The 491,658-nt window shown below is 47.7% G+C and overlaps 1 long non-coding RNA gene across 12 annotated transcripts; it reads right to left on the reverse strand.

Moving 5' to 3' along the window:
* Nucleotides 1-29,641: 29,641 nt before the first annotated feature.
* LOC147107890 (uncharacterized) lies at nt 29,642-450,459 on the reverse strand. 12 transcript variants are annotated; one of them, XR_015080901.1, is made up of 10 exons: nt 406,807-407,970; nt 400,244-400,345; nt 390,727-390,955; nt 289,087-289,139; nt 167,471-167,542; nt 118,152-118,235; nt 89,749-89,816; nt 59,852-59,929; nt 38,618-38,742; nt 29,642-32,300 (listed from the first exon to the last, which is right to left on the reverse strand). It is a non-coding gene; the product is annotated as an uncharacterized LOC147107890 (long non-coding RNA). The 12 variants fall into 12 exon arrangements; XR_015080902.1 differs by lacking the exon at nt 29,642-32,300 and adding an exon at nt 32,307-33,997 and having other exon boundaries at nt 406,807-407,972; XR_015080907.1 differs by lacking the exons at nt 38,618-38,742; nt 59,852-59,929; nt 406,807-407,970 and adding exons at nt 443,686-443,788; nt 450,366-450,459.
* Between the last annotated feature and the right edge of the window lie 41,199 nt (nt 450,460-491,658).

Here is a 491,658-nt window from a genome sequence, read left to right on the forward strand (position 1 = left end):
CCCCGATTTACATCATCCCGATTTACATCATCCCCGATTTACATCATCCTGATTTACATCATCCCCGATTTACATCATCCCGATTTACATCATCCCAATTTACATCATCCCGATTCACATCATCCCGATTTACATCATCCCCGATTTACATCATCCCGATTGACATCATCCCCGATTTACATCATCCCGATTTACATCATCCCCGATTTACATCATCCCGATTTATATCATCCCAATTTACATCATCCCGATTTACATCCCCGATTGACATCATCCCTGATTTACATCATCCCGATTTACATCATCCCCGATTTACATCATCCCGATTTACATCATCCCGATTCACATCATCCCCGATTTACATCATCCCGATTTACATCATCCCGATTTACATCATCCCGATTTACATCATCCCCGATCCCAATTTACATCATCCCGATTTACATCATTCCAATTTACATCATCCCGATTTACATCCCCGATTTACATCATCCCGATTTACATCATCCCCGATCCCAATTTACATCATCCCGATTTACATCATTCCAATTTACATCATCCCGATTTACATCATCCCGATTTACATCATCCCCCGATTTACATTATCCCGATTTACATCATCCCCGATCCCAATTTACATCATCCCGATTTACATCCCCGATTTACATCATCCCGATTTACATCATCCCGATTTACATCATCCCGATTTACATCATCCCGATTCACATCATCCCTGATTTACATCATCCCGATTTACATCATCCCGATTTACATCATCCCCGATCCCAATTTACATCATCCCGATTTACATCATTCCAATTTACATCATCCCGATTTACATCCCCGATTTACATCATCCCGATTTACATCATCCCCGATCCCAATTTACATCATCCCGATTTACATCATTCCAATTTACATCATCCCGATTTACATCATCCCGATTTACATCATCCCCCGATTTACATTATCCCGATTTACATCATCCCCGATCCCAATTTACATCATCCCGATTTACATCCCCGATTTACATCATCCCGATTTACATCATCCCGATTTACATCATCCCTGATTTACATCATCCCCGATTTACATCATCCCCCAATTTACATCATCCCCGATTTACATCATCCCCGATTTACATCATCCCCGATTTACAACATCCCGATTTATATCATCCCGATTCACATCATCCCCGATTTACATCATCCCCCGATTTACAACATCCCGATTTACAACATCCCGATTTACATCATCCCGATTTACATCATCCCCTGATTTACATCATCCCCGATTTACATCATCCCCTGATTTACATCATCCCCGATTTACAACATCCCGATTTACATCATCCCGATTCACATCATCCCCGATTTACATCATCCCCCGATTTACATCATCCCCTGATTTACATCATCCCCCGATTTGCATCATCCCCGATTTACATCATCCCCTGATTTACATCATCCCCCTATTTACATCATCCCCGATTTACATCATCCCCTGATTTACATCATCCCCGATTTACAACATCCCGATTTACATCATCCCGATTCACATCATCCCCGATTTACATCATCCCCCGATTTACATCATCCCCTGATTTACATCATCCCCCGATTTGCATCATCCCCGATTTACATCATCCCCTGATTTACATCATCCCCCTATTTACATCATCCGCGATTTACATCATCCCGATTCACATCATCCCGATTCACATCATCCCGATTCACATCATCCCTGATTTACATCATCCCGATTTACATCATCCCGATTTACATCATCCCCGATTTACATCATCCCCGATTTACATCATCCCGATTTACATCATCCCGATTTACATCATCCCCCGATTTACATCATCCCGATTCACATCATCCCGATTCACATCATCCCGATTCACATCATCCCCGATTTACATCATCCCCGATTCACATCATCCCGATTCACATCATCCCCGATTTACATCATCCCCGATTTACATCATCCCGATTTACATCATCCCGATTCACATCATTCCGATTCACATCATCCCCGATTTACATCATCCCGATTTACATCATCCCGATTTACATCATCTCCAAATTACATCATCCCGATTTACATCATCCCGATTTACATCATCCCGATTTACATCATCCCCGATTTACATCATCCCGATTTACATCATCCCGATTCACATCATCCCGATTCACATCATCCCCGATTTACATCATCCCCGATTTACATCATCCCCGATTTACATCATCCCGATTTACATCATCCCGATTCACATCATCCCGATTCACATCATCCCCGATTTACATCATCCCGATTTACATCATCCCGATTTACATCATCTCCAAATTACATCATCCCGATTTACATCATCCCGATTTACATCATCCCGATTTACATCATCACCGATTTACATCATCCCGATTTACATCATCCCGATTAACATCATCCCGATTTACATCATCCCCGATTTACATCATCCCGATTTACATCATCCCGATTTACATCATCCCCGATTTACATCATCCCGATTTACATCATCCCCGATTTACATCATCCTGATTTACATCATCCCCGATTTACATCATCCCGATTTACATCATCCCAATTTACATCATCCCGATTCACATCATCCCGATTTACATCATCCCCGATTTACATCATCCCGATTGACATCATCCCCGATTTACATCATCCCGATTTACATCATCCCCGATTTACATCATCCCGATTTATATCATCCCAATTTACATCATCCCGATTTACATCCCCGATTGACATCATCCCTGATTTACATCATCCCGATTTACATCATCCCCGATTTACATCATCCCCGATTTACATCATCCCGATTTACATCATCCCGATTCACATCATCCCCGATTTACATCATCCCGATTTACATCATCCCGATTTACATCATCCCGATTTACATCATCCCCGATCCCAATTTACATCATCCCGATTTACATCATTCCAATTTACATCATCCCGATTTACATCCCCGATTTACATCATCCCGATTTACATCATCCCCGATCCCAATTTACATCATCCCGATTTACATCATTCCAATTTACATCATCCCGATTTACATCATCCCGATTTACATCATCCCCCGATTTACATTATCCCGATTTACATCATCCCCGATCCCAATTTACATCATCCCGATTTACATCCCCGATTTACATCATCCCGATTTACATCATCCCGATTTACATCATCCCCGATTTACATCATCCCGATTTACATCATCCCGATTCACATCATCCCCGATTTACATCATCCCGATTTACATCATCCCGATTTACATCATCCCGATTTACATCATCCCCGATCCCAATTTACATCATCCCGATTTACATCATTCCAATTTACATCATCCCGATTTACATCTCCGATTTACATCATCCCGATTTACATCATCCCCGATCCCAATTTACATCATCCCGATTTACATCATTCCAATTTACATCATCCCGATTTACATCATCCCGATTTACATCATCCCCCGATTTACATTATCCCGATTTACATCATCCCCGATCCCAATTTACATCATCCCGATTTACATCCCCGATTTACATCATCCCGATTTACATCATCCCGATTTACATCATCCCTGATTTACATCATCCCCGATTTACATCATCCCGATTTACATCATCCCGATTTACATCATCCCCCGATTTACATCATCCCGATTCACATCATCCCGATTCACATCATCCCGATTCACATCATCCCCGATTTACATCATCCCCGATTCACATCATCCCGATTCACATCATCCCCGATTTACATCATCCCCGATTTACATCATCCCGATTTACATCATCCCGATTCACATCATTCCGATTCACATCATCCCCGATTTACATCATCCCGATTTACATCATCCCGATTTACATCATCTCCAAATTACATCATCCCGATTTACATCATCCCGATTTACATCATCCCGATTTACATCATCCCCGATTTACATCATCCCGATTTACATCATCCCGATTCACATCATCCCGATTCACATCATCCCCGATTTACATCATCCCCGATTTACATCATCCCCGATTTACATCATCCCGATTTACATCATCCCGATTCACATCATCCCGATTCACATCATCCCCGATTTACATCATCCCGATTTACATCATCCCGATTTACATCATCTCCAAATTACATCATCCCGATTTACATCATCCCGATTTACATCATCCCGATTTACATCATCACCGATTTACATCATCCCGATTTACATCATCCCGATTAACATCATCCCGATTTACATCATCCCCGATTTACATCATCCCGATTTACATCATCCCGATTTACATCATCCCCGATTTACATCATCCCGATTTACATCATCCCCGATTTACATCATCCTGATTTACATCATCCCCGATTTACATCATCCCGATTTACATCATCCCAATTTACATCATCCCGATTCACATCATCCCGATTTACATCATCCCCGATTTACATCATCCCGATTGACATCATCCCCGATTTACATCATCCCGATTTACATCATCCCCGATTTACATCATCCCGATTTATATCATCCCAATTTACATCATCCCGATTTACATCCCCGATTGACATCATCCCTGATTTACATCATCCCGATTTACATCATCCCCGATTTACATCATCCCGATTTACATCATCCCGATTCACATCATCCCCGATTTACATCATCCCGATTTACATCATCCCGATTTACATCATCCCGATTTACATCATCCCCGATCCCAATTTACATCATCCCGATTTACATCATTCCAATTTACATCATCCCGATTTACATCCCCGATTTACATCATCCCGATTTACATCATCCCCGATCCCAATTTACATCATCCCGATTTACATCATTCCAATTTACATCATCCCGATTTACATCATCCCGATTTACATCATCCCCCGATTTACATTATCCCGATTTACATCATCCCCGATCCCAATTTACATCATCCCGATTTACATCCCCGATTTACATCATCCCGATTTACATCATCCCGATTTACATCATCCCGATTTACATCATCCCGATTCACATCATCCCTGATTTACATCATCCCGATTTACATCATCCCGATTTACATCATCCCGATTTACATCATCCCCGATCCCAATTTACATCATCCCGATTTACATCATTCCAATTTACATCATCCCGATTTACATCCCCGATTTACATCATCCCGATTTACATCATCCCCGATCCCAATTTACATCATCCCGATTTACATCATTCCAATTTACATCATCCCGATTTACATCATCCCGATTTACATCATCCCCCGATTTACATTATCCCGATTTACATCATCCCCGATCCCAATTTACATCATCCCGATTTACATCCCCGATTTACATCATCCCGATTTACATCATCCCGATTTACATCATCCCTGATTTACATCATCCCGATTTACATCATCCCCGATTCACATCATCCCGATTCACATCATCCCCGATTTACATCATCCCCGATTCACATCATCCCGATTCACATCATCCCCGATTTACATCATCCCCGATTTACATCATCCCGATTTACATCATCCCGATTCACATCATTCCGATTCACATCATCCCCGATTTACATCATCCCGATTTACATCATCCCGATTTACATCATCTCCAAATTACATCATCCCGATTTACATCATCCCGATTTACATCATCCCGATTTACATCATCCCCGATTTACATCATCCCGATTTACATCATCCCGATTCACATCATCCCGATTCACATCATCCCCGATTTACATCATCCCCGATTTACATCATCCCCGATTTACATCATCCCGATTTACATCATCCCGATTCACATCATCCCGATTCACATCATCCCCGATTTACATCATCCCGATTTACATCATCCCGATTTACATCATCTCCAAATTACATCATCCCGATTTACATCATCCCGATTTACATCATCCCGATTTACATCATCACCGATTTACATCATCCCGATTTACATCATCCCGATTAACATCATCCCGATTTACATCATCCCCGATTTACATCATCCCGATTTACATCATCCCGATTTACATCATCCCCGATTTACATCATCCCGATTTACATCATCCCCGATTTACATCATCCTGATTTACATCATCCCCGATTTACATCATCCCGATTTACATCATCCCAATTTACATCATCCCGATTCACATCATCCCGATTTACATCATCCCCGATTTACATCATCCCGATTGACATCATCCCCGATTTACATCATCCCGATTTACATCATCCCCGATTTACATCATCCCGATTTACATCATCCCGATTCACATCATCCCCGATTTACATCATCCCGATTTACATCATCCCGATTTACATCATCTCCAAATTACATCATCCCGATTTACATCATCCCGATTTACATCATCCCGATTTACATCATCACCGATTTACATCATCCCGATTTACATCATCCCGATTAACATCATCCCGATTTACATCATCCCCGATTTACATCATCCCGATTTACATCATCCCGATTTACATCATCCCCGATTTACATCATCCCGATTTACATCATCCCCGATTTACATCATCCTGATTTACATCATCCCCGATTTACATCATCCCGATTTACATCATCCCAATTTACATCATCCCGATTCACATCATCCCGATTTACATCATCCCCGATTTACATCATCCCGATTGACATCATCCCCGATTTACATCATCCCGATTTACATCATCCCCGATTTACATCATCCCGATTTATATCATCCCAATTTACATCATCCCGATTTACATCCCCGATTGACATCATCCCTGATTTACATCATCCCGATTTACATCATCCCCGATTTACATCATCCCCGATTTACATCATCCCGATTTACATCATCCCGATTCACATCATCCCCGATTTACATCATCCCGATTTACATCATCCCGATTTACATCATCCCCGATCCCAATTTACATCATCCCGATTTACATCATTCCAATTTACATCATCCCGATTTACATCCCCGATTTACATCATCCCGATTTACATCATCCCCGATCCCAATTTACATCATCCCGATTTACATCATTCCAATTTACATCATCCCGATTTACATCATCCCGATTTACATCATCCCCCGATTTACATTATCCCGATTTACATCATCCCCGATCCCAATTTACATCATCCCGATTTACATCCCCGATTTACATCATCCCGATTTACATCATCCCGATTTACATCATCCCCGATTTACATCATCCCGATTTACATCATCCCGATTCACATCATCCCCGATTTACATCATCCCGATTTACATCATCCCGATTTACATCATCCCGATTTACATCATCCCCGATCCCAATTTACATCATCCCGATTTACATCATTCCAATTTACATCATCCCGATTTACATCTCCGATTTACATCATCCCGATTTACATCATCCCCGATCCCAATTTACATCATCCCGATTTACATCATTCCAATTTACATCATCCCGATTTACATCATCCCGATTTACATCATCCCCCGATTTACATTATCCCGATTTACATCATCCCCGATCCCAATTTACATCATCCCGATTTACATCCCCGATTTACATCATCCCGATTTACATCATCCTGATTTACATCATCCCTGATTTACATCATCCCCGATTTACATCATCCCGATTTACATCATCCCGATTTACATCATCCCCCGATTTACATCATCCCGATTCACATCATCCCGATTCACATCATCCCGATTCACATCATCCCCGATTTACATCATCCCCGATTCACATCATCCCGATTCACATCATCCCCGATTTACATCATCCCCGATTTACATCATCCCGATTTACATCATCCCGATTCACATCATTCCGATTCACATCATCCCCGATTTACATCATCCCGATTTACATCATCCCGATTTACATCATCTCCAAATTACATCATCCCGATTTACATCATCCCGATTTACATCATCCCGATTTACATCATCCCCGATTTACATCATCCCGATTTACATCATCCCGATTCACATCATCCCGATTCACATCATCCCCGATTTACATCATCCCCGATTTACATCATCCCCGATTTACATCATCCCGATTTACATCATCCCGATTCACATCATCCCGATTCACATCATCCCCGATTTACATCATCCCGATTTACATCATCCCGATTTACATCATCTCCAAATTACATCATCCCGATTTACATCATCCCGATTTACATCATCCCGATTTACATCATCACCGATTTACATCATCCCGATTTACATCATCCCGATTAACATCATCCCGATTTACATCATCCCCGATTTACATCATCCCGATTTACATCATCCCGATTTACATCATCCCCGATTTACATCATCCCGATTTACATCATCCCCGATTTACATCATCCTGATTTACATCATCCCCGATTTACATCATCCCGATTTACATCATCCCAATTTACATCATCCCGATTCACATCATCCCGATTTACATCATCCCCGATTTACATCATCCCGATTGACATCATCCCCGATTTACATCATCCCGATTTACATCATCCCCGATTTACATCATCCCGATTTATATCATCCCAATTTACATCATCCCGATTTACATCCCCGATTGACATCATCCCTGATTTACATCATCCCGATTTACATCATCCCCGATTTACATCATCCCGATTTACATCATCCCCGATTTACATCATCCCGATTTACATCATCCCGATTTACATCATCCCGATTTACATCATCCCCGATCCCAATTTACATCATCCCGATTTACATCATTCCAATTTACATCATCCCGATTTACATCCCCGATTTACATCATCCCGATTTACATCATCCCCGATCCCAATTTACATCATCCCGATTTACATCATTCCAATTTACATCATCCCGATTTACATCATCCCGATTTACATCATCCCCCGATTTACATTATCCCGATTTACATCATCCCCGATCCCAATTTACATCATCCCGATTTACATCCCCGATTTACATCATCCCGATTTACATCATCCCGATTTACATCATCCCGATTCACATCATCCCTGATTTACATCATCCCGATTTACATCATCCCGATTTACATCATCCCGATTTACATCATCCCCGATCCCAATTTACATCATCCCGATTTACATCATTCCAATTTACATCATCCCGATTTACATCCCCGATTTACATCATCCCGATTTACATCATCCCCGATCCCAATTTACATCATCCCGATTTACATCATTCCAATTTACATCATCCCGATTTACATCATCCCGATTTACATCATCCCCCGATTTACATTATCCCGATTTACATCATCCCCGATCCCAATTTACATCATCCCGATTTACATCCCCGATTTACATCATCCCGATTTACATCATCCCGATTTACATCATCCCTGATTTACATCATCCCGATTTACATCATCCCCGATTCACATCATCCCGATTCACATCATCCCCGATTTACATCATCCCCGATTCACATCATCCCGATTCACATCATCCCCGATTTACATCATCCCCGATTTACATCATCCCGATTTACATCATCCCGATTCACATCATTCCGATTCACATCATCCCCGATTTACATCATCCCGATTTACATCATCCCGATTTACATCATCTCCAAATTACATCATCCCGATTTACATCATCCCGATTTACATCATCCCGATTTACATCATCCCCGATTTACATCATCCCGATTTACATCATCCCGATTCACATCATCCCGATTCACATCATCCCCGATTTACATCATCCCCGATTTACATCATCCCCGATTTACATCATCCCGATTTACATCATCCCGATTCACATCATCCCCGATTTACATCATCCCGATTTACATCATCCCGATTTACATCATCTCCAAATTACATCATCCCGATTTACATCATCCCGATTTACATCATCCCGATTTACATCATCACCGATTTACATCATCCCGATTTACATCATCCCGATTAACATCATCCCGATTTACATCATCCCCGATTTACATCATCCCGATTTACATCATCCCGATTTACATCATCCCCGATTTACATCATCCCGATTTACATCATCCCCGATTTACATCATCCTGATTTACATCATCCCCGATTTACATCATCCCGATTTACATCATCCCAATTTACATCATCCCGATTCACATCATCCCGATTTACATCATCCCCGATTTACATCATCCCGATTGACATCATCCCCGATTTACATCATCCCGATTTACATCATCCCCGATTTACATCATCCCGATTTATATCATCCCAATTTACATCATCCCGATTTACATCCCCGATTGACATCATCCCTGATTTACATCATCCCGATTTACATCATCCCCGATTTACATCATCCCCGATTTACATCATCCCGATTTACATCATCCCGATTCACATCATCCCCGATTTACATCATCCCGATTTACATCATCCCGATTTACATCATCCCCGATCCCAATTTACATCATCCCGATTTACATCATTCCAATTTACATCATCCCGATTAACATCCCCGATTTACATCATCCCGATTTACATCATCCCCGATCCCAATTTACATCATCCCGATTTACATCATTCCAATTTACATCATCCCGATTTACATCATCCCGATTTACATCATCCCCCGATTTACATTATCCCGATTTACATCATCCCCGATCCCAATTTACATCATCCCGATTTACATCCCCGATTTACATCATCCCGATTTACATCATCCCGATTTACATCATCCCTGATTTACATCATCCCGATTTACATCATCCCCGATTTACATCATCCCGATTTACATCATCCCGATTCACATCATCCCGATTTACATCATCCCCGATTTACATCATCCCGATTTACATCATCCCCGATTTATATCATCCCGATTTACATCATCCCCGATTTACATCATCCCCGATTTACATCATCCCGATTTACACCATCCCCGATTTATATCATCCCGATTTACATCATCCCGATTTACATCAGCCCGATTTACATCATCCCCGATTTACATCATCCCGATTTACATCATCCCGATTCACATCATCCCGATTCACATCATCCCGATTTACATCATCCCGATTTACATCATCCCCGATTTACATCATCCCGATTTACATCATCCCGATTTACATCATCCCGATTTACATCATCCCGATTTACATCATCCCGATTCACATCATCCCGATTTACATCATCCCCGATTTACATCATTCCGATTCACATCATCCCGATTTACATCATCCCCGATTTACATCATCCCGATTCACATCATCCCGATTTACATCATCCCCGATTTACATCATCCCGATTTACATCATCCCGATTCACATCATCCCGATTTACATCATCCCGATTCACATCATCCCGATTTACATCATCCCCGATTTACATCATCCCGATTTACATCATCACCGATTTACATCATCCCGATTTACATCATCCCGATTTACATCATCCCCGATTTACATCATCCCGATTTACATCATCCCGATTTACACCATCCCCGATTTACATCATCCCGATTTACATCATCCCCGATCCCAATTTACATCATCCCGATTTACATCATTCCAATTTACATCATCCCGATTTACATCCCCGATTTACATCATCCCGATTCACATCATCCCGATTTACATCATCCCCGATTTACATCATCCCGATTTACATCATCCCGATTTACATCATCCCCCGATTTACATTATCCCGATTTACATCATCCCCGATCCCAATTTACATCATCCCGATTTACATCCCCGATTTACATCATCCCGATTTACATCATCCCGATTTACATCATCCCCGATTTATATCATCCCGATTTACATCATCCCGATTTACATCATCCCCGATTTACATCATCCCGATTTACATCATCCCGATTTACATCATCCCCGATTTATATCATCCCGATTTACATCATCCCCGATTTATATCATCCCGATTTACATCATCTCCGATTTACATCATCCCGATTTACATCATTCCGATTTACATCATCCCGATTTACATCATCCCGATTTATATCATCCCGATTTACATCATCCCCGATTTACATCATCCCGATTTACATCATCCCGATTCACATCATCCCGATTTACATCATCCCGATTTACATCATCCCGATTTACATCATCCCGATGTACATCATCCCCGATTTACATCATCCCGATTTACATCATCCCGATTAACATCATCCCGATTTACATCATCCCCGATTTACATCATCCCGATTTACATCATCCCGATTTACATCATCCCCGATTTACATCATCCCGATTTACATCATCCCCGATTTACATCATCCTGATTTACATCATCCCCGATTTACATCATCCCGATTTACATCATCCCAATTTACATCATCCCGATTCACATCATCCCGATTTACATCATCCCCGATTTACATCATCCCGATTGACATCATCCCCGATTTACATCATCCCGATTTACATCATCCCCGATTTACATCATCCCGATTTATATCATCCCAATTTACATCATCCCGATTTACATCCCCGATTGACATCATCCCTGATTTACATCATCCCGATTTACATCATCCCCGATTTACATCATCCCCGATTTACATCATCCCGATTTACATCATCCCGATTCACATCATCCCCGATTTACATCATCCCGATTTACATCATCCCGATTTACATCATCCCCGATCCCAATTTACATCATCCCGATTTACATCATTCCAATTTACATCATCCCGATTTACATCCCCGATTTACATCATCCCGATTTACATCATCCCCGATCCCAATTTACATCATCCCGATTTACATCATTCCAATTTACATCATCCCGATTTACATCATCCCGATTTACATCATCCCCCGATTTACATTATCCCGATTTACATCATCCCCGATCCCAATTTACATCATCCCGATTTACATCCCCGATTTACATCATCCCGATTTACATCATCCCGATTTACATCATCCCTGATTTACATCATCCCGATTTACATCATCCCCGATTTACATCATCCCGATTTACATCATCCCGATTCACATCATCCCGATTCACATCATCCCGATTTACATCATCCCGATTTACATCATCCCCGATTTACATCATCCCGATTTACATCATCCCGATTTACATCATCCCGATTCACATCATCCCGATTTACATCATCCCCGATTTACATCATTCCGATTCACATCATCCCGATTTACATCATCCCCGATTTACATCATCCCGATTCACATCATCCCGATTTACATCATCCCCGATTTACATCATCCCGATTTACATCATCCCGATTCACATCATCCCGATTTACATCATCCCGATTCACATCATCCCGATTTACATCATCCCCGATTTACATCATCCCGATTTACATCATCACCGATTTACATCATCCCGATTTACATCATCCCGATTTACATCATCCCCGATTTACATCATCCCGATTTACATCATCCCGATTTACACCATCCCCGATTTACATCATCCCGATTTACATCATCCCCGATCCCAATTTACATCATCCCGATTTACATCATTCCAATTTACATCATCCCGATTTACATCCCCGATTTACATCATCCCGATTCACATCATCCCGATTTACATCATCCCCGATTTACATCATCCCGATTTACATCATCCCGATTTACATCATCCCCCGATTTACATTATCCCGATTTACATCATCCCCGATCCCAATTTACATCATCCCGATTTACATCCCCGATTTACATCATCCCGATTTACATCATCCCGATTTACATCATCCCCGATTTATATCATCCCGATTTACATCATCCCGATTTACATCATCCCCGATTTACATCATCCCGATTTACATCATCCCGATTTACATCATCCCCGATTTATATCATCCCGATTTACATCATCCCCGATTTATATCATCCCGATTTACATCATCTCCGATTTACATCATCCCGATTTACATCATTCCGATTTACATCATCCCGATTTACATCATCCCGATTTATATCATCCCGATTTACATCATCCCCGATTTACATCATCCCGATTTACATCATCCCGATTCACATCATCCCGATTTACATCATCCCGATTTACATCATCCCGATTTACATCATCCCGATGTACATCATCCCCGATTTACATCATCCCGATTTACATCATCCCGATTAACATCATCCCGATTTACATCATCCCCGATTTACATCATCCCGATTTACATCATCCCGATTTACATCATCCCCAATTTACATCATCCCGATTTACATCATCCCCGATTTACATCATCCTGATTTACATCATCCCCGATTTACATCATCCCGATTTACATCATCCCGATTTACATCATCCCGATTCACATCATCCCGATTTACATCATCCCCGATTTACATCATCCCGATTGACATCATCCCCGATTTACATCATCCCGATTTACATCATCCCCGATTTACATCATCCCGATTTATATCATCCCAATTTACATCATCCCGATTTACATCCCCGATTGACATCATCCCTGATTTACATCATCCCGATTTACATCATCCCCGATTTACATCATCCCCGATTTACATCATCCCGATTTACATCATCCCGATTCACATCATCCCCGATTTACATCATCCCGATTTACATCATCCCGATTTACATCATCCCCGATCCCAATTTACATCATCCCGATTTACATCATTCCAATTTACATCATCCCGATTTACATCCCCGATTTACATCATCCCGATTTACATCATCCCCGATCCCAATTTACATCATCCCGATTTACATCATTCCAATTTACATCATCCCGATTTACATCATCCCGATTTACATCATCCCCCGATTTACATTATCCCGATTTACATCATCCCCGATCCCAATTTACATCATCCCGATTTACATCCCCGATTTACATCATCCCGATTTACATCATCCCGATTTACATCATCCCTGATTTACATCATCCCGATTTACATCATCCCCGATTTACATCATCCCGATTTACATCATCCCGATTCACATCATCCCGATTTACATCATCCCCGATTTACATCATCCCGATTTACATCATCCCCGATTTATATCATCCCGATTTACATCATCCCCGATTTACATCATCCCCGATTTACATCATCCCGATTTACATCATCCCCGATTTATATCATCCCGATTTACATCATCCCGATTTACATCATCCCGATTTACATCAGCCCGATTTACATCATCCCCGATTTACATCATCCCGATTTACATCATCCCGATTCACATCATCCCGATTCACATCATCCCGATTTACATCATCCCGATTTACATCATCCCCGATTTACATCATCCCGATTTACATCATCCCGATTTACATCATCCCGATTCACATCATCCCGATTTACATCATCCCCGATTTACATCATTCCGATTCACATCATCCCGATTTACATCATCCCCGATTTACATCATCCCGATTCACATCATCCCGATTTACATCATCCCCGATTTACATCATCCCGATTTACATCATCCCGATTCACATCATCCCGATTTACATCATCCCGATTCACATCATCCCGATTTACATCATCCCCGATTTACATCATCCCGATTTACATCATCACCGATTTACATCATCCCGATTTACATCATCCCGATTTACATCATCCCCGATTTACATCATCCCGATTTACATCATCCCGATTTACACCATCCCCGATTTACATCATCCCGATTTACATCATCCCCGATCCCAATTTACATCATCCCGATTTACATCATTCCAATTTACATCATCCCGATTTACATCCCCGATTTACATCATCCCGATTCACATCATCCCGATTTACATCATCCCCGATTTACATCATCCCGATTTACATCATCCCGATTTACATCATCCCCCGATTTACATTATCCCGATTTACATCATCCCCGATCCCAATTTACATCATCCCGATTTACATCCCCGATTTACATCATCCCGATTTACATCATCCCGATTTACATCATCCCCGATTTATATCATCCCGATTTACATCATCCCGATTTACATCATCCCCGATTTACATCATCCCGATTTACATCATCCCGATTTACATCATCCCCGATTTATATCATCCCGATTTACATCATCCCCGATTTATATCATCCCGATTTACATCATCTCCGATTTACATCATCCCGATTTACATCATTCCGATTTACATCATCCCGATTTACATCATCCCGATTTATATCATCCCGATTTACATCATCCCCGATTTACATCATCCCGATTTACATCATCCCGATTCACATCATCCCGATTTACATCATCCCCGATTTACATCATCCCCGATTTACATCATCCCGATTTACACTATCCCGATTTACATCATCCCGATTTACATCATCCCCGATTTACATCATCCCGATTTACATCATCCCCGATTTACACTATCCCGAGTTACATCATCCCCGATTTACATCATCCCGATTTACATCATCCCGATTTACATCATCCCCGATTTACATCATCCCGATTTACATCATCCCCGATTTACATCATCCCCGATTTACATCATCCCGATTTACATCATCCCGATTTACATCATCCCCGATTTACATCATCCCGATTTACATCCCCGATTTACATCATCCCCGATTTACATCATCCCCCGATTGACATCATCCCCGATTTACATCATCCCGATTTACATCATCCTCGATTTACATCATCCCCGATTTACATCATCCCGATTTACATCATCCCGATTTACATCATCCCGATTTACATCATCCCCGATTTACATCATCCCCGATTTACATCATCCCGATTTACATCATCCCGATTTACATCATCCCCGATTTACATCATTCCAATTTACATCACCCCGATTTACATCATTCCAATTTACATCATCCCGATTTACATCATCCCCGATTTACATCACCCCGATTTACATCATCCCCGATTTACATCATCCCGATTTACATCATTCCAATTTACATCATCCCGATTTACATCATTCCAATTTACATCATCCCGATTTACATCATCCCCGATTTACATCATCCCCGATTTACATCATTCCAATTTACATCATCCCGATTTACATCAACCCGATTTACATCATTCCAATTTACATCATCCCGATTTACATCATCCCCGATTTACATCATTCCAATTTACATCACCCCGATTTACATCATTCCAATTTACATCATCCCGATTTACATCATCCCCGATTTACATCACCCCGATTTACATCATTCCAATTTACATCACCCCGATTTACATCATTCCAATTTACATCATCCCGATTTACATCATCCCCGATTTACATCATTCCAATTTACATCACCCCGATTTACATCATTCCAATTTACATCATCCCCGATTTACATCATCCCCGATTTACATCACCCCGATTTACATCATTCCAATTTACATCATCCCGATTTACATCATCCCCGATTTACATCATCCCCGATTTACATCATCCCGATTTACATCATCCCCGATTTACATCATCCCGATTTACATCATCCCCGATTTACATCATCCCCGATTTACATCATCCCCGATTTACATCATCACCGATTTACATCATCCCCGATTTACATCATCCCGATTTACATCATCCCGATTTACATCATCCCAGATTTACATCATCCCGATTTACATCATCCGCGATTTACATCATCCCGATTCACATCATCCCTGATTTACATCATCCCCGATTTACATTATCCCTGATTTACATCATCCCGATTTACATCATCCCCGATTTACATCATCCCCGATTTACATCATCCCGATTCACATCATCCCGATTCACATCATCCCCGATTTACATCATCCCGATTTACATCATCCCCGATTTACATCATCCCCGATTTACATCATCCCGATTTACATCATCCCGATTCACATCATCCCGATTCACATCATCCCGATTCACATCATCCCCGATTTACATCATCCCGATTTACATCATCCCGATTCACATCATCCCGATTTACATCATCCCGATTTACATCATCCCGATTCACATCATCCCGATTTACATCATCCCCGATTTACATCATCCCGATTCACATCATCCCGATTTACATCATCCCCGATTTACATCATCCCGATTTACATCATCCCGATTTACATCATCCCGATTCACATCATCCCGATTCACATCATCCCCGATTTGCATCATCCCGATTTACATCATCCCCGATTTACATCATCCCGATTTACATCATCCCCGATTTACATCATCCCGATTTACATCATCCCGATTTACACTATCCCGATTTACATCATCCCGATTTACATCATCCCGATTCACATCATCCCCGATTTACATCATCCCGATTTACATCATCCCGATTTACATCATCCCCGATTTACATCATCCCGATTTACATCATCCCCGATTTACATCATCCCCGATTTACATCATCCCCGATTTACATCATCCCGATTTACATCATCCCCGATTTACATCATCCCGATTTACATCATCCCGATTTACATCATCCCCGATTTACATCATCCCGATTTACATCATCCCGATTTACATCATCCCGATTCACATCATCCCCGATTTACATCATCCCGATTTACATCATCCCCGATTTACATCATCCCGATTTACATCATCCCGATTTACATCATCCCCGAATTACATCATCCCGATTTACATCATCCCCGTTTTACATCATCCCGATTTACATCATCCCGATTTACATCATCCCCGATCCCAATTTACATCATCCCGATTTACATCATTCCAATTTACATCATCCCGATTTACATCCCCGATTTACATCATCCCGATTCACATCATCCCGATTTACATCATCCCCGATTTACATCATCCCGATTTACATCATCCCGATTTACATCATCCCCCGATTTACATTATCCCGATTTACATCATCCCCGATCCCAATTTACATCATCCCGATTTACATCCCCGATTTACATCATCCCGACTTACATCATCTCCGATTTACATCATCCCGATTTACATCATCCCGATTTACATCATCCCCGATTTATATCATCCCGATTTACATCATCCCGATTTACATCATCCCCGATTTACATCATCCCGATTTACATCATCCCGATTTATATCATCCCGATTTACATCATCCCCGATTTATATCATCCCGATTTACATCATCTCCGATTTACATCATCCCGATTTACATCATCCCGATTTACATCATCCCCGATTTACATCATCCCCGATTTACATCATCCCCGATTTACATCATTCCAATTTACATCATCCCCGATTTACATCATCCCGATTTACATCATCCCGATTTACATCATCCCCGATTTACATCATCCCCGATTTACATCATCCCGATTTACATCATCCCCGATTTACATCATCCCCGATTTACATCATCCCGATTTACATCATCCCCGATTTACATCATCCCGATTTACATCATGCCGATTTACAACATCCCGATTTACATCATCCCCGATTTACATCATCCCGATTTACATCATCCCGATTTACATCATCCCGATTCACATCATCCCCGATTTACATCATCCCGATTTACATCATCCCCGATTTACATCATCCCGATTTACATCATCCCGATTTACATCATCCCCGAATTACATCATCCCGATTTACATCATCCCCGTTTTACATCATTCCAATTTACATCATCCCGATTTACATCATCCCCGATTTACATCATTCCAATTTACATCACCCCGATTTACATCATTCCAATTTACATCATCCCCGATTTACATCATCCCCGATTTACATCACCCCGATTTACATCATTCCAATTTACATCATCCCGATTTACATCATCCCCGATTTACATCATCCCCGATTTACATCATCCCGATTTACATCATCCCCGATTTACATCATCCCGATTTACATCATCCCCGATTTACATCATCCCCGATTTACATCATCCCCGATTTACATCATCCCCGATTTACATCATCACCGATTTACATCATCCCCGATTTACATCATCCCCGATTTACATCATCCCCGATTTACATCATCCCGATTTACATCATCCCCGATTTACATCATCCCCGATTTACATCATCCCCGATTTACATCATCCCGATTTACATCATCCCCGATTTACATCATCCCGATTTACATCATGCCGATTTACAACATCCCGATTTACATCATCCCCGATTTACATCATCCCGATTTACATCATCCCGATTTACATCATCCCGATTTACATCATCCCCGATTTACATCATGCCGATTTACATCATCCCTGATTTACATCATCCCCGATTTACATCATCCCGATTTACATCATCCCCGATTTACATCATCCCGATTTACATCATCCCCCGATTGACATCATCCTCGATTGACATCATCCTCGATTTACATCATCCCGATTTACATCATCCCGATTTACATCATCCCCGATTTACATCATCCCCGATTTACATCATCCCCGATTTACATCATCCTCGATTTACATCATCCCCGATTTACATCATCCCGATTTACATCATCCCGATTTACATCATCCCGATTTACATCATCCCCGATTTACATCATCCCGATTAACATCATCCCGATTTACATCATCCCCGAGTTACATCATCCCCCGATTGACATCCCCCGATTTACATCATCCCGATTTACATCACCCCGATTTACATCATCCCCGATTTACATCATCCCGATTTACATCACCCCGATTTACATCACCCCGATTTACATCATCCCGATTTACATCCCCGATTTACATCATCCCCGATTTACATCATCCCCCGATTGACATCATCTCCGATTTACATCATCCCCGATTTACATCATCCCGATTTACATCATCCTCGATTTACATCATCCCCGATTTACATCATCCCGATTTACATCATCCCGATTTACATCATCACCGATTTACATCATCCCCGATTTACATCATCCCGATTTACATCATCCCCGATTTACATCATCCCGATTTACATCATCCCCGATTTACATCATCCCCGATTTACATCATTCCAATTTACATCATCCCGATTTACATCATTCCAATTTACATCATCCCCGATTTACATCATTCCAATTTACATCATCCCGATTTACATCATCCCCCGATTTACATCATCCCGATTTACATCATTCCAATTTACATCATCCCGATTTACATCATCCCCGATTTGCATCATCCCGATTTACATCATCCCCGATTTACATCATCCCGATTTACATCATCCCCGATTTACATCATCCCGATTTACATCATCCCGATTTACATCATCCCCGATTTACATCATCCCGATTTACATCATCTCGATTTACATCATCCCCGATCCCAATTTACATCATCCCGATTTACGTCATCCCGATTTACATCATCCCGATTTACATCCCCGATTTACATCATCCTGATTTACATCATCCCCGATTTACATCATCCCGATTTACATCATCCCCGATTTACATCTTCCCCGATTTACATCATCCCGATTTACATCATCCCCGATTTACATCATCCCGATTTACATCATCCCCGATTTACATCATCCCCGATTTACATCATCCCGATTTACATCATCCCCGATTTACATCATCCCCGATTCACATCATCCCCGATTTACATCATCCCCCGATTTACATCATCCCCCGATTTACATCATCCCCGATTGACATCATCCCCGATTTACATCATCCCCCGATTTACATCATCCCCCGATTGACATCATCCCCGATTTACATCATCCTGATTTACATCATCCACGATTTACATCATCCCCGATTTACATCATCCCCCGATTTACATCATCCCCCGATTGACATCATCCCCGATTTACATCATCCCGATTTACATCATCCCCCGATTTACATCATCCCCCGATTGGCATCATCCCCGATTTACATCATCCCGATTTACATCATCCCGATTTACATCATCCCCGATTTACATCATCACCGATTTTCATCATCCCGATTGACATCATCCCCGATTGACATCATCCCCGATTTACATCATCCCGATTTACATCATCCCGATTTACATCATCCCTGATTTACATCATCCCGATTGACATCATCCCCGATTTACATCATCCCGATTTACATCATCCCGATTGACATCATCCCCGATTTACATCATCCCGATTTACATCATCCCCGATTTACATCATCCCGATTGACATCATCCCCCGATTGACATCATCCCCGATTTACATCATCCCGATTTACATCCCCGATTTTCTTTTCTGTTCTATAACTGTGTTAACGGTGCCACTGATTCGCTATCAACTCTTTCACACTCCTGGCACAGATGACTCCCTCACCTCCATGTAGTCTCTGTTTCCTGCTCCAGCCCAACAACTCTCCGAGGCCTCTGCGTTCCTCCAATTCTGGCCTTTTGAGCATCCCTGATTTTGATGTTTCCACCGTTGGTGTCCGTGCCTTCAGCATAAATACAGGTTGTTGTTGTTGTTGGTGGAAAATGAAATCCAACCCAGAGTAGATCCGCATTTTCAGGAACTTGGAACAATTTGAAGTACTGACCACCAAAGGGCCTCTAAATATATGGCAGAATGCTAAACTCCGGGTGGATCAACTGAGAAATTCAGGATGGGTGAAGGTGCACATAAGAACATAAGAACATAAGAAATAGGAGCAGGAGTAGGCCAATCGGCCCCTCGAGCCTGCTCCGCCATTCAATAAGATCATGGCTGATCTGATCCTAACCGCCAATCCACTATCACAGAACCATCTCCTGAATCTAACAGATTTAGACACACGAAATAGGAGCAGGATCAGGCTACACGGCCCCTGGGCCCGCTCCGCTACCCACAGGGCCATGACCGATCCGAACCTAGACTCATGTCCAAATTCCTGCCCGCTCCCCGTAACCCTTAATTCCCTTTACTTCTAGGAAACTGTCTATTTCTGTTTTAAATTTATGTAATGATGTAGCTTCTACAGCATTTTGGGGCAGCATATTCCATGGACCTACCACCCTCTGAGTGACGTAGTTCCTCCTCATCTCAGTTTTGAAAGAGCAGCCCCTTATTCTAAGACTATGCCCCCTAGTTCTAGTTTCACCCATCATCGGGAACATCTTCCCCGCATCCACCCGATCCAACCCCTTCACAATCTTATATGTTTCAATAAGATCGCCTCTCATTCTTCTGAACTCCAATGAGTAGAGTCCCAATCTACTCAACCTCTCCTCACATGTCCATCCCCTCATCCCTGGGATTAACCGAGTGAACCTTCTTTGTACTGGCTCGAGAGCAAGTATGTCCTTTCTTAAGTATGGACACCAAAACTGTACGCAGTATTCCAGGTGCGGTCTCACCAATACCTTGCACAACTGAAGCAATACCTCCCTACTTTTATATTCTATCCCCCTAGCAATGAAAGCCAACATTCCATTGGCCTTCTTAATCACTTGCTGCACCTGCATACTAACCTTTTGAGTTTCGTGCACCAGGACCCCCAGATCCCTTTGTACTTCAGTACTTTCCAGTTTCTTGCCATTAAGATAATAACTTGCTCTACGATTTTTCCTGCCAAAGTGCATAACCTCACACTTTCCAGTATTGTATTCCATCTGCCAAATCTCTGCCCACTTACTTAGCCTGTCGATGTCCCCTTGCAGGTTTTTTATGTCCTCCTCACTCACTACTTTCCCTCCCATCTTAGTATCATCTGCAAACTTTGATATGTTACACTCGGTCCCCTCCTCCAAATCGTTAATATAGATTGTAAAGAGTTGGGGACCCAGCACTGACCCCTGTGGAACACCACTAGTTACTGATTGCCAGTCTGAGAATGAACCATTTATCCCAACTCTCTGCCTTCTGTTAGATAGCCAATCCTCTATCCATGCCAGAATATTACCCCCAATCCCGTGATTTTTTATCTTAAGCAATAATCTTTTGTGTGGCACCTTGTCAAATGCCTTTTGGAAGTCTAAGTACACTACGTCCACTGGTTCCCCTTTATCCACCCTATACGTTACTTCCTCAAAGAACTCCAGCAAATTTGTCAAACATGACTTCCCCTTCACAAAACCATGCTGACTTTGTCCTATTAAATTATGATTATCCAAATGTCCTGTTACTGTCTCCTTAATAATGGACTCCTAAATTTTACCTACCACAGATGTTAGGCTAACCGGTCTATAGTTTCCAGCATTCTGTCTACTGCCCTTTTTAAATAAGGGTGTTACATTAGCAGTTTTCCAGTCTGCCGGGACCTTTGCCGAGTCCAGGGAGTTTTGGAAAATTATTACCAATGCATCCACAATCCCTACCGCCACTTTCCTCAAGACCCAAGGATGTAAGCCATCAGGTCCAGGTGATTTATCCGCCTTGAGTCCCATTATTTTACCGAGTACCACTTCCTTAGTGATTTTGATCGTGTTTAGCTCCTCCCCCCCTTTAGCCCCCTGTTTGTCCAGTGTTGGGATATTCTTAGTGTCTTCTACTGTAAAGACTGATGTAAAATATTTATTCAGTGTTTTTGCCATCTCCATATTTCCCACCATTAATGTCCAGGTCTCATCCTCTAAGGGACCAACATTCACTTTAGCCACCCTTTTTCTTTTTATATAACTATAAAAACTCTTACTATCTGTTTTTATATTTTTTGCTAATTTACTTTCATAATCTATCTTCCCTTAATCAATCTTTTTGTTATTTTTTGCTGTCTTTTAAAGTTTTCCCAATCCTCTATCCTCCCACTAGATTTGGCTACCTTATATGCCCTTGCTTTTAGTCGAATACTATCCTTAATTTCTTTACTTAGCCACGGATGGCTGTCTTTTCTTTTACACCCTTTTCTTCTCAGTGGAATATATATTTTTTGGAAGTTGTAAAATAACTCCTTAAATGTACACCACTGATCATGTATCGTCTTACCCTTTAATCTATTTTCCCAATCCACTCTACTCAATTCCGCTCTCATACCTTCATAGTCTCCTTTATTCAAGCTTAGCACGCTTGTTTGAGATCCAACCTTCTCACCCTCTAATTGAATATGGAATTCAACCATGTTATGGTCACTCATTCCAAGGGGATCCTTTACTAGGACATTTTTAATTAATCCTGTCTCGTTACACAGGACCAGATCTAAGGTTGCTTGCCCCCTGGTCGGTTCAGTTACATACTGCTCAAGAAACCCATCCCTAATACACTCAATGAACTTATCCTCAAGGCTGCCCTGCCCAATTTGATTTGTCCAATTAATATGATAGTTAAAATCCCCCATAATTATAGATGTTCCCTTATTACAAGCCTCAACTATTTCCTGATTGATACTCCGTCCAACAGAGTTGCCACTGTTCGGAGGCCTATAGACTACGCCCACTAGTGTTTTTTTCCCCTTATTATTCCTTACCTCCACCCAAACTGTTTCATTATCCTGATCTTTTGACCCAATATCATTTCTCTGTATTACAGTGATTCCTTCCTTTATTAACATAGCCACCCCACCTCCCCTTCCTTCCTGCCTGTCCTTCCTGATCGTTAAATAACCTGGTATGTTTAATTCCCAGGCATTGCCACCCTGCAGCCATGTTTCTGTAATGGCCACAAGATCATACCCATATGTAGTTATTTGTGCCATTAACTCGTCTATTTTGTTACGAATGCTACGTGCATTCAGATAGAGAACTTTCAAAGATGTTTTGTGACACTTAGTTCCTGCTTTTGCCCTTTTTATTACTTTACCTTTTACTCCATACCTTCTGCCCCTTCCTGACATGCTCTGGTTTTTAATTTCCCCACTGCTACCTAAGTCTATGACCTTCTCTGTTGTCATTTTTATTATTTGCCCTCTAGGAACCTCCCCCCCACTAGTTAGTTTAAAGCCCTCTCTACAGCCCTAGTTATATGGTCCGCCAGGACTCTAGTCCCAGCACTGGCCAAGTGAAGCCCGTCCCAACGGAACAGCTCCCTCCTGCCCCAGTACTGGTGCCAGTGTCCCAGGAAGCAAAACCCATTTCTCCCACACCAGTCTTTGAGCCACGCATTTAACTCTCTAATTTTATTTGTCCTAGCCAAATTCGCTCGTGGCTCAGGTAATAATCCAGAGATTATTACCCTTGTGGTTCTGCTTTTTAATTTGGCCCCTAGCAGCTCAAACTCCCTCAGCAGAACCTCCTTCCTTGTCCTATCTATGTCATTGGTACCAACATGGACCACGACAACTGGATCCTCCCCCTCCCACTCCAAGTTTCTCTCCAGTCCAGAGGAGATGTCCTTAACCCTGGCACCGGGCAGGCAACACAGCCTTCGGGATTCTCGCTCTCGGCTGCAAAGAACTCTATCTATCCCCCTAACGATACTATCCCCTACCACTACAACATTTCTTTTAACTCCCCCCACTTGAATGGCCCCCTGCTCCACGGTGCTGTGGCCAGGTTGCTCATCCTCCCTGCAGTCCCTGCTCCTGTCCCCACAGGGAGTAAGAGCCTCGAACCTGTTGGACAAGTGCAAGGGCTGCGGCTCCTCCAACACTACCTCCTGGATCCCCGTACTTGCCTCAGTTCTAGTCACACCATCCTGACCCTGGCCACGGACTACATCTGAATTAATTAATCTAATTGGTGTGACTACCTCGTGATACACAGAGTCCAGGTAACTCTCCCCCTCCCTGATGTGTCTCCCTGTTTGAAGCTCGGACTCCAGCTCTTCAACACGGAGCCGGAGTTCCTCGAGCAGCCAACACTTACTGCAAATGTGATCACCGTGAGCATCAATGGTGTTCACCAGCTCCCACATATTGCAGCAGCAACACATCACCTGATCTCCCATTCTATGTAATTAATTAAATTTATTAATATTATTCTTAAATATCCTCTGCCCCGATTCTAGATGGTGAATATCACACCTTAGAAACATTTAAGCTTAAAAGGGAGAAATACTTACCAACCAATCACTTACCCGCTTTCTGGTGACGTCACACTTGGATTACTTTTTACCTCTCTCCTTCCAGACTGGAGATTGGTAAACCTTACCTGGTCTCTGGGACTTTTATACCCCGCTCTGCCGCTCAGGTTTCCCGCCGACGCTGTGAGGCCTTACCTGGTCTCTGGGGACTTTTATACCCCGCTCTGCCGCTCAGGTTTCCCGCCGACGCTGTGAGGCCTTACCTGGTCTCTGGGGACTTTTATACCCCGCTCTGCCGCTCAGGTTTCCCGCCGACGCTGTGAGGCCTTACCTGGTCTCTGGGGACTTTTATACCCCGCTCTGCCGCTCAGGTTTCCCGCCGACGCTGTGAGACCTTACCTGGTCTCTGGGGACTTTTATACCCCGCTCTGCCGCTCAGGTTTCCCGCCGACGCTGTGAGGCCTTACCTGGTCTCTGGGGACTTTTATACCCCGCTCTGCCGCTCAGGTTTCCCGCCGACGCTGTGAGGCCTTACCTGGTCTCTGGGGACTTTTATACCCCGCTCTGCCGCTCAGGTTTCCCGCCGACGCTGTGAGACCTTACCTGGTCTCTGGGGACTTTTATACCCCGCTCTGCCGCTCAGGTTTCCCGCCGACACTGTGAGGCCTTACCTGGTCTCTGGGGACTTTTATACCCCGCTCTGCCGCTCAGGTTTCCCGCCGACGCTGTGAGGCCTTACCTGGTCTCTGGGGACTTTTATACCCCGCTCTGCCGCTCAGGTTTCCCGCCGACGCTGTGAGGCCTTACCTGGTCTCTGGGGACTTTTATACCCCGCTCTGCCGCTCAGGATTCCCGCCGACGTCTCCCACTTGAAGAATTTTAAGTTAATTGCTCCCTCATCTCCAAGCTCTGGAATTCCCTCCCTAAACCTCTCCGCCTCTCTACCTCTCTTTCCCCCTTGAAGATGCTCCTTAAAACCTACCTCTTTGACCAAACTTTTGGTCACCTGCCCTAATATCTCCTTATGTGGCTCAGTGTCAATTTTTGTTTTATAACATAAGATCATAAGAAATACGAGCCTGTTCCGCCATTCAATAAGATCATGGCTGATCTTCTACCTCATCTCCACTTTCCTGCACTATCCCCATATTCCTTGATTCCCTTAATATTCAAAAATCTATCAATCTCTGTCTTGAATATACTCAATGACTGAGCCTCCACAGCCCTCTGGGGTAGAGAATTCCAAAGATTCACCACCCTCTGAGTGAAGAAATTTCTCCTCATCTCAGTCCTAAATGGCCGACCCCTTATTCTGAGACTGTGACACCCGGTTCTAGACTTCCCAGCCAGGGGAAACATCCTCCCTGCATCTACCCTGTCAAGCCCTGTAAGAATTTTGTATGTTTCAATGTGATCACCTCTCATTCTTCTAAACTCTAGAGAATATAACATAGAAACATAGAAGATAGGAGCAGGAGTAGGCCATTCGGCCCCTTGAGCCTGCTCCGCCTTTCAATGATATCATGGCTGATCATCCAAACTCAGTATCCTGTCCCTGCCTTCTCCCCATATCCCTTGATCCCTTTTGCCTTAAGAAATATATCTAACTCCTTCTTGAATATATTTAATGAATTGGCCTCAACTGCCTTTTGTGGTAGAGAATTCCACAGGTTCACCACTCTCTGGGTGAAGAAATTCCTCCTCATCCCTGTCCTAAATGGCTTACCCCTTATCCTTAGACTGTGACCCCTGGTTCTGGACTCCCCGGCCATCGGGAACATCCTTCCTGCATCTAGTCTGTCTAGTCCTGTTAGAATTTTATAAGTTTCAATGAGATCCCCTCTCATTCTTCTAAACTCCAACGAGTATAAGCCCAATCGACCCAATCTCTCCTCATACGTCATTCCTGCCATCCCAGGTATCAGCCTGGTGAACCTTCGCTGCACTCCCTCTATGGCAAGTACATCCTTCCTTAGGTAAGGAGACGAAAACTGTACACAATACTCAAGGTGTGGTCTCACCAGGGCCCTGTATAATTGCAGGAAGACGTCTTTACTCTTATACTCAAATCCTCTTGTAATAAAGGCCAACATACCATTTGTTTTCCTAATTGCTTGCTGTACCTGCATGTTAACTTTCAGTGATTCGTGCACAAGGACGCCCAGGTCCCTCTGAACACCAACATTTCCCAATCTCTCACCCTTTAAAAAATACTCTGCTTTTCTATTTTTCCTACCAAAGTGGATAATTTCACATTTCTCCATATTATATTCCATTTGCCATTTCTTGCCCACCCACGCAATCTGTCTATACCCCCTTGAAATATCTTTGCATCCTCCTCACAACTTACATTCCCACCCAGCTTTGTACCATCAGCAAACTTGGATATATTACATTTGGCCCCCTCATCCAAATTATTGATGTAGATTGTGAATAGCTGAGGCCCAAGCACTGATCCTTGCGGTACCCCACTAGTTACAGCCTGCCAACCAGAAACTGACCCGTTTATTCCTGCTCTCTGTGTTCTGTCTTAACCAATCCTCAATCCAATAATGCTCCTGTGAAGCGACTTGGGACGTTTTACTACGTTAAAGGCGCTACGTAAATGCAAGTTGCTGCTGTGGGAGTGAATGCAATGCAGCTCCTTTATAATGTACACATCGTCCTCTCGCTTGTACCTGCTGTGCCTTGCCCTGGTAACCTGTATTCAGCCTCATAAACACAGAGGAATAACTGATATCTACTCATCAGGCATTCAAAGGACAGAGAAACAGGCAGATACTGGCATCAGAAAAACTTTATTTTTGGAATAATTTTTTTTTTACATTCATTTGAGAATATATTTACAATAGCACAGCATCAGGAATAAAAAGAGACCAAACTATCAACAAATGGATTGCAAGCGGAAACATTGGAAAATGTTTAAAGTAATTGGTAGAAGGATTAGAGGGGAGTTGAGGAGAACTGTTTTCACCCAGAGGGTGGTGGGGGTCTGGAACTCACTGCCTGAGAGGGTGGTAGAGGCAGAAACCCTCATCACATTTAAAAAGTACTTGGATATGCACTTGAAGTGCGGCAACCTACAGGGCTACGGACCAAGTGCTGGAAAGTGGGATTAGGCTGGAGAGCTCTTTTTCACGACGGGCCGAATGGCCTCCTTCTGTGCCGTAAATTTCTATGATTCTATGATAAATGCAAGCGTTAGCCAATCTCAACTGTGGTGATGGTGCGGGTGTTATAATTAACACTCGCGTCCTTGGGTTAGGGAGGGAACAATTGATCCGATGGCTTTTCTCAAAAATCAGGCTCAGCTGTGATTCCCCCACAGTCAAATAGTCCGCACACAGTGACTGTCAAGACTCACACATGTAACGTGGCCACTTGGATGTGGTATTGGCAGGAAGGAGACACAGTGTGTTGGTGCTCCGACACATTGGGTCCTGGAGTGATAGGGTGCTGGGTCTTGTGTTGGTGACTGTCCCTGAACAATGCAAACATGGACAGCTCCAGAACCCAGCCCTCCTAACGCTAAGGCAGAGAAGGTCAAGACCAAAAGGCAGCCATTCTCCCCCGTCCCTCGTTACCCCCCCGCCTTCACCATCCCCCAAGGCAAAACCAAAGAGCAGGTCATCCCTTCCCCAGGGGGCGCCATGCTGCCCTGTACAAAGGACTTTGCTAAGGGGTCAAGAGTGACATTGGCTGAACCATTAGGAGAAACTTATCGATCCCCTGCCCCCACTCCCCGCACCCACCTCCCGCAGCCCCCTCCAGCCCGTCCCCCCAACCACACCCTAAGGTAGAGGACAGCAATCCAAATAGATTTCAATATCAAATTGGTGGAAGAAATGACAGATGTTTATATTAATAACAAAATGACTAAACATGATAAAATATTTATTTGACTTAAAAAAATGTGTGGTGAGATATGAATTTACAGATGGAATGATTCATTCTGCCTGAAAGGGCGGTGGAAGCAGATTCAATAGTAACTTTCAGAAGGGAATTGGATAAATTCTTGAAGTGGAAAAATTTACAGGGCTCTGGGGAAAGAACAGGGGGGAGTGGGACTAATTGGAGAGCTCTTTCAAAGAGCCGGCACAGGCACGATGGGCCGAATGGCCTCCTCCTGTGCCGTGTGATTCTAAGTCAGTACCTTCTGGAGAGCAGGGAGAGTGTGGGGGGAGGGAGGAAGAAAATTGACAAACCAAAATTTAAAAAAATGAAAGCAATGGAAAACAACGTGGAAAAAGAAAAGAAAATCGAATCTCCCGTCGACGTCGCTGTCTGGTCTCACACGTGAAGAGCAGGGCAGTTGGGTGAGATACCTAATGACTGTAGACCATGGAATCCTCTGCCAGGCATGCACCCTGCCTTCAGGAGAGGAATGGAGGGGGAGAGGAATTCCCTTGTACTGATACAATCGGCATTCATGAAACCAGGAGCTGAATTGATTCAGAAAAATCCAGAATCGAACCATTAATATTGTGAGTTCCTTAACACATTTGTGTTCAGCTGCACAAACCTGACGGCCCTTCTGGTTTTTAGTGTCGACAGCATCTTTTCTCTTTGCTTCTTGAAGTGAAGGGTTGGGGATGGGGCGAGGTGGGTGGGAGGGCGATGCAGCACCGGGTCCTGGGGGTAGGGGTCAGTGGTACTGGCTGGGGGAGGATTGGGGGAGTAGGGAGTCGGGGCCCTTGTACTTTCGTAGAGGAAACGCTTCAAGGACACCCTCAAAGCCTCCTTGAAAAAGTGTAACATCCCCACCGACACCTGGGAATCCCTGGCCCAAGACCGCACAAAGTGGAGGAGAAGCATCCGGGAAGGCGGCGAACACCTTGAGTCTCTTCGCCGGGAGCAAGCGGAAGCCAAGCGCAAGGAGCGCACGTCAACCCAAGCACCCCACCCAACCGCCCCTTCAACTACCGCCTGCCCCACCTGTGACAGAGACTGTAGGTCCTGCATTGGACTCATCAGTCACCTGCGAACTCATTTTTAATGTGGAAGCAAGTCATCCTCGGTTCCGAGGGACTGCCTAAGAAAAAGAAGAAGACTTTCACTCCATCTCTGCCTCTCAGAGATGGGACGGATTGCTGCTCATCCTCTTGAAGTGAAGAGTTGGGGATGGGGTGAGGTGGGTGGGAGGGTGATGCAGCACCGGGGCCTGGGGATGGGGGTCAGTGGTACTGGATGGGGGAGGATTGGGGGAGTAGGGAGTCGGGGCCCTTGTACTTTCACTCCACCTCTGCCTCTCAGAGACAGGACGGATTGCTGCTCATCCTCTTGATGCGATGCGTTAAATTTGCACGAGGGTAAAGAGGCTCGTCCTGGCAAGGTGTCTGTCTGTCCCCCCGCTGCGGAGATCTCCAGAGGCGCTGGTGGTCAGGAATTCCAATTGCTCGGAGACACAGAGAGACACTTCAAAAAAAAAGGTGTTGCTTCTGAGTGAAAAGAAAAATGAAAACCTGTTAATTCTAACAACATAGACAAAGCTGAACTAAAGACAACATAAACTGCTACTGATCAATTGGATCAAACAGGTGGGACGTTGATATTGCTGTGAAGAGTGCAGACAATTGATTACCAAATCTATCACGCTGTTTATCAGCAACATCGATCAGATTTTATATTTCTTTCAATGATATAGAAAATTTTAGAAGTTGAAGGTAAGTATCAGAAATAACAGGAGGAGAATAATTGTTGAAATATATGAGACATTCAGTCCAATCGATTTCTATTCCTGTATGTCCTCCTCCGCCATCACCCACCCTCCCCCAGCCCCATTTACACCCCTCCACCCCTTAAGGCGCTGTCCCTTACTGCTGAACGGGTGCTGGAGGACACCTGGCTCCTCGTGAATTGGTCACTCTTCACGTCTGAGCCTAGGGGCCGTGATTGTCAGCAGGTTATCCGCTCGTGGGGTGGGCTCCTTTGTGATTCCATCCTCAGGCTGATACTCCCAGTGCAGTGCTGAGGGAGTGCTGCACTGTCAGAGGTGCCGTCTTTCAGGTGAGACTTTAAACCGAGGCCCCGTCTGCTCTCTCAGGTGGACGTAAAAGATCCCATGGTCACTATTTCGAAGAAGAGCAGGGGAGTTCTCCCCGGTGTCCTGGGCCAATATTTATCCCTCAATCAACATCACTAAAAACAGATTATCTGGCCATTATCACATTGCTGTTTGTGGGAGCTTGCTGTGCGCAAATTGGCTGCCGCGTTTCCCACATTACAACAGTGACTGCACTTCAAAAGTGCTTCATTGGTTGTAAAGCGCTTTGAGACATCCGGTGGTCGTGAAAGGCGCTGTAGCAATGCAAGTCTTTCAAGTCTTTCTGTTCATGCTGAGCCCATTCTGCAGCAAGCATCAGTGGGCAGCGGTATGAAGTGGAAGCCTCTCCAGGGCCTCATCCCTCCCCGGCTCCATCACCACCTCCAGTTCCCGAGTCCCTGTGTCGCACTCCTGTCCTCCAACTCCAGCCTATTTCTCATTTCCAGCTCCCTCTGCTCCACTATCAACAGTCTCTGGTTAGGCCTCAGCTGGAGTACTGTGCCCAATTCTGGGCACCACATTTTAGGAAGGATGTCAAGGCCTTGGAGAGGGTGCGGAGGAGATTTACTGGAATGGTACCAGGAATAAAAGACTTCAGTTACAAGGAGAAACTAGAGAAGCTGGGATTGTTCTCCTTAGAGCAGAGAAGGCTAAGGTGAGATTTAATAGAGGTGTTCAAAATTATGAGAGGTTTTCAATGAATAAATGACGAGAAACTCTTTCCAATGGCAGGAGGGTCAGTAATCAGAACACACAGATTTTATATAATTGGCAGCTACCTCTGTACCTTTGGAAACCTTCTTTCAGACCCTCCCCTTTGGCTGTGCTTTCGCTCCCTCCCTCATGCCCCTCGTCCCCATCCTGCTCCCCACCTCATCACCCTCCTCAGCCCACTGTCCACTCACTATCCCACTCCTGTATCATACACTGAGATGCCTCTTGGTCCGTGCTATAGAACAATTGCACTGCGTCAATTGCTGCCCTAGTTGAGATCAGCTACTGAATTGCTGGCCAAGAATCGATCCTACACCCTGGAATCGTCCTACAAGGCTCAGTGCCACATCTGGGCGGGTCGTCTGGGGCGTATGTTCACTAAAGAAAAAAAGAAAGACGAGCATTAATACAGCGCACTTCACGACCAAAGTGCTGTAGAGCCAATGAAGTACTTTTTCAGTGCAGTTACTGTTGAAATGTGGGAAACGCAGCAGCCAATTTGTACACAGCAAGATCCCACAAACAGCAATGTGATAATGACCAGATAATCTGTTTTATTGATGTTAGTTGAGGGATAAGTATTGACCCAGGACACCGGGGAGAACGCCCCCTGCTCTTCTTCGAAATAGTGCCATGGGATCTTTAATCCTGTCCTGATGATGGAGTCTCTTTAATCTTTTTGGTTCAGTAGGTAGCACTCTCGCCTCTGAATCAGAAAGTCGTGGGTTCAAATCCCAGTCCAGAGACGAGCAAATCTAGGCTGACACTCCAGCACAGTGCTGAGGGAGTGCTGCACTGTCGGAGGTGCCGTCTTTCGGGTGAGACAATAAACCGAGGGCCCATCTGCTCTCTCGGGTGGATGTAAAAGATCCCGCGGCACCATTTCAAAGAAGAGCAGGGGGAGTTCTCCCCGGTGTCCTGGGGCCAATATTTATCCCTCAACCAACATCACGAAAGAACAGATTATCTGGTCATTGCTGTTTGTGGGGGCTTGCTGTGCGCAAATCGGCTGCCCACATTACAACACTTCAAAAAGTACTTTGTTGGCTGTAAAGCTCTTTGGGACACCCTGGGGTCATGAAAGGCGCGGTAGAAATGCAAGTTCTTTCTTTCTATTTGAAAATGCTAAGTGCACCCAGCGATCCCCGGGTATTATTAATGCTTCAATTATTTTTAACTGAGGTGTGTTTTGCATTCTTTAAATGGGGGAGGGCGTGAGATGGAGAGGATGCCAATCAGCGAGTAACAGTAACGGGCGGAGGAGCAGACTCCAGGGCGCCGCATGAAACTGCAACACCGTGTCGAGTCGCTCGCTGGCTGACAAGCCAATTTCCATCAGGACCATTCGGCCGAGAGAGCAGCTGGGTATTGGAGGCCAGTAACCATGGCAACGCCAGAAAACCAGCACGGCAGTGTTGCAAAATGAAGAGAAAATTGGATTTTTTTTAAAAAAAAGAAAAAGGCTAAGTCTCAAGGCCCTTTTTAATTGGTGATTTATTACAGTTGCCGTTACTTTGTTTGCGAGCGAGCGAGTGGGGGGAGGTGTGAGACGGAGAGGGTGCTGCAAAATAAAAGACGCAACTAAATTCAGGGCTTTGTGGGATTTGGTAAATAAAATTGATTTTCATTCAGCGAGGCTGCTCCTGCAGATGCCAAAGTGTCAGGCCTGTGATTTATTTGGCAGTCTCTGATAATCCTCAGGTGACGGCCTGGATATTTGACTGCTGCGTCTGCAGCTGCTTGACAATCACTAACACTGTTCATCAGGTGGCGAGAAGGTTTCCTTCATCAGCATTAACCAGACAATGAAATTTAACCTTCAATATTCTCCTCACCATTTCAGACAGTGGATGTGTATATCGTGTTCTTAAACTGATGCTTTCCAACTCCCAGGGCAGGTACAGCACGGGTTAGATACAGAGTAAAACTCCCTCTACACTGTCCCCATCAAACACTCCCAGGGCAGGTACACCACGTGTTAGATACAGAGTAAAGCTCCCTCTACACTGTCCCCATCAAACACTCCCAGGGCAGGTACACCACGTGTTAGATACAGAGTAAAGCTCCCTCTACACTGTCCCATCAAACACTCCCAGGGCAGGTACAGCACGGGTTAGATACAGAGTAAATCTCCCTCTACACTGTCCCATCAAACACTCCCAGGGCAGGTACAGCACGGGTTAGATACAGAGTAAAGCTCCCTCTACACTGTCCCATCAAACACTCCCAGGGCAGGTACAGCACGGGTTAGATACAGAGTAAAGCTCCCTCTACACTGTCCCATCAAACACTCCCAGGGCAGGTACAGCACGGGTTAGATACAGAGTAAAGCTCCCTCTACACTGTCCCATCAAACACTCCCAGGGCAGGTACAGCACGGGTTAGATACAGAGTAAAGTTCCCTCTACACTGTCCCATCAAACACTCCCAGGGCAGGTACAGCACGGGTTAGATACAGAGTAAAGCTCCCTCTACACTGTCCCATCAAACATTCCCAGGGCAGGTACAGCACGGGTTAGATACAGAGTAAAGCTCCCTCTACACTGTCCCATCAAACACTCCCAGGGCAGGTACAGCACCGGGTTAGATACAGAGTAAAGCTCCCGCTACACTGTCCCATCAAACACTCCCAGGGCAGGTACAGCACGGGTTAGATACAGAGTAAAGCTCCCCCTACACTGTCCCATCAAACACTCCCAGGGCAGGTACAGCACGGGTTAGATACAGAGTAAAGCTCCCCCTACACTATCCCATCAAACACTCAAAATAGAGCCTTGGGACCTTTTACAGGGCCTCAGTTTAACATCTCATCTGAAAGACGGCAGCTCGACACTCCCTCAGCACTGCACTGGGAGTGTCAGCCTAGATAATGTGGACAAGTCTCTGGAGTGGAACTATGAACCCACAACCTTCTGACTCAGAGGCGAGAGTGCTACCCACTGAGCAACAGCTGACACCGTATTGGGGTAAGAACATGGCTGTGATGCCCTCATGGTAAAATAGCCTGTTGGTACTCTCTGTATCAGGGGCTGAGTGGCACCTGTGGAACATGTAGAGGAGAAAAGGAAGAGGAAGAAAAAAGGAGATTGTGTATAAAATTAGGAGAGGCCTAGACAGAGTGGATAGGAAGGACCTATTTCCCTTAGCAGAGAGGCCAATAACCAGGGGGCAGAGATTTAAAGTAATTGGTGGAAGGATTAGAGGGGAGTTGAGGAGAACTTTTTTCACCCAGAGGGTGGTGAAGATCTGGAACTCACTGCCTGAAAGGGTGGTAGAGGCAGAAACCCTCATCACATTTAAAAAGTACTTGGATATGCACTTGAAGTGCCGTAAACTACAGGGCTACGGGCCAAGAGCTGGAAAGTGGGATTAGGCTGGTTGGCTCTTTGTCGGCCGGCACGGACACGATGGGCCGCCTGGCCTCCTTCTGTGCTGTAAATTTCTATGATTCTTTCAGTCACCTCGCTCATGCTAAATAAGCTTGTTGAAACATCACAGCACAAACTCTCACAGAACTTTGAACCAACAGCGAGGGAACTGAGCAACCTCTAGCCCAATTTAAAAAATGCTTCAAAAGTGCAAGCCAGCGCAATTTTAAACAAAACAACCTCTGTTAACATTCCGAAGGAGCTTGGTGACTGCCCTTATCACCCCAGCACACAAAAACATTCCCACTGATTCTCGTGGCACTGATGTTACCCAGAAGACCCAGATTCCTGAAGCGGTCAGTCGCACTGGCTGTACAGTGCAGTACCTCACGTCTCTTCGCCTCCATTCTGCTCTCACTATCTCTCACCACTCTTGCCCTTTTATCACTTTCTCTCCCTCCTTTTCTTTCCATGTCCCCCTCCCTCTTATCACTCTCACCCTCCTTTTCTTTCTCTCTCTCTCCCTCTACTGTTCCCTCTCTCACGCTCTCTTTCACAGTCCCTCCCCAACCATTTTATCTTTCTCAGTTCCTTTCACAGTCTATTCCTATTTCGTTCTCTCTGCCCCCTATTACTCTATTTCATTTTCTGTCCCCTTCCTTTCTCCCTCTCTTCTTTCTTAGTCCCTCCCTCTATCAATCTTTCTCTTTCTCTGTCAGTCGTGGCTCAGTGGGTAGCACACTCGCCTCTGAGTCAGAAGGTTGTGGGTTCAAGTCCCACTCCAGGGATTTGAGCACATAAATCTAGGCTGACACTCCAGTGCAGTACTGAGGGAGTGCTGCACTGTCGGAGGCGCCGTCTTTCGGATGAGACGTTAAACCGAGGTCCCGTCTGCTCGCTCAGGTGGACGTAAAAGATCCCATGGCCACTATTTCGAAGAAGAGCAGCGGAGTTCTCCCCGGTGTCGTGGGCCAATATTTATCCCTCAATCAACATCACTAAAAACAGATTATCTGGTCATTATCACATTGCTGTTTGTGGGAGCTTGCTGTGTGCAAATTGGCTGCCGCATTTCCCACATTACAACAGTGACTCCACTTCAAATAGTACTTCATTGGTTGTAAAGCGCTTTGAGACATCCAGTGGTCATGAAAGGCGCTATATAAATGCAAGTCTTTCCCTCTCCCTCTCCTGTTTCTCTCTCTTCCTTGATCACTCTCTTCCTGCTTCTCTCTCATCGCCTCCTGCTGGCCAATGATAGCACTGGCAGTGGCCCGACAGCAAGTCTCTAATCGGCCTAGCGTGGGCCGGAGGGGAGCCACTGATGCCACGGCCCTCCAGGGCCTCGGTCTTGACCGTAGCCCAGTGACGGTGCTTGAGGTGGAAGGTGAACGCCTGACTGTGAGCAAGAGACAGTGAGGATAAGTGTCCTTGTCACCTGCGGTTTCTCGGGTGAAGTTAATTGCTCAAAACAAAATGGCTGCCATAGATACTCGCACAAGTTTGCGTTGAGATTGGTTCGAGCTGACCTAATTTACAATGGACCCTTCCCAGAGGGAAAGAAGAGGGGGGGTGGTGTAAATAGGGTCGCTGTAACCACTTCCTCCCACAGGTAGCTCCAGGTCCCTACCTTCTTAGAAGATCTGGAGTAGCCGAACCCAAAAGACCATCACCACCAATGGAATCGCTCTAGTTTGCACCAGCACCCAGTCTCGTGCTTGTATCCGGTGAAGTTAATGCCACACCTTCACCTGTCTGGGGTAAGAACAGGCTTCTGATTATTGAATCTATATAGATATTGTACCGTGCCTGATGTAACCACATCGGAATGACAGCAGAGAATACATCAAGGTGGCTAACACAGATACTAAATGGTGGCCTGCATCAATTAATAAGTGTACTGTCAGCGGTGTGGGCCTGATTGATGATGCACAGCAGGAGTTTTTTCCTCTTAGGTCGCTTGTCTTCACCCTTGTCTTTGTCACCTCCAAACTCGACAATTCTGATGCTCTCCTGGTCGGCCTCTCTAACTCCTTCACCCTCTGTAACCTTCTGCTCATCCAAAACTCTGCGGCCTGTATCTTATCCTGCACAAAGGCCGGCTCAGCCGTCACCCCTGTCCTTGCTGATCTCTATTAGCTCCTGGTCATGTTTCAATCACTTCGTGGTCTTTCCCCCTCCCGATCCCTGTGGCCTCCCCAGAACTCTACCTTCTTCCAACTCTGACCACTTGTGCATCCCTCACTTCCTCCCACCACCAGCAGTGTAATATAAACATCCCAAGACACTGCACAGGAGCATAATCAGCCAAAAATTAACACCAAGCTAAAGAAGGAGATATTAGATCAGGTGGCCAAAAGTTTGGTCAAAGAGGTCGGTTTGAAGGAGCATCTTAAAGCAGGAGAGAGAAGGCAGAGATGTTTAGGGAGGGAATTCCAGCGGTTAAGGCCCTGGGCAGCTGAAGGTACAGCTGCCAATGGTGGAGTGATGGATATCGGGGATGCGCAAGAGGCCAGAATTGGAGGAGCGCAGAGATCTCAGAGGGGTTGTAGGACTGGAGGAGGTCACAGAGATAGGGAGGGGTGACACCATGGAGAGCGGCACATTGGCAAGGCACACTGAGGCTGCAATGCTTCGCTCATGGAGAAGCCAAGGTACAGGTTCGGTTGGCACTCACGATGCCCCCACCGGGCGAGGTACCAATGCCTGCTGTCCGGTGGCTGGAAGGTGCCAAGTAGAGGGCAAGAGCAGACATAGAATCATACAGAAGGAAGCCATTCGGCCCATCATGCCTGTGCCGGCTATCTGTTTAGTCCCACTACCCCTGGTGCAAGACGGAGGGATTCAAATTCCTTGGACATTGGAACCGGATCTGGGGGAGGTGGGACCAGTACAAACTGGAAGGTTTGCACCTGGGCAGGACTGGGACCGATGTCCTAGGGGGAGTGTTTGCTAGTGCTGTTGGGGAGGGTTTAAACTAAAATGGCAGGGGGTTGGGAACCTGTGCAGGGAGACAGAGGAAAGGGAAGCAAGGATAGAAGCAAAAGACAGGAAGGAGAAAAGCAAAAGTGGCAGTCAGAGAAATCAAGGGTTTAAATCAAACATGGCCACAGTAAATAATAATTCTAAAAGATCTAAGAGTGTTAAAAAAACAAGCCTGAAGGCTTTGTGTCTTAATGCGAGGAGCATTCGTAATAAGGTGGATGAATTAGCTGCGCAAATAGATGTAAACGGATGTGACATAATTGGGAATACGGAGACATGGCTCCAGGGTGACCAAGGCTGGGAATTCAACATCCAGGGGTATTCAATATTCAGGAAAGACAGGCAAAAGCGAAAAGGAGGTGGGGTAGCATTGCTAGTTAAAGAGGAGATTAACACAATAGTAAGGAAGGATATTAGCTCTGATGATGTGGAATCTGTATGGGTAGAGCTGAGAAATACCAAGGGGCAGAAAACGTTAGTGGGAGTTGTATACAGACCCCCAAACAGTAACGCTGAGGTTGGGGATGGCATTAAACGGGAAATTAGAGATGTGTGCAATAAGGGCATAGCAGTTATCATGGGTGACTTTAATCTACATATAGATTGGGCTAACCAAATTAGTAACAATACTGTGGAGGAGGAATTCCTAGAGTGTATACGGGATGGTTTCCTGGACCAATATGTTGAGGTACCAACTAGAGATCAGGCCATCTTAGACTGGGTATTATGTAATGAGAAAGGATTAATTAGCAATCTTGTTGTGCGAGGCACCTTGGTGGGGAGTGATCATAATATGATAGAATTCTTCATTGAGATGGAGAGTGAAGTATTTGACTCAGAGACTAGTGTCCTGAATTTAAATAAAGGAAACTACGATGGTATGAGGTGCGAGTTGGCTAGGATGGATTGGGGAATGTTACTTAAAGGGTTGATGGTGGATAGGCAATGGCAAACATTTAAAGATTGCATGGATGAACGACAGAATTTGTTCATCCCTGTTTGGCATAAAAATAAAACAAAGAAGGTGACTCAACCGTGGCTAACAAGGGAAATTAGGGATAGCATAAGATCCAAGGAGAGGACATATAAATTGGCTAGAAAAAGCAGCAAACCTGAGGATTGGGAACAGTTTAGGATTCAGCAAAGGAGGACAAAGGGATTAATTAAGAGGGGGAAAATAGAGTATGACAGTAAGCTTGCAGGGAACATAAAAACTGACTGTAAAAGCTTCTATAGATATGTGAAGAGAAAAAGATTGGTGAAGTCAAGCGTAGGTCCCTTGCAGTCAGAATTAGGGGAATTTATAATTGGGAACAAAGAAATGGCAGACCAATTAAATACATACTTTGGTTCTGTCTTCACAAAGGAGGACACAAGTGACCTCCCAGAGATGTCAGGAAACATAGGGGCTAATGAGAGGGAGGAACTGAATGAAATCAGTATTTGTAAGGAAATGGTGTTAGGGAAATTGACGGGATTGAAGGCCGATAAATCCACAGGGCCTGATAATCTACATCCTAGGGTACTTAAGGAAGTGGCCCTAGAAATAGTAGATGCATTGCTGGTCATCTTCCAAAAATCTATAGACTCTGGAGCAGTTCCCATGGATTGGAGGTAGCTAATGTAACCCCACTATTCAAAAAAGGTGGTAGAGAGAAAACAGGAAAAATTATAGACCGGTAAGCCTGACATCGGTAGTGGGAAAATGCTAGAGTCCATTATAAAAGATGTAATAGCAGAACACTTGGAAAACAGTGACAGGATCGGACAAAGTCAACATGGATTTACAAAAGGTAAATCGTGCTTGATTAATCTACTGGAATTTTTTGAGGATGTAACTGGTAAAATAGGTAAGGGAGAACCAGTGGATGTGGTCTATTTGGACTTTCAGAAGGCTTTCGATAAGGTCCCGCATAAGAGATTAGCATGTAAAGTTAAAGCACATGGGATTGGGGGTAAGGTACTGACTTGGACAGAGAACTGGTTGGCAGACAAGAAGCAAAGAGTTGGAATAAATGGGTCTTTTTCCGAGTGGCAGGCAGTGACTAGTGGGGTACCGCAAGTATCGGTGCTAGGGACCCAGCTATTCACAATATATATTAATTATCTAGATGAGGGAACTAGATGTAATATCTCCAAGTTTGCAGAAGACACAAAGCTGGGTGGGCGTCTGTGCTGTGAGGAGGATGCCGAGAAACTCCAGTATGATTTGGACAGGTTGGGTGATTTGGCAGATGCATGGCAGATGCAGTATAATATGGATAAATGCGAGGTTATCCACTTTGGTGGCAAAACCAGGAAGGCAGATTATTATCTGAATGGCAATAGATTGGGAAAAGGAGAAGTGCAACGAGACCTGGGTGTCCTTGTGCACCAGTCACTGAAGGTAAGCATGCAGGTGCAGCAGGCAGTTAAGAAGGCAAATGGTATGTTGGCCTTCATAGCAAGAGGATTTGAGTACAGGAGCAAGGATGTCTTGCTGGAGTTGTACAGGGCCTTGGTGAGACCACACCTTCAGTATTGTGTGCAGTTTTGATCGCCTTATCTGAGGAAGGATGTTCTTGCCATGGAGGGAGTGCAGCGAAGATTCACCAGACTGATACCTGGGATGGCAGGAATGACGTATGAGGAGAGATTGGGTCGATTGGGCTTATATTCACTGGAGTTTAGAAGAATGAGAGGGGATCTCATTGAAACTTATAAAATTCTAACAGGACTAGACAGACTAGATGCAGGAAGGATGTTCCCGATGGCCGGGGAGTCCAGAACCAGGGGTCACAGTGTAAGGATAAGGGGTAAGCCATTTAGGACTGAGATGAGGAGGAATTTCTTCACCCAGAGAGTGGTGAACCTGTGGAATTCTCTACCACAGAAGGCAGTGAGGCCAATTCATTAAATATATTCAAGAAGGAGTTAGATATATTTCTTAATGCTAAAGGGATCAAGGGATATGGGGAGAAGGCAGGGACAGGGTACTGAATTTGGATGATCAGCCATGATCGCATTGAATGGCGGAACAGGCTCGAGGGGCCGAATGGCCTACTCCTGCTCCTATCTTCTATGTTTCTACATTTCTATCCCATGAATGAATTTTAAAAATATGTATAACTGCTCATCTTTGTTTTCTATCCCTGGAACTGTAAAGGAAGAATAGAGAACTTGCATTTATATAGCACGACTTCAGGACGTCCCAAAGCACTTCACAACCAACAAAGTACTTTTGAAGTCTAGTCATTGTTGTAATGTAAGAAACGCGGCAGCCAATTTGCGCAAATCCCACAAACAGCAACGACTGAGCCTCCTACCCTGTCAATCCCTGTAAGAATTTTGTATGTTTCAATGAGATCACCTCTCATTCTTCTAAACTCTGGAGAATAAAGGCCTAGTCTACTCAATCTCTCCTCATAGGACAATCCCCCCATCCCAGGAACCAGTCTGGTGAACCTTCGTTGCACTCCCTCTATGGCAAGTATATCCTTCCTTAGGTAAGGAGACCAAAACTGTACACAATACTCCAGGTGTGGTCTCACCAGGGCCCTGTATAATTGCAGTAAGACGTCTTTACTCTTATACTCAAATCCTCTTGTAATAAAGGCCAACATACCATTTGCTTTCCTAATTGCTTGCTGTACCTGCATGTTAACTTTCAGTGATTCATGTACAAGGACACCCAGGTCCCTCTGAACACCAACATTTCCCAATCTCTCACCATTTTTGTTTCGTCAAACCCTCCGACCCAATTTGCATGACGGAATTGCAGTAAAACATCAAACGCCCATCCATGCCATTATCGTGACAACATGGCCGCGCTCCCCCCCCCACCCCCGAAGGGCGCTAAACGTGATGTCCCTTTAAAGCTGGTGTTCGTACAGGCAGTGGATGGGTTAACCAGAGATCCAATATTCTTTTTTAAAAAAAAACCTACGCGACCCACAGCAGGAAGAGAAAATAAAAGGGAGGAATACCTATATTTAAAAAATAAAAAGAGACAGTGTTGAGTCGCCGGTGGCTCAGGGTAATATAATGATTGAAAAAAAGAAATAGCTGAGATTTTTCATTCTCCGAATATATAAGACCGGGGTGTGTATTACTGCCCCTGTGATACCTCACTTCCACTGCAGTGAGGGCTCGGATGATAGCTTCAGACGCCAGTTAATGAATTCGTCTGGTTCAGTCTGGTCTGCCTACCAGCGATGACTTGATAGAATTGCTAATATCTCTCTCGCTTTGTATTCATCACATGTGCTTCTCCTTTTTCTCTCCCTTTCTTTCTCGCTCCGCCTCTCCTCTCGCCGAAAGGGTTTTGTTTCTTGTTAGACGATTTAAACATGGATATCCTTCTCGAATTGCAAAAAAAATAAATAAATACAAGTTCAGCTTTGGAATAATTCGATTCGTGCAATTTGTCTCTTTGGATTGGGGGCTGTGGGAGGGTAGGACTGATGGAGGGGCGGGAGATAGAGAAGGCGAGAGAAATCGCAATTTCTCATACCCATGGCTAGATCAAGTTAGCAATTCCTCTCGTGGGCAAAGAGATGAATTTTATTTTACAAAAGGCAGGAGCTGCGTGATTTAAAAAAAAAATGGGACAAATGACTGCGTCGTCAACCCATTAATCTTCCCCAGTCTTTTGTTCTTTCAGAGATATTTTTTTCCCCCAGTGCGTGCTTGCCTAGAATACGCCTGCTCCTTTATCGAGCTTTGAGGTGCTTGGTGCAGGGCTGGCTCCGCATTCCGATCAACACCAATAGGGTGGGAGCGTGGCGGGCATTCAGATCGGAAGGTCTATTAACCATTTTCCTTCTTTAATTCTTTTGTCTGGCGCCCAATATTGTTTTTTTTTTACCTCCTCCCCTGATCTGCTCGGTGCGACTGGGCTATTAAGCTACCGCCAACGCTCGCACGAGAATGAGAATAAGTTATGTATTTCTAAATAAAAACGCAATGGATTGCTTTAGAGGGCAACCGCCCTGATTGGAAAAAAGAAATGAAGTCACCCATCACCACCTGTGCTCACTGACCTACATTGGCTCCTGGTCTGGCAATGCCTCAATTTTAAAATTCTCATCCTTGCTTTCTAATCTATCCATGGCCTCGCTCCCTCCCTACCTCTGTAACCTCCTCCAGCCACACAACCCCCCCGAGATTCTCTGCGCTCCTCCAATTCTGGCCTCTTGTGCATTCCCGATTTCCTTTGCCCCACCATCGGTGGCCATACCTTCAGCCATCTCAGCCCTAAGCTCTGGAATTCCCACCCGAAACCTCTCCACATTTTTATCTCACTTTCCTCCTTTAAGACCCTCCTTAAAACCTACCTCTTTGACCAAGCTTTTGGTCATAAAATTTTGTTTTATAACGCTCTTGTGAAGTGCCTTGCAACATTTTACTAAATTAAAGGTGCCATATAAATGTAATGTGCTGTCATTTGGCAAGCTTTAGTTGCAGTTAAAAAAATGACAGCCCACCAATTCCACTTTTCGTCGAACGTTACTGCGACAGAAAATGGCGCACGGCTACCCTGGCGCTTGCCGCTCCCTTACCTGAGCTTTACTCTGTATCTAACCCGTGCTGTACCTGCCCTGGGAGTGTTTAATGGGGCAGTGTAGAGGGAGCTTTACTCTGTATCTAACCCGTGATGTACCTGCCCTGGGAGTGTTTGATGGGACAGTGTAGAGGGAGCTTTACTCTGTATCTAACCTGTGCTGTACCTGCCCTGGGTGTGTTTGATGGGACAGTGTAGAGGGAGCTTTACTCTGTATCTAACCTGTGCTGTACCTGCCCTGGTTGTGTTTGATGGGACAGTGTAGAGGGAGCTTTATTCTGTATCTCACCCGTGCTGTACTTGCCCTGGGAGTGTTTGATGGAGCAGTGCAGAGGGAGCTTTACTCTGTATCTAACACCGTGCTGTACCTGCCCTGGGAGTGTTTGATGGGACAGTGTAGGGGGAGATTTACTCTGTACCTATCCCGTGCTGTACCTGCCCTGGGAGTGTTTGATGGGACAGTGTAGAGGGAGCTTTACTCTGTATCTAACCCGTGCTGTACTTACACTGGGAGTGTTTGATGGGACAGTGTAGAGGGAGCTTTACTCTGTATCTAATCCGTGCTGTACCTGCCTTGGGAGTGTTTGATGGGCCAGTGTAGAGGGAGATTTACTCTGTACCTATCCAGTGCTGTACCTGCCCTGGGGAACATAGGGTCTGATGAAAGGGAGGAACTGAAAGAAATCAGTATATGTAGGGAAATGGTGTTAGGGAAATTGATGGGACTGAAGGCCGATAAATCCACAGGGCCTGATAATCTACATCCTAGGGTACTTAAGGAAGTGGCCCTAGAAATTGTAGATGCATTGCTGATCATCTTCCAACATTCGATAGACTCTGGAACAGTACCCATGGATTGGAGGGTAACTATTGTTACCCCACTATTCAAAAAAGGTGGTAGAGAGAAAACGGGGAATTACAGACCAGTAAGCCTGACATCGGTAGTGGGGAAAATGCTAGAGTCCATTATAAAGGATGTAATAGCAGAGCACTTGGAAAACAGTGACAGGATCAGACAAAGTCAACATGAATTTACAAAAGCTAAATCGTGCTTGACTAATCTACTGGAATTTTTTGAGGATGTAACTGGTAAAATAGATAAGGGAGAACCAGTGGATGAGGTGTATTTGGACTTTCAGAAGGCTTTCGATAAGGTCCCGCATAAGAGATTAGCGTGTAAAGTTAAGGCACATGAGATTGGGGGCAAGGTATTGACTTGGATAGAGAACTGGTTGGCAGACAGAAAGCAAAGAGTTGGTATAAACGGGTCTTTTTCCGAGTGGCAGGCAGGGACTAGTGGGGTACCGCAGGGATCGCTCCTTGGACCCCAGCTATTCACAATATATATTAATGATCTAGACAAGGGAACTAGATGTAATATCTCCAAATTTGCAGATGACACAAAGCTGGGTGGGCGTGTGTGCTGTGAGGTGGATGCCGAGAAACTACAGGATGATTTGGACAGGTTGGGTGATTGGGCAGGAGCATGGCAGATGCAATATAACGTGGATAAATGTGAGGTTATCCACTTTGGTGGCAAAAACAGGAAGGCAGATTATTATCTGAATGGCAATAGATTGGGAGAAGGGGATGTGCAACGAGACCTGGGTGTCCTTGTGCACCAGTCACTGAAGGTAAGCATGCAGGTGCAGCAGGCGGTTAAGAAGGCAAATGGTATGTTGGCCTTCGTAGCGAGAGGGTTTGAGTACAGGAACAAGGATGTCTTGCTGCAGTTGTACAGGGCCTTGGTGAGACCACATCTTGAGTATTGTGTGCAGTTTTGGCCACCTTATCTGAGGAAGGATGTTCTTGCCATGGAAGGAGTTCAGCGAAGATTCACCAGGCTGATACCTGGGATGGTAGGAATGACGTATGAGGAGAGATTGGGTCGATTGGGCTTGTACTCGCTGGAGTTTCGAAGAATGAGAGGGGATCTCATTGAAACTTATAAAATTCTGACAGGACTGGACAGACTAGGTGCAGGAAAGATGTTCCCGATAGTCGTGGAGTCCAGAACCAGGGGCCACAGTCTAAGGATAAGGGGTAGGCCATTTAGGACAGAAATGAGGAGGAATTTCTTCACCCAGAGTGTGGTGAACCTGTGGGATTCTTTACCACAGAAGGCAGCAGAGACCAATACATTAAATATATTCAAGAAGGAGTTGGATATATTTCTTAAGGCTAAAGGGATCAAGGGGTATGGGGCGAAAGCAGGGACCGGGCACTGAATTTGGATGATCAGCCATGAACGCATTGAATGGCAGAGCGGGCTCGAGGGGCCGAAAGGCCTACTCCTGCTCCTATCTTCTATGTTTCTATGTTTCTATGTTTGATGGGACAGTGTAGAGGGAGCTTTACTCTATATCTAACCCGTGCTGTACCTGCCCTGGGAGTGTTTGATGGGACAGTGTAGAGGGAGCTTTACTCTATATCTAACCCGTGCTGTACCTGCCCTGGGAGTGTTTGATGGGACAGTGTAGAGGGAGCTTTACTCTGTATCTAACCCGTGCTGTACCTGCCCTGGGAGTGTTTGATGGGACAGTGTAGAGGGAGCTTTACTCTGTATCTAACCCGTGCTGTACGTGCCCTGGGAGTGTTTGATGGGCAGTGTAGCGGGAGTTTTACTCTGTATCTAACCCGTGCTGTACCTGTCCTGGGAGTGTTTGATGGGGCAGTATAGAGGGAGCTTACTCTGTATCTAACCTGTGCTGTACTTACACTGGGAGTGTTTGATGGGACAGTGTAGAGGGAGCTTTACTCTGTATCTAACCCCGTGCTGTAGCTGCCCTGGGATTGTTTGATGGGATATTGTAGAGGGAGATTTACTCTGTACCTAACCCGTGCTGTACCTGCCCTGGGAGTGTTTGATGGGACAGTGTAGAGGGAGCTTTACTCTGTAGCTAACCTGTGCTGTATTTACACTGGGATTGTTTGATGGGATATTGTAGAGGGAGTTTTACTCTGTATCTAACCCGTGCTGTACTTACAATGGGAGTGTTTGATGTGACAGTGTAGAGGGAGCTTTACTCTGTATCTAACCCGTGCTGTACCTGCCCTAGGAGTGTTTGATGGGACAGTGTAGAGGGAGCTTTACTCTGTATCTAACCCGTGCTGTACCTGCCCTGGGAGTGTTTGTTGGGCAGTGTAGAGGGAGCTTTATTCTGTATCTAACACCGTGCTGTACCTGCCTTGGGAGTGGTTGATGGGATAGTGTAGAGGGAGCTTTAATCTGTATCTAACCCGTGCTGTACTTACCCTGGGAGTGTTTGATGGGATAGTGTAGAGGGTGCTTTACTCTGTATCTAACCTGTGCTGTACCTGCCCTGGGAGTGTTTGAGGGGACAGTGTAGAGGGAGCTTTACTCTGTATCTAACCCGTGCTGTACCTGCCCTGGGAGTGTTTGATGGGACAGTGTAGAGGGAGTTTTACTCTGTATCTAACCCGTGCTGTACCTGCCCTGGGAGTGTTTGATGGGATAGTGTAGAGGGAGCTTTACTCTGTATCTAACCCGTGCTGTACCTGCCTTGGGAGTGTTTGATGGGGCAGTGTAGAAGGAGCTTTACTCTGTCTCTAACCGATGCTGTACCTGCCCTGGGAGTGTTAGATGGGACAGTGTAGTGGCAGCTTTACTCGATATCTAACCTCGTGCTTTACCTGCCCTGGGTGTGTTTGATGGGACAGTGTAGAGGGAGCTTTACTCTGTATCTAACCCATGCTGTATCTGCTCTTGGAGTGTTTGGTGGGACAGTGTAGAGGGAGCTTTACTCTGTATCTAAGCCGTGCTGTACCCACCCTGGGAGTGTTTGATGGGACCGTGTAGAGGGAGCTTTACTCTGTATCTAACCCGTGCTGTACCTGCCCTGGGATTGTTTGATGGGATAGTGTAGACGGAGCTTTACTCTGTATCTAATCCGTACTGTACCTGCCCTGGGAGTGTTTGATGGGGCAGTGAAGAGGGAGCTTTACTCTGTATCTAATTCGTAATGTACCTGCCCTGGGATTGTTTGATGGGACAGTGTAGAGGGAGCTTTACTCTGTAGCTAACCTGTGCTGTATTTACACTGGGATTGTTTGATGGGATATTGTAGAGGGAGTTTTACTCTGTATCTAACCCGTGCTGTACTTACAATGGGAGTGTTTGATGTGACAGTGTAGAGGGAGCTTTACTCTGTATCTAACCCGTGCTGTACCTGCCCTAGGAGTGTTTGATGGGACAGTGTAGAGGGAGCTTTACTCTGTATCTAACCCGTGCTGTACCTGCCCTGGGAGTGTTTGTTGGGCAGTGTAGAGGGAGCTTTATTCTGTATCTAACACCGTGCTGTACCTGCCTTGGGAGTGGTTGATGGGATAGTGTAGAGGGAGCTTTAATCTGTATCTAACCCGTGCTGTACTTACCCTGGGAGTGTTTGATGGGATAGTGTAGAGGGTGCTTTACTCTGTATCTAACCTGTGCTGTACCTGCCCTGGGAGTGTTTGAGGGGACAGTGTAGAGGGAGCTTTACTCTGTATCTAACCCGTGCTGTACCTGCCCTGGGAGTGTTTGATGGGACAGTGTAGAGGGAGTTTTACTCTGTATCTAACCCGTGCTGTACCTGCCCTGGGAGTGTTTGATGGGATAGTGTAGAGGGAGCTTTACTCTGTATCTAACCCGTGCTGTACCTGCCTTGGGAGTGTTTGATGGGGCAGTGTAGAAGGAGCTTTACTCTGTCTCTAACCGATGCTGTACCTGCCCTGGGAGTGTTAGATGGGACAGTGTAGTGGCAGCTTTACTCGATATCTAACCTCGTGCTTTACCTGCCCTGGGTGTGTTTGATGGGACAGTGTAGAGGGAGCTTTACTCTGTATCTAACCCATGCTGTATCTGCTCTTGGAGTGTTTGGTGGGACAGTGTAGAGGGAGCTTTACTCTGTATCTAAGCCGTGCTGTACCCACCCTGGGAGTGTTTGATGGGACCGTGTAGAGGGAGCTTTACTCTGTATCTAACCCGTGCTGTACCTGCCCTGGGATTGTTTGATGGGATAGTGTAGACGGAGCTTTACTCTGTATCTAATCCGTACTGTACCTGCCCTGGGAGTGTTTGATGGGGCAGTGAAGAGGGAGCTTTACTCTGTATCTAATTCGTAATGTACCTGCCCTGGGATTGTTTGATGGGACAGTGTAGAGGGAGCTTTACTCTATATATAACCCATGCTTTGCTGCCCTGGGAGTGTTTGATGGGGCAATTTGTTCTATTCTGAGGACTAATGTCTCTCATCTTGATGAACACGAGAAAGTATAAAAAAACAGAGGGAACCAATCAGTTAATGAAACAACTAAATATTCTGGATAGTCAGACGTCACATTCTTGAACTAGCCGGTGCTTGAATTGGGAAAATTTACGCAACGTTAGCCTGGCACTATCATTCAGCCTTAGAATCATAGAAGCCTAGAAACTTACAGCACAGAATGAGGCCATTCGGCCCGTTGTGCCTGTGTCAGCTGTTGCAAAGTGCAGTCGTGCTTAGTCCCACACACCCTTGCTTTTTATTTTTCACTATTAATAAAACAGATTTTAAAAGAATTTAGTGTTTTCATAACTGATTCAAAGTTGGCATGAGTCCCTGGTTATAGCTTTCCATCCCAGCTGGGTGCTCCCACCATTTCACATGCACCATCCTGACTTGGAAATATATCGCCGATCCTTCATCGCCCTTGAGTCACAATCCTGGAACTCCCTCCCTAACAGCACTGTGGAGTACCTTCACCACACGGACTGCAGCGGTTCAAGAAAGTGGCTCACCACCACCTTCTCAAGGGCAACTAGGAATGGGCGATAAATGCCGGCCTTGCCAGCGACGCTCACATCTCATGAATGAAATTTTAAAAGGTTGGGTAGTAGGAGGCCTATGCCACCATTTCATTGCTTCCGTGCCTACCCACCGCCCCCCTACCATCCCCCCCGCCCCCACCAACCACCCCGTACTCCCAGCAATCGGTTACAGAGCGCTATTGGGATTGGTGAGCAGGTGGTCTGTTTGCCCCCATGTCTGGGGGAAGTGGGGCTCAAGCCTGAGGGTACTTGGTATGCGGAGGGAGGCGGGAAAGTTCGAAGTGCTCGCAGGCGTGACGGGAGTCTTTGCTCACGCCTGTTCTCCAGGATCTGCTCGTTCTAATCCTGCTTTGTGAAGCTGAGTGCGCAGCATGATCACTGACTCCTGTCAGTACTTGTGGCCATTAACGGAAAATAATCCCTTTGATCTATTTTAATGATGAAGGGAGAGAGAGCGATAGCGAGAGGAAGAGAGAGAGAGAGAGAGAGAGAAAGCGAGAAAGAGAGATAGGTTGAGGAAGAGGCAATCTGTTTGATACTGGTTGGTATGCTAATATGCTATCTGCCGAAGATATAATGAGCTCAGATACCTTGTCACATGAATCTTGTCATTCATGTGAAAATGACTTATGTAATAATACTCGGCGGCCTGCTGGTGGTGCTGTCCAGGGAGAGTATAAATACTCGGGCATGGGCCCAGCTTGCTCAGGACATTCTTTAACAGGAACTAGTGAAGGACACAACTACATCTCCATGTTGAAAAACAGTTGATTAAAGCCTTGTTTAACGCTCAGACCAAGTGCCTAGTAGTTTTCTTACGTCACCCTGTGTGAAGTTTGTGCGATGGTGAACAAGTCATGGTTATTGTTTACTGAGCAGACACTACGCAAACAAGAAAAGTAAGTCAACAAATGACATTTTAATGATTGGTCTAAAGGAATATTTCTGCGGGGTGAGGGAAGGAGATTGACTAAAAATGCTCTCCGCCCCCCCCCGTAAACTATTCCGTCCGTGTTCTTGAGCCTCAAGGGTGTGCGTTGGCTCTGTTTGCCACATGTGTTGCCTCCTGTGGGACTAAGTCCCTCGTGGGCCACAAGGTTTGATCACTGGACCGCACCGAGTCAGGTGATCACGGCCTGGGCTCCAATTGGCCTCAGTGCCCCCAACCAATGTTCCCTGTAATTTTTTTTTCCGGTGCACGGCCCATTCAGTTTTTCGGCGCATGCGCGGTTATTTCCACCGTAAAGCCGGTGGGTGACCTGCGCGGGACCTTCAGACCTCTGCGCGGCCACGCAGCTTAGCGACACCGTTGCCCCCAACCACCCCTGCTTCCTATTCGCCACTCTGAAACGCCTCTCGCCATAGCGCTATTGGGATTGGTGGGCAGGTGGCTTGTTTGCCCCTGTGCCTGGGAGGGTGGGGGGGGGGGGCGGTCATGTCTGAGGGTAATTGGCACGTGGAGGGAAGCGTGAAAGTTGGATGTGTGCGCAGGCGTGACGGGAAACTTTGTCTGTTCCCCACGATCTGCTCGTTCTAATCCTGCTTTGAAAAGCAAATGGAATGGTTTACTGAGCAGAGCCGCACCCCTTCCCTCACCTGGCAGGGCTCAATTCATTTCAAATCATCATCTAAACAAATCACCAAAACTCATTAAAAAAAGAACGAACTTGCATTTCTATGGCGCCTTTCATAACCTCAGGATGTCCCAAAGCGCTTTACAGCCAATGAAGTACTTTTGCAATATAGTCACTGTTGTAATGTAGGAAACGCAGCAGAGAATTTGTGCACAGCAAGATCCCAAAAACAGCAATGTGCCAATGACTGGATAAACTGTTTTTTTTAGGTGTTGGTTGAAGATTAGCCAGGACACTGGGAAAAGAACTCCCCCTGCTCTTCTTTGAAATAGTGCCATGGGATCTTTTACGTCCACCTGAGGGGGCAGACGGGGCCTCGGTTTAACGTCTCTTCCAAAAGATGGCACCTCCGACAGTGCAGCACTCCCTCAGTACGGCCCTGGGAGTGTCAGCCTGGATTCTGTGCTCAGTGTGGGGCTTGAACTTCTGACCCAGGTGCAAGATTGCTACCCACTGAGCCCGGCTAACATTACTGACTCCTGTCAGAGAAAACCAACCAGGGTTCCTTGTCCTAATCATTAGCCAGTGCCACCTGCTGGAAGGAGTGCGCGCGCGGGTGTGCGTGTTCGAGAGGGTGGATGTCAGTGTGGGGTAGATCGAGCTCAGCTGTGATCCGCCTCCGATGGTCAAATAGCCTGCCGCCGCTTACTGTCTAGGTCACACAGGCCACTGTGGAGAGGCATTGGACGGAAGGACGGTCACTGTGGAGACGATCCCCAAGCAAAGATCCCACGCCTTAAAGAGATGAGGGGAGAAACCGTGTGTTAGTGTGTTGAGACCCGATGGGCGAACCCTTCCGAGAGGACAGACTGAGTCTCCATTTTGTTGGCACCAGACCATTTTATGCCTGAGGGCTTGTTTTGGGAGTGAAGCGAGTGGGACCTTCCTCAATGTGGTGTACAGGCACCTGGCACTGACCAGAGCCGGGACCAGTAGAGGGGGAGAGGGAGAGGGAGAGGGAGGCAGTGTGTGTGGAGAATGACGCAGGGTGAGCAGGAGGAATGTCACCGAGTTGCAAAAAACGAGAAAGAAAGAAATTGATTGAAAGACGAAAGAATTCTGAGGTGAAATCATAGGAAACGGAACCTCTGTTATAAAGAAAAAACTATAGCCCTGTAAGGTGCTAAAAATAGACTGTGGAGGAATTTAAACCCCGTAAGTCCTGGATTGACTAGAGAAAAGGGTTAAAAATCTTCCTTTGCAATAAAGCCATCTGTTTGATTCAGACGGGGCGTCTCAATCAGGTTATTTTTGGGGTGAGGGACAGGGGGTTAATGGGGGGCAAGGTGTAGACTGTGATTGGGCCTCATAGGCTTAGTCTACAATGAGCCAGGTTTTCCCCAGTGAATTTCAAGTGGCTGAATTTTGCATTCATAACACTGGATTCGCCAAGATTTGGAGACAGGTCGAAACTGTGAGTGAGGGTGATGTTTCCCCCTTTTCCCCTTGCTCTTCCACATCCTTGATAACCCCCAAGCTCTTCTCAGCTATCGATTCTGGACCTCCCCCCCTCCCTCCTCTCCGAACAGCCAGACACAACAGAAGCCGGACACAGACCCCCTCCCCCCACCCCCCCCCCCCCTTTACCGCTCACTTCACACCAACCTGACAGGACAGTGAGGACAAGGGTCGGTGGGACAGATGTGCGACCTTCGACCTTGACCCCAACGCACCCCCCCAAAAAATGTCTCGGCGACAACCATTACCTCGACCGCAGCTGTCGGTTTTAAATGGGCCCCCACTCCTACCCTCCCTTCCCCCCCCCCCCACACTTAAACACCAGCACCTCGTGTTTAGATCGTACCTTTTACACCGGGAAAGAAAAACCATCCCAAAGGCAAAAAAATAAAAATGATTTAATGATTTGGTGGTTAACTTCACACAATTGCGGAATTGTGAACTGACGCAGGGGCCCGATTCTCCTCACCACGCTGCTCCTTCATGTCAAGGGTGGGTTGGGGGTGTCGGGGTGGTGATCCTCGCCCGGGTCTGAGGTTGTCAGTGCCCTCCGCCCAGATCCCAAGAACCTAACTTGTGACATTTAACAGAGGACAGACTCACAAGTTAGGGTCTCAGGGACTGGGAGAAGTCCCGCCATCGTCTTCAGCCTTCTCCTCGGCTTGTCCGGACCGTGTCGTTCAACCAGTCAAAGGCACCCGCACTCTCACACGCCGTCTAATCACATTCCCCGCTTTCGCAGCTGGAAGCCTTTTTAACCCCCTCCCCCCACTTTCGACGGAAAACAACGGGAAAAATCAAGGGGAAAAATTGACCCCCCCCCCCCCCTCACACAACTGCACGAATACAACTGGTCTCGAGGGCAAATAAATAATCTTTTATTTAATATTTAATCAGTTACAAAGGAGTTAAAAGGGAGAACGGCAGCGCAGACTTACAGCAGACAGCACGATTCCTAAGCCACAGCTCCTCGCTTCACCCCCACCCAACACCGCCCCCCACCCCCCCCCCCCACCCTGGTTATTCTCTCTGGCTTCCAAATCACGCACCCGATTGATTTGATTTTTGCAGGTGCGGTAGCTGGGGTAAGGTGCCGGAGCCTCAAACAAAAAAAGCCACGGCTTTCTCCCGATCCTGGGACTCTGCTGGGGACGGGATCCCTTCAGAAGGTTTTTCCGTTTAAAATAACTTCACCGGCACCGAGGTGACATTGTCCTCTCCCGGCTCCCTTAACACAACCTCCGCCCCCAATCTCAGCGACAGAGACCGTAAGTGGACGCCAGACAACCCCACCCACCACCGCCCGCCGCGCCCTCCCCCCACCCCCACCCCGCGACACACACAGACACACACACAGAGACACACACACACACCCCCATCAACAGCTAGTTAGCCTTTGAGGAAACTTGCAAGATGCTTACAGGCACATCTTAGCTCAAAAAGGCGATCGGCGTAGTCGAAAGGATTCACCAAGCAAACCCCATGACACAAGAGTAGAGGAGAGAGCTGAGAGTTTGTGCCCTTATTCAGGGCGAGAGAGAGAGAGAAAGAAAGAGAGAGAGAGAAAGAGAGACAGACAGAATGTATCACTGCAGTATCGTGGCTGAGAGGCAGCCCCTGGGAATCTCGCCCAGATTCTGCTCAGATCATTAGTCTGTCTGCCGTTACATTAGAGATCAATATTGGCCGTTTGTTTTCTCCTCTGCAGCGAGACATAGGAAAACAACAAAAAAAATAAACACATACGCACATCAGCGACAGTACGAACAAGGGCCTTTAAAAAGGAAGAAAATGAGACGGCACATTTTTTTCCTCTTTGTCCCTTTTCTCCTTCCTCACCGCGTCTCGGTTTTTTTTTGCCGTGAAACAGAAAAATGAAAGCTTGTCTCTCACTGCGCCGCCTCACTCAGATTTCCAACAAAGTCCACATGCCTCCTAAAAGACTGTATTGCAAATCAGCTCAGCCCGATTCCTATCCTTGCCGTGGCTCTGTTTCGACGCTGTTACATTGACACCGCACAGCACCGTTTGCCTAAGAGAGCAGCGCTCCGTGTTTCCGACAGGAAAAAAAAATTAGGTGTCGCGAGAATAATTCAAAGGATGTTTAGCAAAGCATTTAATTATTGTTTCTTTTTCCTGAGCGCTTTCTACGGTCCCTGTGCTGCAAGAAGCAGTGAGCTGTAAAATAAAATACATTTTAAAGGACTGTTTTTTTCTGTTGCGATGTAAATGTGATCTTAATCAAATGCTTCCTCTCTCTCGCTCTCCCCCCCCCCCTCCCCCCCTCTCTCTCTCTCTCTCGCTCCTCCTGTGGGAATAGATCTCAAGCTCCAAAGATTAAAATCAGTCGCATATCATTTCCAACGTACCTTGTTGCTGACTGTCTTGGCCATCTCCAAGAATGCAAGGGATCAGGGAGGATGCTGACTCACACTGGGTGTGTGTGTGTGTGTGTGTGTGTGTGTGTATGTGTGTGTGTGGGGTGGCAGGGGGGGTGTATAATCGGCTGGTATTTCGACTGTCTCATCATTAACTCACAGACCTAGCATCAATCTGCCTGCTCAAAGCCACTGGGACTGCAGGATTTCAGAGCAGAGCTAAAAAGCTCTGGCCCTTGCAGGTCACAGACACAGGCGCACACGCACACGCACACACAGACACACAAACACGCACGCATACAAACAGACACATGTATGCACACAAACAGATACACACACACACACACACACACATACACATGTACACATACAAACATATACACACACAGGAGAAAAAAAACAATTTCCTTCTTTCTATTTCATTCCCAAATTCCTTTTCTTTTCCCATCTCTCACTGCTCGGTGATTTCTCAGATCGGATGTGTCACTCACTCCCATCCCTTTCTGGGAGAGCGAATGTGCTGCACCAAGTTGACAGATCCCCCACACCCCCCACCCCTCACACCCCCCCCCCACCCCTCACTCCCCACACCCCTCATACCCCCACTCCTCACTCCCCACTCCCCGCACTCCCCATACACACAAATACATGACCGGCACCACCGACAATCATCTCCTTTCTAATCAATACGATGCATCTCCACACAGAGTCTGCGAAGCCAGCCTCGGAGAAATACAGAAATACTTTCATCCTTTCTCTGTGCCTCAGGAATATCACGTGATACAGAAAAGGAAGGATGCCCGCAGATTCTCAGACTTTGCAATTCAACAGCAATTTAACATATTCTCTCTCTGTCTATACAAAGGGGACAGAATCTCTGTCTGTCTCTGTCTGTCTCTTTATCTATCTATTGGTCCATCCATCTATCTAACCATATGTATTCCAAGGGATTGAATTATAATCTTCTCCCGGTCTCTCTCCAATGTCCTGTCTTTGCCTGTCTTCCCCTGTCTCTCTCTCTCTCTTCCTGCCTCTATCTCTCTCCCTCTCTCCTCTTCTTTCCTGTATCTTTCTATCTCTTCCTGCTCACTATATTTCTCTCCTCTATTTCCATCTCTTTTTATATTTCCCTGTCTCTCCTCTCTCTACCTCTCTCCCCTTCTGTACCTTTATCTCCCTCTTTATATCCTGCCTCTTGTCTTCTTCTATCTCTCTCCTCTATAGCTGTCCCTATCTCTCCCTGCCTCTCTATTTCTTTCCTCTCTCTCCATCTATCCCTATCTCTTTCCTCTCTCGGTCTCTAGCTCTCCCTCTCCTCTCTGTCTCTATTTCTCCCTGTAGCTTTCTATATTTCCTCCCTGTCTATATCTCTTTCACTTCTCTCTCTATCTCACCGTGTTTCTTTTTCTCTCTGTCCTTTCTCTTTATCTCTCCCTATTTCTATCTCATTCTACCTCTTCCTGTCTGTATCTCACTAATTCTTCCTGGTTCCTCTCTCTCCTCCTGTTTTCTATCTCTTCCTGTCTGTATCTCTCCTCCCCGTGCCTCTAGCTCTTTCCGTCTTTATTTCTCTTCCATCTTTATCACTTCTGTTTCTCTAACTCCTCCTCTCTCTGTCTGTCTCTTTTTCTTCCTGAATGTACCTCTCCTCTCCCTCTCTCTCTCCCTTCCTTCCTGTATCTCTCTCCCCTCTCTCCTTCCCTTCCTTATTGTATCTCTCTATCTCTTCCTATCTATATTTTTCTCTTCTCTCTGTCTCCCTATAATCCTTTCTTGATTTGCATACTTGACTAAAGACATTTTTTAAGTATTGGAATACAAGCTTCATAATTTCAAATACCATCATTAGCTTCTCGTCCCGTTCTTCCCGCCCCCAGTTTATTGTTTGTGTCGTTAGGGGTTAGTATGTTTTTAAAGATCAATTGCGTTCGCTGGATAAAATAGAGGGAGTGGGGTTTTCTTTGCAGGGGCAGAGAGTGAACTCCCTGGTATCATTTACGTCAAGACACATGGTCACATCCCAACATGCACTGCTGCACCGCAGTTAACCATCCTGATATAAAATTGCTTCTTCGGCAACAGGTCTTTGGCCATGTTGATGGTGGGAATTTGAACACAACAAAGGTTATTTTTTTCCTGAAGAAGACAATATTTATTCTCTCCCCCACCACCCGCCATCCCCAATCTCTCCCCCTCTCTCTAACTGAACTAGCAGTGCTCTAACCGAAGAGGGTACAGATCAATCACCACAGAAACAACCTATTCACCAGATTAAAAAAAAGAGTCGGACAAAGACAGGGAGGGAGCAAGAGAGAGAGGCAGAAAGAGAGAGAGAGGGACAGAAAGAGAGAGTTAGAAAGAGATCAAGAGAGAGAGAAAGCAAGAGAGAGAGAGAAAGAGAGCAAGACAGAGAGAGACATAAGAAAAGCAGGACCGTCATACAGAGACAGAGAGTAAGCGTGAGAGAGAGCAAGACAGAGTCAGACAGCGAAGCAAGATGGAGGGGTGGAGAGAGAGAAAGAGAGACAGAGAGCAAGACAGAGAGGAAGATGGCGAGCAAGACAGAGTCAGACAGAGACAGAAAACAAAACAAATAGAGACAGAGACATAAGACAGAAGCGAGTCAGAAGAGAGTCAGCAAGATATCAAGACAGAGGCCAAACAAAAAAAATGACAGAGAGAGAGAGAAAGATACCTAGACACGGAGAGAGAAAGAGGGAGACAGACTCCAAAAAGTAAAGGCTGGCAGAGAACTAGAGACGGAGGGAGAACAGACAGCCAGAGATAGAGAGAGAGAAAGCAAGACAGAGACACAGAAAACCAGCAGAGAGAGAAAAGCCCTCAAAGAGAAATGGAGTTAAACAGACAGACAGTCTGGAGAGAGGGAGAGAGCCAGAAAGAAAGAATGAGAGACAAAGATAGACAGAGAGAAAAAAACAGAGGAAGAGAGAGAGAGAGAGAGAGAGAGAAAAAGGTGCAGACGAAACTAAAATAAAATACATCGCAAGAGCAACATACAGCAAGAAATGCACAGTGCAAACAAATCATTAACCCTTACCCTGCTGGTATAATCGGCACTCCGCACAGTGAAGGCTGACAGACGCTGCGAGCTATGGTTTTTAACCATTTGATTCTTCTGACAATTTTAAAAGAGAAAAAACAAACTCATAAAAGATATTTAAGGAAAAGGAAAGGAAGAGGAAAGCCCTGGTCACATCATTGGGTGCGTTGTGTGAGGAGTGGGTGGGTGGGGGGGGGGGGGGTGGTTCTGTCTCCTGTCTGCTACCCACGTCTCGCACAGATGCCTTTCAGCTTGTTCTCCCCTCAACTCAGACCCACTCGGTTAAACCGTTCCCGCATCCTTGGCCTTTATCCCTCTAGATTTTTTTTTGCTCCCTCCCTCGCCCTACCCACAATGCCCCAGACAAATTGGGGTCGCGACCTCAGTCTGGCGATCACGCTAAATAAATAAATAAATAAATAAAACACACACACGCACTCGGATAATAATCGTTCGGCTAGAGCTTATGGCCAACTGAGCTGCCCCTCTCGCTTGCACACAGAGCTGCTTCTCTCAACAGTAACGTACAGTCCTTGCAAACCAGAGTCAAGGGGAGGCAAATGGACGAGTCCGTTTCTCCTTAAAACAAAAAGAGATCTGACATGTTTAACATGGCACTGACACCTGACTGCAGTAGCGTATCATTTAAAAAAAAAGAAATAAAAAGCAAACGAAATGAATTAAAGTCAAGATCAGGTGTCAAAATAACACGAGAGAGAGAGAGAGATAAAGAGTGTCGACCTGTAATGGTGGCCAGGTTCAAGTATGCCGCCTCCTTTTTTGGAAGAGCCTGCGAGTCCCGTTGGGAATGCGGACCAGATAGAATCAATATAAGACGGAATCGCAGACACTGCAATCAATCTGCTCTATTACTACTGTCAAGAAAGCCCAAGGAAAGGGTCTCGTCTCTTGCAGTCCATCTTCCGTTTCAAACAAAGACCCACAGACTTAACACTTGGAAGAATCTAACCATTGTAATCCCCTCCAATTCAGCTTACATATAAATATATACATATCTACAAACACACAGATATATACATATTATACACACGCGCACACACATATATATATACACATACATACACAACCATATACATACACACACACACACACACACACACACACACACACACACACACACACACACACACATATATATAAAATATCTATACATACACACATACATCTATATTTTACACATACACACACAACACCCAGTTCCTGAATTGGCTGTTAAGTTGAAGATCCAGGATTCTTCTGTCGATCTATTTTCTCCCACCGCACCCCCCCCCCCGCCCTCACCATCCCTCGTTCCCACCCCTCCCCCTCTTAAAAAAAAAATCAATGGCATTGATCTCGTGCGAGGTCCGGCGGGTGGGCCTTCATCAAACAGTGAAGAAAGCTTGTGACACAGCGTAAGGGAAGCTGCCAGTGCCAGACAGATCGATTAGCTCCCTATCTGCAGAGACTGGAGCTCCTGTGAATTGATGACTAGATCTGCTGTGCTAGCAAAAAAAAAACCTTCCAGCCAGCAATTACTACGGGAATAACACGCTTATTTCCTTCCACTCCTTTGAAAATTCTCCTCTTATTTGTCTCATCTGATGGCGCTGGTCAGCCCCCCCGCGATACGTGTCCACAGACACCGGTCCGCCCAAGTGGCCATTCTGCGCCTGAGAAACCCAGGCGTTGAGCGTTGGTAGCTATTCGGCTGTGTGGGGCACCTTCCCAGCTGGGTAGCAGTCAAAAGAAGGAGCGCTGGCTCTCTAGGCCAGGGACACTGAGGCCAACTGTACTGACTCGCTCTGGCGGAGATGAGCTTACTTGTCACGGACTGGCGATCAAACCCGGGTCATCACGGGTAGAGCTGATCTGAGCCGGGACAACAGTTGGGGTGCAGTGTTGCTGGTTCAGGAGGAGGGAGAGGGGTGGGGGAGGGGGGAATTGGTTCCTTGTTACAATGCAGATACCTACCCTACTGGAAAGTGCACGTATGTGGACTCAGGAGAGACATTAGGAAACACCTCTTCATGCAAAGGGTGGTAGAAGTGTGGATCTCTCTCCCACATGAAGCAGCTGATTTTTTTTGCTAGCCAAGAGTATTAAGGGATATGGAGCCAAGGCAGGTGGATGGAGCTAAGATACAGATCAGCCTTGATCTCACTGAATGGCTAGAGGGGCTGAATGTCCTCCTCCTTTTCCTATAAGGGTTGGTTGAGGCTCTGTCGTGATGTTTCGCACCAATGGTGGAGCTCGGTTTGGCTGACTGAGGGGGTGGAGGGGAGGGGTTGGGGGTCGAACTACAGACTAGGCCATCCTGGCAGGTAGCTGGGAACTGGGGATTGCCGACACACCCTGGTCCAAAGACTAAACCGGGAACCGCACAGACTTGTGGACCAACAGAGGTTTCTGGGAGCAAAATGGAGCCATGATGGCCGACCTCAAAATGATTGCATGGTGGGGGGGGTGACGACTCGCAAGTTAAGGTTGGCCAATTTGGATGAGGTAGCAGAAGGCAGCCATAGGCCATAGAGTCACGGTGAGTCAGCATCCTCTGGAGGACATGGGAAGGTGCATTCCTATAGCACCTTTCACAACCCCAGGACATCTCAAAGTGCTTGACACCCAATGAAATACATTTGAAGTGGAGTCACTGTTGTAATGTAGGAAACGAGGCAGCCAATTTGCACACAGCAAGCCCCCACAAACAGCAATGTGATAATGTCAAAGATGTGCGGGTTAGGTTGATTTGGCTATGATAAATTGACCCTTAGTGTTAGGGGATTAAACACGTGGGGTTACGGGGATAGGGTGCGATATGTGTCGGTGCAGGCTCGATGGGCCGAAATGGCCTCTATCTGCACTGTGGGGATTCTGTGATTCTGTGATTCTGTGAATGACCAGATAATCTGTTTTAATGATGTGGGTTGAGGGATTAATATTGGACAGAACACCCCTGCTCTTCTTCAAATAGTGCCATCAGATCTTTCGGTTCCACCTGAGAGGGCAGACGGGGGCTTCGGTTTAACGTTTCATCCGAAAGACGGCGCCTCCGACAGTGCAGCACTCCCTCAGTACTTGGCGAGCCAGTCGGGAATTTTGTGCTCATGTCTCTGGAGAAGGGCTATGTACCCACAACCTTCTGACTCAGAGGCAGAGAATGCTACCCACTGAGCCACGGCCGACACAGGGGATGAAAGCGCGACGCAAAAAGCCCAATCCTTCCGGAGTTGACATATAAGTGGCTCGAGCGAATTGGTATCAAAACGGGTTCAACGTAGTACTTTCAGCCTCTGCAGAACGCCTCCAGCCCCTGCTCGACAAAGAGCCATTTATTACGGTTCCCTAATCTCGCAATTTATTTTTCAACTGTCACATCAGTTGAAACACAGCTGTAATCAATGACTTGCACAAAAAAAGCGGGCCTTTTTCCAGCTGGACCTGCTTTGGCTGAGCCAGGGTGATTTTTCGCATTGTTCGATTCTCGTGCATCTGGAGAAGGTATTTGTGGGTTCAAAGGTGAACAAAACGCCTGTTCGGATGCGGAGAGGGGGGGGGCCCCCCCGCCCCCACCCCGACCAATCCTCACCAGTGGAGCCGGGAAGCACCCACGGGTAGCCACGTTCTGAGAAGATGGCGTTGAGTTTTAATTTGTGGGGGGAGGAGGGGTGGGGAGTTTATGATGGCTGTGTTTTATGAGGCTGTAGCAGGAATTTCTCTGCTTTTCTAAAGCACAAAACCCCTTTCCTCTCTCATCTGGTTAAGAAGGGTTGGCTGAGGCTGATGTGTTTGGCAGCTCAGGGTCTACGCTCTGAAAAATGTGGAGGAGGCTTCCATCAATAAAAATTGGAACTTTCTTCCTCTTTCCCCACTCCCTCCACCAAGTCTTCTCTCTTTTGTCCTGAAGCGATTCTTACTGTGCTACCACTCTTGGCCTCTGGTGCTTACTTGGCTCAATGGACATGACGTACTGCCTCTGTGAGCTTTGTCAGCCTATTAGACCAAGGGTGGCCTCGAAACCAGGCCCGATCCTGCCTCGCCTTGACACTGGAATACCAGCAACGCCCAGCAGGAGTCACTGGCGAGCAATCAGGAGTGGGCCGCCTGGATGAACTCTCACCTCTGAAGTCCAAGCAGGAACGAGGCTATCGATCACTAGCTGAGAATTATGGAGGCATTAAGGGCAAAGTTTTGGAGAGTCCATCCCTGGTGTGGACTCTCGACTGGTGGGAACCTGGGTCGAAGAACTGGTTACACGACTTCAGTTAGTCCGATCTGCGGCACTCTCGCTTTTCCGGCCATTAACTTTAACTTATAGAAAATCGTAAGAGTCTCAGATCAGGGATATTGATCCCCGTGCCTAATTCTCCCATCTGTACTTCCTTTGGAGTGAGATTCTGGGCCAGGGATCCAGCCTCCGAAGAGTTATCCTATAGTTTTTGCGCGAGGCATTGAAAATTCACCACAGTTCTGATTAAGATGCTTCCTGATTCTCAGAGACAGATTCAGTGTTACAGAATTACATCGCAGAAGGAGGCCATTCAGCCCATCATGCCTGTGACAACTTTTTGGTAGAGCTATTCAATTATTCCACTCCCCCTGCTCTCTCCCCATAGTCCTGCAAATTTTTTCCCTTCAAGTATTTCTCCAATTCCCTTTTGAAAGTCACTATTGAATCTGCTTCCACCGCCCTTTCAGGCAGCGCATTCCAGATCACAACAACTCGCTGCGTAAAAAACTGTTTCCTCATGTCCCCTCTGGTTCTTTTGCCAATCACCTTAAATCTGTGTCCTCTGGTTACTGACCATTTTGCCACTGGAAACAACTTCTCCTTATTTATCCTATCAAAACCATTCATGATTTTGATCACCTCCATCAAATCTCCTCTGAACCTTCTCTGCTCTGAGGGAAACAACCCCAGCTTCTCCAGTCTCTCCACATAATTGAACCCCATCCCTGGTACCATTCCAGTAAATCTCTTCCGCACCCTCTCCAAGGCCTTGACATCCTTCCTAAAATGTGGTGCCCAGAATTGAAGACAATACTCCAGCTATGATACAGTTCTGTAGGAGGCCAGTTGGCCCATCGTGCCTGTGCCAGCTCTTTGAAAAAGCTGCACAATTAGTCCAGGATATTGGCAAAGGGAAGATCATGTCCACGGTGCAACATGTAAAGGGTGATTTTATTGAACGGCCCAAAGGAGAGACCCATAGTGATTTCAGTCTGAAGAGTTCCTGAGACTCTCCCCGCCAGTATACTAGTTTGCACACAGTCTAGTCTGACTAGACTTTCTACAATCTGGGGTACGGAATGTTCCAGAATGTAGTTACCAGCACAACGCACATACAACAGTCGTGTAAGGAAGCCTTCAATTTACCTTCCGCCGTTAGATAATTGCACTCAGGAATTCCTTAACTGTTCACCTTGACTATTCGGAATTAGGGAATTAATTCAGAGAGCATTCTGCGATGAAAGGAACTGACTAGTTGAATACTGGGTGATATAAGAACATAAGAAATAGGAGCAGGAGTAGGCCAGGAGAGTCTAGAACCAGGGGTCACAGTCTCAGGATAAGGGGTCGACGATTTAGGACTGAGATGAGGAGAAATTTCTTCACTCAGAGGGTTGTGAATCTTTGGAATTCTTTACCCCAGAGGAGCGTGGATGCTGAGTCTTTGAGTATATTCAAGGCTGAGATCGATAGATTTTTGGAATCAAGGGATATGGGGATAGTGCAGGAAAGTGGAGTTGAGGTCGAAGATCAGCCATGATCTGACTGAATGGCGGAGCAGGCTCGAGGGGCTGAATGGCCGACTCCTGCTCCTATTTCTTATGTTCTTATGCAACAACAACAACAACAACTTGCATTTGTGATGCACCTTTAACTATATCAAACAAATTTTGACATCGAGCCACATAAGGAGATATTAGGACAGGCGACCAAAAGCTTGGTCAAAGAGGTAGGTTTTAAGGAGCGTCTTAAAGAAGAAGAGAGAGGTAGCGAGGCGGAGAGGTTTAGGGAGGGAATTCCAGAGCTTGGGGCCCAGGCAGCTGAAGGCACGGCCGCCAATGGTGGAGCGATGGAAATCAAGGATGCACACGTTGCCAGAATGGAGGAGCGCAGAGATCTCGGAAGATTGTAGGACTAGAGGAAGGTTACAGAGATAGGCAGGGATGAAGCCACTGATGGATTTGGAAACAAGAATGATCATTTACAATCGAGGCTTTGCCAGAGCAGGAGCCAATGTAGGTCAGTAAGTACAGGGGCGATGGGTGAGCGGGGCTTGGTGCGAGTTAGGATACTGGCACCAGAGCTCAAGTTTACAGAGGATGAAAGGTGGGAAGCCAGCATTGGAGTAGTCAAGTCTGGAGGTAACAAAGGCATGGATGAGGGTTTCAGCAGCAGATGAGCTGAGGCAGGGACGGAGACGGGCGATGTTGCGGAGGTGGAAATAGGCGGTCTTGGTGATGGAATGGATATATGGTGGGAAGCTCAGCTCAGGGTCAAATCGGTCAAGCTTGAAAAGCACACATTTTCTAAGTCTTTCCTGATAATTCAGTCCTCTTAAATGTAAAGTTCCCACTCTGCTAACTGTCCTAAGAATGTGCTGAAAAGCTTTGGACCTTAGACAAGAACCCTCTGCTGCATCAGTGTGACATTTCTCCATTTCCCACTGGAGCCATCCCTGGTCCTCCTCCGATTGAGATTATTAACTTTGTGCAGTTTTGTTCTATGGGGCGCATGTCCATTAGGAACTGGGTTATAATTAATCAGATCATTTAACGTCGGATTCTCACAGAGAGAAACTTCCTTCCCATCAAATTGACTTGGATTTGAACCTCAACTCCTGAGGTGAATGAATAGTGTACTAATCCTAAAAGATTCATCTCCTGCTCTAACTCATTCCTTCCCAGGACTGTGGAGACCCTCACCTCCCTCAGCCTTCCCATCTTCCAGGCTTTTATATCATGGAAATCTTGGGCCTCGCACCCGTGATTTCCCAAATTTGCTCCGTGCGAGTGTCTCTCCCCCGCTAGGAAGGGCTGGATCGTGGAATCACCCCGTACGGAGGGCCCCAAACCTCCATGCCACAGGATCTGCCAGCATATACTGTGTAAACTAACTTATGATGTGGAGATGCCGGTGTTGGACTGGGGTGGACAAATGTAAGAAGTCACACAACACCAGGTTATAGTCCAACAGCTTTATTTGAAATCACAAGCTTTCGGAGCGCTGCTCCTTCGTCAGGTGAAGGAGCAGCGCTCCGAAAGCTTGTGATTTCAAATAAAGCTGTTGGGCTATAACCTGGTGTTGTGTGACTTCTTACATTTAAACTAACTTAATCATAGAATCATCGCATGATACAACTCAGAAGCGGCCATTCAGCCCATCGTGCCTGTGCCGGCTCTTTGAAAGGGCTATCCAATTAGTCCCACTCTCCTGCTCTTTCCCCATAGCTCTGAAAATGTTTCCTTTTCCAAGTATATATCTAATTCCCTTCTGAAAGTTACTATTGAATCTGCTTCCACCGCCCTTTCAGGCAGCGCGTTCCCGATCACAACAACTCGCCGCGTAAAAAAAATTCTCCTCATCTCCCCTCTGGTGCTTTTGCCAATTATCTTCAATCTGTGTCCCCTGGTTACCGACCCTCCTGCCACTGGAAACAGTTTCTCCCGATCTACTCGACCAAAACTGCTCATCATTTTTTACACCTCTTTATTAAACACTTTTGAACACCTCCCCTTAACCTAACCCCCTCCCCGCCTCATGTCAGTAATTGTCTTAGGGCACCTTGTAGGCGGGGAGAGATGGGCAGTGAGCAGGAAGTAGTGCAGTTTAGGGAGGAATAGCGAGGTGATAAGCTTTCAGGAAGCTTTTGAAGGTAGGCGAGATGGAGGGAGACGGAGTGGTATTGGAAAGCGGGCCGTTTATATTCTAGGCATCATTCCAGGAATAAATTACTCTTTCTTTCTTTCTTTATTTTACAATGGGCCAATATTTATCCCTCAACCAACATCACTAAAAAAAATTATCGGGTCATTATCACATTGCTGTTTGTGGGATCTTGCTGTGCGCAAATTGGTTGCTGCGTTTCCTACATTACAACAGTGACTACACTTCGAACGCACTTCATTGGCTGTAAAGCGCTTTGGGACGTCCTGAGGTCGTGAAAGGCGCTATAGAAATGCAAGTTCTTTCTCTCTATTCTTTCTATTATTGCCTCGATTAGATGAGTTTGCCAAATTATCTTCCTCCAAAGTATAATAGTCAATAAATAGTTCAGCAAATGTTGATTTTCTCCTATCACAAGAGCAGAGTACAGCTGCAGCCTGGATCACCCCTCCTCTTACCTGGGTCCTCTTTTATGTGACATTTATCAGTACACTTCTATCTTCTGAAGGAAAACACTTGGTAGGAGGTTAATTGCTGTAAATTCTATGTAACTTTAAGCTTGCTAACAGTTTTTGCAACAACAAATGGATTTTTAAGGATCCTGTTAGCTGGCTCAGCTCTGACATCACTACAACACTGCGAGTATTACATGGGTGCACATTGGAAATTCAGTCTCCATTTTACAATGCAGACCAAGTAAAAACAGACAATTTGCAGCGGCCTGGTTACAGTGCGACTCATGTTTGTCTCAGTGTCAGCTCCCTGTGCATGCACAACACATACTGGGCTTTGACTGTCAGCTGTGGCGCAGTGGGCAGCACCCTCGCCTCTGAGTCATGAAGGTTGTGGGTGCAAGTCCCACGCCAGAGACTTGAGCATAAATATCGAGGCTGTCACTCCAGTGCAGTACTGAGGGAGTGCTGCGCTGTCAGAGGTGCCGTCTTTCGGATGAGACATTAAACCGAGGCCCTGTCTGCTCTCTCAGGTGGACGTAAAAGATGGCACTATTTTGAAGAAGAGCAGGGGAGTTATCCCTGGTGTCCTGGGCCAACACTTATCCCTCTATTAACATCACTAAAACAGATTACCTGTTCAATATCACATTGCTGTTTGAGGGAGCTTGCTGCCGCGTTTCCTACATTACAACAGTGACTACACTTCAAAAGTACTTCATTGGCTGTAAAGTGCTTTGGGACATCCAGTGGTCGTGAAAGGCGCTATAGAAATGCAAGTCTTTCTTTCTTTGAAATCAAGCAACTCATCGCCGGCTGGTACTGTACATCTCATGTGTATCTCACTGCCGACTCTGCCAGAAGCCAGATTAAGGGGAACAACTCAATCCTACCTAGTCCTGTACAGCTCATGCGTGTCTTAGTGTCCACTCCTGTGGTAACATGACGTATTATACACACACTGCTGTTCAGTAGCCATTTTAGAGCAGGACAAGCTATGCCTGTGATACAACGAGCAGCTATCAATGAGTCTGGCATCTCGGATGGGTATAGCAAACATGGCGCATGTCAATGTTAGTATTTAGATATTCCTTAATCCCTAGAAGTGCTTAAATCAGTATTCTCAGACTCGGGTCGTCAACCCTCCAGAGCTGTCCTGGAATTGAAGATTAATCTCCAGGGCATTCCTGCAAGAAACCCGGGAGAAATATCATTAAAAAGTTGTGCTTTTTCATTTTCTTTGAACACTTTCATTTATTAGTTAATAAAAATAATGGAGATGGGGAAAAAGGGCTGTTTGACTGACAGTCGAGATTAATCCAATCGGTTTAACAAAGAGTCTGTTTGCTTTCCAATTGGCTGTGGGAAAGCAGTGGAACCGGGAGGATGGACCAATGGGGGGCGTGTGGGACTGCGCCGGTTCGAGGTGGGAGACCGTGTGATATAACATCCAGGAATATGCCCAAACAGAGTTGGCAACACTCTCTCAGACTGATTTATTTTCCATCTCCCTAGCCTGGGAATCATAGGAATGTCAGCAGAGAAGGAGGCCATTGTGCCTGTACTGGGAATACTGAGGGCCGGGGGGGAGAAGCGGAAACAAAAGTCTCAGAATATTGCTTTTGCCATGTTGTACAGAACATTCAGCTGAATCGCATCCACCATGATTGATACTGGCAAAACCAGCCCCTCGCCAGGATCACTGTGAGCAATGGCTGGGGCACAATGACATCACAGTGACGCAGATTATGCGTAAACTATGCAGATTAGTCCATCATATAGAGGGAGGAGCTGCCAAACCGTCTCTGACATAAGCAATTCTCGGCCCGTGCTGATTAATCTCAGAGCCATTGGACAAGTCTCCAGGGTTGTCCTGGAGTCTACAGGAATCGCGGATCAATCTCCTGGGGCAAGTCCGAGAGTAAAAACATCAGAGAAGCGTTAAAAAAAAGTGTTGCCCCCCCCCCCACCATTTTCTTTTGTTTATTCATTATTTAAAGATTGGAGATTGGTAAAAAGGCTATTTGACCGAGCGGGGACGGTCGGAGGCAGGAGATCTTGTGATGAAACTCCAGGAATACATCCAACAAGGGTTGGCAACGCTACCCCTGCTGTCAAGTGGGGATCCTGAGCTGCCGTCCAGGATCCCATAGCTCCAAACTCCAAATTTGCTCTTAGGCCTGGTCTGAAATCGCGGCCTGTGGCTTTGCCATGGAAACGCTCCAGCAGAAACACGCCCCCGAGGCCCAAGCTTGCAGCTCAGGAAAATCAGATTCTTTTAAGTCATTACTTTTTCAAAGTACACCCCACACACTTTCCTTATCTTTGAACTATTTATTTGAAAAGCTAAGTAGTTCACACAGGACGATACAGCACAGGAGGAAGCCATTCGGCCCATCGTGCCTGTGCCGGCTCTTTGAAAGAGCTCTCCAATCAGTCCCACTCCCCCCTGCTATTTCCCCCATAGCCCTGCAAATTTTTCCCCTTCAAGTATTTATCCAATTCCCTTTTGAAAGTTACTATTGAATCTGCTTCCACCGCCCTTTCAGGCAGCGCGTTCCAGATCACAACAACTCGCTGCTGTGCAAAAAAAATTCTCCTCATCTCCCCTCTGGTTCTTTTGCCAATTATCTTAAATCTGTGTCCTCTGGTTACCGACCCTTCTGCCACTGGAAACAGTTTCTCTCCATCTACTCTATCAAAACCGCTCATAATTTTGAACACCTCTATTAAATCTCCTCTTAACCTTCTCTGCTCTAAGGAGAACAATCCCAGCTTCTCCAGTCAATCCACGTAACTGAAGTCTTTCATCCCTGGTACCATTCTGGTAAATCTCCTCTGCACCCTCTCCAAGGCCTTGACATCCTTCCTAAAGTGTGGTGCCCAGAATTGGACACAACACACCAACTGAGGCCTGACCAGTGATTTATAAAGGTTTAGCATAACGTAAGCAAGCTGGTATCCCGATGATATGGGTCACAGCCATACTGCAATTGTGGTTTTCAATATTTTGAAAGAAAGAAATTAAAAATCACTAGAGAAGATGCCAGCACTTCCAATTCACTATGCTTCCGATTTACTCGTGATTTATTTTAACGACTGGAAAATTTGGTGCAACTCAAATTGGGCGTCTCAGGTGCATGCTCCCATTGAGTGACACTCCACGACGGGAGCACAGCCTCACTAAACTGGCCCTGTTATACCAGAGGACAGAATGATCCAGTTTGAATATTGATTGGGGTCCCTCTCGGTGTTGGACAAACAGGTCGGAAGTCAAAGGCAGTCTGGAGTTACTGGCTGCACCATCTTTCATTTGAGTAAACTATTGACCGCAAGATGACTTCATTTCTAAGGATGGGTTTTGGACTATGAAGAACTACATCATCATACCTTTATTTGTGTTCATTAAGGGGAGAGGTCTTAGCGCTGGGGTATGGAACAGTTTCCATTTCAGGCCCTAGCACGTAACTGTGCCAGGCTCTGCTCCCAACATGGAGCCTGACCAGAAGGGGAGTGAGGATCTCAAGATCATCCCTGGAGCCCTTTCTCTCTCAACTGTGCAACCATCTGCTTAAGCTCCATGCTGAGAGCGGAGCCTTTCAAATTTACACCTCTTGTCCTAGCACCAAGCACCCCCGGGGAGCTGAGTGAGGGTCTGCTGACACTGCCCCAAGAGTGCACCTCTGCTCAGAAGAATGCTGCTCCAGCAGTGTGACACATTCTCCAAGGTGTCAGCTCTGGCTCACTGGGTAGCAATCTCGCCTCTGAGTCAGAAGGATTGTGGGTTCAAATCCCACTCCAGAGACTTGAGCCCATAATCCAGTGCAATGCCAAGGAAGTGCTGCACTGTCAGAGGTGCTGTCTTTTGGATGAGACGTTAAACCGAGGCCCTGTCTGCTCTCTCAGGTGAATGTAAAAGATCCCATGGGGCTATTTTGAAGAAGAGCAGGGGAGTTCTCCTTGGTGTCCTGGCCAACATTATTAAAACAGATTATCTGGTCATTATCATATTGCTGTTTGTGGGAGCTTGCTGTGCGCCAATTGGCTGCCGCATTTCCTACATTACAACAGTGACCACACTTCAAATGTACTTCATTGGCTGTAAAGTGCTTTGGGACATACTGAGGCTGTGAAAGGCGCTATATAAATGCAAGTCTTTATGTTCTTTACTTCCTACACCATCTGTACTGTGGCCTCCCTGAGTAAGACTGCCAATTCAGTGCTAATTAGTGCTGAATTAGAGGCAGCTTTGTGGTGTGGGATCCATGCCCATTGCAAACAGGATTTATAACTGTCCCAAAATCATTTCACACAGACTCCTTAGAGCCAGTAGGCAGAGGCGACTCTCCCAGAGGTGAAAGGTCAGTGTTTGACCGACGAGCATCAAAGCATTTAAGGGAAGACTTGAGAGGTATACACGAAGGAGAAGGGGATAAAGGGATACTGGGGTAATCAGGGCGGGAAGAGGTAATTAGAATGGGAGGAGGCTCATGTGCCGTATAAACACCGGCATAGACCAATTGGGCTGAATAGCCTGTATCTGTATCTGTGCTGTGGATTCTATGTAATGACTACTGACTAGATCCAACCCTCTGATACCATTGCTGTTCAACAGCCAATCACATTAGATTGCATTAGATAGAAGGTTAGGCCCTGATTTTAACTCCAGGTGGATCCCTTGCTCAGGCCTGAGTTAAAATTACAGTCGGGTCTCAATGATGTCATCGGTCCGCAACATGCATATGTAAAGAAGGACCCCGTTGGTTCCAGGCGCCTGTCCTCGCTGCCTGCTCAGGAGAGCAGGTTAAAATTGCAGCTGTTGCAATCGGACAGGTAAGAGCCAGGGGCGATCCTAACTGCCCACCCGCCAGGTTGCTGCTGAGCGAGTAGAGTTCAAATCGCCCCCATGTGTCTTTACAGATAATACTCGGTCCGTGTGATCTCCTGGACTGGTTCCAATCGCCCGAGGAGGTCGGAGAAGAGTTTCCCAGAGCATTTTTCTCCCGAGAAAACGGGGAATTATAGACCGGTAAGTCTGACATTGATAGTGGGGAAAATGCTAGAGTCCATTATAAAAGGTGTAATAGCAGAGCAGTTGGAAAACAGTGACAGGGAAATTGACGGGATTGAAGGCTGATAAATCCCCAGGGCCGAATAATCTACATCCTAGGTACTTAAGGAAGTGGCCCTAGAAATAGTAGATGCATTGCTGGTCATCTTCCCAAATTCTATAGACTCTGGAACAGTTCCCATGGATTGGAGGATAGCTAATGTAACCCCACTATTTAAACAAGGTGGTAGAGAGAAAACGGGGAATTATAGACCAGTAAGTCTGACATCAGTAGTGGGGAAAATGCTAGAGTCCATTATAAAAGAGGTAATAGCAGAGCACTTGGAAAACAGTGACAGGATCGGACAAAGTCAACACGGATTTACAAAAGGTAAATCATGCTTGACTAATCTACTGGAATTTTTTGAGGACGTAACTGGTAGAATAGATAAGGGAGAACCAGTGGATGTGGTGTATTTGGACTTTCAGAAGGCTTTCGATAAGGTCCCGCATAAGAGATTAGCATGCAAAGTTAAAGCACACAGGATTGGGGGTAAGGTACTGTCTTGGATAGAGAACTGGTTGGCAGACAGGAAGCAAAGAGTTGGAATAAACGGGTCTTTTTCCGAGTGGCAGGCAGTGATTAGTGGGGTACCGCAGGGATCGGTGCTAGGACCCCAGCTATTCACAATATATATTAATGATCTAGACGAGGGAACTAGATGTAATATCTCCAAGTTTGCAGATGACACAAAGCTGGGTGGGCGTGTGTGCTGTGAGGAGGATGCCGAGAAACTACAGGATGATTTGGACAGGTTGGGTGATTGGGCAGATGCATGGCAAATGCAGTGTAATGTGGATAAATGCGAGGTTATCCACTTTGGTGGCAAAAACAGGAAGACAGATTATTATCTGAATGGCAATAGGTTGGGAAAAGGGGAAGTGCAACGAGACCTGGGTGTCCTTGTGCACCAGTCGCTGAAGGTAAGCATGCAGGTGCAGCAGGCGGTTAAGAAGGCAAATGGTAAGTTGGCCTTCATAGCAAGAGGATTCGAGTACAGGAGCAAGGATGTCTTGCTGCAGTTGTACAGGGCCTTGGTGAGACCACACCTTGAGTATTGTGTGCAGTTTTGGTCATCTTATCTGACTGATACCTGGGATGGCAGGAATGACGTATGAGGAGAGATTGGGCCGATTAGGCTTATATTCACTAGAGTTTAGAAGAATGGGAGGGGATCTCATTGAAACTTATAAAATTTTAACAGGACTAGACAGACTAGATGCAGGAAGGATGTTCCCGATGGCGGGGGTGTCCAGAACCAGGGGTCACAGTCTAAGAATAAGGGGTAAGCCATTTAGGACAGAGATGAGGAGGAATTTCTTCACCCAGAGAGTGGTGAACCTGTGGAATTCTCTACCACACAAGGCAGTGGAGGCCAATTCATTAAATATATTCAAGAAGGAGTTAGATATATTTCTTAAGGCTAAAGGGATCAAGGGATATTGGGAGAAAGCAGGGACAGGGTACTGAGTTTGGATGATCAGCCATGATCTCATTAAATGGTGGAACAGGCTCGAGGGGCCGAATGGCCTACTCCTGCTCCTGCTCCTATCTTCTATGTTTCTAATTCTCTGTTTTTTGCCTCTGCCAGGAGATTACATGCCTGCGTTGCGGGGTTGGGGAGGAACAGTGGTGGTGAAGCAGTGTTTCGTCACGATGGTCCAGCCATCATCATGAGTGTACAACAGTCTTTATGGACCCCAACTGGTCTTTACCCGCCCATCAATTTTGTGTCTTCGCAAACACACTGCAGTGAAATGTTCGAAGAAAACTAAGGAGCGGCGAGAAACGAGGTGCCAATTAGAGACACAATACCTCGCCCCGCCCACGCTGGGAACTGTGCTATTTTTCAGCTGATGTGGGGGGTGAGCGTATTTAGTGGTAGGTTCGGATTTACAAACAGTAGCATGTGGATCCCAGCTCCTGCCCATACTTGGTGCGGTTTGCTGTGTTTGCAATGATTAGGGATAAGTGGAGGCTCTGTAATCCAGATGGCAAGCATTGCAAGGTGGCGGGCGCCAGACTCTGCTGAAGCGGATTAATCGTTGGCATGAGTACCGTTGTGTCAGCGTCGGCCCGCACTCCAAATGCTTTTCATGTGGACAAGAGAACATTGGCCTTAAACTAATGGTTGCTATTGTGCCTATTGGCCATGTTAGTCCTTCCAGAGGCATTCCAATCCACCAGACCAGTTTCCCCTCAATTATTTTGGGGTGAAAAGGGAGTCACTTTATGGTTGTGGCCCTGAGATAAGCTTCTGCCCCCCACATCCTCTCCATCACCAAGACAGCCTATCTCCACGTCCGTAACATCGCCCATCTCCGCCCCTGCCTCAGCTCATCTGCTGCTGAAACCCTCGTCCATGCCAATGTTATCTCAAGACTTGACTATTCCAACGCTCGCCAGGCCGGCCTCCCACCTTGCTCCCTCTATAAATTTAAGCTCATCCAAAAACTCGGCTGCCCGTGTTCTAACTCGCACCAATTCCCGTTCACCCATCACCTCGGTGCTCGCTGACATACATTGGCTCCCAGTCCGTCAACACCTCAATTTCAACATTCACATTCTCACGTTCAAATCGCTCCATGGCCTCGCCCCTCCCTATCTCTGTAACCTCCTCCAGCCCCACAACCCTCCGTGATCTCTGCGTTCCTCCAATCTTGGCCTTTTGTGCATCCCCCACTCCCTTCGCCCTTCCATTGGCGGCCGTGCTTTCAGCTGCTTCGGCCTTAGCTTTGGAATTCCCTCCCTAAACCTCTCCCTTTCTCTACCTCTCTCCTCTTTTAAGATCTTCTTTAAAACCTACCTCTTTGACCAAGTGATTGGTCACCTGTCCTAATAGCTCCTTATGTGGCTCGGTGTCAAATTATGTTTGGCAGATACACAGATGCAAACACACACACACACAGACACAGGCACACACACTTCATAGCAGGGCTCCTGGTTGTGATCAGGAGCAGGAATGTAGGCAGACTTCTGCCCTCCCTATCCCAGAGTTCGTGAGGCCATTTGCAGCTGTCCTACAGCTATCCCCAGCTGAGATCTGCTAACTAAGCGAACGTCTAACCACCACCCCTTGACATTCAACGGCATTACCATCACCGAATCCCCCACCATTAACATACTGGGGGTCACCATTGACCAGAAAATTAACTGGACCAGCCACATAAATACTGTGGCAACAAGAGCAGGTCAGAGGCTGGGTATTCTGCGGCGAGTGTCTCACCTCCTGACTCCCCAAAGCCTTTCCACCATCTACAAGGCACAAGTAAGGAGTGTGATGGAATACTCTCCACTTGCCTGGATGAGTGCAACTCCAACAACACTCAAGAAGCTTGACACCATCCAGGACAAAGCAGCCCGCTTGATCTTATTGAAACATATAAGATACTGAGGGGGCTTGACAAGGTAGATGCAGAGACGATGTTTCTCCTCGTGGGGAAATCTAGAACTTGGGGGCATAGTTTCAGAATAAAGGGTCGCCTTTTTAGAACTGAGATGAGGAGGAATTTCTTCTCTCAGAGGGTCGTAAATCTGTGGAATTTTCTGCAGAGAGCTGTGGAGGCTGGGTCATTAAATACATTTAAGGTGGAGATAGACAGATTTTTGCAAGATAAGGGAGTGAAGGGTTATGGGGAGCAGGCAGGGAAGTGGCTTTGAGCCCAAGATCAGCCATGATCTTATTGAATGGCGGAGCAGGCTCGAGGGGCCAAGCCTATTCCTGCTCCTATTTCTTATGTTCTTATGTTCTTATTGGCACCCTATCCACCACCTTAAACATTCACTCCCTCCACCACCGGCGTATCGTGGCTGCAGTGTGTACCATCTACAAGATGCACTGCAGCAACTCGCCAAGGCTTCTTCGGCAGCACCTCCCAAACCTACGACCTCTTCCACCTAGAAGGACAAGGGCAGCAGGCGCATGGGAACACCACCACCTCCAAGTTCCCTTCCAAGTCACACACCATCCTGACTTAGAAGTATATCGCTGATCCTTCATCGTCGCTGGGTCAAAATCCTGGAACTCCCTCCCTAACAGCACTGTGGGAGCACCTTCACCACACGGACTGCAGCGGTTCAAGAAGGCGGCTCACCACCACCTTCTCAGGGACAATTATGGATGGGCAATAAATGCTGACCTCGCCAGCGATGCCCACATCCCCATAAATGAATAATAAAAAAAAACTCAGCACCAACTCAGAGTGCTGGCAAACTCCTCTCCGAAAAATAGACATTCAGTGAAGTCCAGAAACTAGTGTTGACAATCTTCGGGGCAAACACACAATGCCCGATTTCAACCCTGTGCACCCGATGGGAACCTCCCTGCTTTCCTGCTGTGTTCTCGACGCGCTCCTGCCCGCCGCCATTTTAACCGCTCAGATTTTCGGTTTCGGGAAAGGTGCCCACCACGGGCAGGCGTTTAATCTGTAAAAATCGGGGTCCGATCCAATGTTCCCTCTAATTTTGTTTGGCCCTGAGCGGCCCCGCAGCTTGCAGGGAACATTGGTCCTATCACGTGATTAGGACCCCGATGCCATTTTAACTACGGATGTCGCAAGCCAGGCAATAGTGCCAGGACACGTTGGTGAAACCAAGAGCCGGGCCGGGAGAGGCCGAGGATAAGGTCGGCCATTTCAATTTGTTTTATGGCTTCTTTGCAGGCCAGGAGGGGAGCAGGCGCGCACAACGAAACCTTGGGCCTCCCCCTTCCCTTTTCCCATCTCCTGATCATGATCCACCTCCCCCCACCCCCCCCACCCCGACCATTTACCTCAGCGCCGCTGACCACTCCCTCGGGTGCCACTCTTGTCCGCCGGCCCACCAGGTGGTCATTCATGCCGGGTTCGAGCAGCCGCGGTGAAAATGAGGCCCGGGTGTTAAAATGTCTCCAGGACCTGGTGCTCAGAAATTCATGTGGGCTTCCTCCTCTCCCCCAATCCCCGGGCCTTTAACGTGTTCATATGACCTTTTTTCAACTATTTTAAAGGAATCGTAGCCCGTTTAGTTTCTTCGCAATTGTATCAGCTGGTGGGGTTGGGGCGGGGCGGTGACAATTGTCCCTAACACCCCAGTTGTAAGGAGGGGAGAAAGCACGAGTCTGACGTCCTGTGCCTGGCTCACTATCAACATATGAACATCCCAAATTGTCGGGCAGGAAAAGACCAGCTGGTCCATCATGTCAGCCCTGCACTTCATGAGCATAATGACGAGGCTCTTCCCAACCTTTCCGTCCACCCCACACCACCGCCATGAAATCTCCTGGGAGAGGCAAAAAAAAAGGAAAGAGAAAACAACCCAGGGCCTACAAGGGAAAAAAATACCCTGGAAAATTCCTCTCTGACCCAGTCAGGCGATCAGAACCATTGCAGGAGATCACACCAAGTGAGTCCTGCTGGAAGGACTTGTATTTTTACAGCCCCTTTCGCGATGTCCCAAAGCGCTTTACAGCCAATGAAGTACTTTTTGAAGTGCAGTCACTGTGGTAATGTAGGAAACGCGGCAGCCAATCTGCGCACAGCAAGATCCCACAATCAGCGAGGCGATAATGTCCAGATAATCTGTTTTAGTGATGTTGGTTGAGGGATAAATTTTGGTCTGGGACATCATGGAGAACTCCCCTGCTCTTATTTGAAATAGTGCCGTGTTCAATGTTCCCTGTAAGCTGTGCAGCACACCAGGGAACCTGCGCAGCCGGCTTTTCAATGTAAAATCCGCGCATGCGCAGTATTTTGAACGGCCCGCACAGCCCCTTAAAGGGCCAAAAAGGATTACAGGGAACATTGGCCACGGGATATTTGACATCTAGCTGAGAGGGCAGGCGGGGCCTTGGTTTAATGTCTCATCCAAATGACAGCACCTCCAACAGTGCAGCATGCTCTCAGTACCGGCACTGGGAGAGTCAGCCTAGATGTCTGTGCTCAAGTCTCTGGAGTGGGACTAGAGCCCACAACCTTCTGACTCAGAGGTGAGAGTGCTACCCACTGAGTCACTGGCGTTCTTGTGCCTGGACAGGCTTAGGCACGACACACTCTACGGTCTAAAAGCTTGCCAACAGTCGCCGCCTAGGCTCATACCTGAAGACTGGCCAAGTGAGGCCATTACTCGAGGGCCAGCCAGCGCTTGTGGCGCTATGCCCCTGGACTAAAGCCAGCATTTTCAGGAGAAGACGGGTTTTCTATAGCCCCTTTCATGATCTCAGAACATTCCAAAGCGCTTTACAGTCAATGAGGTAATTTCGAAGTGCAGTCACTGTTGTAATGTAGGAAACGCAGCAGCCAGTTTGCACACAGCAAACTCCCACAAACAGCAATGTGATAACGACCAGATCATCCGGAAACTGGGAAGAAGATTTGCGTCAACCTAGCTCAGATTTTAGGTCACTTGCCTCTTAATATTTTTTTTTCATTGCTGCCAGCCCTCCAGGATTGGCCTGGAGTCTCCAGGAATTAAAGACTAATCTCCGGGACACTGCTTCCAGCAAACCCAGGGAGAAAAATCACAATGGGCGTTAAAAAGTAATTGTAAGTTATTTTCATTTCTTTTGAGCTCTTTCATTTATCAGCTGTAAAAATATTGGCGTTGGGGAAATTGGCTGTTTGACTAAAAATCAAGGATCATTCGAGTAACAAGGAGTCTGTTCCCTTTACACTTATGGGAAGGTGGTGGATCGCGCGGACGGTAGTATTGGTGGGAGTACATAAGAACATAAGAATTAGGAGCAGGAGTCGGCCATACCCACCCCCGCCCCCCCCCCCCGCCGAGCCTGCTCCGCCATTCAATAAGATCACGGCTGATCATCGACCTCAACTCCACTTTCCCGCCCGATCCCCATATCCCTTGATTCCCCGAGAGCCCAAAATTCTATCGCTCTCAGCCTTGAACACACTCAACGACTCAGCATCCACAGCCCTTTGGGGCAGGGAATTCCAACGACTCTCTACCCAAAGATTCCAAAGTGTGGCGGGACCGGGACGGTCGGAGGCGAGAGATCATGTGATGAAACCTCCAGGACTACGTCCAAACCAGAGTTGGCCAACCTGACCTGAACTGGCCTTTCAAGACGTCAAGGTTAGCAGCCCAGTTTCGGGCAGGAGTTCAGTGTGTGTGTGCTGTCGATCTTGACAGGGACTAAATTTGAAAAATTCCCCTCGCACCAAAGCACTGAATCATGTTCATAGTCCGAGTGCTTCTATTGGGTTTTTTTTTGCGCGCCAAAGGATTTGTCAATATTTGTTTTCGAAAACAAAAGGCCTGCCTCGGCTGGTTGTGGCGTTGCGTTTCTCGATGGATCGTGCGTGCCCCGGGGAAAGCTAGGAGATTGTACAGTTAACTCCCGTGGTGTAACTCTAAACTATACAACCTACTACCTCAGCCCGGACGCAAGCAAAAACTTCCGACTCAACACCACATATCGTTGCCTCGTTTCTTCGATTTAAAAATCCTCTCCCCCTCCCATCCACCCCACCCCCGCAGCCATATGGGGGTGGTGGGGGTGACGGGGTGTGCGTGAGTGTGTGGAAATACATCAGAACCACCTCACAGACTTTCACCAATACCTCGGACAGCAGCACATCTGTGGCAAAGGGCAACCTAAAGGGGACACGAGATAAACAGAGGGAGAAAGGAATAGAAGGTTGTGTTGATAGGGTGAGATGAAGAGGGGTGGGAGGAGGCTGGTGTGGAGCATAAACACCGGCACGGACCAGTTGGGCCGAATGGCCTGTTTCTGGGCTGTACATTCTGCGTAATCCCACGTAACCCATATGACTGTCCTTTACTGCAACAACAGCAAAATACTGCGGATGCTGGGAATCTGAAATAAAAACTAGAAAATGCTGGAAACACTCAGCAGGTCAGGCAGCATCTGTGGAGAGAGAAACAGAGTTAGCGCCTCAGCTCGATGACCTTACATCAGAACTGGAAAAGATGCTGGAGATGTGACAGGTTTTTAAGCAAGTGCAGGGGCAGGGAAAAGAGGGAGGAGGAGGACGAGGAAAGAACAAAAGGGAAGGTCTGTGATAGGGTGGAAGGCAGGAGAGATTAAACGACAAAAGGGATGATGGTGAGAGGCAAAAGGAGATGGTAATGGGGCATAAAGAAACAAAAGATGGGTCTAGAAGAGGTGTAAATGGCAACAGCAGAACCATAGAATCATAGAATGATATGGCACAGGAAGAGGCCATTCAGCCCATCGAGCCTGTGCTGGCTCTTTGGTCGAGTTATCCAATTAATCCCACTCCCCCCCTGCTCTTTCCCCATAATTAACCTCTCTCCACAGAAGCTGCCTGACCTGCTGAGAGTTTTCCAGCATTTTCTGACTTTTCTACTTCTCCGCCACATCTGATCGAGTCCTGCCGCCCCCCCCCCGCCCTTTCACGGGCTCACAGAGCAGGTTGTGGTGGCCTTGTGCGGATCCTCTAGCTGTGCGATTAATGATCGATATTCTTATTTTCTTTTCCTTTAGCCCGATGCTCGGAGGAGCCACTGGGGATGACGTACTCTTCCTCCAATTGTTTTTCCTCCCTCCCTCCCTCGATTTTTGTTCGGGAAGGGGCTCCCCCGATGTTGACTTGCCAATTCCCCAAAGGCGGTCAGACTGGGATTATAGAAACTCTGCAAGCAGAGAGGCGATTAGGGGCACATCTCAGGACGTAATCCACCTTAGGGCCATAGGGACCGGGGAAGGCCATTCAGTTCCTCGAGCCTATTCCGCCATTCAATTAGATCATGGCTGATCTGTATCTTAACTTCATCTGCCCGCCTCAGTTCCGTAACCCTTAATACCCTTTGCCTAACAAAAATCTATCAATCTCAGTTTTGAAATTTCCAATTGACCCCCGGCCTCAAAAGCTTTTGGGGGGAGAGAGTTCAAGATTTCCACTACCCTTTGTGTGAAGAAGTGCTACCTGACATCACCTCTAAACGGCCTGGCTCTAATTTTAAGGTTTTGCCCCCTTGTTCTGGACTCCCCCCACCAGAGGAAATAGTTTCTCTCAATCTACCCTAGCAACTCCTTTAATCATCATAAACACCTCGATCAGATCGCCCCTAGATTTTCAATTAGTCGCACATATAACCAGCCCGTGTAGATGGGCAGACACACGAGTATCGGGAAGCATAGGAACAGGAAAAAGCCATTCAGCCCCTCGAGCCTGTTCCGCCATTCCGCCTTCTGGGGAGGACGAGGGTTCCAGATTGCCAGCGGGAGAGTGGTGTGCACGTGAGTAAGGTACACTGGGAGAGAGAAAGACAAGGGGACTTAAAGGCGAGAAGAGAAATTGACTTCGGAATGGAAGAGGAACCGATACAACGAATCTCAGAGATGCTGTCTGAGGGGAGCTGGAGACCAGTCAGAAATCCCAACCAGAAGCAAAACAACAAAAAGGGCTTGAGCTCCTCGCTGTGCGTGTCGTAACCGGGGAGGCCTACTGGGACCACGGACGGCGACTACAGGACCACATTGACACAGACCCATAGAAGCGAGCTTGCGCACTAGACTTCACCACAAGATCGGATCTACGGGTTTATGGCGACTGGCAGTGTCCGACGATGGCAGGATGACGTAGCTGGGAAATCCAATCGATGTGATTCGGGCGGTCGAAACGGAGAGCGAGAGAGAGAGAGAGAGAGAGAGGCGAAACGACATAAAACTTTATTTAAATATTAAACAGTCAACCCGCTGACAAACTCTTTCTCCAGGTGACGACAGGATGCAGATTAGCTCAATTAATTTTCATTCTTAACATATATATTCGCCGAAAGTAAAAGTTGCTTGGTTTTATTCTTATTCTTAAAGCTGCTCCCCTCCTCTTCTCTGTTGATTCACGCTGGAGCACACTTTTATGGGCACTCGGTTCTCTCCATAGGAGCAAGGGCGAGGTCATTCAGCCCCTTGAGCCTGTTACGCCATTCGATGAGATCACGGCTGAGCTGTGTCTTAAATCCATTTACCCACCTTGGTTCCGTAACCCTTAATACCCTTTGCCCATCAAAAATCTATCCATTTCAGTTTCGAAATTTCCAATTGACCCCCCAGCCTCAACAGCTTTTTTGGGGGAGAGAGTTCCAGATTTCCACCACCCTTTGTGTGAAGAAGTGCTTCCTGACATCACCCCTGAACGGCCTGGCTCTAATTTTAAGGTTATTCCCCCTTGTTCTGGACTCCCCCCACCAGAGGAAATAGTTTCTCTCTATCTACCCGATCAAACCCTTTAATCTGCTTAAACATCTAAAAATCTGCTCGTTATTCATGACTGTCCCCTGTTGGGCTCAGTTGGTAGCAAGTATATTTCTTTGGAGTGAGTATTGACACCACCCTGTCAGTCAATGAGTTGCAGTATTGAGCCAATCAGTTAGAGGTGGGGCAGGACTTATGGCCGGATTCATGGCAAAGAGAGTCTATTTTACAGCATAGAGTCCATTTTACAGCAAACAGAGTCTATTTTACAGCAAACAGAGCCTACTTTAGAGCAGAGTCTACTTTACAGCAAACAGAGTCTATTTTACAGCAAACAGAGCCTACTTTAGAGCAGAGTCTACTTTACAGCAAACAGAGTCTACTTTACAGCAAACAGAGTCTACTTTAGAGCAAACAGAGTCTACTTTACAACAAAGAGTGTCTATTTAAACAGTCTCTACACACTACAGCAAATAGAACTCATGACCGAAATTCCCGATAAAAGCAGGATTATTTCTCCAGCAAAATGCCGGAGTGGAGGGTAGTTACACAATACAAATTATGTGCATAAAATCAATCCCAGTCACTTATAGCAGTGCGGTCTCCAGGTGTGATTGACGGGTGAATTACCCAATCATCTCCACTCTGGCCGGGAATAGTGGCCTCACTTTAATGCAGATTTTTTGTTGTTGTCCAGTTTGGCGCCTGACACACACAAACCAAAGTTAAGAAACACCAAACGATCTCCTGAGAAATTCGGGGGGTGGTGGTGGTGGTGGGAAGGGTTCCCTAGTTGCCTGACCGAGAGCGAACACTCTCTTTTTAGATGTCCGCTAAGTCTCACCCTTGGTTCAGTGGTCAGCCCTCTTGCCTTTGAATCAGAAGGTCGTACGCTCAAGCCCCACTCCATACTGAAGCACAAGATCTAGGCTGGCATTTCAGTGCAGTGCTACATTTCTGATGAGATGTCCAGCTGAGGACTTATGTGCCTGCCTGCCTGTTCATGTGGATATTAAAGGTGTCTCCCAAAATTCTGACAAACATTCGTCCCTGAACCAAAAATAGATTACCATAAAATCATACAGCACAGAAGTGCCGGCTTTTTGGTAAAGCTCTCCAATTAATTCCATTCCCCTGCCCTTTCCCCATTGCCCTGCAAATATTTCCTTTTAACTATTTATCCAATTCCCTTCTTAAAGTTACTGTTGAATCTGCTTCCACCGCCCTTTCAGGCAGCGCATTCCAGCTCACAACAACCCACTGAGTAAAGCAATTCTCATCTCCCCCCTGGCATTTTTGCCAATTATCTTAAATCTGGTTACCGACCCTATTGCCACTGGAAACGCTTTCTCCCGATCTACTCTGTCAAAACCCCTTCTCATTTTGAACACCTCTATTAAATTTCCCCTTAACCTTCTCTGCTCTAAGGAGAACAACCCCAGCTTCTCTAATGTCTCCACATGACTGAAGTCCCTCATCCCAGGTACTATTCTAGTAAATCTCCTCTGCACCCTTTCCAAGGCCTTGACATCCTTCCTAAAGAGCGGTGCCCAGAAATTAGCGTGTTACTCCAGCTGGGGTCCAACCAGTGATTTATAAAGGTTTAACGTAACTTCCTTGGTCATTATCTGGTCATTCACTTGCTGCTTGTGGGACCTTACGGTGCTTAAATTAACTCACCGCACTTCACAAGTAGTTAATTGGCTGTGAAGCATTTTTATTTCACTAGGGACTGAGGCCTAGACATTGGGAGGCTCCAGCCTGCCAGCACGCACTGCGAACGCAGGGAACAATCCCTGTGCCCGGACGAGTAGGCCCGAGACCCACCCGATATTGGGCCTCGAGCCCGATTTAAATGAGTGGCGTCTGCTGGGCCTCCCCAGGTAGCTCGCCAGCAAACAAAGGCATCTGATTTCAGGCCACTGTGTCACCATCAGTGGCCCTGAGGTGAAAAGTCCTGGGAGATGGGGAGGGGGCGATCGGGAGGAGGCACTGCATTTGAGATCATAACAGCTCACTGCATAAAAAATAGATCTCCTCATCTCCTTCTGGTTCTTTAGCCAGTTGTCTTGTGCCCCCCTGGTTACCGACCCACCTGCCAGTGGGAACAGTTTCCCCCCTATCTACTTTTATCAAAACCCGCTTCATGTCCCGGGATCGCTTGCCCTCTTTCGCTTCGGCGCGCAGATCAATTTTGGCAGCCTGTTACCAGACATCCCTCAGAGACACCTAGACCACCTTAACTGCAGCCTAATCAGCAGATCCCCCATCCCTGAGAAGGCAGCGTGAGCCAGTTTCTCAGTCTGTGGAAAATTATCTTGCCATCTCGTGTTCAGTTTTTACGCAGCCAGTTGTTGTGATCTGGAATGCGCTGCCTGAAAGGGCGGTGGAAGCAGATTCAGTAGTAACTTTCCAAAGAGAATTGGATAAAGACTTGAAGGGGAAAAAAATTGCAGGCAAATCTGGCTGGGCAACCAAACTTCAGTTAATGTCATGTGTTTTGACAGTGGGAAGCCTGCTGTCTGTCACAGTCTGCCGTGTCTGGCACAGTCTGCCGTGTCTGTCACAGTCTGCCGTGTCTGGCACAGTCTGCCACAGTCTGTCGTGTCTGTCACAGTCTGTCGTGTCTCTCACAGTCTGCCGTGTCTGGCACAGTCTGCCGTGTCTGGCACAGTCTGTCGTGTCTGTCACAGTCTGCCGTGTCTGGCACAGTCTGTCGTGTCTCTCACAGTCTGTCGTGTCTGGCACAGTCTGCCGTGTCTGGCACAGTCTGTCGTGTCTGGCACAGTCTGTCGTGTCTGGCACAGCCTGTTGTGTCTGTCACAGTCTGCCGTGTCTGGCACAGTCTGTCGTGTCTCTCACAGTCTGCCGTGTCTGGCACAGTCTGTCGTGTCTGTCACAGTCTGTCGTGTCTGGCACAGCCTGTCGTGTCTGTCACAGTCTGCCGTGTCTGGCACAGTCTGTCGTGTCTGGCACAGCCTGTCGTGTCCCTCACACTCTGCCGTGTCTGGCACAGTCTGTCGTGTCTGGCACAGTCTGTCGTGTCTGGCACAGTTTGTCATGTCTGGCACAGTCTGTCGTGTCTGGCACAGCCTGTCGTGTCTCTCACACTCTGCCGTGTCTGGCACAGTCTGCCGTGTCTGGCACAGTCTGCCGTGTCTCTCACAGTCTGCCGTGTCTCTCACAGTCTGCCGTGTCTGGCACAGTCTGCCGTGCCTGGCACAGTCTGCTGTGTCTGGCACAGTCTGCCGTGTCTGGCACAGTCTGCTGTCTCTCTCACAGTCTGCCATGTATCTCATAGTCTGCCGTGTCTGTCACAGCCTGCTGTCTCTCTCACAGTCTGCCATGTATCTCATAGTCTGCCGTGTCTGGCACAGTCTGCCGTGTCTCTCACAGTCTGCTTTGTCTCTCATAGTCTGCTGTGTCTGTCACAGTCTGCCGTATCTCTCTCAGTCTGCTGTCTCTCTCACAGTCTGCCATGTCTGTCACAGTCTGCCGTGTCTGTCACAGTCTGCTGTGTCTCTCACAGTCTGCCGTGTCTGTCACAGTCTGCCGTGTCCCTCACAGTCTGCCGTGTCTCTCACAGTCTGCCGTGTCTCTCACAGTCTGCCGTGACAACTGTTTCCATGACAACTGCTGCCGGCCAAGAAAAGCAAAAGCAGCTTTAAGCAGTACTCCGAGATTTCCCGACTTTATAGCTATGAAGTCCCGGGTGGGACTGAGTCATGCAGACTTAGAGGCCTCCGTGTCCAGTCCCTGCTGATTGTTGCCGCTGATTGCTGCTGGGAAGTGCGGCTTGGGCGGATGTTGGGTGAGGCGAGGAATCAGCTCAAGAGAGATCCCTTAATTGACCCGCTGACACTCATGGAGCAGATAAGGCTCTATTTCCGGTTAGAAGTCGGAGGGGTCGATTTTCGCTGCCTCTGCCCCGGTGTTAACAGGGTGGTGATGGCCTCAAAAATGGGGGTGGCTCCATTTTGAAAGGGCAGCCTACCTTGTGTCCACCTGTTTCAGGTGATAGGCCCCCTTTTAATATGGAAACCAGGGTCCTGTGACATCAATAGAAGTCTGGTCGCCATTTTGTGTCGGAGCATGGGCTGTGCTCCTGGACGTTGAACCGAAGAGGCCCCGGCCAAAGGCAAATGTCGATTATTTTTTGTGGTGGTCCCCCCCAATAATCTGGGGCGCTGCTACCCTGGGGACACCCCGACCCCCTCCTCGCGATCGCAATTCCCCCTCCTTTCCCTCGCAACCCAACTTGTTGGCGGCCTGTTTGTTAGCTGTACTGGGAGTTTGCCTGTTTAGCACCCAAAGATCAGTGGGGTCAATTATATAGGAACATAAGAACAGGAGTAAGCCATTCAGCCTTTTTTGAAGAGGTAACAGAGAGAGTAGACAAGGGAAATGCAGTAGATGTAATTTATCTAGATTTTCAAAAGGCCTTCGATAAGGTACCACATAATAGACTAATGAATAAGGTCAGAGAATGTGGAATCAGGAGATAAGTAGCAGAATGGATTGTTAGCTGGCTTCAAGACAAAAACCAGAGAGTAGGGTTAAAGGGTAGCTATTCAGAATGATAGAAGGATGGTAGTGGTGTCCCACAAGGATCAGTGCTGGGACCACTGCTGTTCACAATTTATATTAACGATTTAGACTTTGGAATCAAAAACACAATTTCTAAATTTAAGGATGACACCAAATTGGGGTGGGGGGGGGGATAGTTAATACTGAGGAGGACTGCAACAAATTACAGGAGAACATTAATAAACTTGCAGAATGGGCATATAATCGGGAAATGAATTTCAACGCAGATAAATATGAGGTATTACATTTTGGTCGGAAGAATAGGGAGGTCACTTATCACTTGGAGGGTGCGAGTGTGGGTGGGGTAGAGGAACAAAGGGATCTAGGAGTACAAATACACAAATCACTAAAAGTAGTGACACAGATTAACAAGGCCATAAAAAAAAACCAAGCATTAGGGTTTATTTCTAGAGGGATAGAATTGAAAAGTAGTAAAGTTATGCTAAACCTGTATCGAACCTTGGTTAGACCACACTTAGAGTACTGCGTACAGTTCTGGTTGCCATATTATTAAAAGGAAATAGAGGCACTGGAGAGGGTGCAGAGAAGATTTACAAGGATGATACAAGAAATGCGAGGGTACACCTATCAGGAAAGGATGAACAGGCTGGGTCTCTTTTCTCTTGAAAAGAGAAGGCTGAGGGGTGACCTAATAGAGGTCTTTAAAATTATGAAAGGTTTTGATAGAGTGGATACAGATGGAATGTTTCCACTTGTGGGGAAGAGCAAAACTAGAGGCCATCAATATAAGATAGTCACCAAGAAATCCAATAGGGAATTCAGGAGAAACTTCTTTACCCAGAGAGTGGTGAGAATGTGGAACTCGCTACCACAGGGAGTGGTTGAGGCGAATAGTATAGATGTATTTAAGGGGAGGCTAGATAAGCCTATGAGGGAGAAGGGAATAGAGGGTTACGCTGATAGAGTTAGATGAGGAAAGACGGGAGGAGGCTCGAGTGGAGCATAAACGCCGGCATGGACTGGTTGGGCCGAATGGCCTGTTTCTGTGCCGTATATCCGATGTAATCCTGTGTAAGCCCCTTGAGCCTGTTCCAGCATTCAGTGAGATTGTGCCTGATCTGTACCTTAACTCTATCCACCCGCCTTGGCTCCATATCCTTTTATAGCCTTGTCTAGCAAAAATCTGTCAATCTCAGATTTCAAATTATTAACTAAGCTGGCACCAACTGCTTTTTGCAGGAGTGAGTTCCACACTTCTACCACCCTTTACACAAAGAAATGTTTCCTACCTTCTCTCCAGAATGGCCTCTCTAATTTTAAGGTAATGTCCCCTTGTTCTTTATTCTCTCAGGCGAAGCAGGAGACACATCAGAAACTATTAACATGTATGAAAAGTTGCTCCAAAATCTGGAAAATGTGCCAGTATCAAAAAAAAAATCAACACGTTTTTTGAGTGAGGGGGTGGCTGTCCCCTAACCTACCGCCCCTCTCACCTCCCCTCCCACCCAAGAGAATAAATATTCTATATCATGTACAATCTAACTTTGCTACTACAACACTGGTGCCAGCTGAGATCAATGGGTTCAGCACGTTTCAACCCTAGGGCCTTCTTGGTCTGTGTGGCTGAGCTACTCCCTCGATCAACTCAGTGAGCCAGCATGGGAGTCAGAGACTCATTGCTTACGAAAATCCCAAAATAAAACACGTACTACCTTTACTCCATTGTCCAACTGCAGCAACCCATAGCGATCAAGGCTGGCTTCCGTAGAGGTAGCTTTATCTGTAATAGATAGAAAGGGAAGTAGATGTTTAGTCTTCCTATGTTCGGACCTGGAGAGTCATATGACAATTTCTCTGGAAAATAAAGGTCTCGATACTGCCCATTAAAGAGGTGCTGAGAACAAGAACCCACCAAGAAAAGGGGCTACAGCCGTGATACCCCCAAATCATCATTCTACCTACACGGTGACATCAGTAATAGAGCGTGCCTCGATTAGATTCCAGCCTATAACTCACTCCCGGGTATCTGTTATTCTATATATAAACCCCCCGAACCCCTTGATTAGATTTCAGCCTGTAACTCACTCCCGGCTATCTGTTATTCTATATATAAACCCCCCGAACCCCCCGATTAGATTCCAGCCTATAACTCACTCTCGGGTATCTGTTATTCTATATATAAACCCCCCGAACCCCTCGATTAGATTCCAGCCTGTAACTCACTCTCGGGTATCTGTTATTCTATATATAAACCCCCCCGAATCCCTCGATTAGATTCCAGCCTGTAACTCACTCTCGGGTATCTGTTATTCTATATATAAACCCCCCCGAACCCCTCGATTAGATTCCAGCCTGTAACTCACTCCGGGGTATCTGTTATTCTATATATAAACCCCCCGAACCCCTTGATTAGATTCCAGCACACTAACACACATATGCACACACACTCATGCGCGCATACACACACACACAGACACATGCTCACACACACAGACTCACTCACACAGATACACACACAGACACAGACACACACATACAAGCTTACACACACGCAAGCATGTACACACACATACAAGTGCGCACACACACATACTTTCTGACATAAGTCTTTCAATAGCGATCAGAAGTAGGAACCCTGGCTGAATTTCCCCGTCCTTAGCCCAGGGGCACTGAGGCTAAACTTATAACCTCTGACCCCTGCCCTGGCTATTTATCAGTTACTCAGCACAACCAAGGATGGATCCTGGGAGCCTCTAGTTGGATATCACATCTTCGCAATGGTGCAAGATCTTTGAAATGCTGACTCAAAAGATCAGATTGAGCTTTCTCCAGGCACTGCTGTTATATCAGAAGAGGAGCACATTAGCTCAACAACTTCCTTGAAAAATTAGAGGCAAGCCTAAATTAAACTAAATAGATGTTGGATAAACAAATAATTCAGTGCGAGCGTCACGGCCTCCAGGGCAAAAATGAACACAAACACACAGCAATGTTGTATAATTTACCAGTTCATCACACAAAGGAGTCTGCGATACACTATGCACTTAAAGACTTTTATGTAGCACGCCTTTCACCAACTCTGGATGACCCAAAGCCCTTTACAGTATTTTTTTTTGAAGTGTAGTCACTGCTGCAATGTAGGGGGAAAATGGCAGTCAATATGCACACAGCAAGATCCCACAATCAGCGATGAGACGATGAGCAGGTCGCCTGTTCTTTCAGTGGTGTTGGTTGAGGAGATAAATGTTGGCCAGGACACCAGGGAGAACACCCCCCCCCGCCCTCCCAGCCCCTCCCCAACTGCTCTTCTTCGACATAGTGGTCGTGGGGATCTTTTACGTCCAGAGGTGAGAGTGCTACCACTGAGGCCCGAACACTTACACTTTATATTGGGGCAGCACGGTGGCATAGTGGTTAGCACTGTTGCCTCACAGCGCCAGGGACGCGGGTTCGAATCCGGCCTCGGGCGACTGTCTGTGTGGAGTTTGCACATTCTCCCCGTGTTTGCGTGGGTTTCCTCCGGGTGCTCCGGTTTCCTCCCACAGTCCAAAGATGTGCGGGTTAGGTTGATTGGCTATGATAAATTGACCCTTAGTGTTAGGGGGATTAAATATGTGGGGTTACAGGGATAGGGTGGGATATGTGTTGGTGTCGGGGTTACGGGGATCGGTGGGATATGTGTCGGTGTAGGGGTTACGGGGATCGGGTGGGATATGTGTCGGTGCAGGCTCGATGGGCCAAAATGGCCTCTATCTGCACTGTGGGGTTTCTGTGATTCTGTGATATTGCACATTCAACGTAGCGAGATGTCTCAAGGCAACTCACAAGTGGGTGTGACACCGAGCAACGTTTGTGCAGAGCAGTGACGGTGGGCGGGGGGGGGCGGAACAACGGCAACTGAAGGCACAGTGAAAGAGGGAACATTTTGAGGATTCTTTTGCAAGTGGGAGGGCGGGAATGCGATAAGGCAGAGTAATTTGGGAAGAGAACTCTGGAGTGCGGGGCGGGGGGGGTGCGGGGGGTGATGACTGAAAGCTCGGTCACCAGCGGTTGGACTGAAAGGTCGGGATGGATGCAAGACCAAAGATAAGCAGAGCAATGGCTCTGTATAATTCAATCCTCTCTCTCTCTCACTCTCTATAATTCAGAATCACAGAATCTTACAGCACAGAAAGGGGGAAAAGTTCAGTATCACCCCGTTTGGGGCGCCATTATCGGCCGTGCGCAAAGTTTAGCGCCTGGCGCTAATTATCGCCTCCGACGGCAAACATGGCTTTTATTGCCCCTGGAGGTGATTGGAGTGCTAAATCAGGCTCTGCACACCTGTCTTAAGGCGCAAAGGCCGAGGAGTGAGGCGCTACCTCAGAGCGCAGGCGAAGCAAGGAAGGGCAAATCAAAATGAACCTGCAAAGTGCTGCTCAGTACCCAAAACTCCTTCACACAGCGTTGAATCTCTCCAGAAGTCTCTCTCTCTCTCTCTCTCTCAGAATGTGTGGTGCAAAAATGTCACCAACAAAAAAAGGCAGGAAGCGGCCGCCTTTAAATAACGCTCCCCCAGTCCCTTTCTGACTGCAAAACGCTCCCCTCAACCTGTCGTTGCTAGCGGCAGGCGGTAAGGCAGGGGGCGCCACTCAATATCCGGTCCGGCACGCTACCAGGGCGTTGCGCACTCGACTGACGTCACGATCTGCTGGCGCAGGAGATCGTGGTGGTAGTGTTTAGCGCCGCCGCAAAATGTCTAGTTAATTTTGCGAGCGGCGCAAACATCGCTGCGCTCGGGCGCTAGTTGCTTTGTGCCCCATTAGCGCCCTCTTAAGGCACTAACAGGAAGCGCAAACAACTGAATTTTCCCACCAAAGAGGCCATTCGGCCCATCGTGCCTGTGCCGGCTCTTTGAAATTATTCCCACTCCCCCTCTCTTTCATATATTTTCTATACCTATAATATATTCCAAATCTCGCATAGAGCCGACATTGCCTGTAAGTCTCACACTTAACTCCTGTCACACTTTCCTCATCACACTTTACTTTTAGCAATCTATCAGACACGCACAGTTTATATATATATATCTAAAATCTTATGTCAATGTGCACTTCCAGTATACAAAACCTTACTTCCTGTTGTTATGTTTTTGTCTTGACTTTGTGTCAACTTTTCATCGTTATAAATTCCTATGTTCACCCTCAGAATCGAAACTTCCTATGTAAACTTGTCACACTGTAATTACACCCTCCGCCAGTGGTGGTGCTGTAGTGCCTCTCTTTTGCATTCCACAATTCGTCAGCCTATACTAGAGAGAAACTCCCACGTTTCAACCAAACTCCGTTTCCAAATTGCTGTCAGTTTTATTATTGAACTAGCAATAATAATATATAATATTAAGTCAAAGCTTTCTCCACATAGCTCTATATCTCCCATTGCATCAAAAATTTACCTATTCTTCCTTCTTTAAAAGGTGCAAAGGTCTCTCTACCTTAACTACTTCCTGTGACAAAACATTCCATGCTCCAACAACGCTCTACAGTAAGATGTCACACTTTGCCACTCCCCGCAATCACACACTCCCTCCGAGGGCGGGTGGCAAGAGGTGACAGGTCTTGTGCCCCTCAAATCAGTTTCCTTCCTTCCCTTCACCTCCTATCCTACCTTCCTATCTGTTTCCCTCAGAGCCATTTATCTGCTTTCAAAATGCAACTCATTTGAAAAGAAATCAAATTAGAATGAGGAAAGAATGCCTGCCTTTCTCTCTATTTGTATCTTTCTCTTTGTTTCTTTGGGTGTTAGAAATAAGAGAAAGAAAGAGAGAGAAACAAAAGAAGGGTCAACAGGAGAAAAGCAGAAGAGAAGAGGAGGCAGAACCAGAGGAGGAGAGAGAAACAGCAACACAAAGATAGCATAGATAGGTAAGAGAGAGACCATATTCTCTGACTAACCATGTGCAGTGTCATAGAAGATCAACTACTATCGACTTCCTTTCCTGGAAGCACTGACTCTTGCTGAAGTGTGACTCACTGACACTAGCTGCCCTTTTGTGCTTCACCAAGGGGCCATGACTCACGTACAAGTCTAGACAGTGAATGTGGGCAGGCTCTTTGATTGCTAAGGCAGTCACAGTTGAGCCTGGTCCCGTCCTCACCCCGTCACCCTCCAACAGTTGGCCCAACAGCCACGAGAAACGGGACCACCTGACTGATGTGTCCTTCTGTCTTACCCCAGCCCGCCCAGCTCAGGAGTGTGCTGAGGGCGAATTTTGCATTGCACGATCTGAGATTAGGGCAGACCAGAGTTGGAACCTGAGCCCCGTCCTGCTCTGTACGGCTCCGCTCCGCATCAGACTGTAATCCACTTGGGTACCACTGCTGTACGCATTGCGCGACCCTCGCTATCGGACTGCCTGCTCTTCCTAGTTACGACACATTATAGCACTAAAAAGCAAGGAAAAAGCAAGTCCCATTTTCGAGCCCCCGTTCCCCATTTTGAATAAGTACAAGCTGCTGCTTGCAAAGTCATCCACGCCTTCCCCTTCCTCCCCTGCGCCCAGTTCTGACAATCACTTGCGCACCACTCAGGCTGTGTCTTTCTGCAAATTTTAATTTATTTTTTTGGATGGCTGTTCCAGAAAACTCTCAAGGTCTTGCCAACAGGACCACCGGTGCCAAACTTAGGCATGAATGAGAAACATACATGACCCGACACAAGAGCAGAGTCTCGCTGCCCGGCCTTGAATGTGTAAAGCAGTGTGGAAATGAGCGCAATTTCACCGTTACTTTGCATTCATCACAATTACCGATGCCGCCAAAGTCAGGGAAACATCCCCCCACCCCGATTACTAAATAAAACTTTTAACAAACAAATTAAAAAGATCAAATGCATACATCCATTGGCAGAAATACTTCATTCGTCTAGAAAATATTTAAACGTCAAAAAAATATATATATATATAAAAGTGAAGAGATTCTGTACCTGGTCCGTAAACAAATGCTGTCCCCTAGTGCGGACAATGGAAAAAAAACAGTTCATACCGTCCCGTGTAAGTGATGGCTGGAATTCACCGTTTTAAATTTTCCGAGGGAGAGGGAGAGTGGGGGGGGGGGGGGGGGGGGGAGGATGGGGGGGTACGTGACACTTCCCTAAAGAGCCACGACAACGGTGCAACATCTCTGAGGATCCCAGCGGCGGCACATCCCCCGTCCTTGGGGTGGGGGGTCAGAGAAGGGGACAATTTAGAACCAAAACTCCCCCCCCGCCCACCCTTCCCGCCAACCGCACCCCCGCCCCCCCCCACCCTCCCAAAACATTTTCCACCCTCACGCTGAATCTTTGAAAAAGAAAACTTAAAAAAAATTAAATGATTAAAAATTCCAGATGGTTTTCCAGCACAAATGCCAGGTCGGAGCGAATGTTGGAATCCTTGACGTCCGATCCCAGTTTTGATGCCAGGCACAAGGCACTCTATAGTTAATACTACACCAATCTCCCCCCCCCCGCCGACACCCGCCCCCCCCCCCCCGCATAGTGCTCTCCGAAAGGGAGCAGAAAAAGAGGCATTTCAGGACGGCTGAAGTGCCTCCGATTATTTCTGTTCCAATTTTTTAATATCTATTTTTTTTCGGGTCAGAGAAGGATTTCACCAGTTCTTCGAAAGGCGAGCAGCATCAAAGACAGGGGAGGTGAGGGGAGAGGAGGGTGCGGAGAGCAGTTCGTTCTTTTCCCCCCTTTGCTCTGCGACAAACTCTGGTTCGCCACGGTTCCGTCGGCCTGCCCACTGCCAAGGGCTTTGTTGTGTCCTGTCACAAAGATTTTTCAGAAACTTTCCCCTCCCTCCCCTCCTCCGAGAAAGCCAGATATTTAAAAAATAAAAACCCGAAAAAAGATTCTCTCTCGTGACCATCGATATAATTAGTATTCAGATTCCTGTTTTACTTTCCACCCCCCCCCACCTCAACTTTTTCTTTTCGGGGGGGAATAAAGAGCAGAATTTCTCAGGCATGAAGTGGACAGCCTCCTGGTGTCCTGCCAAAAAAAAAAGGAAAAAAAAAAGCAGCTAATAGCATAATGGCAAAGTTGAGCTTCCGAGCTGAGCCGCTTTCTGAGCCCGGGTATAGTCATTGAACGTCCGCCATTTTGTGTGCTGTGCAGATGTATTCAGCATGCATGCAAATCTCCGTACCTTGTGCCATCTCTCCCTCTCTATCGCTCTCACTTTTCCTCATTCCCTCTCGCTGCTTCTCCTCCCGTTCTACATCTGTCTCTCCTCCCTCACTTTCTGCTGTCTGTCCATCTCTTTTATTTCCCTTTGTTTCACTTTCTCTGCCCTCACTTTCTCTCTCTCTCTGTTTCTGCGTTTCTGTCCATTCATCTTCCTTTCTCTCTCTCTCTCTCTGCCTGGGGTTCTGTTTCTCGCTCTTTTTTTATTTTCCGTCTCTTTTTCTCGTAGCTTCTCCCCTCTCTCCGACTTTGTATCTTCCCCTGTGTTTCTGTTTATTACTTTCCGCGCCTGGCTATGTACTCATGTTTCCCTGTGTCTCCCTTTGCCTGTCCCTCTGCTTCTCCCTATCCCTGCCCAACTCTCTGTCCGTCTGTTGTCGTCCCTCCTGTCTTTTTCTCTCTCTCCCTCTCTCTTGAATTGTCTCTCTGCGCCTCTCTTTCCAACTACTCTCTGTCTCACTGATTGACTCCCTGTCGCAATCTCATCTAGTCTCTGCTTCTTTGTGTTTCTGCTTGTATTGCAATCCCTGGCTCTGTCTCTCCTGTCTCTCCGTCACATTCTCTCCTGTCTCTCTGTCTCCAATCTCTCTCTCTCTCTGGCACATCTACTGGTATAAAAGTCACTTGTCTTTAACGCAAACAGGACAGATAGTTCGCATAAATCTCTCTCTCTCTATCTCACAAAGAAAACAAAGGAAGGAATCCTTGCCGCACAAGATTGTCTGGCTTGCAGCTCGAAACCAGCCGGCAACTTATAGAATTAGGAAAAATGCAGCACCTTTGGGAGGCTGGTGCCATGGTAACATCTGCCTGGCACGCTGCCCGGTGCTCCGTACTACTAGACTGCCGGTTTTAACTGGTTAAACTCCCCTGTTGCTGAGCCGAGGCCAGGCTCTCATGGCTTTGGGCAAGTGCGGTGCCCCTGCCCACTGAACCGAGGTGGGACCGCCTCTGCTAACTATCACCGTGAAGGATTGTCCCGAGTCTATCCGACGCATGAATCATCCTTTTGGCCGTGTGGGGGGCGGGTGGGGGGTTAGTTAGCGTTTCGCCATTTCGCGTCACAGCTTTTCCCCCATCCCATCCCAACCCACCAGCCCCTCCCGTCAACCCAAAGTGAGGAGCTCAAAGCTGCACAGTCAGTCCTCGACTCCTTTTTAAAAATCTTTTGGTTAAAAAAAAAACTTCTTTGCCAATCTGTACAAAAGGGGATAATTTAATAAAAGTGTTCAAGATCATGAAGGGCTTTGATAGAGTAAATATGAAGCAACAGTTTCCACTGGCAGATTCAATAGTAACTTTCGAAGGGGAATTGGATATATACTTGTAAAAGAAACATTTGCAGGGCTATGGGGAAAGAGCAGGGAGGAGTGGGACTAATTGGAGAGCTCTTTCAAAGAGCCGGCACAGGAACGATGGCTTGAATGGCCTCTTTCTGTGCTGTAAGATACTATGATTCTATGAATAGCATCTGAGGAACAGCCTTCCTGTTGTGACAGTGGGGGCAGCGGAAAACCTGGCCATTCGTTGCTGAGTTAAACATTTTTCTTTTTTTACGCGCCTCTTCAGGCCAGTGAGCCTAACATCAGTGGTAGGAAAATTATTGGAAAAAATTCTGAGGGACAAAATTAGTCTCCACTTGGAGAGGCAAGGATTAATCAGGGATAGTCAACATGGCTTTGTCAAGGGAATATCATGTCTGACTAATTTGATTGAATTTTTTGAGGGGGTGACTAGGTGTGTGGATGAGGGTAACGCAGTGGATGTGGTATACATGGATTTCAGTAAGGCCTTCGATAAAGTCCCACACAGGAGACTGGTCAAGAAGGTAAGAGCCCATGGAATCCAGGGTGCCTTGGCACATTGGATACAAAACTGGCTTAGTGGCAGAAGGCAGAGGGTGATGGTCAAAGGTTGTTTTTGTGACTGGAAGCCTGTGGCCAGTGGGGTACCACAGGGATCGGTGCTGGGTCCCTTGCTGTTTGTGGTCTACATTAATGACTTGGATATGAATGTAAAAGGTATGATCGCGGATGATACAAAAATTGGTAGGGTGGTAAATAGCGAGGAGGGTAGTCTCAGTCTGCAGGACGATATAGATGGGTTGGTCAGATGGGCGGAACAGTGGCAAATGGAATTTAACCCGGAAAAGTGCGAGGTGATGCACTTTGGGGGGACTAACAAGGCAAGGGAATACACAATGAATGGTAAGACCCTAGGCAAGACGGAGGGTCAGAGGGATCTGGGTGTGCAAGTACACAGATCCCTGAAGGCGGCGGAACAGGTGGATAAGGTGGTAAAAAAGGCATATGGGATACTTGCCTTCATTAGCCGAGGCATAGAATATAAGAGCAAGGAGGTTATGATGGAGCTGTATAAAACACTGGTTAGGCCACAGCTGGAATACTGTGTGCAGTTCTGGTCGCCACACTACAGGAAGGATGTGAACGCTTTGGAGAGGGTGCAGAGGACATTCACCAGGATGTTACCAGGGCTGGAGCGCTTCAGCTATAAAGAGAGACTGGGCAGATTGGGTTTGTTTTCCTTGGAGCAGAGGAGGCTGAGGGGGGACATGATTGAGGTGTACAAAATTATGAGGGGCATAGATAGGATGGATACTAAGGAGCTTTTTCCCTTAGTAGAAGGGTCAATAACTAGGGGGCATAGATTCAAGGTAAAGGGCGGGAGGTTTAGAGGGGATTTGAGAAAGAACTTTTTCACCCAGAGGGTGGTTGGAGTCTGGAACTCACTGCCTGAAAGGGTTGTGGAGGCAGGAACCCTCACAACATTTAAGAAGCATTTGGATGAGCACTTGAAATGCCATAGCATACAAGGCTACGGACCAAATGCTGGAATATGGGATTAGATTAGACAGGGCTTCATGGCCGGCGCGGACACGATGGGCCGAAGGGCCTCTATCTGTGCTGTATAACTCTATGACTCTATGACTCTTCCTCGTGAACAGGGTGACGGACCACCAGGTCTGGTGTCCAGCTGGGTGGATCAGGGGTGACTGCCCGCACAGAAAAGGTCTGGTTTTTCCAACGCTGGGCTTTTGTAAAACCAATTCATGATCAGGGGTCACTTGTGCAAGTGCAAACGAGGTCCACTCAAAGAATGAAAGAACTTGTATTTCTGCAGCGCCTTTCACGACCTCAGGACATCCCAAAGCCCTTCACAGCCAACTTTTTGAAGTGGAGTCACTTTTGTAATGTAGCAAACGTGGCAGCCAATTTGCGCACAGCAAGCTCCCACATACAGCAATTTAATAATGACCAGATAACCAGATGATTGTAGTGATGTTGGTTGAAGGACAAATATTGGCCAGGACACTGGGGAGAACTCCCCCTGCTCTTCTTAGGAATACTGCCAGAGGATTTTTTACGTTCACCCAAGAGAGTAGACGGGGCCTCGGTTTAACGGCTTATCTGAAAAACTACGCATCTGACATTGCAGCGCTCCCTCAGTACAGGAAACTCTTTATTATCCGGCACCAACGGGACCGGCATGGTGCCGGTTTATCAAAAAGTCCAGATTACAGAGAGGTATAGTTTAAAAGATACGAGAGCTCCGTACACAGCAACAAATCCAGGCTTCCCTGTTGCTTAGCAACATGTGCAAGAACTCCGGCCACAGACCAAGCGTCCCTGTTGCTTAGCAACAAGTGCAGGAACCCCGGTTACACAGCCACAGATCCAGGAACTGCCACTAATATGAAGTAAAACTTGCCTGAATTTTGCCAGTTAACAGAGATTTCTGGTTATTTAGGTGCCGGTTAAAAGATAGTTTCCTGTACTGCACTGGAGTGTCAGCCTTGATTATGTGCTCAGACCTCTGGAGTGTGTCTTGATCCCACAACCTTTTGACAGAGGTGAGCATGCTACCCACTGAGCCAAGCAGACAGCACGGTGGCATAGTGGTTAGCACTGTTGCCTCACAGCGCCAGGGACCCGGGTTCAAATCCGGCCTCGGGTGACTGTCTGTGTGGAGTTTGCACATTCTCCCCGTGTTTGCGTGGGTTTCCTCCGGGTGCTCCGGTTTCCTCCCACAGTCCAAAGATGTGCGGGTTAGGTTGATTGGCCATGATAAAAATTGGCCCTTAGTGTTAGGGGGGATTAAATATGTGGGGTTACGGGGATAGGGCTTGGGTGGGATGGCTGTTGGTGTAGGGACCGGGTGCTAGGGTTTGGATGATCAGCCATGATCTTGTTGAATGGCGGAGCAGGCTCGAAGGGCCGAATGGCCTACTCCTGCTCCTTGTTTCTATGTTTGTGCATGTGCTATTGCTCCTTCCCTCACCAGTTTTGGTCAATCTGTGACTCAGGTTTGGGGTCTATTACCATGCTTAAACACCTCCAAACCAAACCACTGAGTATAATAAAGAGGTAGAATTTCCGATCTGGAGCATCTGCTCTCCCTCCCTCCCTCCCTCTCTCTCTCTCTCTCTCTCATCAAGTGCTAGCTTGGCTCAGTTGGTAGCACTCTTACCTCTGTGTCCAAAGGTCCATGGGTGCAGCCCCTATTGCTGGAGACCATCATGTGGGGTGACACTTCAGTGCAGTACTGAGGGGAGCACTGCACTGGCAGAATTTTCCATCTTTCGGATAAGATTTAAACAGGCTTCCAGCTGGAGTGAATGTGAAACATTCCATCTGATGAAGAGGCATGACCAACATTCCCCCCACCTACAACAAAGCACCATCAAAACCAGATTAGCTAGTCATGCATTCATGTGCTGTTTACGCACTTTGATGATGTGTTCCCGCTCACCTCTGAGTCAGAAGGTTGTGTGGTTCAAATCCTACTTGAGCACAAAAATCTTTGCTGCCTTTCAGATGAGACGTTAAACCGAGGCCCCGTTTGCTCTCTCGGGTGGATGTAAAAGATCCCACGGCACTATTTTGAAGAAGAGCAGGGGAGTTATCCCCGGTGTCCTGGCCAACATTTATCCCTCAACCAACATCACTAAAACAGAGAATCTGGTCATTATCACATTGCTGTTTGTGGGAGCTTGCTGTGCGCAAATTGGGTGCCGCCTTTCTTATGTTACAACAGTGGCTGTAAAGCGCTTTGGGACGTACTGAGGCCGTGAAAGGCACTATATAAATATAAGTCTTACTTTTCTTTATTTCCTACACCACCCATACTGTGGCCTCCCTGAGTAAGACTGCCAATTCAGTGCTAATTAGTGCTGAATTTGAGGCAGCTTTGTGGTGTGGGATCCATGCCCATTGCAAACAGGATTGAAACTGTCCCAAAATCATTTCACACAGACTCCATAGAGACTGCAGGCGGAGGCAACTCTCCCAGAGGTGAAAGGTCAGTGTTTGACCGACGAGCATCGATATATTTAAGTGGGTGTTTCATTGGCTGGAAAGCACTTTGGGATGTCCTGAGGTTGTGAAAGGCGCTATATAAATGCAAGTCTGTCTTTCTTACCTAATCTCATAAAGTTTAGACATAGGTCGGCAAGAACAAAGGGTTAGGACTCTCCAAACGTGTGCATGGGCATTGCTAACAAAAATACCTATTAATACAGTACACTAAGGGGTATGGGATTGCAGACGTTCTGTTGCTGGCCGAGTAATCCAGAGAACGTGAGTTCAAATCCCAGCAGGGCAGCTTAAGAATTTGATTTTTTGAATTTGAATTCAGTTCACGCAGGTATCTGTAACTTGCCCCCATTATATATGTTAGAGCTCTGCCCCAGGATTCAGAACTGCCTGCAGTGAGATTACTTTACCATTAGTGCAACATAACCATCAGGCAACGCCTCGATTTTAAAATTCTCATCTTCGTTTTCAAATCCCCTCCATGTCTTCGCCCCTCCCTATCTCTGTAACCTCCTCCAGCCCCACAGCCCTCCGAGATCTCTGCCCTCCTCCAATTCTGGCCTCTTGAGCATCCCCGATTTTAATCGCTCCACCATTGGTGGCCTTGCCTTCAGCTGCCCAGGGCCTTAAGCTCTGGAATTCCCTCCCTAAAACCTCCCCGCCTCTCTACTTCACTCTCCTCCTTTAGACGCTCCTTAAAGGAAGAGGGAGAGGTAGAGATGGAGGGAGGTTTAGGGAGGGAATTCCGGAGCTTAGGCCCTGGGCAGCTGGAAGCACGACCGCCAATGGCGGAGCGATTAAAATCGGGGATGCTCCAGAATTGGAGGAGTGCAGAGATCTCGGAGAAAGTGATAATAACCAGTTGACCTGTTTTTGATGTTGGCTGAGGGATAAGTCCTGGCTAGGACAATGGGAGAATTCCGGTTCTTCTTTGAATAGTGTCCTGGGGTTGTTAACATCCACCTGAACGGGCACATGGGGCCTTGATTTACCATCTTATCTGAGAGACAGCAACTCTCACAATACAGCCCTATAAACTTAGATGTTGTGATAAAGGTCCCGGAATGACTTAGAGTCACGAGTGCTACCAACAAAGCCAAGCTGACACTTGAGCAATAATACTACCAGTGTGAACCGTGGGGGCTGGGGGGAGGGGGGCGAGTGGGCGAGTCTGTGACAACTTTATAAACAATCTTAAAACCATTTAACAGCCAGATTTAGGAACAAAGAGTGTCAACAATAGCCCACAATTTCTCTGCAACAAATTGGAGCAAATTCTTATCACTTCTGCTGGAGTTGATCGGGTGGATAGAGAGAAACTATTTCCTCTGGTGGGGGGAGTCCGGAACAAGGGGGCACAACCTTAAAATTAGAGCCAGGCCGTTCAGGGGTGACGTCAGGAAGCATTTCTTCACACAAAGGGTGGTGGAAATCTGGAACTCTCTCCCCCAAAAAGCTGTTGAGGCTGGGGGTCAAATGAAAATGGCAAAACTGAGATTGACAGATTTTTGTTAGGAAAAGGGTATTAAAGGTTAGGGAGCCAAGGTGCGTAGATGGAGTTAAGATACAAATCAACCATGATCTAACTGAATGGCAGAACATGCACGAGGGGCTGAATGGCCTCCCCCTGTTCCTATGTCACAATCTTCCACTGCACAAGTGATGGAACACTGGGTACACGCTTGTAGCTTAAGCCTGTGTCTCGTTGCACTTTCAGTGTGTCTACAAGTCTATGGCGTTTAACCACGGCTGTTGTGAGTTGTTGGCTTTTTATTTGAAGCTGACGCCTAATCTTTGGCACGTAGTTATTATTTTTTACCGTGCCCCTTGCCTCAGCTCATCTGCTGCTGAAACCCTCGTCCATGCCTTTGTTACTTCTAGATTTGACTATTCCAATGCACTCCTGGCTGGCCTCCCACGTTCTACCCTCCCTAAACTTGAGGTCATCCAAAACTCGGCTGCCCGTGTCCTAACTCGCACCAAGTCCCGTTCGCCCATCACCCCCTGTGCTCGCTGACCTACACTGGCTCCCGGTTAAGCAGCGCCTCGATTTTAAAATTCTCATCCTTATTTTCAAATCCCTCCATGGCCTTGCCCCCTCCCTATCTCTGTAATCTCCTCCAGCTCCACAACCCCCTCCACCGAGATATCTGTGTTCCCCCAATTCTGACCTCTTGAGCATCCCTGATTATAATCGCTCAACCTTTGGTGGCCGTGCCTTCAGTTGCCTAGGCCCTAAACTCTGGAATTCTCTCCCTAAACCTCTCCGCCTCTCTACCTCTCTCTCCTCCTTTAAGACGCTCCTTAAAACCTACCTCTTTGACTAAGCTCTTGGCCTCCTGCCCTAATATCTTCTTATGTGGCTCAATGTCAATATTTTTTATGGTAACGCTCCTGCGAAACACCCTGGGACATTTTCACTACGTTAAAGGCGCTGTATAAATGCAAATTGTTGTTGTTGTGTATTTATTTTCTTCACATCGTCAAGGACGTTAACTTTGCAGGAACCCGAGCAGATTCTCGGCCCAGGTTTCCATGGCGTTAGCAGTATCTCCGAGCTCTTTCCCCACGAGAAGTGCTTTTCCTTTCTCTGCATTGACGTGAGCAATAATATATTGAATCCAACCAGGGAGTTTGTTAGCTGAGGCTGGTGCTCGAGAACGCTGCTATCTGACAGAGGTTGCAGGTGGGTTCTGCACTGATCGATGGGTTTAATTAGAAATATAAAGTTGGGTAGGCCTGTGAGGCAGCTTGTTGTATTTAAAATGAGAAAATAAGGCCTGCATTCAATGCCTCTCTGCATCCTCCCCCAACAAACATAGGAATTGCTAAACACAAAAAGTCCACCTAGATCGCCTTCTACCATCCTGGCAGTCACATGATGCAACAATAATGGAGTTCTTGACTAATCATAGCAATCAATCTCGGCCGCCAATGGTGAAGCGATGAAATTCGGGGATGCGCAAGAGGCCAGAGTTGGAGAAACATAGAGATCTCGGAGGGTTCACAGAATCACAGAAACCCCACAGTGCAGATAGAGGCCATTTCGGCCCATCGAGCCTGCACCGACACATATCCCACCCGATCCCCGTAACCCCTACACCAACACTTATCCCACCCTATCCCCGTAACCCCACGTATTTAATCCCCCTAACACTAAGGGTCAATTTATCATAGCCAATCAACCTAACCCGCACATCTTTGGACTGTGGGAGGAAACCGGAGCACCCGGAGGAAACCCACGCAAACACGGGGAGAATGTGCAAACTCCACATTGTAGGGCTGGAGGAGGTTACAGAGATAGGGAGGGATGAAGCCAGGGAGAGATTTCATAGAATCATAGAATGCTTACAGCACAGAAGGAGACCATCCGGCCCGTCGAGCCCGTGCCGGCTCTCTGCAAAAGCACTTCAGTTAGTCCCACTCCCCTGTCCTTTCCCCACAGCCCTGCAATTTTTTGTCCTTTAGGTATTTATCCAACTCCCTTTTGTAAGCTGTGATTGAATCTGCCTCCATCACCCTCTCAGGCAAAGCATTCCAGATCCTAACCACTCGCTACGTAAAAAAGTTTTTCCTCATGTCGTCTTTGGTTCTTCTGCCAATCACCTTAAACCTGTGTCCTCTAGTTCTTGACCCTTCCGCCAATGGGAACAGTTTCTCTCTATCTACTCTGTCCAGACCCCTCATGATTTTGAACACCTCTATCAAATCTCCTCTCAATCTTCTCTGCTCCAAGGCGAACAACCCCAGCTTCTCCAGTCTATCCACGTAACTGAAGTCCCTCATTCCAGGAACTATTCTTCTAAATCTTTTCTGCACCCTCTCTAAGTCCTTCATATCCTTCCTAAAATGCGGTGCCCAGAATTGGACACAATGCTCCAGTTGAGGCCGGACCAGTGATTTATAAAGGTTCATCATAACTTCCTTGCTTTTGTACTCTATGGGCTGAATTTTACTTACCGAGACAAGTTGGGGGTGGGACTGCTGCCTTCCGGGTTCTAGTCCTGCCCCCAGCGACGCCCGATGCACAGACGCTATTTTCCCCTGATTGGCCTTGTTAATCCCGCCCTGCGAGGTTGCTGGCCAATTAAGGGAAAGCCGGTGTCAGATGACGTCAGTTGATAATGCTTCATCTGCTGGTTTTCTTAAAGGCACATGAACCATAAATATTTGACAGATGATTTGACAGTGTTTAACAGCATTGAGGTGCTGTCAAAAACTGACAATCGCTGTACAAAGGTGAGCCCTTGCACCCAGGCTCTCTCCTTAGGATGAAACAGATGGCAGCTGTAGGTGAGGGTACAGAAGCGATCTGCCACTTCTCCCATTGAGGTGAGGCCACACAAACACTTCAAAGATTATCACCTACAGAAAAATCTAAACAAATTAAAAATGACTTTCCCAACATCTCCTTACCTCTGATACTCACCAGTGTCCCACTGCATCCTTCACACCACTTCTGCAGCTGTCATCTGTACACCAACAGTACAACAGACCCACAGCACGCCTCACTTAACCTGGCGAGATTCCCCTACATTGGGAAGCCCGCAGCAGAAGTCTAAAAATTCGAAAAAGCCTCTTAACTGCCTGTTAACTATCTTTTAACAGGCAGTTAAGTGGCTATAATCCTCTTCCTGACGCTAGGAGTCGGGTCCCTGCACAAATTGGGGACCCAGCTCCCGGGAAGATTGGTTGGGGGTGGGTTGGGAGCAGGTTCGGGACCCGCTCCCATTCTTTTTGACTTTTCCAGCAGTCCCGCCTCCAAGCCCGCCTCCTCAGGGCTGGTAAAATCCAGTCCTATGTCTCTATTTATGGATTTTGGGTTTTTTTGAACACAAGGGTGAGAAAGGGGCCTGAGTTCCTACCCCGATCGCCTGGGAATGAAGGTCTGATGGTGACACAAGCTGCAAGAGTTGAAAAATGTTTCAGACAGAGTTCATAGGAATATAAAAATTGCTAGATAAAAAATAGACCATAATCCATATAGTTACCTTCGACCATCCTGGTAGTCACATGATACATCAATAATGGAGTAGTTGACTAATCACAGCAATCAATCTCTATCAATGAGTGTACTACACACCCAGGCATGAAAGAAAGAAAGTAAGATTTGCATTTCTATAGTGTCTTTCACGACCACCGGACGTCTCAAAGCGCTTTACAGCCAATGAAGTACTTTTGAAGTGGAGTCACTGTTGTAATGAGGCGAGGAAAGCCCCCAGTGGTGGAGAGCTTTGGGAACCACAGGTCCAAAGTCACCTGTTCCTCCCGAGCACGTTACACTCCCCACACATCATGTCTCAATGTACTCATATACTGGACCCCAAAATGTTATTTTCTGAAAGGAATCTGTCTAATACTTTTTTTTATTCATTCATGGGATGTGGGCGTCGCTGGCAAGGCCAGCATTTATTGCCCACCCCTACTTGCCCTTGAGAAGGTGGTGGTGAGCCGCCTTCTTGAACCGCTGCAGTCCGTGTGGTGAAGGTACTCCCACAGTGCTGTTAGGGAGGGAGTTCCAGGATTCTGACCCAGCGACGATGAAGAATCGGCGATATATTTCCAAATCAGGATGGTGTGTGACTTGGAGGGGAACTTGGAGGTGGCGGTGTTCCCATGCGCCTGCTGCCCTTGTCCTTCTAGGTGGAAGAGGTCGTAGGTTTGGGAGGTTTGCATTTCAAATTTGCATTTGAATGAATCGATACTAACTGCCTCCACCGTCTCCCTTGGAAGCCTGTTCCATAGATTAACCACTCACTCACTGAAATAATGTTTCCGCAGATTCGTTTCGAATTTTCCCCCTTCAAGTCCAGGCCGTGTCCTCTGGTTCTACTGTTCTGGACAAGGTGAAACAGCTTGTCACGGTCAACATTATCTGGTCCCTGTAGAAACCTAAAAACAGCAATCACATCACCTCTCAACCTTCTCTTTTCCAGTGAGAAGAAAGAAGAACCCCTGAAAGTTGTCCCCGATGATCGATTCCATTATTTTACCCAACGCTGACGTTGGACTGATGGATCTGTAGTTGTCTCTATTAGGTTGATCTCCTTTCTTGTATGTGGGTGCTGACGTAATAAAACTCACTACACACTTGGTTTGAGTATAAAGCAAGGCTTTAATCAACTTGTTTCAGAACATGGAGGTCTAGTTGTACTTCACTAGTTCCTGTCTTACAAAATGTCCCTGAGCAAGCTGGGCCCACGCCCGAGTATTTATACTCCTTGGATGGCGTCACCAGCTGGTTGTCCAGCGTTATTTCATGAGTCATTTCTTTATGATGATGAGATTTATAACAGGTACTACATTAGCTTGTTTCCAATTTAGAGCTACCTCCCCAGTGTTCACTGACTCTCTCATGATAATTGTTAGAACTTCACAAATTTCATCTCCACTCTCTCTCAGTACCCTGAGATTCATAGCACTGGTCTTCAGAGATTTGTGTGTGTTGATCCCTTTCAACCTGTTCAGTGCCTCCAACCTGTTGATGCCAAAGTCCCTAAACCTGCGTGGATTACTCGCATCACAGTCGGGCATGTTGCTGTAGAATCATAGATAGAATCATAGACACTTACAGCACAGGAGACCATTCGGCCCATCGTGCCTGTGCTGGCTCTTTGAAAGATCAGTCGTGCTCAGTCCCACACCCCCGCTTTTTGTCCGTAACCCTGAGCTCCTCATCCTCAAGAACCCGTCCAACTCCTTTTTAACATTATTGATGGAATCAGCTTCCGCCACCTTTTCAGGTCGAGCGTTCCAGATCCCCACAACTCTCCGAGTGAAAACATTTCTCCTCATCGCCCCTCGAGATTTTTTCCAATGATTTTTGAATCGATGACCTCTGGTTATTGACCCACTGGCCAGAGGGAATAATTTTTCACTCTACTTTATCAAAACCTCTCATCATCTTGAAAACCTCGATTAGATCACCTCCCAACCTTCTCTGTTCCGAGGAGAACAGTCCTAACTTTTCCAACCTCTCCTCATAACTGAGGTCCCTCATCCCTGGTAACATCCTGGTAAACCTCCTCTCTACCCTTTCTAAGGCCTTCACATCTTTCCTGAAGTGTGGTGCCCAGAATAGTCCACAATACTCCAGCTGAGGCCTAACCAGTGATTTGTAGAGTACTGACTGTGCTGTAGTCTTACTGAGTGAATGCTTCTCAAGGAAGGAGTCTGCTCAATTTCAGTTGACTCCCTCTCCTTTGATGTTCTCACCTCTTCCCTGACAGTGTCAGGGCCATGGCTCAGTGGACAGCACTCTCACCTCTTCCCTGATAGTGTCAGGGCCATGGCTCAGTGGACAGCACTCTCACCTCCGAGTCTTCACTCACCAATTGGAAGGCAAACAGGCCCGATTGGATGATTTTTTTTTAAATTCATTTTTATGGAATGTGGGCGTCGCTGGCAAGGCCTGCATTTATTGCCCATCCCTAATTGCCCTTGAGAAGGTGTGGTGAGCCACCTTCTTGAACCGCTGCAGTCCACGTGGTGAAGGTACACTCACAGTACTGTTAGGGAGGTAGTTCCAGGATTTTGACCCAGCGACGATGAAGGATCGGCGATATACTTCTAAGTCAGGATGGTGTGTGACTTGGAGGGGAACTTGGAGGTGGCGGTGTTCCCATGTGCCTGCTGCCCTTGTCCTTCTAGGTGGAAGAGGTCGCGGGTTTGGGAGGTGCTGCCGAAGAAGCCTTGGTGAGTTGCTGCAGTGCATCTTGAAGATGGTACACGCTGCAGCCACGGTGCGCCAGTGGTGGAGGGAGTGGATGTTTAAGGTGGTGGATGGGGTGCCAATCAAGCGGGCTGATTTGTCCTGGATGGGGTCGAGCTTCTTGAGTATTGTTGGAGCTGCACTCATCCAGGCAAGTGGAGAGTATTTCATCACACTCCTGACTTGTGCCTTGTAGATGGTGGAGAGGCTTTGGGGAGTCAGGAGGTGAGACACTCATAGAAACATAGAAGATAGGAGCAGGAGTAGGCCATTTGGCCCCTCAAGCCTATTCCGCCATTTAATGAGATCATGGCTGATCATCCAAATTCAGTACCCTGTCCCTGCTTTCTCCCCATATCCCTTGATCCCTTTAGCCTTAAGAAATATATCTAACTCCTTCTTGAATATATTTAATGAATTGGCCTCAACTGCCTTCTGTGGTAGAGAATTCCACAGGTTCACCACTCTCTGGGTGAAGAAATTCCTCCTCATCTCAGTCCTAAATGCTTTACCCCTTATCCTTAGACTGTGACCCCTGGTTCTGGACTCCCCCGCCATCGGGAACATCCTTCCTGCATCTAGTCTGTCTAGTCCTATTAGAATTTTATAAGTGTCAATGAGATCCCCTCTCATTCTTCTAAACTCCAGCGAATATAAGCCCAATCGACCCAATCTCGCCTCATACGTCATTCCTGCCATCCCAGGTATCAGTCTGGTGCAGAAAACCCAGCCTCTGACCTGCTCTTGTTGACCTGTGTCAAACTGCCTTTTTCCCAAATCACCAATAGTTTTATAACTATTTTATAACTAATAAATAAAAGAAAAACGCTTTAAAAAAAATAACAATGTCCCCTATGATTTCACTCCTGGGTTTACTCGCTGCAGTGTCCTAGAGATTAATCTTTAATTCTTGGAGACTCCAGGACAATCCTGGGGGGTTGGAGGTGACCCTCGGCCAACCTGTTTTCGTCTTCCTTCTTACGTTTGTAGTGGGAATTTAAAAGTTTCCTCCAGCGGCTTCTTAAAAGGTTTTTTTTTAATTAGTTTTCATTTAAGGCTGAAAGCTCCTTTAAAAAGGGAACTCCCTTTCCATAAATAATAAAAAAAAGAATTAACAGAATAAGAGAAAAGGAGCCATTTTGATGGGACAGATGCTAAGATAGGACACGTTGGTAACTAGGCAACAAAACCACATAATGAACAAAACTGAGATTACGGATTCCATTCCAGGGAGTCATTTATTGGAATCTCTTTTTATTGGTTTCTCTATCAGTTAAATTAAATCCAGTCATCAAAAGTAATATATATATATAGATAAATATACAGTTAGACATGCCCATTGACAGGCCATCCCAAAGAATTTGCTAAATCACGGAATTGTGCCACATCTGATGTATATAGATTGCGTGAGAATTATCCACGGATCTGTGCCAATCCTGGATCTTGGCAAATTTCCTGGATTTCAGGGGCTATTTAAAATGCACATATTCAGCACCAGCTGAGACTTGGTTGAGAATCTCACCGCCAGCGGGTTGTCTGATGTGGAAAATCAAAACAATGTCTGACTGGCCCAGTCGGAGGCGCTCCTCCGGGGCTGGGGCTGAGGCACGCTTGTCGGGGCAAAGTAGCTGGAGCTTTCAGGGACACCGTCCCCCTCCTCCGTGTCCCGGGGAAAATGCTCGGTTACTGGTTCCGAAGCCGAAGGGAAAGGGTAGCTGAGACCTGACAGGACAGGCCTCTCTCGCACCTTTACTCCTCGGAGTGGTTAGGCATCAATAGGGTTGCGGCCGTGCCCTATTTTGCCCCATTTTCCAACCCAAAGCCTGGCGAGCTGCCCATTCGGAGGGATGCCCCCGAAACACACCACCCCCCCCCACCCCCTCACTCAGATCAGAGGAATGGACGAAAAAAAGATGGAACCTGGAAAAAGGTAAGTACCTTTTAGTTAAAGAAAGACTTGCATTTATATAGCAACTTTCACGACCACTGGACGTCTCAAAGTGCTTTACAGCCAATGAAGTACTTTTTGAAGTGTAGTCACTGTTGTAATGTAGGAAACACAGCAGACAATTTTCACATAGCAAGCTCCCACAAACAGCGATGTGATGATGACCAGAGAATCTGATTTTAGTGATTTTGATTGAGGGATAAATATTGGTTCCAAGACACCGGGGAGAACTCCCCTTGCTCTTCTTCAAAATGGTGCCATGGGATCTTTTACGTCCACCTGCGAGAGCAGACGGGGCCTCGGTTTAACGTCTCATCCAAAAGTTGGCACCTCTGATAGTACAGCACTCCCTCAGCACCGCACTGGAGTGTCAGCCTAGATTTTTGTGCTGAAGTTTCTGGGACTTGACTCCACAACCTCCTGACTCGAACCCACAACCTCACTGACTCAGACTCACAACCTCCATAGCCAAGGGTGCTACCAACTGAGTCACTGGACATCACCTGTGGACCCCCAAGGCCATTTGACTGCTAGTTTTATACAGCTGTCAGAAGGCTACATAGGCAGTGGCCATCGCTGCTACTGCTTTTTAAACATTTTTTTATTCATTTATGGGATCAGGGCATCGCTGGCAATTTATTGCCCATCCCTAGCTGCCCTTGAGAAGGTGGTGGTGAGCCGTCTTCTTGAACCGCTGCAGTCCGTGTGGTGAAGGTACTCCCACAGTGCTGTTAGGGAGGGAGTTCCAGGATTTTGACCCAGCGACGATGAAGGATCGGCGATATACTTTTAAGTCAGGATGGTGTGTGACTTGGAGGGGAACTTAGAGGTGGTGGTGTTCCCATGCGCCTGCTGCCCTCGTCCTTCTAGGTGGAAGAGGTCGCGGGTTTGGGAGGTGCTGCCGAAGAAGCCTTGGCGAGTTGCTGCAGTGCATCTTGTAGATGGTACACACTGCAGCCACGGTACGCTGGTGGTGGAGGGAGTGAATGTTTAAGGTGGTGGATGGGGTGCCAATCAAGCGGGCTGCTTTGTCCTGGATGGTGTCAAGCTTCTTGAGTGTTGTTGGAGTTGCACTCATCCAGGCAAGTGGAGAGTATTCCATCACACTCCTTACTTATGCCTTGTAGATGGTGGAAAGGCTTTGGGAAGTCAAGAGGTGAGACACTCGCTGCAGAAAACCTAGCCTCTGACCTGCTCTTGTTGCCACAGTATTTATGTGGCTCACCCAGTTAAGTTTCTGGTTAATGGTGACCCCCCAGGATGTTGATGGTGGGGGATTCGGCGATGGTAATGCCATTGAACGTCAAGGGAAGGTGGTTAGACTCTCGCTTGTTGGAGATAGTCATTGCCTGGCACTTGTGTGGCGTGAATGTTACCTGCCACTTATCAGCCCAAGCCTGAACGTCATCCAGGTCTTGTTGCATGCGGGCATGGACTGCTTCATTATCTGTGAAGTTGTGAATGGTGTTGAACACTGTGCAGTCATCAGCGAACATCCCCATTTCAGACCTTATGTTGGAGGGAAGGTCATTGATGAAGCAGCTGAGATGGTTGGGCCTAGGACACTGCCCTGAGGAACTCCTGCAGCGATGTCCTGGGGCTGTGATGATTCACCTTCAACCACCACAACCATCTTCCTTTGTGCTAGGTATGACTACAGCCAGTGGAGAGTTTTCCCCCCGATTCCCATTGACTTCAGTTTAACTAGGGCTCCTTGATGCCAGATTCAGTCAAATGCTGCTTTGATGTCAAGGGCAGTCACTCTCACCTCACCTCTGGAATTCAGCTCCTTTGTCCATGTTTGGACCAAGGTCAGGAGACAAGTGGTCTTGACAGAACCCAAACTGGGCATCAGTGAGCAGGTTATTGGTGAGTAAGTGCCGCTTGATAGCACTGTTGATGACACCTTCCATCGCTTTGCTGATGATTGAGAGTAGACTAATGGGGCGGTAACTGGCCAGGTTGGATTTGTCCTGCTTTTTGTGGACAGGACATACCTGGGCAGTTTTCCACATTGTCGGATAGATGCCAGTGTTGTAGCTGTACTTGAAAAGCTTGGCTAGAGGCGCAGCTAGTTCTGGAGCACACGTCTTCAGCACGATAGCCGGGATGTTGTTGGGGCCCATAGCCTTTGCTGTATCCAGTGCGCTCAGCCGTTTCTTGATATCACGTGGAGTGAATCAAATTGGCTGAAGACTGGCTTCTGTGATGGTGGGGACCTCGGGAGTAGGCCGATATGGATCATCCACTCGGTACTTCTGGCTGAAGTTGGTTGCAAATGCTTCAGCCTTGTCTATTGCACTCGTGCTGGGCTCCACCATCATTGAGGATGGTGATATTCTTGGAGCCTCCTTCTCCCGTTAGTTGTTTAATGGTCCACCACCATTCATGACTGGATGTGGCAGGACTGCAGAGCTTTGATCTGATCCGTTGATTGTGGGATCGCTTAGCCCTGTCTATAGCATGCTGTTTCCGCATTTTAGCATGCATGTAGTCCTGTGTTGCAGCTTCTCCAGGTTGGCACCTCACTTTTAGGTCTGCCTGGTGCTGCTCCTGGCATGCTCTTCTACACTCGTTGTTGAACCAGGGTTGGTCCCCTGGCTTGATGGTAATGGTAGAGTGAGGGATATTCTGGGCCATGAGGTTACAGATTGTGATGGAATATAATTCTGCTGCTGCCTCACAGCGCCTCATGGATGCCCAGTTTTGAGCTGCTAGATCTGTTCTGAATCTACCCCATTTATCACGGTGGTAGTGCCACACAACATGATGGAGGGTGTTCTCAGTGTGAAGACGGGACTTCGTCTCCACAATGACTGTGTGGTGGTCACTGCTGTCAATGCTGTCATGGACAGGTGCATCTGCGACAGGTAGATTGGTGAGAATGAGGTCAATTAGGTTTTTCCCTTTTGTTGGTTCACTCACCACCTGTCGCAGGCCCAGACTGGCAGCTATATCCTTCAGGACTCAGCTAGTAGTGGTGCTACCGAGCCACTCTTGGTGATGGACATTGAAGTCCCCCACCCAGAGTACATTCTGTGCCCTTGCTACTCTCAGTGCTTCTTCCAAGTGGTGTTCAACATGAAGGAGTACTGATTCATCAGCTGAGGGAGGGCGGTAGGTGGTAATCAGCAGGAGGTTTCCTTGCCATGCTTGACCTGAAGCCATGAGACTTCATGGGGTCCGGAGTCAATGTTGAGGACTCCCAGGGCCACTCCTTCCCGACTGTATACCACTGTGCCGCCACCCCTGGTGGGTCCGTCCCGACGGTGGGACAGGACATACTCAGGGATGGTGATGGAGGAGTTCGGGACATTGGCTGAAAGATATGATTCTGTGAGAATGACTATGTCAGGCTGTTGCTTGACTAGTCTGTGGGACAGCTCGCCCAATTTTGGCACAAGTCCCCAGATGTTGGTGAGGAGGACTTTGCAGGGTCGATTGGGCTGAGTGTGCCGTTGCCGTGTCCATAGCTCGGTGCCGAGGTTGATGCCGGGTGGTCAGTCCGGTTTCATTCTTATTATTTTGTTTCGTAGCAGTTTGTTACAACTGAGTGACTTGCTAAGCCATTTCAGAGGGCAGTTAAGAGTCAACCACATTGCAGTGGGTCTGGAGTCACATATAGGCCAGACCGGGTAAGGACGGCAGATTCCTTCCCTAAAGAACTTTAGTGAACCAGATGGGTTTTTATGACAATCCGCTAGTTTCATGGCCACCATTACCGATACTAGCTTTTTATTCCAGATTTATTTAATTAGCTGAATTTAAATTCCCCAGCTGCCATGGTGGGATTTGAACTCACGTCTCTGGATCATTAGTCCAGGCCTCTGGATTACTAGCCCAGTGACATTACCACTACGCTACCGTTCCTGGTCAAGGTCTGCACCACCGGTTGGATTTCCACCCCTGGTTTTTTTAGGGGCAGATGCTGCACCTGACTTGCTGAGTGTTTTTGTTTAACATTTTCTGTTTTTGTTCCAGGCTGTCGCTGGTTCTTCATCTCAACTTCTGTTCAATTAATGAGATTTCCCATTCGTACATCTGAGACCAAACGCTAGCAAAATTCCAGATGTTCATAGGTTAATGTGTGGGCATCTGGAGGATAATGTCCTTGTTACCAGTTGATAAAAGTATCTAACGAGCCAAAAAACTGGAGTGGCAAAAGTGAAGCTCAGCAACCCTACTATTAAATTACTGGCATGAGATGGTGTAAGGATACATCGGGACTAAACTTACTGAACCGTATTTAGCAACACATCAACCTTTAGGTTTGCTTTACTAATAAACATCAATTAAAGCCTTTCCCATTCACTGCCATTGTATAGGTTACCAATGGTCAAACCACTTCCCATTCTACCCTACTGCACAGAATTACAATGGATTAATCCCCTTCCCATTCACTCCCATTGTATAGAATCCCAATGGACCAAACCCATTCCCATTCCCCCCATTGTATAGAATCCCAATGGACCAAACCCATTCCCATTCCCCCCATTGTATAGAATCCCAATGGACCAAACCCATTCCCATTCCCCCATTGTATAGAATCCCAATGGACCAAACCCATTCCCATTCCCCCCATTGTATAGAATCCCAATGGACCAAACCCATTCCCATTCCCCCCATTGTATAGAATCCCAATGGACCAAACCCATTCCCATTCCCCCCATTGTATAGAATCCCAATGGACCAAACCCATTCCCATTCCCCCCATTGTATAGAATCCCAATGGACCAAACCCATTCCCATTCCCCCCATTGTATAGAATCCCAATGGACCAAACCCATTCCCATTCCCCCCATTGTATAGAATCCCAATGGACCAAACCCATTCCCATTCCCCCATTGTATAGAATCCCAATGGACCAAACACATTCCCATTCCCCCATTGTATAGAATCTCAATGGACCAAACCCATTCCCATTCCCCCCATTGTATAGAATCCCAATGGACCAAACCCATTCCCATTCCCCCCATTGTATAGAATCCCAATGGACCAAACCCATTCCCATTCCCCCCATTGTATAGAATCCCAATGGACCAAACACATTCCCATTCCCCCATTGTATAGAATCCCAATGGACCAAACCCATTCCCATTCCCCCCATTGTATAGAATCCCAATGGACCAAACCCATTCCCATTCCCCCCATTGTATAGAATCCCAATGGACCAAACCCATTCCCATTCCCCCCACTGTATAGAATTCTAATGGATCAAACCATTTCCCATTCAATCACTTTTTATGGAACTCCAATAGACTGAACACACGTCACAGTCACCCTCATTATATAAAATTCTAGTAAATCTAACCCTTTTCCATTAAATCCTATTCTACTGGATTCCAATAGGACAATTCCTATATCATTCACACCCACCACATAAAATTCACATAGACTAAACCACTTCACATTCACTGCCATTGTATAGAATTCCAATGGACCAAATCCATTTCCATTCACTGCCCGAACAATAGTCCCAATTCAAGTATTACATTTCGTCATGGATTGTGAGTCTGGATGGGTTGAATTTTAATAAGAGCTCGCTTACATATCAGAATTTACAGAGATAGCTATTAGTAACTGAGGCTCGTGATTTACACTAATGGAGCACAGGCTGGGAGCAGAGCGGAGTATTATAATCCTTTTCAGCAGGGCTTGAAAAACAATTCTAATTGGTGCATTATCAGGTTATTAGACTACACCCAATCATTATTTACCTGATTGAACTTGTTTCCAAATGAAAGTTAATCCATTACGTGCCTCATTTGTGGCTTTTGGTCTTAATATGGGTAGGCTACACCGGAATATAAAACTAGCATAGAGCACTACTTACAGACACTTACCTATATTGTACTAGGGAATTGCAGAGGAGCCACTGTTAATTTTGCCATGACAACATTTTCCAACCATTTCCCCTTTGAACCTGTCTCTCAGTTGCAACCTTTCTCGTCTCTCGGGTCAGTGCTTCTCTGAACCTCTCTCCCTTGCTTCTCCTAAACTGAAACTATCCCACCCGACACACCCACCCTCCTCCCTACAACTGGCACTGTGTTGAAATCAAGGCTAATCGCACCGTCTCCTGCTCTGACTCATTCTAGGCAGGACTTCAAAGCGCGAGACTCCTTCCTGCCCTCTGTCTTTCCTTCATCTTGCAATCAGAAAACAATTGAAACCCGAGCTTGACATCAGCTCACCACAACTTCTTCTCTTCTCTCCTCGTGTTCTCTTGGTGACCTCTTCAACTATTTGCCTTGGCCCTTCATCAAGGTTTCTCAATACCAAATTAAAAAATGTGGAGATGCAGCACATATTTTATCTCTTCCCTCTTCACTTTGTAAGATATTCTCCCAGCCCCTTTGACCCCCCCTGTGCTACGCATCGATGAAAAAGGGACGCGTTAAACCATTTTACAAGTCCCCATGAATGCGTTCCTGTCAACCTGACCACTCAAAAAAGTGCACAAAAGAAGGCTGAGGCAGGTTCCTTTTATGTCCATTTCTCGGGAGATTTGCCTGGGCTTACTGCCTCCTCCAGATGAGATTGTGAACTTGGTGTGTGGTAGGGTTGTCTGCCAAGTCCGAACCAGATGGGGGGTGGTGGGGCGGGGGGGTGGTGCAGAATAGGGTGAGGGTAGGGCAGAGGGTGAGATCACAGCTTGAGTTCTAATGTTTGATTTTCCAGCAATGAAAATTCATTGAGAAGCATTCATGACGTATGTCCCCGCATGGTAGAAGTTTTTGGATAAAAACAGTAACAACAAAATCAAACTTTTGCCCAGTTTTCATTCTAGAAAGTTCGAAAACTGGACAGAGGGCAGCCTCAGTCCCACGCTAATTTTCTCTTTCTTGTGCTTATTTATTCCTTGCCAACTGACTAAGGTCCTTCATCACCTGTGGGATGGGATGGAAAACGTACCTTCTATCTTGCAGCTGTGTCCCCTCCGGTAGATCTTTGTTTCCCAATCGCCTTCACACATCTTCTCAAAAAGCCTTTCACTTCCTGTAAGCAAAGCAATTTCTTTAAGGTTCTAAAAGAGAATCTCCTGAGCATCAATGATTTGGGTGACTGGGAGCATAATGACCTGCTGAGATGGTTTGCTACTTTGAACGCCAACAGCACTAAGGGGGCAACTTGAGCTCCTTACTGCTCTGGGGAAAGGTGAAAGAACTGTCTATTTGCACCCTGTGGGGGAAGGCACATTCAAAATACTTTAAAAAATATCTGGACTTAAATGTCTGGTGGACCAAGCCATGATCCTCAGCCTGAATGCCCCGGGGACACCAACAACCGCTGGTGTGCCCGCTGCCTGGAGGCCATGAATGCAGAGACTCCTGGATTCGAGTGTCATCGCCCTATCCCTGCCTCTCTTCCCACCACCCCTACAGCACTGGTCTCCTAAAGGGGGCAGGCGGTGGCTTCAGCCCTTACAGGAGTGAGGGCTTCCCCTACGTAAGGCCTGTCCAGTCCCGGTCTATCCGGCACAATCCCACCAAAGTTACGGCGGGAATGCGCCTGAAGGGCCATGGGTTTCCAACCCCATTTAGTTGGTATTTAAGAAGAAACATAAAAGATCAGCCATGATCTAACTGAATGGCTGAGCGGACTCGAGGGGCTGAATGGCCTCCTCCTGTTCCTATGCTCCTGAAAACAAAAGGATATTAAGTTAGTGGTGAGCAGGGTCACTGATTAAGTTAGATACTGTTTCTATTGCCTGGGATTCCAGGTTTTTCACCAGTGGTTTGGTCCTTCCATTTTGCAATGGTGGTGGAAAGCCAACAGCCTTGCCTATAATATAAAAATGGGTTGCTATTCTGTCTAATCAGGCCCACTGACTTATTGGGACCGAGTAAGTCACATTCTGTTTCATTTCATGGGATATCAGAGATCTTTTCCACCCAGTGTTTTGGGGAATTGCATTCTACAATTCTGTCCATTTTCCCATCAACACCAGAAACCTCTGGTATTGGTGACGATTTCTTTGCCGATGGTACGGCCTTTAACTATGGTCCTGACAGTCATACACACTTTTTAAAGGTTCTTGAGGGGTTTTGATAGAGTAGATAAGGAGAAACTGTTTCCACGGGCAGGAGGGTCGGTAACTAGAGGACACAGATTTAGAACGAGAGTAGAGATGAGGAGCGAGTTGATCTGGAACACGCTGCCTGAAAGGGCGGTGGAAGTAGATTCAATAGTAACTTTCAAAAGGGAATTCGATAAATACTCGAAGGGGAAAAACTTGCAGGGCTGTGGAGAAAGAGCAGGAAAGTGGGACTAAATGGATAGGTCTTTCACAGGCGCGATGGGCTGAATGGCCTTCTTCTGAGCTGTAAGACTCATCAAGTATAATACCGCGATATAAAAAGGACTGCTCTCCTCACAAGAAGGGCTGTGTGCCATAGAATTCTGTTTCTGAAGACAATTTAAGACTAGACTCCCAGTCGAGGGTCATGTAAGGATAAGGTTCCTGGCTGAGTTCCTGGAAACACAAGGGCTTCTTGTCAAGTACTCTATACACGGGCCAAAAAACAAAATAACATCTTGATGAAACTCTCTCCAACGCGTGTTGTGTTGGTAATCCTCTCTCCTGATTCTTTATTCATCTCAAGGTTATAATCCTGCACACCTGGAATTTGCTGCTGGCAAGTAGGACACAAAAACCTCCTCCAGCGATATTTTGCGAATAAAACTGACAAACCTAACAAGGAAAAAGAATTCCTTAAAAAGCCTTGGCACAGGGGGGAAGCACTCTCGCCTCTGAGGCAGACGGTTGAGGGTTCAAGCCTCACTCCAGGGACCTGAGCGCATAATCTAGGCTGAAACTCCCAGCGCCGCTACTGAGGGAGTGCTACACTGTCGCAGGTGCCGTCTTTCGGATGTGACGTTAAACCGAGACCCCGTTTAAAAGATCCCACGCCTCTATTTCGAAGAAGAGCAGGGGAGTTATTCCCCGGTGTCCTGGTCAACACTTATCCCTCAACCAACACCTAATACAGAGGATCTTGTCATTAGAAAGAAGAAAGGATGAGTTGCATTGGTTTACTCAGCCAAACCCTTCCCTCACCCGGCAGGGCTCAATTCATTTCAAATTATCGTCTAAACAAATCCCCAAAATCTCATGAAAAAAAGACTTGCATTTTTATAGCGCCTTTTGAAGTAAGAAAACTACCAGGCACTTGGTCTAAACGTTAAACAAAGCTTTAATCAACTGTTTTACAACATGGAGGTCTAGTTGTGTCCTTCACTAGTTCCTGTTAAGAATGTCCTGCGCAAGCTGGGCCCGTGCCCGAGTATTTATACTCTCCCTGTACAGCGCCACCCGTAGGCCGTTCAGTATTATTTCATAAGTCTTTCTTTCATGAATGACTGATTCATGTCACCTTTCATGACCACTGGACGTTCCAAAGCACTTTACAGCCAATAATGAAGTATTTTTGGAATGTAGTTACTGTTGCAATGTAGGAAACCCGGTAGCCAATTTGCGCACAGCAAAATCCCACAAACAGCAATGAGATAATAACCAGATAATCTGTTTTAGCGATGTTGATTGAGGGATAAATATTGGCCCAGGACAGCAGGGAGAACTCCCCTGCTCTTCTTCGAATCTTTTACGTCCACTTGAGATGGCAGACGGGGCCTCGGTTTAACGTCTCATCCGAAAGACGGCACCTCCAACAGTGCGGCACTCCCTCAGTACTGCACTGGAGTGTCAGCCTAGATTTTTGTGTTCAAGTCCCTGGAGTGGGACTGTGAATCTACAGGCCTTTCGACTTAGAGGCGAGAGTGCTGCCCACTGAGCCACGGCTGACACTGCCATGTTAGCACATTGATGTTTGTGGGAGTTCCCTAAATTACAACAGTGACTATACTTCCAAAAGAACTTCATTGGCTGTGAAGCGCTTTGGGACGCCGTGAAGATGAGCAAGGTATCAATTGCAAGTACTTTCTTAATTGCTCATTTACCTATTCCTTTCTCACTCCTAACAGGAGTTGTCCTGCACAATGGGTCTTCTTGATAAGAAAATAAAACAGCCCCGCTGCAGGAATTGCGAGCGTACTGGGAACTGCGAACTGCAGCTGCTGAAGAAACTGTTCCTGTCACCCAGTACAAATAGGCCGCTTATCTTACGGAACACAAAAACCAAATTTATAGGTGTGATAACAATCTGACCTTATCGTACAGGGGGACCCCATTTACGGCTGTGTTTTTTGGGGCAGGGGGTGTGGAAGGGGTGTTAACGTTACAACGACAAATGATTGTAAAATCTGTTTCCCTTGATACTCAATTGGTAAGTCGTTGCCAAGTATGGAACTGAGGGATACAGGGCAGGAAGATCTCAAGTTACCTCCAGATGTGACCATTCCAATCCTCTCCTGGCCTCTCACCTTACACTCTCCGTAAACCTGAGCTCATCCAGAACTCTGCTGCCCGTGTCCTAACTCGCACCAAGTCCCGTTCACCCATCACCCCTGTGCTTGCTGATTTACATTGGCTCCCGATCCGGCACCGCCTCGATTATAAAATTCTCATCCTTCTTTTCAAACCCCTCCAAGGCCTCATACCTCCCTACCTCTGTAACCTCCTCCACCCCTACAACCCTCCGAAATCTCTGCGTTCCTCCAATTCTGGCCTCTTGCGCATCCCCGATTTTCTTCGATCAACCATTGGTGGCCGTGCCTTCTGTTGCCTGGGCCCTAAGCTCTGGAATTCCCTCCCTAAACCTCTTCGCCTCTCTCCTCCTTTAAGAAGCTCCTTAAAACTTACCCTTTTGACCAAGATTTTGGTCACATAATATCTCTGTTTGTGGCTCAGTGTCAAATTCTGTCTGATAATCGCTCCTGTGAAGCACCTTGGGACGTTTTACTATGTTAAAGGCAATGTATAAATTTGTTGTTGTTCAGTATCAGGCCAGTATTGGGTTAGCAGTTCTTCAGACCGGGGGCTGGTAGGGACACTGCAATCAGGAGGAAACCAAGTACGAGGGGACATAAGTTAGAGCTAGGACAATCTGGAGCAAAATCAGGAAGCACTTTTCACACAAAGGGTAGTAGAAATCTGGAACTCTCTCCCCCAAAGTGTTGTGGGTGCTGGGGGAGGATGGAGCTTTCAAGACGGAGATATTTTTGTTAGGTAAGGGCATTGAGGGATATGGAGCTTAGACGGAAAAATGGGATTGGGGTGCAGATCAACCTGGATCTAATTGAATGGCAGAGCAGGCTCGAGGGGCTGAATGGCCTACTCCTGTTCCTATGTTCCCACAATTGGCTTCAGTGGCCCAGCCCTGCCAAGGCGGGGGGGGGGGGGTGCGGTTAATATCAGCCAGGCTTTCTGCTCCAAATCATTGCACTGGGATCCGTGCTGGAAAGTTTTTATCGCTCTGGGCGTCAGGTGAGGCTGTGCTGGTCCCCATGATTGAACTTTCTGGGCCACCGAGGTCAGATGCTGGAGGGATTCCGCACCCATGGAACTGAAGCCAAGGACACTTTGAGGAGGAGAGAGTTTGAGATTAGAAGATGTGCAATATATCATTCAGAGGGGCCACTGTTAACTTCCAGGTGATCTGTTAACTTTACAGAGTCTTTGCTTAAGTGAAGAAGACTGTAGCAAAAAGTTCTGCTTCTCAATAACTTGCCGATTCTGGGCCTATTAAGTATCACATGCGGAGTACGGTGCACCGCTCTGGTCTCCATATTATAAAAAGGATATCGAGGCACTGGAGAAGGTGCAAAAAAAGATTTACAAGGATGATACCAGAACTGAGAGGTTATGACTATCAGGAAAGGTTGAACAGACTGGGACTCTCTAGAAAAGAGGGTGACCTGTTAAAGGTCTTTAAAATAATGAAAGGATTCGATAGAGTAGACATAGAGATGTTTCCACTTGTGATGGAATCAAAACTAGAGGCCATAAATATAAGATAGTCACTAATAAATCCAATAAGGGATTCAGGAGAAACTTCTTTACCCAGAGAGTGGTGAGAATGTGGAACTTGCTGCCACAGGGAGTGGTTGAGGTGAATAGTATCGATACATTTAAGAGGAAGCTGGATAAACACATGAGGGAGAAAGGAATAGAAGGATATGTTGATGGGGTTTGATGAAGAGGGGTGGGAGGAGGCTCGTGTGGAGCATAAACACCGGCATGGGCCTGTTGGGCCGAATGGCCTGTTTCTGTGCTGTAGACTTGACGTCATTCTATTTTGGCTCCATGTTCCCAGCTTGTGCAGATGTAACATCGAAGAGCCTGAGCTGCTGGGCACGGCTGTGGCACTGAGTTAGCAGTCCCCAACCCACCACTCTCATGCCAGGAACGCCAGCGTTAACCAACCAACTTATCCATCTCATTGCCCCTACCGAGCAAACCTCAACTCAAAGAAACCATTGTCTCATTCACTAAATCTGAGCCGCCCTGCTCCTGGCCGCTCTCTCTCTCGCTAGCTAGTTCAAAATCAAACAACAAAGCACAGTCTCAAAAGCCGACCTACGACAGCACACCAGCTATGAAGACACATTTCAATAGCTCGTGCTCCAACATCTCTGCTCCTACTCGAGCAGAAAGAGCGAAACACAGGAGGTGGCTCCTTGCACAGTACTGAGCCATTGAGATCAGTCGGAGCAGTGTGTACCGTCTGCAGGATGAAGTGCAGCACCTCCCAAACCCGCAACCTCTTCCACCTAGAAGGACAAGGGCAGCAGTCGCATGGGAACACCACCACCTCCAAGTTCCCCCCAAGTCACACATCATCCTGACTTAGAAGTATATCGCCGATCCTTTATCGTCGCTGGGTCAAAATCCTGGAACTCCCTCCCTAACAGCACTGTGGGAGTACCTTCACCACACGGACTGCAGCGGTTCAAGAAGGCGGCTCACCACCACCTTCTCGAGGGCAACTAGGGATGGGCAATAAATGCTGGCCTTGCCAGCGACGCCCACATCCCAAGAATGAATATAAAAAAGGGCCCAGGCTCAATCCCCAGTCTGTGCTGAGTGAGCTGATCTCAGTTAATACAGGAGTTGTGGGTGTTGCAATTGGCTTCAGCAGACTGGGCTAGCAGAAGGGGAAAAAAAACAGCCAGTGCTCCTAAGTGCTTCCCAACCAATGATGTACTTTTTGAAGTTTGGTCATTGTTGTAATGTAGGAAACGCGGCAGTCAATTTGCGCACAGCAAGCTCCCACAAACAGCAATGTGATCATGACCAGATAATCTGTTATTTAGGTGCTGGTTCAGGGATAAATATTGGCCCAGAACGCTGGGGAGAACTCCCCTGCTCTTTTTTGAAATAGGGTTGTGGAATCTTTTACATCCACCCAAGAGGGCAGACAGGGGCCTCGGTTTAAAGTCTCATCCGAAAGACGTGCCGACAGTGCTGCCCTCCCTCGGTACTGCACTGGGAGTGTCAGCCGGGATTACGTGCTCAAGTCCCATGGAGTGGGACTTGAACCCTCGACCCACTAACTCAGAGGCGAGAGTGCTGCTCACAGAGCCACAGCTGACTCAAAGGTGGCGGGGTGAAAATTGGAGCAGAAAGAGGAAACAAACGATCCAGACAGTCGTTGCTTCGACTGGACAGATAGGCCTTTATTACAAGAGGACTTGAGTATAAGAGAAAAGACGCCTTACTGCAATTATACAGGGCCCTGGTGAGACCACGCCTGGAGTATTGTGTACAGTTTTGGTCTCCTTACCTAAGGAAGGATATACTTGTCATAGAGGGAGTGCAACAAAGGTTCACCAGACTGATTCCTGGGATGGGGGGATTGTCCTATGAGGTGAGATTGAGTAGACTAGGCCTATATTCTACGGCGTTTAGAAGAATGAGAGGTGATCTCATTGAGAAATACAAAATTCTTACAGGGCTTGACAGGGTAGATACAGAGAGGATGTTTCTCCTGGCTGGGGAGTCTAGAACCAGGGGTCACAGTCTCAGAATAAGGGGTCGGCCATTTAGGACTGAGATGAGGAGAAATTTCTTCACTCAGAGGGTGGTGAATCTTTGGAATTCCCTGCCCCAGAGGGCTGTGGAGGCTCAGTCATTGAGTATATTCAAGACAGAGATCGATAGATTTTTGGATATTAAGGGAATCAAGGGATATGGGGATAGTGCAGGAAAGTGGAGTTGAGGTCGATGATCAGCCATGATCTCATTGAATGGCGGAGCAGGCTCGAAGGGCCGAATGGCCGACTCCTGCTCCTATTTCTTAAGTTCTTATGTCATGCTTCATATGCTGTTCAAACATGTAAAATGTGGAATGGAGTTCCTAAACTAAACCGCGCTTTTTAAAGAACTGAATAAAACATTATTGTTTTAAAAAATGAAAGATTTATGATTCTTGTCATTGAAGGCTCTGTAAAACACTGCCTTCCCCCGACTCGGTGGATCACTGCTGATTGAAGCGGATAATGTTGAGTGTAAGGCAAAGGTTTCAGGTTTTTGCAGCGCGCTGCCTCTGTGGAAGTTGACTTTGGAAAAGTGCCACATTCGGTTGCTGGGGCCTCATTGCCGATTCTCAGTACCCTGGAGCGCTGACTGCAAATGTGACCTGACACACTAAATACACTGGAGAGCACGAGGACGAGGCACCGGGTCCTCCTTAACAATTCTCCCTCTCACTGGTCTCCGAGTCCACGTTTTTACAAACCTTCGCTTGCTTGGGGTCGGCGAGGAGTAATGCGGCGGGGGTCTCGGGAGGGAGAGGGGGTGTCGTGAGACACGCACTGCTCCACGTTTGAGATGCCCTTGAGAGTGTGTGTGTGTCGGAGAGGAAGCGGGGTGGGGGGAAGAGGGGGGGACAATCTAGCTGACTCTAATCCGCCCCACACACACACACACACTCCCCTGCCCCTCAATCGCCCCGCTTTTCTCAAGACTTTGCAGCAAGTTCCGCACATGCACCATCGCCTGTGATTTCCCCCGCCAGAGTAAACTCAATTAAGTGCAACGCATGTTAAACAGCCATCCGCGTCGGCCGATTGTTCTGTGGGGAATGAGCGGGGGTAAATTAAAAATGTTAAAAATCCCAGGATTCAAAAGCGAGTTAATGGACAAAATCACGACAGATTGAGCTGCGGCTAAAAATAGCAACGCTATCAACGAGGCACATTTAATTGGCTTTTCATCGGGAGCAGATGCAATATCCGTGAGCTTACCTCACCGTAGATGTCTGGCTGCTGATATACCAGAGACTTGGCCAGTCTTTAAACCTATCGGTAGTCCTGCGATCGAAACATGGAGGAACCTCTCCGTTCCTCACCGTTTGTTTCTCTCTATTTAAAGTGCCGAGACCACAGATTGTACCGTATGCTATATTAACATGAGGCGTCAATTTTCAGAGGGTGGGTGGGGGGTGGTGGTGGGGGTGGAAATCATAATAAAATAGATAAGGGCAGTCAGCCACCAAACTCAGATCGAACATCTCCAGATCAGAACAGTCAGGAAAAGCCCCTCTTTGTAAAAATTGTCAAACGCAAGGGGAAAAAAAAAAGAAAATTGACGTTCTAGGGTTGGGAGAGTAAAAGCAGGGTTTTTGTTCTTTTAAACTCGAGAGAGAGAGAGCAGGGTGCGGTCAGATCTTGGCTGTCCTCTTCCTCACTCTCCCCCTCCCCTCCCCAAAAAAAAACAAAGGGGGAGGGGGCCTGGGCTACGTTACTACCTAAATACTCGCAGAACCTGGGAACTGAGCCAAGGCTATGACTTACTCCAACCCAGCTGCCAATCTATCACTCGCCTGCAGTGCAAGACCAAACAGCGGCAAGTATTCCCTGCTGAGATAGCGCCTGGAACATCAGACCCTCGCTTGCCAGCCCCCTCGCTCCTCAGGCCCCTCGCTCCTCAGCCCCCTCGCTCCTCAGCCCCCTCGCTCCTCAGGCCCCTCGCTCCTCAGCCCCCTCGCTTCTCAGGCCCCTCACTCCTCAGGCCCCCTCGCTCCTCAGCCCCCTCGCTCCTCAGGCCCCCTCGCTCCTCAGGCCCCTCGCTCCTCAGCCCCCTCGCTCCTCAGGCCCCCTCGCTCCTCAGGCCCCTCGCTCCTCAGCCCCCTCGCTCCTCAGCCCCCTCGCTCCTCAGGCCCCTCGCTCCTCAGGCCCCCTCGCTCCTCAGCCCCCTCGCTCCTCAGGCCCCCTGCTCCTCAGCCCCCTCGCTCCTCAGGCCCCTCGCTCCTCAGGCCCCCTCGCTCCTCAGCCCCCTCGCTCCTCAGCCCCCTCGCTCCTCAGGCCCCCTCGCTCCTCAGGCCCCCTCGCTCCTCAGGCCCCCTCGCTCCTCAGGCCCCCTCGCTCCTCAGCCCCCTCGCTCCTCAGGCCCCCTCGCTCCTCAGGCCCCCTCGCTCCTCAGCCCCCCTCGCTCCTCAGCCCCCTCGCTCCTCAGGCCCCTTCGCTCCTCAGGCCCCTTGCTCCTCAGGCCCCTCGCTCCTCAGGCCCCTCGCTCCTCAGGCCCCTCGCTCCTCACCCCCCTCGCTCCTCAGCCCCCTCGCTCCTCAGGCCCCTCGCTCCTCAGGCCCCTCGCTCCTCAGGCCCCCTCGCTCCTCAGGCCTCTCACTCCTCAGGCCCCTCGCTCCTCAGGCTCCTCACTCCTCAGGCTCCTCGCTCCTCAGCCCCCTCGCTCCTCACCCCCCTCGCTCCTCAGCCCCCTCGCTCCTCAGGCCCCCTCGCTCCTCAGGCCCCTCGCTCCTCAGGCCCCTCGCAATGCTCACTGCGTGCATTTTTAAAATTTGTTCAAGGGATGTTGGCATGGCCGGCAAGGCCAGCATTTATTGCCCGTCCCTAATTGCCCTCGAGAAGGTGGTGGTGAGCTGCCTTCTTGAACTGAGTGGCTTGCTGGGCCATTTCAGAGGAGCAGTTGAGGGTCAACGACATTGCTGTGGGTCTGGAGTCACATATAGGCCAGACCGGGTAAAGGCGGCAGATTGCCTTCCCTGAAGGACATTAGTGAACCAGATGGGTTTTTATGACAATCCAGTAGTTTCATGGTCACCATTACTGATACTAGCTTTTTATTCCAGATTTTTATTTAATTAAATGAATTTAAATTCCCCAACTGCCGTGGTAAGCTTATGAACTCACGTCTCCAGATCATTAGTCCAGGCCTCTGGATTACTAGTCCAGTAACAGAACCACTATGATACCATACCGTACCCCTGCGTGCTATAAGCGTAAAAGGAGAGGGGATGGACTGGGTTGGGGTGTGATGGTGGGACGGGGAGGGGGGGTGGGGGAGGACCTTTGGGGCATGAAAAGGAACCATGATAGGCTTTTGCTAGGACCTTATCACATCAAATACTTTACTGTTCACAATCCAAGGCCTGTGCTGAAACCTCCTGCTCAACCCACTTCTCTGAAAGAATGCAATGCTGTAAAATTGGTTATTTTTCCAGTTCCCCTCTCCATTCACACCCGAAAAGCATGTTGGATACCGTTAAAGGGAAGCTAGCTAAACACACGAGGGAGAAAGGAATAGCGATATGTTGATGGGGTGAGATGTAGAGGGGTGGGAGGAGGCTAAACACGTGGAGCAGAAACACCGGCACAGACCTATTGGGCCGAATGGCCTGTTTCTGTGCTGTAAATACTCGGTAATTCCACGTAATTATAAAAGGATTTGCTGGGGTAAGCATAGAGAAGAAGTGGGAGAGACCAAACCTAGGGGCCATAAATATAAGTTAGTCACTAATATATCCAATTGGGAATTCACTCTTTACCCAGAGTGGTTCGAATGTGGAACAGGGAGCGGTTGAGGTGAATAGCATTGGTGCATTTAACGGGAAGATAGATAAGCACATGAAGGAGAAAGGAATAGAAGGATATGCTGATAAGGTGAGAGGAAGCGGGGTGGAAGGAGACTTGTGTAGGGCATAAATACCGGCACGGACCAGTTGGGCCGAATGGCCTGTTTCTGTGCTGTACATTCTATGCAATTTTATGTAATTCTACATACTGGAGGACCTTTGGCATCTACACAACACAAATCAGCGTCTTCATGGAGATGAAAGAAAAGGGATCTAAAAAGAAGAATAAACTAGCTGGCTTCACGCTTTCCACAGGCTGCATACGTAATCTCCCAAAGCAATTTTCTACATAAATGCTCTCTAAGCCCCAAAGCTAATCAAGCAAAACTCCACGATGTTCACCCATCCTCACATCTCTATTAAACCCTGGTAGACTTGCCACCTGTCCACTTCTTTTGAGCTGGCTCCATTTCTTGTCACCACAGAAGGTCTTATGTTTCCTTTTCCATTTAGAATATAAACCAAGCACCGAATGCCCTTGTTTTCTGGGTTTTATCCCGTATTTCTCTGATGGGTGGGATGTGACAAGTGGTGTTCCACAGAGATCTGTACCGGGACCTCTACTTTTCACCATATATTAATGGCTTGGATGAAGGAATAGAGAGTTGTATCTCCAAGTTTGGAAAGTTACAGTAAGTTAGGATCCACGTTAAGTTGTATAAATCAGAACAAAAGTTACAAAAGGACATAGATTATGGGAGTGGGCAAAACTATGGCAGATGGAGTTCAATGTGGGGAAGTGTGAGGGTCATTCACTTTGGATCCGAGAAAGACAGATCGGAATATTTTCTTAATGGTGAGAGATGAGGCGCTGTAGAGGAGGAAAGAGATTTAGGTGTCTATGTACAGAATCACGAAAGTCTGGTGCACAGGTACAAAAAGTAATCAAAAAGGCTAATGGAATGTTGACCTTTATTTCGAGGAGACTGGAATTCAAAAGTGAGGAAATGATCTTTCAGTTGTACAGAGCTGTGTTCAGACCCCATCTGAAGTCCTGTGTTTAGTTTCTGGGCACCTAACCACAGGGAGGATATACTGGCCTTGGAGATAGCTTAGCCCAGAATGATATCGGGACTTAGGTGTTAGCCGTGGCTCCGTGGGCAGCACTCTCACCTCTGAGTCAGACGATCGTGGGCTCAAGTCCACGCCAGAGACTTGAGCAAACCATCTAGGCTAGCACAACAGCAAAATACTGCGGATGCTGGAAATCTGAAATAACAACAGGAAATGCTGGAAACTCTCGGCAGACCAGGCAGCATCCGTGGAGAGAGAAACAGAGTTCACGTTTCAGGTCTGTGACCCTTCGTGTAGTACAGTATTGAGGGAGCGCTGCACTGTCAGAGGTGCCATCTTTCGGATAAGACATTAAACCGAGGGCCCGTCTTTCCTCTCAGATAGACATAAAAGATCCCACGGCCACTATTTTGAAGAAGAGCAGGGGAGTTCTCCCCGGTGTCCTGGGCCAATATTTATCCCTCAACCAACATCACTAAAAACAGATTATCTGGTCATGATCACATTGCTGTTTGTGGGAGCTTGCTGTGCGCAAATTGGCTGCCGTGTTTCCCACATTACAACAGTGACCACACTCCAAAAGTACTTCATTGGGTGTAAAACGCTTTGGGATATCCTGGGGCGCTATAGAAATGCAAGTCTTCCTTTCCTTTTAAAGGGTTAAATTATGAGGGCAGGTTGCATAAACGTGGCTTGTATTCCCTTGAGTTTAGAAGATTGAGGGTTGATAGAAGAGGGAGCCAGGCTGAGAGGACTGAGATGTGTGGAATGGTTAAAAAAGATCTGGACACTTCAGCCTTGAAAGAAGGTGAATGAGAGGGGTATTTATAGAGGTAGACAAGATGGAATGGAAAGATTATCAGGGCAACAAGACAGAGGTGCAAACTGGTAAAAGGCAAGTTCAGGACTGATGCCAGGAGCGGTTCTTCACAAAGTTGTGATCAATGTCTACAACCAGTTCTGGGTAGGGAAGTGGAGGGAGAAACTCTGGAGTCATTCGGGGGCAGTTCACTGCTGTGATAGAGGCTCAAAGGTTTCTATGGAAGGATGAGGTAGATGGGCTGAATAACAGAAAAGACAGGCGAGAGCTCCAAAACCTGCCGAATATCACAGTTTGATCACCCGGTGTTTTATGAATAAATCTTTATCTCTATACTATGGACCGAACTACAAACTACAAAAGGAATCACTCAGGGTATCAGCTGGCATCTGGCCCAAAACATACAGGGCAGGATTTTCATTGGGCCATGGAGTCGGGATTGGAGGCGTGCGGGGGGTTAAAATCCCAAAATCAGGGGTCCCGACCCCATCCCGCACCCAAACCCGCCTCCATGCCAGTTTCAAAGGAGGCGGGTACCCGCCCCGCACTGGGACCCGCCTACCCGAGGCGGGAAGGGATTAGTGCCAATTAACTGCCTGTTAACAGGCAGTTTTTAGCCCAATCCCAATTTTTAAGGTTGAAGTGTGGGATTCCTGACGGCCCAACTCCTCTAACTTGACGTGGTTTGAAGGACTTGGAGGGGTCGAGATGTCGGTGTTCAGGTGAGTGATGTGTGCATGAGTGCAAAGGTAAGCGTGTTTGGTGTGTCTAAAGTGATTAAAGAAGTTTAAATGACCTTTTCTTACCTTTTCAGCCTTCCTTCCTTTAGGTCTCGGGAGTCTCTCATCTCACCGGCACAGAAAGCAGAATGGCTGCGAAATGTCAAAAGTGACAGCCTTCAGCTTTCTGTGCAGGAGAGATTTCTAACTGAGTCTGTGGAGAAGGACTCAGGTTAGAACTCAGACTGTCAGTGTTTGACAGCTTCAAACAGCTGTGAAACGCTGATATTTCATCTGCCAAAAGCTCTTGACAGATGAAATTTCAGTCTGTGATGTCACCTGTTGCCGGGTGGCCCTTAATTGGCCTGTTGAGCTCGCTGGGCGGGCTCAACAAGGTCAATCAAGTTAAGATCGCGTGGATTGGCCGCATCTCGATGGAGGCGGGACTACAACCCCAAAAGTTGTAGTCCCGCCTCCTTCCCGACTCCTGAATGAAAATCCTGCCCTATATAGAGTCAGTATCACCGAATGTGATGTTCTAACAAAATTCTTTCCCACACCACTTCGAAATAGCCCAGTAAGCTGAATGAAAAGGAACAAATTAAACAGATACACCCCAAAGAGAAATCTAGTAAAGCCTTCCCCCAGCATAGCTCATCCAATTCTCTTACCCAGAAAAAGGGGTTTGGGTCCTGGACAATTTTTCAGAAGGGAGTCTCCTTCACCCCACCCCACCCCACCCCCCCACAAACCATTGGAAGATCTTCATGCTTCAGCTCAGTATGGACTTTATCCGCCTGTTCAGCTGGACATTAAAGATTCCATGCCACCATTCAAAGAGCAGGGATTTCTCACGGTGCCATAGGAATCGCTAGACCAAAAAAAGACCCAGTGCCATCTCGTTCCCCTTCTACCATTCTGGTAGTCACCTGTTATAACATCAATGGAGTTGTTGACCAACCACAGCAATCAATCTCCATCAATGAGTCTACAGCAGACCCAGACATGAGGCGAGGAAACCCCCTGTGGTGGAGATCTTGGGGAACCATCGCTCCAAAGTCACCTGTTTCCTCCCAAGCACGCTACACCTACCGCACATCATGTCTCAATTTACGCAAACACTGGGCAACGTTTGTCCCTCACCCAACTCCGTCAAAAAAAACACAGATAAATTGCTTCAACTGCTGGCAAGGAATAGTTGCTGCTTTGCTCTACATGCTCCAAGGATCCTTCCCATTCTCATACCTTCCCAAATTTGGTGGCGAGAGTCTCACCTTCTCCACATCACAGTCTCTCAAGGACTGCCTTGGCCCAGTGAAAGTACACAGGTGGCTTCTGTGAGCGTCATTCTGGGGCAGATGGGGCCTCGGTTTAACGTCTCATCTGAAAGAAGGAATCTTAATCTTCACCAATCAGAATTAATGAAGGGCTGATGACAACCCAAAAGCTTCTTCACCTAAAGCGATCCCTGAATCCCTAAAAATTTGGAAAGAGCCTCATGACACTGATTCTTGGTTGTATCTTCTTCACCTTCACAGGATTTTCATCAGGTTGGAATGTCTGCGGTGGTGATGGATTATCTGAGAAAATACCAAATCTCAAGAGGATCACAGCATCCATTTCAAACGTAGGTGGGAAATAGGGTAGTACAATGCACCTCACATTAGCAGGGTTTGCCATTTCCTTGATTGGAAGTGTATTCACCTTGACGGTTTCTACTGAATCCCTACCTTGTTTCGGTCATGCAGTAACAAGTGTTGCCCAGTGGGTGGCGATGTTGCCCTTGTGAACTCCATTGTGAATAGCTCAGTGCAAATAAAAACATAAGAAATAGGAGCAGGAGTCGGCCATTCGGCCCCTCGAGCCTGCTCCGCCATTCAATAAGATCATGGCTGATCTTCGACCTCAACTCCACTTTCCCTCCTAATCTCCATATCCCTTGATTTCCCTAGAGTCCAAAAATCTATTGATCTCAGCCTTGAATATACTCAGAGACCCAGCATTCACAGCCCTCTGGGGCAGAGAATTACAAAGATTCACAACCCTCTGAGAGAAGAAATTCCTCCTCCTCTCAGTCTTAAATGCCGACCCCATATCCTGAGACTGTGACCCCTAGTTCTAGACACTCCAGCCAGGGGAAACAACCTCTCAGCGTCTACCCTGTCAATCCCCTTCAGAATCTTGTATGTTTCAATGAGATCACCTCTCATTCTTCTAAACTCCAGAGAGTATCGGCCCATTCTACACAATCTCATCATAGGACAGCCCTCTTATCCCAGGAATCAATCTAGTGAATCTTTGTTGCACCGCCTCCAAGGCAAGTATATCCTTCCTCAGATAAGGAAACCAAAACTGTGCACAGTACTCCAGGTGTGGTCTCACCAAGGCGCTGTAGATTTGTAGCAAGACTTCCTTACTCTTGTACTCCAACCCCCTTGCAATAAAGGCCAACATGCCATTTGCCTTCCTTATTGCTTTGTTGTACCTGCATGCTAGCTTTCTGTGTTTCTTGCACGAGGACACCCTCTGAATCTCTCTGAACACCAATCTTTTGCACTGTGTCGTAAGTGTGATGAGCTGCAGTGCACAACTGTGGGCAGGGAGAGTTTCTGATCTCAGCCATCCCGCCGTACATCAGCAGTAAACACAACTGTGGGCAGGGAGAGTTTCTGATCTCAGCCATCCCGCCGTACATCAGCAGTAAACAAAGACCCACACGGTTCCCCAAAGGGATGAAGATACAACAATTGGAGAAAGAAAATGACTTGCATTTATATATCATCGTGTCAGTGCGGTGAGTCATGGAGTATTTTGGATCGCGTTGTTTTGTGCGTAAACATGGCAGCCACTTTTTGTTAGCAATGTCCCACAAGTATCTGAGATGATTGAGTTTTTTTGGTGGTGTTGGTTGAGAGAGAAATGTTGGCCAAGACACAGAGAATTCCCTGCTCTTCAGATAGTAGCATGAAATCCGTAATTACCACCTGAACAGGCAGGAAAGGGCAACAACTCCAGCTCTTCGAGTACTGCACTGAAATGCTCATGTCCTGGAGTGGGGATTGACTTCAGTGCTTCAGGGGTCAAGGAGCAAGAGCATTGTCACTGAGCCACTCTGGAGAGATTCATTAACCTACACCGTTATTGTAATGTATGTACCTTTAAGGGGGAGAACTACTTTTTACAGCTCCTGTATCCTGTAGTACCGGCAGTGACCACACCTGTATATAAACCCTGAGTAGTGATCTGTACAGTCAGTTGCAGTTTGAACCCTCATTCAGTAAACACCTGTTGATTGTTCCCTGCAGTCTTTTGTCTGATTATTAAAGGACACAACATTAAGATATACAGATCTAACATTGGCGACGAGGCAGATTCGAACCTACCTGCAACTCTGCATCACCTCCCAGGGATTCGCTCCTGGAGAACAGTGGAAGGAGGTCGAGTCCAGAAGCACGGGCGTCGACCACGGGCAACCGCCCAGTCATCCAGCGGAGATTTGAGCATCGCAGGAGAGGCTGTCGAGAGCCAGGCTTGGCTTTCCAGTCACGGTGGTCCAGCGAAACGGGCTGGCAACAGGTACTGCGCAGACCCTTCCCGGACAGCGGCGGCTAGAGCCCGACCGAGCGGCACAGAAAAAGGCCGAGCAGCGTCGACGGGGGAGAGAGAGAGGGCAGAGCGCACAGGGCGCAGCCGGTGTTCAGGACCGAGCTGCGTCAACGGGGAGAGAGACGAGAGAGAGCAGAGCGCAGCCGGTGTTCAAGGGCCGAGCAGCATCAACGGGGGAGAGAGGCGAGAGAGAGCAGACCGCAGCCGGTGTTCAAGGGCCGAGCAGCGTCAACGGGGGAGAGAGGCGCGCAGGAAAATGCGAGGCGCTGCCATTGCCACGAGGACCGCAGAGAGCGGCATTGGCAGCAGTGCAGGAGCAGCGCACGAAACCCACAGGGCGTCGCTATTTGCCACGAGGACCGCCGAGAGCGGCGTTGGCTGCAGCGGGGAAGAAAGGAAAGCGCGGGAGACGCCATTTTAAGCTGCAGCGGGGAAGAAAGGAAAGCGCGGGAGACGCCATTTTAAGCCAGTCTAACCACACCCAAAAATGCCGAAGAGTGGCAGTATCACAGCGTTCGACAATGAAGTCGAAGATTGGACGACATATGTCGAATGCATAGAAGTATACTGCAAGGCGAATGAAGTGCCAGATGACAAGAAAGCGCTGGTATTGTTGAATTCAATGGGTGCAAAAATGTATGGCTTACTAGGAAACCTAGTAACCCCAGAGAAGCCAGTAGAAAAGGATTTTGAAAACACAGTGTCAATCCTACAGGACCACTTAAACCCCACACCGCTGCTGATAGCAGAAAGATTTAAGTTTCACAAAAGGAACCAGCATAAAGATGAAAGTAATGCTGAGTATTTAACGGAACTGCGCAAGCTATCGAAACACTGCCAGTTTGGAATGGGACTAGCAGATACTTTAAGGGACAAGTTTGTGTGTGGGCTTCAAAGTGAAGGAACCCAGAAACGGCTTCTATCAGAAAAGGATCTTACGCTGGACAAGGCTTTCAGCATTGCAGTATCACACAAAGCAGCAGCACGGGGTGCTGCAGAGATACAACGGAGACCGCAAGAATATGGCACAAATGAAATGTCATACGGAACAGTGAAGTGCTATCGCTGCGGCAGAACAACACACGACCATAATGATTGCTGGTTCAAGGACAAAGTGTGCAGACAGTGTGGAAAAGTAGGACACATAGCAAGAGTCTGCAGGTCGGGAAAGAAAACCAGCAGCAAGAAATCTCCACAGGAGAAGTACAAGAAGGTACATAAGGTGACGGAGAGTAGTTCAGATGAACAGAAGAGTGATACAGACTCCGGAAGCAAGGAGCTGGGTTGTCTGAAACTACATAATGTGATCAAAACGGAGGATCACCAAACTATCTGGGTCACGCTCAAGATAGCAGGAGTCCAAGTGAAAATAGAATTGGACACAGGATAAGCCCTAACAGTCATAAACCGAAGGGACTACAAGCGGCTATTCTCACATATACCCTTGAGAGATACAAAGATTGTCTTGAAGACGTACACGGGGCAAGAAGTCTACCCCAAAGGAAAAATAAGGGTGAACGTTATATATAACGGCAAGGAAACACCAAAAATGGACCTATATGTATTGCCAGATGGAGGACCACCACTACTAGGACGTGAATGGATCCGGAAGATACAGCTAGATTGGCATTCCATACAAGCACTGACTGTAGATGCCAAAAAGGATGACGATGTCACACCTGGACGACTGTCAAAAATGCTAACTGACGCACAGGAAGTGTTCCAGCAGGGACTCGGAACACTAAAAGGCATAACAGCGACGATTAAAATAGAGGAAAATGCAAGCCCAAAGTTTTTTAAGGCCAGACCGGTACCTTATGCGATCCGCCCAGCCGTCGAAGCAGAGCTGGAAGGTGTGGAACGTTCAGGAGTACTGTCCAAAGTGGACTGGAGCGAGTGGGCTACACCCATCGTTCCTGTAATGAAGAGGTCGTTGAGTAATACGCCTGGGGAACCAAAGAAGGTTCGCATCTGTGGGGACTTTAAGGTGACAGTGAACCCAATCCTTCACACTGTACAATATCCGCTTCCGCGGATTGAAGATATTTTCGCCTCGCTATCTGGAGGGAAACGCTTCACTAAGATTGATCTGGCCCAGGCATACCTGCAAATGGAGGTAGAAGAAGCCTCGAAACAGTACCTCACGATCAACACTCATAAAGGTCTCTACCAATACAACCGCCTGGTGTTCGGGGTAGCATCAGCTCCGGCTATTTGGCAAAGGGCAATGGAACAAGTCCTGCAAAGGATTCCAGGGACCCAGTGTTATTTGGACGACATCCTGGTCACGGGCGAAAATGACAGTGATCACCTCGCCAACCTGGAGCAGGTGCTCACTAGATTGAAGGAATATGGGCTCCGAGCTAATCGCCACAAATGCGAGTTTTTCCAGAAGCAGATCTCGTATTGTGGCCACGTTATTGATAAAGAGGGGTTACATAAGTCCCCTGAAAAGATTGAGGCAGTAGTCAAGGCTCCAGCACCGGAAAATGTGTCACAACTGAGGTCGTTCCTCAGGCTGGTGAACTACTACCATAAGTTCTTGCTGAATTTGTCTACCGTACTACACCCACTGAACACCCTACTGCAAACGGGGGTACCATGGAAGTGGAGTGACGAATGTAAATGAGCTTTCCAGAAGAACAAAGCATTGATCACATCAAAAGAGGTGTTGGCTCATTTCAACCCAGCACTACCAATTCGGTTGGCGTGTGATGCATCACCCTATGGCATTGGAGTGGTGCTGTCGCACAAATTCCGGGACGGCTCGGAGAGGCCAGTAGCCTTTGCGTCTCGGTCACTAACCTCAGCCGAGCGTAACTACGCCCAGATTGACAGGGAGGCCCTCAGCCTAGTGTGGGGAGTGAAAAAGTTCAACCACTATCTGCATGGGCAGAAGTTCACCTTGCTGACTGACCACCAACCACTTGTCTCCATCTTTAATCCAAAGAAGGGCGTTCCGGTGATGACTGCGCAACAGCTACAAAGATGGTCCCTTTTTCTAGGGGTGAACCAATATGAAATCGAGTATAAGGGCATGAAACAGCATGGAAACGCTGATGGGCTATCACGCCTGCCACTGCCTACTGCGGAGGAAGCACCAGCAGTGGATCCTGTCGAAATATTTCATTCGACTATAATTGAATGCTTGCCAGTAACTAACGCTGGTATAGAGAAGGAGACCCGAAATGACCCGACACTGTCTCGGGTATATGATTTGACGGTGAAAGGATGGCCAGCACATGGCAACTCACTGTTGCCAGCATTCTCATCCAGAAGAGAACAGCTGTCAGTATGCCAGGGGACCTTGATGTGTGGATCCCGAGTGGTAATTCCACCCAAGTTAAGGGAGAGAGTGCTCAATGAGCTTCACGAAGGTCATCTGGGAGGGGTGAAAATGAAAAGCCTTGCTAGGGCTTATGTGTGGTGGCTGGGGATCGATCAGCAAATCGAGGACCTGACAAAGAGCTGCTCAGGATGCCAGAAGGTCCAAAATGCACCACCACATGCCCCTCTACACCCATGGGAGTGGCCCTCATCTCCATGGCAACGGGTGCATATTGATTTTGCTGGTCCATTCATGGACTCAATGTTTTTAATAGCCGTGGATGCACACTCGAAATGGCCTGAGGTCATCAAAATGTCCTCCACCACCACGGAGAAAACTATTGCAGTCCTACGGACCATTTTTGCCAGGATCGGATTGCCAGAGCAGATTTGCTCTGATAACGGACCACAGTTTGTGTCCGAAGAGTTTCGAAGATTTATGAAAAGGAATGGGGTAAGGTGTTACACATCCGCCCCGTATCATCCAGCCACAAATGGATTGGCTGAGAGGTTCGTACAAACCTTTAAAAAAGCAGTAAATGCCATGTGCGATGGCAACATTCCACTGCAGCATAAGGTGGACAATTTCCTGTTAGCCTACAGAAATGCGACACATGCAGTCACCAACCAGGCCCCGGCCATGATGTTCTTTAACCGAAGGTTGAGATCTCGTCTGGATTTGCTCAGACCAAATGTACGAAGAGATGTTGAGAGTAAGCAATTCCAGCACATCAATGAGAAGCCGACAAGGAGCTTCAATGTAGGGCAACCAGTCTTGGCCCGCGACTACCGAACAGAGAAATGGCAACCAGGAACGATATGCACACGGCAGGGGCCACTAATGTACACAGTGGATGTTGGGGAGAACATTGTGAGACGCCATGCTGACCAGATCCTAGAGTCACAGGAACGAGTCAACCCCATGTCTCGGCCATACGTACCTGGTGAGGAACCCGATGTACAGGTCGCATCTACCTCAGAAACAATAGCATTGGAAGCTGATGAATCAACTGACGACAGGGTGTTAGAATCGCCTCCGCACCAAGAGCGAGACACTCGGGAAAGGCGTTATCCAGAAAGAATCAAGAAGCCTCCCCAAAGACTGAATTTATAAATAGACTATTTTCAGTTAATGTTGCATGTTAAAAGTGTTAATTGTAATTAGTTTGATATTTAATTGTTAAATGAGTGTTATGGTACTGTTAATCTAAAAGGGGAGGAATTGTAATGTATGTACCTTTAAGGGGGAGAACTACTTTTTACAGCTCCTGTATCCTGTAGTACCGGCAGTGACCACACCTGTATATAAACCCTGAGTAGTGATCTGTACAGTCAGTTGCAGTTTGAACCCTCATTCAGTAAACACCTGTTGATCATTCCCTGCAGTCTTTTGTCTGATTATTGAAGGACACAACATTAAGATACACGGATCTAACAGTTATCAGGTGTCATGAGGGGAATTGAAGATAATAAAGGAAAGGAAGTAAAATATCTTTAGGTTTCCTGTTAAACTTTAACTTTGCTTTTTTGTTATCTAATCTATTGAGCTGAGAGTGCAGTTGTGATGGTTAGCACGGTCTCATCCCAATGCGGGAAGCCGCACACAGAGGGAGTTAGGGTACAGAGGCTGCTTGGGAGCGGCGATATATGGGAGGAGGCCATGGAGTAGAGCACAGTGTGAACAGGGTGGGAAGCAAAGTACGGCGGGGGAGAGGCAGAAGGCAGAGTCCGGGGGTAGATCACAAGGGGGCGGAGGGGGGAAGATTGAAGGAACGGGTCAGGTAGTAGAACACAGCAGGGGGAAGGAGTGCAGGAAGGGGCCAAGAGCTAGAGTACACGTGGGGGCAGAATGCGGGAGGGGGCTAAGCAGTAGAGCGCAGTGTGGGGGGGCGGGGAGGACTATGTGAAACTGGGCAGAGACAGAACTGAAGGCCTGGGGAGTAGCACAGGGTACAAGGTTGGGGTGACAGGGAACAGATCAGAAATGGGGAATAAGGGGAATGGGGGCACAGCTGTGAAGTGAGAGGGTTGGGGGGCTGGGTATTTAATTATGTTCTTTATGCAGTTTCTCCAAGGTTTCTGCTAATCTTCCACTGAAGTTACAGCAAGAGATCAGACAAACCCCCCGTGAAAATTCAAACCCCATAACTTTCCTGACATAAGCAAGAAGGCAACCCAAAAGATTTTCAAAAAATGTTTTGAGCACTTTTGTTGGTTCCCATAATGTTCCTAGCTCATTGCTCTATTGATAGCTGTTGGCTAACTATTGACCCTTGATCAAGCCTGCAGTTCTTGATTGGTAGTTACTGTTCCCACTTTTGATTGGTGCATTTCCCTACCTGTTCGGTTGTGATCCGTTAGTGCTCAATGAATATGACATTTAAGCTATTCAGTTACTAATGTGACACAGAAGTTTGCTTGTGACAATGTGTGATGGACCCAGGTGTGCGCCAAGCTTTTATACATTGGTTGAAAAAACATCATAGATGTGGCCAGACAAGTCCTTGACTCGCCAATCACAAGAGGGCGCTGTCAATAAGTTTAATAGGCAGCAGAGCTTGCATTGCTTGGGGTAGTACCACTGACATCTCTTGCATACACCATTATTAAGTATAAAAGGGTGTTCCAATGGCCCTGCAGTGGTTATCTGACACCATGTTCTCTCTCACCTTTTTCCTCTCTCTGTCACTCTTACAATCACCGTTGAACATTTCTTTCACAACCTTTCAGCTCTTCACCATTTCTAACAGCACTGTCCTACTTGCTGTTCCTCCTCCCGACATCCCAAAGTGTTGACAAAGACTCCGTGCGTTCCCTCCCACTCTAATTCCTTCTGACAAAACAGGAACGTTTCTGAGTAAAAATGGAATCATAGAAATTTACGGCACAGAAGGAGGCCATTCGGCCCATCGTGTCTGTGCTGGCCAAGAAAGAGCTCTCCAGCCTAATCCCACTTTCCAGCTCTTGGTCCGTAGCCTTGTAGTTTACGGCACTTCAAGTGCATATCCAAGTACTTGTTAAATGTGATGAGGGTTTCTGCCTCTACCACCCTTTCAGGCAGTGAGTTCCAGACCCCCACCACCCTCTGGGTCAAATAAGTTCTCCTCAACTCCCCTCTAATCCTTCTACCAATTACTTTAAATCTATGCCCCCTGGTTATTGACCTCTCTGCTAAGGGAAATCGGTCCTTCCTATCCACTCGATCTAGGCCTCTCATAATTTTACACACCTCAATTAAATCTCCCCTCAGCCTCCTCTGTTCCAAAGAAAACAAACCCAGTCTGTCCAATCTTTCCTCATAGCTACACTTTTTTCCTTCCAAAATTTCACAATGAAGGGTGGGGTTGAATTTTCTACATGTCCATGCCAGGTTAATTGATCTGGAAATTATTCCGGATACAAAGGCTTTATTCTAGCTACAATTTAAATTGTGTATGGCCAAAGCAATAACAGGAACTTGGAACCTGGCTAACATGCGAGCACCTGCTCGTTAGCATTCTGTCCAATTATTCCTACCACTGTGTCTTTAATCACAGATGATTGACAGCTTTAACTTCAAACGGTCTTTGGGCTGGAATTAAACTGGGAAATTCTCTCACAATCATTAGCTCTGGCATGAGATCTGAACTCCAGGGAGGAACTGAGACGCACATTGTCCATGTACAACATCAAGATCTACCAGGAAATAAACCTGCGCGTTTCATCCACGAGTCTTGCCTCTGATCAGACTCTTATAAGAAATATGTTCTAAAAATTGTATTTTAACCCCTTATGGATTGATTCCAATATTGTTTGCAAATATTGTGCTGATTCAGTATCTTATTGAATCATTTGGCTTCTGTGTCTTGATTAAGCTGTAAATAAATTTGACTAGTAATTTTAGCCTGTACACACTTGCTTGTCAAGTGTGGTATTTTCCACTCTTCAAGGGAACATGGTGGGCATTCCAGGAGCTCTCCAGTGAACAATGTACTGTGATGGGGGCAATTGTTATCATGTAAAAGAGTCACAAGATAGTTAGGGATGAGAAAAGCCATTCGGCCCATCTAATTTCATCCACACAATGGCAATAGTATCTGGAGAGATGTAAAATGGGCTGCCAATTCACTATCGTTTTACTCTATCGCACAAAGTCAAAATGATCTACGTTTGATCACAGGAAACTTGGTCAGCTTATGGAAACCAGCTTGCTTTCCTCCAACATTCTTCCCTTCGTCCTACTACACGTTTTAAAAGTTTAGCAGCATTTACTCACTCCTTACGTTAAACCGAGGCTCTGTCTGCCCTCTCAGGTGGACGTAAAATATCCCATGGCACTATTGACAGAGGAGCAGGGGCGTTCTCCCAATCTCCAGTCCCAAGGAGTCCTGGGCCAATATTTATTCCTCAACCAACATCACTAAATAGATTTCAGATCATAACCTCGGCCCCTATTACTTTTTTACTTATAATTTTTTCCTCCCCTTTGTTTTGGGTCTTCCTTTCCCCCCCCCCCTTTTCCTTTTGTTTCTCTCTCCCACCTGGCAGCTGTCTCCTATCCTGCCAGTACACTTCACACCTAATCTCAGCTGTCTTTTGTCTCCACTGGCCTATTACCATCTCGTCTGGTTTCGAATACCTTTTATTGTCTCTTTTACTTCTTTTGTCCGATCGCAGCTTTGCCTTCGATCTATTTTCTTTTCTTTCCAGTTTTGAAGAAGGGTTTCGACCCGAAACGTCAACTCAAATTTCTCTCCACGGATGTTGCCTGACCTGCTGAGTTTTTCCAGCAATTTCTGTTGTTATTTCGGATTTCCAGCATCTGCAGTATTTTGCTATCTCACTAAATAGATTATCTGGTCACTAACTCATTTTCTGTTTGTGGGACCTGCACAAATTGGCAGTCACATTTCCTACATTACAACAGTGACTGCACTTCAAAAAGTACTTCATTGGCTGCGATGTGATTTGAGATGTTCTGAGATTGTGAAAGGCACTATATAAATTCAAATTCTTTCTTACATCCTAATTTACCTCATATTCTCTCTTACTCTTAGTACTGTCCTGCTCTATAGGCCTTGACTGTTCACATTCGGTGCCTCAGTTTAAAATAAACCCGAGCCTCACAGAGGCCGGCAATACTGGATAGGGTTAAACAAAAGACAGAAGCTCACTTCTGAAATGCTGTAAAACAGGAATTGTTTTGCTTGAAGGATGCAGTACACAGCATTGGAAGGGGAACTGCCACCAGCTTCAAAAGACATTCACACACAAATCCTAACTTGCAAGATGTTTGAGTTTTTAAGGTGATTTTCCCAAATTTTTGCACAAAGGCTGGTAGAAATCTGGAACTCCCTCCCCCAAAAAGGCTGCGGAGGCTGGGGGTCAGTTGGAGCTTTCAAGACTGAGACCGATAGATTTTTTTTAGGTAAGGGTATCGAGGAATATGGAGCGAATGCGGGTAAATGGAGTTGGAGTACCAATCAGCCATGATCTAATAGAATGGCGGAACAGGCTTGAGGGGCTGACTGGCCTCCTCCTGCTCCTAATGTTACCAAGAGGGATTCTCTCTTTAAAGGGGAATCACTGCCAATTTGGAACGAGAAAGAGCATGTAAGCTGTGTATGAGATCTGTCATAATAAAGAGCAACACAACAATAGTGTCTCAATATGTTGATAGGTGGGGAGACCAGAGAAGCTGGGATTGTTCCCCTTAGAGCAGAGAAGGTTAAGAGGAAATTTAATGGAGGCGTTCAAAATTATGAGGGGTTTTGATAGAGTACATAGGGAGAAACTGTTTCCACTGGCAGGAGGTGATGCGCCTCAATAACTTCAAGGCTCAAAGTTAACTGGATAAAACTAGGCTTTTATTAGCAAAGAAAGATGCCTGTGTCTTCACCTAGCATTCTGCTGTTCTGCTGCAAGACAAGCCTGGGCTTGTCTTAAGTAGGGCCAGGTATGGGCGGAGCCGACACACCCAATGGGGAGAAAGGGGGTGGTGCACTATATACAATACAAGGTAAAAACACAGGAGCAGGCAATACAATATATGTAGTTAAATACAGAGTCTGATGAATGACATATTTCATCACAGGAGGGTCGTTAATAAGAGGATAATTGTCAAAAGAACCAGAGAAGGAGAAGAGGAGAATTCTTTTTAAGCAGCGAGTTGTTGTGATCTGGAATGCGCTGCCTGAAAGGGCGGTGGAAGCAGATTCAATAGTAACTTTCAAAAGGGAATGGGATAAATACTTGAAGGGGAAACATTTGCAGGGCTATGGGGAAACAGCAGGGGAGTAGGACTAATTGGATAGCTCTTTCAAAGAGCCGGCACAGACACGATGAGCCGAATGGCCTCATTCTGTGCTCTACAATTCTATGATTATTGTCTCACATTGTGTTATTGTGTTGAAGCATAGCAGGGAAAGAACCCCATGCAATGGTTAAGGGATGGCGATGCCCCTTACAGTAGGTTTGCTGATGGTTGCCCTCTTGAGTCCACATTGTTTACAAGTGTTCAGCGCTGAATTACTGGTTTGCCAACTCAACCCTCTCAGGGGATCCCTGGACTGGCTCCTGTCTCCCCTTCCTTACCTGATTGATGGTCAGCCACTTCCTACCATCAATAACGCCCTCTGCCTGCGGGACGACCACATCCTGGAATGTGCATTCCAAGAACCCTTGAGTTCCCCGAATGCAGCAGAGTGTCACGAGATGCTCCTCCAGATTGAAGACCTTCAGTTCCAACACCAGCAACTGGAGTCACAAGCTGCACCCGTGATCATTCCAGACACATGGAGCACCCAGGACCTTCCACACCGTGCAGGTGCCACACCTCACAGGTTTCAGATTACCCTTCAAGTATTTATCCAATTCCCTTTTGAAAGTTACTGCTGAATCTGCTTCCACCGCCCTTTCAGGCAGCGCGTTCCAGATCACACAACTCGCTGCATAAAAAAATGTCCTCATCTCCCCTCTGGTTCTTTTGCCAATCACCTTAAATCTGTGTCCTCTGGTTACCGACCCTCCTGTCACTTGAAACAGCCTCTCCTTATTTACTCTATCTAAACCATTCATGATTACCCTCATCACCCCTCTCCGTTACTCTATTCAAGAACTCGATCAAGTTAATTAAACATGATTTGCCGTACAGCGCCTTTCACAACCTCAGGACGTCCCCAAAGTGCTTTACAGCCAATGAAGTAACTGTTGCAACGTAGGAAACACAGCAGCCAATTCGCGCACAACAAACAGCAAGGTGATAATGACCAAATCATCTGTTTTAGTGATGTTGGTTGAGGGATAAATATTGGCCCAGGACACCGGGGAGAACTCCCCTGCTCTCCTTCGAAATAGTGCCATAGTTTCTTCTACGTCCACCTGAGGGGGCCTCAGTTTAACGTTTCATCTGAAAGACGGCACTTCCAACAGTGCAGCACTGGGAGTGTCAGCCTAGATTTTGTGCTCAAGTCTCTGCAGTGGGACTTGAACAAAAAACATAAGAAGAACATAAGAACATAAGAAAGTGGAGCAGGAGTCAGCCAATTGGCCCCTCGAGCCTGCTCCGCCATCCAATAAGATCATGGCTGATCCAATCTTGGCCTCAACACCACTTTCCCGCTCTCTCCCCGTACCCCTCGACTCCCCTGTAGTTCAAATGTGTGTCAATCTCCGCCTTGAATATATTCAATGACTCCACCTCCACAGCTCTCTGGGGAAGAGAATTCCACAGATTCACGACCCTCTGAGAGAAGAAATTCCTCCTCATCTCCGTCTTAAATGGGCGACCCCTTATTCTGAAACTATGCCCCCTAGTTCTAGATTCCCCCACGAGGGGAAACATCCTCTCAGCATCCACCCTGTCAATCCTCCTCCGAATCCTATGTTTCAATAAGATCACCTCTCATTCTTCTAAACTCCAATGAGTATAGGCCCAACCTGCTCAACCTTTCCTCATAAGTCAACCCCTTCATCTCAGGAATCAACCTCGTGGACCTTCTCTGAACTGCCTCCAATGCAAGTATATCCTTCCTTAAATATGGAGACCAAAACTGTACGCAGTACTACAGGTGCGGTCTCACAACCTTCTGGCTCAGAGGTGTGAATGTTGCCACTAAGCCACGCCCTTAGAGTAGAACACTGAGAGTATTTAAAAAGATAATTATAAGATTTTAAAAAAGTAGGGACTGGATGGTGCCAGGGGTTAGACACTGACCTTTCAAATTCAAATTCAAATTCAAATTGCTTTATTGGCATGATAAGGTACATCTTACGTTGCCAAAGCATCAAAATACATTTATGGTTGAACACATAAACGCAGTTCTATTCATACAGTGTATAAACAGGTATATCCCTGAGTGTATAAATATATAAATAGACCTTTCACCTCTAGTATTCACAAACAGCCTAGATTAACGGCATGAAGGGTCTCCTTTTGCTGACAAGGGTTCTACATGAAATGTTTGGGGCCAGTCTCGATCCAATTCCGAGAGATATGGGATTCTTAGTGCAAAATTGCCCTTAATTTCCACAGGTGTTGGACGTCCTCAGTTCGAGAGGCCACAGGTTCGCTGATGTGGGGAATTGGAGCAGTAGAGGGCGCCCTTCGGGAGGGTTGAGGCTGAAGCAGAGAGTCGGAGGCTCTGCCTGCACCTGACCTACAGTGTACCTCACCTGGGAGGACATGTTGCGGATGCTGTCTCAAGCAGAAAACTGTTCCAATTGGCAGCTTTAACATCCCCCTTAAATTGATAAAAAATAAATAAAACTCTTTAAGAAGAACAAAGGGGGAGTTTTTCTTTCCTGGTGAACTTTAATGGAGGGAGTATTGATAAAAGGAGCTTCAGTAAGCGGCTCAGCCCATCACTGATGGAGAGCGATACAAAGTTGGGTATTCCGTGACCGCAATGAATTGTCTCTTTGTGCTGGCTGGAATGCTTGGCTGCTCCCCTGCCATAATTGCAGTCTCCCTGAATGCTATTTTAAACAGCCCCGCAGTTGTCTCTCTCTAACCACACAGCGGCACAAAGGGGCATTGTCCGCCTGGCACTGACTAGAGGCTGTGGAGGATCCGCGACGCATTCGCGGCGACCCTGAAACAGGTACGAGCTGGCGCTGGATGTGAAGGGGTTAACAACGGCTCCTGTTTCGCGTCGTGAGGTGAGCTTAAAGGTGGACCGTGGCGGAATGCCATACCTCGGCGAACTGCTGCCTTCTAGGAACATAGGAACAGGAGGAGGCCATTCAGCCCCTCGAGCCTGTTAATAATAATAATCATAATCAACTTTATTGTCATTGTTAGTGCACAAGTGCAGTACAACGAAATGTAGGCTTGCGGCTCCCGAGAGTGTACATTTAGATTAAGACATTTAAACATTCAACATACATTTGGCTTGTAATACATTAACATAAACATAACCATAATAAAGTGCATTGGCAGATGTGCAGGCTTTAGAGTTTATTTGTGGAGTTCAGTAGGATGACAGCCCTGGGAAAGAAGCTGTTCCTAAATCTGGTCGTACGGGTGCGAATGCATCTGTAGCGTCTCCCAGATGGCAGGAGGGCGAACAGACTGTGGCTGGGGTGGGTAGGGTCTTTGATGATGGTCCGTGTCCTCCGTAAACAGCGTTTCTGGTATATGTTCTCTATGGTCGGTAGCCGGGTGCCGGTAATGCGTTGGGCAGTTTTGACTACCCGCTGCAGGGCTTTCCGGTTATAGTAGCTACAGCTGCCATACCATACTGTGATACAGTTTGTCAGGATGCTCTCTATTGTGCAGCGGTAAAAGTTAGAGAGGATCAGGGGTGACAGGTTACATCCCTTCAGCCTCCTTAGGAAATATAGGCGCTGCTGGGCCTACTTCACCAGAGAGATCATGGCTGATCTGTATCTTAACTCCATCCACCCGCCTTGGTTCTGTGACCCTTAATACCCTTACCTAACAAAAAATCTATCAATCTCAGTTTTGAAATTTCCATATGACCCCCCAGCCTCAACAGCTTTTTGGGGGAGAGAGTTCCAGATTTCCACCGCCCTTTGTGTGAAGAAGTGCTTCCTGACATCACCCCTGAACGGCCTGGCTCTAATTTAAAGGTTTTGCCCCCTTGTTCTGGACTCCCCCCACCAGAGGAAATAGTTTCTCTCCATCTACCCAATCAACTCCTTTATTCAAAAACACCTCAATGAGATCACCCCTTTATCTTCTGTACTCGAGGGAATACAAGCCCAGTCTGTGCAACCTGTCCTCATCATTTAATCCTTTTAGCCCCGGGATCATTCTGGTGAATCTGTGCTGCACCCCCTCCATGGCAATGTTCCCTCTAATTTTGTGTCTTGTGCGCGGTCCCTTTAAATTTGCTGCGCGACACCTTCCAACGGGAACAGCTTGTGAGCGGCCTGCGCGGGAACCGGCCGATTGACATGCGGTCGCACGCCCCCCCCACCCCACACCTTAGGGGGAGCATTGCGCCGAGGTCGATATATCCTTCCTGAGGCGCGGTGCCCAGAACTGAACGCAGTTACCCCAGACGGGGGTCTGACCAGAGCTTTGCATAACGGTAACATGACTTCCATCCCTTTGTATTCCAGCTCCCTTCTCATCGATTGGTGAGAGTGGATTATGTGGCACCAATTTCTGAATTTATATCAGCCCCAGTCAGCGCTGCTCACCATTCGCAAATGATAAAATTGTAGAGTAAATTTGTGGAATTGTAGAGTAAATTTGTGGAAATGTAGAGTAAATTTGTGGAATTCTAGAGTAAATTTATGGAATTGTAGAGTAAATTTGAGGAATTGTAGAGTAAATTTGAGGAATTGTAGAGTAAATTTGTGGAATTGTAGACTAAATTTGTGGAATTGTAGAGTAAATTTGTGGAATTGTAGAGTAAATTTATGGAATTGTAGAGTAAATTTGAGGAATTGTAGAGTAAATTTGTGGAATTGTAGAATAAATTTGTGGAATTGTAGAGTAAATTTGTGGAATTGTAGAGTAAATTTGTGGAATTGTAGAGTAAATTTGAGGAATTGTAGAATAAATTTGTGGAATTGTAGAGTAAATTTGTGGAATTGTAGAGTAAATTTGTGGAATTGTAGATTAAATGTGTGGAATTGTAGATTAAATTTGTGGAATTGTACAGTAAATTTGTGGAATTGTAGAGTAAATTTGTGGAATTGTAGAGTAAATTTGTGGAATTGTAGAGTAAGTTTGTGGAATTGTAGAGTAAATTTGTGGAATTGTAGAGTAAGTTTGTGGAATTGTAGAGTAAATTTGTGGAATTGTAGAGTAAGTTTGTGGAATTGTAGATTAAATTTATGGAATTGTAGAGTAAATTTGTGGAATTGTAGAGTAAGGTTTTGGAATTGTAGAGTAAATTTGTGGAATTGTAGAGTAAGTTTGTGGAATTGTAGAGTAAATTTGTGGAATTGTAGAGTAAATGTATGGAATTGTAGAATAAGTTTGTGGAATTGTAGAGTAAATTTGAGGAATTGTAGAGTAAATTTGTGGAATTGAAGAGTAAATTTGTGGGATTGTAGAGTAAATTTGTGGAATTGTAGAGTAAATTTGAGAATTGTACTGTATATTTGAGGAATTGTAGATTAAATTTGTGGAATTGTAGAGTAAATTTGTGGAATTGTAGAGTAAATTTGTGGAATTGTAGAGTAAGTTTGTGGAATTGAAGAGTAAATTTGAGGAATTGTAGAATAAATTTGTGGAATTGTAGAGTAAATTTGTGGAATTGTAGAATAAATTTGAGGAATTGTAGAATAAATTTGTGGAATTGTAGAGTAAATTTGTGGAATTGTAGATTAAATTTGAGGAATTGTAGAGTAAATTTGTGAAATCGTAGAGTAAATTTGAGGAATTGTAGAGTAAATTTGTGGAATTGTAGAGTAAGTTTGAGGAATTGTAGAGTAAATTTGTGAAATCGTAGAGTAAATTTGAGGAATTGTAGAGTAAATTTGAGTAATTGTAGAGTAAGTTTGAGGAATTGTAGAATAAATTTGTGGAATTGTAGAGTAAATTTGTGGAATTGTAGAGTAAATTTGAGGAATTGTAGAGTAAATTTGTGGAATTGTAGAGTAAATTTAAGGAATTGTAGAGTAAATTTGTGGGATTGTAGAGTAAATTTATGGAATTGTAGAATAAATTTGTGGAATTATAGAGTAAATTTATGGAATTGTAGAGTAAATTTATGGAATTGTAGAATAAATTTATGGAATTGTAGAGTAAATTTGTGGAATTGTAGAGTAAATTTATGGCATTGTAGAGTAAATTTGAGGAATTGTAGAATAAATTTGTGGAATCGTAGAGTAAATTTGTGGAATTGTAGAGTAAATTTGTGGAATTTTAGAGTAAATTTATGGAATTGTAGAGTAAATTTGTGGAATTGAAGAGTAAATTTGTGGAATAGTAGAGTAAATTTGTGGAATTGTAGAGTACATTTGTGGAATTGTAGAGCAAGTTTGTGGAATTGTAGAGTAAATTTCTGGAATTGTAGAGTAAATTTCTGGAATTGTAGAGTAAATTTGTGGAATTGCAGAGTAAATTTATGGAAATGTAGAGTAAATTTGTGGAATTGTAGATTAAATTTCTGGAATTGTAGAGTAAATTTGTGGAAATGTAGAGTAAGCTTGAGGAATTGTAGAGTAAGTTTGAGGAATTGTAGAGTAAATTTGTGGAAACAGAGTAAATTTGAGGAATTGTAGAATAAATTTGTGGAATTGTAGAGTAAATTTGAGGAATTGTAGAGTAAATTTGAGGAATTGTAGAGTAAGTTTGAGGAATTGTAGAGTAAATTTGTGGAATTGAAGAGTAAATTCGTGGAATTGTAGAATAAATGTGTGGAATTGTAGAGTAAATGTGTGGAATTCTAGAGTAAATTTGAGGAATTGTAGAGTAAATTTGAGGAATTGTAGAATAAATTTGAGGAATTGTAGAGTAAATTTGTGGAATTGAAGAGTAAATTTGTGGAATTGTAGAGTACATTTGTGGAATTGTAGAGTAAGTTTGTGGAATTGTAGAGTAAATTTGTGGAATTGTAGAGTAAATTTGTGGAATTGTAGAGTAAATTTCTGGAATTATAGAGTAAATTTGTGGAATTGTAGATTAAATTTATGGAATTATAGAGTAAATTTGTGGAATTATAGAGTAAATTTGTGGAATTGTAGAGTAAATTTGTGGAATTGTAGAGTAAATTTGTGGAATTGTAGAGTAAGTTTGAGGAATTGTAGGGTAAACTTTTCAAATTGTAGAGTAAATTTGTGGAATTGTAGAGGAAATTTGTGGAATTGTAGAGTAAGTTTGTGGAATTGTAGAGTAAATTTCTGGAATCGTAGGGTAAATTTGTGGAACTGTAGAGTAATTTGTGGAATTATAGAGTAAATTTTTGGAATTGTAGAGTAAATTTGTGGAATTGTAGAATAAATTTGTGGAATTGTAGAGTAAATTTATGGAAATGTAGAGTAAGTTTGTGGAATTGTAGAGTAAGTTTGTTGATTTGTAGAGTAAATTTGTGGAATCGTAGAGTAAGTTTGTGGAATTGAAGAGTAAGTTTGTGGAATTGTAGAGTAAATTTGAGGAACTGTAGATTAAATTTGAGGAATTGTAGATTAAATTTGAGGAACTGTAGAATAAATTTGAGGAATTGTGGAGTAAATTTGAGGAATTGTAGAGTAAATTTGAGGAATTGTGGAGTAAATTTTTGGAATTGTAGTGTAAATTTGTGGAATTGTAGAATAAATTTGTGGAATTGTAGAGTAAATTTATGGAAATGTAGAGTAAGTTTGTGGAATTGTAGAGTAAGTTTGTTGATTTGTAGAGTAAATTTGTGGAATCGTAGAGTAAGTTTGTGGAATTGAAGAGTAAGTTTGTGGAATTGTAGAGTAAATTTGAGGAACTGTAGATTAAATTTGAGGAATTGTAGATTAAATTTGAGGAACTGTAGAATAAATTTGAGGAATTGTGGAGTAAATTTGAGGAATTGTGGAGTAAATTTGAGGAATTGTAGAGTAAATTTTAGGAACTGTGGAGTAAGTTTGTGGAATTGTAGAGTAAATTTGTGGAATTGAAGAGTAAGTTTGTGGAATTGTAGAGTAAATTTGAGGAACTGTAGATTAAATTTGAGGAATTGTAGATTAAATTTGAGGAACTGTAGAATAAATTTGAGGAATTGTGGAGTAAATTTGAGGAATTGTAGAGTAAATTTGAGGAATTGTGGAGTAAATTTTTGGAATTGTAGAGTAAATTTGTGGAATTGTAGAATAAATTTGTGGAATTGTAGAGTAAATTTATGGAAATGTAGAGTAAGTTTGTGGAATTGTAGAGTAAGTTTGTTGATTTGTAGAGTAAATTTGTGGAATCGTAGAGTAAGTTTGTGGAATTGAAGAGTAAGTTTGTGGAATTGTAGAGTAAATTTGAGGAACTGTAGATTAAATTTGAGGAATTGTAGATTAAATTTGAGGAACTGTAGAATAAATTTGAGGAATTGTGGAGTAAATTTGAGGAATTGTAGAGTAAATTTGAGGAATTGTGGAGTAAATTTGAGGAATTGTAGAGTAAATTTTAGGAACTGTGGAGTAAGTTTGTGGAATTGTAGAGTAAATTTGTGGAATTGTAGAGTAAATTTGTGGAATTGTAGAGTAAATTTGAGGAATTGTAGAGTAAATTTGAGGAATTGTAGAGTAAGTTTGTGGAATTGTAGAGTAAGTTTGAGGAATTGTAGAGTAAATTTGTGGAATTGTAGAGTAAGTTTCCTGCGCTTCCAGTAAGGAGCCTTGTTTGACAGAAGCATAGGTCAGTGATAGGGCTCCAACATTGTCACACCGAGCCTCCAATAACAGCCAACCTTCGAATACAGCTCCCCCTGCTGGAGTGTGGAATAGCTGAAATTACCATCTATATTTTTCCCAATTATTTTTTTATCTCTCATCCTCTTGAGGTACAACAAGCCATCAGAAACGGCCCTGAACACAAAAGGGTTGCAAAACTGAGGAAGCAATGCCTCAGTTGTATAAAACTCTGGTCAGATGATATCTGGAGTAACGGTGTTCAGTTCAGTTCTGGGCACCATACCCCAGGAAGGAGCGGGTGCTGTGCAGAATGATACCGGGGCTAGAAGGGTTAAATTATGAGGACAGGTTGCACCGACTTGGTTTGTATTCCCTTGAGTTTAGAGATTGGGGGCTGATTTAATCGAGGTATTTAAAATGATAAAGGGATTCCAAGGGGAGAGAATCTTAAAATTAGATCTAGGCCATGTAAGAGTGAAATCAGGAAGCACATTTTCCACACATAGGGTAGTGGAAATTTGGATCTCTCTCTCCCAAAAGGCTGTGGATGCTGGGAAACAATTGTAATTTTCAAAACAGATTTTTTTAATATAAAGGCAAGAGTATCAAGGGATATGGAGCAAATGCGGGAACATGGATTTGGGGTACAGAAGAGCCATGATTTAATTGAATGGCAGACTAGGCTCGAGGGGCCCAATGGCCTAGATTCCTATGACATTTGGGATACAGAGTCCCAGCGCAGCTGCTTGCCCTTCAGTGGCCGTTCCTCATGTGGGAATCCAGGTAATGAATGTCAGCCACTTAACTGATTGTAGATGGCATTAGAACTGAGCCTCATCCTGTTGTCACTTCATGTCTATACACACAGACAGACACTCACACAGACCCCACACACACACTCACACACACACACACACACACACACACACCCCACACACACACACACTCACACACACACACACTCACACACACTCACACACTCACCCCATACTCACACACACACACACACACACACACACACCCCACATACACACTCACACACACACACACACTCACACACACACCCCACATACACAGTCACACACACACACACACTCACACACACACCCCACATACACACTCACACACACACACACACTCGCACACACACTCGCACACACACTCGCACACACACTCGCACACACACCCCACATACACACACTCACGTACACACTCACACACACTTGCACACATTCGCACACGCACACATTCGCACACACACACACTCACACACACTCACTCACACACATTCGCACACACACTCGCACACACTCGCACACACACTCACACACACACTCGCACACACACTCGCACACACACTCGCACACACACTCGCACACACACTCACACACACACTCGCACACACACACACACTCGCACACACACTCACACACACACTCGCACACACACTCGCACACACACTCGCACACACACTCGCACACACACTCGTACACACACTCACACACACACACTCGCACACACTCGCACACACACTCGCACACACACTCGCACACACACTCGCACACACACTCGTACACACACTCACACACACACACTCGCACACACACTCGCACACAAACACTCGCACACACACACTCACACACACACACTCACACACACACTCGCACACACACTCACACACACACTCACACACACACACACTCGCACACACACTCGCACACAAACACTCGCACACACACACTCACACACTCGCACACAGACACACACCCACACGCACCCCACACACAAATTCACGCACACGCACACACACACACTTGTACATTCCAGCAGGGGCCATTGCAGAGTGATCAGGAGAGCTAACCAGAGTTGATTTCACCCCCTACCTAACTCGGGGGTCCAGAAACCCAGTATAGTTTCCACCCCCTCTCCCACCTAGTCCCCCAGCTTAGATCAGCTACCTCAGTACAGACTGGGGAGCATTGAGGGAGCTAATCTGGGACCATGTACATCTTATCTCATTTATACAGGGGGAAGCTCTGTGATCAAATTAAATGAATATCATGTCAGTCAATCAGAAAGTATTTATTATTCTTAATTAGAACTCCATTATTGTTAGTCATTGTCTAATTGGGCAGCTGGGAGTTTTAGGGGATGGCTGCATTAGGGATTATCTGACCAAAGTCTGGTTTGACACAGAGTGCGGCCCCGTGTTAAAATAACCTGCAACTTGATCAATTTTATTCCTTTCACGATAACTGGCTGATAAGTCTTAATGACTTTTTTGTGCTCGTCAGGATGAGGAATGCTATTGCCAGGGGACGCAACACTTTCCCACTTGATAGACCCAGTAACAGTACCTAGCATAGGAACATAGGAGCAGGAGTAGGCCATTCGGCCCCTCGAGCCTGTTCTGCCTTTTAATGAGATCAAGGCTGATCATCCAAATTCAGTACCCTGTCCCTGCTTTCTCCCCATATCCCTTGATCCTTTAGCCTTAAGAAATATATCTAACTCCTTCTTGAATATATTTAATGAATTGGCTTCAATTGCCTTCTGTGGTAGAGAATTCCACAGGTTCACCACTCTCTGGGTGAAGAAATTCCTCCTCATCTCAGTCCTAAATGGCTTACCCCTTATCCTTAGTCTGTGACCACTGGTTCTGGACTCCCCCGACATCGGGAACATCCTTCCTGCATCTAATCTGTCTAGTCCAGTTAGAATTTTATAAGTTTCAATGAGCTCCCCTCTCATTCTTCTAAACTCTAGCGAATATAAGCCTAATCGACCCAATCTCTCCTCATATGTCATTCCTGCCATCCCAGGTATCAGTCTGGTGAATCTTCGCTACACTCTCTCCATGGCAAGAACATCCTTCCTCGGATAAGGCGACCAAAACTGCACACAATACTCAAGGTGTGGTCTCACCAAGGCCCTGTACAACTGCAGCAAGACAACCTTGCTCCTGTACTCGAATCCTCTCACTATGAAGGTCAACATACCATTTGCCTTCTTAACCGCCTGCTGCACCTGCATGCTTACCTTCAGCGACACCCAAGTCTCGTTGCACTTCCCCTTTTCCCAATCTATTGCCGTTCAGATAATAATCTGTCTTCCTGTTTTTGCCACCGAAGTGGATAACCTCGCATTTATCCACATTATACTGCATCTGCCATGCATCTGCCCAATCACCCAACCTGTCCAAAACAAACAGGAGTTTCTCTGCATCCTCCTCACAGCACACATACCCACTCAGCTTTGTGTCGTCTGCAAACTTGGAGATATTACATCTAGTTCCCTCATCTAGATCATTAATATATATTGTGAATACCTAGGGTCCTAGCCCTGATCCCTGCGGTACCCCACTAGTCACTGTCTGCCACTCAGAAAAAGACTCATTAATTCCAACTCTTTGCTTCCTGTCTGCCAACCAGTTCTCTATCCAAGTCAGTACCTTACCCCCAATCCCACGTGCTTTAACTTTGCACGCTAATCTCTTATGCGGGACCTTATCGAAAGCCTTCTGAAAGTCGAAATACACCACATCCACTGGTTCTCCCTTATCTATTCTACCAGTTACATCCTCAAAAAATTCCAGTAGATTAGTCAAGCATGATTTACCTTTTGTAAATCCATGTTGACTTTGTCCAATCCTGTCACTGTTTTCCAAGTGCTCTGCTATTACAACTTTTATAATGGACTCTAGCATTTTCCCCACTACCGATGTCAGGCTTACTAGTCTATAATTCCCCGTTTTCTCTCTACCACCATTTTTAAATAGTGGGGTTACATTAGCTATCCTCCAATCCATGGGAACTGTTCCAGAGTCTATAGAATTTTGGAAGATGACCAGCAATGCATCTACTATTTCTAGGGCCACTTCCTTAAGTACCCTAGGATGTAGATTATCAGGCCCTGGGGATTTTTCGGCCTTCAATCCCGTCAATTTCCCTAACACCATTTCCCTACAAATACTGATTTCATTCAATTCCTCCCTCTCATTAGACCCTTTGTTCCCCGACATCTCTGGGAGGTTATTTGTGTCCTCCTTTGTGAAGACAGAACCAAAGTACAGTATGTATTTAATTGGTCTGCCATTTCTTTGTTCCCCATTATAAATTCCCCTGATTCTGACTGCAAGGGACCTACATTTGACTTCACCAATCTTATTATCTTCACATATCTATAGAAGCTTTTACAGTCAGTTTTTATGTTCCCTGCAAGCTTACTCTCATGATCTATTCCCCCCCCTTAATTAATCCCTTTGTCCTCCTTTGCAGAATCCTAAACTGCTCCCAATCCTCAGGTTTGCTGCTTTTTCTGGCCAATTTATATGTCCTCTCCTTGGATCTTATGCTATCCCTAATTTCCCTTGTTAGCCATGGTTGAGTCACATTTTTTGTTTTATTTTTATGCCAAACATGGCTGATCTGTGACCTTACTCCACACACCCGCCTTTGCCCCATATCCCTTAATACCTTTGGTTAAGAAAAAGGTTTCAATCTCAGATAAAAAATTAACAATTGATCTGGCATCAATTGCCATTTGCGGAAGAGAGTTCCAAACTTCTACCAACCTTTGTGTGTAGAAGTGTTTCCTAATTTCACTCCTGACGGGCCTGGCTCTAATTTTTAGTCCATGCCCCCTAGTCCGAGAATTCCCAACCAGCGGAAATAGTTTCTCTCTATCCACCCTATCAGTTTTCCTTAATATCCTTGAAATTTCGATCAGATCCTTCTAGGGAATACAAATTAGTTTGTGTAATTTCTTCTCGTAATTTAACCCTTGGAGTCCGGGTATCATTCTGGTAAATCTACACTGCACTCCCTCCAAGGCCATTATATCGTTCCTAAGGTGTGGTGCTCAGAACTGCTCACAATACTCCAGGTGTGGTCTAACCAGGGTTTTGTATAGTTGTAGCATAACTTCTACCCCCTTGTATTCTAGTCCTCTGGATATAAAGGTCAGTATTCCATTTGCCTTTTTGATTATTTTCTGTACCTGTTCATGACATTTTAATGATCTATGTACCTGGACACCCAAGTCTCTTAGGACCACAACTGTTTTTAGCCTTTCACCATTTAGAAAGTACCCTGTTCCATCCTTTCTAGGTCCAAAGTGGCTGACCTCACATTTGCCTATATTGAAATCCATTTGCCACAATTTTTGCCATTCACTTAGGGCAGGAAATTCGGCTCCTTTGCGACTGCCGTTAGCGCCTCCGGGGGGCACTAACGGGGCGCAAAGTGCTTATCGTCCTGGGGGGGGGGGGGGCGGGCATGAGAAAGGCACCTCCCGAGAAATTAGGCAGGGCTTTGCTGAGGCATTACCAGATAGCGCCGCAGCCCCTTACTGCCCCGTGGCAGAGATTCGGCTGCACCCTGCTAGGCTGCCGCGGGCAATGTCAGCACCAGATCGCGGTTCGTGAACTGGGCTGACCTACGCTCGCGGGATGGTATTTAAATGGGGAGGTGTGGCCGCGACCCGCGCTGCCTTTTTGTTTGGCCGACTGCTAGGTCGGCCCTCCGTGGTGGGCCGTGGCATGATCCTGGCTGCCATTGCATAGCCCAGCACCGCGTCTCGGCATGGGGCAACTGCCATGGCAACCACTGGTGGCCTAGCTGGGGCCATCGGAGGCCCTGCAGAGTGCGCAGCAGCCCTCCCCTTTAACTGAAGGGGAGGGGTGTTGAAACGCAGCAGTGTCCGCGGAACCTCCGCGGAGTGCTGCCGATCGTGCCCTGACATTGCCTCAGTTACCGCCCCACCAGGAAGTGGAGTGCCCAACATTGCGCTCCACTTCCTGTGCAGGGCGGTAAGCCGAATTGAGCGGCCAGGATGGTAATTCCGCGTCGGGCACTAAATGTCCGCCTTAACTCGGTTACCACCCCCAAATGGAGCGTAACCGTATCTTGCGCCCTTAATCTATTAATATCCCTTTGTAATGTTATGCTTCCATCTACACTGCTTACAATCCCGCCTATCTTTGTGTCATCGGCAAATTTGGATATATGACTTTCTATTCCATCATCTAAGTCATCAATAAATACTGTGAATAGTTGAGGCCCAAACACATCCCTGCAGGACACCACTAGTCACACCCTGCCAATTTGAGAATTTGAGTACCTACCCATTATCCCGATTCTCTGTTTCCTGTCACTCAACCAAATTCCAAACCAGGTCAATAACGTGCCTTCAATTCCCTGAGCTTCAAGTTTAGCTAATAATCTCTTATGAGGGACTTTATCAAATGCCTTCCGGAAGTTCGTATAAATAACATCCATAGACATTCCTCTGTCCACTACTTTAGTCACCTCTTCAAAAAAAAAATCAGGTTCGTCAGGCATTGCATACCTTTTACAAATCTCATTGAAACTTATAAAATTCTAACAGGATTAGACAGACTAGATGCAGGAAGGATGTTCCCGATGGTCGTGGAGTCCAGAACCAGGGGTCACAGTCTAAAGATAAGGGATAAGCCATTTAGGACAGAGATGAGGAGGAATTTCTTCACCCAGAGAGTGGTGAACCTGTGGAATTCTCCACCACAGAAGGCAGTAGAGGGCAATTCATTAAATATATTCAAGAAGGAGTTAGATATATTTATTAAGGCTAAAGGGATCAAGGGATATGGGGAGAAGGCAGGGACAGGGTACTGAGTTTGGATGATCAGCCATGATCGCATTGAATGGCGGAGCAGGCTCGAGGGGCCGAATGGCCTACCCCTGCTCCTATCTTCTATGTTTCTATGTTTCTATGTAAATCTATGCTGGCTCTCTCTGATCAGCTGAAAATTTTGGAGGTGTTCTGTCACCTTATCCTTAATTATAGAATTTAGTAATTTCCCGACAACAGATGTTAGGCTAACTGGTCTATAATTCCCTGGTTTCCCTCTCTCGCCTTTCTTAAATAGCGGAGTGACATGTGCAATTTTCCAATCTAAAGGAATGGTTCCTGAATCGAGAGAACTTTGGAAGATTATAGTTAGGACACCTGCAATGTTCTCACCTACGTCCACACGCAAGTACAGTGTATCCCTGGATTAAATACTGAGTAAAGCTCCCTCTACACTGTCCCATCAAAACACTCCCAGGGCAGGTACAGCATGGGTTAGATACAGAGGAAAGCTCCCTCTACACTGCCCCATCAAACGCTCCCAGGGCAGGTACAGCAAGGGTTAGATACAGAGTAAAGCTCCCTATACCCTGCCCCATCGAACACTCCCAGGGCAGGTACAGCACGGGTTATATACAGAGTAAAGCTCCCTCCACATTGTCCCATCAAACACTCCCAGGGCAAGCACAGCATGGGTTAGATACAGAGTAAAGCTCCATCTACACCGTCCCATCAAACAGTTCCAGGGCAGATACAGCACGGGTTAGAAACAGAGTAAAGCTACCTCTACACAGTCCCATCAAACAGTCCCAGGGCAGGTACAGCACGGGTTAGATACAGAGTAAAGCTCCATCTACACTGTCCCATCAAACACTCCCAGGGCAAGCACAGCATGGGTTAGATACAGAGGAAAGCTCCCTCTACACTGCCCCATCAAACACTCCCAGGGCAGGTACAGCAAGGGTTAGATACAGAGTAAAGCTCCCTATACCCTGCCCCATCGAACACTCCCAGGGCAGGTACAGCACGGGTTATAAACAGAGTAAAGCTCCCTCTACATTGTCCCATCAAACACTCCCAGGGCAAGCACATCATGGGTTAGATACAGAGTAAAGCTCCATCTACACCGTCCCATCAAACAGTCCCAGGGCAGATACAGCATGAGTTAGAAACAGAGTAAAGCTACCTCTACACAGTCTCATCAAACAGTCCCAGGGCAGGTACAGCACGGGTTAGATACAGAGTAAAGCTCCATCTACACTGCCCCATCAAACACTCTCAGGACAGGTACAGCACGGGTTAGATACAGAGTAAAGGTCCCTCTACACTGCCCCATCAAACACTCCCAGGGCAGGTACAGCACGGGTTAGATACAGAGTAAAGCTCCCTCTACACTGTCCCATCAAACTCTCCCAGGGCAGGTACAGCACGGGTTAGATACAGAGTAAAGCTCCCTCTACACTGTCCCATCAAACTCTCCCAGGGCAGGTACAGCATGGGTTAGATACAGAGTAAAGCTCCCTCTACACTGTCCCATCAAACACTCCCAGGGCAGGTACAGAACGGGATAGATACAGAGTAAAGCTCCCTCTACACTGTCCCATCAAACACTCCCAGGGCAGGTACAGAACGGGCTAGATACAGAGTAAAGCTCCCTCTACACTGTCCCATCAAACATTCCCAGGGCAGGTACAGAACGGGTTAGATACAGAGTAAAGCTCCCTCTACACTGCCCCAACAAACACTCCCAGGGCAGGTACAGCACGGGTTAGATACAGAGTAAAGCTCCCTCTACACTGTCCCATCAAACACTCCCAGGGCAGGTACAGCACGGGTTAGATACAGAGTAAAGCTCCCTCTACACTGTCCCATCAAACACTCCCAGAGCAGGTACAGCACGGGTTAGATACAGAGTAAAGCTCCCTCTACACTGTCCCATCAAACACTCCCAGGGCAGGTACAGCACGGGTTAGATACAGAGTAAAGCTCCCTCTACACTGTCCCATCAAACACTCCCAGGGCAGGTACAGCACGGGTTAGATACAGAGTAAAGCTCCCTCTACACTGCCCCATCAAACACTCTCAGGACAGGTACAGTACGGGTTAGATACAGAGTAAAGCTCCCTCTACACTGCCCCATCAAACACTCCCAGGGCAGGTACAGAACGGGTTAGATACAGAGTAAAGCTCCCTCTGCACTGTCCCATCAAACACACCCAGGGCAGGTACAGCACGGGTTAGATACAGAGTAAAGCTCCCTCTACACTGTCCCATCAAACACACCCAGGGCAGGTACAGCACGGGTTAGATACAGAGTAAAGCTCCCTCTACATTGTCCCATCAAACACTCCCAGGGCAGGTACAGAACGGGTTAGATACAGAGTAAAGCTCCCTCTACACTGTCCCATCAAACACACCCAGGGCAGGTACAGCACGGGTTAGATACAGAGTAAAGCTCCCTCTACATTGTCCCTTCACACACTCCCAGTGCAGGTTCAGCACGGGTTAGATACAGAGTAAAGCTCCCTCTACACTGTCCCATCAAACACTCCCAGGGCAGGTACAGCACGGGTTAGATACAGAGTAAAGCTCCCTCTACACTGTCCCATCAAACACACCCAGGGCAGGTACAGCACGGGTTAGATACAGAGTAAAGCTCCCTCTACATTGTCCCATCAAACACTCCCAGGGCAGGTACAGAACGGGTTAGATACAGAGTAAAGCTCCCTCTACACTGTCCCATCCAACACACCCAGGGCAGGTACAGCATGGGTTAGATACAGAGTAAAGCTCCCTCTACATTGTCCCATCAAACACTCCCAGGGCAGGTACAGCACGAGTTAGATACAGAGTAAAGCTCCCTCTACACTGTCCCATCAAACACTCCCAGGGCAGGTACAGCACGGGTTAGATACAGAGTAAAGCTCCCTCTACACTTTCCCATCAAACACTCCCAGGGCAGGTACAGCACGAGTTAGATACAGAGTAAAGCTCCCTCTACACTGTCCCATCAAACACTCCCAGGGCAGGTACAGAACGGGTTAGATACAGAGTAAAGCTCCCTCTACACTGTCCCATCAAACACTCCCAGGGCAGGTACAGCACGGGTTAGATACAGAGTAAAGCTCCCTCTACACTGTCCCGTCAAACACTCCCAGGGCAGGTACAGCACGAGTTAGATACAGAGTAAAGCTCCCTCTACACTGCCCCATCAAACACTCCCAGGGCAGGTACAACAGGGGTTAGATACAGAGTAAAGCTCCCTCTACACTGGCCCATCAAACAATCCCAGGGCAGGTACAGCACGGGTTAGATACAGAGTAAAGCTCCCTCTACACCGTCCCATCAAACATTCCCAGGGCAGGTACAGCACGGGTTAGATACAGAGTAAAGCTCCCTCTACACTGGCCCATCAAACAATCCCAGGGCAGGTACAGCACGGGTTAGATACAGAGTAAAGCTCCCTCTACACCGTCCCATCAAACATTCCCAGGGCAGGTACAGCACGGGTTAGATACAGAGTAAAGCTCCCTCTACACTGTCCCGTCAAACACTCCCAGGGCAGGTACAGCACGGGTTAGATACAGAGTAAAGCTCCCTCTACACTGTCCCATCAAACACTCCCAGGGCAGGTACAGCACGAGTTAGATACAGAGTAAATCTCCCTCTACACTGTCCCATCAAACACTCCCAGGGCAGGTACAGCATGGGTTAGATACAGAGTAAAGCTCCCTCTACACTGTCCCATCAAACACTCCCAGGGCAGGTACAGCACGGGTTAGATATAAAGCTCCCTCTGCACTGTCCCATCAAACACTCCCAGGGCAGGTACAGCACGGGTTAGATACAGAGTAAAGCTCCCTCTACACTGTCCCATCAAACACTCCCAGGGCAGGTACAACAGGGGTTAGATACAGAGTAAATCTCCCTCTACACTGTCCCATCAAACACTCCCAGGGCAGGTACAGCATGGGTTAGATACAGAGTAAAGCTCCCTCTACACTGTCCCATCAAACACTCCCAGGGCAGGTACAACAGGGGTTAGATACAGAGTAAATCTCCCTCTACACTGGCCCATCAAACACTCCCAGGGCAGGTACAGCACGGGTTAGATATAAAGCTCCCTCTGCACTGTCCCATCACACACTCCCAGGGCAGGTACAGCACGGGTTAGATACAGAGTAAAGCTCCCTCTGCACTGTCCCATCAAACACTCCCAGGGCAGGTACAGAACGGGTTAGATACAGAGTAAAGCTCCCTCTACACTGTCCCATCAAACACTCCCAGGGCAGGTACAGCACGGGTTAGATACAGAGTAAAGCTCCCTCTACACTGTCCCATCAAACACTCCCAGGGCAGGTACAGCACGGGTTAGATACAGAGTAAAGCTCCCTCTACACTGCCCCATCAAACACTCTCAGGACAGGTACAGTACGGGTTAGATACAGAGTAAAGCTCCCTCTACACTGCCCCATCAAACACTCCCAGGGCAGGTACAGAACGGGTTAGATACAGAGTAAAGCTCCCTCTGCACTGTCCCATCAAACACACCCAGGGCAGGTACAGCACGGGTTAGATACAGAGTAAAGCTCCCTCTACACTGTCCCATCAAACACACCCAGGGCAGGTACAGCACGGGTTAGATACAGAGTAAAGCTCCCTCTACATTGTCCCATCAAACACTCCCAGGGCAGGTACAGAACGGGTTAGATACAGAGTAAAGCTCCCTCTACACTGTCCCATCAAACACACCCAGGGCAGGTACAGCACGGGTTAGATACAGAGTAAAGCTCCCTCTACATTGTCCCTTCACACACTCCCAGTGCAGGTTCAGCACGGGTTAGATACAGAGTAAAGCTCCCTCTACACTGTCCCATCAAACACTCCCAGGGCAGGTACAGCACGGGTTAGATACAGAGTAAAGCTCCCTCTACACTGTCCCATCAAACACACCCAGGGCAGGTACAGCACGGGTTAGATACAGAGTAAAGCTCCCTCTACATTGTCCCATCAAACACTCCCAGGGCAGGTACAGAACGGGTTAGATACAGAGTAAAGCTCCCTCTACACTGTCCCATCCAACACACCCAGGGCAGGTACAGCATGGGTTAGATACAGAGTAAAGCTCCCTCTACATTGTCCCATCAAACACTCCCAGGGCAGGTACAGCACGAGTTAGATACAGAGTAAAGCTCCCTCTACACTGTCCCATCAAACACTCCCAGGGCAGGTACAGCACGGGTTAGATACAGAGTAAAGCTCCCTCTACACTTTCCCATCAAACACTCCCAGGGCAGGTACAGCACGAGTTAGATACAGAGTAAAGCTCCCTCTACACTGTCCCATCAAACACTCCCAGGGCAGGTACAGAACGGGTTAGATACAGAGTAAAGCTCCCTCTACACTGTCCCATCAAACACTCCCAGGGCAGGTACAGCACGGGTTAGATACAGAGTAAAGCTCCCTCTACACTGTCCCGTCAAACACTCCCAGGGCAGGTACAGCACGAGTTAGATACAGAGTAAAGCTCCCTCTACACTGCCCCATCAAACACTCCCAGGGCAGGTACAACAGGGGTTAGATACAGAGTAAAGCTCCCTCTACACTGGCCCATCAAACAATCCCAGGGCAGGTACAGCACGGGTTAGATACAGAGTAAAGCTCCCTCTACACCGTCCCATCAAACATTCCCAGGGCAGGTACAGCACGGGTTAGATACAGAGTAAAGCTCCCTCTACACTGGCCCATCAAACAATCCCAGGGCAGGTACAGCACGGGTTAGATACAGAGTAAAGCTCCCTCTACACCGTCCCATCAAACATTCCCAGGGCAGGTACAGCACGGGTTAGATACAGAGTAAAGCTCCCTCTACACTGTCCCGTCAAACACTCCCAGGGCAGGTACAGCACGGGTTAGATACAGAGTAAAGCTCCCTCTACACTGTCCCATCAAACACTCCCAGGGCAGGTACAGCACGAGTTAGATACAGAGTAAATCTCCCTCTACACTGTCCCATCAAACACTCCCAGGGCAGGTACAGCATGGGTTAGATACAGAGTAAAGCTCCCTCTACACTGTCCCATCAAACACTCCCAGGGCAGGTACAGCACGGGTTAGATATAAAGCTCCCTCTGCACTGTCCCATCAAACACTCCCAGGGCAGGTACAGCATGGGTTAGATACAGAGTAAAGCTCCCTCTACACTGTCCCATCAAACACTCCCAGGGCAGGTACAGCACGGGTTAGATACAGAGTAAAGCTCCCTCTACACTGTCCCATCAAACACTCCCAGGGCAGGTACAGCACGGGTTAGATACAGAGTAAAGCTCCCTCTACACTGTCCCATCAAACACTCCCAGGGCAGGTACAACAGGGGTTAGATACAGAGTAAATCTCCCTCTACACTGTCCCATCAAACACTCCCAGGGCAGGTACAGCATGGGTTAGATACAGAGTAAAGCTCCCTCTACACTGTCCCATCAAACACTCCCAGGGCAGGTACAACAGGGGTTAGATACAGAGTAAATCTCCCTCTACACTGGCCCATCAAACACTCCCAGGGCAGGTACAGCACGGGTTAGATACAGAGTAAATCTCCCTCTGCACTGTCCCATCACACACTCCCAGGGCAGGTACAGCACGGGTTAGATACAGAGTAAAGCTCCCTCTGCACTGTCCCATCAAACACTCCCAGGCTATTTGGAGTAGTTGTCAGCTGTGGCTCAGTGTGTAGCACTCTTGCCTCTGAGTCAGAAGGTTGTGGGATTCGAGCCCCACTCCAGGGACTTGAGTAAAAGATCTCAGCTGACACTCCCAGTGCAATACTGAGGGAATGCAGCACTGTCGGAGGTGCTGTTTTTCGGATGGGAATTTAATCTGAGGCCCTAGCTGCCCTCTCAGGTAGACATAAACATTCCCTTGGCACTATTGAGAGAAGAGCAGGGGAGTTCTCCCCGGTGTCCTGCATTAAATTTCTTTCTCAGCTATTTAAAATTTGGACGGTAACCTGTTTATTAATTGAATGCTTGTATTAAAATTGAGGATCAGAAGCATCGATGTGTTTGTTGGTTATATTGCACCGTGCAATTTCAACCTACAACAGTCTGACAAAGTCCAATCCTCCCTCTGACTCTTGTGAGGTTGACTCATCGGATCTTCAGTTTTTAAAGAACTCTGGTTTACCACTAGGAAAGCAAGTCTCAGGATTCAGGCCTTAATGACCCCGCTCCCCCCTCCACCCAGCCCGCATCTACCCAGCCCACCTCTGTCTTGTCACCTGTCCAGTTTTGGACTTGACATAAGGTGGCAACCCTCAGAGAGACCATGAAAGGATCTAAAGCAAAATGTTTGGAAAATATGGACCCTACTGAACACTGGGAATCCCTCCTGTCACTGCAAAATCAACACCACCATTTCCTTTTGCATACCCTACGCTGAGGTAAGTTTTCAAGGCAATATTTTCCTAAATGAAGCATTATTCAAAATGATTACTAATGAGACAGTGGCCAGCAAGGGTAACTTGGGACTGGGTCGGTTCACCACATACTGGGAAGGCAAACGAATAATGTGCAGTATCTTTGTGTATTGCGAAGGACTCACCATCACTGTTGCCTTGTCTTGCGTTAACCAAAGCCGCGACCAAGCAATAGTTTGACGTCCAACAGCAGATTCCTGCGGGAAAAGAAAGGGAGATGGAGTCAGACGGGATCGACACAGAAACTTCAACTAAGAATCCAACTCGAGACGTCAGTGGGTTATGCTAAACCAAAAAAAAATCCAATTCCTCAGGGTCAATAGAGTAGTGTGGGTGCAACAAACTCAGCCTCAATGAACCTGGGCCAAGGGGGAACAGGAATATTAGGAACGGGAGGCGGCCATTCAGTCCCCTTGATCCTGCTCCGCCATTCAATTGGATCATGGCTGATCTGTACCTCAACCCCATTTACCCACCTTGACTCCATGGCCTAGAAATTCAGTGGCCTGCGCCACCAGTTTGCGCCCAAAGAGGGCTTTTGCGCCACTGTCCAAACCTACCGTGATATTTAGCGGGCCACTCATGGCGGCGTTAGCCTGTAGCGCTGCGCCGCCACCGATGACGTCATCGGTGGTGCAGCGCCCCGCTGTCGCCCCGCTGGCCATATTTGGTCGCTGCCGCCTCCTCCGCGCCGGCCGCAAACAGCGACTGGTACACAGGGGCCTACCTGTGCCGGTAGTGGGGCGAGTTAAGGTGGAGGTGCGGCTGGCTGCTTTTTCGGCGGCCGCCTGCCCGCACCTCCGTCCCCGGCCTCCTACACCCACCCCCGTGGCATTGCCGGCTGTTTCCCGAGAGCCCGGCACTTCTCCTTGGTGCCGGGCTCATTTGCCGGCACTTGCGAGCAGGGATCGCGCTGTTGCAGGCACCTCCCCCTTAACAATGGGAGGAAGGCCTGCAGTACCGCAGGCTGCCATGCCGCAGCGGGTGGCGCTGCGGCACTTTGCACGCCGATATTCAGTTTCAGCACCCCAAGCGGGGCGCCAAAACTCTTGTTTAGCGGCCGGCTTCCACTTGGGGCGCTGAAACTGAATATCCCGCTGGCGCAAGTGGCTCCGCGCGCAGCGGTAATTCCGGCGCCCAGGCGAGCTGGGCGCCCCAAACTGAATTTCTAGGCCCATATTCCTTACCTGACAAAAAATCTAAGGATCTCAGTCTTGAACGCTCCAATTGTTGCCCAGCATCCACAGCTTTTTGGGGGGAGAGAGGTCCAGATTTCCACCACCCTTTGTATGTAAAAGCACTTCCTGATTTCCCTCCTAAATGGCCTAGGTCTAATTTTAAGATTATGTCCCCTCGTTCTTGATTCTACCACCAGAGGAAATAGTTTCTCCGTATCTACCCTATCGAATGCTTTTAACATTTTAAACACTTTGATCAGATCACCCCTCAATCTTCTATACTCAAGGGAATACAAACCAAGTTTATGCAACGTGTTCCCCTAATTTAACCCCCCCCAAAGCCCCAGCATCATTCTGGTAAGGACAGGAAGGAGAAAATTAGCAAGCATTCTCATTCTTGATCAGTGTACAAGTTCTCCTGCTGCAAAGCTTATATGTGTGTCGATATCAAGGTCGGGCTTGGATGTGATGCCTTCCAGAGTCAAATAGCCGATAGGTGTTCATTGTCTAGGCGATCAGATGAACAACGGCCTCTTGGGTGAAGAGCCAGAAGTTGGTACCCATAGGACCTTAAAATTAGAGCTAGGTCATTCAGAGGTGATGTCAGGAAGCACACAAAGGGTAGTGGAAATCTGGCACTCTCTCCCCCAAAAAGCTGTTAAAGCTGGTGGGGGGTCAATTGAAAATGTCAAAACTGCGACAAATAGACTTTTGTTAGGTATTGAGGGATATGTAGCCAAGGCGGGTGGATGGAGCTAAGATACAGATCAGCCATGATCTGATCTAATTGAATGGTGGAACAGGCTCGAGGGGCTGAATGGCCTCCTCCTGTTCCTAAGTTTAGGGTGCATACAATAAAACCAAGGCCCATCCGTCAGGAACTTACAGAGGTTACTGTCGGAATACAGTGCTTAACAGAAGTATCCTGTCAATCTGGGCTAGAGGCAGTAGATCGCGAGGCCTAATTCAGAAGGCCTCTGTTTGTCTCTTTTCCCTTTCTCTCTCATTTCCCAACCCCAGACCTAACCCTTCACCCTCAGTGTGAGGTTGTCTCCTGCTTTTCTGATCAATTACCTCTATCTTTATAAACACAAAACATCCTCGTCTCATGACTTCAGTTTATTGCACCAAGCAGAATAAATGCAGGGGTTTGTGACAGCGCGTAGGTTCTGAAGACCCAAAATAGCCTCTGTGTCCCCAGAAAATCTGGCTACAACTTGTGTTTTTGACACTTGGCTGAGTGTCTGGAACTCGAATGCAAAACCAAGTCTTTTTAAATAGGAGGTCTGTTTTTAAATAGAAGTCAGTTTTTTGTTTTAAATAGAAGTCTGTTTTATTTTTAAGTAGAGCCTGCTTTTCCCACTTCTCTAGCTTGAGGTTTGGCGGCACGACCTTAGCCATGAAGGCTTTTAAAATGTGAAAAGGGACTTTGACCAGCAGCGAGGAAAAATGTTCCTCCAAAGTGTGTGGCCGCAAGACAATCGCGAGGTCCAGCGCAGGCCGCTCACCCAGCGTTGCTGCGGGAAGAGATACCCCGCGTGTGCGAAAGGGTCCGTGCCGGGAAAAAAAATTAGAGGGGGCATTGGCGAGGATAACTTCAGAATTGAATCCACAAGCTCGTCACTGCTCCTCCGCTAGCCTCAGGTTGCCAACTCTGTTGGGACTTATTCCTGGAGGCTTCTTCACGTGACCGCCTGCCTCCAACCGCCCCGCCCAGATAAACAGCTAATATAACTAACAAACTAAAGCATTCAAGAAAAATGAAAGAAACCCCACACAAGTTTTCTTTTAATGCCCTACGATATTTTCTCCCGGGTTTACTCGCACCAGTGTCCGGGAGATGAATTTTTAATTCCTGGAGACTCCAGGGCAATCCTGGAGGGTTGGCGACCCTAGTCTAGCCTCAGCTGTTGGGTTTTGGATCAGGACAAGGCCAGCAACCTCAAATATCATTATTGTGGTGTCCCAAAGATTTACAAAACCTCCACTCTTCGTACCACAATGTGGTATGTCCGCGTGCTTGGTGTATATTGTGTGTGTTTGTTTCTGTGTAGTACGTGTGCACTTATGTCTCTTGGTGTAGGTATGTGTGTATATATATAATTAAACGTACGAACAACGACAGACAGGTAAAGACCCTCTGGTCCATCCGGCCAGTCCCACATAACCATGATGCCTTGTGCATCATAATATATAGACTCCCCATTCAAATTACCGCACATGTGCGGTTTTTAAGAACATAAGAATTAGGAGCAGGAGTCGGCCATTTGGCCCCTCGAGCCTGCTCCGCCATTCAATAAGATCATGGCTGATCTTCGACCTCAACTCCACTTTCCTGCACTATCCTCATATCCCTTAATATTCAAAAATCTATCGCTCTCTATCTTGAATATACTCAACGACTGAGCCTCCACAGCCCTCTGGGGTAGAGAATTCCAAAGATTCGCCACCCTCTGAGTGAAGAAATTTCTCCTCATCTCAGCCCTAAATGGCTGACCCCTTATTCTGAGACTGTGACCCCTGGTTCTAGACTCCCCAGCCAGGGGAAACATCCTCCCTGCATCTACCCTGTCAAGCCCTGTAAGAGGTTTTATTTAAAAGCCGGCAAGCCAGCTGCGTGAGACTTTCAGAGCGCTGGAGGGCCACACAGCTTAAATGGAACATTGCTCCCCACTCCCACCCCAATCATGTGATCTCCTGGGTGAGCAGAAAAAACAGATTAAAAACTCAGGCCAATTTGGGGAACGAGAAAAAAAAAATCCTCTCCAACCCCCTTAGGCAATATGTCTCCGTGTGCTTGCATCATTTTCTAGTGACACGTTAATAAACAGCACAAAAGTTGCAGGATCTGGAGGTCGGATCATTTTACTCTGCTTTTCTTGCACTCAATGTTCTACTGGTTCCGACCTGTTCTCCCCGGTTATGTGTTGAAGCAACGTTTGCAGTTTACCTACATGTTAAACCCCGAACATTCTCCAGGCAACATTACTGGACATTACACGTTACTACTCTTTATTAGAACTGTAATGAAAGGCCAAATCTTGCTGGAAAAGTAACAGCGTGTTAACGATGCACACCTTTATTAATGAATAGATCTTCCAGCCGGTTCAGGGGGTTAAGATTTACACCATGAGTTGCAAATTTCTAGAACTTGCTGGTCGAGTTACCTTTTGCTTTGCACAAATGACATCTCGCCCTTAGCCTCCCCGTTATTTCTAAGAACTTGTTGGATTTGCACACTAATTGCCCATTAAACTCGCCGCAGAAAGTCAGGGCTGCTAATTAAGAGCATAAATACCCTTTTAACGATGTGATAATTGTTAATGCAATGCCAATCAACCTCTCCGGCCCAGAAAGGGAACAATTTAAACTATTCAGTCTCATTCTTGCAGGTAGTAAATTCTACTTGGAGAATTTTTTAAAAATTACATTTTTAATATTTTCCTTACTTTTCTTTTCTGTCTCTTTTTTTCTCTCTCTCAATCCAATCTTTCTTTCCCTCTCTTTATTTCTCTTTCTGTTACTGATTTGACTTTAATTCTCCTGATTCCCTTCCCCATCGGTCCTCTGCTTATTTCTCTATCCTTAAATCCCATTGGTTAAGGAGATAGACTGTTGGTCCCACCGTTCACTGAAGTCCCAGACGCGCCGTTGCCCTCGCCGCCCTGTTACCCGCTTGCACTTCCAACAAGTTACGGCGCAAAAGCTGAAGGGTGCAGGAAAATGTCTAACTAATATGCCCCAACATGTCTACGAGTCACCAAAACAATAAGTCCCATACCTACACACCAGCAGCACTACAACCCAGTCCTCTGCACGCACATTAACTGACGCTAGTATAGACAGACAGATTCAGTTGTCTGTGGCCTGTAGCAGTCATGGACCGAATGGCCTTATCTCACCTCTTTGTTTTCTTATATTCCACAAGTAGGGGCCGTAAGTCAACAAGGCTTCAGTATTACAGAGATATACGATGGCCAGATGGACAAAGGTGGCTTAGCGAGAGGTGTCAACATTGGGCAGTGTCTAGACATCAGTCGCATACCTGAGGCATTGCATTCCCCCACAGCATAAAGAAGGCTGAAACCAGAAAGTTTTTCCATCACATGGGACACAGGAGATGTATCCATCTTTCCAGTTTCTCTTCTAGTTATCTCTGTCTCTTATTTTTATTCCTCTCTCTGCAATCAGTGACACTTGTGAGCATTTTCTCTTACAAATATGGAGGCAAAGCTATCCCAGCATGCATAGCTGTAGTGAAAGCCCTCTATTAGAATGAGAGGGTCTATAAGTTTTAATAGAGAAATTTCACTGTCAATATAAATGCAGTGATAGCCCCACCTCCATTGCCATTTATTCATATGCTTTCTCTAAGAGAAGAGATTGAAATTGCAGCTATGAGATCGTGATCCAGTGGCATGAGGGTGGGAGATTGTGATTTGCACCAAGTCCCGTTCACCCATCACCCCCTGTGCTCGCTGGCCTACATTGGCTCCCGGTTAAGCAACGCCACGATTTAAAAATTCTCATCCTTGTTTTCAAATCCCTCCATGGCCTCGCCCCTCCCTATCTCTGTAATCTCCTCCAGCCCCACAACCCTCTCAGAGCTCCACGCTGCTCCAATTCCTGATCATCCCTGATCTCCATCGCTCCACCATTGGCGGCCGTGCCTTCAGCTGCCTGGGCCCTAAGCTCTGGAATTCCCTGCCTAAACCTCTCCGCCTCGCTACCTCTCTTTCCTCCTTTAAGACACTCCTTATAAAATTCTAACGGGGCTAGACAGACTAGATGCAGGAAGGATGTTCCCGATGGCGGGGGAGTCCAGAACCAAGGGTCACAGTCTAAGGATAAGGGGTAAGCCATTTAGGACTGAGATGAGGAGGAATATTTTCACCCAGAGAGTGGTGAACCTGTGGAATTCTCTACCATAGAAGGCAGTTGAGGCCAATTCATTAAATATATTCAAGAAGGAGTTGGATATATTTCTTAAGGCCAAAGGGATCAAGGGATATGGGGAGAAAGCAGGGACAGGGCACTGAATTTGGATGATCAGCCATGATCGCATTGAATGGCGTAGCAGGCTCGAGGGGCCGAATGGCCTACTCCTGCTCCTATCTTCTATGTTTCTATGATTCGATGTTAAAACCTACCTCTTTGATCAAGCTTTTGGACATCTGCCCTAATATCTCCTTATGTGGCTCGGTGTCAAATTTTGTTTGATAATCGCGCCTGTGAAGCACCTTGGGATGTTTTACTACATTAAAGGCACCATATAAATGCAAGTTGTTCGTGTTGTTCATGCATGAGTCTCCTCACAATGTGGGAAAGTTTGTATGTGTGGCTTCGCAATTAGTCTTTTCAATGTAAATGGTACGGTGCCCCAAATTCAGGCAGATAAGTAGGGGCAATGACTTAATCATGATTCTTTTGAGCCTGCACTGGTACAAACAGGTGATCCACAGGCAGAGACTGGACCAGCATAGTTCACAGTGCTTTTGGGCTTGCCTCAATAAATAACAGCAACAAACAACAATTTGCATTTATATAGCACCTTTAACATATTAAAACGTCCCAAGGCGCCTCACAGGAGCGATTATCAAACAACATCTGTCAACGAGCCACATAAGGAGATATTATCCTGGGCTGACAGTGTCATCCTATGAGGAGAGATTGAGTAGACTCGGCCTATGTTCTCTGGAGTTTAGAAGAATGAGAGGTGATCTCATTGAAACAAAAAAAATTCTTAGAGGGCTTGACAGGGTAGATGCTGAGAGGCTGTTTCCCCTGGCTGGGGAGTCTAGAACCAGAGGTCATAGTCTCAAGATAAGGGGTCGGCTATTTAGGACTGAGATGAGGAGAAATTTCTTCACTCAGGAGGGTGGTGAATCTTTGGCACTCTCTACCCCAGAGGGCTGTGGAGGCTCAGTTGTTGAGTATATTCAAGACAGAGATCAATAGATTTTTGCACACTAAGGGAATCGAGGGATATGGGGATAGGCTGGGAAGGTGCAAGATCAACCATGATCTTATTGAATGGCAGCGCAGGCTCGAGGGGCCACATAACCTACTCCTGCTCCTATTTCTTATGTTCTTATTGTGTGTATATGTCAGATTCTACAGTGGGGAGTAGCCTCAAATTTAGAAGAGGGAGGGTGAAACATTTACATTATACGCAGAGGGTGAAGGTATGGAATGGACTACCAAGGGAGGCAGTGGGAGCTGACGGTAGTAGCAAATTCAAGAGAGAGTACTTGGAGAAAATTTGACATGGGATATGGTATTTCCCAGACACTGGGATTGACCAGATGGACGGCAATGATCTCTTCTGTCCTACACACACCTGTGTTCCTATATGTTCTTATGACCTATTAGGTGAAAACGTTCCGCCAGACATTCTTCTTACTTCCAACTTACTCATTCTAACTTGTGTTCCCTGACATTTGAACCTTTCACTGTCACGATCAATTCAGACACATTAGTTTGGTTAATTCCCTTCCTGAAAGTCTTTGTTACAATCTAGATTATTTCCCATGTCTTTTTTAGCTCCCATAAGCAAACCCCACACTTCCTATCGACCAAAACCTGATGGTATGCAAGGAGCACCTGGGAAAAGGTTGTCATAAAATGAACTCTTCAACCACTGGGTTAAGCAGCAGAAACAATAGTCTATCGGCCGTGTGCTCCAGATCTTTCTGAACCAGCGGAAACCACCACATCGATAAGCACAGGCTAAATACTGCTAAATTGAGTTTATTATAAAAGTATAATTATATGGAAGCAAGAATAACAATGCAGTCTTTAATTTCCATTGTTACTTTACAACTGTTTTTCTCAAACCAAAATAACAAGAGGTCCTTTAAAGATGCTTTTTCCATAATCTCACTCAGTTACGTTCATGGTTTCCTGCCACACCAGAACAACCTGCTGCTGTGATGGCCACTTCCTGATCCCTCAATGCCTCCCCATCACCTACAATGACCAAGTCAGGAGTGTGGTGGATTATGCACCACTTTTCTGGATAGGTGCAGCTGCACCAGCACTCAAGAATGCTCAATATCATCCTGGACAATGCTGTTTTCTTGATCGGTACCCCTTTCGCTGGACTCAATATGCACCGCCTCCATCTCCGGTGGCTGCAGTATGCACCATCTACTGGATGCACTGCAGCAGACTTTAGGAAGGACATGAAAGCTTTGAAGAGGGTACAGATGAGTGTTACTAAAATGGTTCCAGGGATGAGGGACTTCAGTTACGTGGATAGACTGGAGAAGCTGGGGTTGTTCTCCTTAGAGCAGGGAAGTCTAAGAGGAGATTCGATAGAGGTGTTTAATATCATGAATGGTTTAGATTGAGTAAATTAAGAGAAACTGTTTCCCATGGCTGAAGGGTCGATTAACAGAGGACACAGATTTAAGGTGATTGGCAAAAAAAAGAGGCGCAATGAAGAGAAACATTTTTACGTAATGAGTGTTTGGATTTGGAATGCACTGCCTGATAGGGTGATGGATACAGATTCAATAGTAGCCTTCTAAAGGGAATTAGATAAATACTTGAAGGAAAAATAATTGTAGCAATATGGGGAAAGAGCGAGGGGAGTGGGACTACCTGGCTTGCTCTTCGAAACAGCCGACACAGACTCGACGGGCCGAATGGCCTCCTTCTGTGTTGTGCTATTCTATGATTCTATGATGCTATAACTCACCAAAGTTATTTCAACAGCACCTCCCTTCCATTTGACCTCGACCACCAAGAAGGCTGAGCACAATGTTGTGGGAACGCCACAAGCTCCAAGTTCCCCTCCAAGTCGCCCACCACCCCGACTTGGACATACGCTGCCGTTCGTTCAATGTGCCTAGGTCAAAATATTGGAATTCCCTACACCATCACCACAAGGATGGCCGCAGTTCAAGAAGAAGACTCGGCACTCCCATCTCAGGGCAACTAGAGATGGGCAATCAAATGATGGGTTGGCCAGCGACGCCCAAGAATGAATAACAAAAAAAAAACCAAAATTCTCTCCTTTACCAAGAACCTCTCAGGGAAAGCAGTCATGGGGCCATTTTTAAATTGTTGTAATACCTGACATGGCTACAAACTTCTACAAAAAATATAATTTAGGGATTCTTATCATCTGAAACAGTACAGTTTTCAGGTCCGTCAATCTTCTCATATCCGTAAAAACCCCAAAACCCAACTTCCTCAATCTTTCCTCGCAACTTAAACTCCTATACGAAGAAATCGGTGAGTTTCTTTCATTATCTCGGAGGATTAATCGAGTCAGACAGGAAATTTGTTTTGTTAAAGCCCTGGTTATGAAACAGGAAACAGATCTGAACAGAATGGAGGGGAATTCCTGGACCATTTCCTGAAATGTGCTAAGTAAAATATGGAAAGACAGTTCCGGCTCTGAAACCTTCAATACTTTATATTATACTTTATATAATATATATAAGCGGTAAACTGTGCTCGCTGATCTACACTAACTTCCAGTCCAGAAACACCTGGAATTTAGAATTCTCATCTGTGAAGTGTTTTTATTTTATTTGTTCCTGGAATGTGGGTGTCGCTGGCAAGGCCAGCATTTATTGCCCATCCCTAGTTGCCCTTGAGAAGGTGGTGGTGAGCCGCCTTCTTGAACCGCTGCAGTCTGTGTGGTGAAGGTACTCCCACAGTGCTGTCAGGGAGGGAGTTCCAGGATTTTGGCCCAGCGACGATGAAGGATCAGCGATATACTTCCAAGTCAGGATGGTGTGTGTCTTGGAGGGGAACTTGGAGGTGGTGGGGTGTTCCCATGCACCTGCTGCCCTTGTCCTTCTAGGCGGTAGAGGTCGCGGGTTTGGGAGGTGCTGCTGAAGAAGCCTTGGCGAGTTGCTGCAGTGCACCTTGTAGATGGTACACACTGCAGCCATGGTACGCTGGTGGTGGAGGGAGTGAATGTTTAAGGTGACAGATGGGGTGCCAATCAAGCGGGCTTTGTCCTGGATGGCATCGAGCTTCTTGAGTGTTGTTGGAGCTGCACTCATCCAGGCAAGTGGAGAGTATTCCATCGCACTCCTGACTTGTGCCTTGTAGATGGTGGAAAGGCTTTAGGGAGTCAGGAGGTGAGGCATGCGCCGCAGAATACCTAGCCTCTGACCTGCTCTTGTTGCCACAGTATTTATGTGGCTGGTCCAGTTAAGTTTCTGGTCAATGGTGACCTCCAGTATGTTGATGGTGGGGGATTTGGCGATGGTAATGCCGTTGAATGTCAAAGGGCGGTGGTTAGACTCTCGCTTGTTGGAGATAGTCATTGCCTGTTTCTGTCTATTTCTCTCTTCCCCCTCTGTCTCTTTCTCTGACAGTCTCTGTCGCTGAAAAAAACCTCAATATTGCCATACCAGAAAAAAACATTTTAAATTTATCCTCCAATAATTTGGAAATGGATCTCAAACGGTTGGAACTGTAAAAGTTTACAGCACAGGAGGCCATTCAGTCTTATTTTTCTGTGATGGCTCTTTGCTCGGGCAATCCTACTGCCCTTCTCTGTACTCATAGCCCCCACATCATCCTCTGCTTCAAATATTAATATACTATTTCCTCAAAAGATGCAATGGTCTCTGCCTCCAATATTCTCCATGGAAAATCATTCCATGCTCTAACTCTCTGCAGAGAGACATTACTCCTCACCTCTCTCTTGATGTCAATTTTAAATTCTTTTCCCATTGATCCTATCAAAACCCTTCATGATTTTAAAAACCTCTATCAAATCTCTGTTGATAGGGCGCAATGAACTAAGGTGGCAATAGGTTCGTGTGGAGCATAAACACCAGCATAGACCAGTTGCTCTAACATTCTATGCAATTCTATGTCAGTCTCCTTTTAACCTACCTTGCTCCAGTGGAAATAGTCCTCGGATCTCCTCATAACTATAGGATTTTATCCATGGCATCAACATGGTGGATCTATAAGTGTACACGCTCTATGGTTTTAATATCCTTGCAGAAACATTCTGCTGGGTGGGCCAACAAACCCTCCTGATGCATCTGTAGAAATTGTGCTGATTTCACATGCACCAACAGCAGGGGTCTCCCTACAGTTCAGATTGATAGCAGCTCCCTCTCTCCCCAGCGTTTTGTACATCACTCCGCTCCAATAAGCAGCACTGAGTCAATTTACCCTCCCTCAACCCACTAAAGTAGCATCTTGCTTATGTCTGGCCCCAGATCTGAAGTGAGATGCCATTAGGAACATAGGACTGTTCCACCATTCAATTAGATCATGGCTGATTTGTACCTCAATCCACCTTCGCTCCGGATCCCTTGATGCCCTTACCCAAGAAAAATGTATCAATCTCAGGCTTGAAAGCTCCGATTGTCCCCCAGCATCCACAGCCTTTTGGGGGAGAGTGTTTCAGATTTCCACCATCGTTTGTGTGAAGAAGTGCTTCCTGATTTCCTTCCTAAATGGCCGAGCTCTAGTTTTACGATGATGTCCTCTCGTTCTAGGCTCTCCCACCAGAGGAAATCGTTGATCTATATCTACTCTATCGAATCCTTTTAAGATTTTAAACACCTCGATTAGATCATCCCTTAATCTTCTATACTCGAGGGAATGCAAGCCAAGTTTATGCAACCTGTCCTCATAATTTAACCCTCTAAGCCCCGGGTATCATTCTGGTGAATCTGCGCTGCACCCGTGCCAAAGCCAATATACCCTCTCTGAGGTGCGGTGCCCGAATCTGAACACAGTATTCCAGTTGGGGTTTGACCTGAGCTCTGCGCCGCTGGATGGACTCAGACGGGAGGCAGGCTCACGTGACACTCGTGCGCTCTGGGAGCTGTTGACATCCTGCCATGCTTGGTTGTGTCTCTTCATTCAGTTGACAGTGAGAGCTGCTCTGTGAACCCTCGTGAAGTCAAGCTCCAGACTTCCCAGGCTTCCGAGAGAAAGCTTCATCAGAAACAAGTGAAACACACATAGGCAACCAACAACCACAATGTGCATTTACATATCACCTTTAACGTAGTAAAACATCCCAAGATGCTTCACAGGAGCGTTATCAAACAAAATTTGACATACCGTAATAGTTTTCTTGTAAATTTTGTATTTTTATGTTTTTATTGGCCCAGAACTTGGTGTCGGGGGCTTGCCGCGCGTGCAAGCCCCCGATCTGCCCTCACCCTGCACGCTGACATCTGAAGCCCGGGCCTGCTTGCATTTCCTGTCACAGGCCCGGTTCAGCTGTCAGCGCGCAGTGCTTACCTGATCCAGTGGCGTAGTTAGTGCGATGTGCCGGCTGGGATCAGGTGAGCACTGTACAACCAATCAGGGGAGGGGAAGGTTCATTCATGAGTTTGAGAGTAAGAACTGTCAAACTCATGAAAACTACGGGGGCCCAAAACACTATTTAAACTTTAAATAAAAATTTAAAAAACATCCCAATCATTAAATTAAGTATAAATAATTTTTAAAAAATAATTTAAACAATTTTTTTTGTTGAAAAAAATGAATTTTTAATAAAAAGGGTCTAAAACTAAACTTACCTTATTGTAGATTCTTTAAAATAATAAACCTGTGGAAAAAAAAATTCTAAATTGCACTAAAACACCACTTACCTGTAAAAATAAATACTTACGTGTGCTTTTTACAAGCGTAAAGACCGGAGGCCTTTACACATGCGCAAATCCCCCAAAACAGAGGAAATCCAAGACGCACGCGCTGCCCCCTACAGCGCACGCGCTAGCCTCTTCACCTCTTGGGTTAGAGGAGAGGAAATGCCGGTTTTCAGCGCATGCGCTGTGCATGCTGAAAACCAGCATTTCCTCCGGCCAGACGCGTGAGTACCCCTTCCGTACTCACACGTTTGGGGAGGAATTACTGCCCCATTATGTTCTACCCGTGTTTCCAGGACTAAATTAGTGAAAGCAAAAAATATTTTGAGCATTCTTACTCCTCCATTCTCCTTGCTTTAGTTTTTTTTTGGTAACTGTTTGATCAATGCTGATTTTGAGTGGATACCTCTCATACGTCCTGATTGGAAATTTTCATCAACCCTTGGTGGTGTTCGATTGGTGAATTCCAATCCTGCATTTCCCACTTGCGATTGATACGCTCCTTAACAGCTCAGCTCTGATTTGTTGCTTTTTCATGAAGATGAAACTTGAGCCAATCAGGCACAAATGTTCACACAGAAATTCACACGTATGATAAGTGTGATTTCCCAAGTATGATAGGCAAAGTGCACACTAGGTATAAGACATATTAAGAAAGAAAGAACGAAAGAAAGAAAGACTTGCATTTATATAGCGCCTTTCACAACCTCAGGCCATCGCAAAGGGCTTTACAGCCAATTAAGTACATTTTGAAGTGTAGCCGCTGTTGTAATGTAGGAAACACGGCAGCCAATTTGTGCACAGCAAGCTCCCACGAACAGCAATGTGATAATGACCAGGTCATCTGCTTTAGTGAGGATAATTGAGGGATAAAAATTGGCCCAGGACACTGGGGATAACTCCCCTGCTCATCTTCAAAATAGTGGCCATGGGATCTATTACGCCTACCTGAGACAGCAGACGGGGCCTCGGTTTAACGTCTCATCTGAACAATGATGCAGCACTCCTGCAGTACTGCACTAAAGAGTGTCGGCCTAGATTTTGTGCACATGTCTCTGGAGTGGGGGCTTAAACCTACAACCTTTTGACTCAGAGGTGAGAGTAATACCACTGAGCCATGGCTGATACCTATACACACACACACACACTCACGCAAGAACATTACTTACCCAGTACATACAGTGTGTTGTTATTACACAATAGATGCAGGAGTGTTAAACCCAAATGAAGATGTACTTCCCCTTCATTTTGACACTGTTTATGTTTATATAAAAATCTGTGTTTACACCAGGAACATTGGCGCAGCTGCATTACATCATACTGTATCTATCCTAAATAAAACATATGACATTCCATCTTCACAAACTACCGCCTCTGCCCAGGAATATATCACCCGACTGGGACTCTGGCACTGTTAAGGCAGGTCAAATGTAGTGTAAATGCAGAGTAAAGCACTCTCCATTCTAACCGCAGCCTTAGAAAGGGGGTCTGTACTACACCAACGCCACATCCCCATCAGTACCAGCCATTATCCCAGTGATTTGTTTGAGTGAGAAGCGAGCCTGGTGGTAATTCCTCACAGTTTTGCGGGTTGCCCACGTGGAATTGGATTGGAAGTGCCTGAAGACATCCGGAGAAGATTTGGAGACGTTTGTCAAATAGAAAGAAAAAAAGACTTGCATTTATACAGCGCCTTTCATGACCACCGGACATCCCAAAGCACTTTACATCCAATGACGTGCTTTTTGAAGTTCGCACAGCAAGCTCCCACAAACAGCAATGTGATAATGACCAGATAATCTGTTTTAGTGATGGTGATTGAGGGATAAACATTGGCCTGGACACATTGGATTCAAACCCAGATCTCACAGATGAAAACCATTGTGCCAGACAATTGCCCTCTCAAATCCTTGACTGGAACTGGTTCTTTTTCCACCAATCACCTCCTATTCTCCTCCCCTTCCCTGAAAATGTTCTTTGTTTGCTGGGGTATGGTTCCATTGGTGCCTGCCACCCTCAGCCCCTCGCTCAAGTGGCGATTTGTCACGATTATTGACAGGCCACTTGACCATGGTGTGACGGGTCAAGGTCAAGCCCAATCATGTCCCAACCTGACAGCCACATACTCATACATCCAGTAGAGGTCACTGAAAATCCACCACATGAAGGAACATTGACTGATTTCTCCCACTCCCTGACCCAGGAATGACGAGGCCAACTGCGTCACTCCTAGTGTGGCCCTAGCCACGCTCGGGTAACTCAGCATCGACCAGGGGCTCAACCTGATCTTTGATGTTCACTATAAAAACAAAAGACTTGCATTTATATAGCGCCTTTCACAACCTCAGGACATCCCAAAGCTCTTTACAACCAACAAAACGCTTTTGATGTGTGGTCACTGTTGTAATGTAGGAAATGCAGCAGCCAATTTGTGCACAGCAAGCTCCCAATAAACAGCAATGTGATAATGGCCAGTGATGCTGGTTGAGGGATAAATCTTGGAGAACTCCCCTGCTTTACTTTGGATAGTGCTGCGGGATCTTTTACGTCCACCTGAGAGGGTAGATGGGGCCTCGGTTTAACGTCTCATCTGAAAGGCGGCTCTTTCGACAGAGCAGCACTCCCTCAGTACTGCGCTGGGAGTGTCAATCTAGACCTTTTGCTCAAGTCTCTGGAGTGGGACTTAAACCCACAACTTCTGATTCAGAGGCGAGGGTGCTACCCACTGAGCTACGGCTGACTGCTATGGCTCGCTGTCTGAACCCACTGATCCATCTGTGGAGCCATAATCTTGTTTCATCGAAACACAGGAACATGGGGAGGTCATTCAGCCCCTCGAGGCTGTTCCGCTATTCGATTAGATCATGGCTGATCTGTGACCTAACTCCATTTACCCGCCTTGGTTCCGTAACCCTTAATACACTTACCTAACAAAAATCTATCAATTTCAGTTTTGAAATTTTCAATTGACCCCCTCAACAGCTTTTTGGGGAGAGAGTTCCAGATTTCCACCACCCTTTGTGTGAAGAAGTGCTTCCTGACATCACCCCTGAACGGCCTGGCTCTAATTTTAAGGTTCTGCCCCCTTGTTCTGGACTCCCCCCACCAGAGGAAATAGTTTCTCTCTATCCACCCGATCAACTCCTTTAATCATACCTCAGTTAGTTGAACTACTACTTATCATCTCAATGTCATAACTAGAAACAACAACAACAACTTCCATTTATATAGCACCTTTAACATAGTAAAACATGCCAAGATGCTTCCAGGAATGATTATCAAACAAAATTTGACACCGAGCCACATAAAGAGATATTAGGACAGATTTTAAGGAGCGTCTTAAAAGGAGGAGAGAGAAGTGGAGAGGCGGAGAGCTTTAGTTAGGGAGGGAATTCAAGAGCTTAGGGCCAAGGCAACTGAAGGCATGACCGCCAATGATGGAGTGATTAAGTATTGGGAATGCACAAGAGGCCAGAATTGGAAGAGTGCAGCGATCTCGGAAGGTTGTAGGTCTGGAGGAGGTTACAGAGATAGGGAGGTGCGAGGGAGGACAAGTAGAGAGAGGAAGTAGGGGGAAGTGTGGAGAAAACCTTGATTCACCTTTGTGCTCATTGGGTGACTTCTGTTGAAGGTCTACCTGGCATGCAATGGATGTAGGGCACTTTTTCCAGCTATCCAAGACTGGGACCATGCCCCATATCTGTACAGGATTTTCTAGCGCCTACCTTGTACTCCTGGACAGGAACATCTCAACTCCTTGTTACAAATGTTGCCATGGGCATTGGTTCAACCATTTCCCCTCTTATACGTTCTAAGCTCCAAAAGTGTTGGCTTGCACACTTCAGGTACGGTTTTCCTGACCTTGTGCTCCTGGCTGTGAGCCTCACACACTGGCTGTGCTTAATGGGAGAGTAAACGGCCTATGATTTGATGTATATATGAAGAACGAGCAGTCAGTAGGTGCAGCCAGTTGCAGAACTTGGAAAATGACCCTCTTTCTCTCCTCACTGTGTTGAAATCAAGACTTGTCGCTAAATGCCATTCACTCCCAGGACCCCGAAACTATGGCACTACTTGCCTCCCCCCCCCCAGACTTTTTTATCCTTTTGCAATTTACAATCTTTTAAAATCGTTATTTAACATGATGTCAGTGGCTCAGTGGGTAGCGCTCTTGCCTCTGAGTCAGAAGGTCGTGGGCTCAAGCCCTATCAGAGGTGCCGTCTTTCGGATGAGACGTCAAACCGAGGCCCCGTCTGCTCTCTCAGATGGACGTAAAAGATCACATGGCCACTATTTCGAAGAAGAGCAGGGGGAGTTCACCCCGGTGTCTTGGTCAATATTTAATCCCTCAACCAACATCACTAAAACAGATTATCTGGTCATTATCACATTGCTGTTTGTGGGAGCTTGCTGTGCGCAAATTGGTTGCCGCGTTTCCTACATTACAACAGTGATACACTTCAAATGCACTTCATTGGCTGTAAAGTACTTTGGGACGTCCTGAGGCCGTGAAAGGCGCTATAGAAATGCAAGTTCTTTCTCTCTATTCTTTCTATTATTGCCTCGATTAGATGAGTTTGCCAAATTATCTTCCTCCAAAGTATAATAGTCAATAAATAGTTCAGCAAATGTTGATTTTCTCCTATCACAAGAGCAGAGTACAGTTGCAGCCTGGATCACCCCTCCTCTTACCTGGGTCCTCTTTTATGTGTCATTATTTATCAGTACACTTCTATCTTCTAAAGGAAAACACTTGGTAGGAGGTTAATTGCTGTAAATTCTATGTAACTTTATGCTTGCTAACAGTTTTTGCAACAACAAATGGATTCTTAAGGATCCTGTTGGCTGGCTCAGCTCTGACATCACCACAACACTGCGAGTAGTACATGGATGCACATTGGTCATTATCACATTGCTGTTTGTGGGAGCTTACTGTGCGCAAATTGGCTGCCGCGTTTCCCACATTACAACAGTGACCACACTCCAAATAGTGTCTCACTGGCTGTAAAGCGCTTTGGGACGTCCTGAGGTCGTGAAAAAATGCTCTGTAAATGCAAATCTTTCTTTCTTTTACTGTCTATGAGATTGGAACATAATATCTCAAAGCATTCTGCTTGAGGTAACGACCAGGCCTCAAAGACCATACAAGACTGCGTCAATGGTAAAAGAGTTTGTAAGATCATGGCCTAAACTGGACACAAATTATGGAGGCAAATTGTACAATTGCAGTGGCTGCAGGGACAAATCTTTACTGTATCTCCAAGCTAAGCATCAGCTGTGGCTCAGTTGGTCGCACACTTGCCTCCGAGTCAGAAGGTTGTGGGTTCAGGGCCCACTCCATGAAACATGAGTACATAAAACTAGGCTGACACTCCCAGTGCAGTGCTGAGGGAGCGCTGCACCGTCGGAGGTGCCGTCTTTCGGATGAGACGTTAAACCGAGACCTTGTCTGCTCTCTCAGGTGGACATGAAAGATCCCACGGCCACTATTTTGAAGAAGAGCAGGGGAGTTCTCCCCGGTGTCCTGGGCCAATATTTATCCCTCAACCAACATCACTAAAAACAGATTATCTGGTCATTATCACATTTCTGTTTCTGGGAGCTTGCTGTGTGCAAATTGGCTGCCACGTTTCCTACATTACAACAGTGACTCCACTTCAAAAAGTACTTCATTGGTTGTAAAGCACTTTGAGACGTCCGGTGATCATGAAAGACGCTGTTTAAATGCAAGTCTTTCTTTATGATTCATGCTGAGGTTTGCCGAGTATGGGTGAATTCATCGACCTGACTCAGCTCGACATTGTTTATCTGGGTTTTCTGAGAGGCTTCACTTGATTGTAAGGTCTCCTTTGTCTTGTTGGTAGATGAGGCACAACTCATCCTCCCTTCCCCCACTCCCTTGGCACTCGGTCACACAGGTGAAACACTTGAAAGGCTGCTTCAAGCATTTCAACTCAACATCAATCTAATCCGTGCATTCAACCTCTGGAACACTGACGCCACTTACTTCAGTTCCAAAGCTTATAGCCCGGTAACTGTCTCTGTGACGGTGATAAACAGCAGAACAAACAAGACATCTTCTTGATATATTCCAACTCTTGACTTCGAACCAATCTGTCACACTTCCAGGGCAGTTCTTCCAGAGGATTCTGTTGTCTGAGAAAGCTCTTCAATAAATGTGATATCTTTAACGTTGACACCAGTTGTGATAAGGAATAACTTAGAGCCCTTCTCTGCTTGTTTGAAGCCAAGGCTCCTTTGAAAGTCAGCAAAAGATAACGAGGCTCCTCCACTCTTTCCGTTGGGTGCAATGCCACAGCCCGCGAGACACTGGAGAAATACTCAGGGAGTTCCTTCGGTCACATAGTCAGGAAGTGGTCTTCTGAAGTTCCTTGAACTTTCAATCCTTGACTGCGTCATCTGGCAAATTGTCTGCCTTGAGTTCTCACTGTACCTGAATATTTTCATTGAGTTGTGCTTTGCACCCCTGCTTTGATCCTTGGGGAAGAGCTTGTGCAAGGCAACTGTGTGATTGTATCTCTCCTGCCCTTTACTAACTTTCATATGAATCGTCTGTGGACTTGACTTTTATCTTCCACTCTGCGTAGTATGCTGCAGGTTTGGTCACTGCGTTTCCTCGCAAAGTGCTAACTGTTTTTAACAAATTTGACTCTTTTTGATTCCATTCATAGTAGCCAATTGCCATCTTCAGAATTTTTTTTCCATTCAAGCTTTGAAACAACCACAGCTTCATTTATATCGTGCCTTTAACGCAGAAAAACTTCCCAAAGGCATCGCAAGAGCGTAATCAGACATAGATGGATACCGGACCAAAGAAAGAGATGTTAGGCGAGGTCAAAGAGGAGCTTCTAAGGAGCATCTTAACGGAGGAGAGGGAGTTTGAGAGGTTGAGGGAGGGAATTCCAGAGCATAGGGCCAAGCTGTCTGAAGGTACGGCCACCAATGGTGGGGTGAAAGGAGAGAGGATGCACAAGAGTCAGAGGAATGCAGAGATCTCGAAGCGTTGCAGGGCTGGAGGGGTTTACAGAGTTAAGGAGGGACGAGGCCATGAAGGAATTTAAACACAAGGCTAAGAATTTTTAATTGGAGGCATTGCTGGACCGGGAGCCAAAGTAAGTCAGCGCGCACAGGCATGATGGGTGAGCAGGACTCGGTGAGGCATAGGATACGGGCAACAGAGTTTCAACAAAACCCAACGATGGAAATTATATTGGTTGAGGGATAAACCTTGAACAGGACACTGGGGAAACCTCCCCTGCTATTCATCCAAATTGGAGATGGGATCTTTTACATCCATCCGAGAAAGTTTTTTTTAAATTTCCTGGGATGTGTGCGTCGCTGGCAAGGCCAGCATTTATTGCCCATCCCTAGTTGCCCCTTGAGAAGGTGGTGGTGAGCCGCCTTCTTGAGCCGCTGCAGTCCGTGTGGTGAAGGTGCTCCCACAGTGCTGTTAGGGAGGGAGTTCCAGGCTTTTGACCCAGCGACGATGAAGGATCGGCAATATATTTTCAAGTCAGGATGGTGTGTGAATTGGAGGGGAACGTGGAGGTGGTGGTGTTCCCATGCGGCTGCTGCTCGTGTCCTTCTAGGTGGAAGAAATCACAGGTTTGGGAGGGTCTTCGACCTGAAACATTGACTCTGTTTCTCTCTCCGCGGATGTTGCCTGGCCTGCTGAGTTTTTCCAGCGTTTTCTGTTGTTATTTTGGATTTCCAGCATCCGCAGTATTTTGCTATCGTACAGGTTTGGGAGGTGCTGCCGAAGAAGCCTTGGTGAGTTGCATCTTGTAGATGGTACACACTGCAGCCACGGTGCACCGGTGGTGATCAGGATCAATTAACATCTCATCCTAAAGACAGCACCTGCAACAGTGCAACACTCCCACAGTACCGGGAGTGTCAGTCTAGATTTTGTTCTGAAGTCTCTGGAGTGGGACTATGAACCTACAACCTTCTGACTCAGAGGCGAGGGTGATACCCACTGAAACACGGCTGACACACGAGGGTTCACAAATCTCGGGAACGAGTCTCCAGCACTTACTTATGCCATCGCAACTCCAATGAGTAAATTACAGGTGCTCAGGGGAAGTACAAAATACTGTCAGGCCCTCAGTGTTACAGGATTAGCAAACTATTTCAAAAAATAGCTGACACAATCTCAAATAAAGCTGACGATTCAGAAAGCATGCTGAATATAGGCCTTTGGTGCGTAGTTACATGGTAAGTGCAATGGGGCGCAGCCTTGTCCGATCTTAAGCGGCAGATATACCCAACATTCCATCAGGAATAGTGGAAAACTGTGACAAACATTGCACAAATTTACCCTCATTTTTCCTGCAAAAAAATAGCAGCTATTGTGGGTAAGTACTCGTCCCCTCTCTCGCTTAATCCGACCGTTAAATTATTTATACAGTTGCCACAGCAACAAGGAAGCAGTTCTCTCTTCCCTCAGTTCAGGAAGACACTCTTCTCCCTCTCCCTCCTCAGATTAAACTAGAACTCTCTGCCTCACTGTTCCTGTACAGATACTAGGACAGGAGGAGTAATAAATCCCATCAGGTCTCACTGTTACTCTACTGCCTTGGTCCAAACATGGACAAAGGAGCTAAATTCCAGAGGTGAGGTGAGAGTGACTGCCCTTGACATCAAGGCAGCATTTGACCGAGTGTGGCATCAAGGAGCCCTAGTAAAACTGATGGCAATGGGAATCGGGGGGGGGAAACTCTCCACTGGCTGGAGTCATACCTAGCACAAAGGAAGATGGTTGTGGTGGTTGGAGGTCAATCATCTCAATCCCAGGACATTGCTGCAGGAGTTCCTCAGGGCAGTGTCCTAGGCCGTAACATCTTCAGCTGTTTCATCAATGACATTCCCTCCAACATAAGGTCAGAAATGGGGATGTTCGCCGATGACTGCACAGTGTTCAGTGCCATTCGCAACTCCTCAGATAATGAATCAGTCCATGCCCGCATGCAACAAGACCTGGACGACATTCAGGCTTGGGCTGATAAGTGGCAGGTAATATTCGCGCCACACAAGTGCCAGGCAATGACTATCTCCAACAAGTGAGAGTCTAGCTACCGCCCCTTGACATTCAACGGCATTACCATTGCCGAATCCTCCTGTATCAACATCCTGGGGGTCACCATTGACCAGAAACTTAACTGGACCAGCCACATAAATACTGTGGCAACAAGAGCAGGTCAGAGGTTAGGAATTCTGCGGCGAGGTCTCACCTCCTGACTCCCCAAAGCCTTTCCACCATCTACAAGGCACAAGTAAGGAGTGTGATGGAATACTCTCCACTTGCCTGGATGAGTGTAGCTCCAACAACAACCAAGGAGCTCGACACCATCCAGGACAAAGCAGCCCGCTTGATTGGCACCCCATCGACCATCAGCACTGGCGTACCGTAGCTGCAGTGTGTACCATCTACAAGATGCACTGCAGCAACTTGCCAAGGCTTCTTTGACAGCACCTCCCAAACGAGCGACCTCTTCCACCTAGAAGGACAAGCGCAGCAGGCGCATGGGAACACCACCACCGCAAAGTTCCCCTCCAAGTCACACACCATCCTGACTTGGAAGTATATCGCCATTCCTTCATTGTCGCTGGGTGAAAATCCTGGAACTCCCTCCCTCCCACTTTGGGAGCACCTTCACCACACGGACTGCAGCGGTTCAAGAAGGCGACTCACCACCACCTTCTCAAGGTCAACTAGGGATGGGCAATAAAAGCTGGCCTTGCCAGTGATGTTCACATCCCATGAACAAATAAAAAAAAGTACTAGGCCAGGACCAGTATTGAATCCTGTCAGGGCTCACTGTTACTGTAGCATGGTTGCCAAACCTCCAGGAATGTCCTGGAGTCCCCAGGATGTAAAGGTTAAGCTCTCGGTCACTGCTGTGAGCAACCCGGGAAGAAAATCAAAGGAAAACATTGTTTGTTTTTTTTCCATTTTCTTTGAACATTTTTGTTTCTTAGTTGTAAAAATAAAGGAGAACAGATGGTATAGAAACATAGAAACATAGAAGATAGGAGCAGGAATAGGCCATTCGGCCCCTCGAGCCTGTTCTGCCATTTAATGAGATCATGGCTGATCATCCAAATTCAGTACCCTGCCCCTGCTTTCTCCCCATATCCCTTGATCCCTTTAGCCTTAAGAAATATATCTAACTCTTTCTTGAATATATTTAATGAATTGGCCTCAACGGCCTTCTGTGGTAGAGAATTCCACAGGTTCACCACTCTCTGGGTGAAGAAATTCCTCCTCATCTCTGTCCTAAATGGCTTACCCTTTATCCTTACACTGTGACCCCTGGTTCTGGACTCCCCCGCCATCGGGAACATTCTTCCTGCATCTAGTCTGTCTAGTCCTGTTAGAATTTTATAAGTTTCAATGCGATCCCCTCTCATTCTTCTAAACTCTAGCGAATACAAGCCCAATCGACCCAATCTCTCCTCGTACGTCATTCCTGCCATCCCAGGTATCAGTCTGGTGAATCTTCGCTGCACTCCCTCCATGGCAAGAACATCCTTCCTCAGATAAGGCAACCAAAACTGCACACAATACTCAAGGTGTGGTCTCACCAAGGCCCTGTACAACTGCAGCAAGACATCCTTGCTCCTGTACTCGAATCCTCTTGCTATGAAGGCCAACATACCATTTGCCTTCTTAACCGCCTGCTGCACCTACATGTTTACCTTCAGCGACTGGTGCACAAGGACACCCAGGTCTCGTTGCACTTCCCCTTTTCCCAATCTATTGCCGTTCAGATAATAATCTGCCTTCCTGTTTTTGCCAACAAAGTGGATAACCTCGCATTTATCCACATTATACTGCATATGCCATGCATCTGCCCAATCACCCAACCTGTCCAAATCATACTGGAGTTTCTCTGCATCCTCCTCGCAGCACACACGCCCACCCATCTAGTTCCCTCGTCCAGATCATCAATATATATTGTGAATAACTGGGGTCCTGCAGTACCCCACTAGTCACTGCCTGCCACTCAGAAAAAGACCCGTTTATTCCAACTCTTTGCTTCCTATCTGCCAACCAGTTCTCTATCCAAGTCAGTACCTTACCCCCAATCCCATGTGCTTTAACTTTGCACGTTAATCTCTTATGCAGGACCTTATTGAAAGCCTTCTGAAAGTCCAAATATACTACATCCACTGGTTCTCCCTTATCTATTCTACCAGTTACATCCTCAAAAAATTCCAGTAGATTAGTCAAGCATGATTTACCTTTTGTAAATCCATGTTGACTTTGTCCGATCCTGTCACTGTTTTCCAAGTGCTCTGCTATTACATCTTTTATAATGGACTCTAGCATTTTCCCCGCTACCGATGTCAGGCTTACCGGTCTATAATTCCCCGTTTCCTCACTACCACCTTTTTAAAATAGTGGGGTAACATTAGCTATCTTCCAATCCATGGGAACTGTTCCAGAGTCTATCGAATTTTGGAAGATGACCAGCAATGCATCTACTATTTCTAGGGCCACTTCCTTAAGTACCCTAGGATGTAGATTATGAGGCCCTGGGGATTTATCGGCCTTCAATCCCGTCAATTTCCCTAACACCATTTCCCTACAAATACTGATTTCATTCAGTTCCTCCCTCTCATTAAACCCTATGTTCCCCAACATCTCTGGGAGGTTATTTGTGTCCTCCTTTGTGAAGACAGAGCCAAAGTATGTATTTAATTGGTCTTCCATGTCTTTGTTCCCCATTATAAATTCCCCTGATTCTGACTGCAAGGGACCTACGCTTGACTTCACCAATCTTTTTCTCTTCACATATCTATAGAAGCTTTTACAGTCAGTTTTTATGTTCCCTGCAAGCTTACTCTCATACTCTATTTCCCCCCTCTTAATTAATCCCTTTGTCCTCCTTTGCTGAATCCTAAACTGCTCCCAATCCTCAGGTTTGCTGCTTTTTCTGGCCAATTTATATGTCCTTTCCTTGGATCTTATGCTATCCCTAATTTCCCTTGTTAGCCACGGTTGAGTCACCTTTTTTGTTTTATTTTTATGCCAAACAGGGATGAACAAAATCTGTAGTTCATCCATGCGATCTTTAAATGTTTGCCATTGCCTATCCACCGCCAACCCTTTAAGTAATGTTCCCTAATCCATCCTATCCAACCCGCACCTCATACCATTTTTGGCTGGCCGGAGCTGTTGGAGGCAAAAGGTCAGGTGATGAAACCTCCAAAAATAGGTCCAATCAGAGTTGGCATCTCAGCCACACAGTGGTACTGAGACAGCGGTCCAGTAACAAATCCTGTCAGACCCCACTGTTCCAGACACATTAATACTCAGACAAAACAAGGGCAGTAACAGACCCTGTCAGGCCTCACTGTAACAGATAGTGTTGGGCAGACAGTGACAGTGACAAATCCTTTTGGAAAAAAACCCACAGGAAAAGTGGTCCAACCCTGGCTAACAAGAGAAGTTAAAGATCAAAGGAAGAGGCTTATAACGTTGCCAAAAAAAGTAGCAAGCCTGCGGATTGGAAAGATTTTAGAATTCAGCAAAGGAGGGCCAAGAAATTGATAAGAAAAGAGAAAAAAGAATATGAGAGTAAATTAGCAAGAGACATAAAAACAGATTGCAAACGTTTCTATAGGTATGTAATTAGGAAGAGATTAGTGAAAGTAAACATGGGCCCATTAGAGGCAGAGACAGGAGAAATTATAATGGGCAATAAGGAAATGGCAGAGACATTTAACAAATACTTTGTATCTGTCTTCACGTTAGAAGACACAAAAAACATTCTGGAAATAATGGGGAACAAAGGGTCCAGAGAGAAAGAGGAACTTAAAGAAATCAGTATAAGTAAAGACATAGTACTGGAGAAATTAAGGGGACTACGTGGCGACAAATCCCCTGGACCTGATGACCTGTATCCCAGGGTTTTAAAAGAGGGAGCTGCAAAGATAGTGGATGCACTGGTATTAATCTTCCAGAATTCCCTAGATTCTAGAACAGTCCCCAAGGATTGGATGGAAGCAAACATAACCCCGCTATTTAAGAAAGGAGGAAGAGAAAAAATGGGGAACTATAGGCCAGTTAGCCTGACATCAGTACAACAACAACTTGTATTTATATAGTGCCTTTAACGTAGTAAAACGTCCCAAGGCGCTGCACAGGAGTATTAGAAGACAAAAAAAATGGACACTGAGCCACATAAGGATAAATTAGGGCAGGTGACCAAAAGCTTGGTCAAAGAGGTGGGTTTTAAGGAGCGTCTTAAAGGAGGAAAGAGAGGTAGCGAGTCGGAGAGGTTTAGGCAGTGAATTCCAGAGCTTAGGGCCGAGGCAACAGAAGGCACGGCCGCCAATGGTTGAGCGATTATAATCAGGGATGCTCAGGAGGGCAGAATTAGAGGAGCGCAGATATCTCGGGGGGTTGTGGAGTTGAAGGAGATAGGCAAAATGCTAGAATCTATTATTAGGGACGTGGTTACAGGGCACTTAGAAAATCGTAATATGATTAGGCAGAGTCAACGTGGTTCTATGAAAGGGGAATTGTGTTTGACAAATCTGTTCGAGTTTTTTGAAGATGTAATGAGTAGGATGGATAAGGGGAAACCAGTGGATGTCGTGTATTTGGATTTTTAAAAAGCATTCGATAAGGTGCCACACAAAATTAGGACTCATTGGATTGGGGGTAATATATTAACATGGATTGAGGATTGGTTAATCGACAGAAAACAGAGAGTAGAAATAAACTGGAGTTTTTCGGGTTGACAGGCTGTAACTAGCGGGGTACCACAAGGATCAGTCCCGGGACTTCAGCTATTTACAATCTATATTAATGACTTAGATGAAGGGACTGAGTGTAACGTATCCAAGTTTGCTGATTATACAAAGTTAGGTGGGAAAGTAAGCTGTGAGGAGGACGCAAAGAGGCTGCAGAGAGATATAGACAGGTTGAAGGAGTGGGCAAGAACATGGCAAATGGAATACAATGTGGGGAAGTGTGAAGTTATCCACTTTGGTAGGAAATCAAAAAAAGCAGAATTTTTTTGAATGGTGAGAGACTGGGAAATGTTTGCACTCAGAGGGACCTGGGTGTCCTTGTACATGAATCACATAAAGTTAACCTACAGGTACAGCAAGCAATTAGGAAAGCAAATGGTATGTTAGCTTTTGTTACAAAGGGATTAGGTTATAAGAGTAATGAAGTCTTACTACAATTATACTGGGAATTGGTGAGGCCACACTTGGAGCACTGTGTACAGTTCTGGTCTCCTTACCTAAGGAAAGACATACTTGCCTTATAGGGAGTGCAACGAAGGTTTACAAGATTGGTTCCTGCGATAAGGGGATTGCCCTATGAGAAGAGATTGAGTAGACTAAGCCTATATTCCCCAGAGTTTAGAAGAATGAGAGGTGATCTAATCGAAACATATAAAATTCTTAGCGGGCTTGACAGGGTTAATCCTGATAAAATGCTTCCCCTAGCTTCGAAATCCAGAACCAGGGGTCACAGTCTCAGAAGAAGGAATTGACCATTTAGGACTGAAATGAGGAGAAATTTCTCACTCAGAGGGTTGTGAGTCTTTGAATTCTCTACCCCAGAGAGATGTAGATGCTCAGTCATTGAGTATATTCAAGACAGAGGTCGATACATTTTGGGGAACTAAGGGGGAAAACTTTGGTTGCTTTGCGTCTCCCGTTAGTGCCCTAAGAGGGCGCTAATGGGGTGCAAAGCAACTAGCGCCTGGGCGTGCCGATGTTTGAGCCGCTGCGAAATTGACCAGACATTTTGCGGCGGCGCTAAACACTACCGCCACGATCTCCTGCGCCGGCAGATCGTGACGTCAGTTGAGTGTGCAACGCCCCGGTAGCGCCCCAGACCGGATATTGAGTGGCGCCCCCTACCTTACTGCCTGCCGCTAGCAACGACAGGTCGAGGGGAACGTTTTGCAGTCGGGAAGAGACTGGGGGAGCGCTATTTAAAGGTGGCCGCTTCCTGACTTTTTTTGTCGGCGACATTTTTGCACCACGCATTCTGAGAGAGAGAGAGAGAGACTTCTGGAGAGATTCAACGCTGTGTGAAGGAGTTTTGGGTACTGAGCAGCACTCTGCAGGTTCATTTTGATTTGACCTTCCTTGCATCGATTTAGAAGAGACTATGGGGGCTGCACTCTGAGCTCTTTCCCTGGGCCTCTCCATTGTTCTTTCCAGCAGAATTGATGTACAGGTCTCTCCAGGCTGAGATTCAAGGCTGCAATGAGCAGGGTGTGGATGGAGAGCAAGATCGACCCTCCCCTTTAAGAACTGGCCAGCGCCAGTGTGTCTGTGTTCCATTGCTGACTGACATCACATGAGCTTTGCCAGAGCTCTGAGTTACCGCCTCGCTCCTCGGCGTTAGCGCCTTAAGAGAGGTGTGTAGCACCTGATTTAGCGCTCCAATCACCTCCAGGGGCGATAGAAGCCAAGTTTGCAGTCGGAGGCGATAATTAGCGCCAGGCGCTAAACTTTGCGCCTGGTCGACAATAGCATCCCAAATGGGGCAATATCGAATTTCTCCCTCCAAGGAAATCAAGGGATATGGGGATCGGGCGGGAAGGTGGAGTTGAGGTACAAGATCAGCCAAGTATCTTATTGAATGGCAGAGCAGGCTCGAGGGGGCCAAATGGCCTACTCCTGTTCCTATTTCTTATGTTCTTATGTTCTTCATATACTAACTGATCCCAGACATCCCTAATCTATATAGTAACTTATCCCAGACAGACACTCATCAATACAGTAACTGACCCAGACAGATTCTAATCAATATAGTAACTGACCCCAGACAGATTCTAATCAATACAGTAACTGACCCCAGACAGATTCTAATCAATATAGTAACTGATCCCAGACAGATTCTAATCAATACAGTAACTGACCCAGACAGATTCTAATCAATATAGTAACTGACCCCAGACAGATTCTAATCAATACAGTAACTGACCCCAGACAGACTCTAATCAATATAGTAACTGACCCCAAACAGATTCTAATCAATATAGTAACTGACCCCAGACAGATTCTAATCAATACAGTAACTGACCCCAGACAGATTCTAATCAATATAGTAACTGATCCCAGACAGATTCTAATCAATACAGTAACTGACCCAGACAGATTCTAATCAATATAGTAACTGACCCCAGAGAGATTCTAATCAATACAGTAACTGACCCCAGACAGACTCTAATCAATATAGTAACTGACCCCAGACAGATTCTAATCAATATAGTAACTGACCCCAGACAGATTCTAATCAATATAGTAACTGACCCCAGACAGATTCTAATCAATACAGTAACTGACCCCAGACAGATTCTAATCAATATAGTAACTGATCCCAGACAGATTCTAATCAATATAGTAACTGATCCCAGACAGATTCTAATCAATACAGTAACTGACCCCAGACAGATTCTAATCGATATAGTAACTGACCCCAGACAGATTCTAATCAATACAGTAACTGACCCCAGACAGATTCTAATCGATATAGTAACTGACCCCAGACAGATTCTAATCAATATAGTAACTGACCCCAGACAGATTCTAATCAATATAGTAACTGACCCCAGACAGGTTCTAATCAATATAGTAACTGATCCCAGACAGATTCCAATCAATATAGTAACTGATCCCAGACAGATTCTAATCAATACAGTAACTGACCCCAGACAGATTCTAATCAATATAGTAGCTGACCCCAGACAGATTCTAATCAATATGGTAACTGATCCCAGACAGATTCTAATCAATACAGTAACTGACCCCAGACAGATTCTAATCAATACAGTAACTGACCCCAGACAGATTCTAATCAATATGGTAACTGATCCCAGACAGATTCTAATCAATATAGTAACTGACCCCAGACAGATTCTAATCAATACAGTAACTGATCCCAGACAGATTCTAATCAATATAGTAACTGACCCCAGACAGATTCTAATCAATACAGTAACTGACCCCAGACAGATTCTAATCAATACAGTAACTGACCCCAGCCAGATTCTAATCAATACAGTAACTGATCCCAGACAGATTCTAATCAATACAGTAACTGACCCCAGACAGATTCTAATCAATATAGTAACTGACCCCAGACAGATTCTAATCAATATGGTAACTGATCCCAGACAGATTCTAATCAATATAGTAACTGACCCCAGACAGATTCTAATCAATATAGTAACTGACCCCAGACAGATTCTAATCAATATAGTAACTGACCCCAGACAGATTCTAATCAATATAGTAACTGACCCCAGACAGATTCTAATCAATATAATAACTGACCCCAGACAGATTCTAATCAATATGGTAACTGATCCCAGACAGATTCTAATCAATATGGTAACTGACCCCAGACAGATTCTAATCAATACAGTAACTGACCCCAGACAGATTCTAATCAATATAGTAACTGACCCCAGACAGATTCTAATCAATACAGTAACTGACCCCAGACAGATTCTAATCAATATGGTAACTGATCCCAGACAGATTCTAATCAATATAGTAACTGATCCCAGACAGATTCTAAACAATATAGTAACTGACCCCAGACAGATTCTAATCAATATGGTAACTGAACCCAGACAGATTCTAATCAATATAGTAACTGACCCCAGACAGATTCTAATCAATATAGTAACTGACCCCAGACAGATTCTAATCAATACAGTAACTGACCCCAGACAGATTCTAATCAATATGGTAACTGATCCCAGACAGATTCTAATCAATATAGTAACTGATCCCAGACAGATTCTAATCAATATAGTAACTGACCCCAGACAGATTCTAATCAATACAGTAACTGACCCCAGACAGACTCTAATCAATATAGTAACTGACCCCAGACAATTCTAATCAATACAGTAACTGACCCCAGACAGACTCTAATCAATATAGTAACTGACCCCAGACAGACTCTAATCAATACAGTAACTGACCCCAGACAGACTCTAATCAATATAGTAACTGACCCCAGACAGATTCTAATCAATATAGTAACTGACCCCAGACAGACTCTAATCAATATAGTAACTGACCCCAGACAGACTCTAATCAATACAGTAACTGACCCCAGACAGACTCTAATCAATACAGTAACTGACCCCAGACAGACTCTAATCAATATAGTAACTGACCCCAGACAGACTCTAATCAATACAGTAACTGACCCCAGACAGACTCTAATCAATACAGTAACTGACCCCAGACAGACTCTAATCAATACAGTAACTGACCCCAGACAGACTCTAATCAATATAGTAACTGACCCCAGACAGATTCTAATCAATACAGTAACTGACCCCAGACAGATTCTAATCAATATAGTAACTGACCCCAGACAGACTCTAATCAATACAGTAACTGATCCCAGACAGACTCTAATCAATATAGTAACTGACCCCAGACAGACTCTAATCAATACAGTAACTGACCCCAGACAGACTCTAATCAATACAGTAACTGACCCCAGACAGATTCTAATCAATACAGTAACTGACCCCAGACAGATTCTAATCAATATGGTAACTGACCCCAGACAGACTCTAATCGATATGGTAACTGACCCCAGACAGATTCTAATCAATACAGTAACTGATCCCAGACAGATTCTAATCAATACAGTAACTGACCCCAGACAGACTCTAATCAATACAGTAACTGACCCCAGACAGATTCTAATCAATACAGTAACTGACCCCAGACAGACTCTAATCAATACAGTAACTGACCGCAGACAGATTCTAATCAATACAGTAACTGACCCCAGACAGACTCTAATCAATATAGTAACTGACCCCAGACAGACTCTAATCAATATAGTAACTGACCCCAGACAGACTCTAATCAATATAGTAACTGACCCCAGACAGACTCTAATCAATACAGTAACTGATCCCAGACAGATTCTAATCAATACAGTAACTGACCCCAGACAGACTCTAATCAATATAGTAACTGACCCCAGACAGATTCTAATCAATACAGTAACTGACCCCAGACAGATTCTAATCAATATAGTAACTGACCCCAGACAGACTCTAATCAATACAGTAACTGATCCCAGACAGACTCTAATCAATATAGTAACTGACCCCAGACAGACTCTAATCAATACAGTAACTGACCCCAGACAGACTCTAATCAATACAGTAACTGACCCCAGACAGATTCTAATCAATACAGTAACTGACCCCAGACAGATTCTAATCAATATGGTAACTGACCCCAGACAGACTCTAATCGATATGGTAACTGACCCCAGACAGATTCTAATCAATACAGTAACTGATCCCAGACAGATTCTAATCAATATAGTAACTGACCCCAGACAGATTCTAATCAATACAGTAACTGACCCCAGACAGACTCTAATCAATACAGTAACTGATCCCAGACAGATTCTAATCAATACAGTAACTGACCCCAGACAGATTCTAATCAATATGGTAACTGACCCCAGACAGATTCTAATCAATACAGTAACTGACCCCAGACAGACTCTAATCAATATAGTAACTGACCCCAGACAGACTCTAATCAATACAGTAACTGACCCCAGACAGACTCTAATCAATACAGTAACTGACCCCAGACAGACTCTAATCAATATAGTAACTGACCCCAGACAGATTCTAATCAATACAGTAACTGACCCCAGACAGATTCTAATCAATATAGTAACTGACCCCAGACAGACTCTAATCAATACAGTAACTGATCCCAGACAGACTCTAATCAATATAGTAACTGACCCCAGACAGACTCTAATCAATACAGTAACTGACCCCAGACAGACTCTAATCAATATAGTAACTGACCCCAGACAGATTCTAATCAATATAGTAACTGACCCCAGACAGACTCTAATCAATACAGTAACTGACCCCAGACAGACTCTAATCAATACAGTAACTGACCCCAGACAGATTCTAATCAATACAGTAACTGACCCCAGACAGATTCTAATCAATATGGTAACTGACCCCAGACAGACTCTAATCAATACAGTAACTGACCCCAGACAGACTCTAATCGATATGGTAACTGACCCCAGACAGACTCTAATCGATATGGTAACTGACCCCAGACAGATTCTAATCAATACAGTAACTGATCCCAGACAGATTCTAATCAATATAGTAACTGACCCCAGACAGATTCTAATCAATATAGTAACTGACCCCAGACAGACTCTAATCAATACAGTAACTGACCCCAGACAGATTCTAATCAATACAGTAACTGACCCCAGACAGACTCTAATCAATACAGTAACTGACCCCAGACAGATTCTAATCAATACAGTAACTGACCCCAGACAGACTCTAATCAATATAGTAACTGACCCCAGACAGACTCTAATCAATATAGTAACTGACCCCAGACAGACTCTAATCAATACAGTAACTGACCCCAGACAGACTCTAATCAATACAGTAACTGACCCCAGACAGACTCTAATCAATACAGTAACTGACCCCAGACAGACTCTAATCAATACAGTAACTGACCCCAGACAGACTCTAATCAATAGACTCTGGCCACCCAACTTCCTTTTCTGTCTCCTAAATTAGCTGACATTGTTAACGGTTCTCTCTCCTCAGGTACTGTCCCTCTCTCCCTCAAAACTGCCGTCATCACCCCTCCTCAAAAAAACAACCTTTGACCCCTCCGTCCTTGCAAACTACCGTCCCATCTCCAACCTCCCTTTCCTCTCCAAAGTCCTTGAACGTGTTGTTGCCTCCCAAATCCGGTCCATATTTTCTGCAACTCCATGTTTGAATCCCTTCAATCAGGTTTCCGCCTCTGCCACAGTACCGAAATGGCTCTCATCAAAGTCACAAATGATATCCTTTGTGACCGTGATAAAGGTAAGCTATCCCTCCTCATCCTTCTTGACTTGTCTGCAGCCTTTGACATGGTTGACCACACCATCCTTCTCCAAAGCCTCTCCACCGTCGTCCAGCTGGGTGGGACTGCACTCGCCTGGTTCTATTCTTATCTAATCATAATCAGAGAACCACCTGCAATGGCGTCTCTTCCCGCTCCTGCATCGTTACCTCTAGTGTCCCCCAAGGATCTATCCTTGGCCCCTTTGTATTTCTCATCTACATGCTGTCCCTTGGCGACATCATCCGAAAACACAGCATCAGTTTCCACATGTACACTGATGACACCCAGCTCTACCTCACCACCACTTCTCTCGACCCCTCCACGGTCTCTAAGTTGTCAGACTGCTTGTTCAACATCCAGTTCTGGATGAGCAGAAATTTTCTCCAATTAAATATTGGGAAGACTGAAGCCAATATTTTTGGTCCCTGCCACAAACTCCATTCCCTAGCCACTGACTCCATCCCTCTCCCTAACATCTGCCTGAGGCTGAACCACACTGTTTGCATATTTAACCCTGAAATGAGCTTCCGTCCACATATCCGCGGCATAACTAAGACTGCCTATATCCACCTCTGTAACATCGCCCGTCTCTGCCCTTGTCTCAACACATCCGCTGCTGAAACCCTCATCCATGCCTTTGTTACCTCTAGACTTGACTATTCCATCGCACTCCTGGCTGGCCTCCCACATTGTACCCTCTGTAAACTTGAGGTCATCCTAAACTCGGCTGCCCGTGTCCTAACTCGTGCCAAGCCCCGTTCGTCTGTTACCCCTGTGCTCACTGACCTACATTGGCTCCTGGTTAAGCAACACCTTGATTTCAAAATTCTCATCCTTGTTTTCAAATCCCTCCATGGCCTCGTCTCCCTCCATGGCCTCGTCCCTCCCTATCTCTGTAATCTCCTTCAGCAACACAACACCACCCAAGATATCTGCGCTCCTCTAATTCTGCCTTCTTGATCATCCCTGATTATAATCGCTCAACCATTGGTGGCCGTGCCTTCTGTTGCCCAAGGCCCTAAGCTCTGGAATTCCCTGCCTAAACCTCTCCGCCTTGCTACCTCTCTTTACTCCTTTAAGACGCACCTTAAAACCTACCTCTTTGACCAAGCTTTTGGTCACCTGCCCTAATTTCTACTTATGTGATTCGGTGTCAAATTTTTTGTCTTAAAATACTCCTGTGAAGCGACTTGGGACGTTGTACTACATTAAAGGCGCTATATAAATACAAGCTTTTGTTGTTGTTGCTTTCCCCAGACATTCCTAATCAATATAGTAATGGATCACATACAGATTCTAATCAATATAGTAATAGATCCCAGACAGACTCTAATCAATATAGTAACTGACCCCAGACAGACGCTGATCAATATAGTAACTGATCCCAGACAGATTGAAGTCAATATAGCAACTGATTCAAGATATCCCTAATCAATATAGTAACTGATCACAGACAGACGCTAATCAACATAGTAACTTATCCCAGACAGACGCTAATCAATATAGTAACTGACCGTAGCGAGACTCTAATCAATATAGTAATTGACCCCAGACAGACTCTAATCAATATATTAACTGATCCCAGACAGACGAGAATCAAGATAGTAACTGACCCCAGACAGATTCTAATCAATAAAGTAACTGACCCAGACAACCCTAATCAATATAGCAACTGATCCCAGACAGACACTAATCTCTCCACGGATGTTGCCTGGCCTGCTGAGTTTTTCCAGCATTTTCTGTTGTTATTTCGAATTTCCAGCATCTGCAGTATTTTGCTATCGTACTAATCAATATAGTAATCAACATAGCATGCAGGTACAGCAAGTAATTAGGAAGGCTAATGGAATGTTGGCCCTTATTGCAAGGGGGATGGAGTATAAAAGTAGGGAAGTCTTGCCACAACTGTATAGGGTGTTGGTGAGATCACACCTGGAGTACTGTGTGCAGTTTTGGTCTCCTTACTTACAGAGGGCGCGGCGACCGGAGCATTCACATCCCGACGATGTGTTCGGCGAGTCGGGCGGAGGCAGCGCAGCACAACGAGCAGCAGCCACGGCGTCCCGCTGCAGCACGTCGGCCGGCAGCTCCATGGCGGGAAGCTCGCAGTCTGACTGGGAGGAGGGGAGCCGGGCATGGCGGCCAGAGGTCGGATCGTGAGCGGGAGAAGCAGGCCACCACACGTGGAGCCGGCAACAGTGAGGAGGAGGCCGCGGTGACGAGGAGGACGGAGCGGCTGAGGGACATCGTGCTCCCACTGCCACTGGAAGCCATTGTACTGACTTTCTGAACACGGCGCTGTATGAATAGCTGACGTGTCCCGACGGGGAGTAAGCATTCCATTGTAATTGTACTTGTACTGGTTACATATGGCAAATAAAATTGAATTGAATTGAATATACTTGCATTGGAGGCAGTGCAGAGAAGTTTCATTAGGTTGATTCCTGAGATGAAGGGGTTGACTTATGAGGAAAGGTTGAGCAGGTTGGGCCTATATTCATTGAAGTTTAGAAGAATGAGAGGTGATCTTATTGAAACATATAAGACTCTAAGGGGGCTTGACAGGGTAGATGCAGGGAGGACATTTCCCCTCGTGGGGTATCTAGAACTAGGGAGCATAGTCTCAGAATAAGGGGTTGCCCATTTAAAACGGGGATGAGGAGGAATTTCTTCTCTCAGAGGGTCGTGAATCTTTGGAATTCTCTACCCCAGAGACCTGTGGTGGTGGAGTCATTGAAGGCGGAGATAGACAGAGATGTTACTGTCATAGTGTCTGTCTCCGGTCAGTTACTATATTGATTAGCGTCTGTCTGGGATCAGTTACTATATTGATTAGCGTCTGTCTGGGATCAGTTACTATATTGATTAGCGTCTGTCTGGGATCAGTCACTATATTGATTAGCGTCTGTCTGGAATCAATTACCAAATTGATTAGAATCTGTTGGGGGTCATTTACTATATTGATTAGTATCTGTCTGCGGCCAGTTAATATATTCGTTATGGATGTTTGGGATCAGTTACTATATCGACGAGAATCTGTCTGGGATCAGTTACTATATTGATTACAGTCTGTCTGGGGTCATTTACTATATTGGTTAGAGTCTGTCTGCGATCAGTTACTATATCGATCAGAATCTGTCTGGGATCATTTGTTATATTGTTATTATATCACTCAGAGGGTGGTGAATCTTTGAAATTCTCTATCCCAGAGGGCTGTGGAGGCGCAATCGTTGAGTATATTCAAGACAGAGATCGATAGATTTTTGGACATTAAGGGAATCAAGGGATATGGGGATCGGGCAGGAAAGTGGAGTTGAGGTCGATGATCAGCCATGATATTATACAATGGCGGAGCAGGCTCGAGGGGTCGTACGGCTGACTCCTACTCCTATTTCTTATGTGCTTATGTTCATAAACCCACTTCTTGTGTTCCATATTTTATATAATAACCCACCACTGCTGCTCCCTGTTCTAGAAACATAGAAGATAGGAGCAGGAGTAGGCGATTCGGCCCCTCGAGCCTGCTCCGCCATTCAATGAGATTATGGCTGATCATCCAAATTCAGTACCCTGTCCCTGCCTTCTCCCCATATCCCTTGATCCCTTTAGCCTTAAGAAATATATCCAACTCCTTCTTGAATATGTTTAATGAACTGGCCTCCACCGCCCTCCGTGGCAGAGAATTCCACAGGTTCACCACTCTCTGGGTGAAGAAATTCCTCCTCATCTCAGTCCTAAATGGCTTACCCCTTATCCTTAGACTGTGACCCCTGGTTCTGGACTCCTCGGCCATCGGAAACATCCTTCCTGCATCTAGTCTGTCCAGGCCTGACAGAATTTTATAGGTTTCGATGAGATCCCCTCTCAATCTTCTGAACTCCAGTGAGTATAAGCCCAATCGACACAATCTCTCCTCATACGTCATTCCTGCCATCCCAGGTATCAGCCTGGTGAATCTTCGCTGCACTCCTTCCATGGCAAGAACATCCTTCCTCAGATAAGGCGACCAAAACTGCACACAATGCTCAAGGTGCGGCCTCACCAAGACCCTGTACAACTGCAACAAGACATCCTTGTTCCTGTACTCGAACCCTCTTGCTACGAAGGCCAACATACCATTTGCCTTCTTAACCGTCTGCTGCACCTGCATGCTTACCTTCAGCGACTGGTGCACAAGAACACCCAGGTCTCTTTGCACTTCCCCTTCTCCCAATCTATTGCCATTCAAATAATAATCTTCCTTCCTGTTTTTGCCACCAAAGTGGATAACCTCACATTTATCCACATTATAGTGCATTTGCCATGTTTCTGCCCAATCACCCAACCTGTCCAAATCGTACTGGAGTTTCACGACATCCTCCTCACAGCATACCCTCCCACCCAGCTTTGTGTCGTCTGCAAATTTGGAGATATTACATCCAATTCCCTCATCCAGATCATTAATATATATTGTGAACAGCTGGGGTCCTAGGACCGGTCCTTGCGGTACCCCACTAGTCACTGCCTGCCACTCGGAAAACGACCCGTTTATTCCAACTCTTTGCTTTCTGTCCGCCAACCAGTTCTCTGTCCAAGTCAATACCTTGCCCCCAGTCCCATGTGCCTTAATTTTGCACACTAATCTCTTATGCGGGACCTTATCGAAAGCCTTCTGAAAGTCCAAATACACCACATCTACTGGTTCTCCCTTATCTATTTTACCAGTTACATCCATATATATCCATATATATATTAAGCCATCCCTTAGTATTCTCTGGTCCATTATTTTATACATTAACTTGACCCATGGTATTATTTAATTATATTACACACATCAGAAGCACAGATCACTAAAAGTAGTGATGCAGGTTAACAAGGGCATAAGAAAAGCAAATAAAACCCTGGGGTTCATCTCTAGAGCGATAGAATTGAAAAGTAGTGAAGTTATGTTAAACTTGCATAGAACCTTGGTTAGACCACACTGGGAGTACTGTGAACAGTTCTGGTCTCCATGTTATAAAAAGGCACTGGAGAAGATGCAAAAAAGATTTACTGGAATGATACCAACACTGAGCAATTATACTTATCAGGAAAGGTTGAACAGGCTGGGGCTCTTTTCTTTAGAAAAGAGAGGACTGAGGGGTGAGCTGATAGAGGTCTTTATGTTTATGAAGGGGGTGGATGTAGAGAGACTGTTTGCACTTGTGGGGGAGATCAGAACTAGGGGCCATAAATATAAGATAGTCACTCATAAATCCAATCAGGAATTCAGGAGAAATGTCTTTACCCAGAGAGTGGTGAGAATGGGGAACTCGCTACCACAGGGAGTGGTTGAAGTGAATAGCACAGATGCAGTTAAGGGGAAGCTAGATAAACACACGTGGGAGAAAGGAATAGAAGGATATGCTGATAGGGTGAGATGAAGATGGATGAGAGGAGGCTCGTGTGGAGCATGAACATCGGAATGGTCCAGTTGGGCCGAATGACCTGTTTCTGGGCTGGAAATACTACGTAATACTTATATATAACAATAATAATCTTTGCATTTACTTGTTTAAACTTCACCTTCATCCAGTTGCATTCTTAAAACCAATTACACTGTGTGCGATAATGATCGAATTCACTCAGGAAACAATCACAGAACATTCTAGTCAGGAAAATCAAGAGCTGCAAACATCGCGGACAAAGCAATCATATCCAGCACCAAATCAAACGATTTTTTGAGGAGCTTAAAGACTTGAAAAACACAGTGAGCACATCGGGACTTTCAAATTTAAATCAGACTTTCCAATTCTGATTACAATCGCAGAGCTGAGATGCTCAATTCCAATTCATCACTCACTTTCTGAAGCTTGAGCTCCATTTATTTTTTTAAAAATTTTTGCCTGTGTAAATTTTGCGCTCATCAAAACGTGAGATGTTGATGCTGGAGTATGGGATGTTTTCTATTTCAGATTTCCAAGGTAAGCATTAAACAGCGAAGATGAAGAATATAAAGTTCCAATCGCTGTGCTCCGACCACGTACCACAGACCACATCCTCAGAAGGTTGTCCCCTATTGGACAAAGTGCCATCCTACGGACTGTCTGATTGAGACTGCCAACTAGTCCCAAATTCATGGCAATATTATCCATGCCTGTTGGAAACTGGACCGTGACTGACCCAATCGCAGGTCAATAGAACCCTTATAAGCCAGCAAACACAACGGACTTTCATCGGATCAGTCTGGGCTGGACTTGGACCCAGCTTTCAGAGGGAAAAGGCCAGTGTCGAGCCCACTACATCTCCCAGTCCTCTTTTCATGATGTAGATTGAGCTCCATTTATTTTATTTTTTAAATTATACTTTTAAAAGCTGGTAACCCCATGATTAAAAGAAAAAATAGGCCATGTTAATCTCAACTCTCTGTGCATAGCTTCTGAACATTTCTGCGTTCAGCGAGGCTGATGGTAAGTGGAATTCAGCACCATCAAACCAATTCCAATTTGCCCCAATTCAGGTCACACGCTCAATCTATTCATAAGGCCACCAGCAGTGACTGTTAATGAAAGAGTTAAGCAAACAATTTGTAAGAAACTATTTCTGAACTGCACGTGACTTAGCAACTGACTATCAAGAACATTTTTTTCAAGATCTAATTATTCCCGTTTTACTTTGAGACCATCCCTCTCTCCCATAAATTATAATTTCATAATGAGAGTACAAAGATCAGTAGTAACTTTCAAAAGGGAATTGGATATTTACTTGAAAGGGAGAAATTTGCAGTGCTATGGCGGGGGGTGGTGGGGGAGAGCAGGGAAGTGGGACTAATTGGAGAGCGCTTTCAAAGAGCTGACAGAGGCACGATGGGCCGAATGGCCTCTTTCTGTGCTATATGATTCTATGAGGCCTGCAGACTTTGGGCTCTTTGATCCTGTTGAAAAAAGCTGTGAGTGACCCACTTTGATTTCAGCAGGTCGCTTTTCCCCTGGCTAACATGGGACTTACCAGATTCCCCTTCGAAACTACTTTCCTTGTTCCCCTTTTTCTCTGCCAGTTTTCCTCCCCTCCTCTCCCTTCCTGAAGAAGTTGACTTTTGCTGGGGTGTGGTTCAACAGGAACTTGGCAACTTGCCCATTCTTCATGAGCGGGTCCAGAAAGCAAAGGTCTGCAGGTGAGCCCAACACCATCCTCATCTGATGTCTCATAGAACTGACCAACAGGGATCACGGGATGGTGACCAGGAGCTGGATTTCTGGAGAATTGCTCCTCCCCTATCGCAGAAGTGTTGGTGGTCCTTCTCCCATCTCTGGCCGTGGCAGGAATGACGTATGAGGAGAGATTGGGTCGATTGGGCTTGTACTCGCTAGAGTTTAGAAGAATGAGAGGGGATCTCATTGAAACTTATAAAATTCTAACAGGACTAGACAGACTAAATGCAGGAAGGATGTTCCCGATGGTCGGGGAGTCCAGAACCAGGGGTCACAGTCTAAGGATAAGGGGTAAGCCATTTAGGACTGAGATGAGGAGGAATTTCTTCACCCAGAGAGTGGAATTCTCTACCACAGAAGGCTGTTGAGGCCAATTCATTAAATATATTCAAGAAGGAGTTAGATATATTTCTTAAGGCTAAAGGGATCAAGGGATATGGGGAGAAAGCAGGGACCGGGTACTGAATTTGGATGATCAGCCATGATCTCATTAAATGGCGGAACAGGCTCGAGGGGCCGAATGGCCTACTCCTGCTCCTATCTTCTATGTTTCTATGTGATGAGATTAGCTAGCTCAACAGACCTGTGAATCGACCCTGGGATCTTCCTGATCTATACAGCTCAGCTACTATCATAGAATTATAGAATCATACATGCATATAGAATCATAGAGCACAGAAGGAGGCCATTCGGCCCATTTTGCCTGTGCCGGCTCTTTAAAAGAGCTCTCCAATTCGTCCCACTCCCCCTGCTCTTTCCCCAGAGCCCTGCAAATTTTTCCTTATCATGTTTTTATCCAATTCCCTTTTGAAAGTTACTATTGAATCTGCTTCCACCACCCTTTCGAGGCAGCACATTCCAGATTATAACAACTCACTGCGTAGAAAATTTTCCTCATCTCCCCCCTGGTTCTTTTGCCAATTATCTTAAATCTGTGTGTCCTCTCCGACCCTACTGTCAGTGAAAACAGTTTCTCCTTATTTATTCTCTCTATCAAAACACCTCTATTAAATCTCCCCATAACCTTCACTAGCTTCTCTAGTCCCCCAACATAACAGAGGTCCCCCATCCCTGGTACCATTCTAGTAAATCTCCTCTGCACCCTCTCCAAGGCCTTGACATCCTTCCTAAAGTGCGGTGCCCAGAATTGCACACAATACTCCAGCTGGGACCTAACCAGTGATTTATAAAGGTTCATCATAACTTCCTTGCTATTGTTTAATTGGATAAACTCATTGAGGAACTGGGAAACTTTGATTCTTGTCCTTTGTTTCTCCCCCACCAGCCCCCTCTCTATTCCTCGGGTCCCCTCCAGGTTACGGATCATTCCCCGGCCTCTAGGGAACCTACGCACTTCATGGGTGCTGGGGGAGGCAAGAGGTGACCCTTTGTCTTGTTTCCTTTTTTCTCCGTCCCTAAGCAAAGAAATGTCTGGCATCCACTCAGCCTGTCTCCTACAGAGGCATTGACAGCAGGCTGCACAGAATTAGCATTTCGCAGGTGTGTGTTACAACTCTGCCGCGGGACTCCAACACACAGTAACCGCATACCCTCATTATTTGTTCAATCAAATTAGAATCGGGGGGGTGGGGGGGGTGGGATTCAGATGCTTTAAATACTCACTCTCCAACATCATATTCCTATTAAAAAATAAATACCCATGATCCCGTTCTTCCTCTGTGATCTCTCCAACGATATCGCAACAGCATTTTAACAAAAATGCCAAACCGGGTCGAAGGAGAACTGACAGCCTCAGTTTCCAAACAGAGATTTCATTTCCAAGTTAAAAGGGCAGGAGCGCCAAGGGTCTGTTAAATTAAAAAAATTAAAATAAAACAGTTTTCTTTCAGGATGGGGGGCAACGAGGTGCGGTTGCAAAAAGGAACGTCACCTGGCTGGGTACCAAGTTGACACAGCGCGGCTCATTCTGCGAGATTCCGGGCACAGACATTGTTTCTGTGACCGCTCGACCTAGGGGAGGGGAACGGAAGGACGGATCGGAGGGTGGGATGGAGGCGGGGTGGGGGGGGGGGAGGGGGGCAGGTTTGGCTGGTTGTCGGATGGGAGAGGAGATTAAAACCAGAGGAGTTAGCTGACTGAAAACTCATTACTTACAAATCCCATCACACTTAAAATAAAGGCAGGAACATGCCGGAATGAGAAAATCCTGCTTTTTTTTTGTTTTGTCTGGCCGTTCACAGGGAAACGACTTTTCACAAAAGGGGGTCTGTGGTGCTGCCACATAAACCTTGACCCTTGACCCTTGACCTTCCCGTAGTCAAAAGGATCAACACTGTGAAAAGTCTGATCTATCTTTCGAAGGGCCATGTTGACTAAACTCGCAGTCTCCCTCTCTCGAAAAAAAATAAAAAAATAAATTCTTTCTTCCAAATCCCCTTGGTCTAAAATAAACAACATTCACATCTGCTTAGCAATCATGTGACTTTTTCCGTTTCTTTTCCCCCATTAGCCATGTGCTCACATTTCATTGCATTCTCAAATAACCACACAGATTCCACCCCATCCTCCGCGGATCATAATGCATGACATTGCTGCAGAGAGAGAGCATGGGAACGGATCATCCTGAAAGAGACACAGGGTCCCTGATACTCTAGTCTGTAACCATGGAATCGGATGCCTTCCTCTTCACCCTACTTACCTCTCGCAGCTGCGGGCTGCTCCCCTATTGTGACGGTGTTGGTAGTGGTGGAGTGGGAGGAGGCCGGGGGGGTGGTGGGTGGTTGGTGGGGGGGTGAAGGAGGAGCAGGAGAGGTACGCCTTCTTCGCCGTGACCGAACTTGCCTTCCCTCTCTCCTGCAAAGGCGCAGGTTAGGCAGGCTATTGGTCTAGACTGCTTGCGTGGTGCACTGAACGAGACTTGATGTAACCCTTGCTCCGTGTGTGCCACACCACCAGCTGTGCGACTGCAGACTATGAGAGGGGGGAGGAGGTGGGTGACAGGGAAGGGAGAGGAGGGGTGTGTGACTGAGAGAGAGAGAGAGCAAGAGAACATTGGAAATCCGTAGTTAAAAAGAAGTCCGTCCGATTGTGCAATTTTTTTTTTGCAGCCATCGATTGAATGACTATCGAGCATTTGTGTGAAACAGATAGCCTTAGCAAACAATTCCCAGTCCTCAGCAGTACGCTGGGGCACTCTGCTATTCATCCCAAAGAGTTTTCAAGCATTCGGTCACTCCGATGAATTCATAACTACTTCAAACCTAAAACAGCCCGATGACCTGACCTGGCCCAGCCAGTGTTCTCACAATAAGGGACGTACATTCTCAAATACCTTCTGTCGCCATCCGATTCTTGTCGCAATCTTTCCTCTGATATTTTCGCCCTCTCAATTCATAAACTTTTTTTTTTACATTTACATCTTATTTTGAAAAAGTGAAATGGGAGTTATTTGCGACATTTTTATTCCAATTCGCGATAATTTTTTTAATCAATTCCTTGCGGTTTCATTTACATGTCATTAATATTATTCCATAAAAATTCATTTTAAATTGATGGCTGGAAAAATAAGCTCATACAAAAAGGGGAATTATAAAATAGATCTTTCTTGGAGCTAAGGTATTTAATACGTCATTGGTTTAATGGTCCGAATTAAACCGAGAATGGATTTTTAAGTTCTATTTTTAAATTAAATATTACAGACTATCTACCATCTGGTAAGTTTAAACTCCAATTTACACTTCCATTCAGCAGACATCATCTAAAACATTCATTCGCCCTGCTGGTCAAAGGCACACGGGTAAGATCATGCGGGAAAGTACGATTAATTTTCCCTTAAAACTAATTAAATTTATGCGCAGGTTATTTGATTTTTTTTTTTAACGACTCGGGTTCTGGTTTCATCTTTTAAAAAACATTTTGTTCCCACTTGCTCCTCTCCTCTGCTGAAAGAATTTCCTCTTGTTGGTACACAATTCTACCGCACCAGTAGCCCAAATGTTTATTCTTCCTACGTCAGTCCAAACAATGAGTGCCAGCAGGCCATTCGACCACGAGAGGGAGGTAGAAACATAGAAACATAGAAACATAGAAGACAGGAGCAGGAGTAGGCCATTCGGCCCCTCGAGCCTGCTCCGCCATTCAATGCGATCATGGCTGATCATCCAAATTCAGTACCCTGTCCCTACCTTCTCCCCATATCCATTGATCCCTTTAGCCTTAAGAAATATATCCAACTCCTTCTTGAATATATTTAATGAATTGGCCTCAACTGCCTTCTGTGGTAGAGAATTCCACAGGTTCACCACTCTCTGGATGAAGAAATTCCTCCTCATCTCAGTCCTAAATGGCTTACCCCTTATCCTTAGACTGTGACCCCTGGTTCTGGACTCCCCGACCATCGGGAACATCCTTCCTACATCTAGTCTGTCTAGTCCTGTTAGAATTTTATAAGTTTCAATGAGATCCCCTCTCATTCTTCTAAACTCCAGCGAGTACAAGCCCAATCGACCCAATCTCTCCTCATACGTCATTCCTGCCATCCCAGGTATCAACCTGGTGAATCTTCGCTGCACTCCTTCCATGGCAAGAACATCCTTCCTCAGATAAGGCGACCAAAACTGCACACAATACTCAAGATGTGGTCTCACCAAGGCCCTGTACAACTGTAGCAAGACATCCTTGTTCCTGTACTCAAACCCTCTCGCTACGAAGGCCAACATGCCATTTGCCTTCTTAACCGCCTGCTGCACCTGCATGCTTACCTTCAGCGACTGGTGCACAAGGACGCCCAGGTCTCGTTGCACTTCCTCTTCTCCCAATCTATTGACATTCAGATAATAATCTGCCTTCTTGTTTTTGACACCAAAGTGGATAACCTCGCATTTATCCACGTTATCACAATTGAACCCCATCCTGATCCCCACTCAGCTTCTCACACGTGCGCTTTCCCGCAAGGGTTCGCTGGACTTAAAACTGTCCCTGAGTGAGGAGAGATTAGGAGAAATGCCTTTAATCAGAGAGTTGTTGGAGCATAAAATGCTTTGCCAAAGGGGGGTAGTTGCAGCAGAGACCATTGCATCTTTTAAGGGAAGAGTGGGTAAACAGTTGAAGCTGAGAAAGGTACGGAGCTATGGGGCGAGAGGAGGACGATGGGATTGTTTTTGGATTGCTCTAGCAAAGAGCCGGCATATGCACGATGGGCCGAATGGCCCACTCTGAGCTCCTGAAACTGATGTTGTGCTATTTTCCATTCCCTACAGAGGTCTACTGTAATGCTACAACCCTTGTCCCAGCAAAGATCTGCTGGCTCAACACAGACCAGGACTCTGCTCTTGAATATTCCATTGAACTCCTGGTTGGCCTCCCACGTTCTACCCTCCTTGAGCTCATCCAAAACTCGGCTGCCCGTGTCCTAACTCGCACCAAGTCCCATTCACCCATCATCCCCTGTGCTCGCTGACCTATATTGGCTCCCGGATAAGCAACCATCCTTGTTTTCAAATCCCTCTGTGGCCTCGCCCCCCTCCCTATCTCTGTAATCTCCTCCAGCCCCACAACCTCTCCGAGATATCTGCGCTCCTCCAATTCTGGCCTCTTGAGCATGCCCGATCTCCATCGCTCCACCATTGGTGGCCGTGCCTTCAACTACAGGACCCTAAGCTCTGGAATTCCCTCCCTAAACCTCTCCGCCTCGCTACCTCTCTTTCCTCCTTTAAGACACTCCTTAAAAACCTACCTAACTGCCCAAATATCTCCTTATGTGGCTCAGTGTCAAATTTTGTTTGATAATTGCTCCTGTGAAGCGCCTTGGGACAATATAAATGCAAGTTGTTGTTGTTCTTGGACCTTCTGGTCAGTATGACTTACCTGTGTTTTTATTATTGTTGGACTGAGTGGTCGACACACACATAAAACAGAGGGGGGGATATCAGTCGCAAATTCCATTTTTGTTCAACACTGAACACCAGTGGGGCACTCAGGTCATCACACCCAGCAGTCCCCACAGTCCAACTTAATTAATAAACATCAGTTGCAGTTATACCTAAGCGTTCAGTTCAATTTTGAACTAAAGGGTGATTTTTGTTTACATTGCTTTAGCAAATTCTGCATTCGCTAAGGTGAGGTACATCAATCCTGGGGAGGAAAGTCTTCTCCCCATTTAGGGTACCCAGTATCAGCATCAGGCATTTCCAGGTGACTTTTCTTATTCTGTATATAATTCATAAAGGATAGAAACGCATGACAGAGATTTGGTGCGTCCTAGCCCATCCATCAGAAAAACCCTATACCATGGTATCCAATTGTTCCATAGATTGAATATTACATAGAATGTGCAGCACAGAAACAGGCCATTCGGCCCAACTGGTCCGTGCCATTATTTAAGCTCCACATGAGCCTCGTCCCACCCTACGTCATCTTATCCTATCCACACAGCCTTCAATTCCTTTTTCCCTCATGTAATTAACTAGCTTCCCCCTTAAGTGCATAGAGACATAGAAGATAGGAGCAGGAGTAGGCCATTCGGCCCCTCGAGCCTGCTCCATCATTTAATGAGGTCATGGCTGATCATCCAAATTCAGTACCCTGTCCCTGCTTTCTCCCCATATCCCTTGATCCCTTTAGCCTTAAGAAATATATCTAACTCCTTCTTGAATATATTTAATGATTTGGCCTCAACTGCCTTCTGTGGTAGAGAATTTCACAGGTTCACCACTCTCTGGATGAAGAAATTCCTCCTCATCTCAGTCCTAAATGGCTTACCCCTTATCCTTAGACTGTGACCCCTGGTTCTGGACTACCCCGCCATTGGGAACATCCTTCCTGCATCTAGTCTGTCTAGTCCTGTTAGAATTGTATAAGTTTCAATGAGATCCCTCTCATTCTTCTAAACTCTAGCGAATATAAGCCTAATCGACCAATCTCTCTTCATACGTCATTCCTGCCATCCCAGGTATCAGTCTGGTGAATCTTCGCTGCACTCCCTCCATGGCAAGAACATTCTTCCTCAACCACCCCCTGTGGTAGCGATTACCACATTCTCACCACTCTCTGGGTAAAGAAGTTTCTCCTTTATAAATTATAAAATGTCTAACTTTTAAGAGTTATAAATTAATATCCTTCCTATGATTCAGTTATGTTCCTAATTGCTTTCAGGGCCTTAACATCTCGCTTATGACCTGATGAGCAGATTTGGACACAGTGCTCAAGTATTGGTCTGACCAATATACATAAGAACATAAGAAATAGGAGTCGGCCATACGGCCTCTCAAGTCTGCTCCGCCATTCAATAAGATCATGGCTGATCTTCGATCTCAATTCCACTTTCCCCCTCACCGATCCCCATATCCCTTGATTCCCTTGATTAGTGTCCAAAAATCTATCGATCTCTGTCTTGAATATACTCAACGACTGAGCCTCCACAGCCCCCTGGGGTAGAGAATTCCAAAGATTCACCACCCTCTGAGTGAAGAACCTTCTCCTCATCTCAGTCCTAAATGACCAAGCCCTTATCCTGAGACTGTGACCCTTGGTTCTAGACTCCCCAGCCAGGAGAAACATCTTCTCAGCATCTACCCTGTCAAACCCTCTAAGAATGTTATACGTTTCAATGAGATCACCTCTCATTCTTCTAAACTCCAGAGAGTATCGGCCCATTCTGCATGGCTTCCTTTGACTTGAACTCTACTGTTTTGGCTACATGGCTCAAGCTTCTATTGGCTTTGTTGATGCCAGTCAAAATAAACCTCAGAAAAGCCTAGAAACAAAATCGCACGCATTTACTTTCGGAGATGCAGCTGTAGCACAACTTGTGTTCGGGGTAGAGCAGGTGAGATATTTATTCTCCTTTTTTGTGAGTCTGATCTAAATTGCAGCAGGTTCCCATTACCTGGAATTAACTCACCCATAACAGAGACATACAAACTCCATAGTGGGATTAATATTATTCACTATATATTCAGTCCCTGGTATCCATTACTCTCGAAATAATAATTACTCCCAAATACCCATTACTTGTATTTATATAGCACCTTTAATGTAGTAAAACGTCCCAAGGCGCTTCACAGGAGCGATTATCACACAAAATTTGACACCGAGCCACAGAAGGAGATATTAGGGCAGGTGACCAAAAGCTTGGTCAAAGAGGTCGGTTTTAATGAGCGTCTCAAAGGAGGAAAGAGAGGTAGAGAGAGGCGGAGAGGTTTAGGGAGGGAATTCCAGAGCTTAGGGCCGAGGCAGCTGAAGGCATGGCCACCAATGGTGGAGTGATTAAAATCAGGGATGCTCAAGTGGCCAGAATTAGAGGAGCGCAGAGATCTCGGAGTGTTGTAAGGCTGGAGGAGATTACAGAGATATTCATTCCTAGGTAGCCATTATTCTCTACATATTCAGTCCCTGGTATCCATTACTCTTGATATAATAATCATTCCCAGATACCCATTCTCTATATCTGGAGCACTGTTAGAATGCCTGGCTGGAGGTAGCCAAGCAAGTCAATGCAGTATCACACATCCATAGATCTACTGGGTCATCTGCCAATGGTTGCACCTTGGCTTCTCCTCCACGGACATCTGCTCCATGGTACTGCCTCATTGTAGGGTGCAGGTGTGCAACAGGCTGCTATGATCCTTGAGATCTTGCACTGGGCAGTGTTTGCAACACCTGCCTGATCGCTCCAAACATCTGAACCTTTGTTTTAATATTTCAATCAGGATCCATGTGTTCCCTCATTATAAAACTGTTCTACGCTTGTTCATGGCTATCTCAAAGGGGTCACGAGCCAAGACATTAAGAGGATAGCCCCTTCTGACAAAGGGTCATCGACCTGAAGCATTAATTTGGTTTCTCTCTCCACAGATGCTGCCTGACCTGCTGAGTATTGCCAGCATTTTCTGCTTTTATTTCAGATTTCCAGCATCTGCAGTATTTTGCTTTTGTAAGAGGATGTCCTTGTTCTGCAAGGAGCCATTTGTTCTGCCCCTTTAAATATTGGTAGCACCATAGGTTTGCAGTAAAATGAAGGCTTCACTACTGCTACCAGGGTAGTGGACATTCATGGGTACTATTTTATGCCTATTGCTGCGGAATAGTTTCTTATTAATGGAGATGGACGCCTTTCTGCACTTGAAATCTGTGGGATTGGGAAAGCTGCAACATGCAAAAGGTGGAATGCTCTCTTATTCTGCTGGCTTTGCAGAGGGATGGTTATAAAGGAGTTGGTTTTGGCAAACAAGGCATCTGTCAATTGCTTTACGCATCGGTGAACTGCTGCTTTGTAAGTTTTTGCATCTATCCCCTGCAGTTGTTTGAAAAGATTCAACAACGCAGAAGTTCAAAGCCATTGTCACCTATGCAGCCTCTGGCAGAGCTATCCCTGCCTTGCAACTTGTTGAAAGGTCAGGCTCGAGGGGATGACATACCTCCACAGCTGCCTCCCTAGTGTCAGTCATGGCTGATCACCTCAGGCATCGGTGCAACTTGGAGTGAACACACAGATGGTTGGGTAAGGGTGGATGCTGCAAGACCGCCCTCAGATGTAAACTCACCTCCCGCCTACGCTTCCTCTGACCCTCCTTTTCCTACTTGTGTTTTTTTTCTAATGCTAGATACCTTCTTGAGTTCAGCTTTGTGTCAGCCTCTGAGTCAGAAGGTTGTGGGTTCAACTCCCTACTCCAGAGACTTGAGCACAAAATTCCAGGCTGACACTCCCAGTGCAGCGCTGAGGGAGTGCCGCACTGTTGGAGATGCTGTCTCTCGGATGAGATGCTTTCTGCTGTCTGCTTTCTTAGGTGGACGTAAAAGATCCCATGGAACTATTTTGAAGAAGAGCAGGGGGAGTTCTCCCCGGTGTCCTGGACCAATATTTATCCCTCAATCAACATCACTAAAACAGATTATCTGGTCACTATCACATTGCTGTTTGTGGGAGCTTGCTGTGCGCAAATTGGCTGCTGCGCCTCCTACATTGCAACAGTGACTACACTCCAAAAAGTACTTCATTGGCTTAAAGCACTTTGGGACATCTGGTGGTCGTGAAAGGCGCTGTAGAAATGCAAGTCTTTCTTTCTTTGCTGATCACTCTTGTAAGCAGCGCCCACATCCCTTATAAACCAGGCTGTGCCTCTGCCTGCCCAATGTCTAGGTCAAGGTAGCAAAGTCCAAGCATCGAACCCTTGCTACTGTACTCCAGTTTACTGGTATATATTAGATGTGGTCACATAGAATTATAGATTCATAGAATAGGACAGCACAGAAGGAGGCCATTCAGCCCATCGAATCTGCCCCGGCTCTTTCGAAGAGCAATCCAGTTAGTCCCACTCCCCACTCTTTCCCCATATCCCTGCAATGTTTTCTCCTTCAAGTATTTATGCAATTCCCTTTTGAAAGCTACTGTTGAATCTGTTTTCACCATCCTTACAGGCAGTGCATTCCAAACCCTAACCACTCATGTCGCCTCTGGTTCTGTTGCCAATCACCTGAAATCTGTGCCCTCTGGTTACCAACCCTTCAGCCATTGGAAACAGTTTCACTTTATTTACTCTAGCTAAACCTTTCATGATTTTAAACACCTCCATCAAACCTCTTCTATAAAAGACTCGCATTTATATAGCGGCTGTCACGACCACCGGACATCCCAAAGCTCTTTACAGCAGTCACTGTTCAAATGTAGGAAACATGGAGTCAAGTTGCACACAGCAAGCTCCCACAAACATCAATGTGATAATGGCCAGATAATCTGTTTTTAGTGATGTTGATTGAGGGATAAATATTGGCCCAGGACACCGGGGAGAACTCCCCTGCTCTGCTTTGAAACAGTGCCATGGGATCTTTTACATCCACCTGAGAGGGCAGACGGGGGCCTCGGTTTAACGTCTCGCCCGAAAGGCGGCACCTCTGACAGTGCAGCACTCCCTCAGCACCGCACTGGAGTGTCAGCCTGGACTTTTTGTCTCTGGAGCGGGACTATGAACCCACAACCTCCTGACTCAGAGGTGAGGGTGCTACCCACTGAGCCACTGGCTGACACTTTCTAAGGAGAACAACCCCAGCTTCTGCAGGTTAACCATGTAACTGCAATACCTCATCTCTGGAACCAGTTTAGTAAATCTCTTCTGCACCCTTGCCAAAACCTGCATGTCCTCATTTTTAGTAGGTGGGCTATAAACCACTAGAAAATTTATTGAATATAAAGCATGTAAAGCAGCAATATTTAGCACCAATACTGAGAACACCATTACCCCCAAGTTCCTCTCCAAGTCACACACCATAAAACCATGATGGAGCATCATCACTAGAAGGACCTCCAGGTGACGGCTTAGCACCATCTTCTCAAGGCAATGAAGAAGAGGCAAAAAAATGCACCTGGCCAGTATTGTCCACGTTCTCAGAACAAATAAATGGGTGATTTCCCAAAATATATTACTAGTCGACCCTCCCACGGCTTTACACAAAAGGAGTGAAGACCAAATGTCGTCTTCAGGTGGAACAAAGTTAGAGGGTGGAGGTTTAATTCGACCAAGGCAGGCAACATCATTCAGTCTCCATTTAAAAGTCATAAATTCTGTCCTTATTTTTATGTCATGCTTTGATTTTATTTATAACAAAGCTGATGGAAATTTGGGAAGAGTTGGTTGGAGCATAGGAGTTTTGCTGGGAGCTGGGAGACGCAAAGCCGAGACATTACAGTGCCACCACTGCTGGGAGGGTGAATCACAGATTGACCAGTTCACAAAGGCAGTTTCCATTATAAATGTGAACGTGGGATTTTATAATGGAAAAACAGTTGACACAAAAGTGTGACAAAAATGTGACAAGACGAAGTAAGGTTTTGGAGAAAGGACGTGTATGCAGACATAACATTTTTAACATATCATATAGAATGGTCTCCTTTTGTGCTATTAGGTTCTATGATTCTAATTATTTTTTTTATTCATTCGTGGGATGTGGGCGTCGCTGGCATCCCTATTTGCCCTCGAGAAGGTGGTGGTGAGCCTCCTTCTTGAACCGCTGCAGTCCATGTGGTGAAGGTACTCCCACAGTGCTGTTAGGGAGGGAGTTCCAGGATTTTGACCCAGCGACGATGAAGGATCGGCGATATACTTCTAAGTCAGGATGGTGTGTGACTTGGAGGGGAACTTGGAGGTGGTGTTGTTCCCATGCGCCTGCTGCCCTTGTCCTTCTAAGTGGTGTAGGTCGCGGGTTTGGGAGGTGCTGCCGAAGAAGACAGCTGTGATAACAGCAGAGTACACTTGATTTCATCTGCATGTGTAAGTAGCCTGCCCCACTGGATCAGTTAGTAAGATCGCTGTCCTGTGAGGATACAGCTCAGTCTGTGCTGAGTTAGCTGATCGAAGAAAGAAAGATAGAAAGAAAGAACGAACTTGCATTTCTAGAGCGCCTTTCACGACCTCAGGACCTCCCAAAGTGCTTTACAGCCAATGAAGTACTTTTGAAGTGTAGTCACTGTTGTAATGTAGGGAACGCAGCAGCCCATTTGCACATCAAAAGCTACAAAAATGATCCGCTATAACATTTATCTCGATGGCAAACACAATTGCCTTTGTAGGCAAATATTGAATATGTTTCTTTTTTTTTAAATCATCAGAATTAGTGAGATTATTAGTGCAGGATGGAGCAGATACTCCAAGCTCCCACAAATAGAAATGTGACAATGACCAGATAATCTGTTTTAGTATTGGTTGAGGGATAAATATCGCCAGGACACCGAGGAGAACTCCCGTGCTCTTAGCTAGAGCGATAATAAAGGTGATACAGTTGGGCTCAATGCCCTGGGTGAGGGAGAAGGGGAACAAAATATCCTCCAGAGTGCAGAGGGTCAGATACAAGCCTTTCATTTCTGGGATGGTGGTTCAAATCGAGCACGAACTGATGGTTGTAAGGGGCGTGAGATGGGTTGGGTCGGTCTCGATCCAGTGCCGAGTCCGCATGGTACAAAACTGCGAAACAAGATTGCAGATCTCGCTCTCGGAAAGGCTGCAGGATGGCTGGGAAATGCCACACTAGTGCAATCGGAAGTACTCTTCAGAGGAACGGGACTGAGGTGCATCGTTGGGTAGAGGGAGCTTCACTCTGCACTTAGCTGCTGACTCCTGAGGCAGGACGCCCAGCTACCACCTGGAACTCCCTCCCTAAACCTCTCTGCCTCACTCTCCTCCTTTCAGACGCTCCTTAAAATCTATCTCTTTGACCAAGCTTTTCGGTCACCTGTCCTAATATCTCCTTCTGACGAAGGGTCATCGACCTGAAGCGTTAATTCTGTTTCTCTCTCCGCAGATGCTGCCCAACCTGCTGAGTCATAGTCATAGAGTCATAGAGTTATACAGCACAGAAAGAAGCCCTTCGGCCCATCATGTCCACGCCGGCCATCAAGCCCTGTCTATTCTAATCCCATTTTCCAGCACTTGGTCCGTAGCCTTGTATGCTATGGCGTTTCAAGTGCTTATCTAAATGCTTCTTGAATGTTGTGAGGGTTCCTGCCTCTACCACCCTTTCAGGCAGTGAGTTCCAGATTCCAACCACCCTCTGGGTGAAACATTTTCTCCTCAAATCCCCTCTAAGCCTCCTGCCCCTTACCTTGAAACTATGCCCCTTAGTTATTGACTCTACTAAGGGGAAAAGTTCCTTTCTATCTACCCTATCTATGACCCTCATCATTTTGTACACCTCAATCGGGACCTCCTCAGCCTTCTCTGCTCTAAGGAAAACAACCCCAGCCTGTCCAGTCTCTCTTCATAGCTGAAGCGCTCCAGCCCAGGTAACATCCTGGTGAATCTCCTCTGCACCCTCTCCAATGCAATCACATCCCTCCTATAGTGTGGTGACCAGAACAGCAAACAGTATTCCAGCTGTGGCCTAACTAGCACTTTGTACAGCTCCATCATAACCTCCCTGCTCTTATATTCTATGCTTCAGCTAATGAAGGCAAGTATCCCATATGCCTTTTTTAACCACCTTATCTACCTGTCCTGCTGCCTTCAGGGATCTATGTACATGCACACCAAGATCCCTCTGATCCTCTGTCCTTCCTAGAGTCCTACCATTCATTGTGTATTCCCTTGCCTTGTTAGTCCTCCCAAAATGCATCACCTCACACTTTTCAGGGTTAAATTCCATTTGCCACTGTTCTGCCCATCTGACCAACCCGTCTATATCGTCCTGTAGCCTGAGGCTTCCCTCCTCGCTATTTACCACTCCACCAATTTTCGTGTCATCTGCAAACTTACTGATCCTACATTCATATCTAAATCATTAATGTCCACTACAAACAGCAAAGGACCCAGCACCGAGTGTTTCCAGTCATTTGTTTTTGCGCTACTCTCTCCTCTGGTGGTTCGGCGGGTTTGACAACGCTCCTGTGAAGCGCCTTGGGATGCTACAAGTGCTATAGAAATGCAAGATGTTGTTGTTGTTGATGATGAACACAAAGATGTACACGTTTAAAAACCAACAGAGAGCCACAGCATCCCACGGGCTACCTGCAGTCAGCGACGTCATCAAGACGTTTTTGCAGTAAAAAAAGGAATCAAGGGGGCCAGCTTCAGTGGAAAGAAGGCGTTAAAAAAAAATAATTGTAATTCAAATCGCACGGGCAAGTTGCACCGGGCTCTGATAAACGTTTCATCCAGATTAACGCGGACGAGAGAGGGAGGGAGAGAGGGAGAGACTGTGGCTCTGCAGAGATATCCATCAACATCACTGCCTTAATTGAATGGCACAAGAAGAAAAAATGAGATCGATAAAAGGTAACAGGAGCCAGCTTTGCATTTCCGCACTCACTAATTCTGCCTTTCTGCTGCCCAAGATGTTCGTGAGGGGAAAGCACAAGCAGACGAGCCTGTCACATGGGTTTGTTCGAAGGGAGCGGGGAGGAGAGGACCGGAGGGCTGGAGGAGAGGAGCCGGGGGGGGGGGGTGGGGGGGGAGGGCGGGGTGGGGCGTCGCGGTGGAGAAGGGGCCTCCGAATAAACTTGCGAAAATAAATAACTCAAAATCTAAAGTATCCCGCAGAGCGGGAAGGATTTTGTATGAGGGGGTCTGTCCTGCTGTGGCCCACCCCAGCTCTCCTCCCGAAGAAGAATTCTTTAGGACAAGTATTTTTGGCTGACTTCTCGGCTGAAATCTGCCAGCTATACAATAGCCCCTTGTGACTTGCTCGCAAGTATTGAATGCTGAGAATTTTCCAATGCATTATTGATAACCCGGTCATGGTGCTAAAAGCAAAGATGGTTGACGCAGTTATAAATACCGCCACCCCCCCCGACCTCCCCTACCTCACCCCCTGCACCGCCCCGCCCCCCCTCCTCCGCCCCTTGCCCCCCTCTTCCCCTCCGCCGCCCTCCCCCACAGGCTTCTCCAGCAAGAGCTGGGTCTGCCACACCATCGATCTCACTGCAAATAGCAAGAGAGCAACAATAACACCACACAGGCCAGAAGATTCCCAGGATCGATTGCTGGCTTGGGCTGAGTCAGCTGACTGCACCCGATGCAGCAACTGAGACCAGCACTCCCGGGCTGGTTGGAGTGTCGACCGGGGGCAGGGGAGGGGGGAGTGGGGAGAGGTGTGGGGGCGGTGGTATGTGTGTGTTTGTGTGTGTGTGGAGCAAAGTCATCTAAAGTTCATGCTCCTGATTACTGTCCGGCGACCAGCCTTTGGAAAGTACATGCATGTGAACATCAGCCGACGTCGGGACTGGCCTCAGCAATAACACCGCCTCACTCTCTGGGCGCGCACAAGAAACCTGGGGGTTGAAATTCAACTTGAACGGCAGCACAAGACGGGCGGGATCGCATCGAGAGCCCGTTATACACCCCGCCCGAAATTCAGTTCCATCAACTTCAATGTACAGATCAGCCATGATCTAATTGAATGGCGGAGTAGGCTCGTGGGGCTGGATGGCCTCCTCCTGATCCTAATGGACTATCGGGCGAGGCGTAGAGCGGGCGACCCATTTGATGCCGCCCAAGGTGAATTTCTACTCCACCGTCACTGGAGCAAGGCAAAGCGAGTGGGCCGGGAACCATAGTTCAACCGCGAGACAATAATTGCAGGAGAAAAGTGGTAAGCGTAGGAGCCAACTCCTGAGGTGGGCTTACATAGAGTGCATGTCCCTGCTGGGAGTGTCAGAGAATTAAGATCACCCCTTATATAACCTGATGGATCTGTTCAGGTAGGTGTAGTCAATTCAATTCAATTCAAATCGCTTTATTGGCATGACAAGGTACATCTTATGTTGCCAAAGCATCGAAAAACATTCATGGTTGTATACAAAAATACAGATCTATCCATACAGTGTATAAACAGATATATCCCTGAGTGTATAAATATACATTCATATAATTTGTATATACTCTTTTCTTATATTTAGTGGTTGTCCCTCTGTTTATGGCAAGCTGTAACATAGTGTGCTGCTAAGGTTACACAATTTCTCTCTTCCCCTAGTAGGTATGGGAGTTTTTGGTCGTCATTCAAATTTCTGAATTCCGGGCATATTTTTGTGAATTTTGGGTAGAAATTCTCCCTTATGCCCTGATATTTTCTACAAGCTGTGAGGAAGTGCATCTCTGTCTCCACCACTCCCTGACTGCAGTGAGAGCATATCCTGTCCTCTCTTGGTAGCCGGGTCTGCCTGTGTCTACCTTTTTCGATCGCCAGGCTATGTTCACTAAGTCTGTACATTGTCAAGGTTTTTCTCAGTTTGCTATCCTTTACCCTGGTCAGGTAATCAGCCATGTTGTATTGTCTGTTTAGGGCCAAGTAGCAATTGAGTTTACTTTGGGTTTTTGTTGTTTCTGTCCAATATGACAGATATTTTTCCTTTTGCTTAGCGACGATTGTGTTGGGTCGGATTCTTTGTGTTACGCTGTCACTGTCCTGGGGCTGGTTATTGTTAGTAGTGTTAGTAGTTACTTCACTGAGTCCCAGGACTAGTTGACTGAGGGTATTCTTCTTTATGGTCCTCTCTTGGCATTTCAGGGCACATCTCTGCCGTGCCGTTTCTCAGGAGCACTGCGATCTCTGAGAACACTTACACTGAACGTACGAGCTATTGTGTCAGCCGTGTCTCAGTGGGTAGCACTCTCGCCTGCTGAGCCAGAAGGTCATGGGTTCAGGTCGTCAGCTGATGTTCAGGGACTTGAGCACATAATCCAGGCTGACACCCCCAGTGCCAGTACTGAGGGAGTGCTGCACCGTCGGAGGTGCCGTCTTTCGGACGAGATTGCAGGAGGAAATCGGTACGTGTAGGGGTGATTTTACATTCAGCCAAGGTCCCGTCTGCCCTTTCAAGAGGATGTTAAATATCCCACGGCCACTATTTTGAAGAAGAGCATGGGAGTTCTTCCCAGTGTCCTGGCCAATGCTTAACCCTCAACCAGTATCACTAAAAACTGATCATTAATTACATTTGAAGTGTAGTCACTGTTGTAATGTAGGAAATGCAGCAGCCAATTTGCTCACAGCAAGCTCCCACAAACAACAAAGAGGTACCGATTGGATAATCTGCTCTTTTTTTCCCCCACTGCTACTGCAAGTTCCTGCTTCCAGTATACGGAGGTGGCATCAGAGACTCTGGTTAGTCAGTGCATTAGCCAGACGCAGGAGGAGGGTAATGGGAATGCAGAAATTGTACTGATTTGAAGCAGCTACAACAAACAACAACAACTTGCGTTTATATGGCACCTTTAACGGCGTAAAACTTCCCAAGGCGCTTCACAGGAGCGATTGTCAAACACAATTTAACACCGAGTCACATAAGGAGATATTAGGACAGGTGACCAAAAACTTAGGTCAAAGAGGTCGGTTTTAAGAAGTGTTTTAAAGGAGGGGAGTGAGATAGAGAGACGGAGAGGTTTAGGGAGCGAATTCCAGAGCTTAGGGCCTATTATGTCCGTGTATAATTGAGACACGGACTGCAGGAGTTGATTATAACAAGTCTTTACTGAATGGAGACAACGTGGAAACTGAAACTACAGAAACCTGCTAGGGCCTTTTATACAGGGGTGGTCACTGCCGGTACTGCAGTCTGAGACCAGTTATTCCCTTAAAGGTACATACACAACAATTCCTCCCCTTTTAGATAAACAGTACATAACATTCATTTAACAACTAAATAATAACTAATTACAATTACAATTATGGTTGCTAGATACATTGGTTGAAGTTAAGCAATTATAAGTTCAGTCTTTGAGGAGGCTTCCTGATTCTGTCTGGATAACGCCTCTTTGGGATATCAGGTTCTTCTGGCAAGGTTGAGTCGGGATCAATGTCGTTGTTTGGTTCGTCTGCTTCCAATATCACCGATTCTGCGGTAGATGCAATTGGTACTTCGGTTTCATTGCCAGGTGTATCAGATCGTGGTGTGGAGTTGACGTTTTCCAGTGACTCTAGAATCTGGTCAGCATGGCGTCTTACAATGCTCTCTCCAATGTCCACGGTATACATTAGAGGTCCTTGCCGTGTACAGATCGTTCCTGGCTGCCATTTCTCTGTGCGGTAGTCCCGAGCCAAAACTGGTTGACCTATCTTAAAACTCCTGGTCGGCCTTTCATTCATATTCTGAAACTGCCTGTTCTCCACATCTCTTCTGACGTTTGGCTTAACCAAATCCAAGCGGCACCGTCGTCTTCGATTGAAGAACATCATGGCTGGAGTTTGGTTGGTAACTGCATGTGTCGCATTCCGGTAGGCAAACAAGAAGTTATCCACCTTGTGTTGTAGGGGTATATCTTCATTACACATTGCCTTGATAGCCTTCTTGAATGTTTGAACAAACCTCTCGGCCAATCCATTAGTGGCTGGATGATATGGGGTGGATGTGTAATGCTTAACACCATTGTTCTTTAAGAACCTCCGGAACTCTTCAGACACAAACTGTGGTCCATTGTCAGAGCAAATCTGTTCAGGCAGCCCATTCCTGGCGAATATGGTTCGTAAGACAGTGATAGTTTTTTCTGTGGTGGTTGAGGACATTTTTATTACCTCTGGCCACTTTGAATGTGCATCCACCGCAATTAAAAACATCGAGTCCATAAAGGGACCAGCAAAATCAATGTGCACCCTTTGCCATGGTGATGAGGGCCACTCCCATGGATGTAGAGGGGCTTGTGGTGGGGCGTTTTGGACCTTCTGGCATCCTGTACAGCTCTTGGTCATCTCTTCGATTTCTCTATCGATTCCCGGCCACCACACAAACGCTCTGACTAAGTTCTTCATTTTTACCCCTCCCAGATGACCCTCATGAAGCTCATTGAGCACTCTATCTTTCAATTTGGGTGAAATTACTACTCTGGATCCACACATCAAGGTTCCTCTGCACACTGACAGCTGTTCTCTTCTCGGCGAGAATGCTGGCAGCAGTGGTTCGCCATGTGCTGGCCATCCCTTCACCGTTAAATCATAGACCCAGGAGAGTGTTGGGTCATTTCGTCTTTCCTTTTCTATGTTTGCATTCGTCACAGGGAGACATTCGACTATAGTCGAGTGGAATAACTCCACTGGATCCACTGCCAGTTCTTCTTCCACCGTCGGCAACGGTAGGCGCGACAATCCATTAGCATTCCCATGCTGTTTAGTTCCTTTGTACTCGATGTCATATTGGTGTGCCCCTAGGAAAAGGGACCACCTCTATAGCCGTTGTGCTGTCATTATCGGTACGCCCTTCTGAGGGTTGAAAATGGAGACGAGAGGTTGATGATCAGTTAGTAGAGTACATTTCTGACCGTGCAGGTAGTGATTGAACTTCTTCACCCCCCACACCAGGCCGAGGGCCTCTCTGTCAATCTGGGCGTAGTTACGCTTGGCTGAAGTTAACGAGCGTGACGCAAAAGCTATTGGCCTCCCTGAACCATCAAGGAATTTATGTGACAGTACCGCCCCAATGCCGTAGGGAGACGCATCACCAGTCTTATCGGTAGTGATGGGTTGTAGTGAGCCAATACTTCTCTTGAAGTGATTAGGTCCTTACTCTTCTGAAAGGCCCGCTTACATTCATTGCTCCATTTCCATGCTACTCCCGTTCGTAGTAGGGCGTTCAGTGGATGCAAAATTGTGGACAAATTCGGCAAAAACTTATGGCAGTAATTCACCAATCCGAGGAATTACCTCAGTTGCGACACATTTTCAGGCGCTGGAGCCTTAACTACCGCTTCAATTTTGTCAGGGGACTTATGCAACCCCTCTTCATCAATCGCGTGGCCACAATACGATATCTGTTTCTTAAAAAACTCGCACTTGGGGCGATTGGCTCGTAGCCCATGTTCCCGTAGTCTAGTGACCACCTGCTCTAGGTTGGCAAGGTGTTCACTGTCATCTTCACCTGTCACTAGGATGTTGTCCAAGTAACACTGAGTCCCCGGAATCCCTTGCAGGACTTGTTCCATCGCTCTTTGCCATATCGCCGGAGCTGATGCTACTCCGAATACCAGTCGATTATACTGGTAAAGACCTTTGTGAGTGTTTATCGTGAGATACTTCCTAGAGGATTCTTCAACCTCCATCTGCAAATATGCTTGTGCTAGGTCAATTTTTGTAAAACGCTTCCCTCCAGATAGTGAGGCGAAGATATCTTCTATCCTTGGAAGAGGATATTGTACTGTGTGAAGGACTGGGTTCACCGTCACCTTGAAGTCCCCACAGATGCGAACCTTCCTTGGCTCCTCAGACTTATTGTTTAACGTTTTCTTCATGACAGGAACGATGGGTGTCGCCCACTCGCTCCAGTCTACCTTAGATAACACGCCTGCATTCTCCAGATTCTCCAGCTCTGCCTCAACGGCTGGGCGAATTGCATATGGTACCGGTCTTGCTTTGAAAAACTTGGGAATTGCATTCTCCTCTATTTTTATCGAGGCGGTTACGCCTTTCAGAGTGCCCAGTTCTTGTTGAAATACCTCTTTGGCGTCAGCTAAGATTGTTGACAATCGTCCAGGAGTGACGTCGTCATCCTTTTTACCAGCCACCGTCAGTGCCTGAATGGAGTGCCAGTCTAAACTTATCTTTCTGATCCATTCACGTCCCAATAACGGTGGTCCACCATCTTGCAGAATGTAGAGATACAATTTCTGTATTTTCTTGCCGTTGTATTCGAAAGGCACCCTTATTTTTCCTCTGGGGTATACTTTTTGCCCCGTATACGTCCTCAAGACAATGGATGTCTCTCTCAAGGGTATGTGTGAGAATAGTCGCTCGTAGTCTCGTCGATTCATGACGGTTAGAGCTGATCCTGTATCCAATTCCAATTTGACTTGGGACCCTGCTATCGTGAGGGTGACCCAAATGGTTCAGTGATCCTCTTTTGCGATTACGTTGTGAAGTTTGAGACAGCTTAGTCTCTTGTTCCCGGATTCACTATCGCTCATCTGGTCTTCGGAACTACTGTCCGTCATCTTTTGTACTTTCCTGTACGGTTCCTTAGTAGCCTTTTTGTTGTCGTTGGTCTTCTTCCCAGACCTGCAAACTCGTGCAATGTGTCCCATCTTTCTGCAATGCCTGCATATTTTGTCCTTGGACCAGCAGTCCTTCTGGTCATGGTTTGTTCTGCCGCAGCGATAACATTTTGCAAATCCCCGTGTCATTTCGTGGGTGCCGTATTCCTGTGGCTTTTGTTCTATTTCTGCAGCTCCCCTTGCTGCTGCTTCGTATGATACTGCCACGCTGAAAGCCTTATCTAGCGTCAGCTCTTTCTCTGAGAGTAACCTCTTCTGGGTTCCTTCACTCAGGAGTCCACAGACAAATTTGTCCCGTAAGGTATCTGCCAGTCCTGCTCCGAACTGGCAGTGCTTTGATAGCTTGCGTAGTTCCATTAGGTAATCAGCATTGCTCTCATTTTAATGCTGATTTCTCCTGTGGAATTTAAATCTTTCTGCTATCAGCAGCGGTGTAGGATTTAGGTGTTCCTGTAGGATAGCAACAATTTCGTTAAAACTCTTTGCCTTCGGTTTGGCTGGAGTAATCAGGTCCTGCAATAGGCCGTACGTTCTTGTGCCCATTAAATTTAGCAATACCGATGCCTTTTTCTCATCGGCTATTTCGTTTGCCTCGCAATATACCTCGACTCTTTCCACATACGTGGTCCAGTCTTCTATTGCATTATCGAAGGCAGTGATATCGCCAGTCTTTGGCATCTTGAAAATCTAAGGTGGCGCCTCTTGTGCTTTGCCTTTGTCCCCGATGGATCAAAATGGCGCCTCCCGCGCTTTTCCTTCTTCCCCGCCGAGTTAAAATGGCGCCTCCCGCGCTTTCCCGCCACTGCCGCTGCAGCCAACGCTGTTGCTGGCAATTATATTTATTTTACTATCCTGTAATGGCGATGCCCTATGGTCTTCGCGCCTCCCCGATCGCTGCTGCCAACGCCGCTCTCCGCGGTATTTTTATTTTTCTATCGCGCTTCAATATTTGCTCCGTTAATTGAAGAACCGTTCCCGTCATGGAGCGGACCCTCTGGGACACTTCCCTCCCTCTTCTTAGGTCCGAACGCTGCCCGGCTTCGAAGCACCGGCCGCGCCCTGTGTGCTCCACCCTCTCTCTCTCTCTTTGCTTCCCGACTCGCTGTCCGGCCCCGTTGCAGAGCCACCCGATCGAGCTCTAGCCTGCCGCAGCCCAGGAAGGATCAGTGCACTACCTGCCACCAGCCCGATTAGCTGGGAAACCACAGACTGGAGAACCAAGCCTGGCTCTCGACAGTCTCTCCTGCACTTTTCAATTCGATGATTTGGAGGGCGGCTGCCCATGGTCGACGCCCGTTTCTCGAGTTTCTTTGGATTATTTTTTTTTCTTTCTTCTGGCTTCGACCTTCAATAACGTCGTCTGAGGTGCTGCCGAGTTGCAGGTAAGTTCGTTTCTTACTCGTCGCCAGTATTATGTCCGTGTATAATTGAGACACGGACTGCAGGAGTTGATTATAACAAGCCTTTACTGAATGGAGACAACCTGGAAACTGAAACTACAGAAGCCTGCTAGGGCCTTTTATACAGGGGTGGTCACTGCCGGTACTGCAGTCTGAGACCAGTTATTCCCTTAAAGGTACATACACAACAGGGCCCAGGCAGCTGAAGGCACGGCCGCCAGTGGTGGAGCGATTAAAATCGGGGATGCGCGAGGCCAGAATTCAAGGAGCGTAGATATAATACGAGCGTGTTCGTAAAAGGTTGGCAGTTAACGTGCATGTAAATGCAAGGATTATTTACAGCTATGCAGAACACCCAAAGGTTTATGCTGTAAGCCCTCCTCCACTGAGCTTTCTCCTTCCCTGTCAGCACTGCCTCGTGCTGCAGGCACTTGTTAATCCTCTGCTGCTTCACCCATGTGCCATGGACTAGGTGGCACACTGCGATTCTCCTCAGGCCCCCGCCCTCCCCCGTGCTAGCGAGGGAAACAAATCAGACAGGATTCCCGCCCCTTAATGCCAACCTTAAAATCAGAGCCAGGCCATTCAGGAGAGAAGTTAGGAAACACTTCTTCACACAAAGGCTGGGAGACGTGTGGAACTCTCTCCCACAAACAGTAGATGCTCGCTCAATTAATAATTTTAATTCTGGGATCGATAGATATTTGCAAGTCAAAGGTATAAAGGGACATGGAGCCAAGGCGGGTGGATGGAGTTAAGATACAGATCAGCCATGATCTCATTGAATGGCGGAACAGGCTCGAGGGGCTGAATGGCACCTAAATATCCGGAAATCTCTCTTAACCGGCAAAATTCAGGAGTAGGTTCAGGTAAGTTTTACTATATATTAGTGGCCGTGTAACCGGGGTTCCTGGATCTGTGGCCGTGTAACCGGGGTTCCTGCACCTGTGGCCGTGCAACAGGGACTCCTGGATCTGTGGTCGTGTAACCGGGACTCCTACACAAGTGCCGTGTAACCGGGACTCCTGCACAAGTGCCGTGTAACCGGGACTCCTGCACAAGTGCCGTGTAACCGGGACTCCTGCACAAGTGCCGTGTAACCGGGGCTCCTGCACAAGTGCCGTGTAACCGGGGCTCCTGCACAAGTGCCGTGTAACCGGGGCTCCTGCACAAGTGCCGTGTAACCGGGGCTCCTGCACAAGTGCCGTGTAACCGGGGCTCCTGCACAAGTGCCGTGTAACCGGGGCTCCTGCACAAGTGCCGTGTAACCGGGGCTCCTGCACAAGTGCCGTGTAACCGGGACTCCTGCACAAGTGCCGTGTAACCGGGACTCCTGCACAAGTGCCGTGTAACCGGGACTCCTGCACAAGTGCCGTGTAACCGGGACTCCTGCACAAGTGCCGTGTAACCGGGACTCCTGCACAAGTGCCGTGTAACCGGGACTCCTGCACAAGTGCCGTGTAACCGGGACTCCTGCACAAGTGCCGTGTAACCGGGACTCCTGCACAAGTGCCGTGTAACCGGGACTCCTGCACAAGTGCCGTGTAACCGGGGCTCCTGCACAAGTGCCGTGTAACCGGGACTCCTGCACAAGTGCCGTGTAACCGGGGCTCCTGCACAAGTGCCGTGTAACCGGGACTCCTGCACAAGTGCCGTGTAACCGGGGCTCCTGCACAAGTGCCGTGTAACCGGGACTCCTGCACAAGTGCCGTGCAACCGGGGCTCCTGCACCTGTGGCCGTGTAACCGGGGCTCCTGCACAAGTGCCGTGTAACCGGGACTCCTGCACAAGTGCCGTGTAACCGGGACTCCTGCACAAGTGCCGTGTAACCGGGGCTCCTGCACTAGTGCCGTGTAACCGGGGCTCCTGCACAAGTGCCGTGTAACTGGGACTCCTGCACAAGTGCCGTGTAACCGGGACTCCTGCACAAGTGCCGTGTAACCGGGGCTCCTGCACAAGTGCCGTGTAACCGGGACTCCTACACAAGTGCCGTGTAACCGGGGCTCCTGCACAAGTGCCGTGTAACCGGGACTCCTGCACAAGTGCCGTGTAACCGGGACTCCTGCACAAGTGCTGTGTAACCGGGACTCCTGCACCTGTGGCCGTGTAACCGGGGTTCCTGCACCTGTGGCCGTGTAACCGGGGCTCCTGCATAAGTGCTGTGTAACCGGGGCTCCTGCACAAGTGCCGTGTAACCGGGGCTCCTGCACAAGTGCCGTGTAACCGGGGCTCCTGCACAAGTGCCGTGTAACCGGGACTCCTACACAAGTGCCGTGTAACCGGGGCTCCTGCACAAGTGCCGTGTAACCGGGACTCCTGCACAAGTGCCGTGTAACCGGGACTCCTGCACAAGTGCTGTGTAACCGGGACTCCTGCACCTGTGGCCGTGTAACCGGGGTTCCTGCACCTGTGGCCGTGTAACCGGGGCTCCTGCATAAGTGCTGTGTAAGGGGCTCCTGCACCTTGGTAAGTATACCTCTCTGTAATCCGGACTTTTTTGATCAACCGGTCCCGTCGGTGCCGGATAAAAAAGAGTTTCCTGTACATGGAGAGGTCCGTTATAGAGAATAGGATCAATCTCTGTGACAATGTCACCACATGGTCAAGTAACACATCCGCCCCACCCCCACCTCCCCGGCCGATGATATAGTAAAGAATGAAAGAATTTCAATATAGATAAATGTGAGGTGGTCCATTTTGGTAGGAGGAATGCAGAGCCCACACACTCCTTGGAAAATAAGAGTCTGCAAGTTAACAAGGCCATAAAAATGCAAACAAAGCACTGGGGTTTATTTCTAGAGAGATAGAATTGAGAAGCAATGAAGTTATGTTAAAATTGTACAGAACCTTGGTTAGACCACACTGGGAGTACTGTGCTCAATCCTGGTCTCCATATTACAAAAAGGATATAGGGGCACCAGAGAAGATGCAAACACATTTATAATGATGATACCAGAACTGAGAGGTTATAACTATCAGGAAAGAATGAACAGGCTGGGGCTCTTTTCTCTAGAAAAAGAGAAGGCTGAGGGGTGACCCGATAGAAGTCTTTAAATTTATGATGGTGTTGGTAGGATAGACGTAGAGAAGATGTTTCCACTTGTGGGGGAGACCAGAACTAGGGGCCATAAATATAAGACAGTCACTAATAAATCCAATAGGGAATTCAGGAGAAACTTCTTTACCCAGAGAGTGGTTAGAATGTGGAACTCGCTGCCACAGGGAGTGGTTGAGGTGAATAGTATAGATGCATTCAAGGGGAAGCTAGATAAGTACATGAGGGAGAAAGGAATAGTAGGATATACTGATAGGGTTAGGTAAAGAAGGGTGGGTGGAGGCTCGTGTGGAGCATAAACACCGGCATAGACCAGTTGGGACGAATGGCCTGTTTCTGTGCTGTAAATTCTATGTAATTCTATGTAAAAGAGGCTCCACCCAGTAAGCACCATTGCATGATGCCTCAGGAGCTCCCTTCAAACGTTGCCACAAGTAACTCCCGCGATGGTCTAGTTGGTAAACTCACGTTACAGATCAGAGGGGTTCAATCCCTGCTCGGCTCTGAGTTCGTCCATCGTTGCAAGAGCAACAGTTTTTCTATTAATATTAATTCTCGGGATGCGGGCGCACACTTCCAAGACCGGCATTTATTGTCCCATCCCTCGTTGCCCAAGAAGGTAGTTGTTGGTGGTGGTGGACCTTCTTACAATCTAGATCAATGACTTTGATGAGAGGACCGAATGTAGGAAGTAGTAGATTGGGCCTATATTCTCTGGAGTTTAGAAGAATGAGAGGTGATCTCATTGAAACATACAAGGTTCTGAGGGGGGTTGACAGGGTAGATGTTGAGAGGTTGTTTCCCCCTGGCTGGAGAGTCTAGAACTAGGGGTCATAGTCTCAGGATAAGGGGTTGGCCATTTAAGACTGAGATGAGGATGAATTTCTTCACTCAGAGGGTGGTGAATCTTTGGAATTCTCTACAACAACAACTTGCATTTATATAGTGCCATTAACGTAGCAAAATGTCCCATGGCGCTTCACAAGAGCGATATCAATAAAAACATTTTTGAAACCGAGCAACAGAAGGAGATTTCAGGATAGGTGACCAAATGCTTGGTCAGAGGTCGGGCCTGACATAAGAAAACTACTAGGCACTTGGTCTGAGTATTAAACAAGGCTTTAATCAACTGTTTTTCAACATGGAGATCTAGTTGTGTCCTTCACTAGTTCCTGTTAAAGAATGTCCTGAGCAAGCTGGGCCCGAGCCCGAGTATTTATACTCTCCCTGGACAGCGCCACCAGCAGGCCGCCCAGTATCATTTCATAAGTCATTCCCACATGAATGGCAAGATTCATGTCAGGGCCTAAGGAGCATCTTAAAGGAGAAGAGATAGATAGGGAGGTGGAGAAGTTTAGGGAGGGAATTCCAGAGCTTAGGGCCCAGGCAGCTGCAAGAACGGCCGCCAATGGTGGAGCGATTAAAACCAGGGAGGCGCAAGAGACCAGAATTGGAGGAGCGCAGAGATCTCGAAGGCTTGTAGGCCTGGAGGAGGTTACAGAGATAGGGAGGGGCGAGGCCATGGAGAGATTTTAAAACAAGGATGAGAATTTTAAAATTGAGGCGTTGTTGGACCGGGAACCAACGTAGGTCAGTAAGCACACCCTCTACCCCAGAGGGCTTTGAATGCTCAGTCAATGAGTATATTCAAGGCGGAGATTGATAGATTTTTGGACTCTAGGGGAATCAAGGGCTATGGGGATAGTGCAGGAAAGTGGAGTTGAGGGCGAAAAACAGCCATGATCTTATTGAATGGCGGAGTAGGCTCGATGGGCCATATGGCCTACTCCTACTCCTGCTCCTATCTCTTACGCTCTTATCTTATCCTCCATTCTCCGTAAAAACATTGTACATCTGAAACTCTGCTGTCTGTGTCTTGTTCCACACCAGGTCCTGCTTCCCGATCACTCCTTGCTGATGTACAATGGCTCCACCAACACCTCAAATTCTCATCCTTGTGCTCGACTCCCTCCGTGGTCTTGCACCTCCCCATCTCTCTAACTTTGAGCGCCCCACACTTTGTTCCTCTGACTCTGGCCTTGTGTATCACTCGTTCCCTCGCCCCACCACTGGTCGCCATATCTTCAGCTGCCTAGGCCCCACTCCCTGGAATCCCCTGCTTAAACTCCTCTGCCTCTTCATCTCCAGCTCCCTTCCCTTGGAAAGCAGTGACAGGATCGGACAAAGTCAACATGGATTTACAAAAGGTAAATCGTGCTTGACTAATCTGGAATTTTTTGAGGATGTAACTGGTAGAATAGATAAGGGAGAACCAGTGGATGTGGTGTATTTGGACTTTCAGAATGCTTTCAATAAGGTCCCGCATAAGAGATTAGCGTGCAAAATTAAGGCACATGGGATTGGGGGCATGGTATTGACTTGGATAGAGAACTGGTTGGCAAATAGAAAGCAAATAGTTGGAATAAACGGGTCATTTTCCGAGTGGTAGGCAGTGACTAGTGGGGTACCGCAAGGATCAGTTCTAGGACCCCAGCTGTTCACAATATATATTAACGATCTGGATGAGGGGATTGGATGTAGTATCTCCAAATTTGCAGACGGCACAAAGCTGGGTGGGAGGGTATGCTGTGAGGATGTCGTGAAACTCCAGTTCAATTTGGACAGGTTGGGTGATTGGGCAGAAACATGGCAAATGCACTATAATGTGGATAAATGTGAGGTTATCCACTTTGGTGGCAAAAACAGCAAGGCAGATTATTATTTGAATGGCAATAGATTGGGAGAAGGGGAAGTGCAAAGAGACCTGGGTGTCCTTGTGCACCAGTCGCTGAAGGTAAGCATGCAGGTGCAGCAGGCGGTTAAGGTGGCAAATGGTATGTTGGCCTTCGTAGCAAGATGGTTCGAGTACAGGAACAAGGATGTCTTGCTGCAGCTGTACAGGGCCTTGGTGAGACCGCACCTTGAGTATTGTGTGCAGTTTTGGTCGCCTTATCTGAGGAACGATGTTCTTGCCATGGAAGGAGTGCAGCGAAGATTCACCAGGCTGATACCTGGGATGGCAGGAATGACGTATGAGGAGAGATTGTGACGATTGGGCTTATACTCACTGGAGTTTAGAAGATTGAGAGGGGATCTCATTGAAACCTATAAAATTCTGTCAGGCCTGGACAGACTAGATGCAGGAAGGATGTTCCCGATGGCTGGGGTGTCCAGAACCAGGGGTCATAGTCTAAGGATAAGGGGTAAGCCATTTAGGACTGAGATGAGGAAGAATTTCTTCACCCAGAGAGTGGTGAACCTGTGGAATTCTCTGCCACAGAGGGCGGTGGAGGCCAGTTCATTAAATATATTCAAGAAGGAGTTGGATATATTCCTTAAGGCTAAAGGGATCAAGGGATATGGGGAGAAGGCAGGGACAGGGTACTGAGTTTGGATGATCAGCCATGATCTCATTGAATAGCGGAGCAGGCTCGAAGGGCCGAATGGCCTACTCCTGCTCCTATCTTCCATGTTTCTTTAAGTCGTTCCTTACGACCCACCTCTTTGACGTATCTCTCATTCTTTGGCTTAGACACCGTTTCACCTTAGTGAAGCGCCTTGGAACGTATCTTCTATTTTAAAGGCGCCATTATAAATGTAAGTTTACGTGACAAAATGCCCCTTTAAAACCAATACAGGTAGACTATCCTTTATCCGAAAACCTCGGGACCAGCCGTGTTTCGGTTTTCGGAAAATTTCGGATTTCGGAAGGTATTTTATAAGACTGGGAAATTTGTCGGGGTGGGTCGGCGGGGGTCAGGGTCGGCGGGGGGTTCGGCGGGGGTCCGCGGGGGGGGTCGGTGGGGGGTCGGGGGTAGGGGTCGTCAGGGTCGGCGGTGGGGGTCGGCGGGGGTCGGGGTCGGCGGTGGGGGTCGGCGGGGGTCGGGGTCGGCGGGGGGGTCGGCGGGGGTCCACGGGGGGTCGGCGGGGGTCAGCGGGGGGGTCGGCGGGGGGGTCGGCGGGAGTCGGGGTCGGCGGGGGTCGGCCGGGGGGTCGTGGGGGGGGTCGGCGGGGGTTCGGCGGGGGTCGGCGGGGGTCGGCGGGAGTCGGGGTCGGCGGGGGGGTCGGCGGGGGTCCGCGGGGGGCCGTCGGCGGGGGTCGGGGTCGTGCGCCACTCTGGTCATGTCGTGCACACGACTTACGCTGAACGAAAAAACCTTATTTTTTAGAGGGTTTCGGTTTTCGGAAGTTCGGATAAAAGGTAGTCTACCTGTACTAGGCAGAGTGTCTCTCTTTAAAGGTGATGAGATTCTTAATGAGTGCAAGTGCCTGAGGAGATGCTGTCAACAGCCATGATCTATTGAATGGCGGAGCAGGCTCGAGGGGCCGTATGGCCGACTCTGGCTCCTAATTCTTATGTTCTTCGACTGATTGGCTTGCCAGTGAACCACGTTAGGCTGCTTTAACTGGCCTCAGTGCCTATGGGTTAAGAAGGGAGGGGCAAAAATCCACACAAAATGAAAAGAGGCATCTGTTGGGGCCAAAAGTCACTGGCGCCTAAGGAAAAATGTACCCCAGCACCAATCTGCGCCTTCGGGAGAGGAGGCAAGGAAAGCGGGGTCAAGGATTAATCCCAGTTCAGTTCAGTTATGATCTCTCTCTACTTCTCACGTCAGGAGGTGAAAAATTCACACGCCGTTCCTGTCTGTGGCCTCTGCTCATTCCAGCAGAAAGCAGATTATATAAATTTAGCACTGAGTTCTCTGCATGATTACTATGACCGGAAAGCCCTGCAGCGGGTAGTCAAAACTGCCCAACGCATTACCGGCACCCGGCTACCGACCATAGAGCACATATACCAGAAACGCTGTTTACGGAGGTCACGGTCCATCATCCAGGACCCTACCCACCCCAGCCACAGTCTGTTCGCCCTCCTGCCATCTGGGAGACGCTACAGATGCATTCGCACCCGTACGACCAGATTTAGGAACAGCTTCTTTCCCAGGGCTGTCATCCTACTGAACTCCACAAATAAACTCTAAAGCCTGCACATCTGCCGATGCACTTTATTATGGTTATGTTTATGTTAATGTATTACAAGCCAAATGTATGTTGAATGTTTAAATGTCTTAATCTAAATGTACACTCTCGGGAGCCGCAAGCCTACATTTCGTTGTACTGCACTTGTGCACTAACAATGACAATAAAAGTTGATTTGATTTGATTTGAAAGTGCCTGGAGCCTGCTCTGAAACATGAACATGAGAGAGGAGAAAGAGACCCACCCACTTCTCCTGAAATCTTTAAAACGTTTGATGAGGGAGCAGCAGGCCGGCCGGGGGGGGGGGGGGGCATGGGGTGGGAACAGTAAATCATAGCAGCGTACGGCACAGAAAGAGGCCATTCGGCCCATCGTGCCTGAAAGAGCTGTCCAATTAGTCCATTCTCATTCCCCCATAGCCCTGTAAATGTTTCCTTTTCAAGTGGCCTATCCAATAGCCCGAGGAAAGTCACTATTGAATCTGCTTCCACCGCCCGTTCAGGCAGTGCGTTCCAGATCGCAACAACTCGCTGCGTAAAAAAAAAAAAAAAAATTCTCCTCATCTCACCTAATGAGGAAATAAACATCTGTCGAAGGTTTTTTTGGGGCTGTGGCGTGGTTAGCATATGGCTCATTGAGGAGAAGGGGAGCTCGGGAGATCGAAGGAGCAGAAGGAAAATAAATAAATAAGCTTTAGGCAGCTGTGTGCAAAGACGAGACAGGCTCTATAGAAAAGGTTTGGCTCTGTTAGCTTTGTGCAATCCTGTCGGATTGTGTCAAGGTTTCATTGCCTTTTTTTTTTCTCTTCTGCTTTTTTCTTTCCTCTTCTTTCCGTCTGTCAGTCTGGTCGCTGGCTGGCAGAGTCTTAAGCCAACGCCGGGTTACAGTGAACAGAGGGCTGCATTCATGGACAGATCAAGTTTATGTGAGAAACTGCACCACCCCTGCCCTCAATCTCCATATGAATCGTTAATAAAATGGCAACGGCAGAGCGAGAGAGAGAAAAAAAAGCACATGACCAAACCAGCGGGGAAGTCATGCGGAGTAACCCGGACTTCACACACAAAAAAGGAGAGAGAGAGAGAGAGGGAGAGAGAGAGGGAGGGAGGGATAAAAAGAATGTGCTTTATGTGGGCTCCGTGGGAATCGCGATCGGCGGCCCCTCCCAATCCGACCCGATCAGACGCCCGTCACTTGGCTCGCTTCCGTCAGCCTCGCGGGCAACGCGGGCCTCCGCCGACAGCTGGTGCCAAGTTAGAGCTGAGACATCACACAACCCTCCCCAGCAATCTGCCGCTCTCGACAAGCACCGACAATCAAAGACACTGCCGGGATGATGAAAAGAAAAGGAATCCCTTCTCTCTCTCTCTCACTCCCTCCCTCCCAGCGCTCCTGTATAATCCCTCAGGTTAATGGACGAGAAAATGCTCCACGGTGTTACACAAAAAGAAATTGGGATTCATGTTCACCGCAGTCAGCTTCAGAAGGTCAGGACAAACGCAAGAAGCTCTCCGCGGCCACTGCCCCCCCACCCCCTCCATCCTCCCTCCCCCCATCCCCCCTCCCCTCGCCTCTCTCTCCACACCTGGATCATTTCCAACACTTACTGCCTCACTGCGTTCTAATAATTGCGCGGGGAGGGGAAAGGGAGGCAGGGAGACTGGAAGTGTGGGAGGGGATTGGACAGAATATAAATCTACATACAAGTCAGACAAAGAATATACAGGGCTGACTTGTGCACAGGTAGATCCAGGATAAATTTCAAACAGCCTCAATAATATCAACAAAGCATAAAAAGAAGAATTAAACCAGCTCCACAGTACATATGCACAGTTAAATCAACAGATTCAATGCAAAGATTTCAAGGTAGGAATATCAGCTCAGGGTCCAGATGACAGTAATAATGCACAGACAGATCTACCATATCACAACGACAGGCAAAGAGAAGAGGACGCATTGAAGACCCGACCTGTACCGCTGCACGATGCCAAACAACCTCCTTCAGAGGTCCTTCGCCAGAGACTTGAGCACAAACACTAGGCTGACACTCCCAGTGCAGTACTGAGGGAGTGCTGCACAGTCGGAGGGGCCGTCCTTGCGTTAAACCGAGGCCCTGTCTGCTCTCTCTCTCTCAGGTGGACGTAAAAGATCCCGCGGCACAATTTCGAAGAAGAACATAGGGGAGTTCTCCCCGGTGTCCCGAACAATATTTATCCCTCAACCAACATCATGAAAGCTGTTTGTGGGAGCTTGCTGTGCGTAGACTGCCTGCCGCATTTCCCTACATTACAACAGAGGCTAGACTTCAAAAGTACCTCATTGGTTGTAAAGCGCTTTGGAACGTCCTGAGGTCATGAAAGGTGCTGTAGAAATGCAAGTCCTTTCACTCTTGACCTCAATGGCTTGCTGAGTACATACACCACCCAGTGTGTAACGGGAAGGGTCCAGTTTCAACTCTCAGTCTGTGCCTGGGGCAGTGGTTGTGGCAGTGACAATGGTCCTCAGTGCCCCTGGGCTAGAGATAGGGAGGGGGGGGCAAAATTAGACAGGATTCCCACTGCTAGCCAATAACCAGTGGCTCCTGAGCTGGGAAATGCATGTAGTTCAGCGCAGATCTGAAGCTCTCACAGTTGAATAGCCTGCCAACACTCACTATATATGGTTTTTGGTGACATCATATTTATAAATTCCACAGTTAGTATATCTTGCATAATTCATCATGTAACAGTACACAACAGTACACATTAGGTTCTGATTCCTGACGCCCCACCATTGGCGGCTAGGCACCACCCTCTGGAATTCTCTCCCTAAACCCCTCCGCCTCTTTACCTCTCCCTCCTCCTTTAAGGCTCTCCTTAAAACCTCCTAATCATAGAATAATACGGCATAGAAGGAGACCACTCGGCCCATCGTACTTGTGCCGTATGTCATCCTTCTTAGGCTTGGTGTCCATATTTATCTGATAACGCCTTCACGGAAAGCCTGGGGATGTTTGCCTCCCTTGAAGGCGCCGTACCAAGGCAAGTCGTCATTGCAGCTGGATTGAGTGCTCCTAACTCCACCAGGCTCTCACTCACATTTCACATCTAAAGGAAATCTTCTTCGTTCTCTCCAATTCTGTGACTGATACCTTTCCTCCTCCTCTCCCTCTCTTTCTCTAGCTCAAGGAACCTGGGGCAAACTGCAGCCCCTGTTGAGATGAGCTAACACAGTATGGGCTGGGGGTTGAAGCTGGGACCTGCCTGGTCTATAGCTCAGCATCACATCAAATTCTCTTTGAGCCACTTTTACTGAGGCAACTATTTCAACAGCCGTTTAAAACCTGACTGAATGTGTGTGCCGTGGCTCAGCAGGTAGCACTCTCTCGCCTCTGAGTCAGAAAGTTGACAGCTTAAGTCCCCACTGCAGAGACTTGTGCACCATAATCCAGGCTGATTCTCCCAGTGCAGTGCGGAGGGAGTGCTGCACTGTTGGAGGGGCCGTCTTTCGGATGAGATGTTAAACCGAGGCCCCGTCTGCCCTCTCAGGTGGACGTAAAAGATCCCATGGCACTATTTTGAAGAACAGCAGGGGAGTTATACCTGGTGTCCTGGCCAATATTTATCCCTCAATCAACATCTCATCACAGAATTTCTGGTCATTATCACATTTCTGTTTGTGGGAGCTTGCTGTGCGTGAATGGGCTGCCGTGTTTCCTACAGTGGAACAGTGACTACACTCCAAAAAAGTACTTAATTGGCTGTAAAGCACTTTGGGATGTTCTGATGTTGTGAAAGGCGCTATATAAATGCAAGACCTTTTTTTCATTTATCATTTTATGAAGGCACCTTGTGCAAAGTAAGAAAGGATACTTTAAGTTTAGACATGCCTTTTCAAAGCCTTTCCCATCTTAATTCAGCCACTCCAAAGATTACCTCCTACCAGATTTTAAAGCATGACATCAAGTAATCACTATTGCTTCATTCACCTTCTCACCTGCTCCTTTGTAACCTTGTTGATGTGCACCGGCGTGGGCTTTAGTTCACTAAGCTTTCTCAAAAAAGGTGAGTTTAATTTTTTTTTTCGAATCATACAATCTTACAGCACAGAAGGAGGCTGTTCAGCCCATCATGTCTGTGCCGGCTCTTTGAAAGAGCTCTCCAATTAGTCCCTGCTCTTTCCCCACAGCTCTAGAAATTCATCCTTTTCAAGTAAATATCCAATTCCCTTTTGAAAGTTACTATTGAATCTGCTTCCACCGCCCTTTCAGGCAGCACATAACAACTCGCTGCGTAAAAAAAATTCTCCTCATCTCCCCTCTGGTTTTTTTGCCAATTATCTTCAATCTGTGTCCTCTGGTTACCGACCCTCCTGCCACTGGAAACAGTTTCTCCCGATCTACTCTATCAAAACCCCTCATAATTTTGAACACCTCTATTAAATCTCCCCATAACCTTCTCTGCTCTAAGGAGAACAATCCCAGCTTCTCCAGTCTCTCCACCTAATTGAAGTCCCCCATCTCTGGTACCATTCTAGTAAATCTCCTCTGCACCCTCTCCAAGGCCTTCCTAAAGAGCAGTGTCCAGAATTAGAGACAATACTGCAGCTGGGGCCTAGCCAGTGATTTATAAAGGTTTAGCATGGCTTCCTTGCTTTTGTATTAGTGGATTGTGATATCCGAGTGGTAAGGTCAGAAACTGAGAGAAGCAAGATATTAGGAACAAAACCCAACTGTTTATTTACACGGTGTAGCAGAGAAACATATCTCTTACAAGCTGGAGGCAAGGCACACTTCATATTGCACGAGCACAAGATGGAGGATCAACCTCTGAGTCATACCCATAATGCAATGCCACATTACCGTATTAACTGGTGTACCAGGACATTGAATACATGACCCATTACCTTAAATACTGGTGAATGTGAACCCTTAATATTTGGCTCCATCTGGTGGATAACTTAAACATTACATCCCAGATTACTATATGGATACACTCATTATTCTGCTGCTGTGTCATTCTCCCCATTCCTTAGTCCACCTGCTGGCTGGGCCAGTGGTTTGAAGACTATCAAAGCCTCTTAGAACTAGCATCTCGAAGAAGTGAAATACTGCCCAGGTCAGATGGAGCGATCTAAGTTTCATTGAATCATAAAATAGCACAGCACAGAAGGAGGCCATTTGGCCCATCGAGTCTGCGTCAGCTCTTTCGAAGAGCAATCCAGTTAGTCCCACTCCCCTCGCTCTTTCCTCATATCCCTGCAATGTTTTTCTCCTTCAAGTATTTATCCAATTCCTTTTAAGGCTACTATTGAATCTGTGTCCACCTATCAGGCAGTGCATTGCAAATCCTAACCACTTGTTGCTTAAAAAGGTTTTTCCTCATGTCGCCTCTGGTTGTTTGCCAATCACATTAAATCTGTACCCTCTCGTTATCAACCCTTCAGCCATTAGAAATAGTTTCTCATTATTTACTCTATCTAAACCCTTCATGATTTAAAACACCTCTATCAAATTACCTCTTAACCTTCGCTGCTCTAAGGAAAACAACCCCAGTCTATCCACGTAACTGTAATCTCTCATCCCTGGAATCATTCTCTTCTGTACCCTCTCATGTCTCTCCAAGGCCTTGACATCCTTCCTAAAGAGCGGTGCCCAGAATTGGAGACAATATTGCAGCTGGGGCCTAACCAGTGCTTCCTTGACTCCTGCAGGGAAGAAGGGCAGTCAATACTCTACAGGGCACTGAATAAATGCTTGCTTATGTCAGGAGACTTATAGGTCCCTGGATGACCTAGCAGGCAAAGATACGAGGTAAACAGAGTGGGGGTTGATCCCTAGTCCGGACTGAGTTAGTTGCATTCAGGCAGTTTGGGACGGTACAATTGACCTCCGTGCCCACAGACCAGGAGGGGGAAAACATCAACCCGGGTTCCCACTCCGCCCAGCAATCACGTTTAGAAAGTCTGGATATTGTCTGGGAGGATCAAGCTTGACTGTGATGACCCCGACAGTCAAATAGCCTGCCAGTACTCACTGCCTCAGCCCACAGCAGAAGACCAATCGTGTGATAGAAAGCCTCAGGGAACTAGAGCTCTGCTCCCTGGCAATCACCATTGCCTTCAGGAGAGGAAAAAAAAGACTTAGAAAACATAGAAAAATAGGACCATTCGGCCGTTCGAGCCTGCTCTGCCATTCAATATGATCATGGCTGATCCTCTATCTCAATACCATATTCCCGCTCTCTCCCCATGCCCCTTGATGCCTTTTGTGTCTAGAATAGCAACATAGAATTTCTATCGCGCCTTTCATGACCTCAGGATGTCCCAAAGCACTTTAAAGCCAATGAAGAACTTTTGAAGCATAATCACTGTTGTAATGTGGGAAACGCGGCAGCCAATTTGCGCACAACAAGCTCCCACAAATAGCAATATGATAATGATCAGATAATATGTTTTAGTGATGCATGTTTGTGCATATCTGTGTGTGCATGCTTGTGTGAGCATTTTGTGTGTGAGCCTTTGTACGTACATGTTTGAGCGTGTGCATGGTTGTGTTTCAGCATGTGTGCATGCATGTTTGAGCATGTGAGTGTTTGTGAGGGAGCGTGCTCCTGTGTGTGCATGATTGTGTGTGAGCGTGTTCACATTTGTCTGTACATGTTTGAGCGTGTGTGTGCTTATGTGTGTGTTTGTGCTCAGATTTTGCACTTGTGTGCGCGTTTGTGTGTGCGTGTGTTTGTATGCGTGTGCGTGTGCGCGTGTGTGTGCGCTTGTTTGTGTGTGCGCGTGTTTGTGTGTGTGTGCGCTTGTTTGTGTGTGCGCGTGTTTGTGTGTGCGCGTGTTTGTGTGTGCGCGTGTTTGTGTGTGCGCGTGTTTGTGTGTGCGCGTGTTTGTGTGTGCGTGTGTGGGGGGGAAGGAAATGTCCTTATCCAAAGACTTCCGTTTTTGTGCAATCAGTCTCGTTATCAGCAGCTCCTCACAGGGTGTTGGCTTTTTCTAGAATTGTAAGACCAGGATGTGAAGACAGAATGTTCTAGTCCTCTGCTGATCACACTCTGATAACACTGTACATGTCAGGGAGTCGGGACAGCCTGATCCGCTCGGGATCCACTGTCCTTTTCCATGGATTTTGAAAGAAACTCCTCTCACACTGGCTTCTCTTACTCGAAGGAACAAAATCACCAAATTCAGTCCTGATAATTCATTTCCTTTTGCCTTTTTTTCCCACTCTTCCTCTTCTGAAGTCGCTGATGCCTTCCAGCGGTACGGTTCCACAGATATCGACCACCCTCTAGTACCTCATCCAAAAGCCCCATTCTTCATACCTGTCACTTGACAGCAAGCTATTTGACTGTAGAAGCCCTACTACAACCCTCTGAGAACTCTGCGTAGCTCCAGCACTGGTCTCTTGACTATAACCACCACCCCCCCCCCACCATTGGCGGCCGTGCCTTCAGCCGTCTGGGCCCTAAGATCTGGAATTCCCTGCCTAAACCTCTCCGTCTCCCTCTCTCTCTCCTCCTTTGAGAATCTCCTGAAAACCGACCTCTTTGGCCAAGCTTTTGGCCGCCTTTCCTGATGTCTCCTTTGACTCGGTGTCAGTGTTTGTCTGATTAGGCTCATGTGAAGCACCTTGGGACATGCCCAGGGGAGTGCTTTCTTTATTCCAGGTACCCACCTGTACCTCTGTTTTACTGAAAAATCCCATACTGCCAACAATTCTGTTTCATATTTTATTAGCGGGATTTATTTCACAGATGCTGAGATTGGCAGAGTGTATAGAAACAGGAAGAGGCCATTCAGCCCCCCGAGCCTGCTCCGCCATTCAATTAGATCAAGGCTGGTCTGTATCTTAACTCCATCTACCCGCCTTGGTTCCGTAACCCTTAATAGCCTTGCCTAACAAAAAATTATCAATCTTAGATCTCAGTTTTGAAATTTCCAATTGACCCTCCAACCTCAACAGCTTTTTGGGGGAGAGAGTTCCAGATTTCCACCACCCTTTGTGTGAAGAAGTGGTTCCTGACATCACCCCTGAACGGCCTAGCTCTAATTTTAAGGTTTTGCCCCCTTGTTCTGGACTCCCCCCACCAGAGGAAATAGTTTTTCTCTATCTACCCTATTGAATCCTTTAATCATCGTAAACACCTCAATTAGATCACCCCTTCATCTTCTGTACCCAGCACAGTGTTACAGGGGTCATGAGATCCAGGATCAGCTGTCAGCCCAGTCTGGAGTTGAGGCGAGATCTAAGACCCCCACCCTCCCTCTCCCCCCGCCAACCTGTGGCATCACCAAGCAGGCCTAGCAAGAAGGAAGATCAGGTGGTGTCCAGCAATCAGAAAATTGGCGGGAGTGGGTTTGGAAGAAAAAGATCAAATAGAATATTTAAAAGGACATTTTTCTGTGAACCAACAAAAAATTGTCCCGAGACTGGACTTCCCCTTCAAGGCAGCAACCGGAACCCATTTCCAGTTGTACGGCCCCCAGACACATCAATATGAAACCAGACAGCTAATTACTTCCCAGGTTTCTCCACCCGGTACAGCAGCAGCAGGTTGGGTATAATCTTAAATAAGAACATAAGAACATAAGAAGTAGGAGCAGGAGTAGGCCATACGGCCCCTCGGGCCTGCTCTGCCATTCAATAGGATCATGGCTGATCCGAACCTAGACTCACGTCCACTTCCCTGCCCTCTCCCCGTAACCCCTAATTCCCTTATCAGCTAGGAAACTGTCTATCTCCGTTTTAAATTTATTTAATGTTGCAGCTTCCACAGCTCTCTGAGGTAGCAAATTCCATAGATTTACTACCCTCTGAGTAAAGAAGTTTCTCCTCATCTCAGTTTTGAAAGGGCAGCCTCTTATTCTAAGATTATGCCCCCTAGTTCTAGTCTCACCCATCAGTGGAAACATCCTCCCCGCATCCACCCGATCAAGCCCCCTCACAATCTTATATGTTTCGATAAGATTGCCTCTCATTCTTCTGAACTCCAATGGGTAGAGGCCCAACCTACTCAACCTTTCCTTATACATCAACCCCCTCATCTCCGGAATCAACCGAGTGAACCTTCTCTGAACCGCCTTGAGAGCAAGTATATCCTTTCTTAAATATGGAAACCAAAACTGCACGCAGTATTCCAGGTGTGGCCTCACCAATACCCTGTATAACTGAAGCAAGATTTCCCTGTTTTTATACTCCATCCCCCTTGCAATAAAAGCCAAGATTCCATTGGCCTTCCTGATCACCTGCTGCACCTGCATACTAACTTTTTGTGTTTCATGCACCAGGACCCCCAGATCCCTTTGTACTGTAGCACTTTGCAGTTTCTCTCCATTTACTGTAGATAATAACTTGCTCTTTGATTTTTTCTGCCAAAGCGCATAACCTCACACTTTCCAATATTATATTTCATCTGCCAAATCTCTGCCCACTCACTTAGCCTGTCTATGTCCTTTTGCAGGTTTTTTATGTCCTCCTCACTCACTGCTTTCCCTCCCATCTTTGTATCATCGGCAAACTTGGATATGTTGCACTCGGTCCCTTCCTCCAAATCGTTAATATAGATTGTAAAGAGTTGGGGTCCCAGCACTGACCCCTGTGGAACACCACTAGTTACTGATTGAACTGTCGTTACTAGGATCAGTTACTCCATTTGCAAAGATGCCTTTAAGGGGAAGCTGGATAAACACATGAGGGGAGAAAGGAATAGAAGGATATATTGATGGGGTGAGATGACGTAGGGTGGGAGGAGGCTCGTGCGGAACATAAACACTGGCACGGACCAGTTGGGCCGAATGGCCTGATTCTGTGCTGTAAATTCTATCGTGGTGTTTCTGATGAGGCAGCAGAGGTCTTGCTTGGATGAGTGCAGCTCCAACAACACTCGAGAACCTCGACACCACCCAGGACAAAGCAGCCCGCTTGATTAGCACCCCATCCACCACCTTAAACATCCACTCCCTCCACCACCAGCGCACCGTGGCTGCAGTGTGTACCATCTACAAAATACACTGCAGCAACTCGGCAAGACTTCTTCGGCAGCACCTCCCAAACCCGCGACCTCTTCCACCTAGAAGGACAAGGGCAGCAGGCGCATGGGAACACCATCACCTCCAAGTTCCCCTCCAAGTCACACACTATCCTGACTTGGAAATATATCGCCGATCCTTCATCATCACTGGGTCAAAATTCTGGAACTCACTCCCTAACAGCACTGTGGGAGCACCTTCACCACACGGGCTGCAGTGGTTCAAGAAGGCGGTTCACCACCACCTTCTCAAGGGTAACTAGGGATGGGCAAGACCAGTTTCAGTAGATCCACTCGGAATTTGCCGTTCTGCTGTATGGTTAGAGGTTTTTTCTTGGTCAGTATTTTAAGTCATTCCAAGTTGCTGAAAACCTGATCTATTCCGGCTTGGATTTCATTTTCCATCAAGTGAACAGACTGTGCATCCGCCTTCTCCAGCTGCCCACCACCACCTTCTCAAGGACAATTAGGGATGGGCAATAAATGCTGGCCTTGCCAGCGACGCCCACATTCTGTGAATACATTTTTAAAAATGCACTCGTTGCCACTAAAGATCGCACTTCATTTAAAACATTGGCCCAGAAATTCCCTTCGCAGCGCCTCCCGCGGGCAGAGGGCTGCGATTTGGAAAAATCTCCGCCTGGACCGGAGTGCTCCCGGGAGGCGCAGAGTTCCGTTGATGTGCCTCTTCAAACTGCCGGTGTGCAGGGCCCGCGTATCCCAGGGGCGCAGGCGGTTCGCAGCGTCCCTGGGATCACGTGGGCCATGGGGAGCCAATCAGAGCAGGGAATCTCCATTCAGACCTGTCAAACCTATGAATCGAGATCAGCCCCAAAACATAAGTAAAACTTCAAATACATTTTTTTTTTAAATCACATTTTTAAAATTACTATAAATTACATAAATTAACTATTTAACGGGGCTAAAAATAAACTTACCTTTCTTTAAAGTATTTTAAAATGATAAATCAGTGGAAAACATTTTTTTTTTTTTACTTTCTTCAACTCTTAGCCTGGTAAAAGCAGGCCTTACACCTGCTTTTACAGACGCAAGAATTGTAATGTTTTCTGCGGGCGGAGGGTCTCCAAAAAACGGAACTCTCTGCCCGCAGAGGCTCTGCTCCAGGGCAGGTGTCCGATCTGTCAAGTGCTTTCTTGACATATCGGAAATGCCGGTTTCCAGCGCATGCGCAGTGTATGCCTAAAACCGGCATTTCCGTTGGACCTACAGGTGAGTACACAGTGTGTACACACCCGTAGAGAACGGAATTTCTGCCCCATTAACTTTCTATTCTCGGGATGTAGGAGTCACTGCTAAGACCCCTTCTCCTACAATCTACAAGCTATTAAAACCCAAGTTTTCCATCACTTTGCCGCATCATCCTGATTTATCTCATCGTTTCCTCTGCACTCTTTAGCCTTGGTGCTGTCCTGCACAAGACCTTCCACCCCTTTGGCTAGAATCCTCAGTCAAAGAAGGATATGGACAGCCCAGTTTAAAAGAGGGCACTCCCACCTTTAAATGTGGCTGTCACTGGCCCTGGAGAGATTAGCCACAAGACTCACCTCTCACTTCCACCATTCTGAAGCCACCCACAAATAGCCCAATGATCTTTGCATGGTGCAATGGCACATTTCAATGCTATTTAAGTTGTTAAGCTGTACTTAGAAGACAAGAAATTGTTAAGAACTAGCCCTAAACCAACAACTTGCATTTATATAGTGCCTTTAACATAGTAAACCATCACGAGGCGCTGCACAGGAGGCATGGACCTGTTGGGCCGAATGGCCTGTTTCTGTGCTGTAAATACTCTGTAAAGCAGTGTAATCAGACTAAATTTGCCACATAAGGAGACATTAGGACTGGTGACCAAAAGCTTGGTCAAAGAGATAGGTTTTAAGGAGCATCGGAAAGGAGGCGAGAGAGGTGGAGAGGCGGAGAGGTTTAGGGAGGGAATTTCAGAGCTCAGTACCCAGGCAGCTGAAGGCACGGCCACCAAAGGTGGGAGTGAAGAAAATTAGGGATGCACAAGAGGCCAGAATTAGAGGAGCGCAGAGATCCCGGAGGGCTGGAGGATGTCACAGAGATAGGGAGGGGGCGAGACCATGGAGGAATCTGAAAACAAGAATGAGTCGTTGCCGAACCAGGAACAAATGCAGGTCAGCGAGCACAGGGGTGACGGGTGAACGGGACTTGGTGCGCTTTAGGATACGGACAGCAGGGTTTTGGATGAGCTGAATTTAATGGAGGGTGTAATGTGGAAGGCCGGCCAGGGGAACCCTCATCTCTCTCTCTATATGTATTTTATACCCATTCCTTCTGCAACCATCAAGCTTATCTTAACCATGAGACCTACCTACTGCTTCCTCCATCTCATTCCAACTAAACCACTGCTCACCCAACTTCCCATCCTGGCCCCCATTTAAGTTAATATTTTATTCTCCTCAGGCACTGTCCCCCTCCCTTTCAAAACCACCATCATCACACCCTCCTCAAACAACCCTCTCCCCTCGACTCCTAAGATCTCGCTAACTACCAACCTCCCTTTAGTCGCCAAGGTCCTTGAACATGTTGCCACCTCCCAAATCCATGTCCAGTTCTATTGCAATTCCCTGCTGAATCCCAATCTAGTTTCCCCTTTCCCCAGCACTGAAATTGTCCTAACCAAAGTCATGAGCAATATTCTCTGTGACTGCGACACATTATTCTTCTTCGTCCTCCTTGACCTCTCTGTAGCCTTTGACACGGTGCATCACATGATCCTCCTCCAATGCCTATCCTCCATTGTCCAGTTCCATGAGGCCGCCCTCACTTGTTTCCACTTTAACCTATTCCATCATAGCCGGAGCATCTCTAAAAATTCACTCCCCTGCGCCGTCACTTCCGGAGTCCCCCAAGTATCCGCCCTTGACTCTCTGCTCTTCCTCTTCTACATGCTGCCCCTTGGCAACATCATCTGCTGAGAGGAGGTATGCTTCCACAATAATGTTGATGACTCCCAGTTCTACCTCTTCACCATCTTTCTCAAACATTCTACTGCCTCCCCATCACAAAGACCGCCTACTTCCACCTCCGTAAACCACCCGTCTCCAACCCTGCCTAAATCCATCTGCCACTGAAACCATCATCCATGCCTTTGTCACCTTCAGACTAGATTACACCAATGCTCTCCTAGCGAGCCAGCTATCTTATATCCTATATGGCCCTATATTCTCTGAAGTTTAGAAGAATGAGAGGTGACCTCAATCATTGAAACGTACAAAATTCTTAGAGGGTTTGACAGGGTAGATGCTGAGAGGCTGTTTTCCCTGGCTGGGGAGTGTAGAACTAGTGGAAGTAGTCTCAGGATAAGGGGTCGGCCATTTAGGACTGAGATGAGGAGAAATTTCTTCACTCAGAGGGTGGTGAATCTTTAGAATTCTCTACCCCAGAGGGCTGTGGAGGCTCAGTCGTTGACTATATTCAAGACAGAGATCGATAGATTTTTGGATACTAAGGGACTCAATGGATATGGAGATAGGGCGGGTAAGTGGAGTTGAGGTCAAAGATCAGCCATGATCTTATTGAATGGCGGAATAGGCTCGATGGGCCGAATGGCCTACTCCTGCTCCTATCTCTTATGCTCTTATCCTATCCTCCATTCGCCGTAAAAACATTGTACATCTGAAACTCTGCTGTCTGTATCCTGTTCCACACCAGGTCCTGCTTCCCGATCACTCCTTGCTGATGTACAATGGCTCCACCAACACCTCAAATTCTCATCCTTGTGCTCGACTCCCTCCGTGGTCTTGCACCTCCCCATCTCTATAACTTTGAGCCCCCCACACTTTGTTCCTCTGACTCTGGCCTCGTGTATCACTCGTTCCCTCGCCCCACCACTGGTCGCCATATCTTCAGCTGCCTAGGTCCCACTCCCTGGAATCCCCTGCTTAAACTCCTCTGCCTCTTCATCTCCAGCTCCCTCCCCTCCTTTAAGTCGTTCCTTATGACCCACCTCTTTGACGTATCTCTCATTCTTTGGCTTAGACACCGTTTCACCTTAGTGAAGCGCCTTGGAACGTATCTTCTATTTTAAAGGTGCTATTATAAATGTAAGTTCACGTGACGAAATGTCCCTTTAAAACCAATACAGTACTAGGCAGAGTGTCTCTCTTTAAAGGTGATTAGATTCTTAATGACTGCAAGTGCCTGAGGAGATGCTGTCAACAGCACCAGCCCTTTCAGACTGTCAATGTCATTCAGTGACAGACGTGTGAGGATGTGTTATAATGGAAAAATTGCACCTTATCACATTTCTCGGAAACATCTTGAAACTCTTTACATGCAATGATTTGCTAACCAGATTGTACACAACCATTGGTGGCCGTGCCTTCAGCTGCCTGGGCCCCAAGCTCTGGAATTCCCTCCTTAAACCTCTCTGCCTCTCTCCTCCTTTAAGACGCTCCTTAAAACCTTCCACTTTGCCCTATCCTAATATCTCCTTTTGTGGCTCCGTATCAAATTTTGTTTGCTAATCGCTCCTGTGAAGCGACTTGGGATGTTTTACCACATGGTTGACCCCTGAGCTGACCTTCTGACCCCATATCCACTCCATCACCAAGACTGCCTATTTCCAGCACCGTAACATTGCCCGTCTCCGCCCTTGCCTCAGCTCATCTGCTGCTGAAACCCTCATCCATGCTTTTGTTACCTCCAGACTCGACTATTCCAACGCACTCCTGGCCGGCCAACCACCTTGCACCTCCGAAAAACTGAGCTCATCCAAATCTCTGCTGCCCGTATCCCAAGGCCCGTTCGCCATCACCCCCTGTGCTCGCTGACCTACATTGGCTCCCGGTCAGGCAACGCCTCGATTATAAAACTCTCATTCTAGTTTTCAAATCCCTCCCTGGCCTCGCCCCTCCCTATCTCTGTAACCTCCTCCAGCCCTACAACCCTTCGAGATCTCTGCTGTCCTCCAATTCTGGCCTCTTGCACATCCCCAATTTCCTTCGCTCCACCATTGGTGGCCGTGCCTTCGGCTGCCTGGGCCCAAATCTCTGGAATTCCCTCCTTAAACCTCTCCGCCTCTCTCTCCTGCTTTAAGATGCTCCTTAAAACCTTCCACTTTGCCCTATCCTAATATCTCCTTATGTGGCTCGGTGTCAAATTTTGTTTGATAATCGCTCCTGTGAAGCGACTTGGGATGTTTTACCACATTAAAGGCACTATATAAATGCAAGTTGTGGTTGTTGATGTTGTTGAAGTGCAGTGACGCTTATGTCGCCAAATATGGCAGCCTTTTTTGCCCACAGCAAGATCGTACAAACAGCAACGAGTTGATTGAGTAGGTAATCTGGTTTTGGCAATGTTGATTAAATGAGAAATATCGGTTGAGATAGCTGCTTTTCTTCAAATAGTGCCACAGGGTCTTTAACGTTCACCTGAACAGGCAGACGGGGCCTTGGTTTAATACGACTGACTGTGAAAAGCACCTCTGACAATGCAGCACTCCCTCGGTACTGTACGGGAGTGTCGGCTTGGACTATGGAGTGGGCCTCAAGCACACAGCTACCTGAATCCAGTTTTTTTTTTACACATCCATTCACACCGCAGACTTAAAGAGGCACTGACTTCACGAGAAAAAACGTTTGTCGAACCTTTTTTTTTTATTGCCCACAGTTTTCTCCTCTGCCCCCTTTTGACGGTGTTGACTTTTGCTGTGGTACAGGCTACGGCAATGGATAGCCCCCGTCAAGTGACTGGTCTCCTTGCGTGAGGCTAGGGAGTGAGAGTCGGCAGGTTATTTGACATTGGGGAGTGTGTGAAGAAGTCCTTCCTGACATCACCCCAGCAAACGTCAACACTATCGGAAGGGAAGAGGAGTAAAGTGTGGGCAATGAAAAAACAAGGTTTGGACAAACGTTTTTTTTCCCCCACGAAGACAGTGCCCCTTTAAGCCTGCGGCATGACTGGATATGTAATAAAATAACTGGCCTGCGATTCCTGGCTGGCATAGGTCCAAGGCTTTTAGATGCAGCTTTGACACTAACCATTTCCATATGGGCCGCTAGCACACAGCAAGGTATTTATGAGAGAATTATTCTACTGTGAAAAAAAAACTGCACACGTTAGTGCAGCCTGTGAATCAAGAACTGAGCTCCCATGATGGTCCTAGTGCTTTGAGGTCAAGTACCGAGCCATACAGACTGCAGTCCTATTCCTGCTCTGCTAGCTGATCTCAGGCAGGGGGTCCTGCAATTGGTCTAAGTGCCTCGAGGCCAAGGAGGAGAAGATTCATCTGCTCTCAGCCCACGCTGCCTACGTGCGTGTGATGGGCATCGGGCACCTCCAAGGTTCCCCCTTGCGACTGCCCAGCCGGCAGACCCCACCTCTCACAGGAAGAATTGGGGACTTGGGTGAAGAACATGTGGAACTGTAACCAGGATGCATCAGCACCTTCATGGAGGGAGGAAGGGAGGAAGGGAGGAAGGAAGGAAGGATGAATTTGGGCAACGTTTGGCATGGCTGGCATTTATTGGCCATTGCTAGGTACAACTGAGTGGCTTGATAGGCCAGTTCAGAGGCTGATTGAGAGTCAACTACATTAAAATAGGACTGGAGTCATGTAAAAAGAAAGAACAGAAAGACTTGCATTTATAAAGTGCTTTCCCTGACCTCAGGATGGCCAATGAAGTGCTTTACAGCCAATTAAGTGCTTTTGAAGTGTAGTCACTGTTGTAATGTAGGAAACGCGGCAACCAATTTGCACACAGCAAGCTCCCACAAACAGCAATATGATAATGACCAGATAATCTGTTTTAGTGATGTTGATTGAGGGATAAATATTGGCCCAGGACACCTAGGATAACTCCCCCTGCTCTTCTTCGAAATAGTGCCCATACGATCTTTTACATCCGCCTGAGAGAGCAGATGGGGCCTCGGTTTAACGTCTCATCCGAAAGACGGCACCTCCGACAGTGCAGCACTCCCTCAGCACTGCACTGGGAGTGTCAGCCTAGATTATGTGCTCAAGTCTTTGGAACTTGAACCCAAAACATTCTGACTCAGAGGTGTGAGTGCTGCCCACTGAGCCGAGGCTGACACCTTAGAAGTAGGAGGAGATGTGGGTGTCTGAGAAAGAGCTGAGCAGGCAATGGGTCGTCCTTCACGCTGCTCTTCATCTGAACCCCTGCCTGTGTTGAGACGGGGAAGGGAAATTGTAGGTCTTAAATGAACTCAAGCGCTATCGTGTGCTAGTTACGGAGGTGGCGCAGGTCACCGTTTGACGTCAACATAAGATGTAAACAAAAAAAAATGGAAAAGTTAAGCAAATTTAAGGAACATTGTTACCCTTGAGATTAAACTTCATAACAATGAACAGTATCAGATTATTCAGGGCTAAAATACAATCTGCATTTTCACACATCTCTAATCTGCTTCACATTGAAGAATCCCAACATTTTGTTCCAAGTGATTTTTTTTTTTTAACTGGTCGTGTTCTGAAATCTGGGTGGGTGGGGGGTGGGGGCAGGGGGTGCTCTTCTCCAAACTGTGTAGTCTATAACAGTGGGGCTTCTGGAGTTTAGTAACATGGTGGAGGTTCGGGGGGTGGGGGGTGGATGGGGGATGCTGGATGTCCTATGATCGGGCCGCACCATGGATTCTGTGCTTTGATTGGACCGTGGAAGGTGAACCTGAAGAATAGCCCAACAGGTGGTTGAATGTGAGGTTTGGCGCACTGGTGTTTGTCAGGGAGAGCGCGAGTCTGACAGGGGTGGGTAGGGAAATCTGATGTCTGGCAGGACTGCTCTGTGACTTGTGGGTCAGCCGTGGCTCAGTGGGCAGCCCCCTCGCCTCTGAGTCAGAAGGTTGTGGGTTTCAAGCCCCACTCCAGAGACTTGAGCATAAAAATCCAGGCTGACACTCCAGTGCTGTACTGAGGGAGCACTGCACTGTCTAGTGGGTGTCGTCTTTCAGATGAGACGTTAAACCAAGGCCCTGTCTGCCCTCTCAGGTGGATGTAAAACATCCCATACAACTATTTTGAAGAAGATCAGGGGAGTTCTCCCCGGTGTTCTGGTCAATATATATCTCTCAAGCAACATCACTAAAACAGATTATGTGGTCATTATCACATTGCTTTTGGTGGGAGCTTGCTGTGTGCAAAGTGACTGCCGCGTTTCCGACATTACAACAGTGACCACACTTCAAAAAGTACTTCATTGGCTGTAAAGCGCTTTGGGACATCTGGTGGTTGTGAAAGGCGCTATATAAATGCAACTCTTTCTAAGTGATGTTTGTGAACGGTTCCAGGTTGTGCATTTCCGTGTCTGTCAATTCAATTCAATTCAATTTTTTTTCAATTCAAATGCTTTATTGGCATGAAAGTTTACAGGGAACCATATTGCCAAAGCTTACATAACAAAAAGTACAGTTTTCCAACATTCTGTAGGTGTCAAACAATTTTGACCTTCGTTGGGTACATACAATATTAGTTTAAACAGTATTAATTTAAAGTCGTTGAACATCGTTGGGTACATTCAGTATTAATTTTAAACAGTCCTCAGGTTGTGACATGTTGTTACATATTTGGCACCAAGGTATGGTCTGTCTCCTTCTCCCAGGACTAATCTTAATTTTGACAGGTCATCCAATTCTTTGAAATCTGGGGTTGTTTGGCTGAGCTTGTCAAATAATATGTTTCTTTTTGTGTTGAATTTTTCGCATTTTAGGAGGAAATGCATCTCTGTCTCAACCTCGCCGGCCAGACATTGATCACATATTCTATTCTCTCTAGGCTGCCAGGATTTCTTGTATCTTCCTTTTTCAATTGCCAGTTGGTGGTCGCTTAGTCTGTACCTGGTGAGGGTCTGTCTCTGTTTTGTGTCTCTGATGGTCAAGAGACAGTCTGCCAGTTTATATTCTCTTTTTAGGGCCCGGTAACATTCTAATCTGCTTTGGCTTTTGGTTACATTGTTCCAATGTTCCAGGTAGGTTTCTTTGCATTGTTTAATGATTTGGTTCACTCGGATTGGTGTTTGGACGGCAGTGTTGGTCTGGGACTGGTCAGGGTCCGGCTGAGTAGGAGTACTTAGTTTCAGTAGCAGCTGACTCAGGGGACTCTTTTCTGGGTTTAGCTCTTGGGTCTGGAAGGCTTTAAAATGAAGGGTGTCTGGGGAGCTAGATTTGAGGTGATTTAGGAAGTTTAGTGCTCATTTGTGGATGTTTATTATCAGTGGGTATCTGCCTAGTTCGGCTCTGCATGCATTTGTTGGTGTTTTCCTTTGGGTGCGAAGAATGCTTCGGCAAAATTTTGCATGTAGGGCTTCTATTGTGTGTTTTTCCCATTTAGTGTAGCTATGGTGATTGAGCGGGCCCCATACTTCACTACCGTATAGCGCAATGGGCAGGATTATGCTGTCAAATATTTTGAGCCAGATTTTGATTGGGATTTGGATGTTGTAGAATTTTCTTTTTATTGCATATAGGGCTCTTCGGGCTTTTTCTTTTAGTGCATTCACTGCTATGCTGAAGCTCCCTGATGCTGTAATGGTTAGACCAAGGTAAGTGTAGCTCATAGTGTGTCCTATGATGGTATCACTGAGAGTAAACTGGTATTTGTTTTCCTGACACCTGGGCCTTTTTTGAAAAATCATGATGTTGGTTTTCTTTAGATTTACTGTTAGGGCCCAATTTTGGCAGTATTTGTCGAGTAGGTCTAGTTGTTGCTGTAATCCCTGTTCTGTGGGAGACAGCAGAACCAGGTCGTCCGCATAGAACAGGGATTTCACTTCTCCATCCAGGAGACAGAGACCCGGTGACTCGCTTTTCCCCAGCATGTCTGCTAATTCATTTATGTATATGTTGAACAGGGTCGGGCTCAAATTGCAGCCCTGCCAGACGCCTCATCTCTGGGTGAAGAAACCGGTGCGTTTGTCTCCAATTTTGACACCGCATTTATTTTTCAGATACATCGATTTAATAAGGTCATAGACTTTGCCCCCTATTCCACACTGAAGAAGTTTATAATAGAGCCCTTCGTGCCAGATAGAGTCAAAGGCTTTCTTGAAGTCCATGAAACAAGCGAATATTTTCCCATTTTTTGTTTGGTGTACATGTTTTTCAATGAGAGTGTGAAGGGTATAGATATGGTCGGTGGTGCGGTGTTTTGGAAGAAAGCCTATTTGATTTTTTCTAAGGATATTATGTTTGTTAAGAAAATCCAGTAATCTACTATTTAGAATACTGCAGGATAACTTCCCTAGACAACTGTTGACACAGATGCCGCGGTAGTTATTTGGGTCTGATTTGTTTCCACTTTTATATATGGGAGAGATGAGTCCTTGGCACCAGATATCGGGAAAACAGCCTGAACATAATATGATGTTGAATAACTTGAGTACAGCACCCTGCATCTCCATATTGCTGAACTTGAGCATTTCATTTTTGATGTTGTCTGGACCACAGGCTTTCTTTAGGTGGAGAGATTTTGTTTTTGTGGCTAGTTCTTTCCATGTGATTGGGGAGTCTAGAGGGTTTTGGTTGTCTTTAATTGTTGCTTCTAATGTGTGGAGTTTTTCTGTGATATGATGTTGACTTGGGTTTGTTTCGTTTATTGGGATGTCTTTGTAGAGGTTTTCAAAATGTGTTCTCCAGATGTCGCCATCTTGGATTGGTAATGCTTGCAATTGTGTTGTACTCAGGTTATTCCACATATCCCAGAATTGATTTGGATTAATGGAGTTTTCAATTTCTTCGAGTATTTTGTGGGTATAATTTTGTGTTTTTTTCCTAATGGTGTGTTTATATCTTTTGAGGGTCTCATTGTATCTAATACGTAGGTCTGGATTGTTTGGTTGGCGATGCTTTTGGTTTGATATTTTTCTCAGGTCTTTTCTGGCATTTTTGCATTCGTGGTCAAACCATTTCTCATTTTTATTTTGTCTTTTGTAACGTTTCCTCTTCTGTTTCACAAGGTCGGCTTTTACAGCTGCCTCATGGAAGATCATATTTATATCATCTATGGCCATGTTTACACCATCTCTGGTGATCTCATATAGATTTTCTTTAAATTTTGATATTTTACTTGTGAGATCAGGTGAATTTAGTGCTGTGATGAATTTATCTCCACTGTCTGGGGCCCATCTGTATGTCTGGTTTATTTTATGGAGCTTACTGGGTTCTTTTTTTGTGTCTGTAGTTTGGGCAGAAAGTTTAAGGTACACATTTATTTGGTTATGGTCTGAGAGGGGGGATTGCTGCCTGACAGTGAATGCGTTGATATCGCAGGGGTCCAGGTCAGTGATTGTATAATCCACCACACTAGACCCAAGAGTTGAGGAATATGTGAGTCTCCCTAAGGAGTCCCCTCTGAACCTACCGTTAACTATGTACAGGCCTAAGGCTCGGCAGAGTTGCACTACCTCCCTACCGCTTTTATTTATTTCACAGTCAAGGTTGTTCTGATTTGCGATGGCTGGTGTGACATATAAAGGGGTCTGGCCAAACACATGGTTGTTGCCCTGTGGGTCTATAAAGTCAGGTTCACATCCGGTCCTTGCATTTAGGTCCCCACATAGTAGCACCTTACCTTGGGCCTGGAAATGTCTCTCTCGCACTCACTCTGTTGTTGTCTCTTTCTCTCTCTCCATCTCGCTCACTCAGTCGCGCTCTAACTCTGTCTCTCTCACTCACTAGGGGTAGTTTTAACTTTATCGCCAGGTGAAAAGCGGGTGCTAGTTGCCAATTTGCTATCAATAAAAGTTAAAACTACCCCACTGTGTGTGTGTCTCTCTCTCACAGTCTCTTTCTCTTCATCTCTATTTTACTCACTGTCTCTTTCTGTCTACTTGTCTCTCTCACTCACTCACTCTGTCCATCTCTCCAGCTATAATAAAACATAAAGGAGTAAAAATTGGGTAGCGCTTCCACAGCCGCTTTTCCCTGGTAGCGCCCCGAGAGGGAGGAGGGGCGCTGCTGGAAGTGCCCCGTGTCCCTCTTGGGGCGCTGCAAGCCAATATCGCGGCGCTACGTGTCACGGTACTGCAGGCCTTCCTCCCACCAGGGATCGGGAATGCCAGCAAACGAGCCCGGCACTCAAGAGGAGTGCCGGGCTCACGGAGAGCAGCCAGCACCCCGCGGGGGGGACATCACGGGGGGCCGGTAACAGCAACGGGGGCAGGTGCTGGCAGGCGGCTAGCAACAAAAATGGCCGCCCGCCACCTCCCCTTTAACTAGCGCCGCCCCAGCCGCAGGTAGGCCCCCCTGACCCCGGCGGACATAGCGTCTGGCGGTAAGTCAGGGAGCACCACCCAATATTACAGCCGGGGCACGAGCGGGGAGCTGCGCACGGCGATGACATCATCGCCAGCGCTAACAGTTAGCGCCACCTCTAACCTCCCGCTGAATTTCGCGGGGGGTGTTAGCGGCGTCGCGCCCGGGCGCTAGTTGATTTGCGCCTCCCATTAGCGCCCTCTTAGGGCGCTAATGGGAGGCGCAAATCAACCGAATTTAGCTCCCCAAGATTCTAATTACTAACTAGTGACAAAGCACAGGTGGTAATTAGAGTTTTCAACTTTTATTTATTTATAACAAAACCCAACTGATGAACTGAGGAAAGAAACCGTTGCCTGGAAATTCCCTGGGGGATCTCCGGCACGAGACTAGCCTGACCCCTTTGGAGAAACGGTCTAACTGGCGAAAAACCGTTTCTCTGGGATTTCTGCCGGACTTCCCATCGCAGTTACATCGGGGAATCGGAAGAATCCCATGGAATTTCGGCACCTGCGTGGCTGTGTCTGACAGCTGTTAGTAATTAGAACGCTTACACTTTCAAACTGTCGACATATCAGCCGATAAGTATGAGCCGCTTGCTTCAACATTCAACTCATTTTTTCGATTACAATGAGGAAAACACCTTGTCCCCAAAATTTCTGCAGGGATGGCGGGGCGGCAGGGGTTTGCTCTGCACGAGTAGGGCAAAGCGGAACTCCTGCCCGTCTGCAGCTGAGGAAGCGAGACCCCCCTCCTCCCTAGTCTTGAGAATGGACTCATTTAAAAATGGCACAGCACGCCTATAACAACAACTCGCTATTATACAGTGCCTTTAACATTGGAAAAACGTCCCAAGGCGCTTCACAGGAGCGATTAAACAAAATTTGATACCGAGCCTCATAAGAGGTAGGCTTTAAGGCACAACTTAAAGGAGGAGAGAGAGGTAGAGAGGCGGAGAGGTTTAAGGAGGAAATTGCTGAGCTTAGGGCCCAGGCAGCTGAAGGCACGGCCGCCAATGGTGGAGCGATGGAAATCGGGGATGTGAGATAGGCAAGAACGGTGGCATAGTGGTTAGCACTGTTGTCTCACAGCGCCAGGGACCCGGGTTCGAATCCGGCCTCGGGCGACTGTCTGTGTGGAGTTTGCACATTCTCCCCGTGTTTGCGTGGGTTTTCTCCGGGTGCTCCGGTTTCCTCCCACAGTCCAAAGATGTGCAGGTTAGGTTGATTGGCTATGATAAATTGACCCTTAGTGTTAGGGGGATTAAATACGTGGGGTTACGGGGATAGGGTGGGATATGTGTTGGTGTAGGGGTTACGGGGATCGGGTGGGATATGTGTCGGTGCAGGGTCGATGGGCCGAAATGGCCTCTATCTGCACTGTGGGGTTTCTGTGAGCTCTGTGTGAGAATTGGAGGAATGCAGAGATCTCGGAGGGTTGGAGGGTTGGAGGAGGTTACAGAGCTAGGTAGAGGCGAGGCCATGAAACGATTGGAACACACTACAGGCAAGTTTTGGATGAGTTCAAATTTACAGAGGTTAAACGTACAAGGGTGCATCAAAGGCACCTGCCCTAACCTGCTTGCTAACAAGCTGTTCCAACAAGGGGGACCCTCGGCCCTTGCTGAGCCAAAGAAAAGCTGTCTTTTGCTGCTCCTAAGGGAGCAACGTATGAGCATTTTAATGGTAAACAATCTACTCCAGCATCGAGAGTTTCCTGGGGCCTCAGCAGTACTCACACCAGTTCTCCGATGGCATTAGTTTCTCTGAGACCTTTCCAGAGGGAATTGTCTCCGGAAGCCTGGAAACTCCCTTCTAGACACGCCCTCTAGATGTAGGGGGCAGGCTGAAGAATGCCACCCCCACCCCATGCCCCCCCTGGAGCAGCAATATGAAGGGCCAGGACAAACGGGGCCAAGTCCCCAGGCAACCAGGTTCCACCCCAAATTCTTGTCCTGCCCTAATGTAAATTAAGCTTTCCACCCACTCCAGCCCCAGGAATTTCATGGACTCTGTCTCTTTCACTCTCTCTCTAAGCTTAATGCACTTTCTGAAGTTTATGGAACACAAGACTGAAGTTACAACCGGTTTTCTAATCAGTAGCCATTTTATTTTCAAACACACACACACCATAAAAAACGTATAACACTCCTGTTTTAAAAAAAACACTGAATATAAATGTTACCTGAATAAAGACTTTGAAGTTTGTCCTCTAATTTAAAAAAATTAAATGAAGAGAAATTGCGAGAACATTCTGTCAGTACAGCCGACTGGCCAGTTCTGATGAATTCTGGGAAATTAGGTAACTGCACATGCTCAGACTGCACAGTCAACAGTCAGCTCACGGAATCACAGCTCTGGGCAAAAATATCAAGTCCCAGCCCAAGCCTCCAGGAAAGGTGAGGCCTTCAAGTATAAACTTTACTGAATGCATTAAAAAGCACAAAAGACAATTCAATTGATCACTTTAATCATATTGTTGTGAAATATGCATTTTTCAGATTTTTTTTTTAAAAGAAAGAAAGACTTGCATTTCTATAGCGCCTTTCACAACCACCGGACGTCCCAAAGCATTTTCAGCCAATGAAGTACGTCTTGAAGCGTAGTCACTGTTGTAATGTAGGAAACGCGGCAGCCGATTTGCACACAGCAAGCTCCCACAAACAGCAATGTGATAAATGACCAGATAATCTGTTTTAGTGATGTTGATTGAGGGATAAATTTTGGCCAGGGAGAGCTCCCCTGCTCTTCTTCGAAATAGTGCTATGGGATCTTTAAGTCCACCTAAAAGAGAGCATCTGAAAGACGGCACCTCCAACAGTGCAGCTCTCCCTCAGGTACTGCACTGGAGTGTCGGCCTAGATTTTTGTGCTCAAGTCTCTGGAGTGGGACTATGAACCCACAACCTTCTGACTCAGAGGCGAGAGTGCTGCCCACTGAGCCACGGCTGATTTAATTGCTTACTTTGGACATTAGAAATTTCAGTTACTGAGACAAAAGAGCCTTGAAAAAATGTTTCAGAAAATATTTTGAGCTATTTATGGGAATCCCACTGGCCAGATTGATATACTACTCTCACTATAAAATGGCGACTGTTGTGTCACACAGGCGTGACATCCAGCAATGACACCATGAACGTTGAAAAGCCCGATCATTGCACTACTTATAGAGCACACCAGCTATTGCCGTATTGTAATGAGTTTTCAACTAAACGCGCGCCCCACGTATTGAATGGTAATGCACACAATAAAAATGAAAGTTAACTCCTCTCCAATCTCTGGACTGCGATCAAAGTTTTTATAAACAAATTTCTAAAGATGCTACTTTTGAGAATAAACTGGATGATGTAATTCCATCGGTGCAGAAAGATTAGACTGTTATCCACGGACTGATCGCCAACTGTAGACGCTGTCAGGGTTGATCAGAGAATTCCAGGAGAACCAGGAAACACAAGCAGGGACTTTAGGGGGTGCCAAGGCATAATACATCTCCTGCAATTGGTAATGCAGAGCTTGGCAAGTGCAAAACAGAGCCTTCAGTTGCTTTTATATTATCAACAGTTGGAAATAGAAGCAGGAAATACAAAAAAAAATGCTGAGGTATTCTGTACATAAAAAGATCATTAGCATTCTATAAAAATGGTGCAGTGTTTATTTAATATGCAGGTAGTTTGTTTTATAGTTAATTGAGGGGATGCTTGATGCTGTCATGGGGGTTGTAGAAATTTGCAGTATTGTATCAGTCGCGCCTTATATTCCCTGCCCGATATTCAGTCCCATACGGTAGCTACATTTGACGTCAATCGAGCTGTATATCAGGCAGGGCATGTAACAGGCGGCCAAAGCACCGCCACCCATTTTTGCGCTGCCGACCAAGGCGAATTTCTACCCCTTGTGCCCAAAATGGTAAAAGTTTAATTCCCCCTAATGCCCCTTCTTAATGAGCAGAGAACTCACGCGAAGAAGAAAAATAATTCAGGACTCGTAACGACCGTATGAAATAATAGTAGTTACAAAACTCCTCCTTGCTAGAGCATTCTGACAGACGGTAGATTCGCACACTTTCGCACCCCTAGTTAGAATGCCGTCCTGCACCCTCTCTGAGTGAGAGTGACAATTTGGTGCTGCTTTGCGGAGGTGTTATGTCATGGCCCAATTGAGAACTAAGTTGACACTGCCAAAAACCTTTCAGTCAGCAGACCGGATTGAAACTAAAATCCCAGAGGTAAAAGTCTATGTTAATTCTTAACCTGCAGTTTAACTATACTGAGTTGAGCCTCGACCGATGTCCACACAGTTGCACTTTTCATTAGGGCTCACAGGATAATGATCAGTAGCGAAAACGTAGTTTATTATTTTCCCCCTTCCTGAATCCACGCAGTCTAGTCGGGTGTGTCACTCTAACTGCTATCCTGGCTTAGGTCAGCCAACTTCGAGCAGATATGTGATACCCCACCCCAGATATGCACCACCGTTGCCTCAGACGTGCATTATCCTGCCTCAGCTTGTACTGCCCCTGCCTCAGACATGTATTATGGTAGCATAGTGGCTGTGTTACTGGACTAGTAACCCACTGGCCTGGCCTAATGACCCGAGGGGCAGTACAAGCTGACACGAGGGGACGCGAGTTCAAATCCCACCACGACAGCTGGGGAATTTAAATTCAGTTAATTAAATAAATCAGGAATAAAAAGCTAGTATCAGTAATGGTGACCATGAAACTACTGGATTGTCATAAAAACCCATCTGGTTCACTAATGTCCTTTAGTGAAGGAAATCTGCCGGCCTTACCCGGTCTGGCCTATATGTGACTCCAGACCCACAGCAATGTGATTGACTCTAAACTGCCCTCTGAAATGGCCCAGCAAGCCACTCAGTTGTTTTCAAGAGGGCGGCTCACCACCACCACCTTCTCGAGGGCAATTAGGGACGGGCAATAAATGCTGGCCTTGCCGGCGATGCCCACATCCCGAGAACAAATTTAAAAAAAATTACCCTTGCTTCAGACATGTGTTACCTTGCCTCAAATTGTACTACCCCTAACTCAGATACGCACTTTGCTTTTCTCTTATCCTATCCCAGGTATGTATTACCCCTGTCTCAGGTTTATATAATCCCTGCCTCAGGGATATAAACTACCCCTCCACCTCAGGTGCAATAGTAGTTAGGCTACCACAAGCCTATTGTGTTTCAATGGATTGCAGAATCAAGATAAGACTGAGGGAGTGGAGGAATTCCACAGATTTGAGGTCCTGGGAAAGGATGAGTTATGGTAGGAGATGGAGCGTTGCATCTTATTCCGACACAACGAGGATGCGGGGGGGGGGGGAGGGAAAAGTGTGTAAGGTGCCAGGTTTAGAGTGTGGGAGGACTGAGAGCTTAGGCGCAATGGGAATAGAAAGATCGATAATGTAGGGTGAGTGTGACAAGAAAGACCGTGATGGGCAGAGAGAGAGGGAGACAGGTTGGAGGCTAGGGGTGAGAGAAGGTCATGGATTAGGCAACAAACTGTTTCTTTTACATTGTCCAGGAATGTGAGAGAGGTGCGAGGAGGGCCTCTCCAGACATGGGAGCAATTTTCAAGACTCGAGTAAGGCTTAATAATTTATTCGAAAGGAAAATGAAGCATTGATCATTGCGCCTTAGGCCACTACAAATACATTGGAGTTTCTCCTGGGCATCAACTACTTTGGCTCTCTGGTGTTTGTGACATGGTCTCCTGGCTGGGATCGATATTGCGCTATAAAACATTTTAATTAAAAGAATTTCTGATTTACCCAACCAGTGGAAACAGACAAACAACAAGGGAAAAAGGCCCAGACCCTCCTCCCTCCCCCTGACTAGGACAGGGAGGAAGAGGCTACTTGCTGTTCAGGAACAGAGAAACATGGGTCCCTCTGCTGGGTAGAAACAGAGAAGAAGAGTGTCCCACTGATCGGAAGCAGCGAGCAGAACACAGTGTTAGAGCGAACGTGGAGGAGAAAAAATAAGTGAACACGCACACTGTGCTCACAGTGTTAAAAGGAAACATTTGCAGGGCTATGGGGAAAGAGCAGGGGAGCGGGACTAACTCGATAGCTCTTTCAAAGAGCCGGTACAGGCACGATAGGCCCAATGGCCTCCTTCGGTGCTGTAAGATTCTATGATTCTATATATCCTTTGCCAGATTTCAAAATTACAGAACTTATTTCCCTCAATCTTCCTCTTCTCAGAAAACAGTGATTCCGCTAACCTTTCTAAATCGCACATTAGTAGTTTCATAATAACAATAATAATAATCAACTTTTATTGTCATTGTTAGTGCACAAGTGCAGTACAACGAAATGTAGGCTTGCGGCTCCCAAGAGTGTACATTTAGATTAAGACATTTAAACATTCAACATTCATTTGGCTTGTAATACATTAACATAAACATAACCCTAATAAAGTGCATTGGCAGATGTGCAGGCTTTAGAGTTTATTTGTGGAGTTCAGTAGGATGACAGCCCTGGGAAAGAAGCTGTTCCTAAATCTGGTGGTTCGGGTGCGAATGCATCTGTAGCGTCTCCCAGATGGCAGGAGGGCGAACAGACTGTGGCTGGGGTGGGTAGGGTCTTTGATGATGGTCCGTGACCTCCGTAAACAGCGTTTCTGGTATATGTGCTCTATGGTCGGTAGCCGGGTGCCGGTAATGCGTTGGCAGTTTTGACTACCCGCTGCAGGGCTTTCCGGTCATAGTAGCTACAGCTGCCATACCATACTGTGATACAGTTCATCAGGATGCTCTCTATTGTGCAGCGGTAAAAGTTAGAGAGGATCAGGGGTGACAGGTTACATCCCTTCAGCCTCCTTAGGAAATATAGGCGCTGCTGGGCCTTCTTCACCAGAGAGGAGGTATTGAGGGACCAGGAGAGGTCTTCCGTGATGTGGACTCCGAGGAACTTAAAGCTGTCCACCCTTTCCACCACAGCCCCATTGATGTGGATGGGGGTGTGACTTCCGCCTTTAGACTTCCTGAAGTCCACAATGATTTATTTGGTTTTCTTGATGTTAAGGGCCAAGTTGTTATCGGCGCACCACTTCACGAGATGCTGGACCTCCTCCCTGTAGGCTGACTCATCGTTGTTGGTGATCTGGCCTACTACCGTGGTATCATCCGCAAACTTGATGATGGTGTTGGAACCATGAACAGCCACACATCATCGGTATTATCTAAACTCGTGGGAACTGCTACTGGCGCTCAAATTTTTCAGCACCTTGGCTGAATCCCTAATTAAGGCACGGCAACTCCACTGATAGACTTGCGTATTGTGTCAACGTTGGTTCAGTTGGTAGCACCCTCGCCTCTGAATCAGAAGGTTGTCGGTTCAAGCCCCACTCCAGAGACTTGAGCATATAACGTAAGCTGACACTTTAGAAAAGAAAGACTTGTATTTATATAGCGCCTTTCACAACACCAGACGTCCCAAAGCGCTTTACAGCCAATGAAGTACTTTTTGAAGTGTAGTCACTGTTCTAATATAGGAAAAGCAGCAGCCAATTTGCACACAGCAAGCTCCCACAAACAGCAATGTGATAATCACCAGCTAGTCTGTTTTAGTGATGTTGGTTGAGGGATAAATATTGGCCAGGACACCGGGGAGAACTCCCCTGCTCTTCTTCAATATAGTGCCCTGGGATCTTTTAAGTCCACCTGAGAGAGCAGACGAGGCCTCGGTTTAACGCCTCAGCCCAAAAGATAGCACCCTTGATCTGCACTGGAGTGTCAGCCTAGTTTTTGCGCTCAAGTCTCTGAAGTGGAATTTGAACCGACAACCTTCTGACTCGGAGGCAAGAGTGACAAATCCCCAGGACCAGATCCCATCCCAGGGTTTTAAAGGAAGTCGGTGAGCATATTGCAGGTGCCCTAACTATAATCTTCCAAAGTTCTCTCGATTCAGGAACCATCCCTTTAGATTGGAAAATTGTGCATGTCACTCCGCTATTTAAGAATGGTGAGAGAGGGAAACCAGGGCATTATAGATCAGTTATCCTAACATCTGTTGTCGGGATATTACTAGAGTCTATAATTAAGGATAGGGTGACTGAACACCTTGAAAATTTTCAGTTGATCAGAGAGAGCCAGCCTGGATTTGTGAAAGGCAGGTCAGGCCTGACAAACCTGATTTTGAGGAGGTGACTGAAGTAGTGGACAGGGGAATGTCTATGGATGTTATTTATATGGACTTCCAGAAGGCATTTGATAAAGACACTCATAAGAGACTGTTAACTAAGGTTGAAGCTCATGGAATTGAAGGCAAATTACTGACCTGGTTAGGAAATTGGCTGAGCGGCAGGAGACAGGCAGCAGGGATAATGGGCAGGTAATCAAATTGGCAGGAGGTGACAAGTGGTGTCCCGCAGGGATCTGTGTTGAGGCCTCAACTATTCACAAGATTTATTAACAACTTAGATGATGGCATAGAAAGTCATACATCCAAATTTGCCGATGACACAAAGGTAGGCGGCATTGTAGATGAAAGCATAAAATGACAAAGGGATATTGATAGATTAAGTGAATGGGCAAAGCTGTGGCAAATGGATTTAAATGTAGGCAAATGTGAGGTCATCCACTTTGGACCTAAAAAGGATAGAACAGGGTGCTTTCTAAATGGTGAAAGGCTAAAAACAGTGGAGGTCAAAGGAGACTTGGGGGTTCATGTACATAGATCATTAAAATGTAATGAACAGGTGCAGAAAATAATCAAAAAGGCTAATGGAATGCTGGCCTTTATATCTGGAGGACTAGAATACAAGGGGGGGAGAAGTTATGCTGCAGCTGTACAAACCCTGGTTAGACCACACCTGGAGCACTGTGAGCAGTTCTGGGCACCACACCTTAGGAAGGATATATTGGCCTTGGAGGGAGTGCAGCGTAGGTTTACCAGAATGATACCCGGACTTCAAGGGTTAAGTTACGAGGAGAGATTACACAAGTTAGGGTTGTATTCCCTAGAATTTAGAAGGTTAAGGGGTGATCTGATCAAAGTTTTCAGGATATTAAGGGGAACAGATAGGGTAGATAGAGAGAAACAATTTCCGCTGGTTGGGGATTCTAGGACTAGGGGGCAGAGTCTAAAAATTAGAGCCAGGCCTTTCCGGAGTGAAATTAGGAAACACTTCTACACACAAAGGGTGGTAGAAGTTTGGAACTCTCTTCCGCAAACAGCAATTGGTGCTAGATCAATTGTTAATTTTAAATCTGAGATTGATAGCTTTTTGTTAACCAAAGGTATTAAGGGATATGGGCCAAAGGCGGGTATATGGAGTTAGGTCACAGATCAGCCATGATCTCATTGAATGGCGGAACAGGCTCGAGGGGCTGAATGGCCTCCTCTTGTTACTATGATCCTATGCTGCCAACTGAGCCACAGCTGACAGATAAATGCAGTGCTGAGGGAGCGCTGCACTGTTGGAGGTGCCATCTTTCAGATGTGATGTTAAACCGAGGCCTCGGCTGTCTTCTCAGGTGAACGTAAAAGATCTCACAGCACTATTTCAAGAAGAGCAGGGGAGTTCTCCCTGGTAAACATTTATCCCTCAAATAACACCACTAAAAAACGGCATTTAGTATATTACAGCAGGGCCTACATTTTAAAATTAATTCATTAGCTATACAAAAGAATATAAGAAATAAGAGCAGGAGTAGGCCATACGACCCCTTGTGCCTGCTCCGCCATTCAATAAGGTCATGACTGATCATCGACCTCAACTCCACGTTCCCGCCCGATCCCCATATCATTGATTCCCTTAGTGCCTAAAAATCTATCGATCTCAGCCTTGAATATACTCAACAACTGAGCATCCACAGCCCTCTGGGGTAGAGAAATCCAAAGATTCACAACCCTCTGAGTGAAAAAATTCCTCCTCATCTCAGTCCTAAATGGCCGACCCCTTATCCTGAGACTATGACCCCTAATTCTAGACTTTTCAGCCAGGGGGAAACAACCTCTCAGTATCTACTCTGTCAAGCCCTCTAAGAATTGTGTACGTTTCAATGAGATCACCTCTTCTAAACTCTAGAGAATATAGGCCCATTCTACTCAATCTCTCCTCATAGGGCAGTCCTCTTACCCCAGGAATCAATCCAGTGAACCTTCATTGCATCCCCGCTAAGGCAAGTATATCCTTCCTTAGGTAAGGTACCAAAACTGTACACAACACTCCGGTCTCACCACGGCAAGAGTTCATTATTCTTATACACCAACCCTCTCACAATAAAGACGAACATACCATTTGCCTTCCTAATTGCTTGCTGAACCTGCACGTTAACTTTTTGTGATTCATGTACAAGGACTCCCAAATCCCTCTGAATCTCAATATTTACTAGTCTCTCACCTTTTAAAAAATATTCTGCTTTTCCATTCTTTCTACCAAAGTGGATTAATTTTACACTTTCCCACATTATACTCCATCTGCCACCTTCTTGCCCAATCACTTAACTGGTCTATATCACTTTGCAGCCTCTTTGCATCCTCACAGCTTATTTCCCACCTAGCTTTGCATTGTAAGGTGTTTTGTGATGTTCCGAGAACATCAAAGGCACGATATAAATGCAACTTCTATATTTCTAAGTTTCTCACCTTTAGAATTCTACTCTGGAACACATCGATGGATAATTTGTCACTGCTCTGACATCTTTAACAGCTCTGTTACAATCTTAGGGGGAGAAATTCATTATAGCCCAGGAGTGGGCGCTAACTTTGGAAAAGTTTGAGATTTGGCGCCAGGTGCTAATGAATCTCGCTGCACGCAGAATTCAGTGTCATCGCTCAAAGAAAGGATGGGAGTGCTAAATCAAGCGCTAATGACCGAGCTCAGTGGCATTCGACTCAAAGCGCTAAGCAATTACAGGTGCGATCTAATCATTGCCACAGGCTCGTTCCAGTTCTTAAAGGGGAGGTTCATTGATGCTGCAGAACCTCATGCTCAGCATTGCTGGTTCCGCAGCTGTCTCAGCAAGCAGCAGAAGGCCAAGGAGAAGGAACCCAACCACTGAAGGAGGTGTCATTATGGCAGATCAACGGCCCAGGGAGAGAGCTCGCAGATTCTGCGACCAAGCATTGGAGGCGTTGGTCTTTGCTGTGGAGAGACGGAGGGCGGTGCTGTACCCAGCAAGTGGCAGGAGGCCCTCGCTGCAAATCTTCCGCGCCATGTGGAGGGAGGTAGCCCAGCAGGTCTTGGGCAGCACTGTGGTCCCCAGGACCCACACACAGTGCAGGAGGAAATTTAACAACCTCACTCGGGTGGTCAGGGTGAGTCAATGCTTCAACAAATGCTACATACCACCATCTGAACCTCAGTCTGCACACACTGCCCAAATCACCAAACTCACAGTACCCACCCACCAACAATCTCCACCTACCAACACTCACACCCACATCTCACACCTTGCACACAATGACAGCTATTCAACTATGGCAGGCACATCTCCAAAACGCATTGCTCCACACTCACTCACACACTTGCCCTTCTCTTGCAGGTCAAGGTCGCTCACAACAGGAGGGAGCAGGAGCACACAAGCGGGGGACAACCTGACACCCAACCACTGTCTGCGCTGGAGAATAGAGTGCTGCAAGTTATTGGGCGCCAGTTGGTGGGTGCCGTGGCCACCGGCGACGTTGACCCCCTTGGGGACAACAACGGAATGTTCATCCCTACTCCTTCTTCTCACATCCCACCTCCCCCTCACCCCACAAGCTTTTCCCACTTTCCAGCATGCTGTATACATGTATTTCTCCCTTCGTGCCCCCCTTTCCTCACCTTAACCCATCTCTTGTGCCTTTATGCTTTCAGATACTGAGCAAGCAGCTGAGCCGCCTGTCCCTGAGGGCACCGCAGAGAGCGAGGCGGGAGAAGAGGAGGAGGAAGAACACACCGCGTCACTGCATCTCTCACCCGCAGGCACCAGCTCAGATACTGGCACTACGCATTCTTTAGAGGCCAGTATAGTAGCGGGTTCTGCACAGGGTGATGCACCGGAGACGAGCGGGCTGCAGCGAGGCTGGGGGAAAGGGTAGCTTGGGGGCCAGCTCCCCGGAGGTTGAGTTCACATGCGAAGGACTCAGCTGAAGACCTCGATGGGGAGGCCTTTAGAAGAAGGTCGATGGGCATACACACGGAGATGATAGGTGCAATGGCAAGGGAGCCTGAGAGCCTCTCGACAATGATAAGGAGCGTGGAGGAGTCCGCCTCCAACATTGCACAGAGCTCTGCACACACCATGGAGCCCATCATTTGCAGTCAGCAAAGGATGGTGGACTCCCCGAGAGACCGTGGCGACCCAGACCTCATGCCGAGTGTGATGGGTGGTGTTGCAGCTTCCATTGCAGCACAGGTGGAAGCCACGCAACATCTTAGTGCTGTAATGCAGTCTATGCTTGGTGCCATCAATTCTCAGACTGCTCTCATGCAGTCTCAGCTTGATGCCACGCAAGCTCTGACTGCTTCCACCATGGCTGGGTTGACCACCGTCCACCGGGGCTTTCATGGTGTTGCAGCAGGCCAGCAATCTCTGCTTCAGTAGATTGGTAGTGATGCTGAGGTGCTTCCCCAGAGGAGTGCCAGTGGGTCAGTGGAGCAGGAAGCTTTTTTTTAAATTCACTTTTGGGATCTGGGCGTTGCTGGCAAGGCCAGCATTTATTGCCCATCCCTAGTTGCCCTTGAGAAGGTGGTGGTGAGCCACCGTCTTGAACCGCTGCAGTCCGTGAGGTGATGGTACTCCCACAGTGCTGTTAGGGAGGGAGATCCAGGATTTTGACCCAGCGATGATGAAGGATCGGCAATATACTTCTAAGTCAGGATGGTGTGTGACTTGGAGGGGAACTTGGAGGTGGTGGTGTTCCGATGCGCCTGCTGCCCTTGTCCTTCTAGGTGGAAGAGGTCGCGGGTTTGGGAGGTGTTGCCGAAGAAGCCTTGGTGAGTTGCTGCAGTGCATTATGTAGATGGTACACACTGCAGCCACGGTACGCCGGTGGTGGAGGGAGTGAATGTTTAAGGTAGTAGATGTGGTGCCAATCAAGCGGGCTGCTTTGTCCTGGACGGTGTCGAGCTTCTTGAGTATTGTTGGAGCTGCACTCATCCAGGCAAGTGGAGAGTATTCCATCACACTCCTTACTTGTGCCTTGTAGATGGTGGAAAGGCTTTGGGGAGTCAGGAGATGAGACACTTGTTGAGTCTGTGCTTTCCAAATGTGGTTATGCTGAATAACTGGACACAGACAACAGAATACTTAAACAGGTCTTTAGTAACTGAGGGTCAGGGCTGAACTGAAATACAATTTGCTCCACAGGGTTTATATACCGGTGTGGTCACCACCGGTACTACAATATACAGGAGCCATCAGAAAGTAGTCCATCACCTTAAGGTAGTCTCTTAAGGTGGTACAGGTTACATACACTACAATTCCTCCCCTTTTAGCTTAACAGTGTACACCCCAATTTAAACATAACATGGATAACATATATACAACTTTCATACAAAACTGTTCAAAGATTCAGTCTCTGAGGAGGCCTCCTGATCCGGGCCGGATAACGCCTTTCAGGGGTCTCTGGTTCTCGTTGCTGGGGTGACTCATCCATTTGACTCTTATGGATTGAACATCATCATGTACGTTCGAGTCTGAGGTAGATGCTACAGGCTCAATAACTTCTTCAACTGGTGTCTCTGCCGTAGACATGGGGTCGACCCTTGTTCTCGATTCCACAAGTTGGTCAGCATGACGTCGTATTACATTCTCACCAACGTCTACCGTGTACATCAAGGGTCCTTGTCGGGCACGAATTGTTCCGGATTGCCATTTATCATTCCTATAGTCCCTGGCCAACACTGGTTGTCCTATTTCGAAACTCCGAGTGGCCTTGTTATTTACGTGCTGGAATTGTTTGTTTTCGACTTCCCTACGCACATTGGGTTTTAACAAATCCAACCGGGACCGCAACCTCCTGTTATAGAACATTATGGCAGGGCTTTGATTTGTCACTGCATGCGTGGCGTTTCGATATGCCATCAGGAAATTGTCCACCTTGTGTTGTAGTGGAATATGGTCTTCGCTCATGGCCTTTATCGCCTTTTTGAACGTTTGTACAAATCTCTCGGCCAACCCATTGGTAGCCGGATGATATGGGGCAGATGTATAGTGTTTCACCCCATTCTTTTTCATGAATTTCTGGAATTCTTCTGACACGAACTGTAGTCCGTTGTCTGAACATACTTGTTCCGGCAACCCATTCCTTGCAAATATGGTTCTTAGAACTGCGATCGTCTTTTCAGAGGTAGTGGTCGACATCTTAATCACTTCTGGCCATTTAGAATGTGCATCTACCGCTATCAAAAACATGGAATCCATGAATGGACCTGCAAAGTCGATATGCACACGTTGCCATGGGGTTGAAGGCCATTCCCACGGATGCAGCGGTGCAATTGGAGGTGCGTTTTGAACTTTTTGGCACCCTGAGCAGCTTTTAGTCAGATCCTCTATTTGTTTGTCGATACCTGGCCACCACACATAAGCCCTAGCAAGGCCTTTCATCTTGACTCCCCCCAGATGACCTTCATGCAGTTCCTTCAGAACTCTCTCCCTTAATTTAGGAGGAATAATCACCCTTGTTCCATACATCAATGTTCCTTGACAGACGGACAGCTGTTCTCGTCTGGCTGAGAATGCAGGTAACAGTGGTTCGCCATGTGCTGGCCATCCCTTCACTGTCAAATCGTAGACCCGAGACAGTGTCGGGTCGTTTCGGGTCTCTCTCTCAATACTCGCACTGGTGACTGGTAAGCATTCGATGATGGTCGAGTGAAATATCTCGACAGGGTCAACTGCCGGTGCCTCTTCCGCTGTAGGTAGTGGCAGGCGCGACAGCCCATCAGCATTACCATGTTGCTTTGTACCTTTGAATTCGATATCATATTGATGTGCCCCTAGGAAAAGGGACCATCTCTGAAGCCTCTGCGCTGTCATAACCGGAACACCCTTCTTAGGGTTAAAAATGGAAACCAACGGCTGGTGATCTGTCAGCAGCGTAAACCTTTGGCCTTGCAGGTAATGGTTAAATTTCTTAACTCCCCACACGAGGCTGAGAGCCTCCCTATCTATCTGAGCATAGTTGCACTCTGCGGAGGTCAATGATCTGGATGCGAACGCGACTGGCCTTTCCAAGCCATTTGGCAACTTATGTGAGAGCACTGCCCCGATACCATATGGAGAAGCATCACAAGCTAAACGAATAGGCAGCGTTGGGTTAAAGTGAGCCAACACTTCCTTAGAGGTGATCAGTGCCTTGCTTTTTTGAAAAGCCCGCTTACAGTCCTCGCTCCACTTCCATGGTACTCCCATTTGCAAAAGAGTGTTCAGCGGGTGTAACACCGTGGATAAATTTGTAAGAAACTTGTGGTAATAGTTAATCAACCCAAGGAATGACCTCAACTGGGATACATTTTCCGGAGCGGGAGCTTTCACAACAGCTTCGATCTTGTCAGGTGACTTATGAAGCCCCTCCTGGTCAATGATGTTACCGCAGTACGAGATTCGCTTCTGAAAGAACTCAAATTTCTGGCGATTAACTCTGAGTCCATATTCTTTCAATCTGGTGAGCACCTGCTCCAAATTCGCGAAGTGTTCCTTATCATCATCTCCTGTAATCAGAATGTCGTCCAGGTAGCATTGTGTGCCTGGAATTCCCTGTAATACCTGCTCCATGGCCCTTTGCCAAATCGCTGGAGCCGATGCCACTCCAAAAACCAGTCTATTATACCGATATAAGCCCTTATGTGTGTTGATCGTGAGATACTGGTGTGACCCTTCATCAACTTCCATCTGTAGGTACGCCTGCGCCAGGTCTATCTTGGTGAAGTGTTTCCCGCCCGACAGCGAAGCGAAGATATCCTCAATCTGCGGAAGCGGATATTGCACCGTGTGAAGAACCGGATTAACAGTGATCTTGAAATCGCCACAGATGCGAACCTTCCCAGGTTCCCCCGGCTTGTTGCTCAACGAACGCTTCATGATGGGAACAATGGGTGTGGCCCATTCGCTCCAGTCCACCTTTGACAGTACTCCTGAACGTTCTAGCCCTTCCAGCTCTGCTTCCACAGCAGGTCGTATCGCATAAGGTACCGGTCTGGCTTTGAAAAATTTTGGGTTTGCATGTTCTTCAACCTTGATGTTTGCCGTAATTCCTTTCAGTGTTCCCAGTCCCTGTTGGAACACCTCCTTAGCATCGTCCAATATTTTGGACAGTCGTTTAGGTTTGACGTCGTCCTCTTTACAGGAATCTACAGTTAGTGCTTGTAAGGAATGCCAGTCCATATTTATTCTCCGGATCCATTCCCGTCCCAGTAGTGGCGGACCTCCCTCAGGTAACACATACAAGTCCATTCCCTGACTTTCTTTACCATTGTAGACCACCTTTACCTTTATCTTTCCGATGGGGTATACTCTTTGCCCCGTGTATGTTTTCAATACAATCTCCGTATCCCTCAGGGGAATGTGTGAGAATAACCTTTTGTAATCGTGCTTATTCATGACCGTCAATGCCGATCCAGTGTCCAATTCCATCTTCACTTGGACTCCTGCTATCCGAAGCATGACCCAGATAGTTTGGTGGTCTGCTGTGTTACCCACATTATGTATTTTTAGACAACCCAGTTCCTTACTGCTGGAGTCTGAATCCGTCTTCTGTTCATCCGAACTGTTCTCTGTCACCTTGTGTACTTTTTTGTACTTCTCCTGCGGCGACTTTTTGTTGCTGGTCTTCTTTCCTGACCGGCATACTCTTGCTATGTGACCAAGTTTGCCACATTGCCTGCATTCTTTATCTTTGAACCAGCACTGGTTCTGATCATGCGTTGTCCTTCCGCAACGATAGCACTTTACTGCGCCCAATGCCATTTCATTGGTGCTGAATTCCGATGGCCTTTGCTGCATTTCTGCAGTGCCTCGTGCTGCTGCCTCGTGTGATGCTGCAATGCTGAAAGCTTTGTCCAGCTTAAGATCCTTTTCCTCTAGCAGTCGCTTCTGGGTTCCTTACTTTAGTAGCCCACACACGAACTTATCTCTCAGAGCGTCTGCTAGTCCTGTACCGAACTGACAGTACTTTGATAACTTGCGCAGTTCGATTAAGAATTCAGCGTTGCTTTCCTCTTTAAGCTGAATTCTTTTGTAAAATTTAAATCGTCCCGCTATCAGCAGCGGCGTGGGGTTTAAATGCTCTTGCAGGATAGTAACAATATCCGCGAAACCCTTTCCTACCGGTTTATCTGGTGTTACAAGGTGCCTTAATAACCCGTACGTCTTCGCACCCATCGAGTTTAATAGGGTTAGTGCTTTCTTATCCACCGGTACCTCATTCACTGTACAGTAAACTTCAGCGCGTTCCACATAAGTGGCCCAATCTTCTACATCGCTATCAAAAGCAGTGATGTTACCCGTTTTTGGCATCCTTGTTGAGTTTCCTTTATTTTATTTTATTTTTCAAAATGGCGGCTTCCCGCGCTTGGCGGCTTTTCCCGCGCTTGCCTTCTTCCCCCGCCGACTAAAATGGCGATTACCGCGCTGTTGCCGTTCTCGCCTCCCAGCGGTCCTTTATTTCCCCCGACGCTGCTGCTCTTGTTCCCCGCCACTCCCGCGGTCCTCGTGGACATTAACGCTTTTCTGGCTGCTGCGCGTCTCTGCCCCGATTGCAGTCCGGCCCCTGACACTGTCTGCGGTCGTGTTCTCCGCCCTTTTCTTCGTTTTCCCTCCCCTTCTCCCACTGACAACTCGGCCGACTTCCCCTCCGTGCCGCTCGATCGGGCTTACCCGCCGCTGTCGTAGAAGGGATGATCACTGCCTGTTGCTGATGGTGGACTTCGTGGCCAGCAAACCAAACCGGGTTCCCGATGGCCTCCCGTGCGATGCAGTGCTCAGCAGGATGATGAGGGTGGATGCCCCTTTTCGACGCCCGTTCTGAGGACGAAGCTTCCTTGGATGCAAAACTGCCGCTAGGTACGATCAGACTCGTCGCCACTGTTGAGTCTGTGCTTTCCAAATGTGGTTATGCTGAATAACTGGACACAGACAACAGAATACTTAAACAGGTCTTTAGTAACTGAGGGTCAGGGCTGAACTGAAATACCGGTGTGGTCACCACCGGTACTACAATATACAGGAGCCATCAGAAAGTAGTCCATCACCTTAAGGTAGTCCCTTAAGGTGGTACAGGTTACATACACTACAACACTCGCCACAGAATACCTAGCCTCTGACATGCTATTGTTGCCACAGTATTTATGTGGCTGGTCCAGTTAAGTTTCTGGTTAATGGTGACCCCCCAGGATGTTGACGGTGGGGGATTCGGCGATGGTAATACCGTTGAATGTCAAGGGGCGGTGGTTAGACTCTCGCTTGTTGGAGATCGTCATTGCCTGACGCTTGTGTGGCGCAAATGTTACCTGCCACTTATCAGCCCAAGCCTGAACGTCATCCAGGTCTTGTTGCATGTGGGCATGCACTGCTTCATTATCTGAGGAGTTGTGAATGGCACTGAACACTGTGCAGTCATCAGCGAACATCCCCATTTCTGACGGAAGGTCATTGATGAAGCAGCTGAAGATGATTGGGCCTAGGACACTGCCCTGAGGAACTCCTGCAGCGAAGTCCTGGGGCCACAGATTGACCTTCGATCACCACAACCATCCTCTCTCAGGATGACAGCATTCCTGCTCCCACCACTGTCACTTTGCCATTGCCCTTGTTGCTGCCTGTCATCCAGCCAGCCCAGACTGCAGCCGCCCATGCTGAGATGGTGCAGTCTACAACCAGGCCCAGAGCTGGTCGATGGCGTCCTGCAAGGCCATCTGAAGTCTCCCGCATGGACACTCAACAGCTTTCCACCAGCCGTGCTACAGCCACTTTGGGCCAACACTTCGTAGGAGCACTAGAGTAGGCAAAGGTACAGTAACGAGGGGCATTCAGGGATTGCACAAGGGTGAATAGCTAATATCGTTGTTGTAAATATGTGTTCACGGATTATTGATAAATGTATTAATTGGCTTTGGATGATTTTGTGGTGTCTCTCATTTCAGCTTTGCGCAGTGATACGGCCTGCGACAGGGATGGAATGATGGGGATGTGGTGAGCAACGGGGACCTGAGGTTTAATTTATTGGAACCGCAGTCTGATGAGGAGGTCACGGACCGCCCTTCCAGAAGGCCGATTGAGTGGCTGCCTCCTCCCTCGTTCCTGTTCCTCCTCCTCCTCCTAATCTTCCTCTTCCTTCTCATCCTCGTCCACCTCCTCCTCTCCCTCTTCCTCCTCATATGCTAGTCCCGCAATCCCTGGTGGCAAGGGCTGGGCCAAGTTGTGGAGCATGCAGCAGACCACAACGAAATGGGGCACCCGCTCATCCGAGTACTGGAGGGCTCCTCCCGTGCAGTCAAGGCAGTGGAACCGTTGCTTGAGCACCCTGATGGTCTGCTCAATGATGTTCCTGGTGGCAGCATGGCTCTCATTATATGAGTGCTGGGCAGGTGTGTTGGGGTTGCGGAGTGGAGTCGTGAGCTAGGTGTAGAGCGGATAGACCTTGTCTCCGACCAGCCAGCCGTGAGCTTGGTGTGGTGGCTGGAAGAGTGCTGGAACACCGGTCTGGCACAGGATGCTGCTGCCAGGATAGCGGGCATTCACATTGAAGGTTCGCTGTCTGTGGTCGCACACCAACTGCACATTAAGTGAGTGGTAGCCTTTGCGGTTACAGAAGATCTCAGGATTGTTATGCAGTGCCCGCAAAGCCACATGGGTGCAGTCAATGGCGTCCTGCACCATGGGGAAGCCCACTATCCTGGCAAAGCCACATGCACGTTCGTCCTGCTTCTCTCTGGTGATGGGGAAGGAAATGTAATCCCTTCTCCTACTGTAGAGAGCCTCTGTGACCTCCTGGATGCAGCGATGGATGTCAAACTGCGAGATGTTCGCTATATCTCCTGTTGCAGACTGGAAGGAACTGCTGGCAAAGAAATTGAGGACGATGGTGACCTTGACTGCCACTGAGAGAGCTGTAGTCAACCTGATCTAAGGCTTGAAGTCTGGCTGCAGGAGGTGACAGAGTTTGGTGATGAAATCCTTGCTGAAGCAGAGCCTTCTAATACACTGCTCCTCGCTTAATTGGAGGTAGGAGAAGTGCTCTCGGAATACCCTTGGAGGGTAAGGCCTCTTGTTAAGAGCCCTGATGGCCCTCCTCCTCCCTCTGGCCACATGTTCCAGTCTTTCTCGCTGCCTCTGCTCCCTCTGCAGTAGATTCTGAAGGGTGAGGTTGACTGCCAGTACAGCCCCCATTAATGTAACGATGTGTAGCACTTTGAAGTTTTGTCAAAATAAGTGTAACAAATTTTTAGTAGCCACAGCACTCCTGATACTAAAGAACCTTTAAATGACTGAATTAAACTCTTGCACAATCGCAAACTCATAAGGAAGCAGTGAAACAGCACTAACCTGACAGCTGCGACTCATCCCTTTAAATAGCACCCCTAGAGCTGCCATCCACCTACTTCACACCTCCTCTTCCTGTCGTTGTCGGGTCGAGGCGCTAAGGCAGGGGGCAATAATCAATTTGGCAGATCGGGTGTTCAGTGAGCGTTGCACGCTCACTGACGTCACGATCTGCCTAGCGCAAAAGCCCCAGGCGCTAACCGTTAGCGGCAGCGCTAAGTGGCGATTGGATTTGCCTTGCAGCGCTGGATTCACCTCACCCCAGCACTACTTCATTAGCGCCCCATTAGCACCCCCGCCAGGTGCTCACGGGAGGTGCTAACCAACTAAATTTCTCCCCCTTAGTGTCTCCCACCAAAGCTATGTTGATGGTTTTCATGTTCCCTTTCAAATCACTGCATTCAAGGAGATGGCTCACCACCACCATCTTCTCGAGGTCAATTAGGGATGGGCAATAAATGCTGGCCTCGCCAACGACGCCCACATCCCGTGAACGAGTAAAAAAAAAGACGATGACTCATCTTCCAACCTCTTTCCATCAACTCGCGTCTCCCCGTGTAGACCTTATCCTCTCTCCCACTCTGTTCTTTCTCCGTATCAATGACCTCATTCCACTCACCAGCCAACTCTATTCGATCCTTTACTCATAATTCAAATCTACATTCATTAACTTCCTTCAGATTTATTTTCTTTCTTTCAGATCAAATGTTATCAATACACAACCTCCATTCCATTGCAGTTGAACCACTCCATCTTCATCCCTTTCATACTGTTCCATGGGACAACAAAAATCTTTTTTTCAATTCTTAAAAGCCACAGTTTCTTTAGTTTTTTTTTCCAGTGTCTAACCAGTCGTTAAGCTGCTTTATTTTACAGACAGCGAGTGAACATACAGAATAATGGATGTATCAAACCTCCCTTGGATTCAACTAACTACAGAACCCTCCTCAAGTACAAGAACAATCATTTTAAAAATACGCCAAGCGGTCCCTATTAGCAAGATTACCTTCTCTTGGACAGCCTCCTAATTAGCTCCAGCTACAGCCCTGAGATGAGTGAGTCTCCTGTCTCTAGCTCCTCTCTCTCAGAAAGGCTTCCTTCCCTTATCTAGCTGATTCACTGCCTCTGTGTGTCCTTTCTCCCACACTCTCTGAGCGTTTAAGATAATCAAAGGAGTTGATCGGGTAGATCGAGAGAAACTATTTCCTCTGGTGGGGAGAGTCCAGAACAAGGGGGTATAACCTTAAAATTGGAGCCAGGCCATTCAGGGATGATGTCGGGAAGCACTTCTTCACACAAAGGGCATTAGAAATCTGGAACTCTCTCCCCCAAAAAAGCTGTTGAGGCTGGGGGGTCAATTGAAAATATCAAAACTGAGATTGATAGATTTTTGTTAGGTAAGGATATTAAGGGTTACGGAACCAAGGCGAGTGGATGGAGTTCAGCTACAGATCAGCCATGATCTAACTGAATGGTGGAACAGGCTCGAGGGGCTGAATGGCCTCCTCATGTTCCTATGTTCCTATTCACAGGAAGTGGAAGGGTTGGACCCAATGTTCCCTCGAAGATGTGTGGTATCTGTGAGGTCCCGCGCAGGCCGCTCACCAGCTTCTGCATTGTAAAAACCGCACATGTGCAAAATTTGAATGGGCCGCGCAGCAACTTAAATGGACCGCGCACGAAAAAAAAATTAGAGGGAACATTGGTTGGGCCTCTGACTCCCCTTTTCAGCGATTTGCCAGTAGGTCTTTCAACCCAAGAGCATACTCTCAATAGACACCTCATGGTGGACTCACATGAATAGAACCACGCTCACCTGAATGGGTGTGAGTGTTCAGTGAAATTTCTAAATGTAACGTTCATTGTGGAAAGCAACACATTCAGACTCTGTATCTGAATCCTGGTCTATATTTCCTAGCTCTCCTTTTGCTGTGACTTGAACCTCTTGAGAGCTATATTTAACTCCACAGTGGCATTTGTAACATGAATTACACCAAGATCCTTCTTCGGAGGCGTTGCCTTTTGATCAGCAATCCCAAAGCATGATACTCCTCTTCCAACCTTGGTGGTCCCTGCACTATGAACCTTGCCCCTTCACCCATCAAAAAGGAGATAAAACGAAATGATATTAAAATGATAGTTAACGAGTTCAAGTTGCAAGTGACTTGCATGTCACGTCAATCAGTTAGAATCCTGTCCTCACAAGGATATACAAGCCAAATACCGGATGAAGCGGTGAAGAATATTACAAAATTCCTATCACAGTATTCACATCGCTAACACTAAACGGCTGAACTTAGTCTCCCAGAGCTTATCCAAGGGCAACTCAATTTTTCACCCAGCCTTCTCCCCTCCTCTCCTGAAGGTGTTGACTGCTGCTGGGTTGCGTTTTGTTCCGTAGATGCTGGCTGCCCTGTGGTACCTCACCCAAGTGACCGTTTGTTATGCCCGAGACCAGATAGTGAGTGTCAGCAGGTTATATAACCATGGAGGCCATCACAGCTGCAACTAATCCGATCGCCATTCAAGAGCTACACTTTATAGCAGGAGTCCCTGGGTAGCAACAACAACTTGCATTTATACAGCGCCTTTGACGTAGCAAAACGTCCCAAGGCGCTTAACAAGAGCAATATCAATAAAAGCATTTTTGACACTGAGCCACAGAAGGAGATTTAGGACAGGTGACCAAAAGCTTGGTCAAAAGGTAGGTTTTAAGGAGCATCTTAAAGGAGGAAAGGTAGAGAGGTGGAGAGGTTTGGGAAGGGAATTCCAGAGCTTAGGGCCCAGGCGGCTGAAGGCACGGCCGTCGATGGTGGAGTGATGAAAATCAGGGTTGCGCAAGAGGCCAGAATTGGAGGAGTGCAGAGATCTCGGAGGCTTGTAGGGCTGGAGGAGGTTACAGAGATAGGGAGGGGTGAGGCCATGGAGGGATTTGAAGACAAGGATGAGGATTTTAAAACTGAGGTGTTGTCAGACCGGGAGCCAATGAACCAACGAGAAACATGGCTAATGTTCCCCTCCCTGGGACGCTGAAGCCAATGATTGGATCCCAACTGCTGTCCTAACTGCAATCAATTGACTCAGCAAAGCCTGGGGATTCAACCTGGGCACTTCCTTGTTCTGTACTACACCGTTCCACACTGGTCCATGATAGGAGCTCCTTTAAAACAGCTTGAAGAGTAGAATATATTTTTTTGTAAATAAAAATCGACGTCGCAAATTCTGCACAGATTTGCTTTTCTCTTGTTCTTTACCCGCAGATGGGGGTGAGAGGGATGGACTGTATGGGGAGCTGCTCAACATTCTACACCCTTCTCCAACAGATAGCTTGGGAGGGTCAAGTAGACATTTATACCGATTGCAACATCTTTGACAATAAAATGTTTCCTGATCATTTCTGGATCACCATTCTCATGCACAGTGCAGATACCATTACAAACTTAATACTGTATATCTGAAACTAATGCTTGCTGTACATATTAAAATATCGCTAAACAGCACATAACAGATTACAATCTCCAGACCTCTCCCACCGCTGCACCTTTTCTTGAGTTCCACATCAGGAAAGTTACTGAGATTTTCAGTTCTGATTGTACACTCAGCATTAAATCAGTGAACATCTTATCCAAACAGAGGATTCCAAATGAGTCAAACCACATCTCAGTTAGCCCTACTGTATAGAATTCTACTGGACCAAACCCTTTTATGGTCACTCCCACTGTGTGGAATCCCAATGGACCAAACCCCTTCCCGTTCACTCCCACTGTATGGAATTCCAATGGAGCAAACCCCCTCCCAGTCAAGCAGGTTAAGCAGCATCTCGATTTCAAAATTTTCATCCTTGTTTTCAAATCCCTCCATGGCCTCGCCCCTCCCTATCTCTGTAATCTCCTTCAGCTCCACAACCCCCCGAGATATCTGCGCTCCTCTAATTCTGTCCTCTTGAGCATCCCTGATTATAATCGCTCAACCTTTGGTGGCCGTGCCTTCTCTTGCCTAGGCTCTAAGCTCTGGAATTCCCTGCCTAAACCTCTCCGCCTCTCTCCACCTCTCTCTCCTCCTTTAAGACGCTCCTTAAAACCTACCTCTTTGACCAAGCTTTTGGTCACCTGCCCTAATTTATACTTATGTGGGTCGGTGTCAAATTTTTTGTCTTAAAATACGCCTGTGCAGCATCTTGGGACGTTTTACTACATTAAAGGCGCTATATAAATACAAGTTGTTGTTGTTGTTGTCACTCGCATTGTACGGAATCCCAATGGACCAAACCCCTTCCCGTTCATTCCCACTGTATGGAATCCCAATGGAGCAAACCCCCTCCCATTCACTCGCATTGTATAGAAATCCAGTGGATCAAACCCCTTCTCATTAATTCCCATTGTTTGGAATTGCATTGTATTAAAGCCCTTCCCACTTACCGTCTGTATGTGGAATTCCTGATCTAAGCATACAAATGTGTGTTTTACACTGGTCGCTAAGAGAGTCAGTGAGTAGTGGCCTTAGGTTAATTATACCCCATAGCGTTCCTTGCCTATGTTGCCTTCACCCATCACTGCACCATGAGAAACCAGTCCACAGCCAAACCTCACCCACAGGCGCCAACTAGCATGATTCAGGAATCTAATCACTTCTGTGTAAAACTAAGTGTTTCTGTGTTCTTGATTAGATTGAATCACTGAGCGAATGATTAAACTGGCTGCCATACAAGGATTTACAAACTGGACATTCCTGCCCGCAGTTTGTAGCAAAGCCTGAGCCCAACACTAACATTTCTCCGCTAATCTGTAATGTGTTGATCGGCAATCAACTACAACAACCAGCTTTGAGACTAGAGAGGGACAGCGGGGTCAGTCACGCTGTTGGAAAGGAAGTAGGAGTGTTACTTGTAATAAATAGTGAGCAAATATTATCAAAGGGAAGGAAACAAGTCCTGAGGTAACGAGAGATATAAACGCCCTGGTCCCAAAATCTGTAAAGTGTTTATATCAGAATTAAATAGCGCGAAAAGATTATTAGGCCATAAATCAGTAATAAATAGTGAGAAAATATTATGAGAAGAATGGGAAGGAAACAGGTCTGAGGTAATGAGAGATAAACACACCATGAGTTTCCAAAATTCCTTGGGTTGCGATCCTGCTGTAACTGCTGGGATCACGACTGACAGTGTCCACATACAATGACCGTACCGCCTGTTCATGACTGCCAGAAACTAGGTCGCCCACCCATGGGTGGTGGGGGCGGGGAGGGGGGGGATCCCACAGGCACAACTCCAACCCCACCCTCCCCACTCCATCCATCCCAGCCACTGTCCTATTGGCTCCTTGATGTAAAACTTTGGTTGGGTCACAGTTAGAGTACTGCGTGTAGTTCTGGACACCCCATTAAAACAGGACTTTAACGCTGTAGGGTATAACTGGAGTATCAGCTTAGATTTTTGTGCTCAAGTCTCTGGAGTGGGACTTGAACCCCACAACCTTCTGACTCAGAGGCAAGGGTGCTGCCCACTGAGCCATGGCTGACACCTAAGAAAGAAGAGATAGCCTGGGAGTTTGACAGTCAGTTGATGAGGGAGCTGGGGAGAGGATTTTTTGCCATGATGGAGGATGAAGGTAGCGGGAGTCGGCAAGGAGGTGAACATAAGAACATAAGAAAAAGGAGCAGGAGTAGGCCATTCGGCCCTTCGAGCTTGCTCTGCCATTCAATGCGATCATGGCTGATTTTCTATGTCAACTCCACCTTCCCACACTATCATAGAATGAATAGAATGAATGGTTACAGCATGGAAGAAGGCCATTTGGCCTGTCAAGCCCGTGCTGACTCTCAGCTAGTCCCACTCCCCCGCCCTTTCCCCGTAGCCCTGCAATTTGTTTTTCCTTCAGATACTTATCCAACTCCCTTTTGAAAGATAAAATGTAGTCTGCCTCCACCATCCATTCAGGCCGTGCATTCCAGATCTTAACCACTTGCTGTGTAAAAAAGTTTTTTCTAACGTCGCCTTTGGTTCTTTTGTCAATCACTTTAAATCTGTGTCCTCTGGTTCGCGACCCTTCTGCCAATGGGAACAGTTTCCCTCTATCTACGTCTAGACCCCTCATGATTTTGAACACCTTTATCAAATCTCCTCTCAATCTTCCCTGCTCCAAGGAGAACAACCCCAGTTTCTCCAGTCTATCCACATACCTGAAGTCCCTCATTCCTGGAATCATTCTCGTAAATCTTTTCTGCACCCTCTCTAAGGCCTTCACATCCTTCCTAAAGCGTGGTGCCCAGAATTGGACACAATACTCCAGTTGGGGCCGAACCAGTGTTTTAAACAGGTTCATCATAGTTTCCACACTTTTGTACTCTATACCTCTATTTATGAAGCCCAGGATCCCGTAAGCCTTTTAAACTGCTTTCTCAACCTGTCCTGCCACCTTCAACGATTTATGCACACATACCCCCAGGTCTCTCTGTTCGTGCACCTCCTTTAGAATTGTACCCTTTAGTTTATATGTCCTCTCCTCATTCTTTCTACCAAAATGCATCACTTCACACTTTTCTGCGTTAAATTTCATCTGCCATGTGTCCGCCCATTTCACCAGCCTGTCTATGTCTTCCTGAAGTCTATCACTCTCCTCCTCACTGTTCACTATACTTCCAAGTTTTGTGTCATCTGCAAATTTTGAAATTGTGCCCTGTACACCCACGTCCAAGTCATTAATATATATCAAGAAAAGCAGTGGTCCTAGTACTGACCCCATATCCCTTGATTCTCTTAATATCCAAAAATCTATCGATCTCTGCCTTGAATATACTCAACTACTGAGCATCCACAGCCCTCTGGGTAGAGAATTCCAAAGATTCGCAACCTTTTGAGTAAAGGAATTTCTCCTCATCTCCCCATCATCTTCAAAAGAGCCGGCGCAGGCTCAATGGGCCGAATGGCCTCCTTCTGTGCTGTACTATTCTATGATTCTATGACTTGTGAATAACTTGCTGACAATCACTGTCTAACCTTATACGTCAACGACAGTTACTTGGGTGAGGCACCAGAGGGAATGAGTCGGCACCTCTTGGGAGAGGATGAGGGATAATCCTTAAAAAGGAACATTTCTAGAAATTTCTAACACTGCCTGTTTTTGAGTGCAAGAGGTGCAGGTCCATCGAATGTCTCTGAACTGACAGCTTTCAGGTCGTTCAACATGATAAATAAGCAGAAACTCTACTGTAGTGCGCAGTTAGCATTGCCACAGGCAAATGTACTCACTTAATTTTTCACTTCATCATCTGCTACCCACACCATCTTGGGTCAAGGTTTTCCTGCAACAGAAAATGTACAAATGATCGTCCACGGTTCTGCTCTCAGAATCACAACTGCAGAACTGACTCACACAACAACTCCTGAGGGTTTCTATACTGGGGACAGTTGAGCATCACTCTCAATTTCAATCACAACGCAATTTGGATTGTGTAACAGCCTCAAAGTGGCCGGAAACAGCTGCTTAAAGATTTGTGACTAAGTAATGGGTGTGCTGCAGGGGTGAAAGGTCAAACCCGAAAAAACAAAGTGAAAGAGTATCTGAGCTACCGATACTCTTCTGTAGCAGAACTGCGCCAAAGAAGATTTCTGATCCTTTTCAAAAGGACAGAATAAGCCTGTCACCTGTAGCTCAGCGTGTTTGCACTCTTGCTATTGAGTCAGAATGTTCTGGGTTCAGGTCCCACTCCAACCTAAAACTCAACCACACAAGTCTAAGCTGACGCTCTGCAGTGCAGTACTGAGGGAGTGCTGCACTGTCAGAGGTGCTTTTTGTTGGATGAGACGATAAACTGAGGCCCCGTCTGCCCTTGCAGGTGAATGTAAAAAGATTCCATGGCATGATTTTGGAGAAGAGCAGGGGAGTCCTCCCCAGTGTCCTGGGACAATATTTATCCCGCAACCAACATCACTGGAACAGATTATCTGATCATTATCTCATTGCTGTTTGTGGAATCATGCTGTGCGCAAATGGGCTGCCGTATTTCCTACCTTACAACAGTGACTACATTAAATTGGCTGTAAAGCACTTTGGGATGTCCTGGGGTCTTGAAAGGCGCTACGTTATATAAATGCAAGTTCTTTTTTCACCGGTGAAGCGAGACCACTTAAGGTGAGGAATCAGAGGGTGCCTGTTGCCTATGCAACTATATCCTAGCGATGGCCAGCGTTGTCAAGGAAAAGGCATGGAGAAAATTGGGGGTGGGGTGGGGAACATGCAAGAATTGCAGAGGGAAAAGCTCACAGCAATAAGTGTTTGCAGGCCTCAGTAAGTCAAGCAAGGTCCTCCATTCACGGCCCCCTCAGTGGGGGGGCTGCTTAAAACAAGCTATCCGCAATTAACCAACAATCAGTCACTCAGCAACACGCTGCTCCCAGTGTTTACTCAAGTCGGACACGAATTGTTTTCCATTTCATATACAAAGTAACACCTGGTGGGTTAAAAGAAGCAAAGGCAAATTACAGCTGTCTTTAACTCACTTGATCTGTAAACAAGGCAACGGATTTATAACTCAAGAACTTTCAGCAGCCGATCAGCAAGAGGCTGCTGTCTTTGTAATCCTAGAAGGCCGAAAGCCTTACCCAGCTCTTTTGTCAGTTCTAGGTCGCCTTGCTGTTTTGTACAGCTCTGCATTCAGAGCATTCTATCAGCACTGTCTTTTCAAGGGGAAGCCCGAAGCGATGAAACCATGCTCGGCGATATTATGAGGAAACGCATTTCAAATAAACACGCTAACGCTGCCATTAAAATTGTAGTCAAAAGAATTCCATGCCATCGCATGAATGGGTCGTTACTAATATTGCGCAGGGCAACTTCCAACCCTTCACTGAAAATTTGTTTCGGGAGCTTTGTGACAAGCGAGTGCCCGGGAACACAGAGTGTTGCCATGCCGATAAGTAGAGCTACCGAGCAATTTATGCTCGGGGATTCCTATCACCAGTGGCGTAGGCAGGAGAGGGGGTGTCCGCGGTGTTCAAACACCCCCTGCAATGTCTATAATGTTTGTTTTAATCGGATCACTCCTTCTTTCGAAAGGACGGGCCTTAACTCGCTTGATAGGACACAGAAACAATGGATGTTCTCCCAGAGCTGGTCAGTTCCACAATTTGACCAGTGAAAACCCATTAGTTGGGCTTTGTGCTTCTAAATGTTCACTAGGGTATTGCAGTGAATCGTAGCAAAGTTATCGATAGACTAGCGACACATAACCAGCATTTGGACTTCATGCGTTAGAGTTTTTTGTTCGACAAAACTGTTTGCTCTTCTAATTATGCTTTATTTGAATAGGAACAGGAGGAGGCCATTCAGCCCCTCGAGCCTGTTCCGCCATTCAATGAGATCATGGCTGATCTGCGATCTAACTCCATCTACCCACCTTTGGCCCATATCCTTTAATACCCCTGGTTAACAAAAACCTATCAATCTCAGATTTAAAATTAACAATTGATCTAGCATCAATTGCCATTTGTGGAAGAGAGTTCCAAACTTCTACCACCCTTTGTGTGTAGAAGTGTTTCCTAACTTCACTCCTGAAAGGTCTGGCTCTAATTTTTAGATGATGCTCCCTAGTCCTAGAATCCCCAACCAGCGGAAATAGTTTCTCTTTATCTACCCTCTCTGTTCCCCTTAATATCTTGAAAACTTCAATCAAATATAAATTCCAGGGAATACAAGCCTAGTTTGTGTAATCTCTCCTCATAACTTAACCCTTGAAGTCCGGGTATCATTCTGGTAAACCTACGCTGCACTCCCTCCAAGACCAATCTATCCTTCCTAAGGTGTGGTGCCCAGAACTGCACACAGTGCTCCAGGTGTGGTCTAACCAGGGTTTTGTACAGCTGCAGCATAACTTCTACCCCTTGTATTCCAGAAGTATTTATGTTTCTATTTGAACCTTATTCCTATGTGAAAATTGAACCTTTTCAAGTAGATTTGTTTGATTTGGCTAGATCTAAACACCACCCTCGCCCCCTACCCTAAAAATGTCCTGATTATGCACGGTGAATTTCTGATCTCAGCTTTGTGCCTATTTGTATTCATAGAATCTTACGGCACAGAAGGAGGCCATTCGGCCCATCGTGCCTGTGCCGGCTCTTTGAAAGAGCTCTCCAATAGGGAATTCAGAAGAAAGTTCTTTACCCAGAGAGTGCTGAGAATGTGGAACTCGCTGCCACAGGGAGTGGTTGAAGCGAATAGTATCGATGCATTTAAGGGGAGGCTAGACAAGCATATGAGGGACAAGGGGATAGAGGGTTTATGCTGATAGATTTAGATGAGGAAAGACAGGAGGAGGCTTGAGTGGAGCATTAACACTGGCATGGACTGTGATGTAAGAAAACTACTAGGCACTTGGTCTAAGCGTTAAGCAAAGCTTTAGTCAACTGTTTTACAACATGGAGGTCTAGTTGTGTCCTTCACTAGTTCCTGTTACGAATGTCCTGCGCAAGCTGGGCCCGTGCCCGAGTATTTATACTCTCCCTGGACAGCGCCACCCGCAGGCCGCTCAGTATTATTTCATAAGTCTTTCTTTCATGAATGACTGATTCATGTCAGGCTGGTTGGGCTGAACGGCCTGTTTCTGTGCCGTACATCCTATGTAATGTAATCCAATTCGTCCCACTCCCGGCTCTTTCCCCGTAGCCCTTCAAGTTTCTCCCCTTTGAGTGTTTATCCAATTTTCCTTTTTGAAAGTTACTATTGAATCTGCTTCCACCGCCCTTTCAAGCAGCACATTCCAGAGGGTTGGGTGAGGATTGTTAACTCCATGACAGGAACTGGGCTCTCAGTCATCAAGGACTATGGGATCGGAGCAGCGCTGCAAAAAGATGCTAACACTTAAACTCAGGCTGCCTTTTTTTGGCGCCAAAGGCTGCGAGCTGCAGCAGCGCTGTGACACCCGGCTCGTGCCGTGCACCATGTTGGGCTTCGGAGCCTCACATTAATAAGAGACGCGAGCTGCCGGCATCTTGTCGTGCCTCCAGAGGCAGCTCGCCCGGAATCGGGGCTGAAATTTGGGCCTGCTGCTTGCTGGAGGCGGCCCCTCAGGTAAGTTCTGAGGGGAGGGGGTGGGGGGGAGTGTAAGGGTTGAGGGGCGGAAGAAGAATGGGAGGGCTTCGATTTGCAGGCTGGCAGTGGCCTTCAGATGTACTGAGGGGTGGTGAGGAGCACTCTTGCTGCTTCCGGATCCACAGGAAGGTAAATGATAAAAGAAATACTTGTATCATTGACCGCAGCAGTTCCGCCAGACCTGAGTGCAACAGGCCTGAAGCCTGCTCGGCTCAGCGCTGGCCAATGTTGTTGAAGGATCCTCACATAGGTGTGAGGCCCCTTCATTAGCATTTACATGCTGCAGAATGCCTGCTTAAGAAGTGTGATGAAATATGCCTTCATCAGACCTGCTTGTATTTTACCTGCTTGTATTGTGTGAACCACACCCTTTTGTTCCTATTGTGTGTATTGGCTACGCCCCTGTCTTTTGCCATATAAAGGTCTCAGGAGCTGTATGAGTCATTCACTACCAGATGAACCCGATGTGGGAAGACCTGCTATGCTGCTATGTTCTTAGTGATTAAAAGCCTTAGTTGAATCCTTTAAATTCCTTGTCTTTGAGTTATTGAAGACACATCAATTTTAATCACTAAAACACCAGGATGGATCGACTCCTGAAACCAGAGCGCTTGGATCTGGACCCCCATGCCTCAGACGCAGCCACACAGTTCGGACACTGGTTCCAATGCTTCGAATTTTTCATTGCAAACTCATCCACTGCCATAGCCGCAGCCGAAACCGCTACCGGAGACATGAAACTGGGAATCCTGCGAAACTGGGTGAGCCATCGGGTCTCCCCTCTCATCCAAGATGCCACCAGCTACGAGGATGCCTGCACCATCCTGAAGGCCCACTACGCGCGGCCAATAAACGTGGTGTACGCCAGGCATCTTCTGACTACTCGCACGCAGCGGCATGGTGAGTCACTAGAGGACTTTATACTAAACCTAAAAGTACTGGGCAGAGACTGTAACTGTAAGGCCGTGTCTGCCATCGTGTACACGGAGGAGCTGATTCGAGACTCCCTTATTGCGGGCCTCAGTTACAGGCATCTTCTGACTACTCGCACGCAGCGGCATGGTGAGTCACTAGAGGACTTTATACTAAACCTAAAAGTACTGGGCAGAGACTGTAACTGTAAGGCCGTGTCTGCCATCGTGTACACGGAGGAGCTGATTCGAGACTCCCTTATTGCGGGCCTCAGTTCAAATTATATTCGGCAGAAACTGTTTGAAAAGGAGGGACTGGACTTAAAACAGGCTATAGATATAGCGCGATCGCTGGATATGGCCCAGAGGAACTCTGAATCCTGTTCCCCAGGCCACGCGGCCCACTCCACCTCATGCGCGCCGTGGGGGCCGCCATCTTGGAAGCCATCTTCACCTCCCAGGTCTCAGGCCAGCCCAGCACCATCGGAGCCCCAGCCTCCACCCAGGAGCCCCACTACTGCCGCGATACACCGGGGCCCGAAATGCTACTTCTGCAGTCAGGACAAACACTCCAGGCATCTGTGCCCAGTGAAGGGCACCACCTGTTTTAAATGCGGGAAGAAAGGACATTTCAGCAAAATCTGCAGAGGGAACCCCGCCTCCAACTCCACCACTGCCGCATGCGCGCCGTGGGAGTGGCCATCTTGGAAGCCATCTCGTCCACCCTCATGGAGTCCACCATCTTGCCCCGACTACACGGACCTCCAGGACCCACTGGTGGCCTCGATCACAGTGGATCAATCCAGGCCACATCCGGTGTCTAAATCGATGATGGACATAGAGGTAAACGGGAACAATGCTTGATTGACTGCGGAAGCACCGAAAGCTTTATTCATCCTAGCCTGGTAAAATGACTTTCTCTAACGATAGTCCCCACACAGGGCAAAATCGCCATGGCCGATAAGACTCATACCTCAAAAATTACAGGTTTCTGCGCGGTTATGTTGTCGGTAAAAGGCAATGATTACAGAGATTTTAAACTACTGATAATGCCAGATCTCTGTGTGAGCGTGATCTTGGGTCTGGACGTCCAGTGCCACCACCAAAGTATCACGCTTACCTACGGTGGGTCCCAGCCACCCCTCACAGTGTGCGGTCTGGCTACCCTGAAGGTCAAGCCGCCCTCTCTGTTCGCCAACCTCGCACCCAACTGTCAACCCATAGCGACCAAGAGTAGGCGGTACAGCTGGGAGGACAGACGGTTCATTGCGTCGGAAGTAGAAAGACTCAAGCGGGAGGGTATCATCGAATGCAGTACCAGCCCGTGGAGCGCCCAGGTAGTAGTAGTTAAGGGTAGCGAAAAGAAGCGGATGGTGATAGATTATAGCCAGACGGTTAATCTATACACCCAGCTAGACGCCTACCCTCTGCCCCGCATAGCGGATATGGTTAACCAAATCGCGCAATACCGGGTGTTTTCCACCATCTACCTAAAATCGGCATACCACCAGCTCCCCATTAGGCCGGAGGACCGTCCATACACCGCCTTCGAGGCAAACGGACGTCTCTACCACTTCCTCAGAGTCCCCTTTGGGGTAACGAACGGGGTCTCGGTCTTCCAGCGGGAGATGGACCGCATGGTCGATGAGAACCAGTTAACAGCCACCTACCCATACCGAGACAACGTCACCATCTGCGGCCACGACCAGCAAGACCACGACTCGAACCTCGCGAGATTTCTGAAAACCGCCCTCAGACTCAATCTCACCTACAACGAGGATAAGTGTGTCTTTAGCACCACGCGCCTCTGTATCCTGGGCTGCGTGGTGGAAAACGGGGAAATCGGTCCGGACCCTGACCGATTGCGCCCCCTACGGGAGCTACCCCTACCAAACACTCCCAAGGCCCTGAAAAGGTGCCTGGGGTTCTTCTCCTATTACGCCCAATGGGTCCCTAATTATTCCGACAAGGCCCGTCCCCTCTTGAAATCAACGTCCTTCCCGCTCACAGCCGAGGCCCACGCCGCCTTCAACAGCATTAAACACGACATTGAGAAGGCCGCGCTGTGGGCAGTGGATGAAAACATCCCTTTCCAGGTCGAAAGCGATGCGTCCGACTTCGCTTTAGCAGCCACCCTCAACCAGGATGGGCGGCCCGTAGCCTTTTTCTCAAGAACCCTCCAAGGGCCCGAGATCAGGCACTCCTCGGTAGAGAAGGAGGCCCAAGCCATAGTGGAGGCAGTGTGGCACTGGAGGCACTACCTAGCCGGCAAACGCTTCACCCTGCTTACCGACCAGCGGTCGGTAGCCTTCATGTTTAACAACAAACAGAGGGGGAAGATCAAGAACGACAAAATTCTCAGGTGGCGGATCGAACTCTCCACATTTGAGTACGACATAATATATAGGCCGGGGGCCCTCAACGAATCCCCCGATGCCCTATCACGAGGGATGTGTGCCAGCATCCAGGGGGACAGGCTACAGGGCCTCCACAATGGCCTCTGCCACCCGGGGGTCACCCGGCTATTCCACTTTATAAAATCCCGTAACCTGCCCTATCCATCGAGGAGGTCCGGTCTATGACCAGGGATTGCCACACCTGTGCGGAATGCAAGCCCCGTTTTTTCAGACCCGACCGAGCCCACCTGATCAAAGCTACACGGCCATTCGAGCGCCTGAGCTTAGATTTCAAGGGACCACTCCCTTCCACTGACCGCAATGTGTACTTTCTCAACATTGTGGACGAGTACTCCCGCTTCCCATTCGCCTACCCCTGCCCAGATATGAGCAGTGCCACGGTCATCAAGTGCCTTGGCAACCTGTTTTGCACATTCGGCATGCCTAACTACATCCACACTGACAGGGGGGCGTCGTTCATGAGCGATGAACTGCGCCAATACCTGCTGTCGAAGGGGATAGCCACGAGTCGGACCACTAGTTATAACCCCCGGGGTAATGGGCAAGTGGAGAGGGAGAATGCGACAGTGTGGAAGGCGGTCACCTTAGCACTAAGGTCTAAAGGCCTCCCCACCTCCCGCTGGCAGGAGGTCCTCTCAGACATACTCCACTCGATAAGGTCGCTACTGTGTACTGCTACTAACGCCACTCGTCACGAGAAGATGTTCGTTTTTCCCCGCAAATCAACCTCAGGAGTATCCCTACCCTCGTGGCTCTCCACCCCAGGGACAGTCCTGTTACGGAAGCATGTGAGGGGCCACAAAATGGATCCCCTCGTGGAGGCAGTACACCTACTCCACGCAAACCCACAGTACGCGTACATCAAGCACGCCGACGGGCGTGAAGACACCGTGTCCATAAAGGACCTCGCCTCGGCAGGAAGCGACGACGACGACCCATCACCACCACCCCCAGAAGAACCTCCACCATCCCCAGAGGTATCCTCACCACCCCCAGAAGTACCTGCAACACCCCCGGCACATGGGTATGCCCAGGAGGGCACCACGGACTCCCGGTCGGAACCCGAGGTACTGTTGCGACGTTCAGGAAGGACTATCACACCCCCGGACAGACTAAATCTGTAGAAGGGGTGAATGTGATGAAATATGCCTTCATCAGACCTGCTTGTATTTTACCTGCTTGTATTGTGTGAACCACACCCTTTTGTTCCTATTGTGTGTATTGGCTACGCCCCTGTCTTTTGCCATATAAAGGTCTCAGGAGCTGTATGAGTCACTCACTACCAGATGAACCCGATGTGGGAAGACCTGCTATGCTGCTATGTTCTTAGTGATTAAAAGCCTTAGTTGAATCCTTTAAATTCCTTGTCTTTGAGTTATTGAAGGCACATCAAGAAGGCTGCCCAGGATGCCTGAAAATCATCCGAGGCCAACGTGGCATCACACGTATTTCAGGCATCCTTGGGCTGCAGGGCATCGCCCTGTGAAATTGGTCATTTTTTGCGTCCGTTTTGTCGGACAACGCCTCAATTCTAAAATTCTCATCCTTGTTTTCAAATCCCTCCATGGCCTCGCCCCTCCCTATCTCTGTGACGTCCTCCAGCCCTACAAGCCTTCAATAGCTCTGCGCTCCTCCAATTCTGGCCTCTTGCGCATCCCCGATTTTCAATGCTCCACCATTGGCGGCCGTGCCTTCAACTTCCTGGGCTCTAATCCCTGGAATTCCCTCCCTAAACCTCCCTGACTCTCGACCTCTCTTTTCTCCTTTGAGATGCTCCTTAAAACCTACCTCTTTCATCTGCCCTAATATCTCCTTATGTGGCTCGGTGTCAAATCCTGTTTGATAATCGCTCCTGTGAAGCACCTTGGGATGTTTTACTACTTTAAAGGTGCTATATAAATACAAGTTTTGTTGTTGCAGTGTTTGCAACAGGGATTAATTTCTACCCCAGACAGTCATGCATTTCTTGCCGAACCAGGCTTGTTGGAATGGTATTTTGAGTCATGAGGAAGCCTTGCCTTACCCATTGGCTGACTGATAGGAGGAGCATGTCAAATGACCCATTTAGGCTTAGAAGGAATAAGAGAAGCATTGACCATAGCAGTATCAACAACATTGGGAAAGGCAAGGAAGGTTGTGTTGGAAAGAGAGAGAGAGAAAGTGTGTTTGGAGGTCAAGAATGATCACCTATCAAAGGAGAATCTGTTGTCGAGTGTCAGCCGCGGCTCAATGGAAGCACTCTCACTCAGTAGGTTGTGGGTTCAAGTCCCACGCCAGCGACTTGACCACATAAGCTAGGCTGATACTTCAGTGCTGCACTGTTGGAGGTGCCATCTTTCAGCTGAGACAGTAAACTGAGGCCCTGTCTGCCCTCTCAGGTGGACATAAAAGATTCAATGACACTACTGAAGAAGAGTAGTGGAGTTCTCTCTGGTGTCCTGGGCCAATATTTATTCCTCAACCAACCTCACTAAAACAGACTATCTGGTCATTATCTCATTGCTGTTTGTGGGAGCTTGCTGTACGCAAATTGGCTGCAGCGTTTCCCACATTACAACAGCGATTACACTTCAAATATACTTCATTGGCTGTAAAGCATTTTGGGACATCGTGAAAGGTGTTATATAAATGCAAGTCCTTTCTTTCTTGTATTCTGTGCAGAAGTGCACAGGCAGTGTTAGAGACCTCTCCTGATATAGGAGCAGTATTCAAGTCTTGGATGGCCTTGGGTTTTATATAGCGTCAAGAGGTGTTGAGAAGATAAGAAGTATTATGGCACAGGAGAGTTTTTGACACCAAAGTTATCCACTTTGGTGGCAAAAACAGGAAGGCAGATTATTACCTGAATGGCATTAGATTGGGAGAAGGGGAAGTGCAACGAGACCTGGGTGTCCTTGTGCACCAGTCGCTGAAGGTAAGCATGCAGGTGCAGCAGGCGGTTAAGAAGGCAAATGGTATGTTGGCCTTCATAGCGAGAGGATTCGAGTACAGGAGCAAGGATGTCTTGCTGCAGTTGTACAGGGCCTTGGTGAGACCACACCTTCAGTATTGTGTGCAGTTTTGATCGTCTTATCTGAGGAAGGATGTTCTTGCCATGGAGGGAGTGCAGCGAAGATTCACCAGGCTGATACCTGGGATGGCAGGAATGACATATGAGGAGAGATTGGGTCGATTGGGCTTGTACTCGCTGGAGTTTAGAAGAATGAGAGGGGATCTCGTTGAAACTTATAAAATTCTAACAGGACTAGGCAGACTAGATGCAGGAAGGATGTTCCCGATGGTCGGGGAGTCCAGAACCAGGGGTCACAGTCTAAGGATAAGGGGTAAGCCATTTAGGACAGAGATGAGGAGGAATTTCTTCACCCAGAGAGTGGTGAACCTGTGGAATTCTCTACCAAAGAAGGCAGTAGAGGCCAATTCATTCATTAAATATATTCAAGAAGGAGTTGGATATATTTCTTAAGGCTAAAGGGATCAGGGGATATGGGGAGAAGGCAGGGACAGGGTACTGAATTTGGATGATCAGCCATGATCTCATTGAATGGCGGAACAGGCTCGAGGGGCCGAATGGCCTACTCCTGCTCCTATCTTCTATGTTTCTATGTAGGAGAGGAAAGTAAGGTTCTTGAGAGCAGTTTTAGTGATGGTGAGCTGTGGCAGCTCCATTTTAAGTCAGGGGGACAAAGAAGGATTAGAATGTTAATAGATAAAGAAAGAATGGAGAAGATGCTGTCAAAGGAAGATGTGGTAACTGTTTGTTTGATTTGTTAGATACTTGAAGAAACTGAATTGAAAGATGTAGGGGGAAAAATTCAGTATCGCCCCGTTTGGGGCGCGATTATCGAGCGGGCGCAAAGATTAGCGCCTGGCGCTAATTATCGCCTCCGACTGCAAACTTGGCTTTTATCGCCCCTGGAGGTGATTGGAGCGCTAAATCAGGCGCTTCACACCTGTCTTAAGGCGCAAAGGCTGAGGACCGAGGCGCTACCTCAGAGCGCTGGCGGAGCTCATGTGATGTCAGTCAGCAATGAAACACAGACACACTGGCGCCGGCCAGTTCTTAAAGGGGAGGGTCGATCTTGCTCTCCATCCACACCCTGTTCATTGCAGCCTTGTATCTCGGCCTGGAGAGACCTGTACATCAAATCTGCTGGAAAGAACAATGGAGAGGCCCAGGGAAAGAGCTCAGAGTGCAGCCCCCACAGTCTCTTCTAAATCGATACAAGGAAGGTCAAATCAAAATGAACCTGCAGAGTGCTGCTCAGTACCCAAAACTCCTTCACACAGCGGTGAATCTCTCCAGAAGTCTCTCTCTCTCTCTCAGAATGCGTGGTGCAAAAATGACACCAACAAAAAAAGGCAGGAAGCGGTCGCCTTTAAATAGCGCTCCCCCTGACGTCACGATCTGCCAGCGCAGGAGATCGTGGCGGTAGTGTTTAGCGCCACCGCAAAATGTCTAGTTAATTTCGTGAGCAGCGCAAACATTGCCGCGCACAGGCGCTAGTTGCTTTGCGCCCCATTAGCGCCCTCTTAAGGCGCTAACGGGAGGCGCAAACCAACTGAATTTTTCCCCTGTAAGATTTTCACTGCCCTATTGAAGGGCACACAACTGTCAAGACATGTTTTACAAATCCCCCCAATAAAAACAAGACTTGCATTGATACAGCACCTTTCACGACCTCAGGACATCACAAAGCGCTTTGGGGAGGTGAGATAGGTGAGGCTCCCAATTTAAGAATATTTTTTTAAATTATTTGTTTATGGGATGTGGGCATCGGTGGCAAGGCTAGCATTTATTGCCCATCCCTAATTGCCCTTGAGAAGGTGGCGGTGAGCCGCCTTCTTGAACCGCTGCAGTCCGTGTGGTGAAGGTGCTCCCACAGTGCTGTTAGGGAGGGTGTTCCAGGATTTTGACCCAGCGACGATGAAGGATCGGCGATATATTTCCAAGTCAGGATGGTGTGTGTCTTGGAGGGGAACTTGGAGGTGGTGGTGTTCCCATGCACCTGCTGCCCTTGTCCTTCTAGGTGGAAGAGGTCGCGGGTTTGGGAGGTGCTGCCGAAGAAGCCTTGGTGAGTTGCTGCAGTGCAGCCTGTAGATGGTACACACTGCAGCCACGGTGCGCCGGTGGTGGAGGGAGTGAATGTTTAAGGTGGTGGATGGGGTGCCAATCAAGCGGGCTGCTTTGTCCTGGATGGTGTCGAGCTTCTTGAGTGTTGTTGGAGCTGCACTCATCCAGGCAAGTGGAGAGTATTCCATCACATTCCTGACTTGTGCCTTGTAGATGGTGGAAAGGCTTTGGGGAGTCAGGAGGTGAGACACTCACCACAGAATACCTAACCTCTGACCTGCTCTTGTTGCCACAGTATTTATGTGGCTGGTCCAGTTAAGTTTCTGGTCAATGGTGACCCCCAGGATGTTGATGGTGGGGGATTCGGCGATGGTAATGCTGTTGAATGTCAAGGGGCGGTGGTTAGACTCTCACTTGTTGGAGATAGTCATTGCCTGGCACTTGTGTGACACGAATGTTACTTGCCACTTGTTAGCCCAAGCCTGAATGTCGTTCAGGTCTTGTTGCATGCGGGCATGGACTGCTTCATTATCTGAGGAGTTGCGAATGGCACTGAACACTGTGCAGTCATCGGCGAACATCCTAATTTCTGACCTTATGTTGGAGGGAAGGTCATTGATGAAGCAGCTGAAGATGGTTGGGTCTAGGACACTGCCCTGAGGAACTCCTGCAGAGATGTCCTAGGGCTGTGATGATTGACCTCCAACCACCACAACCATCTTCCTTTGTGCCAGGTATGGCTCCAGCCATTGGAGAGTTTTCCCCCTGATTCCCATTGACTTCAGTTTTACTAGGTCACCTTGATGCCACACCCAGTCAAATGCTGCCTTGATGTCAAGGGCCGTCACCTGACCTCTGGAATTCAGCTCCTTTGTCCATGTCTGGACGATAGCTGTAATGAGGTCTGGAGCCGAGTGGTCTTGGCGGAACACAAACTGGGTATCAGTGAGCAGGTTATTGGTGAGTAAGTGCTGCTTGATAACACCGTCAACGACACATTCCATCTCTTTGCTGATGATTGAGAGTGGAATGATGGGGCGGTAACTGGCCGGGTTGCATTTGTCCTGCTTTTTGTGGACAGGGCATACCTGGGCAGTTTTCCACATTGTCGGACCGATGCCAGTGTTGTAGCTGTACTGGAACAGCTTGGCTAGAGGTGCGGCTAGTGCTGGAGCACACAAGAAATAGGAGCAGGATTCGGCCATTCGGCCCCTCGAGCCTGCTCCGCCATTCAATAAGATCATGGCTGATCTTCGACCTCAACTTCACATTGTTGTACTATCCCCATATCCCTTGATTCCCTCAGTATCCAAAAATCTATCGTTCTCAGTCTTGAATATACTCAACGACTCAGCATCCACAGCCCTCTGGGGTAGAGAATTCCAAAGATTCACCACCCTCTGAGTGAAGAAATTTCTCCTCATCTCAGTCCTAAATGGCTGACCCCTTAACGTGACACTATGACCCCTGGTTCTAGACTCTCGAGCCAGGGGAAACATCCTCCCTGCATCTACCCTGTCAATCCCTCTCAGAATTTTATACATTTCAATGGCCTGGTGAGCAAAGGCATCCTCTTGTGGGGGGAGTCCAGTACAAGAGGGCATAACTTTAAAATTAAATCCAGGCCGTGCAGGGGTGATGTCAGGAAGGACTTCTCCACACAAAGGGTAGTGGCAATCTGGAACTCTCTCCCCCAAAAAAGCTGTTGAAGCTGGGAGTCAATTGAAAATTTCAAAACTGATATTAATAGATTTTTGTTAAGCAAGAGTATTAAGAGTTATGTAACCAAGGCGGGTCGATGGAGTTAAGATACAGATCAGCCATGATCTAAGTGAATGGTGATCAGGCTCGAGCGGCTGAATGGCCTCCTCCTGTTCCTATGTTCCTTCCTGTGTATGTAATGCTGAACCATACAGAACAGAGTGTTCTAGGGTTGAATGCTGGACTATGCTGAGCTAGATCTCATTCACAATGGTAGGTCGCCTCAGCGCCCATGTGCTAGAGAAGGGGGAAATCAAAATCTGCCCTGGCTCCTGCTCGTCACTGACTAGAGCCCCCGCTTGTGTGTGGATATTGGGTGAGGAAAGGATTTGGCTCAGTTTAAGGATAGCAAAGACTGGTTGAAAGTATTGATCGTTATTGATAGACATCATCGTGAAGACTGGATCGCAGATCACCTCGTACAAAAGTTAAGTGGTGTATAACGTTAATCAGGGCCAGAGTGGTCTTCCCAATTAGTTTTGATCGCCTATGGGTGGTCAGAGAGAAATTTTCCAGATTTTGTTCCTCTAATTGGCCTGGGTTTTTTGATCTGTTATTTAGGCCTCTCGCAGGAGATCACATGGCTTTTGGGTGGAGGTGGGGAGTGTATATATTGTGACTCACAAGACATCTCTGTAGCATGGGACAGGCTGGATGGACCAAAGGGTCTTTTGCTATTCCTCAGTGATTGTATGTTCAAAGCAGTACATATTAAGCGCCTTTAACATAGTAAAACGTTCCAAGGTGCTTCACAGCAGCATAATCGGACAAAAATTGACACCGAGCCACATAAGGAGACATTAGGATAGCTGAACAAAAGCTTGGTTAAAGAGGTAGATTTTAAGGAATGTCTTAAGGGAGAAGAGTGAGAGGTTAAAGAGATGAAGAGATTTAGGGAAGGAATAACAGAGCTTGGGGCCTAGGCAGCTGGAAGCTGAAGGCCAGCAGAAAGGTGGCTTGCGGGTGGGGGGAGGGGGAGGAAGCGGGGGGTGGGGCTGTGTGTGGGGGCTGAGTGGGGAGTGGTGCGATCATTGAGGGGGTGAGGGGGGGAAACCTGGGCGCCAATGGCCTACACCATTCTCCGATTCTTTCCAATCTTGGTGACGTAAAGACGTTTCCTCGACGTAGAGGCGATGTTTGCACTTGTGGGGGAGACCAGAACTAGGGGCCATCGATATAAGATAGTCACTAATAAATCCAATAGGGAATTCAGGAGAAACTTCTTTACCCAGAGAGTGGGGAGAATGGGGAACTCGCTACCACAGGGAGTGGTTGAGGTGAATAGTATCGATACATTTAAGGGGAATCTGGATAAACACATGAGGGAGAAAGGAATAGAAGGATATGCTGATGGGGTGAGATGAAGAGGGTGGGAGGAGGCTCGTGTGGAGCATAAACACCGGTGTGGATGGGTTGGGCCGAATGGCCTGTTGCCGAGCTGTAATTACTATGTGATATCCTGTACTATGACCTTTCCAATAGGAATACTAAAAAAAGGTTCAGGGCTAGGAGCAGGTTGGTAATCCACTTTCCTATCTTGATCAAGGCACTTGGTACAACACAAGGAGATGAAAGGAGGAAGAAAATACAGGGGAATAATCAGTAAAATATCATTTAAAAAATATTTTTAAAACATTCATTATCATCAACACCCCTGTAGAACAACTAAGGATTATTGTATTTATAACAATTTGCTCTCAGGTGCTGGGCACCGCAGGCAAGGCCATCTTAATTGTCCACTCCTAGCTGCCCTGAGAATTGGTGGTGGACATTCTCTTGCAAGTACTGAGTGGGCACTTCAGAGGGTATTATGAGGGCAGGAAAAGACCCACTGGTCCATCCAGCTTGTCCCACACAACTGTGATGGCCTGTGCATCACAACATATATAATATAATAGATATGTGGTTAGACCACACAGAGTGCTGCGCACAGCTCTGGTCTCCATATTACAAACAGGAAATAGAAGCATCGGAGAAAGTGCAAAGAAAGATTTACAAGGGTGATATCAGAACTGAGAGAGGGCAACTATCCAGGAAAGGCTGAAAAAGCTGGGGATCTTTTCTCTAGAAAAGAGAAGACCGAGGGGTGATCTGATAGGGGTCTTTAAAATTCTGAAAGGGTTCGATAGGGTAGACGTAGAGAAGCTGCTTCCACCTGTTGGGGTGGGGGGTGGGGGAGTCCGAAACTAGGAGCCATCGATATAAGAGAGTCACTAATAAATCCAGTAGGGAATTCCGGAGAAACTTCTGTTCTCAGAGAGTGGTGAGAATGGGGAACTCTCTACCACAGGGACTGTTTGAGGTGAATAGCACAAATGCATTTAAGGGGAAGCTGGATAAGTACATGAGGGAGAAAGGAATAGAAGGATATGCTGATAGGTTGAGATGAAGTAGGGTGCGGGGAGTCACGTATGGACCATAAACACCGGCACGGACCTGTTGGGCCTGTTTCTGTGCTGTCGAATTCTATGTAATTCGCTGTAAGTGTCAGCCGTGTAGTTAGGAGAGTGTCTGACTGGGTAAGGGCAGCAGGCCCCTTTCCTAAAAGATATCATCAGTTGGGCTTATACAACAATCTGGAATCATTTATGGCCAACTTTTCTTGGCACCAGTCCACTAATTACCTGATTTATAGAATTCAATTTCACAACTTGCCAAGGTAAGGCTATAAATTGATGATTGCTACGCAAGTGCCTTAACCACTACACTACCTCAATGACATATATCGATACAAGGCAGGCCCTGAATAAGCTTCTCACCCGTCTCAGTACTTAGCACTAAGCCTTTGTCACAGAAAGTTCAACTCTCTCTTCTGATCGCTAATCTTCCTTACTGTTGGTAAGAAGAGCTTTATGAGTATATAAACTAATCTAGGGATTCGGATAACAAGTTAAGGCTGGGACAATCCACTACTGTGGTGACGGGGTGGTGGGAAAGATTTTATGATATCAAAACTGGGAGAGAGAAAAATACGCCTCCTCCAATAACTGTGTAGGTAAGTGCGCTTCCTATGTGAGACTGAGCCAAACTGACCAGAAGGAGCCAGGGTCAGCTCACTGAGTAAGCGCATCTTGACCAGGGCAGCGGTTGGAGACGATGAATTTGGCCTCATTTCTCGTTCTTAGAATCATACAGCACAGAAGGAGGCCACTTGGCCCATCGTTCCTGTGCCGGCTCTTTGAAAGAGCTCTCCGATTAGTCCCAGTCACCTGCTCTTTCCCCATAGCCCTGCAAATCTTTCCTTTTCGAGTATTTATCCACTTCCCTTTTGAATGTTACTATTCAATCTGTTTCCACCACCCTTTCAGGCAGCGCATTCCAGATCATCATAACTCGCTGCGTAAAAAACATGTCATCTTCCCTCTGGTCCTTTTGACAATGATCTTAAATCTGCGTCCTCCGGTTACCATGACTCCTGCCAATTCTCCTTATTTACTCTATCAAAACCCCTCATGATTTTGAACACCTCTATTAAATCTCCCCTTAACCTTCTCTGCTCTAAGGGGAACAATCCCAGCTTCTCTGGTCTCTCCACATAACTTCATCCCAGGTACCAGTCTAGTAAATCTCTTCTGCACCCTCATTGTGTCGGAAAGATTGGATGTGGCTTTGAAGGCTTACATGATAAAGTGCCAGTTATAACACCCCAACTATTGTCCCATCTCAGACTTGTAACTCAGGATAGATTAACGGCCATGCCTGTGATTCTTGTTGTGTATGTACCTTTAAGAGAGAACTGATTTTATACTGCAGTACCGGCAGTGGCCACACCTGTACATAAAGCCATAGCAGGCTTCTGTACTTCAGTTTAAGCTTACCCTCTGTTCAGAACAAAAGAGTTACCCGTTCAGTAAATACCTGTTATTATTGTTCTCCTGCAGTCCGTGTATGATTCATACTCGGACACTACACTGGCGACGAGCAGGTTCGAACTCACCTGCAGTACTGCATCACCTCACGGGGATCTTTCCCTGAAAAGAAGCTTCTTGGAGGTCGAAGTCAGAGCAACGGGTGTCGACCGCGGGCAACCGCCCAGGGATCCATCAGAGTTCGGAGAATTGCAGGGGAGGCTGTGGAGAGCTGGGCTTGGCTCCCCAGTCAAGGTGTTCCAGCAAATCGTGCTGGTAGCAGGTAGTGCGCTGACCCTTCCGGACTGCGGCGGGCTCGAGCTCGATCGAGCGGCTCTGCAAAGGGGCCGTGCAGCGTCGTCGGGAGGAAAAGAGAGAAAGAGAGAGGGTGGAGTGCACAGGGCGCGGTCGGTGCTCAAGAACCGGGCAGCGTAGAGAAAATAAAATGAGGGGAAGGAAAAGTGAGACGCGCCGAAGCCGCGGGTCACCGCCATTACCCTGTAGAACGCTAGGAGCAGCGTGGCAGCAAGGGGAAGAAGGAAAAGCGTGGGAGGCGCCATTTTATTCCATTGGAGAAGAAGGAAAAGCGCGGGAGGCGCCATTTTAATCCATTGGGGAAGAAGAAAAAGCACGGGAGGCGCCATTTTAAACCACCCAAGATGCCGAAGAGTGGCAGTATCACTGCTTTCGACAACGAGGTAGAAGACTGGACCACGTATGTGGAAAGAATTGAAGTGTACTGCAAGGCAAATGAGGTGGCCGACGGAAAGAAGGCGGCGGTATTATTAAATTTGATGGGCGCGAGAACGTACGGCCTATTGCGGAATTTAATTACCCCAGCTAAACCAATGGAGAAAGGTTGAAGAGATTGTTAATATCTTACAGGAACACCTAAACCCTACACCGCTGCTGATAGCAGAAAGATTCAAGTTCCATAAAAGAAACCAGCACAAGGATGAGAGCAATGCTGACTATCTTACGGAACTACGCAAGTTATCGAAGCACTGCCAGTTCGGAGCAGGACTGGCAGACACCTTAAGGGATAAGTTTGTCTGCGGGCTCCAGAGTGAAGGAACCCAGAAACGACTACTTTCGGAAAAGGACCTGACGCTAGAACAGGCTTTCAGCGTGGCAGTATCCTACGAAGCAGCAGCACGGGGAGCTGCGGAAATACAACAGAAACCACAAGAATACAGCGCTAACGAAATGGCGTATGGAGCAGAAAAGTGCTATCGCTGCGGCAGAACAACCCATGATCAGAAGGACTGCTGGTTTAAGGACAAAGTATGCAGGCAATGTGGGAAAATGGGACACATAGCAAGAGTCTGCAGGTCGGGAAAGAAAACCAACACTAAAAGAACTACTAAGGAAAAGTACAAGAAAGTAAAAAAAATGACAGACAGTAGTTCGGAAGATCAGGAGAGTGATAATGACTCCAGGAGCAGGAGACTAAGTTGTCTAAAGTTACACAACGTGATCGCAAAGGAGGATCACTGAACCATTTGGGTCACCCTCATGATAGCAGGGTCCCAAGTAAAGATGGAATTGGACACAGGATCAGCCCTAACTGTCATGAATCGACGAGACTATGAGCGGCTATTCTCACACATACCCTTGAAGGACACGTCCATTGTATTGAAGGCATACATGTCGGGTTGGGGAGCCACGGGACCGTATAAATACGAGGCCGTGCTCTCCGGGCGAGGTAGGTTCTGGACCCAAGTGCAGAAACCAGACAAGAGACAAATATACCGTACTTTGTTTGAACTTTACTAGATTCGCACATAACCAGATTAACACAAGGGACACAGCAATATACATAAGAACTAGAGACAAGAGAACTCGAGACAGAAACACAACAAACATACATAAGAACTAGAGACAAGTTACAAGATGGCTAGTCAAGATAGGAACTCAGGACAGCTTCCATGAGGAAGCCCACTTGTCTATACTGAGCTTGCGACAAGCTACCACAAGGGGCAAGCGGCTTGCCGAGGCAAAACTCCAGACAAGCTACCCCAAGGGTAATCGGCTTATCAATGCAAAGCTCAAGACAAGCTCCCAACGGCTCCCACATAGCAACACGCTTGTCCAAACAGCACCTTACCAAGACAAGCAACTTAACAGAACAACAGACTTAAATACATCTTAAAACGCAAGCAAGAACCATGGCAACCAGCTTGTGAAGGCAAGCTGCCATAGAGAAAAGGCTAGTCACACAGAGCACCTGGTCAAGACAGAGACCATTGTCAAGACTAACTCCCTGGTTCACCCTAGTGAGGACTGAGCAAAGAGTGAAGCAACAACAGAACTTATATACCAAGAAACCAGGTGAAACCCATGAACAGCTAACAGGCCGTTAAGAATTAACACAGGGCTAGGAACAATTAACACAGAAAACAAACAAGGTGAAGGTGCCATCTAGAGGTTACCAACAGAACTGACTGGCACCCTCACAATACATGGGGCAAAAAGTCTACCCCAGAGGAAAAATAAGGGTGCCAGGCAAGGAAACACAGAAACTGTATCTATATATACTACAAGATGGAGGACCACCATTATTGGGACGTGAATGGATCCGAAAAATACAATTGGATTGGCATTCCATTCAGGCGCTAACTGTGGCTGACAAAAAGGATGATGACGTCACACCTGGACGACTGTCAAAAATTCTAACTGACGCGAAAGAGGTGTTCCAACAAGGACTTGGGACTCTAAAAGGAGTAACGGCAATGATAAAAATCGAAGATAACGCAAACCCAAATTTTTTTTAGGCCAGACCGGTACCGTACGCGATCCGCCCAGCCGTTGAAGCAGAGCTGGAGAGCCTGGAGTGTTCGGGTGTGCTGTCCAAGGTGGACTGGAGCGAGTGGGCCACACCCATCGTTCCTGTAATGAAGAAATCGTTGAGCAGCATGCCTGGGGAGCCAAAGAAGGTTCGCATCTGTGGGGACTTCAAGGTAACTGTGAACCCAGTCCTGCACACAGTACAATATCCACTTCCACGGATAGAAGATATTTTCGCCTCACTATCTGGAGGGAAACGCTTTACGAAGATTGATCTGGCCCAAGCGTATCTACAAATGGAGGTGGAAGAAGCATCTAGGAAATACCTCACGATAAACACCCACAAAGGTCTTTACCAGTACAACCGACTGGTATTCAGGGTAGCATCAGCCCCGGCTATTTGGCAGAGGGCGATGGAACAAGTCCTGTAAGGGATCCCGGGGACCCAGTTTTATTTGGACGACATCCTGGTTACGGGCGAAAAAGACAGTGAACACCTTGCCAACCTGGAGCAGGTGCTCACTAGATTACAAGAATATGGGCTACGAGCCAACCGTCCCAAATGCGAGTTCTTCAGGAGACAAATCTCATATTGTGGCCACATGATTGATGAGGAAGGGTTGCATAAGTCCCCAGACAAGATTGAGGTTGTAGTCAAGGCTCCAGCACTGGAAAATGTGTCGCAACTGAGGTTGTTTCTCGGGTTGGTGAACTACTACCATAAGTTCTTGCTGAATTTATCTACAATTCTGCACCCACTGAACGCCATGCTGCAAACTGGAGTAACATGGAAATGGAGTGATGAGTGTAAGCGTGCCTTTCAGAAATGTAAATGCCTAATCACTTCAAAAGAAGTATTGGCCCACTACAATCCAACACTACCGATTCGGTTGGCATGTGATGCGTCTCCCTACGGCATTGGAGCGGTGCTGTCACACAAATTCCTTGACGGTTCAGAGAGGCCAATAGCCTTTGCGTCGCGCTCGTTAACCTCAGCCGAGCGTAACTACACCCAGATTGACAGGGAGGCCCTCAGCCTGGTGTGGGGGGTGAAGAAGTTCAATCACTATCTGCACGGGCAGAAATTCACCCTACTGACTGATCATCTGCCCCTGGTCTCCATTTTTAACCCAAAGAAGGGCGTTCCGGTGATGACGGCGCAACGGCTGCAAAGATGATCACTTTTTCTAGGGGCACATCAGTACGACATAGAGTACAAGGGTACGAAACAGCATGGAAATGCTGATGGGCTGTCGCGCCTACCGTTGCCTACGGTGGAGGAAGCACGTGCAGTGGACCCTGTTGAGATATTCCATTCGACCATAGTCGAATGTCTACCTGTTACAAACTCAAGTATAGAGAAGGAAACCCGAAATGACCCGACACTCTCTCGGGTCTATGATTTGACGGTGAAGGGATGGCCAGCACATGGCGACTCACTGTTGCCAGCATTCTCGCCAAGGAGAGAACAGCTGTCAGTGTGCCGGGGGACCTTGATGTGTGGATCCCGAGTGGTAATTCCACCCAAGTTGAGAGATAGAGTGCTCAATGAGCTTCATGAGGGTTATCTGGGAGGGGTAAAAATGAAGAGCCTAGCCAGGGCGTTTGTGTGGTGGCCGGGAATCGATAAAGAAATCGAGGATATGACCAAGAGATGCACAGGATGCCAGAAGGTCCAAAACGCTCCACCACAGGCCCCGCTACACCCATGGGAGTGGCCCTCATCTCCATGGCAACGGGTACACATTGATTTTGCTGGTCCATTTATGGTCTCAATGTTTCTAATCGCCGTGGATGCCCATTCGAAATGGCCAGAGGTCATCAAAATGTCCTCCACCACCACGGAGAAAACTATTGCAGTCCTACGGACCATCTTCGCCAGGAATGGCTTGCCAGAGCAGATTTGCTCCGACAATGGGCCACAGTTTGTGTCCGAGGATTTCCGGAGGTTTCTGAGGAATAATGGGGTGAAACATTACACATCTGCCCCATATCATCCAGCCACAAATGGATTGGCTGAGAGGTTTGTTCAGACCTTTAAAAAGGCAATAAAGGCGATGTATAACGACGACATACCACTACAACACAAGGTGGATAATTTCTTGTTTGCTTACCGGAGTGCGACACATGCAGTCACCAACCAAGCTCCAGCCATAATGTTCTTCAACCGAAGGCTAAGATGTCGCCTGGATTTGCTCAAATCAAACATAAGACGAGATGTTGAGGATAAGCAATTCCAGCACATCAATGAGAAGCCAACCAGGAGCTTCAAGATAGGGCAACCAGTCCTGGCCCGCGACTACCGAACAGAAAAATGGCAGCCAGGAACGATATGCACACAGCAGGGACCACTAATGTACACAGTGGACGTTGGAGAGAGCATCGTGAGACGCCATGCTGACCAGATTCTAGAGTCACAGGAACAAGCCAAACCCATACCATGAGCATGTGCACCTGGTAATGAACTCGAAGTACAAATTGCGTCTACCTCAGAATCAGTGGTATTGGAAGCTGACGAACCAACCAATGACAATGAGCCAGAACCAACTCCGCCGCAAGAACAGGATACTCGCGAAAGGCGCTATCCAGTCAGGATCAGGAATCCTCCTCAAAGACTGAACTTATAAATGATTATTTCAGTTGATGTATATAGTACAGAGAAAATTGTAATTGTAATTAGTTATTATTTAGTTGTTAAATGAATGTTATGTACTGTTTATCTAAAAGGGGAGGAATTGTTGTGTATGTACCTTTAAGAGAGAACTGATTTTATACTGCAGTACTGGCAGTGACCACACCTGTGTATAAAACCATAGCAGGCTTCTGTACTTCAGTTTAAGCTTACCCTCTGTTCAGAAATAAAATGAAAGAGTACCCTCTGTTCAGTAAATACCTGTTATTATTGTTCTCCTGCAGTCCGTGTATGATTGATACTCGGACACTACAATTCTCTGCTCTATATGGGTTGGTGCTAGACTGCGGGAGGCGTTCAGCCACTAGTCCAAGTTATTTAATGGTAAAGCAATGGATTTCCAAAACATGCTCATTATAAGGAGAGAAGAAAGTGCCTTGTAACTCACTGTGCTATGTAGCAGGACTGTGTGTCCCAGCACTGACTGTGTGTGTAACAGGACTGAGTGTCCCAGCACTGACTGTGTGTATAACAGGACTGAGTGTCCCAGCACTGACTGTGTGTGTGTAACAGGACTGAGTGTCCCAGCACTGACTGTGTGTGTAACAGGACTGAATGTCCCAGCATTGACTGTGTGTGTGTAACAGGACTGAGTGTCCCAGCACTGACTGTGTGTATAACAGGACTGAGTGTCCCAGCACTGACTGTGTGTGTAACAGGACTGAATGTCCCAGCATTGAATGTGTGTGTATAACAGGACTGAGTATCCCAGCGCTGACTGTGTGTATAACAGGACTAAGTGTCCTAGCACTGACTGTGTGTGTGTAACAGGACTGAGTGTCCCAGCACTGACTGTGTGTGTAACAGAACTGAGTGTCCCAGCGCTGATTGTCACAGATGGTCACAGAAATCACAGAAACCCCACAGTGCAGATAGAGGCCATTTCGGCCCATCGAGCCTGCACCGACACATATCCCACCCGATCCCCGTAACCCCTACACCAACACATATCCCACCCTATCCCCGTAACCCCACGTATTTAATCCCCCTAACACTAAGGGTCAATTTATCATAGCCAATCATCCTAACCCGCACATCTTTGGACTGTGGGAGGAAACCGGAGCACCCGGAGGAAACCCACGCAAACACGGGGAGAATGTGCAAACTCCACACAGACACTCACCCGAGGCCGGATTCGAACCCGGGTCCCTGGTGCTGTGAGGCAACAGTGCTAACCACTATGTCACCGTGCTGCCCAGTTTTTTTTTTTGAGCCTGCACCGACACATATCCCACCCGATCCCCGTAACCCCTACACCAACACATATCCCACCCTATCCCCGTAACCCCACGTATTTAATCCCCCTAACAATAAGGGTCAATTTATCATAGCCAATCAACCTAACCCGCACATCTTTGGACTGTGGGAGGAAACCGGAGCACCCGGAGGAAACCTACGCAAACACGGGGAGAATGTGCAAACTGTGTGTAACAGGACTGCGTATCCCAGCACTGATTGTGTGTAGCACAGGACTGAGTGTCCCAGCGCAGACTGTGTGTATAACCGGACAAATGTAACCCCGCTATTTAAGAAAGGAGGGAGAGAGAAAATGGCTAACTACGGACCAGTTAGCCTGACATCAGCAGTAGGGGAAATGCTTGAATCTATTATTAAGGACATGGTAACGGGGCACTTAGACAATAATAATAGGATTGGGCAGAGTCAACACGGATTTATGAAAGGGCAATTGTGTTTGACAAATCTGTTAGAGTTTTTTGAGGTTGTAACTAGCAGAATAGAAACATAGAAGATAGGAGCAGGAGTAGGCCATTCGGCCCCTCGAGTCTGTTCCGCCATTTAATGAGAACATGGCTGATCATCCAAATTCAGTACCATGTCCCTGCTTTCTCCCCATATCCCATGATCCCTTTAGCCTTAAGAAGTATATCTAACTCCTTCTTGAATATATTTATTGAATTGGCCTCAACTGCCTTGTGTGGTAGAGAATTCCACAGGTTCACCACTCTCTGGGTGAAAAATTTCCTCCTCATCTCAGTCCTAAATGGCTTACCCCTTATCCTTACACTGTGACCCCTGGTTCTGGACTCCCCCGGCATCGGGAACCTCCTTCCTGCGTCTAGTCTGTCTAGTCCTGTTAGAATTTTCTAAGTTTCAATGAAATCCTCTCTCATTCTTCTAAACTCTAGCGAATATAAGCCTAATCGACCCAATCTCTCCTCATACATCATTCCTGCCATCCCAGGTATCAGTCTGGTGAATCTTCGCTGCACTCTCTCCATGGCAAGAACATCTTTCCTCAGATAAGGCAACCAAAACTGCACACAATACTCAAGGTGTGGTCTCACCAAGGCCCTGTTAAACTGCAGCAAGACATCCTTGCTCCTGTACTCGAATCCTCTCGCTATGAAGGCCAACATACCATTTGCCTTCTTAACTGCCTGCTGCACCTGCATGCTTACCTTCAGCGACTGGAGCACAAGGACACCCAGGTCTCGTTGCACTTCCCCTTTTCCCAATCTATTGCCGTTCAGATAATAATCTGTCTTCCTGTTTTTGCCACCAAAGTGGATAACCTCGCATTTATCCACATTATACTGCATTTGCCATGCATCTGCCCAATCACGCAACCTGTCCAAATCATACTGGAGTTTCTCTGCATCCTCCTCACAACACACACGCCCACCCAGCTTTGTGTCGTCTGCAAACTTGGAGATATTACATCTAGTTCCCTCGTCTAGATCATTTATATATATTGTGAATAGCTGGGGTCCTAGCACCGATCCCTGCGGTACCCCACTAGTCACTGCCTGCCACTCGGAAAAAGACCCGTTTATTCCAACTCTTTGCTTCCTGTCTGCCAACCAGTTCTCTATCCAAGTCAGTACCTTACCCCCAATCCCATGTGCTTTAACTTTGCACGCTAATCTCTTATGCGGGACCTTGTCGAAAGCCTTCTGAAAGACCAAATATACCACATCCACTGGTTCTCCCTTATCTATTCTACCAGTTACATCCTCAAAAAATTCCAGTAGATTAGTCAAGCATGATTTACCTTTTGTAAATCCATGTTGACTTTGTCCGATCCTGTCACTGTTTTCCAAGTGCTCTGCTATTACATCTTTTATAATGGACTCTAGCATTTTCCCCACTACCGATGTCAGGCTTACTGGTCTATAATTCCCCGTTTTTTCTCTACCACCTTGTTTAAATAGTGGGGTTACATTAGCTATCCTCCAATCCACGGGAACTGTTCCAGGGTCTATAGAATTTTGGAAGATGACCAGCAATGCATCTACTATTTCTAGGGCCACTTCTTTAAGTACCCTAGAATGTAGATTATCAGGCCCTGGGGATTTATCGACCTTCAATCCTGCCAATTTCCCTAACACCATTTCCCTACAAATACTGATTTCATTCAATCCCTCCCTTTCATTAGACCCATAGTTCCCCGACATCTCTGGGAGGTTATTTGTGTCCTCCTTTGTGAAGACAGAACCAAAATATGTATTTAATAGATAAGGGGGATCCAGTGGATGTGGCGTATTTGGATTTTCAGAAGGCATTCTATAAGGTGCCACACAAGAGGTTATTAGGGCTCATGGGATTGGAGTAATATACTCGCATGGATTGAGGATTGGTTAACGGACAGAAAACAGAGAGTAGGAATAAACAAGTCATTTTCAGGTTGGCAGGTTATAACTAGTGGGGTACCGCAAGGATCAGTGTTGGGCCTCAGCTATTCACAATCTACATCAATGATTTGGATGAGGGGACCAAATGTAATATATCCAAGTTTGCTGATGATACAAAGCTGGGTGGGAATGTAAGTTGTGAGGAGGATACAAGAAGGCTCCAAGGGGATATAGACAGGCTAAGTGAGTGGGCAAGAACATGGCAAATGGAATATAATGTGGAGAAATGTGAAGTTATCCACTTTGGTAGGAAAAATAGAAGAGCAGAGTATTTTTTAAATGGTGAGAGATTGGGAAATGTTGGTGTTCAGAGGGACCTGGGTGTCCTTGTACACGAATCACTGAAAGTTAACATGCAGGTACAGCAAGCAAATGGTATGTTGGCATTTATTACAAGAGGATTTAAGTATAAGAGTAGAGACGTCTTACTGCAATTATATAGGGCCCTGGTGAGACCACACCTGGAGTATTGTGTACAGTTTTGGTCTCCTTACCTAAGGAAGGATATACTTGCCATAGAGGGAGTGCAACAAAGGTTCACCAGACTGATTCCTGGGATGAGGGGATTGTCCTATGAGGAGAGATTGAGTAGACTAGGCCTATATTCTCTAGAGTTTAGAAGAATGAGAGGCGATCTCATTGAAACATACAAAATTCTTAGGAATTGACAGGGTAGATGCAGGGAGGATGTTTCCCCTGGCTGGGGAGTCTAGAACCAGGGGTCACAGTCTCAGAATAAGGGGTCGGCCATTTAGGACTGAGATGAGGAGAAATTTCTTCACTCAGAGGGTGGTGAATCTTTGGAATTCTCTGCCCCAGAGGGCTGTGGAGGCTCAGTTGTTGAGTATATTCAAGACAGAGATCGATAGATTTTTGAATATTAAGGGAATCAAGGGATATGGGGATAGTGCAGGAAAGCGGAGATGAGGTAGAAGATTAGCCATGATCTTATTGATTGGCGGAGCAGGCTCGAAGGGCCAAATGGCCAACTCCTGCTCCTATTTCTTATGTTCTCATGTTCTTATTACTGAGTGTCCCAACACTGACTGTGTGTGTAACAGGACTGAGTGTCCCAACACTGACTGTGTGTGTGTAACAGGACTGAGTGACCAAGCACTGACTGTGTGTGTAACAGGACTGAGTGTCCCAGCACTGACTGTGTGTGTAACAGGACTGAGTGACCCAGCACTGACTGTGTGTGTAACAGGACTGAGTGTCCCAGCACTGACTGTGTGTGTAATAGGACTGAGTGTCCCAGCACTGACTGTAACAGGACTGAGTGACCCAGCACTGACTGTGTATAACAGGACTGAGTGTCCCAGCACTGACTGTGTGTGTGTGTAACAGGACTGAGTGTCCCAGCACTGACTGTGTATAACAGGACTGAGTGTCCCAGCACTGACTGTGTGTGTAACAGGACTGAGTGTCCCAGCACTGACTGTGTGTGTAACAGGACTGAGTGTCCCAGCACTGACTGTGTGTGTATAACAGAAGGCAGTAGAGGCCAATTCATTATATATATTGAAGAAGGAGTTGGATATATTTCTTAAGGCTAAAGGGATCAAGGGGTATGGGGAGAAAGCAGGGACCGGGTACTGAATTTGGATGATCAGCCATGATCGCATTGAATGGCGGAGCAGGCTCGAGGGGCCAAATTGCCTACTCCTGCTCCTATCTTCTATGTTTCTATGTTTCTATGTCCCAGCACTGACTGTGTGTGTAACAGGACTGAGTGTCCCAGCACTGACTGTGATTCTATAACAGGACTAACTTAACTGTGCATTTAAGCAAATTCCTAGGCCTCTCTCATTCTCCATAGAAAACACACCCAGCTTTTCTCTTCCTCTCCGTCAAACACATTCCCAGCCTTCCACCTCTCAGTCTCCATTTAAAACCCCCAAATCCTCTTAATTCCCATAAAACACACTACCAGCCCACTGTTAAGACCTGCTGAGCAGTTGGTTATTGATTTGTTACTTTGATTTTGTGCTTGGTGAGCTCCTGTTGTTCACCAGGTTACAACATTAAAAATGCAAGGGTTTTTAGGAAAATAAAAAGGCCATTAGGCCATAAACCAATCCCTTTGTAATGTATGAGCCCCACCTATCCAACTTCTTGCCATAACCGTGAATCCCACCTACCCACCTTCTCACCAAATCCCTCAGTCCCACTATTAACCTTCTCACCAAATCCCTCAGTCCCACTATTAACCTTCTCACCAAATCCCTCAGTCCCACCTATTAACCTTCTCACCAAATCCCTCAGTCCCACTATTAACCTTCTCACCAAATCCCTCAGTCCCACCTATTAACCTTCCCACCATATCCCTCAATCCCATCTATCCACCATGTCCCTTAATCTCTGCTCTCTCCAGAAATGGGTCTAATTGTCCATTGAACCACATTTATACTTCAATGGCTTTCTCTGATAACCCACTCTGCAACTCTATTACCCTGACTAACACTCTTAATGCACTCATTTTTTAAACTCCTGATATTTGAACGCCACACTGCACTGAACAATTTAACTGGATCAGTTTTGTTCAATTCTATTCATAATATTGAAAATTTCAACTAGGTCACTTGAATTTTTCCAAAGAAAGCAAGCCCAACTTCCTCAAATTTTCCCAGTAACTTGAATTCCTGCTCATTGAAATCATCTTCATTGCTTGCCTCTGACCCTCACGGGAACAATAATATCCTTCCTATGTACAGGTGGCCAGTGCTAAACAGAGTGGTTCAGGGAGGACTCCAACTTAATATCTTATAAAGCATGCTCTCAACAAGGCGCAACACACCATGACTGGCTGCTTCACTGCTGAGAGGGGATGGCCGAAGGAATTGGTGGGCATGCAGCCCAGCCAGCATGGGCAGAGTCGCTGACAGCTGGTTATTAAATGTCATAAAGAGGCCTATGGGCAGAGCTGAAACAGTCCACACAAACAAACAACAACTTGTGTTTATATAGCACCTTCAGCATAGTAAAACGTCTCAAGGCGCTTCACAGGAGCGATTATCAAGCAAAGTTGGCACCGAGCCACATGAAGAGATACTGGGACAGGTGACCAAAAGCTTGATCAAAGGGTTAGGTTCTAAGGTGCGACTTAAAGGAGGAGAGAGAGGCGGAGAGGTTTAGGGAGGGAATTCCGGAGCTTGGGGCCCAGGCAGCTGAAGGCACGGCTACCAATGATTGAGCGAAGCAAATTAGAGATGCACAAGAGGCCAGAATTGGAGGAGCGCAGAGATCTCGGAGGGTTGTAGGGCCAGAGGAGGTTACAGAGATAGGGAGGGATGAGGCCTTGGAGGGATTTGCAAAGAAGGATGAGAATTTTAAAATCCAGGCATTGCCGGACCGGGAGCCAATATAGGTCAGCGAGCACAGGGGGGTGATGGTTAAACGGGACTTGGTGCCAATTAGGAGGCGGGCAGGTTACCCCAGGAACAAGTCGACATCTTTGAGAGAAGAGGAAAAGAGGAGAAAATCAGGGGCAGCGGGGGTGGTGGGTGGGTGGGGGGGAGGGCGGGCAACGATATGGAGCAGAGCGCCATGCTGAACGTTAATCGGCTCACAGAGAGTGACTGGGCAAAGATTCAAGTCCCACACCACTCAATTGTCAAGATGAGCAGAGCTGGGCAGTGAGGTGGTGAGTGGAAGCTGGAAGTTGTGCCCTAACTGTGGAGGAGGAGGAGGAAGAGTGTGGAGGGCAAGGGGGGAGACAAATGAGCAAGGGAAGTAAAGATCACAGGTGTGAATCACGAATGGGTGCAGTTATGGAGGACAGGCCAAGCTCCCGAGCCTCTCAACCCTCAGCTTCAGGCCTGGGACATGAAGATTAGTGGGTGAAAATATCGAAGGTGGGAGGGTTGGCGGGGGGCAATTTTTTGCTGAACAATGTATAGAAACATTAAAAAATTTAAGATTTAAGATAAAGCTTGACTTATCCCTGGTGCAAGGGATCGCATGGTAGGATTTATAACTGATAACCTTCGCTCCCCCTTGACTACTGAACACCATCAGAGAGAATCAGTCCCTCTAAGTACAGACACATCTGTGACCAGCCTCCCTTCTGGGACCTACCTTGGAAGGGCGGGCGGACTAAACCCAGGCCAATGATTTCTTTGTGAGCCACAACAGATTGTTTTGTTTTTTTTTGGTTTCAAACTCTTTTTTTTGTTCAACTATTAAGCGTGTTTTAAGTTCGGCCAACTAAACTGCTTCGGAAGGAAGCGGGGTGGTGGAGGTGGGGAGGGAGAGGGGAGAAGAATTTTGGAAAAACGAGAAAAGAAAGAGAGTGAGAAAGCTTTGCAAAGTTGCCGAGCCGCGGCCGAGCGCGCTCTAACTGTTCCTGGTTAATCCGGCTGATGTCTATTTCTCTCTACACTGACCTCAAAATGGCCACTGGTGCCTCAGGAGCGTTGCAGTACTCCTCTGGAACATCTGAGCAGCATTCCCGACCATTCCCACTGGCGTCTCGCTCTCGGCCGGAGGAGGGAGGGATCGGGAACGGAAAAGGGAATTGGCATGATTCGCAACCAAGTGGGGGGGGGGGGGGGGGGGAGGGGGAGGACACCGAGAGCTTAGTCTCTGAAATTCAGGTGAATTAATTCATTTCCCTCTATAACTCCTCGAAGCAAATTTGATTCAATAAGAGGTGAAAACACAGCTAAAAAATAAAATACATTTAAAACCTGAAATCAAATGGTTTTGGTTCTTGCATTTTCTAAAGATTTATTTTACAAAAATGTGACGGGAGGTCTGCCGCTAATAACTGGGCAGACACAAAGGACATTCTGCATTAGTTCAGAAAGCAGACGGATGCCCCCTTGGGACCTGACCCACAAATGGCCAGGAATTTGTACACAAAGCTGTCTGTTCATAATCGTTCTGCCACTGCACTCGGAAGATAAGGAGGCCAAGATGGGAGACCAAAGAATCTGCCAAAAAAACCTAACCGGATCCTACAGCCAGAATGGGTGGAGAGAGAGAGAGAGAGCGAGAGAGAGTGAGAGAGAGAGAAGGGGTTAAACAGAGATTCGGACGATGGGGGCAGGGGTGGCGGGTGGGGGGGCGCGGTGGTTGGCGGGGGGGAAAGAAAGCAGGAAGGAGGAGGGGGGTTGGGAGTGGGGGAATGGCAGAAATAAAGAATAAAAAGCATCCTGGAAAACTATGCAGAAACTCCTCGTGTTTTACCCGCACACCGACTCGCAATTCAAAATAAGCACACACAAAAAAGATGAAAAATATCCGCTGAGATTTAAGCTCTGTCTGAAACGCGCAGAAGAGGGGAAGACACGGCACAGCCAGAACTTTAAGATCTGCTCGAAACGAACCCTCGTTTTTTTTTAAAAACACACAATTTAAATAAGAATTGGTAAAAAGATTTTTTTTGGTTCTTTTACTCACAGGCGATCCAGCAAGTGCTGTCTGGAAGTCGGTAGAAGTGCTCAAAGTTTTTTTTTGTTTTGTCCACTGTCAGATTGAGGCTCCTTTCCATGAACTGGCTCATTTGCCTATTGCTGTACGATTCTTACATTGTGTACCAGAAATAAGACCGACCCTCTCAGCCTCAGGCATCCAGCTCTCTTTTTTTTTTAAAAAAAGAAAAATAATAAATGCTCAAGGAAATTTTCAGCGCACAAGGGTACTTTTTCTCGTTGATACATAAATAAAGAGGATGGCCTATCCTGTTCGGTTCCGAACCTTTAGCAACACGAGAAACCAGAGAGAGTGTAGTGTGTGTGTGTGTGTGTGTGTGTGTGTGTGTGTGTCAGTCTCAATTAAAGGAGCTCGCGGTACAAGGTTTGGAGAGGAAAGGAGGAGGGAAGAAAGGGAGGGAGGAGGAGGGGGAGGTGGGGGGGGTGAGAATTGAACACGGAGAAGGAAAACTAATAGTCTGCGCATAATCAAAACTCGTGGAACTTCCTGCTTCTCTCCCGCCTAAGCCTGGCTGCTTTTTTTTTTCCACAGTACATTGGAATGTTTTCGCCTAACTCAAGAGGCCCAGGGAGAGATCTACCCAGACAAGGCTTTCTGAATCAATTAACCTGCAGTCATTATTTGTGACATAAGGTCACTCTTAAGTCAGTCTGTGTGTGTGTGTGTGTGTGTGTGTGCATGTGCAGGGAGAAGCGGGGGTGGGACGTTTCAAATTTATACAACTCCAATCTAATTTTCTTTTTTAAAAAAAGAAAACACATTTTTATCTTTACTCTCCTTTTAAGGGGGGTGACACAATCCGTACGTCCAGAGAAAACATGCAGACTTATTTTTCTTTAGCTGGGCGCAGTGAGTGCATCATTAAGAACCCTCCAGTCTCAGGAATTCTGTGAAGGGGTCATCCTTTCCACAGCCTCCCCGATTCCACAGCGGAGAGATTGGGGGTTGGGTTGGGTGCGTGGGGACGGGGGGTGGCGGTGGAGTGGGGGGGTGGGGGGGAGAGAAGAGTTGTTGGGGGTCAAAGGCCATTTCTTAATGTTCAAACTTTTCTCTAACGACCCAGCATCTTTGCTCCGTTCCCTGACAGCCACCATTTTTAAAAAAATGTTTGCCACAGTTTTCAGCAGGGATAATTAACTCTCTCATTCCTGCACCTAACATCGATATGAAAACGTGTCTTTTCAAGCTAAAATGTAACATTTTTTTTTACAAACAGGTCAACTGGTAGAAGTAACACTTTAGAATCAGTAACTTTCCGTCAACTTGGCCCAATTCACGTTAACCCTTCCGTAGGCTCAGTCTCCTCTACGGGTTGCTTCCCTGCCGTGGAAGGTGAGGAGAGGAGATGTCTTCAGACCCCGCTCTGTCACAGCGAGAGAAGCTCGAGGCATACCGACCGACGTGGGAAGAGTGACAAGCCACTTTGGAATTTTCCTTACCCCGCTCCCCCCTTCCAAGAGACGGCTGACCGACATTATGCTCCTGCTCCTCCACCACTTCAGATAAACGTCAGCTTGCCTCAGTGATAGCGCTCCTGCCTCTGGGCCAGAGAGTCAGGGATTCAAACCTCACTCTAGGACATGAAATTATAATGTAAAAAAAGAAATGAAAGAGTTGCGTTTCTACAGCGCCTATCACAACTTCAGGACATCACAAAGCGTTTTACAGCCAATGAAGTACTATTTGAAGTGTAGTCACTGTTGTAAGGTAGGAAATGCGGCAGCCAATTTGCGCACAGCAAGCTCCCACAAACAGCAATGTGATAATGACCTGATAATCTGTTTTAGTGATGTTGGCTAAGGGATATATATCGGCCAGGAGAGAATTCCCCTGCTCTTTTTCGAAATAGTGACATGGGATCTTCAATGTCCACTTGAGACGGCACCTCCGACAGTACAACGCTCCCTCAGTACTGCACTGGAGTGTCATCTTGCATTGTCTGTTCAAGTCTCTAACGTTGGGCTTGAACCTACAACCTTCTGACTCAGAGGTGAGAATGCTACTGAGCCACACCTGACACTACAGTGCTGCCCTGTCGGAGTTGCAGTCTTTCGGGTGAGATGTTAAACTGAGGCTCCATCTGCTCTCTCGGGTAGATGTAAAAGATCCCACGGCACTATTTGAAGAAGAGCATGGGAATTCTCCTGATCCTGGTCAACATTTACCCCTCAACCAATACAGATTACAAGGATTCGATAGGGTAGATACAGAGAAACTATTTCCTCTGGTGGGGAATCAAGAACAAGGGAGCATAATCTTAAAATTAGAGCCAGGGCGTTCAGGAGTGAAATCGGGAAGCAGTTCTTCACACAAAGTGTAATAGATATTTGGAACTCTCTCCACTTAAAGGCTGTGGATGCTGGGAAACAACTGGAGCTTTCAAGACTGAGGTGGATAGTTTTTTGTTGGGTAAGGATGTTGACGTGAATCAGTCATTCATGAAAGAAAGACTTATGAAATAATACTGAGCAGCCTACGGGTAGCGCTGTCCAGGGAGAGTATAAATACTCGGGCACGGGCCCAGCTTGCGTAGGACATTCTTAACAGGAACTAGTGAAGGACACAACTAGACCTCCATGTTGTAAAACAGTTGATTAAAGCTTTGTTTAACGCTTAGACCGAGTGCCAAGTAGTTTTCTTACATCAGGTATCATGGGAGCAAAGGCGGGTAAATGGGGTTGAGGTGCAGCTCAGCCATGATCTGGTTAAATGGTGGAGTAGGCTCGAGGGGGCTGAATGGCCTCCTCCTGTTGATAATGCTCCTATGCCCCTGGATTAGCTAGCGATTGATCCCATTGTTGTTTGTGGAACCTCTTTGTGTACAAGTTGGCTCATGGGATGTCCTGAAAGGTGCTATATAAATGTAAGTTTGTTCTTCTTCAGAACCTTGCTTAGAAATGCCTCATCCGTGAGTGTACAAAAGATTTCTTTTCACCGCATTAAGTGGGACATTGTTGGATTACCCGATTCATCAACGCTTAAAATTAGCAACTAGAGTCACCTGTGGCAAATGAAAAGAATTCTTAAAAATATTAATCTTCAGAACAAACACCTTAGCTTAGTTTTGATGAAGATAGCTGAAATACTTTAAGTACAAAGAATGGGCTGCGCTAGGAAAATATTATGAGGTCCTCAGGAAACTGGAATCAAGAGTTAACCAGCTGCCTCTCCTGATAACCTAAAGGGTAAAAGCACTAACACACACACACACCGGGAGGTCTTGCCGTTGATACACCGATCTGTGTTGAATTAGTTAATCTCAGCCATAACAGTTGGGGTGCTACCATTGCCTTGGTAAAGGAGAAGACAATCATCTAGGCTTCTTGATCCAGATCGCTATCCCGTGAGCTTAGAATCATAGAATGGTTACAGCAAGGGCACCTCAGCTAGTCCCACTCCCCCGCCCTTTCCCCGTAGCCCTGCAAATTCTTTTCCTTCAGGTACTTATCCAACTAACCTTTTGAAAGCCACGATTGAATCTGCCTCCACCACCCTTTCAGGCAGCGCATCCCACATCCGAACCACTCGCTGCATAAAAAAGTTATTCCTCATGTCGCCTTTGGTTCTTTTACCAATCACCTTAAATCTGTGTCATCTGGTTCTTGACCCTTCCATCAAGAGGAACAGTTTCTCTCTATCTCGACCCCTCATGATTTTGAACACCTCTATCAAACCTCCTCTCAACTTTCTCTGCTCTAAGGAGAACAACCCCAGCTTCTCCAGTCTATCCACATAACCGAAGTCCCTCATCTCTGGAATCATTCTCGTAAATCTTTTCTGCACCCTCTCTAAGGCCTTCACATCCTTCCTTAAGTGTGGTGCCCAGAATTGGACACAATACTCCAGTTGAGGCCGAACCAGTGTTTTATAAAGGTTCATCATAACTTCCTTGCTTTTGTACTCTATGCCTCTATTTATGAAGCCCAAGATCCCGGATGCTTTTTTAACCGCTTTCTCAACCTGCCCTGCCACCTTTAACGATTTGTGCACATATACCCCCAGGTCTCTCTGTTCATGCACCCCCCTTTAGGATTGTACCCTTTCGTTAATATTTCCTCTCCTCATTCTTTTTTACCAAAATGTATCACTTCGCACTTTTCTGCGTTAAATTTCATCTGCCACGTGTCTGCCCATTACACCAGCCTGTCTGTGTCCTCTTGAAGTCTATCACTATCCTCCTCACTGTTCACTATACTTCCAAGTTTTGAAATTGTGCCCTGTACACCCAAGTCTAAGTCAAATACTGTATATATCAAGAAAAGCAGTGGTTCTAGTACCGACCACTGGGGAACACCACTGTGTACCTTCCTCCAGTCCGATAAACAACCATTCACCACTATTCTCTGTTTTCTGTCACTTAGCCAATTTCGTATCAATGCTGCCACTGTCCCTTTTATTCCTTGGGCTTGAACTTTGCTAGCAAGCCTATTATGTGGCACTTTATCAAAAGCCTTTTGGAAGTCCATGTACACCACATCAACCACATTGCCCTCATCAACCCTCTCTGTTACCTCATCAAAAAACTCAATCAAGTTAGTTAAACACGATTTGCCTTTAACAAATCTGTGCTGGCTTTCCTTAATTAATCCATACTTGTCCAAGTGACTGTTAATTTTGTCCCGGATTATCGTTTCTAAAAGCTTCCCCACTACCGAGGTCAAACTGACTGGCCTGCAGTTACTGGGTTTATCCTTACACCCTTTTTTGAACAATGGTGTAACATTTGCAACTCTCCAGTCCTCTGGCATCACTCTCATATCCAAGGAGGATTGGAAGATTATGGCCAGTACCTCCACAATTTCCATCTTTACTTCCCTCAGCATCCTAGGATGCATCCCATCCGGTCCTGATGACCTATCTACTTTAAGTACAGACAGCCCTTCTAGTACCTCCTCTTTGTCAATTTTTATCCCATCCAGTATCTCAACTACCTCCTCTTTCACTATGACTTTGGCAGCATCTTCTTCCTTGGTAATGGCAGATGCAAAGTACTCATTTAGTACCTCAGCCATACCGTCTGCCTCTATGTGTAGGCCTCCTTTTTGGCCCCTAATCAGCCCCACCCCTCCTCTTCCTACCCATTTACTATTTATGTGCCTACAGAAGACTTTTGGATTCCCTTTTCTGTTAGCTGCTAATCTATTCCCATACTCTCTCTTTGCCCGCCTTATATCCTTTTTCACTTCCCCTCTGAACTTTCTATGTTCAGTCTGGTTCTCATTTGTATTCTCAACCTGACATCTGTCATAGCCCCCTTTTTCTGCTTCATCTTACTCTCTATCTCTTTCCGCATCCAGGGAGCTCTGGCTTGGGTTGCCCAACCTTTCCCCCTTGTCGGAACTTTGCAGGACGGTGTCCAAGCGCGGGCGAGGAAAGGGCAAGGCTTGGCTTTGAAGCCCCCACACGGTCAATTTGGCCTACCAACACTCATTGGCTAAGCTTATGTGTGCAGATTGGCCATCTGGGCAAGGTATTGGAGGCCATCCAGAGCCTCAACTGCAACCCAGGCTAAGTCATTAAACTCAGGAGATTAGGGAAGAAAAATGAGCCCCACAAAAAGAGAGTAGAACAGATCAAAGAGATATTTTTTATTCGTTCCTGGGACCTGGGCGTCGCTGGCAAGGCCCAGCATTTATTGCCCATCCCTAATTGCCCTTGAGAAGGTGGTGGTGAGCCGCCTTCTTGAACCGCTGCAGTCCGTGTGGTGAAGGTGCTCCCACAGTGCTGTTAGGGAGGGAGTTCCAGGATTTTGACCCAGCGACGATGAAGGAACGGCCGATATATTTCCAAGTCAGGATGGTGTGTGACTTGGAGGGGAACTTGGAGGTGGTGGTGTTCCCAGGCGCCTGCTGCCCTTGTCCTTCTAGGTGGAAGACGTCACGGGTTTGGGAGGTGCTGCCGAAGAGGCCTTGGCGAGTTGCTGCAGTGCATCTTGTAGATGGTACACACTGCAGCCACGGTACGCCGGTGGTGGAGGGAGTGAATGTTTATGGTGGTGGATAGGGTGCCAATCAAGCCGGCTGGTTTGTCCTTGATGGTGTCGAGCTTCTTGAGTGCTGTTGGAGCTGCACTCATCCAGGCAAGTGGAGAGTATTCCATCACACCCCTGACTTGTGCCTTGTAGATGGTAGAAATTGTAGTGTATGTACCTTTAAGAGCCCCTGTGTACTGTAATACCGGTAATGACCACTCGGGTATATAAGCCTGTATAGCGTCTTGTATCTTTTAGTTCACCTCCAGACTTTGTTCAGGAAACACCTGTTAAACCAACTCCTGCATTCCGTGTCTCCATTAACACACGGATACAACAGTGGCGACGAATTGGAAACGGACTTACCTGCAATTCGGCAGCACCTCAAGGAGATCGATTCCTCCGACGAAGGTCGAAGAAAAAAAAAAAGAAAAAAAATGGTTTCACCAGCTAGCCGGGCTGGTGGCAGGTACTGCACTAATCCTTCCTGGGCGGCGGGCTGGGGCTCGATCGGGTGGCTCTGCAGCGGGGCCGAGCAGCGAGTCGGAAGGCGTAGGCAAACAGAGACGGAGGGTGCAGCACTCGGAAGACGGCCGGTGCTGCAAAGCAGGTCGGCGTTCGGACCAAGCAGAGGGAGGGAAAAGTCCCAGAGAGTCCGGCGGGAACGAGTCTCCAACTATTAAAAATATCTCTGTAAATAAAAACTGCGGAGAACAGCGTTGTCAGCAGCGGCAGCGGCGGGAAAGCGCGGGAGGCGCCATTTTTCTCGGCAGGGAAGAAAGGAAAGCGCGGGAGGCGCCATTTTTGATTTTCAGGATGCCTAAGACTGGCAATATTACTGCTTTCGATAGTAATATAGAGGATTGGACCACATATGTGGAAAGAGTGGAGGTATATTGCACAGCGAATGAAGTAGAGGATGATAAAACGGCATCGGCACTTCTAAATCTGATGGGCGCAAGGACATACGGGCTGTTACGAAACTTAATCACTCCAGCCAAACCGATGGACAAGAATTTTAAGGAGATTGTTGATACCCTACAGGAGCACTTAAACCCAACACCGCTGCTGATAGCGGAACGATTCAAATTCTTCAGGAGGAATCAGCACAAGAATGAAAGTAACGCTGATTACCTCACCGAATTAAGAAAGCTGTCAAAGCACTGCCAATTCGGGGCAGGACTGGCAGATTCTCTACGAGACAAATTCGTCTGCGGTCTCCTAAGTGAAGGAACACAGAAAAGGCTACTTTCTGAGAAAGATTTGACACTGGACAAGGCTTTCAGTGTGGCTGTATCATACGAAGCAGCAGCAAGAGGAGCTGCAGAGATACAGCAAAAGCCACAGGACTTCGGCACCCATGAAATGACACGGGGTTTCGAGAGATGTTATCGCTGCCGCAGATCCACCCATGACCAGAGGGACTGCTGGTTCAAGGACAAAGCATGCAGGCAATGCGGAAAGATGGGACACATTGCACGTGTATGCCGATCTGGAAACAAAAAATCCACTGACAGAAAAAAAATCAATAAGGAAAAGTACAGAAAGGTACAAATGATGACGGACAATAGCTCCGAAGACCAGAAGAGCGATAGCAACTCCGGAAACAAGAGACTAAGCTGTCTCAAATTACATAATGTAATTGCCAAAGAAGATTACCAGACCATTTGGGTTACCCTCACGATAGCGGGGTCCCCAGTTAAAATGGAGCTCGATACAGGATCAGCTCTGACCGTCATAATTCGACGGGATTACGAGCGGCTATTTCCGCATATAACTTTGAAAGACACATCCATTATCTTGAAGACATATACGGGGCAGAAAGTATACCCCAGAGGGAAAATAAGGGTGCCTGTTGTATACAACGGCAAGGAAATACAGAAGTTGTATTTATACGTTCTGCAAGATGGTGGTCCACCGCTGTTGGGACGTGAATGGATCAGGAAGATATGTTTAGACTGGCACTCCATTCAGGCACTGACGGTGACCAGTAAGAAAAAAATGATGATGACGTCATACCTGAACGATTAAAAGACATCTTGGCCAACGCCAAAGAAGTGTTTCAACAGGAACTAGGAACCTTGAAAGGCGTCACCGCCTCAATAAAAGTGGAAGATGCGGCAATTCCCAAGTTTTTTCAGGCAAGGCCGGTGCCATACACAATTCGTCCAGCAGTCGAGGCAGAGCTGGAGAATTTGGAAAAGGCAGGCGTGTTATCCAAGATAGATTGGAGCGAGTGGGCAACACCCATCGTCCCGGTCATGAAGAAAACGTTGAATAATGATAAATCTGAAGAACAGAGAAAAATTTGCATCTGTGGGGACTTCAAGGTGACTGTAAACCCGATCCTTCACACGGTACAGTATCCTCTTCCGAGGATAGAAGATATTTTCGCCTCACTATCCGGAGGGAAACGCTTCACCAAAATTGACTTGGCACAGGCATATCTACAGATGGAGGTTGAGGAGGCCTCTAAAAAGTATCTCACGATAAACACACACAAAGGCCTGTACCAGTACAATCGACTGGTTTTCGGAGTAGCATCAGCTCCAGCTATCTGGCAAAGAGCTATGGAGCAAGTCCTGCAAGGGATTCCGGGGACTCAATGCTACCTAGACGACATCCTTGTAACAGGAGAACACGACAACGAGCACCTTGCCAATTTGGAGCAGGTGCTCACTAGGCTGAGAGAACGGGGCCTACGAGCAAATCGCCCCAAGTGCGAATTTTTCCAGAAACAAATATCATATTGTGGCCATATAATTAACAAAGAAGGGTTGCATAAGTCACCTGAAAAAATTGAAGCGGTCATAAAAGCCCCAGTACCTGAAAATGTCTCACAATTAAGGTCGTTACTGGGATTGATAAATTACTATCATAAATTTTTACTGAACTTGTCAACTGTTCTGCACCCTTTTAACGCACTGCTACAAACGGGAGCAATTTGGAAATGGGGCGAAGACAGTAAACGTGCCTTCCATAAATGCAAAGGCTTGATCACGTCCAAGGAAGTGTTGGCTCATTACAACCCATCACTGCCAATCAGACTGGCGTGCGATGCATCCCCTTACGGCGTAGGAGCAGTATTATCGCATAGATTCCCTGATGGATTGGAGCAGCCGATAGCTTTTGCGTCACGCTCATTGAACTCAGCTGAGCGTAACTATGCCCAGATCGACAGGGAGGCACTTAGCCTGGTGTGGGGGGTGAAGAAATTCAACCATTACCTACACGGACAAAAATTTACCTTGTTGACTGACCATCAACCCCTCGTCTCCATATTCAACCCTAAAAAGGGCGTTCCCATTATGACAGCGCAAAGGCTACAGATGTGGCGACACGCCACCACTGGACATAATCCGCTCACGGCGGCACGGACAGTTTAAGCAGACACCCCCAGCCGGGGGCCCTTTCCTCCAGCAACTTGTTTCCCGCAGGGACAGGCTGCCGGGAGCACTTCCTGTCTGGGGAGTATTTAAGTGGTTGCGCGGGCTTTTCCAGTTTCTCTTTGCCATGTGGTTGATTAAAGCAGTTGTGTTTCACCAACTCTGGTCTCGACTCCCACGTTTGCTGCGGTATCTCAACACTGGTGACCCCGACGCTCAGGACGAATCCTAAGCTAGCATGGCGGATACAAACGCAGTCACAGTTAAACTACCGGACTTTTGGGAGAACCTGGCCGAGGCCTGGTTCATTCAAGCCGAGTCCAGATTCCGGCTGAAAAACATTACAGTCGACACCACAAAGTACGACTACCTCGTCGCCTCTCTCACCTACGCCACAGTCCCCAAGGTTTGGGCAGCGCTGCAGGATCCACCAGTGGAAGGCAAGTACGAACATCTGAAGGCCGCGCTCCTTAAAAAATTTCAAGCGTCCTCTTACCAGCTCAACTGCCAACTCCTCGACCTCTCCGGCCTTGGTGACGCTTCACCGTCGGATCTGCTTTCCCACATGCTGTCCCTCTCGGGCGACAAAAACCCCGGTGCCCTCTTTCGCACGCTTTTCATTCGGCAGCTCCCCGCCAGCATCCGCCCACTCATTGTGGAGTCTGGCTCCATGGACCTGAATGGGATAGCCGCAAAGGCCGACTGGCTGCTCTCTGCGCAGACCGCCCGCGACGTCGCGCCCGACCTCACGGCAACGACCACGCGGTCTCCCCGGCCCACTAGGCCCGACCGCCCTACCACTCCGGGTCACTGCTACTACCACACCCGTTTTGGCACTAGGGCCCAACGCTGCATGCCACCGTGCACTTTCAAACACCCCCCCGCACCGGCCCCCACGATGGCCGCGGGGCAAAAGGGGCCTCTGCTGTACGTCACCGACGACAGCACCAACCGCCGATTTCTGTGCGACACAGGGGCCCAGCACAGCATCACCCCCGCCTCCGCCCTTGAAATCCAATGCGGCGCACGGGGTATCACGCTGGCCGCAGCCAATGGCTCTGACATCCGCACATACGGCACCCGCATGGTCACGCTCGACCTCGCAGGCCGCCGCTACCGCTGGGAGTTCCTCACAGCCAGGGTCCTCTGCCCACTCATCGGCGCCGACTTCCTACGCGCCCACGGCCTCCTTGTCGACATTCCGAGGCACCGCCTCGTCGACATCAATACTATGGCCCCCATCCCTGGTGCATTCACCCCGGCCCGTTCGGCTGGCCTGACGACCTACTGCCTCGCCAGAGCCACGGACGCTACTCGGCACTTCTAGCCGAGTTTCCCGCCCTCACTAACCCGACCTTTTCGGCCAAAGCCGCCAAACACGGTGTGGGGCACTATATCCCCACCACCGGCCCCCTGGTTTCTGCCCACGCCCGCAGACTCAACCCGGCCAAGCTGGAAATCGCGCGGGCCGAGTTCACCACCATGGAGCAACTCGGCATCATCCGCCGCTCCAGCAGCCCTTGGGCCTCGCCCCTCCACATCGCCCCCAAGCCCGGCGGAGGCTGGCGCCCCTGCGGGGACTACCGCCGCCTCAACGACGCCACCACCCCCGACCGATACCCGGTGCTGCACATCCAGGACTTCTCGGCCCGACTGGCCGGACGAACCGTCTTTTCCAAGGCCGACCTGGTGCGCGGTTACCACCAAGTCCCCGTACACCCCGCGGACATTCCCAAAACGGCCGTCATCACTCCATTCGGCCTGTTCGAGTTCCTGAGGATGCCCTTCGGCCTCAAGAATGCAGCCCAGGCTTTCCAGCGCCTTATGGACTCAGTCCTCCGGGACCTGAACTTCCTATTCGTCTATCTAGATGACATTCTCGTGGCCAGCTCCTCCCAACAGGAACACCTCAAACACATTCGCATCCTATTCGGGCGCCTAGCCCAACACGGGCTCATCCTCAGCCCGGCGAAATGCCAATTTGGCCTAGCTGAGATCGATTTTCTCGGTCACCACATTACCCCTGCTGGGGCCGTCCCCCTGCCCAACAAGGTGCAGGCCGTCCAGCAATTCCCCCGCCCCAAAACCATCAAGGGCCTCCAGGAGTTCCTCGGGATGGTGAACTTCTACAACAGGTTCATTCCCAGAGCTGCAGCCCTCATGAAGCCCCTATACGACTCCCTCCGAGGTAAATCCAGCAAGATGGCCGTAGCCTGGACCACTGACACGTCAGCTGCCTTCGACGCCACCAAAAACGCGCTCGCCGACGCCACCCTGCTCGCGCACCCGAGGGCCGATGCCCGGGTCGCGCTCACCACCGACGCCTCCGACCATGCGGTCGGAGCCGTGTTCGAGCAGTGGGTCAATGGCGCGTGGCAGCCACTTGCCTTCTACAGCCGCCAACTGCGCCCCCCGGAGGTCAAATAATCTACTTTCGACCGCGAGCTCCTCGCGCTCCACCTGTCGGTCCGCCATTTCAGGTTCCTCCTGGAGGGCCGCCCCTTCACCGCGTACGTGGACCACAAGCCACTCACATACGCGATGGCCAAGCACACCGAACCCTGGTCCGCTAGGCAGCAACGCCAGCTCGCGGCCGTGTCCGAGTTTACTACGGACATCCAGCACGTCTCCGGTAGAGACAACGTTGTCGCCGACTGCCTTTCCCGTCCCACCATCTGCGCGAATCACCTCGCGGTCGACTACGCGCAACTAGCAGCGGCCCAGCTCACGGACCCAGACCTCCTCTTGGCAGCTACCAGCCTGCCAGGGCTACGCCTAGCCAAGGTCGCGCATGGGCCCGAAGCCACGGCAGTCACTTGCGATGTCTCACTCGGCCAACCCAGGCCAGTCGTCCCTGCAACCTGGCGCCGCCGCATCTTCGACGCGCTACATGGGCTCTCCCATCCGGGTTCCCGTGCATCCGTCAAACTCCTCTCCCAGCGCTTCGTCTGGCGCGGCCTCAGCAAAGATGTTCGGACTTGGGCCACCTCCTGCCTCGCCTGCTAACGGGCTAAGGTACAGCTGCACACAAAAGCACCCCTGGGAGACTTCGAGGTACCCAGCCGCTGCTTCGACCACGTACACGTCGACATCGTCGGTCCTCTGCCGCCATCGCAAGGCCAAACTTATCTCCTCACGATGGCCGACCGCTACACACGCTGGCCTGAGGCAGTGCCGCTGACCTCCACCACCACAGCCGACATCGCCAGAGCGTTCGTTAACACCTGGGTCGCAAAGTTCGGCGTACCAGCCGACATAACCTCCGACAGAGGCGCCCAGTTCACCTCTGAACTCTGGACGGCCACAGCACGCAACCTCGGGGTGACGCGCCACCGAACCACGGCGTACCACCCACAGGCCAATGGGCTGTGTGAACGCTTCCACAGGTCACTCAAGGCCTCACTCCGCGCCGGCCTGCAGGACAGTACCTGGACTGACCGCCTACCGTGGGTGCTACTAGGCCTATGCACCACGGTCAAGGAAGACCTCCAGTCCTCGGCAGCAGAGTTAGTCTACGGACAACCGCTGCGCGTACCAGGCGAATTCCTCCCGGAGGCTACCACGCCTTGGTCGGCCGAACAGCAGCGGCTCAACTCTTTCTCTTCCGCTCAACAGTTCGCCCCACTTCCGGTCAACCGACACGGCGAACTCGCACCTCACGTCCCGCCAAACTTACAGCAGGCATGCTTCGTCTTCGTGCGACACGACGCGCACCGCGGACCCCTGCGACCCCCGTACGACGGACCGTACGAGGTACTACAAACCGGGGACAAGGTCTTCAAGCTGCGACTCGGCGACAGGGTCGACACAGTCTCCATCAACCGGCTCAAACCAGCACACACAGAACCAGGGGAACAGGTCCCCGTGGCCCGGCCTCCAACTAGAGGCCGTCCCGCCAGCAAGCCAGCACAGCCAGCGGCGAACCGCCCGGCCCCACCAACTAGACCGGCGACCACTCAGAGCCGCTCCGGCAGAACCATTAGACCACCGTCACGACTCATCCACTCCTTTTAAGCAGATTCTGGGGGGAGCTCTGTGGCGACACGCCACCACTGGACATAATCCGCTCACGGCGGCACGGACAGTTTAAGCAGATGCCCCCAGCCGGGGGCCCTTTCCTCCAGCAACTTGTTTCCCGCAGGGACAGGCTGCCGGGAGCACTTCCTGTCTGGGGAGTATTTAAGTGGTTGCGCGGGCTTTTCCAGTTTCTCTTTGCCATGAGGTTGATTAAAGCAGTTGTGTTTCACCAACTCTGGTCTCGACTCCCACGTTTGCCACGGTATCTCAACACAGAGGTTGTCCCTTTTCCTAGGGGCACACCAATATGACATAGAATACAAAGGATCAAAACAGCATGGGAATGCTGATGGTTTATCGCGCCTACCGTTGCCAACGGTAGAAGAGGCACCTACAGTGGACCCAGTGGAGATGTTCCACTCAACCATAGTGGAATGTCTACCAGTAACAAATTCTACCATTGAAAAGGAAACGAGAAATGACCCGACTCTCTCACGAGTCTACGATTTAACGGTGAAGGGATGGCCAGCACATGGCGAACCACTGTTGCCAGCCTTCTCGCAAAGAAGAGAACAGCTGTCAGTGTGCCGAGGAACCTTGATGTGTGGATCCAGAGTGGTGATTCCACCCAAACTCCAGGATAAAGTGCTAAAGGAGCTTCACGAGGGGCATCCGAGTGGAGTGAAAATGAAGAACCTAGCCAGAGCGTTTGTGTGGTGGCCAGGTATTGATGGAGACATCGAAGAAATGACCAAGAGCTGTCTAGGATGCCAGAAGGTCCAAAACGCCCCACCACAAGCCCCTCTACATCCATGGGAGTGGCCCTCATCTCCATGGCAAAGGGTACATATCGACTTTGCTGGTCCATTTATGGACTCAATGTTCTTAATCGCGGTTGATGCACACTCCAAGTGGCCGGAGGTAATAAAGATGTCCTCCACCACCACGGAAAAAACCATCACAGTATTAAGGACCATATTTGCCAGGAATGGGCTGCCTGAACAGATCTGTTCTGATAATGGACCGCAATTTGTGTCCGAAGAATTCAGGAAGTTCTTAAAAAACAATGGGGTTAAGCACTACACGTCCGCCCCATACCATCCCGCCACCAATGGATTAGCTGAAAGGTTTGTCCAGACCTTCAAGAAGGCCATAAAGGCTATGGGTAATGAAGACATAAAACTACAACATAAGGTAGATAACTTCTTGTTTGCGTACAGGAATGCAACACATGTGGTTACAAACCAAACTCCCGCCATGATGTTTTTCAATAGAAGACTAAGATGCCGGCTGGATTTGATCAAGCCAAACATCAGAAGGGACGTAGAGAACTGGCAATTTCAAGGCATGAATGAAAGGCCAACTAGAACCTTCCAGATAGGTCAACAAGTTTTGGCCAGGGACTACCATACCGAGAAATGGCAGCCTGTGTCAGAGGGGTTGGGGAGCCACGGGGCCGTGTAGATACGGGGCCGTGCTCTCCAGGCAAGGTAGGTTCTGGACCCAAGTGCAGAAACCAGGCTAGAGGCAGGTATACAATCTTTAAGGTACTTTACTAAATTCACACATAACTAGATTCATACAAGGAACACAACAACATACATAGAACTCGAGACAAGTTACAAAATGGCTAGTCAAGATTAGGAACTCAGGACAGCTTCCATGAGGCAACCTACTTGTCCATACTGAGCTGGGATAAGCTTACCACAAGCGCAACCAGCCTGCCGAGACGAGACTCGAGACAAGCTATCACGAGGGGCTGCCACAGGGGTAACAGGCTTATCAATACAGAGCTCAAGACAAGCGCCAACATGGCAACACGCTAGTCCAGCCCAGCACCTTATCAAGACTAAGAACAACAAGAACACAGACTTAGATACATCTTAAATACAGAGCTCGAGAACCATGGCAGCCAGCTAATCAAAGCCAGCAGCCACAGAGCGAAGGCTAGTCCCCAGTTCCCCAGTTAGGACTGAGCACAGAGGAAAGCAACCACAGAACTTATATACCAAGAAAACCAGGTGAAACCCATGAACAGTTAACAGGCCGTTAAGAATTAACACAGGAGGCTAGGAACAATTAACAAAGGGCTAGAAACAAACAAGTGAAGGTGCCATCTAGAGGTTACAGAAGGAACTGACTGGCACCCTCACAACCTCATTGCAGACCTTGCTCTCTGAGGAGCAGGTTGTGCTGCTGCTGAGCTGCTGAGTGGAGAGTATGTGGTCGCCTTGGCCTGGGAGTGGAGGGGAAGGAGTGACCCCAGGCCACCACTACCAGCAACCTACCATCTACAACTTCAACCATCTTCATTTACCGAGGTGCCTGGGGAGAGAGGAGGAGAGGACAGAGGAGGCCAGCATTACAACTGGAGAGGCCTTCCATCACTGCCTCCCCAAATTGGCCTCCAGTCCAGGAGGGGGAGAGAGGGGAGAGGAACACCACTCAGCTCCAACTTGGAAGGAGGGGAGGAGCTGCATCCTTCAACATCTGCAGGTGGGTGTCTTTTGTGCATTCCCCTAAAGACTTTGTATTCTAGGCGGGGGGAGGAAAGAAGACGGGCCGGAAAGCCTGGCCTGGGTCGGCTGGAGCTGCCCAGGTGAAGCTTTTTTCCCTGACATTGAGAAGACCTGGTGTGGGGCTGAGCCTGGGCTTTCTCCAGCCTACCCAGGCGAAGACATCTTCTCCCCCTGCCTGAAGACCATCTGCCTAAGACTTTGCTTTTCCATCGGGGAGTGCACCCTGCCAACACCCACCCACCAAATACCACCTTGAGTGGGGACCCTGCCTTTGCGGCCCCCCTCCTTCCCACCCCCCCCTCTCTCTCTCTTTGTCCTCTCTTTGCCTCTCTGAAAAGGCACCTCCTTTTAAATCTATTAATTGCCACTTGAGCAGAGGGAAGGAAGGCCCCTCTCCCAATTAATTCCATCAAGGGGAGAGGCGGGCCAGTTACTTTAAACTCCCTCTGCTCAAGGGAAGACTTTTTACCTTACCAAGGCCTTTAACACCGTAGGGCCTGTGACTTGGGGTGTGTGTAGCTCTTTAAAGAACCACCCCATTATGGCTTGCACATCTTCGGCGGTGACGGGGCCGGCAATGACCTATGCGGCAGTGACGGCCAAAGCCACGGCTGCTCCCGCTTCTGCTGCTGCCCCGTCGCCGTTCCGACTCATAACAAAGAAGCTTGGGGTGAAGAGCTACACCCACCCCAACATGACCATCGAGGCGTGCGTGAAGGCCATGGCTGGGGTTGTCGGCCCTCCAGCCATACTCGCCGCCTCGAAAATGTACGGGAAGGCTGTGTTCTTCCTGGAGTCGGAGCGGGCGGTGGCCCTGGCCATCACCAAGGGGCTCACCGTGGGCGGGACCTTCCTGCCGGTGGACCCTCTAGAGGCCACCGCGCAGAGGGTCGTATTATCGAACGTCCTGCCCTACATCTCGAGTGAGCTCCTCCTCCCCCACTTGCTCCAACTTGGGGAGGTGAGGTCGGGGATCACGCCGATCCCGCTCGGATTCCGGGAAGCCAGCCTTCGCCATGTCTTCTCCTTCCGGCGCCAGGCCTTCGTTCAGCTGGCGCGGGAGGGGGAGACCGACGGGGTTTTTTCGGTCCTCCACGAGGGGACCCTTCACCGCGTCTTCTGGACGACGGACGGCGTGCGGTGCCACGCCTGCAAGGAGGTGGGGCATATACGAAAAAACTGCCCCGCCTCCAAGGCCGCCAGGTCGCCTGGCGTGGCCGAGGCTGGCGCCGCCACCGCTCCTCCCCCCGGGTCTGGCCGCGCCCCCCCCCAAACAAATACTACCGAGGTGCGGTCGTCGTCGGAGGTCGATGCCATCCAGGCCTCCGGCGAGGGGGAGGAAGTGCGTCCGGTCGGGAAGAGGGTGCGGAAAAATAAACACCGTGGGGTGGGCCCCGCGGAAAAATAAACACCGTGGGGTGGGCAGGGAGGGCGTGCCCCTGGACCTGGCGCCCCTGTCACCCGAAAGCATCGCCGAGTTGATCAGGGAGGGCGAGAGCGGGGGGGACCCCGTGCCCGAGCCTGTGGCCGTGACCGCCGAGGCGGGAGCATCAAAACCTGCGGGGGACCCGACAAACCTGCTCCACCGGAGGGAGCGGGGGAGGCCCCTGCGGAAATGGAGTTCTCCCACTATCCCTCCGCTCTAAAAAGAAGGCGCGACCCCCAGGACTAGGAGGAGGACCAGGAGGAGGAAGGTCCCTCCGGACAGGGGGAGTCGTCGCCTGCCGCGGGTGCTGCGCCCCTCCCCACCGCTGTCACCATCGTGGGCGATCGGCAGGGGTCGCCTGTCCCTAGGGAGGCTGAGGCAGAGGTGTCTGTCCAGCTCGTGCCTCCCGGGGATGGGGACGAGACCCTGCCCGTGGGGGGGGTTGCGGAACAACCCGCGGACGTAATCGATCCCCTTTCGGTGGCGTTACCCCTCAATGAGTCGGGCGGCCTGGTGTCTGGGTTGGGCGAGCTCGCGGACAATGAGCTCGCCCAAAGTGGCCCGGACATTTCCCAGGTGTTGCTCGACCTCGTCGAGGATTTCGCAAGAAATACCCCTTCTGCTGGGTCGGAGGCCGGTGGCGCAGTAGCGAAAGGCCCTCTGTCTGTGTCTCCGGCGCCGGGCGACTTGGAGGAGCCCGGTTTTACATATTCTCCGGTCTCTCCGGTCGTTCCGGCGCCTGGGGTGGAGGGGGGCTCCGAACCGCCGCCGTCTTCTGGCCCGGCGCCCCTAGAGGAGCCCAGGGAGGAATCCTCCGCCACCGATCCTGGGGGTGGGATCCGGGCAGAGGCGGGGCTGGCCGTCGCGGCCGAGCCGTTCACTGCGCATTGCGTGACGGACGGGTCGGCCGCCGGTGGCGACCCCTCGGAGGAGGACGGGGACTCGGTGGAGGGGGCGGAGGACGACTGGGAATCCATCGCCGATCAGGTGATGGATGACCTCACGCCCCTCGCCGGGACCCACCTCATTTCCATCGGGGAACTCCGGGACTTTGTGGCCACGTGCCAGGGTCGTCACAGGACCCGGCTCGCCCTCGAAAGATGGTCGGGACTGGCGCTGCTCATCGGGTCGGCCCGCGCCGCCGTCAGAACCGCGGGCGCGGACGCGGCCATAAGCCCGCTCGGGCGGCGTCAGCTCCGGTCGTTCCTCACTGGGCTGCTAAGGGAGTGGCGGTTGACCAGCGGCCGCCCTCTCCCTTCCCCCGTTAGTCTTAAGTAGAGGGTGAATTATGCTTCTGAAATGAAGATAACCATAGCCAGCCTCAACATCAACGGCAGCAGGGAAGCTAGCTGCAGATTTAATAACTTTTCGGTCCTTCGGGACGGGAAGTATGCGGTGTGCTTCCTGCAAGAAACCCACACCGTTCCGGGAGACGAGGCCACGTGGCTCCTGGAGTGGCAAGGAGGGGTCAGCATGAGTCACCTCTCCAGTGCTTCCAGTGGGGTGGCTATCTTGCTGGCCCCGCATTTTCAGCCGGAGATCTTGGGGGTCAAGGAGCTCATGCCGGGCCGCTTGCTCCAGGTCACTGTTCGCCTGGGGGGCGTGCCGCTCCATCTAGTGAACGTGTACGCCCCTGGGGCCGGTGCGCAGCAAGCGCGCTTCTTTGAAGAAGTGTCCACTCTTCTGGGCTCCATCGACGCGGGCGAGTGCGTCATCCTCGGGGGGGATTTTAATTTTACCCTCGAGGCGAGGGACCGCACGGGCACCCTGCCATGCCCGGCGGCGATGGAGAAGTTGAGGGACCTGGTCGGGTCCCTCGACTTGGTGGACGTCTGGCGAAATCTCCATCCCGACTCCAGCGCCTTCACTTGCGTGAGGTCTGGGAAAGGAGCGTCCAGAATCGACCGCCTCTACATTTCCCGGGCATACGTCTCCTGCGTTCCGGCAGCTTCCATGCGGCCGGTGCCGTGCACGGACCACCACCTGGTGTGGGCGGAGCTCGTTCCGCTGCGCGCACGGGGGGGGTCCGCGTATTGGCACTTTAACAACCTGCTGCTGGAGGACGCACGGTTCCAGGATTCGTTTAGTCAGTTCTGGGCCGGCTGGAGAAGGAAGCGGGGGGGCTTCCCCTCCTTGAGGCTATGGCGGGATGTGGGCAAGGCTCACATCCGTCTCTTCTGCCAGGAGTACGCGAAGGGGTCGACCAAGAGGCGGGAGGCCCGGGTCGGGCAGTTGGAGAAGGAGGTGCTCGACCTGGAGTCCCGTCTCGGTCAAGTCTTCGAGGACCCGGCCCTGCGGATGGTGTACGAAGAGAAGAAGGGCGCGCTGAAGGACCTGCAGCTTGTCGGGTCCTGAGGCGCGTACGTGAGGTCGCGGATCCAGTTCCTGCGGGACCTGGACCGCGGCTCCCCCTTCTTCTACTCGCTGGAAAAAAGACGGGGGGACCCGTAAGCAGCTCTTGGAGCTGCTGGCCGACGACGGATCTCTGGTCTCGGATCCGGAGGGAATCCGCGCGGAGACCCGCGCCTATTACGGGGCTCTGTTCTCTCCGGATCCGTCCAGCGAGGATGCGCGTGGAGTTTTGTGGGAGGACCTGCCGAAGGTCGGCCTGGAGGACGCCGAAAAATTGGACGCTCCTCTGAGTCTGGAGGAGCTGACCGGCGCCCTCCGCCAGCTCTCTAGGGGAAAGTCCCCGGGGCTGGACGGGCTGACCGTGGAGTTCCACAGGGCGTTCTGGGACGTCTTGGGGGGCGACTATGCACGGGTCCTGGGGGAAAGTTCGGTGACCGGGGAGATGCCCCTCTCTTGGCGCAGGGCGGTTATTGTCCTGCTGCCTAAGAGGGGTGATCTCCGCCTCCTTAAAAACTGGCGCCCGGTCTCCCTCCTCAGCACGGACTATAAAATTTTTGCCAGGGCTATGTCTGCTCGCCTAGGCGCCGTGCTGGCCCACATGATCCACCCCGACCAGTCCTAAACGGTCCCGGGCCGGACCATCCATGATAACATCCATCTGGTCCGGGACCTGGTCCACCATTCCCAGAGGGCTGGTCTGTCGGTCGCCTTCCTTTCCCTGGATCAGGAGAAGGCATTCGACAGGCTGGATCACGAGTATCTCTTCGGGACTCTGCGCGCATTCGGGTTCGGGACGCATTTTGTCGCCCGGATCCGACTTCTGTACGCTGCCGCGGAGTGTCTGATTAAAGTTAACGGGTCCTTGACGGCGCCCCTTCACTTCGGGAGGGGGGTGCGTCAGGGATGCCCCATGTCCGGCCAGTTATATGCCATTTGCGTAGAGCCTTTCCTGCGCCTCTTGCGGAAGAGGTTGACGGGACTGGCTCTGCAAGGGCCGGGCGTGGAGGTGGTCCTCTCGGCTTACGCCGATGACGTGCTCCTCACGGTCACGGACCCCGCTGACTTGCGGAGGATGCGGGAATGCCAGCAGATTTACTCGGACGCATCCTCCGCCAAGATCAACTGGGAGAAATGTTCTGGACTCCTGGTGGGTCAGTGGCGGGTGGACTCCCTGCCGGAGGAGTTCAGGCCCTTCGCCTGGAGCACCACGCACCTCCTCTACTTGGGAGTCTACCTCAGCCCTGCCGAGGACGCCTGGCCGGCGAACTGGCAAGAGTTGGAGGCCAAAGTCACCACTCGCTTAGGACGCTGGACAGGATTGCTCCGAGTGTTGTCCTACAGGGGTCGAGCGATGGTCATAAACCAACTGGTGGCCGCCATGATGTGGTACCGGTTCATCACTTTGATCCCTCCCCCTGCGTTTGTCGCCAAGATACAGAAGAAGCTCGTCGACTTCTTTTGGGACAAAAGGAAGCACTGGGTCTCTGCCGCAGTTCTGAGCCTCTCGCTTAGGGAGGGCGGTCAGGCGTTGGTGTGCCTCCGCACCCAGGCTGCGACTTTCCGTCTTCAGACGCTGCAGAGATACCTGTACGTCGAGAATCCTCCGAGATGGTGTGCGCTGGCGACGTATTTTTTCCGCCAGCTGCACGGCCTCAATTACGACATGCAGCTCCTGTTTTTGGAAGTGGGCGGCAGGCGTGCCAGCCTGCGGGAGCTGCCTGTCTTCTACCAGGAACTGCTATGGGTTTGGAACTACGTCGCCTCCAGGCGGAGCTCTCCCCCGTCAGGAATGGCGGCTGTCCTCCGGGAGCCGCTGTTCAGGAATCCGCACCTCCACGTCCGCGAGTTCGGGTGGCTGGCGGAACGCAGGGCTGTGCCTGGTAGGGTGACTAGAGTCGGGGACCTACTCGATGGCGGAGGAGCGGGCTGGATGGCGCCGGAGGAGTTGGCGCGGCGCATGTCTTGGGACAACGTCCGGCTCGCGGTCGATGCCATCGAGGCGGTGAAAGCGACGCTGCACCCCGGCGCCACGAGGTGTATCGAGGCGGCTCAAGCGCGTGGGGCGATCCCGTCCGAGCTTTCGCCCGTTCGGACGGAATTCCTTATCGGCGCCCTGCCCCGAAACCCCCCTCGGGTACCGGCGCCTCACAACTTGAGCCGTCTCGAGGAGATGCCCTCCGTGCCTTTTCATTCCGCATGGAGGGGTTTCCTGTACGGGCTGCTCCTGCACACCTTCCACTTTGTCATCTTCGCCTGCCGTCCGGACACGCCGTGGCATGCCGTTTTGCCTTCCGGCGGAGGCGGTGGTCCCCAATGGAGGGCTCTCTATGCGGGAGTCCTCCCTTGTTCTATTGGGGACTTGGCCTGGAGGGTGTTGCACGGAGCAGTCCCGTGCAATATATTGTTAAATAGATTCACGGACACCCAGACCGCCTGTTTGTTCTGCGGTCTGGAGGAGTCCGTTTTCCATGTTTATGTTCAATGTGTAAGGTTGCAGCCCCTCTTCCATTATTTGAAGGGGCTGCTCCTCGATTTTTGGTTGCACTTCAGTCCCACGCTCTTGATCTACGGTCACCCGGTGCGGAGGGGAGCGGGCAGGTTGGAGGACCTCCTCGTGGGTCTGCTCCTGGGCCTGGTGAAAAAAGCCATCAATTGGTCCAGGCAGCGGGCGGTCGAGGGGGTCATCCAGCCAGATTGCCTCCCTCTCTTCCGTGGCCATGTTCGCGCCCGGGTGGCCCTGGAGATGGAGCACGCGGTGTCCGCCGGCGCGCTCGAGCACTTCCGTGACCAGTGGGCGCCGCGGGGACTGGAGTGCATAATTGGATTAAACGACCAAATTTTAATTTGATTTGTTAAGGTTTATTTAAAGATTTTTTACTGGTTTAGTTACAGTTTACTTGTTTAATTTATTTGGCCCACCAAAAGAGAACAAACAAGTGAAGGTGCCATCTAGAGGTTACAGAAGGAACTGACTGGCACCCTCACAGGCTGGAACTATTTGCACACGACTAGGACCGCTGATGTATACCGTGGACATTGGAGAAAGCATAATAAGGCGCCATGCTGACCAGATCATAGAATCATCCGAAAAGGGACAACCTACACCACAACTCTATACGCCTAATGATGAAGCAGAGATACCCATAGTATCTACCTCCGATCCGGTGATACTGGAACCAGATGAACCCGACACTGGCATTCAAGCCGAATCGACCTTGCCAAAAGAACCTACTTATACTACCGAAAACTACTACACCACCGAGGCGTTATCCGGACCGAGTCAGGAAGCCTCCATAGAGACTGACTTATAATTGATTAACTGCAGCAAATGTGTAGATTATTGTTCTTGTAAACATGTTAATTAATGAGTACTTAAAATGTTATGTACTAATTATCTAAAAGGGGAGGAATTGTAGTGTATGTACCTTTAAGAGCCCCTGTGTACTGTAATACCGGTAGTGACCACTCGGGTATATAAGCCTGTATAGCGTCTTGTATCTTTTAGTTCACCTCCAGACTTTGTTCAGCAAACACCTGTTAACCCAACTCCTGCATTCCGTGTCTCCATTAACACACGGATACAACAGAAAGACTTTGGGGTGTCAGGAGGTGAGACACTCGCCGCAGATTACCCAGCCTCTGACCTGCTCTTGTTGCCACAGTATTTATGTGGCTGGTCCAGTTAAGTTTCTGGTCAATGGTGACCCCCAGGATATTGATGCTGAGGGATTCGGCGATGGTAATGCCGCTGAATGTCAAGGGGCGTTGGTTAGATGCTTGCTTGTTGGAGATAGTCATTGCCTGGCACTTCTGTGGCGTGAATGTTACCTGCCACTTATCAGCCCAAGCCTGAATGTCGTCCAGGTCTTGCTGCATGCGGGCATGGACTGCTTCACTATCTGAGGAGTTGTGAATGGCGTTGAACATTGTGCAGTCATCAGCGAACATCCCCATTTCTGACCTTATGATGGAAGGAAGGTCATTGATGAAGCAGCTGAAGATGGTTGGGTCTAGGACACAGCCCTGAGGAACTCCTGCAGCGATGTCCTGGGCTGAGATGATTGACCTCCATCCACCACAGCCATCTTCCTTTGTGCTAGGTATGACTCCAGCCAGTGGAGAGTTTTCCCCCCGATTCCCATTGACTTCAGTTTTACTAGGGTTCCTTGATGCCACACTCGGTCAAATGCTGCCTTGATGTCAAGGGCAGTCACTCTCACCTCACCTCTGGAATTCAGCACTTTTGTCCATGTTTGGACCAAGGCTGTGATGAGGTCTGGAGCCGAGTGATCCTGGCGGAACCCAAACTAGGCATCAGTGAGCAGGTTATTGGTGAGTAAGTGACGCTTGATAGCACTGTCGATGACACCTTCCATCACTTTGCTGATGATTGAGAGTAGACTGATGGGGCGGTAATTGGCCGGATTGGATTTGTCCTGCTTTTTGTGGACAGGACATACCTGAGCAGTTTTTCACATTGTCAGATAGATGCCAGTGTTGTAGCTGTACTGGAACAGCTTGGCTAGAGGTGCAGCTAGTTCTGGAGCAGGATAGCCGGGATGTTGTCGGGGCCCACAGCCTTTGCTGCATCCAGTGCGCTCAGCCATTTCTTGATGTCACCTGGAGTGAATCGAATTGGCTGAAGACTGACTTCTGTGATGTTGGGGACCTCAGGAAGAGGCCGATATGGATCATCCACTCGGCACTTCTGGCTGAAGATGGTTGCAAATGCTTCAGCCTTGTCTTTTGCACTCACATGCTGGGCTCCACCATCATTGAGGATGAGGATATTCATGGAGCCTCCTTCTCCCGTTAGTTGTTTAATGGTCCTCCACCATTCACAGTGTGAATGGTGGTGGACCATTAAAGAGTTAGAGGGGCAAGTAAGTGAGTGAGAAACCAGACAGAAATGGAGCTAAGAGCAGTCGTTTCCTCACAGACAGGGCACCCATAAAGAGAGCTTCTGATAAACAAGGTTTCTTACAAAGACTCCAGGGACGTGAGCCCATAATTCAGGCTGACACTTCCAGTACAGTACTGAGGGGGCGCTGCACTGTCAGAGAGGCAGTACTGAGGGCGCACTGCACTGCCAGAGGGGCAGTACTGAGGGTGCACTGCACTGTCAGAGGGTCAGTACTGAGGGTGCACTGCACTATCGGAGGGGCAGTACTGAGGGCGCACCGCACTGTCGGAGGGGCAGTCCTGAGGGCGCACTGCACTGTCGGAGGGGCAGTACTGAGGGAGAGCTGCACTGTTGGAGGGGCAGTACTGAGGGAGCGCTGCACTGTCGCAGGGTCAGTAATGAGGGAGTGCTGCACTGTCGGAGGGGCAGTACTGAGGGCGCACTGCACTGTCGGAGGGGCAGTACTGAGGGAGTGCTGCACTGTTGGAGGGGCAGTACTGAGGGAGTGCTGCACTGTCGGAGGGGCAGTACTGAGGGAGCGCTGCACTGTCGGAAGGTCAGTAATGAGGGAGTGCTGCACTGTCGGAGGGGCAGTACTGAGGGCGCACTGCACTGTCGGAGGGACAGTCCTGAGGGAGCGCTGCACTGTTAGAGGGGCAGTACTGAGGGCGCACTGCACTGTCGGAGGGACAGTCCTGAGGGAGCGCTGCACTGTTAGAGGGGCAGTACTGAGGGAGCGCGGCACTATCAGAGCGGCAGTACTGAGGGGGTGCTGCACTGTCAGAGGGGCAGTACTGAGGGCGCACTACACTGTTGGAGGGGCAGTACTGAGGGAGCGCTGCACTATTGGAAGTACCGTCTTTCGGATCTGATGTTAATTCGAGGCCCTGTCTACTCTCTCCGGTGGATGCAAGAGATTCCGCAGCTACTATTTTGAAGTGCAGGAGAGTTGCCCCCAGTGTCCTGGGCCAATATTTATCCCTCAATCAAAATCACTAAAACAGATTATCTGGTTATTTATCTCATTGTTGTTTGTGGGACCTTGCTGTGCGCCAATTTGCTGCTGCGTTTCCCTACATTACAACAGTGACAACACTTCAAAAGTATTTAGTGGATGTAAAACACTTTGGGAAATTCTGGAGTCGTGTAAGGCGCTACAGAAATGCAAGTCCTTCTTTATTTTTCAAAGCTGTGGACGAATTTCCAAAGGCAGGAATTTTAAAAAAAATGATTTTTCCCAATTTCCTTCCCTCCATTTTGACCGCGATGCAGTTTGGAGGCAGCCATTGAATAACTCACCGAATAACTCACCGAAATGGCCATTCCCCTTCTGTGAGCTGGGACTGTGAGTACCGATGGCTATTCCACTATAGAGGTCATATTTGAAAGTTCTCTATCTGAATGCACATAGCATTCGTAACAAAATAGACGAGTTAAAGGCACAAATAACTACATATGGGTATGATCTTGTGGCCATTACAGAAACATGGCTGCAGGGTGGCAATGCCTGGGAATTAAACATACCAGGTTATTTAATGATCAGGAAGGACAGGCAGGAAGGAAGGGGAGGTGGGGTGGCTATGTTAATAAAGGAAGGAATCACTGTAATACAGAGAAATGATATTGGGTCAAAAGATCAGGATAATGAAACAGTTTGGGTGGAGGTAAGGAATAATAAGGGGAAAAAAACACGAGTGGGCGTAATCTATAGGCCTCCGAACAGTTGCAACTCTGTTGGACGGAGTATCAATCAGGAAATAGTTGAGGCTTGTAATAAGGGAACATCTATAATTATGGGGGATTTTAACTATCATATTAATTGGAAAAATCAAATTGGGCAGGGCTGCCTTGAGGATGAGTTCATTGAGTGTATTAGGGATGGGTTTCTTGAGCAGTATGTAACTGAACCAACCAGGGGGCAAGCAACCTTAGATCTGGTCCTGTGTAACGAGACAGGATTAATTAAAAATGTCCTAGTAAAGGATCCCCTTGGAATGAGTGACCATAACATGGTTGAGTTCCATATTCAATTAGAGGGTGAGAAGGTTGGATCTCAAACAAGCGTGCTAAGCTTGAATAAAGGAGACTATGAAGGTATGAGAGCGGAATTGAGTAGAGTGGATTGGGAAAATAGATTAAAGGGTAAGACGATACATGATCAGTGGTGTACATTTAAGGAGTTATTTTACAACTTCCAAAAAATATATATTCCACTGAGAAGAAAAGGGTGTAAAAGAAAAGACAGCCACCCGTGGCTAAGTAAAGAAATTAAGGATAGTATTCGACTAAAAACAAGGGCATATAAGGTAGCCAAATCTAATGGGAGGATAGAGGATTAGGAAAACTTTAAAAGACAGCAAAAAGTAACAAAAAGATTGATTAAGAAAGGGAAGATAGATTATGAAAGTAAATTAGCAAAAAATATAAAAACAGATAGTAAGAGTTTTTATAGTTATATAAAAAGAAAAAGGGTGGCTAAAGTAAATGTTGTTCCCTTAGAGGATGAGACCGGGAAATTAATGGTGGGAAATATGGAGATGGCAAAAACATTGAATGAATATTTTGTATCAGTCTTTACAGTAGAGGACACTAAGAATATCCCAACACTGGGAAAACAGGGGGCTATAGGGGGGGAGGAGATAAACACGATCAAAATCACTAAGGAAGTGGTACTCGGTAAAATAATGGGACTCAAGGCGGATAAATCACCTGGACCTGATGGCTTACATCCTAGGGTCTTGAGGGAAGTGGCGGTAGGGATTGTGGATGCATTAGTAATAATTTTCCAAAACTCCCTGGACTCAGCAAAGGTCCTGGCAGACTGGAAAACTGCTAATGTAACACCCTTATTTAAAAAGGGCAGTAGACAGAAGGCTGGAAACTATAGACCGGTTAGCCTAACATCTGTGGTAGGTAAAATTTTGGAGTCCATTATTAAGGAGACAGTAACAGGACATTTGGATAATCATAATTTAATAGGACAAAGTCAGCATGGTTTTATGAAGGGGAAGTCATGTTTGACAAATTTGCTGGAGTTCTTTGAGGAAGTAACATACAGGGTGGATAAAGGGGAACCAATGGATGTAGTGTATTTAGGCTTCCAAAAGGCATTTGGCAAGGTGCCACACAAAAGATTATTGCTTAAGATAAAAAATCACAGGATTGGGGGTAATATTCTGGCATGGATAGAGGATTGGCTACCTAACAGAAGGCAGAGAGTTGGGATAAATGGTTCATTCTCAGACTGGCAATCAGTAACTAGTGGTGTTCCGCAGGGTCAGTGCTGGGTCCCCAACTCTTTACAATCTATATTAACGATTTGGAGGAGGGGACTGAGTGTAACATATCAAAGTTTGCAGACGATACTAAGATGGGAGGGAAAGTAGTGAGTGAGGAGGACATAAAAAACCTGCAAGGGGACATAGACAGGCTAAGTAAGTGGGCAGAGACTTGGCAGATGGAATACAATACTGGAAAGTGTGAGGTTATGCACTTTGGCAGGAAAAATCGTAGAGCAAGTTATTATCTTAATGGCAAGAAACTGGAAAGTACTGACGTACAAAGGGATCTGGGGGTCCTGGTGCACGAAACTCAAAAGGTTAGTATGCAGGTGCAGCAAGTGATTAAGAAGGCCAATGGAATGTTGGCTTTCATTGCTAGGGGGATAGAATATGAAAATAGGGAGGTATTGCTTCAGTTGTACAAGGTATTGGTGAGACCGCACCTGGAATACTGCGTACAGTTTTGGTGTCCATACTTAAGAAAGGACATACTTGCTCTCGAGTCAGTACAAAGAAGGTTCACTCGGTTAATCCCGGGGATGAGGGGATGGACATATGAGGAGAGGTTGAGTAGATTGGGACTCTACTCATTGGAGTTCAGAAGAATGAGAGGCGATCTTATTGAAACATATAAGATTGTGAAGGGGTTGGATCGGGTGGATGCGGGGAGGATGTTCCTGATGATGGGTGAAACTAGAACTAGGGGGCATAGTCTTAGAATAAGGGGCTGCTCTTTCAAAACTGAGATGAGGAGGAACTACTTCACTCAGAGGGTGGTAGGTCCATGGAATATGCTGCCCCAAAAAGCTGTAGAAGCTCCATCATTACATAAATTTAAAACAGAAATAGACAGTTTCCAAGAAGTAAAGGGAATTAAGGGTTACGGGGAGCGGGCAGGAATCTGGACATGAGTCTAGGTTCGGATCGGTCATGGCCCTGTGGGTAGCGGAGCGGGCCCAGGGGCCGTGTAGCCTGATCCTGCTCCTATTTCGTGTGTCAAATTCTGTTAGATTCAGGAGATGGTTCTGTGATAGTAGATTGGCGGTTAGGATCAGATCAGCCATGATCTTATTGAATGGCGGAGCAGGCTCGAGGGGCCAATTGGCCTACTCCTGCTCCTATTTCTTATGCTCTTATGTCATCGCAGCCAAGCCCCATCTCCACAGACTACCATCAGAGTGGCCGAGATCAACCTGGTCTGTGTGGCTCAGTTTCACAGCAAAATGCATATTCACCAACAGAAGGTAGAATTTGATATCTGAATTACAACAGTGTTAATGGGGCTGTCAGCGGCAATCTATAGTGCTGTTGTAACCTGATTTTATTCAGTGGCGTGACTGGGAATTGTATGTTTATGTTCAAAATACATTTGTGATTTTGTCTTTTTGCTCTCGAGGATAAGGAGTAACGAACATCCGACAGTGTCAGTAACAGGGGGGACTCCGATTCAGAGGATCGGTGATGGGGAGTTACCGAGTCTGAGGATCGGTGATGGGGCATTACCGAGTCTGAGGATCGGTGATGGGGAGTTACCGAGTCTGAGGATCGGTGATGGGGCATTACCGAGTCTGAGGATCGGTGATGGGGAGTTACCGAGTCTGAGGATCGGTGATGGGGAGTTACCGATTCAAACGATCGGTGATGGGGAGTTACCGAGCCTGAGGATCGGTGATGGGGAGTTACGGAGTGTGAGGATCGGTGATGGGGAGTTACCGATTCAGAGGATCGGTGATGGGGAGTTACCGAGTCTGAGGATCGGTGATGGGGAGTTACCGAGTCTGAGGATCGGTGATGGGGAGTTACCGAGTCTGAGGATCCATGATGGGGAGTTACCGAGTCTGAGGATCGGTGATGGGGAGTTACCGAGTCTGAGGATCGGTGATGGGGAGTTATTGAGTCTGAGGATCAGTGATGGGGAGTTACCGAGTCTGAGGATCGGTGATGGGGAGTTACCAAGTCTGAGGATCGGTGATCGGGAGTTACCGAGTCTGAGGATCGGTGATGGGGAGTTACCGAGTCTGAGGATCGGTGATGGGGAGTTATTGAGTCTGAGGATCAGTGATGGTGAGTTACCGAGTCTGAGGATCGGTGATGGGGAGTTACCGAGTCTGAGGATCGGTGATGGGGAGTTACCGAGTCTGAGGATCGGTGATGGGGATTTACGGAGCCTGAGGATCGGTGATGGGGAGTTACCGAGCCTGAGGATCGGTGATGGGGAGTTACCGAGTCTGAGGATCGGTGATGGGGAGTTACCGATTCAGAGGATCGGTGATGGGGAGTTACTGAGTCTGAGGATCGGTGATGGGGAGTTACCGAATCTGAGGATCGGTGATGGGGAGTTACCGAGTCTGAGGATCGGTGATGGGGAGTTACCAAGTCTAAAGATCGGTGATGGGGAGTTACCAAGTCTGAGGATCGGTGATGGGGAGTTACCGAGTCTGAGGATCGGTGATGGGGAGTTACCAAGTCTGAGGATTGGTGATGGGGAGTTATTGAGTCGAAGGATCGGTGATGGGGAGTTACCGAGTCTGAGGATCGGTGATGGGGAGTTAGTGAGTCTGAGGATCAGTGATGGGGAGTTACCGAGTCTGAGGATCGGTGATGGGGAGTTATTGAATCTGAGGATCGGTGATAGGGAGTTACCGAGTCTGGGGATCGGTGATGGGGAGTTACCAAGTCTGTGGATCGGTGATGGGGAGTTACCGAGTCTGAGGATCAGTGATGGGGAGTTACCGATTCTGAGGATCGGTGATCGGGAGTTACTGAGTCTGAGGATCGGTGATGGGGAGTTACCAATTCTGAGGATCGGTGGTCGGGAGTTACCGAGTCTGAGGATCGGTGATGGGGAGTTACCGAGTCTGATGATTGGTGATGGGGAGTTATTGAGTCTAAGGATCGGTGATGGGGAGTTACCGAGTCTGAGGGTCGGTGATGGGGAGTTATTGAGTCTGAGGATCAGTGATGGGGAGTTACCGAGTCTGAGGATCGGTGATGGGGAGTTATTGAGTCTGAGGATCGGTGATAGGGAGTTACCGAGTCTGAGGATCGGTGATGGGGAGTTACCAAGTCTGAGGATCGGTGATGGGGAGTTACCGAGTCTGAGGATCGGTGATGGGGAGTTACCGATTCTGAGGATCGGTGATCGGGAGTTACTGAGTCTGAGGATCGGTGATGGGGAGTTACCAATTCTGAGGATCGGTGATCGGGAGTTACCGAGTCTGAGGATCGGTGATGGGGAGTTACCGAGTCTGAGGATCGGTGATGGGGAGTTATTGAGTCTGACGATCGGTGATGGGGAGTTACCGAGTCTGAGGATCGGTGATGGGGAGTTACCGAGTCTGAGGATCGGTGATGGGGAGTTACCGAGTCTGAGGATCGGTGATGGGGAGTTACGGAGTCTGAGGATCGGTGATGGGGAGTTACCGAGTCTGAGGATCGGTGATAGGGAGTTACCGAGTCTGAGGATCGGTGATGGGGAGTTACCGAGTCTGAGGATCGGTGATGGGGAGTTACCGAGTCTGAGGATCAGTGATGGGGAGTTACCGGTTCTGAGGATCGGTGATCGGGAGTTACTGAGTCTGAGGATCGGTGATGGGGAGTTACCGAGTCTGAGGATCGGTGATGGGGACTTATTGAGTCTGAGGATCAGTGATGGGGAGTTACCGAGTCTGAGGATCGGTGATGGGGAGTTACCGAGTCTGAGGATCGGTGATGGGGAGTTATTGAGTCTGAGGATCAGTGATGGTGAGTTACCGAGTCTGAGGATCGGTGATGGGGAGTTACCGAGTCTGAGGATCGGTGATGGGGAGTTACCGAGTCTGAGGATCGGTGATGGGGATTTACGGAGCCTGAGGATCGGTGATGGGGAGTTACCGAGCCTGAGGATCGGTGATGGGGAGTTACCGAGTCTGAGGATCGGTGATGGGGAGTTACCGATTCAGAGGATCGGTGATGGGGAGTTACTGAGTCTGAGGATCGGTGATGGGGAGTTACCGAATCTGAGGATCGGTGATGGGGAGTTACCGAGTCTGAGGATCGGTGATGGGGAGTTACCAAGTCTAAAGATCGGTGATGGGGAGTTACCAAGTCTGAGGATCGGTGATGGGGAGTTACCGAGTCTGAGGATCGGTGATGGGGAGTTACCAAGTCTGAGGATTGGTGATGGGGAGTTATTGAGTCGAAGGATCGGTGATGGGGAGTTACCGAGTCTGAGGATCGGTGATGGGGAGTTAGTGAGTCTGAGGATCAGTGATGGGGAGTTACCGAGTCTGAGGATCGGTGATGGGGAGTTATTGAATCTGAGGATCGGTGATAGGGAGTTACCGAGTCTGGGGATCGGTGATGGGGAGTTACCAAGTCTGTGGATCGGTGATGGGGAGTTACCGAGTCTGAGGATCAGTGATGGGGAGTTACCGATTCTGAGGATCGGTGATCGGGAGTTACTGAGTCTGAGGATCGGTGATGGGGAGTTACCAATTCTGAGGATCGGTGGTCGGGAGTTACCGAGTCTGAGGATCGGTGATGGGGAGTTACCGAGTCTGAGGATTGGTGATGGGGAGTTATTGAGTCTAAGGATCGGTGATGGGGAGTTACCGAGTCTGAGGGTCGGTGATGGGGAGTTATTGAGTCTGAGGATCAGTGATGGGGAGTTACCGAGTCTGAGGATCGGTGATGGGGAGTTATTGAGTCTGAGGATCGGTGATAGGGAGTTACCAAGTCTGAGGATCGGTGATGGGGAGTTACCAAGTCTGAGGATCAGTGATGGGGAGTTACCGATTCTGAGGATCGGTGATCGGGAGTTACTGAGTCTGAGGATCGGTGATGGGGAGTTACCAATTCTGAGGATCGGTGATCGGGAGTTACCGAGTCTGAGGATCGGTGATGGGGAGTTACCGAGTCTGAGGATCGGTGATGGGGAGTTATTGAGTCTGACGATCGGTGATGGGGAGTTACCGAGTCTGAGGATCGGTGATGGGGAGTTACCGAGTCTGAGGATCGGTGATGGGGAGTTACCGAGTCTGAGGATCGGTGATGGGGAGTTACGGAGTCTGAGGATCGGTGATGGGGAGTTACCGAGTCTGAGGATCGGTGATAGGGAGTTACCGAGTCTGAGGATCGGTGATGGGGAGTTACCGAGTCTGAGGATCGGTGATGGGGAGTTACCGAGTCTGAGGATCAGTGATGGGGAGTTACCGGTTCTGAGGATCGGTGATCGGGAGTTACTGAGTCTGAGGATCGGTGATGGGGAGTTACCGAATCTGAGGATCGGTGATGGGGACTTATTGAGTCTGAGGATCAGTGATGGGGAGTTACCGAGTCTGAGGATCGGTGATGGGGAGTTACCGAGTCTGAGGATCGGTGATGGGGAGTTACCGAGTCTGAGGATCGGTGATGGGGATTTACGGAGTCTGAGGATCGGTGATGGGGAGTTACCGAGCCTGAGGATCGGTGATGGGGAGTTACCGAGTCTGAGGATCGGTGATGGGGAGTTACCGATTCAGAGGATCAGTGATGGGGAGTTACTGAGTCTGAGGATCAGTGATGGGGAGTTACCGATTCTGAGGATCGGTGATCGGGAGTTACTGAGTCTGAGGATCGGTGATGGGGAGTTACCAATTCTGAGGATCGGTGATCGGGAGTTAACGAGTCTGAGGATCGGTGATGGGGAGTTACCGAGTCTGAGGATTGGTGATGGGGAGTTATTGAGTCTAAGGATCGGTGATGGGGAGTTACCGAGTCTGAGGATCGGTGATGGGGAGTTATTGAGTCTGACGATCAGTGATGGGGAGTTACCGAGTCTGAGGATCGGTGATGGGGAGTTATTGAGTCTGAGGATCGGTGGTAGGGAGTTACCGAGTCTGAGGATCGGTGATGGGGAGTTACCAAGTCTGAGGATCGGTGATGAGGAGTTACCAAGTCTGAGGATCAGTGATGGGGAGTTACCGATTCTGCGGATCGGTGATCGGGAGTTACTGAGTCTGAGGATCGGTGATGGGGAGTTACCAATTCTGAGGATCGGTGATCGGGAGTTACCGAGTCTGAGGATTGGTGATGGGGAGTTACCGAGTCTGAGGATCGGTGATGGGGAGTTATTGAGTCTGAGGATCGGTGATGGGGAGTTACCGAGTCTGAGGATCGGTGATGGGGAGTTACCGAGTCTGAGGATCGGTGATGGGGAGTTACAGAGTCTGAGGATCGGTGATGGGGAGTTACGGAGTCTGAGGATCGGTGATGGGGAGTTACCGAGTCTGAGGATCGGTGACAGGGAGTTACCGAGTCTGAGGATCGGTGATGGGGAGTTACCGAGTCTGAGGATCGGTGATGGGGAGTTACTGAGTCTGAGGATCGGTGATGGGGAGTTACCGAGTCTGAGGATCGGTGATGGTGAGTTACCGAGTCTGAGGATCGGTGATGGGGATTTACGGAGCCTGAGGATCGGTGATGGGGAGTTACCGAGCCTGAGGATCGGTGATGGGGAGTTACCGAGTCTGAGGATCGGTGATGGGGAGTTACCGATTCAGAGGATCGGTGATGGGGAGTTACTGAGTCTGAGGATCGGTGATGGGGAGTTACCGAATCTGAGGATCGGTGATGGGGAGTTACCGAGTCTGAGGATCGGTGATGGGGAGTTACCAAGTCTAAAGATCGGTGATGGGGAGTTACCAAGTCTGAGGATCGGTGATGGGGAGTTACCGAGTCTGAGGATCGGTGATGGGGAGTTACCAAGTCTGAGGATCGGTGATGGGGTGTTATTGAGTCTGAGGATCGGTGATAGGGAGTTACCGAGTCTGGGGATCGGTGATGGGGAGTTACCAAGTCTGTGGATCGGTGATGGGGAGTTACTGAGTCTGAGGATCGGTGATGGGGAGTTACCAATTCTGAGGATCGGTGATCGGGAGTTACCGAGTCTGAGGATCGGTGATGGGGAGTTACCGAGTCTGAGGATTGGTGATGGGGAGTTATTGAGTCTAAGGATCGGTGATGGGGAGTTACCGAGTCTGAGGATCGGTGATGGGGAGTTATTGAGTCTGAGGATCAGTGATGGGGAGTTACCGAGTCTGAGGATCGGTGATGGGGAGTTATTGAGTCTGAGGATCGGTGATAGGGAGTTACCGAGTCTGAGGATCGGTGAAGGGGAGTTACCAAGTCTGAGGATCGGTGATGGGGAGTTACCGAGTCTGAGGATCAGTGATGGGGAGTTACCGATTCTGAGGATCGGTGATCGGGAGTTACCAATTCTGAGGATTGGTGATCGGGAGTTACCGAGTCTGAGGATCGGTGATGGGGAGTAACCGAGTCTGAGGATCGGTGATGGGGAGTTATTGAGTCTGACGATCGGTGATGGGGAGTTACCGAGTCTGAGGATCGGTGATGGGGAGTTACCGAGTCTGAGGATCGGTGATGGGGAGTTACCGAGTCTGAGGATCGGTGATGGGGAGTTACGGAGTCTGAGGATCGGTGATGGGGAGTTACCGAGTCTGAGGATCGGTGATAGGGAGTTACCGAGTCTGAGGATCGGTGATGGGGAGTTACCGAGTCTGAGGATCGGTGATGGGGAGTTACCGAGTCTGAGGATCAGTGATGGGGAGTTACCGGTTCTGAGGATCGGTGATCGGGAGTTACTGAGTCTGAGGATCGGTGATGGGGAGTTACCAATTCTGAGGATCGGTGATCGGGAGTTACTGAGTCTGAGGATCGGTGATGGGGAGTTACCGAGTCTGAGGATCGGTGATGGGGACTTATTGAGTCTGAGGATCAGTGATGGGGAGTTACCGAGTCTGAGGATCGGTGATGGGGAGTTACCGAGTCTGAGGATCGGTGATGGGGAGTTACCGAGTCTGAGGATCGGTGATGGGGATTTACGGAGTCTGAGGATCGGTGATCGGGAGTTACCGAGTCTGAGGATCGGTGATGGGGAGTTACCGAGTCTGAGGATCGGTGATGGGGAGTTATTGAGTCTGAGGATCAGTGATGGTGAGTTACCGAGTCTGAGGATCGGTGATGGGGAGTTACCGAGTCTGAGGATCGGTGATGGGGAGTTACCGAGTCTGAGGATCGGTGATGGGGATTTACGGAGCCTGAGGATCGGTGATGGGGAGTTACCGAGCCTGAGGATCGGTGATGGGGAGTTACCGAGTCTGAGGATCGGTGATGGGGAGTTACCGATTCAGAGGATCGGTGATGGGGAGTTACTGAGTCTGAGGATCGGTGATGGGGAGTTACCGAATCTGAGGATCGGTGATGGGGAGTTACCGAGTCTGAGGATCGGTGATGGGGAGTTACCAAGTCTAAAGATCGGTGATGGGGAGTTACCAAGTCTGAGGATCGGTGATGGGGAGTTACCGAGTCTGAGGATCGGTGATGGGGAGTTACCAAGTCTGAGGATTGGTGATGGGGAGTTATTGAGTCGAAGGATCGGTGATGGGGAGTTACCGAGTCTGAGGATCGGTGATGGGGAGTTAGTGAGTCTGAGGATCAGTGATGGGGAGTTACCGAGTCTGAGGATCGGTGATGGGGAGTTATTGAATCTGAGGATCGGTGATAGGGAGTTACCGAGTCTGGGGATCGGTGATGGGGAGTTACCAAGTCTGTGGATCGGTGATGGGGAGTTACCGAGTCTGAGGATCAGTGATGGGGAGTTACCGATTCTGAGGATCGGTGATCGGGAGTTACTGAGTCTGAGGATCGGTGATGGGGAGTTACCAATTCTGAGGATCGGTGGTCGGGAGTTACCGAGTCTGAGGATCGGTGATGGGGAGTTACCGAGTCTGATGATTGGTGATGGGGAGTTATTGAGTCTAAGGATCGGTGATGGGGAGTTACCGAGTCTGAGGGTCGGTGATGGGGAGTTATTGAGTCTGAGGATCAGTGATGGGGAGTTACCGAGTCTGAGGATCGGTGATGGGGAGTTATTGAGTCTGAGGATCGGTGATAGGGAGTTACCGAGTCTGAGGATCGGTGATGGGGAGTTACCAAGTCTGAGGATCGGTGATGGGGAGTTACCGAGTCTGAGGATCGGTGATGGGGAGTTACCGATTCTGAGGATCGGTGATCGGGAGTTACCGAGTCTGAGGATCGGTGATGGGGAGTTACCAATTCTGAGGATCGGTGATCGGGAGTTACCGAGTCTGAGGATCGGTGATGGGGAGTTACCGAGTCTGAGGATCGGTGATGGGGAGTTATTGAGTCTGACGATCGGTGATGGGGAGTTACCGAGTCTGAGGATCGGTGATGGGGAGTTACCGAGTCTGAGGATCGGTGATGGGGAGTTACCGAGTCTGAGGATCGGTGATGGGGAGTTACGGAGTCTGAGGATCGGTGATGGGGAGTTACCGAGTCTGAGGATCGGTGATAGGGAGTTACCGAGTCTGAGGATCGGTGATGGGGAGTTACCGAGTCTGAGGATCGGTGATGGGGAGTTACCGAGTCTGAGGATCAGTGATGGGGAGTTACCGGTTCTGAGGATCGGTGATCGGGAGTTACTGAGTCTGAGGATCGGTGATGGGGAGTTACCGAGTCTGAGGATCGGTGATGGGGACTTATTGAGTCTGAGGATCAGTGATGGGGAGTTACCGAGTCTGAGGATCGGTGATGGGGAGTTACCGAGTCTGAGGATCGGTGATGGGGAGTTATTGAGTCTGAGGATCAGTGATGGTGAGTTACCGAGTCTGAGGATCGGTGATGGGGAGTTACCGAGTCTGAGGATCGGTGATGGGGAGTTACCGAGTCTGAGGATCGGTGATGGGGATTTACGGAGCCTGAGGATCGGTGATGGGGAGTTACCGAGCCTGAGGATCAGTGATGGGGAGTTACCGAGTCTGAGGATCGGTGATGGGGAGTTACCGATTCAGAGGATCGGTGATGGGGAGTTACTGAGTCTGAGGATCGGTGATGGGGAGTTACCGAATCTGAGGATCGGTGATGGGGAGTTACCGAGTCTGAGGATCGGTGATGGGGAGTTACCAAGTCTAAAGATCGGTGATGGGGAGTTACCAAGTCTGAGGATCGGTGATGGGGAGTTACCGAGTCTGAGGATCGGTGATGGGGAGTTACCAAGTCTGAGGATTGGTGATGGGGAGTTATTGAGTCGAAGGATCGGTGATGGGGAGTTACCGAGTCTGAGGATCGGTGATGGGGAGTTAGTGAGTCTGAGGATCAGTGATGGGGAGTTACCGAGTCTGAGGATCGGTGATGGGGAGTTATTGAATCTGAGGATCGGTGATAGGGAGTTACCGAGTCTGGGGATCGGTGATGGGGAGTTACCAAGTCTGTGGATCGGTGATGGGGAGTTACCGAGTCTGAGGATCAGTGATGGGGAGTTACCGATTCTGAGGATCGGTGATCGGGAGTTACTGAGTCTGAGGATCGGTGATGGGGAGTTACCAATTCTGAGGATCGGTGGTCGGGAGTTACCGAGTCTGAGGATCGGTGATGGGGAGTTATTGAGTCTGACGATCGGTGATGGGGAGTTACCGAGTCTGAGGATCGGTGATGGGGAGTTACCGAGTCTGAGGATCGGTGATGGGGAGTTACCGAGTCTGAGGATCGGTGATGGGGAGTTACGGAGTCTGAGGATCGGTGATGGGGAGTTACCGAGTCTGAGGATCGGTGATAGGGAGTTACCGAGTCTGAGGATCGGTGATGGGGAGTTACCGAGTCTGAGGATCGGTGATGGGGAGTTACCGAGTCTGAGGATCAGTGATGGGGAGTTACCGGTTCTGAGGATCGGTGATCGGGAGTTACTGAGTCTGAGGATCGGTGATGGGGAGTTACCGAGTCTGAGGATCGGTGATGGGGACTTATTGAGTCTGAGGATCAGTGATGGGGAGTTACCGAGTCTGAGGATCGGTGATGGGGAGTTACCGAGTCTGAGGATCGGTGATGGGGAGTTACCGAGTCTGAGGATCGGTGATGGGGATTTACGGAGTCTGAGGATCGGTGATGGGGAGTTACCGAGCCTGAGGATCGGTGATGGGGAGTTACCGAGTCTGAGGATCGGTGATGGGGAGTTACCGATTCAGAGGATCAGTGATGGGGAGTTACTGAGTCTGAGGATCAGTGATGGGGAGTTACCGATTCTGAGGATCGGTGATCGGGAGTTACTGAGTCTGAGGATCGGTGATGGGGAGTTACCAATTCTGAGGATCGGTGATCGGGAGTTAACGAGTCTGAGGATCGGTGATGGGGAGTTACCGAGTCTGAGGATTGGTGATGGGGAGTTATTGAGTCTAAGGATCGGTGATGGGGAGTTACCGAGTCTGAGGATCGGTGATGGGGAGTTATTGAGTCTGACGATCAGTGATGGGGAGTTACCGAGTCTGAGGATCGGTGATGGGGAGTTATTGAGTCTGAGGATCGGTGGTAGGGAGTTACCGAGTCTGAGGATCGGTGATGGGGAGTTACCAAGTCTGAGGATCGGTGATGAGGAGTTACCAAGTCTGAGGATCAGTGATGGGGAGTTACCGATTCTGCGGATCGGTGATCGGGAGTTACTGAGTCTGAGGATCGGTGATGGGGAGTTACCAATTCTGAGGATCGGTGATCGGGAGTTACCGAGTCTGAGGATTGGTGATGGGGAGTTACCGAGTCTGAGGATCGGTGATGGGGAGTTATTGAGTCTGAGGATCGGTGATGGGGAGTTACCGAGTCTGAGGATCGGTGATGGGGAGTTACCGAGTCTGAGGATCGGTGATGGGGAGTTACAGAGTCTGAGGATCGGTGATGGGGAGTTACGGAGTCTGAGGATCGGTGATGGGGAGTTACCGAGTCTGAGGATCGGTGACAGGGAGTTACCGAGTCTGAGGATCGGTGATGGGGAGTTACCGAGTCTGAGGATCGGTGATGGGGAGTTACTGAGTCTGAGGATCGGTGATGGGGAGTTACCGAGTCTGAGGATCGGTGATGGTGAGTTACCGAGTCTGAGGATCGGTGATGGGGATTTACGGAGCCTGAGGATCGGTGATGGGGAGTTACCGAGCCTGAGGATCGGTGATGGGGAGTTACCGAGTCTGAGGATCGGTGATGGGGAGTTACCGATTCAGAGGATCGGTGATGGGGAGTTACTGAGTCTGAGGATCGGTGATGGGGAGTTACCGAATCTGAGGATCGGTGATGGGGAGTTACCGAGTCTGAGGATCGGTGATGGGGAGTTACCAAGTCTAAAGATCGGTGATGGGGAGTTACCAAGTCTGAGGATCGGTGATGGGGAGTTACCGAGTCTGAGGATCGGTGATGGGGAGTTACCAAGTCTGAGGATCGGTGATGGGGTGTTATTGAGTCTGAGGATCGGTGATAGGGAGTTACCGAGTCTGGGGATCGGTGATGGGGAGTTACCAAGTCTGTGGATCGGTGATGGGGAGTTACTGAGTCTGAGGATCGGTGATGGGGAGTTACCAATTCTGAGGATCGGTGATCGGGAGTTACCGAGTCTGAGGATCGGTGATGGGGAGTTACCGAGTCTGAGGATTGGTGATGGGGAGTTATTGAGTCTAAGGATCGGTGATGGGGAGTTACCGAGTCTGAGGATCGGTGATGGGGAGTTATTGAGTCTGAGGATCAGTGATGGGGAGTTACCGAGTCTGAGGATCGGTGATGGGGAGTTATTGAGTCTGAGGATCGGTGATAGGGAGTTACCGAGTCTGAGGATCGGTGAAGGGGAGTTACCAAGTCTGAGGATCGGTGATGGGGAGTTACCGAGTCTGAGGATCAGTGATGGGGAGTTACCGATTCTGAGGATCGGTGATCGGGAGTTACCAATTCTGACGATCGGTGATCGGGAGTTACCGAGTCTGAGGATCGGTGATGGGGAGTAACCGAGTCTGAGGATCGGTGATGGGGAGTTATTGAGTCTGACGATCGGTGATGGGGAGTTACCGAGTCTGAGGATCGGTGATGGGGAGTTACCGAGTCTGAGGATCGGTGATGGGGAGTTACCGAGTCTGAGGATCGGTGATGGGGAGTTACGGAGTCTGAGGATCGGTGATGGGGAGTTACCGAGTCTGAGGATCGGTGATAGGGAGTTACCGAGTCTGAGGATCGGTGATGGGGAGTTACCGAGTCTGAGGATCGGTGATGGGGAGTTACCGAGTCTGAGGATCAGTGATGGGGAGTTACCGGTTCTGAGGATCGGTGATCGGGAGTTACTGAGTCTGAGGATCGGTGATGGGGAGTTACCAATTCTGAGGATCGGTGATCGGGAGTTACTGAGTCTGAGGATCGGTGATGGGGAGTTACCGAGTCTGAGGATCGGTGATGGGGACTTATTGAGTCTGAGGATCAGTGATGGGGAGTTACCGAGTCTGAGGATCGGTGATGGGGAGTTACCGAGTCTGAGGATCGGTGATGGGGAGTTACCGAGTCTGAGGATCGGTGATGGGGATTTACGGAGTCTGAGGATCGGTGATGGGGAGTTACCGAGCCTGAGGATCGGTGATGGGGAGTTACCGAATCTGAGGATCGGTGATGGGGAGTTACCGTTTCAGAGGATCGGTGATGGGGAGTTACTGAGTCTGAGGATCAGTGATGGGGAGTTACCAATTCTGAGGATCGGTGATCGGGAGTTACTGAGTCTGAGGATCGGTGATGGGGAGTTACCAATTCTGAGGATCGGTGATCGGGAGTTAACGAGTCTGAGGATCGGTGATGGGGAGTTACCGAGTCTGAGGATTGGTGATGGGGAGTTATTGAGTCTAAGGATCGGTGATGGGGAGTTACCGAGTCTGAGGATCGGTGATGGGGAGTTATTGAGTCTGAGGATCAGTGATGGGGAGTTACCGAGTCTGAGGATCGGTGATGGGGAGTTATTGAGTCTGAGGATCGGTGGTAGGGAGTTACCGAGTCTGAGGATCGGTGATGGGGAGTTACCAAGTCTGAGGATCGGTGATGAGGAGTTACCGAGTCTGAGGATCAGTGATGGGGAGTTACCGATTCTGAGGATCGGTGATCGGGAGTTACTGAGTCTGAGGATCGGTGATGGGGAGTTACCAATTCTGAGGATCGGTGATCGGGAGTTACCGAGTCTGAGGATTGGTGATGGGGAGTTACCGAGTCTGAGGATCGGTGATGGGGAGTTATTGAGTCTGAGGATCGGTGATGGGGAGTTACCGAGTCTGAGGATCGGTGATGGGGAGTTACCGAGTCTGAGGATCGGTGATGGGGAGTTACAGAGTCTGAGGATCGGTGATGGGGAGTTACGGAGTCTGAGGATCGGTGATGGGGAGTTACCGAGTCTGAGGATCGGTGACAGGGAGTTACCGAGTCTGAGGATCGGTGATGGGGAGTTACCGAGTCTGAGGATTGGTGATGGGGTGTTACTGAGTCTGAGGATCGGTGATGGGGAGTTATTGAGTCTGAGGATCGGTGATGGGGAGTTACCGAGTCTGAGGATCGGTGATGGGGAGTTACCGACTCTGAGGATCAGTGATGGGGAGTTATTGAGTCTGAGGATCGGTGATAGGGAGTTACCGAGTCTGAGGATCGGTGATGGGGAGTTACCAAGTCTGAGGTTCGGTGATGGGGAGTTACCGAGTCTGAGGATCAGTGATGGGGAGTTACCGATTATGAGGATCGGTGATCGGGAGTTACTGAGTCTGAGGATCGGTGATGGGGTGTTACCAATTCTGAGGATCGGTGATCGGGAGTTAGCGAGTCTGAGGATCGGTGATGGGGAGTTACCGAGTCTGAGGATCGGTGATGGGGAGTTATTGAGTCTGAGGATCGGTAATGGGGAGTTACCGAGTCTGAGGATCGGTGATGGGGAGTTACGGAGTCTGAGGATCGGTGATGGGGAGTTACCGAGCCTGAGGATCGGTGATGGGGAGTTACCGAGTCTGAGGATCGGTGATGGGGAGTTACCGAGTCTGAGGATCGGTGATGGGGAGTTACTGAGTCTGACGATCGGTGATGGGGAGTTACCGAGTATGAGGATCGGTGATGGGGAGTTACCGAGTCTGAGGATCAGTGATGGGGAGTTATTGATTCTAAGGATCGGTGATGGGGAGTTACCGAGTCTGAGGATCGGTGATGGGGAGTTATTGAGTCTGAGGATCAGTGATGGGGAGTTACCGAGTCTGAGGATCGGTGATGGGGAGTTATTGAGTCTGAGGATCGGTGATAGGGAGTTACCGAGTCTGAAGATCGGTGATGGGGAGTTACCAAGTCTGAGGATCGGTGATGGGGAGTTACCGAGTCTGAGGATCAGTGATGGGGAGTTACCAATTCTGAGGATCGGTGATCGGGAGTTACCGAGTCTGAGGATCGGTGATGGGGAGTTACCGAGTCTGAGGATCGGTGATGGGGAGTTATTGAGTCTGAGGATCGGTGATGGGGAGTTACCGAGTCTGAGGATCGGTGATGGGGAGTTACCGAGTCTGAGGATCGGTGATGGGGAGTTACCGAGTCTGAGGATCGGTGATGGGGATTTACGGAGTCTGAGGATCGGTGATGGGGAGTTACCGAGCCTGAGGATCGGTGATGGGGAGTTACCGAATCTGAGGATCGGTGATGGGGAGTTACCGTTTCAGAGGATCGGTGATGGGGAGTTACTGAGTCTGAGGATCAGTGATGGGGAGTTACCAATTCTGAGGATCGGTGATCGGGAGTTACTGAGTCTGAGGATCGGTGATGGGGAGTTACCAATTCTGAGGATCGGTGATCGGGAGTTAACGAGTCTGAGGATCGGTGATGGGGAGTTACCGAGTCTGAGGATTGGTGATGGGGAGTTATTGAGTCTAAGGATCGGTGATGGGGAGTTACCGAGTCTGAGGATCGGTGATGGGGAGTTACCAATTCTGAGGATCGGTGATCGGGAGTTACCGAGTCTGAGGATCGGTGATGGGGAGTAACCGAGTCTGAGGATCGGTGATGGGGAGTTATTGAGTCTGACGATCGGTGATGTGGAGTTACCGAGTCTGAGGATCGGTGATGGGGAGTTACCGAGTCTGAGGATCGGTGATGGGGAGTTACCGAGTCTGAGGATCGGTGATGGGGAGTTACGGAGTCTGAGGATCGGTGATGGGGAGTTACTGAGTCTGAGGATCGGTGATAGGGAGTTACCGAGTCTGAGGATCGGTGATGGGGAGTTACCGAGTCTGAGGATCGGTGATGGGGAGTTACCGAGTCTGAGGATCAGTGATGGGGAGTTACCGGTTCTGAGGATCGGTGATCGGGAGTTACTGAGTCTGAGGATCGGTGATGGGGAGTTACCAATTCTGAGGATCGGTGATCGGGAGTTACTGAGTCTGAGGATCGGTGATGGGGAGTTACCGAGTCTGAGGATCGGTGATGGGGACTTATTGAGTCTGAGGATCAGTGATGGGGAGTTACCGAGTCTGAGGATCGGTGATGGGGAGTTACCGAGTCTGAGGATCGGTGATGGGGAGTTACCGAGTCTGAGGATCGGTGATGGGGATTTACGGAGTCTGAGGATCGGTGATGGGGAGTTACCGAGCCTGAGGATCGGTGATGGGGAGTTACCGAATCTGAGGATCGGTGATGGGGAGTTACCGTTTCAGAGGATCGGTGATGGGGAGTTACTGAGTCTGAGGATCAGTGATGGGGAGTTACCAATTCTGAGGATCGGTGATCGGGAGTTACTGAGTCTGAGGATCGGTGATGGGGAGTTACCAATTCTGAGGATCGGTGATCGGGAGTTAACGAGTCTGAGGATCGGTGATGGGGAGTTACCGAGTCTGAGGATTGGTGATGGGGAGTTATTGAGTCTAAGGATCGGTGATGGGGAGTTACCGAGTCTGAGGATCGGTGATGGGGAGTTATTGAGTCTGAGGATCAGTGATGGGGAGTTACCGAGTCTGAGGATCGGTGATGGGGAGTTATTGAGTCTGAGGATCGGTGGTAGGGAGTTACCGAGTCTGAGGATCGGTGATGGGGAGTTACCAAGTCTGAGGATCGGTGATGAGGAGTTACCGAGTCTGAGGATCAGTGATGGGGAGTTACCGATTCTGAGGATCGGTGATCGGGAGTTACTGAGTCTGAGGATCGGTGATGGGGAGTTACCAATTCTGAGGATCGGTGATCGGGAGTTACCGAGTCTGAGGATTGGTGATGGGGAGTTACCGAGTCTGAGGATCGGTGATGGGGAGTTATTGAGTCTGAGGATCGGTGATGGGGAGTTACCGAGTCTGAGGATCGGTGATGGGGAGTTACCGAGTCTGAGGATCGGTGATGGGGAGTTACAGAGTCTGAGGATCGGTGATGGGGAGTTACGGAGTCTGAGGATCGGTGATGGGGAGTTACCGAGTCTGAGGATCGGTGACAGGGAGTTACCGAGTCTGAGGATCGGTGATGGGGAGTTACCGAGTCTGAGGATTGGTGATGGGGTGTTACTGAGTCTGAGGATCGGTGATGGGGAGTTATTGAGTCTGAGGATCGGTGATGGGGAGTTACCGAGTCTGAGGATCGGTGATGGGGAGTTACCGACTCTGAGGATCAGTGATGGGGAGTTATTGAGTCTGAGGATCGGTGATAGGGAGTTACCGAGTCTGAGGATCGGTGATGGGGAGTTACCAAGTCTGAGGTTCGGTGATGGGGAGTTACCGAGTCTGAGGATCAGTGATGGGGAGTTACCGATTATGAGGATCGGTGATCGGGAGTTACTGAGTCTGAGGATCGGTGATGGGGTGTTACCAATTCTGAGGATCGGTGATCGGGAGTTAGCGAGTCTGAGGATCGGTGATGGGGAGTTACCGAGTCTGAGGATCGGTGATGGGGAGTTATTGAGTCTGAGGATCGGTAATGGGGAGTTACCGAGTCTGAGGATCGGTGATGGGGAGTTACGGAGTCTGAGGATCGGTGATGGGGAGTTACCGAGCCTGAGGATCGGTGATGGGGAGTTACCGAGTCTGAGGATCGGTGATGGGGAGTTACCGAGTCTGAGGATCGGTGATGGGGAGTTACTGAGTCTGACGATCGGTGATGGGGAGTTACCGAGTATGAGGATCGGTGATGGGGAGTTACCGAGTCTGAGGATCAGTGATGGGGAGTTATTGATTCTAAGGATCGGTGATGGGGAGTTACCGAGTCTGAGGATCGGTGATGGGGAGTTATTGAGTCTGAGGATCAGTGATGGGGAGTTACCGAGTCTGAGGATCGGTGATGGGGAGTTATTGAGTCTGAGGATCGGTGATAGGGAGTTACCGAGTCTGAAGATCGGTGATGGGGAGTTACCAAGTCTGAGGATCGGTGATGGGGAGTTACCGAGTCTGAGGATCAGTGATGGGGAGTTACCAATTCTGAGGATCGGTGATCGGGAGTTACCGAGTCTGAGGATCGGTGATGGGGAGTTACCGAGTCTGAGGATCGGTGATGGGGAGTTATTGAGTCTGAGGATCGGTGATGGGGAGTTACCGAGTCTGAGGATCGGTGATGGGGAGTTACCAAGTCTGAGGATCGGTGATGGGGAGTTACCGAATCTGAGGATCAGTGATGGGGAGTTACCGAGTCTGAGGATCGGTGATGGGGAGTTACCAAGTCTGAGGATCGGTGATGGGGAGTTACCGAGTCTGAGGATCGGTGATGGGGAGTTACCGAGTCTGAGGATCGGTGATGGGGAGTTACCGAGTCTGAGGATCGGTGATGGGGAGTTATTGAGTCTGAGGATCGGTGATGGGGAGTTACCGAGTCTAAGGATCGGTGATGGGGAGTTACCGAGTCTGAGGACCAGTGATGGGGAGTTATTGAGTCTGAGGATCGGTGATAGGGAGTTATCGAGTCTGAGGATCGGTGATGGGGAGTTACCAAGTCTGAGGATCGGTGATGGGGAGTTCGCGGCACACTTGCCTTTCACTAAGCTTGTGTGTATTGGGTTGCCCAGGCAATGCGCTCAAAGTAAGGGAGGTTCTGCCAGGGGCGAGCGAGCCTACTCGCCTGGTTTTCCCCTGTCCTCTGCACACAGGCCTTCCTTTATGCCCGAGTGCCCTCCTGAGTCACTGGTGACGGGGAATCCCCAAATCCGAGAGCGACAGTTATGGCAAGGCACCACTCCCAACCATGGGAGGGAGCAGCAGGACATCAGTGCAGTTCCAGCCATTAGCCCGGGGTGTCTGAGCTCCAGGTCGGCAGAGGCGGGGCTTTGCTAATTAGAGTGGTGGGCTGGGATCACTGATAGTTGTAAATAAATTAGATTAAGCGTGTAATCTGGGTGTTTGTTTGGTTCAACTCCCTGCCCCCTAGTGAGAAAGACTGTGCAGCAACAAACTAATCCTGCGTTTACATTACAGAAGCACTTGAAACAGTTCCGCCCTGTACAGGGGTGTTGGCTCATCACTGAGACAGGCAGGGCTGGAAACTCATCAGAGTATTCATCACGCTGACTGTCGGAGTCACTAACTCTTCATCCTCACACTGTCGGTCAGTAACTCTTTTACACAGGATTACAGAGGATATAGGGCACAGAAACAGGCCGTTCGGCCCAACCAGTCCATGACGGCGGTTATGCTCTACTCGAGCCTCCTCCCGTCTTTCCTCATCTAATCCTATCAGCATAACCCTCTATTCCCTTCTCCCTCATATGCTTGTCTAGCCTCCCCTTAAATGCATCGATACTATTCACTTCAACCACTCCCTGTGGTAGTGAGTTCCACATTCTCACCACTCTCTGGGTAAAGAAGTTCCTTCTGAATTCCTTATTGGATTTCTTGGTGACTATCTTATATTGATGTTCTCTAGTTTTGCTCTTCCCCACAAGTAGAAACATTCTCTCTGTGTCTACACTAACAAACCTTTCCTAATTTTAAAGACCTCTATTAAGTCACCCCTCAGCCTTCTCTTTTCAAGAGAAAAGAGACCCAGCCTGTTCATCCTTTCCTGATAGGTGTACCCTCGCATTTCTGGTATCATCCTTGTCAATCTTCTCTGCACCCTCTCCAGTGTCCCTATATCCTTATCATAATATGGCGACCAGAACTGTTCGCAGTACTCCAAGTGTGGTCAAACCAAGACTCGATACAAGTTTAACATAACTTCACTACTTTTCAATTCTATCCCTCTAGAAATAATCCCAAGTGCTTGCTTTGCTTTTTTTATGGCCTTATTAAGCTGCTTCGCTACGTTTAGTGATTTGTGTGTACTCCGAGATCCCTTTGCTCTTCTACCCCATTTAGATTCTAATTTTCCAAGTAATATGTGACCTTGTTATTTTCTTACCAAAATGTAATAAGTATCATGTGTATCATGTGCCATATACCCATTCTGCAAGTTTATTAATGACCTCTTGTAATTGGTTGCAATCCTCTTCAGTATTGACTATCCCCCCCGCCCAACCCCACAATTTAGAGCCATCCGCAAATTTAGAAATTGTATTTTTGCTTCCAAACTCTAAATCGTTAATATAAGTGATCCCAGCACTGATCCTTGTGGGACCCCATTTTCCACCTCCTGCCACTCTGGATAGCTACCCTTTACCACAACCCATTGTTTTCTGTCGTGAAGCCAGCTAGATATCCATTCAGTTAGTTGTCCTCTCACTCTGCATGCTGACTCTTATTCATTCGTCTATTATGTGGCAACTTATTGAAGGCCTTTTGCAACTCTATACATAAATTACATTTACTACTTTACCCTTGTCTACTCATTCTGTTCCCTCTTCAAAGAATTCAATGACGTTGGTCAAGCAACACTTTCATTTTTCAAATCCATTATTATATACATCATTATATTTTTGACTGTCAGTTAGTGAATCTTCATTCTCACACTGTCGGTGAATCTTCATCCTCACACTGTCGGTGAATCTTCATCCTCACACTGTCGGTGAAACTTCATCTTCACGCTGTCGGAGAATCTTCATCCTCACACTGTCGGTGAATCGTCATCCTCACACTGTCAGTGAAACTTCATCCTCAGACTGTCGGAGAATCTTCATTCTCACACTGTCGGTGAATCTTCATCCTCACACTGTCGGAGACTCTTCATCCTCACACTGTCGGTGAATCTTCATCCTCACACTGTCGGAGAATCTTCATTCTCACACTACCGGTGAATCTTCATCCTCACACTGTCAGTGAACCTTCATCCTCACACTGTCGGAGAATGTTCATTCTCACACTGTCGGTGAATCTTCATCCTCACACTGTCAGTGAATCTTCATCCTCACACTGTCAGAGAATCTTCATCCTCACACTGTCAGAGAATCTTCATCCTCACACTGTCGGTGAATCTTCATCCTCACACTTTCGGAGAATCTTCATCCTCACACTGTCGGAGAATATTCATCCTCACACTGCCGGAGAATCTTCATCCTCACACTGTCGGAGAATCTTCATCCTCACACTGTCGGTGAATCTTCATCCTCACACTGTCGGTGAATCTTCATCCTCATACTATCGGTGAATCTTCATCCTCACACTGTCGGTGAATTTCATCCTCATACTGTCGGAGAATCTTCATCCTCACACTGTCGGAGACTCTTCATCCTCACACTGTCGGTGAATCTTCATCCTCACACTGTCGGTGAACCTTCATCCTCACACTGTCGGAGAATCTTCATCCTCACACTGTCGGAGACTCTTCATCCTCACGCTGTTGGTGAATCTTCATCCTCACACTGTCGGTGAATCTTCATCCTCACACTGTCGGTGAATCTTCATCCTCACACTGTCAGAGAATCTTCATCCTCACACTGTCGGTGAATCTTCATCCTCACACTGTCGGTGAATCTCCATCTTCATGCTGTCGGAGAATCTTCATCCTCACACTGTCAGTGAATCTTCATCCTCACACTGTTGGAGAATCTTCATTCTCACACTGTGGGTGAATCTTCATCCTCACACTGTTGGAGAATCTTCATTCTCACACTGTGGGTGAATCTTCATCCTAACATTTTCGGAGAATCTTCATCCTCACACTGTTGGTGAATCTTCATCCTCACACTGTCGGAGACTCTTCACCCTCACACTGTCGGTGAATCTTCATCCTCACACTGTCGGAGAGTCTTCATTCTCACACTGTCGGTGAATCTTCATCCTCACACTGTCGGAGAATCGTCATCCTCACACTGTCGGTGAATCTTGATCCTCACACTGTCGGTGAATCTTCATCCTCACACTTTCGGAGAATCTTCATCCTCACACTGTCGGTGAATCTTCATCCTCACACTGTCAGTGAATCATCATCCTCACACTGTCGGAGACTCTTCATCCTCACACTGTCGGTGAATCTTCATCCTCACACTGTCGGAGAATCTTCATTCTCACACTGTCAGTGAATCTTCATCCTCACACTGTCGGAGAATCTTCATCCTCACACTGTCGGTGAATCTTCATCCTCACACTGTCGGTGAATCTTCATCCTCACACTGTCAGGGAATTTTCATCCTCACACTGTCGGAGACTCTTCATCCTCACACTGTCGGTGAATCTTCATCCTCACACTGTCGGAGAATCTTCATCCTCACACTGTCGGTGAATCTTCATCCGCACACTGTCGGTGAATCTTCATCCTCACGCTGTCGGTGAATCTTCATCCTCACACTGTCGGTGAATCTCAATCCTCACACTGTCGGTAAATCTTCATCCTCACACTGTCGGTGAATTTTCATCCTCACACTGTCGGTGAATCTTCATCCTCACACAGTCGGAGACTCTTCATCCTCACACTGTCGGAGACTCTTCATCCTCACACTGTCGGTGAATCTTCATCCTCACACTGTCGGTGAATCTTCATCCCCACACTGTCGGAGAATCTTCATCCTCACACTGTCGGTGAATCTTCATCCTCACACTGTCGGTGAATCTTCATCCTCACACTGTCGGTGAATCTTCATCCTCACACTGTCGGTGAATCATCATCCTCACAGTGTCGGAGACTCTTCATCCTCACACTGTGGGTGAATCTTCATCCTCACACTGTCGGAGAATCTTCATCCTCACACTGTCGGTGAATCTTCATCCTCACACTGTCAGTGACTCTTCATCCTCACACTGTCGGTGAATCTTCATCCTCACACTGTCGGTGACTCTTCATCCTCACACTGTCAGTGAATCTTCATCCTCACACTGTCGGTGAATCTTCATCCTCACACTGTCAGTGACTCTTCATCCTCACACTGTCAGTGAATCTTCATCCTCACACTGTCGGAGACTCTTCATCCTCACACTGTCGGTGACTCTTCATCCTCACACTGTCGGTGAATCTTCATCCTCACACTGTCGTAGACTTTTCATCCTCACACTGTCAGTGAATCTTCATCCTCACACTGTCGGTAAATCTTCATCCTCACACTGTCGGTGAATCTTCATCCTCACACTGTCGGAGAATCTTCATCCTCACACTGTCGTTGAATCTTCATCCTCACACTGTTGGAGAATCTTCATCCTCACACTGTCGGTGAATCTTCATCCTCACACTGTCGGTGAATCTTCATCCTCACACTGTCGGTGAATCTTCATCCTCACACTGTCGGTGAACCTTCATCCTCACACTGTCAGTGAATCTTCATCCTCGCACTGTCGGAGAATCTTCATCCTCACACTGTCGGTGAATCTTCATCCTCACACTGTCGGAGAATCTTCATCCTCACACTGTCGGTGAATCTTCATCCTCACACTATCGGTGAATCTTCATCCTCACACTGTCGGTGAATCTTCATCCTCACACTGTCGGAGATTCTTCATCCTCACACTGTCGGTGAATCTTCATCCTCACACTGTCGGAGACTCTTCATCCTCACACTGTCGGTGAATCTTCATCCTCACACTGTCGGTGAATCTTCATCCTCACACTGTCGGAGACTCTTCATTCTCACACTGTCGGCGAATCTTCATCCTCACACTGTTGGTGAATCTTCATCCTCACACTGTCGGTGAATCTTCATCCTCACACTGTCGGAGAATCTTCATCCTCACACTGTCGGTGAATCTTCATCCTAACACTGTCGGTGAATCTTCATCCTCACACTGTTGGTGAATCTTCATCCTCACACTGTCGGAGAATCATCATCCTCACACTGTCGGTGAATCTTCATCCTCACACTGTCACTGACTCTTCATCCTCACACTTTCGGGGAATCTTCATCCTCACACTGTCAGTGAATCTTCATCCTCACACTGTCGGTGACTCTTCATCCTCACACTGTCAGTGAATCTTCATCCTCACACTGTCAATGAATCTTCATCCTCACACTGTTGGAGACTCTTCATCTTCACACTGTCAGTGAATCTTCATCCTCACACTGTCGGAGAATCTTCATCCTCACACTGTCGGTGAATCTTCATCCTCACACTGTCGCTGAATCTTCATCCTCACACTGTCGGTGAATCTTCATCCTCACACTATCGGTGAATCTTCATCCTCACACTCTCGGTGAATCTTCATCCTCACACTGTCGGAGAATCTTCATCCTCACACTGTCAATGAATCTTCATCCTCACACTGTCGGAGACTCTTCATCTTCACACTGTCAGTGAATCTTCATCCTCACACTGTCGGAGAATCTTCATCCTCACACTGTCGGAGAATCTTCATCCTCATACTGTCGCTGAATCTTCATCCTCACACTGTCGGTGAATCTTCATCCTCACACTATCGGTGAATCTTCATCCTCACACTCTCGGTGAATCTTCATCCTCACACTGTCGGAGAATCTTCATCCTCACACTGTCAATGAATCTTCATCCTCACACTGTCGGAGACTCTTCATCTTCAGAATGTCAGGCTCTTCATCCTCACACTGTCGGTGAATCTTCATCCTCACACTGTCGGTGAATCTTCATCCTCACACTGTCGGTGAATCTTCATCCTCACACTGTCGGAGACTCTTCATCCTCACACTGTCGGAGAATCTTCATCCTCACACTGTCGGTGAATCTTCATCCTCACACTGTCGGTGACTCTTCATCCTCACACTGTCGGTGACTCTTCATCCTCACACTGTCGGTGAATCTTCATCCTCACACTGTCGGTGAATCTTCATCCTCACACTTTCGGTGAATCTTCAACCTCACACTTTCGGTGAATCTTCATCCTCACACTGTCGGTGAATCTTCATCCTCACACTCGGTGAATCTTCATCCTCACACTGTCAGAGACTCTTCATCATCACACTGTCGGAGAATCTTCATCCTCACACTGTCGGTGAATCTTCATCCTCACACTGTCAGTGAATCTTCATCCTCACACTGTCGGAGAATCTTCATCCTCACACTGTCGGTGAATCTTCATCCTCACACTGTCGGAGAATCTTCATCCTCACACTGTCGGTGAATCTTCATCCTCACACTATCGGTGAATCTTCATCCTCACACTGTCGGTGAATCTTCATCCTCACACTGTCGGAGACTCTTCATCCTCACACTGTCGGTGAATCTTCATCCTCACACTGTCGGAGAATCTTCATCCTCACACTGTCGGAGAATCTTCATCCTCACACTGTCGGTGAATCTTCATCCTCACACTGTCGGTGAATCTTCATCCTCACACTGTCGGTGAAACTTTATCCTCACACTGTCGGTGAATCTTCATCCTCACACTGTCGGAGACTCTTCATCCTCACACTGTCGGTGACTCTTCATCCTCACACTGTCGGTGAATCTTCATCCTCACACTGTCGGTGAATCTTCATCCTCACACTGTCGGTGAATCTTCAACCTCACACTTTCGGTGAATCTTCATCCTCACACTGTCAGTGAATCTTCATCCTCACACTCGGTGAATCTTCATCCTCACACTGTCGGAGACTCTTCATCCTCACACTGTCAGTGAATCTTCATCCTCACACTGTCGGTGAATCTTCATCCTCACACTGTCGGTAAATCTTCATCCTCACACTGTCGGTGAATCTTCATCCTCACACTGTCGGAGAATCTTGATCCTCACACTGTCGGTGAATCTTCATCCTCACACTATCGGTGAATCTTCATCCTCACACTGTCGGTGAATCTTCATCCTCACACTGTCGGAGACTCTTCATCCTCACACTGTCGGTGAATCTTCATCCTCACACTGTCGGTGAATCTTCATCCTCACACTATCGGTGAATCTTCATCCTCACACTGTCGGTGAATCTTCATCCTCACACTGTCGGAGACTCTTCATCCTCACACTGTCGGTGAATCTTCATCCTCACACTGTCGGTGAATCTTCATCCTCACACTGTCGGTGAATCTTCATCCTCACACTGTCGGTGAATCTTCATCCTCGCACTGTCGGTGTATCTTCATCCTCGCACTGTCGGTGAATCTTCATCCTCACACTGTCGGTGAATCTTCATCCTCACACTGTCGGAGAATCTTCATCCTCACACTGTCGGTGAATCTTCATCCTCACACTGTCGGTGAATCTTCATCCTCACACTGTCGGAGACTCTTCATTCTCACACTGTCGGTGAATCTTCATCCTCACACTGTCACTGACTCTTCATCCTCACACTGTCGGGGAATCTTCATCCTCACACTGTCAGTGAATCTTCATCCTCACACTGTCGGTGACTCTTCATCCTCACACTGTCAATGAATCTTCATCCTCACACTGTCGGAGACTCTTCATCTTCACACTGTCAGTGAATCTTCATCCTCACACTGTCGGAGAATCTTCATCCTCACACTGTCGGTGAATCTTCATCCTCACACTGTCGGTGAATCTTCATCCTGACACTGTCAGTGAATCTTCATCCTCACACTGTCAGTGAATCTTCATCCTCACACTGTCAGTGACTCTTCATCCTCACACTGTCAATGAATCTTCATCCTCACACTGTCGGAGACTCTTCATCTTCACAATGTCAGGCTCTTCATCCTCACACTTTCGGTGAATCTTCATCCTCACACTCTCAATGAATCTTCATCCTCACGCTGTCGGATACTCTTCATCTTCACAATGTCAGGCTCTTCATCCTCACACTGTCGGTGAATCTTCATCCTCACACTGTCGGAGAATCTTCATCCTCACACTGTCGGTGAATCTTCATCCTCACACTGTCGGTGAATCTTCATCCTCACACTGTCGGAGACTCTTCATCTTCACAATGTCAGACTCTTCATCCTCACACTGTCAATGACTCTTCATCCTCAAAGAGCCAGACGTCTAATATAGGAACAGGACTAGGCCATTCAGCCTCTCGAGCCTGTCACCTGAACAAGGTTACCATGTTCTTGTGTGCGCACAATCTGGCGAATTGTCATTGTCAGACTTACTGCCAACTGCTCCCCCACCCGTCGGCCTTCTCAAGCGGATGTAAAAAATCCCATGGCGCTATTTCAAAGATGAGCAGGCGAGCTCTCCGCGGTGTCCTGGACCAATATTTATCCTTCAATCAACATCACTAAAAACAGATTATGTGGTTTCAATTAATGTAGAATTACTCACAAGTGGCAATTACACGAATCAAGAAAGATAGGAATATAGGAACAGGAGTAGGCCATTGAGCCTCTCGAGCCTGTTCCGCCATTCAATGAGATCATGGCTGATCTGCGACCTAACTCCATAAGCCCGGCTTTGACCCATATCCCTTAATTCCTTTGGTTAAGAGAAAGCTATCAATCTCCGATTTAAAATTAACAATTGATCTGGCATCAATTGTGGTTTGCGGAAGAGAGTTCCAAACTTCTACCACCCTTTGTGTGTAGAAGTGTTTCCTCATTTCACTCCTGAAAGGTCTGGCCCTAATTTTTAGACTGCCCAACCAACGGAAATAGTTTCTCTCTATCTACCCTTGGAGTCGGGTATCATTCTGCTAATAAACCCAACACACTCGCATAAATGTTATGTAATCTGGGAACAAGTGGGAACTAATACCTCAAACTAGCATCCCAGAAAAAAGCAGAGGTCCTGACTAACTTCACCCAGGGACTGCATGTTCTGCCTCCCAGTATTGTCAACAAAGGTTTGTCCTTACAATGATATAATTATTTTGACTTTAATCCTACTTTTTACATAATTGCTACCACCTCACATTTTCCTTAGTCAATCTGAATACTAGTATAGGAACAAGAGGAGGCCATTCAAGCCCACCAACCTGTTCCGCCATTCAGTGAGATCATGGCTGATCTGTATCTTAACTCCATTTACCCGCCTTGGTTCCTTAACCCTTAATACCCTTAATAGGGACAGGGCCACTCAAGGATACACACGCTAAGCTCACAGGTGACGACAGTGAAATGGCAGAAATATTAAATAATTACTTTGTCTCGGTATTTACCAGGAAAACTAACATGGTGGCCATGACATTAGAAGAGATCAAAAAGTATATAAAGACATTTAAGGTATCAAGGGGGGAAATCATTGATAAACTAATCAAACTGAGAGAGGATAAAACCCCTGGTCCGGATGGATTGCATCCATGCATATAAAAGAAGTTAGGGAAGAGATTGCAGAGGCGCTATTACATAAATATAAAAATTCATTAGAAAAGGGGAGAGTGTCAAAGGACTGACGGACAGCTAATGTGATTCCTATATTTAACAAGGGAGATAGAACAAGCCCAGGGAACTATAGACCAATTAGCTTAACGTTGGTGGTGGGAAAGATAATGGATTCCTTACTCAAAGATGTAATAGAAAAACATCAAGGGGAAAAATTTGGTTGCTTTGTGCCTCCCGTTAGCGCCCGAAGAGGGCACAAAGCAACTAGCGCCCGGGCGCCACCACCGCCTCCCACGAAATTCAGTGGGAGGTTAGCGGCAGTGGTAACCATTAGCACCCCGCGGCTCTACGCCGCCGGCGATGATGTCATCGGCATGCGCAGTGCCCCGCTTGCGCCCCGGCCACGATCTTCGGTAGCGCCCCCTGACTTACTGCCGGACGCTATGTCCAACGGGGTTAGGGGGGTCCACCTGCGGCGGGGATGGCGTTAATTAAAGGTGAGGTGCTGGGCGGCCATTTTTGTTGCTGGCTGCCTGCCAGCACCTGCTCCCGTTGCCATCCCCGGCCTCCTCTGCAGCACCCCGGCTGCGCTCCATGAGCCCAGCATTTCTCTTGAATGCCGGGCTCTTTTGCCGGCACTCCGATCCCTGGTGGCCCAGCTGGGCCCCGGGTCGGGCTGCGCAAGGCCCCTCCCCTTTAAGAAGGGGAGGAAGGCCTGCAGTACCGCGGCACATAGCGCCGAGATATTCCCCGCAGTGCCCCAAGAGGGAGGCAGGGCACTTCTAGTAGCACCCCGCTACCCTCTTGGGGCACTACCGATGAATTTCGGCTGCGGGGGCGCTAATTTTTTCGGGGCACTACTTTAAGTTAGTGCCCCAAAGGGGGCGCGACTCAATTTTCCCCCCTTAGAAACTATAAATATAATAAAGAGTAGTCAGCACTGAGTCCAAAAGGGAAGGTCATGCTTGACCAACCTTATTGAATTCTTTGAAGAAGTAACAGAAAGGGTAGACAAGGGTGATGTAGGAGATGTAATACATTTTGATTTCCAAAAAAGGCATCGATAAGTTACCGCATAGCAGACTCATGATTAAGGTCAGAACATGTAGAGTAAGGGGACAAGTAGCAGAATGGAGAGCAAGCTGGCTACAAAACAGAAAGCAGAGAGTGGGCACAATTTCAGATCATAACCTCGGCCCCTATTTCATTTTTTCTTGTAATTTTTCCACTCCTTTCCCCCCTCCCCCCCTTTCCTTTTGTTTCTCTCTCACACCTGGCAGCTATCTCTTGCCCTGCCAGTACACTTTACACCTAATCTCAGCCTATTACCATCTCGTCTAGCTTCTAATACCTTTTATTGTCTCTTTTTTACTTCTTTTGTTTCTTTTATTCTTTTGTCCGATTGCAGCCCTGCCTCCGATCTATCTTTTCTTTCCAGTTTTGAAGAAGGGTTCGACCCGAAACGTCAACTCAAATTTCTGTCCACGGATGTTGCCTGACCTGCTGAGTTTTTCCAGCATTTTCTGTTGTTATTTCGGATTTCCAACATCCGCAGTATTTTGCTATCGTACGGGGTTAAAGGTGGTTACTCAGATTGGCAAATGGTGGGAAATTATGTTCCACAAGGATCGGTGCTGGGACCACTGTTGTTCACCATTTTGCATAAATGATTTGGACTCGGGAATCAGAAGGAGAGATCGAAATGAAGAACAGAAAAGTTATGTTAAGCTTTTATAGAAGCTTGGTTAGTCCACACTTGGAGTACTGTGAACAGTTCTGGTTTCCATATTATAAAAATGATATGGTGTGGAGATGCCGGTGTTGGACTGGGGTGGACAAATGTAAGAAGTCACACAACACCAGGTTATAGTCCAACAGTTTTATTTGAAATCACAAGCTTTCGGAGCGCTGCTCCTTCATCAGGTGCCCCACCACCAAAATGGACCCCATCGGTCTCGCGGCAGACACAGAGGAATTCATCAGGAGAATGAGGCTCCGGGAATTCTTCCACAAATCCCAAGATGTCAGCAGCGAACCCAATGAGACAACCAATGGTCCGGAACAGCAGACAGAGGGATCCGCAGTGCAGCAACTGAAGAAGAAAGAGTCAAATTGGACCCCTCCGGAGGGTCGCTGCCCTAAGCTTGACATGTATGCTCAAGCTATCAGGAGATGCATCAACGCCAGATTCATCAGCCGCACTCACAAGAAAGTCCAGAATGTCACCCGAGCACAACGCAACGCCATCCACGCTCTCAAGACCAACCGCAACATCGTCATCAAACCAGTAGACAAAGGAGGAGCCATCGTCATACAGAACAGAATGGACTATTGCAAAGAAGCATACCAACAACTGGATAACCAGGAACACTACAGACAGTTACCCGCAGATCCGACCAAAGAACACACCCACCAACTCAACAGACTGATCAAGACCTTCGATCCAGACCTTCAAAGCATCCTACGCGCTCTCATCCCACATACTCCCTGATATACCTATCAATTCCTCCAATAAAAGGCGAAGAGTTACGAAGGTGACTAAAGGTTTTTATTGACTAAATAACAGAGCCCACTCTCGTGGGTGATCCGATCCAAGCAGGAGGAATACCAGCCAGTCGCTCACCTTTATACCTGGCCTGGTGGGTGGAGCCAAGGCGGAGTCGGCAGTGGTCATCCCAGGTATAGCAGTGTGGCAAGAGGCGACCTCGTACCGTGATACAATAGTGGTCAGTGATACAGTTATAACGAACAGTGGTGAACAGTGCTAACTACTAACAGTGATACGATAGTGAACGTGGTTTACCACATTCACCCCTTGTTTAGAATTAAGTCCGGCGGGGTGAAGTGTACTACCAATTCTGGTAGGTCAGTCTGTCCGGAGGCTTCGTAAGCCTCTCCGATCGCCGCAGCGGTGGTGTTGCCTTATCCGGTGCTGGTGCCTTATCCGGTGTTGATGCTGGTGTTTGCGTGGTCGGCGAGGGCTCGTGGGGTTCCGGCATGTCGTCTACCTGGGCTGAGGTTCGGGGGGGTGGTGGCGGTGTTTCCGGATCAGCTGAGGGTGCGAGGTCTCGTAGGGCTACAGTGTCCTCTCGCCCGTCTGGGTACGCCACGTAGGCGTACTGGGGGTTGGCGTGCAGGAGGTTCACCCTCTCGACCAGGGGGTCCGTTTTATGGGCCCTCACGTGTTTCCGCAGCCAGACCGGCCCCGGGGCGGTCAGCCAGGTTGGTAGAGTGGTTCCCGTAGTCGACTTCCTGGGGAAAACGAACATTCGTTCATGGGGGGTGGTGTTAGTGGCCGTGCAAAGTAATGACCGGATGGAGTGCAACGCTGTCGGGAGGACTTCTTGCCAGCGGGAGGTTGGGAGGCCCTTAGACTTTAAGGCTAAGAGGACGGCCTTCCATACCGTCGCGTTCTCTCTTTCCACCTGACCGTTACCTCTGGGGTTGTAGCTGGTGGTCCTGCTTGCTGCAATACCTCTCTCTAGGAGGAATTGCCGGAGTTCCTCGCTCATGAAGGAGGAGCCCCGGTCGCTGTGTATATAGTTCGGGAACCCGAACAAGGCGAAGAGGGCATTCAGGCACTTAATGACCGTGCTACTGGTCATGTCGGGGCAGGGGAAGGCAAAGGGGAAACGGGAGTACTCATCAACGATGTTGAGGAAGTACACATTACGTTCAGAGGATGGGAGGGGCCCCTTAAAGTCGATGCTCAGGCGCTCGAAGGGGCGGGTGGCCTTGATCAGGCTTGCTCGGTCCGGCCTATAGAAGTGCGGTTTGCACTCCGCACAGGTCTGGCAGTTCCTGGTCATGGTCCTGACCTCCTCGATGGAGTAGGTCAGGCTGCGGGCCTTAATGAAATGGTAGAGTCTGGTGACTCCGGGGTGGCAGAGCTGGTCGTGGAGGGTCTGAAGCCTATCGATATGCGCGCTGGCGCATGTCATTCGTGAAAGGGCATCAGGGGATTCGTTCAGCTTGCCTGGCCGGTACAAGATCTCATAATCGTAGGTGGAGAGCTCGATTCTCCATCTCAAAATCTTGTCATTCTTGATTTTGCCCTTCAGCTTGTTATTAAACATGAAAGCCACCGAACGCTGGTCGGTGAGGAGGGTAAATCGTTTGCCTGCCAGGTAGTGCCTCCAGCGCCGTACTGCCTCCACGATCGCCTGGGCCTCTTTCTCGACCGACGAATGTCGGATCTCGGGGCCCTGTAGGGTCCTTGAGAAGAAGGCCACTGGCCTCCCCTCCTGGTTTAGGGTGGCGGCTAAGGCGAAGTCGGATGCGTCGCTCTCCACCTGAAAGGGGATGGACTCGTCCACTGCATGCATCGTGGCCTTGGCTATGTCTCCCTTAATGAGGGAGAAGGCCGCGCACGCCTCCTCCGTGAGGGGGAAGGAAGTGGCTTTCAGGAGGGGTCTGGCTTTGTCCGCGTAATTGGGTACCCATTGGGCATAGTAGGCGAAAAGCCCCAGGGTTCTCCTAAGTGCTTTAGGGCAGTGGGGGAGGGGTAGCTCCATGAGGGGGCGCATTCTTTCTGGGTCGGGGCCGATGATTCCGTTCTCCACTACGCAGCCGAGGATGGCAAGGCGCGTGGTGTTAAACACGCATTTCTCCTTATTGTAGGTGAGGTTCAGCCGTTGGGCCGTACGGAGGAATTTCTCCAGATTCGCGTCATGTTCCTGCCGGTCGCGGCCGCAGATAGTGACGTTATCTAGGTAGGGGAATGTAGCCTGCAGTTCGTTCTGGTCAACCATCTGGTCCATCTCCCTTTGGAAGACCGAGACCCCATTAGTGACACCGAAGGGGACCCTAAGGAAGTGGTATAGGCGCCCATTCGCCTCGAAGGCGGTATACTGGCGGTCCTCAGGGTGGATAGGGAGTTGGTGGTAGGCCGACTTCAGGTCGATGGTCGAGAATACTTTATACTGTGCAATCTGATTGACCATGTCAGATATGCGGGGGAGGGGGTATGCGTCCAGCTGGGTATATCTGTTTATGGTCTGGCTGTAGTCGATGACCAGGCGGTTTTTATCGCCGGTCTTTACGACTACGACCTGGGCACGCCAGGGGCTGCTGCTCCCCTCGATAATGCCCTCTTTCAGGAGGCGCCGCACCTCAGAGCTAATGAAGGCTCTGTCCCCGGCGCTATACCGCCGGCTCTTGGTAGCGACGGGTTTGCAGTCAGGGGTAAGGTTAGCAAACAGAGAGGGTGGCGGGACCTTGAGGGTGGAGAGGCTGCAGGTGTTACGCGGTGGGCGGTTTAACGTTTGCTGGTTGTTGACTGTGAGTGGGGGGAGGGGTCCACCGTATGCTAGGGTTACGCTTTGGAGGTGGGATTGGAAGTCCAGCCCTAGTAGGACGGCAGCGCAGAGATGGGGGAGGACGAGGAGTTTAAAGTTTTTATACTCCGTGCCCTTAACCGACAGGGTCACGACACAGTAGCCGCTGATGTCCGTGGCGTGGGACCTCGATGCCATCGAGATTCGGCTGCGCGTTGGTAGGACAGAGAGGGAGTAGTGGCTCACCGTGTCTGGGTGGATGAAGCTCTCCGTGCTTCCGCTGTCGAACAGGCAGGTCGTGGCGTGGCCGTTCACTTTGATGTCCATCATTGACTTGGACAGATGGTGCGGGCGGGCTTGGTCCAGGGTGACGGAAGCTAGTGTGTAGCTGAGCGAGTCGTTGTCATCTGCGGGCGAGGCGGTCGGGCGTGGTGAGTAAAATGGCGTCTCCCACGAGGTAGGGCAAAATGACGGAGAAGATGGCTGCCCCCGTAGCTCACATGAGGCACTATTGGGGTCGGTTGCCTTAATCAAAGATGGCTGCCCCCATGACTCATGTGTGGGGATGCTGGCCTCAGTTGCCCTAAACAAAGATGGCCGCCCCCATGACTCATGTGTGGGGATGCTGGCCTCAGTTGCCCTAAACGAAGATGGCCGCCCCCATAGTTCGCATGCGGCACTGCTGGCCTCTGAGGATCCGCTCCTGCAGGCCTTGGAGAAGTGGCCTTTCTTCAGGCAGGTTTTGCATATGGAGTTCTTGGCTGGGCAGCGCGACCTCGGGTGCTTCTCCTGGCCACAAAAAAAACAGCCGGCGGCCCGATCGCGGATGCCCGATGTCGGGGCCGGTGCCGGGGGTGGCGGGGCCGGTCGGGTCCGGGACGCCGACGCAGAGGTAGGTCCCGGGGGCGGCGCTGGGAAGGGTGCTGTGGTAGGGGTCGGGCCCGAGTCCCAGGGTCGCGAGCAGTACCTGGTGAATGCTTCCTGATCTTGGTGGGCCACTTCCAGGGAGATAGCGAGGGCTTCAGCTTTTTCCATGCTGAGGTCTTTAGCTTCCAGCAGTCTTTGCCATGAGTACTCGGACCGTAGGCCTTTCAGGAATGCGTCGCGGATATTATCTTCAGTATTTTCGGCTGCCGACACCGATTTAAAGTCACAGTTCCTGGCGAGTGCATATAGCGCCTGTGAGAATTCGGCTACTGATTCTCCTGGCTGTTGCGGCCGTGATCTTAGGAGGTGCCTAGCGTACATGTAGTTTACCGGGGTCCGGTACTTCTGTTTCAGCAGGTTGATGGCGGTCTCGTAGGTAGTCATGTCCTCGATGAGAGTGTATACTCTCGGGCTCAGTTGTGCCTGCAGGACACTTAGTTTGGATGCCTGAGGGACGCTGGATTCTCTCAGGTATGATTCGAAGCAGACCAGCCAGTGTTTAAAGTCTGCGGCTGAGTTTGCTGCTCGTGGGTTCAGGTCCAGGTACGGCGGTCTGAGGGCTCGCAGCCAAGCTGGCTGGTGTGGCTGTGCTCCTGGGAGCTGCGCTGGTGGCTCCTCCGCCGGTTGTGACTCGTTGTCGGACATCATTAAATTTAGTCAATAAAATTGATATACCTATCAATTCCTCCAATAAAAGGCGAAGAGTTACGAAGGTGACTAAAGGTTTTTATTGACTAAATAACAGAGCCCACTCTCGTGGGTGATCTGATCCAAGCAGGAGGAATACCAGCCAGTCGCTCACCTTTATACCTGGCCTGGTGGGTGGAGCCAAGGCGGAGTCGGCAGTGGTCATCCCAGGTATAGCAGTGTGGCAAGAGGCGACCTCGTACCGTGATACAATAGTGGTCAGTGATACAGTTATAACGAACAGTGGTGAACAGTGCTAACTACTAACAGTGATACGATAGTGAACGTGGTTTACCACACTCCCCACATGGGAGACTTCTAATGCCTCCCAAAGATACACAAAGCCAGCACACCCGGACGTCCTATTGTATCAGGCAACGGAACCCTGTGTGAGAACCTCTCTGGATACGTCGAGGACATCCTGAAACCCATCGTACAGGGAACCCCCAGCTTCTGTCGTGACACTACAGACTTCTTACAGAAACTCAGCACCCATGGACCAGTTGAACCAGGAACACTCCTCGCCACGATGGACGTCTCGGCACTCTACACCAGTATCCCCCACGATGACGGCATCGCTGCGATAGCCTCAGTACTCAACACCAACAACAGCCAATCTCCAGACACCATCCTACAACTCATCCGCTTCATCCTTGACCACAATGTCTTCACCTTCGACAACCAGTTCTTTACCCAAACACACGGAACAGCCATGGGGACCAAATTCGCACCCCAATACGCCAACATCTTCATGCACAAGTTCGAGCAAGACTTCTTCACTGCACAGGACCTCCAACCAACGCTATACACCAGATACATCGACGACATTTTCTTCCTATGGACCCACGGCGAAGAATCACTGAAAAGACTACATGATAACATCAACAAGTTCCATCCCACCATCAAACTCACCATGGACTACTCCTCAGAATCGGTTTCATTCTTGGACACACGAATCTCCATCAAAGACGGACACCCCAGCACTTCACTCTACCGCAAGCCCACGGACAACATCAGGATGCTCCACTTCTCCAGCTTCCACCCTAACCACGTTAAAGAAGCCATCCCCTATGGACAAGCCCTGCGAATACACAGGATCTGCTCAGACGAGGAGGAACGCGATGGACACCTACAGACGCTGAAAGATGCCCTCGTAAGAACGGGATATGACGCTCGGCTTGTCAATCGACAGTTCCGATGGGCCACAGCAAAAAATTGCATAGACCTCCTCAGAAGACAAACACGGGACACAACCAACAAAGTACCCTTCATCGTCCAGTACTTCCCCGGAGCGGAGAAACTACACCATGTTCTTCGCAGCCTTCAACACGTCATCGATGACAACGAACACCTCGCTAAGGCCATCCCCACGCCTCCACTACTCGCCTTCAAACAGCTGCCTAACCTCAAACAGACCATCATTCACAGCAAATTACCCAGCTTTCAGGAGAACAGCGACCATGACACCACACAACCCTGCCACGGCAACCTCTGCAAGACATGCCAGATCATCAACACAGATACCATCATCACACGTGAGGACACCACCCACCAGGTACATGGTACATACTCATGTGACTCGGCCAACGTTGTCTACCTCATACGTTGCAGGAATGGATGCCCCGGAGCATGGTACATCGGCGAGACCATGCAGACACTGCGACAACGGATGAACGGACACCGCGCAACAATCACCAGGCAGGAGTGTTCCCTCCCAGTCGGGGAACACTTCAGCAGTCAAGGACATTCAGCCTCCGATCTTCGGGTAAGCATTCTCCAAGGCAGCCTTCGAGACACACGACAACGCAAAATCGTAGAGCAGAAACTGATAGCCAAGTTCCGCACTCATGAGGACGGCCTCAACCGGGATCTTGGGTTCATGTCACGCTACATGTAACCCCACCTGACGTAGGGTCATCCAGACTCGAGTCGTCGTTGGCTTGTTCTCTCTACACAGATGCGGCTGGACCTGCTGTGATTTCCAGCAAAGAAAATGTTTTTTCTCTGTTTTTTGTTTTTCATACAGACCCCAGCATCTGCAACATTTTGCCCCTTGTGACCCCACCTCATTGTTCTTTGATGTAATGTTTTCCTGACTGACCTGTTTGGACACCATTCACACCTTTGATTACTGTGATTATCTCTCTGCCGAGGTGTGATAAATGGCAGTTAGAAAGATTACCTGTAAACATCTGACATGATTCTCTGACTATATAAGCTGTGTCTATAGGCATCTCTCCACTTCACCTGACGAAGGAGCAGCGCTCCGAAAGCTTGTGATTTCAAATAAAACTGTTGGACTATAACCAGGTGTTGTGTGACTTCTTACATAAAAATGATATAGAGGCACTGGAAAAGGTGCAAAAAAGGGTTACTAGGATGATACCAGAGTGGAGAGGTTATACCTATCAGGAAATATTGAACAGGCTCGGGCTCCTTCCTCTGGAAAAGAGAAGTCTGAGGGGTGATCAGATAGAGGTCTTTAAAATAATGAAAGGTTTTGACAGAGTGGATACAGAGAGAATGGGGTCGATTTTCCTGGAGCCGTCAGGCAGGGTTTCAGGCGTGTGGTGGCGGGGGGGGAAATCGCAAAAATAGGGGGTCGCGACCACCCCCCCCGCCTGATTTCCCCGCCCCATCCGACTTTCGCCCCGGCATTTCAATCAGACCCGAATCAGTCCCGCCCGCAGCAGGCGGGACTGGTCGCCGGGAGCCTAATCACCAATAATTGGCATCTTTAATGCCACTTTAAGGGGCCCTTGTTATTTTCAGCCTTTTCCCACGCTAAACACGCCTAGTGGGAACCCCGCTGATGAAACCTGGCGTGAACAATGTCGGCTTGCTTACTTTCAGCTGCAGGTCAATCAGGAAAGAAGAGATTTAATCAGACAGCATTTGTAGGTTGCAGGACCTTGTTGTTTCAGGCTTGGGGCAACTTGTTCCAGGCTTAGGCACAGCTGTGGAAGGTTGGAGCCTCACACACTTCTCCAGTGTGAGCTCCTGGGAAGCCCCTCTCGCCACCCTCACTCAGCGCTTCCTCAACTGAGGCACCTACCAGAAGCATGGGAGGCCTTTTTTCCCTTCCCCTCTTGGCATTAGAGGACCTCCAGCCCCAATCGCGAAATGACACACGCCACAACTGCAAAAGTTGCCATCTAAAATTTTATTTACAATAACCAACTGATGGCATTTTAAAAATAAACACATTTCACCCAAGTGACTACCCTTGTGATTAGTGGTGCTTTATTTTTCTCTTATGCGTGCTCCTACGTAGTGGTTCCCCTGTGGCTTCAGCAGATGTGGAGGCCCCTTGCTCACTTTCCTGCTGCTCCTGTCTCGACACCTTTGGCAGGCGTCCTCTGGGATGGCGAGCCTGTGAGGGCTCGCCAGCAGTCTGCTGCTGCTGCGGCTGTGCAGGGGTTGAGACCTCTATCTCCGTTGGGTGTGGACTCCGGCGGGGCTCTGACCGAGGGCTCTGCAGTGGCATGGAAGTGTGAGCGCTTGGAGAGGAGCCCCCACTTCCTTGAGGTCTGCCACCAACCTCCCTCTCATGGGTCAGCTCCCCCTCAGTGCCTGCAAGTGGCTTGAGAGCACCTTGCTGCACATCAGGGGGGCCATGGGGACCTGTTTCTACAATGGCAGTCCTACTCAGAGGGCCTGCCATGAAGGTTTGGTTTCTCTGTTTAATAGCTGACCATCGCTTCTCCAGAGATTTCAGTCTATTCTGAACACTCACCATGTTTTTAACACTCTGGCGGCTTAGCTCCTCCATGGCCGTAGCCATCCTCTCCTCTACTGTAGCCATCCTTTCCGCGGAGGTTGCCATCCTTTCCGTGGTGATGCGTTCATGCGCCAATGACTCCACAAAGGCTCTGCTCATGTTGGCTATGAACTCCTCCATTCGCTCCACACTCGCAGCGACCCTGGAGACAAAACCTGCCAGAGACTCCTGCATCTGTGCATGGAGATCCATCACCTCTTCTCTTGTGGATGGACCCAGAGGCAGAGGGTCGACATGCAGCAGAGCTGAGCTGGCAGAGTCCTGTGCCCTCCGACGAGGACTCTCCACTGCTGTCCCTGTCTCCACCATCTGCTGATGCTCACTTGTGAGCTGTGATACACCAAGTGACAACACTGCTCTATCTCGCGAAGGTCCCACCGAGGTGTGAGTGTCTGCGCTGGTGATGGGTGCGCTGAATTCTGCTGACGCTGCACCCTCAGAGGTGGGAGCTTCCTCTGAGGCGTCTGGCTGCTCAGCCACTTCCTCCTCCGCAGTGGGGACGGGGGCTTCGGATGGTCCTGTGGGGGAGTAAAGGAAAGAGTTAGAGATGTGATGCCAAGGTTACATGCACATTGGATTTTGCAGATGTCATAAGTCCAAATGATGTAGCTTCAGAATCACAACAGCAACTCATGCTATGTCAATGAAAGAGATGGAAAACTATTCTGTCACCAGCTTGTGGTCCTGCCCCTGTCTCTCCTTCCCCAGCTTCCGCAGCCACATCAGCCCTGACAATTTCCAGGACTCCTTCCTCCCAGGGGGTCAGGTGGGCTATTGAGGGTGGGCCTCCTCCAGTCCTGGCTCGCTCTCCGTTGTTGTGAGCTCTCTTTTTCTGCAATGAGGGAGACAAGTGGAGTTTGAGTGAGAATGAAGGAGTGAGTGTAGAGATTGCATAGCATCGATACTTAGAGGGAGACAAAGATGGTGTGAGGCTGCAAGACCAAGGGCCCTCCCTGTGTGTTGTCAGTTGTGCTCAAAGCATCAGAGTGAGAGGGAGTGTGAGGGCTGCATGGTGGAATAGTTATGTGAATGTGAGCATAGAGAGAGAGGGAATGGGTAAGGGTGCATGGATGTGACTGTGAAGTGGGATGTGGAGGAAGAGAGTGCTAAAGCTGAGTGCTGGTGGGGAAAGGCAATGGGGATCAGTTTGAGGGTGATGGAAACTTCATACTTACTTTTCCTGTACGGTGAAGGTCATGGAATCGCTTCTGACACTGTATCCAGGTTCTTCTGGTGACTCCCAGCGAGTTGACATCTGCTGACACCTGCATCCATGCAGCCTTGGTCTCAGTGGGAGGCCTCTTCCTCCCTGACCTAGGGAAGAGGACCTCCCTGTGGGCTCTCACCCCATCCAATAATGCCTGCAATGAAGCCTCGTCGAATTTGCGGCCAGCTCGGGGTCTGGCACTGGCCACAGCTGCTGCAGGCTCCTCTGCCATCCTATGTGGTTCGTTTGGAAGCCTGCAGAGGTTGCAATGCTTGCTATAGACTTTAAAAGTACCACGAATGATGACATCATACTGTGGGGCTTTCTGACTGGAAATAGTCAATTAGCAAGGGTGCCCACACGCTGGAAATGAATTGGCCAATTGAGGGAAAATTGCATCCAGCTGACAGACCCATTTAGATTCGTGTGGGAACCCCGACATTCGGGGAACCCGACAATTCCCCGCACCTGCGGGAAAATCGGCCCCAATGTTTCCACTTGTGGGGAAGAGCAAAACTAGAGTCCATCAATATAAGATAGTCACCAAGAAATCAAATAGGGAATTCAGAAGAAACTTCTTTACCCAGAGAGCGGTGAGAATGTTGGACTCGCTGCCACAGGGAGTGCTTGAGGTGAATAGTATCGATGCATTCAAGGGGAAGCTAGATAAGCACATGGGGGAGAAAGGAATAGAAGGATATGCTGATAGGGTGAGATGAAGAGGGGTGGGAGGAGGTCCGTGTGGAGCATAAACACCAGCACGGACCAGTTGGGTCGAATGGCCTGTTTCTGTGCTGTAACTTCTTTGTAACATTGTATCCCTTGCCTAACAAAAATCTATCAATCTCAGTTTTGAAATTTTCAATTGACCCCCCAGCCTCAACAGCTTTTTGGGGGAGAGAGTTCCAGATCTCCACCACCCTTTGTGTGAAGAAGTGCTTCCTGACATCACCCCTGAACGGCCTGGCTCTAATTTTAAGGTTATGCCCCCTTGTTCTGGACTCTCTGAGGAAATAGTTTCTCTCTATCTATCCGATCAATACCTTTAATCATCTTAAACACCTCGATTAGATCACCCCTTAATCTATTATATTCAAGAAATGCAAGCCTAGTCGATGCAGTATAGCACAATATTAGAACACTACGTAAACTCAATTTAAAAGGAGCACAACTGAAATAAACCAACCTGCAATCTTCGAGCACTTTCAATTTTATGCACGCTAAACGTGCGCTCTGAACTGGGCTGTCAGCCCCCGGGTCAGTCGAGTTATTCGGGTTCCCCATGGGTCAGTTTCTGGGTCGCTGGCTGTTTGCAATGACATGGAGGAGGAGGAGGACTCTGAAGCCATATAATCGACAGAGATTACAAAGGGGGAAAAAAGGCCCAAATATCGGAAATCTGAATCCGTCAGTACCTGTAAAAAGAAAATACAGATTGTCGTGTCAGGTAGCATCAAATCTGAAATCACATTCATCTGTTTTCTTTTACAGGTGCTTATAAACCTGCTATGCATTTCCAGCATTTCCTGTTTTTTATTATGCATATTGATTATATAAATATATCTTATTTCTCTCTCTCTCTTCCTCTTACATTTTGGCCCAGAAATTCGGGTCGGGGGCTTCCCGCGAGTGCAAGCCCCCGACCTGCATTTACCTTGCGCGCCGGCCGTTGAGCTGTGGGCCCGCGTGGAATTCCGATCCTGGGCCTGCTCCAACTGCCGGCGCGCAGTGCTTGCGTATCCCAGGGGCGCAGTTAGTTCGATGCGTCCCCTGGGATCACGTGGGCCATGGGGAGCCAATCGGAGCAGGGAATGCTCCATTCATAAGTTTGACAGGAAGTGCTGTCAAAACTTAGAAATACTACGGCCCCAAAACATCACTAAATCTTCAAATAAATTAAAAGAAACATCACATTTTTTAAATAAACTATAAATTACATGAAATAACTATTTTAAACAATAAATTACATTTTTGAAAAAAATTATTTTATTTTCTAATGGGGCTAAAAATAAACTTACCTTTCTTTAAAGTATTTAAAAATAATAAACCTGTGGAAAAAATGTTTTAATTTTAATTAATTCACCACTTACCTTGTAAAAAGCAGGCCTTACGCCTGCTTTTTATATGTCTAACTTCTGCAGACTTACCCTCCCGGGAAAACCTGTAAAAAAAACTAAGTTCGATGCGCACGTGCAGCCTCTCCTGCGCACGCGTTCGACCTCTGAACCCCTGCTTTCAGGGGAACGGAAGTGCCGGTTTCCCGCGCACGCGCAGTGCATGCAGGAAACCGGCACTTCCATTGGGCTTACGGGTGAGTACCCCGTGCGTACTCACCCGTGGAGACCCGAATTTCTGGGCCAGTATTATATATATATCTATATAGTGTCCTAAAGACAGCACCTCCAACACTGCTGCACTCGGGGCCTGGACTAATGATCCAGAGACATGAGTTCAAGTGCCACCACGGCAGCTGGGGAATTTAAATTCAGTTAATTAAATAAATCTGGAAAAAAAAACAGTTGTCAGTAATTGTGACCATGAGGCTACTGGATTGTTGTTAACCCATCTGGTTCACTAATGCCCTTTAGGGAAGGAAATCTGCCGTCCTTACCTGGTCTGGCTGATATGTGACTCGCGACCCACAGCAATGTGGCTTGACTCTTAACTGCCCTCTGAAATGGCCTAGCAAGCCACTCGTACCAAACCACTACGACAAAGTCACTGTGGGAGTACCTTCATCACACGGGACTGCAACGGTTCAAGAAGGTGGCTCAGCACTGCCTTCCATAGGGCAATTAGGGGTGGGTAATAAATGCTGGTCTTGCCAGCGATGCCCACATCCTGTGAACAAGTAAATTTTAAAAATTTCAAATAAAACTCCCTCAGTAACTGCACTGGGGGAGGGTCAGTGTCAGCCTGGATTTTGTGCTCACGTCTCTGGAGTGGGGACTTGACCCCACGACTTTCTGATTCAGGGTGAGAGTGCTACCCACAGCTGTTAGCGGGAGGTAGAGAAAATTGCACTGTGCATCTAGAACACAGGAGGCACAAGAGAGGCATTGACCACAATAATATCGATAAAGTAGAACTCAGGATCAGGAATGGCTACGCAGTCCATCTGGCCAATCTCGGATGAGAGAGTTTTGCATGTGGGATCGTGCGCGTCTTGGTTCTAATGTACAACATCTAGGCCCCGATTTTCCTCAGCCTACCGCTCGTTATGTGCTTGGTGCTTGTTGCCATGGCGTTAGGGTGAAGCATTAGGAGCGGAGCTGTGAATAACCCGCTGCGCGAGTCTCTGCCGCTTTAGCATTTGTTCCTTGATGCCATAATCAGAGGGCAGGAACTTAGCGCCTGGGCCCAGTGAAAGCAGGCAAATTTATGTTAATGACATGGGAGCGTCATTCTGAGGTCTCTCACGCCTTGTTCTGATGACTGACACCAAGTGAAATCAATTCCCAATATAACTGGGTTGCCAGGCGATGTGCATTGCAGGCAAAGGCATCGAAAGTAAGCCATTTTAGCCCACTTTCACCAATTTTAGTTTCTCATTTTTAATTTATCTCTCATGAGCTTTTATGCTAATTGATTATTTTTATACAGTACAACTATCAGTGGGTTTTCCAATGGGAATTCCCCCAATACGAGATGCACCCACACACACCAAGGGATGGCAGGCAGGTCAGGGCTCTGTGCCCTCCTGCCTGGGCCCACATATCCCCATCTGGCAGCAGAGGTGGCCAGGCCTCACTTTGGCAGATGTGCTAGCGGAGTCCCCAACTCCCGAAGTTGGTTGGGACAGGAAGCCCGGAGAGACAGGTGCATGCGAAGGCCTAACGAACTGTTATGAGAAATGGGCTAAAAATTGAGCAGCGCCCCAATTGAGGCACTAACTTCGCCAGGGCGTGGAAAAATTACCGCCCCCATGCCGGAAATTGAGTGGTTACGCCCCAAGAGGGAAGCGGAGCGCTACTAGAAGCGCCCCGCCTCCCTCTTGGGGCGCTGCGAGTGAATATCCTGGTGCTATGTGCCGCAGCGCCACACGCTACGGCACGTCACGTCGCGCCGCGGTATTGCAGGCCTTCCTCCCCTTCTTAAAGGGGAGGGGCCTTGTGCAGCGCGACCTGGGGCCCAGCTGGGCCCCCGGGATTGGGAGTGTAGGCAAAAGAGCCCGGCACCCAAGAGAAGTGCCGGGTTCTTGGAGCGCAGCCGGCACTCCGCGGGGGGAGCTGCACAGGAGGCCGGGGACGGGAGCACAGGCAGGTGCTGGCAGGCAGCCAGCAACACAAATGGCAGCCCCGCACCTCGTCTTTAAATTGCGCCTCCCCGGCTGCAGGTACGCCCCCCTGACCCTGTCGGACATAGCGTCCGGCGGTAAATCAGGGGGCGCTCCCGAAGATCGTGGCCGGGGCATGAGCGGGGCGCTGCGCACACCAATGACGTCATCGCCAGCGGCGCAGCGCCACAGGGCGCTACCGGTTAGCACCACCACTAACCTCCCGCTGAATTTTGCGGGAGGCGTGGGCAGTGCCGCGCCCGGGCGCTAGTTGGTTTGCGCCCCACTTAGCGCTCTCTTAAGGCGCTAACGGGTGGCGCTACCAACTGAATTTTTCCCCCAATATCTCTTCAGAAGCACCCCAGTCGCAGCATTTCAGCTTTTACATGGCACTACATTAATAAAAGGCAAGCCGGGCTTATGGCCATTCTGAGTGGCCTCACCCGCGAAGCTGTCACCAACCATATTCTCAGGCATTGTCGCAAGACTTCAGCACAAAATCCAGGCTGACACTCCCAGTGCAGTACTGAGGGAGTGCTGCACTGTCGGAGGTGCCGTCTTTCAGATGAGACGTTAAACCAAGGCCCCGTCTGCTCTCTCAGGTGGACACAAAAGAACCCATGGCACTATTTCGAAGAAAAGCGGGGGCGTTTTCCCCGGTGTCCTGGGCCAATATTTATCCCTCAACCAACATCACTAAAACAAATTATCTGGTCATGAGCTGCGGGTGGATGAGTTTTGGAGCATGCGCGATGCTGAGAGGGTCGTGGATAGCACGTTTAGCGAGTTGTTCACGCCGCAGAGTAGGGCTGCACAGGCAGAAAGAAATTGGGTGACCATCAGGCGGAGCAACAGAGGCAGGCAGGAAGTGCAGGGAACCCCTGCAGACATCCCCCTTTCAAACAGGTATACCAAGTTGGATACTGTTGAGGGGGATGACTCACCAGGGGAAGGCAGCAGCAGCCAGCTTCCTGGCACCAGGGACGCTTCTGCTGCTCAGAAAGGGAGGAAAAAGAGTGAGAGAGCAATAGTGGTAGGGGATTCTATCGTAAGGGGAACAGATAGGCGTTTCTGTGGCCGCAAACGTGACTCCAGGATGGTTTGTTGCCTCCCTGGGGCCAGGGTCATGGATGTCACTGAGCGGCTACAGGGCATTCTTAAGGGGGAGGGTGAGCAGGCAGAGGTCGTGGTCCACATTGGGACCAACGACATAGGTAGGAAGGGGGATGAGGTCCTGCATCAAGAATTTAGGGAGCTAGGTAACAGATTAAAGAGCAGGACCTCAAAGGTTGTAATCTCTGGATTACTCCCAGTGCCACGTGCTAGTGAGTATAGGAATAGGAGGATAGAGCAGATGAATGCGTGGCTAAAGAGTTGGTGTAGGGGGGAGGGTTTTACTTTCCTGGATCACTGGGCCTACTTCTGGGAAAGGTGGGACTTGTACAAGTCGGACGGGTTGCACCTGAACCAGAGCGGGACAAATATCCTTGTGGGGAGGTTTGCTAGCACTGTTGGGGGGGGTTTAAACTAACTTGGCAGGGGGATGGGATACAGAGGGGAGCTGAAATAGGGGGTGATGTGCTGCCAATTATAGAGAAAAAAACAAGTCAGCTTGGTAGACAGGGCAAATATATAAGGGCAAGGCTGGATGGCATCTATTTTAATGCAAGGAGTCTTACAAATAAGGTGGATGAACTGAAGGTGTTGATAAACACATGGGAGTATGATATTGTTGCTATCATGGAGACATGGTTGAGGGAGGGGCAAGACTGGCAGCTCAATATTCCAGGGTATAGAATCTTCAGGCGAGACAGAGGGGGAGGTATAAGAGGAGGGGGCATCGCAATATTAATTAAGGAGTCAATTACTGCAGTAAAGAGGGATGATATATTAGCAGGTTCCTCTAATGAGGCCATATGGGTGGAGCTTAAAAACAAAAAGGGGGCAAGCACTTTGCTGGGAGTGTACTATAGGCCTCCAAATAGTCAGGGGGAGATAGAGGAACAGATATGTAGGCAAATCTCAGAGAAATGTGCAAATAATAGGGTAATAATAATGGGGGATTTCAACTTCCCCAATATTAACTGGGATAGTCAGAGTGTGAAAAGCTCAGAGGGTGTAGAATTCTTAAAGTGCATCCAGGAGAGCTTTTTGAGCCAGCATGTAGAAAGTCCTACAAGAGAGGGGGCGGTACTGGACCTAATTCTAGGGAATGTGGCCGGCCAAGTGGAAAAAGTGCTATTAGGTGAGCACTTTGGTGACAGTGACCATAATATGGTGAGATTTAAGGTGGTCATGGAAAAGGACAGGGATGGGCTGGAAATAAAGGTTCTAAATTGGGGGAAGGTCAATTTTAATAGGATAAGGCAGGATCTGGCCAAAATGGACTGGGATCAGCTACTTGTAGGAAAATCCGCATCGGAGCAATGGGAGGCTTTCAGAAGGGAGATTGAGATCATACAATGGCAACATGTTCCCGTAAAGGTCAAGGGTGGTTCCAAAAACCACAGGGAACCTTGGATGTCAGGGGATATACGAGAATGGATTAGGAAAAAAAGGAGGGCTTTTGGCAGATACAAAAGGCTAAAGACGGAGGAAGCCCTAGAGGAGTACAAAAAGTGCAGGGGGATACTTAAAAAAGAAATTAGGAGATCAAGGAGGGGCCATGAAATAACACTGGCGAGCAAAATAAAGGAAAATCCTAAGATGTTTTATAAGTATATTAAGGGTAAGAGGATAACTAGGGAAAAAATAGGGCCCATTAGGGACAAAAGTGGCAATCTGTGTGTGGAGCCGGAAGATGTAGGAGGGGTTCTAAATGAATTTTTGCATCTGTTTTCACTATGGAGAAGGACGATGTAGACATAGAAATAGGGCGGGGGGACTGTGATATGCTCGAACATATTAACATCGAGAGGGAGGAGGTATTGGCGGTTTTAGCTGGCCTAAAAATGGATAAATCCCCAGGCCCGGACGATAGGTATCCCAGGCTGCTGTGTGAGGCAAAGGAAGAGATTGCGGGGGCTCTAACACATATATTCAGTACCTCTCTGGCCACAGGGGATGTGCCAGAGGACTGGAGAACCGCTAATGTAGTACCATTATTCAAGAAGGGAAGTAGGGAAAAACTGGGGAACTACATGCCAGTGAGCCTAACATCAGTGGTAGGAAAATTATTGGAAAAAATTCTGAGGGACAAAATTTGTCTCCACTTGGAGAGGCAAGGATTAATCAGGGATAGTCAACATGGCTTTGTCAAGGGAAGATCATGTCTGACTAATTTGATTGAATTTTTTGAGGGGGTGACTAGGTGTGTGGATGAGGGTAACGCAGTGGATGTGGTATACATGGATTTCAGTAAGGCCTTCGATAAAGTCCCGCACAGGAGACTGGTCAAGAAGGTAAGAGCCCATGGAATCCAGGGTGCCTTGGCACATTGGATACAAAACTGGCTTAGTGGCAGAAGGCAGAGGGTGATGGTCGAAGGTTGTTTTTGTGACTGGAAGCCTGTGGCCAGTGGGGTACCACAGGGATCGGTGCTGGGTCCCTTGCTGTTTGTGGTCTACATTAATGACTTGGATATGAATGTAAAAGGTATGATCAGTAAGTTCGCGGATGATACAAAAATTGGTAGGGTGGTAAATAGCGAGGAGGGTAGCCTCAGTCTGCAGGACGATATAGATGGGTTGGTCAGATGGGCGGAACAGTGGCAAATGGAATTTAACCTGGAAAAGTGCGAGGTGATGCACTTTGGGGGGACTAACAAGGCAAGAGAATACACAATGAATGGTAAGACCCTAGGCAAGACGGAGGGTCAGAGGGATCTGGGTGTGCAAGTACACAGATCCCTGAAGGCGGCGGAACAGGTGGATAAGGTGGTAAAAAAGGCATATGGGATACTTGCCTTCATTAGCCGAGGCATAGAATATAAGAGCAAGGAGGTTATGATGGAGCTGTATAAAACACTGGTTAGGCCACAGCTGGAATACTGTGTGCAGTTCTGGTCGCCACACTACAGGAAGGATGTGAACGCTTTGGAGAGGGTGCAGAGGAGATTCACCAGGATGTTACCAGGGCTGGAGCGCTTCAGCTATGAAGAGAGACTGGGCAGATTGGGTTTGTTTTCCTTGGAGCAGAGGAGGCTGAGGGGGGACATTATTGAGGTGTACAAAATTATGAGGGGCATAAATAGGATGGATACTGAGGAGCTTTTTCCCTTAGTAGAAGGGTCAATAACTAGGGGGCATAGATTCAAGGTAAAGGGCGGGAGGTTTAGAGGGGATTTGAGAAAGAACTTTTTCACCCAGAGGGTGGTTGGAGTCTGGAACTCACTGCCTGAAAGGGTTGTGGAGGCAGGAACCCTCACAACATTTAAGAAGCATTTGGATGAGCACTTGAAATGCCATAGCATACAAGGCTACGGACCAAATGCTGGAATATGGGATTAGATTAGACAGGGCTTGATGGCCGGCGCGGACACGATGGGCCGAAGGGCCTCTATCCGTGCTGTATAACTCTATGACTCTATGACTCTATGATCGCAGTGCTGTTTGTGGGACCTTGCTGTGTGCAAATTGGCTTCCGTGTTTCCCACATTACAACAGTGACTACACTTCAAAAATACTTCATTGGCTGTAAAGCACTTTGGGACATCCTGAGGTCGTGAAAGGCGCGATAGAAATGCAAGTCTTTCATTCTTCATTCACTTGACAATGGCCATAGGGAAGAATCTTCACAGCCTCTGGATCAGTAGAGACAGAAGCAGAGCTGTGCCGTTATATACAGGGATACCTGATGCCAACATGCACAACTGAAATAGCACTGCCAGTAAAGGAAATAAAGGAAATGACCTGCATTTATGTAATGCCTTGCACACCCTCAGGATGTCCCAAAGCGCTTTACAGCCAATGAAGTAGTTTTGAAGTGTAGCCACTGTTGTAATATAGGGAAATGCTGCAGCCAATTTGTGCACAGCAAGCCCCCACAAACAGCAATGGGATGATGACCAGATCATTTGTTTTTTAGTGATGTTGGTTGAGGGATAAATATTGGCCCAGGACAGCTGTGTCCTCAACCCTGCCCATGGGACTTCCTTTGCTTTCAATTTTGGCTGCCCCTTCTCAATCCTTGTCCCCTTCAGCCTCAGCAAAGGCTATTGATGGGTTAAGATGCTATTTGGGCCTTTCTAAAGACTTTCAGAATTTACAACTGACCCGCTGTGATACTTCCCTCTAAATGTCCCCGTCCCTTTCAGTTTCCCTTACACACAAATTCCTCTCCTACCACTCATCTCATAGAATCATAGAAATTTATGGCACAGAAGGAGGCCATTCGGCCCATCTTGTCCGTGCCGACCGACAAAGAGCTCTCCACCCTAATCCCACTTTCCAGCTCTTGGTCCGTAGCCCTGTAGGTTGCCGCACTTCAAGTGCACATCGAAGTACTTTTTAAATGTGATGAGGGTTTCTGCCTCTACCACCCTTTCAGGCAGTGAGTTCCAGACCCCCACCACCCTCTGGGTGAAAACATTTCTCCTCAAATCCCCTCTAATCCTTCTATCAATTACTTTAAATCTATGCCCCCTGGTTATTGACCCTTTTGCTAAGGGAAATAGGTCCTCCCTATCCACTCTATCTCGGCCCCTCATAATTTTATACACCTCAATTAAGTCTCCCCTCAGCCTCCTCTGTTCCAACGAAAACAACCCCAGTCTATCCAATCTATCCTCATAGCTAAAATTCCCCAGCCCAGGCAACATCCTCGTAAATCTCCTCTGTACCCTGTCTAGTGCAATCACATCTAATGTGGTGACCAGAACTGCACACAGTATTCTAGCTGTGGCCTAACTAGCGTTTTATACAGTTCAAGCACAACCTCCCAGCTCTTATATTCTATGCCTCGGCTAATAAAGGCAAGTATCCCGTATGTCTTCTTAACCACCTTATCTACCTTTCCTGCTACCTTCAGGGATCTGTGGACCTGCACACCAAGGTCCCTCTGATCCTCTGCATTTCTCAGTTTCAACCATTTATTGTGAGTTCCCTTGCCTTGTTAGCCCTCCCCAAATGCATTACCTCACACTTCTCCGGATTGAATTCCATTTGCCACTGTTCTGCCCACTCGACCAGTCCATTGATATCTTCCTGCAGTCTGCAGCTTTCTTTTTCATTATCAACCACTCTTCTTCATTATCAACCACACTGTCCTCCCTACACCTGCCAAAGTCAGCATCTGAACCTGCGAATAAAGATGAAAATAAGCGGATCCAGGAAACCTGAGTGCTCTAAGCATATTGCCACTGGCGCGGATTTAGTACCAGTTCCTTAAACAGTTTGGCAAAACTTGCACCAGAAGAGAAAATGGGCCCCTTGTGTTCAGGTCGTTACTGAGATAAGATAGCTTAATGGAAGACAGTTCATTGACTCACCTATCAGCGTAGCTTTCTGTCTGAAGAGCTCCATTCTCCTTCCAACATTCCTTCACTGTCGCCCATCTGCAGTATTCACGTGGAGATCCAGTGGAAACAATCCTGCAGAAGATTATTCAGGCCTGTGAGCATTCCTGGGAAGTATCTAAGAGTTGGCTCCTGCACTCCGATAGCTCATAGCTATAGACAGCACCTGGCACAACAACGACAACTGGTTTTTATATAATGCCTTTAATGTAGTAAAATGTCCCAAGGCGCTTCACAGGAGTATTATAAAACAAAAATTTGACACTGAGTCACATAAGAAGAAATTAGGGCAGATGCTTGGTCAAAGAGGTAGGTTTTAAGGAGCATTTTAAAGGAGGTAAGAGAGGTAGCGAGGCGGAGAGGTTTAGGGAGGGAATTCCAGAGCTTAGGACCCAGGCAGCTGAAGGCACGGCCGCCAATGGTGGAGCGATTATAATCAGGGATGCTCAAGAGGGCAGATTCAGAGGAGCTCAGAGAGCTCGGGGGGTTGTGGGGCTGAAGGAGATTACAGAGAAAGGGAGGGGCGAGGCCATGGAGGGATTTGAAAACAAGGATGAGAATTTTGAAATCAAGGCGTCGCTTAACCGGGAGCCAATGTAGGTCAGCGAGCACAGGGGAGATGGGTGAATGGGGCTTGGTGCTAGTTAGGACACGGGCAGCCGAGGTTTGGATCACCTCAAGTACTAAGCCATACAGACTAGAAGGTTTCCTGGTCTGTAGCGGGTTACCAGATCTCAGCTGAGATTCTATTGCATCAATGTTTGACCAACTAGCACAGTTTCTCCCCCTCCCCAATTCCTTCTTATTTAACGCTGTAGTGTTCTGTGTGGTCCTGAAATGATTCCATGGGACACTAACATATTAACATATTAAGATGCTCATCTGAAATTCTTACCCCTGCTCATTTTAGTGGCGGTGTTTGACCTGTTTATTTTAACTTTTGCTAGAATAGTGGAGAGAGGAATGAGTGAATGTGTTAGTTGTGCTACCGAGTGATTTCAGGACCTGTTTGATTATAATTGACATTTCACAATCGGTGTGCATTACCTTCGATATCTTACTTATCAACTACCGTTATTAAAGGGTGTAGAGATTCTCGCTGCATGATAGCCATCTCCTGGGGATGCGCTGGTGTCCTGCACAAAAATGGCAACTTCTTACTTCCAGTGTCTCTGTTAAAGTCGTTAACATATTGCAAAAAACTTACCCTTGACCCCTCCGTCCTTGCAAACTACCTCCCCATCTCCAACCTCCCTTTCCTCTCCAAAGTGCTTGAACCTGTTGACACCTCCCAGATCTGTGCAAATCTTTCTCCATGTTTGTACCCCTCCAATCAGGTTTCCGGCCCTTCCATGGCACTGAAATGGCCCTTATCAAAGTCATAAATGACATCCTCTGTGACTGTGACCATGGCAAACTATCCCACCTCTTCTTTGACACGGTTGACCACTCCATCCTCCTCCAATGCCTCTCCACCGTTGTCCAGCTGGGTGGGACTGCACTCACCCGGTTCCATTCTTATCTATCTAATCGTGGTCAGAGAATCACCTGCAATGGCTTCCCTTCTCGCTCCTGCACTGTTACCTCTGGTGTCCCTCAAGGATCTATCCTTGGTCCCCTCCTATTTCCCATCTACATGCTGCCCCTTGGTGACATCATCCGAAAACACAGCGTCAGTTTCCACATGTACGCTGACGACACCCAGCTCTACCTCGCCACCACCTTTCGTTACCCCTCCACGGTCTCTGTGTTGTCAGACTGCTTGCCCGACATCCAGTACTGGATGAGCAGAAATTTCCTCCAATTAAAAATTAGGAAGACTGAAGCCATTTTGTCTTTGGTCCCCGTCACAAACTCTGTTCCCTAACCACTGGCTCCATCCCCTCTCCCTGCCCACTGTTTTGAGGCTGAGCCAGATTGTTCATAGCCTCGACGTTCCTATTTGACGCTGAGTTGAGCATCTGATCCCATACCCTCTCCATCACCAAGACCGCCTGCTTCTACCTCTGTAACATTGCTCACCTCCGCCCCTGCCTCAGCCTAAATATTATACAATGTTAATGATACTCTATTAGTAGATTACAATACCACTGCCTAAATTACATAAGTAATAAGATTTTATGACTGGTTTATATTAATGTTGTACCTATTATAAAATACACTTTATTGGGGCTATGATATTGTTAGATTTATTATGTAATAATGCTCTACACTGTTATCTAGTAATGGATTACAACATTGCTGTATATATCTACCTATTTAACATTGATAGTCCTGTGTATAATGCCCGCATACATTAAATCCACAGAGCGGAATATTATACCTGCCTGTCACACAAAGAAAACATGTTATTCTTATTGGCTCACATAACCCATAACCTTTGTTTTTCAAATGTACTATGCTGATTTGCTCAGAGACATGGAGGCATGAAAAGTTACCAATCAACAAGAGGGCTGGTTATTTTAACCTCACCACTGACAGAGAGGTTTAAATCATATTTGCACATTCTCAGCAATCTGTGCATCGGCTCCACTTGATAGGCTGACGGGCGTTTCCACCTCTCACCCCCCACCACCCACCCTCTCCTGTGAGGAGCTTCTTTGCTTTCACCACAAGGTGCCTCTGTCGATGGGTGCAGAATTTCTGCTGCGGGCTTTGGTGGGCGGAGGGGTGTGCAGTGGGCAGGGCAACTTGCCCAGGCCCCTCTTCAATTTTTGCCCCAAGTCCCCCTTCGATGATCTCTACCTGCTGGAGACCAGGGCCTGAACAGACAGCCCCTGCATCCAGTGTATCCCAGCGTGCAAAGGGTCGGAAGCATGGATCGGTCGCCTTCTCAACCAGTTCCTACCTAGCAAAATGTCACACTGGTGCACTTAAACGCACTTGTTGAGGTTGAGGTTGAGGCGCTGTATAGAGGGAGCATTATTCTGCATGGTTGCCTGACCTGTGAGTGTTTGATGCTGACACTGGGTACAAGGAATATTCCATTCCCCAGCAGTAACATCAAGTACCGCGATGAGCAGAAAGATTTACAAAAAGCAAAGCCACAGACCCACGACACACATTTGCAGCACAACTCAGAGAGCCACTCACAGCTAATTTATTTAGTTCTAGGCCTCTTTCATGAAACCTATTAAAATAAGGTGTTAGTCGTGGCTCAGTAGGTAGCACTCTTGGCTCGAGACAGACGATTGTGGGTTCAAGTCTCACTCCAGAGATCTGAGCACATAATCCAGGCTGACACGCCCAGTGCAGTACTGAGGGAGCGCTGCAGTGTTGCCTTTTGGATGAGACGTTAAACTGAGGCCCCGTCTGCTCTCTCAGGTGGACGTAAAAGATCCCGCAGCCACTATTTGAAGGAGAGCAGGGGAGCCAATATTTATCCCTCAATCAACATCACCAAAAACAGATGATCTGCTCATTATCATATTGCTGTCTGTGGGAGCTTGCTGTGTGCAAATTGGCTGCTTTGTTTCCTACATTACAACAGTGGCTACACTTCAAAAAAAGTACTTCATTGGCTGTAAAGCGCTTTGGGACATCCTGAGGTCCTAACAGGCGCTATAGAAATACAAGTTCTTTCTTTCAATTACCTGTTTGTCTGAGAGAAAGCTTGGGGGTTGGAATGCAGATAAAAGACCCCTTGCGTGGATAGTTATTACCATCAGCCCTTTTCGTCATGACTGCACTTCAAAAAACAACAACAACTTGCATTTATATAGCACCTTTAACATCCCAAAACATCCCAAGGTGCTTCACAGGAGCGAATATCAGACACCGAGCCAAATAAAGAATCATTAGGACAGGTGACCAAAAGCTTGGTCAAAAGGGAGCTTTTAAATGAGCATTTTAAAGGCGGAGAGGTTTAGGGAAGGAATTCAAAGCTCGGGGCCCAGGCAGCTGAAGGCACGGCCACCAATGGTGGAGCGAAGGACATCAGGGATGCGCAAGAGGCACTTGGGGTGCTGTAACCTGCAGGGCTACGGACCAAGAGCTGGGAAGCGGGATTAGGCTGGATAGCTCTTTGTTGGCCGGCGCGGACACGATGGGCCAAAATGGCCTCCTTCCGTGCTGTAACTTTCTATGACTCTATGAGGCCAGAATTGGAGGGGCGCAGGTATCTCGGGGGGTCGTGGGGCTGGAGGAGGTCACAGAGATTGGGAGGGGGCGAGGCCGTGGAGGGGATTTGAAAACAAGGATGAGAATTTTAAAACTGAATCACGCATCACCATTTTTCTTTTAAAGGCCTCCTCCTACCTCGCCTGGTGTGCGGCGCATTGCTGCGAGAGCTACGGACCAGAAAGGGTTATTGGTGCTGAATTGTTTTAGCACTCTGTCAAATCGCACATAGAAAAAAGAGAGAGGCAGCAACTCAGACGCACACAAAAGAAAAAGGAAAATCACGGAAATGGGGGAGCAATGGAGAGGAAAGAACCTCTCGATTATCCGGTAACCTTTTCCAGAGTAATTTATAAGGTAGGAGCAGGGTGTACATTTTTTCTTTCACACGTGACCAGTGCAGCTGTTAAGTCTTAAAGGGGGACTGTGTCATTGCCTGGGTAAATAATGGGTTAGACACTGGCATGGAGCCAAGAGTTCCCTATGAGGTGAATGTGAGAGAGCCACTCTAATCTTGAAAAAGAAACCATTTCCCTCACCTCCCCCCACCTCCCCTCACCGACCCCCTCCCTCCGTCGTGTACTTTATGCATTATGCACGATTCAGATTCCGAGATTTATAGCAGAGAGGGAGCTAATCACCAAATCAGAACAGCCATGCCGGGTGAATACTGATGTGGAGACACTGGAATGCCTGCAGAGCCCAAAGCTTTTATGCTAATGGTGCAATGTGGCACAGTAACAGGATACCAGCAGCACGTCAGTGTACCTGTCAAAACCCAGCACCTTCCGCCCATCTCCCTCTTTCCGTCTCTCTCCCTGTCTTTCTCTCCCTCTCCCTGTCTCTCTCTCTCCCTCTCTCTGTCTCTCTCTCTCTCCCTATCTCTCTCTCTCTCCCTGTCTCTCTCTCCCTCTCCCTGTCTCTCTCCCTCTCCCTGTCTCTCTCCCTCTCCCTGTCTCTCTCCCTCTCCCTGTCTCTCTCTCTCTCTCCCTGTCTCTCTCTCCCTCTCCCTGTCTCTCTCCCTCTCCCTGTCTCTCTCTCCCTCTCCCTGTCTCTCTCCCTCTCCCTGTCTCTCTCTCCCTCTCCCTGTCTCTCTCCTTCTCCCTCTCTCTCTCCCTCTCCCTGTCTCCCTCCTGCTCCTGTTCTCGTTCCCTGTCTCTCTCCCTCTCCCCATCTCTCTCCCTCTCTCCCTGTCTCTCTCCCTGTCTCTCTCTGTCCCTGTCTCTCTCCCTGTCTCTCTCTTTCTTTCTGTCTCTCCCCCTGACCCTCTTCATCTCTCTTGCACTGTCCCTCTCTCGCTCTCTCTTCTCTCCCTCTCCCTGTCTTTCTCGTACTCTCGCTCTCTCTCCCCCTCTCTCGCTCGCTTTGTATCTGTCGCACTCTCTCTCTCACACTCGTGATTGTTCCTGTAAAATAGATGCAAATCAGGGCACATTGTGTAAAGGGGTAGACTGACCTCAATTCTATTCATTAATAAATCAGCATCTCAAACCCACACCTCCCCAAAAAAAAACGCTTAAAGCGCCCGCCATGATATTTGTCTTACTAGGCTGACAGACAACACCCACCGATTTCACAAGTGAAGTTTATTTTATTCAGAATGTAATCTGTTAAATGTATAGTGTTTGTGACAAGATACTGATTTTACTATGGTTCTGGTACAGCTTAATATATATACATATATATATATAAATAGAGATATATATATGAGTGAGGATTAGACACAAGCAGCAATATACATCAATGCTTCAATTGCTGCATTAGTCCGCATTGGGGCTGTGTGTATATTGCATCTCTGAATCCATCTCTGGGATTTCCTGAAACAGGGATGCTCAAGAGTGAGAGAGAGGCGAGGAAGGAGAGATAGAGTAAAGGAGAGAGATAGAGTAAGGTGTGGAGAAGAGAGACGGGAAGATAGGGTTAGGGGGGGAAAGGACAGGGAGGAGAGAGAAATAGAGCTAGTGATCCGTGCAGAAGGAGAGAGAGAGAAAAAAAAGAGACGAGAGGGATGGAAGGATAGATAAAAGGGCAGAGGGAAGATAGAGGGGAGGGACAGCAGAAAAAGATGGGGAGGAGAGAGGGAGGGATAGATAAAAGGACAGAGAGGAGAAAGGATGAAGAAGAGAGTGGGAGGGAGAAAGGTAGAAAAAATACAAAGGCTGTGATGCCCAGTCTCAGGTAGATTTAGTTTTATGTATCCTTTTATTATTTAGAAAGCTCTATTAAAAAATAACAAAACAAAATGCTGCATTATTGATCCCCCCCCCCCCAACAACCTTAAATAAAAGCGATACCTGGCACAACAGTCATAGCCAATCACTTAATAAGAACAGACTCATTAATAAGAAGCCGTAATGGCTCGGAAAGCGATATGTTAAACAAAGCTCATTAACGTATGATGCAAATGAGTTCCTCACCAATGATGTCACCGATTGGCTGAGACGGCGAGCTGGGCTCCAGGAGCAGCAGCAGCTCGGTGGGATTGGCTCCTCGCTCTCTTGAAGCAATTGCTTTTCACTTTGGCAGCAACAAAACCACAGACTTTGCTCTCTCGCTCTCTCTCTCTCTTTCTTTTGTTGCTGGTTTTCGTGCAATCTTGTTCAGCCCCAGCTACCTCTCCATAGTACTGGACACCCTGAGAGAGAGGAGGAGAGAGAGATGGAGGGGCGGGGGTGGTGGGGGAGAGAGAGATAGAGAGAGAGCGAGACAGACAGAAAGATAGCGAGGGAGAGATATAAATAGAGAGAAAGATAGATAGCGAGAAAGGCAGAGGTAGGTAAACACAGAGATAGATAGAGAGAGATAGAGATAGATAAAGAAAGAGAGAGACAGATAGATAGAGAGAAAGAGAGAGATCGATAGAGAGAGATAGAGAGGGGGGCTAGAGAGAAAGAGAGAGATAGAGAGAACGAGAGAGATAGAGAGAACGAGAGAGATAGAGAGAACGAGAGAGCGATAGAGCGAGTGAGAGCGAGATTGAGAGAGAGAGAGAGAGATTGAGAGAGAGCGAAGGCGAGAGAGAGAGATATAGAGAGACTCCCCTCCTTCCTACATCCTCAGAGTCCACTCTGAAAAGCAACTGCTGCTGAAATGCCAGCCCTTGGCACGAAGCCCAGACTGCGTTCCATCCTTGGGGGAGATTTTTTTTATTTGGAAGAAAAAAACTTTGATCTATCCGGTGAAACAAAAGCAAAGTAAAGACAATCCATTCATTTGTATTAAATAGCATAACCGGGGGCGATTGCATCATTCGTTCGCTTTTTTAAAAAAAATAATAATTTGGTAAAAATTCTTTGCAAATAAAAGAAATGAATAATATAAAAGCAGTAAGCTGACCTGTGATTTAACTGCCCTGGGCCAGACTTCCCCTCCTTTGTCTCTTTCTGTGCAGAATTCTTCATTTTCCGTCTCTCTCTCTCTCTCTTTCTCTCTCTCTTTAGGATCGCACCGATTGCTAAGCAACCTTTTCAAAAGCTACCGGCGATCTCTAGAAATGTCTTTCCGCGATTCAAAAAGAAGAATTTTTTATGTAGACCGCCCCTGAAAAGTTTTGTTTTAAATTTGAAAAAGAACGAGAACGACTTAGCTGCCAATTAGCACCCTCGTTAACGGTGTGAATTGAAACCAAGGTTTGGGGGAGGGGGGAGCAGGGGGGTGGGGGGGGTGGTGTTAAATAAAAATACAAAAACTCTGGTTGAATAAAAAAAAAGTAGTGAGAAAATGCTATGGAGCGCTTTATAGTTCAGCTCTCTCTCTCTCTCTCTCTCCCTCTCTCCCTCTCTGACCCACTTTGCCAAAGAATGCAGTCGTGTCAACTTTAGCACACAGTGGATTTCCTGCTCATCAACCCTCGCAGACCGAGTCCTTTATAACCAGTACACTATTATGTACTGCAGACAGTAGCCAATCAGAAGGCCGCTCAGCGTAGCGGTGACACAATAGGTAGAGCGCTGGCCACACTGTCTTTATGAGCGCAGGTTCGAGTTAATTTAATTGAAAGGCCCCGACACACCTAAGTGCATATGTTTCCTAATAATCAGGTGGGATCATTGCCCTCTCTCGCTCTCTCTCACTCTCTCTCTCTCTCCCCCCGCGGCCAGTGTTTAATTACAGTTACCTATAATTACTGTTCGGCCGTTCCGTTCGGTCGCTCTGTTAATCACTGCTTCCCTACAACCTACTTTTGTCAAATATAATAAATAAATATGCATGAGCTAGGTTATGGCTTTGGAAATTAAAAAAAATTCACACCTCCCTCCCTGACGGCAGTAACTTTCAACAAAACAAATCACCCAAGGCAGAATACTTACAAAAAAAAAATAATGAATAGATTTTAATCGCAGTAAACATTAAATTCTATATGCGTGTATAAAATAGTCTTATTTTCCCAGAATGCTTGGAGAGCTGAAAGGGAAGTAAGACCGTGTCTGGATGATATTTTATTTCTCTCTCTTTTTCCTGTCGGGAAGAATTAAACAAGCAGCGCTGTAAACTAAATTTGCATGCAGCCCTTCTGAAGCGTCCTTGCATCCGATGCAGAGTAATTAAAACGTGTAAAGCAAGCCGCGAATATGAAGATCGTCACCAGATACGATTCGACAATCAGTCACTTCACGTCTCCGTCACGCCTTTGCGCATTTAAAATCCGCAAGGGCTTATATGAAAAAAAAAAGAAACCCTTAACCATCAATTACTGCGCATTAATTAAATGCCAAGGGCAGTCCTCAGCAAGGGGAACTCCCTGCTAATTTCTGGCGTGTGTGTATTATTTTTGATGCGTGCGCGATTTGCATATAAATGAGGGAGGTTCGCGGCCACCCTCTCCCTCGCACACTGAATATCGAGCAAGCTGTGATATTGTACTTTCCCTCTGGCAAGCTGCAGAAACAGACCGGGCGGAACACTGAATTGAAGACGGTGCTTTACAAATAAACTTTAGCAATAATACAAATTTAGTGAGGTTTGTTCATCAGAGCCCGCTGGTTTGATATGAGAGTGTCAAATAAAATATTTTATTTTGTGATTGCTTTCTCCCCCTCTCATACTGCTTCGTAATGGGTACTGATTGCTATAAAATATTCTCCAGATAATCATTTCTCTATCGCCCTCCCCCCCACCCCCACACCCCCACTCACTGCAGTGATATTAAATTGTATTACATAGAACGTACAGCCCAGAAACAGGTCATTCAGTCCAACTGGTCCGTGCCGGTGTTAATGCTCCACACGAGCCTCCTCCCACCCTACGTCATCTCACTGTATCACCATATCCTTCTATTCCTTTCTCCCTCATGTACTTATCTAGCTTTCCCTTAAATGTATCTGTGCGATTCACCTCAACTACTCCCTGTGGTAGCGAGTTCCCCATTCTCAGCACTCTCTGGGTAAAGAGGTTTCTCCTGAATTCCCTATTGGATTTATTAGTGACTATCTTATATTGATGACCTCTAGTTCTGGTCTCCCCCATGAGTGGAGACATCTTCTGTACGTCTACCCTATCGAACCCCTTCATAATTTTGAAGACCTCTGTCTGGTCAGTTCTCAGCCTCCTCTTTCCTAGTTTACGGTATGGTAAATGTACAGTACCTTACACTTGTTGGTGTTAAATTTCATCAACCATTGTTTCAGCCAATTACAGATTTTATCCAAATCCTTTTCTTCAGTCTTTCTTGATAGTTATAATACTGCAGGTTCGGTTTGTAAAGCACTGCCTCCTCTTTGTACTGCACTCGTACCTTGCTCACCAGCTGACCATCCCTGTGTCCTTGCATTCCATCTAAGCCTCTCAACACTGATCCACTGTGTTTCTATACACTTACTCTCTCCGACTTTCCTTGGATTAGTCCCCACCTGCCACCCCCACCCCCCCCCCCCCCGCCCAGGCTAACTGATCCATCTCTCCTGGCTGACCTTTCTCTCCCCAAGCCTCTTTGGACCAATCTCCTTCCAGGTCTGACTCGCTCCAACCTTACAGGCAGTCTCTTTCTGTGTTGTCCTGGACCAGTCTCCTTCCAATCCAACTCCACACTGTCTCTCCCAGCCCAATACTTATTCTCCATCACTCCTGGGCCACTTTTTCTCAGCTCTGATAGCCTTTGATAGTCTCTTGTACAGATCTGATGATGCACTTTTGTATAATGACACCATGTTCTTCTCCTTGCATTGACATCGAGTCTACAGCACAGAAACAGGCCATTCGGCCCAACAGGCCTGGGCCAGTGTTTCTGCTCCACATGAGCCTCCTCCCACCCTACTTCATCTCACCCTGTCAGCATCTCCTATTCTATTCCTTTCTCCCTCACGCACTTACCTAGCTTCCCCTCAAATGCATCTAGGATCTGCTCTTCAGATGAACCAAAATAAGCCATCAGCGGTCTATATATCCCTTGAACTGGATAACTTCTTCTCAACTGCCTCCTCCTGTTACTCCCTCTCAGAGGCAGCAGTAGCTCCAGTAATCTCAGTGGAAGAGACTTTCCAAAAGGCAGCAAAGTAGCTGGAGATGTTAAATGAAAAGAAAGAACTTGCAGTTATACAGCATCTTTCAAGACCTCAGGATGTCCCAAAGCGCTTTACAACCAATAAAGTAGTTATGAAGTGTAGTCGCTGTTGTGATGTAGGAAAAGCGGCAGTCAATTTGTGCACAGCAAGCTCCCACAAACAGCAATGTGATAATGACCAGAGAATCTGTTTTTTAGTGATGTTGGTTGAGGGATAAATGTTGGCCCCAGGACACCAGGGAGAACTCCCCTGCTCTTCTTCGAAATAGTGCCATGGGATCTTTTTACACCCGCCTAGGAGGACAGATGGGGCCTCGGTTTAACGTCTCATCAGAATGACTGGCACCTCGGACAATGCAGCACTCCCTCAGTACTGCACTGAAGTGTCAGCCTAGATTTTTGTGCTCAAGTCTCTGGAGTGGGACTGTGAACCCACAACCTTCTGACTCAGAGGCGAGGGTGCTGCCCACTGAACCTCAGCTGACACAGCCGAAGCTTAAGAGACTACGACCCACATTTATGCAACCTGCCCTCATAGTATAATCATTTAAATCCCAGTAGTGTCTTGGTAAATCAGCACTGTACTCCATCCAAGGCCACTATGTCTTTTTACACGACAAACAAATCCATCCCATTACGTTCCCTTGTTGGTGATTGACACGATGCCGGTTCCATTCCATTCTTGATTAGATTCGGTACATCCTGCGACAGATTCAGGCAATTGGGATTAGTGAGACAGAAAGCAGTACAAGATTGGGGTGCGAATGAGCTTAGACCATATGACTGCGGTGTAATCAGCAGCAAGCAAAGTAAGTCTGAGCAGTAGAATCTGTTTCGTCTCATCAGACATTTAATTCCGACAAGCCATTGCAGGATTTGTGTGGAATAATTTCTCTCTGAACTTTTTCCTCCCTACCTAATTGCCTCTGATTTTCTAGTACTTAGTGACTCATGCAAAACCACTGCTGCAAATTTATATCTTTGACAATGTGGGATAATTCATTGCTTAAGTACGCTGTTCAGTACTTATACAATATGCCTTAATCCCAATAGAAAATCCTGCTTGATGTCGGCTTTCCAGAATGCTGCAACGCCCTGCGATGGGATGCAGGTCTGAGCCTGTGACTCCCCCACACTCTAAGCTCCTGATCTCAGTCATGGCACTGTGGGCTATGATAAATGGAGCTCATGGCTTCCCCACAGGAAGCGGAAGGGAAACATATTGGACAACCAGCTGTATTTTAACAGGGGACTTTCTCTTGCTGTATGGATGCTCGTGTAATCTTGCTTCCTCCTACCTACCCCAAGTGAAGCTGCACTAAGTTCTCCTCTGTCCCTGACATGGCCAATGTCGGTACTCCCCAAAGTTTGGTCCTGGCCCCCACCCCCCTCCTTTTTGTTACTCTTCTACACAGCGTCGCTTGGCCATGTCCTACGTAGCAGGAGTTCAACTTTCCCTTGTGTGTTGACAGCACCCTAAGCTCCGCTATCACCCTTCATTGCGCCACCATTTCTGCATTGTTGAACCGTCATCGGAGGTGCAATCGGTTTTGGGCCATTAACACGAAACCTGCTAAAGCGAATCATCAGCCCGTTTTACACTTCAGTTTTCTTTTGCGTAAAAAATTCACTCCACCCACACCCACCATCTCAACACCTCACCCGCCCCCCACTCCCACCCCCACACCCACCATCTCAACACCACCCCCTCCCCCTCCCCCCGACCCACACCCACCATCTCAACACCTCACCCGCCCCCCACTCCCACCCCCACCCCCACCATCTCAACACCACCCCCTCCCCCTCCCCCCGACCCACACCCACCATCTCAACACCACACCCGCCCCCCTCCCCCACCCCCACCCCCACACCTACCTCCACCATCTCAACACCGCACCGCCCCCCCGACCCCCGACCCCCGACCCCCGACCCACCCCCACCATCTCAACACCACCCCTCCCCCTCCCCCCGACCCACACCCACCATATCAACACCACACCCGCCCCCCTCCCCCACCCCCACCCCCACACCTACCCCCACCATCTCAACACCGCACCGCCCCCCGACCCCCGACCCCCGACCCACCCCCACCATCTCAACACCGCACCGCCCCCCGACCCCCGACCCACACCCACCATCTCAACACGGTTAGGGGGTGATTTGATTGGGGTTTTTAGGATTTTGAAAGGAATTTATAGGGTAGAGATAGAGAAACTTTTTCTGCTGGTGGGGAGAGTCTAGGACAAGAGAACGTAACCTTAAAATCAGAGCCAGGCCATTCTGGAGAGAAGTTAGGAGATACTTCTTCACACAAGGGGTGGTAGAAGTGTGGAACTCTCTCCCACAAAAAGCAATAGATGCCGGGGCTCAATGAATCATTTTAAATCTGAGATCGATAGATTTTTGCTAGACACGGGTATTAAAGGACAAGAAGCCAAGGCAGTTGGATGGAGATAGGCTACAGATCAGCCACGATCTCATTGAATGGCGGAACAGGCTCGAGGTGCTGAATGGCCTCCTCCTATTCCAATGTTCCATAAAGTTCCATGTTCAATACTTGGCCTGTCTGAAGTAAGCAGATCTCGGCTGGTGGCGGTCTCTGTGAATGTGGTTGAGGAAGGCCATTCATCTCCTCTGTCTAAAGACGAAAAGCCTACAGAGCCCCCATCCTGCCATCCAATATTTAACTCAAAGGCTTTCACCTCCACTACTCCTCTAGATGTCTATCAACATATTGATTGCTCCTTGTGTGAAGTAATTCTACCTGACACCAGTCCTGAGCTTCCCTTTCACCGGCGTGTAGCCATCCCTCCCTGTCTACTATATTGGTTCACCTTTCAATAATGCATTGGATTTACCTTCTCTACATGGTCCCACTTCAAGATATTGTCTTTCGTGGCTAAACAGTACAGGGGCTAAATTAATATCCCTGCCCGTCTGCAAGTCCAAGGCCCCACCAAACTTGAAGCACTTTACCTGTGCTACCTCCTATCGCAGCGGCACCTTCAGTCTAGCGAGGCCTGAGGAACCAACATCCCAGGCTCCTTGGACCTCACCATTTGTGCGCAGGGTGTTGACCCTGCGCGGGGAGACGCCCAGAGATGGGTGGTCCCAAATTTAACCCCCTAGTCAACCCCACAAGTCTTGTGATGCAGAGAATCATCTGCCTGTTGATTCTTTGTACTGCCTCTTGGGGTTGAATGTTCCCCTTGCGTTTTGGTAACTGAACCTGTATACAATACCCAAGAGTACTTGTACCGTTTTAGCATAACCTCTTCTGGTTTGTGCTCGACAGGTTTTGCATCACAGCTCAGCATTCCGCTGGCTTTGTTAGTTGCTACTGTGCAGTTCTGTGACCTGTTAAGTGTTGAGTCCACAAATACTCCAGATCTAATTCAAGTTCAGCTGTACCTGCTCTACACTGCTTCTACACAACGCCTGTCACCATTATCACTTCCAATGTACATAGAATTTACAGCACAGAAACAGGCCATTCGTCCCCACTGCTCCGTGCCGGTGTTTGTGCTCCACACCAGCCTCCTCCCACCCCTCTTCATCTCACCCTATCAGAAAATCCTCCTATTCCTTTCTCCCTCATGTGTTTATCCAGCTTCCCCTTAAATGCATCGATACTATTCGCCTCAACCACTCCCTGTGGTAGCGAGTTCCACATTCTCACCACTCTCTGGGTAAAGAAGTTTCTCCTGAATTCTCTATTGAATTTATTAGTGACTATCTTATATTTATGGTCCTAGTTTTGGTCTCCCCCACGTCTACCTTAGCAAAAATCTTAATAATTTTGAAGACCTCTATTAGGTCATCCCTCAGTCTAGAGTACAGTAAATGTACAGTACCTGATACTTGCTGGTATTAAATTTCATGAACAACTGCTTCAGCCTCTTACAGGTTTTATCGAAATCCTTTTGTGCCGTCTGCATGCTCCCCTCCAAGGCACACACCACCCTGACTCAGGAATATGTCTCCAACCCATCATTGTAGCTGGGTCAGTCTCCTGTAACTCCCCAGCGAACGCCACTGTGGGGACACCATCGCCACACGGACTGCAGCGGTTCAAGGAGAAGGCTCACCACCTTCTCAGGGCAACTGGGGATGGGCAATAAATGCCGCCTTGCCAGTGTGGCCCACATTCCCAGAACAAATATTTTTTGTTAAAAGCCTCTCCTCTCCACCCCCAGTTTGGTATCTGCAAACTTGGCCATTTTGCATTGAATTTCTGGGCAGGTTTTCCTCTTTAGCTCTTGAATGTAAAGCATCATCTGGGCGGAGCACGGAGGAATGAAGCTAGTGGGCTCCGCTATTGTTGTGCAACCCTTCCCGCCCAGGTGATGGCTTAGGCCCAAGCGCGTCAAAGGAAAATCTTGAGTCCCGTGCGCTGATATAAATGAGAACCAACAGGGATCCTAGTGCCACGCCTGAGGTATCCCAGTCCCCGCACTCCAAAAGCACGCACCTAACCAGTATCGCTTCCTGCCGTTTAGCCATTGGCCCAAAGTTTGCTTCCAAAATAACGGCGAGTTCACGGCGCTCGACGTCATCAGTGTGTAAGTAACCCGGCAACTTGCGGCGAGGAAGAGAGATGCCATGAGTCACGAATCGCTGCAAGTTACTGGACAATTTGCGCCATTCCGCCGTTAGCCTCGCGAAAACAGCAGCTCGTCCTCAACCTCCCTGTGAGCTTCATGAGGTTGCTGCATTTACACATTGATTGCCAATTAATCTCGCCACAGAAATGTAAAAAAATTCTTACTTTTCCTTTCTGTCTCTTTTCTCTCTCTCTTAATCCAATCTTTCCCTCTCTTTATTTCTCTTTCTGTACCTGATTTGACTCTAATTCACCCGATTCCCTTCTCAGTCGTTCCTGTTTATTTCCCTATCCTTTAATCTCATTGGTTAAGGAGATAGACTGTTGGTTCCGCAATTCACCAAAGTCCCAGATGCCCCATTGCCCTCGACGCACCGTTATCAGCTCGCACTCCCAGCAAGTTACAGGGCAAAACATTTTCAAGCTGAAGGGTGAAGGGAGAAGTATAACTAACGGGGCATGCCACGAGATGCCCTGGTCGAGCAGAGTCTGGGCCATTGTACACTGGGACACACTAGCTCCCTGAGCTAGACGGAGACAAATCAACCGTGGTTCCTGCTCGTGATCGCCACCTGGTGATGTCTGCTGGAATGTGCACATGTGATGTGAGGACCAAGGTGGCACTCTGCTATAGTGCCCTCCCATGGAGGCTCAAGCACTGCTATGGCTCAGTGGATAGCACTCTCGCCTCTGAGTCATAAGGTTGTGAGCTCATATTCCCACCCAAGGGACTTGAGTACAAAAACTTAGGGCTGATACTTCCAGTGCAGTACTGAGGGAATGCTGCACTGTCGGAGGTGCTGTCTTTTGAATGAGAAAGGTCCTATCTGCTCTCTCAGGTGGATGTAAAAAATCCCATGGCACTATTTCAAAGAATAGCAGCGGAGTTCTACCTGCTGTCCTGGCCAATATTTATCACTCAACCAAAAAAGGAAGGCATGCATTTTTATAGCGCCTTTCACGACCACCAGACGTCCCAAAGCGCTTTACAGTCAATTAAGTACTTTCTGAAGTGTAGTCACTGTTGTAATGTGGGAAACGCCGCAGCCAATTAGCGCACAGCGAGCTCCCACAAACAGCAATGTGATAATGACCAGATAATTGATTTTCAGTGACGTTGATTGGGGGCTAAATATTGGCCAGGACACCGGGGAGAACTCCCCTGCTCTTCTTCGAAATAGTGCCTTGGGAACTTTTACACCCTGCTGAGAGAGCAGATGGGGCCTCGGTTAAATGTCTCATCTGAACAATGGCACCTCTGACAGTGCAGCACTCCCTCAGCACTGCACTGGAGTGTCATAGTCTAGATTTTTGTGCTCAAGTGGGACTTGAAGCCCACAACCTTCTGACTCAGAGGCTCAGACTGAGCCACAGCTCATACTCTACCAACATCGCTAGAACAGCTTATCTGGTCATTGTCACATTGCTGTTTGTGGGTGCTTGCTGTGCGCAATTTGGCTGCCGCGTTTCCTTACATTACAACAGTGACTACACTTCAGAAAGTACTTCATTGCCTGTAAAGCGCTTTGGGACGTCCTGATCCTGAGCTCCTGAAAGGCGCTATAGAAATGCAAGACTTTCTCTCTCACTGTCTAGGTCCACCATTTGGGTTTGTACATGAGAGATGGCTAAAGGAATGCGGTCCTCATGGAGCTGAACCCCAGGACAATTGTGCTCTTTCAGGACAGGAGAGGAGTGAATAATGAGCCAAATCCTTGCTTGGCACTTGAGGCTATTGTTCCCGACACCTGTGTCCCAACACAGATAAGCACACCCAATGTCCAAACATGTCACATCCACCCTCAAAATAATGATTTAACAGCACTGGATCAAGCGGCCACCATTTGCTGCACAGCACTGCTCTCTCCGGCCCAAAACACAAACTATTTGAACCTTTTTAAAAAAAAAAGTTTTTAATCCTCACCCTTTGGAAGGCTTTGGCGGACTGTTGCTGTGGTTACCGACCCTCGGACTTCCAATCATCGAGCCTTTCACTTCACCGCATACCAGAACTGATTGGCTTGGCTGCTCCTTGGGTGGAGCCGCAAAGGGTCGCCAGAGGTCAGGCGGTAGAAATGTCAAGTATGCAATTTCTCAACCGTATCCTTCAGCGCTCTCTGAAAAGATCACATTCCTCACAAATTGATTTTATTCAGTCTGTAGCTAACCACAAAACACGAGTGCTGGAGGGTCTTATGAATCTTATGCTTAGGGTTGCAAAAACCTCCAGGATTGTCCTGGAGTCTCCAGGAATTGAAGATTAATTTTCTTCGCACACTTCTGTTTATTAGTTGTAAAAATATTGGATGATGGGGATAAAATGGCTGTTTGACTGACAGTCGCGAATCATCCAATCGGGAAATGAGGAGCCTTTTCACTTTCCAATTGGCCGTGGGAAGGCGGGGATGGACGTGTTGGGTGGAGCGGGGATGGACGTGTTGGGAGGAGCTAGGATGGACGTGTTGGGAGGAGCGAGGATGGACGTGTTGGGAGGAGCGAGGATGGACGTGTTGGGAGGAGCGAGGATGGACGTGTTGGGCACAGCGAGGATGGACGTGTTGGGAGGAGCGAGGATGGACGTGTTGGGCACAGCGAGGATGGACGTGTTGGGAGGAGCGAGGATGGACGTGTTGGGAGGAGCGAGGATGGACGTGTTGGGAGGAGCGAGGATGGACGTGTTGGGAGGAGCGAGGATGGACGTGTTGGGAGGAGCGAGGATGGACGTGTTGGAAGGAGCGAGGATGGACGTGTTGGGTGGAGCGAGGCTGGACGTGTTGGGAGGAGCGAGGCTGGACGTGTTGGGCACAGAGAGGATGGACGTGTTGGGAGGAGCGAGGATGGACGTGTTGGGAGGAGCGGGGATGGACGTGTTGGGAGGAGCGAGGATGGACGTGTTGGGAGGAGCGAGGATGGACGTGTTGGGTGGAGCGAGGCTGGACGTGTTGGGAGGAGCGAGGCTGGACGTGTTGGGCACAGAGAGGATGGACGTGTTGGGAGGAGCGAGGATGGACGTGTTGGGAGGAGCGGGGATGGACGTGTTGGGAGGAGCGAGGATGGACGTGTTGGGAGGAGCGAGGATGGACGTGTTGGGAGGAGCGAGGATGGACGTGTTGGGAGGAGCGAGGCTGGACATGTTGGGCACAGAGAGGATGGACGTGTTGGGAGGAGCGAGGATGGACGTGTTGGGAGGAGCGAGGATGGACGTGTTGGGCACAGCGAGGATGGACGTGTTGGGAGGAGCGAGGATGGACGTGTTGGGCGGAGCGAGGATGGACGTGTTGGGAGGAGCGAGGATGGACGTGTTGGGAGGAGCGAGGATGGACGTGTTGGGAGGAGCGAGGATGGACGTGTTGGGAGGAGCGAGGATGGACGTGTTGGGCGGAGCGAGGATGGACGTGTTGGGAGGAGCGAGGATGGACGTGTTGGGAGGAGCGAGGATGGACGTGTTGGGAGGAGCGAGGATGGGCGTGTTGGGAGGAGCGAGGATGGACGTGTTGGGAGGAGCGAGGATGGACGTGTTGGGAGGAGCGAGGATGGACGTGTTGGGAGGAGCGAGGATGGACGTGTTGGGAGGAGCGAGGATGGACGTGTTGGGAGGAGCGAGGATGGACGTGTTGGGCGGAGCGAGGATGGACGTGTTGGGAGGAGCGAGGATGGACGTGTTGGGAGGAGCGAGGATGGACGTGTTGGGAGGAGCGAGGATGAAAGTGTTGGGAGGAGCGAGGATGGACGTGTTGGGAGGAGCGAGGATGGACGTGTTGGGAGGAGCGAGGATGGACGTGTTGGGTGGAGCGAGGATGGACGTGTTGGGAGGAGCGAGGATGGACGTGTTGGGAGGAGCGAGGATGGACGTGTTGGGAGGAGCGAGGATGGACGTGTTGGGAGGAGCGAGGATGGACGTGTTGACAGGAGCGAGGATGGACGTGTTGGGAGGAGCGAGGAGGGACGTGTTGGGAGGAGCGAGGAGGGACGTGTTGGGCGGAGCGAGGATGGACGTGTTGGGTGGAGCGAGGATGGACGTGTTGGGAGGAGCGAGGATGGACGTGTTGGGAGAAGCGAGGATGGACGTGTTGGGAGGAGCGAGGATGGACGTGTTGGGAGGAGCGAGGATGGACGTGTTGGGCGGAGCGGGGATGGACGTGTTGGGAAGAGCGAGGATGGACGTGTTGGGAGGAGCGAGGATGGACGTGTTGGGAGGAGCGAGGATGGACGTGTTGGGAGGAGCGAGGATGGACGTGTTGGGAGGAGCGAGGATGGACGTGTTGGGAGGAGCGAGGATGGACGTGTTGGGAGGAGCGAGGATGGACGTGTTGGGCACAGCGAGGATGGACGTGTTGGGAGGAGCGAGGATGGACGTGTTGGGAGGAGCGAGGATGGACGTGTTGGGAGGAGCGAGGATGGACGTGTTGGGTGGAGCGAGGATGGACGTGTTGGGAGGAGCGAGGATGGACGTGTTGGGAGGAGCGAGGATGGACGTGTTGGGCACAGTGGGGATGGACGTGTTGGGAGGAGCGAGGATGGACGTGTTGGGAGGAGCGAGGATGGACGTGTTGGGCACAGCGGGGATGGACGTGTTGGGAGGAGCGAGGATGGACGTGTTGGGCGGAGCGAGGATGGACGTGTTGGGAGGAGTGAGGATGGACGTGTTGGGAGGAGCGAGGATGGACGTGTTGGGTGGAGCGAGGATGGACGTGTTGGGAGGAGCGAGGGTGGACGTGTTGGGCGGAGCGAGGATGGACGTGTTGGGAGGAGCGAGGATGGACGTGTTGGGAGGAGCGAGGATGGACGTGTTGGGAGGAGCGAGGATTGACGTGTTGGGAGGAGCGAGGATGGACGTGTTGGGAGGAGCGAGGATGGACGTGTTGGGAGGAGCGAGGATGGACGTGTTGGGAGGAGCGAGGATGGACGTGTTGGGCACAGCGAGGATGGACGTGTTGGGCGGAGCGAGGATGGACATGTTGGGAGGAGCGAGGATGGACGTGTTGGGAGGAGCGAGGATGGACGTGTTGGGAGGAGCGAGGAGGGACGTGTTGGGAGGAGCGAGGATGGACGTGTTGGGCACAGCGAGGATGGACGTGTTGGGCGGAGCGAGGATGGACGTGTTGGGAGGAGCGAGGATGGACGTGTTGGGAGGAGCGAGGATGGACGTGTTGGGAGGAGCGAGGATGGACGCGTTGGGCGGAGCGGGGATGGACGTGTTGGGAGGAGCGAGGATGGGCGTGTTGGGAGGAGTGAGGATGGACGTGTTGTGCACAGCGAGGATGGACGTGTTGGGAGGAGCGAGGAGGGGCGTGTTGGGAGGAGCGAGGATGGACGTGTTGGGCGGAGCGAGGATGGACGTGTTGGGCGGAGCGAGGATGGACGTGTTGGGAGGAGCGAGGATGGACGTGTTGGGCGGAGCGAGGATGGACGTGTTGGGAGGAGCGAGGATGGACGTGTTGGGCGGAGCGAGGATGGACGTGTTGGGCGGAGCGAGGATGGACGTGTTGGGAGGAGCGAGGATGGACGTGTTGGGCGGAGCGAGGATGGACGTGTTGGGCACAGCGGGGATGGACGTGTTGGGAGGAGCGAGGATGGACGTGTTGGGAGGAGCGAGGATGGACGTGTTGGGACGAGCGAGGATGGACGTGTTGGGCACAGCGAGGATGGACGTGTTGGGAGGAGCGAGGATGGACGTGTTGGGAGGAGCAAGGAGGGACGTGTTGGGAGGAGCGAGGATGGATGTGTTGGGTGGAGCGAGGATGGACGTGTTGGGAGGAGCGAGGATGGACGTGTTGGGAGGAGCGAGGATGGACGTGTTGGGTGGAGCGAGGATGGACGTGTTGGGCACAGCGAGGATGGACGTGTTGGGAGGAGCGAGGATGGACGTGTTGGGAGGAGCGAGGATGGACGTGTTGGGAGGAGCGAGGATGGACGTGTTGGGAGGAGCGAGGATGGACCTGTTGGGAGGAGCGAGGATGGACGTGTTGGGAGGAGCGAGGATGGACGTGTTGGGAGGAGCGAGGATGGACGTGTTGGGCGGAGCGAGGATGGACGTGTTGGGAGGAGCGAGGATGGACGTGTTGGGCGGAGCGAGGATGGACGTTTTGGGAGGAGCGAGGATGGAGGTGTTGGGAGGAGTGAGGATGGACGTGTTGGGAGGAGCGAGGATGGACGTGTTGGGAGGAGCGAGGATGGACGTGTTGGGCACAGCGAGGATGGACGTGTTGGGAGGAGCGAGGATGGACGTGTTGGGTGGAGCGAGGATGGACGTGTTGGGCGGAGCGAGGATGGACGTGTTGGGCGGAGCGAGGATGGACGTGTTGGGAGGAGCGAGGATGGACGTGTTGGGCGGAGCGAGGATGGACGTGTTGGGAGGAGCGAGGGTGGACGTGTTGGGAGGAGCGAGGATGGACGTGTTGGGAGGAGCGAGGATGGACGTGTTGGGCGGAGCGAGGATGGACGTGTTGGGCGGAGCGAGAATGGACATGTTGGGAGGAGCGAGGATGGACGTGTTGGGCAGAGCGAGGATGGACGTGTTGGGTGGAGCGAGGATGAACGTGTTGGGAGGAGCGAGGATGGACGTGTTGGGAGGAGCGAGGATGGACGTGTTGGGAGGAACGAGGATGGACCTGTTGGGAGGAGCGAGGATGGACGTGTTGGGAGGAGCGAGGATGGACGTGTTGGGAGGAGCGAGGATGGACGTGTTGGGCGGAGCGAGGATGGACGTGTTGGGAGGAGCGAGGATGGACGTGTTGGGCGGAGCGAGGATGGACGTGTTGGGAGGAGCGAGGATGGACGTGTTGGGAGGAGCGAGGATGGACGTGTTGGGAGGAGCGAGGATGGACGTGTTGGGAGGAGCGAGGATGGACGTGTTGGGAGGAGCGAGGATGGACGTGTTGGGCGGAGCGAGGATGGACGTGTTGGGAGGAGCGAGGATGGACGTGTTGGGCGGAGCGAGGATGGACGTGTTGGGAGGAGCGAGGATGGACGTGTTGGGAGGAGCGAGGATGGACGTGTTGGGCGGAGCGTGGATGGACGTGTTGGGCGGAGCGAGGATGGACGTGTTGGGAGGAGCGAGGATGGACGTGTTGGGAGGAGCGAGGATGGACGTGTTGGGCAGAGCGAGGATGGACGTGTTGGGAGGAGCGAGGATGGACGTGTTGGGCGGAGCGAGGATGGACGTGTTGGGAGGAGCGAGGATGGACGTGTTGGGAGGAACGAGGATGGACGTGTTGGGCACAGCGAGGATGGACGTGTTGGGAGGAGCGAGGATGGACGTGTTGGGCGGAGCGAGGATGGACGTGTTGGGAGGAGCGAGGATGGACGTGTTGGGAGGAACGAGGATGGACGTGTTGGGCACAGCGAGGATGGACGTGTTGGGAGGAGCGAGGATGGACGTGTTGGGCGGAGCGAGGATGGACGTGTTGGGCGGAGCGAGTTTGGATGTGTTGAGCACAGCGAGGATGGACGTGTTGGGAGGAGCGAGGATGGACGTGTTGGGAGGAGCGAGGATGGACGTGTTGGGAGGAGCTAGGATGGACGTGTTGGGAGGAGCGAGGATGGACATGTTGGGCGACCAATGGCGGGGGTGCGGGGGGGGCGGAGCTGTTGGAGGCGGGAGGTCATGTGATGAATCCTCCAGGAATACATTGAACCGAAGTTGGCGCCCATCAGCGCTCCTGCCAAGAACCCCACTGGGGTCTCTGCTAAGTTAGCTAAGATCGACCTCAGCACCTCTGGGCTTGGGAGAGGGGGAAATATCCGAGTGCCAACTTCAGATTGCTACCCAGATTCAGCTGAACCCCCCCCTACAGTTGAATAGCCTAGCCAACGCTCATTCTCTGGGCTCTTGGGGGAACTAATGGCGGGTTGCTGGCACCCACAGAACTGCAGCATAGCAGGAGTTCAGTAGAACTAGTGCCACATTCGGAACAATTCTGTGTTGGGCCCTCGTGCCCGCTCAGAACTGCGGTTGAGAGCTAAAAGGGTTAAATTATGAGGACAGGTTGCTTGTATTCCCTTGAGAATAGAAGATTAAGGGGTGATCTAATTGAGGTGTTTAAGATGATTAAAGGATTCGATAGGTTAGATCGAGAGAAACTATTTCCTCGGGTGGGGGGAGTCCAGAACAAGGGGGCAAAACCTTAAAATTAGAGCCAAACTGTTCAGGGGTGATGTCAGGAAGCACTTCTTCACACAAAGGGTGGTGGAAATCTGGAACTCTCTCCCCCAAAAAGCTGTTGAGGCCGGGGGTCAATTTGAAATTTCAAGACTGTGATTAATAGATTTTTGTTAGGCAAAAGGGTATTAAGGATTATGGAACCAAGGCAGGTAGATTGAGTTAAGATACAGATCAGCAATGATCTAATTGAATGGCCTCCTCCTGTTCCTATGTTCCTATGACTGCCCAAACTCATCAGCTCATTCTTAATGTGTTCCTTCGAAGGCTTAACAAGACACACAGGTACAAGAAATATCCTCTCAAAATATTTTGTACCCAAACACCAAATAGAGACCAACGCTCACTTTACAGGGAGACAGGCCCGGATTTGTGTTGAGAATAATGGTGAGGCTATCAGCACAGAATTAATTTTTTTTTAAACCTTTTCTGTCTGTCTCTTTTATCTCTCTCGCTTAATCCCATCTTTCTTTCCCAATCTTTACTTCGCTTTCTGTACATGAATTAAACCTCATTTATAATTCCTGGTTTATACTTCCTGGTTTAGACTTTGCGTGTCTCAGTGAGGATTCTTCAGTCCGATTGGTTGAAGAGCCCCACTGTTGCTTGGCCTGCTCACACATGCCACAAATGCCCTGTAGAGGCCGCCACGCTGGATCAGACGCCCGATGACAGCAAGTCTCCGTTTAATAGGTCGCGAAAACTCTGTGAGCAGCTGTCAGTGCAGTGAACGGCGAGCGCTGCGCCTTTGCCGCTGATCCGGGCCATAGAATCATAAAATGATACAGCACAGGAGACGGCTATTCAGCCCATCATGTCTGTGCTGGTTCTTTGAAAGAGCTATCCAATTATTCCCACTCCCCTATTCTTTCTCCATAGCTCTGCAAATTTTTCCCTTCAAGTATTTCTCCAAATCCCTTTTGAAAGTTACTATTGAATCTGCTTCCACTGACTTTTCAGGCCGTGCGTTCCAGGCAAAAGAAAATCATTTAATACAGAGGAAGAACTTTTTGTCCAAAGTACACTCCTACTAAAAAACAAGGCCTCTCTGTGATGTTACCGATGGAAAGGCAACCCTGGACCACTCATTCACTGTAACGAGGCAATGACTTCAGGCCACCTTGTTAGATGGCTCAGGCTTGCTAAATCCCACAAGCTGGGCATATCGAGCTTGGGGTGGGTGAGGGAGTGGCTGTCCCCATCAGTGGGGTCACCAAAACTGCCCGGCATGCGTGGGCTCGGGATAGGGGAGGGAAGAAATTTTCTTTAAAAAATCAATTAATTTTTTTCAAAAGCACTAGCAGATCTCCCGAGGCATTGCTCATTGTGAATTGGAGGTTTTATAAGAGTGTGGTTGTTATGGCAAGTTGTATTAGCAACTTTATAAGAAGCATGAGATTTAGGAGCAGGAGTAGGCCATTCGGCCCCTCGAGCCTGCTCCCCCATTCAATAAGATCATGGCTGATCTTCTACCTCCACACTTTCCTGCCCGATCCCATATCACTTGGTTCCCTTAGTGTCTAAAAATCTATCGATCTCAGTCTTGAATATACTCAACAACTGAGCCTCCACAGCCCTCTGGGGTAGAGAATTCCAAAGATTCACCACCCTCTGAGTGAAGAAACTTCTCCTCATCTCAGTCCTAAATGGCCGACCCCTTATTCTGAGACTGTGACCCCTAAGTTCTAGATGGGGAAACAGCCTCTCAGCATCTAACTTTGGGGGCAGCCCTGAGATCTAGGATCACGAAAAGGGGAACACAGTCTGACAATTTTGAGATAAGGGCTCAGGTCTAGGCAGTTCTTTGGAGGGGCGGGGGGGGGGTTCCCAGGGTCTGGGATCTCTGGAGTGGGAGCCCCAGTGTTCCAGGAACACTTGAGCAGGTCCTGGGATCTGGGGCATGAGGAGGAGGAAGCCTCAGGTTCTGAGAGCATTGAGCAGTTCTGTGATCAGGGAGGTGCAGCAATGCGGTCTAGGGACTCGTGAACAATGAAAGAGATCCCAGAATCTGGGAATGGGGGGGTGGAAGGGGAGTCTAGGAAGGGAATCCTAGAATCCATCAGGACTTAGCAAGGGAGGTTGGAGCATTGGGGGTGGCAGAGTATGGCACGATGGGGAAGCAGGGATTAATATAGGTAGACAATGGGAACAAGAGAACAGGACCAAAATTGACACTGGACACCTTAAGCTGTGTTACCAAACCCCAGCAGGTGCCTGCCCATCAACCTCCTCCCCCAACCTGCCTGCAGTTCCTTTTGCACCCTCAGGCATCTCCCACATCACTTTATCTTCCCTTCATGTTCCTGCCTTACATTTTGTGCTTCATTGCGGGGCAGAAAGTTCACGGGCTGAGGGTGTGCAATTTCCTGGCATGCAAAGAAATGGAAAATCTAATGCACTGTTAGCGGGTTTGCCAATTTTTTACAGTCTTAATAAACGCGCATTTCCAAAAACAAACAAAAGATACTTCATAAAATGTTCAAAGGCTCCCTGTTTCAATGTTTGAGAAGAATGATTGAATTTTCAGGAGCAAGAAACAACATTCCATTCTCTATAAACAATCACATTGGGGGACAATTTTGGCTTTGGGCAATAGTGCAAAACAGATGATGGGGGAAAAATTTGTCCCCTTAGCATTGCCCGTTAGCGCCAGTAGATGGCGCTAATGCGTCATTGAGAGCTGTAATGACAGCTCCTGCCGACTCCAGCAGCGCACGCCAAATCGGGACACCCCTTAGCGCTGCCGGCAAGAGCGATCACCGGGACCTCAACGCCATGGAGATCATGATGTCAGTGAGGGTGTAACTGAATGCCCAATCTGCCAAATTGCTTCTCGCCACTTACCTCACCGCCTGGAGTTAACAGCGACAGGGAGAGCTGGCACGCAGTACCAGGAAGCCGGCTCCAGGGATGTTATTTAACGGGATCAGCCCCAATCACTCGCCCCTGACAGGTTAGTGAAGTTTCAGTGCCTGTGTGTTAGTTCCTGATACTGCAAGTTTTTTTTTTAGTGATTTGAAGTTTCTTTGGTATCAGGAGTGTTGTGGCAAGTAGAAAAGTACAAAATTTATTCTTGAAAGATTCAACCTATAACACTTGCTAAAAGTCATGTGGGCTGTACTGGCAGTCCACCTCACCCTACAGCGGAGGGAGTGGAGGCAACGAGGAAGATGGGAACAAGTCCTTATGTGCACAGAGAGAGGAGGAAGAAGATGAGGAGGAAGAAGACAAGGTGGAAGAAGACGACAAGGAGGAAGAAGACAAGGAACAGGAGGGAATGAGGAGGGAGCCAAACAATCGGGTTTCTGGATGGGTGGTCCGTGACTGGCTCATTAGACTCTGATTTGAATGAATGAAACCCCAGGTCCCCATTGCTCACCACATCCCCATCATACCATCTCTGCATCATGCCATATCACAGCGTCCTCCTGGGCGCAAAGGTGAAATGAGAGCGACCACAAAATATTCCAAACTCTATGAATACATTTATGCATAAACATATCACAGTTATCACATGCATTCTAATAACTAATGACACTTGTGCCTGCCATAGTTGAATAGCTATCATTGTGGGCAAAGTGTGAGATGTGGGTGTGAGTGTTGGTAGGTAGAGATTGTTGGTGGGTGACTGCTGGGGGTGTGATGCATTAAACAGTGTGTGAAGCTTGTGGTACAGATGGTGGTATGTAGCATTTGTTGACGCCTTCACTCACCCTGCCCACCTGTGTGAGCTTGTTAAAATTATTCCTGCACTGGGTGTGTATCTGGGGACCACAGTGTTGTCCATGAGGTGGTGTGCCACCTCCCTCCACATAATATGACAGACTTGTGGTGAGGGCCTCCTGCCAGTTGGTGGGTACAGGACCGGCCTCCTTCTTTCCACCGCTAAAACCAATGCCTCCAAAGCTTCATGGGAAAACCTGCGGGCTCTCTCCATGGGGCGGCAATCTGCCATCAGGATTTGTAAATAAGTGCTCCCTCTCCTTGTCCTTGTCCTCCTTCTTATGATTGTTGAGGCAGCTGCACAGCCAAAAAATGCTAAGAATGAGGTGATGCAGCATCAAAGGACCTCCCATTTAAGCAGTGAAAAAAGCTTGTGGCAATTATTACTTACATTTAGACTATGCCCGATATTGATCCATCTTTTCAGTGCAGCACCAATGAGCTTGGGTTTTTATACTAGATTTATGGCTCCAATCATTTTAATGAGGCGTGAGGACGAATTTTGTGTGCAGTCTAGACAATTTTCCCCTAGCGCTAATTCACCATTTTTAATCTAAACACTGCCCATTCCTTGGCTATAACGAATTTCTAGCCCGATATCGATATCTATTCAGCCGCCCATTACACAACTCTCATGATTTTTATTTCCATTGACTTCACTGGAGATTGAAATCGGAAGAGATGTATAACATGTGGCTGAATCAATATCGCCCGTTTTACATAGAATTACATAACATTTACTGCGCATAAACAGGCCATTCGCCCCAACGGGTCAATGCCAGGCTTTATGCTCCACATGAGACTCCTCCAACCTCTCTTCATCTCACCCTATCAGCATATCCTTCTATTCTTTTCTCCCTCATGTGTTTATCTAGCTTCACCTCAAATGTATCTATACTATTCACTTCAACTACTCCATGTGCGAGTGAGTTCCACATTCTAACTATTCTTTGGGTAAAGAAATTTCTCCTGAATTCCTTATTGGATTTATTAGTGACTATCTTATATTTATGAGTTCTGGACTCCCCCACAAGTAGATTCATCGGCCTAGAAATTCACTATGGCCCCGCCAGCTGGCTAACGGCCAAAAGTTAGCGCTGGGCGCGGAGCCATGTGCGACCGTCAGATATTCACTTTTTGCGGCCCAAGTCGGAACCGGGCGCTATTCCAGGGTGTGCCCGCCCCCGCTTGGGGCGCTGAAACTGAATTTCAGCGCTCTAAGTGCAGCTGCGCCACCCGATGCGGTGCGGCAGGCTGCGGTACTGCAGGCCTCCTCCTTCTCTTAAGGTGGAGGTGCCTGCAACAGGGAGATCGCCGCTGGATTGTGCCGGCAAATGAGCCCGGCACCACGGAGAAGTGCCGGGCTCGCGGAAATCAGCCGGCAATGCCGCGGGGGGCGGGTGGTGGAGGAGGCCGGGGAAGGAGGTGCGGGCAGGCGGCCGCCGAAAAAGCGGCCGGCCGCACCTCCACCTTTATGCGCCCCACTAAGGCTGCAGTAAGGCCCTGGTCTCCGGATGTTAGTAGCGGCCGCCACGGAGGAGGCGGCAGCAACTGAATATGGGCGTCGGGCCGGCATCGGGGCGGAAACGGGGCACTGCGCACACCGATGACGTCATCGGTGCCGCCGCAGCGCTACCGGCTACCGCCGCCATTACCGCCGAGCTCAATATCAGCGCAACCTCCTCTACTGGCGCAGAAGCCCTCTTTAGGCGGTAACTGGGCGCAAAGCTTGCAGCGCCTTACTGAATTTCTAGGCCATCTTCTCTACGTCTACCCTGTCAAACCCCATCATAAAAAAAGAAAGACTTACATTTCATGGCATCCCAAAGCACTTCACAGCCAATGAAGTACTTTTGAAGTGTAGTCACTGTTGTAATGTAGGAAATGCAGCAGCCAATTTGCGCTCAGCAAGCTCCCACAAACAGCAATGTGACAATGGCCAGATAATCTGTATCAGTGATGTTGGTTGAGGGACAAATATTGGTCAGGACGCTGGGGAGAACTCACCCCTGCTCTTCTTCGAAATAGTGCCATGGGATCTTTTACATCCACCTGAGAGGGCAGACAGGGCCTTGGTTTAACATCTCATCCGAAAGATGGCACCTCTGACTAAATTTTTGTGCTCAAATCTCTGGAGTGGAACTTGAACCCACAACCTTCTTGACTCAGAGGCAAGAGTCCTACCCACTGAGCCACAACTGACACGTCATTTTAAAGCCCTCTATTGCACTAATCACCCAAAGTCAAAATGACCCCTTTTTGCTTTCCTTCCTAACCATGAACAAAGAAACCATGAATACAGGGACTTCTGTTCACATGCTCTTGATTCGAATGTGGTGCTGTTAACCTGTCTATTAATAACTTGAAATAAAGGCCACCCTTGCCTACCTAGAACCTTTGACGTTCAGCTCTCAAACGCTCTCAGGATGAGAAGCCACACCCTTCGACCCTTCAACTCCTGTTGCCTCACTGATTGCATGTTGGAACGTCCTGTTCATGCTCAGAATGCAGGGATATGAGTGAAAGCTCTGGACAACGGCCGAGGTAAAAACTAACCAGTCGAAGCTCAGGCTTTTGAGAGAGGCTGAGGCCTTCAAGGAAAACTTTAATGAATGTATTAAGAGACAAAAGAAGATAATTCAATGGGTAAATTCAATCATGTTATAATGGAATATGTAATTTCTAAAGTTGTTTGAAAAAAAATTATTTTGGAAAGTTAGAAATTTCAGAAAAAATGGTGGACATTTTTTTTCTCCAAAAAGCATCTTCAGTGACTTGATTGGGTCAACATATCAAGATGGTAAACTATTGACATCATCCTGTGGAATTTTTCCATTAAAAATGTTAACATGGAAAGTAAGATTTTTGGACAGGGAGCATTGGTAGGTTTTTAATAAGCTGTAGATATTTTGCTGTAACTGGTATACAACAGTCATTGGTGCTGCCATTGCACGTTGGGTAGATAGCTGCTGGGAGATCAGGGTTGTCCTCTGCAACCTTGGCTGACGACCTCACTGAGAAACCCCATAAAGAGCGGTAGAATGGAAAGACAGTGAGGCACGTGCCTCGTCTAAAATTAATGCGGCGCACACCATTGGCATGCCAGAGCAAAGATTGCACTGTTTGGGCCACCCAAGCTCTGTAGTCTTGCAAAGGTCTCCAAAATAACACTGCTGCACGTTGCATAATTGGGACATTAATAAGAGAAGTAGGCCATTCAGCCCCTTGAGTCTATACCATCATTCAATCAGATCATGGCTGATCTGTATCTTAACTCCACCTACCTGCCTTGGCTCCGTAACCCTTAATACCCTTGACACTTCAAAGAGGAGGCATCATAAGGCAGGATGAAGAGGCAGCCCTGATGCAGAAATAGCGGAGGAGGAAGAGGATAAGGATGAGCAGGAGCAATTGGAGCAAGTAGATTTTCTAAATCCTGCCCCTGCACAGATTATAGATCCATGAAGGCCCAGATGTAGATTTTCTAATATGGGTGCAGTTTAGACCCAAATGGCTGAGTGATGTGTTTTAGACAGAGGCAAATGCAAGTGGGCTGTTTACATCTGATATTCTAGTGTAGCTTCAGATTCACAACTCACAGCTTATCTCTTCCACGCCACAGATTTCTGGACGATTTATACATTAATAACAGCAAGCGCCATTAAACGCCCTGTTATTTTGCCAGCAAATTCTGACCCGTTATGTGATTGAAAGTCCATGAGCTGTGCGACATTTACAATCCTGCACAGAATACATTGGGAAATCTGCTTACCCGCCAGAGCATCCCTTTTTTCACTTCTAGCTTCCAAATGCTAGATCTGTGATATTTTTTCTGTCTAATTGATTCTACTGTGGTCAGTGCTCCTCCGAACTTTAATTTCTGTTCCGCCTGACCTCCGAATAAACTTTCTCCACATGCTCTTCCTCCTCCCCGCGTTGAAACCAAGACTTGTCACATTGTCTTCTGACTCTAACTTACTCTTACCCGGAGAAGAAAGACTTGCATTTATACACCGCCCCTTTCATGACTTCAGGACATCCCAAAGCCCTTTACAGCCAATGAAGTACTTTTCAAGTGTAATCACTGTTGTAATGTAGGAAATGTGACAGCCAATTTGTGCACTGCAAGATCCCACAAACAGCAATGTGAAAATGACTAAATAACAGGAAACACAGAAAGCTAGCATGAAGGTACAGCAAGCAATTAGGAAGGGAAATGGCATGTTGGCCTTTATTGCAAGGGGGTTGAAGTACAAGAGAAAGGAAGTCTTGCTACAATTGTACAGGGCCTTGGTGAGACTACACCTGGAGTACTGGGCACAGTTTTGGTCTCCTTACCTGAGGAAGGATATACTTGCCTTAGAGGCGGTGCAACGAAGGTTCACTAGATTGATCCCTGGGATGAAACGGTTGTCCTATGAGGAGAGATTGAATCGATTGGGACTATACACGCTGGAGTTTAGAAGAATGAGAGGTGATCTAATTGAAACATAAAAGGTACTGAGGGGGATTGACAGGGTAGATGCTGAGAGGTTGTTTCCCCTGGCTGAAGAGTCTAGAACTAGGGGGCACAGTCTCAGGATAAGGGGCTGGCCATTTTAGACTGTGATGAGGCGGAATTTCTTCACTCAGAGGGTTGTGAATCTTTGGAATTCTCTACATAGAAACATAGAAGATAGGAGCAGGAGTAGGCCATTCGACCCCTCGAGCCTGCTCCGCCATTCAATGAGATCATGGCTGATCATCCAAATTCAGTACCCTGTTCCTGCCTTCTCTCCATATCCCTTGATCCCTTTAGCCTTAAGAAATATATCCAACTCCTTCTTGAATATATTTAATGAATTGGCCTCTACTGCCTTCTTTGGTAGAGAATTCCACAGGTTCACCACTCTCTGGGTGAAGAAATTCCTCCTCATCTCTGTCCTAAATGGCTTACCCCTTATCCTTAGACTGTGACCCCTGGTTCTGGACTCCCAGACCATCGGGAACATCCTTCCAGCATCTAGTCTGTCTAGTCCTGTTAGAATTTTATAAGTTTCGATGAGATCCCCTCTCATTCTTCTAAACTCCAGCGAGTACAAGCCCAATCGACCCAATCTCTCCTCATACGTCATTTCTGCCATCCCAGGTATCAGCCTGGTGAATCTTCGCTGCACTCCTTCCATGGCAAGAACATCCTTCCTCAGATAAGGCGACCAAAACTGCACACAATACTCAAGATGTGGTCTCACCAAGGCCCTGTACAACTGAAGCAAGACATCTTTGTTCCTGTACTCAAACCCTCTCGCTACGAAGGCCAACATACCATTTGCCTTCTTAACCGCCTGCTGCACCTGCATGCTTACCTTCAGCGACTGGTGCACAAGGACGCCCAGGTCTCGTTGCACTTCCCCTTCTCCCAATCTATTGCCATTCAGATAATAATCTGCCTTCTTGTTTTTGCCACCAAAGTGGATAACCTCGCATTTATCCATGTTATATTGCATCTGCCATGCTTCTGCCCAATCACCCAACCTGTCCAAATCATACTGGAGTTTCTCAGCATCCTCCTCACAGCACACACGCCCACCTAGCTTTGTGTCATCTGCAAACTTGGAGATATTACATCTAGTTCCCTCGTCCAGATCATTAATATATATTGTGAATAGCTGGGGTCCAAGGACCGATCCCTGCGGTACCCCACTAGTCACTGCCTGCCACTCGGAAAAAGAGCCGTTATTCCAACTCTTTGCTTTCTGTCTGCCAACCAACCAGTTCTCTATCCAAGTCAATACCTTGCCCCCAATCCCATGTGCCTTAATTTTACACGCTAACCTCTTATGCGGGACCTTATCGAAAGCCTTTTGAAAATCCAAATACACCACATCCACTGGTTCTCCCTTATCTATTTTACCAGTTACATCCTCAAAAAATTCCAGTAGATTAGTCAAGCACGATTTACCTTTTGTACATACATGTTGACTTTTTCTGATCCGGTCACTTTTTTCCAAGTGCTCTGTTATTACATCATAGAGTCATAGAGTCATAGAGTTATACAGCACGGATAGAGGCCCTTCGGCCCATCGTGTCCGTGCCGGCCATCAAGCCCTGTCTAATCTAATCCCATATTCCAGCATTTGGTCCGTAGCCTTGTATGTTATGGCATTTCAAGAGCTCATCCAAATGCTTCTTCAATGTTGTGAGGGTTCCTGCCTCCACAACCCTTTCAGGCAGTGAGTTCCAGACTCCAACCACCCTCTGGGTGAAAAAGTTCTTTCTCAAATCCCCTCTAAACCTCCCGCCCTTTACCTTGAATCTATGCCCCCTAGTTATTGACCCTTCTACTAAGGGAAAAAGCTCCTCAGTATCCATCCTATCTATGCCCCTCATAATTTTGTACACCTCAATCATGTCCCCCCTCAGCCTCCTCTGCTCCAAGGAAAACAAACCCAATCTGCCCAGTCTTTCTTCATAGCTGAAGCGCTCCAGCCCTGGTAACATCCTGGTGAATCTCCTGTGCACCCTCTCCAAAGCGATCACATCCTTCCTGTAGTGTGGCGACCAGAACTGCACACAGTATTCCAGCTGTGGCCTAACCAATGTTTTATACAGCTCCATCATAACCTCCTTGCTCTTATATTCTATGCCTCGGCTAATGAAGGCAAGTATCCCATATGCCTTTTTTACCACCTTATCCACCTGTTCCGCCGCCTTCAGGGATCTGTGTACTTGCACACCCAGATCCCTCTGCACCTCCGTCTTGCCTAGGGTCTTACCATTCATTGTGTATTCCCTTGCCTTGTTAGTCCCCCCAAAGTGCATCACCTCGCACTTTTCCGGGTTAAATTCCATTTGCCACTGTTCCGCCCATCTGACCAACCCATCTATATCGTCCTGCAGACTGAGGCTACCCTCCTCGCTATTTACCACCCTACCAATTTTTGTATCATCCGCGAACTTACTGATCATACCTTTTACATTCATATCCAAGTCATTAATGTAGACCACAAACAGCAAGGGACCCAGCACCGCTCCCTGTGGCACCCCACTGGCCACAGGCTTCCAGTCACAAAAACAACCTTCGACCATCACCCTCTGCCTTCTGCCACTAAGCCAGTTTTGTATCCAATGTGCCAAGGCACCCTGGATTCCATGGGCTCTTACCTTCTTGACCAGTCTCCTGTGCGGGACTTTATCAAAGGCCTTACTGAAATCCATGTATACCACATCCACTGCGTTACCCTCATCCACACACCTAGTCACCCCCTCAAAAAATTCAATCAAATTAGTCAGACATGATCTTCCCTTGACAAAGCCATGTTGACTATCCCTGATTAATCCTTGTCTCTCCAAGTGGAGACTAATTTTGTCCCTCAGAATTTTTTCCAATAATTTTCCTACCACTGATGTTAGGCTCACTGGCCTGTAGTTCCCCGGTTTTTCCCTGCTTCCCTTCTTGAATAATGGTACTACATTAGCGGTTCTCCAGTCCTCTGGCACATCCCCTGTGGCCAGAGAGGTACTGAATATATGTGTTAGAGCCCCCGCAATCTCTTCCTTTGCCTCACACAGCAGCCTGGGATACATTTCATCCGGGCCTGGGGATTTATCCATTTTTAGGCCTGCTAAAACCGCCAATACCTCCTCCCTCTCGATGTTAATATGTTCGAGCATATCACAGTCCCCCCGCCCTATTTCTATGTCTACATCGTCCTCCTCCATAGTGAAAACAGATGCAAAAAATTCATTTAGAACCCCTCCTACATCTTCCGGCTCCACACACAGATTGCCACTTTTGTCCCTAATGGGCCCTATTTTTTCCCTAGTTATCCTCTTACCCTTAATATACTTATAAAACATCTTAGGATTTTCCTTTATTTTGCTCGCCAGTGTTATTTCATGGCCCCTCCTTGATCTCCTAATTTCTTTTTTAAGTATCCCCCTGCACTTTTTGTACTCCCCTAGGGCTTCCTCCGTCTTTAGCCTTTTGTATCTGCCAAAAGCCCTCCTTTTTTTCCTAATCCATTCTCGTATATCCCCTGACATCCAAGGTTCCCTGTGGTTTTTGGAACCACCCTTGACCTTTACGGGAACATGTTGCCATTGTATGATCTCAATCTCCCTTCTGAAAGCCTCCTTTATAATGGACTCTAGCATTTTCCCCACTACCGATGTCAGGCTTACCGGTCTGTAATTCCCCGTTTTCTCTCTACCACCCTTTTTGAACAGTGGGGTAACATTAGCTACCCGCCAATCCATGGGTACTGTTCCAGAGTCTATCGAATTTTGGAAGATGACCAGCAATACATCTACTATTTCTAGAGCCACTTCCTTAAGTACCCTAGTGTAATGAAATCTGTTTGTCTTGATCCTGTATTCGTTTTGCACTCATGTATATTACCCTCCCCCACTGTGTATAGTTTCACTTCCTCTTTCCCGACTAACCTGGGAGGTTCCAGGTCTTGGCTCTTGGCTCCGCCCCGACTTCTCTTACATAAAGATCCCAGGATCTGTATGACTCATTCCTGTGAACCAGTCGGCGTGTTGAGATGTTAGCTCTGATCTTAGTGATTAAAAGCCAACTTGTTTAAGTCTATAACTTCTAGTTTTGTGGTTATTGAAGGCCCATCAATTTTAATCACTAAAGAATACTAGGATGGATCAAATCCTAAAACCAGAGCGTCTGGACTTGGACCCACATTCTGCTGAGGCATCAAATCAATTTGGACACTGGCTCAAATGCTTCGAACTCTTCGCGGGGGCCTCATCCGCTAGCGAGGTAGATAAACTGAGTCTACTGACTACTTGCGTAAGTCATCGGATTTATTCGTTCATCCGGGACGCCACCTCTTACACAGAGGCCATCACTATCCTGAAGGCCCAATACCAGAGGCCGGTAAACGAAGTGTACGCCAGACATCTGCTGGCTACACGCAGGCAGCGACCAGAGGAATCAATGGACGATTTCTTACAGGGCCTAAAGGACCTGGTCCGGGACTGTAACTGCAAGGCCGTGATGGCCAACGCGTACTCTGACGAATTGGTCCGCGATTCCTTCATCACGGGCCTCAAATCGAATTATGTCCGGCAGAGACTGCTGGAGAAGGAGGTCCTGGACTTTAAAAAGGCAGTGGCCGCTGCGCGATCGCTGGACATGGCCCAGAAAAACTCTGACTCTTATTCTTCCGGCCATGCGGCCCTCACCGAGGGGGCCGCCATCTTGGAATCAGCCATCTTCCCCATCCAGGTCTCAGACCAGCTCTACGCCACCGGAGTCCCCACACAGAAGTTCACCCAGGAGTCCTACTACAGCGGCAATGTCTCAAGGCCTGAAATGCTACTTCTGCGGCCAGGCCAAGCACCCCAGACAAAGATGCCCAGCGAAGGACGCTACATGCTTCAAATGTAAGAAAAAGGGGCATTTTAGCAAAGTCTGCAGGGGGAATCCGATTTCCAACTCCGTCACTGCCTCGTGCGTGCCGTGCGGGCCGCCATCTTGGGATCCGCCATCTTTTCCCGACTCAACGGCCGCCCAGGGCCCAACAGTGGCTTCGATCACGGTGGATCAATCCAGGCCACACCCGTTGACAAAATCCATGATGGACATACAGGTAAATGGGAATTTAACGAAATGTTTAATTGACTGTGGGAGTACCGAGAGTTTTATCCACCCTAGCCTGGTATGGCGGCACTCATTAACGGTAACCCCTACATGGAGCAGAATTGCTATGGCTGCTAAGCCCCACACTTCGGACATTTTGGGCTACTATGTGGTAACACTGACTGTAAAAGGCACGGACTACAAGGATTTTAAACTCCTCGTGATGCCAGAACTCTGTGTTAATGTAATCTTGGGCCTGGACTTCCAGTGCCACCACGAAAGTGTCACGCTAGCATATGGCGGGTCCCAGCCGCCACTCACAGTCTGTGGCCTATCAACCTTAAAAATCAGCCCACCCTCTTTATTCGCTAGTCTCGCTCCGAACTGTAGGCCCATAGCGACCAAAAGTAGACGGTACAGTCTGGAAGACAGACACTTTATCAAGGCGGAAGTGGACAGACTCCTGCGGGAAGGCATTATTGAATGCAGTACCAGCCCGTGGCGTGCCCAAGTAGTCATAGTTAAAAATAACGAAAAGAAACGGATGGTAATTGACTACAGCCAGACTGTTAATATTTATACCCAGCTGGACGCCTACCCTTTACCCCGCATATCAGAAATGGTCAACCAGATTGCGCAATACCGAGTCTTCTCGACTATCGACCTCAAATCCGCGTATCACCAGCTCCCCATTAGAACGGAGGACCGCCCATACACCGCCTTCGAGGCGAACGGGCGCCTCTACCATTTTCTCAGAGTGCCCTTCGGAGTAACAAATGGGGTCTCGGTCTTCCAACGTGAGATGGACCGCATGGTTGACGAGAATAAACTACAAGCTACCTACCCCTATCTGGACAATGTCACTATCTGCGGGCACAACCAGCAAGACCACGGTCTAAATCTTGCGAGATTTTTTAAAACTGCCCTAAAGCTGAATCTAACCTACAACGAAGACAAATGTGTCTTCAACACAACCCGTCTCTGTATCCTCGGCTGTGTGGTGGAAGATGGGGTAATTGGACCGGACCCTGACCGATTACGCCCCCTAAAGGAACTGCCCCTGCCACACAATCCCAAAGCTTTAAAAAGGTGCCTGGGATTTTTTTCGTATTATGCCCAATGGGTGCCCAATTACTCTGATAAGGCCCGACCCCTCATTAAATCGACGTCCTTCCCACTATCAGCTGAAGCTCGGGAGGCTTTCACCAGTATGAAACAGGACATTGAAAGGGCTGCAGTGTGTGCAGTGGACGAATGCATTCCCTTTCAAGTTGAAAGCGATGCGTCAGACTTTGCCTTAGCTGCGACCCTCAATCAGGCTGGGAGACCTGTGGCCTTCTTCTCCCGAACCCTTCAGGGACCTGAAATCAGACACTCTTCTGTCGAGAAGGAGGCACAGGCTATAGTGGAGGCAGTGCGGCACTGGAGACACTACCTAGCCGGCAAACGTTTCACCCTGCTCACCGACCAGCAGTCGGTGGCTTTCATGTTTAATAACAAACAAAGGGGGAAAATCAAGAATGACAAAATACTCAGATGGAGGATCGAACTATCCACGTTCGACTATGATATTATGTATAGGCCGGGAGCCCTTAATGAACCCCCAGACGCCCTATCGCAGGGAATGTGTGCCAGCATTCATACGGACAAATTACAGGGTCTCCACAACGACCTCTGTCACCCAGGGGTCACCCGACTATACCATTTTATAAAGTCCCGCAATCTGCCCCACTCCATCGAGGAGGTCAGGGCAATGACCAGAGCCTGCCGCATCTGTGCGGAATGCAAGCCTCGTTTCTACAGGCCTGACCGTGCACACCTTATCAAAGCCACACGGCCATTTGAGCGCCTAAGTCTGGACTTCAAGGGACCCCTTCCCTCTGCCGACCATAACGTATACTTCCTCAATATCATTGATGAATATTCCCGCTTCCCCTTCGCCATTCCCTGCCCAGACATGACCAGTGCCACGGTCATCAAGTGTCTCTGTAATCTATTCTGCATGTTTGGCATGCCGAACTACATACACAGCGATAGGGGGACGTCATTCATGAGTGACGAGCTGCGCCAGTTCTTGCTCTCGAAGGGGATAGCCACTAGCAGAACCACTAGCTACAACCCCTGGGGTAATGGGCAAGTGGAAAGGGAGAATGCTACTGTTTGGAAGGCTGTCACGTTAGCCTTAAAGTCAAAAGGCCTCCCGATCTCCCGCTGGCAGGAAGTCCTCCCAGACATGCTCCACTCCATAAGGTCTCTGTTATGTACTGCCACTAACGCTACCACTCACAAAAAGATGTTCGTTTTCCCCCGGAAATCCACCTCGGGCATATCTCTACCCGCGTGGCTGACGTCTCCGGGGACAGTACTATTGCGGAAGCACGTGAGAGGCCATAAAACAGACCCCCTTGTGGAAAAGGTACAGCTCCTCCATGCAAACCCTCAGTATGCCTATATCGAATACTCTGACGGGCGAGAGGACACTGTTTCCATAAAAGACCTCGCTCCCTCGGGGAGCGGAGAGAACGATGAGAGACTACCCGAGGAAGACCTACACTACAAAGAGACAGGACGCCCGGAGGTATCAATACCCAACTTTAACCTGGAGGACACTGCAGATAACCTGGAAGACACTGCGGAGGCCCGGACAGCGGAGGAACCAGAATCCACTCCCCTAGAGGCACCCCAACTGGCTTTGCGCCGATCACTGAGAACTGCAAAACCTCCTGACAGACTCACTTATACCAACTTTTAAGAAACATCACCCCGATGGACTAAATCTATAGAAGGGGTGAATGTAATGAAATCTGTTTGTCTTGATCCTGTATTCGTTTTGCACTCATGTATATTACCCTCCCCCACTGTGTATAGTTTCACTTCCTCTTTCCCGACTAACCTGGGAGGTTCCAGGTCTTGGCTCTTGGCTCCGCCCCTGACTTCTCTTACATAAAGATCCCAGGATCTGTATGACTCATTCCTGTGAACCAGTCGGCGTGTTGAGATGTTAGCTCTGATCTTAGTGATTAAAAGCCAATTTGTTTAAGTCTATAACTTCTAGTTTTGTGGTTATTGAAGGCCCATCACCTAGGATGTAGATTTTCAGGCCCTGGGGATTTATCAGCCCTCAATCCCATCAATTTCCCTAACACCATTTCTCTACAAATACTGATTTCTATCAGTTCCTCCCTTTCATTAGACCCTATGTTCCCCGACATCTTTGGGAGGTTATTTGTGTCCTCCTTTGTGAAGACAGAACCAAAGTATGTATTTAATTGGTCTGCCATTTCTTTGTTCCCCATTATAAATTCCCCTGATTCTGACTGCAAGGGACCTACGCTTGACTTCACCAATCTTTTTCTCTTCACATATCTATAAAAGCTTTTACAGTCAGTTTTTATGTTCCCTGCAAGCTTACTCTCATATTCTATTTTCCCCCTCTTAATTAATCCCTTTGTCCTCCTTTGTTGATTCCTAAACTGCTCCCAATCCTCAGGATTATTGCTTTTTCTGGCCTATTTATATGTCCTCTCCTTGGATCTTATGCTATCCCTAATTTCCCTTGTTAGCCACGGTTGAGTCACCTTTTTTGTTTGATTTTTATGCCAAACTGGGATGAAGAAATTTTGTACTTCATCCATGCGATCTTTGAATGTTTGCCATTGCCCATCCACCGTCAACCCTTTGAGTGACATTCCCCAATCAATCCTACCCAACTCGCACCTCATACCATCGTAGTCTCCTTTATTTAAATTCAGGACCCTAGTCTCTGAGGCAACTATTTCACTCTCCATCTTAATGAAGAATTCTAACATATTATGATCGCTCTGACACAAGGGGCCTCGCACAACAAGATTGCTAATTAATCCTTTCTCATACATAATACCCAGTCTAAGATGGCCTGATCTCTAGTTGGTTCCTCGACATATTGGTCCAGGAAACCATCCTGTATACACTCCAGGAATTCCTCCTCCACAGTATTGTTACTAATTTGGTTAGCCCAATCTATATGTAGATTAAAGTCACCCATGATAACTGCTGTGCCCTTATTGCACGCTTCTCTAATTTCCCGTTTAATGCCATCCCCGACCTCCGCATTACTGTTTGGAGGTCTATATACCACTCCCACTAACGTTTTCTGCCCCTTGGTATTTCTCAGTTCTACCCATACAGATTCCACATCATCAGAGCTAATATCCTTCCGTTCAATTGTGTTAATCCCCTCTTTAACCAGCAATGCTACCCCACCTCCTTTTCCTTTTTGCCTATCTTTCCTGAATATTGAATACCCCTGAATGATGAGTTCCCAGCCTTGGCCACCCTGGAGCCATGTTTCCAAAATCCCGATCATATCATATTTGTTTACCTCTATTTGCGCAGCTAATTCATCCACCTTATTACGAATGCTCCTCACATTAAGACACAAAGCCTTCAGGCTTGTTTTTTTAATGCTCTTAGATCTTTTAGAATTATTATTTACTGTGGCCATGTTTGATTTAAACCCTTGATTTCTCTGCCTGCCACTTTTGTTTTTCTCCTTCCTGTCTTTTGCTTTTATCCTGGTTTCCCTTTCCTCTGTCTCCCCGCTCAGGTTCCCAACCCCCTGCCATTTTAGTTTAAACCCTCCCCCAGAGAACAAAGGGCTGTGGATGCTGAGTTGTTGAGCATATTCAAGGCTGAGATATATAGATTTTTGGACTCTAGGGATATGGGGATGGGGTGGGAAAGTGGAGTTAAGGTTGAAGATCAGCCATGATCTTATTGAATGGCAGAGCAGGCTTGAAGGAGCTGTATGGCCTACTCCTGCTCCTAATTCTTATGATCTGCTTTTAGTGATATTGATTGAGGGATAAATATTGGCCAGGACATCAGGGAGAACTTCCCTGCTCTTCTTCGAAATACTGCCGTGAGAGGGCAGAGGAGGGCCTCAGTATAGTGTCTCATCTGAAAGACAGTATCTCCAATGGTGCAGTGCTCCCTCAGTGCTGCACCAGAATGTTAACCTAAATTGTGTGCTCAAGTTCCCTGGAGAGGGAATTGAACCCACAGCCTTCATGGATTCAGATAGCAAGAGTACTATCCACTGAGCCACAGCAAAAACTTGAGGACCTCAAGCCTGTGGAACTCCACCCCTGCCTCAGTACTCCTACAATCTACAAAGGCTGTAAAACCCGAGCTTGGTGTCACCTTATCTTTCTTCGAATCTCCAACCTCAGAGATGTCCAGCACTGCACACTTTGACCTTTTCGCCTCTCACCTAGGTTTCTCGACAAAAAAAAAACAAAGCGGCAACTTGATGATTCCATGCAAGTAAGGTTGTGGAGTTTATTTTTAGATCTTTAATCTATTGACCCTTCTGTCTCTGAGAAGCCTTTGACAGGCCTTAGCACCTCTTCTATCTTTAACACTCTATTTTGAGTGCACTCGGTAAACCTAACCCAACATCAAAGTCCCAGCTGAATCTGTTGTTAGCTTTGATTTCCCTCTCTCTCTCTCAGGTCTAGTATTACTTTCTTCCTTTGAAATATTTTTAATTCTGTCGCTGATGAGTTTTGTTTTATGCAAACGGTTAGATGGTACAGCGGGTAGTGATGGGCAGAAGGTTCTGGTAATCAAATTTACTCATTTAAGCTACAGTACGATTGTACCATTGTACAGTCAGTCAAAGTAGGTGTCGGCTGTGGCTCAGTGGGTCGCACTCTCCCGCCTATTGAGTCAGAAGGTTGTGGGTTCATAGTCCCACTCCAGAGACTTGAGCACAAAATCCAGGTTGACTCTCCAAGTACTAGTGCTGAGGGAGTGCTGCACTGTCGGAGGTGCCGTCTTCCCCTTTAGACGTTAAACCGAGGCCCCGTCTGCCCACTCAGGTGGACGTTAAAGATCCCACGGCACTATTTCGAAGAAGAGCAGGGGAGGTGTCCTGGGGCCAATATTTATCCCTTAACCAGCATCACTAAAACAGATTATCTGGTCCTTACCACATTGCTGTTAGTGGGATCTTTCAATGCAAAAAAAAATTGCCAATTGGTATTGACAATGAAAGAAAATAGCAGGTGACAATAACATCCAAGGCTGAAAAGAAGTGAACCTTTACAACCAATATTGAAAACTCTATTACGATAGCAAAATACTGCAGATGCTGGAAATCCGAAATAACAACAGAAAATGCTGGAAAAAATCAGCAGGCCAGGCAACATCCGTGGAGAGAAATTAGAGTCAACGTTTCGGGTGAACCCTTTTTCAAAACCAATTATCCTGTTTTGAAAAAGGGTTTGACCCAAAACGTCGACTCTAATTTCTCTCCACGGATGTTGCCTGGCCTGCTGAGTTTTTCCAGCATTTTCTGTTGTTATTTTGAAAACTCTATTGCAGCTTTATGAAGAATCCTTCCACAGGCCAGGTCAACACTCTAATGCCTGTTTTATTAGAGTGAGCCACACCATTGGGGAGGAACTGGCTAGCAAAGCATAAAATTCATTAGCTCCATCTTCACTGGTCTAATGAGGCTCACATACTGCTCCGCAGCACCACCTCAAAAAAAAGGGGAACATTTCTTTACTGCAAAATGTCTGCGTCTTCATGGCCAGCCCTCCTCACGATGCTAACAAGGTTCCAACACTGAACGTGCAGCCTTATAACATAACCTTATTTCCATGCAGCCCACTACTGATTAGCATTGCTGCTTCAGTACCTCCATCTTCTGAAAGTCACTCTTTCTCTCTCTTTCCTCCTTTACCTCTTTCTCTCCCCTTCATGATTTCTGTTTCTCTTTTTCTCTCTCCACCACTTCCTTCTCTCCTCCTTCACTTCGGCTTCTCTTGAACTGTTAATGGGGAAGCCTACAGGCAAATAGGAGGGTGTATTCAAAGAAGGTATTTGTTACGATACAAAAGCAAAATACATACCCCTAAAAGGAAAAGGCTCAATTTGTGCAAGTTAAGCAACAAATGAGGTCGGAGACAGTAACAAGCTAGAAGTCAAGGCTTACACAAATACAAGGAAAAGTGGAAATCCGGAGGGCTGGGAGAGCTGTTAAAAGCGACAAAGGGATACAAAGAAAGTTATAAGAAGTGCAAAATGGAATATGAAAAAAACTTGCAAGGGATATCAAAGCTAACAGAAAAAGTTTTTATAGATTTATGAAGAAAGAGAGTAGTGAAGGGGAATGTGGGCCCTTTATTGGACTCTGGGGGAATCAAAGGATATGGAGATCGGGCGGGAAAGTGGAGTTGAGGTCGATGATCAGCCATGATCTTATTGAATGGCGGAGCAGGCTCGAGGGGCCGTATGGCCCACTCCTGCTCCTATTTCTTATGTTCTTATGTTCTTAAAGACTGATGCAAGTGAGACTATAATGGATAATAAGGAAATGGCAGACTTAGTAAATGAGTACAATAGCAAAATACTGCGGATGCTGGAAATCCAAAATAACAACAGAAAACGCTGGAAAAACTCAGCAGGCCAGGGCGGCATCCGTGGAGAGAGAAACAGAGTTAACGTTTCAGGTCGAAGACCCTTCGTCAGAACTGGAAAAAAGCAGGAAATGGAAAGCAAGTTTAGGGGCTGTGAAAAGGGGGAGGGGATGAAGGAACAAAAGGGAAGGTCAGTGATAGGATAGAAAGCAGGAGAGATTGAGAGACATTGAGAGACATTAAGAGATATTCAAGGTGAGAGGAGATGGTAATGGGGCAGGTTAAGGAACAAAGGATGGTTCTAGATGAAGTGTGAATTGCGCTGGCAGAATGAAGGACAGCTGCCGTGTGGGAGGGAAGAAAAAAAGGCCGAACAAAAAGTGTGGATAAAAAAAGAAAATATATATGTGTGATAGGGGCCGGAGTTATGATCTGAAATTGTTGAACTCTATGTTGAGTCCAGAGGGCTGTAGAGTGCCTAATCAAAAGATGAGGTGCTGTTCCTCGAGCTAATTTACTAATGTTCCTCATTAGTAAATGAGTACTTTGTATCTGTTTTCACAGTGGAGAAAGAGGACAAAATACCAGCTGAACAAGGGAACCTATATATAAGTCAAGGGTAGGAACAGTGGATTTAGTGCAAGTCATATTAAAGATCTGGAGAAAATAATGGGACTTAAGACAGACAAATCTCCAGGACCTAATGGTTTCCACCCTCGGTTATTAATTGAAATATGTGAGCAAATTGCAGATGCATTAGTCCAGGGAAAAGGAAGGGCATCCAAAGCTAGAGCTCCCAGGATGACTAAAGATGTAGAGGTTAAAATGAGACCAGAAAAAGGAGGCTTATGAAAATTGTAAGGTTCATAATGCAGTAGAGAACCAGGCTGAATATAGAAAGTACAGAGGAGATCTAAAAAAGGCAATAAGAGGGACAAAGAGAGAGTATGAGAATAGATTAGTAGCTAACATAAAAGTGAACCCAAAATTGTCTTTTGGCCACAATCTTCCAATCCTCCTTGGCTATGGGGTAGTGCCAGAGCACTGGAGGATTGCAAATTATGAGGGACTTAAGTTATGCAGAGAGACTGGAGAAGCTGGGATTAATCTCGTTAGAACAGAGACGGTTAAGAGGAGATTTGATAGAAGTATTCAAAATCATGAAGTGTTTTGATGGAGTAAAAAAGGAGAAACTGTTTCCAGTGGCAGAAGGGTCAGTGACCAAAGGACACAGGTGGTGATTGGCAAAAGAACCATGACAAAACATTTTTTTACGCAGCGAGTTGTTGTGATCTGGATTGCGCTGCCTGAAAGGGCGGTGGAAGCAGATTCAATAGTAACTTTCAAAAGAGGAATTGGATAAATACTTGAAGGGAGAAAAATTTGCAGGGCTGTGGGGAAAGAGCAGGGGGAGTGGGACTAATTGGAGAGCTCTACCAAAGAGCCGGCTCAGGCACGATGGGGTGAATGACCTCCTATTGTGCTGTATGATTCCATGATTCTATTTCCCTCTGCTCTCACTCCCTTGTTTCCCTCTCTCCTGTTTCCTTTCTCTGTCTCCTCTGTTATTACTTTCTCTGCTTCACATGTATTTCTTTCCTACTGTACATTCTATTTACCTCTGCTGTTTCTTTCTCCTCCTTCACTTGTCCCTCAGCTGGCACACCTTCCTCTTCCCTTGCTTCTCTCTCTCTCCATTCACTTATTCCCTTTCCTCTGTGACTTGGGTTTCTCTCTCTCGCCTTCTTACATAAGAAGTAGTAGAACATAAGAAGTAGGAGCAGGAGTAGGCCATACGGCCCCTCGAGCCTTGCTCTCTACTTCACTTCTGCTTTCCTCTCCCCGGTTCACCCATGCAGCTTTGTGTGTTTCACTCTTCTTATCTTTGTCTCCCTCTTTTCCTCTTCACCTTTATTTCTTTTTCTCTCGCTTTGCTTGTCACCCAATGTGATTCAACAAAGGAGGACAAAAGGATTAATTAAGAAAGGGAAAATAGAATATGAGAGTAAGCTTGCAGGGAACATAAAAACTGATTGTAAAAGCTTCTATAGATATGTGAAGAGAAAAAGATTGGTGAAGTCAAGCGTAGGTCCCTTGCAGTCAGAAGCAGGGGAATTTATAATGGGGAACAAAGAAATGGCTGACCAATTAAATACATACTTTGGTTCTGTCTTCACAAAGGAGGACACAAATAACCTCCCAGAGATGTCGGGGAACATAGCGTCTGATGAAAGGGAGGAACTGAAAGAAATCAGTATTTGTAGGGAAATGGTGTTAGGGAAATTGACGGGATTGAAGGCCGATAAATCCCCAGGGCCTGATAATCTACACCCTAAGGTAATTAAGGAAGTGGCCCTAGAAATAGTAGATGCATTGCTGATCATCTTCCAACATTCGATGGAATCTGGAACGGTACCCATGGATTGGAGGGTAGCTAATGTTACCCCACTATTCAAAAAAGGTGGTAGAGAGAAAACGGGGAATTACAGACCGGTAAGCCTGACATTGGTAGTGGGCAAAATGCTAGAGTCCATTATAAAAGATGTAATAGCAGAGCACTTGGAAAACAGTGACAGGATCGGACAAAGTCAACATGGATTTACAAAAGGTAAATCGTGTTTGACTAATCTACTGGAATTTTTTGAGGATGTGACTAGTAAAATAGATAAGGGAGAACCACTGGATGTGGCGTATTTGGACTTTCAAAAGGCTTCCGATAAGGTCCCGCATAAGAGATTAGCGTGCAAAGTTAAGGCACGTGGGATTGGGGGCAAGGTATTGACTTGGATAGAGAACTGGTTGGCAGACAGAAAGCAAAGAGTTAGAATAAACGGGTCTTTTTCCGAGTGGCAGGCAGTGACTAGTGGGGTACCGCAGGGATCGGTCCTTGGACCCCAGCTATTCACAATATATATTAATGATCTAGACAAGGGAACTAGATGTAATATCTCCAAATTTGCAGACGACACAAAGCTGGGTGGGCGTGTGTGCTGTGAGGAGGATGCCGAGAAACTCCAGTATGATTTGGACAGGTTGGGTGATTGGGCAGAAGCATGACAGATGCAATATAACGTGGATAAATGCGAGGTTATCCACTTTGGTGTCAAAAACAGGAAGGCAGATTATTATCTGAATGGCAATAGATTGGGAGAAGGGGAAGTGCAACGAGACCTGGGTGTCCTTGTGCAACAGTCGCTGAAGGTAAGCATGCAGGTGCAGCAGGCGGTTAAGAAGGCAAATGGTATGTTGGCCTTCGTAGCGAGAGGGTTTGAGTACAGGAACAAGGATGTCTTGCTGCAGTTGTACAGGGCCTTGGTGAGACCACATCTTGAGTATTGTGTGCAGTTTTGGTCGCCTTATCTGAGGAAGCATGTTCTTGCCATGGAGGGAGTTCAGCGAAGATTCACCAGGCTGATACCTGGGATGGCAGGAATGACGTATGAGGAGAGATTGGGTCGATTGAACATAAGAACATAAGAAATAGGAGCAGGAGTTGGCCAATCGGCCCCTCGAGCCTGCTCCGCCATTCAATAAGATCATGGCTGATCTGATCCTAACCGCCAATCCACTATCACAAAACCATCTCCTGAATCTAACAGAATTAGACGCATGAAATAGGAGCAGGATCAGGCTACACGGCCCCTGGGCCCGCTCCGCTACCCACAGGGCCATGACCGATCCGAACCTAGACTCATGTCCAAATTCCTGCCCGCTCCCCGTAACCCTTAATTCCCTTTACTTCTAGGAAACTCTATTTCTGTTTTAAATTTATGTAATGATGTAGCTTCTACAGCTTTTTGGGGCAGCATATTCCATGGACCTACCACCCTCTGAGTGAAGTAGTTCCTCCTCGTCTCAGTTTTGAAAGAGCAGCCCCTTATTCTAAGACTATGCCCCCTAGTTCTAGTTTCACCCATCATCAGGAACATCTTCCCCGCATCCACCCGATCCAACCCCTTCACAATCTTATATGTTTCAATAAGATCGCCTCTCATTCTTCTGAACTCCAATGAGTAGAGTCCCAATCTACTCAACCTCTCCTCATATGTCCATCCCCTCATCCCCGGGATTAACCGAGTGAACCTTCTTTGTACTGACTCGAGAGTAAGTATGTCCTTTCTTAAGTATGGACACCAAAACTGTATGCAGTATCCCAGGTGCGGTCTCACCAATACCTTGTACAACTGAAGCAATACCTCCCTATTTTTATATTCTATCCCCCTAGCAATGAAAGCCAACATTCCATTGGCCTTCTTAATCACTTGCTGCACCTGCATACTAACCTTGGGCTTATACTCGCTGGAGTTTAGAAGAATGAGAGGGGATCTCATTGAAACTTATAAAATTCTGACAGGACTGGACAGACTAGATGCAGGAAGGATGTTCCCGATGGTCGGGGAGTCCAGAACCAGGGGTCACAGTCTAAGGATAAGGGGTAAGCCATTTAGGACAGAAATGAGGAGGAATTTCTTCACCCAGAGAGTGGTGAACCTGTGGAATTCTCTACCACAAAAGGCAGTTGAGGCCAATTCATTAAATATATTCAAGAAGGAGTTGGATATATTTCTTAAGGCTAAAGGGATCAAGGGATATGGGGAGAAAGCAGGGACAGGGTACTGAATTTGGATGATCAGCCATGATCGCATTGAATGGCGGAGCAGGCTCAAGGGGCCGAATGGCCTACTCCTGCTGCTATCTTCGATGTCACGATAATATTTTTGATGATACGTTATGTAAAGCAAATGGGTAGACATTTACGTGACAGAACAGATCAACATAGATACATGATGCAGATGAAATAATGTTTAGTGATGGCCTTATTTATATATATATATATATGTATATATATACAGACTGTCGGGGGGGAGCGAGGGACTGTAAGGAAAAGGTTAAATTCTTTATATTAACTTTTGCTTTTAAGTGAGTTGTTGTTGGCAGTGTTCAGTTAGTAACAGGGATTCCAGTCAGACAGTGTTTTAAGGTGAGGCCTCAGAACCTGTCTCTGTTAGCTCTAGACCTGAAAAGGCACCTGCCATAGATCTGGAAAATTATGGGGGGAATTATTCTTGTTAAAACTGAAATCCAGCTAATTGGATGAGCTAATACTTGGAAAGATACGGGCCCTCGCGTAACTAGGGTGAAAGAAAGGTATAAAAAGAGGGGGGTGGGGGTTAGAATAGAAACTTCAGATTACGACAAGGCTGGATCAACCTTTAACCCTTCAAGCTCAAAACCTGTGACTCGGTGAATTCTCTGAGAACTTGTAAACTAAGCGTGCTAATTATTTGTGTAATTAATAGTGATAGCTTTTGCTGTATTATCTTGTGGAATAACTTATAAACTTATAAGTATAAAACATCCATTCTCTAACCCTCTCCTCCTTCAGTTCCCCCTTTCTCTCTTGTCCTCCATTTCTATTCCTCTCATCTTACTCATTTCCATTTATTACCCCTTAACTCCTGATAACACACAGTACAGAATAAGGAGTATATTACCCAAGGTTCGCTGTAATTTTTTTTTGGTGGGGGGGGGTGCCGCGCGGCCCCTTTAACGGGATGTGTGGCGCATTCAAAATTCTGTGCATGCGCATTTTTACTTCAATTTAAGTGCCGGTTCATTGGCTGCGCGGCACCCGGAGAGTGCTGCGCGGGACCCAGAGAGCACTGCGCGGGACCTGGTGAGCGCTGCGCAGGACCCAGAGAGCGCTGCGTGCAGCCATGCAGTTTACAGGGAACGTTGATATTGCCCCATTACTCTGGATAACACCAAGATTGTGCTGGTATCCATTCTGGATCCTGGATTTTTAAAAAATCATTTTAAAACACTTACCGATAACGCAGCAGTGTGGCTGCAGGCAGATTCAACAACTGCAGTCGGCCAAAGTAAAAAAAAAAGCTTCAGAAAGAGAGATGCGCGTCAGCTCATGGTGAATGCACAGCCGCGGAAATTATGTGCCGTTAATTGCAGGCTGCAGCTGAATCAACTTAAGGACAACTTCACCTACCTCAAGATTCAAGGCATTGAAAGCTTCTGCCGTGGCTCTGGCAGGAGCTATTAGCAGAACAGGCTCCCTTATTCAGACCTCGTCTTGTACGGAGGCCTCTGCTTGGCACTGACCTAATTTTGTCCGTGCTGGAGTAAGGGGGGGGGGGGCGCGGGGGAGGGGAGAGGGGTGGTGGGAATAATCCCTGGATTTCTAACACACAGTCAACTTGAGTCGCTTTTGAGCGCAGATCTAGGAGCTGACAGACAAGATCCACACGGAATTCTGTCACTGAGGACTCTGCGGATGAGATAAAGGAATGATTTTTTTTCTCATTTAAATCTTCCGACTGGCTACAGGCTTTGCTTGTTCCCTCCTTTGCGCTCACTCTTCATTTGCCTAATTGAGTCAGTGACGACCTCAAGTGGAAGATGGTCCAAGTGGAGATGAAGGAGCAGGCGTGAAGGCCACACGAAGGTGAAGATGGGTGCTCCTCGTTTAACCCAGAAAAAACAGCGAAATGTCACCTGTTTTTATTCTTCTTCAGTTTTCTCCGCTGCCTTGCTGACTCTTGCTGGGGTACGATTCCGTGGGCACCAGCAGTACCTCACTCAATTGGCCACTCTACATGTGGCGGGCGGTTTGAGCATGGGCAGAATCGTCCTCACCCAATGTCCACATCTTTTTTTTTAAACTGAGGTCTGGCAGGAACCTGAGCCAATTGTCACCACCACCGCCCCCCCCCCCCCCGCTTCCTAGCTGAGGGTGCTGAGGCCAACTATAGTAACCCTCAGTCGTGGCTCAGTGGGTAGCACTCTCGCCTGAGTCAGAAGGTTATGGGTTTCCCCACTCCAGAGACTCTAGTGCGGTGCTGAGGGAGTGCTGCACTGTCAGAGGTGCTGTCTTTCTGATGAGACGTTAAACCGAGGCCCCGTCTGCTCTCTCAGGTGGATGTAAATTTCGAAGAAGAGCAGGTGAGTTCTCCCCGGTGTCCTGGCCAATAATTATCCCTCAACCAACATCATTAAAAACCGGATGATCTGGTCATTATCACATTGCTGTTTGTGGGAGCTTGCTGTGCGCAAATTGGCTGCCGTGTTTCCTACATTACAACAGTGACTCCACTTCAAAAAGTACTCCATTGGCTGTAAAGCGCTTTGGGACATCTGCTGGTCGTGAAAGGTGCTGTAGAAATGCAAGACTTTCTTTTTTCCTTTTTAATTCAGCAGATCTTGGGGCAATGCTCATGTTCTGACGTGTCTGAGTAGCTGAAATTAAATGAGCAGGCGTGTCGCCTGCCAAACACTCTAACCGACACATCTGACTGCACAACGACCCAACACACCCCTCTTGAGAAATCCTCCCATTCTTGCCTTCACAAACAAACCTTTGTTAGGCTCAGTGTACTGTACGGAATAAGGAGTATGCTGAAAGCAGGGGATGGGGGACTGAGCGCGACTGCTCTTTCAAAGAGCCGGCACAGGCACGACGGGCTGAATGGCCTCCTGCCGTGCTGTACGTTTCTGCGATCCCTTTATTCCCCCTCTGCTGCTCTTGGCTTGTGCCCTTACACGTGTCGCACACATCAACTAAAAGTTGACACCTTTTCTACTTCTGGTGGACAAATGTAAGAAGTCACACAACACCAGGTTATAGTCCAACAGCTTTATTTGAAATCACAAGCTTTCGGAGCGCTGCTCCTTCGTCAGGTGACGAAGGAGCAGCGCTCCGAAAGCTTGTGATTTCAAATAAAGCTGTTGGACTATAACCTGGTGTTGTGTGACTTCTTACATTTGTCCACCCCAGTCCAACTCCGGCATCTCCACACCATGGCTACTTCTGGTGGAGCACCTTTTGTGAAAATCTAAGTGTAAATTCCTGTCCCTGTACAGAGCTGACACTGAGACACAGGCAAGCTGTACAGTCCCGGGCAGGAGTGAATTCTTCTCTTTACCTATTGTCCTGAACTAGCTGCTCGCAGTGTCAGCTGTGGCTCAGTGGATAACACTCTTGATGTGCCATCAATAACTCAAGGACAAGAAGTTAAAGGATTCAACTGAAGGCTTTTAATCGCTAAGAACATTGCACGCCATTCCACGTCGGATTCGTCTGGCAGAATGACTCATACAGCTCTTGAGACCTTTATATGACAAAAGACAGGGGCGGAGCCAATACACACAATAGGGGAAAAGGGGGCGGTACACACAATACAATGCAGGTAAAACACAGGGGCTGATGAAGACATATATTTCATCACAACTCTCACCTCTGTAGCCCAGAAAGGGTAGTGGGTTCAAATCCCACGCCAGAGGTTTGAGCACAAATTCATTGTGGTCTCTGGGAGCTTGCTGTGTGCAAATTGACTGCTGCATTACAAAATGACTACATTGCAAAAAGTACTTCATTGGCTGTAAGGCACTTTGGGATGTCCTGAAGCTGTGAAAGGCGTCATATAAATGCAAGTTCTTTCTAATCATTCTTTCTACCAGAGGCACTGTAGCGGTATTGGTGGGAGGGTGATGCGGGGAGAGATGGAAGTTACCTAGGGTTCCTGTGAGCCCTGCTCGAAAGTGCACACGATCACCATCCAAACTCTATTGTTTAAGTGTAATATATGGCGCAATGAGCATTTGCGCAGACAAGACACTTGCTGACTATACAAACCGTGGGCACCTTACCCAGTGCCCTGTGCTGGTAGACTGTGTGGCTTCAGTAGTAAGAACATAAGAAATAGGAGCAGGAGTCGGCCATTCGGCCCCTCGAGCCTGCTCCGCCATTCAATAAGATCATGGCTGGTCTTCTGCCTCAACTCCATTCACTGGCCCTATCGCCATATCCCTTGATGCCCTTGCTAGTCAGAAATCTATCGACTTCTGTTTTGAATACCCAATGACTGAGCCTCCACAGCCCTCTGGGGTAGAGAATTCCAAAGATTCACCACCCTCCGTGTGAAGAAATTTCTTCTCATCTCAGTCCTGAATGGCCTACCCTTTATCCTGAGGCTGTGGCCCCTGGTTCTAGACTCCCCAGCCAAGGGAAACATTCTCCCAGCGTCCGTCCTATCAAGCCCTGAAATAATTTTATATGCTTCAATGAGATCCTCTCTCATTCTTCTGAATTCAAGAGAATACAGGCCTAGTTTTCTCAATCTCTTCTCATACGACAGTCCTGCCAACCCATATACAAACTGCACGTCGCGCACAATCTGCTCTTAAACATATGCAGCCCAGATAGACAGTAAAATCACAATGCACAGACCATAATAGACCAGCGATCACAGTTATACACCATATGAACTTCGCTTTCACATTTCATTGATCCATCCAAACCCCACAATTAGATTCCAGCCTGTAACTCACTCCCGGCTATCTGTTTTTCTATATATAAACCCCCCGAACCCCTCGATTAGATTCCAGCCTGTAACTCACTACCGGGTATCCATTATTATATATATAAACCCCCCCGAACCCCTCGATTAGATTCCAGCCTGTAACTCACTCCGGGGTATCTGTTATTCTGTATATAAACCCCCCAAACCCCTCGATTAGATTCCAGCCTGTAACTCACTCCCGGGTATCTGTTATTCTATATATAAACCCCCCAAACTCCTCGATTAGATTCCAGCCTGTAACTCACTCCCGGGTATCTGTTATTCTATATATAAACCCCCCCGAACCCCTCAATTAGGTTCCAGCCTTTAACTCACTCCCGGGTATCTGTTATTCTATATATAAACCCCCCGAACCCCTCGATTAGATTCCAGCCTGTAACTCACTCCCGGGTGTCCACCATTCTCGCTTTGTCCCAATTATTCTTCTGCCTTGTGATATGATGTGTTCAGCACAGTTTCCATGAAGCTGTAACCCTGCTACAATCCCAGTGCTACTCTCACTCTAAATTATTAATAGCTGCAATCTAACTTCAGTACACGAAGTGAGCCAGGGCCTCTCACTTTGATTGTGACCGATACTGAAATCGATTTTCGATTTGCGTTTAGCATTCACTCAGTTTCTTTTCCTGGTAATACTGAGCTGTAGCATCAGTAGAAAAAAAATCGAGAACTGTAAGGCAGGATTGCCAGGCCATTATATGTACCACTTTAAGAAAAACAGGCCTGACCTCCCTGTGAACCCGGGAGGTAGAAGTGTTAGCGTAGTGGGGGCTGGCTGTGGAATGTCAAGACTGCTTCTGCTATGGCGGTTTCTTAATATACGGACGTCAGTTTAAGAAGTATTCTTAGGGGTTCCTCATTCGCCCTATAGCTTGTCCGTGCCTTTATAGGCAATAGCTACTGACCATACAATTCCCAAAGAAGCCAAGGTCGTATCCTCTTTACAATTCCTTTATTCGTGAATTTCTGTGCTCATCGACATGAGGCTAGTTTTCCCCGAGCACTCCCAGACAAGGTGGTCATTCCAACCCTCCAGGATTGCCCTGGAGCCTCCAGGAATTGAAGATTGATCTCCAAGACACTGCTGTGAGCAGAAATCCCGGGAGTAAAATCGAAGGGGGTGTGAACAAATTGTTTTTTTTAATTTTTCTTTAAACGCTTTCATTTATTAGTTATAAAAAATATTGGAAACTGCGGGGGTGGGGGGGGGCGGGTTGGGGGAGACAAAAGCCGCTTGACTGACAGTCAAGAATCATCCAATCGGGTGATGTTCGCTTTCCCATTGGCCGAGGGAAGTCGGGGCGTCGCGAGGATGGGCGTGTCGGGCGACCAATGGCGGGAGCGAGGGGGTTTGGTGGGTCGAGGTGGGAGATTGTGTGATGTAACCTCCAGGAATTAATCCAGGCAGAGTTGGCGACCCCCTACTCCCAGGACTTGTACAGCGTGGTGAAGTTCGGAGTAAAGCTTCAGCCGCAATGCCCCAACCTCAGAAAAGCATCCATCTTTCCATTTGTGCACCAGGCTCCTGTCTCTCTGAGTCAAAGGGAAAGGTTAGTGCTGATTAAGGACAGATTAATGCCATTGGGAACCGGATCGAGAACTGCTCGAACACATGCCGCATGGGACTCTGAGCAGCTGGCAAAGAGCGGACACTCTCACCATATCAGTCTGGGTTGGGTTGAAAAGAAGAAAGAACTTTTTACAACCTCACAACATCCCAAAGCGTTTCACAGCCAATCAAATACTTTTATTTTATTCGTTCCTGGGATGTGGGCGTCGCCGGCAAAGCCAGCATTTATTGCCCATCCCTAGTTGCCCTTGAGAAGGTGGTGGTGAGCCACCTTCTTGAACCGCTGCAGTCCGTGTGGTGAAGGTGCTCCCACAGTGCTGTTAGGGAGGGAGTTCCAGGATTTTGACCCAGCGAAGATGAAGGATCGGCGATATATTTCCAAGTCAGGATGGTGTGTGACTTGAAGGAGAACTTAGAGGTAGCAGTGTTCCCATGCGCCTGCTGCCCTTGTCCTTCTAGGTGGAAGAGATCGCGGGTTTGGGAGGTGCTGCCGAAGAAGCTTTGGCAAGTTGCTGCAGTGCACCTTGTAGATGGTGCACACTGCAGCCACGGTGCACCGCTGGTGGAGGGAGTGGATGTTTAAGGTGGTGGATGGGATGCCAATAAAGCGGACTGGTTTGTCCTTGATGATGTCGAGCTTCTTCAGTGTTTTGAAGCTGCACTCATCCAGGCAAGTGGAGAGTATTCCATCACACTCCTGACTTGTGCCTTGTAGAAGGTGCACTCGCCACAGAATAACCAGCCTCTGACCTGCTCTTGTAGCCACAGTATTTATGTGGCTGGTCAATGGTGACCCCCCAGAATGTTGATGTTGGGGTATTTGACGATGGTAATGCCGTTGAATGTCAAGAGGCGGTGGTTACACGCTCTCTTGTTGGAGATAGTCATTGCCTGGCACTTGTGTGGCGCGAATGTTATTTGCCACTTATCAGCCCAAGCCTGAATGTCGTCCAGGTCTTGCTGCATGTGGGCATGGACTGCTTCATTATCTGAGGAGTTGCAAATGGAACTGAACACTGTGCAATCATCAGCGAACATCCGCACTTCTGAACTAGGGAAGGTCATTGATGAAGCAGCTGAAGGTGGTTGGGCCTAGGATACTGCCCTGAGGAACTCCTGCAGCGATGTCCTGGGGCTGAGATGATTGGCCTCCAACTACCACAACCATCTTCCTTTGTGCTAGGTATGATTCCAGCCATTGGAGAGTTTTCCTCCTGATTCCCATTGACTTCAATTTTACTAGGGTTCCTTGATGCCACACTCGGTCAAATGTTACCTTGATGTCAAGGGCAGTCACTCTCACCTCACCTCTGGAATTCAACTCCTTTGTCCATGTTTGGACCAAGGCTGTAATGAGGTCTGGAGCCGAGTGGTCCTGGCGGAACCCAAACTGAGCATCGGTGAACAGGTTATTGGTAAGTTCCACTTGATAGCACTGTCGATGACACCTTCCATCACTTTGCTGATGATTGAGAGTAGACTGATGGGGCGGTAATTGGCCGGGTTGGATTTGTCCTGCTTTTTGTGGACAGGACATACCTGGGCAGTTTTCCACATTGTCGGATAGATGCCAGTGTTATAGCTGTACTGGAACAGCTAGTTCTGGAGCACACGTCTTCAGCACGATAGCCGGGATGTTGTTGGGGCCCATAGCCTTTGCTGTATCCAGTGCGCTCAGCCGTTTCTTGATATCATGTGGAGTGAATCGAATTGGCTGAAGAATGGCTTCTGTGATGGTGGGGACCTCGGGAGTAGGCCGATATGGATCATCCACTCGTTACTTCTTGCTGAAGTTGGTTGCAAACGCTTCAGCCTTGTCTATTGCACTCACGTGCTGGGCTCCACCATCATTGAGGATGGTGATGTTCTTGGAGCCTCCTTCTCCCGTTAGTTGTTTAATGGTCCACCACCATTCACGACTGGATGTGGCAGGACTGCAGAGCTTTGATCTGATCCGTTGATTGTGGGATCGCTTAGCCCTGTCTATAGCATGCTGCTTCCGCTTTTTAGCATGCATGTAGTCCTGTGTTGCAGCTTCCTCAGAATGGCACCTCAATTTTATGTCCACCTGGTGCTGCTCCTGGCATGCTCTTCTACACTCGTTGTTGAACCAGGGTTGGTCCCCTGGCTTGATGGTAATGGTAGAGTGAGGGATATTCTGGGCCATGAGGTTACAGATTGTGGTGGAATATAATTCTGCTGCTGCTGATGGCCCACAGCGCCTCATGGATGCCCAGTTTTGAGCTGCTAGATCTGTTCTGAATCTATCCCATTTAGCACATTGGCAGTGCCACACAACACGATGGAGGGTGGCCTCAGTGTGAAGACAGGACTTCATCTCCATAATGACTGTGTGGTGGTCACTGCTACCAATACTGTCATGGACAGATGCATCTGCGACAGGTAGATTGGTGAGGACGAGGCCAAGTAGGTTTTTCCCCTCATGTTGGTTCTCTCACCACCTGCCGCAGTCCTAATCTGGCAGTTATGTCCTTCAGGACTTGGCCAGTCGTGGTGCTACCCACATTGAAGTCCCCCACCCAGGGTACATTCCGTGCCCTAGCTACTCTCAGTGCTTCTTCCAAGTGGTGTGGAGGAGTACTGACTCATCAGCTGAGGGAGGGCGGTAGGTGATAATCAGCAGGAAGTTTCCTTGCCCATGTTTGGCCTGATAGATGAGACTTCATGGGGTCCGGAGTCAATGTTGAGGACTCCCAGGGCCACTCCTTCCCGACTGTATACCACTGTGCCGCCACCCCTGGTGGGTCTGTCCAGCTGGTGGGACAGAACATACCCAGGGATGGTGATGAAGGAGTTCGGGACATTGGCTGAAAGGTATGATTCTGTGACTATGACTATATCAGGCTGTTGCGTGACTAGTCTGTGGGACAGCTCTCCCAATTTTGGCACAAGTCCCCAGATGTTGGTGAGGAGGACTTTGCAGGGGCGACTGGGCTGGGTGTGCCGTTGTGGTGAAGAAGCCAATGCCGGGCAGTCCGTCCAGTTTTATTCTCATCACCGTTTCTTGTAGCGGTTTGTTACACCTTGCTAGGCCATTTCAGAAGGCAGTTAAGAATCAACCACATTGCTGTGGGTCTGGAGTCACATACAGGCCAGGGACGGCAGATTTCCTTCCCTAAAGGACATTAGTGAACCGTTGGGTTTTTATGACAATCCAGTAGTTTTTCTGGTCATCATCACTGACACTCAATTTATTAATTAACTGAATTTAAATTCCCCAGCTACTGTGGTGGGATTTGAACTCACGTCTCACAGATTATTAGTCCAGGCCTCTAGGGTTCCTAGTCTAGTAACATAACCACTATGCTACCGTACCCTTTTGAAGCGTTCTTACAATTTGCACACAGCAAGCTCCCACAAACAACAATGTGATAATGACCAGATAAGCTGTTTGGTTGAGGGATCAATATTGGCCAGGTCACCGGGGAGAACTCCCCTGCTCTTCTTCGAAATAGTGCCGCGGGATCTTTTACATCCTCCTGAGAGAGCAGACAGGGCCTCGGTTTAACGTCTCATCTGAAAGACAGTGCAGCGCTCCCTCAGCACTGCACTGGGCGTGTCAGCCTGGATTATGTGTTCAGGTCTCTGGAGTGGGACTATGAACCCACAGCCCGTGGACTCAGAGACGAGAGTCTACACACTGAGTCACAGCTGGGCACTGACATTTTAAAACAGGTCCCAAGGATAAAAGGCCAGTGTTGAACCCGCTGTAGGACCAATTCACCTCACAAATGCTCTATTTCAGTTTGAACAGAACAAGATTCAGACAGTAACTAACGTGATCCGCAGCCTTTGCCATTTTTTATTTATTTATTGTTACTTAAAGGAGTATGCGAGGTCTCAAATAAATGTTTGACAAACTTTGTTGCTTATTTCTTTTAAAAACACACAACTTAATTATGTAAATGACATCACTCTCGCACCTCTCTACCTAGGGTAGAGAGAAACTTTTTCCGCTGGTGGGAGAGTCTCCAACAAGGGGACATATCCTTAAAATCAGAGCCAGGCCATTCAGGAGAGAAGTTAGGAAACAGTTCTTCACGCAATGGGTGGGAGACGTGTGGAACTCTCTCCCACAAACAGCAGTAGATGCTCGCTCAATTAATTAATAATTTTAAATCTGAGGTTGACAGATTTTTGCTAGACAAGGGTATTAAAGGACATGGAGCCAAGGTGAGCAGTGTGATGAAATATATGTCTTCATCAGCCCCTGTGTTTTACCTGCATTGTATTGTGTGTACCGCCCCCTTTTCCCCTATTGTGTGTATTGGCTCCGCCCCTGTCTTTTGTCATATAAAGGTCTCAAGAGCTGTATGAGTCATTCTGCCAGACGAATCCGATGTGGAATGACGTGCAATGTTCTTAGCGATTAAAAGCCTTCAGTTGAATCCTTTAACTTCTTGTCCTTGAGTTATTGATGGCACATCAAGCAGATGGAGTTAGAATACAGACCAGCCATGGTCTCAGTGAATGGTGGAACGGGCTTGAGGGGCTGAATGGCTGACTCCTGTGTTTCTTTCTCCCTAGATGAAGAAAGATTTTGCTAAATATTTCCCCCCTCCCCATGAAATGTGGTCCCCTTTAAGGAGTGAAGCGTCTCTACTACACACTGCTTTGCAAAAGAAAATCAAGGGCAATTTTATTTTTCTTAAATTTGTAATAAGAACAGAAGTTTGGGGAAAAATACAGCAGAATTGGTGTTTGATAGATTAATAACGGGTTAAAGATTCAGGTGATCCCTTCATCAGAGCGTGATCCTTGGTCTGCACTGAGTTAGTTGATCTCAAGACAAGGTAGTAGAATTGGCCTCAGTTTTGGAGCAGCGGAAGGGAGGGAGGGGACATTACCTCGTGTTCCCTCTCCTGATCAATCTCCAGCCACTCCTTCCAGAAAGAGCAAGTGAGAAGACAGAATCAGGCTCAGCTGTGAAGACTTTCAGAGTTGAACAGCCCGCCAGTACTCACGCTCTAAACCCCACCCGCGAAGCCTGGCCACTTGGGAAGGTGACCACCGTGTTTGGAGTCAGCGCCTTCAGGCAGAGGAGCGCTAGAGGTGGTGGTTGGAGTGCCGCAGTGAGAGACTATCCGTGTGTCAGGGAAATGTTCCCACCTCCTGTGGGTGAACTGCATTTACAGATCTCCCGTCACACAAGCCCAAGTAATTACGCAATATTCCCGTTAAGTCGAATACAGAGAAAAGATATTTTTGCACAACTGACCTTTGGTTGTATGTCCAACAGGCTTTCCCTCTCAGTGACACAGAGGGGGGTTTCAGCTCCTGCTTGCTACTGCCTTCCTGCCCTGGATACTGTGCATATGTGGCTATCCAATGAGGACAGGATTGGACTCAGTTCCCCCCCCGCTCCCTTTTCTCCAAGTTAATTAGTCTGTTGACACCATCTTGTCTTGTACACGTGTCAGCCGTGGCTCAGTGGGTAGCACTCTCGCCCCTGAGCTGTGAAAGTTGTGGGCTCAAGTCCCACTCCAGACACTTGAGCACAAAATCTCGGCTGACACTCCAGTGCAGTGCTGAGAGGGTGCTGCGCTGCCGGAGGTGCCGTCTTTCAGATGAAATGCCTGCCCTCTCACGTCCACAAAGATCCCGCAGCACCATTTTGAAGAAGAGCAGAGGAGTTCTCTGTATCCTGGCCAATATTTATCCCTCAATTACCATCATGATAATCTGGTCATTATCTCATTGCTGTTTGTGGGAGCTTGCTGTGTGCAAATTGGCTGCCGCGTTTCCCACTTTACAACAATATTAATTCTTTGGCTGTGAAGTACTTTGGGACGCCCTGAAGTTGTGAAAGGCGCTATATAAATACAAGTTCTTTCGTCTTATACACATGGGTGAGGCGTTGAAGTGGTTTCAGCATCCATGGAAGGCAGAGAGACTCAGTGTTATCTGAAGAAAAATATTACTGTTGCATGTTTGCTACTCTGATCTAGGAGTCTGGCACTTGATAAAGTATATTATAGGGCTGGTCTAATGCACAGATTACTCAAGATTTAAACTTTGCTCCACTGAGTGTGGAATGAGTGGAGTGATGTATAATTTGAAAGAAAGCCAAGCTTTGAAAGATCAGTTTATCAGCTGCAGCACAAACTCTCCTGACAGGCGATACAGGCAGCTGGTTCCAGAACATGATCCTCTCCGCAAACTCGTCCCAGAGGCAACTTCAGATTGCATTTTCTTAATGACTTTTTTGTGTTCGTCAAAGTTACTAGAATCATAGAATCATACAGCACAGAAGGTGGCCATTCGGCCCATCATGCCTGTGCCGGCTCTTTGAAAGAGCTATTAATTAGTCGCAATCCCCTGCTGTTTCCCCACAGCCCTGCAAATTTTTCCATTTCAGGTATTTATCCAATTCCCTTTTCAAAGTTGCGACTGAATCTGCTTTTAGAAACAATAATCAGGGACAAAATTAACAGTCACTTGGACAAGTATGGATAAATTAAGGAAAGCCAGCACAGATTTGTTAAAGGCAAATCGTGTTTAACTAACTTGATTGAGTTCTTTGATGAGGTAACAGAGAGGGTTGATGAGGGTAATGCAGTTGACGTAGTGTACATGGATTTCCAAAAGGCATTCAACAAAGTGCCACATAATAGGCTTGCCAGCAATGTTGAAGCCCGTGGAATAAAAGGATCAGTGGATGCATGGATATGGAATTGGTTAAGTGACAGGAAACATAGTGGTGAACGGTTGTTTTGCGGACTGGAGGAAGGTATACAGCAGTGTTCCCCAGAGATTGGTTCTAGGACCACTGCTTTTCTTGATATGGGTGTACAGGGTACAATTTCAAAATTTGTAGATGACACAATACTTGAAAGTATAGTGAACAGTGAGGAGGATAGTGATAGACTTTTGGAAGACATAGACAGGCTGGTGGAATGTGCGGACACGTGGCAGATGAAATTTAATGCAAAAAGATGCAAAGTGATACATTTTAGTAGAAAGAATGAGGAGAGGAAATATAAACCAAATGGTACAATCCTAAAGGGGGTGCATGAACAGAGAGACCTGGGGGTATATGTGCACAAATCGTTGAAGATGGCAGGGCAGGTTGAGAAAGCAGCTAAAAAAGCATACAGGATACTGGGCTTCATAAATAGAGGTATAGAGTACAAAAGCAAGGAAGTTATGATGAACCTGTATAAAACACTGGTTCAGCCTCAACTGGAGTATTGTGTCCAATTCTGGGCACCGCACTTTAGGAAGGATGTGAAGGCCTTAGATAGGGTGCAGAAATTATTTACAAGAATGGTTCCAGGGATGAGGGACTTCAGTTATGTGGATAGACTGGAGAAGCTGGGGTTGTTCTCCTTAGAGCAGAGAAGAATGAGAGGAGATTTGATAGAGGTGTTTAAAATTATGCGGGGTCTAGACAAAGTAGATAGTGTTGTGTCCGTGTGTTAATAGAGACACTGAAGACAGGAGTTGGTTTCACAGGTGTTTACTGAACAAAGTCTGGAGGGGAACTAACTGATACAACACAATATACAGGCTTATATAGCCCGAGTGGCCATTACCGGCATTACAGTACACAGGGGCTCTTAAAGGCACATACACTACAGATAGAGAGAAACTGTTCCCATTGGCAGAGGGGTTGAGAACCAGAGGACACAGATCTAAGGTGATTGGCAAAAGAACCAAAACTGTTTTACGCAGCGAGTGGTTAGGATCTGGAATGCACTGCCTGAGAGGGCGGTGGAGGCAGATTCAATCATGGCTTTCAAAAGGGAATTCGATAAGTGCCTGAAAGAAAGAAATTTGCAGGGCTACGGGGAAAGGGCGGGGGAGTGGGACTCACTGAAGTGCTCTTGCAGAGAGCCGGCACGACTGCAACGGGCTGAATGGCCTTCGTCCGAATTTTAAACATTCTATCATTCTATGCTTCCGCCATACTTTCAGGCAGCGCATTCTGTTAAGTCTGTGGGTTGTATTATAAATAATCACAGACTCCACTGTTAACAAAATAAAACACGTCTTTACTATTCAGAGGCTCGGGCGATTCTGCCCTAGTTAACGTATCACAACCCTTATATACTGGTGTGGTCACTATCGGTATTACAGTATACATGAGCCAATAGATAGTGCCACCCTAAAGTAGTGCTCTTAAAGGCGAACGGTTACATTCTATAGTTCCCTTAAAGGTAAACGGTTACATACACAACACTCCTCCCTTCCTAGCTTATTACTTACAGAATCCCGTTAAACATACAATCTTCAACTTTATATAAACAGTTTGCAGATATACTCTCGATGGAGTCAACGTCATATAACAGTTTACAAACATACTCTCAGTGGAATCAGTTTACAGGTTCAGTCTCTGTGGGAACAGTTCATAATTCAGTCTCTGGTATTAATTCGTTCCAGACAGCATCCTCCATAGCTTTTTTTTTTTTTTTAACAGCTTGTACTTTCGTCCTGTTGAACCAGCAGTGCGGACTTATACAACCCACTGGCTGTCTTGATAATGTCCCTGGATTTTTTTTTACAAATTTAGCACCTTTCGTAGTGTTCGGACTGAGGTAGTAGAAGTAATAATATTTTAAACAGTTATTATTTTCTGCTTCTTCTTTTTCTTTTCTGCCTTTTTGAAACTCTCCGAGCTCTTTTCCCGGCTGCCATCTGTAGCGCCACCAACTCTCTATGTTCCTTAGACCTTAAGTGCTTCCTCAGGATTTCAGCACTTTGGGAGTTCCCATCACAATTTGGGCAGACCACATCCTCATAACATTCGGTGTCACTCAACAGGTCAAAACCCTTCTTCAAGCAATCATATTCATCCTGCTCTTCCTCGGATGTCTGCCCTTCCTTCCCTCCTGGCCTCATTTGTGCGTTCAATCCTTTCCCTTCCTTCAGGGATTTCGTTATCAGGCTATTTAATCCTTCTACTGAAGTAGCTGTTTCCCCATTCTCCTGTTCCCCTGGACGTAATTCAGCGTACTCCTCCATTTCATCCATCATTTTCTCCAATGCTTTCATCTTCTCTTCCTCTTGTACTTTGGCTTCCAGTGCTTGGAGAAGTTGCGCCTCGATGCTCTCTAGCTCATGTTCAGGGCCCATTCCCAGTTGAAACTGTTCTTCAAGTCGGTCAACCTCGGTAATTGCCGCCTCATATTTGTCTTGGGCTTCCTTCCATATTTTTATGAGTTCTGCCATGTCTTTCACCTCTACATCCTCATCTATGTATGGAACTTCTACCGATGAGTCTGTCTTGGCCCTGAGCTCCTCAAGAATTTCCTGCAGCCTTTGGACTTCTTGCTCATGTTCAACCTTTAGTTGCTCATATACTTCCAACGAAACTAGCTTTTCGGAGGTTGCTGAGTTAACCCCCTCCAGAATTGTAGTCTGGGCCTGTTCATACTGTTTTTTCAACTTCTCGCACTCTGCTTGTAAGGAGTCGTAGAGAAGAACTGGAATAAAATCCTGGCTTCCTGAAGATTCCTCTTCATTTGTTTCTTTCGCAATTTCCTGTTGGAGTTCAGCCAAGGCTGCTATGCTATCTGCCTCTCGAAGTCTCACTGCCATCAACTCTTCTTTATTCTTGCAGTCCATCTCAGCCATTTCCCGTTTACTTTCATTTAACTGAGTGAGTAGTCCCTTATTTTGGGCTGAGAGATATTGCACCTTCTCATGTAGACCCTTGCACTCCTTCTCTGCTTGACATAGCTGATTACCGCTGATTTGGTTCTGCGTTTCAAGTTCCAACATCCTTTGCTTAGCTTCTTTCAGTTTCGCCCCTATAAGCTCCTCTTGCAACATGGCCACATTATTCTCATCAGGTAAAGAAGCGTTTCTCTTTTCCATGTCCAAGATTTGTTTCTGCATCTCCTTAAGAGCACCCTGTGATTCAACTTCTCTTAACTTTGCCTGCACTAGCTCCGTCTCTAATTGCAGAACAAAATCCTCAGTGCAGCGTGATTTGCCCTTCTGCTGTATCTCTAGATCATGCAAATATTCTAACCCCTGAACATCATCAGGGAGATGTGATCGGTAATTGGTCACGATGGCTCTATGGTCGCTCTCTGCTTGAGCCAGTAGGTTCTGTTGTCTTTCCAGACTCTCCCATTCGGTGTCATAGAACTTTTTCATTGTTTTCATCTCTTGTACGAGGCGGTAACTTAATTGTTCTAATTGTTGTTGTACTTTGAAATAGCGTTGAGTTCGAGCCCGGTGTTCCTCCGTAATGCATATGTCTGTAGCTTGAACAGACTCAGAATTCTCTGTCTTTATGCACGCCATCGATTTTCCAACCTTAGTCTGTGAGTTAATGTTAACCTTGTTTTTCATACATAAGCTGGACTTATCGTCTTCCGGCTCAGAGTCTGAGCTGCTTGTCTGCACCGAGTCCTCACTCGTCATTGCTTGTCGGTAGTGCCATTCCATGTCTATTTTCTTGATCCACTCCCGTCCTAGAAGTGGTGGTCCTCCCTCAGGTAGTACGTACAAATTCATTCTTGGGTGTACTTTACCCCTATCTCTCACCTTGACTCTTATTTTCCCCATGGGGTATACGCGATGCCCCGTGTATGTCTGTAATACGAACTTGGTATTTCTTAAGGGTATGTGAGAGAATAGTCGGTGGTAGTCCTTTTGGTTGATGACTGATACAGCTGATCCCGTGTCCAGCTCCATTCGTACTTGGACTCCAGCTATTTTTAGTGTGACCCAGATCGTCTGTAGATCAGTTACTTTACCCACATTGTGGATTCTCAGACTATCCAACTCCTGGCTGTTTGGGTCTGAGTCTGAATTTTGTTCGTCTGAACTCTTTTCAGCCACCTGATGCACCTTGTTGTACTTTTCTTGTGGTGGTGGCTTCCTTTGTTTGTTGGTCTTCTTTCCGGACCTGCATACCTTCGCGATGTGACCCAGTTTGCCACATTTCCTGCACTCTTGATTCTTAAACCAGCACTGATTCTGGTCGTGCGTTGTCTTTCCACAACGGTAGCATTTGGAAATGCTTGCAGTCATTTGGTCCACCCCGAGTGCCGCCGCCTTTAGCTGCATTTCCGCCGTTCCTTTCACTGCGGCTTCGTGCGATGAAGCTATGAGGACAGCCCTGTCCAGTGTGAGGTCGTTTTCCTCCAGGAGTCGCTTCTGCGTTCCTTCTTTGGCCAAGCCGCATACGAACTTGTCCCGCAGCGCCTCTGTCAAATTCCCTCCAAACTGGCAGTATTTCGCTAGCTTACGCAGTTCGACTAAGTATTCCGCATTGCTTTCATCTTGCCTCTGGGTTCTGGCGTAAAATTTAAATCGTTCAGCCAGTATCAACGGTGTGGGGTTCAAGTGATCCTTCAGCACTGCTACGATCTCTTCGAAGGTCTGGTCCACTGGTTTAACTGGTGCTATTAGATGTTTCAAAAGCCCGTATGTTTTTGCTCCCATCGAATTTAACAAAGTTATTGCCTTGTCGTCATCCTCAATGTCGTTGGCTACGCAATATATTTCTATGCGTTCCACATACGTGGCCCAGTCTTCTATTTCAGCATTAAAGTCATTAATATTTCCTCGCTTAGGCATCTTCTTCTCTTTTCGAGTACAGTACAAGTATTACTTTACTTATTATTAATTTTCTTCTCTCTTCTTGAGAACACCACAAGTATTGCTGTACTTATACTTATTTTCCCTCTCTTCTTGAGAACACACCAGCCTTTCTGAAAAATCTTATTACTTTCCTGAAATTCTTAATAATTTCCAAGATGGCGGTTTCCCGCTTCTTCCTTCTTCTTCAGCGGTTTCCCCGCGAAAAAGGCGGCTTTCCCGCGCTTCTCGCTCTCCCCGCCCACTTCGATGGCGGTTTTCCCGCGCTTGACGGTCTTCGCCCGTCCCCCGACGCTGTCTTTCAGCCCGAGTGCGGCTCTTATCAGCGGATGCGATCGATGGCCCGGCTGCGCCTCGCACTTGAAAGCGGCCCCCGGCCTCTGGCTCACCCGCTCGCGCGGATCTTGCTCGCTCCCTCCCGGGCTCTGGCTTACCCGCTCGCGCGTTTCACCGCGGCTCTTATCAGGGATTGCGATCGCCCTTATCTCCCGATCGGTGGCACTGTCTTTGCAGCCAACGCTGCGGCTTACCCACGAGGTTATGGAGGCTTCAGGGTCCTAATGCCTGTCGCTTCCAGCCTGTCGGTTCCAGACTGGTGAGGATTGAAACCTCTCTTCAACGTCCTGTCTTCGAACGAAGCCGCCGTGGAACAACTGCCGCAGGGTTCGAATCCTGACTCGTCGCCAATGTTAAGTCTGTGGGTTGTATTATAAATAATCACAGACTCCACTGTTAACAAAATAAAACACGTCTTTACTATTCAGAGGCTCGGGCGATTCTGCCCTAGTTAACGTATCACAACCCTTATATACTGGTGTGGTCACTATCGGTATTACAGTATACATGAGCCAATAGATAGTGCCACCCTAAAGTATTGCTCTTAAAGGCGAACGGTTACATTCTATAGTTCCCTTAAAGGTAAACGGTTACATACACAACACATTCCAGATCATAACAACTCGCTGTGTAAAACAAATGGAAATGGAGCACTTTCAGGTAGCCAGTGTCAGCACCCCCAAGTGAGATACTGCACAGTAAGCTGCACAGTGAAGGTGCCTCTACATCAGGATCAGTCACATGGACCAGAGCGGGTTTCTCCAATTCTGCATGTTAATATGTACATTGCCCCAACACTCCCAGGACAGGTACAGCACGGGTTAGATACAGAGTAAAGCTCCCTCTACACTGTCCCATCAAACACTCCCAGGACAGGTACAGCACGGGTTAGATACAGAGTAAAGCTCCCTCTACACTGTCCCATCAAACACTCCCAGGGCAGGTACAGCACGGGTTGGATACAGAGTAAAGCTCCCTCTAAACTGTCCCATCAAACACTCCCAGGACAGGTACAGCACGGGTTAGATACAGAGTAAAGCTCCCTCTACAGTGTCCCATCAAACACTCCCAGGGCAGGTACAACACGGGTTAGATACAGAGTAAAGCTCCCTCTACACTGTCCCATCAAACACTCCCAGGGCAGGTACAGCACTGGTTAGATACAGAGTAAAGCTCCCTCTACACTGTCCCATCAAACACTCCCAGGGCAGGTACAGCACGGGTTAGATACAGAGTAAAGCTCCCTCGACACTGTCCCATCAAACACTCCCAGGTCAGGTACAGCACGGGTTAGATACAGAGTAAAGCTCCCTCTACACTGTCCCATCAAACACTCCCAGGGCAGGTACAGCACGGGTTAGATACAGAGTAAAGCTCCCTCTACACTGCCCCATCAAACACTCCCAGGGCAGGTACAGCACGGGTTAGATACAGAGTAAAGCTCCCTCTACACTGTCCCATCAAACACTCCCAGGGCAGGTACAGCACGGGTTAGATACAGAGTAAAGCTCCCTCTACACTGTCCCATCAAACACTCCCAGGGCAGGTACAGCACGGGTTAGATACAGAGTAAAACTCCCTCTACACTGTCCCATCAAACACTCCCAGGGCAGGTACAGCACGGGTTAGATACAGAGTAAAGCTCCCTCTACACTGCCCCGTCAAACACTCCCAGGGCAGGTACAGCACGGGTTAGATACAGAGTAAAGCTCCCTCTACACCGTCCCATCAAACACTCCCAGGGCAGGTACAGCACGGGTTAGATACAGAGTAAAGCTCCCTCTGCACTATCCCATCAAACACTCGCAGGACAGATACAGCACGGATTAGATACAGTGTAAAGCTTCCTCTACACCGTCACATCAAACACTCCCAGGGCAGGTACAGCACGGGTTAGATACAGGGTAAAGCTCCCTCTACACTGTCCCATCAAACACTCCCAGGGCAGGTACAGCACAGGTTATATACAGAGTCAATCTCCATCTACACTGCCCCATCAAACACTCCCAGGGCAGGTACAGCACGGGTTAGATACAGAGTAAAGCTCCCTTTACACCGTCCCATCAAACACTCCCAGGGCAGGTACAGCACGGGTTAGATACAGAGTAAAGCTCCCTCTACACTGTCCCATCAAACACTCCCAGGGCAGGTACAGCATAGGTTAGATACAGAGTCAATCTCCCTCTACACTGTCCCATCAAACACTCCCAGGGCAGGTACAGCACGGGTTAGATACAGAGTAAAGCTCCCTCTACACCGTCCCATCAAACACACCCAGGGCAGGTACAGCATGGGTTAGATACAGAGTAAAGCTCCCTCTACACTGTCCCATCAAACACTCCCAGGGCAGGTACAGCACGGGTTAGATACAGAGTATAGCTCCCTCTACACCGTCCCATCAAACACTCCCAGGACAGGTACAGCACTGGTTAGATACAGAGTAAAGCTCCCTCTACACTGTCCCATCAAACACTCCCAGGGCAGGTACAGCACGGCTTAGATACAGAGTAAAGCTCCCCCTACACTGTCCCATCAAACACTCCCAGGGCAGGTACAGCACGGGTTATATACAGAGTAAAGCTCCCTCTACACTGTCCCATCAAACACTCCCAGGGCAGGTACAGCACGGGTTAGATACAGTGTAAAGCTCCCTCTACACTGTCCCATCAAACACTCCCAGGGTAGGTACAGCACGGGTTAGATACAGAGTTAAGCTCCCTCTACACTGTCCCATCAAACACTCCCAGGGCAGGTACAGCATAGGTTAGATACAGAGTCAATCTCCCTCTACACTGCCCCATCAAACACTCCCAGGGCGGGTACAGCGCGGGTTAGATACAGAGTAAAGTTCCCTCTACACCATCCCATCAAACACTCCCAGGGCGGGTACAGCACGGGTTAGATACAGAGTAAAGCTCCCTCTACACTGTCCCATCAAACACTCCCAGGGCAGGTACAGCATATAAAGTATGTGCCTATACTTAATCCAATAATGAAGAGACAGCTTGGAAGATTCAACGTAGGTCTTTACTTAATACCAACAGGCGGGAACTGAGGGGAGATCAGTACCCACAGTACTATTTATACCCCCATGGCCAGGAGTGGTACTCTGGTATCACTACGTCCTACAAAGTAGTGCCGCCCTGGCCATAGGTTTAAAGTAACATACATATTACATACACAACATACCTCCCCTTTTAATTAAAACGTACCCGTGCAATTAAGTCAACAGATGCACCATAACTAGGGCTAATAACATTTGGTAACACAATATACATAACATATTTACATCAGAGTTGTCTACCTATATATATATATAAAAAGAAACATGTTATAGATTCAGTCTCTGAGGAGGCCTCCTGTCTCGACTAGGATAACGTCTTTCTCCAGTCGGTCTCGGTGTAGGCGGCGGTACTTCCGTCACCACTTCATCGCTGGAGTCGTTGGTGTCTGATGGCACATCCTGTGCCGTGGAGGTCACTGGAGTGCTGAACTCCTCGCAATTCTGAGACCTCTGTAACGACGAGCTGGGCCGTGATTCCGCTGTAGCAATGTGCTGAGACATTTGAGGTAGTGAATCAGTTGGGTTTCTGGACTCCACAAGTTGATCAGCATGTCGTCTGATTATGCCGTCCCCTGTATCCACTGTGTACATCAAAGGTCCCTGGCGGGCCTTTATCATACCAGACCACCACTTTTCATTTCTATAATCATGGGCCAACACTTGCTGCCCCACCTCGAAGCTCCGTGTCTGTCTGTCGGGAGCCCTACGAAATACTCGGTTTTCCACATCTCTCCGGATGTTTGGTCTGAGCAATTCAAGGCGAGACCTTAACCTTCTATTAAAGAACATGACGGCGGGGGCCTGGTTGGTCACCGTATGTGCAGCATTACGGTACGCGAATAGGAAATTGTCCACCTTGTGTTGTAGTGGCAACCTTTCCTCCCCCAGCGCCTTGATGGCCTTTTTAAAAGTCTGTACAAAGCGCTCTGCCAGCCCATTTGTAGACGGATGATATGGTGTGGACGTATAATGTCGCACTCCATTCCTTTTTAGGAATGCTTGAAATTCTTCTGCCACAAATTGTGGCCCATTGTCCGAACAGACTTGCTCGGGCACCCCGTTTCGGGCAAAAATGGTCCTTAAGACTGCGACCGTCTTTTCGGCTGTCGTTGATGACATCTTTATGACCTCCGGCCATTTTGAGTGGGCGTCCACTACAATAAGGAACATCGCATCCAGGAAGGGCCCAGCGAAGTCCACGTGGATCCTTTGCCACGGCGTTGAGGGCCACTCCCACGGATGTAGTGGGGCTTGTGGTGGTACGTTCTGTACCATCTGGCACCCTTGGCACGCTTTTGCTACTTCCTCGATGTCCCTGTCAATGCCGGGCCACCAGACGTAGGCTCTGGCGAGGCTTTTCATTTTGACACCCCCCAGATGACCTTCGTGTAAGTCCCGCAACACTTTATGTTGTAATTTTTGAGGGACCACCACCCTGGCTCCGCACATCAATGTGCCCCGGCAGACGGACAACTGGTCCTTCCTTGCCGAAAACGCCGGCAATGATGCGTCACCCTGCGCCGGCCAGCCTTTCACGGTCAATTCGTAAACCCTTGCCAGTGTCGGGTCGTTCTGTGTTTCCCGCTCGATACATTGGCTGGTGATGGGCAAGTGTTCCATAACAGCCGTATGATATATTTCCACGGGGTCCTGTACTATCTCTTCGATCTCGGCAGGCAATGGTAGCCGCGACAGGCCATCCGCATTGCCATGCTGTTTGGTACCCTTATATTCGATAAGGTACTGGTGTGCGCCTAAGAACAGTGACCATCTCTGTAGCCTTTGGGCCGTCATCAGGGGCACCCCTTTTGTTGGATTAAATATCGACACCAACGGTTGATGATCCGTCAGTAGTGTGAAACGTTGCCCATGTAGGTAGTGGTGGAATTTTTTTACACCCCACACCAGACTGAGGGCCTCCCTGTCGATTTGCGCATAGTTTCTTTCGGCTGTAGTTAACGACCTTGAGGCAAATGCTATTGGCCTCTCCATCCCATTGGGAAATTTGTGTGACAACACTGCCCCTATACCATACGGGGAGGCGTCACATGCCAACCTCATTGGCATTTTTGGGTCAAAGTGTGCGAGCACTTCCTTTGATGTAATGAGTTGTTTACCCTTTTTAAAAGCAGCCTCACACGCTTCGTCCCAATTCCAGGAGACTCCCCTTTGCAGCAATGGATTTAGTGGATGTAAAATGGATGATAAGTTCGGGAGGAACTTATGGTAATAGTTTATAAGGCCTAAGAATGATCGTAACTGAGATACATTCTCAGGGGGCGGGGCCTTCACTACTGCCTCGATCTTTTCCGGGGACTTATGCAGGCCTTCCTTGTCTATAATGTGACCACAGTATGAGATACGTTCCTGGAAAAACTCACATTTCTGCTTGTTCGCCCTGAGTCCGTATTGTTGTAACCGCAGAAGTACTCGCTCCAGGTTAGCGAGGTGGTCATTATCCGTTTGTCCTGTCACCAGGATGTCATCCAGGTAGCATTGCGTTCCTGGAATGCCCTGTAAGACCTGTCCCATGGTCCTCTGCCATATTGCTGGGGCTTCCGCCACACCAAATACCAGGCGATTGTACTGGTACAATCCCTTGTGTGTGTTAATCGTTAGGAGCTTTTTCGAGTCCTGTTCCACCTCCATCTGTAAATAAGCTTGACAAAGGTCACTCTTCGTAAAGTGTCTACCCCCAGCTAACGATGCGAATATGTTCTCTATGTGCAGGACTGGGTTAATAGTTATCTTAAAATCCCCGCAAATGCGAACCTTCTTTGGTTCCCCCGGTGTGTTATTTGCAGATTTCTTTATAACTGGGACGATGGGCGTGGCCCACTCACTCCACTCAATCTTTGTAAGGACACCTGCACTCTCTAAGGCATCCAGTTCTGCTTCCACAGCTGGCCGAATGGCATAAGGCACCGGCCTGGCCTTACAAAACTTGGGGTTTGCGTCTTGAGCAATAGTTATTTTTGCTCTAATGTCCTTTAAGGTCCCCAGCCCTTGTTGGAACACCTCTGGTGTTTTTGACAATATTTTCGACAGCCTGCTTGTAATGGTTGTATCATCCTTGGTGGTCTCTACTTTTAACTCGTGTATCGACTTCCAGTCGAAATGGATTTTTCTTATCCATTCCCTACCCAAAAGTGGTGGTCCACCGTTTGGTAGGATGTATAAATAAAGTCCTGGCACTTTTCTGCCGTTGTATTTAACTGTTACTTGCATTTTTCCCTTCGGGTAAACTTTTTGTCCCGTATATGTTTTTAATTTAATTTCCGTATCCTTTAAGGGAATGCGTTTGAACAGCCTGTTATAATCTTGTTCATTAATTACTGATAGGGCTGAACCCGTGTCCAGCTCCATATTAACTTCGACACCTGCTACCTTCATTTTAACCCACATTGTGCTGTGGTCCTCCGTTTTGTCTACACCATATAACTTGAGACATCCCAGACCTTTAGGCTCTGCTTTTGTGCCTTCCTGTGACTCGTCTGAGCTACTGTCAGACATCTTATGTATTTTTGTCCTTGCCTTGGTACTGCTCGGACTGCCCCCACTATTGGGTTTCGTACCCGACCGACAAACTTTCGCTATATGCCCCTTTTTCCCACACTGCCGGCATATTTTATCACGAAACCAACAATTACTTTGGTCGTGGGTGGTTTTGCCACAACGGTAGCATTTACCTTTGTGAAATGTCACCTCATGGGTGTCATAGCAGGTTGTGTTTTGTCGCATTTGAGCAGCACCCTGTGCTGCTGCTTCATGGTTCGATGCTATTTCAATCGCCTGATCTAGGCTGAGCTGTTTCTTGGCTAGCAACCGTTTTCATGTACTCTCATTTAACATGCCACGGACAAATCTGTCTCTGATCGCATCCGCCAAAAAGGCTCCAAACTGGCAATGTTTGGACAACCTTCTGAGCTCAGCCAAATAGGCTGCCTGCGACTCATCATTCCTTTGGTCGCGTCTGTAGAAGCGGTACCTTTCCGCTATAAATGGTGGCTTAGGGTTTAAATGTTCCCTTAACGTATCAACAATTTGGGCATACGTTTTGTCTGCTGGCTTTTCTGGAGTAAGAAGATTCCTCAGCAGACCGTATGTTTTTGCCCCAATAAAATTTAATAAGGTTGCTGCCTTTTCGTCATCTTTCACCTTGTGTACTATGCAATAAAGTTCATGCCTTTCGACATAGGCATCCCACTCTTCTGTGTCCTCAACAAATTCTGACAACCAACCTTCTTTAGACATTTTAAACTGCTGAAGAGCTTTTCCCGCCTTTGTCCACTAGATGGCGTTTTTTTTTAAACTGCTGAAGAGAAAAAACTTTTCCCCTTTGTCCACTAGATGGCGTTTTTCCCGCCTTTTCTCCTGCTGCTGCTAACGACCTCTCTCCAGCTTCGTTATTTTTGGCCCTTGCAGCTCCCGTTATTGCCACCGCCGCTATTAACAAAGACCTTCCCCTCTCGTGGCTTGCTAGTCCTCGTGGCTCCGTTTGTTCCCCAGATCGCCTGCCCGTTCTGGCCCTTGCAGCTCCCGTTCCCTGGGAAGGATTTCAGTTTACCTGGCCCTGGGTGGACTTTTGCCCCATGGCTGGAGCGCCCGTTCAGCCTCTTCTCTCAGCTGCTGCAGCTTCTGTTGGAACCCTCTCTCTCTCACTCCATTGCTGCTGCTCCTCCCGAACCTGGAGTGCTGGGAGGCCTCCTTCGGTCGACGCTGGACTCTGCAGGCTGGCTGGTAAGAAGTCTCTCTCCTTCTCTCTCCGTGCTGCTACCGTTCCTTTGTTGCACCGTGTACTGGTGAGTTCGAACCTTACTCGTCGCCAGTATAAAGTATGTGTCTATACTTAATCCAATAATGAAGAGACAGCTTGGAAGATTCAACGTAGGTCTTTACTTAATACCAACAGGCGGGAATTGAGGGGAGATCAGTACCCACAGTACTATTTATACCCCTATGGCCAGGAGTGGTACTATGGTATCACTACGCCCTACAAAGTAGTGCCAACCTGGCCATAGGTTTAAAGTAACATACATATTACATACACAACACAGCATAGGTTAGATACAGAGTCAATCTCCCTCTACACTGTCCCATCAAACACTCCCAGGGCAGGTACAGCACGGGTTGGATACAGAGTAAAGCTCCCCCTACACTGTCCCATCAAACACTCCCAGGGCAGGTACAGCGCGGGTTAGATACAGAGTAAACCTCCCTCTACACTGTCCCATCAAACACTCCCAGGGCAGGTACAGCACGGGTTAGATACAGAAGTAAAGCTCCCTCTACACCATCCCATCAAACACTCCCAGGGCAGGTACGGCACGGGTTAGATACAGAGTAAAGCTCCCTCTACACTATCCCATCAAACACTCGCAGGACAGATACAGCACGGATTAGATACAGTGTAAAGCTCCCTCTACACCGTCGCATCAAACACTCCCAGGGCAGGTACAGCACGGGTTAGATACAGAGTCAAGCTCCCTCTACACCGTCGCATCAAACACTCCCAGGGCAGGTACAGCATTGGTTAGAAACAGAGTCAATCTCCCTCTACACCGTCCCATCAAACACTCCCAGGGCAGGTACAGCACGGGTTAGATACAGAGTAAAGCTCCCTCTACACCGTCCCATCAAACACTCCCAGGGCAGGTACAGCACGGGTTAGATACAGAGTAAAGCTCCGTCTACACTGTCCCATCAAACACTCCCAGGGCAGGTACAGCATAGGTTAGATACAGAGTCAATCTCCCTCTACACTGTCCCATCAAACACTCCCAGGGCAGGTACAGCACGGGTTAGATACAGAGTAAAGCTCCCTCTACACCGTCCCATCAAACATTCCCAGGGCAGGTACAGCACGGGTGAGATACAGAGTAAAGCTCCCTCTACACCGTCCCATCAAACACTCCCAGGGCAGGTACAGCACGGGTTAGATACAGAGTAAAGCTCCCTCTACACCGTCCCATCAAACACTCCCAGGGCAGGTACAGCACGGGTTAGATACAGAGTAAAGCTCCCTCTACACTGTCCCATCAAACACTCCCAGGGCAGGTACAGCACGGGTTAGATTCAGAGTAAAGCTCCGTCTACACTGTCCCATCAAACACTCCCAGGGCAGGTACAGCATAGGTTAGATACAGAGTCAATCTCCCTCTACACCGTCCCATCAAACACTCCCAGGGCAGGTACAGCACGGGTTAGATACAGAGTAAAGCTCCCTCTACATCGTCCCATCAAACACTCCCAGGGCAGGTACAGCACGGGTTAGATACAGAGTAAAGCTCCCTCTACACCGTCCCATCAAACACTCCCAGGGCAGGTACAGCACGGGTTAGATACAGAGTAAAGCTCCCTCTACACTGTCCCATCAAACACTCCCAGGGCAGGTACAGCATGGGTTAGATACAGAGTAAAGCTCCCTCTACACTGTCCCATCAAACACTACCAGGGCAAGTACAGCACGGGTTAAATACAGAGTAAAGCTTCCTCTACACTGTCCTATCAAACACTCCCAGGGCAGGTACAGCACGGGTTAGATACAGAGTAAAGCTCCCTCTACACTGTCCCATCAAACACTCCCCGGGCAGGTACAGCACGGGTTAGATACAGAGTAAAGCTCCCCCTACACTGTCCCATCAAACACTCCCAGGGCAGGTATAGCACAGGTTACATACAGAGTAAAGCTCCCTCTACACTGTCCCATCAAACACTCCCAGGGCAAGTACAGCACGGGTTAGATACACAGTAAAGCTCCCTCTCCACTGTCCCATCAAACACTCCCAGGGCAGGTACAGCACGGGTTAGATACAGAGTAAAGCTACCTCTACACTGTCCCATCAAACACTCCCAGGGCAGGTACAGCACGGGTTAGATACAGAGTAAAGCTCCCTCTACACTGCCCCATCATACACTCCCAAAGCAGGTACAGCACGGGTTAGATACAGAGTGTGATGAAATATATTCCATTCATCACTGCCTGTTTTCTGTGTCTTGTAACTGCCTGCTTTCTGTGTCTTTTCCCTTCCCCCAGTCCTCATGTATTATGTATTGGAATGTGCTGGAATTGGTTGTGTGCAGGGCTCCGCCCATACCTGGCTCCTTTGTAATCTAAGTCAGTCGGGCATCAGCCTCCTGAAGGAAGGCATCTCTCTAGTTTACGTGTGTTATGTTCTAAGTTAATAAAAGCCTTACTTTTGTTCTGCTAACTTCGAGTCTCGGAATAATTGAGGCACATCACAGAGTAAAGCTCCCTCTACACTATCCCATCAAACACACCCAGGGCAGGTACAGCACGGGTTAGATACAGAGTAAAGCTCCCTCTACACTGTCCCATCAAACACTCCCAGGGCAGGTACAGCACGGGTTAGATACAGAGTAAAGCTCCCTCTACACCATCCCATCAAACCCTCCCAGGGCAGGTACAGCACGGGTTAGATACAGAGTAAAGCTCCCTCTACACTGTCCCATTAAACACTCCCAGGGCAGGTACAGCACGGATTAGATACAGAGTAAAGCTCCCTCTACACTGTCCCATCAAACACTCCCAGGGCAGGTACAGCACGGGTTAGATACAGAGTAAAGCTCCCTCTACACCATCCCATCAAACACTCCCAGGGCAGGTACAGCACGGGTTAGATACAGAGTAAAGCTCCCTCTACACTGTCCCATCAAACACTCCCAGGGCAGGTACAGCACTGGTTAGATACAGAGTAAAGCTCCCTCTACACTGTCCCATCAAACACTCCCAGGGCAGATACAGCACCGGTTAGATACAGAGTAAAGCTCCCCCTACACTGTCCCATCAAACACTCCCAGGGCAGGTGCAGCACGGGTTATATACAGAGTAAAGCTCCCTCTACACTGCCCCATCAAACACTCCCAGGGCAGGTACAGCATGGGTTAGATACAGTGTAAAGCTCCCTCTACACTGTCCCATCAAACACTCCCAGGGCAGGTACAGCACGGGTTAGATACAGAGTAAAGCTCCCTCTACACTGTCCCTTCAAACACTCCCAGGGCAGGTACAGCTCGGGTTAGATACAGAGTAAAGCTCCCTCTACACTGTCCCATCAAACACTCGCAGGGCAGGTACAGCACGGGGTAGATACAGAGTAAAGCTCCCTCTAAACCATCCCATCAAACACTCCCAGGGCAGGTACAGCACGGGTTAGATACAGAGTAAAGTTCTCTCTACACTATCCCATCAAACACTCGCAGGGCAGATACAGCACGGGTTAGATACAGTGTAAAGCTCCCTCTACACCGTCCCATCAAACACTCCCAGGGCAGGTACAGCACGGGTTAGATACAGAGTAAAGCACCCTCTACACTGTCCCATCAAACACTCCCAGGGCAGGTACAGCATTGGTTAGATACAGAGTCAATCTCCCTCTACACTGCCCCATCAAACACTCCCAGGGCAGGTACAGCACGGGTTAGATACAGAGGAAAGCTCCCTCTACACCGTCCCATCAAACACTCCCAGGGCAGGTACAGCACGGGTTAGATACAGAGTAAAGCTCCCTCTACGCCGTCCCATCAAACACTCCCAGGGCAGGTACAGCACGGGTTAGATACAGAGTAAAGCTCCCTCTACGCCGTCCCATCAAACACTGCCAGGGCAGGTACAGCACGGGTTAGATACAGAGTAAAGCTCCCTCTACGCCGTCCCATCAAACACTTCCAGGGCAGGTACAGCACGGGTTAGATACAGAGTAAAGCTCCCTCTACACTGTCCCATCAAACACTCCCAGGGCAGGTACAGCACGGGTTAGATACAGAGTAAAGCTCCCTCTACACCGTCCCATCAAACACTCCCAGGACAGGTGCAGCACGGGTTCGATACAGAGTAAAGCTCCCTCTACACTGTCCCATCAAACAGTCCCAGGGCAGGTACAGAACGGGTTAGACACAGAGAAAAGCTCCCTCTACTCTGTCCCATCAAACACTCCCAGGGCAGGTACAGCATAGGTTAGATACAGAGTAAAGCTCCCTCTACACTGTCCCATCAAACACTCCCAGGGCAGGTACAGCACGGGTTAGATACAGAGTAAAGCTGCCTCTGCACTTTCCTAACAAACACTCCCAGGGCAGGTACAGCACGGGTTAGATACAGAGTAAAGCTCCCTCTACACTGTCCTATCAAACACTCCCAGGGCAGGTACAGCACGGGTTAGATACAGAGTAAAGCTCCCTCTACACTGTCCCATCAAACACTCCCAGGGCAGGTACAGCACGAGTTAGATACAGAGTAAAGCTCCCTCTACACTGTCCCATCAAACACTCCCAGGGCAGGTACAGCACGGGTTAGATACACAGCGAAGCAAAAATTTGAACTTTTGGTCTATATTCAATCTTTGATCTTTCACATTGGATCCAGAGCAGCAAATCCTTTCTTCTTTGATGCCTCAATTTCTGCTACCTGCAACTTTTTTATACCTAGGATCGCTCAGTGTGTTTATTCCTCTCTCTGATCCTCGGTGTGTTTATTCCTCTCTCTGATCCTCGGTGTGTTTATTCTTCTCTCTCTGATCCTCAGTGTGTTTATTCCTCTCTCTGATCCTCAGTGTGTTTATTCCTCTCTCTCTGATCCTCGGTGTGTTTATTCCTCTCTCTGATCCTCGGTGTGTTTATTCCTCTCTCTCTGATCCTCGGTGTGTTTATTCCTCTCTCTGATCCTCGGTGTGTTTATTCCTCTCTCTGATCCTCAGTGTGTTTATTCCTCTCTCTGATCCTCGGTGTGTTTATTCCTCTCTCTGATCCTCGGTGTGTTTATTCCTCTCTCTGATCCTCGGTGTGTTTATTCCTCTCTCTGATCCTCGGTGTGTTTATTCCTCTCTCTGATCCACGGTGTGTTTATTCCTCTCTCTGATCCTCGGTGTGTTTATTCCTCTCTCTGATCCTCGGTGTGTTTATTCCTCTCTCTCTGATCCTCAGTATGTTTATTCCTCTCTGTGACCCTCGGTGTGTTTATTCCTCTCTCTGATCCTCGGTGTGTTTATTCCTCTCTCTGATCCTCGGTGTGTTTATTCCTCTCTCTGATCCTCGGTGTGTTTATCCCTCTCTCTGATCCTCGGTGTGTTTATTCCTCTCTCTCTGATCCTCGGTGTGTTTATTCCTCTCTCTGATCCTCGGTGTGTTTATTCCTCTCTCTGATCCTCGGTGTGTTTATTCCTCTCTCTGATCCTCGTGTGTTTATTCCTCTCTCTGATCCTCAGTGTGTTTATTCCTCTCTCTGATCCTCGGTGTGTTTATTCCTCTCTCTGATCCTCGGTGTGTTTATTCCTCTCTCTGATCCTCGGTGTGTTTATTCCTCTCTCTGATCCTCGGTGTGTTTATTCCTCTCTCTGATCCTCAGTGTGTTTATTCCTCTCTCTGATCCTCGGTGTGTTTATTCCTCTCTCTGATCCTCGGTGTGTTTATTCCTCTCTCTGATCCTCGGTGTGTTTATTCCTCTCTCTGATCCTCGGTGTGTATTCCTCTCTCTCTGATCCTCAGTGTGTTTATTCCTCTCTCTGATCCTCGGTGTGTTTATTCCTCTCTCTCTGATCCTCGGTGTGTTTATTCCTCTCTCTGATCCTCGGTGTGTTTATTCCTCTCTCTAATCCTCGGTATGTTTATTCCTCTCTCTGATCCTCAGTTTGTTTATTCCTCTCTCTGATCCTCGGTGTGTTTATTCCTCTCTCTCTGATCCTCGGTGTGTTTATTCCTCTCTCTGATCCTCGGTGTGTTTATTCCTCACTCTGATCCTCGGTGTGTTTATTCCTCTCTCTGATCCTCGGTGTGTTTATTCCTCTCTCTCTGATCCTCGGTGTGTTTATTCCTCTCTCCGATCCTCGGTGTGTTTATTCCTCTCTCTGATCCTCGGTGTGTTTATTCCTCTCTCTGATCCTCGGTGTGTTTATTCCTCTCTCTGATCCTCGGTGTGTTTATTCCTCTCTCTGATCCTCGGTGTGTTTATTCCTCTCTCTCTGATCCTCGGTGTGTTTATTCCTCTCTCTGATCCTCGGTGTGTTTATTCCTCACTCTGATCCTCGGTGTGTTTATTCCTCTCTCTGATCCTCGGTGTGTTTATTCCTCTCTCTGATCCTCGGTGTGTTTATTCCTCTCTCTGATCCTCGGTGTGTTTATTCCTCTCTCTGATCCTCGGTGTGTTTATTCCTCTCTCTGATCCTCGGTGTGCTTATTCCTCTCTCTCTGATCCTCGGTGTGTTTATTCCTCTCTCTAATCCTCGGTGTGTTTATTCCTCACTCTCTGATCCTCAGTTTGTTTATTCCTCTCTCTGATCCTCGGTGTGTTTATTCCTCTCTCTGATCCTCAGTTTGTTTATTCCTCTCTCTCTGATCCTCAGTTTGTTTATTCCTCTCTCTCTGATCCTCGGTGTGTTTATTCCTCTCTCTGATCCTCGGTGTGTTTATTCCTCTCTCTGATCCTCGGTGTGTTTATTCCTCTCTCTGATCCTCGGTGTGTTTATCCCTCTCTCTCTGATCCTCGGTGTGTTTATTCCTCTCTCTCTGATCCTCGTTGTGTTTATTCCTCTCTCTGATCCTCGGTGTGTTTATTCCTCTCTCTGATCCTCGGTGTGTTTATTCCTCTCTCTCTGATCCTCGGTGTGTTTATTCCTCTCTCTGATCCTCGGTGTGTTTATTCCTCTCTCTGATCCTCGGTGTGTTTATTCCTCTCTCTCTGATCCTCGGTGTGTTTATTCCTCTCTCTGATCCTCGGTGTGTTTATTCCTCTCTCTGATCCTCGGTGTGTTTATTCCTCTCTCTGATCCTCGGTGTGTTTATTCCTCTCTCTGATCCTCGGTGTGTTTATTCCTCTCTCTGATCCTCGGTGTGTTTATTCCTCTCTCTGATCCTTGGTGTGTTTATTCCTCTCTCTGATCCTTGGTGTGTTTATATCTCTCTCACTGACCCCTCAGTTTGTTTGTAATCTCTGATCCCTGAGTTTGTTAACACCAACCTCTCTGACATCTTTCTTTCCTCTCTTGCCGTGTCTGACCCTTTGCAGCATTATATCTATTTATCAGTGTGTAGCATGCTCGCCTCTGAGTCAGAAGGCCATGATTTCGAGCCCCACTCCAGAGACTTGAGCACATAATCCAGGCTGACACTGCCAGTGCAGTGCTGAGGCAGTGCTGCAATTTCAGAGGTGCTGTCTTTCGGATGAGACGTTAAACCGAGGCCCCCGTCTGCCCTCGCAGGCAATTGTAAAAGATCCCATGGCACTAGTTTGAAGAAGAATAAAATTGGGTTCTGGCTGGTCTCCACTTGACTCTGCCAATTTCTCCTTCTGCCTCTGACTCCCTCTCTCTCCTTTTGTTCCTCTGTCTCTGTCTCTCTCTCTGGCTATTTCTTTCTGTCGATGCCTTTGGGTTTCTAACCCTCTCTGCTCCTCTCTCTGTTCCAACTCCCCCCTCCTTCATTCACCATCAGAAAGGACTATCCAATTCCAAAAGGAGTGAACTACTTTCTTCCAGTCACAAACTCAAATGAGCAACTTTTTCTTTAATGTTAGTTAAGTTTCGAACGGAAAAGTCATACTCACAGATGTCGGAGGAGGAATTTTGAAACATTTCTCTCACCGTGTAAATAAGGTTATTTACTGGTTGTTAAGCTGAGATGGCTAATAAAGGAAAACAAGTGATCCCCTCAGCTCACTGAATCCAAGCTCAGAGCAGCCTGTACTTTTGCACCCTGGTCACCTCCGAGTCACACAACAGACTGTATAAGGTTACTCAGTGCGGGCATGGACTGACTGACCTCCACAGCCTCTGCCACACAGTGCACCAAAAAGATCTCGCCAAACAGAAGCAATTCAGCAGAATATTTAACAGAACTTATTCAGGTGATTGTTGACCATCAAACTATACCCTGATGTGAGTCGCCACTTTCGGTGAAGGAGGCGAGAAGATTGGGGTGGGGGGATTGACCATATGTCTGAAAAGGTAATGAAGTGAGTGAAAGAAAGTTAAACGACGGACAGTAAAGTGAAAATCATGCAAATATCGCCAGGGACCATCAAATGGAGTAGAACTAGGGTTAACAAAAAATCAATTCTGTCAAATGCTGGCACTGGTGGGAGTAGTCTATAGGCCCCCTAACAGTAACTACACTATAGGACAGAGTATAAATCAAGAAATAATGGGGGCTTGTAAGAAAGGTACTGCAATAATCATGGGCGATTTTAATCTTCATATAGATTGGACTGTTATCATAAATAAATAGACGTTTTCATTATGAACAGCTAGCTTGTGCTAGTCATTTATTCAGCCATGTGGACTAGTATACAGGCATCCATCTTGACTACCGCCTTGTGGGTAGCCCACTACTAAACATATAGCTCCACCTAGTGTACCATTCTAGAATGACATGTTACTGATCATTACATGGACAAATCAAATTGGCAAAAGCAGCCTTGAGGACAAGTTCATAGAATGTATTCGGGACAGTTTCTTGGAACAATACATTGTGGAACCGACCAGGGACAGACTATTTTAGATCTGGTAATGTGTAATGAATCAGGATTAATTAATGATCTCATAGTAAAGGATTCTCTCGGGAAGAGTGATCATAACATGATGGAATTCAACATTCAGTTTGAAGGTGAGAAACTTGGGTCTGAAACTAGAGTATTAAACTTAAATAAAGGCAATTACAAAGGTATGAGGAGAGAGTTGGCTAAAGTGGGCTGGGAAAATAGATTAGAAGACAGTAGAAAAGCAGTGGCAGACATTTGAAGAGATATTTCATGACTCTCAACAAAGATATATTTCAGTGAGAAAGAAAGACTTGAAGAGAAGGATGAACCAACCATGGCTAACCAAGGAAGTTAAGGATAGCGTCAAATTGAAAGAAAAGGCATACAATGTTGCAAAGATTAATGGTAGGCCAGAAGGTTGGGAAAATTTTAGAAACCAGCAAAGGATGACTAAAAAAATAATGAGGGAGAAAATAGCTTACGAGAGTAAACTAGCAAGAAATATAAAAACTGACAGTAAGAGCTTCTACAAGTATATAAAAAGGAAGAGAGTAGCTAAAATAAATGTTGGTCCCTTAGGGGACGAGACTGGGGAAATAATAATGGGAAACAAGGAAATGGCTGAGGCATTGAACAAATATTTTGTATCTGTCTTCACAGTAGAGGGCACTAAAAACATCCCAGCAATAGTAGAAAATCAAGGGGCAAAAGGGAGGGAGGAACTTAAAACTATCACTATCACTAGAGAAAAAGTGCTAGGCAAACTAATGGGACTAAAGGCTGACTCATCCCCTGGGCCCGATGGCCTGCATCCTGGGGTCTTAAAAGAAGTGGCTACAGAGATAGTGGATGCATTGGCTGTAATCTTCCAAAATTCCCTTGACTCTGGAAACGACCCTACGGATTGGAAAACCGCAAATGTAATGCCCTTATTGAAAAAAGGATGGAGACGGAAAGCAGGAAACTATAGGCCAGTTAGCCTAACATCTGTCATTGGCAAAATGCTCGAATCCATTATTAAGGAAGTAGTAGCAGAGTATTTAGAAAATCATAATACAATCAAAAAGAGTCAACATGGTTTTGTGAAAGGGAAATCGTGTTTGACAAATCTATTAGAGTTCTTTGAGGAGGTAACAAGCAGGGTGGATAAAAGGGAACCAGTAGATGTAGTGTATTTGGATTTCCAAAAGGCATTCGACAAGGTGCCACATAAAAGGTTACTGCATAAGATAAGAGCTCATGATGTTGGAGGTAATATTAGATTGGATAGAGGATTGGCTAACTAACAGAAAACAGAGAGTCGGGATAAATGGGTCATTTTCAGGATGGCAATCTGTAACTAGTCGGGTGCCACAGGGATCAGTGCTGGGGCCTCAACTATTTTCAATCTATATTAATGACTTGGATGAAGGAAGCGAGTGTATTGTAGCCAAATTTGCGGACGATACAAAGATAGGTGGGAAAGCAAGTTGTGAGGAGGACATAAAGAGTCTGCAAAGGGGTATAGAGAGGTTAAGTGAGTGGGCAAGAATTTGGCAGATGGAGTATAATGTGGGAAAATGTGAAGTTATCCACTTTGGTAGGAAGAATAGAAAATAAAAATATTAATTAAGTGGAGAAAGACTATAGAATGCGGCGGGACAGAGAGATTTGGGTGTCTTCATACATGAAACACTTAGGCCGCGATTTTCTCCTCGGCGTTGGGATGGGGGCGGGTCAGCTGATTCCCGGGTTCCAGTCCCACCCCTAGCTGCCTCCACTCTACAGACGTGATTTTCCCTTGATTGGCGTTGTTAAGGCCGCCCTGCGGGCTTACCGGCCAATTAACAGGAAGCGGATCTGATGACGTCATTTGATGATGCGTCATCTGCCAGTTTCCTTAAAGGGACCATGCACAGTTTTATTTTGAGTTGATTTTTCAGTGTTTAACAGCATTAAGGTGCTGAAAACACTGACAATCACTGCACAAAGGTGAACTCTTGCACCCAGGCTCTCCAATGACTCCCTCCATATGCTTATGGAGGGAGTCACAGTACGCAGGGAGGTTCTCTTCTGTTCCAAGGGCGGAAGAGACCTCCCCAGGACACCAACATACCTTGCACCTCCACCCAACTCTCTCTATCTACTTTATCACTTCCCATCTCACTAGCCACCCTTCACACTCACCCTCGTTCTACTGCAAGCACACCAACTAACAACACACAAAGGGTAGGCACTTGAGAGGTTTAGCCAATGCCCATGTGAAGTTTCTGGTAATGTGTTGTCACACAGTGAAATCTCTTTTTCCAAAAGTGCCACTTATTGGACAGATCTGAGCGCACCTTGAGAAGTGTCTCACTGAGTTCCAGTGATTGTTCAGTCATAACTCCCCCCCGCCCCGCTATAGTGATGAGTGTGCATGGAATGGCTTGGACATTAAAGGGATGCTTCACGGTGCTGGTGTGGGATGGTGTCAACCTGGCACATCATGTGGCAGCCAAGGTTTAAAGCATCGAGTGAAGAAAGTCTGGCCATGGTGATGCCATCGCTGGCCTCCCGGCCAGCAATTTTGTTGGGGGCTGATGCCCTGTGTCCAGTGAAGCATCAGGTGATGGTGGTGAAGATTGGTGATGAGGTTGGTGATTTTGGTGTTAGGGATGATTGTGGAAGGATTCGGAGGACCAAGGTTTGATTGTTTCATTGGCTCCGATGTTGCTGGAATAGTTGGCAGCTGCAGGTGAGATGACAGAAGCGATCTGTCACTGGCGAGAGAGGTTCTCCCAATGAGGTAGCACTGGGCATAAAGTTGGATTTAAAAACTTGTAAAGAAATCTCTATATGTATTAAAAATGCAGTAACCAACATTTTCTTTGCTCTGAAACTCACCATCTACAACATTGCATCCTTGACACCACTTCTGCAGCTGTCATCTTTTCACAAACATCAGAGCAGACTCACAACACACACTTAGCTGGCGTGTTGTCCGGACGTCATGAAACCCGACCCAGAAACTGCAAAATTGAAAAAGACCCTGAAACTGCTCACAAGTACCTGTTAATAGGCAGTTAATTGCCTTTAATCCATTTCCCGCCGCTAGGTGTCGGGTCCATTTGCAAATCAGGGACTCGACACTTGGGAAGGTTGTGTGGAGGCGGGTTGATGGCGGGTTCAGAACCCGCCGTCAATCTAAACAACTTTAACCTCTGACCCGCCTCGAAACCCACCCTCTGAGCGCTGGCAAAATCGCAGCCATAAAGTTAACATGCAGGTGCAGCAAGTAATTAGGAAGGACAATGGAATGTTGGCCTTTATTTCAAGGGGGATAGAGTATAAAAGTAAGGAAGTCTTGCTACAACTGTATAGGGCGCTGGTGAGACCACATCTGGAGTACTGCGTACAGTTTTGGTCCCCTTATTTAAGGAGGGATATACTTGCTATGGAGGCAATTCAAAGAAGGATCACTAGGTTAATTCCTGGAAATGGAAGGGTTGTCTTACGAGGAAAGGTTGAGCCTATACTCATTGGAGTTTAGAAGAATGAGAGGTGATCTTATTGAAACATTATAATATTCTGAGGGGGTTGGATAGGGTGGATGCTGAGAGGATGTTTCCCCACGTGGGGGAATCTAGAACTAGGGAGCATAGTCTCAGAATAAGGGGTCGCCCATTTAAGACGGAGATGAGGAGGAATTTCTTCTCTCAGAGGGTCGTGAATCTTTGCAATTCTTTACCCCAGAGAGCTGTGGAGGCGGAGTCATTGAATATATTCAAGGCGGAGATTGACAGATTTTTGAGCAACAGGGGAGTCAAGGGTTATGGGGAGCGGGCGGGAAAGTGAAGTTGAGGCCAAAATCGGATCAGCCATGATTTCATTAAATGGTGGAGCAGGCTCGAGGGGCTGAATGGCCTACTCCTGCTCCTATTGTAATGATCAATAACATGTCATTCTATAGTGGACACTAGGTGGAGCCGTAGAGCTGTATATAGCTGTATGTATAAGACTACACTACCCAGCTATATATTAAGACTACATTACCCATGAGGCACTAGGCTACCCACAAGGCAACAGTCAAGATGGAAGCCTCTACAGATACTGTACCTAGTCCACATGTGCTCAATAAAAGTGTCTAGCAAAAGCTAGCTGTGTTCATAATAAGAATGTCTATTTATTAATGAACATAAGATGGTACCAGGATGGTGAAGATCTGCTGAAAATTGTGAAAAGCGACATGGAGAATTTGAAGCCACCAGAGTGTTTGAATCTCGAGGGAAAGGTCGGCTACAATTGGTGGATTTTTAAACAACAATTCGAACTCTATATTGCTGCCATCGGATTTGGTACGAAGCCAGACGCAAGAAAAATGGCATTGCTGCTTACGGTTGCAGGCCCACAGGCGATAGAGGTATTTAATACATTTGTATTTAATCCAGAGGAGAACAGAGAAAAATTAGAAGATGTGCTAAAAAAATTTGATGTACATTGCTCTCCCAAAAAGAATGAGACGTATGAAAGATACATCTTCCGTTCTCGGACACAGCAACAAAATGAGACTTTTGATAGCTTTATAACTGATCTGAAACTGAAAGCACAGACATGTAATTTCTCTGAGCTCAAAGCATCCATGATTCGTGACCAGATTGTGTTTGGTATTCATGATAAAAAAGTCAGGGAACGTCTGTTGAGAGAAACCGAACTAAATTTGGAAAATGCGGTGAAAATATGCCAAGCCAGCGAGCTAGCTCGAAAGCACGCGAAGACTTTCAGTGAAATCAATAATGATGCGATTGTAATGAGTGATAATGCTGCTATCGGTGCTGTGTCCTACAAGGGGAAGAAACGTGGGCAGAACAGAAATGAAAAGCAATCGGAGGATGAAATTTTTAATTGTAAACGCTGTGGTTACAAACACCAGTTAAAACAATGCCCAGCGTTTGGAAAAATGTGCACAAAGTGTAATGGAAAGAATCACTTTGCCAAACAATGCTTTTCAAAAGTAAAAACAACGAAAGGGCAACAAGTTAATGTGATTGAGGACACTGATTTAAGTGAGACATTTTTTGTAGGAATGGTGTCATGTGACGATATCAAAAAAGATACAGAAATGTGCAGCCCTCAGAAATGGACAATGCTGAACATAAAGTCAATGCAGTAAAAGTGGACAAATGGATGATCCCACTGCAGATAAATGGAGCATTAGTTACATTGAAACTGGACACTGGGGCAAAAGCAAACTTAATCAGTATGAGTGACATAAAAAAATATGAAAGAAAAGCCCAAAATACAGAAAAAGTCAGTACTACTGAAGGACTATAATGGACAGAAAATAGATAGCTTAGGTGTATGCAGACTTAAAGTGACAGTCAAAGACAAAGTGCATCATCTCATGTTTTCTGTTGTGGCTGAAAGACTTGATTCGATACTAGGCGACAAAGCTTGTGAAGACTTAGAACTGGTCAAGAGAGTCTACCATATAAACTGTGCCATAAGCAGACCAGATGACTCAGGTGATGAAGCAGAGAGCCCATCAAGGATGAAAAGGCCAAAGGGTATCCATGTCTTCAAAAAGCCTAGTTTCTCCAAGAAGAAAGAAAAAGACTTTAAGGTCAAAGAGAAGCCAAAGGAAGAAAAGCACAAAGAGGAAAAACACAAAGAGAAAAAGTCCAAAGATATAACCACAGCAGATGTTGTTAAGCAGTGGAAAGAGAAAAAGAAAAAGAAGAAGCCTGCACCAGAGCAGGAAGCAGTTCCGGTGGATGCTCCTTCTTCCCTCAGGTCAATCTTTGGTGTTCCATTAGCCGAGGCTGTTGAGAGGACTATGCTGTATGATGGGATCCAGCTGCCAGCAGTTTTTTCGAGAGTGCATTGACTACATTGAGAGTTATGGCATGAAGAGTGAAGGAAACACTGAAACCCTCTCCAAGCAAAGATCGCAAGGAGACCTCGATCTATACAAGAGTAGATTGATGACAATGCCACAACTGCATCTTGTCATTCACCGCCAGAACAATCTCATGAAGACACATCAGACTTACTCGCGTTGAGAAGATCCACACGTGAAGTAAAAAAGCCTGATAGACTTAATCTTTGAGTACAATGTAAAGCTTTGAAAATGTGTTGACTGTTTTGAAAATGTTTATGTTTATAGAGCACTAACAAAAGTGTTACTGATATTATCTTTATTGTTTTCTTGAAAGTTGATTGATATTGATTTTGTTAAACCTCAAAGAAAGGGGGATGTAATGATCAATAACATGTCATTCTATAGTGGACACTAGGTGGAGCCGTGGAGCTGTATATAAGACTACACTACCCAGCTGTATGTATATTAAGACTACATTACCCATGAGGCACTAGGCTACCCACAAGGCAACAGTCAAGATGGAAGCCTCTACAGATACTGTACCTAGTCCACATGTGCTCAATAAAAGTGTCTAGCAAAAGCTAGCTGTGTTCATAATAAGAATGTCTATTTATTAATGAACATAAGACTATTTCTTATGTTCTGCATTACCATGCGTGGACAAGCGAAGTGACAACAATTTTCATTACTTTTTTTTCTCAGCAGATAATCCAGGCAGACACTCCAGTGCAGTACTGAGGGAGTGCTGAACTGTCAGAGGTGCCGTCTTTCAGACGAGACATTAAACTGAGGCCCCATCTGTCCTCTCAGTTGGACGTAAAAGATCCCGTGGCAATATTTCGGAGAAGAGCAGGGGAGTTTGCTTTGGTCTCCTGGTCAATATTTATCCCTCAATCAACATCACTAAAAAAGATTATGATGTCATTGTTGCATTGCTATTTGTGGGAGCTTGCTGTGTGCAAATTGGCTGCCGCGTTTCCTATGTTACATCAGTGACTGCCCTTCAAAATGTACTTCATTGACTGTAAAGCGCTTTGGGGCATCCTGAGGCCTTGAAAGGCGCTGTAGAAATGTATGTTCTTTCTTTTTAATCCGTGGATAAATCAAATGAAATCTTACTGTCCAAAGGCACCAACACTTTCCCCACTGCCCTTTGTCTGAGTGCTTTCACTTCTGGTGTAATCCCATGGGCACCAATACTTCTTCTCTCCATTGAGAAACCTAGAAGAACCAAAACCCAAAGTACTTTTTTAATTCACTCTCGGGTTGTGGGCATCGCTGGCAAGGCCACATTTATTTCCCATCCCTAATTGTCCTTTGAGAAGGTGGTGGTGAGCCAACTTCTTGAACCGCTGCAGTCCGTGTGGTGAAGGTGCTCCCACAGTGCTGTTAGGGAGGCAGTTCCAGGATTTTGACCCAGCGACGATGAAGGAATGGCCGATATATTTCCAGGTCAGGATGGCGTGTGACTTGGAGGGGAACTTGGAGGTGGTGGTGTTCCCATGCGCCTGCTGCCCTTGTCCTTCTAGGTGGTGGAGGTCGCAGGTTTGGGAGGAGCTGCCATTGAAGCCCTGACCAGTTGCTGCAGTGCATCCCGCTGGACATGACCAATTCAAAAAGAGCAGGAGAGAAGACGAGGTAAATCAGGATGTTGTGATTAGGGGGAACACCAAGCTTAGTTTTAAAAGTCTGTAGGTTGCAGGATGTAAAGATGGCTGAAAGTGGTAAGGACATTCATAGTATTGAGAGCTTGGTGAAGGAGTTAGAGGAGGAAATGGTGCAAGAATTTTGATTTGAACATATGCAAGGAAGCGGAAGAGTATGTAGGAGTTTAGGAAGAACTAGAGGAAAGTTCAGAGAGGGAATGATCATTGATCCTGACCATGTCTATTAGTTAAGGATAAGATTTCCACAAGGGAAAATGAGCTTCATATCAATGTTCACTTGTCCTTGCTACTAGTAACATCCTTCATGTAACACGAGTGGTTTGAAACTAAAATATTAATCGGAAAGACCACTCGAGCTGCTGGCTTAATCTCTTGTACAGA

This window comes from Somniosus microcephalus, chromosome 14 (genome assembly GCF_052327205.1).
Source record: "Somniosus microcephalus isolate GS21.2 chromosome 14, FLI_Smic_1.0, whole genome shotgun sequence".
NCBI classification, from domain to species: domain Eukaryota; kingdom Metazoa; phylum Chordata; class Chondrichthyes; order Squaliformes; family Somniosidae; genus Somniosus; species Somniosus microcephalus.